Below are 422357 nucleotides of genomic sequence, written 5' to 3' on the forward strand. Positions count from 1 at the left end.
GCCACCAAATCGAAATGTTGGTTCCTAACCTACAATAATTGTTGTGCTATACTGCAAGAGCAGAACGTGGTGAATAACCTTGTGCCAATCAGCTGTTTTCTAAAAATTCACCAAATACTTTAGAAACTCTCCTGTCACTCTCAATATCAAACTCACCACTTTTCTTGCGCATGTTCCACACTCCCGATGAATTGTGGAAGGTGGTGAAAAATTATCTCAGTGTGGTGAGTATATATCTTTATTTCGAAAGTTTTCTACAATCACTGATGGATATACACTCCTAGTCATTTGGGAAAATCTTTGAAAGAAAGCCAGGACTTATAGAATATTCCCACTGGAAATACTCACCACACCATACACCCACAAACACACACAAACAAAAGAAGTATTTTTGGTTCTTAACTTTTTTTTTTAAGTTAAATTAATGATTGTTTATTGGGTATTTTTGGGGTAAAATTTTATATAAAGCTTCCAATTCGATTAGATTAGATTGGGCAAAATGCCAAAACATACCATAAAGCATCGATTGACATATTATTTTTGTGTATCGACTGAACAAGACAACATACACAAATATTTGTAATGGCATACTTTTATGACCTAGTCCAATGTTCGTTTTAAAAAAAAGCTTTATTTCTCAATTACAATAACAATATCTACAACTGTCAATAACTGTCAGAGACACAGCAAAATTAATTATTCAAAAAAGGAGAAAAAAGGTCAAAGGGAATTTTTTAAGGAGTCAAAAAGGTTTTCTTTGTTTGAAATCTTTGGATTTTTTTGTGTTGGAAAGTTAAATTTTGTAACTTTTTCAGTTGGTCATTTTTTGTGTTTGTCTGTAAAAAGGCATATTTCACTGTCTGTTGTTGCAGTTTTATTTTTATTATAAAGGTATGCCTACCTTAAAGTTATTTAAAAAGGTGTATAACCTCGAAAGTTTACAAGGCTCTCGACTATTCTTAAAGGATTGGTTAAACAATTTTTTCATACATATATAGTTATTATTTCTTGGATGACATGTTTTGGATATATCCGGGACAAGTCTGGGACATGTCCGGGACAAGTCTGGGACATGTCCGGGACAAGTCTGGGACATGTCCGAGACATGTCCGGGACAAGTCTGGGACATGTCCGGGACAAGTCTGGGACATGTCCGGGACAAGTCTGGGACATGTCCGGGACAAGTCTGGGACATGTCCGAGACATGTCCGGGACAAGTCTGGGACATGTCCGGGACAAGTCTGGGACATGTCCGGGACAAGTCTGGGACATGTCCGGGACAAGTCTGGGACATGTCCGGGACATGTCCGGGACATGTCCGGGACAAGTCTGGGACATGTCCGGAACATGTCCCAGGCATGTCCCAGACATGTCCCGGGACAGGAGCGGGATATGCACGGGACATGAGCAGGACATTCCCAGGACATGCCTGAAACATGTCCGGGACATGTAGGCAATTTACACAAGTGAAAGTCAATATATATGCACTTGACAAATGCTTTCGAAAATATTATAAAATATACCACCAGTCATCTGTCAAAGTGGTCATCAACTTGACAAAAAAAAATAAACCTCAACCAAAACCTGCAATAAGTTCTTTATTCCTTCTTAATAAACAGAAAATCAACCAAAAACCACAATTATGAAGATTTATTTCTTTCATCGTTTTAACAAATTTCATCTACTCAAATATAATAATGCTCAAACTGAAGTTAGGTCATTTATTATCATCTTTCTCTATAATTCTCCACTTCTAACAGACCAAACCAAACCAAAGCAAAATAAAACAAACAGAATAGAAAGAAAGCAAAAAAAAAATAAAATAAATTAACGACCATAATCAAAAATAAACTGCAACATGCCTCGAATGATAGTGACAGCCCAGCAACTAGGCGGTGGCGATGGCGGTATAACTGCCGGCGTGTTTGAGTAAAAAAAAAAAAACAGAAAATTCCTGGGTCAACGCGGATGATGAGGGCCAAATACATATCAACATAAAGTGTTTGAACTGATGAGAAGGGGAGAGGGACTAAGCTCCCATCATACGTAATATACACAAACCTCATACTACTACTTTAACACCCTCACTCTTTTAGTTCCCTTTTTCACCACACTTTGTGCGCGCCATGGAGCGAGCATTTCGAACGCCAAGCACAAAATTGAATAAGTTTCCCACAAACTATACTAAATCACCCGGCGATGATGTATGGCAGGATATACAGGACAGTTAGCTAGGACTACTACACTACTGTACCGACTCTGTACGAGTACTCCAGCCAAGATAGACAAGACAAAGAGATATAGAGAATGCCATTCTAGGGGGCCATAGGGTGGGTCTGGGCACTGATGGTACTAGAATCTAGAACGTACTCTGTGTAGGTATATTAATCTTTTTTTGGCTGCCAAGTAAAATTAGTGAAATTTTCATTCGCTAAAAACCACCATGTTTCCGGGAGAGAATATAAGAGGAAACTCATGAGGTTGCCGGAAATGATAGTAAGAGTAAAGTAGAGGTAGTGGTTATACACAGTACAGAGTTAGATATAAACAAAGCAAGAAGGGGAAAAAAAACTTTTTATCTTAATAAGCCTATTAGGTATTTGTTTGAACAGCATATTATCAGTGCGAAACATTGATGATGATGGAATTATGGCACCGAAAATTATGTAATAGCATAGGCTTACTTTACATATAAATATTTCACATATCTAATAATAAAACAGGAGGAAAACTATAAGGATAATTGTGGTGGTAACCATCCCTTTTAAGCATAGAACTTATAGATTGTAAGACTGTTTGGGATGCCTTATTATTTATGGGAAATAATCTGGAAATAATTGTGATAAGCTTCTTCTTCTTGAATTCAGCTGAGATTTTTATTTAGGTCTTGAGAATAAATAAATATTATTTCTATGACTTACCACGTCTTTTATGCCAGTATATTTTCTAAAGCAAACAACATGATTTCAACTAGCAACTGGTTTCTATTTATAGACATCCCTACTTAAAGCTTATTAGACTATTCACTATTAGACAAGCACCATTAAAGGAAGAAACTATTACAATTTTTTACTATTTTTTTTCTTTACAGCTAAAACGATAAAAATTCTATTCGCAAGTAAAAATTCAATAAATCATCTCTTTTTTAATGCTCTTCCGGGAGTAAATGATAAAAAAAAAAAATATGAAAGAAGAAAACTATCACATTTATTACCTTGGCTCTACATGGCTATGACCGGAAATAAGTCGGGCATGATGCTTTAAAGTGTAGGTAACTTGAATAAAAAATTATTTGAGAAAACTGATGTTTCACCAAAGGGAATTTTTATAATATAAAAATAGATTTTAAGATAAAAAATGAAGTAAATGCCGGACAAGGAGGTGTTTGGACTGTTCAAATTTGAAACTTTTAAGAATTTTTGCCAGATGTTACTTTATTACATTTGCAAAATGAAAAGTTTTAAAAATAGATTCGCTAGTCTGCGACTACAATCTGCGACTCAAATCTGCGATAGCAATCTGCGACAAAAACGTGCGACAGAAACCTGCGACTCAAATGTGCGAAAGAAATTTGCGACTCAAACCTGAGATTCAAATCTCGGACTCAAAACTACGTGAGAAATTTGTGAAAGAAATCAGCGATTTAAATGTGCGACTCAAATCCGCGACAAAAAACCAGCGACTCAAAGCTGCGACACAAATCAGCGGCTCAACTCTGCAACTCAAATCTGCTATACAAAAATCCGTGACAGAAATCTACTACTCAAATTGGCGACAGAAATCTGCGACTCAAATTGGCGATGAAAATTTGGGACTCATCACGGCAACTAATTCTGCGACTCAAAAATACGACACAACTTTTGCGATTTTTGCCGCAGATTTGAGTCGCAGATTTTAGGTACTGAAAGTTATAAATATTGTAAAATTTTGTTTTTAAATCTTTGATTTTTTTTTTCGACTAACAACAAATTAGTATACAATTTATTCTTAGTGTAAACAGCCCAAATAGCACCAATAATAAGCTTTTAATGGTTAATTTTTGACCTTTATGGATTAACCATTTATTGTAGAATCTCTCTCAAAAATGTCTTCTACATTTTCCACTCGATATTTTTACGACATAATTTTCTCATGATTATGTTAAAGCGAAATATTTGCGCAATAAAACTTTTTATGATCAACCGACGAGTATATTCAAAGGTAGAGACATAAAAAGACAATTTATTCATGCATATAGTCTTAAATAACATTAACCACCCACTTTAACTTTATTTTATAGACCAAAATATTGGTTTCCTTCAAACAAGAGAATAAAAAGAAAAACAACAATAATTTTTTTTTTAATCAAACAAACATAAAATAACGATAATGGAAAACACATAAAATAAGACATTATTGGCATAAACCATCCGGTTAATATGTTAATGTTGGTTGATTGACGGTGACTACCCTTACTACCCATTAAAAACAAATATGGAATTATTTACAAATTGATTTTCAAGATGGTTGAATGTGAAAAACTTTATTTAATGGTGTATTTTAATTTGTCACGTACATTTAGAGGTAGTATTTTTAGAAAGAATTGGGTTAGAAATATAAAAATCGAAATATAAAATAAATTATCGATATAAATTGCATTGAATGCACATCTCTATGAAATCATTAAAGGCCCATCACTATCCACTATGACTATGAGGGAACATTTTTTGTTTTGGATTCTCTTTTTGACTTCTCTGGGTGACGTGGCATGATTATGTACATGTATGTTTGGAATTTGAAGAAAAGCAGTAGAAGCTATTCTGCTACTCAATTTTTATGGTCGCCTGGTGTATCGATGAGAACTTTTGTATGAAAAATTAGAAAAAGAAGAAAAAATAGGAGAAATTTAAGAAATTGGTCAAAATCTTCAATTATATTATTTTTAAATCAATTTTTGAATATTTGTCAATTTGATTAAAAATTTCAACAATACACCAGGCGATCATGTTCAAGAGAAGTATCCTCAACTCATGTGCTTTTTGTTTTTAATTTTGTCTCTCTATCTCTTCCTTTTTATTAGGATCGCGAGTCGTGACGTGACACATCGGCAATGGCCACTCTTATTGCTTGAAAGAAAAGAACATGTTGGATAATAATGTGCTACCATTGGGTTTATAGTGATGCCTTTTTGAAGAAGAAAAATCGATTAAGTGAATCCGTGTAAAGGTTTTTTTACTAAACAATTTTGTTATCTAATTTTCTTAAAATATTAAATTACTAGAAAATAAATAAATAATATTGAAAAGGAATGGTCCTAGTACATTTCCGGATTTTATGGAGCTTACTGTTGATTTCCAGCTTCTGATTTGGACATAAAAAGATTATGAAATAAAGTATTCTCATTCGATTTATCGATAAATTGAAGTTTGTAGAGCTTGTTATACTAATTGATTTATGGTGACACAAAGAACTGACAAAAATGAGCACGGTATCATATGTTTTTCCTTTAAGCTTTGAATTTACATTTAAACATTAAAACAAATGCAAAACATGAAAAAGTGTGCAATAAATTACAAAATTCAAAATCAAATCGTTGTTTCTGTGTAATCTTTCAAATCTAGTAATCTACCAACAAATTAAGATGAAGTACCAAATTTTTTAGGACTAGTTGTTTTTTTTATGTCATATTTGTATGTGTCACGTTCATTTAGTGGTATTATTTTCATAAATTAACAAAGCTCCTTTGAACTTGAAAAAGAAATTGAAAATAGTCTTGATTAGAAACATTAAAAAGTAGCAACTTAGTAAACAAAAATTAATCGATATATTTTGCATTGAATGCACATCACTATAAAATCATTAAAAGCTCATCACTATCTATTATGAGAGAACAGTTAGTGTTTTGGATTCTCTTTTTGACTTTTTGGGTAGGTGTGGGTGGCATGATTATTGTTTAGAATTTGAAGAAAAGTAGTAGAAGCTGTTACTACTTTATTATGTTCGCCTGGTTTATCGTCGAGAATTTTTGTATGAAAAATTATGAAAAAGAAGAAAAAAAACGGAACAAAAATCTTAAACCTTCAAGTCTGGTACGCAGCTCGCGCTAAATTTTAGCTCCCATACAAATTATCGAAATTTTTTAGCCGAGCTAAAATTTATCCCATACAAATTAACGATAACTTGTATGGGAATTTTATCTCTTCTAAAATTTAGCGTGAACGACGTACCAGGCTTTAGAATACCAGTATATTTGCCAATACACCAGGCGATCATGTTCAACAGCAGTATACTCACGTGATGGCTACGTTAATGTTTTGTATTCTCTTCTTCACTTTTCTGGGTTGGTGTGGTATGATGATTGTTTGAAGAAAAGTAGTAGAAGCTTTTCTACTACTCAATTATTATGTTCGCCTGGGTGTATTGATGAGATTTTTTCTTGAAAAATAAATGTATATGATCGAAAATGACCTTAGGCCCAATTTATTCACTCTCCATTATTTTTAAAGGCTCCATTAAAAATTATAAAACTGTCAAATCGCATACAAATTTTAAAATTTCCCTTTTTTAATGGCGACTTTAAATTTAATGGAGTGTGAATAAATTGGACCTTAAAGAATATTATTTTCTTTTGGTTCAGTTAGTAATAAAAATTAGTAATTTAAAATTGACATTCAAAAGTGTCATTCAAAATTGACAACCATGCACCAGGCGATCATATATATACATACAATGCGATCATGTTCAAGAGGAGTATACTCACGTGGTCTTTTGAATATTTCTCTCTCTCTCTCTTTTTCTTTCTTTTCTTTAAGATCCTGACACATCGGGTGATCGTGGTTTACCATGAACATGAAGAGAATTTGAAATACAACTGTCATGTTGGCTAGTGATGTGCTACCAATGGGCTCATAGTGATGTGGAATTTTTTTTTTTTTTGCATTTTTGAAGAAAAAAATCGATTTAGTGTATTTTTTCTCAATTTTTTTTATTAAAAAAGAAAATAGAATTCAAATACGTTTGCAACGATTTCACTATGTATTTTGATTGAACAGTTTTTTTTTATTTACAATTTGTTTAAAGCTAGTTATTCTTAAAAATATACAATTTTTATATTTATAGTAATAATTATGTACATAATGTTGAAGAATTTTCCTTGTTTGGATCCTTGTTCAACTCTTATGGTAATTGTAGGTGGTTGGCAGCTTTAAATAACATAACCTGAAATAAAAAAAAGATATGAGAAAATTTTCAAAATTTGAAAATGTCTTAAGAATTAAAAAGAGCGTACGAAAAACTTATTTTTAATTTTTAGAAAAATATTTAGCCATACAAAAATAACCGTCCATATCATGAAAACAACGAAATTATCGGTTATTTTCAATTGGGTGAACTAGGTTTAAAAAAATAAAACTAATTTTTTTGTGCACTTTTTTTAGTTCTTAAAGCCTGGTACGCAGCTCGCGCTAAATTTTAGCTCCCATACAAATAATCGAAAAATTTTATCTGAGCTAAAATGGATCCCATACAAATTATCGATAACTTGTATGGGAATTTTATCTAGGCTAAAATTTAGCGCGAATAGCGTACCAGGCTTAAGACATTTAAAAATTTTGAAATTTTTTTATCAACGAATACAGTTTTACCAAATTTTTAAATAAAATGTTTCAAAACTACCTCTAATTTATCGATATTTTGTATGGAAAGATTGGAAATTAATTCGTATAGAGATCTGAAACTCTGGGAATATATTTTTAAAATTTATTTAGAAACTTTTGGAGTTCAGCCTTCTTTAAAATAAGGGATCTGTGTTTATTAAATTACTATAGTTAGTCTTATCAAAAAAAGGCTTGAAAAGGAAAAAAGTGTATACCTAAGATAACCCCTTTAACATTATATAAAAAATGTCAATAGAATCAAATGTTAGTCGTTAGATTTCTTTTATCTATAATTTATGAATTTTTTTTATCTGAAGGTTTTAAAACAACATTAAATTTACAAATAAAAAAAAAAGGAAACAAACTTCAAAAGGTCTCTTAGACATTAGCATATTTTTTTGTTCTTTAATTCATATCAACGAAATTCTGTATTTATTTATCAAGAATATATACAAAAAAAAAACCTACACAACACAAATGAATTATTAAATTCAATTTGTAAAAGGTTTATGAATGTATTAACTTTAATTTCAAAATTTTTTTTTCTTCTGTTAAAGGCTTATACACAAGGACATTTTTTGTAAGGATATCAAGCAACAAAATTATGCAACTTCCGAAAAGGAGATCAAAGAACTCTTCACCGCATGATGGTGGCATCAACATCCATCACCCACAATTCTCACAAAAATATAAAAACATAAGTCCCTTCTCAAATTAGCATAAAATTTGTCTCAGGAACTAAAATGTCTTGAGAGAGATCTTTTCTTGTGTCTTTCTTCTTTCCGTTTGGTTTTTTTTTTTTTTTTATTATTCATTCATAATATAGTTCAATGATTTGTTCATTTCGATTCTCACGAAAGCTCGTCGTCGCAGATTGATACGTTGAAGGAGTATAGCAATGAAGTGCTCGGAATTCGCTGAAAGTTAAAATACACGAAATGGATATGTAACGCACATCCATAATTCATGTTTCCATCACTCACTCTTGCAGCAAGGAGTATAATATCTTCATGGGTAGGGGTGATAGGGGCAATGACTCAAGGAGAAGAAGTGACGATAGCTCACGCTTTAAAAAAACCAACCAACATCCAAACGAATAATGATGGTTATTTTCGGGAAGGGAAACTGCATTTGTTAGTTTGCCACTGACAGCCAGGATATTCAGTTGAAATCCTTTACTTTACAAGAGATGGTTGAGTTGGGTTGGGTGGCGCGGAAAGTAGGTATTCTAAAAGTAAGCGAACACTAAAGTGAACTTCTTCCTGAGACAAAGGGGCAATCATCGTTATACATTGAAAAGAAATCAATTTTTATGTCAACCGTGAGCTGCACACATGCTGTTAAGCACCCAAGTGGTGATTTGCATATAAATATCATTCTTGCACCTTATTCTCACGATGCGGGATATACTCGTAGAGTACATAAATATAGGTTTAAAAAACCCTTTAGATACGGATACGTTTTACTTTCAAGGGACAAAAGCTTGGGAATGAGCAAGCAGCGAGCTAGAGCACTCACAGTCCGTGGTGGGTGTTTGTAACACATAAAACTGCTATTTTTTTTTATATAAAAACCTATTCACAAGAGTGTGGATTCAATTTGTCACGTAGTTGATAACGTAGGGTTATAATCGATAAACACCATGCCAGCCTGAGGGTATGGATATGATGAGCTAATAAGTACCCTATCCACCCACTTGTATAGGACATTTCAAAAGCAGTTAAAGTTTTACACACAAGTAACTAATAAAAACTTTAGAAACATTCCTTGTTTTTTTTATTACTTCTTGGGCTGGTTTAGATTTCCAAAATAGTCTTTATCCAGTCAAATTGTATAAAAAGTATTTTTAATGGCGCTAATTTTATGTTTTTTTGGGGTGCTAGTCACGAATATGAAGTTTTCCAAAAAAATTCGCAAAAAAGCTTTGAAAAACTCATGTAAAAATCAGTATTTTAAAACAAAATCGAAGAAAAATGTTGGAAAGACTTAAATAGTTTGTAAAATGTTGGCAGATGTTGATCAACTCTTATAAAGTTACAGCAAGAATAGACTGTAAAAATTAAGTAATATTCCAGAAGGGGAAACCAACGATAACAAAGTTATGAATATCAGAGTTATGCGCGTCAAAGTTATGAAAAACCAAAGTTATGAAAAACCGAAGTTATGAAAAAGTGGATCCCGAAAGTCCGTCTGTATAAGCTAAAGCCTAAACGGATGGGCCGATCGACGTCAAAGTTAGTATGTAGCATTGATTGTAGACTCTCCAGAGGAATTTTACGAATTCATTTTTTTGCACCAAAAATAACGGTACCTGTCATATAAAAATTTCGGAAAAGTTTAATTTCTCAAAAACGGCTCCAAGGATTTTATTAAAAAAAAATTCAAATTTTAGGTTTTAGGCCAGGTCCATTTTTTCGTGGAAATTTTTTTTTTTTTTCGAAAACCATTTTATTAACGTTACGTGCCATACAACCATTTTTTCAAATCTTATTTTCTGCCAAACTACTAATTCAATTTCAACGAGTTTTTATCACAAAGCTATGTATATTAGGTATATTTAAATGTAAATCAAAAATAGAATTTTGAAAAAAATAATTTTTGGATTTTTAAAAAAATTTTTGATTTTTTTTTTAATCAAATTTTCGAAAACAGGACATTGATTTTTTTTTTGATATTTTAGTTTTAGATGTTCATACGTAATTTCAACAAAATGGGATACCAATTTTATTTTTGATTTTTTTTTTTCATAAAATCGTTTAAAAAAAAAGTTCTAATTTTTGTGGAATGTGGAACGACAAATCTTTGGAATGTAAGACAAAAATTAGCTCTTTTCACATTGTCAGCATCGTTAAGTTGGTTTTAATAAGAATTTCATTTTTTTTAAAATACGAAATCAATACTTTCTCTATTATATCTTTTTAAAAAGTACTCATACACCCTAGTGACCTGACTTATTTTCTTTCATAAGGCTTTAATAATAAAGTTAAATGAGAGTAAAACAATTTATTGTTCCGATAAATATGAAATAAATATTCGACATGTATGGACACAAAGAGGTTTCTGGGCATGAAATATCCTGAAAAGGCTTCAACAAAAACATAACCAAGGCTAATTAATGAAATGAGAAAAATGAAAAATTAAGAGAAGACAAAAAAGAAATAATAAATTTTTAAAAGAGGTTAATTTGTAAGCCTTCTCATATCGCAGGATCTGCGATGTGATGTCTATCCCGGAATGTATGAAAATTATAAAGTTTGCTATAAATAATTTCATAATTAAAAAAGGAAAGCTAGAAACACGTGAGGTTTTTCTAAGGGTGCTTAATAACATTATTGTAAAAGCTAAACTTCAAATTGTGATATCCTTTTTTTTTTGTCTTCATTTGTTTAACCCTTAAGTACCTTTAACCACTTGAAATTCAATAGCCACACCACTTATACACACAGCTGCATCATTTCACAAAATTCCCTTTTTTCTCTATAAATCGAGTCCTTAAATCCATTTTAAGGCAAAACTTATCTTCCATTCTGAATCAATCCAACAACAACAACGACAACGACAAAAAAAAACAAATCAAATAAACCCCTACTTGAATGACATACGCAAAACCATAACTAGGCTAATACTCAATACATATATAAACTCGTACATAACAACAACAACAATCTGGCATAATGGCATAATAAACTTTAATCCTGTAATATTCATTATTTAACAGACCTTTTAAGGGCAAAAAGAAATCACAGCTAGCGCCATCTATCTCCATACCATATCATCATCATAATAATACACACACACAGACTTACAAAAAACGTCCACTTTCACACTGTGTTTGTGTTGGATGTCCTTGGGAACAATATTGCTATCACCACTTTTTTTTTATTTTGCAAACAAAAAAAAAAACCAACAACAACAACTCACACAAACAAACAAAAGAAGACCAAGCAAAATACAACAAAAAAAAGAAAAAGTTTATTTTTGCATCCCATCAGATAAATCACTTCAATTTATTATGATGATGGCATAAATCACAAATCCCCCTTTTGTCTTGCTCACGTTTTATGGGACTGTGGTTCCAGGGCTAGAGCCCAGGCCATCATATTAGTTTTTCATTGGAATTTGCCTTTTGCTGCAGCGGGACTAGGGATAATTTTCAGGCTGGATTTATTGGGCCAGGGGCCAGCGGGTCACAGGAGCCGACGCATATTCATGAAAATAATTCGCCGCATTGTGTAAGGAGACTATAAGGATAATAGTGGTTATGTTGGCCTGGCCTGAGTCTGGTCTGTCCTGGCCGTAGCTATTACATTCTTCTGTGCAAAAACAAGAACAAGAAACTTTTAACTCACAACACAAGTACAAGCATCATCACGTTGCTCGATTTCATATAATACTAGAACGAACACACGAGGCGGTATCATGGCATATCGGCCCCCGTGTACATATTTTCTTTTTGGGTTACCCAAAGGACTGGAAAAGTATTATATATCTAAGGAATAAAAATGGACTCCAAAGTTGATGGTGGTTTATTTTTAGCTTCAAAATCCACAACTAACTGAATGCCACAATAACACAAAAACTATGCCTAGACCAGAAGAACGAATAAGAGAACACCCTTGAATTTGGCGTTTTCTTGTTGGGGGACTCGAGATATGTTAGTGAACGGGCAAATGGTTGCCACTGTTTCGCCACATTCCCCGCATAGTTGTGACTTGTGAGGCTTACTTTTCCAAAACACAATAGACTAACAATGGGGGACTGTGAAATAAATTTAATCGAGTCAAATTTTAGCATCATTCCGAAAAAGTTTATAGTTGTGCTTTCTCTGCAGAAAGCAAGTGTGTTCATTTGTTCTTCTATTTCTATGACCAAAAATAGCCTCAGTTTTATTGTTAAACATCACCCAGTGTGATGTCGTTTGGTTGTTTTTCCAAGACAAAACCAGAAGAAAACAATGAAACACATTTTGATGGGTAAGGTTTTTTTTTTTGGCTATGTTTCTGTTTTTTGTTCTTGTTAAAACTTTCAACTTTAATGGTTGGGCTAAAAAACACTAAGCTGGTGGTAAATGAAATGTTTTCTTATATTCTCACTTGAATAGACTAGATATTTTAAGGATTCGGAGAAGGATTTGAATAGACTTTGACAGTTAAAATAGAGGAATTTTATTGAAATTTCCTAAAAAATAAAGACAATTCATCATGAAAACATTTGAATTGTCTTCATCAGGGTTTTTGAGTAGTAAATTCCTAGCTAGATCTATTACATTTCTTCTTCCTTAATTCTTGCATCGAACACAACCCAGCTGAAGAGGTGGGGAACCAGCTTTATTAAGCAGGGATGTTTTGTCCCTGTTATACAGTTGTGGTGTTGATTGGCGAATTCGTGTTAGTATAGAAGTAAACTATTTCCTCTATGTCCGTTGGAACTATGTGCTCCAGAAGTTCGAAAGTTTTTGCTGACTTTTCTACTGCACAGAGAAAAAGGACCATCTAAAAACAAGCGGATTCCACATCAAATTAAGCGGATTTCTGTATGATTTTTCGACAAGATGACTTCCGTTTTAAATTAAGCGAACAAATCTTTTTAATTTCTTGAATGCGCAGATTTAAAAGAAATCCGCTTAATTTAAACGGAAAATCATCTTTTCTTTATAGCTGAAGTCTGACGATAGTTTTTAAATTATTTTAAGCAGAAATCGTATTGTTTTATGCGTGTGGAATTAAGGCTGGCATCATCTTATTTTAAGGTGACTTGTTTACTCGCGATTATGTTCAACTACACGGCGAAAAAAGACCAACTAAAAATACGCGGATACCGTATCAAATTAAGAGAATTTCTGCATGGTTTTTCGCCAAGATGAATTCCGTCTTAAACTTTGCTGGCAATCTTCTTAATTTTTTTAATGTGCAAATTTAAAAGAAATCCGCTTATTTTAAGCGGAAAATCATCTTATTTTTACCTGAGGTCTGATAGTTTTTAAATTTTTATTTCTTGTCGATTTTTTAAGACGAAAATTCACATTAAAATAAAACGAAGTTCACCTTAAATTTAAAAGAACTTAAGCGGATTCCACTTATTTTAAGCAGAAATCTTATTGTTTTACGAGTGTGGAATTTAAGGCTGGCATCATCTTACTTTGAGGTGACTTGTTTACTTGCGATTATGTATTCGTAGAAAAAAAAAAGTTGGGATAACAATCAGACATGACATTACGATGATAGAGAATCCAAAAAAATGGGTGCCGGAAGTCCGTTTGTCTGTCTGAATACGATGGACGAGGTCTATCTTTTAATGAATTTTTTTTTGAAAATCATCTAAACACACGGATAAAAAAGACCACCTAAAAACAAGCGGATTCCGCATTAAATTTCTGCAATTTTCGGCCGAGATAACTTTCGTTTTAAATTAAGCGGACAAATCTTCTTAATTTCTTGAATGAGCAGATTTAAAAGAAAACCGCTAAATTTAAACGGAAAATCATCTTTTTTTTATAGCTGAAGTCTGACGATAGTTTTTAAGTATTTACATATTTTTTAAGATGAAAATTTATATTAAAATAACACGAAGTTCACCTTAAATTTAAACTTAAGTGGATTCCACTTATTTTAAGCGGAAATCGTATTATTTTAAGTGGGTGGGATGTAAAACGAGCATCATTTAATTTTAAGGTGTCCTTTCTTTCTCCTATGTTGTTTAAAGCATCCCACAAATATAATATCACATTATAAATTATTGTGTGTAGGTATATGTCAAATCGGAGTTGTATAATCAGTTCTGACATATGCCACGGTAATGACATTAATGGTGTATAATGAATTTGATGAATTTGCAAAATTGTCAATTTGGCAAAGAAAATAATTCTTAAATTTCTCTATTACTCTTCCAAAGAAAACGGAAGTTCATTACCAACCAAAATGAAGTTTAAACTCATCAAATTGTTATTCAAAATGTTAAGTTAACATAAAATCAAACCAAAAAAAAAAAAAAAAACAAATCTCTTCCAAAATTCTATCAAAATCCAATGATTGATTGGAGAGTGGAGACGTCTCCGTGTCGGTCTTGTCTATTATATACTCTCTATGAGGTAAACTCCTCTATCTCTATACGACATGACAAGATGTTAAATCCCCGAAAAACTTTGTTTCAAATCCATGGAAAATATATTTTTTATTGGCAATTATGCTAAGCAGGCGTTCTTGTTAAGGAGAACAAAGTAATCAACATACGACACAACGATGATGAAGATGATGACGATGAGAGAGAGAAAGACAGAGAGAAAGGTTTGAGGAATGTATGAATGACGATGATGTTCACCAGGATGAGATGAGTAAACTTCATGAGTTTGAAAATACATCAAAAAAAAAAAAATGAAGAAAAAAAAAACTGAACATGATGTGGTTTGCAATTCAATTACAAGTATATCTCTGTGGAAAATTGTATCTCATTAAGTTCTTGGATGAAAAAATATATAAAAAATTGCTGATGTTGTTTTCTTGTAAAATTTTGTGTTAAGGTACCACCTATATAAGGTACCTACCGCATGTCATAAATATAATGTAGAATTCCTTGGAGCATTTTAAAAGAAACAACATGTGTGTGCTAAATCAAAAGAGAAGGAAACCATCAAATGTTTAACAATCATTGTATACACCTTTCGTATACTTCAACTTCATTTCATTTCATTTTTTAAGAAATGATTTTTTTTTGGTGAATACCTGAGTATTGAAATTGAACAAAAGAAATTATTCAAGACTTTTGCTAAAAAAAAAGTAAAAAAGAACAGAGATATAACAGATAATTCACTTTGAAGAATGTGAATTCTTGGTGAAATAAATGACAGCTGTTTTGATGTTTTTCTTTAAATTTTTCAGCAAACCTGGTAACCGATGTTGGTATTGAAAGAAAATTTAATGTTTTTTTAATTAATTTTCTCAATTTGGTAGTACCTTAATGAATTTTTACACATGTCATTGACTGTTTGACAGATTTAAATCAATTGAGACATGCATCGTGTAAACAACCACTTGTGTGTGCACCTTAAGTATGCACAGCGGATTCTGTTTTCGATTACTAGATCTGTCAAATGTCATATTCCTACACATTCCATATTCATGGAATGTTACTATATCACTGCGTTACTATATCACTGCGTTTTCTTTTCGAATAATGAGCAACATGTATGAACCTAGCTAAATTTCAAAACTTTTAAGCATGTTTAAAGTTGCATTAAGAATTATAAAATTTCAGGGTCATGCCCCACGTGGGTCATGCCCCATGTGGGTCATGCCGCACGTGGGTCATGCCCCATGTGGGTCATGTCCCACGTGGGTCATGCCCCATGTGGGTCATGCCCCATGAGGGTCATGCCCCATGAGGGTCATGCCCCATGTGGGTCATGCCCCATGTGGGTCATGTCCCATGGGGGTCATGCCCCACGTGGGTCATGCCCCACGTGGGTCATGCTTCATGTGGGTCATGCCCCATGTGGGTCATGCCCCATGTGGTTCATGCCCCTCGTGTTTCATGCCCCATGTGGGTCATGCCCCATGTGGGTCATGCCCCATGTGGGTCATGCCCCATGTGGGTCATGTCCGACGTGGGTCATGCCCCATGTGGGTCATGTCCCACGTGGGTCATGCCCCATGTGGGTTATGCCCCATGTGTTTCATGCCCCACGTGTTTCATGCCCCATGTGGGTCATGCCCCATGTGGGTCATGCCTCATGTGGGTCATGCCCCATGTGGGTCATGCCCCATGTGGGTCATGCCCCATGTGGGTCATGCCCCATGTGGGTCATGCTCCATGTGGGTCATGCCCCATGTGGGTCATGCCGACGTTGACCATCCGTCCCGGTTTACCTGGGACTGTCCCGTATTTCTACAGCTTGTCCCGGGTTTTTATTTAAGAAACCCGGGACGTATAAGTGTCCCGTATTTTGTAATTTGTCCCGTGATTGTCCCGTATTTGCACATTCTCTGATTTTTTTTATTCAATATTTTAAAGACTTTGTACGGAAAACAAGAAAACAGTGGTTGGAAATTAAAATTTTTCTAGTACGCTGCTGAAGCAAAACGAAAAATTTTCTAAGTCTCCAAAGTAAAAAAAAAACGATTAAAAAACTCTCCATATATTCTAGCACAGGTAAGAATTTCGTTGCCTAAGCTGCGTAAAATTTTCGTTTACGATTTTGTTATGCTGGTTTTGTATGAAAATTTTCGTTTTGCCTCTAGAGTAGGCTTTAGTTTTTTTTAAATGTTCGTCAATTATTTAGTTCCAGCTTCTGTTTGTCAGGTTGGTACACCAAGAAAAATGTTTTCGAATAAAGAACAACATATGGAAGAGTAAAGAACCCAGATAAGTTTCAAAACTTTTAAGGACATGTTAAAAGTTGTGTTAAGGTTTATACAATTTCAAAACCATTTAAATAAAAATGTTAAAAACAGCTCTCCCGATTTTGATTAAAAATATATTTTTTTAGAAGTTATTAACAGACATTATTAAAAAACCATTTTCTTGATTTCTGATTTCGTAAACGACTTAAATGATTTCAACAAAAACGTTCCCGTTTAGGAAATCTTAATATCAAAAAAAAGGAAAAATTATGAAAACTCATTTAAAAAATTTTTAATTTTTTATCCGTCCCGGGTTTGGCTTCCAGAAATATGGTCACCGTAGTCATGCCCCATGTGGTTCATGCCCCATGTGGGTCATGCCCCATGTGGGTCATGCCCCATGTGGGTCATGTCCGACGTGGGTCATGCCCCATGTGGGTCATGTCCCACGTGGGTCATGCCCCATGTGGTTCATGCCCCACGTGTTTCATGCCCCACGTGTTTCATGCCCCATGTGGGTCATGCCCCATAAAGGTCATGCCTCATGTGGGTCATGCCCCATGTGGGTCATGCTCCATGTGGGTCATGCCCCACGTGGGTCATGCCCCATGTGGGTCATGTCCGACGTGGGTCATGCCCCATGTGGGTCATGCCCCATGTGGGTCAAGTCCCACTTGGGTCAAGCCCCATGTGGGTCATGCCCCACGTGGGTCATGCCCCATGTGGGTCAAGTCCCACGTGGGTCATGCCCCATGTGGGTCATGCCCCATGAGGGTCATGCCCCATGAGGGTCATGCCCCATGTGGGTCATGCCCCATGTGGGTCATGCCTCACGTGGGTCATGCCCCATGTGGGTCATGCCCCAAGTGGGTCATGCCCCATGTGGGTCATGTCCGACGTGGGTCATGCCCCATGTGGGTCATGCCTCATATGGGTCATGCCCCATGAGGGTCATGCCCCACGTGGGTCATGCCTACGGTGACCATATTTCTGAAAGCCGAACCCGGGACGGATAAAAAATGGTTTTTTAATAATGTCTGTTAATAACTTCTAAAAAAATATTTTTTTAATCAAAATCGGGAGAGCTGTTTTTAACAGTTTTATTTAAAAAATGGTTTTGAAATTGTACCTTAAGACAACTTTTAACATGTCCTTAAAAGTGGGTCATGCCCGATGTGGGTCATGCCCCATGTGGGTCATGTCCCATGTGGGTTATGCCCCATGTGGGTCATGCCCCATGTGGGTCATGCCCCATGTGGGTCATGTCCCACGAGGGTCATGACCCACATGGGGCATGACCCACATGGGGCATGACCCACGTGGGGCATGACGCATGACCCTCATTGGACATGACCCACATGGGGCATGACCCACTTGGGGCATGACCCACATGGGGCATGACCCACGCGGGGCATAACCCACGTGGGGCATGACCCACATGGGGCATGACCCACATGAGGCATGACCCACGTGGGGCATGACCCACATGGAGCATGACCCACATGGGGCATGACCCACATGGGGCATGACCCACATGGGGCATGACCATAATAGGGCATGACCCACGAGGGTCATGTCCCATGGGGGTCATGTCCCACGTGGGTCATGCCTCATGTGGGTCATGCCCCATGTGGGTCATGCCCCACGTGGGTTATGCCCCGCGTGGGTCATGCCCCATGTGGGTCATGCCCCAAGTGGGTCATGCCCCATGTGGGTCATGTCCAATGAGGGTCATGCCCCACGTGGGTCGTGCCCCATGTGGGTCATGCCCCACGTGGGTCATGTCCCACGTGGGTCATGCCCCGCGTGGGTCATGCCCCGCGTGGGTCATGCCCCATGTGGGTCATGCCCCAAGTGGGTCATGCCCCATGTGGGTCATGTCCAATGAGGGTCATGCGTCATGCCCCACGTGGGTCATGCCCCATGTGGGTCATGTCCGACGTGGGTCATGCCCCATGTGGGTCATGTCCCATGTGGGTTATGCCCCATGTGGGTCATGCCCCATGTGGATCATGCCCCATGTGGGTCATGTCCGACGTGGGTCATGCCCCACGTGGGTCATGCCCCATGTGGGTCATGTCCTACGTGGGTCATGCCCCATGTGGGTCATGCCCCATGTGGGTCAAGTCCCACGTGGGTCATGCCCCATGTGGGTCATGCCCCACGTGGGTCATGCCCCATGTGGGTCAAGTCCCACGTGGGTCATGCCCCATGTGGGTCATGCCCCATGAGGGTCATGCCCCATGAGGGTCATGCTCCATGTGGGTCATGCCCCATGTGGGTCATGTCCCACGAGGGTCATGTCCCATGGGGGTCATGTCCCACGTGGGTCATGCCCCATGAGGGTCATGCCCCATGTGGGTCATGCCCCACGTGGGTCATGCCCCATGTGGGTCATGCCCCATGTGGGCCATGCCCCATGTGGGTCATGCCCCATGTGGGTCATGCCCCATGTGGGTCATACCCCATGTGGGTCATGCCCCATGAGGATCATGCCCCATGAGGGTCATGCCCCATGTGGGTCATGCCCCATGAGGGTCATGCCCCATGTGGGTCATGCCCCATGAGGGTCATGCCCCATGTGGGTCATGCCCCATGAGGGTGATGCCCCTTGTGGGTCATGCCCCACGTGGGTCATGTCCCATGTGGGTTATGCCCCATGTGGGTCATGCCCCACGTAGGTCATGTCCCATGTGGGTCATGCCCCATGAGGGTCATGCCCCATGTGGGTCATGCCCCATGAGGGTCATGCCCCATGTGGGTCATGCCCCATGAGGGTGATGCCCCTTGTGGGTCATGCCCCACGTGGGTCATGCCCCATGTGGGTCATGCCCCATGTGGGTCATGCCCCATGTGGGTCATGCCCCATGTGGGTCATGCCCCATGAGGGTCATGCCCAATGAGGGTCATGCCCCACGTGGGTCATTCCCCATTATGGTCATGCCCCACGTGGGTCATGCCCCTTGTGGGTCATGCCCCATTTGGGTCATGCCCCATGTGGGTCATGTCCCACGAGGGTCATGTCCCATGGGGGTCATGTCCCACGTGGGTCATGCCTCATGTGGGTCATGCCCCATGTGGGTCATGCCCCATGTGGGTCATGCCCCATGTGGGTCATGCCCCATGTGGGTCATGCCCAATGTGGGTCATGTCCAATGAGGGTCATGCCCCACGTGGGTCATGCCCCATGTGGGTCATGCCCCTTGTGGGTCATGCCCCACGTGGGTCATGCCGACGTTGACCATCCGTCCCGGTTTACCTGGGACTGTCCCGTATTTCTATTGCTTGTCCCGGGTTTTATTTAAGAAACCCAGGACGTATAAGTGTCCGGTATTTTGTAATTTGTCCCGTGATTGTCCCGTATTTCCACATTCACTGGTTTTGTATTTAAAGTTTTAAATACTTTGTATGTGTATGGGAAAATAGTGGTTGGAAATTAATTTCTTTTCTAATTTTTCGAATAAAAGCATTAGTTTTAAAAAAATAGACTGAAAACCATAATGCTTCTATGCCTTACCTTTATTTTTCGTCATTTTTTAGAAAATTGCCCCCCCCCCCGCCTAAACGGGGGGAGATAGACCTCCCCCTCCCATAGTAAAAAATGATTGTATATAACTCCATGTCGCCTAGTTATCGTACTCTCCCCAAGAACCCAGCTAAATTTCAAAACTTTTAAGAACATATTAAAAATTGAATTAAATATTAAAAAATTTCAAAACCATTTAAAATAAAATAAAAATGCTACAAAACTCACAATTTTGATTAAAAAAATATTTTTTAACAAGTTTTTAGCAGTAGCTATTATAAAGCAGTTTTATTGATTTCTGACTCATGAAAACTCATTTCATAATCACTTTTTTTTTTTTTTTTTTTACAACAAATTTTTTATTAGTCCCGGGTTTCGCTCCTAGAAATATGGTCACCGTAGTTAAAAGAGAAGATAAAACCGAAGGTAAACCAGCATAATCTTGTTTTTATAACTACATTTTAATGAAAATAAAATTAATTTATCTATCTATCTATCTAAAACCGCGGAGTGCTATTAAATGAGAGGGTGGAAATTGAAGATAGGGGTGCAAAAGCCCCCTTTTTGGTTTTTTTCAATATATCTCGTAAACCGAGCAAAATTTTGATATATTGCACTCAACACTTTTTGTAAGGAATTGAATTTCCTATTAGAATAATATTTTACAGATTCATCGACTTTCCCTGGATTCCGAGATTTTACCAATTTTATGCTTAATTTTACTCGACTATATAATTAGACATCAAAAAGTATTTTGGCCCATCTGTCAAAACCAGGTCAAAAAATCCTACCTTACTTGGCTATTTCTTTCTCATCATGAATTGCGAGATGGATAAGTCAATACAGAAATGTCAAAATGAGTCAAATGATGCGAACTTGTGTTTCCAACCTAACTGTGTACAGCGGCTCTTGATTCCAACAGATCTGTCTTATTCATTTTATTTTTGCATTTTTCATGCGTTTTCTTGATTATTTGTGTCCAGATAGATAAAAAAGTTCTGTTTGATTGAAATATTTCTTTTGATCTGATTTATAAATTATGAATTTCAACATCCCTTGTCACTTGTCATTCATTAGCTGTCATCAGTTTTTTCCTGTTGAAAACAACGCTTCATCAATCTAATTAATGGATCATTTGTCCTACAAGAATCATTACTTTTTCCGAACTTCAAAAAACTTTCTCTCCCAGAAACAATAAATAAATAATTTTCACCAAGAGTCACAACATTTTATCAATAAAGGTCAGGAGAAAAGAAATAGAAAACTTTCATAGCCACGTTCACTTGCCAAAGGCTTGATGGGTTGATTTATCCCCTATTCCCCCCCCCCCCCATCTCCTAATCAAGAAAAAAAAGATGTTCCATACATGCCATACATCGTCCTTATACGATAACTTAACTTATAAAACATCTGAAAAGCCTAGTTAAATCAATTAACTTTTGTTATTCTTTTCACCAAATCCAAAAAAATACAACTCTCAACAACCCGCAGAAAAAGTTGAGTGAGAGTGAAAGAAACAAAAAAATAAGAAAATATTAGAAATGTGTCCAAGTTGGCGTGTCCCGGAAAAATACTTTCACTCACTTAGCTTTCCTGACGACACAGCTTCGGCACCATATTGGCTGGATGTTTTGGTTTTTACCAACTAACCAAGAACCGGACTCAGTTTGGTTCGCATCACACAGAAAAGAGTGAGAAAGCGAACAGAAAAAAGAACCCTACCTTTCAATATCCCTTGTTTGTTTTTATTTAGCTTTAGGGTTTGTTTCAGCACTTTGTGATAAGTTCTTTTTCGAATCCTGTTGTGTGGTGTGAGTATGAAGGGAATATAGGGAAACAGATTTACAGAATCACAATTTCCACGCCCTGCATTTTTGTTGTTGGCCTTTTAATTGAGAGCTTGGTAACTTTATGAATTTTTCCCCCCAAACTAACTATAACATAACTTCTCCCCTTTTCACTGAGAGAGGGTGTTAATAACCAAGAAAAATATTATCCTATCCCCACGTTTGTTTCTTTTTTTGTGGAGTCAAATATATTTTTTTTTTTGTGTATAGTATTTTGCGTCCTTGATTCAATTATAATTCTATCGATCGATTGGGTTTGAACATTTTTTCTTCTTTTTTTCCGCTCCAATACGTTATAACCTAATTCTGGTGGATGAAAACTTTTTCGCCTGATGGTTGAAAACTACGAGGCGTTCCCGAAATAAACAAAAAAAAAAAAAAAAAACAAACAACATCATGTTGTATTCTACTCGAGGGCATTGAAAAAGTTTTGAAGCAACAAATTGCCAGGTGGAGGAAAAGTTGAACTATGAAAAAAATAAAATAAAAATATATAAACACGGTTGAAGGTATTGCATGACATTTCTTGTAGAACTGTTTGACAGTTCACTGACAGTTTCACCTTGATTGTATAGTTTTGGCTTTTTACTCAATTATCTTGATGAAGTTAATTATGTTATAAAATTGTAAAGTTAAATTATTTCCGTACAAGGAATTCGTCGGCTGTCATAAATGCAACCTATAACAATTTATGACAGCTAGCCAATCAGAACGTTGCAAAATATTTAATTACCATTTCGATTCAATGTTAGAAAAATAGAAAATTTGAACATTTTTCTCGCTATGACTTTTTGAACGTACTCTTTAGAATTATTTGACGTTTCTTTGCATTTGATAAGTTTTGACGTTTGACGCATCTTTAAAACGCTTATAGCTCTTATACACAAGCGGGTTAACACTGCTGCATCCAGAGATCAGAAATAAATCTCAACCTTTTGAAAGGTTCCTTAATAACTCTTATTTGTCGCCATTTTCAATAAAGATCATAAAATAACCTTTATTTTTAAAAAAGAAAAATTTCGGTCAAGGTCTGAGAGAAACCTTTATTTTGTATTTTTTTATGTTTCGGTCAACCAGTGAGATTTATCGCTGAGAGAAAAAAATAAATCTCATCTGCAAATGTATCAATTCCTAGAGACATGGAAATGGTGCCATATGAAAGCTTATATTCTCAGCTACCCGATAGTGGTATAATCCGATTTCTAGATTTTTTTCAAAATTCCGAAAAAATCGCGTTTGAAAGTTGGGGTAAGATTTTTTTTTCGTAAAATCCCCGAATCTTTGAACGCTCCTGGAAGCTAAACCGCTTGAGATCAATTTTTGGGAGTGATGCCAAATGATAGCTTGTGTCATAGGCCTACGCTTTGCACATTGTCAGATTTTTAAAAAATCATCTTCCATGTTAAACCGCCACATCATGCCTATTTTTTCAGAATCGGGCTAAACTTTTTTTTGACATTAAAGTTCTCCCGGTTTGAGAACGCGTGCACCTAGAGGGATGGGAGTTGTACCCAAATGTAGGTTAGAGTCCCCGCTACCTTTTTCATTTTTTTTTTTTTAATTCCGAGATATATCCGTTTGAAGTTGGGCGGGCGAAAACGAAAAGAGATAAATTCTTGGGTCTAAAGAACTTTGAGAGTATATTTAGTTCATACATTATTTAATACATAAACTTAGAAAAAGCATCCTTTTCATATTTATTTTTGCAATATAAAGACGTTCTTGACATATTCGACATATTCCTTTGAATTGACCATTTTAGATTTATTTTCAGCGAAAACGGTTAAAGGTTGACCTTTTTTATTTTTTTGTAAAAATCTCAACCATTGAGAGATATTTAAAAAAATTAAAAATAAATCTCAACCGATAACTTTTATTTTTGATTTAAAAAAATAAATCTCAAACCTTAACCGAAACTATTTAAAGTAATGTGGTAACTCTCAGAGAGAAACCGATTTAAAAAAAAAGGTTGACTGTTATTTCTGGTCTCTGGCTGCATCTTTTATTTCAAGAAAAACGTGGGATACGCCCGCCATTGCACAAAAAAAAAATCGTTACATTACTGATATCTCATATCTTTGTCAAACTAGTGAAAGTTTTAAATACCAAACAAAAGCTCAGATAGTTAGAAAACTTTGTTAAGTAATTATTAAATAAAAAGTACACTAAGAGAAAAAATAACTATTTCAATAGTTAATACCGGGATAACTATTTCAAATAGTCATTATAACTATTTTAATAGTTAAAATTGACTATTTAATAGTTAATTTGGAGAATACGAGTACTTCGATTGACTATTGAAACAGTCACTATTTTAATAGTTATCCCGATGTTAACTAATTTGTTCTCTGAGTGTAGCTCTACAAATATGGTAACCCTATTCAAATGAAAAAGTTGTACAATTTTACAAAAAAAAAATTTAAGTTTTTTTTGAAATGCAGAATAAACTTTAGCTTATTCAGTCTTTGACCAAGAAAATTTCGAGTGCAATCTCTACAATACGAGCAAATAGGTACTCGTACACCCTATTTAAATGTCAAAAACGTCAAAAAGATTAGTTTTCAGACAGTACCTATGAAGTGAAAAGCTTAAATATACAACAAATTAAAGGTCCTATTAGGTGCTATCTCGAAAAAAATAAAATGGGCGGATGCCATCTTTAAAACACGAGCAAGTACTTGGCAATCCTATGCAAACGCTGTAAAACAAACCTTTTTCAAACATTATTCTCACATTTGAAAGAGTAGAAAGGTAAAGGATATATTTACTAGTATTTTAGAGACAGTTTTAAAATAGAAGACTGGGTAAGCTAAAATGACTAAAAAACTAGGCGGGTCGAGTCAAGGTCTTCCTTAGTAAACAAAATTGAAGTATTGGATAGGCCTTGGGAGATTTTTAAAGAAGAAGTTGCACAAATCCATACAAAAACCGAAAGGTGGTGAAAATGCTTAATGCTGAGTGGAGCATTACAAGCTCAAAACTGCAGCTTAATCATGCATGTCCGACAGAAAAAAAAGCTAATTGTAGCAGAAAGGGGAAGACATAAAAAATATAAATTTCATTCTTGACCATAATTGTGTTACGACCTTCTGTGTTTTTTGAAACCTTCGAACAAGAATGATTTAGAGATTTATTTTACCAGTTGCTTCTACTTTCGAGAAGACGCTAAGTTAATTTTTTAGTTTTAAGATTTGAAAATTATAAAACTCGACGTACTAATGAACTTTTTACCAAAGTTGGCAATAGACTGGGCCAAAAAAAAAAAATATTTTTTTTTTGAAAGCTACTTCGAAAATCTTGTTCAGGATGATGAAAAAAAAAATTTGGTGAAAATTTGAGCCGTTAAAAAAAATTTTAAGAGGTCTATCATCGGTGTTTTTTATTTTTATACATGATATGATGTTTTACAACAGAACTGCTAGACGATCAAAGTAAAAAAAATTTCTGTTCATTTTTTCTTATATAAAATTAAATTTCCTATAAAAAAGATCTAATTGAAAATTTTCGTCAGACGAGCCGTATTCGAGTAATTAAGCTTTTTATATCGAAGTGTTTTTTTCAATTTGACTGTTTCACTTTGGAATTCTGTGATGAGCAAATAAGTGAATAGAAAAATAAAACCACGATAGATTCTTATAGGAAATTTAATTCTCTACAAAAAAGGTCTCATAGTAATTTTCCCTAAATTGAGTTCTAAAGAAGTTATTCACGATTTAAATCGAGAAAAAAATTCAAAAACCAATTTTCAATTTCAAAATTTTCTAATTCACTGAAAATTCAATATTTTCAAATTAGCAAGATGTTTTCTTGTAGGGACTTAAACGTTCTATAAAAAGTTCCCTGGCAGCAAATTAATTGCTTTAACCGTTAAGAAGATATTCTAATAATTTGAAAATATTGGATTTTCAGTGAATTAGAAAATTTTGAAATTGAAAATTGATTTTTTTAATTTTTTTCTCGATTTAAATCGTGAATAACTTCTTTAGAACTCAATTTAGGGAAAATTTCTAAGAGACCTTTTTTGTAGAGAATTAAATTTCCTATAACAATCTGTCGTGGTTTTATTTTTCTATTCACTTATTTGCTCATCACAGAATTCCAAAGTGAAACAGTCAAATTGAAAAAACACTTCGATTTAAAAAGCTTAATTACTCGAATACGGCTCGTCTGACGAAAATTTTCAATTAGATCTTTTTTATAGGAAATTTAATTTTATATAAGAAAAAATGAACAGAAATTTTTTTTACTTTGATCGTCTAGCAGTTCTGTTGTAAAACATCATATCATGTATAAAAATAAAAAACACCGATGATAGACCTCTTAAAATTTTTTTTAACGGCTCAAATTTTCACCAAATTTTTTTTTCATCATCCTAATCAAAATTTTCGAAGCAACTTTCAAAAAAAAAAAATATTTTTTTTTTTTTGGCCCAGTCTAGTTGGCAACCAACTGGTAAATTGTATTGGCACTTAGACTATTCGTTGGAATCATAATAGCTGATTTCAACTTTGGGTTCTGTTTTGGTCACTTTTGCTTTCGAAAACTAAATAATTCCCACACCACCGACAAAAAACGCCGACGACAGCGTTTTTATATAGAATATAATTCTACACCTGAACGTCGAAGTTCTGGTTTGAATTTTATTTGTAAGCCTTTTGAAGTTAACCTTTTTTTCAAAAAATTTCCTCTGAAAACTTCAAAAAACAAGCTTATAATGAAATGATTTTCAAACTTAAAAAAAAACAAGCTTACCGAAATAATTTTGAGAGATATAATTTCGGTTATCGTTAACTATTATCCTGTCTCAAAACAAATTGTTATGAAAACGTTCCTTAATAAAATAAAACACTTAGCTATTGTTATATTTCTTGTTTTTTTCTTTTTTTTTTTTTGTCACAATACCAAATTGGCGACTATAGCTTGTGTAACACACAGTTAAATGTCACGTTGATTAATAGGCTTCCTTAGAAGTTTTAATCTCGACAGGAATTAGACGAATGAATGCGACACTTGTTCAAAATCCTACATCACAAAGCCTACACACAATTCACAATGTGTACAAGTATATTCTATATAAACCTACTCTATGACCATTGGACCATCACCCTGCTGGAGCCGGAAGGTTTTCCTTTTTTTTTTCTGTGTTCTTTCCTTGATAGTAGGTTGTACTTCCATTTATCTGCTTTTAGACTTGGGGTTCCTTTTTTTTTTTTTTGTTAACACTAGTTCCATTATATTTGGTCAAGCTGAAGGATTTTCTCTTTATCTTGGATAATTTTTCTTTTCTATGCTTTTCCGACCGGACTTGAAGAGAGAAGGTCTAAACGTATGTAGGAAGGACGACTTACGGCACGGGTATGAGTAAGTGAGTGATTTTTTATCGTGTGTGTTCTGTCAAGAATGGGACAGCGTGTTAAGTCCTCAAAATATGAGAATATTTTCCTTTTTTTATTTTTTTTGATCATAGTGTTCATGGTAAAACAATCAAATTAGGCAGATGAAAAGAGACAATTGTGATTATTTCATGTGATTTGGTAATGTATATCCTCTGCTTATAGCTGTTATTATTTTTATTTATAAAAAGGGTACTAAAAATTGGATAAAATATTGGATGAGTCAAACACACAAAACACTATGAATTTACTTTTCGGGTAAAGAAGGTATTCAAAGGATTTTCGAACCCCAAAAATTCCCCCAAAATACATGGAGTGAGACACCAAGAGAAAGGTCTCTTTAAGATCTATTAATATGTGAAAACCAATAGTTTCTAAGAGGTCTAGTTGCTGAGTTATGTGCAACCAAATTTGTGTGTTTTTTTTCCTTGAATTCGCAAGCAAATATCTTGTGACCCAAGTCTCCAAATAAGATTTGGTTTAAAGGTGTGAGTTCAAAGTGAAAAGGCCTTTGTATCTATTGTATTTAAAAAAAAATTACAAATCTATTTTTTTTCAGATTTTCGCAAAAAATCCCTTGTCGAAAAAAATGCATTTTGAAAAATTCCTTCCAAATCTATCGAGTGACACATTAAAAGAAATATCGACGGTTAAACTTTATAACCTCGTAAGTCGTGTTTGGCTTTTTTTTTAGAAATCGAAAAAAACCTCTTAAAACTATTTTTTAAAAATGAAAGAAATAAAAAAATAGTTGATTTGAGTTAAAAAAAAAAACAATTTTTTTATTTCTTTCATTTTTTTAAATTGTTTTAAGAGGTTTTTTTTTATTTAAAAAAAAATTCAAAAACAACTTACGAGGTTATGAAGTTTAACCGTCGATATGTGAAAACTAAAAGTTTCTAAGAAGCCTAGTTGCTGAGTTTTTTTTGAACCAAATATCTTCGGCCCCAAGTCTCCAAACAAGATTTTGTTCAAAGATATGAGTTCATAATGAATAGACCTTTGCATTTATATGAAAAAATTACAAATCAATTTTTTTTTTTCAAATTTTGGAAAAAAAACCAAGTAGTCTAAGAGCCGGCAGCATATTTTGGCAGTTTTGATATAACCGAAATTCGAGTGTGCACATATCTAGATATGCACCACAGTATATCAACGGAACAAGTCTGGCAGTGATCTTTTTCAGCTTTCCCTTGCCAGACGCATCCAAAGTGCAGCAAAAAATCAATTTTTGGCGTTTTGGTATAACCGAATAAATGATACACCAAAAAATCATAAAAAATCCCCTGATTTCGAATCTGTGGGTACCGCAAGTTTCTTTTTCAGCTTTCCCCCCGCCAGACCGCTTTAAAGCATTTTTAAGTGCATTTTTCTAATAAAAAACCTTATTACTTATTTTCTGTTAGGTATAACCGTATGATGGTAACAAATTAATATTCTATGTCTATTCCAGTACTAGAAAATATAATTTTTAGCCAGCTATTTTTCAGCCTTCCCTCTGCCAGACGCATCCAAAATGCAGTCAAAAATCAACTTTTGGCGTTTTCCTAGGTATTAACCGAATAAATGATACACGAAAAAATCATAAAAAATCCCCTGATTTCAAAAATATGGGTACCAGAAGTTTTGTTTCAGCTTTCGGCCCGCCAGACCGCTTTGAAGCATTTTGAAATGCATTTTTCTAATAAAAAACCTAATAGCTTATTTTCTGTTGGGTATAACCGTATGATGGTAACAAATTAAAATTTTATGTCTATTCCTGGTTTAGAAAATATGAGTTTAAGCCAGATATTTTTCAGCCTTCCCTCTGCCAGACTCCCTTAAAGGTTTCCCAAACAGGTTTTTCCATAGAAAAAACACCTAGTTTCTGTTTTTTTCTTATAAAATTGAAATAATATTTTTTGTTTAGAGTAACCATATGATGGCCAAATATTAACATTCTCTGCCTTTTCCTGATTTAGAAAATGTAAGTTTAAGCCAGTTTTGTTTGAGCCTACCCTCTGCCAGACGCCCTAAAAGGTATCTCAATAGTACGGGAAAGTTAGATTTTGCTATATGGGGCATGGGGGTCTGGGAAAAAATCCGAAATGCATTTTGACTTCAGGGCTCGAAAGGCATAAAGACACGAGTCGTAAACCAAATTTGGTTCAATCGCACCAAGAGTCATTTGGCCGCCATTTTTTTTTTTTTTTAATACAAATTTTAGTTTTTCATATAACTCGCGTATTTTTGAACCTACAGAAAAAACAATGTAGGTATGACAAACTTGAAATAATTTAATTTTCTACAATATATGTTAAATAACATTTTTCGATTATCCCTTTGGTTTAAAAGTTAGGGTGTTTTTTTTTTAAACACGTCAAAAAGTGATTTTCTTATTTTTGTCATATCTCTTTTACTTGAGCGTTTTTAAAAAAATTTGTTCGTTGTAAAAGTTGTAGATCTTTTAATTACCTTCATTTGTTACAATATTGGTTTTTCGATTTGACACACCGTTTTCGATCTGTAGGCAAAAAACTTCAAAAAATTGCAATTTTTTGTATAGGGACAAACGGATTTTTTCCCAGACCCCCATGCCCCATATAGCAAAACCTAACTTTCCCGTACTATTGAGATACCTTTTAGGGCGTCTGGCAGAGGGTAGGCTCAAACAAAACTGGCTTAAGCTTACATTTTCTAAATCAGGAAAAGGCAGAGAATGTTAATATTTGGCCATCATATGGTTACTCTAAACAAAAAATATTATTTCAATTTTATAAGAAAAAAACAGAAACTAGGTGTTTTTTCTATGGAAAAACCTGTTTGGGAAACCTTTAAGGGAGTCTGGCAGAGGGAAGGCTGAAAAATATCTGGCTTAAACTCATATTTTCTAAACCAGGAATAGACATAAAATTTTAATTTGTTACCATCATACGGTTATACCCAACAGAAAATAAGCTATTAGGTTTTTTATTAGAAAAATGCATTTCAAAATGCTTCAAAGCGGTCTGGCGGGCCGAAAGCTGAAACAAAACTTCTGGTACCCATATTTTTGAAATCAGGGGATTTTTTATGATTTTTTCGTGTATCATTTATTCGGTTAATACCTAGGAAAACGCCAAAAGTTGATTTTTGACTGCATTTTGGATGCGTCTGGCAGAGGGAAGGCTGAAAAATAGCTGGCTAAAAATTATATTTTCTAGTACTGGAATAGACATAGAATATTAATTTGTTACCATCATACGGTTATACCTAACAGAAAATAAGTAATAAGGTTTTTTATTAGAAAAATGCACTTAAAAATGCTTTAAAGCGGTCTGGCGGGGGGAAAGCTGAAAAAGAAACTTGCGGTACCCACAGATTCGAAATCAGGGGATTTTTTATGATTTTTTGGTGTATCATTTATTCGGTTATACCAAAACGCCAAAAATTGATTTTTTGCTGCACTTTGGATGCGTCTGGCAAGGGAAAGCTGAAAAAGATCACTGCCAGACTTGTTCCGTTGATATACTGTGGTGCATATCTAGATATGTGCACACTCGAATTTCGGTTATATCAAAACTGCCAAAATATGCTGCCGGCTCTCGGTCTAAAGGTAACCCTTTGTCGAAAAATTGCATTTTTTTAAATTTCCTCCAAATCCATCGAGTGAGATATCAAAAGAAAGGTCTCTTTAGGCTCTATTAATATGTGAAAACCAATAGTTTCTAAAAAGTCTAGTTGCTGAGTTATTTGCAACCAAATATGGTTTTTTTTTTTTTCTTGAACTCGGAAGCAAATATCTTCGAAGTCAAGTATCGAAACAAATTTTGGTTTAAAGATATGAGCTTATAATGAATAGGCCTATGCATTTATATGAAAATAATTACAAACTTATTTTTTCAGATTTTCGAAAAAAAATGCAAGGTTAACAAACCCCTTGCCAAAAAAAAAAAAATGCATTTTAAATAATATCCTTCAAATCCATCGAGTGAGATATCAAAGAAAAGGTCTATTTAAGTTCTATTATTATTTGAAAACCAAAAGTTTCTAAGAGGTCTAGTTGATAAGTTATTTGCATCCAAACATATTTTTTTTATTTTAATGTCGGTAATACAGTTCATCATTTTTTTTTTTTCATTTATGAAAAAATAGTCTTTTTTATTCGATCTATTTAATGTCAAATATTTAAAAAACTTGTGAAAAAAAGTGAAACATTTTTCGGCTTTTATTTCTTCACAAAATCATAATCGGTTTTTATTTCTAAAAAAAAAACAAAATTTGTAAACACATATTTCACCCACCAGACCACCTAGAAGCTTTTAGTTTTCACCTATGAATAGCCCATAAATATACCTTTTTTATTGATGTATAGAAATTGTATATAAATTAGATGGGTGTCTCCATCAGACAAGAGAGACAATCTCAACAAGAGCATTTTAGTGTAAAATACCAAACCACAAAACCTACATCTTTTCTGACTTTTATGTCAAATTGAATAGAAATGGAAGAAATTCTTTATCTAAAAAATAAAGAAGAAGAAGAAAAAAACCCAAGATAACCTAAACAATAACAATAAATAATTCCTGAAGGACATTGAACTTCCAACCAAAAAAAAAAAAAAAAAAAAAATCCTCAAACCCTTCAAATAATATTTTCACTTCAAACTTCATATAAAATCAATAAATTCCATTACCGACGATTTTGTGTGTTGGTTCGTTTGGTTTCTGTTGTGCGAGAGCGTAGAGAAATGAAACTTTTTTTTTTTTTTTTAGGCACACAAAATAAATTGAATTCCAATGGGATGATGGGTAGAAAAATGGAGTTTATATTTCACCCATTTTCAAAAAAAAAAGGGTAAGAGAATGGAAAACAAACGACCAAATAACAAAAAAAAAAAAAAAAACTTTTTCCCCAAACACACTCATCATAAATAAAATAAATCAATTTGATTGTGTTTTTTCTCTTTCTATTTTTTTTCTCTCTTATTTTATTAAAATAAAAAAAAAAAAAACAGGCATAAAATATACAAAAATTGTATATATTTTTCTTCAATTCCTGCCAAAGTGAACATAAAAACTGCATTACCTACAACAACACAACCACGCACATTCACAGACATTTTTCTTTTTATGTAGATATATCGACGTCGTTTGTTCTTCTTCCTTTCCTTTCCTTCCTTCATTTTATACGTTACTACGTTTTACTCTATATCCTCATTTACTGGAGGTTGGGTGGGCCTTGTTATACGCTTCCTTTGTGGTCTTGTTGGACGGCTGGGATCTCTAGGTTTTGGTTTTGGATTTTCCAGTTCGTCGAGTTGGGCATCAGTCAAACGATCCTTGTACCAATCAGCACTGAACACAATGCAAGCAATCCAAGCAAATGTGAATAAGAGAAGAGAATTGAAGAAGAAGAAGAAAAAAAAAAGAAATAAACAAAATTGTATATAAATTACTTTACAGTTGAATTAATAAGCTTCTCAGTCATTGTGAAGGATTTATGTTTTCCATCACTTTTCTACCCCCTCAAAGCTTCTTCAAAAAACCAACCATCACCATTTACCCCCACCAACACCCCCCCCAAAAAAAAAGCAATTTTTTAAAGCAAATTTCAATCAGCTAGGATATTATAGTTTATGTATTCTTTTCCTTACCAATCAGGAACCTTTCTAGCCCAATCACATAGCTTCGTCGATTCGTCAAACACCTGACCCAATTTGCAACCATTGCGGCGTGGTGTATCCCCATTAATGCACACATAAAAGAATTGGCAATCCTCTGGATCGGCATAACGAGGATGTGTTAAAGCCTCAGTTTCATTTACTGTTGGGCATGTGAATTCGAATACATCTTTCGATGAGCAACCAAGCTTGCCAGCCTCATCCGGCCAAGTGCAGATGCCAGTTTTTGGATTAAATACCAAGCCATCGGGACAGGTAATCATATTGAATTTACCATCGACACAGTAGTAAAAGGTATCGCAGATGTTCTTGTCCTTGTGTCCAAAGTAACCATTTTTGCGGGGACAATTTTTACTTGGAATGGGAGTTTCTGTCGTCGTCGAAAACAAAAAGAGTTACACAAAATATAATATATATGTATATGTATGTATGTATGAGAAATGTATGGTGTATGAATGAATTATTGAGATGGGCCATGTGTATAATTGGTATTTGGTATCTATCTACTTTATAAACAATCTTAAGGGTCAAGTCGAACTATCCTCAAAAAAAAAAAAAAAAAATCCTATTCTTGGTTATAAATGGATCTTAAAGGATCGAATAATAACACTGTAGTCTTTCTTGATACGAATACCTTCCACAACATCTCAACTTTCGAGTTCCTAGTTTCGATGAAATGCCTAAAGTTTTTCAGAAAAACCATTTAATTTCGAAAGAAAAGATGTGGAACCTAAATTTTCTAAATAGGTTCCACAATAGCCCACAGGTCATATTTTAAATTTCCGAATGTGAATTCCCGAAAAAGAGGTGCCAGTTATTAATATAAGAAAGCCAGACTTTTAATCATCAATTTTGAAACACGAAATGTGGAATCTAAGATTACGTTCCACAGTATATAAAAGAGCTTTGAACTTTGTAAGTCGGGAAGAAATGTTTACAATGTTTTATCAGTTTCACACGTTACGTTGAAGAATCTCACACTATTAATTGTATGAATACGTTCCACAAAATTTAAGATGCATAAATTCCATTTTAATTCCAATAAACAAAATCTTCCTTCCATTTTTCAATTTTAATTTCTAAATTTGACATGTGAAAAATTAACTTAAGACATATTACTTTCAAATAGAAGCTGTAGATTGTACATTATTTGAATACGTTCCACAAAATATTTCAAGTCATATTTTCGTATATAAAACGATGCAAAAGGGTTTGAAATGTGTAGGTATGCAAGATTCTTTTACAATCGATGAATTAGGTGTGGAATGTAATTATGATGAAAACGTTCCACAAAATATTTCAAATAATACCTATAATTTTATTTTTTTATTTTGGCGAATGAAGTCAAATGGAAACAAATTGAAAAATTTAGGTGGAAAAGATTGATATTTGTTTTGAATGGGTGATTTGTTTGGGGAATGTTAATCTAATACATTCCACAAAACCTGAAGGTCTTATTTTGATTTTATGAAAAGAGAGACACAAAAAAATGCTGTAAATTTTTCACTTGCCTAATGTTTCATTTATTTTTAAAACATTAAATAAATAGGATGGCGCCCAACACGGGACCCAACATTGATTTAAAACCCGTGAAAATGCTAAAGCGAGATCTTCTTTTTATTCTTTTAAAATACATAATGTACTTCAAAATTATATTTATTAAAAATACGTTCCACAAATTATTTTTCACCCAGTTGGGGCAATAGTCTACATTTATTTCCTCTAACTTGGTCAAGTACATGCGCCATCGTTGTCGTGTCTTTTATTTCAGCATATCTTCTGCTTACAATTGTTCTCTTTCGTAAAGAAATATATCGATTTTGAGTTCATCGATAATTGGTGAAAATTCAACAGATTTTCCAGATTTAATTATGAAAAAGAACAATTATCCGAAGATTATGAGTTAAAAATTATTCTTCTTCTTCTTCCTTTTTTTCTCGGCGCTGTTATGATCTCGATGTCGAGGGGATCATAACCCTCCCACGTCACTGCTTCACACTAGTGATCCGCCTGTGGGGTTCGCCGGGTTGACCTCAGAAATCGGCGGCAAGCCTCCCGGTTTTGTATTGTTCCGTTTCTGAGGCCAACTGAATGCTGGTGTTTTTGCATTTGCTTGTACCAGGAGTTTTTAGGCCTACCTTTCTTTTTATTTCGTGTTGGAACGTTATATGATATTGCTTTTTTGACGGGGTTCTCAGGATCTCTCCTTTGAACATGGCAATACCAACTGAGTCGGTCGTGTTCAATTTTTTGGGAGATGGTATTTTTAACATGAAGGCTTCCTCGGATCTTCGTACTTCTAATTCTATCAAGCTTTGTTACTCCTGCTGTCATGCGAAGCATCTTCATCTCAGTTAAAAATTATTGAAGTGAATAAAAGAATCGAATTCAAAAGCTTGACTTGTCGAAGGATATATGAAGAAGGATTTATGTTGTATCATTTTGTATATTCTTGCTACAATAAAGAGAAAATGTATGGAACTGAGATATAAATAGTTGTTCTTATTAATACTTTAAAAATCAATTAAATATAATTACATACGTTCTCAAGAATGTTTAATGTCGTAAATGAAATATTGGAAACACAAACAAAAATAGACCAACCAAGATGAAGGAAAATCATTTTCATTTTTAAGTCTAGAAGAAATATGAATGATTTAAAATTAAATCTTCAAGATATTTCAGTTGATTTTTTAACTGACTACTACTAGACTCAAAAATAAAATTGATTGGCGCAAAAACACATGGCCACCGAAATCCTCGGCCACTTAAATCCTCGCCTTGAAAACTGCTTGACTGTGTCCCTGAATGATGTTTTTGTGAAGAAGGCCCAGAACTAGTTATCAGCTTGAGAACTAAATAATAACGATAGAACCTTAAGAAATTATTTGCTTGCTTGCAGCTAAATAATCCATAGTCTTTATTTTAAATTATTAGTCTTTCACGTTGTCATTGTCGTTGCTTTAACAAAGGAAAAATAGTGGTACTCCAAGGGTACACGTTTTAATTTAAGAAGACCCCACGTTGGGCGCCATCTACAACACGACTTTCTTTATTAAAAGAAGGTTGTCTGAGAAATATATTGGAAAACGATAGAATACTCGATTTTAAGGACTTTGCACATGAGAGCGACCAACGAATGAACGAATGGACGAACAAACGAGATTTAACACATTTCTACGACTCAATTTCAAACAAAAAATGATTCAAATTATAAGAAACCAATTGATACTAATGTTAGAATACTAAGATTTGCATTTTGTTTGCTAAGATAAGAAAAATTTGTAAAAACAATTTGGTAGTTACGAATTGCAGTTTGGTTGCTACGAATTGTCAAACTCTATTCGCGTTCCACATACCATCCACACTACAACGAATAAATTGTTCGCGCGCGACTTAACATCAAAATTACTCTTGTTTTTGTTTTCTATTCTAGTCATGGCTGCGGAGAACATGGAGAAAAGGGTAATTACAAATTAAATAAAAACACAAATAATTTTTTAAATATCATGAATATTCATATGACTTAAATATTTATAGGAATTTGACGAAAAACTAATTTTGGAAGTTGAAGCCAATCCAGCTTTGTACAACGAAAGCGAACGTTCCTACTCCGACCGCTACAAAAAGGAAGAAGGATGGCAAAATATTGCAATTGTTTTGAATGCAGATGGTAAAAAAAATCCCTGAACCCAATTGACAATTCATCGCTGTCTGCGAATTGAAATATTAACTCATGTGAAAGATATGTCAAAATATGCGACCATCCACAGTTCGCAGTTCGTAGTTCGTAGCTCATGTGCAAAGTCCTTTAGTGAAAATCTGATTTTTAACAGAATATTCTTTCGTCGAAATCGAATCAGTTTGAAAAAAATGAAAACCATAGAATCATAGGAAATAGATAGTTTGCTTGAAATTTTTAGCTAAACAATCTTTACTTTCTATTTCAAATTTATTATTCATCACTGAAATATTGTAGATTTTCTTATAAGTGTAGGTACCTAAGCGTTTTCACTTTGCACTTTGTGGAAAGAATTAATTTTTTATTGCACGTTGTCGTTGTTTTAACAGGGCAAAAAAAGTACCAAATTAAATTAACAAGGCCTCACGTTGGGTGCCAACTATAACAAGGTTTTCCTTACGAAAAGAAGATTTTATGAGAACTGTATTGGATAATCGAAATAAGTATTAAACTAAACAGAACGGAAAAAAAAAACTATTTTGAAGATATTATTTAATGAAGAACCTATTAGTAGAGTAACTAAAGCAAATTATTAGGGAACCCGGCCGAACAGCTCTGATTTTGACGATTTTTTTTTTCAAACGTAGGTAATTAAAAATACTTTAAAGTCTATAGATTAAAAATTGCCGGTGTTGCCGTATTGTTTTTTTAAAATTAAAATTAATTTTTTTTTAACAAAACCATTTTTTTTGCTTAAATTTCATAAAACAAATGATAGCAAAAGATTCTCTAGGTAATTTAAGGAAAATATATAAAAGGCAGAAAGGGACAATCTTCCATCGTTTAAGCGATAAATGCAATTTTCTAACATTCTGACCTCAAACACAAAAAAAAATATTTTGAAAACAACGGCAACACCTACAATATTTTAAAATACATTTTTTAAAAGCCAGAAGCTCATTCTTATCTCTTAAATTTAAATCCACTAAATTTGATCAAGTCTTTTTGAAAAAATGGTCCTCAAACTCAGAATTTAAAAAAAAAATTATATTAGAAAAATTTAAAATGACTTTTTCCCAACTATTTCTAATAAAATATGAATTTATTTAAAAAAATTTTTAGCCATAAATATTATCAGTTGAATTTCGAAGCAAAAAAGGTAAAATATATCACACTTTAAAAAAAAAAAAATGAAAAATTACTTCAATTTCAATAGTTTTTTTTTTATTAAAACTGAATTTTTGCATTGAAATAATTAATTTTCTCAAAGACTGTGGTAAATAGGAACTTTAAATTTTTGCTATTTAGCTTTCAACAGCAAGGGTTATTAAATGAATAAAAAATAATTTTATGTTTAGATGTTGAACTTTAAAAAAAAAAATAAGTTACATTTTTTTTCAAAACTTTTATTAAAAAAAGTTCTTCGAAAATGAAATACTTTTTAATTTTTTTCATAAACCGTAATACATATTGACATTTCCTTTTATAATTTGAAATCATAATAAATGCCGCCAAAAAAATTTGAAAAAAAATGCATTTTATATTACGACCAAGTTTAAAAAACGACATGTTAAAATTTTTTCAATAATTTTTTTTTTTTTTAAATCTGAGTTCAATTACCTTTCTTTCAAAAGCCGTTCATTCAATTAACTTAATTTTAATTTTACATATATGACTAAGCTTCTAGCTTTTAAAAAATGTATATTTGAATATTGTAGGTGTTGCCGTTGTGTTCAAATATTTTTTTTTGTGTTTGAAGTCAATTAATAAGAAAATTGCATGTATCGCTTGAACTATGGAAGATTGTCCGTCACTCAGATATATTTTTTTTCCTTGAATTTCCAAGACAATCTTTTGGCATCAATTAATTTATGAAATTTAAGAAAAATTTTTGAAAAAAATTTGTTTTTGTTCACAAAAATCTTCAATTAAATTTAAAAAATCAAAACGGCAACACCGGCAATTTTTAATTTATAGACTTTAAAGTATTTTTAATTACCGACGTTTGAAAAAAAATATCATCAAAATCTAAGCTATTCGGCCGGGTTCCCTAATATTGCCAATTTTTGAGCTTTAGTTACTCCACTATATGTTGGGCGCCATCACTATTTTTTATAGCTTTCTGAATGTCTTGATGGGATTGCTGAAGTGGAAAATAATTCTCCATAACTCAATTATTAAAAAAAAAAAAATTACAAGATTTGTGCAGTCAATGATACAAAAGTGACTGGTTGTCGTCCACTTGATCTAAGATTGAGGTACCAAGATCTAAATTGAGGTACAGTTTCTCATCAAATAAAGATAGTTTTGGAGGTTTTTTTCAGTTCCTTTCTAGAGCCAATATATGTATTTCAAAAATGAAAAAGAGCAGTGACAAATCATCGCTCTAACTATTATGCCCCCGAAGAACCAAGGCACTTCGACCAAGAAAATTAGTTCTGACCATAAAACTGGCCTCTGCTTTACAACAAAGTTTACTCCAGTCATGGCTTTAACACTTTTCAATTTAACACTTTTAAATTTATTTCAAAAATTTACATTCATATTCCGAAACGAGCTGTACGAACATCCCTGTACTGCAAAGTACTGTGTTAGACCTTCTTTCATCCTTAAATGATGATTGTTTTGCTGGCCCAGATGGTGTGCCACCAATAGTATTAAAAAACTGTAGAAACTCCCTAGTTCAGCCTCTAACATTTTTATTCAAACTTTCCATCAAGTCAGGAAAATTTCCCTCCATCTGGAAAAAGTCATTCCTCACTCCTGTTTTCAAGAAGGGTGATAAGACAGATATAAAGAATTATAGGCCTATTTCGAAACTATCCTGCATTCCAAAGGTTTTTGAGCAAGTTGTTTGTGATAGTCTAGCATTTTATAGTAAAAATCTGATAAATGGAAAGCAACATGGCTTTGTAAGAAAAAGATCTACTACAACTAATCTTCTTAGCTTCTTAAATAAATGTTCAAATGCATTAGAAAAGGGTATTGAAGTTGACTGCGTTTACACTGACTTTTCAAAGGCATTTGATCAACTTAGTCATAAAATAATAATCTTTAAATTAAAAGCTTTTGGTTTTCCACGTATTTTTGTTGCCTGGGTTGAATCTTATCTTAACCAAAGATCCTATCAGGTCAAATTTAGAAACTGTCTTTCAGATCTTTTCATAGCCAACTCTGGAGTCCCTCAGGGAAGTCATCTAGGCCCATTTTTATTCATTTTAGCTATAAACGACGTAATCTCGTGCATAACTTCTGATGATATGAAGATTTTTAAAGAAATTAGGTCTGACAATGACCGTATCCTTCTACAAAGCGATATTAACAGTTTTAATGTTTGGTGTGGTAAAAATGGCCTTTCACTTAACCCAGCTAAATGCCAAACAATTACATTCTCGAGAAAACGAGTCATTAATATTTTTGATTACTACATCTTGCAACATAAGCTATGTCGAGTATTTAGCTTCAAAGACTTGGGTGTCCAATTTAGTTCAAATTTAGGATTTACTGAACACATCAATTTTATAGTAAATAAAGCGAGCTCAATGCTTGGTTTTATTAAACGTTGGGCAAAGGAACTTGATGATCCATTTGTTACTCTATCTTTATACAACTGCTACGTTCGACCCCATCTTGAGTACGCTTCTCAAGTATGGATTCCTTTTTATGAAGTTCATAAAAACCGAATTGAATCTATACAACACAATTTTGTACGTTTCGCTCTAAAAGGTCTTCCTTGGACCGATCCTTTCAACTTGCCACCTTATGAACATCGCATTCAACTTCTTCAGATGCAAACTTTAGCACAGAGACGTGTAAATAATGATTTAATCTTTCTTCATCAGCTTATTAATTCCCAAATTGACGCCCCTGATCTATTAGCTTGTATTGGTATAAATTATCCGGGTGGATCTCACCTCCTACGAAGATTTGAACCTTTGCATATCGACTTTCATAGAACAAACTATGGTATTAATTGAGCCTCTTAGTTGCATGAGTAAACTTTTTAACTTGAACCATTCATCCTTAGACTTTAATTTGACGAAAATGGGTTTAAAAACATTGTTTCGAACCAGTGCTCCACAATCGTGACTTTTAATCAATGTTTTAAATAAATTATATATATGTTGGATTTTTTGTACTTATAATTTTATAACTTGTAATTTTGTTCGTAATTAATTTGTTTTATATTGTGCATGTGGGAGGTTGTATTTTTTGTTTACTAACCACTAACATGCACTTATGATGAGCCTCTGATCGTAAATAAAAGCTTGTTCTAAGCTTACTTCATCAAAGAATCTGAAGTGAAAAAAAAAAAAAAAATTATGACCGCTAAAGGCAATCTAGTAACCTGATTTCAAAAAAAAAAATCTTCTAAAAAAACGTTTGGTCTATAATCTAATAAAAAATGAGTCCTTCTAAAGTACTCTACCAATTCTGTATACGTCTTCAAAGAATCATTATTTAGCCTTTTGGAGATGTCTGCTAGAATGGCCTGAGGAACCAAGCTGAAACAAAAATGTATATTGCCATTGGGTGATTGTCTTTTAAAAATAATGTGGATCTTGTGACCTTGCAGAAAGTCTATAATGTTTAAACCTTGTCTAACTCTTCTCTAAGCTCTAGGCGGTTTAATTTAGTCTAAGTGTCTCAAACACTTGATCTTGACGATATCTTGGTTAAAGACAGCTCTCGGCGATGATTGTTTAAACCTTCTTCACTAAAAGGTTTAAGCCCAAGGTAAAAATCAAAATCTTTCCTAACCTTAAAGACACAGAAAACCTCCTTAAAGTCAAAGTTTTCTATTAAAAGCTTCAATCTTTCTCTCTGGTAATTGAATGAAAAGTTTTCAATTAAATGTTGATTTAGAAGAAGTTTTTTTGTTTTTTTTTTTTCGCTCTCCCTCATTAAATTGGCAGCCATTTGTTGAGATTTTAGGTACGCAGGTAATCATCAATTTTTTTTTTTTTCTGTTTTGTTTTAACTTGTGTGTAAATCGAAATACACTTTACCCGAGGCTAAAACTAACTTCAAACATTGAAGAGGAAAACGTGACGCATTCGATGTTGTTTGGTTGATTTGTTTCATTTTATTTTTTTTCAAACTCACAAACATATACATAAAATACCTCCTATGCTATACCCAAACAAACATTACATACTTATAGGAGCTATATGGCTCATTTGAGTTACGTAACTTCTTTAGTAAAACAAATCCATCAATGACCCCGAGGAGAAATTCAACAAATTGTAGGTAGCCAAGGTACCTTGATGGTAAGTTGGAATTGTGTGAGGTTAGGTAGAAATGTAATACACACACAATTGACTTGAGGAATCATAGTATATAAATGAATAAAGAAGAAGGAGAGGTAGGGTATTTTTCAGGTAGATGGTAAAAGGTAAGTGGATTTGTTAGACATAAGAGCCGTTGGTCAAAAAGGCAATTTAAATCGTTAAAGAGTCCAGTTTTCTCCATAGTAAAAAGATGTGTGTATATATGTCGATAATATTCTCAGAAAACTCAATTGCGAAAACCTGGAAAATGCACATCATACAAGCTCCACAAAAACCACACAACCATATAACCACATTTGAACTCTCGAGAAGTCTCGATATTCGAGATGGAGAATATGTTAGGAGGAAACACACATTCATATAGCTTGTGGCCTACAATTGAATTTCTTCATTTCGATTTCCGGTTTCCATATTCTCGGAAAGCATCAGATTATTAAAAAAGAAAGAGAGAGAGAGAGAAAGAGGGAGAGAGTGAAATAAAGAGACAATGGAGAGAGATTATATCAATTCTATCAGAACCATTAGGTCAAGTTATGTTCAAAAGCAAAAAGAATAGAAGAAATCTAAAGGTAAAAACCTGGAATCCTTTATTAATCCTTCCATCATGATTGCTATACGCATCTCTCTCTCTCTCTTTCTCTTCTTTCCCTTTCTATCCTTACGCTCTCTCTTATGCTGATTATTTAAATTGGATTTCCGTAATCCATAAATATCATTTAATTTGCTTTTTGCTTATTTTTTCATCCCGTGCACACACAAATATAAATAAAATCAACACAAAAAAAAAAAAAGAAAAACAATAATGGGAAACAAGGGCTTAAGTATAACCATTTATACTCGTTTACGATGACCCACAAATGGGAAATAATTCTGCCAGATTGAACTTTGTGTGTTATATAGAAAGAGTATGCCGAGCGCCTTCTTTTCGCGCGTTTATATGTATATATTGAATATTTGGGGCGGGTAGATTGTTTGATATCACAAAATAGATAAAATTCACCGTGAATGGGATTCTTATGCAAATTTAATCAGAAAACGTGACTTTTTCCTAAATGCACAATTCAAAGCCAGCTAAGGCCCCCAGATCTCCTCTATACTATATGTATGCTATACCGTGCGCACCTCGCCTTTATACGTATTGAACATTGAATACTGATGATGATAGTTTGATATAATAAAGAAAGCAAAGCAAATCACAATCAAAATCGTATACAGGGTGTCCCACAGTCACCGCCCCAAATGAAAACCATGGACTCCTGAGGTCATTTTAAGTCGAAAAACTTAAGAGGTAATTTTCTCGTTTTCGTCCCGTTTTCGAGTTACCACGGTTTTTATGATTTTTGCTCTCTTGTCCTTTAACTGGCCTTATCTTTGCCAAACTACGTTTGATTTGAAAGATTTTTTTTACAACCAATCAAGAATTTATTACAGTTTAAGTTTGTCTCAAAACTTTTTTTTCTGCGGACAACCGTTTCTCCACAATTTTGCATCAAACACAATTTTCTTCGTTTTTTAAGTTGTTTTTTACACTTTCATATCATTTATGTCAAAAAAACACGTTAATGAGTATTAATTTTTTGTGCTTTTTATTAAAGCCCAGTTTATTTCCATAAAAAAAATAAGTTTTATTTCATAAAAAAGGCTACTGAAAGTAATTAACAAAAATAAACAAACTGAGTGAATTAAAAAAAAAATAATTTTTAAATACAAAATTAATTTAAATGAATTATAAACTTTTTCTGAGCTAATGTGGTTAAGAAAAGAACAAATAGATAAAGCTCAGAAAAAGTTTTAATTCATTTAAATTAGTTTTGTATTTAAAAATTATTTTTTTTTTAATTCACTCAGTTTATTTATTTTTGTTAATTACTTTGAGTAGCCTTTTTTATGAAATAAAACTTATTTTTTTTATGGAAATAAACTGGGCTTTAATAAAAAGCACAAAAAATTAATACTCATTAACGTGTTTTTTTGACATAAATGATATGAAAGTGTAAAAAACAACTTAAAAAACGAAGAAAATTGTGTTTGATGCAAAATTGTGGAGAAACGGTTGTCCGCAGAAAAAAAAATTTTGAGACAAACTTAAACTGTAATAAATTCTTGATTGGTTGTAAAAATAATCTTTCAAATCAAACGTAGTTTGGCAAAGATAAGGCCAGTTAAAGGGCAAGAGAGCAAAAATCATAAAAACCGTGGTAACTCGAAAACGGGACGAAAACGAGAAAATTACCTCTTAAGTTTTTCGACTTAAAATGACCTCAGGAATCCATGGTTTTCATTTGGGGCGGTGACTGTGGGACACCCTGTATATGCAATGCAGCAGGCGACCGACAAAATTGGTTTTAATTTTTTTTTTTTTCAGTTTTTTCTTTGTCTTGAAAAAAGAAAAAAACAATAAAGAAGTATAGTCGGAAAGTCTAAACGCGTGCGAAATCACATTTAGACAAAATCCCAAAGATATAGAAAACCTACAAATTGTTTATATAATAGTCTATGGTTTGGGACACGTCTGGCTTAGTAATGATGGGTTCAAGAAAGGTGTTACTTTTAGACCAATTAGTAGAGGATATTTAATGTGTGGAATTGTTCATTTTCGTCAGAGAAACGAGGTTAACAAGACTAAGCGAACATTTACTAAATTTTGTTTTGAACAGGTGTAAAAACAAATTATTTGATAATTCAGTATATTGATCTGAAATAAGGTAAAATTGGTAAATACTTTTGGTCCAAAAGTCTCATTTTGACGACTTGAAATTCGTCATAATTGATACTCATAAATTTTAAGATAGAAAGAAAGATATACCTATTTGACGGATTAGTTGTTAAATAAAAAGTCGTAAAAAATATTATCGGTCCAAACTTCAACGAAATATATGGAAATATGTAAAATATCATTTATGGCAAAAAATGAAAACGCCATGTATCCGAATATTTTAAGAAAAATATTTAAAATGCAGTTTTATTACAATAGCTTTGGCCATTACTCAGACCAAATTTAATCGAAAACCTTATAGAGTCGTTTTCGAGAACTGTGCAATAAATCGAAAAAATTTTTATGGAAGGTATAAACAAAGAGAAACAAATGAAAATAAATTGCACGACTGGGGTTGCACGAACTTGCTCTTAGAGTTCAAATTTAGAAAGTATTTTAGAGCTTAAATTTTTAATACTTTTTATATGGAAATTTGGGAAATATAGGTATAAATGTAGGTGTAGGTATAAGAACAAAAAAAAAAAAAAAAACATAAAATTGGTTTTAATAAAAAATTAAAACAAAATCTGAAATGCAGTTTTATTTCATATATTAATGTGCATTTTTAGAAAAAAAATTTTCAAAATCGTTAGAGCCGTTTTAAAAAAAAAAACTAATTTTTTATAAATAATTCTTTGGAAAAAAAGTTTTAAAATAAAATTGGTATGCCATTTTGTATAAATCACTAGTCAACATTTAAAAACAAAATTTCAAAGAAATTCAATGTCCCGTTTTCGAAAAAATTTCAAAATCCAAAAATTATTTTTTTCAAAATTTTATTTTTGGCTTATATTAAATTTATATAAATGCTTCTTCACAAAAAGTTTCGTTGAAATCAAATTAGTGGTTTCGGAGTAAATCGGATTAAAAAAAAAAAAAAAGGTTCTATAGCAGGTACCGTTAATAATGATTTTCAAAATAAATTTTTTTTGTTCAAAGATAGACCTTGTCTTAAAACTTATATTTGATTTTTTTTTAACAAAATCGTTGTATCCGTTTTCGATAAATTTCAATTTTACTAAAATCGTTATATGACAAGTACCGTTTTTTTTTGGTCCAAAAAAATTAATTCCAAAAACCCCTCTGGAGAGGGGTTTGTACGAATGCATAACTTAGGGTTGCCAGATATATTTGGACGAAACTAGTAATCGAGATGCAAAATCCCGGACTTTCCCCGACAAATAAGGACAAAAAAAGAGTACAAAACTAGGACAAAAAAAATGCATAATTTTATAAAAAAAATAACCGAATAATCCTTTTTAACTAAAAATCACATTTTTAACCCTTGTTCCCGTAGCATTTTTTTCTTATTTTTTCACAAAAAAAAAAAAAAAAAAAAAAAAAACTCTGAGACAAAGTTTGGCCTTCTCGGTATAGTATTATAATAAACATTTGAGCTATAATACTACAAAAGTTGCAATGCAATTCCAGTCAAAAAAATTTTTAAAATTCCATTGAAAACCAATTGCACAAAATTTTAAACGATTTAGTTAAATGCAAATAAAATTTTTAGTAAGTTACTAAGTAAAGAAATGGTCTTTTTGACTTAGCAACTTACTTAAAGCCATAACTGCAATAACCTAAAAAGTGAAAAAGTGAGAAATTTACAAAAGTAAAAAATTTTTATTTCTTTTTAGCGCTATTTGTTTTAGGAAAAAACTAACAAAATTGTTTTTTTTTTTTTACCAAAAAATAAGCTTTCTGCATCATTATTTTTAATTTTGTGGTTGGAAAAACTGTCACAAAATGAGTTTGAAAATTTTCACTTTATGACTTTTTGCAAAAAGTAGCCGTTGTAGTTATACCTCAAGTGGCTTTAGATTTTCCTTAATCGTTTAAAATTTTGCCATATTCTATATTTTTTGAGTTTTGATTATATTGGAACAGAATACAAAACAGAATTGAGCAGATAATAAACCAAAATAAAAACGCCTCGCTTTTAATGAACTCGATTCGTTTTTTGAATAATAAGGGCCATTTTTTCAATAGTCAGATAAACCTCAGAGCTTATTCCTAGGAATAAAAGTTTTTTTTTTTATATTGACATTTATTCTTATGATAGTCTAACTGACGATTGAAAAATTAGGGCTAAATGAATTAAGAGTAGCACACATGTAGTGAGATACTTAAAGGCTAGAAAAGAGTACAATCCCGGACAATTGATAGAAACTATCCCGGACGTCCCCCACACAGCCAAAAAAGAGTACATGTCCGGGAAAACCCGGACGCCTGGCAACCCTAGCATAACTTGATATATATTGTACCTATATCGCAAGTAAAAACGACCTTGGAGAATTTATATTCAACAACAATTATATTCAATTTATATTCTCAATGAACAAAATTAAAATTTTTGAATATCTGTCATGTAGGGGGAAGTGGTCACCCTTCGTACACGATCACCCTTCGTACAGTGAGCATAAAACAAAAACTAAACGGTATTCAAACACGTGCTTACTAGTGTGCATAGACATAGTAGGCGCCGAGCTACTAGATAAATTTTGAATCCTAAGTGCAACGGATTCGGTCGCCACAAGACTTTTTGTGTTTATTAGTGCTCTGAGTAATTTTTTTATGTACATTTGATGTCATGTTGTGTTTAAGTTAAGTATGTTTTTGGCTAAATAAACAGTAATGAAGAATTGTTGATTGAAGTGTTAAATTTGTGTTTTAATTATAAATATTGCAAAATCTCAGTACATTTTTTCAAAAATCGATTTTTCTGCATTATGTACAGCTTGGGGAGCATTCGTACAGTCAAATATGAGGCACATTCGTACGCATACGTATGCCCGCCAGTAAATTTTCTTCAGCAGATAATAATCAAAACACGGAGTTACAGTTTTATTGAAACGAAATTTAAACCTCTATAATAAGTATTTCGCATTCTATAGTGAATTAAGGTTGGTATTCTTATATATGTAAATAATAATTTCTTTCAGAATCATCGAATCGCGAAAAATTAAGTGTTTTATTTGTTTTTGTTTTTTTCTGAGTCAAGTTCAATTAATTGATAAATTAATAAGTAATTAAATGTTTTAAAACTCATATTTGACATTTGACAAATCAAAAGTTAGTCAAATTAACGTTTTAAATATCCTGTACGAAGGTACCCCACGGGTGGGGAGGATTCGTACAAAAATCTAATCCCAGTAAAATGGCTATAACTATTTAAGCCTTTGATTTAGAAGTGTCAAATTTTTTTCTAAAGTGTAATAATATACATGTTACAAATAAAGTCCATTTTCTTGAAACTGGAGTGAGTAAATAAATAACTAAAAAAAAATAAGTAAAAACTGTACGAAGGGTGACCACTTCCCCCTACCTACAAAGAAGAAACCCTGAGAACCCAGTTCAAAAGGCGATCGCATACGACGACGTTCCAAAGAAATCGAGAAGAAGATGCAGGCCTAAGAACTTATGGAGAAGACAAAAAATGCAACGACAATTGATTCAATTGGCCTTAGACATGAAACCATTCAAAACAGGGAGGCCTGCCCACGATGTGACGTTTCCTGTTTCCTGAGGTTTCCGTAGTACAACGCAGTTAAGTGGGGAAGCTGTGATCCCATTCGAGATCATGAGTGTAGATAATGGAGAAGAAGAAGAATTTTCCTAAAAAAATTGAATCTTTCAAAAAAAAAAAAACTCAAATAATACAAAATTCAAAAACTATTCGAATCCTTAACCCGAAAAAATATTTATAACGTTTATGAGATATAATAACTTCAAAATGCGTTTTTATCTCAAAAACTTTATAAGTATTCTTTAATAAATGGCGTTGAAGTTCATGAAGCAACATTTTTAAACGCACAGACCTTCATGAAACCAAAATACTTTTAACAGTTAAAAATGGGTTGGGTACGATTGACTGCATTTTAAAATCTCGTTCTTAAAATCTCGCATCTTAAAATCTCGCATCTTAAAATCTCGCATTATAAAATCCCTTATATCGAAATCTCGCAATTACAAAATCTCGCAAACTATAAAATCTAGAAATTTATAATCTCGCATTGAAATAAAATATTTATTAATTCGCGCGCGCCACCTTCCCTGTTCATTTAATCTGTTGCTTACACATTTTACTGCCAAAAAAGTAATTTAAATTAAGCTCAAATCTAATTCTTATTTAATGCCAAATTTTGATATAGCAAGAATTTAATGTACTAGTGAGATTTTTTTTCCTAAAAAGCGAGATTTTACTTTGCAGGATTTTGAAAATGCGAGAATTTGTTATGTGAGATGTATAAAATGCGAAATTTTTTATTTGCGTGGTTTTTTTTTCAAAAATGCGAGATTTTGTTATAAGAAATTTTAGATTGCGATCAATCGTACCGCTCCCGTCAAAAATAATGCAATGATTGAATGCATTTGAGAGAGCTGAAGACAGCAAGACTTTTGATTACAATAAATAATCCAGGCCAGTTTTAAAATTGCTATTTGGATGTCAAATTAAAAATACTTCTCAATTTATTCCGAAACAATAAATTTGTTGAATTTCAGTTTAGCTGTAAAAAAAAAGAAAAAAAAAAACAAATAAATAAAACAATTACCTATTGATTCTTATAAATCTTTCACCATCTCAATTCTCACCAAAATACAAAGAGAACCAAAAAAATCTAATTAAATATTCAGATCACAAAAATCAAATTGATTTTAAATGAAATCAACAAACAAAATGTCGTCGTAATTCTTTTTATCAGAATGTTTTTATTTTTTTTTTTTTAGGTATTGTTAATGCTTTTAAAATAAAGACATTCCAGGGGGAACACATTTTGTGAATAATGTAAATTATTTTGGTATTTTAAGGAGAAGGTACATATCTATAAATTAAATGCTTAATGGTTTTATGTCTGTTGAAAGGAGGAGATATTTTATTTTAAAGCAAAGCAAACTACTTGCAAAAGGATGTGGATTTAAATTCTATAGAATTTTGAGAAATATATTAGAAATTGCATTCTATTTAATTTTAGAGTTAAAATTACATTAAGGAAAATTGTAATGAAAGATGAGTTGTTGACAATTCATGTACCACTTTCTTCTAAAACATTTAAATAGCATTTAACGTAACTGCCTTAAGTAAAAGTAGTTCCATTGTAACGGATTTATTTTCTGAATCCTTAATATATTTTTCTTAGAATTCAATAAAAGATTTAAATTGTATAAAGTGTTGGTATATTTATTTATTTATGAAAAAAAACATGTTTTTACTGGAAATGCTTTCATAGAAATGATAGCCTTTTTTAAAACTACTACATAGATTTTTGAGTTTACCGGTTCGGTTTACAAAGTTCAGGAAAAAAAATCAGGTGTTCGAATATTTGCATATAATATTTGCTTCAGGAAAACAATTTTGACAAAAACGAGAAATTTGGAAAAAATTTCTGCACAGTTTGTGAGGTCCACAGAACACTTATTGCAAAAAACTAATTTGCTAATGAAAGATTGACATTTAATCTAAAATATGGTCTAGCCACATTTTTATTTTTTAAATTTTGTTCATATCTTTTTTTAATTATTTCAGTAACAGTTTTTGCAAAATCGTTCAAAACAAATTTTTTCTTGCATAGTTTATGAGAAACTGAAGTGAAAAAACACATATGATTATATATGTCAATTTAAAGGTAATGAATAAAATTAGAATATGGTCGGAGAGGATTTTTAATTTTTGGCCTATTTTTGAATATAATCATTTCATGAAAAACATCAAAATTGCTCATTTTCTAATGCATTTTTAAGTGTGTAGTTATATGAAAAAAGCAATATAATTTTCCCCAAATGACAAAATACCTTCTTTAATTGATCCAACAAAAAAAAATTACTCAAAAAGCTACTTATTGTTGCAAAATAACACAATTAATAAAACTCTATTTTGTTTCATCAAAAAGTCGTTACTTTCTGTTAACGGCTGATTAGGACTAATAAGGACTTGCTCTGCTCACAAGTTCTATAAAAGAGCAACTGAAGTGCATTGGGAAATAAAACTGATACCTATATGGAAAAATTAAGTTGACAAGCTATGTTTTGTAACTTAGTTTTTGTAAATTTTCCACCTAAAAGATAAATATTAAAATTTCTCATGTAAAAGACTGATATTAGCAAAATTCAAATGTTTTTGCGCAAAAAATACTCTTTTCAGCAAAAAAAAAAAAAAAAAAACTAGTTTCTGCAGTGAAACTGCTTTAAATTTCAAATTGTTCATCTCTTCAATAAACGAAAAAAAAAAAAAAAAAAATCACCCAAACCTATTCCAAGTAATTTATGATTGTCCTACTACTCCGTCCTCCTCTTTTTTATACACAACACATTAACACCCTTTAATTTACTTTCTCAAACTTCTTCTATTTAAAACATTATCTCTGTTTCTATTTTTTTTTTTTTTTTTTATATATATAGTAACTTTCTCTTTTTCTATCTCTCTCTCTAGACTCGCCTATATGCCAGCTATGCAAAGCCATTTGATTTAAAACTTTTTGAAAAGACACTCAATTTTAACCAACATAATTTCAGGACATTTTAATGACAGGGGTCTGTTTAACCCTAATCAAGTTGTCCCAGTTTTATTTTATATATATTCCAAACAAATTTAATTAAAAAACTATTACGGTTAATGGGTTCAAATAGAGAGAGATAGATAGAAGGAGAAAAAAGAAGAAGAGGACTTCAATATTTGTATAAAAGTTATATGCTAAAGCAAGTAGTGTAGAGAGTTACCTACTTTTCTACACACACAACCCTTTGATGTAAAAATGTATAAATGTTAAAAGGATAGAGTAAAAAAAAAAAAGGATATATAGGGTAAATTATGTGTACTTACGGAGTTCTGGCCTCTTTGAACAGTCAAGATTATAGGGCAAATCACACTTCTCCTCATCTGAATCGTAATCGTTGAAAACCATACCATCTGGGCATAATCTCGCTTCATGTTTACCATCACTAGACGACGACCACGATGAACAATCATCACACAAAAAAATAAAAAAAAAAAAAATAGAATAAAAGAAAAAGGAAGAAAAAAAAAAAACAGTTAAAAAAGTTTTGTTCGTCAAACAAAAATAAACCCTCATGTCATGCTTACGTGCACGCATAATATCTATCGCATTGCTCGGAATCTGGGAAGAAACCATTTTTCTGTGGGCATTTATCATTTGCTGGGGCTGCGTCCTCAACCTCCTCGGGAGCCTTAATCGGATCAGGGCCCGCTCGGGATGGAAAGACTCGTTGCCGTACTGGATGTTGGGCATATTTTTGTGCCACTGTCATTCCTGTGTGTGACGAGATGAAGAAAAGAAATAACAAATATTTAATAATTATCTTAGAAAAGTTTTAGGAAAAAATGGGGATGAGTTGTCCGGGGTTGAGTTGTCCTGGTGTGAGTTGGAAGAGGGTAAAGAGTGCGGACGGCAAAGTGGCACACTCAGAATTGTAGCTTAGTCGAGTCTAGAGTCGTCCTCAACGACATTCAGTTGCTGTGACATAGGCAAATAAAAGGATATACATAAAACACCATCGGAAGAAAAACTTTGTAGGCATATTATAGAAATGAAGAAAATGGTGTGTTGGGGTTATATGGTAGACGAATTTTTCAAAAAAAAAAAATAAAGGAAACAGATTTCATTCCAGGATATCCTTGTGAATGACAAATGCCTTTTAGGCTTGCTTATCGTAAATCACCATAATATTCACGCTACACTCACAGAAGAAGACGACACACACAACACAAACACATCACATAGAGAGATTAAGCTACTTAAAAAGTATCACATCCACTGTGTGTTACGTTCATTATCATCTCTCATCCGCATTTGGCATTTACGGCATTAGGGCATTTTTATTATATAGGATGGAGAGAGACAATTCCATCGTTCGTTCGAGAGAGTAGGTATACGAAAAGACAATGTGGAATTGTCATTGTTGACAATATTTATGTCGTTTGTCTGTTTTGCATATCTGGTTTCTTGAGAGATTTTGCAAGTTTAACACTTGATGTAATATTCAAAGAGGGAATTTTTGACACATATCCCCAAGTATACTCATGGTTGGTACCTTTTGTGTTGTGTATTGCGGTGTTGTATTATTATTATTTGGTTAGTGTCAAAATGTTCTGGGGAGTGGGTAGAAACAGAAACTTAATTAACGGAACAGTGCTCATCATACATAGCAGCGCACTGTGCGTCGTTTTTGATTTAAGAGTGGGATCGAATTTTGTTGGATTTAAGGTTAAAGATTAATGAATGCTCCCATTTGGGAGAGTATTGTTTCTTATAATGTCACTCGTGTGTCAAAGTAAAGCAGCTTATTTGAGGATGCTTTAGTCCCACTTGGCGTATAAACATGATAATAATTAGTATGTTGGATTATAATACCAGTTGTGGATGGATTTGTTTTGCCATAGTGGAGATACAAAGCTTGAAATAGTGTGTTATCTCATGAAAAAGTCGTTTGAGTTCGGCTTGGTTCTTTTTATTTGCGCCGCATTGGGAATTATGGTTCCAGGTAAGATTAGAAAGCTTTTACAGAAAACACCATACATCTCACGGTTAGTGATGGGAACTATCGAATAAAAACTATCAAACTATCGATAGTTGTAAAATATTCATTAATTCGATAGTTTAAAATCATTCATTCATTTAGTTACTATTTTCATTCGAATAGTTTTTTCATTCGATAGTTTAGTTACTATTTTCATTCGAATAGTTTTTTCATTCGATAGTTTAGTTACTATTTTCATTCGAATAGTTTTTTCATTCGATAGTTTAGTTACTATTTTCATTCGAATAGTTTTTTCATTCGATGGTTTAGTTACTATTTTCATTCGAATAGTTTTTTCATTCGATAGTTTAGTTACTATTTTCATTCCAATAGTTTTTTCATTCGATAGTTTAGTAAGTATTTTCATTCCAATAGTTTTTTTTATACGATAGTTTTGTAGTTTGTTTTTGAAGTTACCTTGACTTAGATGAAACGGGAAAACCTCGATTTTTTTAGCTTTCTTCTTATTCAATACTCCGCTAAAATAAGACTCAACACATAACGGTCAAAATTTACAAATTAAAAAAAAAAATTTTTTTCTCGAAATTGTAGCTTTGCAAAACAAAATTTTTGGATTAAAAATTAGATTTTTTAGTTCCTCTCAGTCATTTTCTGTTTCAATTTGATGTTTAAAAAATGCACATTTTTGGATTTTGCAAGCTTTTTTAAAAAGTGTTGGAGCTGCAAAATTGAAGTTTGCATCAATAATTTAGTTAAAAAGCTACAATTACTGGCAAAAAAAAAACTTAAAAAGTTATTTTTTAAAAATGTCTCCTCTAGCCTAATTAAACCGGAAATGCTATTTTGAAACTTTAAGTTCAAATAAAAAATTACTGGTTAGAACTACAAAATTAATTTTTGCGCAACAAATTAGCATTTAAGTTGGAAATAGAGGGAGTCGACTGTAATTTTCCTATTTTCGTTCGCCAAATTCAGTCTTATTTTAGCGGAATTTTAAATAACAAAAATACTGATTAGGCTACAATTGTGTAGTTGAAAAAGCTAGAAACTTGGAGGCCATCCAAACCTATTGTTTTTAATCATTTCAGAATTTGTCCGCTAATTTCAGACTTATTTAAGCGGAAAATTCAATAACTCAAAAACCATGCATTTTGCATTAAATTAGCTAAAGTTAATAAGATTATTTTTTTTTATTCTATCACAAAGTGCCCGCCAAAGTAAGACGTAATAATTTTTGTGATGAAGGTACCCCCGATTTTCGTCTAATTTTACGTTCTACTGTTTTTTTTTTTACTAGTAGAAAACCTAAAATCTAACACATTGAATAGACTTTCAAGAATTACCAACACGAGGTTAATTCACTGAAAGAAAAAAACGCAACGTAAAATGTAGTATGTTCAACGTTGATTTAATGTTGAAAAAAAACTAACATGAAACATCTTTAAATTAAAATTGAAACAACGTAAGAAAATTTTTTGTTTTTGTCGGACTTCAGCTTTTGTTGCATTTTATCACCCTTATTTTCAACCAGTGAGATAGCACAGTGGTAAAGCATTCGTCTACACTGAGGGAAAAGCCACCATAAAACAATGTAAAATCAATGAAAACCACATTGATTCAACTATTATTCGGAATGATTTTGCGTTGAAGATGAACATTTTAAAATCAACGTGGAAAAAGGTTAATTTTTGATGGTTTTGTATCTTAAAGTCACATAAAACAAAGTAGTTCATCTTTGAAACAACGACGCACAGTGGGGCAGAATAGGTCGATTTGTGATATTAATAATTACTTCTACTAATAAAAAGACATTTTTTGTCACTTTTTTTGGTTTTGTAACTAAAGTTAACAGACTTCTTGAATTTTATGAACTTTTTTCCATTAAAATTTTTATTTTTCTCCAGGAAATTAAGTAAGTGGACAAAATATTAATACATTTGAAAAAACCTATAATTTTGAATTATGTTTTTTTTTGTATAAAAAGTGAACTTTATTTTAAGAAATAGTTCTTCAGTTTAACCTAAGAAAAAAATTGTTCGGGAAGGGGACTGTATCACCCCTCGTTCCGGTGGGAGGGGCAATTTTCTGAAAATTTGACCTTAAATTAAAAAAAAAAAAATACATAAAATCAAGAAAAAGACAGAATACTGTGCAATAGCTTTTTTGAAAGCTTATTTTGCATTCTTTCAAATGCTTTTTGATTAAAGTAGTTTTCGCGAATATTTTTTTGTGAAATATAATTTTAAAGTCAAAACTTTGAAAAAAATTGTCAAATTTGATGTTCCAGCTATTTTTTTTTTTTCAAATTTGCTTTGCAAGGTGGGACTTTTTTTAAAAAACCTTATAGCCGCATCAATTTTAATTGGAAAAAAATTAATAATAAATTAAATTAAGAAATATTTTAATAAAAAAAAGTAAAAAACAAAAGCACTAACTTTATATAACAAATCACCCTGTTTCACGAAACTTCTTATAATAAAATAAAAAAAAAAACAACTTTTAAAAAGAAAAAAAACATTGTTTATAAGTAATCAGTGCATGATTGTCAAAAAAGAATGATTTTGTAATTTATTTTAATAAAAACATAACAGCACTTTCTTTAAAAAAAAAACCGTTTTTTGAAGTTCAAAACTTCATTAAGAATATTTTAGGCAAATATTTAGCAAAAGTGTTTATATGGGCTTACAGAGAAATTGCTTATCATGCTTTCTCTATTTTTAGACTTGCTAAATATTTGCCTAAACAGAAGATTTTGAGAAAAAACTTTAAAATGCGTTTCAAAAAATTCATTATTTTCTCATTCAATTTTTAAATATAAGAAATTTTTTTAAATTTTTTTTTGCAGAAGAATAGTAATTTACATACTTTTATCTAGGCGAGAAATTTGTATTTTATTTTTTCTCAAATAATATTGAGTTTAAACAAAAAAACAAAAGAACCCCTTTTTTATTACTTATACTGAATTTTTGCTCTAAAACTCTCAACTTCAACCGCATGAATAAACATAAATCAAAGATTTGAACAAAACAAATATGCTCATTTTATCAATTTTACTCTTAAGTTTAGAACTCGTGATCTTTTTTTCGCATAGCTTTAGTTTGAAAAATAACCTTTATATCACCACACTATATGGGTCTGCCCCACTGTGCGACGTTTCAACTTTAATTTATTTTTTCCCTCAATGTAGGTTCGATCCCCAGTGGCTGTCAATTTTTTTTTTTTTTTTTTATAAATTGATGCTTTTTTCAAATTTGAAACAACTTTGAATAAAGATTAACGGCAAACCACTTTAAACAAACGCTGTTCTACTTTGATGTTAAAATTTTCGTCTTCAACGCAAAATCATTCCGAAAAATAGTTGAATCAACGTGGTTTTCGTTGATATAAAATTGTTTTTTCCCTCAGTGTAGGTACCTAAAATCAGATGAAACGCGAAAACCTCGGTTTTTTAGCTTATCAGTTTTCTTGTTATGAGCCATTCTAAAGTAACGGAGAGGACATATTGACGCTTCTTTCCAGTATATCTCGTTGAAAAAACCTTTTTTTTTTTTTTAAACTTGGTGGCTGTCAAACGCTATTGAATAAAACGTAGCCAAATTATTCCCAGATAAAGACGGTAACGGAAAGGACGCATACCCGTCTTCTCCGTTACCGTCTTTGTCTGTAAAAAATTTAGCTACATTTAATTAGTTTTTCGTTAAACTTCTAGAACACCAACTGTAACGTTATGGCCGTTATTCAATATTCCGCTCAAATAGGACTCAACACATAACGGTCAAAATTTACAAAAAAGTTGCATTTTAAATTTTGTTTTCTTTTCTCGAAATTGTAGAAAATTTGGAAATCAAAATATGTTGCTTAAAAATTAATTTTGTAGTTCCTTTCAGTTATTTTCCATTTCAATTTGATGTTTAAAAAGTGCACTTTTTTGGATTTTGAAAGGCTGTTTTTGGGCTAACATTTTTAAACAAAACCTTGAATATTTTTAAAAGTGTTGGAGCTAAGAAATTGGAGTTTGTATCACAAATTTAGTTTTCAAAAGTAAAAAACCTTTAAACGTCATTTCTGCAGTGCAATTCTGAAACTTTAAGTTGAAATAAAAAATGATCGGCTGGAGCTACGAAATTAATTTTTGCGCTACAAATCAGCATTTAACTAGCTAAAATTTTGGGCATCAAAAAAATAATAATTTTCGTATTTTCGTCCGCTTATTTTAGAAGAACTTTGAATAACAAAAAAAACTGTTGAGGCTATAAAAACCAAGTTTTTGGAATTGAAAAGGATTTTAAAAGCTACAAATTTGGAGGTCATCCAAATTTAAAATCTAAAACTTTCAATAGTCTTTCAAGACTTACGTATACACGAGGTAAATCCGTTTCTCTCTATGGACGAACGTGTTTATTTTTGAAAAAAAAACTTTACTTTACTTCTTAATTTCGAAGAAAATGCGAAACAACGTACTCAATTCCAATCATTTTATGAGTCGACTTTTCATGTGCAAAAGTCTTCATATCCTTCTCAACTATGTATCTAAATAAGAGTAGATTCTTGCAAGGCTTTATCCTCTTTTCATTTATTAAGACATTAAAACTCATCACATTTCAAATTTTCCAACAAGAACCCTCTTCTAGTTCTCTAGAAAACTATATTTTTTTTAACTTATTTTTCATCTTCAACTCCCTGTATCTTCTTTTTTACTTTCACTTTGTCTCTATCTTTCTATTTTAAAGTACATTTAACGACCTTACTCCCAAGAAATACTTTGGATAAAATTGATATTTAACTGCAAATTACTTCCATACCACTACCACTTGCTTATCCTTAATCAAATTTAATAAACTTTACAGTTTTATACAGAGATATAACCCATTTCCTAACTATACTATAACACATCTAAACGGCATCATATATGTATGCTCTTTGTTTCACTACCAAAAAAAAAAAAAAAAAACAAAAAAAAAAAAGTCTAATTTGTTTTCCATGATACATCTAGTCTAGAAAGGATTACATGAGTCGAGTGTGTGATGTAGTAAGTTCAAGGAGTACTTCCTTTAAAATGCACAGTTTTCCTAGTTTCCCAGAGATATTCTATATCCTCAAAAAAAAGTTCTGTGTGTGTAAAAGGGCAAAACATAAAATTTACACCCCCACCAAACATACACCTCATTTAACGAGACTTAGATTGCGGGTGACTCTACAAAGAGGGTGTTTTTCTCTATTTAAGTGTCATAATTAATTCCACACATACCTCTGGCTGCCTGTGTTATATTTTCTCGCTTTTCCTTCTTGGGTTATTAATTTTAACACAGTTAGCCTTCTCTCTTGAGGTCTTAATTTAGACTATCAGACTATTACACTCTGCCTGCCTTGCTGTAATGTCTAAAAAGGATCAACGCGACAGCAGCTTTTACAATCCGTCAGAGTGAAATACCTCGCAAAATTTCGTTGATTGTTGAGCTTTGTTACAAGTTACACATATAACGGTAGTTGGTTGGTTGGTGTGTAACGTAACAGCCCGAGGGACTAATTATTTTAAGTGACATCAAAGTGAAAACTTATATTTTTCACACACATGCTAACTATTTCAAGCCCTCCCCTCCTTTCCCAAACTCTGCCTTGTCACGACCCCCCCTCAAAAAAAAAAAAAAAATAATGATTAACAATGGCGCACAAGTTTTTTTCGTCGTGTTTTGATGGTTTAAAAAAAAAAATATTGAAAAATTGAAAATATTCATTAAAATGTAAAAAAATTTAAAATAAAAAATGCTGAGCTCTGTGAAAGCTGGGTGGCGCTGCAGGGGTAACGGGTGATGGTGATGGGTGAAAGATGCCAAAGAAATACCTACCTACCGACGCACAAAAAAATAACACAGCAGCACATATCAACACCTTGATTGGACACTGTTGGCCTAATGGAGTGCGGTGGAATACCACAAGGCTGACATTTTGTTTTCCACTTTTTCAACTGATATTTATTTATAAAATAAATATACGCAAATATTGCAATGGAACGTTGTCGACTCAACGTTGAAGCCACACATTCATATAAATATGTCCACTCATACAGTCACTACCTGTTTGTCCTTGTCACAGGACCAGTAGAAAGGACGATTCAAAGGGCAAATCGTATACAGGAATGAGGCAAAAGTGTTGATGACGAGAGTAATTAACAACTTGGACACGTGTACGTACTCGTGTATAGCCAAGCCAGGCAGCAAAGCCAGGGACGACAAACCATTCCAATTTCCGTCCAGAGAGCAACCATCAGCCAGCGCAGTGTCCAGGAGTTACACATACATATATTTGATGTAGTACACTACGACAGAGCACGAATTTGACCGGACGGACGACGGACGGCGGAGGTAGGAGTTATAAGGAAGTGTATATTCACATATCACACAGGGATTGTTGTTAACTGTGGTTGTGTACGAGTAGTTCTGTAGTTGACTATTCTCTGTCTGGGTTCGGTTCTGGTTGGGCTTTTTTGGTTCACGGATGCGGTTGGTCATGATGATGCTCTCGATGATTGACTACAACTCATGGTAGAAACCTACTTTATGAGCAATTAGACAAATGTGGTTTTGCAGAGTGGTCTGTATGTGAATTAATCACAAGTTGTTTGATTGAATACGTTTTTGATATATGTCATCCGGCTACTGGTTTGTGTGTGTATTGTGTTGGTGTTTTGTCAATCTTAAGTAGCACGTCAACAAGACGACAAAATTCAAGACATTTTTATTTCAATGGGATGGACTGTGATTTTTTTGTTTTTTGCTAAGACATGGTCCTTGGGTTTTGAGAAAAACGGTAATTTGTCTTGAGAATGTCAAACATATGTACGAAAGCTGTTGAAAGTTTATTGGGTCAAGGATTTTTCGACAAGTGCGTAAAAAGGAAAAAAAAAACTATTAATGAGAATCTCAAGGTTTCAAATCAAGGACCACAAAATCAATTTTTTTTAACTGAGTCAAACGAATTTTTAATGGATCTCTTCAAATTAATTATATTTATCAAAAATCTATAAAAAAAAAAAAAAAATACTATAGAGTAAGTATGTCAAATATGGCCCACGTGTAGGTAATATGGTCAGTCACTGTTTTTTTTTTTTCAAACTAAAAACCAGAAACAAATAAAAAATACAACCAATTCCGATGAAAGATTAGGCGGAAGGAGGAGGAGCTGCTGTAAATGTATGGTTTTATTTTAAAAACTTTTAAAAGTGGGCCACATTAGCCGCACATCACAAAAATGAGAATATCACAAAAACGTGTTGTGATAGAATTTTTTTTTTTTGACTTTAGATACTAGCTCATCACACAAAAACCTTTAAAAAAAATTAATTTTGTTCTTATAAAATAAACGTTGTTTACCAGTGTAATCGATCAGGGCAGAAAAATAGAAAGAATATTAAAAGGTTTTAAAACGATATAAATTTTATTGAAACACGATTTGAAAGGGCCGTGTTTCTTTAAAATAATAAAGTCATTATTGAATTTTTTTACCGTTATTATTAACAGAGCTATTTACGCCAACATGAGTGAAGGTACATAAAAGCAAGCCTTTTTATACCTAAAAAAGGATAAAAAAGATAATAAAAAAAAAGTTAAGGGGCTCATACGTCTCTGCGTTTCGAAATATGAATTTTTGAAAAACACCTACTTATTTTGGGGTATTTTGGGTGAGTTTTTATTTTTTTAAATTTTTTGTAGCATTCAAAAAATCTCAAGCTTATAGAATATGTAGTCTATGACTATGCGCATACATGTGCAAAAAATTGGTATTTCAAAATGGTTTTTGACCGATTAACAGGAAAAACAAGTTTTTTTGTCCCAAGTTTTTTGACCTTTTTTAACTGTTTTTTATTTTTATCTTTTTTTCTTCAACAAATAAATAAAAAATATATATATTGTAGATACATAAATAAGCAGGACTATATCTGTGCCAAATTTCAATCAATTTTGTAGTCACAATTTTGAGATAACGATAAAATAAAGTTTTATTATTCAACAGGTTCTATCTTTTGATCTAAAGCAAATACAAATTTGATTTAACTTTATTGAGCATCCTGATGATGTTACCTTTCATTTGGTATATCACACATTACTGTACATTCACTATAAACTACACATTGTTAAATTAAAAAACTTGCGAAATACCTCAAAACACCTGTGGACATCTGTTGACCATGAAGTTCCATGTGGGAAGTTCCGTAATCTCAGTTTGGAATTTCGACATGGTTGGCTTTAAAAAATTCTAACTTTTTTTCTAGGCATCGCAAAAATAAGATTGAAAAGTCATATGAAAGGTAAAATTATAAGCTTTTGCATGACATAAAATTTTGTATAGGTTGTCTAAAAAAAATTGAGCGTGAGAACATAAAATTATATGTTTTTTTTTATTATAATAGGTTGTGATATCAAAAAAATGAATTTTTGGGTGATGGAAATGATTTTTTTACTTTTTTCATTACAAATCATTTTAATACTTTTTGCGCATTGTAAAAATTTAAAAATGGTTTTATTATTTAGCTTTTTAATGGTATAATTTTTTTTGTAAGCTTTTAAAATAAAAAAATTAATATAATGAGAAAAGAAAAAAAGTAATTTTTTTTTTAGCTTTTTCTTGTAAATTGTGATTGTTTGAAATAAATAAAGGCTTCAATTATCACGTAAAATCATCGTCCGTAAACCAGCTTTACAGACAACAACCTCTTTTTTTGTAATTTTTTGAAATTTTTTGTTGGTTTTACATTTTGATTTTATTAGTTTTTACAAAATGGCATACCAACTTTATTTTTATATTTTTTTCAAAACATCATTTAAAAAAATAAATATTTTTTTTTACAAAAGAGCTTTTTGGATTTTCAAAATAACTTTTCTAAAAATGCTACCTCAAGTTGTTTTCTATTTTCGGAGCTTAAATTCAACTAAGAAGCATTTTCTTTACTTTAAAAAAACGAATTTTATATAATTTTTTTAAAATATATCAACCAAATGGAACTAACTTTTATTATTTCTTTTAGAGCATTTTTAAGTTTTATTATTATTGTTTGTCAGATATCACATTTCAGTTTTTAAGCAAAAAAAACAAAAAAAACTTTGTGGTTCTTGATATTTACTGGCATTTCGTCACATCACAATCAATATATCATGAAAGATTTTGTCTTTAGCCCCAGGTTATAAAAAAACAACTTTTTAATTTCCCGATTGTGATTATGATTACACTCGCAAAAAACTATAAAAAGTGATTGACCTTGAACTAAATACTTCTTATCAAAAAAAAAATACCACAAAGCAATATAATTAAAAACGAAAAGTTCCATAAATTTGCTAAAATAAAATTTCTTTATAAACAACAGCAAAACACACCTTACTGTTTGCCTGATGTCCATCCATCCACACGTTTTAAAACAAGTTTCGTTATATAAAATTGCCAACAACACACACAACAGAAATTTTCATATTCGACAACAGTTATTGCATTGACATTGTAAAACCCGATTGAATAACATAAGTTCTGCATTAGTGTCTTAAAGTCGGTATGAACAAATATATCACTCTGAGTGTCTGTCGATATGATTCAGTGTGTGCAATGGTGATCGATTAGAGAGATATTGCACCTACAACATGCAACACAATAGATTCCATAAAACTCAAACCACACAAAGCAAGAAATGCAAGCTTATTGATCATATATTTAATTTGCATTAATTTTAAAATGGAAAATTGTCACGATTTTATTAAAAACACTTTCACTTTTAAGGTCATTTCATCATAAAAAAAAAAATATTACTCATACACCCCATTGTACCATGCCGCTTAACTTTAAAAAAAAAAGTCCACAAAAAAAAAACAAAAACTTGTTTTAAATGTTGGCATAACCTGTTGACATTTCGAAGTAATCCAATGGTCAATTAAAATTTTTGACTTTTAATCCAGAAATAGCGCGCTTCTTTTAAAAAGATAATCCAAAGAAGAATGAAAAAAAACTTACCTATTATCAGAAATAGAACAATTATCCTTGTCATGGTCATTTTGCCCGTCTTATCTCTTTTATAAGACTCTTCTCGAACAAAAAAAACAGAAAAAAAAACTACTTAAACTTTCGACTGCACTTCCGTCTTTTTGAGATTGTCTTGCCTTGTGCGAGCTGTGCAGTAACAATTAATCGACTAGGAGATCTAGAAGATTGTTTCGTTTTTAAATATCTTTTTTTTTTTTCTTTTGTTTTATTTTGTATGTTCCGCCAGAGAGTTGTTGGCTAGCTGAATGCGTGGTATAATCTTTTTTTGAGAGAGACTTTTTTTTCTTTAAGCTGTGTAAAAACTCTCTGCACTCTAAAGTCTTATGGTTTATGTTTGAGCCATGTTTTGTTATAGTCTGAGCGATAAGGTTGCTATATTTCTTTTAATTCTCATGTCTTTTTTAGTTTTACAAAAATATAAAAGAACGAAAAAACAAACATTTCATTAATCTTGATATACTCGAAATTTGAATTTAATTCGAAGAAGTTCCTGATGGTGACCCAAATTAACAATATTAAGGGGAAAATATAGACATTGGCAGGTTAGATAAGGTTTTTTTTTATACTTTATTACATTCTTAAATGTATTTCTATTCAACATAAAAACATTTTGCGCAGCAAATACAATATTTCTATTACGATTCGTACTTTTTTTCACTAATTAAGACTTAGGGTATGTTCGATATACAGTGGTTTTTATTTAGTTTAATGTTTACTAAATTACATTAGAACAGACGAATTCTTTTAGATCAAATCTAGTGACTTAAAAACAAAATATAGGGGCTAAATGGCTGCCCTTAGAGATGCCCCACTGAAATTTCACTGCACCATGCATTATTGAAATAAGAGAATCTTGATAGGGTCCCGTTAAAAAGGCAATATCAGACAACGTTACAACACGAAGTTAGAAGAGAGATACTACGTGCAAAAACTTCTGATAGGTACAAGCATAATATAAAAATACCAGCATTCAGTTGACCTAAGAAATGGAACAATACAAAACCGGGAGACTTGCAGCCGATCTCTGAGGTCAACCCGACGAACCCCACAGGTTGATCACTAGTGTACTAATATATTAGTGTAGAACAAGTACATGGTAAGAACACCAAAAGTTTGTTTTTTCTTAATTTTCTTTTACAAAATTTTATTTTTAAATTTTAAAGAAGATCTGTATGGATAAGAATTTAATTTTCTATGTAAAACTACTTAAATAAAATAAAAAGGTTTGGAAAATGTTAAAAAGCGAGCGTTTTTTAAGGTTTGGACCTTTTTTTAGTATTTTGCAAATTTGTAAAATCATCGTTTCGCAAAATATGCTTCTTATTTGATTACTTACTTACTTTGTCAATTTTTTTTATATTAAATTTTTTGTTTGATAAATTAATAAATTTATGGCCAATTTTTCAACAGTCAGTTAAACAGTCAGTTAGTACTTATTCTCCTGATAGAGAAAAAATCATTTTTTCAACAGGCAGATATAGCTTATTCCTATGAATAAAACTATCTGCTTCTTTCAGAGACGAATAAAAATTATTCTAAGGAAAAATATCAATAAAAATACTGTGTCAATTGTCAAAGCTGCTTTGAAATAATTTTGACAAAGAATACAGAGGAACACAAGAAAACAAAAACAATTATAAATAAAAAAGACGTTTAGTTTTGAATATTATTGAATTTGACAATTTTTTTTTTTGTTATTCTGTAGAATAAATTATTTTTGATTGAAAAATTCAATGTTGTTATCCGATTGTTTATAAGCCTGATAAATTTATTCGTCGAACAGTTAACTGACTGTTTATTAGAAGATGGAAAAATCGGCTCTTAGAAATATTAAAAAACGTTTTTAATGTCAAATATTTTCGAAATGTAAAATATTTTCGAAAAATAATTAAAAATTTTAATTTGTCAAATGAAAACAAATTTTCAAAAAATTGAATGAATCCGTTGCCTGCGTTGCGTCAATCAATCCGTTAAAGTTGAAGGATGGGACAGAAAGGGGTGACCCAAAGAATACGTCGTATGACGGATTGCTTTTTGACAGCTCACTTCAACTTCCAAGGTGTGTTCGATATTTAGTCGTTGAATGTGCACTAATAAAGTTCTGATGCAAAAAATTGTAAACTTATTATCGTTGTTCTTTTTTTTAATAAAATAAAATGTGCGACTTGATTTCATGTAGGCACTTGCTCTTCAGTTAAGCCTGAACTACATAGAAACACAAAGTGAAAAAAGTACAAAAAAGTTTCTAATTTTTCAAATAATTTTAATGGAGATGGCACATTTTTGGGCCCAGTGTGTTCACTAACGAAATGGGTATCAAATGAAAGGTGACGGTAAGCACATTACGTGGGTAAAATATTTTCAAATTCGTTAGTGGGATTTTGGAGATATTTGAGTTTGAAGTTTCGGATTTCAAAATCAAGATTTCAGCTATTTTTTTGAAAAATTAATCGTAGAATGCGTAGAAAGGACTTTTTAGATTGGAAATTAGTTAATCTTTCTTTTTCTAGTACATCATTTTTCTCTAGGAGTTATACTTTCAGAGTAACAGAACCGCAAAGTATCTCATTCTCAGTAATTCCGCACTTAACTCTAAGGGTTGTTTAAAATATTTAAAATATCATAAAACACACAATTTTCGGTAGTGTAACTCTGAAATTATAACTCCTAGAGAAAAATGATGTACTAGAAAAAGAAAGATTAACTAATTTCCAATCTAAAAAGTCTTTTTTAGTTTTCTGTCCCACCAGTCGTTCTCGAGATATTGAGACATATGCGTTTTTCAAAATGGCGGTCGCCCCACAAGACCAAACAATACGCAATCTGAGATTTGTACTTGGGATAAACCCCTCTTCAATACTGCATTCAAACTTAGCTGACGTCATAGCTTTTTCCAGATTTTTCCCCATTGACTGAACTATAGTTTCTATTCTTATTATTTAATAGGCATATTTCAGCGCGTTTTTGTGTATTTTGCTTATTATAAGGTTTTTGTATGTTTTAAAGAACTATTTTATATATAGAATTAAAGGTAACACATTAAGCTATCGAAAAATTGCAAAAAAAAGTGCATGTCACCACTAAATATTTTGATATTTCGATGTGCCAAATGCCTCGCTTAAAAAAATCACCTTTTGAGAAGTAAATACCTAATATGTATTATTTTTTTTTAATAAAGAAAAAAACTTTTGATACAGATTTATAGACAAGAGAAATACCTTTCATTTGATACCAATATTATTTCTGTACACCCATTATTACGCATTCTACGATTAATTGTTCGAAAAATTAGCTGAAATCTTGATTGTGAAATCCGAAACTTCAAACTCAAATATCTCCAAAACCCCACTAACGAATTTGAAAATATTTTACCCACGTAATGTGCTTACCGTCACCTTTCATTTGATACCCATTTCGTTAGTGAACACACTGGGCCCAAGCTCCATAGAAAAATGTGCCATCTCCTTTAAATGTCACATCAATAAAATTGTTTTTGTTATTTTGTACTTTTGTTTACTTTTTATACTTATTTGACTTTGTGTTTCGATGTAGTTTTAGCTTTACAAACCGTTTTTAATAACAGATGAGTTGTAGGCGTATGACTTTGGCATTGTAAAATTGAACTCTACAAAAGAATTTAGATATTTAATTCATATATATTATTCAATATATCATTTTTTTATTTCAATTTTTTCACAAATGAACAATGAAAATTCATAAAATCGGAGATAAAAAAGACCACAGTTCTTTGTTCTGAAACTCCCCGGTGTACACTCAGAAGAAAATTGAACTGATCTATTGTTCACAACCAATGTCAAAGGATACGACGGATGAAAAAGTAGAAAGTTTGGCTACTTCTTCCGTCAAATCCGTCGGCCTCCGTCCGATCCGTCGCTTATGGGTCGCTTCCCATAAGAACGTGTGTATTTTATAGAACTGTTAAAAACTTCGACGCAACGGATTCTATGGGTTGGGCTCTTGAGAAAAAGAATTTTGACCCGCTCCCAAGTTTTTCTATTGTTAATTGCTTTTTTAGGTACCGGAAAAAAAAAACGATAAAAAAAATTAATTTTTAAAAACCATATCTTGAAACGTATCCACTCTAATTTATTTATTTATTCATTTATTTGTTTCAACGTTTATTTTTGGTATGCCAAATTTATTATTCATTTTTTTTTAATTTTTTTTTTTTTTTTGTGTACTTATTTTGGAGATCAAAATAATTAAAGAAGTTGTTTTTAATTCATCTTTTTACAAAGAAATTTATGTTTCTCATATTTATTTTAATTTTTTTTAAACATTTTACAAAGCGCCCAGAGATATATATAGCCACTTCGCTAAAAAGACAATTTAAGATTAAATTTTAATTCAAGGTGATTTTTTAAGTAAAGTTTGATTGCAAAATGATGAATTTTTTAACAAATAAAATTAAACTTTGCATAGTCGGACACAAAATTTATGAAAAACAGTAATTGTTCGAAATTCAATATTTGACTTCCAACATTTTTTCTCTGACTATTAAGCTTGATTTGATGTTTTCCCTGTTTTCCCAATTGCAATTCCCCAAACAACTGCATAAAACTATACACAATTCTCTTGCTCTTGGACTTTGATGAAGACGAAGAGTGAAGTATCTCAAGAGAGAAATACTTTATACTTTATTTATAATGTACTTATGCATGGTTGCTACTTGAGAAAAAAAAATAATAATACAAAAATAAATTTTAAAGTTCATCAAACTTTTATGATAAATTAAAGTTCGTCGAACTTTTATGAGTATGTTTTTTTTTGAAATTGTTAACATATGGTAATAACTTAGAAAACACTATTCATGAGGGAGTCGTGGAATGTTATAAAAATACGATATTATACTTTATTGATTTTTAAAGAATTTTTTATCATATAAATTTTAAGCTGAAATGTGTTCTGTCTTTTTTTTTGTTTATTATGTTTTTTTATGAATATATTAAAGAATGGTTGATAAATTATAAAAATTCAATCATCTTGGGGGTCGTCAAATTATAATTTCAAGAAGTAAGGAATAACAAAGTTTTTAAACTCTCTGTAGCAATGAATAAAAAAATATACTTTCTTAAGAAACACCCTAATATCTTTTAAAATAACTCAATAAAAACATTTAAAATCAAATAAAAAAATAGACCTTGTTTGGAAACAAAAAACATAAGTAATTCGCAGAAGAATTTTTTTTTTATATTTATATTTTTAACCAAAGTGGTAACCATGTTTCCTCTTGGCTTAAATGGGCCTCACTCGCTCTCTTGCTGGCATTATTTCTGGTTTTTGCGATATCCAAAGCCTCTCGTGAAGGTAACTTGTTTTTTTTTTTTGCTGCTGTTTGATGTGATTATGAGTGAAACGTTGTAGGTGGCTTTTTTGCATGAACTAGCTGACTGGCTTGGCTCATATTGATATGACAACTTGTTTTGAAGATGGTAACAAACAACAACTGGTAAGACACTTCATTTGCTTACCAAACAAAAAGAAATAAAATTAAAATACAAAAAAAAAAAAAACTTGTTGGCTAGATAGTTTGGTTAATTGTATTGCAATTTAATTTTTAAATCTCTATTTGAGTATCCAGAAATAAAATAAACAACTATAAAGCATTTCATTTATTTAACTATTACTCATAATAATGCACTGAGTTTCAATAAAATAATTCCAAATAGATGTTTTGTCATTTTTGGATTTTATTTTAGATTAAAATAGATGTACAAGTTAGGTACCTCTGCCTTAGGGCAGATTTTGTATTTGTTAAAATATCAATTTTTGAGATTTTAATTGAGAGTGACATTATCATTCGTGATTGTCTTTTTGATAGATTTAGCCTACGGCATAGAAAGTTTAAAATGTATTTTTAAAATGAATCGTAATTCTAGGAAAAGAATTCTTTGCAAACAAAAATTAATATTATTTTTATGTTATTGACTGAGTTGACAAAACCACAAATCAGTAGTAAGGGGACTTTAAAAGACAACTACTGAATTTTACCGCAACAGTTTGTAAATATTTTTAATGGCTATAAAGTGATTTTACTAGTTGATGTTAATTGTTAACCAAAAACAATTCAATAACAAAACTTGAGAAATTCGTGGAATGTACATAAAGAACTCATATTGTTTTTCATAAACCAATTTATTGACTTAACTAGGTCAACTTGTCAATTTTACCAGAAGAACTTATTGATATAACTTTAATAATTAGTCAGTTTACCTGCATTAAGCGTTAAGACAATTACGAAATCTTGCATATTTGACTTTGAAAGTTCACAGATTTTGTAAAAACTGTTCATGGATTTTACCAGACCCACTTATTAATTTTATCAAAAATGTTGTTGATTCAATCGTAGTAATCTTTCGGAAATCAAACGAGTTGATCAAATAAATAAAAATACCTGAATGGAATGCTAACATCAAAATTCATTGAAGTGGGAAAACTGATCAATTTTACCAGATGAACTTGTTATTGTAACTAAGAAAACTAGTAAATTTTTACCAAAGAACTCCATCGACGTAATTGAAGCAATATTAACTTACTCTATTTTAAAAGGGCCACTAGTAAAATAACCAGATCAATCTCTTTTCAAGGGTATCTACACCGATTCAAACAGATTAATTTTTTAGTTTAAGAGCATTGAATAGGTAATTTAAATCGATGTATTTGTGAGTTTCTGAACAGGTCCAAGTTTCTGTTAGGTCTATACAGCTTATCGTTGAATGTTCTACTGATGTATACTGGAACCAAGATTACTCACGGTTAAAAATTTTGGAGTATTTTTTAATACTTTTTGGTTTACCTACCAGAAATGTATTAAAATTTAATACATGACAAATATTAAAATTTTTTAGTTAATACAAAATGTATTAAAATTTAATATAGTTGTATTAAAAGATAATACAGTTTATATTAGAATTAATTACCAAATTTATTAAATTTCAAGTACCTACTGCATATTAAAATTTAATCTCTTTATATTTTAACTAATAAGAATTTTATTAAAAGATAGTACAAAAATATTTCAATTCAATACCAAATGTATTTAAAGTTAATAAAATGTATTCTTTTTCAAAATTAATTATACTGAAAATAAATATTAATCATAAATAATATAATAATGGTGATATTATAGTACAGGTAAAATAGTACATAAAATCAAGAAATAAAAAAAAAATTGTTACACTCATGAAACTTGGCAAAAAATTTGCTTTTGGGATAAGAACCAAGTACAAAAAAAGTCTATAAAAAAAAGTTGGGTGGAAGGGTGTTTTTTCGCGGACAAGAGGGAGGGGGTGAAGGTCAAAAACATACTGTAAAAAATTGTTTGTCAAATATCATCATATGACACATGTTTTCAAGGTATTTTTTGATGCTGAATCTAATGACACAAAAATAAAGCCAATACGATTGCTCTAAGAAAAGTAATTTCCGATTAAAACCAGGGTGCTTGTTTTTTGACCTCAACAGGTAAAATATAACCGAAACCCATGTGAAAAACATGCTACACTGACAAAATTTGGGATGAAGGTTTAAGATAAAACAGGGACAGGTTTTTAAAAATATTTTGGGTGAAAGGGTGTTTTTTTGATAGGTTAAGTTGTGTGTGAGAAAGGTATCATAACAGCTAACTTATATTTTATTAATTTTTAAAACTTGGTGAAATAGTTTTGGTTGGTATAAGAATTAAGAATCTATAAAGTGTACAAAATTATCTTGAGTGAAAGGGTTTTTTTTTTTAAGAAATGATGAAATTCGGAACTAGTACCACAAAAACTAGGAAAAAATTATTACACCAATGAAAATTGGTAAAAATGTTTCATTTATAACAGAAACCAAGAACCCGAAAAGTCTATAAAAATATTTTAGGTTAAAGGGTGTTTTTTTGGGAAATAGGGAAAAATCCGCGATAAGTCTGATAAAAGCAATGGTATAAATGGTACAGTTACGAAATTCATTAAATATGTTCTCTTTCCCATGGGAATTACGAATAATGTAAGTCTATGCATTTTTTTTATGTGAAAGGGTGTTTTTTTTAGAAGTAAGGAAAATATGGGTATATTTGAAAAAGTGTGTAATACTAGAGTAATATTAGTGGTACCCTATTGAAATTTAGCAATTATGTTACTTTTAAGATAAGAAACAAGAATATAAAGTGTCTATAAAAATATCATGGTTATTAGGGTGTTTTTTTTAGTGAAAACAAAAATGATGGGTCACCCTAATGAAATTTGGTAAAAACATTGATTTTGGGATCGAAAGCAAGAATAAAGAGTTTTCATAAAAAAAATTTTGGTGAAAGGGTTTTTTTTTCGAAGAGACAGTAAAATTTGTAATTGGTCCCATAAAGCTAATGATTCGCGTAAAACGTGTAAGAACTTATCTATAAATGTTTAATTTGTCATAAAAACCATAAATAAAATGAATTATTGGCTTTTTGGGACCAATTGCAGATTTTACTTTCTCTTCGAAAAAAACACCCTTCCCAAAAGCAAACTTTTTGCCAAGTTTCATGAGTGTAACAATTTTTTTCTTTTTTAAATGCCTATTTTACCTGTACTATTAATTAAAACCGATATTGTATTCAGAGAGCTGCTGAAAGTTATTGTAGTTATTAAAAACTTATTTTTTCAATGGAAAATTTGTCTTGATGAAAAAAGGTTCAACGAAGGTGAAAATGACTAGCTCTTTCTTCAGTCAGCTAGTTCCCTAGCTAAAAGTCTCCAGTTTCTTATAGATAAAACTGGTTGAGGCTTGAAATTGTTCAGCATTTGAGCACGCAACTTAAAATGGTGTCCCTTTCTGCCACGCTGCCTATTGAAATTGTGTTTATATATGTTTCACATGTCCTATATTTTATTTGTAGCTTTTTGATCAGGTCGAAGTTTCTGTAAGGCCCGTACAGCTTGCCGTTGAATCTTCAACTAATGCATAGTGGAACGAAAATTACTCGTATAAATTTTGTCTCACAGCACCTCAGAGGATTTTCAATCGGCATTGTCAATTCCGCTCCATTATATTGGATCGGCTGGATTAAGGTCTTGAACAGGGCTTTTTTGATTCATTAGGAAAGCTTAAAAATAGCTGCTCAAAAAAGAAAATATTGGTCAGGAGATTTGTTTGCCAAATTTAATGAACAATGCTCGGGGAAAAAAGGGCACTTTAAAATTAGATGATACCCACTTTAAATCCCACAACCTTAAAATATTAGGATTTCCGCTTAAAATAAGTGGAATCCGTTTAAATTCTGTTTCTGTTTAAATTAATTGGATTGCTTTTAAATTTGCACATTGAAGAAATTAAGAAGATTTGTCCGCTTAATTTAAGACGAAACTCATCTTGGCAAAAGAACCATGCAGAAATCCGCTTAATTTAATAAGGTATCCGCTTTTTTAACGATATAGGTACTATAGGACAAGTTTAAGATAGGTAAAAAAATCGAACTCAAGATAACAATTTTACATGACATTACGATGATGAAGAATGCCAAAAAAGTGGGTCCGGCAATTCTGTCCGTCTGTATGTTGCTCCAGCTACTGCCTAAACTATTCAAGTGATTTTGTTCAAACTTGGTAGTTAACAGTTTTGGGTGATTCCCTAGAGAACAAATTGAAATTTTTTTTTTTAGGACCAAAACTAACGGTACCTGTCATATAACGGAAATAGAAAACTAAATTTTTTTCAAAAACGGCTCTAACGATTTTGATTAAAATTTTTGAGTGTGGTATTACACATAAGAGCCAACTTTTTAAATAAAAAAAATATTTTTTGTACCGCTATTAACGGTACCTATCATTGAACGGTTTCTATGATTTATGAATATCTCGTTGAAGACCACCCCGATTTCAACGAAAATGTTTTATACAAAAGCGTAAGTAAAAGTAATTATAAAATTTTAGAAAATTTTCAAAAAACTAATTTTTGAATTTTTAAAAAATATTTCAAGTTTTTTTTTTTTTTTGAAAAATCAAATTTTTGAAAACCGGTTTATGAAAAAATTTAAAATTTCGTTTTTATGTGTAAATAAATTATTTCTTCAAAATGGCATACCAACTTTTTTTTTGAAAAATGTTAGAAAATTTTAATATATAAAAAATTATATTTAAAAAAAACGGCTCTAATGATTTTCGAAAGTTTTTTTCTAAAAATTCCTTTTTATACAAGAAGTAAATTGGCATACTTGGTTTCTTTGTGAAAGATCATTTAAAACGGTATTTAATTAATTACAAAAACAGATTTTATTTTTTTAATTTCTTGAAAATATCAAATTTTATATGTATTTTCTTAATTTTTTTTTAATAAAAGCTTTAATATTAGAGTCGTGCATTTTATTTTAGGTGGGCTTCTCAGAATTGTTTAATATCCAAAATTATGTGAATTAACATGGCATTAATGCGTGCTTTCACAAATAGGCGATTCAAAAGTGCGAAAATTCGCGAGGGCATCAATGCGAATATTCACGAATGCTTAAAATAGTGAATGTACTTTAAATACTTAATATGAGTGGCTCTCTCATAAAAACACAACCATTATGTTGCCAATAGTCTCCAAATACCATCTTAAATCTTTTCGTATTCAATGCCTGTCTGCCAAGCCAATTCTAGTAACATTGTAAACTCTTTAGAAAACAAAAAGCGTCATGAGCCATGCTTAAATCGGATTCCAAAAGATTATAGCCGCTTCCAAGTGAACCAACATAATATTATTCCCCCCAAAAACCTTTGGCCTGCTTTCATGCCAATAATAATTACCGCCTCTTCAACTTGAATTGTCTTTTGTCGATAAAGTCCTTAACAAATACTGCGTGTAATTGTATGCGAAAATACCTAACTTTATCCCCACAAAGGCAAAGCAAGACACATCGCAAAGCAACCATGATGAGGCTTCTTTTTTACTTCATTAAATTAATGAGTGTTTCTCTTCTGCTGTTGGGCTTTGTGTGTTCTGTTGTGTTTTGCAATGCAATGAATATGGGAATGTGAATACTAAAATGGCGGGCAATATATCTATCAATTTGTGGGAGAAAATGAATAATTTTAAGCCGATATAGAGTGTGTGGCAATGTAATTAATTTGCTATTATTCACGCACTCCAAAACCTCAATAATCCTCGTATTGACCATTAAACTTGTCTTTCAATTTGAAGCCCTTTGCTCCTATAAGTATACAACAAGAAAATATACATTCATTCTATGAGAGTGAGTAAAGCTGCATAACATAATGTCGATTGTATAGTAACCCCCTCGAGCATTGATGACCCACCAAAGAAGACGGAGAAATGAAGATGGTTACGAGACACGTAGCCACCACAAAATGCGTGTGGTTGTTGCATAGACGAAGGCGAAACCGAAGGAAGCTTATTGTTATTGAAGGAGCGTTTAATTACCCACGGTTTTGACTTTGATGCTTTGGCATTGCGAGGCATATCTCCTCCAAGTAGAAGCACGGGGAGCTATTTATCACCCGGATAATACGAATAGAAAAGAATGTGAGAAATGTTAAGGGCTGATATATTTGCCGTTACTGCTGCAAACTCATGTGTAGTATGCCCCGGTATGTTCTTGTTCCTATCCTCTCTACGTTTTGTATATGGCTTTGCTTAATTGCTTAATGGATTGTAAACCTCAAAAACTTTGAACACACTCACATATTTATACAGAGTCAATGTGTGTGAGGGTTCAATCTTATCCCCTTTTTGCCATCAAAATAGGATACGCTAGAGTGCGTTGCATACCATAAAATCATTTATATAAACTGCGGAAGGCCAATAAAAATGCTATCATTGTAACAGTGTGGGAGTGGGGGAGTCTGAGAGGGGGGCAGATACATTTTTGAACATGTTTAGAGTTTCTCCACACATAATCTCCTCCACTGTGAGTGAGTTTCTTTAACACTTGGAAGGAAGGAAACCGAAGTACCATTTTGGGGAGGCTGTTTTGTGTATAGCTTAGAAGATTTGTGGTGATTTTTCCATTTTTCTTTTTTTGAAGAAAAAAAAAAAAATCGTAGGCGAGAGATTGTACAGAATGGCGCCGAAGGAAGTGTTAAAGTAAAGTAGCAAGTAGCAGCAAAGCACTCCCAATAGACGATAGAGGGATTTGGTGGTTTATTTTCTTTAGTACAACTATTCGGCCTTTGTTGTTTTGTTAAATGCTATATTGGTCTAAGAAAAACGAAGAAGAAATGTGAAAATGAAAACGGGTTGTGTGTTGTTTTTTTTTTTCTGTAAATTCGTTGATTAAAGTGTCACTGGGCTACTCGAGTATAAAGTTTATTTCGAAATGGTTTTCTTCCATGGCTGGGTACCTTTTTCAAACCAACCAAAGCGGATATTTCAAATTCAAATATGTAAATAAAATGGCACATTTAATTGAGACAAACACACAAGTTTCAAGTACTTTAGTGGTCAAGCAATTTAAATAAATGGCACACATTTGTGGCACATAGTTAAAATGGTTTTAATATTAAGGTTTCTCAAGGACTTTAATGTGGTTCCGATTTTGTAAAAAAAAATATTATGAGGTACTTTAGTCTAATTTAAAAAAAATACTCCTAGAATGCTATTAAGAGCCACAAAAAACGGTCTTTCATTTTCATTTTCATTTCTCATTTCTCATTTCTCATTTCTCATTTCTCATTTCACATTTTCATTTCTCATTTTCATTTTCATTTTCATTTTCATTTTCATTTTCATTATCATTTTCATTTTCATTTTCATTTTCATTTTCATTTTCATTTTCATTTTCATTTTCATTTTCATTTTCATTTTCATTTACATTTTCATTTTCACTTTCACTTTCACTTTCACTTTCACTTTCACTTTCACTTTCATTTTCATTTCTCATTTTTATTTCTCATTTTCATTTTTATTTTCATTTCTCATTTTCATTTCTTATTTTCATTTCTTATTTTCATTTCTCATTTTCATTTCTCATTTTCATTTCTCATTTTCATTTCTCATTTTCATTTCTCATTTTCATTTTTATTTTCATTTCCATTTTCATTTTCATTTTCATTTATATTTACATTTACATTTTCACTTTCACTTTCATTTTCACTTTCACTTTCACTTTCATTTTCATTTCTCATTTTCACTTCTCATTTTCACTTCTCATTTTCACTTCTCATTTTCACTTCTCATTTTCATTTTCATTTTCATTTTTATTTTAATTTTCATTTTTATTTTAATTTTCATTTTTTCATTTTCATTTTCATTTTTTCATTTTCATTTTGCATTGACATTATTTATCAGTTCGATTTCCTTAAACAACTGACATCTAAATTTTACTTCTCCATGACTTGTCATTATTAAACTCAATTCACATACCAAAAAAGTCACAATACAATAAATTTTATTAAATAAGAGCTCTTAGTCCAAAAAATAAATCCTGATTCTTCGGATATCCCTTAACTATTTGAATTTTATTTAGCTTGAATTAATTTTCTTCTCCCCAAACAAACAAAGAAAAAACAAACAAAAAAAAAATACCTTTTTGGGGTACATAAACTACGTAAAACATAAACTTTAACATAAGAAACTTAACGAAGGAAAAAGAAGGAATAAAAGAGAGTCCTTTGGTCCTTTTTACTTAACAGATCGGATAGGAAAAAAAAAAAACAAAAAAAAAATATAGGTATTGACAACAAGTTTCTTTTTCTATATATGCCTCGTGTATAAACATAGATAAGTAGGTTGTCTTCTTTTGAACGTCATCTCTAATCATCCGGAACAAAGTGAACCAATAGTGCGGAAGTTGCTTCTACATCAGGAATGTCTGAATATAATATTTTTCAGAGAATCATTTTTTTTTTTTCTATGTGTTTTTGTGTCTGTCCGTTGTATTCGTATTCTTCTCAAGTGCTTTGTCAAGGAACTTTGCACAAAACAAAAGGTTGTATTTTTTTTGTAGTTCCTTGTTCAAAGACGTTACTTTTGGGAGGGGATTTGAATACACTTGTCACATCAAAAATGTATTTTATATAAAAAAAAAATAAAGTAAAGGTTTATCTTAGATATGGTTTAAGGGGAATTCAAGATAAGTAATAGAATTTAACATAGAATTTTTGGAATTGTCATTCATAAAATAAAAAAAAAGGTTAGGAAGAAAAAACAGTAGTAGGTATTATTTCAATGACAAATTAAAGTAGTCTTAAACTTAAATTGTTAAATTAGATGTGACGAAACAGATACCGAGTTGTTTGGAATTCCAAACAGTTTTATTTCTGTTCAGTTTTCAGATTTTTTTACAGCTACCGATTGAATTAGCAACTCTCTACTTTTTGCTTAAACTCGAAAAACAATATTTAATCTAGAGTACCTCAGGGAAGTCATATTGGACCACTTCTATTTTTATTATTGATATGTGCAATGACATTTGCAAGGAAATATTGTACTCAAAAATTATTATTCCGCTACTGACTTTGGATTTTCGAACCCAACTAATTCTACAGCATTGCGTAGATCAAAAAAATAATTGCAGGAACACTGTGGCGTATGCGTAACATTTTTTTTATTTATTGAAAAAAAAAATATTTTTTTAAGTTGTATTTTTGAATATTTAGAAGACAAGTTGATTTTTATTGCACTTTTCTTAAAAATTCACCCTAATATTGGGGATAAATTCACAAACGTCAAATTTTTTGGTAGTGATTAGACATCACTGCTTTTTTGCGATGCTGATCGTTGCTCATTGACAAAAAGTTTTACGTTTAAAAACAATTTTTGTTTAATGTTGGCAGGGGCGGACTGGGGGTCAAAGGGCCTCCCGGGACTTTAAGGAAAAGGGCCACAAATACATAATTCACTTTTAAAATTTTTAAAAAGAAAAGTTGATATGCAGAAACTGTTTCTTGATATTAAGTTTTTTCACGTTTATTGATCTATAAAATCTATATAACGTTCCAACACGAAATAAAAAGAAAGGTAGGCCTAAAAACTCCTGGTACAAGCAAATGCAAAAACACCAGCATTCAGTTGGCCTCAGAAACGGAACAATACAAAACCGGGAGGCTTGCCGCCGATTTCTGAGGTCAACCCGGCGAACCCCACAAGCGGATCACTAGTGTGAAGCAGTAACGTGGGAAGGTTATGATCCCCTCGACATCGAGATCATAACAGCGCCGAGAAAAAGGAAGAAGAAGATTGATCTATAAAATCTGTGAACAGGCGGATCAATTTATTTGAGTGATTGAAAATAAAAAAAATTTACAGGGCTAAGTTATATAACATTCATTTTAAAACGTTAAGTGGGTGTTACTTTCAGTTTAGTCAAAAGAAAATATGTATTCTTTATACATATATCATATATAAGGCCTTTATATATCAATATATCGAATGTCACTTTTCATAATTGTCCACCTCTTCCAAAAATACAAATACAAATCGAAAAAACCTTTATCTTAATTTGTTTGACTAATGTAGAATGTTATTATTATTATTTGATCTCAACACAACGTTTTAGAATGATATTATAGCCCAGGCAAATTAGTAAATCAAATCGCATTTTTCGCAGGACTAAATTTTTTTCGTGGAATGTATTTGGATGAATGTTCTTATCATAAAAGTCAATTTTTTGGGATGGTAGGATGTCGAAAGCAGCCGCCATTTTGGAAAAGAGGTTGGTACCATTTATATTTAATAGCTCCATTTTTACTCATTTTAACCAAAAATGGCCAAAGACAGTCTTATTCACAATAAAATTATTTAAAAAATGATGTTCTAACGAATTCCGTGGCTATATTAAATTCAATTTTATAACTGGTCCCGGTTTGTCTCGAAAGGTGAAGACAAATTGACATTTTTACTTGCGATATTGGTACTATAGGGCAAGTTAAGGATTCGAAAAAATAATCGGACTTGAGATAACAATCAGACATGACATTAAGATGATAGAGTATGCTAAAAAAGTGGGTCCCGCTATTCTGGTTTGTCTGTCCGTCTTTAAGTACCACGAGTTATAGCCTAATACTATGTTTCCACCTACGCTAAATCCGAGATTTAGGTAAGTAGATTTAGAATAAATCTCGAGATTTATTTTAAATCTACTTCGCTAAATCTCAGATTTGGGTTCAGCTACCCTAAATCTATGATTTTTACCTACTTTCATTCCGAGATTTAGAATAAAAGTCGAGATTTATGCTAAAACTACTTAGCTAAATCTCGGATTTAGGGTAGGTGGAAACGTAGTATAAACTAATGGAGCGATTTTTTTCAAACTTGGTAGTTAATAGTTTTGGGTGATTTCCTGGAGGCCAAATTGAAATTTTTTTTAGGGCCAAAACTAACGGTACCTGCCTGTCTTTTGAAAAATCGATTTTTTCAAAACGGGTTGATAAAAATTTTATCGAAATTTCGTTTTTTATTTCTTATAAATGGCATACCAACTATATTTTTTGAAAAATGTTAGAAAAATTTTATATATAAAAAAATATTTTTTTATAAAACGGCTTTAACGATTTTCGAATTTTTTTTCTGAAAGTTCCTTTTCATGGAAAATATGAAATAGCATAGGTACTTAGTTTTGTGTAAAAGATAATTTAATAAACACGGTTTTAAATGATCTTTTAATTACAAAAACAGATTTTATTTATTTTGACTACTTATAGAATTCCTTAAAAATATCAAATTTTAATTTTCCCTAATTTTGTTCAGTAAAATTCTTTAACCCTTAACTATAGTGGTGAAAATTTGTGGTGTTTTGAAATGATAAAATAAAATACAAAATTGAATTTTTTTATAAATTTTGTTTTTAAGCATCAAAAGATAACAATTTAAAAAAAAATAAAAAAATAAAAAAAAAAAAGAGAAAATTCATTTTCAACGGTTTTTATTAACTTTTTAAAAGTTGATGTGGGTCCCCTGGACCCACCACTATAGTTAAGGGTTAACATCAGAGTTACTTTCACCATAAGGGCAAGTGCGTGGGACCCCAGTAGTGTATTTTATTTAATATATTTCACAAACTTTTGAAACTATAACACTTCTAATTGCACTGGTTTACAGCCAAAATGGACACTCAATCCCACTATTTTTACTTGCTCTATAGAGCAAGTGTTGGTTTCGTGTAGAAAAAAAATTAAGGTTTGAATCAAAACCAACATTACCATGATGGAGAAGATAAAAAAAGTGGGTTTCGTCATGCCGTCCGTCGTCGGTCTGTCCTACGAGCTAGGGCGTAAACGGGTAGATGGTAGATGGATTTCCTTGAAACTTGGTGCAGATGATTTTTACCTTATTCCAATGACACGTTTTTTTTTTCAATATACCGTTTTGGAGGTATCGCAATTTTCTCGAAAACGGCTTTCGAAATTTTGTGTACGTAATAGTCTTTTGGATTCTAATAAAACTGCATTTTTAGTTTTTCTCAAAAAATTCGGAAAACGGAAATATGGCGTTGTCGTTTTTGCAAAAATTGTCATATTTTTTTGGTTTCTATATTTCATCAAAGCATAAGCCAATTTAAATCAAAATTTACAGACAGGTATTTCTTGTCATTTTAAAGTGTAAAATGCAAAACAAAATTTAAAAAAAGTTTCTATTTTAAATTTAATTTTTTAACTTTATATTTTTTTTAATTTTTTTTTCTCGGAACTTAAAAAAATCTTAAATTTCCAATAGATATTTAAGATAAAGATACTTTTAACTACAAGAGCATGTAAGTGCGACGCAGTATAGTGCATTTTATTTTCTTACGTGCTTTGTCCTAAGGGTCTCGGAAATTACTTAAGAAGAAATTTTTTTCGTTTTCGAGGCATAATTTCTCAGTTTTTTGTCGTTGTTTTTTCCCAGCATAGTTCGGGCAATATCTTGAGTAATAAACGACTAATCTGAACAGAAAAACCGGCCCTGATAGCTGAATAAATAAGCAACAAACACTAAAATATTTTTTTGGGTCACTCCAGATGTTTAAGAGCAATGTATAAAAAGATTTTAAAAGTAAATTTTTGACAAAAAAATTTCTTACTGAAAGAAAAAATCAAAACCTTTCGTTTTAAATTTTGCATGTGTAGTACGTTTTTTGGAAAAGATAACAAAATACTTTTCTTCAAAATCTATGGATTTTGTGACTATAAATATTTTCGACCCTTATTGTTACTTTTTGGGTTTTTGTCTATCTCTATAACTTGAAAACCAAGCTGAATTTGAAAATTTTTACCAAGTAATGTTTTGAAGATAAATAAATTTTCTATCGATATGTGCATCCCTTAAAATTTTTTTCAAATTAAAAAATTGTAAAAAACTTAAGAAAAAACTATTCCAAAAGGGAAAAAACGACAGTTTTGATATTTTTACTAATAGTTTTTTTGTATCATTTGAGCATTTTTAGATATAAAGGAGAAAAGAGAATACTACTTTATCTTTCAACATAATGGTCACAAAAATTAAATACGTCTAAAATTGGATAAAATATGGATTTTGAAAATCTACTGTTTTTGATCTTTTTAAGCTTTTTAAGCATATTTTTATCAATTTAAAACATTATTTTATAAAAAAAACGATCTCATATGATATTGTTTATCCTAAATCCCGAAACTATTTTCTAAAAATAAAACCGCGGATTGCTATTAAATGAGAGGGTGAAAATTGAAGATAGGGGTGCAAAAGCCCCGGTTTTGGGGTTCTCAATATATCTCGCAAACAAAGCAAAATTTTTATGTATCGCATTTAAAACTTTTTTGTAGAGGATTAAATTTCCTATAAGAATAATGTTTTTTTTTCCTATAAGAATAATGTTTTTTTAAAAATTCAGAAAAAAATTTGCGTATCTAAACAGTCGAAAAAAAAACACTAAAAAAAATCAAAAAGGCGGGAACGGCAATTTTCTAAAAAAATTCTTTAAATAAAAAAAAATTATTATGAACGATACTATAAGTTTTTTACAATATTTTAATTTAAAAAATTTCAAAAGGATGCATATCGATAGGAACTTTAAAGTGGAGGCAAATTATTATTGTAAAAGATCCATAGGAGGCCTACATTGACTAAAGGGCCACAAACATAATTCTGTGGACCTTGAAAGATCCATAAGAGGCCTACATTGACTAAAGGGCCATAAAAATTATTCTCTGGACCTCGAAAGATAAATAGGAGGCTTACATTGACTAAAGGGCCACAAACAAAATTCGGTGGACCTTCAAAGATCTATAGGGGGCCTACATTTACTAAAAGGGCCACAACCATAATTCTGTGAACCTTGAAAGGTCGAAAGAGGGCCTAAATTGACTAAAGAGCCACAAACGAAATTCGGTGGGCCTTCAAAGATCTATAGGGGGCCTACATTTACTAAAAGGGCCACAAGCATAATTCTGTGAACCTTGAAAGATCGAAAGGAGGCCTACATTGACTAAAGGGCCACAAACAAAGTTCGGTGGGCCTCCAAGGCTCTATAGGGGGCCTACATTTAATAAAAGGGCCACAAACATAATTCTGTGGACCTCGGAAGATCAATAGGAGGCCCCATACATTTACTAAAAGGGCCACAAGCATAATTCTGTGAACCTTGAAAGATCGAAAGGAGGCCTACATTGACTAAAGGGCCACAAACAAAGTTCGGTGGGCCTCCAAAGATCTATAGGGGGCCTACATTTAATAAAAGGGCCACAAGCATAATTCTGTAAACCTTGAAAGATCGAAAGAGGGCCTACATTGACTAAAGGGCCACAAACAAAATTCGGTGGGCCTTCAAAGATCTATAGAGGGCCTACATTTAATGAAAGGGTAACAAACAAGATTCGGTGGGCCTTTAAAGATGTATAGAGGGCCTACATTTACTAAAAAGGCCACAAGCATAATTCTGTGAACCTTGAAAGATCGAAAGGAGGCCTACATTGACTAAAGGGCCACAAACAAAGTTCGGTGGGCCTCCAAAGATCTATAGGGGGCCTACATTTAATAAAAGGGCCACAAGCATAATTCTGTAAACCTTGAAAGATCGAAAGAGGGCCTACATTGACTAAAGGGCCACAAACAAAATTCGGTGGGCCTTCAAAGATCTATAGAGGGCCTACATTTATTGAAAGGGTAACAAACAAGATTCGGTGGGCCTTTAAAGATGAATAGAGGGCCTACATTTACTAAAAAGGCCACAAGCATAATTCTGTGAACCTTGAAAGATCGAAAGGAGGCCTACATTGACTAGAGGGCCACAAACAAAGTTCGGTGGGCCTCCAAGGCTCTCTATAGGGGGCCTACATTTAATAAAAGGGCCACAAACATAATTCTGTGGACCTCGGAAGATCAATAGGAGGCCCCCTACATTTACTAAAAGGGCCACAAGCATAATTCTGTGAACCTTGAAAGATCGAAAGGAGGCCTACATTGACTAAAGGGCCACAAACAAAGTTCGGTAGGCCTCCAAAGATCTATAGGGGGCCTACATTTAATAAAAGGGCCACAAGCATAATTCTGTAAACCTTGAAAGATCGAAAGAGGGCCTACATTGACTAAAGGGCCACAAACAAAATTCGGTGGGCCTTCAAAGATCTATAGAGGGAATACATTTAATGAAAGGGTAACAAACAAGATTCGGTGGGCCTTTAAAGATGTATAGAGGGCCTACATTTACTAAAAAGGCCACAAGCATAATTCTGTGAACCTTGAAAGATCGAAAGGAGGCCTACATTGACTAAAGGGCCACAAACAAAGTTCGGTGGGCCTTCAAAGATCTATAGGGGGCCTACATTTAATAAAAGGGCCACAAAAATAATTCTGTGGACCTCGAAAGATTTATAGGAGGCCACAACATGTTTATATTAACTAGCAACCGAGCATTTTATGAGAAAGTTTTCTCTTACAAAATAGAATTTCAAGTGCTTTTAAAAATTTTCTTCTTGCCCGAGGGCCTACCGGGAAAAATCCCGGTTGCCCGGTGGGCCAGTCCGCCCCTGAATGTTGGACGTGATACTAATAAAAACTGTTTGTTGGAATTAAAATCTGGAGCCACACAATTTATCTCCTCCAGAAATCCAGTTATTTGCGTTTATAACCGTGCTACAGGAATGATCGCAAATCATCTCTGCAACGATGCGTTTGTGAATTTACACTGGGTGTTAACCTATTTAACCAAACCAAGAGAATTGAAAAAATTAAGCAATGAAATTAGCAAATATCCAAACCATTTCTGAAAGTTTGTTCTTGTTGATTCTCATAATTAGTAGCTAAGCTAGGAAAAAATTGCAAATTTCCAATACGAGGCGAGCAAATATTTCAAGACCATATTATTAACCAAAATATTAACATGGAAAATATTATGAATGTTGGATTTTTTTTAGAAATGTAAGATTTATTATTTAAAATTTTGATTGTATGTACTACATTAGGGCGTTCGTTATTTTTGAATCAAGTTCCTAAGTGGAAAAACTGATTCTAAATAATAAAAAAAAATCCCCTAATTTTTCAGATTTTTATTTTGACGCTAGATGGCGCCCCAAAAAAGATATGCATGTCCTGACTAAACCATTAGTCCTAGAAAAATGGTTTATACCTTTCTGAAAAGGGTGTTTAATATAGATAGAATCTCATCAAAAAAATTTTACATTAAAGCTATATCTAAAAGTGGCCTAATAAGTCAACATAAACTTATTTCAAATGAGATAAAACTTTAACCCTCTTGGGGCGCCATCTAGCGTCAAAATAAAAATCTGAAAAAATTAGGGGATTTTGATTTAAAAGAAAATTTAAGAAATTACATACCAGCGTTGCTTCCGTCTGAAGTCTCATATGACCATGATCACGATTCAGAAGTTATGCTGCAGTTTTTTTTTTTTTATTTTAACTCATGGATATTTTTATAAATAAAACAGATAATTTTTCGTGATCTTTTCTCTTGGTTTTTTTAATAGTAAAAATATTTCTATTTTTAAGTAAAATATTTCTATTTTTTAGTAAAATATTTCTTTTTTTATCATAAACAAAATTACGAGATTGGAAGTTGGGGGCGCAAAAACGCTTCTGGGAGTTGAATGCTTTGAATTTAAGACATGGGAGTGGAAGTTTATATTCTCAGCTACCCGATAGTGGTATAATCCATTTTTTGGATTTTTTTTTCAAATCGCGTTTGAAAGTTGGGGTAAAATTTTTTTTCGAAAAATCCCCGAATCTTTTGAACGCTCCTGGAAGCTAAACCGTTTGAGAGCAATTTTTGGGAGTGATGCCAAATGATAGCTTGTGTCATGGGCCTACGCTTTGCACATTGTCAGATTTTTAAAAAAATCGCCTTCCATGTTAAATCGCCACATCATGTCTATTTTTTCAGAATCGTGCCTATTTTTTTTTTTACTTTTAAGTTCTCCCGGTAGGGGATGGGAGTTTTACTCAAATGTAGGTTAGAGTTCCCGCTACCTTTTGGCATCAAAAAATTTTATTTTCATTTTTTATCAAAATTCCGAGATATAGGCGTTGGAAGTTGGGGGCGCGAAAAAACTTCTGGATATTAAAACTAATATATTATTGGTATTGGGTCCACCACACACTTAAAACTAACTGTTTTCAGAAACCACAAAATATATTTGTTAATAATAAAATAAATAACATAATATTTTAATATTTCAACCCCTAATAAAAAATAATCTATCAAACTACCTGATTGAGAAACCACGAAACTCATTCAAAAATAAACGCGTGACAGTAATAAAATAAAAAATAAATACATACCCTTTTATATCCCATCCTATCCATATTGCATCCATAAGTTCCATGTCATTTTTTTTAGCGAAATTTAGATCTTTTATATATTCTTCCAAAAGGCTTACTACTTGTGAGTACAAGAAGAGCCATCAGGGCTTTTAGACCACAGAGAAGGGTGCATTTTTCTGTTAGTTGTTGAATTTTATTTAATTTTTTGACATTTGAAATACAATATGTATATTTTTATTTTATTTCTCAGAATTTTGATTATGTTGCTGTGTTGGCTAAAAATACATATGAATCCGATGACGATTATTGGCTTTTTTTTTTGTATTGGTTTGTTAGTAGGTTTATCCTTTTAACATGTATTTTGTTGTATTTGACTAATTTTTTTAATTTTATTCTATTTTACAGATTCTTTTTTTTTAATATATATAAATAAATTTTTTTTCTATTTTATTTTAGCAAAAAATTGTTTTTTAGTAATAAGGTGAATCCTTTTTTTTGGTTCCTTTTTTCTTTTTCAGCTTATTAAAATATTAATTATTTTAGTTGTGACTGCAGTTGTCAATTGATAATTGATAAAATTTGAATTTTCTTAGTCTATTTTAATTTATCAATAAGTAATCTACTATTTGAATCGTTTATTTCAGAAACAGCATAAGTCCACTTTTTCCAAAAATTTTTTTTTTTTGGAAATTTCTCATTTATGTATAGTTATTCATCTTCTGAAAAAAAATTAAGTATGTCAGACCCCCCAAAATACGAAAACTGAAAGAAAAGGGTTCAAAATATATGGAAAATTTTCACCCGGTGACAACATTTTTGACAGTTAAATACATGACTTTTTACCAGTTTTAAATTATTTTGGCAGCAATCTTGACACGCACCCCCTTTTGTTATATATCTATAAAAAGGTAAAGAATTACTCTATCTATATCTATTAAATTCATTAAAATTGTACTCAGGATTCAAAAGTTATAGCCAGATTTCTGGTGGTGGCAGCATTTTTAACTCTTGAATAATATGACATTTTATCAGTTTTAAATTTTTTTGGCAAACATCATGACACGCAAGCCTTTAAGTTATACATCTATTAAAAGGTAAAGATTTACTCTATCTACTGCTATTTAATTTATTAAAATCGAAAGTAGGGTTCAAAAACTATAGCTAAATAAAAACAAAAGTTTTACCACAAAAATTTCGTTTATTTCAGAAACGACATAAGTCCACCGACTTTAAAGGCTTAAAAACCCGCAAAGACCTAAAAAAAAGTTTATATTTTAAAGGTTTCTAAATGCATCTTAGGCTAGATTATACCTCGGCATACTCTAAATTTGAAGTGTTTTGGAATTTTAAGTAAAAAACAGTTTTTTGTTGCTCCTGAAAAGTTTATGCTCATGGACTTATGTCGTTTCTGAAATAAACGATTCATTTCTAAAAACATTCAAACACAAACAATTTATTTCTTCGAACTCAATTTTGATGCAAAATTGAAATAAATTTCAATTGAATTTTTTCAGAAAATTTAATATCCTTTGACCCATTTTGTTGCCATTTAATTTTTTCCCTATACGTAATTTGAATGAAAAATAAACAAAAAAAAAAGGAGTCCACCACATAACCTCAAAACATTTTTTTTCCTCCATAATTTCAATACAAAAACAAAAGAAACAAAAAATATATTTAAAATTATTAAACGGAAAACACTCCTCGACAGAAAAGATGACAGAACGAGAGAAACAAACAAACAAAAAAAGTAAAGTAAAAAAAAAAAACATGGAATTGAATTGAATTGAAGTAAATAAAGATTTTTATTTATCGGATCGAATGGAAACGTTTTATTGTATTTAATACAACATTTTTTATGCCTCCGTACAAAAAAAAAATATAGATATTTATATAAATGTACTTATATATATGATTTTTTCCTTTACACATATCCTCAGTTATTATTATCCTAGAGGCTGGAAAGAATGGATATATGTATGTATATGAAAAGGGAAAAAAGGTTCAGTGCCATTTTCATGAGTTAAAACGCATTATTAAATTTAATAGCCTGGCACTTTGGGACCACACCAACTACACACACCAATAACCCTTTTCTCTCTACAAAAAATAACACAACACACAACACAACCAATAACCAAATGAAAATAAAAAGAAGCAAATAAACAAAACCCCAATTTCAGAACGATGAACAAAGTGTGTCATTTACAGGGTGTTATTAAGTTAAGTGGTTTGAGAAGGATGGGCAAAGTCATTTTATCCCAAGATTAATTTTGTCTGATAAAAACTATGACATTAAGGACATTTAAGAGGATTGTAATGAAAATTAAGTTGTCTGCCTTTAATTTTGTTAAACGATTTGAACCGTCTTTAAATTTTATGTGATAATTACAAGATATTGAAACTTATAGAGCTTTTAAAATGAATTTTTGTTTCAATTTTCGACACAAAATTACTTTGAAAAAAACACCCTGTACCACCAACCAACATTTTACAATATATTTATTTTATTTCTTTTGTTTTGGTTTTTTTTGTGAACAAAGTAGCTGTCAATATTTCAACGAAGGCCAAAGCTGTGAATATTAAATAAGCATAATTTTCACTTTGTCTGTTTGGTGAGCAATGTGTAATCCGGAGAAAGAGAGAGAGAGAGAGATGAAATGTTTCGTTTCGTGGGTTTTTTTTTGGAGTATTATGAAGAGTTTGAGGTGAAAAGTCGGTGTCAGTGTTCAATTTTTGTGCAAACACTAACAAAAAAAAAAAATAAAAATCGAAATATGAAATGTGACTCGTATAACAGTTACATATATCTACATAAAAGTGTATATTCACTTGTAGTTGATATAAACGAAGTACTATCAGATTAAAAGTAATTTTTTTTTTTTAATATTAACTGTTGTCATTGTGATTGATATTTTTCCCGAAGCTATTTATATCCAATAACCGAAAATAAATATATATTTTGCGTTAAATGGGTGAATAAATTTTATTTATATGTAAAAAAATAAAAGAATTTTTTTTTGTCTGTGGAAAAATCTTGAGGTTTGTTTAAAAAATATTAAATAAAATTAATTTAAATAAAATAAATAACAACAGGAATTATAAATACATAATATAATAAATTTGGGTCAGATACTTTTGAATCCACAATATTTTTAAGAACCAATAAAACAAATATGTAATATTAAAAATTACATGAAGTTTACTTTTGTTCCAGAAGAAGAAAAAAGTACTCATACGTCCCGTAGCACTATAAATAGTTATTTCCCTAACGTACAAACCAGAATGTGATACATAACGGCAACATAAATTTAATTGTTAAGTTATATGCAAATATGTTCAACATTTTTATTTGGTAATATAGACTTCAATTGACAAAAATATACAAACCAATAAGAATTTTTTTCTTAAAAGATTTCCTAAACCATGTTATAGGAGCGTTTTTGTTGAAATCATTTGAGTTGTTTACGAAATAAAAAATCAAGAAAATGGTTTTATAATAATGTCTGTTGAAAACTTCTAAGAAAATATTTTTTTTAATCAAAATCGGGAGAGCTGTTTTTTAACATTTTAATTTTATTTTAAATGATTTGGAAATTGTATGATTTTTAACACAGCTTTTAACATGTCCTTAAAAGTTTTGAAACTAATCTGGGTTCTTTAGTCTTCCATATAAGTTGTTCTTTATTCGAAAACATTTTACCTGGTGTAGCAACCTGACAAACAGAAGCTGGAACTTAATAATTGACGAAAATTAAAAAAAAACTAAAGCCTTCTCTAGATGCGAAACGAAAATTCTCATACAAATCCAGCACAAAATTTTGCTTTTCGTTGCATAGTACGCAGCGAAATTCTTATCTATGCCAGAACATATGGAGATTTTTCAATCGTTTGTCAGGCAATTTTTCCGATTTATTTGTCCAGGCAATTTTTCTTGCAGCAAAAGTTTTTTCCCTTTGTAGACTTAGAAAAATGTTCGTTTTGCTTTAACACCGTACTAGGCTTAATGCTTTATCCGAAAAATTAGAAAATTTTTAATTTCCAGCCACTATTTTCTTGTTTTCCGTAAAAAGTATTTAAAATATTGAATACAAAAATCAGAGATTGTCCAAATACGGGACAGTCACGGGACAAATTACAAAATACGGGACACTTATACGTCCCGGGTTTCTTAAATAAAAACTAGGGACAAGCTGTAGAAATACGGGACAGAGTCCCTGGTAAACCAGGACGGATGGTCACCGTACATATAAGAGACTAAGAAATTTTAAAAAGTTAACAAGACGTGCATATTTTTACTTTTCTGTAATGTCAAATAATCTATTTTCCAATAAAATAATGCACTGAAAGTTGTGTTAGAAAATTTGAAAAAAAAGTACGCATACACCCCGTAGTACCAATTAATCTTACTTTCTAACAATCATCATACAAAATTGACCAGGGGGAAATTCTGGATCCAAATATTTGTTATCGTTTAACATCATTTGTACCAAAAAGTTTAACTTTTTTCCAGAAATTGTTATAAATTTAACATATATAAATCAAACTTGAAAACATCAGTATTATAAGAAAAGTGCGACATTCCATAAAAGTGAGTCTCAAAACAAATGGAAGTATAAAAAAAAAAAACAGTTAATATTTTTAATCTATGTTTTTTGTTATAAACAATCTGTCGGCACACGGTAGCGAATTTGGAAGGACAAAAATTTCAAAATTAAAAATTTTTGAAAAAAGTATTCGCAAAACAGTCTCTTTATAATAGTGACAATATATTTTTTTAGGAATTGTGAATACAATATTCCAATTCTTCGAAAAATTTTATGTTAATATAATTTCTATAAAATTTTGAGACCGAAAAAAAGAAAAAAAATAAATTCGCAACGTCAGAAAAAAGGGGTGTGCCTACAGAGGGTTAATAAAAGTTTTGTTATATTATAGGTTAAACTGCTTAATTGGTATTTTTATCAGTACAAGTTTTTGTTTGAACTTATCTTTTGCTAACAACGAAAATTAAAAAAAAAAAATATTAAAGGCGTTATTAAAATTTGGCCACAAAGAATATGACGCGAAATCAAATTAAATAAGACTTCTATTAGACATTGGGGGAATGTGCACCTTCATATTCCACTGTCAAAAAGTTGGCAGCCTCATTTAAACATGGCAGACAGAGCGTCGAAGATGATCCCAGAAGCGGAAGGACAACAACATCCACCTCTTCAGAAAACGTTGATAAAGTCCACAAAGTGGTTTTAGACGACCGAAGGTTAAAATTGCGAAAAATAAGAAAGATCATGGTAATCTCTTCTGAGCGGGTTTACCACATTTTGACCGAAGAATTGGGGTTGAACAAACGTTCCGCAAGGTGGCTGCCGCGTTTGCTTAAAAAAGAACAAAAATTCAATCGAGAGAATCTAAACTCCATGAACTTCGATTTGGAGTACTGAACCACCCCTTTATTCTGCTGATTTGGCACCATCAGGCTACTACCTTTTTCCAAACATAAAAAAAAAATGCACGACTGGGTCGCACGAACTTGCTCTTAGAGTTAAAGTTGCTTAATTTTTTAAGACTTTTTATATAGAAATTTGGAAAATTTAAATTAAATTCGTTTTTAAAAAAATAAAATAAAATCTGAAATCAAATTGATTGATATATAAACATGCATTTTTTGAAAAAAAACGTTAGAGCCGTTTTTAAAAAAAAAACTAATTTTTTATAAATAATTTTTTGGGAAAAAAGTTTTAAGATAAAATTGGTATGCCATTTTGTAGAAATCACTAATCAACATCTAAAAACAGAATTTAAAAAGAATTCAATGTCCCGTTTTCGAAAACTTGATTTTTCAAAAAAAAAATTTCAAAATTTTTTTAAAAATCCCAAAATTATTTTTTTTTTTTTCAAATTATATAAAAATTATACAAATGCTTCTTCACAAAAAGTTTCGTTGAAATCGAATAAGCAGTTTCGAGGATAATCGGATTTGAAAAAGTTAGACCTTGTCATTAAACTTACATTTGAATTTTTTAAACAAAATCGTTGGAGCCGTTTTTGAGTAATTTCAATTTTACCTAAATCGGTATATGAGAGTCGCCAAATACCTAATGCTACATACCAAGTTTGATATCAATCGGTCCATCCGTTTAGGCTGTAGCTTCGTTTACAGACAGACAGACGGACTTCCGGGACCCACTTTTTTGGCATTCTCTACCATCGTAATGTCATGGATAAAAGCTATCTCAACTTTTTTTTTTTTACGAATGCATAACTTGATATGTTGTGTATAGTACCTTTATCGCAAGTAAAAATTGGCTGTACGCTAATTCTTCACCAACGAGGATGTGATTGCTGATTCGGAGTGATTTTTTGAAGAGTTGGAGGAATCAGCCTATAAAAAGGAATATAAGCACCAGAAAACAGATGAAATAAGTGTATTGGAATAGGAAGAGAATTTGTAGAAAGGGATTAAAAAAAACGTTTTAAAATTTATTGCGTTTAATTGGTCAGCCTTTTTAACTGAATGGACCTACATATATGATATCTTTATTTTTTACATCATAGAATTTAAAGTTTTGGTTTGATATGACCTTAAAAAAAAAACTCTTTTCACGTGTCCCAACTTTGACACAAAATCATCGGCTTGGAGTGTAAAACAGCTAACTTCACTTTTACAGTAGACAATTGAATGTCCGTTATAATAAAAACAGTATTTTTCAAATAGGACAAATGGCTGAATGGTGATAGAGTCGAAATTTTTTTAAATTATATTATTGAAAAGAAGGCTTTTATTTAATTTATCACATTTACTGTTAAAAATATAAAAGGTATTCAAAATTTTTGAACACAATTTTCAAACAAATAGTTTGACGAAGTTAGTTTTTTTTTTTTTTTTTGCTATAAAATTAATTTAAAAAAGTACGTACACGCCATGTAGCACATTCGGTATGTTAAACCAGGAACTTTAAACTGTGGTTTGTTTCAGGCAAATGTGTATACCTTTTGCGTTATCTAAATAAAAAACAGTTCAAAATTAGATGGATCGGGGAGCTTTAGTCAAAAAATAATTTTAAGTTTTGGTTTTAATTTCAAAAAGAGGAGAGAGGAACATTCTTCTAAAGAAAATTCAGTTTTGTTTTTTTTTTTTTTTTTTTTTGTGGCCCCTACATAAGAACAGACGGAAAATATCGTTTATTGTCAATTGACATCGAAAATTAACTGAACTGATGTTATCTACAACAGAAAATTGCAAAATGAAATGGTTAATATTAGATAGACCTGTGTCCAATGTAGGATTAGGATTCTAAAAGTTTTTTTTTTTTTCTAATTTTTGTTCTTTCATGTTACTATTATTTTATGTTGAACATTTCCCATCAACGTGAGCACTACTCTTCATTGTTCTAAGTATCACATAATTAAATCATAGATTAACCTCTACAAAAAAAAAAAAAACAATCCTGTCATTTATCATGGGAAAAGCTTTTCAATGTTAGCCCTACACAAAAAAAAAAAAAGGAAACCAAAGGTGTTTGGTAGGCTCTATATAGAAGAAGATATATCCCCGAGGGAACATTAGAAAATAAATCAAAAATACACAAGAGATCTTACATTTACACTAAACACTAAAATTCTGCCCTCGTACACCCTTAAAATATTTCCCAAACACTCAACTTGTATAAACTCGAATATACCAAGCAAAAAGAAGAGAGGCAGCTTTAATCATTGTCCAACGGCAATTGAAGCACGTACAAGCTTTGTAAGTATAAATGTCATAAAAAGGACCTTTGACTTTCACTCCTAATTTACTGGACCTTCTTTTTTATTTCATCTTGTATTTTTTCACTCTTCTTTCGTAGGCAAAAAATCAGAAAAAAAAAAGTAAAAAACAACACAAAATATACTACTACTCTACACAAGCTTTCTCTCGCTCTTCTCGTCCTTATATTCGTTTAACCATGTGCCTATTTTCTTTGAGTAAGTGGAAATTCAAACCCTTATGGAAAATGTTATTTATTCCAGTTCAATTAACTTTAGTGTATCCAAAGATACGGTAGTTTGATTTTATGACCATTTTTTAGCTACCCCATCCCTCGACGAAGACTTCACATTTATAGGACGGACTTTTCTTGTCTAGTTATAAAGAGGGTCACTTTTCTCTTTGATTCGTTGAGTTTTTTTTTTTTTTATACTTCTATTTCTTTCGAGTAGGTATGTTGTATAGTTTCTTGTTGTTGTTGGAAAGAATAGAAAAAAAAAAAAAACTACTACTAAATGTTCACTTGGTGTGTTTTTTTTGTGAAGGACTATCGTATAAAGCTTGTCCTGTTTTGTCGTTTTAAGGGACAACATTATGTGTAGGTAGCAGTAAAGAGTAATTCATTGTTTCTATACTCTTGTCTTCAGAGATACTATAAGGACAAGTTATGCATTCGTAAAAAATCTAATCTCAAGATCTTTATCAAATATGTATCGGAGAAGATTTGTGTATGTGGGGAGAAGGAATCTAAGTAGTATTGATAGAAAGTGTGTTTTGGGTCATTTATATTTAACTAGTTCCTTGGGGACACTTCTTTTACTTAAGCTTTTAAATAGTTCAAATATTAAAGAGAACAAATAGATCCGAAAAATCACCGGAAAAAAATGATGGATTGCCTTCAGAAGTACTGACAGACAAGGTTATTTCAATACAGAGCTGGTAAGTAACAAAGCGGGTTAGGAAAAGAGCTGATGAGAACTGGTCAAGGAAAGAACTGGTAGGGAACCGGAAAATCCCTGCACACATACGATGGACGCCTAAACACCTAAAAACAAGTGGATTCTGTATTAAATTAAGCGGATTTCTGTATGTTTTTTTTCCAAGATGACTTCCGTTTTAAATGAAGCGGATAATTTCTTGAATGTGCAAATTAAAAAAAAAAATCCGCTTAATTTAAGCGGAAAATCGTTTTAAGTGGAAACATTATATTAAAAAAAAAAAAAAAAAGCTACCAGTAACTTGGGATCGAACCTACAACTTTTGGGTCACTGGGCGAGTGCTTTACAATCGTGCTATCTCACTGTTGGAACTAAAGCTGAATACTAACGATAATTTTTAAATTCTTATTTTGTCTTTCTTTATGATGAAAATTCATTTTAAAATGAAATGAAGTTCACCTTAAATTTAACAAAATTAAAGCGGATTCCACTTATTCTAAGCGGAAATCGGATTCCACTTATTTTTAGCGGAAATCGGATTCCACATATTTTAAGAAAAGTTGATACGTTTGTTTCATTTTTTTAACAGATATTCAAAAATACTTCGCTAAAGACTTTTGTCGCTACAAACTCGAAGATGAAATCAGAATTGTTAATAAGCATCAATTCTTTTTAAAAAACTAACAAAAGCTGGCAAAACCTTTCGAAAGACTATTTTCAAGTGTTAATGTATTACGAACTCAGCTGACAAAATTAATTCAACCCATTTTTCAAAATTCTACACAGAGAAAAAGACCACCTAAAATTAAGCGGATTTTTGCATGGTGGAAATCCACTTAATTTAAGATGAAAATCTTCGTATTATCATAAAAATATTATTATTACAAAAATAAGAAGATTTTTATATTAGGTTGGGTTAATTTAAGACGGAAGTCATCTTGGCAAAAAACCATGCAGAAATCCACTTCATTTTAGGTGGTCTTTTTTTCCCTCCAGAATTCTGAAATTCGTTTCTACATTAAAAACTTACTCGAAACTCATCAACCACAAAGAGAAAAGGGGCACAAAATCTTCCATCAAATTTAAATTTTCTCCCTTATTACCCTCTTTTTTCACATATCAAATACTATGTGATGTTAAAGTTATGAAAATTCAAATCTCTAACAAAAAACTTTATTAAAAATAAATCCAAAAAGTTTTCAAATGAAATTAAGGCAAAATACCAAAAAGACTTGGTTGGTATAAGGTATTTAAGGTTAAAAAATGTTTAATAATAAATTATTAATATTTGCCCAAAGTTATGCCTTTAGGTATTTTGTTAATATCCCAAAATCTTTCATTTTCAAAATGTGATATTTTGGTTAAAACAAGACCAAACTTATGGAAAAAAAAAATACTCCACAAAGGGTTGGTTGGTTGTTATCTTGTTGGTTGGTTGTGGCCAAAAAACCTTTTCTCTATTATTATGATATAGAAAATAAATCTTTGTTCCTTAAGTTTACATATTCTCATTCTCCCTTTAATCTAAACGTTACATGTTTTTTTTTTTTGCCTTGTTCAAAAGATAAGGTTTTCTAAAAAGCTACTTTAGAGAGAAGAGTTTTCCCTTTTTTTTCTTGTTGTTGTTGTTGGGTGTGTTCAAAAACACTATAGAGTTCAACATTCCTAATATGCGGGTTAGGCGGGGAAATAGAAATGAAACCTATACACATTATTGAATTGAAATAAAACTTTTTGGGCTTATATACATTAAAAACCTCAATTCTAATATAGAATTGAAGTAGAAATATACCACCACGAATAGGATAATAGTGAATATAGGCAAAAAGATACATCTTAAGCACTCACTAATCTATCTTAAAGGATTATTCCATTAGAAAAAAAAATAAAAAAAAAAAACCTATCTCTCTTTAGCTATTTATATGGAATTATATAGAAATAATTTTTTAGTGTGTGTATTATAGCCTCTATACTCTTTTAACTGCGGTTTGTGTGGTTTATGTAGAAGACGACGAGAGTATTTATCTGTGTTATATCCTTTTGACTCCCTTTAGTAGTATCTCATCAACGGAAGGCAAAGGAATTGAATAGATAAACAAGTTATTCTTCCATTAGAAGATATTACATCCTTTTTATTTTTTTCTGTGCTATCTCTTCTATACTTTTCATGATGTTGTTGTTGGTTGTTGGTGATGGAGAAGTGGTTTAAAAAAAAAAATTTCTATTTAGGGTTTGTTCGAAGGCAGCAATGATTTTAAGTTAAGTGAAATCCTTCATATAGAGGTTTTGCTGGTTCTGTTTTAGATGTTAAAAAGTGAGTGGTAGTTAGATAAGAGAGAGAGAGAGTAGTTAATAGAGTAGTTGGGAGTTATACTTTCAACTTTCATTTAGTTTTACATTAACTTCAACTTTTGTGATTCATTATAAATGCTTTGAGGAAAGGTGGTTATTAGTTAAGTCGATGTGGAGGTGCTAATTATTTTTATTTTATAACTCCTGTTACCCAATTAATATTGTAGTTTTTTTTAAAGATTGAAATCATATATTAGAAATGACGGGTGAACAAATGTGGATCAATAGTTTTTAATACCAAAAGTAAATACTAAAAAAGTGAGACATTTTTGACTTCTTCGGTTTTTGAGCAAACTGAGGAGAAAAACAACTGAAAATCGACGAAAACCTAGTTGATTTAACTACATATTTTCCAGATTGATTTTGCGTTGAAGAGATAACACTGGTAAAACAAATTTGCACTTATTTTAATGTTTTATGAAGTTTCTTGTTCTACTAATTTGGCATCACTGATTTCAAAACTGTCCTCAGTAGAAAAAAATCGATTATTGAAACCTCATAACGGGAATATCTCAAAAACGCAAACTGATAGAAACAAATCTGATTTTGAACTCAAGCTCAGCACACCTAAAACATCTACAAAAATTTACCTTTGTTCCTGAAACAAAACCTTTGTAAGGTAGGGAAATACTTAAAAAATATATAGCAAAAAAATCGATTATCGAAATTCTATAACAGGAATATTTCGAAAACGCGAGCTGATAGAACATTTTTGACTTCGCACTCGAGTTTAGCAACCCAAAAACCTTCAAATTTAATAAAATAAAATCCTTGTTGCCCAGTGTAATTTTAAAGTTAAAGTAGAATCATGTTAATTTAAAGTGGTTTTGAATCCAAAAATATCCTTAAATCACAAATTAAAAAAAAAAAAAAAAAAAAGAGGTTGTCTGTAAAGCCGGTTTACGGACGATGATTTTACGTGATAACGTCGTCGTAAGAAAACAGGTTGTGTGTTTTTAAAATGAGTCAATTGAAGCGTTAATTTATTTCAAACAATCATAATTTACAAGAAAAAGCTAAAATGAATTACCTTTTTTATTTTCTCATTATATTAATTTTTTTTATTTTAAAAGCTTACAAAAAAAAATTATACCATTAAAAAGCTAAATATTTCTTCTTTTACAATGAGCAAAAAGTATTAAAATAAATTATTAAAAACAATCATTTCTTTTGAAAAAAGTTAAAAAAATCATTTCCATCACCCAAAAAAATCATTTTTTTGATATAACAACCTATAACCTATTTTATTCCACCTGAAAGCTTATTGCTTCAGCTCAAAATATATATATCAATCATGTCTATTAGACATCTACAAAAACAGCTAGAATTTTTTGAACTCGATCAATTTTCACCAAAAAAGCAAAAAAAAAACATATAATTTTATGTTCTCACGCTATTGAATCATTTTTTTTTAGACAACCTATAAAAAATTGTGTATCATGTAAAAGCTTATAATTTCACCTTTCATATGACGTTTCAATATTATTTCTGCGATGCCTAGAAAAAAAGTTAGATTTTTTTAAAGCCAACCATGTCGAAATTCCAAACTGAGATTACGGTACTTCCCACATTGGTAGCTGTTCATGATCAACAGATCTCCACAGGTGTTTTGAGGTATTTCGCAAGTTTTTTAATTTAACAATGTGTAGCTTGTAGTTAATGTACAGTTATGTGTGATATACCAAATGAAAGGTAACATCATCAGGATGCTCAATAAAGTTAAATCAAATTTTTATTTGCTTTAGATCAAAAGATAGAACCTGTTGAATAATAAAACTTTATTTTACCGTTATCTCAAAATTGTAATAACAAAATTGATTGATACAGTCCTGTCTATTATCTATCTACAATATAAATTTCATTTATTTATCTGTTGAAGAAAAAAAGATAAAAATAAAAAAACGGTTAAAAAAGGTAAAAAAAAACTTGGGACAAAAAAACTTGTTTTTCCTGTTAATCGGTCAAAAACCATTTTGAAATACCAATTTTTTGCACATGTATGCGCACAGTCTAAGACTACATGTTCTATAAGCTTGAGATTTTTTGAATGCTACAAAAAAATTTAAAAAATAAAATCTCACCCAAAAATACCCCAAAATAAGTAGGTGTTTTTCAAAAATTCATATTTCGAAATGCAGACTTAAAAAAAAAAATCCGTATCAGACCCCTAACTTTTTTTTAATTATCTTTCGAATGACGTTTTTCAAATTGTAAAAAAAATTCCCCTATTTATTATCACTACTTTGTCAAAGGTCTACCTCATGTTTTAGTTTTAGAAAACCATTTATTACTAAGTTTCGAATTTTTTTAGAATTTTTTCAATACCATTGTCAGTCTTGCAATAAAGATAGCCAATTTTTTGAAATTTTGTTTTACCCCTATTTACCCTATTAAAAGATGGAATTTTTTAAAATCCTTCAAATGTATTTAACTTTAGGTTATTATCTTTCTTTAAAAATCTTTAAAAAAAGCAAAATTTTCTTAATAAAAATATAGTTGGCAACCCTTTTACTAACCATCAATCCATCGAGTTTGTAAGTTAACAATTGTATTCTAACAGACGTCATTCCGGCAATGATAACAGAACAAAAAACTCCCAAAAAAAAAAACTGCACCTTTAGCATCAAACTAATTTATCCTTTGTTCTCTTAGTATGAGTAATTGTTTGTTTTGTTCATATTCATTCATAGACAAATCCTGCAGGCTAGAATACAAAAAAAAAAAAAAAAAACATTCAAAGTAAAGTAGTAAAAAAAATAAATACTACCACACTTTTTCAAACTTTTTCTGCGTCAGATTGTATATTTACTCATATCTCCTCAACTCGGTTCAACTCAACTCGACTCTCTAAAAAAACCATCAAATGTCTGCTTAAAAACAAAAACAATTATAAAACCTTAATGTAGGTAACTTTGCGTTTCAGTGATTCAAAAGTTGTTCCGGCGGCGGGCGTCCCCGATCCGATACTATACTGTAGGTACTATAAAGTACATCCTCCTCGTCGTAATTTTCTTTCTATCATTTTTTTTTTCGCGGTTTGCCTTTATCCGCACCAATTTCGCATCATGCTGTACTGGTTCCAGCAAATATTTGCACATTTCGTGGTAGAATTCTAGAACGGTTTTCTATCTGGAGTGAGAGCCATAGGAACGGGGGGTATTGTTGTTGTTGTTGTTGTACCAAGTATTCACATTATGTTGAACGTTGGTTAACCATGCGGGGAATTGAAGTTAAACTCAAATAATAGAAACACTGTTTTTGAAATACAAAAAAAAAAAAGAACATCCTGCAATATTCTATATTCTATACCTATTTTCTCTACTAACTGATGGTGTTGTTGTAAGTTGGTAATATGGGCGATATGGGATGCGGGAAAATGTATAGGAACATACAGGATAAAATGCGGTGTGGTGATGTTGCATAAGAATAGCGCGCTAGCTGTTTTTAAGGAATACTCAACTCACACACAAATATGCTTGTTTTAAAAAGTAGGTTTGTGGTTTTGGTGTTTTGTGTGACAGATATTTTATAGAAATAAGGAGCATACGATTCGGATGCATATGGCGGATTGGTTGTTACTCGTATAAAATGGTATTGTTATTCGAGGACTATATAGGTTTTTTTGTAGGCAAATTCAAATAGGAAATTTATTAATAAGAAGACATTAAGCAAAAACTTTGTGGTTAAATAGAAATACACTCTGATATTTTTGTTCAAATCAAATGAACTGCGAAAACCATAAGTTATGCGTAACTGAAAAATAAAGTCAAGGCATTTAATGCTTCGATGGAGATTTTTGTTTTATTCGTATGTGGTTTCATTACTGACAGGCAAATACATTATGCTAAGAACGTTAACCCTCTACTGCATGAATTATGATCGAAGTGATATACAATTTTTTTTTACAATTTTTCAGCTTTATTAGGGGTTGAAAAAAGGTATTACACAAAATTTTTTATTTTTTCACATATATTTAAATTTTTGGAAACATAAAACATATATGGGTTAGTATGCAGCAAGGTGATTTCCAGCAAAAAATTAATAACCCATATATGGTTAAGTATGCATTCAAGGTATGTTTTGTAAAGTATGTTTTTACTACAATAGACTTTTCTTATCCATGGAATTTATTCAAACTCTTTCTTATATCATTGTAGCAGAAGAACACATTCCATTTTCTACACATTGTGTACGTCTTCAGTCCGCAAATTTGACATACCTATTGGCGTTTTTTTTTTTTGCCATTCAGGGATATGGTCGATGTTTCCAGTTGGAACTGAATTCAACGACTTTTGCCCTTGGTTGTTGTGAGTGAATTGAAGTTTCGGGATAAGATGGGGATGGACTTCCGCGACTTGTATAACCCCCTCCCCTTTGTTTTGTTCCATCTCTGCTTTGATCAACGGCCAAAGTTGAAGGTCGTCCTATTTTTTCGTGACATTGTAGGTTTTAAAGATTTGCATATAAGTGCTCGGAGATGGCTTGTTTGATGTTAAAAAGAGCCAGAATCTGAAGCTTGAAGATCATCACTTCTTTTTTCTATAGAAGTCTTCGAATTCATTTTACAAAAAAAATAAAAATCGTATAGTCCATTGAAATGTTACAACATTTTGACCGAACCTTGCATTTTGGGTAGGACAAGATTTTTTTATTTTGATGTGTAGAGCAGGTTAATGTGAGTTTTCGGGGTTAAAAGCCCCTCCATTTGGCCGCCATCTTGGAAAAAGTGATGAAAACAGTTTTTTACCGATATCTTGCGAACCGTATGTCACACAAAAAAATTGTTTTTAAATGTTATCAATGAAAAAAGTTCCTTGTTTAAGTCTGAATGTTTAAAAAATAATTGATGAATGGTTAATGTTGCATAAATTAGGTTATCAACAAGTCCAGCCACGTAAAAACAGAAAATAAAGAGGTTTTCTCTAGAAAAAAGTAGTTTTGGTTTTTTGTTAATTTCTCGAAATTGACAAGATATTTTTGAATTTGGTTTTCTATTTTCGTTTAAAAATAAATAAGAAAATCGAATTTTAAAAACTAAATTAGTACTTAATTACATACAAATTTAAAAAAAAAAAAATAGTTTGAATTTTTTTTCTAATTTTGTTTTCCAAATTTTTTATTTTAAAAATCAATTTTTCAAAAACTGTGCCATTAAATGGCTTTGTTTAAAATTTTTGTAGAAGACTAGAGTTTTGGCTTTACAAAAAAGTTAGCACGTTATTGTAGGTCTAACCGTTGATTTTTGATAATTTTTTTTCCAAATTAAGTCAATTTTTTTTAAATTGCCCCTCCCCGATAAACGGAGGGGAATAAACCCCAATCTCGTACGATTTTTTTCTTGCCTCGACCCAACCTAAACGCTCTAGCACACATTGGGGGCACATTTGGGACACGTTCGGGACTCGTTTGGGACACATTCAGGACACGGTTGGGGCACGTTCAGTCCCTAAAAGTTTTTTTTTTTCTTGTGTAAGCCCTATATTAGACCAGTGCCAATAAATTTTGAAAATAAAATAAAAAAATTATTAGCAGCATATGGGTGGTGGGAAAATTTAGGATAAATGGTATATGAAAGGGGAAAAATAAATTACCCACAAAAAAATTGGGGGAAAGGGGGTGGGTGGGCGAAAAAGTGGGGTGGGTGTCAAAAAACATGGTTTTTTACGATTTCTGTCAAAATTAGACGTCCTATCGAAAAAAGTCAAATGCAAAAGTTGTAGGTAGTATAAATGTCTACAACTTTTACTCAAACAATTTTTTTCTATAACCTCAAAAATATTGAAAAAAATGCAAAAATACGATTTTTTTATTTTTTCTTTTTATCTTTTACAAAAATAGTTGGATTTTAACAAACTTGTTTAAAAATTACTTTGTTATGTTTTCTCTCTATTAAAAACTTTTTGACTAGTGAAATCGAACAGGGCAGAAAAAATCGAATGCCTTGTTCGATTTCACTAGTCAAAAAGTTTTTTTTTATAGAAATCAAAGTATATTTTTCTAATGGTTTTTTGTGTGGTGAGCTCGAATCTGAAGTCAGAAAAACTCTATCACATCAAGTTTTTGACATATTACCATGCCAAAAATCAGAAAAATAGTGTTTGGGACGTTCAAAATTCAATATCTCAAAAACTTTGCACGTTAGAGGTATTCTAGTGCTTGATTCAAATTAAAAAGATCAATGACCATAAGAAAAGTATAATTTGGTTTCTATGGAAAATTATTTCTCGCCAATTTACGGAAAAATCAATCTTAAAAATCGTTTTTTTTTGTTTTTTTTTTTTTCAATTTTTCTCAATATTTTCTAAAACAAAAGTATAGTTTTTTCACACAATCGTTAAAAACGGTTTAAAGCTAAATAATTGCATTCCAAACTTTTCAAAAATCAAAAATAGGCTATTTTTTTCAAATTAAATTCGTCAAAAATCCAAAAATTACCTATTTGCTCAAAAAACATTTTTTATAGAGAGAAAACATAACAAAGTAATTTTTAAACAAATTTTGTTAAAATCCAACTATTTTTGTAAAAGATAAAAATAAAAAATAAAAAAATCGTATTTTTGCATTTTTTTCAATATTTTTGAGGTTAAAGAAAAAAATTGTTTGAGTAAAAGTTGTAGACATTTATACTACCTACAACTTTTCCATTTGACTTTTTTCGATAGGACGTCTAATTTTGACAGAAATCGTAAAAAACCATGTTTTTTGACACCCACCCCACTTTTTCGCCCACCCACCCCCTTTCCCCCAATTTTTTTGTGGGTAATTTATTTTTCCCCTTTCATATACCATTTATCCTAAATTTTCCCACCACCCATATGCTGCTAATAATTTTTTTATTTTCAAAAATTATTGGCACTGGTCTAATATAGGGCTTACACAAGAAAAAAAAAACTTTTAGGGACTGAACGTGCCCCGAACATGACCCGAATGTGTCCCAAACATGCCGAATGTTTCCCGAACGTGTCCCGAGTTTGTCCCGAATGTGTCTAGAGCGTGTCCCGAATGTGTCCCGATTGTGTCCCGAACGTGTCCCGAATGTGTCCCGTATGTGTCCCCAATGTGCCCCGAACATGACCCGAATTTGTCCCAAACATGTCCCGAATGTTTCCCGAGTTTGTCCCGAATGTGTCTAGAACGTGTCCCGAATGTGTCCCGAATTTGTCCCGAACGTGTTATATTCATTCTTTGTTGTTATTCTGATATTTTAAAGTAAACGTTATTTAATCTTTCTGAGAATTCCTCTTCAAAACCATAGAAAATTAACCTAAAAATTGTTACTTTAAAGATTAGCAGCAATTTCATGCAGAAACAAAATTTCTTCAGAGTGATTTCAATCTCATAAAATTCCTGACAAATTTTTATTATTTTTGATTATAAAAAGGATTAGATATAATTTTACAAAAATACAAAAATTGCACAAAAACTTGCAAAACAATTCACAAGTCGCAACGTTTAGTAGTTTTAAAAATTTTCTTATATTTCCTTTCCAAAAAAAATAAGAAAAATAAAAACACTTTTTAGATTGTTTGCTTTAGATTGTTCGCTAAGTTTGTATATACACTTTCAACTCTATGACAATGTGGATCGTAAATTGGAATTAGATTGGGTAAACGAGTAGAGTAAACACCAAACACACACCATGACTGTGTGTGCATTTATGTTTTTTTTAAGGGTGAAATAGCTATGCTCTTCTTATATGCTTTTCTTGGTTCTCTTTCCAAATAACAAAATGACAAAAGCCATAAAATCCTTCGAAGAACATGTCTTTGTGGTTGGGAAAATAGTACAACAAAACTTGAACTTGTCGCCAAATATATTGCCACGTTGGCAGTCTTCCCGATTTATTTAATTTTAAAATGAAATGAAAAGACGCAAAGTCATAAACGCATCGTATAAATATACACGAGTATAATGTAACTCTTACAAATTAGTTTAAACTCATGACTGGGTTTTATGTTAAAGATATTTTACATACAAGACATTTTTTATGACATGGCCTTAGAAAAGTTTGGTTTATATTGACAAGTGGGTTTTATTGCTACAAGCAGGTGTAAATACCAATAAATGTCTCCACAGTTAATTCCCAAATAAACATACCTGTCATCTTTCAAAGAGAGTGTAATTAAAATCCTAAATTCTGTCAAATTTATCGAATTCTAATTGACAGCTGTCAAAAATAACAAACAATAGTCTAACGCTTTGTCTTTGACAAATTGGGTTGTCTTACAAGTTATTTGAAATGGACTGTCAAATCTTTTGTTCTTATGAGTGCAAAAATCAGGCTTTCTCACATTTTTGACAGACTAAGGTTTGTGAGGAAGCACAAACTTTAAAATGCATTCTCTTTTTTAAAGCTTTGCATTCAAAGTAAATTTAATTTTTATTTTTCTCAAAAAGAAGACCTATTGAACTTTTTCACTTTTTGGTGAATTTTATTTATAATTAAAATTCTTTTTACCTTCATACTTGAAAAGAAACTTTAAAACTTGTTAATATATGAAGATAATAAGGGCTACACTCTCTTTTTTTCTAAAAACTTTTCGTTTTAAGTTCTGTTGGTAAGAAAAACTTTGATAAGTTATTTCATGAAAATTAAAACAACTCCATAAGAAAAAAATTAAAAACTTAAAAATTAAATAAATATGAAGGAAAAAAGTAAGTGGTATTAGTGTGTTGCACGAAGTTGCTTGTGTTTAAAACTTTGGATGGAAAACGAGTTGAAGAAATTAAAACCTTTAATGTAAGAACTTTACTACCGGTATTCAAGCGCTAATAACATAATAGACCAATGCCAATAATTTTTTAATTGCGATATAGGTACTATAGGGCAAGTTCAGGATTCGTAAAAAAAAAATTTTAAAAATATTTCAACATTTTTTTTTTCTATTTCTACAAAATGGCATACCAACTTTTTTTTGGAAAAATGTTAGATAATTTTTATAGGGTAGGATGGTATAAGGGTGCGCGGTCGTTAAGAGTGCGCAAAGCGATTTTCTACGATTTGAAAGGGAATATTGGACTGAATGCACTTATTTTTGAAAGATCTAAGTGAGTTCAATATAAGTTCAAGTGACCTCAACTCCAAAAATTTATAAAGCGTTTCGCCCAGGTCACTTGAACTTATATTGAATTATATTCAATCACTCCACTTAAAATAAAAATAATTTTAATAATTTTTATTATTTTTGTTATTTTTTTCTTCGTTATGATCTAAGTGAGTTTTCATGGAAATGTGTTTGTAAACAAAGGTGCTAGTTAAGTTTAAGTTTTTTAGCTCTTTTTTTTTCTAATTTTTCTTGCCAAACAAATAAAATTCTCCGCTAAATAACAAACAATTACAAATTAAATTCTCCGCTAAATAACAAAAAATTACAATAAACAAAGTATGGGATATTTAAAAGTCGAAAAAAAGAAAACATTTGAGGAACACGGAAGATTGGTCATAAAGTGGATTGTGAAATACATATACTCTTCGATTACATGTCTGAACGTGCAAGAGTGCGCACCATGTTAAAGTATAAGAGTGCGCGGGTTATAAGAACAGTAAATGCTATCCAAGGCTTCAAAATAACTGGCATTTGTCCATATACCAGCAAGCAGCAGCTAGAAAAAGCAATTCCTACCAAAAACAAACCAAATACAAGTTTTGCAAAAAACAAGCGAATGGAAGTAGCTAGGAAATGTTGAAATTTTCTCGGAACCATTAATCGAGACTAAATAGAATATTCCTCATGCAAGGAGTGATAGGTCGAAAAATACTGTTTATTTAAAGATATGTAGGCAGTGCGCACTCTTACACAATAGTATGTATAAGAGTGCGCAAATGACCTAACGTGGTATTTTGTTTATAACTTTTGAATTAATACATTTTTGTTACCAGTTTTAAGTTTTTTTCGTTGCTTTGATTATAAGCTGAAAAATATGTATTAAAAAGGTAGTTAAATTCTTTTTGTTACTGTATTACTTGGTGTTTTGTCTAAAGTGCGCACTCTGGTACCACCTTACCCTATATAAAAAATTATTAAAAAAAAAACGGCTCTAACGATTTTCGAAATTTTTTTTCTAAAAATTCCTTTTTATACAAGAAATAAACTGGCATACTTGTTTTTTTTTTGTAAAAGATCATTTAAAATGGTGTTTAATTAATTATAGAAACTGATTTAATTTTTTTTAACTTGAAAATATCAAATTTTAAATTTCCCCTAATTTTCTTGAATAAAAAGCTTTAACATTAAAGTGACTTTAAGCATAAGAGCAAGTACGTGCGACCCCAGTCATGCATTTTATTTTTATATAACCTCAAAAATATTGAGAAAAATAGTTGGATTTTAACAAAACATGGTTGAATATTTTAAATGTTTTTTGAGCAAAAAGTAAATTTTTGGATTTATAACAAATTTAATTTGAAAAAATAGCCCATTTTTCAATAAAAAAAGATAAAAATATAAAAGAAAAAAAAAAACAATAAAAGTGAAAGTTAAGTTGATTTTTGAAAAGTTTGGAATGCAGTCATTTGGAGTAAAACCTTTTATTAAAGGCTATGTAGAAAAACTATACTTTTGTTTTAGAAAATATTGAGAAAAATTTAAAAAAACAAAAAAAATAATTTTAAGATCGATTTTTCCGTAAATGACAGTAATATTGACGAGAAATATTTTTCCATAGAAACCAAATTATAATTTTCTAAGTGCCTTTGACCTTCTTCATTTAAATGTGGTATTAGAATGGATCTAACGTGCAAAGTTTTTGAGATATCGAATTATGAACTTTCAAAAACACTGCTTTTGTGATGTTTTGGCACTGGTCATTTGAACTCGAAATCACTCAAAGTGTATGCTTTTTTAAAATCTGTTATCTAGATTATCACTTTTGCGAGCTTTATTAGTGAAAAAAATAAGACCGAAAAAACAAAAACAAAAAAATGGCTTTCATGACCTGACCTGTCTCACTGGTGGAGATAACAGAAAAATCACCTATGACACTTATATAGACCGATCATCTCTGAATAATATGCTTTTTGATTCATTAAGATAGAACAAAATTCAGCTAAGCTGTATAAATTTAAAAAAAAATCTCTAAAACTTACGGGTATTTTGTATGGGAAATCTTAAAACTCAAATGGCGAGTGCTTAATCTTAATTTTAAGGGCTCAAATTTTTAGGGAATTTATTTTTGGGCATTTCCAATCGAATTTTGAAATGGTATTGACAAAAATCGATGGTCGCCTTTAACAGTATAACAGTACAAACAATCATATCAATGTCTTTTGTTTTATTTAGGTAGAGATTCCTAATATCATCTAAAATTAGAGTAATTTAAATGTCAGGAAATCTACTATTTAGTGTACGAGTATTATAGAGTTTTTCGTGTATTATAGGAGCTAACATACAGAAAAGTATAAAAAAGGATGTTTACTCTTTAAATTTCAAAACTACAGCAGTTTCATCCCATGTAATTTGTTTTGAGTTCTTATTTTTATGCCTCAAAAACTTACCCACAGAGTTCCGTTTAGCAAGTAAGAACTCAAGATATACCCTAAGACTATTATCTTGAGATAGCCGTTAAGCGTAAAAAGGCAACAGAAAAAAAAAGAAAGGAAAGAAAATCCCGAAATTTTTTCCACTGTCCTGCTAAGAAATATACAGACCATCAAAAAAAAAAAAAAAACGCAAATCCCTTTATGCACGGTTATTTCTTTTAAAAAAGATTCTTCTGTGTTTTTAGTTTATATTTAACTAAAGAGCGGCAAAAAGTATACAAGAGTTGAAAGTTGTTACAGGAAAACTTTTGCTACTTTTTTTTTTTTATTATTAGCTATAAAATGTAAACAATTTTTGAAACTTATTCACATTCATACTCACGCGCGTGTACACACAAAAGCATAGGTACCCCCCAGCAAATTTCCCAAGCATCATTTCCACAAGTATAGTAGTAAAGTAACCAAACAAAATATTTATAACTCACACATACACACAGAAAAAAAAAACTATACAAGAGAAGCCCTATCCAACACCATTGAAGGTGTCTCATTCATATTTGAAAATTTAAGTTTTGTGTGCCATTGCAGTAGCGCGAGTTATGGAAAATGTCTGCTGGTCTTTTCGCATCCGGTTACTTTGCTGTGTGCGGTGTGCTCTTTCCGTTTTATTTTTTCGCAGCAGTAGATTTTTTTTTTGTGTTGAAAAAATATAATTTTACACGATGGCAAAATGGGTAACAAAGGCAAGGGAACCATTCCTGGATGTAACCAGCACACAGCACAAAAAGATAGAAAAGGGCCATGGTACTGTTATACACTATAGCGAATCCTTAATTATCATCTTCCCATTTTTCTGCCAAAAAGGGCTTGAATTAAACGTTTAGACGAATGCTTGTCTTTTTTGTGTTTTAACATGGCCAAGTGCTGTAGAAGCGCGGATGTGGTTGGGTTGGGTCGGTCGTTCATTCCCAAAGGGGAGAAGATGAATGTGTGCTCTATAGAGTTGACGTGGTTGGAAGATTTTGCCGCGAAAACTTAATTCACAGCTAATTAAGTTTTCCAACGATGAGACGATGACGATGTCGACAACGACGACTACTACACAACGAGTGAAGTGGTTCGTTATAGAGAGTCCAACATTCAAACATCAACATTGTGCACACGAAATGGCAATAGAACTAATTCCAGGACGACGACGAATTCAGGAGAGACAAAACCTAACCAGCTTATTTTCTGCTGACGGTTTCTGGCTTATGACGTTTCGTGAAATAGTTTTTTCTCTCATTCCCCCCTACTGCTTTTATAACTGTACGAATGAACGTAGGACAAAAATTTGCTGTGTCAGGTAGAAATATTGGACGGGGGTCCCTTGCTTTGGTATTTGTCTGGGCGGACTACGATGAGATGACATAATTTCCATAGTAATCAGGCATAGCTGGAAGAGGATATTTCTTTTTAAAATTTCATTTTTTTTTTGCTCGCACTTACAAAAAAAAAGAAATAAATAAAACAGGTAGGAAGAAGGTAGGTTGGTAGTTATTGCATTTGTGAAAATATTCCATTTCGAGATAGAGATTATAATAAATTTTACATTGTTCTTCATTCTTTCGTAATATTTTTTTGTGCACAAAAACCACACACCACATACATTTTTTAAAACATCACTTAAGAACATAAGCTGGTTTAATGCCATATGGAAAATATCCAAGTTGGATGCTAATAAAGGCTACCATGCACGGATCTGTATAACTTATCCCATTGACAGTAGGAACTAGGGTAATTACCCGTGGGAAAATTAATGCTGATCTCTATAAATCACTTGATGGTAGGTTCCTACTATAAAAGAATAAGTATTATATTCAGTTCAATTTCTCCTTGCTTTTATTATGTAGATCGCAGAGCGATTTGGTAGACGTTCAATGTTTTTTATAACAGTATAACAGTATAATTAATCTTGTATTTCTTTCACTTTCTACTTTTATATAGATATTGGAATTTAATTAAATATTATACTCTGTAATGATCCACCACAGCAGTCTTAAGTACAATAGATGGTGGAATCTATACGAATTATAACAGTTTCCATGAAGTTATACAATATGGAAATTATAGATGTTGGATGCTAATTAAGACCATATTTCACATTTTTTAACTGATTCTTCACACTCAATATAATTATTTTTTTTTTTGTATATATTGCCTTATTATAAATAGACTAGTAGGAACTACGGTACTCACCCGTGGGAAAATAAATGCTGATCTTTATATTTCACTTGATTGTGGTTTCGCACTGAAAAAGAATACATTTTATAATCAGTTATATTTCTATTTTTCTTTATATTTAAAACGATGTGTAGTTTTGGAAAGGTTCAAACCTTTTTATAACAGTATAACAGTATAATTAATGTTAAAAATCTCTCTCTCATTCTTTTTTTGTGTCGAGATTGAGGTCAGACTAAGTTTTATACATTATAGGAAATATACTTTGTAGGGAATGAGAAATCCGTGCTCTTAAAATTGTGAATTCTATAAGAATTATAACAGTTTTCGCTTTGGTTTTTCCACTATAATTTATCAATAGACCCATAAACAATATGAGTTTAAAAAAATTACAAGAATCTACTATCCAGTTGGATTTACTATCTAAAGTTTATAACAAATCAGAAGAATTTCCCTGGCATGTATAACAGTTTTTTACCCTTATTAGAATATAGTAACGCAGTAATTAAACAAGCAGAAAAAAAAGAAACAAAAGAACAACATTGAAGAAAATGTAAATTATGCTTTGTTCATGCTATTTTGCACTTCAACCTTTCAGTTCACATTCACTATTTTCTTATTAAAATCATAATTTTAATAAAATTTTCTTGTTAAGCACATAGCTTTCTAGGGATAAGTATCTTTAGAAAGACGTATTTCATAGATGTCGCTTTATTACAAAGTATTGACACTAAAAATTAACACTGAGAAGAAATTTATTTTATTTGAATATTTTTTTCAATTTTTCAATAATTTAAAAATACAAATTTCTCCAATAAAACATAAAATACAAATCACATACGCCAATCCCAGTCCTATTAAAATCCACTTCAAATCTTCAACATTCATTGGTTGTAATTTCGAATCGAATCCAAAACTTAACTTTTCTATTTTTCCAACATCAAGTAATTCATAAAAAGCCCTCTTTGTCCAAAAATCCATCAATCCACTTGATTGTACTTCCAATAGATGAAAATTCAAATCATTTTTATAAATTGAGTTTTCATTTATCGAAATAGCTCCTGCCAAATGTTCATTTGACAATAATCCTTTAGACCAACGAAATAATTGCTGACCAAAGAAATTTTGTTGATTTTTAAAAATTTGCCATTCAATTTGAGTTACAGCAAAGGCATAATTGGTATTTAAACTTTTTTGAAATATTTGATAAGCCGTAAAATTATTTTCGCTTTGAAATAAGTTTGAATATTTTTCTTTGAAAATAGAGTAATGAGCGCACAATAATTCCAAATCAGTTTGAAGTATGTAAATTTTCAATCCATTATTGCTTTGAAGGTTCTCAAAGGATCTGATCATTTGTTCCCTTGGAGTTTCGGTCATGAGAGATTGAAGAAATGCATCGTACGAAGTGACAATTATGATTCCCAACAAAAATATCTGTGAATAAATAATTTTTGTCTTAAAAGATGCTCTTGATGTTTCAGTAAATGACTGTCCAAGCATTCCACGAAAAACGTCAATGTTAAAAAACATCATATCTCGTGTGTGGAAAGACTGGTGTGATCGTATGAACCTAGCATCGATTTCCAGTAAAATAGAGAGCAATATCAATAACACAATTGTTATGACAAAAGAATTACAGTTGAAAACATACACAAAAACTTTATATTTTGGGATTTTTGGCTCTATGGGCAGCATTACACCCCAACTGAACAAAATATACGGATATGTAAACCATGAATTATCTAAAAGTACTATTTCACTAGCTGCTATCTCAATTGTTCTATTTAATACCAGATTATGAATATCATAAGGCGAAAGTGAAGTGTTTACTAACGAAGTATTCAATCTGGCATTATGCCTCATAGCAAATGCTTGAAAAAGATGCCCCAAATGACCGCCAATTTTATTTTCACCGAAACTATTTTTTGAAATTATAATTCCTGGTTCTGATCCACCGAAAAATATTGGCAATGTATAGCCTTCAAGGTCCCGCATCCGTTGTGGAAAAATATCCAAATTGTTTTTGCTGCTAAATATGAATTCTTCAATTTTTAAAATTCCGAAATTGTTAAAACTGTAGTAAGTTGAAGAATGATCGAAATTTCGAAAAACTGCCACAACATTGATCATATTATTCTGCCAGCAGAAATTGAAAACACTCTTCAGTTTCTGATGATTTCTTGAAGAATTCTTGAGGACAAAAATTATTTTGCAAAATCGAAGATGTTGTAGATATTCTAAAAGTTTTTGTTGAAAATATAAATCACTTGAAGCAAAGTTGACAATAGTTAGGAGATTTTCATTGATTTTGTCCTTTAAATAAAATACAGCTTCTGTTGATTGAATAATGATTGGAACAGCAAGTGTGGCTGAAAGTTCTCGTATGAATAATTCGTCATCAGAATATTGTTTATTGGATGTTTGAAAAAGAAAAACAGTTTGAAATTTCTCGACTTTGTTAATATTTTCGATGAAATTTACAAACTTTGTGTTGAATTGAGTTTTTGCTGTTATAAATTCAGACAGGAAAATTCCAATGAAGGCAATTAGACTTGAAGTTTTAGTAAGATTCATGACTGACGATTTATTTGAACTACTAAAGTTCTTATACTAGGAAACGATTGATAGATGATAGAAGTTGAAAAAGTTTTGTTTTTTTCTGAATATTCGTCATTGATTGAGTTTTAATTTTTCGAAAAATTAAACCCTCTACAAATGTTTTAATTGATTTTAATGACTATCGTTTTATATAAATATGTTTTGTTTATTGCAATTTATATCGAAAATATTGATACGTATGTGATATTGGTTTGTGTGTTCTCTTTCTCTATTTATTTATATAGATATTGGAATATAACTAAATATTATACTTTGGATAGTGGATTCTTTACGAATTATAACAGTTTCTCTGAAGTTATACAATATTGAAATTATGGAGAATTTATGGTTTAACTAGAGAGCAGTTCCTTTGGTTACTTTTCCTTTTCTGAACGTCTAACTGTTTATGAAGTCAATGTTTTTCCTGTTTGCGTAGTTTGTCCGATTTATATTTTTTCTTTTTTCCTGGCTTTGTACAGTTTTTGCTAAGGTAACTAGGGCACTGATGTGATTAGGAGGTTTTCGACGGACTGGTGATCTTCTTAGCTCCGGTTTATTAGCAATTTTCGGTTGTTATAAGTTTACCCATTTTTGTCAGAAGTACATTAGTAATGACTGTTATTTATCAATTTTTGGCTATGATTCACAAGTTTTCGGCTGTTATGTACCAGTCTTGGCTTAGATTCACCAGTTCCGGCTTTTATTTGCCAGCTTTCTGGCTGTGATTCACCAGTATTCGGATATAATTTAATAATTCCGACTGTGATTCGCTAGTTTTCAGCTGCAATATACCAGTTTTCGACTGTTATATACCAGTTATTCGGCTATGGTTTACGATTTTTCGACTGTCATATATTCATATTCCTGTTGTGATTACCATTTTTCAACTGAGATTCTATAGTTTCGAGACTGTGATATGCTAGTTTTCAGCTTAATATAACAGTTTTTGGCTGTAGTATACCAGTTTTCGGCTATAATTCAATAATTTCTGCTGAGATTTACCAGTTTTCTAGTAATACTGAGATGCTGCGATTGTGATTTGCTAGGTTAAGGCTCTGATTTATTTATTTTGATTGTTTTATGAGATAATTCTCGTAACAGTAACGTAACTATACAGATACAATAATATATAAATGCTTTGTTTTGAGCAACTTGTAGTTCTTCCATACTTGAATTTGATTTTGTCGAGTAGATGAGAACTATGTCGTCTGCAAATAAAACAGGAAATCCGCTTAGTTTACTGTTGGTAAAATCTTGAATGTATACAGGCAAAACAACGTTGGTCCGAGAACACTCCCTTATGGCACTCCCATCTCTACTTGTTCTTTTTGACTTATGCAGTCACCAATTTGAATGAATTGGAATCTATCTTTTAGGTAGGACTGAAACCAAAAGTAGGATTTTCCTCTGACACCTAGTGCAAAAAGCCAACGTAATAAGATTTTGTGGTCAATGGTATCGAATGCTTTTGACAAATCTATGAAGAGAGCACTTACAGTATTTCGGTAGTCTTTACTTTACTGTATTTGTGAGATCATGTCTATGAGTGCGCTATTTGTGCCTGATTTTTTTTTTCGAAAACTGTACTCGTACTGTGATGAGCTAGAGAAGTTGTTATCTTCAATAAATTCGGACAGTTGGTGATGTACAACTTTTTCGATAATTTAGGAAGTATTGAAATTGGGCGATAGTTTTTAAAGTCATTGACGTCACCATTTTTATAAATAGGAATAATTCGATCTTCCTTCATCTTCTTTGGAACATATCCGTCTTTTAGTGATTTATTGACCAATGTTGAAATAGGGAAACAGAGTTCTGCAGCAATTTTTGATCAAAGTAGTACTAAAGGTTATCAACGTCCCTTGCATTTGATGATTTTAATCTTTGAATGGTTTTTTTTTTATAAATTGAACTGTTGTCATATTTAGCACAAAGCTTTTGGAATCTTTATTCTTAGGGTATATTAAGTTTTTTGTTCTGCATTAAGCTGTGGTTGTTTTTCCAATGGTACCGAAAAATGTATTTAAATCGCAAACTTTTTCTTTTTTATCGTTTATTGGGCAGTTTTCGAAAATTTTTCCATAGTAATTTGATTTTGATGTTCGTTTCTGTATTGTTACTTGATTCCTTAAATATTTGTACTGACGTTGAATGTGAATATTATTAGGATCTTTGCATAGTTTTGTTAACCATTTGTTTTTTTTTTTTTTTTCTTTGATTAAATCCAAGAGTTCCTGGTTTATCCACTCCTCATTATAATTTTTTGAACTATTTGTCTTTAATTTGTGATACATATGTGTTTTTTTATATAATTAACCTTTTTTGTCTGAGATTTACCAGTTTTTGTTTCTTCATAAAATTGTTTTTACTTGGAACGTGATTGTTTGAAGACTCTAAGACAGCTCATCGCACATTTTCATGGATTTATACAGGGTGTCCCAAAGTCACCGCCCCATGGATTCCTGAGGTCATTTTAAGTCGAAAAACTTAAGAGGTTTTCGTTTTCGTGCCGTTTTCGAGTTACCACTTTTTTTTATGATTTTTGCTCTCTTGTCGTTTAACTGGCCTTATCTTTGCCAAACTACGCTTGATTTGAAAGATTTTTTTTACAACCAATCAATCAATTACAGTTTAAGTTTGTATCAAAACTTTTTTTTCTGCGGACAACCGTTTCTCCACAATTTTGCATCGAACACAATTTTCTTCGTTTTTTAAGTTGTTTTTTACACTTTCATATCATTTAAGTCAAAAAAAAAAACACGTTAATGAGTATTAATTTTGTGTGCTTTTTATTAAAGCCCAGTTTATTTTCATAAAAAAAATAAGTTAAATTTCATAAAAAAGGCTACTGAAAGTAATTAAAAAAAAAAAACAAACTGAGTGAATTTACAAAAAAAAATAATTTTTAAATACAAAATTAATTTAAATGATTTATACATTTTTCTGAGCTTTATCTATTTGTTCTTTTCTTAACGACAATAGCTCAGAAAAAGTTTTTAATTCATTTAAATTAATTTTTTTATTTAAAAATAATTTTTTTTTTTAATTCACTCAGTTTGTTAATTTTTTTTTTAATTACTTTCAGTAGCCTTTTTTATGAAATTTAACTTATTTTTTTTTATGAAAAATAATATAAACCAAAAATAAAATTTCCAAAAAAATAATTTTTAGATTTTTAAAAAAAATTTGAAATTTTTTTTTTTTTGAAAAATCAAATTTTCGAAAACGGTACATTGAAATTTTTTGAAATTTTCTTTTTAGATGCTGATTAGTGATTTCTACAAAATGGCATACCAATTTTATTTTAAAACTTTTTTTCCAAAAAATGATTTATAAAAAATTAGTTTTTTTTTAAAAAACGGCTCTAACGATTTAGAAAATTTTTTTTCTAAAAATGCATCTTAATATATCAATCAAAACTGCATACTTATGTATTTTGGAGGGCAATTTGATTTCAGTCTTAACAATTTAAGCAACTTTAACTCTAAGAGCAATTTCGTGCACCCAGTCGTGCATTTTATTTTTATCAAGTTCATCGCAAGATATACAATTTAAACTTAATTCCTCATTTGCTTATCCAATATTCAAAAAATGTGTTCTAAAAATTTCAAAATATTTAATTTTCCATTCTGAGACTATGCATCCTATCGTCCTTAAATAAATTCACAATTTAGTAATTTTAAATTGTTTTTTTTTTTCTCTCTTTTCGGTTTTGCAATTTTCTAGACCGTAATTACCAATTTTTCGGTCTATTTAAGATTTAAAAATTAAATTTCCATGTTTTTGGTCCAGTAATTAAGCTCCCCAAAGTTGTTTGCCCATCATGACAAAACGCCTAATACAGTTCCGTCTTGTAGAAAAGATTAAAAAAAAAAAAACAAAAACACATCATTTTGGTACTTTTGTGAGGGTGAGGATTAAGGACTAAAGGCAAACTGATTAGGCATTCAATTGCCTTCAAAGATTGAGAAAGAGAATATTGTTTGTTACTCAATGTTTTTCTCTTCCTTTTTTTCTATAAAATTCAAAGGGTATCTGGATCTGGGATAGTAACTTTTTCCCATATTCTTTTTTTTTTTTAGGGTATTTTCCCCTTTTTCTTCCCACACCGTTACTATATCCTTTACACCATTAAAAGGGGATGGCAATTGAAAAAAAAAAAAAAGTATCCAAGCCAAAGAACCCTTCGTCCTTAATAATTCATATTTAAAGCAATTTATGTATTTAATTCTTAAGCTCCTATAAGTCTTTTTTAGATACGAGTCTTTACGAGACCTGTACGTGTTTGGTCATCTCAGTAAAGTTTCCAGAAAAGCACCTAAAAACACTGCCAAAAGCCAATACCTGCGACAATGTGGGGACATGTTATTCTGCATTGCTTTCCTGTTTTTTCTGGTTTCTGTCTCCTTTTTTTTTTGGTAAAGAAACAAGTTTTATTTCGACTATGTTGTGTGTGACCAAGAGCCTTGTTAATTTAAACTAATTTGCTTAAAAGATCATACCATTAATATGGTAATTTTTTTTTTTTTTTGCGTTTTTGCTCATTTTCGGTTTGTCTTCAAGTCTTGTGATGCGCTTCTGTGCGACTGGTATAAGAGCTTACACAAGAGAGAGTGAAAGGAAATGAAAATTTAAATTATTCAGAGATGGAAACGGATGCGATTTAGCATTTGTGCTTTTGCTATTGAGCGATAGGGATGGTTTTTTTTTTTTTTTTTTTTTGTAGAGTGGAAAAAGACTAAGGGTTGGTTGTGTGAGAAATGCTGCTGGGATACTAACTATACTGACGATGGAGAATGATGATGAAAATGATGAGGAAAAAAAAAACAACCTGTGAAGAAAAATATGAAAATGTAATTTTCCCAGGGATTAATGTTGAGTCTGTTTGAATTCTTTTGACATAAGCTTTGGTGCTGCTGTGAGTAGAGTATACCAGTAGAATGTATATAGAAAGGGGGGGATTTTTTCCTTCTTTTGTTTTAGAAAGGAGATTTACTTTGTGATCAGGAACTTACCTTTATTCTAGGTATTGGCTAGTTTAAAACTAATAACTAAGAAAAAAAAAAAAACATTTCGTGACTTTAGAGTGGTTGTTTAGTAAGAAAAAAAAAAAAAAAACTACGTTCAAAGTTTAATTAATTTTACTCAAGTCTGAAGCATTGTGAAAGTTGTGTAAAGAAAAACGAGATGAAAACTCAAACTCACGTCAATTTACTTATGATGAAAGAAGATAAGGATTCACAAAAATGCTTTAGAGTAGTCGATGGAGGTATTGTCGTTGGAATTCAAATTTGTTCTTTATTATTCTCTTGAACTGAGAGTATAAGTACAAGATTTCGCCATAAGGTGATCTTTCTTCACAGTGTGCAAAATATTGCTGAACTTAACAAGACAATCAGACTTTCCGCTCCTTTTCCTGGAAGGTGACAGAATTGATTCTTATCGAGTTAGAATTTAAACATTTACACTGGGTTGTATAAATATATAGTAGAGTAAGTAAAGCAAATTATTAGGGAACCCGACTGAACAGCTCTGATTTTGACGATTTTTTTTTTTCAAACGTAGGTAATTAAAAATACTTTAAAGTCTATAGATTAAAAATTGCCGTATTGTTTTTTAAAATTAAAATTAATTTTTTTTTTTAACAAAACCATTTTTTTTTTTGCTTAAATTTCAAAAAACAAATGATAGCAAAAGATTCTCTAGGTAATTTAAGGAAAATATATAAAAGGCAGTAAGGGACAATCTTCCATCGTTTAAGCGATAAATGCAATTTTCTAACATTCTGACCTCAAACACAAACAAAATATTTTGAAAACAACGGCAACACCTACAATATTTTAAGATACATTTTTAAAATGCCAGAAGCTCATTCCTATCTCTTGAATTTAAATCCACTAAATTTGATCAAGACTTTTTGAAAAAATGGTCCTCAAACTCAGAATTAAAAAAAAAAAATGTTATTAGAAAAATTTAAAATGACTTTTTTCCAAACTTTTTCTAATAAAATATGAATTTATTTAAAAAAAATTTTTGGCCATAAATATTATCAGTTGAATTTCGAAGCAAAAAAGGTAAAATATATCACACTTTTGAAAAAAAAATGAAAAATTACTTCAATTTCAATGGTTTTTTTTTATTAAAACTGAATTTTTGCATTGAAATAATTAATTTTCTCAAAGACTGTGGTAAATAGGAACTTTAAATTTTTGCTATTTAACTTTCAACAGTAAGGGTTATTAAATGAATAAAAAATAATTTTTTTGTTTAGATGTTGAACTTTAAAAAAAATAAGTTAAATTTTTTTTCAAAACTTCTTTTCAAAAAAGTTCTTCGAAAATGAAATACTTTTTAATTTTTTTCATAAACCGTAATACATTTTGACATTTCCTTTTATAATTTCAAGTCATAATAAATTCGGCCAAAAAAATTTGAAAATAAATGCATTTTATATTACGACCAAGTTTAAAAAACGACATGTTAAAATTTTTTCAATAATTTTTTTTTTTCAAAAATCTGAGTTCAATTACCATTCTTTCAAAAAACGTTCATTCAATTAACTTAATTTTAATTTTACATATATGACTAAGCTTCTAGCTTTTAAAAAATGTATATTTGAATATTGTAGGTGTTGCCGTTGTGTTCAAATATTTTTTTTTGTGTTTGAAGTCAATTAATAAGAAAATTGCATCTTTTGCTTGACCTATGGAAGATTGTCCCTCACTCCCATATATTTTTTTTCCTTGAATTTCCTAGGCAATCTTTTGGCATCAGTTAATTTATGAAATGAAAAAGAAAAATTTTTGAAAAAATTTGTTTTTGTTCACAAAAATCTTCAATTTAATTTAAAAAATCAAAACGGCAACACCGGCAATTTTTAATCTAAAGACTTTAAAGTATTTTTAATTACCGACGTTTGAAAAAAAAGATCATCAAAATCTAAGCTGTTCGGCCGGGTTCCCTAATATTGCCAATTTTTGAGCTTTAGTTACTCCACTAATATGCTTAAAAAGTAACATAAAAAACGCCTAAAGTCCTTTTTCATATTTTAAATTCCATCAAAATTTCCCTTTTCTACTAAATTGAATCTCTTGAAGTCCAACATCATATATTTTTCACAAAGCATCTCAAACAAAAAATACAGTTTTTTCTTCCTTTCACCCTGTAATCTTGACCTAAATAGTTTCAAATTTCAAACCATTATATCGCCCACAATTGTGGTAAAAGCAAAATTCAAAATTGGAAGCATTTTCTTTTCCAGCTAGTTTCAAAAAATTTTTATTTAACAAGATAAGCTTCGTACAAGTTTATTCAACATTTTTTGCCACGTCATCATTTATAAATTTTGTGTGTCGACAACGACAACGAAGAGACTATGTCGAGAAGAAGGAAGAAAATTCATCGAACCGGAAATATTTTAGTGTCAAAAGACTTCCGGTCTATGACTCAAAGCATCTAGTCTTGAGAAAATACCCTCGGGTTCCTGCACTATATAGTTCGTATACCAGAAGATGTTAGAAGACGACACACATTTTTACTTGGTGAAAGTGCAAATGCATATCCACCATCGCAAGAAGACACTCTATAAGGTTCCATCAACATCACAACATCATGACATGACATCAAAACTCTCCAACTTCAACTCCCTTAAACTTGTGCGGTTACAACAAAATAATTTATTATTAATTTGCAATTTGCTTGCTTTCACTTGGTTCCGGTGTCCTTATACCAGGACCAGGAGAGAATATTGCCTTTTGCCAGAAGTAGTAGATGTCATTGCCAACATTATTGTGCTGTGCGATGTTGTATATAGAGGAATCAACACCTCAAAAGTCTCCTTTGGAATGGGATTTAGAATTCATGGAGGAAGTATTTGTTGTTGTTACTGTTTTGGGCTGTTCTAAGGGCTTAGCAGCTCAAACGGAAAAGCTCTTCTTATCTTAGTTGTTGAGGTTTTGCATCAGTAGCAGTATTTTGTACCCCACCCCTCAGCCCGTTTTATCTCTTAGTATATAGTATTTCCGGTGTTTGTCCGCATGTGTTTATAGAATATTCAGTGTCTTTGAGTTTTTTATGAGTCTGGTTCCGTGATGACTTCTCTCTCTGTGCAAACATTTCTGCAGTGCGGATTTATTCACGATTTTGTCGTAAGTAGCCATGTTTTATGATCAAAGGTTGATTTGCAGTCCAAAGTAAAAAAAAAAACGTTCAAACCTAATGTCAAATAGATGTTAGGAAATATTAGGACAACTCATACCAAAACTCATGCTGCAAAGAATATCCCTCAAAGTGTTCTTCAAAATATTCAAAATGAAGTTTCAACGGAATGTACATCAAACCTACAAAGTACCTTCATTAATAAAGTGAAGTTAAATTGAAAATTTAATAAAGTAGCCCGGACTTGTTCGATTTTAATAAATTTTAACCTATTTTTGTTAGAAAAAAAAGAGGTTGTCTGTAAAGCCGGTTTACAGACGATGATTTTACGTAATAACGTCGTAAGGAAACAGGTTGTGTGCTTTTGTTTAAAATTATTCAATTGAAGCGTTTATTTATTTCATACATCGTTTATTTATTTCAACAATCTAATTTATAAGAAAAAGCTAAAAAAAAATTAGACATGAACTCGATCAATTTTCATCAAAAAAAAGCAAAAAAAAAAAAACATAATTTTATCTTCGCACGCTATTGAATCAATTTTTTCAATAACAACCTATAAAAAATTTTATGTCTTGTGAAAGCTCATTATTTCACCTTTCATATGACGTTTCAATCTTATTTCTGCGATGCCTAGAAAAAAAGTTTTCCAAACTGAGATTACGGTACTTCCCACACTGGTCACCACTGGTGGCTGTTCATGATCAACAGATCTCCACAGGTGTTTTGAGGTATTTCGCAAGTTTTTTAATTCAACATTGTTTAGCTTGTAGTGAATGTACAGTTATGTATAATATATCAATATATGAAAGGTAGTATAATCAGGATGCTCAATAAAGTTAAATCACATTTGTATGTGCTCTAGATCAAAAGATATAACCTGTTTAAAAATAGAACATTATTTTAGCGTTATCTAAAAATTGTGACTACAAAATTTATTGAAATTTTGCACAGATATAGTCCTTCCTATTATCTATTTACATTATAAATTTCATTCATTTATCTGCTAAAGAAAAAAAGATAAAAATAAAAAATGGTTAAAAATGGTCAAAAAACTTCCCGTTATTCGGTCAAAAATCATTTAAAAATACCAAATTTTTGCACATGAAAGTGGACTAAGTCACTTTTTACATTGGTTAAAGAAAAAATTAAAGAATAATTTTCTTATAACGATATAATTGTATTTCTTTTATGAAATCACTGAAGGAGCAATAAAGAAATTTTTTTACTGCAATTTCGCTTTCCAATAAACTTTACCCCTTATATAATAATTATTTTTAGGCTAGATTTGATGCCACTTTTTAATTAAGGGCATATGTATGCGTACGGTCATACGCTAAATGTTCTATAAGTTTGAGATTTTTTGAACGCTACGAAAAATTTTAAAAAATAAAAGCTCACCGAAAAATATCCCAAAATAAGTAGGTGTTTTTTCAAAAATTCATATTTCGAAACGCAGAGATTTAAAAAAAAATCCGTATTAGACCCCTAACTTTTTTTTATTATCTTTCGAATGACGTTTTTCAAATTGTCAAAAAAAATGTCCCCTACCTATAAATCACTATTCCGTCAAAGGTCTACCTCATGTTTTAGTTTTAGAAAATCATTTAGTACTAAGTTTTGAATTTTTTTTTAGAATTTTTTTCAATACCTACTATTGTTAGTCTTGCAATAAATTTATCTATTGATAAAAAAAAAATCAAACTCTTTACATTGTCCCATTTAGAAAATAGCCAATTTTTTGAAATTTTGTTTTACCCCTATTTACCGTATTAAAAGATGAAATTTCTTAAAATCTTTCAAATATATTCAACTTTAGGTTATTATCTTTTAAATTTTTGAGCGCACTGCAAAAGTGCGAGAGTGGAACGGGAGAAAATGGCGTCACTTTTTTGTGGTGGCTGCCATGGTTCATCGATTTATAATATGTTATCACGCCAAAAATGTTTGATGGAAATTCGCTGGTTTCCGAGATTTTTATTAGGTTAACCCTACATTTGCAGCCTTAAATTGAAGTGCTTACGTGAAAGAAGAAAGTAAAAATAAGAAACATATAAGGATCAGGACAACTCATACCAAAACTCATGTTGAAAAAGAACAAACCGGAAAGCATTCTTCAAAATGCAGTTAATACGTAATTAATAACCTAAAAAATAAGTTATTAGCTTAAAGTTCCGTAAACAGAAAGAATCTACTGAAGAAACCCGAAAACTTCAAAAAAAGTACCTAGTTTTAATTTTAGAAAATATAAATTTGGTATAACATTTTTTTTTTTTATTTTAAAATTTCCAGGTTTTGAAAAGTTTTTTTTTTTAATGTCAATCCTCACATGTTGAGCTTTAATAGAAAAGTTTAGGAGAACTTCGAAACTAAAAAAAAAAAAACATCAATCAAAAATATCAACACAAAGATCAGGACAACTCATACCAAGACAGTTGTTACAAAGAACACACTTTAAAGCGTTCTTCAAATGAAATTTCCCGATGCTATATCTAGTGGAAGATTCACGTGATCTCATTTCGCACCATGAGAAGAATCGCCAAAAAGTTAAAAAAAAAAAAAAACGATATTAAAATAAGAAGTATTTCAACAGAAAACCATTGATTTGGAGCGGTTAAAAAACCTAGCCCTATTTAAAAAATTACTGCTTTAGAGGTTTCCATAAGACATTTCTGTTTCTAATTTAAAATTTATGAACTATACCAGTTTCGCTTTTTCTATATCCTTTGTTTGAGTTAACTTGGTATGAGTTGTATTGGCATGAGTTGTCTTGGTATGAGTTGTCTCGGATTGAGTTTTTTTTTTTTGTAAAAACAAAAAATAAGAAAACATTTAAAATAAATGATTATTTTCAAGAGTGGTCATAAACTTTAATTTACTCCTTTTTTTTTGCAAAAATACTTGAGAAGGTTTTTAGAAAGACACTTTTTTGTTTAACAACAAATCAACCTTTGACTATAAAAAAAAAAAATATGCATTATGCATAAAGATTTGCTTATGCTCTGGCATTTCATTGAACTCCTTCTTCTTCTTCTTCGATTTTGTACGAGGAAGAAGAAGATTGGTTTAACATTCTTGTGCAAATTCAATGTTTTTATATAATTTCCATATTTGATCGATTTAATTCATCTTGTGATAAAATTACTTGTATTCGAGTGTTTTTGTGTCCAGTTTATCCACTATAGTATATTCAGTTCACCTGATGTTTGTTTTGCATTATTCTGATGGTGTTCAATAATAATTATAATAATAATAAACTGATAAAGTGTTTACTGGTTTAAAGATTTCAGCAAAAATTTGTATTTGTTTTCATTCCTAAACCCTTATAATCACTACTGGAAGGACAGGGGCTTAAGGGTTTCCTAAAATATGAGAATCAGAGGTGGCAAAAATATACTTTGTTTATGTGAATTGAAAGTGGATGAATAGGGTTTTGAACTGTTCGAGGCAGATTTTTAAAATTGCCTTCTATTTTTGAAAAATAATCCGGACTACTCATCCCATTTAATGCCAAAGCTTTCCCTTAAAAGATTGAGTTAAATCTTTTGCATTCCAACATCTCAGGAACAATATTGAATAAAAAAAAAAAAATCAACCATTCTACATAGGTCGCTGAAAACTCCATTGATTTTCACAAGGAAATTCGTTCAGGGTTTAAAATTTTGTCTCGTACAAAAGTGTTCACCTTCGAAATTATATTTGACCCTGTTTAACATCCTCAAATTTATATAAAAAAAAACTTACCTACCTGTGAAAGGAAGAGAGCCAGTAAATTTAACCAGGAAACACATACTTTTTTTTTCGAAAACTTTTAAAATTGTATGCCAACTGAAAATGGATTTTTTTTTCTCTCATAGATAGCTCAAAATTTGTAAACTTTTCAATGGCATCCGCAGCATAAAAAAACAGGTCTACAAACACACAAACTTATATGAAAACATACATCACAAAGGTACAATAATAAATCAAACTTTTGTGGCATTTACTCCTTTATATCACAAAACTGTAATTCAATGTGGATATGTTCGTGTTATTTTTTCTCTACCATATTCCGCTTCAGTAAAGTTCAAACAACGTGATCTGAATATAAATTTCTTAAAAAAAAAAAACTCAACTCCAGTTTCCCGCTCAATATTCTAACTTCTATCGTTAAGGCCTTTTCCGTTTTCTTTACTTTTCTCTAAAAAGGACCTCCATCTTTTTTTTGATTTTTTTTTTTTAGATTTAGTAAACATATAATCAGGAGGCATCAAGGGAGACTTTGGTCGTAGTCCTCAAAATTTATTCCTTTTAGATGAATATTTTTTTGGTTCAGTCAATGTTCCGTAGTAGGTAGAAGTGCAGACAAAAAAAAAAAAGAAGGCCAAATGCTGAATTAGAATACTGTGCTCTTCGCTTTATATATACCCAAACTTCCTTGATGGGAAGATGAAGGACATACATTTTTCATGAAAAGAAGAACAAAAAAAAAAAACACGCAAAAGATAGATAGAACCTGTCCACACATTGGAAAATTTTACCAACGACAGATGAGACTCAAAATTAAATCGAAGACAGAAGGTGGCAGGTTGTACAATTTACAGTGGTTCAAGTTGTCTTTAAATAAAGACTAATATCTAAAAATTTAATTTTAATCTTAAAAAATCGGTTGGCAACGAAATATTAAAAAAAAAAATCATCAGCGAAAAATGTTTAAAACTTACATTCCACAGCTTATATTATAAAGCACGAAGAAAAGATTGGATAAAACAATATTTTTTTCTTAAAGGGAACACTCTGAGAAATTGAAAAATTAATACTTTTGGAAGGTACCTTTTCCTTCAAACAGAATTGAACTTACAATCCACAAGTTCTATTTTGTATTTATGAAAGTTTTAAGATCTAAATTACTTCTATTTAGAAAATTCTATATATTTTACACAGTTATAAGCTCATAAGTTTATTATATCACTTGTAAAATGTTGTGGAACCTATTTGTTCTACAAATACGAACAAAACTTTACGAAGAAATTGTTAAATTTCAATATTTCCCACATAATACTAGCAAGTTGTCTACAAAATGCTCAGATATTGAGAAAGATCCCGCATTATAGATTTTGGAATGTATTTTTTTAAAAAGAACCGAACTTACAATCCACAGAAATTATTTCGATCTGTATCTGTTTTATTTGCAAATTTAAGGGGGTACTTTATTTTATTACCGATTCAATCCTCGCATTTCCTTTCTGGTTTTATGCTCAGAAGTCGGCTATTTTGCCTGTAACATTTTGTGGATTGTGTTCGTGTTGTTTAAAAAAAAATCCTTATTTCTTTTAAAAAATATCACATTTTAAAGATGTATGGTTGAGGCGTTTGTTTTAAAATATTTGAATTCAAAAATTGAAATTACTAATTTTTCAAAGAACATGAATATAAAAATGGCTAAATCTTACATTCCACAGCTCATATTTTGAAACTTTACATGCAAATTGTTCAATTTCAATCTCTTCTACAATATACTACCATTTAATCTACTGACAGCATCCTCAGAAGTTGAAAAGAATGCCACGCAACAGCTTTTGGAACGTATATTCTTAAAAAGAACCGAACTTACGATCCACATGTTCTATTTTGATCTAGATCTGTTTGATTTGCAAATTTTAAGGTGTACCTTATAAATAATTCTTTCTTCGACGTTTTCTCTTCTGATTCTATGTTCGTCAGTGGGTTAATTTGCGTATAATATGTTGTGGAACGTAAATATTTTTACTAGATTCTTAAAAAGAAGCATCTTTCACGACTAAATATCGTTGGATATTTTTCAAGTTGCTTGTTTTTCAAATTTGTATTAAAATTAATTCTCTTTCAGTTTTCGTCTACACCTGCCCCACTGTTACTACACCACAAAAGCAGACATTTTTTGTTTCCTGATATCATTCCCTTTCATCACACACCTTGTGTTTTAGGCTTTCACTTTGGTAGCGAAAAAAAAAAAGAGAACACACACTAACAATTTTTGGTTTCAAGCTTGCATCCTAAAGTGTATTTGTGTGAAATTGACGTTTGATTTACCTTTAACTGGTGAGTATTTTGGCATGAAAGGTGATAAAACGTTTTTCGTTCCTTCCATTTGTGTTAGTTTTTTTTTTTTTTTTTTTGGGGGGGGGGGGGGGGCTTTTGGTTGGTTGTGTAATCGCGTGGTCTAGAATATTAAGTGATTCAAATAAAATAAATTTTACATTGCAAATTACTGTCACATTATAAATTAGAGAAACGACTGTGCCAAAGAGTCGTCCTGTAATGATGATCAGTTAGAGTCCTTTCGTCCCACTGATATGGCATGTCTACTACCTCTCTTATTTGTATGCTAGATGTGGTTCTTTTTTTTTTCGTGTGTTGAGCTTTTTTCGGAAAGAAGATATGATAATTGAAAGGTGGAATGAATGAGTTTGTAAGCGTTATTATCATAGGTTGGTGTTATAAATTTGTTTTGTGTATTGTGGTTGTATAGAGGAGTTTTTAAGGAGTCTTACAGGTGCGTAATATTAAGAGATTAAGAAATAAAATACGTACATAAGTAGCTTGTTTTTATGAGAGTGGTTTTATTTGAATATATGTTATGAACATATTTAAGCACAATAACAATAGAGAATTTGCAAACAAAAACATCCCTTGAATAATCTTATAGGATATTGTGGAGCGTTTTACTCAAAATAAAAGGTCTATTAGGGAAATTACTTTAGCCAAAATGTTTAATCACTTAATTGGAGGATCTACTTAACGTTCATAGGGATTTGAGTGGAGCATTTGAGAATAAGACTGTGTTAACTTTTGATGGTGATTTATTATCAAAATTGAGGTGGATTTTCTTCTCACTTGTAGGAACTCAATTCAACCAGGTTCTGACACTTTAAAGAAGATCAAGAATGTCATCGAAAAGAAGGCTTCAACCCAAATCCGCCTTCTACCTTAAAAAAGCTATTTCCACTTCCACTGAATGCTTAAATTAATACAGATAGAAAAAGAACAAAAGCGACAAACGCCGCAACAAAAACGACAAAAGCAAAAAGAGTGACGAAATTTATAAAAACGACAAGATCCACAAAAGGCGATAAAAGCGGAAAAAAACGACAAAAAAGACAAAAGCAACAAAGCAACAAAGCGACAACAACGACAAGAGTGAGAAAAACTATAAAAGCAACATAAGCGACAAAAGGCGATGAAAAAAGTGACAACAACGACAAAAGCAACAAAAGCGACAAAATCAATAAAAGCGACAAAAATGACAAAAGCGACAATAGCAACAAAAACGACAAAAGGAATACTAGGAATATTGCGTCATATTAAAGAACGTTCTATAACTAACGGAAAAATAAGACGCTCCTTACGAAAACTTAATTATCAAATAATGATAAGTGGCTTAGAAGTTATGAGGGAACATACATTACATACTCACTTACATGGAAACGGGTTGAAATCATGACACTATTGTTTAGCTACCCTGCAGTCAAATAATAACATTTCTGACCCAAATTCTCGTCACTTTAAATATTGATTAAATCTGTCACTAAAAGTTGAATGCCCTTTTGTCAAAGATAAAACCCAATTCAATGGCTCGCTATAGTTTGATGCCATTTCCCTTTTGAAATCACAGAAGGAGCAATATTTTTTTTTTCTATTCCCATGTTGCGCATCTTTCAGATTTCTACCATCAAAATAGGCATTTCCAAGAAGCTGATAATCCCAACATCATTAACGATTCCATTTTAACATACCAAAAACATAAAGCTGCAAAGAGTATCAAATCCTAAGTGCACCTTCCTATAAATTTAGCTTTCTGGTCTCCAGCAGCCTGGCCACCAAAAGCGATTAAGTTCTTCTTTTTGCAGCGAAAACCATAAAAAAAAAAAAAAACCCAACACTACACCAAACCACTATCACTACTACAAACCACCACAAAGTACATCAGCATACTCCTTGCTGGCTTTCACCAAACCAAGAGAGAGAGAGAGAACACTTTACTCGCCTTTATAATTATTCAATAATGGTATAAATGGAAACGAATCCTTTCACAAAAGACCACTTGTTTCGTATCATTTTTTAAATTATCTTCTGCAAGAGGATATTCTATAATTTTATTAGGGTTATGTTATGCATTCAAAGAAAAAGTAAGAAAAAGCGATAAAACCGACAAGAGCGATAAAAGAGTAACAACAGCGACAAAAAGAACAAAAGCGACAAGAGCTACTAAAGTCATAAAGGTGACAGCAATCAAAACAAAGCGACAAAAATGATAAGAGGTGACAAAAGCGACAAAAGCAACATAAGAGACTAAAACCACAAAAGCGATAAAAGGTTAAAAAAAAAACGCGACAAAAGCAACATTATGCGATAAGAGCGATAAATACGGCAAAAGCAAGAGCCAAAACAACTAAAAAGTGATAAAATGGACAGGAACAACAAAAGCGACAAAAACAACAAAAGCGATAAAAGGTGAAAAAACGACGAAAGCGATAAAAATGACAAAAGCGAAAAAATGGAACAAAAGCCACAAGAATTAGAAAGTGATAAAAGTGGGAGGAACAACAAAAGCGACAAAAACAACAAAAGCGATAAAAGGTCACAAAAACGACGAAAGCGATAAAAATTACAAAAGCGAAAAAATGGAACAAAATCCACAAGAATTAGAAAGTGATAACAGTGGGAAGAACAACAAAAGCGAGAAAAACGACAAAAGCGATAAAAGGTGACAAAGCTACAAAAGCGATAAAAGATGACAAAATCAACAAAAGCGACGAGAGCGATAAAAACGACAAAAGCAAAAAAAGTCGACAAGAGCCACAAGAACTAAAAAGTGATAAAATCGACAAGAACAACAAAAGCGAAAAAAAATCGATAAAAGGTGACAAAACCGAAAAAAAAAAACGACAAAAGCAAAAACATGGGAAAAGACCAACAAAAAATAAAAAGTGAAAAAAAAAGCGACAAAAACGATAAAATGTGACAAAGCGCCAAAAACGATGAAAGCGACAAAAACGACAAAAACGACGAAAGCGACAAATACGACAAAAGTGCCAAGAGTTATTAGAGCGAAAAAAAAATGATAAATTAGACAAAAGCAAAAAAAATATTCCAAAATATTCACTTCGCATTCAATTTACATCATCCTCATGCGACTTCTGCACATGGAATAAGATTAATTGGGGGGCCACCGACTTGCAGCAGCGCCCAAAAGGATGTAATCGGCACTAAAAATCTGCTCGTAATCAGTTTCCAACGGGGATAAAACTTCAAATCAAGTACCCGTGGGCCAAAGCCAAGAAGCTTTGTGGCAGAGAGAAAATTAATGAACGAGACTCAACGCGATAAAAGAAAATTACAAAATTAAAATTCAATTTTGAACCGCGAACAGCGAAAAGAAAAAGAAAGAATTGAAAAAGACAATTATCTATCTATGCGGCGCGGGAGGAGAGGATTTGATGTTTGAAGATTTTTTTTTTTTTCTTTTGAGCTTCATAACTTTAGAAAAGGGAGTTTTTAAAGGAATCAGTTGAGAAGTTAGTGGGGTTAAGTTGTTGTAGACTGGTAAACAGTTTTATGTAGCATCTGTAAATTAAAGATCTGAGTCATTATGAAATAGTCTTAATGATTTTTGTTTTTTTTTTTTTGGGTTGCAATTTTTATCCGTGAATTCTAGCAAAACTTCAAAAGGCTTCAAAATTTGTTTTTTGTTGGCATAGGTCCTCCAGCATAGTGAAAGTTTTTTTTTGTATTTAAGGATTATCAAATATGGGCCTTCAGTTGAATGTATGACAAGTCAACTTTATTTTGGAATATGTTGGCCTTCAAACAACCTTCTTTACGATATCACTCATGCGATTATATTTTTGTGGAACTTTCAAGGTTAATTTTTGTCAAATAAAATTATTTATTTAGGCTTTTTCTGCTTAAAACTTTTTCTTCTATATTTGTACTGGCAATCAAAAAAAAAAAAAACATCAAATTACCTTCTTAATGTGGGAGGGCTAAAAAAAAAAAAAACTTCATTAACATTACTTTTCTCGGAAATTGGTTAACCATAAAAAGATACAAGCAGTTTTTGGCAATTTATTTTATTTATCCTTTGAACGTACATATCTTTCATATTACGTGCAAAAATACAGTATTTTTTTTTTTTTTTTTCTTAGATATATTTCAAATGAGAATTACATTATATAAAAAAAAAAAAAAAATTCTTTGAAATACGCCCCAAGGACCAATGAATATCCTTGTGTGTGACAGTATCTACCTATAACCTTACCTAAAGCTTAATTCTTATCCCTTCCCTCAATATAAATAAGTTTTATTTATTCGTTTTCCGATTAGATATGTTGTGTATGTTGTACATTTTGACAATCAAAAAAAAAAAAAAAAAACAAGTCTCCGATTACACACGTTCACAATAATGTGATTGAAATTCTAAAAAGAGAACACACAACAAAAATATTGAAATTCTAAATGAGTATTATGAATGATAGGACGATTTTTTTCATTTCATATTTTTTTTTTTTTATCAAAAAAAAAAAAAACTGATTGTCTGAACAAAAAATAGAAAATTTCATTTAATCATCAGAATTTTGTTCTTTTTGAAATTATGGGAAAAAGTTTTTCAACAATGTTATATGAGTAGAGTAGGGGTTAAAACTTTTTTTTTTTCAAAAATGAAAACAAACTTTATTGAAATAAATGACGTTGAAATAGAAACAAAGATGTATTTTCAATATTTTAAATCACTTTCAGTGAAAATATTTTGATATCTTAGATTCTTTTTGTTTTAATTGGCTATGTTGTTTTTTGTATGGAAACAAATGTTACGCATACACCACAGTGACCGAATGAGTTTAAAACTTTAAAAACGTACTAAAAACTGACACTTTCGGGACACATTCGGGACACGTTCGGGACACTTTCGGGACACATTCGGGACACGTTTGGGACTCGTTCGAAACGGGAGCGTATCGGAATCCCGCTTTTTAAAATCCCGTTTTTCGAAAATCCCGAAAAAAAGTTTCAAAACCCCGTTTACTAAAATACCGCTTTTTTAAATCCCGTTTTCTGAAATCCCGCATTTTAAAATCAAGTCAAATCCCGAAAATCCCGATTTTTTTACAAAATACAAATAAAAAAATCATGAGAAATAGACAAAAAATTAGTAAAACTGATTTTTTGCGTTGTAAAGCCCACACAATATGTACCTTCAACACATTATGAAAACGGTATTTCTTTTATAAAAACATCGCGCGATTTTTTAAAATAAAACAACTAGTTTTGCTTGCAAAATCGGGATAATAAAAAACGGGATTATAAAAATCGGGATTTTAAAAAGCGGGATGATAAAAAGCGGAATAATGAAAAACGGGATTTTAAAAAACGGGAATATAAAAAGCGGGATATCGAACCCAACCCGTTCGAAAAACATTCGGGACACATTCATTTAAATCATTGATTTATTGAAAAAAAAAAAACAAATTTCTTCAAAAAAAAAAAAAATAACTTTAACCGAGAACATATAAATGGAAAATATTTCTTAAAAAAACTTTTTAAATTTATTTAATTCTTTCAAAAAAATTCTTTAGTACTATCAACTACGAAAACAGCACGTGCGTTTGTTTTTGTTTTTTTTTTTTACTATCATGAACTTTACAACAATGTCCTCTGCATTTTAAATGGTGTCCGTATATTCATCCTCTGATGCTGTTAATCCGATTAAGAAGATCCGCCAGCTCTATTAAACTATGTACCAAACGGCCACGTTTAACTATAACTTTAAGCTGAATATTAATAGATAAATTATATATAGTTTAAGAAGTAATGTTGCATTTTTTTTCCACAATAATTCAAGCCTCTTACTTAACTTGATAGTTGTTTAGAATTTTCTACATAAACAAAGTCCTAATTTCAATATTTGCTACCAAAACATTCCTTAAAATTTTCTAAAGCCATTTTAATTTATCAATTTTTTGATGGAAAGTTGTGAAATTACATTTGCAACTTGTTTTCTGTTGTAAAAGGAGTAAGCAACTGCAACGCAACCATTTCAAAACCAATTTTTTTTTTTGGATTTAATTTGATTGTTTGCAACTCATTTCGAGTCAGTAAGATTAAAGCCTGGTCTATATTACACTCAAGATAAAAATATTTAAGTATGTAGTTGCATTATCGATTTGTATTTAACTGAAGTTGCAAATCAGTTGCATTGTGTTCGGAGAGCCTTAAAGCATAAATTATGTCAACAAACGCATTAAGCGAACTTATAAAATTGTATGACAAATTGACAATATTGAAACCCGTTTCGCTATATCGTTGACCATTCTGCAACTTAGGTTGCAAATCAGTTGCATTGTATCTGGGCCTTATAAGATGAGACTTTTCAACAAAACGTTTTAATAATTTTATAGAATAACATGAAAATTTTAAAACTAGTTTAATTATATATTCGATCTCTCTTAAACTTAAGTTGCAAATCAGTTGCATTAGAGTTTGGGAGTAATTCACACCCAGGCTGATAAAATTGACAACCCAACTATCAAGACTATAATCATCATTTCCTTTCATCTAGATTTCATAAACTTTAAAACTCTTAGACCACATCTATACTTTTTTATAGGGGGTGAGAGAAAAAAACTGAAAGAAAAGCGTGGTGTTAAATGGTCCAATAAATGGTGTACCAATTAGGATGGCAATGACTTTTTAAAGTTGGTAATTCATTTGAGAATAATCTACCACGTAACAATGCACGAGTATATCTCTCCTCTTTCACGTTCTTGTGGTTCTTCCTGTAGCATAAGACTAGTAAAAGAAGAGAGTAGAAAGTAGATCCTTTGGGTTCACTACGGTGCGCACCGTGCGTTTGGAAAAATGTGAAGGAAGCGTAGTTAATTTTGTTGTTTCTTTATTTTTTTTTTTTTTTTTTTGTATATTCTTCATATTATTTTTCAAAAAAACCTTCAAAGAAGAGAGAGAGAGAGAAAGTGCACTTTAAAAATGATTTATGATTATAAGGGTATACTCGAAACTCAACTCAACTCGACTCTTATATCCATCCACAAAGAGTATATAGAGCGCGCACTATGGACCAAAAGAAAAATATTCACTAATGCCCTTTAAATTAACGATATACTCCAAAGAGCTAGACATGAATTATGTTCATAGCCAAGCAACAACGTTGAGATATTTATATAAACGTGATGTGCAAAGATTTTTCTCTCTGGCTTAGCATGGATTTTGAATAAAAAAAAAACAAAAAAAAAACAACAACAAAACCAAACAAAGTCAAAAAAAAAAAACAAAAAAAGTAGAAGAAAAGTTTAAATCCTTATTATGATAAAGAGATATGCAAACACCGATTTTGGCCACACAGTGTGATGGCAGTGCGGTTATTTTCAAGGTGAATTATATTCACAAAAGGAAATTATAAAAAAAAAAACTTTCTATCCCAGGGCAATGTTGAGTCTGCGATGATTTGCTTAGAGGAAACTTTTTTATCTTTTGTTTTCATTTTGGATTTAAAAGTCAATATGTTGATTAGACTAATTCGGGTAAACAATAAAATCTAAGCAAAAGACGAGAATAATTTATGGTGGCTGCCAAACTTTAAGGTGAAAATGAGATGTAAATGTGATAACTCTTCGATAGTTAAGTCCAAGTAACAACCTTGTTCTTACTTAGTGTGAAGTACGACCAATTCAGTATTAGTTGGAAGAAAACCACTTTTGTAAAGAAAATTTGGATATGTTAAATTTTCTAGGAGTGAAGTAAAATAAAGAAATAAAAAAAAAAGGATTCACTACACAAAGTATCAACTGTTATACAAACAAAACAATGTGAATGTGTAATACAATCAAGTGAGTTTTGAAGAGGTGTCTGCAATATCTAGATTATAAACTATATTAATAAAACTGAAAATGTATGGGAAATCTCGTTTTACTCCAAAATCGGAACACAATCGTGCCACTGAAAGTGCTGAAAAAAAATTCAATTCTTTTGTATATCTTAAAGTTTGTTCAATAGTTCAATCATAGCGAAAGAATATTTTTTTATTTTTTTCCAAAAATACTCATACTTTCTATAATATTTTTTTTTTAAGTGTATTTTAAGTAAATTCAATGCATAGTTCAATTATTGAGGAACCTACATCAAAAGGGGACAGGTCCATATTTTTTATTTAGGCACGTACAAACTTTTAAAAATTCGCAGTATAGTTCATTTTATTTTTTATTTAATAGTAGAGTAACTAAAGCAAATTATTAGGGAACCCGGCCGAACAGCTCTCATTTTGACGATATTTTTCAAACGTAGGTAATTAAAAATACTTTAAAGTCTATAGATTAAAAATTGCCGATGTTGCCGTATTGTTTTTTTAAATTAAAATTAAATTTTTTTTTAACAAAACCATTTTTTTTGCTTAAATTTCACAAAACAAATGATAGCAAAAGATTCTCTAGGTAATTTAAGGAAAAAAAATACAAAGGAGTAAGGGGTAATCTTCCATCGTTTAAGCGATAAATGCAATTTTCTAACATTCTGACCTCAAACACAAAAAAAAATATTTTGAAAACAACGGCAACACCTACAATATTTTAAAATACATTTTTAAAAAGCCAGAAGCTCATTCTTATCTCTTAAATTTAAATCCACTAATTTTAGATAAGAGTTTTTGAAAAAAATGGTCCTCAAACTCAGAATTTAAAAAAAAAATGTTATTAAAAAAATTTAAAATGACTTTTTTTAAAACTTTTTCTAATAAAATATGAATTTATTAAAAAAAAAAATTTTTGGCCATAAATATTATCAATTGAATTCCGAAGCAGAAAAGGTAATGTATATCACACTTTTGAAAAAAAAATTAAAAATTACATCAATTTCATTGGGTTTTTTGTTGATAAAAACAAATTTTTGCATTGAAATAATTAATTTTCTCAAAGATTTTGGTAAAAAAGAACTTTAAATTTTTGCTATTTAATTTTCAAAAGAAAGGGTTATTAAATTAATAAAAAATAATTTTATGTTTAGATGTTGAACTTTAAAAAAAAAATAAGTTAAATTTTTTTTTCAAAACTTTTATTAAAAAAGTTCTTCGAAAATGAAATACTTTTTAATTTTTTTCATAAACCGTAATACACATTGACATTTCCTTTTATAATTTCAAATCATAATAAATGGGGCCAAAAAAAATTGAAAATAAATGCATTTTATATTACGAAAAAGTTTAAAAAACGACATGTTAAAATTTTTTCAATAATTTTTTTTTTTTAATCTGAGTTCAGTTACCATTCTTTCAAAAGCCCTTAATTCAATTAACTTAATATTAATTTTACAAGTATGACTAGGAATCTAGCTTTTTAAAAATGTATATTTAAATATTGTAGGTGTTGCCGTTGTGTTCAAATATTTTTGTTTGTGTTTGAAGTCAATTAATAAGAAAATTGCATCTATCGCTTGAACGATAGAAGATTGTCCCTCACTCCCATATATTTTTTTCCTTGAGTTTCCTAGACAATCTTTTGGCATCAATTAATTTATGAAATTTAAGAAAAATTTTTGAAAAAAAATTTTTTTGTTCACAAAAATCTTCAATTAAATGTGTTGCCGCACCGGCAATTTTTAATCTATAGACTTTAAAGTATTTTTAATTACCGACGTTTGAAAAAAAAGATCATCAAAATCTAAGCTGTTCGGCCGGGTTATCTAATATTGCCAATTTTTGAGCTTTAGTTACTCCACTATAACTTAAAACTTGATTTAAAAAAAATGTGAAAATATGGTAATTTTTTAACAGCATGACATTTTAAAACATTCGTGAAATAAATTTATTTTACAAAGAGTTTTCTTTTAAGTTAAATTTGGACTTGCACCGGAAAAGTATTTTTCTAACCTCAAAATCTACTATTTGTTTTGAAAATAAAAAAGGAAAATTTAAAATGTATTTTTTTAAGAAAATGTATCGTTTGCAGATTTTTTTTTCAATTTGGATTTACAAAATGTATGTGCATCAGAGTGCCCGCTATTTGAACACGGCTGACTTTTAATGAATATACAGGCTCAAAATTTCTCAGTAAATAAAAAAATATTCCTAAAGGTTTTTACCCTTGCCGAATTAATTTTCAAAGTTTCCATACATAATATCGATAAATTACAGTTATTTTGAACTTAAACAATGTAAAGAATAGGAAGGAGTGAAACTGCACTTTTTGTTTTTCTTCTTCTACATACCAGGGACGGGTGCCATTAGTCATCAAAAAAGAGCATACCAAATCTCAGCCCGATCAAAAAATATCTTGAGGGTTCACAACGCCCTTGAAAATTTACATGCTTGTTGGAAGTAAAGTACTGGGAGCAATTTCCAAAAGAGAGGGAGCAATGTGACAAAAAGTTTGAGCGTGTAGGTTCGGTCGAGACAAGAAAAAAATCGTATGGAAGGAGGGTTTATTGCCGTTCGTTTAGCGGGGAGGGGCAATTTAAAAAAAAAATATTTAATTTGAAACAAAAAAATATTAAAAATCAACGGTAACACTTACAATAACATGCTATACCTTTTTGTAAAGCCAAAAACCTCGTCTTCTACAAATATATGGCTATTTTCTGGCACAGTTTTTGAAAAATTAATTTTCGAAATTAAAATTTTGAAATAAAAAATTTCAAACAAATTTTTTTCAAAATTTTATGTAATTAGGTACAAATTATGTTTTTAAAATTCGATGCTCCTATTTGTTTTTGAACAAATACAGAAAACTGCATCCAAAAATATTTTTTTCATTTTCGAGAAATTAACAAAAAACCAAAACTATTTTTGTCAAAGAAATTTCTTTATTTTTGGTTTTTACGTGGCTGGATCATGGGGGTTGGGGGTGCTCACCGCCCATGGATCCTTGCAGTAGGGGTCTTAAGTCAGTGAAATCGCATTTTTTTAATGAAAATTGAACAATTAAAAATATTGTACTTGTTTTTCGAATTAAAAAAAAACTGAGTAAAACAATAAAAACTCAAAAAACTCCATAAATTAACCTCTATGGTGTTTTGATTTTTTTCAAGTGACTTGTGAACCCTCTAAAGCTTCTTTGATCGATCTGAAACTCTTTTGGCGTAATTTAAGTTCCAAATCCTGGCTATGTAGAACAAAAAATAAGACAACTTTTTTTCACTCCACCCTAGTAAACAAATTTAGTTGCTGGAATTTATTAATTTAAGAATTATTTCTCTCAATTTTTTTTTTTTGTAAATAGTGTAAAAAAAATTAATCACCGGGCAAAAATTTGACTGTTCTTTTGAATGTTTTTTTTTTTTTAAACATGCAAAACATAATATTGTTAAATTTGTATCAAGCGTTCCACAACTCATTCAAAGTAGGTAATTCTGAACAATACAAAAATATGGACAGTGTGTAGTGGCCAAGTTTTTTCATGCATAAATTAAAACATATTTTATTAGCTTGAGGAGCAAAACCTAGAATTTTCATGAAAACTTTTATATAAAAACCTAGTTAAATTTTATTTGATTTCAAATCACCTAGCTGAGCCCTTTTACCCGCACCTACCTGAAAACAAGAAAGTGAATATGTAGTAGATGAATTTTTCCAAAACATAATACAAATTTTGTAATAGTTTTTTTAAGTTTTAACTCGTTTAGAAGAACAAACAGTGAAAATTTCTCTATCGTTTAGACACATTTCCGAGAAATCAATTTTATGTTTTGAAAACTTTAATTAAAGAATCAAAAAGATTGCTTAAATGTACAAAACGAAATCTGTTGAAAAAATAAAAGGCTACTATTTAAAAAACCCACAATCTTAAATCGTACATATATTACATTTTAATTTTTTGGAAATCTCCGTTTTTACCTAAAACCAATGATTATCGAAATAATTGACTTCATCCTCAAAAAAATTTTGTCCATAACAATTGCTTAATGGATTGAAAATCAAGTCCCTTTTCTCCACAATGTAAATATTAAATATTCGTAATAGCAACATTAAATATTCTATATCTATCTTTTTATCTATTCCAGAGAAAACATTCATTCAAACATCGAAAAAGAAAAATTTATTCAAATGAAACATCACAATTATGGTTTTGACATCATTATTTGAAATATGTGACAGAGTACCTACACAAATGGTATAAAATTTGAATTCAAATTCAAAATTGTATAATTTATAATATTTAAATTGTCTACACCCTAATTGTCATTGAAAATCAGAATAAGAATACAGACTTTTAATACAGACAATAAAACGTGTTGAAAGCTTAATTCAATTTAATATATTCGTTTCTCAATTGCTTCAAAAAAGGGAGCCTGTGTAACATAGTCAAATAAAGTAACATAAGGAAACAAAACTTTAATATGACTTTAAGATATTTATAGACTTCCCCTTGTTTGAAATTTTAACTTCCTTATACCAGGCAATACTTGAGGTATAAATTTTCCAGGAAATTGCTTCACAAGAAATTAATGAAATCGAGTGAATAAAGGGGTTGGAATTTTTGGAAGCTTATTATTTTCATCAATAGTTTTAAAGGTATCATGCTTTTTCAGACCGATTTTGAACAGTCAAGTGTGTTGAATATTTGTGTTTATTTATGAGGCCCTTTGGAATGACCTCAGTAATTCGATTTTTTAAAGCGAGAAAATAAAGCCCTTATCTTAACCCAAATAACATAAATCAAAACCTCCTTCGACTCTCTTAACGAAGTTTATCAAAGGTCGATCAAAAGGATAATAAGTTCTTCAGATTTTGAAAAAGACTTAATTCAACAAGTTTTTGAATTAAGATTGCACTGAAAGTAGATGTACTTTAGTTCAGTTATGATAAATAACTAATCTTAGTTCGGTCAGAGAGTGCGGAAAGAGGATACAACTTTCATCTTCATTTTCATCATCATCAACTGAAGAACCATTAACAAAAGATTTACATTTTCTCCCCAAAGTTTTGTTTTTGTTTAAGATTAACTTCCTTTTTTGTTTCATTTTTATCTTCATCATTTTTATTAATAACTTCAAACCGCAAGTAAACTAGGTTACAGAGTAGATAGAGAGTACTCTACTATCTTTTGAAGATTTATATTATCAGTTATAAATATATAGATAATATGCTTTTGCAAGTTGCAACTAAGCAACACCCTAAACAAAAACATCCTTATTCAACATGAAAATTCACTTAACCAAATCAGTGGCGTTGGCTGGCTGGCTATGGCTGTTGTCGAAGAGGGTAAAGCGAAGAGCAAACAATATGTCTACATAATTAATTAACTTTTAATGCACTTGCCCCTTGGTGCACTTGACCTGTGGAATATGGTCGACTTCTAAGAACTCCATATTCTCATATTATCCCAAAATGGTATGAGCAAAGCGATTAGGGAGGGGGGATGAGGAGGTATTTATTTAGATTTATCATAAGTGGGCAGTCCCAAATGGATTTTCAGCTAATTGTTGCAAAGCGATATGGGTACACCTACTCTTTAATAATTAAGGATGTTGAAATGGGTAAATTTGGTGTTTATATTGTGGTATAGGAGGCGCTAATGTATGTGATACTAGTTTAGAATAAGAGTCTTTAAGTTTTCTGATGGTCAAAAATAATTATATTATTTTTAAAAATTAACTGTAAGTGATAGAAGATTCAATTATGCAGTTGGAATGTATAAGATATCTATTATTAAAATGGATAAATAAATCGGTTTTTTTTTGGGATATGGGTGGATATTATGAAGGCGGAAGGCAAGAATTAAGTATAAAATAAAAGCATAAAATTACAAAAAAAAGAACAACACTTACCAGCATTACCAAGCAAACAAGTAACTTCTGATCCATCCATAATTGGAGATTTCTATACTTTCTATAATTGTTAGTTCAAACGGTCAGGGGGGTCATTCCATAATTTTGAAAACGATAATCGAATCGATGATAATCGTTTTACAGTTTGAGAATCTTTAAAGCTATTTTAAGTCAATTCTGATTCAATATTTCCTAAATAGTTTATATAAATAAAAGTTTTCGTATCCTAAGAAGTCGTATTAGTCTAGGTGATTTAGTAGTTGCCTCTTACTCGGGTGTCCGAAGTTCGATTCCCGAAATTGAAATTGTTTTTTTTTTTTTTTTTTTTTATTTTCTCAATAATCGTCAATAAATAAACGATAGCTAAAAAGGTCTCGTTTTTGAAGAATTTATTCGTTTTTGGATGCAGTATTTGATTTTTTTAAAGTGTTTTTTAATTTATTCCACTCACCGATTAATTTGCAAAACCCCACTAACCAAAAAAAATATTAATGATTAATTTCTACGAATAACTATAATGTTAGAGTAAATTATTTTAATAGGTGTAACAAAACACTTTATGCACTTTCCAAAATTATATTCAATTTATGTAAGTTTTGACTTTTGGGTCATTTAAAAATTCATATTGATCCAAATTTTTTCGACGTTTAAACGCATTAATTTTGGAAAATGAAAATTTCAAAAATTATATAGGTACGATACGATTAAGAAGGCAACTTAGAGACAAATCAAATCCTTTGTCTCTTCCAACGCATATGTAAGTGTACATGACCATTTTGATAATAATTCTCACAGATTTTTTCAACACTTTCGGTTATCCAAAGAAGCGTTCGTTTTAGTATTAGAAACTATTAATTTAAACAACGGTCGCCGTTCAACATACATTCCGGCTATATCTTGTATTAAAAAACGAATAGTTTTTCAATACACATATTAAAATAATTTACTCTAACATTATGGTTATTTGTAGAAATTAATCATTTATATTTTTTTTTGTGGAGTTTGTAAACTAATCGGCGATTGGAATAAATTAACAAACACTTTTAAAAAATCAAATATTGCATGCAAAAACGAATAAATTCTCCAAAAACGATACCTATTTAGCTATCGTTTATTTATTGACGATTATTGAGAAAATAAAAAAAAAAAAAAAAAACAATTTCAATTTCGGGAATCGAACTTCGGACACCCGAGTAAGAGGCAACTACTAAATCACCTAGACTAATACGACTTCTAAGGATACGAAAACTTTTATTTATATAAACTATTTAGGAAATATTGAATCAGAATTGACTTAAAATAGCTTTAAAGATTCTCAAACTGTAAAACGATTATTATCGATTCGATTATGGTTTTCAAAATTACGGAATGACCCCCCAGGATTTTTTTTTTATGTCTGAAAAAAAAAAAAAAAAATGAGTTCAAAATTTCCGAAAATAAAACTGAAATAACCTTAATATCCTCGTTAAACATAGAAAGAATGTTTGATTTCACACAATTTGAGGGAGTTGCTGATTTTATTTCATATAAGCAACTGATTTCATAAATTCTGTAAAAAAATATATATACATAGTAAAATTAGTACATATTTTTGAATTTGAAAATTTTTAACGTTGAAATCGATTCAAAAGTTAAGAAGATGGTTAGAGATAAGTTAGTACGCTGAATAAATGTTTTTTGAAAAAATAAAATTGATTTTTGACCTTGTCAAAAAAATCCCCATGATCTTTTGTAACCAAAACTGGCGTTTATTTTGTGAGCTACCGCTGTATCAGCCAAGGCTGTATAAGGTGTATCCATGTTAAAAGGATTGACCCAAGACGCAACCACGTATAGGCTATTGATTATGTCGAAAAAAACAGGGTAATAAGGAACTAAGACGTTCAAGGGTTTTTATTGCAGGAATCGTTCAATCGGTTATAAAAGAAGATAAAACCGCGGAGTGCTATTAAATGAGAGGGTGGAAACTGAAGATAGGGGTGCAAAAGCCCCCGTTTTGTTTTTTTCAATATACCTCGTAAACCAAGCAAAATTTTGATATATTGTATGCACAACTTTTTGTAGAGAATTAAATTTCCAATTGGAATAATGTTTTTTTAAAAATTGAAAAAAAAAATTTCCATACCAAAATAGTCGAAACAATCATAAAAAAAATATCAAAAAAATCGATTTTTTGAGTTTTTTTTGCTTTTTTAGTTGTACATTTTTTTTGGGTTGAGATAGACATAAACATTGCTCCAAAGAAAAAAAGAAGATTAAATTTCCTTCAAAATGCTGTACTCACTAAATTTTTTCATTGAAAATTGACCGAAGTATGGCCATTTTAATCTATCTTTTTTTTTCGCATTTTTAGAAACATTTGAGGGGAAAGTATGATTACTTAAGCACCAAGAACTGATAATGAGATTTTGTAGAGGGGTTAAATACAATCATTGTTTACTATGGGAGGGAGGGTCAATGTCCCCCCGTTTTGGAGGGAGGGGCAATTTTCTAAAAAAAATACTTAAAATTAAAAAAAAATATTAAAAAACAACGGCAACACTTACAGTTTTGATTGATACTTTTTTCAAAAGCTAGAATTATAAACTTAATATTAATTTTAAAATGAAGTTATTTTAATCAATTCTTTTTGAAATAAACGAGTGATTCCGATAAAGAAAGTATTTTGTCTATTTTACAATTTTCTCAAAAAGTAGAAGGCATAGGAACATTATGATTTTCATGATATGATAAGAAATCAATTAAGGCAGTTTACTTTGTCGTATTGAAGTCCACAGTCTTTGTGAAAATTGTACTCAATGTGGTTTTTTTTCAACATTTTTTTTACAAGTTTTGACTTTGAAATCGGGTATTTCAAAAAGAATTGATTAAAATAACTTCATTTTAAAATTAATATTAAGTTTATAATTCTAGCTTTTGAAAAAAGTATCAATCAAAACTGTAAGTGTTGCCGTTGTTTTTTAATATTTTTTTTTTTAATTTAAGTATTTTTTTTAGAAAATTGCCCCTCCCTTCAAAACGGGGGGACATTGACCCTCCCTCCCATAGTAAACAATGATTGTATTTAACCCCTCTACAAAATCTCATTATCAGTTCTTGGTGCTTAAGTAATCATACTTTCCCCTCAAATGTTTCTGTTTTACTTAAGTAAAACTAAAAATGCGAAAAAAAGATAGATTAAAATGGCCATACTTCGGTCAATTTTCAATGAAAAAATTTAGTGAGTACAGCATTTTGAAGGAAATTTAATCTTCTTTTTTTCTTTGGAGCAATGTTTATGTCTATCTCAACCCAAAAAAAATGTACAACTAAAAAAGCAAAAAAACTCAAAAAATCGATTTTTTTGATATTTTTTTTATGATTGTTTCGACTATTTTGGTATGGAAATTTTTTTTTTTTTCAATTTTTAAAAAACATTATTCCAATTTTATTATCTACAAAAAGTTTTATGTACAATATATCAAAATTTTGCTGGGTTTACGAGGTATATTGAAAAAACCAAAAAGGGCGCTTTTGCACCCCTATCTTCAGTTTCCACCCTCTCATTTAATAGCACTCCGCGGTTTTATCTTCTTTTATAACCAATTGAACGATTCCTGAAATAAAAACCCGTGAACGTCTTAGTTCCTGTCTAAACTACATAATCAATAGCCTAGTAAGATTCAAGACGGGTCCAAAACGCATCCAAAAAGCGTCTAAAACGCGTCCAAAACGCGTCCAAACCGCGTCAAGAACTCGTCCTAAACGCTCCAAATCGGGTCCAAAACGCGTCTAAAACGCGTCCTAAACCTGTCCAAAACGCTTCCAAAACCCATCCAAAACGCGTCCAAACCGCGTCAAAAACTCGTCCTAAACGCGCCAAATCGGGTCTAAAACGCGTCTGAAACGCGTCCAAACCGCGTCCAAAACGCGTCTTAAACATGTCCAAAACGCGTCTAAATCCGAGATTTAGTTGAAAATCTTAGATTTAGGGTAGCTGAACCCAAATCTGAGATTTAGCGAAGTAGATTTAAAATAAATCTCGAGATTTATTCTAAATCTACTTCGCTAAATCTCAGATTTGGTTTCAGCTACCCTAAATCTAAGATTTTCAACTACCTTCAATCCGAGATTTAGAATAAAACTCGAGATTTATGCTAAATCTACTTAGCTAAATCTGGGATTTATTGTAGGTGGAAACGTAGTATTAAACGGCTCCAAATCGCGTCCAAAACGCCTCCGAAACGCGTCTAAAACGCATCCTAAACGCGTCCAAATCGCGTCAAAAATAAAATAATTTTAACTGAGCAACCACATTAAAAAGTCATTGCGCTTGTAGCTTGAAGTAAAAGTTGACTCGACTTGTACCACAGTGAATTTCTTTGCCACAGCTACGTATTGTGGCACCAATATACTAATTTCATACTTTTTAACTTTTACAGCGCCACAAGACACAGCCACAGCTACATCATTCTGTTCCATCAGTAAAAATCTCAAATATATTTTTAAATCAGAAACTTTAAATACAAAGCCATCTCTAGGGTCAATGTGGGTAAATGTAAACAGGGGTAAATGAAAACATGGCTCATAACAAGCTTAAGTTAAATCGCATGTATCCTTTAACTTATACGTCAAGCTCATTGCTGTCAAGAGAGAATTCATTCGAAGAGCGTGTTTTCCGTGAAAGATAATTTTTTAAAGTGCCATACAAGTCGTTAGTCTTTCAGAAAAATTAAATATTTTTGCAGATTCAATTAAGTCAGTATAATTTGCAAATACTTTTTTGTTTTTAATTTTGATGTAGATTCTATGTGATACAAGCAAATTTTAAAATACAGGACATTTATGTCGATTTGCATGTGTTTACATTTACCCCAGAATATTTTTCATAATGGGTAAATGTAAACAACGTATTCTGGGGGTAAATATAAACATATATTTTTGCTGAAATTATTGGTTTTAATAAAAATAACGTATTTTAAGTCAATTACTATTGCTAAAGTGCCGCGGAGTCACATTTTAAAGTAGCCAACACCATCATTTTCAGTGGATGATGATGCAAAACCGTTCTTTGACGTAAAAAAACAAAAAATATGACGTTCAGAGCTGCTCAGGATGCATATTGGGCGCCTATACATATAAAGAATCAAAGGAAGAAAACAAAAACTTTTATTGGAATTTGAAAAAGTTTTTGTCAAATACCTTCTTGAACGTTTTTCAAGTTGTTATCCATATGATAAAGAGAAAATTCTAAATTTTAAACCACCGTTTACATTTACCCCGAATTTGTAAAAAAACACAAACACAGTGGGGTATTTGTAAACATGCCATTTTTGACAGTAATGTAAACAATTTGGGAAATATTTGTTTATATTTATAAAAAAGAATTGCCATCATTTCATATTTGCATTTGAAGATACCATTCAAGTTGTTCCGTGAAAACATATAAAAATCTAAAGTCGAAAGAAAAAAAAGACATGAAATTGTTTACATTTACCCACATTGACCCTATACTCACTATAATTCGTTTACTAAAAATTCCACTCACCTGAAACGCTCTCCTCTCCGGATATGAAGTATTCTACGCAATTCCACCATTCCATATGATTTTATTCACCAACCTTCATCTGTAGTCAGGTGAATAAGTAATGTTTTGACATTTCTCTATTTATCCATCGCCCCATTCTGCTTCCAAATTCCTATTGAGAGGAAGTTGAGTGTTTATTAAAATTTTATAAAATTTTTCATTTCATTTCAAAATAAATCACAAAACAAGTCAGAAGTAAAGAGAATTATAAACTAAACTTATAGACAGTGCCTTAATTTTGTTACTCTCATAATAATCAATAATGTAAACTTAAATTACACTCAGCATTTTAGATTAAATGACGCATATTATTTTTCTATCTATACGTTTTTTTTTTTTCAATACAACAACAAAAAAAAAATACCTACTAAATAATTGGTGAGAAATCTCTTCTTAATAAAAATATACCTATTCACATAATAACTATATTTTTCTTGTTTGTTGTCTAGAATCATTCAATGCTCCAATGAATTTGTGTCTAACAAAAAATAGCTTCAAATTAGCATAAAAGCGAGAGGTGAGAAAAAAAATGATTTTAATATTTCTTTACTCTTTTTAAATTGAAATTATTGCTATAAAATAATTAACGACACCGGCTTCAGATTGAACTGGTTTGTTCATTCTTAAGATCATATGATTCGCGGTTCCATTCGATTAGAGAAAATATATAAGATTCGTTATTAGATGAATCATTCCATCATCGTCAGTTGACACAGATTATCTCATATGTTAAGCTCGAAAGATACCTCTCAGAGTGATATCATAAAGGTGCGAAGAATCACATTTGTTTATTGTTGTTTTTGAGGGAGTTCTCTGTGTCGGAGAAATTCATCTCTCGAAAGAAGTTTTTACTTGATACAATTACTAACTACTGTCTTGCTTGATAAGTGTTTCTATATCTGGAGTGTTTCTATATTCTGGGAGTAGGTAGGTGGAGAGAAAAAGTTGCCATTTTTGGTCAGCATTTTTGTTTGTTTGTATTTTTATTAATTTGAACAAATATTGAGATCATGATGCTTTCAAGTACTTTAAGTAGAAGTTACTTTGTCATTCAATTACTATCTACTTTGAGTTTGTTTATTGGAATTGGAATGTTCATTGTTGCATGGAAGCAGAGCAATATTATCTGTTTTGAATTCATATATAATCTCTGTTGGATGATTAACTTGAGGGAATCTCTATTAATAGGTCTGCTTTTATTCTCAATCACAAGGTTAATATGTCTAGTCTAGTCATAAATAACTGATACAAGGGCATAAAAATGATGCCAATTCAGATTATTCTTTTCAACGTTTTATTCGAAACGATCATAAAAGAAGACACAAAGAGCTTCTTAATGGAAATATTAAATTAAAACGGATATTTCTATGATATCCAAATTTGATCTCTAATCGAGGAGAAATTAAACTTTTAAAGGAAAAACAACCGGCATAATTAGTTCCTCATAGAACTGATTATCTAAGTTACATGTGTTTTTTTCAAAATCTCAAGGTTTTTTTTGTATAAGAAAATGAATTCAGTTTCTACTTTGTATGATATTATGATGAATTGATGTGACGATGTCATCACTTTTTAAGTCATTTTGTAAACAATTCCTTGAGGTATTCCGCTATTTACCTAGTTGTTTTTCTTTTTATCATTATTTGGGAAGATTCGATGTTTCCGGTATAAAAATGTTAAAAAATTACGTACATAGCCTGTTGCTCATAACGACTTTGTTTGTTTTTTTTTTTTTCGATAACAAAGTTTGTATTTATTTAATTGCAAATTACTCATTCTATTAGAATGCAATGTGAATTTGGAATGAGGATAAAGCTTCCGTGTTAAGTTTAACAGTGTTTAAATGTTTAAATCAATTTTGAAAAATTTAATTGTTAGTTATGATACAGTAAAAGAAAACATAAAATTTACTATTAGCTCGCCTTAACGATATAAATTTGTTGGGTGATATGTCGTGCGTTTCCATGTTAATAGGTACTATAGAGCAGGGGCCCTTTATAGCTTTGGCAGTCATAACTTGGTATATATAGGTAGTTATTTATATTTTGCACTAGCATAGAAAGGATATTCAGAAAGTAAGTTCAAGGTTTTTGGCGGTAAATATCAATAACGTGACCAGAATTAATGTATGACTAGAGTTAGCAACTACTTATTAGTGAATAATGTCTGGTTAGAATAATTGGCTTTCTAACAAAGTGAAACTTATTTCTCCGTTTAGAAGTTAGAAATGCATACGAAACGGTTGAAAAAGCTACAGGGAATAGAAATTTGTTTTTATTCTCATTTTTTTTTTACCATAGAGTTTGAATAAACAGTTGAAAAACAAACTTCCTTCCAGTCACTTAATCATAATACAGTGCGTTTCATATTTTTAACCCACTTCAAAAATCGTAAAATTGTAATGTCGTTTATACACAATTAAAAAACAAATTATATGAAGTAATATACAGGGTGTCCCACAGTCACCGCCCCAAATGAAAACCATGGATTCCTGAGGTCATTTGAAGTCGAAAAACTTAAGAGGTAATTTTCTCGTTTTCGTCCCGTTTTCGAGTTACCACGGTTTTTATGATTTTTGCTCTCTTGTCCTTTAACTGGCCTTATCTTTGCCAAACTAAGTTTGATTTGAAAGATTTTTTTTACAACCAATCAAGAATTTATTACAGTTTAAGTTTGTCTCAAACTTTTTTTTCTGCGGACAACCGTTTTTCCACAATTTTGCATCAAACACAATTTTCTTCGTTTTTTAAGTTGTTTTTTACACTTTCATATCATTTAAGTCAAAAAAAAACAAGTTAATGAGTATTAATTTTTTGTCCTTTTTCTTAAAGCCCAGTTTATTTTCATAAAAAAAATAAGTTTTATTTCATAAAAAAGGCTACTGAAAGTAATTAAAAAAAAAAATAAACAAACTGAGTGAATTAAAAAAAAATAATTTTTAAATAAAAAATTGATTTAAATAAATTAAATTTTTTCTGAGCTTTATCTATTTGTTCTTTTCTTAATCACAATAGCTCAGAAAAAGTTTTTAATTCATTTAAATCAATTTTTTATTTAAAATTTTTTTTTTTTTTAATTCACTCGGTTTGTTTATTTTTTTAATTACTTTCAGTAGCCTTTTTTATGAAATAAAACTTATTTTTTTTATGAAAATAAACTGGGCTTTAAGAAAAAGGACAAAAAATTAATACTCATTAACGTGTTTTTTTGACTTAAATGATATGAAAGTGTAAAAAACAACTTAAAAAACGAAGAAAATTGTGTTTGATGCAAAATTGTGGAAAAACGGTTGTCCGCAGAAAAAAAAGTTTGAGACAAACTTAAACTGTAATAAATTCTTGATTGGTTGTAAAAAAAATCTTTCAAATCAAACTTAGTTTGGCAAAGATAAGGCCAGTTAAAGGACAAGAGAGCAAAAATCATAAAAACCGTGGTAACTCGAAAACGGGACGAAAACGAGAAAATTACCTCTTAAGTTTTTCGACTTCAAATGACCTCAGGAATCCATGGTTTTCATTTGGGGCGGTGACTGTGGGACACCCTGTATATAAGACTAGCGGACCCGGCGAACGTTGTCCCGCCTCAGAGCAAATGAGGATAACAAATTGTGTCCCCTAGAATCAAAAACAATCTATTCCACTTTTTGTGAAAAATGAGTTAGAAACGCAGTTTATATCAATTTTTCAACCTCTTTCTTTGAGTGTGGTTGAGCACTTTCAAAGTCAACTTGTTCCAGAGTTATACTTTATAGAAATATTACAAAACGAATGTATTACATATTTTTCACATTCTTTGAGAATCAAAACAACACTATTCGTGATATAAAGCAAAATAAAATATTGTTAAGTTTCAAAACAAAACTATTCCTATGCATGACTTTCAAAACACTTCTATTCCAAAATTAATTATTAAATATTTTCCGAACGCGTTGGGTGACAAAGGCAAGCACAGTCAGGTTAAAATCAAAAGTACATGTTTAATTCGATTTAGAAGTTGTTTTTTCAATAAAGCGGGAAAAAGTGCTTAGGAACGTTTTTTTTTAAATAACTCAATAAAAGAAAAAGTGGAATAGATTGTTTTTGATTCTAGGGGACACAATATACAATAGTCGAAATAAGTATTTTGATAAAATTAACATTTCTCGATCTCATGAGAATAATCTATAACGGTTAAAGTTATAGCAGTGCGAATTCTGAGTGGAAAAAGTATTTTGACTAACGTTCTTTTTCAATGTTGGTAAGGTAAGGTAGGTACCTAATGCATTTTACATTTTTCAAGCATGTATCCAAATGTTGAACTTATTTATACTCCGATCGTAAAAAAATGAGCAAATTGGTAACTAAAAACTGAAATTAATGCATCTTTAGTTCCAACATATAATTTGGGTGTGTCTTTTAATCAAATCTGTGGAAAACTGAATTTATAGTGCAAAACTATTGATTACCAAATAAGAAAACACAAAAAAACGTATGCTATCCAAAATTTGCTAAGAATAGGCAAATATTAGAAAAAATTCACTAAAAGAAAACAGACACATTTTGAGAAATTCACTTTAAATCCCAGATTGACCCATAAAAGGCGGCAGTTGAAAATGCCATTCTGTCACCAAAAGCTTCATTAGCCAAAGAACAATTCACAGAGAGTTCGGGGAAGACAATTTTAATATCTTTACCGGGTGATAACAATCTTTTTACCTCATAGAAACAAATTTAAAACAAAATTTTAAGCGAAGTCAGATTGTTATGGTTTTGGTGTCATAAGGTCCAGCTTCGATTGGCTTTGATATTGCGGTTCCTGCCGTAAGGCACCATCAGGGCTATCTGGATCCCATTTTTTTTTTTCAATAAGAAATAATGGAATTGAGATGGCCTTGATGGAGTGTAATCTTCTCTAATTGTGTGACAAGCCTGTTCATTTGAGCTAGAAACATGAGTTGTGATTTGAAAATTTCAAGTTTGATTTCTTGCCTCAAAAAAAAAAAAAAATAATAATAATAATCTAGGGGAATATGTGCACTAGGGTAAAAAAAAGTATTGAATAAGTCTTTTTTCAAGTGAAAATTGAGTGCGCCTTATAGCGTTTTCGTTTGGTAATTCTTAGAACGGTCCGGGACTGTACGATCCGGGATTCCAAACGAACAGACTTGGATACTTTCTTTTGATTCTGAAGTTTGGGTTTCTTTGTATTTGTGAAATGGAAAATAATGCGAACGCCTGATGAAAGTTTTGTTTTGTTTATTTGTGTTTATTCCATAGAAATTTATCTATTTTTTTGTTTTCTGTACTTTATTTTAATATAATTTAAAGTTTGGCATAGAAAAAAATCTCAATATTCAGAAATGAACAACAAAAAATAACATTTCATTAATTTGACGTCTTAAGTGTGAACATGTGTGAGTGATTCTCGTTTTGATTCTGCCTCAAAATTCGGAATAGATTTTCTCTTCTTTTCAGAATTAGAACTGTCATTGAGTGCCAAACGATCAGTTTCAGAATCGTTCGGAGGAATTCCGGAGAGTCCCGGACGACCAAACGAAAACGCTATTAATGTTATATCCCCAGAATTATGATGAAAATTCTCTTACATATTTCGTTTTAATTAAAAAATTTCGTTTAAAAAACCTCTAAATACAATAAAAAAAAAAAACAATACAAAATTACATACTTTGTTGTTCGTGATTTTAATTTTTTTTTAAATCAGATAATTAGAATATTTTTATGAGAACTTTTTTTTTCTACTGACCTTAGTGACTTTAATGATTTGTTTATTTATTTTTTAAGCTCATAGCTTGTTAACAACAAGATTTGGATATAAGATTTATTGTTGTCGTAGTCAAATAACTCATTTATTTGTATGCACTTTATTAAATGCAAAAACAAATCTTCCTAGTTTAAGTCACGCAAAGTAATTTGCGTAAGAAATGTAATTTCTTAAAAGTATCTATTCTGAATTTCCATCTTTAGTGTACAATTACATTGTTTTCTTTTAGGTCTTCTTTTTTTTTCTCATAATATTTCCCAGTTACAACAACACGCTATCATCAGTAGTTCTTAGTCATTATTACAATTTCATTCTGATAAAATTCCATACTTATTCCTTTACTAAACACAAATTTTGTTTGCCAATTAAAAAAAAACGTCACAAAAAATTAAAAATTTGTTTCCTAATCAAATTGGTCAGTTTTCCAGGGGATGTACCTTGTTTAGTAGCTTTATTCTAGATCACATATTTTTTCTTGCTGGAAATACCCCCTTTCCAATATCATTAATTTATGCACTCAGAATTGTATGAGTAAACAATCATTTCCAAAAGAAAAAGAATAGCAATCAGTGTGATACTTCAAAGCCACTAAAATCCCCCAAAGTAACCCAAAGCAATGGACAGAAGTAAAAAAAATAAGCAAATTGGAAATCTTTCTTCGCCATCGAGTATATTATCATTTATTTTTAGCATTTATTTGTTTGTTTTTTTTTTTTTTTTTAATTGAGTTTCTTCCATTCTGATTCCATTCATCGGCCGACTATCACACAAGAACAATATCACAAAATAATTTTTGTGTGTCAGGTTGTTCCGTTGCACTCGTTAATAAAGAAATTAAATATGCAGATAGGGCATTTTCATTTTTGCAACCACGCTCAATCGAGACAGTTTAGTTTCTCCCTCATCAGATATCCAAGAGACATCATTTTAAAAACAAGTTTCTACAATCTCTACGAGAACAACAGTTTTACATTTAAATTGATAACAATCTAAAATATTAATATTAATTATTTCTGTTTTACAGGTTAACATATAGAAGTTTAGCTGAAGACTAAAATTTCCCTGACTATTATTTTTTGGTTTATGCAAATATTTTTGATTTATGCAAATATTTTGTTTTAATTTGAATAAAAAAGGTAACTTCTTATAATTTTGATTTCCGAAATAAAAATATTAAAAATTTTTTTCTTTTTAGATTAATTCTGTGATAAAGCTGTGGAAGCTATTTAATAACAAAGCAATAAAATAATCATCATCATGGCAACTTTAGCAAGAACTGCTAGCATCCTAGACGAAAATGTCGAAGAAATGTCTGTTCTCACAATTCAGGATGGTGGTGGTGGTGTAGAAGAACAAATCACCTCAACAAGAGTTGCATCTCTCCTATCCTCTGTGGAGGAAAAACCTCTCGATATAAATACAGATGTACCCGATAATATTATCGAAAACTCTAGCGGTCGTAATATTGATGAACTTTATGGAGAAATTCTATTTGAAATACTAAATAATATAGGTTGTCCAAACTCACAAGAAACATGCCCCGAATCTCTGTTAGAATTTGTTCGTGATGCATTTAAAATCTCCCACACAAAGCACGAAGAATTATTAGAAATTGCAACTGGCAAGGAACCACCAAAAGTTCGATTGAACGTGGAGATAATTAAAGCTGAGAATTTAATGCCCAAGGATCATAATGGTCTATCAGATCCTTTTGTTACACTTTACATTGAATCAAATGCAGTTCATCGATATAATACATCGGTCAAACCGATGACACTGAATCCAGTTTGGAATGAGTATTTCTCATTACCAATTCCTGATGATCCCAGAGAAGAGACTCTCATAGTCGAAGTTTGGGATTTTGATGCCGCCGAGACTGTTGGAACGAAAATGAATAAATTCTTTGAAGTCAAAGGAGTCAAAGGTCTGCGAAAATTGATGAAAGAAATTGCCTATTCAGCTGCAACCACTGTCAAAGATGACAATGAATTAATTGGAAGGTCTGTGATACCTTTGAATTCCATTCCAGCCTCAGGAATGAGAGTTTGGTATCATCTCGAAAAAGGATCCCGAACAACACGCACAAGAGGATCAGTTCTAATGCATTTATGCTTCAGCGCTGAGAAAGATAATCGAGTAGCAGCTCAAGAACATCGAAATTTATTAAGAATTCTCCTGATGCATGAATTGGAAAGTTCCACTCTTGAACCATATCTCTGGAGTGGAAAGTATAATTCACAAGCTGAAGCAATCATTACCCAACATTATATTCAAAGTGGTTTGTCTGAAGTCGATTTGGCCTTGTGTCAATGGGATGCATATTCAAATGTACATGAACATCATCCGTTATCGTTCAGTCTCTTTAATACAATTTTGCACAAAGTTATTGAAACTTTGCCAACTTATTCGGCCGATAGTGACTTCGTCAAGACATTTTGGGAAGCTTCAAAGAGAATTCTTCCTTCGTGTTTTTATATCATTCGAAAAATTCGTCAAGAAACTTTTACACAACGATTGGGAATTAATATGCTTTGTGATGTTTTGGAAATTTTACAAATATTTGATCTTTTAACGGTTCCTATTGATGTGGATTTATTCCCTCAGTCGACTTATGGGTGGTTAGGGAAACGAGATGAAGAATTCGATGCTAAATTTGATATCAAATTAATTCTGAGTGAAGCAATTCGAATTGGAGCTAGAGACTGGGTTAGCACAATTCGGGAGAGTTTAGAATTCGAAAATGAAAATGCGGTACAGCAACTTACAAAACTGGTTCAATTGATGAGATTCGATGTCCAGCGGGCTATTGAGTTCCATCATAAGCATTTTTATCAGACAATGAAGTTGAAATATGCCAAGCTTCTTTATGTCTACTATCAAGCTAATATTGTGGAATTCTGCAAGCCTTCGGTCATCGATGCCTGTGAGAATCTTGTCCGTCTGCCAGAAGCTGATATGGACAATGTCGAGCAATTTGAGAATTTTGATGACTTTACAATGGGGACAAATTTGTTTGAATTGTATTTAAGCTTGAAGAGATACATTGCTCTTGGAACTGCCTTATGCACAGCAGAGGAGCAAGAGGAACTTTTGGTTTACCACGAATGGTTTGCTCCAGCTGTGTCACATTGGTTGGATATATCTCTCCTAAAGGCTCTGTCTCGAATTAAAAAAGCTATTGATTTAGATGAATTTAAGCCTGTTGATGGGATCATTCGTCATAGTTCGTCGGCTTTGGATACACTATCAATTTTCTATACTGTAAAGATATTCTGGGACCAATTGGGATGGCCAGATGTTCAAGGTTCTTATGCTTTTATTGGTAAAATAGTCGATGATGTTTGTAAATGTTGTTCTTTCTATGCCACTCGAATGACCAAAAGAATCATCGAATTCAGTGGTACCGAGGACATAAGACCAGAGGAATTCGAAGTCAGCAAAGAGTGGTGTATTGCAATTTGCAACATCTGTCACATACACAATAGTATACCTAAATTTGTCCAGGATCTCGGAGTCGATGGAGTACTTAAAAATCTGGCAGAATCTCTAAGTTCTGTGGAAGCAGATCGTTGTAAGCAAACAATTCAAAATGTCATCGAAAATGCCCAAGATACAGTTCAGAATCGAATTGCTGGATTGATAGCTGAAGTTTCTGGTCAAATGATTCCAGTTATGAGAGGATATCTCTTCAATGGAATTGATAGTTTAACTGAGGAATTAAGCTCGGTTGAAGGTCTTTTCATGTACTTGGAGAAGTCACTGGCCATATTACATGCAGAATTGGATGAAACAACATTTGAGAGAATGATCGATAGCATCTGGCAGGGATTCTCGGCTGTTTTTTATGAGTTGGTCCAAGGTAATTTGGATAAACGACGACCACCATCGTTTTTCGTGAATTTAAGGGAAGTTCTTAAAATAATGGCATCGAGTTTTAAATATGGTGATAAGCCGTTTTCAGATATTACAGCAGAGACCTTGGCGAATGTGGAGAAGCTTTTGGTTTTACATGCATCGGAGACAGATGTCTTGATCCATCAATATTACCAAGAGCGTTTTGAACGACAAAAGAGTAGAGCTGAATCTGTTTATGGACAATTGACTGTTAAAGCAGATTTTGCCCCTAATAACATTCTCCATGTGCATATTTTGAATGCCAAGAATCTTCTTCCCATGGATTCAAATAATTTATGTGATTCTTTCGTCAAAATGTATTATATTCCCTTAGACCGATTTGCTGGAGTTGCAACTCATAAAACTGGTGTTCAATCGAAAACCCTATTCCCCCTTTACGATGAAGAATTTAAAATTCAATTAACAACAGAACATCGTGAACGAGAAGATAATATGTTGGTATTCAGTATTAAAGATCGTGATTTGTTTGGTATGTCAAGTCAATACTTGGCTGAATGTTATTTATCATTTGGCGATATTATGGAAGCAAATGGTGAACAAATAAGATTGAATTTATCCCGTCCGGAATATACACCCGATTCGGATTGTATTCGTGCCTTAGAATGTAGACAGATATTTGATAAAATTGCACGTGATTTTTTAAAGAAACTCAAACAAAGAGCTTATTGATATATTTTGTTTAATTTTGTTAGAAGATAAGAATTTTTTTTATATATAAATTATAAATAGTAGATACTCGTTTTGTAGACATATCATAATTGTTTATTCATTCATTTATATTTATATAGATTTGTTGACAATAACTTTGTTTAAAAAACAAAAAAAAAATATTTGTATTTATTTTTTTTTTTATGAATTAATTATACATAAAAATATGATGGCTTTGTTTTGAGCTAATTTTGTGAATTGGTTGTGCTTTTACAGAATCTCTATAATTTATTATTCTGATAACTTGAAATTTTTAATTATGCTCAAATTTTATTCTGTGTTATGCTTAAAGTTGATATATTTTTTGAAAAACAGATTTTTTGCTAATAAATTTAATGTAAGACTCACATAGTTTTGAAGATTTTTTTATGTTGTCTTAAAAGGTTAAATGAAGAAAATGAAGTACTTCTGATTTGTAATTTAGTAAATTAATGATGAATGCTGTTTTCGACTTGTAACTAATTTATGAATAATCATTTTTATCAAAAAACAAAACCGACTTCCATGGATCAAAACTGGGTTTTATGGTTTTACTAATAGTTCCTATGGCCAGAAATGAACGAAATTGAAATGGGACCACACTGCACCAACACTAGCTTTCTAATACAAAAAGAATTATCAAAATTGGTTCACTCAGTCCAAAGTTATGAGGTAACAAACACAAACACAGAGGAATTGAATACCTCCTCCTTATTTGGATGTCGGTAAAAAGTAGCAACAATCTAACATAATTTTCTACAATTTGCCAGGATGCATACAATTTTTCAATCAAAATCAAACAAAAACACTTATATCGTGGAAAATTGAAGACGCTAGAGTTTTTGCAATGTTTTTACTTCACAAAATGTACTAGGCTACTAGGTCCGAGAAAACTTTTCTTTTTTTTTTTATTTAGTCATACCGTGTTTTCAATACCCAATCACTCAGGCAAATAAAAAATTCAATGCAGTTGTAAAAAGTTTCTGTAGATAATTTCTCTGATTATATCAAAAATATTTTTCAAAACAACCCAGTAATAACTTTATCAAAGTTAAAGAAATATTAGATTCTGCCATATCGGCTAGTGAATTACAACAAAATACGAGAGATGTAAAACCCTAAATTCTTTAAAAATCTATTTCCTCAGATTTTTGCAAATCCAGTTAAAAAGCATTTCCTTTAAGATGGGCATTGTAAAGTTAATGCGTTTATGAGGGGTAAACCAATCTAGTGGTATTAAGAAAGGTGTTTATTTGCTAAGTGTTTTTTGAAGGATATGGGTAAGGGGGGAAATGTTTTTTTTTTTTTTTTTTTTTAATTTACTAAACGCATACCTGTTAAGTAGTAAAACAACTAACCTAACGTTTTAAAAATTGGTGTAAACGCTACTCGCTTTAGGTGGGTTGCTTCCAAATTTTGACTAGTTTTCTGCAGATTTTTACGTCGAGATAATATAAAATACTTTTTTTTAAACTGGTACCATTTCTACAAAAATCAATATAATTTTGTATGTACTTCTATAATCCACAGCCGAAAATATCCCGTTTAACAAAAAATATTTTTGTTCTATAATAACAATAAAAAGCATTTCAAGACAAAAATGAAAAAGCATAGGGTTGTTTTTCCTGCTGCATTTTATTAGGTGAATCGAAATACATATTTTATATTATAACTTTTCCCAACTGCATTTTAACAAAAAGCATTGAAATGATCGAATGTTTGTACACAGGTACTATAATTGAGAATGATAAAACATATCAAAACCATTTTTATCTTCCTTTAAATCAATTTACCGACCAGTGGAACCGGCATTTTACAATGAATATTATACTTAAAAATGCATGATATTCTATTTTTGCTATAAGGACAGATAGTTAAAAACATGTGTAAATACAAATGGCTATTTGTGGAGAAGATGTGATGAAAAAAGATGAAAAAAAAAATTGTCTGATGAAAGTGGAGTTCTACGAGAATTTTTAAATCATGATTCAAGCTTCTCTATTGGAACCTTTGTGACTAATTTTGCAGTTTGCGTAGGTTAATTATTTTCATTGCTTAAACATTGTCAAACAACAAAACCAACTCATTTATATAAATTCACAAAAAGAATTGTAAGTGTTGGGGTAAGCATAAGCACTAAGAAGTTTTTGCGGTTTGGTACCAGGGGGCATTTCAATCTTGCCACCAGATGTACTAAGCCTAATTTTACGACTTACACATAATATTTTCTAGTATTTTGCAAAACTTAAGAGCCCAACTGTATTACTCTCAAGCCCTTTTATTTGTTGATGTTGTCACCTCCTCTAACAACTGCAGCCTACTCAGAGCCTTATTTAGCATTTTAAGATTAACCCCCTGAATAGAATGGTGTAGCTGGATATATTAGCCGAAGTAGTCTTTTGTGGCTCACTTCAGAAAATAGTAAATATTCATCTGAGTAATGAAGTACCTGCTACGGTTTGGGATGGTGCTGAATATTCGGACTGGTTCAAAACCACGACGGGAGTTCCTCAAGGCTGTATTTTAAGCCCAATTCTCTTCGCCTTGTTTATTGACAATGTATGTGATGCGCTTCCAGGAGGAATATTGTTTGCTGACGTTCAAGTTAAAGTCCTAATGCCGACGATTTAGTTCTGTTGGCTGAAAACCCTTTCAGCCTCCAGTTGCAAATCAATAGACTTAAAAGCTTCTGCGAGATGTGGGGTCTTCAGGTTAACACTACAAAAACGAAGGTAATGGTTTTTGAAGCACGCCAAAGAAGGAGGTTGCCTGAAGAACAATGGTCTCTCAACAATATACCAATTGACATTGTACAGGAATTTAAGTATCTTGGAGTCTTACTTACAAGTAATTTGAAGTTTTTGAAACATGTTAAGGAAAAAAGCACTGAGGCTAGCTTTAAACTTGATGTGGCCCAAGTTTTTTGCAAACCAACAAGTTGATATTAAGTCTAAATACCGTGTGTTTCATGCTACAGTCAACACCTGTATGTGCTACGGTGCTCAAGTTTTTGGTTACTTGCCTCTCGAAGAATTCGAAGCCGTTCAAAGGCATTTTTTCAAACGACTGTTTAGATTGCCTTCGTCAACTCCGAGTTATGCAATCTATGTAGAGTCTGGTATAACGCCAATTTATACTCAAAATCTTAAAACTAACGCTGATTACATAGTAAGAGTTATGAAAAGAGAAGAGAGAAGTCTGCACAAAACCATCATTTTGCGTCTATTACTTACCAATACAACACCTTTTAAGGAATGGAAACAGCTTGCCCTATCTCACGATGTGAACTTTTTACCGACGGAGTCAAATGTGGACCAATGGCCAGCTTTGTTTGAAAGTATTATTTCTAAGATAGATGAAAAAGCCTACATCCAGCACCAAGTTAAATAATCATCAACTACATCCAGAAACGTATACAGAACTCTCAACCACCACTTGCAATCGGAAAACAACTATTTCACCAACGAACTATCGGCTGAAGCTATAAGCTACATTTTTAGAGCACGGGTTGAAATGCTTAGCCTCAACTGTATGCCTCATCGCCCTGATCTCTCACAAATTTGTGGTTTGTGTAACAGAAGAGAAGCTGAAGACACTCTCCACTTTATTGCGGTTTCAAAAATATACGAAATACAAATATGGCGGACAAAAACAAACCGTTATCGAAAAGACTTTTACCACAGAAAGTTTATATAAAGATACAAAACATGGGTCTGCTGTTGAGTTTGATATGTCGGAGTTTACATTCGACGATTTTTGCATAAATGTGCAGAGTTCATAAATGCATTACGGTGCTGGGTTTACGTTCTTCAGTTTCTAAAAGAAAAATTAATTTTAAATAAAAGTACATATTATTAATGGGTTGCACGAACTTGCTAGTTTAAAAAGGTTTTGACCAAAAACGGAGTCGGTATGCCATTTGATTTCTTATACAAAAGGAACTTTTGAGAAAAAATATTTTTTTGTGTTTAAAAATTTCATAGTACAAAAAAAGTAAGTATTTTAAGAAAAACGTTGTAAAATGGTAAATGTGTTAAATGAGCTGTCAAAATTATCTATGGAAAATCTTTACCAAAATATGGTAAACTTTACAGCACAATTTTGTGTGGAAAAGTTTACCATCTGAATATAATAGGTACCTTAAATAGAAACAAATATTTCTAAATAGGTACTTTTTTTCAGTTTCTAGCTCCTAAATAAATTACCATCGACCATATTCACGTAAGTTGATTTTAGGAGCGCTCATAAAACTTTTCCATGACATGGTAAACTTTTCCATTATTAACCAACAAAATTAAAATCAACCCATTTTTTTTCAAAAAATTGATTTTTCAAAAACAAAATTTAAACTAGATTTATATATACAAATCAAAAAATGTGTTTAAAAAAAAAAAAAAAAAAATTTAAAATAAAATTAGCCACGTTCCTCTTGAGCCCCTCTGCACTAGAGGCGGTATACTACTTATGAGTAGATGATTAGTAGATCTAGTACTACAAACAACACTTGATTTTCTGCTCGAAGGAATGTGTATGATGTAGGTGTTGTACTAGATTTCTTATCATGAGTAGTGTACCACCTCCGAAGGAATGCGACTGTTATAAAAATTTTCGTCAAAATCACATAATTGATTTTCGAAAAGTTTAGATATCAAAACAAAACGTTCTATGGCAAGTACAACTGTTAATGCCAAAAAATATTTATATCACAAGTACCGTTATATTTGCTATATTTGTTATTTGACAGGCACCTTTAATTTTAGTCCTAAAAAAAATTAATTTTCCTTAAAACGAATGATCCAAAAATGTTAACTACCGATTTTGAAGTTAATTTGCTCAGATTTTTAGGCTGTAGCTCAAAGTGCATACAAGCAGGCTTCTTTCTATATTTTTGTTTTAAAATTTTTTGTTCAATATTTATTTTAAAAAAAATGGAAATTTCCAATTTATAGATAGGTTTAGCTAACTTTAATTCATATTCCAAATATACAGGGTGTCCCACAGTCACCGCCCCAAATGAAAACCATGGACTCCTGAGGTCATTTTAAGTCGAAAAACTTAAGAGGTAATTTTCTCGTTTTCGTCCCGTTTTCGAGTTACCAAGGTTTTTATGATTTTTGCTCTCTTGTCCTTTAACTGGCCTTATCTTTGCCAAACTACGTTTGATTTGAAAGATTTTTTTTGCAACCAATCAAGAATTTATTGCAATTTAAGTTTGTCTCAAAACTTTTTTTTATGCGGACAACCGTTTCTCCACAATTTTGCATCAAACACAATTTTCTTCGTTTTTTAAGTTGTTTTTTACACTTTCATATCATTTAAGTCAAAAAAACACGTTAATGAGTATAAATTTTTTGTGCTTTTTATTAAAGCCCAGTTTATTTTCATAAAAAAAATAAGTTTTATTTCATAAAAAAGGCTACTGAAAGTAATTAAAAAAAAAAAATAAACAAACTGAGTGAATGAAAAAAAAAATAATTTTTAAATAAAAAATTAATTTAAATGAATTAAAAACTTTTTCTGAGCAATTGTGGCTAAGAAAAGAACAAATAGATAAAAGTCAGAAAAAGTTTTAATTCATTTAAATTAATTTTGTATTGAAAAATTATTTTTTTTTTTAATTCACTCAGTTTGTTTTTTTTTTTTAATTACTTTCAGTAGGCTTTTTTATGAAATAAAACTTATTTTTTTTATGAAAATAAACTGGGCTTTAATAAAAAGCACAAAAAATTTATACTCATTAACGTGTTTTTTTGACTTAAATGATATGAAAGTGTAAAAAACAACTTAAAAAACGAAGAAAATTGTGTTTGATGCAAAATTGTGGAGAAACGGTTGTCCGCATAAAAAAAAGTTTTGAGACAAACTTAAATTGCAATAAATTCTTGATTGGTTGCAAAAAAAATCTTTCAAATCAAACGTAGTTTGGCAAAGATAAGGCCAGTTAAAGGACAAGAGAGCAAAAATCATAAAAACCGTGGTAACTCGAAAACGGGACGAAAACGAGAAAATTACCTCATAAGTTTTTCGACTTAAAATGACCTCAGGAATCCATGGTTTTCATTTGGGGCGGTGACTGTGGGACACCCTGTATATGAATAACAATGAACTGAAGATCTATCATTTTACCTATGCCAAATGGCCTAAATCTTGATGATGTGGTTAACAAAACAGAATTTTCCGATCACCTCAAAAAAAATAGTTTTCTGTGAACTCTTTCCGCAAACAACGACTCAATCAGTCCAAAAACCTCATGACTAATCTGTGTCACTGACGATGAAAAGGAAATAATACAACATAGAAATGTCAAACAAAAAGTCGATGTCTCATTGAACTCAGGCAGATGAAAAACGTTAAATTTTTTAAAACTCCCGCCAAATTGGATCTGCAAACTTGAAATCTCAATTTAAAAAAAATAATAACAACTTCAAAAAATAAAAAAAATTGTATTTAAACAGAATTTTGTGTATTAATGTATGTTTCTTAGTAGAGGCAAAAGCGTGAGGCTATTTTAAAACACATACACTTTTTTCTACTTCAAATCAAATTGTACTTCAAATAATTAGAAAAACAAAAACATTAAATTAGTTTTGCATTTGCATACAACAAAAAAATAAACACAAGTTTTTATTTTTGTTATTTTTAGCTTCCGAATTGAGTAATTTACAAGAAAAATAAAAAGTGAAAATACAAAAATTGTATTTGAAAACAGTGCCATTCGAATCATTGAAGAAAATGCGAAAATTAATATAATAGTACGCATACGCCACAGTAGACGCACGATTATTTTTGAAACACTTTCGGGGGCAAATTCAATGTTATTATTTATTATTTTCTTATTTATTTTGTCATAATTTTTATTCAAGAACACTCAAGAGAGAGATTTTTTTAACTTCAAATAAGTTCGTTTTTTGTGTTTCTTTTTCTAACGTGAAAATAGAAATATACTCGCGATTCGTTTCTTTCTCGCTTGTTTTTTTTAAATGTCTTCATCAGGTTGTTTCCTCTTGTGGTTCTATAGGTCACAAGAGGAAATAAATTTTACTTTTAATTCAAAAAATTAAGAGAAAGGTCAAGAAATAAAAAAAACATTGTCTGCAGTCTAATTATTGTTTAAATTAATTTTAAAAATTTATAAATATACTGCCCTTAAAATTAATTATTGTGTGTGTGTAATTTTGAACGATGACGATATTTTCTTCGATGCATTTGTTTATCCCAAGTTTGTATTTGAATTTTCACAAAAAGATTTGATATTATTTGAGGCTATGTCAGTCTTTTGCCAATTTCCATACATACATTTATGTATGTAGTTTTATTTTTTTTCGAGTTGAAAAACTTTGCACGGAAACGAAAGTTTTTCAATTTAGTTTTCTGGTGGTTGAAAACAAAAAAATAGAAGAAAAATAATCTACTTGAGATTGCTGACGCATAAGAGTACGCGAAAATTAATCGAACAACGATATAAAAAAATCCAAATGAGCAAAGTAAATTTTAAGTGATTTTTTTTTGTATTTGTTTTCTAATTTATTTCTATTATTTAGAAAAATCGAAACAACTGTTAAAAACGGGTGAAATTTTAGGAAAATAAAAAAGATATCCTAATCCGAAAATAAATAGAGGTGAGTATTCGACAGACATAATAGCTTAAAATGTGTTTTTGTCATTTTTTGTTGGTGTTATTGTTTTTATTAAATGCTTATAGTTCACAGTGTCTTAAAAACACTTGAGTTTCAGTTTTCAAAGGCTATAAATTCCATGATGATGTCTGACATTTTTTCTTTTTGTGTCAAAGTAAAAGTGTATTGTTAAGTGTGTTTGTGCAGGAAATGCATACGTCACTGCATTCATCACAACTATACCAAGAAAACATCTGTATTCCTTTTGTCATTTTTACAAAAGATGTGTTTAATAAAAGACAGCTGATATGCGAAACAAAAAATCTTCTATCAAAATGACACAACAAAATCGTTTGTTTTTCATTCTAATGGACAGTACCATAGTGTTACGTGAAGTGAAATTAATATTTTCTGTAGTTAAATACAAAAATATAGAAACATCTCCTACTTTTACTGTCTAGACTAGATTATTATTTCTGTACGAAAAATGACATTTCGGTCTGTATTTGTTATTTAATTGATTTATCTTCATTTATTTACTATAGACATATTCTGTGATTGTTTGAGTGGGTAGTGCTAGAATATTTGTTAGATCTGCTTTATACTATCACTCAGCGGATGTATGTAGATAAAAATAATTGGTCAATATATATCGGTCAGTACAGTACATAAAAAAAGTGTTTTTTTGGTTCCGCAAGTGTGGCTACACAGGGACATTGCCTTCTGCCGTGCAGCCGGTGAAAGTACTTATTCATCAATTAGATAGTGCTATTTTAAATACTTTTCACATAAATGATGGTATACTGTTATAACTGTTATAATTGAGATAAGATTTTTTCTATTAACAGCTTCCTATATAGGTACATTTCGTTAGAAAACTTATTCGAAATTCGAATAGGTCAATATTTGTTTAAATCTTCTGTCAATTAACCTGCCTGTTCGGTGTATGAATGTTTTCAGACGTAAGCCTCTGGACTTCTTCCATGATTCTAGAAAAAAAAAAAAACCTTTGAATGTCTCTCAACTTTGACAACTATTAAGTTCTGATCGCTACCAAACGTTGAAGCTGTTAAATTTTGACAGTTATCAGGCACGATTTTTTGTAATGGCATCAAACTGACAGAGGGCTCGTCAGGAAACTAACTTAAGGAATAATACTACTTTAGACGGTGTTCAAATTAAAGAGGTGGTAAACTACTTATAAGTAGATAATCTAGTACATTTCCTCCTAAAAATACTCATGCGCTTCTTTTCGAGTAGATTTGAATATTTATTTAAATGAAAGTGCGGCCCATTGAAAATCGCTAGTAAAATACTGGTAGTACCAACTTTGTCACCTCAGGGCTATTTTCTGTGATGCTTTCTCACTCGCACGTCATGCTGAGAAAGAGGTAGCCAAATAAAACATCAAGAAATGTGAGTAAAAAAGCAATATAGAGACATAAAATGATTCGGAAGACTAATGGCCGATTTCATATAAACATTTAACAGGCTTTTAAACTTTTAAATGACGTTTGTTGCATGAAACAAACGTCACTTTAGGATGTAAAAGCCTGATAAATACTTCAAAGGGCTTTATGAAACTGACCATAAGTTCAATGTAAAAAATATATTTATAAATGCTTACATGTTAAAAACCTGAACTCATTAAAAAAAATACACACTTTTCCTTTTATTTTACTTTAACTTTCGATAATCGTCATTGTTAAAGTTATTTTGACGTTTTATTTTAATCGGACTAAAAGTTCCTTATGGTTGTTATCAATTTTTGTATATCTTTGATTACAACATTTTTATTTTAGTGGATTTAAATTGAACTTTACTTTGTCCCTTTATTTATTTATATCAGAGCTAAAAATATCTGAAGTTAAATGAAATGAGTCAAAAGTTGTTTACAACCACTTTCAATTTAAAAAAAAGACACTTGTTGTTTGAACTCATTCATTAATCGCTTTAATTTTTAACAAAATTAATTAATCTCTGATTTTTTTTCAACACATATCAGAGAATATCTGAATCTGTTAAAAGCGACAGCCAATGCTTTTATGTTGATAAAAAACTTTTTTTGTCAACTGATCTACTACAACAGAATGTCAGTATCAGGCAATATACAAATCAAACAAAGCCAACAAAATAATGATCAGTCAATCTTATCTCTCTTGCCAAAGTTTCATAGTCATACTTTTAACCCATTTCACTTCACTTCCTTCAAATGTGCATGAAAGCATTATAAGTCTTGCCATAGGCGCATTCAGATAATATGACACCAACTAACACTTCAGCTTCTATAAAGTATCACAGAAGCTATATTTTAACTTCGGTAAAAATCGGGTAAAAATTTTCTGCATGGAAAAAAGAAGAAAGTTTCAAAAGTCATAGCTACTATAACAATGTCTTTAAAAAGTCTCAAAGAAAGTAAAAGGAAGCTTTACCGAAAGTACTTTGATATGGTATCATTTCAAATTTTTGAAAGGTGCTAGAAGCTGTTTAAGAAGTTTTACCGAAGATTCAATGACGTTCGCTAAGACTTTTTGAAACCCTTCTTAACAACTTTAAAGAAGCTTCACGAAGTTATAACTTCTGTAAGAAAATTTCTAATGAAATTGCTTCCGAAAATGTTTTGTTTGAAACCCTTCTTAAAAACTTTAAAGAAACTTAATGAAGTAATAACTTCTGTAAGAAATTTTGTTATGAAGTTTTTAGCGAAGCTGTTGTGTTAGTAACTCGGGTAAAAGAAGCTTAACAAAGTAATAACTTCGATAAGAATTTTTTTATGAAATTGTTGCCGAAATTGTGGTCTTAGTCACTCGTATAAAAGGAGCTTACCGAAGTAATATCTTCTGTAAGAATTTTTTTTATGAAATTGTTACCGAAACTGTTGTGTTAGTCACTCGGGTTAGATCAAAACGTCTGATTGATCTAGTACCATAAGAAAAATTAAAGTAAAGTAATTTATGCATGCTCTTTAATTAACTAAAAAAAAAGTCATGGAATTATTAATGTGGAATGCTTGCCCTCTCATTTTGTGATCAATTTGTTTGCTAACCAAGCTAACAGTTTTGAAAACAACACTAACCCTCTGGCATGATCACAAGTGTTAAAACGTGCTCATTATTAATTGCAGTACATTCCTGCTCTTATTTTTCAGATATTTCAATAACCTTGGTTTAAAAAACTTATTTTCACGATGACAACTCGAAGTACTTTATCAATTAGAAGTAATTTATCAAATAGAAGTAATTTATCCTTACATACCATTGGAGGCACTTCTTTGATATCACAAGGAAGTGGTGATGAAATCATGATTAAAAATACATTTGCTAATAATTGTGATAACATGTATACGGAAATTCTAATCCAAATACTCAACAGCAATAATACAACTTCAGAAGACTTTCAATCACAGCCAATACCTATAGAAAATCTGATGGATTTGATGAGAAATGCATTCAATTTTTCAGTTGAAAAACATAGTCAATTGCTGAATATTGCAATGTGTCGAAAAGGTCCAACATTTTTATTGAATATTGGAATAATCAAAGTTAAAGATCTGCTGCCAAAAGATTTTAAAGGTGTTTTGGGATATTTTATAAATCTCTACATGCAATCAAATGTGGCAATTCAATATCACACTTCGGCAAAGTACATCACTTCCAATCCAACTTGGGATGAGTTCTTCTTTTTTCCGTTGCGTGGTGATCCGAAAAAAGAAACACTTATAGCTGAGGTTTGTAAACTACTCAATCCTGACCAAGAAAATAATCAAAAATCCAATATGCTTGGAGACTTTAAAAATTATTTTAAACTTATTAGAAAACCTTCGGTTTCGAAAGCGTTTAAAGTGATTGGAAGAACTGAAGTACCATTAAATTCAATTGGTGGATCGGGTGTCAGAGTTTGGTATACTTTCAAAAAGGGTTTAAGAAACCCCCAAAAGCGAGGATCAGTTTTGATGCAATTGGGGATAAGTGTTGAGAAGGAAACTCGAATTGTTGCTCAGGAACATGAAGTTTTACTCATGAGATTGTTGAGATACGAACAACAGAAATCACCAAATTCAGCTTTGTGGGATGGAAAGTTAAGTGTTGAAGCTGATGCCATTATAAGACAACACTATCTACAAAGCGGTTTATCCGAACACGAACATTTGTTCATGAAATGGATTGCCTACTCATCAATTCACGAAGAAAATCACATTTCCTTTGGTCTCTTACGAGCAACTTTGCAGGAAGTTATAAAAATAATTCCATATATCAGCGGCCCTGAATGCGTTCAAGAGTTTTGGAACTCTATTCAGGGAATTCTTCCATCATGTTTTGATGTCATTTGGAAAATTCGCAATGACATTTTCACCCAAAAACAAGGTATTTTAATGCTCATTGATGTCTTGGGTATATTTCAAGAAATCGACTTGTTGAATATTCCCGAAGATGTTGAATTATTGGCGAACTTGGATTTAGGATGGCTTGATAAATCCGATGATGAAAATTCCATTGAAAGTCTCAGTCAAGTGCTGAATGAATCCATTCGAAGATGTACTACGGAATGGCTGCGTTCAGTTGTAGAATTTTTTAAAATCGAAAATAAAGATCCGGTTCAAAGGACCATACAAATTATTCAGAAATTGTGTTTTGACATTAAACGTGCCATAGACTTTCATCATACACATTTTATGGAAATTATGAATATAAAATATGCCAATATTCTTTATGAATGTTATGTTAAGACTTTAATTAGAATATGTAAGCCAACAATACTTGAAGCTTGTAGGAATCTTCCACCTTTACACGTGATCGATGTGAGTAATTTTGCTGAGTTTTCGAAGGATTCAGACTCAACTGGGACAGGTCATAAGCAACTTTTTGAAATATACCTGGCTGTGAAAAGGTTAGTTTCACTTGGAAGTAATTTAAACAAATTAGACGATGACGAAATGGTCAACCTTGAATATCATGAATGGTTTTCACCGGTAGTACCATTTTGGGTGGAAACAGCTATTAAAAATGCTCTAATTGCAATTAAAAAATCAATAGACTTGGATGAATTTAAGACAATTGACGAACATGTCCGTCATAGTTCATCAGCTTTGGATACATTGTCAATTTTCTATCAAATAAAAGTCTTTTGGGATCAAATTGATTGGCCAAATACAGAAACTATGTTTTTATTTTTCGGAAGAATTGTAGATGGAATTTGTAGATGTTGTATTTATTATGCTACAAACATATCTTCGAAAGTGTCAAAATTCAATAGAAAAGATGAAAATCTGTCAGATTTTAAGATTGCCAATGAATGGTGTATTGCCACTTGCAACATTAACGAAATAACAAATAAACTGTCAACTTTCGTAAATAATGATATGGGTGCTGAAAGTATTATTGAACAAATCAAAGTGAACTTAAACCCACCTGAAGCTGAACGATGTTCGAAAACTGTCAAAAATATAGTCTCGAACTGTCAAGATAATTTGGAAAATGAAATTAAAATTCTTATAGAAGCAAAAAATAGTGAAATTGTCAGTATGATTCAGGATTTCATACTTATAAATATCGAAAACTTAAATAAAGATGTAAACTCATTCGAACCAATTTTCTTATTCCTCGATCGAAATTTATTCATTCTTAATACCGAATTGTTTGAAAGTACTTTCGAGGCAATGGTTGAGAATCTTCATCAAAGATTACTGACTGTGTTGTACAAAATAGCACAAAGCTGTACCGAATCGTATCGACCACCATCATTCTTTTGCAATCTTCGAGAAGTTATAAATATTATGACAGTTTGTATGAATAACGATCAAAATTTACTTTCGAAAAAGATATCCACTCAATTAAAGACTATTCATGAATTTCTCGAGCTACATGCTGCCAAAACTGAAACCTTAATTCACAAATACTACGAAGAAATATTACAAAAACAAAAAAATATTCCAACATCCTCCTATGGTCAACTTACCATCAAAGCAAATATTTCGAGTTCGAATATTCTAAATGTCATAATTTTAAATGGTAAAAATATTCTACCTGACAGTTCGAAAAAATACACAAATTCCTATGTCAAAATGCATTGTGTACCGGCTGATAGATTTTCCAGAGTGCCAACTCAAAAAACCGCTGTAAAATCGAAAACAATCTATCCATTATTCGATGAAGAATTTAAAATAAGTCTATCAACTTCTCAACAATTATTAAATGATAATATATTAATTTTTATTGTTAAATCAAAAGATCTCTTTCGAATGTCAAATAAATATCTATCTGAGTGCTATCTGTCATTTGAAGATATTCGAAAATCCAATGGCGAACAAATACATTTGAATCTTTTTCGACCAGAATGTGGAGATTTAAATTCGGATATTATTTGTGAATTGGAATATAGAAAATTTTATGATAGGACAGCACAATATTTTATTAATAAATTAACAGAGAAGAATTTTTGTAAGTAGTGGAATTATAAGTAAAATTTAAATTAAAATAATTAATGTTCATTAAAGCTCAGGTAGAATTTTGTTATAGTGATTTAAGAAAACAAAAAGAAGAAAAATAGAAATTAAGTTAAAAGCCAATGCATGTATATTTTAATAATCTTAAATTTTATAGTTACTTTTAAAAATATTGAAAAATACGAAAATACTTTTAGTACAGGAAAGATAGACTTTTTCGTGGAACGAAATATAGGACGGCTGAATTTTTCAAACCTGAAAGAGGGGCATTAGAAAAGCTTAAGTCCTGGTTTTCGGGACGCCACCCCCCTGGCTAAATCCGCCATTTTGGAAAACGCGAATCGCTCTATATCTCCAAAACTATTTGTCCTAGAGAAATGGTTATCAGACCAAAGTGCTTGGAAATTTAATTATCTTTTTCTTTGTGATACACTATTTTTCTGAGCGGGCAATAGTTTTGAGGTTATGTTGTTTTAAATTTTTTTTCGGTTTTATATTAAGTTTTTATTATTGCCGGTAATAGTAACATAATTTTTTAAACAATACAAGTTATAGACCATCAAATTTAAAATAATTTGGCATATTTTTGAAAGTCATGCGATGTAGGAGTCGAAAGTTATTGATCTGAAAACTATAGTCTAAGTACAGGAAAGTTAGTAAAAAAAACAGGCATTTTGTGGAACGAAATATAGGGAGGCTGACTTTTTCAAATATGAAAGAAAGGTATTAGAAAAGCTTAAGTTCTGGTTCTCGGGACGCCAACCACGTGGCTAAATCCGCCATTTTGAAAAACGTGAATTGGTCTATATCTGCTACATTATTGACTTGACCGAATAAGTTACTCAACCAAAGTTGTAGGTAATATAAATATCTTTTCTTGTACATGCACTGTCTTTCAGCGAGGACAACACTTTTGAGGTTATGTTGTTTTATTTTTTATTTTTTCGATTTTTTTAATTTTTCTCAGTCCCTATGATGGAAACATAATTTTTTAGCATCATAAAAGTTGGATGTTTGACTTAAAACAAAATATGTGTAGCACAATATTCTAAGTTTTACCATAACCCACCTTAATAACTCCCTCTCATATCATATGTTTCTTGTTTTTTCGTACACGATTTAGCCTTTTTTTTCATACCATATGCAAAAACATATTAGTATATATTTTGTAAAAATATTGAAAGGGATTGCTCTTAAAATTCCGTATCTTTGGTTTGAAAAGTTATATAATCTTCAAAAGTAAACCAAATTAATGGAAATTTGATGTTCTTCAACTTTAATCATGTGAAAAAATTATGTTTCTATCATAAAGACTGGGAAAAATTTTAAAAACCGAAAAAATAAAACAACATAACCTTAAAAGTGTTGTCCTCGCAGAAAAACAATGAATGCACAAGAAAAGATATTTATATTACATACAACTTTGGTTAAGTAACTTATTCGGTCAAGCCAATAGTTTAGTAGATATAGACCAATTCACGTTTTTCAAAATGGCGGATTTCGCCATTGGGTTGGCGTCCCGAGAACCAGTACTTAAGCTTTTCTAATACCCTTATTTCAGATTTGAAAAAATCAGTCTCCCTATATTTCGTTTCACAAAATGCCTGTTTTTTTTACTAACTTTCCTGTACTTAGACTATAGTTTTCAGATCAATAACTTACGACTCCTACATCGCATGACTTTCAAAAATGTGCCAAATTATTGGAAATTTGATGGTCTACAACTTGTACTGTTTAAAAAATTATGTTACTATTACCGGGAATGATAAAAACATAAAATAAAACCGAAAAAAAAATTTAAAACAACATAACCTCAAAATTATTGCCTGCTCAGAAAAAATAATGTATCACAAAGAAAAAGATAATTAAATTTTCAAGAACTTTGGTCTGATAACCATTTCTCTAGGACAAATAGTTTTGGAGATATAGAGCGATTCGCGTTTTCCAAAATGGCGGATTTCGCCAGGGGGGTGGCGTCCCGAAAACCAGGACTTAAGCTTTTCTAATACCCCTCTTTCAGATTTGAAAAATTCAGCCGTCCTATATTTCGTTCCACAATATGCCTGTTTTTTTACTAACTTTCCTGTACTATTTATCGAATTATAAAAAAAAAGAGAAAATACTCAATTGATTCACATAAATAGTTGATGTTTTATTAAACAAAAATAAATATTGAAAGTGAATTTATACCTTATATGGAAAGTTGTTTGAATTTTTTTTAACCTTAAGGACAAGCACGATGATATTTTTTAGCAACAAAATTTCAATATTTGAGCTGTTAAAACGGTAAGAAATTTTTTCAATCAACAGCGTCAAAAATCATTTGCACGGCCATTTCTTGATGAAAAGTCATGAAATTTGGTACACTGAAGGATATTAGTAAGGAGAATACGAAAAAGCTGCTAACTTTTTTTTAGGCTGTTAAAGTAAATATAAAAATCATGATAAATAATTAAAAATTTCAATGTTAAATAAAACTCATTTTTTCGTTGAACCAAAATAAAGGTACTTTTCTAATAGCAAATCAAACTTGATTTTGCTTCAAAAAACCATTTACCACAATTATGTGAATGATGACAAGAACTTTCGCTAAGTAAATATAAAAATCATGATAAATAATTAAAAATTTCAATGGTCAATAAAACTCATTTTTTCGTTGAACCAAAATAAAGGTACTTTTCTAATAGCAAATCAAACTTGATTTTGCTTCAAAAAACCATTTACCACAATTATGTGAATGATGACAAGAACTTTCGCTAAGTAAATATAAAAATCATGATAAATCATTAAAAATTTCAATGTTAAATAAAACTCATTTTTTCGTTGAACCAAAATAAAGGTACTTTTCTAATAGCAAATCAAACTTGATTTTGCTTCAAAAAACCATTTACCACAATTATGTGAATGATGACAAGAACTTTCGCTAAGTAAATATAAAAATCATGATAAATAATTAAAAATTTCAATGGTCAATAAAACTCATTTTTTCGTTGAACCAAAATAAAGGTACTTTTCTAATAGCAAATCAAACTTGATTTTGCTTCAAAAAACCATTTACCACAATTATGTGAATGATGACAAGAACTTTCGCTAAGTAAATATAAAAATCATGATAAATAATTAAAAATTTCAATGGTCAATAAAACTCATTTTTTCGTTGAACCAAAATATAGGTACTTTTCTAATATCAAATCAAACTTGATTTTGCTTCAAAAAACCATTTACCACAATTATGTGAATGATGACTAAAGTACTTTCGCTATATACTTTTTTTTCAATTTTTCTGGCTACAACAATCTGCTTATCAAAGGACATGTTATTGACCAGCCAAGTTCTCTAGCAACTGGTGGCGCTACACCCTTATTTACAAGATTCAACTCAGGACATTTTCGACCCTCTTAGCAAATTTCAGCTTCTCAGCATGAGTACTATCTAATGTCGAATTCCTTTCATAAAAAAATCGAATTTTCGGCGGTACAAACAAAGTAAAAATCTCAGAAATCGCAGAACGGTAACTCTGGTAGTTCATAATTTCCTTCTTTATTGGCGATTGGAACACATACTACTAGCACCGTAGTTTCAACTTTTGAACTAATTTTAACAGGACGGATGTTTACATTTTGTATTTCTAAAAATGGCGCCCATGTCAAGTGTCCTAACAAAAATAAAGAAAAATGTCGGATGCTAGCTTCTTTCGTCCTGTTAATTTTAGTTTTTGTCCTGACCACCGGGAGCGCATTTCAACTTTACCAATCGCCAATACATTTTAGACACTTGATGCTGAAATCCACTTTAATAAAGTAGATTTCCGCTTAATTTAAAACGGAAGTCATTTTTGAAAAAATTATGCAAAAATCCGCTTAATTTTAGATGCGTGAAATCAGAAAATAATATTTCGGAATAAGTTTGACAAAAAAAAAATGGACAAATTTTATACTTTTAAGTTTGGTTAATGGATTTAATTTTTTGCTATTCGAATCAATTCTTCCAAAAAATTTTCTACACAAAAAAAATTAACATTATGAACTTACATAACAAGCTTACCTGGGGGAACAGTTTCCTAACCTTTTGAACAGAGTGAAGCATCGATTCTTTATCTTGAACAGATGTTTCGTACCTAATTCAAAGGATTTTCCTATAATAATAATAAAAAAAAACAAGAAGAATAAGGTACAACCAAGATCCTTTTAATTTATGAAAATTACTTCTGGAAGTTCAACAAATATTAAAATACACATTTCTGATTAATATTAAATATTTTTTATTTATAAATGAAAGTCATTTCCTCGTTTTTTTTTTTGTATTTTAAAACAAAGTTTTTTTTTTTAAATAAATTTTGTAAAGTACAATTCGAAAATCTACCAAACTTTAAAATTACAATTTTCTGCCTTATCAATTAAAATGACTAAGCAATTTTGATATAAGAAATGTAATTCCCATAAATCACAACTATGTTTGTTATTTCACCATTATACATTTATATTTCTAAGATTTTTTATCCAACTAGAATTGCAACATTTATCCCTACTGCACTCAAACCTTCTCCTTCAGAACAATCTAATCATACCAAGCACTTGAACAAGAATGTGCAACCAAGTTGGACATTTTATTATATTTTGTCTCAAAAGTGTTGATAAATCGGGATTGTAGAACCCAAAAAAAAAATAAAAGAATTGGTAGGACGTGACTCTCTCTCTCTCGTACTTCGTCTCTGTTTATATAGTGAGGTCTTAAAAAAAAAAAATAAACAATACAACTCATATCATTATTGTACCTGTTAATATGTGATCATATGAGAATTAATGTCGAACTCTCTTATTAAAAAAATATTATCAACAACAAAAAATTAAAAATCCACAAAATTTATTGTGTGAACAGTGCGTGTCATTAGATTGTTTCTATTCATTCATTTTTTTTTTTCAAAAACTTTGTGAAAAAGTCCTAAAAACTATACAAAATTAGTCACTCATTTACAAAATTTCATAAAAGAAGTTTTACGTTAACTCTATGTTTCATTTAAGGGATAATGACATTAGATTAGTGTCATCTTTTATTTTATCAACAGTTAAAATACATATTAGCCATGTTCCATTGGAGGTGGTAGTTTACTCGAGAGTAGAAATCTAGTACAACAACTACACATTCCTATCTCCTCGAGTAGAGCCAGAACTATAATTGTCGGTTCGTCGGATGCAAACGGAGGGGAACAGCGCTCGCAACCGCACTCGACGGATGAAAACTTGTGGAAAATACAAAGAAAACAACAACAATTGACAGTAGCTTCCGACTCCATCCGCCAATTATGGTTTTGGCTTAGAAGATCATGTGTAAATTCTAGTACTAGATCTACTACCACCTCCAATGGAACGGGGATATTATAAAAATTTTTGAGAATACGTTATCCGGTAACTTATTTTCTCAGAAGATCTCAGAAGATATCGTCCCGTTTCTGCGTGAACCACGTATCTACAAAGCAAATTTTGTTCAGTTCTTAAAAGAAATATACATTTTTCTTGAAATCAAAAATATGAATTGAACAAAAGGAAATCAAATTATGTTTAAGACATATTGATTGAGTTGTTTCTAAACTAAAACCCTTGTATCTATTCTTTCTGTAAGTTTTAGAGCAATGTTTAAGAGAAAAAACAAATCTTTGAAAAAATGTACTTACGAGGTTCAAGCAGAAACGGGACGATATGACATTTCCTCTACTGGATTTTTAGTAAATTATTTTCTAAAAAAGTGAATTTCTTTAAGTAAAAAGTACCAATCATAACACCGGCACACAAAAAAAAAAGTGTCATGAACCAGAAACCAGACCTATCTTTCTATATGTTTTTGGGCACGCTGAATCCGAATTTGAAGTCCGTTTGGCCCCATCACCCTCCAGTTTTGAGCTGTGAGTGCATTTTGTTTGAATTTTTATGATTTTTTTGGAGTTTTTTGCATTTTTCTCAAAACTGAAGGGTGACCGGGCAAAACGGACTTGAAAATCGGATTCAGCGGTCCCAAAAACATATAGAAAGATAGGTCTGCTTCCTGGTACATGAAACTTTTTTTTTTGTGTGCCGGGTATGACAGCGACATGTCGCGACAGTGCTAGCACACAAAAAAAAAAGTTGTATGAACCAGAAACCAGACCTATCTTTCTATATGTTTTAGGGACCGCTGAATCCGAATTTCAAGTCCGTTTTGCCCGGTCACCAGTTTTGAGAAAAGTGTAAAAAAGACCCCAAAAACTACCTTTTTTTGAGTTTTTTGCATATTACTCAAAACTGGAGTGTGACAGGGCCAAACGGACTTGAAATTCGGATTCAGCGGGTCCAAAAACATATAAAAAGATAGGTCTGGTTTCTGGTTCATGACACTTTTTTTTTTTGTGTGCCGGTGTAATTTTTAAATATGAATGCCAATATTATTCTAGCGATTCAGAGTGTATCATACATTCCAACGTTTTCTGTTATTATACATGTATGTATGCTCAAAAACCTAGAAACCTACCATTAAATCGCTGGGTTATTGTCTTGTCAAAAAAAAAAGTACAAACAACTTCAGCAACATCGATCGGTGGTTGTGTACGATTAGCAGACCCCAACCATGGTTACCACTATGGTGTAAAAAGAGAGCTGAACAGAATGCGTGCCCGTCGTTTAGCAATTAAATTAAAATGTCAGCTGTCAAAAATGAAAATAGAAATGAAGAAAACAAATAAAATTATGATTTTTCCATCGAAAGAAAAAACGATTTATTAAAACCATTTTTTGTGTTATAAATATGTAATTTGACAGTCCGTCGCGTGACTGCATTTGGAAAGGGAATCTTTTATAGCTGTCATTTATTCAATACAGATATGTCATAATAGGTCTGTTTGGGTACTTTCTGGACAAAAATAAAATCTGTCAAATTTTAATGAGTAGGGATGAAATTTTCACACACAAAGGAAAATGGTGCAAAAATACTCGAACACTCAACAAAAAAAAAAAAATTGCTAATTTTTCAACATTTTCTCTTTCAAAAAAGTTGTGTATAAAAACTTTTAAGGGCTATTTTTTCAATAGTCAGATAAACCCCAGTTAGAGCTTATTAATGACATTTATTCTTCTGATAGTCTAATTGCCGATTGAAAAATCAGGACTAAAAAGATTAAATTCAATAAACTTGAGAAAAGATATCAAATTTGAATAAAAATCAAAAAATTTACTTTAGCTGATTTGCTGTTGTTAATCTTTTTTTGACAGAAGTAATTTTTCTGATCGAAGAAATTTCTTAGGCTGATATTCTCAAAAAGGGGAAGCTGTTTGCTTGCGAGCGCTCGTTTTTTGTAAAAAAAAAACACTACACAATTTTTGAGTATCCATATCCATCCAAATCGGAATGGTTGAGCTTTCGGAATGATAAATTTTGTAATTTCACATTCGGCTGACTGATTAGTTTTTAGTCGATGTTTTGAGTTCTATTGAATTTTCTGTCTCCTCAGTTTAAAGGGAAAATCATAGAAAATCATTTCTTATAAATAAAATGTTTATACTATTTTGAATTAGGCATAGCCTTACAGAAGCTACAGAATCGTCTATAAGGCTTTAAGAAGCAAAGTTATTAGTCGGGCTGTCAACCCAGAGGATCTGGGTTCAAATCCAGCCTCTACCACATAGACGCCTCAAAAATATATTTATTTTATTATGCAAACAATCTCTAAAAAGCTGACGACTTTTTAGATTATTAGCTTCAAGAATTTGTGAGCTTGTTTTCTTTCCGTTAACCCAAAACGTCTGCTTTAAGCTCATACTTCCGACTAAGCTTAAGACTTAATTTAAAACTTTATTTAATGAATTTTTTTTTATTTTATCCAACATTGGCAATCATAACCACAACCTGCTTCACAACAGGTTTCTTTTGCTGCTTGTATGACTGGCTGACATGTACAACTGTGAGCTGGGAGAGCTCTGGGACTGGGACTGGAAGTCTGCCTGTAGTGTTAAAAACTACTGCTGTAGCGGTATCACTTCTGCAACTTACCTGTGCAGTTTCAACACCATCGTTGTCGTTGTATGTTGCGGTCGTCAAAATAAAATAGTCGCATGTCGCATGTGATATTACCCAACAAATCGATCAAATGATTATTTTATTATTATTTGGCTCTATGTCGTGTCGATGATCAGTTCGTTCGTTGCTGTTTTTATTTGCAAAAAAAAATTCATTGAAGTGTGCGGTCTTATGAGCTTATAGCAATCCAAAAAATAGCTTCAACTCCCCAAAACGAAAATTTATATTTATTTTTATTATAAAAGGTAAACGCACAACAAAAGCTTTTATCAATAAAATTTTAATCATAAAACCGGGGATTGTAAATGCAGAGAGTGGTGGTGCTTTTCTTGACGCGTGGTGTGAATACAATAAAAGAATAAAAAATTAAATCATTAAATGAAATGATTAATAAAAAAAATTAAAAGGTTCTTGAATTTTGCGTGAATTTGGATTTAGCAAGGCCACAAATGAGAGTACGAAAAAAAATTAATATAAAAAAAAAATTACACACAAATAAAAAAGAAGCCTCGTCGATGATTGTGAAACGAGTTTGCTTGGTTTTATCGCTTTTATTTATATATTTTTTTTTTATTATTTTGTTTTGTTGATTACTGTAAGGAGCGAGTATTGGTTTCGTGAATGTAAAACCAATTTGTGTACTACAAGAAATTACTTAAATCCGGGTTTTTTAGTTCGCGTAGTTTTTTGTCGATGTTCTTGTCAGATTTCAAAAATGTGTCAGTGAAGAAAAGATTCATAATAAAAACTGACACTGGTTTAACTATACTTTAATTAATGGCTATCTTATCATTAAAATTTGTATTCATAAACAGTTTTTTGGGCTCTATTACCAACAAACAATATCCCTTCTATAAAGCTTTACAGGAGCTACATTAACACCTGTAAGCTTTATAGAAACAAATTTGTTAGTCGGGTTTAGCAATACAATTTTTAACCAGTGTTTAACCATATAATTTCTCTGGTTTACGATATTCGACCGACAATTATGAGAATTAATAGCACAACGATGATAGAAATTTAGGTTAGAAAGGAACAAAGAAAATAAAATGATTCATTATGATTTTACTCTAAATTCAAATAAACTTTATTATTACACATTCTTAAACCTTGGGTTAGGAAGAAATTATGGTAATTTAGTTACTTTCTTAAAGCAAATTATAGGTACCTCTTTTCTACGTTAAATAAATTTTAGAAACATGCATTCTTTTGATAAACTTCACAAACATGAAAAATGAAAAAATATCTTAATAATTGAATTTTTTTAATCGGTAATATCGAATAATTTTAACTGGTTTGTTTCTAAACTTCAAAAATTATTAGCTTGTTATGTAGATTTGAAATATTGACTAAATAATGAAGCGACATTTTTCAGTAAACGACATTTGACCAATGATTTAAAAAAAATTTAACTTATAAATGTTAAACAAAGTCAAAACACAGTTAAACCACAGTTTCATATAAGCTTGTTTTTATAGAGAAAAGTGAAGTTACATATTTAAATAGGTACTTTGGTTTGGTAACCAAAGTTAAATTACCATGTTAACCATGTTTAAACCTCAGATTAAGTAGTATTTATGAGAGAGAGCCTGCAGGATAGGAAGTTTGACAAATTTAATGATTTACTGCAATCTGATTACAAAAATGGCATAAAACTATCTACGGTTTGATGGTTAGAATCCTATTTTTTTGGTTGTATTAAACCAGTGTTAAATCGATAACTATCATATTTTAGATAGTTTACAAAACTTGACCAATGTTTTACTGAAGTGTCAAAGATAAATTAATGTCAAGTGAACAATTACCTCTATTACCAAAAATTCATATGACTTTTTCTATGGTTGCCAACCAAGTTTTGATTACAAGAAATGTTTAATCTTGGGTTAAGTTGAATTTGTGACAGCTTAACCATTTCATAATTAAAAAAAAAAAAAGAATATAGGTACACATGTACACGCGATTGAAGTAATATTTCTCACCCACAGAAATTCACTTTTATCAATTATCTTCTGAAGTGTCAACTCGAAGGATCAAACAAACTTATGATAAGGTTGAAAATTACTGCGTTACTTTGTTCTTTTTTCTCTACTGACTGCTAAGTATTTAAAATTGCCTTAAGCTACGTTTGCCCTAGAGTTTTATAAGTTGAAAGCAGTTTTAAGTACTTAGAACTAAAGAAGCAGGATCAGTAGGCCTTAGTGTCCAAAATCAATTAATATTCTTAACCATGGGTTAAGCTATTATATCACAATGCAAATATTTCAACAACCAAAACTTAATCAAAATCTTCAAGCTACGAAAATTTAGTGTTAACTGACACAAACCACATAATCAGTTACCAAAAAGAGGTATAAAGTAGGTAGGTACTCTTTACCTCGGGTTAAGCCTTTTAAGGTTAAACTTGTCAAATAGAAAATCTTAAAGTTGTACAAATATTTAAATAATGGTTCAGCAATTTTTATATTCTAGTATAGCTCTGGTTTAAGGTTCATACATGTCTAAATAGCCCGGTACACATTTAAACCAGTGTTAAACTACAGCTAAACCACCCAAATCAGTTCATTTGAGCCAAGTGGTTCATTCTATAATTTCTTATTTTACAACTAGATTCAACATGCTAGCATTAGCAACTTAGTAAGACCCAATATGTGGTCTTAATTTTTATTAAAAAAAGATCGAGTGGTTTTTTCAGTTTACGTACTTCTCATATCAAAACCTCGATATCAGTGCGCAGTTTTTTTTTTTTCGTTGTTGTCTTTTTTTTTATTTTTGAATGTTTGACAAGAGCTGCTTCAGATACAAAACGAAAACAAACAGGTAAATCGACAAGTTTTTTTTTTTTATATTTTAAATCGACAAAAAGCTACATTACGAGTAATACATGCCGCGCGACACAATATCGTCGCTGCCGTCGTCGTCGTCGCCGCCGTTATAACTTGAAAGGTGAGCAGTATATCATCATCCAGACAGATATGGTATTTTTTATCATCGTGACTATCTAATTAGCCAAATGTGAAATTTTTTTCTGGTCACCCGAATCCGCTAACTATACTTATAAAAATTCTAAATTTGTATTTAATGTGAATATTTTTGAACGAAAAAAGGCAATTTTGGTGGCGAAAAAATGCAACTTAAAAGTGACAAAAGTGAATTTCAATTTCATGCAAGAAACAAGAAATCATTCGTGTTAAAGAGCATGTGACTCTTTTTTTTTGTGAGAGAGCAGGAAAAGGAGACTCCTACTACACAACACGAATACAGTGCGCGACGTGAGGTTCGGTTTGGGAAAAAAGCTGTCTGGTATTAACTTGGTTTGTCGCTTGTTCGTTCGTTCGATTCGATCGTTCTTGGTGCTGCTGACTGTGGCAGAAATATAAAAAGCCTTTTATTTTTGTTTTATCGTTTATCGTTTTGTGTATTTTACTTAATTACCTTTGGATGGGATTTTATTTGTTTGTTTTTGTTTATTAATTTTCTTTTTTATTTTAAACCTTTTCTCCTATTGTGTGTGTTGTAGAACTGATAACAAATGGTTTTTAATTTTTTTGTTGTTCTCTCTTCAAATTGAGAGAAACATTTTTTTAATTGTTGTGATTGTTTTTTGATGTTAGAGAAGCGAAAAGTATTGGTTGGACTGTAAAATTTGGTTTTAATTATGGACACTTATTCATCAAGATTCAATACAATCTTTGTGTTTCGGAACAGTGTGAAGTGACTGGCTGAAGACTGAGAGAGTGATGTGTCATACATAATGGTGATGCAGTACCTCGCTATTTATTCATAGTCACGTGCTGTTCTAGAGAAATTTTCTACTCTACGAAAAAGTTTCGTAGAAGTTGTAGTTGAGTTGTACTACACATAAGTTTTATGTCGTGATATTATTCTTTGTTTTTTTTTTTTTTTTTTTTGTATTTAAATTTTCTTTACATTGTTTTTCCGAAGCAATAGAGCTATTAAAATGATAATGATTCAATAATTTATTAGGAAAATTGTTTTTTTATTACGTGTAGGTCGTGTGTAAGCTTATACAAGCTTAATAGGAGTAATTTTAATTTAAAATGTCAACTTCAATAAGAGTCTTAAATGTCAAAATGTCTGTAGAATGAATCCTGAAGTATAACAGGTACAATATGGAATGTTTAAATTATGACAAGTTTTTTTTTTTCAAGACATTTTGGAGACTTTTTTTAAGTAGAAAGAATGTCACGAATTAAGACTTCTTTTAGCTGCTTTAAATCCTTTTTATTTCTTTAAGGTTGCTAAAAAGCTTTGAGTTTGTGCAAACTTTAAATCTTCAAATTTTAATACATTTTCGCTTATAATACTTAATTCTAGTGAAACTAAAATACTCAGAAGAGATATATCAATGCATTCCGGATAGACTAGTTTAATTGACTGGGAATTCCCAGAATGAAATACTTAACACTTAAGTGTATTGCATTTGTTTTTTTGCTAAGTTCTCTTTCTCTAAATCTAGCAAAATGTTTTAAGAACGTTGCAACTTTTTGGGTAGCTTCACATAATGTAAATAAATTGGTTTTATTATTTTTGAAGTTTAACTTTATTTCCGGAGCGTTTGTATCAGAGTTAAAATTTACTTTTTGACAAATGTCAAAATGACTAGGTGTTTTGTTTTACTGCAATGTGATCAGATCAGTACTTTTTCTGACAACTAAGTGCACAAAATTTCAACAGCAAATCTGAGGGATTTTAAGCTTTTTGGAATGGGTTCTTTCATTGAGAGACTCTATTAATGAGATTGCGAAATTGGGATGTAACCGAAGCTGTCAAAGCCCAATCTGACAATTCCCACTTTGATGAACATGACAGATACAAATTTTAAATTTAATAAAACACGGGTTTTAAATTAATTTGTGTATGAATTTATTAAATAAGTTGTTGCTGACTGTTAAAAGATTCTTAACAAATCGATTTTTTTAGTAAACAAAATAACTTAACAGTTTACAAAAATGCTTTCTAATAGAAAAACAAATGTCAAGTTCATCAAAGTGGACAATTTGACGTTTAAGCACTTCTTGCTTAAAAGCCCTATCTTGTTGCCAAAATGCCAGATCATCGTTAGATATGAAAATATCAAAAGTGAGCAGTTCAAAAGCATAAAGGTGACTCTCTGACGTCACCAAAAATATTATTTTCACTCCGTTAACGAGTCGTCAATGTCAAAACCCATAATTTCCTGTCAGCGTGATTGTCATCATAAGCGTTAACGCGTTGACAGGATTTTTTTTAATATGACACGATTTGAAACTGCAGTAAAAGATTGTGACGTCAGTTTTACGTCAGAGAGTCAACGCGTTTACCGATATAGGTTAAAAAAGTCTGCCCTTACAATTTGAAACTAGATTTTAATTGATTAAAAGCCCAAACTAGCACGAAAGCACTTAATGAAAATATGTATAAAAAGAAAACAAATGATTCACAAACAGTGATGCAGGATTCTATTAAATTCACATAATTAACATTTTGGTTGAACTAATTGATCGTGACTTTCTATTTTATTTGTGTCTTACAGAAGTTTAAAATAGAAGTTAATGTGTCAAAACAAATCGTTTTTTTATAATTAAACGTTAATTTCATAGCAAATACTGGTTTTTATATAAATAATCCAAATCCAAACTGTCATACTCATGGTCTGACTATTTGTTTTGTTTTTCGTAGGGTAGCGGATTAGTTAATTAAGTAATTTATTAATAAATCTTCATTAACAATGGTAGCTTCGATGATGATTCGATATACTGAATCTTTTTTAAACCATACAAAATATATCATTTCGGTAAAATATGATCATTTGTTCCATCCTAGCTTCTAAACTACTGATTATAATTTGTCCAATGAGATACCGTTGGTAACGTTTAAGTTTTCCGCTGGCTATAGGTTTTATGAGTTTTAAAATACAAAAATACTTTTCAAACTAAACGCAGACATAAAATGTATTAAGCTGTCAATTTTTTACAAATTATTTGCAAATCCTTACTCGTTTTTGTCCCAACTTTCTGTCAATATTTTACTCACTAAGAATTTTTCCTATGCCATACAATCAACTTATTAAATGGCCTTCCTCCTAGGAGTGACATGAGAAAAAGTGGCACATATTTTAAGCAAAATTTCTTTATTTTATGGTTTAAGAAAGGTTTTATCCACTGTACATAAAAAAATACAAAACAAAAAAAAAACTTTGTTGATAGTATCTCATAGAAAATACTAAACGAATAAATTAATTTAACAACATTATGCAAATATTATGCTAAACAATATGAGCACGAGTCTTCTTATGGGCTGTAATAAACACTCTACGAATAAGGAGTTGAACATTTATGAGCCACTTGTTTATTTTAGATTTCTATGTTAAGCTAGAATTACACTGTCAACGAAATAGATTAATGCGTTGACGCTTTGTCGTCACTTAAAACTTAATTTTAACTTTGTTAACGCGTTGTCAATGTTAAAATACAAAAAATATGTGTCAACGTACCCGTGCTGAGGTTAAGCTCTGGTTTAAGCTTTATATTATGTTAAGATACCTAACAACCATGCTTAAACCAGAGTTGGACCAGAGTTTAACCGCATCTAATCCTCTATATCGGTGAGTTTTAAACTTTAACCAAGGCTTAACCACTTTTATAAAACTGAATCTCAGTTTTTAAAACATAGCAACTCTTCTATTTAACGACGAATAATATTAAAATGAATGTATTTCTTTTCAATTTAACCAGTTATGTATTTAAAACAAATTTTCATATATTTTTGTATTTGCATACTAAAATTTCTCCAATAAAACACAAAATAGCAACACCATACGCCAATCCCAAAAATATCCAAATCCATCTTAAATCTTCAACTTTCAATTGTTGTATTCTCACATTCGATTTGAACTCCATATTTAACTTATTAATTATTTCAAGCTCTAGCAACTCATAAAACGTTCTTGTCATCCAAAAATCTACCAATCCAGCTGCATGCACTTCTAAAATATGATAATTAAATATATTTTTATAAATCAAGGGGCACGGTAGTGCCCAGCCAAGTTCTCTAGCAACTTTGGCACTACACCCTTATTTACAGGAAACAACTCAGGCCATTTTCGACCCCCCTCTAACTTCCACACCAAAGATGCTAGAAATTTCAAACTCGCTACATTTGTTGAGCTGGTCGAAACCAAACTCCTCATAAAATTTCAGCCTCTTTTGATGAGTAGTTTCTGAGATATAGGGCTTCAAAAATCGCAAAAACCGTAACTGACTGACTGACTCACTCACTCACTCACTGACAGATCATCAAAATTATGGAGAACTTCCCGTTAACGTAAAAACTTGAAATTTTACACGGTGATAGGACTTGTGGTGTATACAAATGGAAAAATCGAAAATTTGAGATTTTCAATTCAGGGGGCGTGGCATCCACCCATTTCCGCTGAATTTTCATCAAATATTATAGAGCACTTCTGATTATCGTAGAATCTTGAAATTTGGTAGAATGGTAGAGCTAGTAGTTTATAAAAAGGAAAAAAATTAAAATTTGAGAACTTTAGCCAGGGGGCGTGGTAACCGCCCATTTTCACTGAATTTTCATCAAATATATAGATTTTCAATTCTACAGCCATACCTTGCAAAAAGGAGTGAAATCACAACAAAAACATTACTGTTAAAAAAAGAGCCAAGTTCTCCTATGTTGAAATTATGCTGGCACAAAAAGTACTGAGATGTAAAAGTGTACCAAGTTCTAAAGTTTGGGTTCAAATTCGTATCAATAAAATTTCGATTGTTTACTTGGCAATTTTTGAAATAACTTTAAAAATCGGGAGTTAAAAGAAAAATTGTCAAGGGAACAATCAAAATTTTATTGATACGAATTTGAACCCAAACTTTAGAACTTGGTACACTTTTACATCTCAGTACTTTTTGTGCCAGCATAATTTCAACATAGGAGAACTTGGCTCTTTTTTTAACAGTAATGTTTTTGTTGTGATTGAATTTTCATAAAATAATATTGACGATTGTAAATTCTTTAACAAACACAATTCTTCTGACCAACGAAATAATTTTTCACCAAAGAATTCTTGTTGATTTCGATAAATTTCCCATTTCGGGCTGTTTATTGTGAAGGCATATTTTGTAGTAAGACTGTCACGGATTTGATTGTAATTTCGAAAATTTGGTTCAGTTTTAAAGACGCTAGAATATTTTTGTTTTAAATTAGGATTTAGATATAAATTATAAACAGATTCAATCATGTAGATTTTTAATTCAGATAAATGAAGATCATCGAAAGATTTTATCAAAATTTCCCTTGGCCGTTCAGTCATGTATGATTGAAGAAATGCATCGTATAATGTAACAATTATAATTCCGAGTAAAAATATCATCGAATATATGATTTTTGTACTGCCAGATGCTAGCGGGTTTTCAGAAAACGAGTGTCCAAGCATTCCACGAAAACAATCCAAGTTGAATAAGAAGAATAAATCATGTCTCGCAATAATTGATCCTGGTGAAAATTTAGCAGCTATTCCAAGTGCCACAGAGAGACTCACTAGGACCAATATTGTTAAAAGAAATGCTTTCCAATGAAATACCAAAGCAAACACTTTGTAAACTGGTATGTGTGGATTTGTTGGCAGCATAACACTCCAATCATAAAGAATAACAGGGTATGATTCGTATGTAGCTGGGTTCTTTAAAATTGTGGGGAAAGTAGCAACTATATCAATTGTTCCATTTTGAACAAGTTTAAGTAATTCAGTATCAAAAAGTAAAGTGTTGACATTCGAAGTGTTCAATTTGGCATTGTGCTTTTTAGCAAATGTGTTGAACATGTGTTTCACAAAACCACCAACTAATTTGTTGTCTACGAAAATCACTCCTGGTTCTGATCCTCCGAATAGAACTGGCAATGAACTACCATTAAGATTTTTTAATCGATTTGGAAAAATATCTGAGTTGGCGTTGGTGTTCCAGATGAATTCTTCAATTATAAAATGTCCAAGATTGCTGTAGGTGTAGTAAACTGATGAATTGGGGAAATCTTGAAAAACAACCACAACATTAACCATTTTATTCTTCTCACAGAAATTGAAAACACTCTTTAGTTCCAAGTCATTTTTGAAAGAATTTTCAAGCACAAAAATTATTTTACAGAATCGAAGGTGTTGAAGATATTTCAATAGTCGGTGTTGTACAGTTAAATCTTTAGAATCAAATTGCACAATGGTTAAAAGGTTTTCGTTAAAGTCTGCCTTTAAATAAAATGAAGATGTGGTATCAGAATGAGACAAAATCACTGGAATTCTGTATATAGTTTATATGTTTCGTATAAATTTATCATCAAAATCATTGAAAAGAAGAAAAACACTTTCAAAATGTTCAATTTCATGAAGATTTCCGACAAAACTAAAAAGCTTCGAGTTGAAGTCTGCAGTTTCTGTTTTACGAATTTCAACTTTCACAACACTAAGAAATAATACAAACAGACTTCCAGTGGTTATGGTGTTGTAATAATTCATCACACGAACTTTTTGTGTTGATTTTTTTTTTGCATTCAAAACTAATAGAAGCCTTAAAGCCTACATAGTTCATGACAAAATAATCGATTTTAGCGAATAAATATTTGGTTTGATTTTAAAGATTATTATTAAATATTTTAATTAAATTGCTATTCTTTACAATATTTTCATGTTTATATAATAACGATTATTTTTTAAGGCAAAAGAGGGTAATATGAGCTTTTTTCAATTTTAACTGCTCTTTCTTTGATTTTTAAAAAGAAATAGAGACAAAACTTCAAAACTTTGCGTTAAATTCAATTTCTATTATATAATTTAGTTTCAAAAGTAACAAATCTACTGTTGGAATCGTTTCAAAGGAGTCTAAAAGAAGTGCTTTAGGTATAATAGTTCATTGCAATAATTTCTACTTAAAATATAATGACAGCTTATTACTTTTAATGGATATAAATGTTTGATTACTTGTATTTCACTCATAATTATTTTTAAATGGACTCTAGGATGTTTTTGAAGATAATTTAATTAAATTTAAGTAACAGTGTTGTATTTGGTATTTTGTAACCAGTTTCTATATGTTCATATCCTGTGCATATTTACTGGTTGGAATTCTGATAAACACGAATATAATGTACATATGCTTGGTTTCTTAATTTAAAGCAATATTAAAGTCAAGTTAATAAGCATTATTTAGGGGAACATCGAGGAAAAAAGTACCATGCAGTACAATTTTAACAGAGGATTGTGCGAAAGATACAATGTCCAATCCAATCCAATAGGGAAATTTTGCGAATATGTCAAAGCCAAATGTGACAACCCTCACTTTGATGAAACTTACATATGCAAATTTTTCAAAACACGGGCTATTTATTAGTTTTCGGATGAATTTATTAGACAAATTGTAGCTAACTATTCGTAGACTCTTATTATGTTAATTTTTAATTTAAAAAAAATCTTAACAGTTCCCATTGATGCTTACTAAGAAAAAAGCAAATGTCAGTGTCATCAAACAGTTTGACGTTTTTTGCTTTTTGCTTAAAAGACCTTTTAAATGTGTTTAATAGAAATAAGTTAGGTGTTTTGTTTTTAAACACTTATACAACACTTATTCAGCTTAGTATTTTAATAATGAAAAATGCTTTGAAGATAATGACGACTGATAAAACAAAAGTTTTGCATGAATACTAGCAAAATATTTTAAATAAAATCTCTAAACTTTTGTTTTCTTTGGGATTAAGATAATTCTGTTTGTTTTTATTGTTTTGATAACATTCTGAAGAGATGGGGTTATCTTTGATAATTTTTTGATAAAATAAAAATTAATTTCCTGGCAGATGTTTACAACAATCATAGTAATTGTGGAAGTAAGTTTTAACCGGTAGAAAACATTATTATCTGGCAACAAGCCAACAAATCGGAGGCTATGCGGCCATGCGGGATAGCTTTTAAAACTCACTAGTCACTATTTTTAAGAATGAATATTTTTAAATCTGAGTAAAAAAATATGCCACGGTAATCATAGTTCTTTGATAAGTTGCATCTTTGTTTTCTCTGATTTTCAAAGTTTAAACAAACACACCTATAAGCCCTGTTCTTTCGGAGGTGGAAAAGTTCTAGTAACGATTTTCAATCAAACGCTATTTAAACTTAGACCGTGTGTGAATTGCACTAAAATTGTTCACATTGTTTAAATTTTGACACTTGCGTAATGAATAGAAGGGGTTTAAAATTTATTTTGCTGTAGCAGCAGGATTCAATTTTAACCCAGTGCCTATCTACTAGAGCAGAAGAGCATGATTAGCTCTACTTGTCAATATGTACTAGATCATAACATATCCCCTAAGGAATTGGACTAGTAAATTGTATGGAGTAGAGTGCAAACGAAACTTCCTCACAAAAATCTCCGTTACAATCGGTGGCTACCGATTTACAAATATGGCTCTTATTACACTCATAAACAGACGAAAAAGATAATCTAGTACTAAAAACTACATATTCCCATCTACTCGACCAGAAAAGCCTGAAAAGATGCAAGTACTTATTATTTTTGTCTAGGTACTTGTGAGAAGTCTATCACATCCAAAGGAAAGCAAACACACGGAAGCAAACACGTGGAAGCAATTTTGTTTAGTTCAGGGCCTTGAATAAAGCAGAAAAGGGGCTTTATTTTGAACTATTAGGTTAGATTATTTAAAAACCCTGATATAATTAGATTGATTTCCTAATCGTACTCAAATTGAAAGCAACATTTTATTGACATTGATATTACCAAAAATAAACATTATGAGGTGTGTTAATTCCTGAAAGTCTTTCTTAAACTAATTAGCACAATAGCTTATTTAATTTCTTAAAATAGAAGTTCTATAGATGCTGTTGGCATTGACTTTGATAAAACAAATTGTTTGATTTTTTTTTAATTCAAATGATAAAATATTATCTTTGGCATATAACTATTCGAGTAAACATTCCTCAGCAATACACAAACAGTATAATTTTAAATTAATCGACTTATTCAGTTTAATGCAGATCTTAAAAGACGAATTTAGAAAATGCTGTAGTTTCATAATCACTTAACTTTCTGCTGCAAGGGTTTTAGGAGCGTTAAAGAACCAACTACTCTTTGACGTACAAAAAGAAGTTCTTTTGTGCTCATAGTTAGGATTCTTACATTTTTCTATACCTGACAGATAACTTTTCTTCTATAAAGCGTTATAGCAGCGTAAGATTTATAAGTCCTTACGCTGCTGTAACGCTTTATAGAAGCAATTATTGTTAATTGGGTAGTTATATGGTGAAATGTATTCTTCCAGAAATCATGTACGTAACTACTATCTACTTTTCATTATTTATACTGTTCCGAACTTGAACCGAAAGTTGCTTCCAATATGCAATGCACAACCTTACAGAGGGTTGAAAACCTATTCATTATATTTTCAACCCCCAAAAAGGCCAATCGAGATAAAGTTATTGTTCCTACTTTCAGTTATTTGCTAAGCTAACAACAAAAAACAACACAATACAACCAATATTAATGAAAACCTTTTTTGCTTATCAGTTTCTATATTATAACACAAACATAGCAAACTAAAATATTAATTTGCACAGGTGATTCGGTAAGAGGCATGCGAACATCGAGAGACTCTCAAAAAGACAGGTAGCCCTAGCCACCACCTGAATGTTTAAAGATTGCGTTTTTTTTTGCCGTCGTTATAAACATAAAATATATCCATTCGGTTGTCTCTCTTGTCGACGACGGTCGTTGATTCTGACTCTCTCTCTTTTAAAATTCTAGATAATACCATTTTTTTGAACTACGAAATAAAAATAAACGATCAGAGCCGGTTTCTGTTTTTAAAAAGACTAATAACAACAACAACAATATTGAAAGAAATAAAACATCCAAAAAGGAGGGAGGAATCAAACAAAATAATAATAATTACTTGTCTTTTTTTGATATACAAAAAAAATGTGTCGATGTTGTCAGAGGTAAATAATACAAAATTTTTAACTATCAAAAAAAAATTATTCATTTATGGATGAAATTGGTTTTATAATAATTTTTATTTCATTTTATTTATTTATTTTATTTTTTTTTCGTAACAAATTGTTCCATCATTGATTGATTGTTGTGTTGTTAGCTGTTATGAAGATATTTACTGGAATTGCTTCGAAGAGAAATTTTGCTATGACGAATCGATAGGTGAGTACTTTGTCATTAAAAAAAAAATAATGTTCATAAAACTTTTTAGTTTTGAAGCCAGTGACCAAATTTTCAATAGGATTTTTTTGTATGTTTTAATAGGTATTTCAATAAAACGGAATTTTTATTAGTAGCACAGCTGAAACAAATACGAATAACGAAACTGTATGAAATGGAAAATCCCGTACAAAAATTCCATAAACCAAATTCATAAACAAAATACTTCGTTCAAATATTGTTTGATCAAGAAATTGTTACTTCTAGGAGATAGGGGTTGAATCGCCAAGTAAGAAAACATTCGCACATGCCACATACCTTAACGTTTGACAACACTGCTGTATCTAAAACATCTGTTTAAAGATAGAAGCATCTGTCATTAAAGCATTTCTTCGGTGATTCAACCCTAAGATCATACATTCCGATTTTTTTTTTTTGATACAGCACAAGAAAAGTATAGGAAAGAGAGTGAAATTGCATAGAACTTTCAAAAACTGACTGTTTCACTCTTTCTAATGTATACACTTCTTCCAAAAGTGCAAATATAATATTAAAAAACCTAGAAAGTATTCCATTTGGGTAGAGGTTGTGTCCTCGTACCTTAAATCTTTATGCCGAATTTATAGGAGTGACAACTTGTCACTAAATTTTGCCCTTATCTGTCAATTTTTTTTATTATTTTATAGGTAGAGCTGAACATAATGCGTCGCTTAGCGACTAAAATGACAACTGTCAAAAAATTCACTTTCCAAAATCGCCGAAGAATGAGTGAACAGAATGCAGTTGCGCGACTGTCAAATTACGAGCTGTCAAAATACATATACAAAAAATGTCTTTTAAAATCTTTTTTTCTGTCAATGAAAATTAATTTTTGTTTTGTAGGTACCTATTTTTCTTAAAAAAAAAATTCTTCCACTGACCCACGTCAAATCGTTGCCCGACGAAATTGAAAAAAGTTCAACTTTTGGGCGAATCTCTGAGTAATGAGCGACTGCATTCTGTTGACGATTAGCAACTTCCATTCGAATTTTACATTTTTGACAGCTGTCATTTTAGTCGCTTAGTGACGAGCGACGTACGCATTCTATTCATTTCTTAAGGATAGAGTAGTTCATTTTATATAACGATTTATCAATATTAAACAAAAATTGGAAGAGCATTTATACAACAAAAAATAATTTGTCAAAAAAACGACATATTATCACGCGTAGAATTCCGTGATTATTTTTAAATTCCGGGTTCTGTTTTTTTATGTCAAAACAACAATTGAGTTGTCATTAGAAAACCCACAAACCACTGAGTTGATGAAATTTCATAACCCTAAAGTGATGCAATTGCGACCTCAGGAATTCATTGGTTTGAAAGAGGCATACAGTAGGCAGGTTCAGAAACGTTAATGACCAAATATTGAGTCAATTTTTCTGTCTCTGATTGGTCAACTGTCAAAAATAACCTTCCAATGTAGGAAATTTTATTGGAAAGTTGACTGGAAAGGTGGGCAAGAAAAATCTCCCTCACTCGATTTAAGCTTGGTAAAAAATTTTAGCCGAGCTAAAATGGATCCCGTACAAATTATCGATAAATTGTATGGGAATTTTATCTAGGCTAAAATTTAGCTCGATCTGATACCAGGCTCTACTCGTTTAGGTAAATTTCCGTTTAGAAAATAACGTTTGATAAATGTCTAGTCCCTAATATTTCCTGAACGTGTCCATTATCTTAACGCATTGTTAATGTCAAAGCCTATAACTGTAAATGTCAGTTCGTGTGTCATCGTAGCTGTCAAAGCGTTAACAGCATTTTGCAGGTTCAGAAACGTTAGGGACTAAATTTTTAGGTAATTTCTCGGTCTCTGATTGGTCAGCTGTCAAAAAAAATCCTTCCAATTTAGGTAACTTTATTGGAAAGCTGACTGGAAAGTTAGGCAAGAAAATTTTTCCTAAATATTTAGGAAAGTTTTTTTGTTTTTAATTACAAAATTACTGATTGTTTTTAATTACAGAATTACGGTAGCAGAATTAAATTTATTTGTGTGAAAATCGATTAAAAAATTCACTATCGGTTATAATTAATATAATTTATTTATTATTATTTGGTCCCTGCCGCATTTGATCTATAAAATTCTCAAGTAAATTTCGAAATTTGACAATAATGGCGTATCCAAACTAATTTAGTCAATTTACTCAAATTTCCGTTCAGAAAATGACGTTACCTAAATATGTAGTAGGTATGTACATATATGTAGTAATATTTTCTGAACGTGCCCATTTTCTGTTCACGATCAAATGACATGATACATTTGGAAAAGATTTCGAATCATTTTTGAGTCTGAGATAGCATCAGCTAAATCAGTGCCTTTCATTAGCGTGTCTAATGCTTAGCTATTAAATAGTTAAAATTGACTATTAAATAGTTAATTTATGTATTGTATAGTCAATTTTAACAAAGTAACTATTTAAATAGTTGAAATTGACTTTTTAATAGTTAATTTGGAGAATACTTCGATGGACTATTAAAATTGTAACAAATAACCATTTAAAATGGGTTTCCCAATTTTAACCATTTTTTCTCTGAGTGTAGTTTCCCATCCAATTCCACTAAAACTTTTTATTTTTATATAATGTATAAACTTAGTTCTTATTTAATTTAATAAGGAAAACGATCACTGTTTCAAGACCTAATAATTTTTTTGTAAGACCTCTTCATAACTTCCATTATTTTTTTTCCAGCGAATTATAATCCAGATGAAGATGAAGAATATATTGTGGAAAAAAATGGTGCACTCGGGCGAATACATACCATCGACAATAATAACTTACCCGTTTGTAACCAGCCACTTGGAAGGGGTAACTCTATGCTTAGGTGAGTTTCAAAAGTATTCAAAATCACAACAAAAATTCTTAAACATAAAATTTCTAATTTCAGTGCAAAAATACACGAAGAAGACTACCGACGCGAAACACAAATGAATGTACCAATGTTAGGTCCAGAAATTCTAGCCGTTTTTGCTAATTCACAAATCTTCCAAGATCACCAGCCCACAAAACTAACACGAATAGGTACACGATCGTATTTACCCGGCGTGCATGCAACTGCAAAAGATCTCACATCACCGCGAGATGTCGATCAAGATAAATTGATCAAAAGACTGGAAGGTAATGATAATGAAAATGATCATCATAATCATAGTAGTTCTAAAGTCAAATTTTACTTACAATACGACGTATAATATAGTTATATAATCCCATTATTTCATTTAATTTTTTTTTTATTTAATTAGAATATTTAATATTAATATTAACTTAAATTTAAATTTTTTTTTTAAATCATGATCACAAAAAAGTATATTTTTTTTCCAAGAAAAATTAATTTTAATTTTTTTAACTGTTAGTTTAGTTTAAGGAAAACAAAAAAACCAGTGTACAATGTTGTAGTATTTTTTTTTTTTTCTGAAAATATAGACAAACATAAAAATAACTACTATAGATAGGCTTCTGCTTGATTGATTTTGTTTTTTCTAATAAGTTTTGTTTGGATTGTTATGCAGCACACATTAACAAAGGCCGGTTTTTAACATAAGGCAGGCTCTGTAGGCAACTATAAACTGCTTATGGGCCCCCGGGTCTTTGAAATGGGTAATTATAATATCGTTTGGTGGAGGTTATGAAACTAAAATCTTATAAATGCTATCTATTTGAAGGTTAAGTAGTGACATTTGATTTTTTTTGTTCTTCAATTTGGAAAGTCTTTTTGCTTAGGTAGGATCATTTTTAAAGGCTGAACAGAGTTCACGATGTGAAGCAGCTAAGAATCAATTGCAGACAATTTTAACTTGTTTAAGAAAATTTTTGACACTAAGCTGTCAATTTTCGTCTGTCATTTTCATTGTAGCCATTTCAATTCATTGTTCGTCTTTTATTTAGCTCATTTATTACTGAGCTCAATTCTAGCTGCTAGGAAACAATTTTTCAATCATTAGTCTATTCGCATTAAAAAGAAAATAAAGTTATCCCACAAGATCTGACAGGTCATCTGACACAATGAGAAATTTATTTTTGCTCTGTTTTTTAGTTATAGCGAGCAAACCCCCGAAGTTTTCAGTGATATTCGTCACAACAGTCCACACTGTATTACACACCAATTTGACAGCTATTAACAAAAAATGAAATGCAAATATTGTCAGTTGTCACTAGGCGATTAGGTGTGCTTACAAGAAAAACAAATGTTTTCTCAGAAATATCTTCAAAAAACACGATAACTTTTTTTCGCCTCATGGAACTCGCCGAAAAAAAAAAGGTTATCATTTTCGAACCAAAAGTTTGAAATCTCAAAGCAAACCGAATCTGAACACGTTCAGGAAACATCAAGGAATTCAGTAAGAAGATCAAAACGCATAAGAGAGATATTTCTTGGCTAACTTTCCAGCCAGCTTTTCAATAAAATTGCATAAATCAGAAGGATTTTCGTTGACAGCTAATAAAATAGGGTCGCCGAGACTTGACTTACTTCTTAGTCTCTAATGTTTCTGAACCTGTTGACACTTTTAAGGGGCCAACACATAGAATACCTCACAAACATATTCAATTGACAGCTCCTTATAATACCACCTCGCGCCCTCCGCCCTCATAGACTGTAGTGTGCAAATTGGCCTCTTTTCGCTGACTCCTTTTGACATTTCTGTGAGTTCATAGAATTTAAAATGTCTTACCTCTTTTGGCTATATCTTTCTCAAAATGAACAATGAAGTGCAAGTGAGAAAGCACAATATGTCAAAATGAGTCGGCGGAAAGATCTCACTGAATTTAAAATATCAATCGTATGTAGATAAAATTTGGGCCAAAAATTGCATCCTCATTTTCTAATCCGCCCCTGTCTCACATATTTTAAAAGGTTATTTATACAGAGACTCAACCTTTCAACAGTTAATTGTTTGTTTTTTTTTTTTTTTATTTGTAAAATTGTATTTGGCATTTAGTTGCATGCGACTTCCTGGTAACATTTTTTTTTTTTTCATTATAACTTGAATTTCTTTGTAACGTCAATTGTTTACAGAGAAATAATTCGATAAATTAATTAAAACTTAAAACATTTTTTTTACGCTATTTATCTGCTAAAAAGCTTTATATCATTTGAGTAGAGATTCTTTCTATTTGTATATCAAGATAAAATATTTACGGTCATAACCTCTATGTTTACACTCTTTTTTTTATTGTGTATTTAAATTATATTTCACGACAACGGCATTACTCGTGACTTTAAGGTTGTTAATTTATATTGTTCGGTATATAAATGGGATGTGATTTTATACACATAATCAACTCAAGTTTAAAAATTGATTTCGTGCGCTAATTATTCGTTTCGTTTTCAAATGGAATTTGAAAATAATAATTTATGTTTAAATTTATTGAGAAAAATTAAAGCTTTGCGTATCGATAAATTCAACAACAATTTTATTTATTAAACGTTGATTTTGTGATTTACAGCATGTTTATAAGTTCTGTGATTTATTACCTTAATTAGCAATCTAAAAAAAAATCTAGAAACCCATATAATTAATAAATATTTTTGATATTACTGTTAGCAAAAGTGCTTATTCACTTTCCAAAGCACTTTGAGTTTCATAAATTATAAGCATACAAAAATATAACAAAAAAGACCTTGCGATAAACAAAAATTCAAATGTCATTTCCCGCACAGAATTAATTTCCCAGACAATTAGTTTTGAGCGCAAAGTAATTTAGACTTCTCCAAACTAATAGACTTTATCTTCAATTCAAATTCAAATTCAGTCAAATTCCGTACTCCAAAACGAAGTTTTTCGTGTACTTGTTGACTCCTCAGTCAAATTCTTCAATATTAAGAACGGGTTACATTACTCAGCTGTCAGTCGCTGATTTGATCACTCTGTTTTTTTTTTCATATTAAAAGTTGAATACTTTGAATGATAATTCATCATTTTGCATGATTTTCTACATGACTTTAATGAATTTGAAGTTAGTGATAGTAATCACAATGTGCCTCGACGTTCTTGGTTCTTTAGTGTTTCAGGATTTCACGAGTCGATTTGCCCCATGCAGCTAAAATAATGTTGCGTAAATCAACTTTAATAAGCCGCAGGTCCCAATGGTCGCAAATTACCAACATTGAGTTTGTCAAGTAGAAAATTCGGTTATTTCGGTTACAATGATATATTAAATAATGTTTCTGGAATACCTGGATAAGAACTTCATTGTTATTTTGGAGTTATATCTTCCAAATGGCAACCCATCTGCGTTATTCGGAAAAGAGCAGCAAATACGTGGGAGAGTAATAATCCCCTCAACATCGAGAATGATGGTCATGAGTTCTAAATGTTTTCTTTATGGAACGAGGCTAGTGCAGACTATTCCCGTCTGTCATGTGTCAACTAACGTAATCTGTCAAAAAAAGAACTGGATAAATCTAAAGTTATACTTGCACTTGTGATAGAGGCTTGTTTTAAGAGAACACAGTTGCTAATAATAATAGGTGTGTTTTTTTGTTTATCTATATACATTTTGTGCAAAAAAACGACATCGGGAGTTTTGAAATCTATGCAAACATTTAACACCACTGTACATACACTTTGGCAGCTGTCTGTCAAAAATGTTGCTCTTGTTTTTTTTTTTTTATTTTAACTCCGAAGAGGGAAGGCCATTACATCCATGTTGCATGCAAAAAAAAAAAATTCACAAAAAAACAAAAACCATTTGTATGGCCATGGCATCCATGTTGGATTTAAAAAATTTTTTTTCACAAAAAACCAAAAATCATTGGTATATTTTTAGCTACATTTTAAGACCATAACCATTAAAATTAGTTGCGTCGTTCTTGTGTTATAAGCGTTTGAAGGTAGCCATATTAAATTTTATTTCGATTTTGTAAAAATCAAACGTGGAAACTTTTTTATTTTTATTTCTAACTTTTCGAAAAAACTTTGGTAATTTTATGTATATATTTGTTCAACAATCTTATCACGATCCATTTAAGACTTTTATCTGAAAAGTGCATTGCGTATATACCGAAATATTAACATTTCAATGCAACTATGTCAAACAAATTTTTGATAATTTTTTTCTATGAGAGCTTTTTTCAAACCTTATTTTCTTCGCTTTTTTTTTTTTGTTAATATTTTCAGATATTTCTGTATGAACACAACAATTAAACTACCTTGGCACTACTGTTTTTATCGAGAGAAAGTAAAATCTGGATAATTATCTGGATTTTTCAAAAATCTATACAGAAAAAGTTTTTGTTGTTTTTAACACGTAAATTGTTTCGATTTCAAAAATCTCTATGTCGTTTTTTTGCACAAAATCTATATAGATAAACAAAAAATCACACCTAATATGTGGATTTGTACAGTATCTTCTCTTTTTTCCTCCACTTTCCTCAAGTTTCGAGAAACGTTCATTGCACCCCACACACATCCCACTATTTGTAAGGTTTCACAATTGCAAGATTACGCCTTCTTTGGGAAATCTATTGCTAAACATTTTTTTCAGGAGGGACATAACACCACAGGTTGCTTTTATGGTCTTATGTCCGATTATGGTGGGACATAAGTCGATAACCGAAATTGTGGAGTTATGTCTCACGTAGGTGGGCCACATCGCTGCGCCAATCTTTAAGCTCATGTTCGTTCGCCTTACTTTATCAAAAATATCTTCTTTGCTTTTCGGAGAAACCCCACTCCTGTGACCGTAAGCCGAAGGTGACTTAAGTTAAAATCGCCATATTTGAGTCATTGTCGACTTTTGCCCTGAGGTACATTCCGCAGCTCAAAGCATCTCATAAAAAATCGGCATAACTGACTCCGAGATTTTTTTTTCCACTTACATATGTCACAAAATAACCTACCAAAGCATACCTCTTTTACCAGAAATACAGAAATACAAAACACATAGAAAGTTTTTAATTGTATTTTTATTCAATTAGATAATAAACCTATTTACACCTCCGTAAATTAAGCAAAAAGAAATGGAAAAATTTGCGATTCCTTACATCTCCGATAAGACTGTATTTTCTCTTCTTTAACACAATTTAAAAATGTCGTAAATATTGAGTGACAGTTCAGTTTTCTGAGATTTTTTTTGGAACTGACTAAAGCTGACAGAACGAGTAGTTTAGTTTTTCGGCAAAATTTGGAAGTTGGGGGAGCAAAATCGAAATTTAAAAATTGAATTGACAAACAAACTTCAAAGTGAGAAATAAGTTATTCCGTCCTGTTTGGTTAAAGATTATACCGTGATATATCAGATAAATGAACTGATGTCCAGAAGTTAGCTTAACAAAAATAAGAACTCATAGAAGTAAGTTAAATTTAAATCTAGCGCTCTTTAGAGTAATTTGTCCAGGAGAAGAATAATCCAACGTAATTGCGTTCCGATGCTTATTACTTATTAAACTGAACTAATAACTGAACTAATACCTAATAAACAGAAGTCACAATCTGAGCCACTTAAGCTATAGTTCAGCTATTCGGAAATGAATTACTTGCTAAAAAAAACAACCATAGCCATAATATATTTTTCTATCTCCAATTAATTTGCTATACTCCAAAGTGCTTTTTGATAAACAAAAGGTTTTAATTTTTCGTACGTGTGTACACATTATAAGTTTCATTATCTCATTTATTTGCTTGTGTAAAAGGGATAGAAGGTTATAGAGGCATGAGAAAGTTCTGTTCCCCGCATACTATTATAATAATAATAATAAATAATTATTGTTATTATCATTGTTTAAACTTGCAATTTGCACAGATTCTTATTAATTGTGCTTATATACAAAAATATGATGATAGGAAAGAGAAGACATATTTCTAGTTTAAATAAGTAATTAATTTTAATTGTTTTGTTATGAAATCTATAGTGAAGTTATTATAATGAGTTTTATTAGGAGAAGGAGAAGACTTGAGGGGGGGGGGGGGGGGGGGGTTTATATGAAAATTATTGAGTGTATAAAATTGCATGAAGTGCATGACATTGGCATGGTACGTATGTGTTTTTGTTTTTTGTTTAACTTATGATAACGAAATGAGTTTAAGTTTATTGATTTGAGACATTTAATGAAGGTGGGTGGTTGACGAAAAAATTTTAAAATTCTTTTTTAAATTGAACAAAACTAAATGTAACATTCAAGATTCAACTGTCAAATTGAAGATAAAAGCAACTTAGATTTATATGGTATTGACAGTACTAACTTGACATTGTTCTTGTACCTTCTAAAAAAATGCCAGCTTGTCAATAGTCGATTTTTGACGTACGGCAAAGCTTTTCGGCTTAAAGTCTTTTTTTTTTCAATTTACAATGTATTTATTTATTATAGTCTTATACAATTAGATATCTTTAAAGTATATATCTCACCCCTGATTTTTCAATCGTCAGTTAGACTATCAGAAGAATAAATGTCAATATAAAAAAAACTTTTATTCCTAGGATTAAACTCTATCTGAGGTTTATCTGACTATTGAAAAATTGGCCCTTAAAGGCTTAAGTCTCAACTTAAAGTCATAGTACCAATAGAGTCCTAGACGTCTTAAGACATGTGGCAACAGTGTTGCCAATTTATTTATAGCCAAACCGGCTCCTTCAAGTTTTCTCCGGCTCCTTCAAATTCTGATTTCCGATTTATCAAAATTTGGCTCCTTAAAGGCTTGGCCACACCGGAGGGTATGCGGTAGCGGTACGGGTAGTGGTAACGATATTTGTATGAAAAAAGTTCCACATCTGAACCTTGATATGTCAGTTTGGAATTTTTTTCATACAAGTACCGTTACCTCTACCCGTACCGCTACCGCATACCCTCCGGTGTGGCCAAGCCTTAAGTTTTCAATTTGGCGATTTTTGGCTCCTTCAAAATTAAAAACTTTTATAATAAAAGAACTTGATTACTATGATCACGCCTTAAAAGTCTTCGAAGTAGAACAAAACTTCTTCGAAGTAGAATCTGACGTCTTGCTGAAAAGCGCAATATTGTGAATGTACCTACTTCCATTTTCATTCATATATTATGATGCGTTCAGAATTATAATGGGTCAAGTGCACTTCTCTTTAGGTTGGATGTTTTTAAGGTCTTAAAAATTAAGATTTTCATTTTATGTCAAATAAAATAAAAGAAAGATATTTTGGAGCTATCGATCTGTGAAACATTTATTTCAAAAGTTCCTTTAGTTTCTGAGAAAAAGCTTCTCAAAGTTCAGAATAATGAACAATTTGAAATGGACTTGACCCATTATTATTCTGAACGCCTCATAAAATAAAAATTAAAGAATCTAACTTGACGTCTGATAAATTTAATACCGAGTATTATTTCTTTTTTATTATTTTTTTATATTTTTTGTTTATATTATCATAATGTATATCTAAGTTAATTTGAAGTTCGAAAAAAATTATAAGTTTTTATAAACAATTTTTGAAATTGGCGATTTTTGGCTCCAAGACTTCTAAAATTCGGCTCCTTGCCTCTAAAATTCTCTGGCAACACTGTGTGGCAAGGCTCCGCTGTCAAAATTAACTTCTGAAAATCTGAAAAAAAGCTGTCAATCGGAAACTCGATTTTAATTTTAAAGATATTGCTTCAAATTGTAAGGCGAATTTTTTAAAGTCAACACCTAAGCGCATTGGAGTAAAGTTTCCATCCACTAAAGTTTTTAGTATAATTATATTTGACGTTTCTTAATTATTAAAACGTTATAAATGTCAAATCAAGCACTTTATTAGGTCTGTTTAATGAATCTGATCCGCTCAGAAAAGATCCGAAAAGTACAAGTTTGTATGTTCCATGAAGGAAAACCATGCCCTAAACTGTTCTACAAACTATCATTTTGTGTTTCATGAAGTTTTCCAGCACAGTTTAGTTCAAGTTTTTCTGCTCCTACTTTTGAGGTAGAGCAAATGAGTGAAAAGTGTCAAACAGCAGCTGATTTGTTTTATTCTGACAAAAATATAATAAAATTAATTCTAAATAATAATGGAAATTTCTTTAGAATCCTCTTAATATAAAGAAAAACTAAAAATGAGAACAAATAATTCTAATTAATTAAAATTTATTTGAATGAAAAGTCATAACAAAAATGTATTTATTTTTTTTTTAGTTTTAAAACTGTCAACCCTATAAAAACGGATGTTGTACTTTTTTGTTCTGACAGTTTTCAAGAATTTGTGCTGTTCTAATCCTTTCTATTCTAGTTTTTCTTCATTAAACAGACCTATTGTATTTTTTGGCTAATATTTGACATTTTTAAACTAAACCACCTAATAAATGTCAAACCAAACATATATTTTCATTGGATCAAGCCTAGGAGTTTTTGAATGGAAAACTTCAATTTTTTTTATTTTTTTAAGTAAACAACTATCCCCTTACTACTATCCATAGCACGAGTATAAATTCATGTGACAGATTGGCTATAGAAATCTTATCGAGTTTTGCGTGACGAATATTATCAGGTTGCCAGAGAATTTGATAGTAATTTCCTGAGTGACAACTTTTTTTTATTTTTGTACAAATTATCGTTGTCATTGACGTATCAATCAAAATTGCAAAAAACCCATTCATGGTGTATTGGGTAAAGTCTTTGATGATTTAATCATAATGTTTGCTTTATCACAACCATAACAGTGAAAAATTATAATTGGAACAAAGATAAAGACATTTAACTGGTTAAAGTGCCGAAAATCAATTAGTTAACTTTGATTAGATTCATTATGGATATAAGCTCTTAAAAAAAAAATAATCGGCGCAAAGTGTATGCAGATAAACTCTACAAGTTATAACTTTGTTGGGCGCTTGTAGATACGAATGACATATCATTTTTTTTTTTTTTGCAAATCAACTATGGCATACGGAATTAGAACCCAATCTGAAGTAATACGTCAAATAGTCACGAAATTCATGCTTTAAATTTATTATGGTGGGTTGTCTCTTGTCTTCAAGTTGTCGTCCACTTATATTTATCGAAAAAGACATCGGTGCTTAGGACGTCTCATAAAAATAATGTGTCATAGTTCAGATTGCATCAACTTAAATTTTTCAGCTGGATCAACCGTCTTCTCCTCACAAACTCTTGCATTTACGTGGTTTAAAAGAAAGCAAATAAAAAAGAGCAAGTATACGCCACAGTGCACTTAAACGACGTGCAAAATCATTTTTTTTTTTATTCATACCGACGAATCCTTTGTGACTATTCTAGTTCTAGAAAATGGCAACGTTCTTATAGAAAAAAATACAGTGCCAAGCTTAAACAACTGACAGTTTGCTTGAAAAATGAAACCATATTGTCCACAGCTTTGAATCCTATTATTATAATCAATATTAATTTATAGAACACGTTCTTTACTACGTTAGGCTCGGTAAAGACATGCAAACTTTGAAAGCACCGTTCTGCTCTGAGACCTTAATCATTCAAAACACGTTACATCTTCAGAAGCGGACCTTTGAGTTCCTATCGTATTTCTGCAGAATCTATGGAACAATTCCATAAAACTCCTTTGAAAGAGCTTTTAACTATTTTAAATAAATTAATAAAAAAAATTCAAGTAGTTAAAAAAAGCTAAAAGAACTTTTAACAGTCGATTATATGTCCTAAAAAACCTCATAGTGTATTGTGCATTTGAAGTTTGCATGCGTTTATATCGAGTCTTATGCTATCTATAAATTATTTTTAACTTAAAATAAGTTGAAATTAAAATTTAGGAAAAATATAATTAATACAAATAAGTTTTTACTTTCATTCATATTGAACTTTTCGTTTTGGGACTTCTTTAAAGCTTTTTAAAAACAAAGTAAAGTCAGTATAAGAATTCTTCATCCCAAAAAGCCTGCTATAAATTTTTTTCGGTGAGTTTACTTTGATACTTTTTTACTATAAAATTCTTTAATTTTTTTCTAATTAATTGTTTTAATTGTGTGCTTTTTTTTTCTTAACGAATTGAATAACTTCAAAAATGCCGATTATGTTACAATAATATTTAGCTTTTTTTTTAAATGTATGTACATATAAATATATGGAAGGATTTATTTATTTATATGCCTGTGTGAGAAATGTGAACAAATTAACAAAAAAAAATGCTTTTATAATTTTTGCCCATATTTTAACTAACGAATTTTCTAAATACATTTCAACTAAAGTCAAGTTAAAAAAGATAAGAAAATTTTCATGTTTCCAAAATAAAATTGAGTCAAAATCATTTGATGCGAAATAGTATAAACGTCATCTTAACTGTCAAACTGTCAAAAAATCAGATAAAAATCATATATCAAATCATAATCAGCAAAAAGTTAAGATATTTCAGCCAACTTAACATTTGACTTTCCTTACCTATGGTCAGTAGTGTACTTCCCTAGACGAAGCTAAATTTAACAAAAACTGAACGAATCTAAGCAATTTTAGGTCGAAATCATAAATGCTTGGATTTAACTTCATAAAGGAACAAATCGTAGGATTTTGAAACGTCAGATATGATAGGCAGAAAGTCTGACAAGATTGAAGTGACAATGTGCAATGCCAAGTTTCTTTTCGAAACGCCAAATATCCAAGTCAAGTTGCTAAAATAACGACAACTTAAAATATCTATCTAATTTACTTGAGCAAGATCTTGTCTAAACTTAACGACAACTGAACGAAAAGTAGAAATCATTCATTGAAAGTACTCGAAAGATTCCCATTTGCTTCTATAAACACTTACAGATGTTATTCAAGCACCTATAAGGCTTTATAGAAGCAAAATTGTTAGTCGGGTCTGTTCTTGTATGAAAATTGACAGGTGTAGATTGGCTTTTAATGACACTTTGTGACTTACATTTTGCATCAAATAATTTTGAGCTTGATAACTATTTTATTCTGTTTTTTTAACTGGGCTTTTAACATTTTTATGATATATATGCTATGTTTCATTAACCTCCCCAACACCAACAAAAATTTACATAATTTTGTTTAAATTTTCCTTACAGACAATCTCGATGAAGCTGTCAAGATTATCAACGGCCCGCCAGTTGTCGCTGCTGAACCAACAACAACAGCCGAAAAACGTATTACATTTACCATCACATCGGATTCCTCACCCGAAGATGCTCTATCACTAAAATCAAAGGCATCCGATGGTGGTATCACAGAAGAAACAAATTCAACTTCATCAACTTATTCACCCAAATCTACCACCGACAAATTAGATTCAGTGATTGATGAAGATGAAAAAGATGAAGTTATTCTCCGTCCACGAGCCATAGATCGACATCAGCATTTGAAATTGAACATTTCACCACCGAAAAGACCTTTGCGCAGTGCCAAAAGTGTTCCACACTTTAATGTCCGGACAGCAGCCAGTGAAACAGATATATTTGCTATATCTGGTTCGATTAGTCGCATTAGTATGACACCGGAAGTTCCGTCCATATCGTTTAGTAATTTGCCAAAGAATTACGAAGATACACCGACAATTGAAAAATATAAGGTTTCACAGAGTTTGTATTCGATTCAGACGGCCAATCAGGCAAAGGCCGGTCAAGATGATTACTCAATGCCAAGGTATTTTAGATGTTCGGCTCTGTTGACTCAGAGTTCGGATAATTTTCCATCTTCTTCGGCTAATTCATCGACTGATGATATAACACCGAGAAAATTGGAAAAGGAAAAGAGTAAACGATTGAAGGCATTGCGGGAGGCACTTCCCCCTCTGTCAATACCATCTCTTCGCAAACGAGATGAGACTAAACAGTTGGATTAATTTTAAATAAAATAATTTTATGCATCACTTTGCAGCTCTACATGCTTCAATGTAATTTTATAAAAAAAAAAAAAAAAGTATTTCCTTATTTTTTTCCTTAAAAAATGGTAGCTACGGTTATTTAATGATATTGATATTGTAAATTATAGTTTTAAAAAATGTAAAAAAACAAACACATTAAATTTTTTAATATTTAATAATATTATTTTATTACATGTAATGTATTTTTATTCATAAAATGAACTTTGTAAATTAATTAAAAACAAACAAAATTATTTTAAGATAAATAGTATTTTATTTAAACGCATTTTTATCATGCTACATTTATGAGTAGGTACATGATCTTTATTCGTTCTTTGGGCAAGTAATTTCACAGCACACAAACAGATCTTATCATCATGGACTCATTCCAAAGATATTTCTTGCCATTCTTGTTTTTTCTTCTCATTCGCACTTCACGGTGAGAAAGAGGTATCAAGGTGATATTTCGTGATAACGTCATATAAAAACAGGTTGTGTTCTGCCGCTATCCATCTTTTACTCGGACTCAGCGGCCGATAGAGTGGAGAAGAGATAAATGTGTCACAAGCCAACGCTTGGGTCGATAGTGCATATTATCGCTTGTTTTGCGCACCGCGCTCTCGCTTGCACGCTTAGAGAAAAAAAAACAAAACCATCTGCAAAAAAAATTTAACTCAAATTTAACCAGGTCCCAGTAAATTTTTAACAGCTGAACAATTTATACTCACCTCAATAGTGTCAAAAATTTTACACGGTGTTAACTATTTAACGCAATTCACACATGGCCTTAATACGCAGTTAAAGTTAAATTTTAGCTCTTATGTCCCATACAAGATTCTCTCAAAAATTTAGCTGAGCTAAAATTTATTTAACAATAGGTGTGTTTTTTATTACCACCGGGCTCAACTGGTTAAAAAAAATGCCTCGGGGCTTAGCGAGAAAAATTGGCAGCACTGCATACTAAATGTTCCGAAATCAGCTGACACATATTTTTTTGTCATATTTTTCGCTTTTGGGTTTTCTTGTGTGTTTTTGAAAAAAAAAGTTTAACTAACTATTAAATAAATATTTAAAATAATAATTGTCATTCCAAACATCAGTTTTGATGTTTTTAAACAAATTCTAAACAATTTACGAACAAGTTAATTTGGTAGCACAGATTTAAATCTGTTGAAAAAGTTACCCAAGTAACAATTTTACTTGCATAAGGTCCATTTTGTTCGATTCGACAAGCTATAGTTTGTATAGGTTTAGTTTAAGGCTTACTTACGCAAATCATCCATTTTGGAAAGAAAGGAGGTCTCCTTTAGGCTATCTAGAAGTGTTAAGAAGAAGCCTTGTAAATATCAGTTAAAGAAGGCCTTTATAAGACCTGTTTGAACCGTTCTAAAGAAACCTTGTATTTTCAAGTGACAGAAGGCCTCTATAAGACCTGTTCCAAGAGGTTCTTGTAAGTATGCAATGTTTTCATCTCGTAAGTATGCAAAGTTTTTATCCTGCAGATATGCAATGTTTGTAACGCATGTGAGGTTTCAATTAGTTCCCAATTTTCCACCCATCTTTTATATTCAAGCATGGTCTACTGGTAAGGTGCTGGCTTGGTATGCAGAGGTACGTGGGATCGATTCCTGGCAGGGCCATGTGATGAAAATAAAAAAATATGTTCTTTTTCAATTAAAATAATATTCTCATCATTTCCGAAAAACAGAAAAAGCAGTGGAATTTCCAAAAAAAGGAAAAGAAACAAAATAGGAAAAAAAATTAAAATAAATAAAATAAATAAATATGTAGAAAATGCAAAACAGAAAAAATCAAAAGAAAATAAAAAAAATTAAATACTATTCAATAAATTCTTTTTTTTTATGCATAAATTCAACATTTTCTACAACACCTTCAACAACTTCTATAAGGCCTTATTATAACATCCTACGCAAGTAATCCAGTTTGTGCATTAGATAAACCCTCTGCAGGAAGACCTCCGTAAGGCCATTTTAAGCTGTTTGTCACAAGCTGTTAGCTTGTGGATTTCCTGTGAAGGAAAGTCCTATGCAATTTCGGTAAAATGCGCCAAAATGTTTTGTATAAGACCTGTCCTTCTTGTTATGAAAGTCAAAAAATAGCTTGCATTGACCCTTATGAAAGCTAAATTGTTACTTGAGTAAGCCCAGAGAATTCTCCTGGCTAAACAACTAAGCCCAAGGGGCTAAAGTGTTGTTGCATTTAACATGTAAATTGCTTAGCAAAAAATGTAACCAAATAGGTAAACAAACAGAATTTTATAAGTGCTGCGAAATAAAAAACCGAACAGGCTTAAATGTCTACATGTCAAATGGAAATTGGAAATTTCTTACATCTGTCATTGTCCTTGTCTTCTCTTTCTTGTTGATATTTCGATTTTGACATTTTAAACATGGTGAAAACCAAAACAAACCACATTTATTAATAAAAATGCAGCAAAAGAGAGGCAATTTTAAATTTCTAAACTTTATCACTTTTGAGCCTTAACTACGTGTTGACCTAAATAGTGAAAAAGTACAAAAGTGAACATTTTCAAACTGATTTTGTGATGATTTCTCAAAATGACAAAATTAGAAAAGTGATGCAGAAAGCTTATTATTTGGCCTAATTATTTGTATACTCTTTTTTACAAATTAATTGCTCTAGCAAAAAAAAATATTTTCACTCTCAAACTTTTGCAAAAAGTGGCCAATGTAGTTAAGTAGTACTAGTTAAGTAATGTAGTTAAGTACCTAGCTTAGAGGATATAATATATGGAGTGCTTGTGCTGTTAGTTCCTTGAAGCTTTTATAGAGGGCTGTAGTTTCTTTAAGTTTTTCGATGAGTGCATGCCTCCATTTTATTTTCATTTGATGGCTGTCATCAACAAGCGTGTTTATTTACAGCTGCGGAACCGGACTCGCATTGAAAAACGAAAGCAGCGACCCCTATCCATGCATATGGCGTTACAATGTATTAGGTATAGGAACAAGCACTCCATATATTATATCCTCTAAGGTACCTAGTTAAATTTAGACAGTAAATAGTGCGTGTTTTTGAAGTGTTGGTTTTCACCAAGTTTTTTCAAAAAATGCAACGGTTACTGAGTTTTTCGTTTAATATAGCTCATGGTGTTTTCTCTTTCACATCTTTCAATCCTCAGATTGAAATTTTGTCAGATCTAACTTAACAATTTATATGCAGACTATACAAAAGATGTAAAAATATAAAATTTTTCTATAGCTGCGTTCCTTTGGAAATATTTATCTATTTTTTAGTACTTAAAGCTGCTTTGAACTACTTTTTCAGTATAGCAAAGTAGATCAAAGTAGTTTTAAGTACTAAAAAGTAGATAAATATTTCCAAAGGAACGCAGCTTATATAAGCCAAAATTAAATAATTACAAACTACAAAAGTATAAATTTGCCTTAAAATTTATCTAATGTACTCCCACCATAACTCACATTACTTTACGTTATTACGTTGACATCTAAACCTCCCAAATCTATCCACCACCAGATGTCCTCACCATCTCATCTCATTTTGACACATTGAAAAACAAAATATCGATTCGAAATTCAACTCCTGAGTGTCGGTCGTCGTTGGACTACTAAAAAAATTTTCCCCATAAGTTTTTAAAATGTCTGCCGTGTAACATTAGTTTTTGTGGGTGAAACGTTCGTTCGTTCTACGATTTTTTTAATTTTTCATTACTAAATTGAAACGAAAAGATCTCAAAAATATTAAAAATATTTGCATTAACATATGATTAATCATAATTTATATTCAATTAAATGAATATAATCGATTCTTATTCAAGAAAATTGAAAAAATAAAAAGTGCGAGAGAAAAACGACGAAGAAAAAACGGGCCGACAAATTTTTTTTTCCATTTCTCCCCCAATAGATACAGGATACATAATCTATATTTTATACAGTGCGTGTGTGTGTGTGTGTGTGTGTAGAGGTAGTGTGTACCTCCTTCATCAACCTACTCTACCACCCTCAATTTTTTTTTTTTTTTTTAAATAAAATAAAGTGATTTTGATTGAGAAAATAAAATAAATTTCCATTTCGAAGGTTTTTGTGTTTATATTTGCATGGAAAATATAAGAAAATTCAAAAAAATATTCAAATAATGCCACCTACAAAAAATCTATCAAATATTCCCATCAGAGACAGTTGCAGGGAAATTCACCACAAACACAACCAGAACATCTCCAGCATCAGCGGCAGAAAAATTCATTGATTTTCGGTTTTCTCTCCATCCTTTGATGGTGTGGAGTAGTGTGGTTAGCGTATGTTATTTGTATTGTCTTTGTGTGTGCATTATTTCGTCGTCGTCCACCGACAAAGATAAAAAAAAAAAAGAAAAGAGAAGAGAAAGTAGTTGGAAAAAAGTTTATCGTCTGCCTCTGTTTTAGTGTTGTTATCCTTATCTGTTTGACGTGTGTGTGGTGTGTTTATTATTTTCCGTGTCACTAACACAATTGTCATAAATATATTTGTGTGTGTCATCCACATGTAGAAGAAAGAAAAGGCCGCCTGTTGTCTCGCTTATACTCGTGTATATTGTATCCATCTCATTTAATCGCGCATTGCATTAAGTGGTTGTCTTCCTCTTTTTGTACAAATTGGTGTTGTGTTTTTTATTTTAAATAATATATATCTCTCCCTCACTTTGAATGTGTGCATTTGTTGTGTAGATTTTTGGTTGCTCTTTGCCCGTTTATACCGTTATAATAAAAAAAAAACCCTACTCTAGTACACGTATATGTATACAAGTGGGAAATTTTCTGTTCTAGTTTTTTGTTTAAGTGTTGGTGTTGTCTGAAAGAAAATTCATATAAATGCAACTGTGTTTGTCAAATTAGAAAGAAAAAATATACAAAAATCTAACATAAATAAAAAAAAAATAAATATCGAATTAGAGAGAAACGAAGAGAGAGAGAGAGTGAGAAAGAGGAATATTTTATGTTTTTGTGTACATTTCGGTGTGTGTCGGTGTCCGATTTGTTTTGTTTTCTTCTTCTTCTTCATCTTCTCACGATCGTCATCATGATGATGGACTGTTAAAAATTTAAAGAAAATACATTTGTTTGCATGGAGATTATAATATTTGTATGCAATATAATTTTGTATAAATTTGTTTAGAAAAACAATTTAAAACATCCTCCTCTCCCAAACAAGCAAAAATATAATCAAAATAAAATAAAAAAAAAAAAAAACAGGATTTCCCATTTAAATAACTTGACACACATTTGCAGTGTGTGCGGTACTCAAAGAAATAATGACCCAACGAAGGAACAACAACAACAACAACTGCAGGACGACGACAAACGAGGAATAAAGCAAGTTGTTTTTTTTTGTCATTTTTCTTCGCGGAAGAAGTTCACATTTGTTGTATGTGAATTTAAAGGCTCCGTGAAGCCAGAACTGCGACCTCAAAATTTTTGAACCAAATTTGTCTAATTCGTTTGTCCACCGTTTGTCCATGTTTGTCCACCCAAAATTTTCGTTTGTCCACCCTTCAAAAAAATTTTAGAGCAAATTCTTTTTTTTATAGGAAGTCTGAAAATTGAAAAATCGTCTAAAACGGTCAAATTTTGAGATAGGCGTATAAAACCAACTGCAATCGTTTGTCCACCTCGAGTTCTATATACATACCAAATATTATCGTTTTTCCACCCCCCGTTTAGGAGCAATTTAAAAAACAAATTTTGCACTGAAAAATTAAAACTCCCCTAAAATCCCCAAAAATCAATTTTCATCAAAAATTCAAACTGCTGTCGTTTGTCCATCTCGAGTTCTTTACGTATACCAAAAATTATCGTTTGTCCACCCTCTGTTTAGGAGATATTCCAAAAAGAATTTTTTTATAGCAACTTAAAAAAAAGTACGCATACACCACAGTGTACCTCTACTGAAAATTAAAAAGTCCTCAAAAATTATTATTTTTCAAAAATTCAAACGGCAATCGTTTGTCCACCTCGAGAAATGTATACAAACAAAAAATCGTCGTTTGTCCACCCTACGTTTAAAAGATATTCAAAAAACAAAATTTGTACTGAAAAATTCAAAGTCCCAAAAAATCTCCAAAATTTGACTTTTTTCAAAATTTCAAATTTCTGTCGTTTGTCCACCTCGAGTTCTTCACGTATACTAAAAATCGTCGTTTGTCCACCCTACGTTTAAAAGATATTCAAAAAACAAAATTTGTACTGAAAAATTCAAAGTCCCAAAAAATCTCCAAAATTTGACTTTTTTCAAAATTTCAAATTTCTGTCGTTTGTCCACCTCGAGTTCTACCCGTATGCCAAAAATCGTCGTTTGTCCACCCTACGTTTAAAAGATATTCAAAAAACAAATTTTGTACTGAAAATTTCAAAGTCCCATAAAATCTCCAAAATTTGACTTTTTTCAAAATTTAAAATTTCTGTCGTTTGTCCACCTCGAGTTCTTCACGTATACTAAAAATCGTCGTTTGTCCACCCTACGTTTAAAAGATATTCAAAAAACAAAATTTGTACTGAAAAATTCAAAGTCCCAAAAAATCTCCAAAATTTGACTTTTTTCAAAATTTCAAATTTCTGTCGTTTGTCCACCTCGAGTTCTACCCGTATGCCAAAAATCGTCGTTTGTCCACCCTACGTTTAGAAGATATTCAAAAAACAAATTTTGTACTGAGAAATCGAAAAAAAATATTACGCATACACCAGAGTGAAAATTTCAAAATCCTCAAAAATTACTTTTTTTCAAAAATTCAAACGGCAATCGTTTGTCCACCTCGAGAAATGGATACAAACAAAAAATCGTCGTTTGTCCACCCTACGTTTAAAAGATATTCAAAAAACAAAATTTGTACTGAAAAATTCAAAGTCCCAAAAAATCTCCAAAATTTGACTTTTTTCAAAATTTCAAATTTCTGTCGTTTGTCCACCTCGAGTTCTACCCGTATGCCAAAAATCGTCGTTTGTCCACCCTACGTTTAAAAGATATTCAAAAAACAAATTTTGTACTGAAAATTTCAAAGTCCCATAAAATCTCCAAAATTTGACTTTTTTCAAAATTTAAAATTTCTGTCGTTTGTCCACCTCGAGTTCTTCACGTATACTAAAAATCGTCGTTTGTCCACCCTACGTTTAAAAGATATTCAAAAAACAAAATTTGTACTAAAAAATTCAAAGTCCCAAAAAATCTCCAAAATTTGACTTTTTTCAAAATTTCAAATTTCTGTCGTTTGTCCACCTCCAGTTCTACACGTATACTAAAAATCGTCGTTTGTCCACCCTACGTTTAGGAGATATTCCAAAAAGAATTTTTCTATAGCAGCTCTCAAGAAAATACGCATACATTCCTTAGTAAAAATAACAAAAACCCCAAAAATTTTTTTTACAATAATTTTAGCACTAATTCTTATTCAAATAACTTAGCACTTTAATTTACCATACTAACTTAAACTATTTATATGAACTAAATACAGTAGCCCAAAAAATTTTAGGAACAAACAAAATTCGTGATTCTTTTTTTAGTGATTTTTGATAAGCTGTTTCTCAATGAAAAATAATCGTATCATGACAAAACAAAAAGCATGTGAAAGCTTCATTTTTCTGGTTTTACAATTTTAGAAGTAAAGATTTTATTTAAAATGGTGAAAGGCTTATCTTATTTGTTTTTAAAGACTTCATTTTCAGTCTTCAAACAAATATTCATATTCTTGAATTAAACTATTCATACCTCAACAACGGATCACTTTATAAAAAATGAAAGGATACATTTGAAATACCTAATCATTTAATTTTCAAAAAAAAAGTAAGTTACTAAAAAAAATTTTCTTACTGCAAAATTAAAAATTGTCAAACAAATTTTTGGCTTTTCATACCATTTTTGGATTTTCATATAATTAGATAAAGTGAACCTAGTACTGAGAGAGTGCTTAGTTATTTGAATAAGAATAAGCGGTAACATTTTTGAAACAAAAATTTTTAGGGGATTTCAAGGTCCCATGAATTTTTTGTTTTTTTTTAAATATCTTCTAAAAGTAAGGTGGACAAACGACAATTTTTGGTATACGTATAGAACTCGAGGCGGACAAACGACAGAATTTTGAAATTTTGAAAAAAGTCAAATTTTGGAGATTTTATGGGACTTTGAAATTTTCAGTACAAAATTTGTTTTTTGAATATCTTTTAAACGTAGGGTGGACAAACGACGATTTTTAGTATACGTGAAGAACTCGAGTAGGACAAACGACAGAAATTTGAAATTTTGAAAAAAGTCAAATTTTGGAGATTTTTTGGGACTTTGAATTTTTCAGTACAAATTTTGTTTTTTGAATATCTTTTAAACGTAGGGTGGACAAACGACGATTTTTAGTATACGTGAAGAACTCGAGGTGGACAAACGACAGAATTTTGAAATTTTGAAAAAAGTCAAATTTTGGAGATTTTATGGGACTTTGAAATTTTCAGTACAAAATTTGTTTTTTGAATATCTTTTAAACGTAGGGTGGACAAACGACGATTTTTGGCATACGGGTAGAACTCGAGGTGGACAAACGACAGAAATTTGAAATTTTGAAAAAAGTCAAATTTTGGAGATTTTATGGGACTTTGAAATTTTCAGTACAAATTTTGTTTTTTGAATATCTCCTAAACGTAGGGTGGACAAACGACGATTTTTTGTTTGTATCCATTTCTCGATGTGGACAAACGATTGCCGTTTGAATTTTTGAAAAAAAGTAATTTTTGAGGATTTTGAAATTTTCACTCTGGTGTATGCGTAATATTTTTTTTCGATTTCTCAGTACAAAATTTGTTTTTTGAATATCTTCTAAACGTAGGGTGGACAAACGACGATTTTTGGCATACGTGTAGAACTCGAGGTGGACAAACGACAGAAATTTGAAATTTTGAAAAAAGTCAAATTTTGGAGACTTTTTGGGACTTTGAATTTTTCAGTACAAATTTTGTTTTTTGAATATCTTTTAAACGTAGGGTGGACAAACGACGATTTTTAGTATACGTGAAGAACTCGAGGTGGACAAACGACAGAAATTTTAAATTTTGAAAAAAGTCAAATTTTGGAGATTTTATGGGACTTTGAAATTTTCAGTACAAAATTTGTTTTTTGAATATCTTTTAAACGTAGGGTGGACAAACGACGATTTTTGGCATACGGGTAGAACTCGAGGTGGACAAACGACAGAAATTTGAAATTTTGAAAAAAGTCAAATTTTGGAGATTTTTTGGGACTTTGAATTTTTCAGTACAAATTTTGTTTTTTGAATATCTTTTAAACGTAGGGTGGACAAACGACGACTTTTTGTTTGTATACATTTCTCGAGGTGGAAAAACGATTGCCGTTTGAATTTTTGAAAATAATAATTTTTGAGGACTTTTTAATTTTCAGTAGAGGTACACTGTGGTGTATGCGTACTTTTTTTTAAGTTGCTATAAAAAAATTCTTTTTGGAATATCTCCTAAACAGAGGGTGGACAAACGATAATTTTTGGTATACGTAAAGAACTCGAGATGGACAAACGACAGCAGTTTGAATTTTTGATGAAAATTGATTTTTGGGGATTTTAGGGGAGTTTTAATTTTTCAGTGCAAAATTTGTTTTTTAAATTGCTCCTAAACGGGGGGTGGAAAAACGATAATATTTGGTATGTATATAGAACTCGAGGTGGACAAACGATTGCAGTTGGTTTTACACGCCTATCTCAAAATTTGAGCATTTTAGACGATTTTTCATTTTTCAGACTTCCTATAAAAAAAAAGAATTTGCTCTAAAATTTTTTTGAAGGGTGGACAAACGAAAATTTTGGGTGGACAAACATGGACAAACGGTGGACAAACGAATTAGACAAATTTGGTTCAAAAATTTTGAGGTCGCAGTTCTGGCTTCACGGAGCCGAATTTAAATTCGAAGGACGTAAGTATATGGGAATTGGGAGAAATTATCAAATGCAAACACACATTTAAATAAATTAAACTAATTTCATAGGCATATTTTAATGTGTATGTGTTGCATTTTTATTCTTATTTTGTGTTTTTGTTGTTTCCTTGTTGGGGAAATGATCATTTTTTCTTTATGAAATTTCTAATTGGTTTATTTAAAATGTACCTGAGAAATAATAACTGCAACCTGTGTGAAAATTCTAATTCAATTATATACATATTAAATGAGCTAGTTTTTGTGATTATAACACAGTCTTAACTTAACTCAGTTTGATTCCTCGATTTTAATAGAGGACTTCCGAATAAATCTAAAATTATTTGAGTGTATTGGTGCAATGCCGAATTTCGGGGGGCAAATAAATGCTGCAGATTAGACAAAATCTGAGAATTGCGAGTTGGAACGTTGTTGGGAGTATGACAGGTCGAAGTTTGGAGCTGGAAGAGATGATGATGAAACGAAATGGCGAAACACGGGAAATAGGACTCGTTTTTTTGGACAAAAAATTACAAGATGTTCTACTAGGGAACGGAAAAGGGCATGAACGGAATAGGAATCATCCTTTGAAAAGACCTCTTAGGCAGCATAAATTGTCAATTTCAAAATCTAGGTACCGTTTGATGTCCCTTAAATTGGTGATTAAAGGAAAGTTGTGGAATATTGTCACTGCATATCGTCCCCTTTCTGCTTAAAGCACACATTAGCTCCCAAATTGGATGAGAGTAGGTATGTGGAAAAGGATGCATTTGACTAAATTTTCACCACTTGCTGAAGGACATCCCAAATGAACATTTTTGTTCTTGACCGGAGATTTAAACGATCATGTCGAGAAGCGGTGTTGATCTCCAATCTTATACGATCTGATCGCATACCTAATCAAAAGTTACATTCTTCCAATCTACAAAGGAAAGGGTAATACGCGAGTCTGTGATTATTACCGTTCGATTAAGCTGATGTCACACATCTTGAAGATCGTTGAGCGTGTCAGCGGGTAAATCAACCACACATCGGAACCAAAGTATCAGAATAATCATGAAAACTAAGTGATTCCTCGGAAGATTTGCATATCGTGTTGGCTCAAAGGTCCAAGACTTATGTTAACTTCCAAACACAATAAGTTTTAGAGGGAAAGTTACAAAATGCTTCCCCTAAAATAACTCACTGGCTATACACTGCGGTCATCAGACCTATTCTCACTTACGGGGTAGCAGTTTGGTGGACTGCTCTGGAAAAAGTAACATATCGCGACAAGTTAAGCAAAGTCCAACGTTCAGCCTGCATGTGCATCAGCGGAGCTCTCCGTTCGACACCTTCCGCCGCTCTTGATATATTACTCAATCTTCCACCCATTGATATATATTCAGCAAGCAAGTGGCCGCGAGCACTGCTATTCGACTCCAAACCATCTCTCAATGGACCAATAACTCTATTGGCAACACAAATATTCTGAATTCATTCGGATCAATCTACAGTCACTCCGACTACACCACCCCACAATTGGTTTTTGGCAATAATTATGAAGTCACCATCCCAAACAGATCAGAATGGGACAATGCCGAGTTTCTGAGAGATGATTCAATTCATTTCTACACATATGGTTCTAAAACCAATGACGGAGTGGGTGTCGGTGGTGGCTGTTAGTCTCTCCTTTCGTCTCCCTAATCACTGCAGCGTGTTCCAAGCGGAAATAATGGCGATTAAAGAAGCATTGACTTGGCTCAAAGGAAACGTGATATCTACATCGGATATCTGCATCTTCTCTGATAGCCAGGCCGCCCTTAAATCGTTAGCTTCGATTTCAACAAACTCCGTAACTACCCGCGAATGTCGATCATCTCTCATGGATATGTCAGAACAGTATAACATTCACCTCTTTTGGGTGCCGGGTCACAGAGATATTCTGGGAAACTGCGAAGCAGACGAACTCTAATACCAATTTTACCCAACAAGGCAAATATTGGTATACCAATTGCAACGTGCAAACTCATGCTGAAGAAAGAAGCTATAGAGGCAACAAACATACGATGGTCAAACATTATAACTTGCCAAACGACCAAGCAGATCTGGCCTAGGCTAGATCCAAAACGTTCAAAAAAATTTATTGTCTCTAAGCAGATTGCATATCAGCTCTGTAATAGGTGTCTTAACAGGACACTGTCTCATAGGTAGACACGCCATAAGACTTGGCGTAGTCTCTAACGACTTCTGTAGAAGTTGCCTTGATGAGGAAGAAGAAGAAATAATTCAACATCTTCTCTGCTCATGTTCTGCCCTTTCCAGTAGACGTAAAAAATACTTGGAAAAATATTTCTTAGAAGATACTAGTGAACTAATCAATACTGACATCTTCAACCTTCACCGCTTCATTAAAAGCTGCAACTGGTTTAATTAGTGAGGAATTTTGCAAAATCATGGTATCACAACGGACTAATAAGTGGTCTAAGTGTGTCAGTCGTTTTCCTGACAGCCATTTTAACCTAACCTAACCTACAAAATCCTTTATTTGAAAATAATAAAGTTTAAATATACAGTAATTAATTTTATTTATATACAGGGTGTCCCAAAAGTTAACGTCGAAACGAAAACGGTAGATAGGGTAGGTGGTGACAGTTATCAGAAAAATAATACAAAAAATCGCAGCCATATATTTTGGGAGTTATGGGCATTTGAAAAAAAGTCGAAAAAATGGTCACCCTGTGACGGTTTTTCATGTGCCGTGACTACAAATCTTAATTTTTCTCATTTTTTTCTTTTGTTTTCATTTTGTTTTAACTTTAACTTTATTAATTGTATTTTGTTATATTGTATAGTTGTAGTTCGGTAATCCGAAACAATTCTCGAGTTTGCTAACCATGTAATTTACTTCTGATAACTTTTGCACTTTTCGTCTATTTTCGGACCTGAGGAATTTTTGGTTTAGGGTTTTGGCACAGTGATGTGATTTTTTTTTGTTTGCGATAAAATAGAATTTTGTTTTTATATAGGTACTTCTACTTATAGCAAATAGTATAGTCTCAGTCGCCAACCGATTATTACACTATTAAAGACTTCATAGACTTCAATTAATGGATAGAACTTCAGTTTTAAAGAAAGAAAACAAGTATGCAGGTTTGGTACTCACGTAATGTACGTTTTTGACGTTTGTGAAATTCAACCTTGGTCAAAATCAGCTAAAGCTTGTCGTATTGATAGAAAACAGAAATCATTCACAAGGGTGGAGTTGATCTGTTGGATTAGCTTATGGGCCGGTACAATATTTCTATCATGGGCTCATAGTGTGAAATACCAGCATCACCATTTTTTTGATTTGGTCGGTAGCTTTTTGGGCGGTAAGACTTAACGTCAAAGAATGAACTTTCTAGAGTTATACAGCGAAGAACAAAACTACACAAGATAATTATGCTCAATAATGTTTTCCATTCTCTTACGTCAAAAGCTATCCGACAATGTCTCTAGCATTTTTGTTTAAAGCCATTATTGTTTAAAATTTTGAGAGCGGCATAAGAACAAAAAACTTTTCATGTAATTCAAGTATAGTATTTTGAATGTTATTTAAGCTTTAAAAAGTATGCAGATGTAGTCACCGAGTCAAATGTCTTTTTTTTCTCACATGACCTTTAAGACCTTTTTTTCAATAATGTGGTTACTGGTTATGGTGCTTCAACTTCTATTGGAATATTTAAACTAGAATTCGAACTTTAATTTATTCATTAAATACAAGACGACTGTTTCTTTTTTAAAAGTTTGTATTCCTCTTGAGTTTCTGTCAAATAAAAGCCACGTGCCCAACCAAATAATATCAAAAGTAATGCATAACTCAAAATCATACAAACTCCCCTCATTATTATAATGCATCCAAATCCACATTTTTAGTGATTGCAAAATTCCAGTATCGTTATAAATATTCAATGAAGTCCCAGATTTATTGTAAAACTCAATGCCAACTGGCAACCCAACCCCAAATTAAAATCAATTTACGCATTCTCGTTTCCCTTCTTGTGTGCACGCCGGCCGTGCCGGCCGCGCCGGCCGCGCCGTGCGGTCTTAAATTGGGATTAAATCATCCACACAGAGGGCCATAGGACAATAAGGGTGTGTAGTGTGTCGGATATACCTCTATACCCACTTACATACGGTACTTAAGATATTGCCTCATCGTCATCACATCAGCAGACATTGCAAAGTGAAGATTACGAGGGGGACTGGACTGACTTGAATGCGATGCTATAAAAAAAATATAAACCAAACTGAGTACAAGTTCTTTTATTGGTTTTATTGCTTGAATCGTGTGATCGTCTTAAGTTTGTTTTGTTGATGCATTTATTCATCTATTCGTTTTTTTTTTTTTGTTTGTTCTGATAAAAATAATGCCAGTATATGTCGTGGATAAGCTATATTTTCTGCGTTGTTGGAAGCTAAAAATTAAGCCGGCAATGGGAGTGTGTATTTTTTTTTTTTTTCCTTTAAGAAGATTAAACCAATATAGCACATTAAATTTACATATATGCTTTGCATTCTTTGGGGGTCGGGGTCGATATCGTTAGAAAAAAAAAAAAAAAAACTAAGTAGAATTTACATCAATGTTACAATTGATGATTAAGCACATTTCTCATCGTTTGTGTTATTTATTTGACATTAATGATTGTCCCAAAGAAGTTTTTTTTTTAATTACAAAACAAAAAAATATGAACAAATGTATAAAATAAAGCTATTGATACCTACTGTGTGAATACTTTTGTTGGGACCAAGTTCTTAATATACCCCAATATTAGGTATGTATTTACATGCAAAAAACTGTTACTATTTAAACCTTGAGTTATTTGGCAAAAAAAAAAATTCCCCAGTTTTCAACGGGCTTATAGGCTCAATTAGGTTGATTTTTGGTATCCGGTTTTTTTTAGTATTCTGAATTTTTCGCACTTAGCCTTCAAAAAATTTATCCAAACTCATCGACAAAAAAAAAATAACTGATGCACTTTAAGACCCGTCATTTTACCTTCACGCAAGTACCTAAAGACTAAAGTACAGTAACTAATACATATTGTGGGTAAAAAGCTAAAACCACGAATCTGCAAAGTTGTAGTTTTTAACGCCTTCAAAGTTTTGGAAATTCATGCAATCTTATGGAAACTTGCGCACCGAAAATTGATAGTTAAGGCTTCCAGCCAAAAAAAAAAAGAGGATTATCACAGTGAAAAGATTGACTGATAACAAGTAAAATGACGCATTAAAGTAAAAATGTCCAAAAATGCAGATTCGCGGTTTTGGCGTGGTGCCGACTATATTCAATGAAGAGTACTGAGAAAACATTCTTATTCGTATGTCCTCTAAGTCGTGAACTATTTTGAGTATTCTGTGTAATACCAGACAGAAACTAGGCAGTTGGAATACATTTTTGAGCCTTATTTGTTTGTCCATTTTTGTTCGCTCAAAATTTTAGTTTCTTTTCGTCTAACGGCCAATTTCTTCAAATAAGTCCTTAGTCGGCCTAGTAATCGGTCTAGATTGACCAGGACCACTTGTACTCGGTCCTAACAAGGACCCGATCACAAATAGTTTATTTTGATATTTTAGAAAACTCAAATTAAAAATAGAAAAAAAGCAAATAATAAAAAAAGACAAAAATTTTCCTGCATACAATGAAAGTCTTATGTATTTGGAGAAAGCAAGAATGGATCAAAAAGAAAACCGATTAATAAAATACTGACAATCCAGGATGAAGAGAATTTTATAGTTTGTCGAAGAGTGTAAAAGTTTTGAACTGTCGCTTCTAGAAACTTTCGTTTTTTTTATTATTTATTCACTCTCCATTATATTTAAAGTCACCAATAAAAATTGAAAAGCTGTTAAATCGCATATACATATTTTAAAATGTCCTACTTTTAATTTAATGGAGAGTGAATAAATTGGGCCTTAGTCGTAGATGAACTCTCATATTAAAATAAGCTTAAGACCGATATTCCAAACAACATTTTCTTCAGCGATATTTACGGTGACCATATTTCTGGAAGCGAAACCCGGGACAAAAAATTCGTTCGATTGTTTTGAAAATATTGATTATTCAAAAAAAAAATAAATTTTTTAAAATGAGTTTTCATAATTTTTCCTTATTTTGATATCAAGATTGCCTAAACGATTTTATGGGAGCGTTTTTGTTAAAAACATTTAAGTCGCACTCGAAATCAGAAATCAAGAAAATGGTTTTATAATAATGTCGGAAGAGCTGTTTTTTACATATTAATTTTATTTTAAATGATTTTGAAATTGTATGATCTTTAACAAAACTTTTAACGTGTCCTTAAAAGTTTTGAAACTTATCTGGGTTCTGTACTCTTTCATAGCTATGTTGTTCTTTATTCGAAAATATTTTTCCTGGTGTAGCAACCTGACAAACAGAAGCTGGAACTAAATAATTGACGAACATTTAAAATTAAATCTAAAAATAAAGCCTAGTCTAGAAGCGAAACGAAAATTTTAATACAAAACCAGCACAACGAAATCGTAAACGAAAATTTTGCTTTTCGTTGCACAATACGCAGCTTAGGCAACGAATTTTCTTACCTGTTCTAGAATGTATGGAGAGTTTTCCATCGTTTGTCACTCCAACTTATTTGTCCAGGCAATTTGTATTGCAGCAAAATTTTTTTGACTTTGGAGACTTTTTTCGTTTTGCTTCAGCAGCGTACTAGGCTTAATGCTTTATCCGAAAAATTAGAAAATTTTTTATTTCACTCACTGTTTTCTTGTTTTCCGTACAAAGCATTTAAAATATTGAATATAAAAATTAGAGAATTTGCTAATACGGGACAATCACACTTATAATACGTCCCGGGTTTCTTAAATAAAAACCGGGGCAAGCTGTAGAACAGTCCCAGGTAAACCAGGACGGATGGTCACCATAGCGATATTTCATATTGCTCACTCGCTGGTTAGGTAAACAAATCCAATTTCCGCATATAGGACCCAGAAAACCCATAAGAGAAGGAAGAGGTGCCTAAGGCTACCAGAAAAACTTATTGTTTGGATTCTTCGAAAGGTATCATTAATGCGTATTTATTGGTCAAATTTCAATGGGCAGACGGTTACTGTCAAATCGGAGCTACATGGTCGAAGGTATTTTTTTTTTGTGGTTCCAACAAGATAAAGCAGCAAGCCACACAATACGACCAATTAAGGTTTTATTGTTTGAGAAGTTTCCTGGAGGCATACGATTGGACACCCTTTAATTATTTTGTGTGGTGCTACTCAAAAGACGCGCATTAAAAACCAATATCACTCTAGTTATTGCCCAGTAACTCTGCTATCTCTAGATAGAACAGTCATGGTATTACTATAAAATCATTGAGTGCGAACTTTTCTCTTTTCCAATCATTTCCACTTTTAAAGTAAAATTCATTTTCCAAAATCGTAGATGTCACTTGTCATTCGACTAGAGATGCCGCGAACATTCGGATACTATTCGGTATTCGGCCTATTTTTCTAGTATTCGGCCGAATAGTTTCACAAGCTTCACAATCCTACCGAATACCAAATGGAGAAGAAAAAAGACATAAATTGTTATACCAAAATGTGTGTTTTATTAAAAAATTGTAATTTTAGTACTTATAATCTACTAAACTCTGGTGAATGAAAACTATTTGTTCCGCATTTGTTGGTAGTAAACGATTACGTTTATCTTTTCGTAGACTATTCCTGCTTCGTAAAATAGTCTTTCGCTCTAAACACTTTTCTTAGTAAAAGAAAGGTAGACTTTAGCAAATGTTGTCAAAATATGAAATTTTGTAGTATGAGTTGACCACCACTTGTATGGGTCCGCGCGCCGTTCGATCTTGGCGAACAGTCCTCATATATAATTCGATTTTAGATGTCTACCTTTGCAGTAGTAGGTAGTGTATTCAGACATTTATCTTAAAAGTAGTTCAGTTATTCATCGTTACAATACGATGTTGTTGGGAATTTTTTAAGCCTCATCTATTCTTGAGACAAAGTATAAAATTATGAAATTACCAACGTTTTTTTCTGAGTGTTCTTTGGCCGAATATTCGGTATTCGGCCGAGGAGCGTGGCCGAATATTCGGTATTCGGCCAAATCAATGTTCGCGGCATCTCTATATTCGACCTATTTTATCTGTTTGGAATTATATACAAGACAAGTTTGGTAGACATTTTATCATATCATCGGAACGTCATATTATTTTATTGTTATCTCGAATTCGATTTTTGTATCTAGGTATTGTAAACTTGTCATCAACAGAATATCGTATAAATAACAAAAACTTAAAATGTGTCAACGGAGAATAGCCATCAATAAACGCCAATCTTTATCCGCCTGTGTTAAATTCTTACACGAGCTTCACAAGCCTTATTAAATATTAAATATTTGGTATGTCCCTCCTACACGACAAGAAAGACTCCTATTAAGTTTTTTTTAATGTTATTGATTTATCTTCGAAATGAACTAATAGATAGATTTTAAGATAAAGTTTTTATGGTAATGTTAGTATGGTACGGTTTGAAAAACAAGCATCAAAATATGCAACACACATTTTCGTCTATAATAATAAAAAATTCCTAAAATTAACAAAATTACTTCATGAATACCAAATCAAAATAAATTCTCATCCAAATAAGACTCCAATAGATACAAAAATATAAAATTAACATAATATATTTAATATCAAACCAAAATAAGTAACCTTGATTTTTGTTTCTATTTTTCTTTTCTTTTTTTTTAGGGAACACGCCTCGAATTAACGTGGTAACATTGTGGTGATTGAGATATCTTGATATCTAATCACACAGAGAGAAATAAATTTTGTCTAAAAAAACAAAATAAAATTTTACGATGACCACATCCACATATTGGCATGATATGACGCCGAAACTATTGCGAGAACTATGCATAAGCAAAACACACATCTTCCTTCTTTTAACATTGTACGTGATTGGAAATCTAAGTGCCTGGCAGGAAAATGTTCGACCGAAGCTTTATGTGGAATTGGGTAAGTCTTCGTCTCTTTCAAATAAAGTTAAAATATCTCAAAATAAAATATATAAATAAATGTTATTTAATCGGATGTCTATCATCCAAAGAGGAAAAAAAAGAAGAAGTGTTGTAGGTATCCATAAGCATATAATATATATATTTGCCATGACTCCGCAAAGAGCGGAAATATTCAAAGAATTTAGTAAACCTTAAAAGGATTCAAAATAGATAGAAATACATATTTTTATATCGATAAATTCAATTGAGTGGTTTACCCGTCAATTGGTAGGGTTATATGGCTTTGGCTACCGCAGATACTTGAATTTATTTTGCGAACATTTAATCCGAGTCGTTTAACTTATAAATTCAGCCCTCCTCACAGTTTTGTGTGTGTTTGGTTTTTCCTATGAAATGACATTTTGTGTGTATCTCTGGAAATGTATCTGGTTAAGACGACATATCAGTTAAGAAGGCAGCAGGCATATACCAAAAAAACAAGTCATGGTATGTGATAAAGGTTTTTCCTTTTCGCCGAATACAAACGAGTATTATGGGCATATAAGCAGTTTTTTTTTTTTTTCTTTTTTAATCGATAAACGGGTCATGGGAATGGATGCTCAATTTTTTTTGGGGGTATTTCCCAGGATATAGTAGAATTATATCGATGATGCGATGGTGGATTTTCAAGGTCTTCCAAAAAAACATTTTAAGCGATGATGATAAAAAGTTGTTGAAACTTTTGGAGCAGATAAAGCAATTATCTTTACTTTTTTTTTCGGAACTGGCAAATGTTACTATGGCATTAATCCTGGAAGAACATTTTACTTCGACCATGTTTTATGGAAGTGTTTATTCTCATTTTTTACTATGTCATCTTTATTTAGTATCGAGTTCTTTGTTTGTGAAACTCGGTTTGGAACCACACCGATTTTGCTTCTATAAAACCATCAAGAACGCCTCATAGACATACCGTTCGCGTATACTAAAACCAAATTATCGGCCGACATCGGGTCGGAACTACTCGGGCGACTTTCTCGGACTGACTTTGTGAAACTTGAAGTTAGGTTAGGTTAGGTAAAATGGGCTGACAGTTGATGTTGTTACCGTCACACTTAGATCAATGTAGATCCCTTGTGATACCCTGAAGTGTTAAAACCTCATTAAAAAAGTGTAAACCTATGAATCCTATGGTTTGTCGAGCCATTTGGTAGACTTGACAAAGTTCAGCAGGCTGTTGCCTGACAGTTTTGATAGTTCTTCTAATTAGTTTAAGAAGTAGTTCCCTAAAAATGTTTTTCTAGTGCGGCAGAGAGCTGGGCAGTGACAGAGGAAGTGAGTGGTGTCTTTCTTTTCGTCCTCATTGCCGCAGCCTCTACATAGGTCATCTGTGCTAAGCCCTATTTTCTTTTTATGGTAGCCCAGTAGGTTATGTCCCGTTAAGATACCTATAAGGGATCTTAAGGAAGGTTTACTGAGTAGTAAGATCTTATTAGATTTTTTCTTGTCGTAGTTCGGCCAAAGTTTCCTGGTGTGACCGCAGGTATCTATGAGGTTCCATCTTTCATTGGTTTTTTGAAAAACATGTTTGACGATATTTCGTTTCATTTCACATTGTGGGATTCCGATGTCATGGTCTATGAGAGAAGGATCAAGTACAGAGCCTTCCCTTGCAAGGTCGTCCGCTTTTTCGTTGCCGAACACATCACTATGGCCGGGAACCCAGCAGAGTCTTACATTATGCTGCGTACCAAGAACCCTAAGCTCTTCGCGACAGCAAGAAACAAGCTTTGACTTGATTAAGGTGGCAGAAATCGCTTTTATTGCCGCTTGGCTATCAATGAAAAAGGTGATGTCAGCAGGTGATATCGCCATCATGGATATTTGTGTAGCAGCATTTTTCACTGCCAGTATCTCGGCTTGGAAGACGCTGCTGTAATCGGGAAGTCTGAAGGAACTGGCAATGTTGAGGTTTTCTGAGTAGAAACCTGCACCAACCCCAGTGTTCATTTTCGAGCCATCAGTGAAGATGGTGATAGTTGACTCATTTGAGAAAGGTACACTGTTTTCCCAATCTTGTCTGTTGGGGAAACTGACATTAAAAGACTTGTTGAAGTCTAAGTAAGGGGTCATGTAGTCTGTTCTTACGTTGTTACCAATGTAGTTAGAGAGGATCGTGGTATGACCGCTTTGACTAGTACTCCGCAAGTGTTGGTTTGACTTGAAGTGCATATAATAATTGTTTTCAATGGAATATTTTAAAGAAATTTATATTTTTGAAAGTTCATACCGCCAATTTTTGCAAAGAAAAGACTTTTAGCAATATCTCTATTATTGTAATTTTTTTTTTTTAAATTTGTCCCAGATAGGTGGCCTGTTGTGAATACTATTAATTCATTTTTCGGTATCCATATTTTTTTCCGTGAACTTTAAACGTATAAATCAAATCGACAATGGACGATGGTTATTATCGGGCGTCATCGTACGTCAATGCACGATGTCGCTTTCAGTGATGTACGCACTCTCTTTTCTTTCTATGTTCTTGGTTCTATTATCGGCCGACAACGCCCGAGCATACTTCTGCCGATGACGGATGACGAGAGCCGATAAACATTAGTTTATTACGGTGTTCACATTGGACTCAGTCCTCCGACTCTCGTTCGTTCGCATTGTGAGAACAGAACAAATCGGTCAAAATGAGTCGGAAGAATGAGTCCAGTGTGAACACCTCCTATGAAAACCGATCTATGTATGTGTCAAATTCAAGAGTAACTGCTGACAATTTGAAACTAACGTCAACTTTAAATCTGTTTGATAACTTCTAAAGATAAATCATGCAGGACGTGTGTCTACGTTGTGTAAAAAAATGCCGAGGAACATTTTGAATCGAAACAAAATTTATGCAAAAAAACAAAACTAAAGACGGTCTTCACATTGGCGTCACTCCGCCGATTTGTTTTGACATTTCTCTGGTGCTTTCTCATTTGCATTTCAAGGTGATACAAAATTTTAAATTCATTTAAAATTTTTGAACTCACATATTTGTCAAAAGGAGTCGGCGGATTGAGGCCAATTTGAACACAGTCAAATGAGATTTTTTTACGTGCTAAAAACGAGTTGTCCTGGTAGATCCTTCAAATGTCAAACGTGACAAAACCTTTGTATTTTCGATTTAGGTATTTCAAGATGCACATTAAAAAAGACTTAAACTTAAAACGTGACAAATGATTTGTATTTGCCATTTTGTTTGTCTTGTTTACAAATTTTTTAAAGGGCTACCAAAAATATAAAAGAATTGTCATTTTCACAGATAAATTTGTCTACAAGATATTTGTTATGTGTTCTCTCGTTATTATACGTAGTTTTGGCTATACAAAAACAGATATTTTGGAGAATTCATGGTTAAATCACGTTCAGTTGACACGCCTTTGATTTAGTTAACAATATGATATGTCATAAAATGCCACCAGAGAATTTGCGAAATGAAACCTTTGTAAAGGTGTGTTTTCTGAGATAGGAATAGATAAGAATATTGTCAGGATTTATTACAACACGATATGTGTCTCTCTGCACAATAAAAATTTTAAGGTCGTATAGGCTAAAAATATCAGTTCTATTTGTCCCCGTGCAGCAAGACACAAAAATAGCTTTGTATTAATCTTGGTTAAAGCCAGGTTTCAATGCAGTTGTTAAACTAGGCGCAGGGACATAAGTCCCCTTCGACATAACTCGAAAAAAAATTCAAGAGAACAATACCAGTTCTATTATTTCGTCAGCTGTGGTATCTTAGATACATATGCAAAAATAAAAACAGTATACGTGGGACATAAGTTCCAAATTTTTTTTCGGAGATAATGTATCAGTAAATAGGGACATAATTCCCGATTTTTATTTTAGACTTATGACTCGGTAAAGTTGGACATTAGTCCCGGAAAAAAAATCGGGACTTATGTCTCAGGGTCTTATGTCCCTGTGTCGTTACTACTAGTTAGTATGTACATTTACGTACTACTAGATTAGTTCATGCTCTTCTGGGACTAGATAGAAACAACATTGAATTTGTCTAAAGTGTGATCCGTTGACATTCGAAAGAGAAGTACTCATGGGTAGTTTATTATCTTCAAAAGAATATGACCTTGCGAAGGCGTTAAATAATTTTCACTTGGGAATACCAGAAGAAAGTTCTTGCAAATCAGTGAAAATATCTTCTAATGAAATGTCTATCTAATTCACCGTTCCCTTAACTCGCCTATATACTCAGTTGTAATATTCTTCAGAAATAAATCCACTACTTGATGTCCGGTAGAAAAAGCAAACGCAAGAGAAAACATATTTTTTATTGATGTTTTTGACCGACTTCAGGTTTTCAAAGGGTTTCCTGTTTCTAAAACACATACCTCTCAAACAATCTATACGATATGCCTTAAAACATCCACCTGATACAGCTTATATAGCAAAACTAACAAGTGACCTCACCAAATTTTTTGTGCGTAAAAAAAACCAGCTTTCTAAACTCTCTGTGTACTACCTGCAAAAGCTTGCTATTAAAAATTGTCTCTATTTTTTGTGACAATCACAAATTCAGTCTTTTCCTCAATTTCTATTCCTAGAAAAAAAAATAACAAAGTTTCTTTAAATGAATTCTCAAATTCAGAGTTACTATTTGACATTAAAAAAAAAAGAAACAAACCTTTTCCAAAACAGAATAGAATAAAAAAAAGACAAATATAGACTTAAAAAAAAAAAATAAAACGCAATTGTATCGCTCCTTCCAAAAACATTTTCATCTGCAAAATTCCTACACCTAACGAGATTCCTTCTTTTTTATGTTTTATTTTTTTTTTTCGTGTGTACAATGCCACACACAAGAAAATCTAATTTTTTAAGCTATCCGGTTTGCCTCTCAGATAAGAACATGTGTCAGAGTTCTCAAAGAAAGCACTAAAATTTATACAGTCTTTCTCAATTGAATAGGTCCATATTTTATTTGTTTGTAAAAATAGACAGTTAAAGAATCATAAAAGCTGTTAAAGAAGCTCTTATATCACAATTTCACATATATATTTCCACTTCTGTCAAAATGACGATTTATTACATTTTTGGGAGCCCCTGGAACGCAAACTAAACGAATATCTTTTTTGACAGTTCAAGATCTGTTTGACTAAAGAACTAAATTCTATGTTGTACGATTATGATATAATAGAATGATAAAAGCTGTTATAGAAGCTCTTATTTGACCATGTCCCATATATTTCCATATCTGTCAAAATGACGATTTAGTACATTTTTGGTAGCCCTTGGAAAGAATTTCTTTTTTGACAGTTCTGTTTGACTAAAAAAAGATGATACAGAAGCTCTTATATCACCATTTCGCATGTATTTCCACTTTTGTAAAAATGACGATTTAGTACATTTTTGGGAGCAATCTAAACAGTTGACAGTTCAAGATCTGTTTGACTAAAAAATTACATTTTATGTTGTAGGTCCTCTGAAAAGCCAAAAGAGTCAATAGCAACTGTCAAAAGCTAATACAATACTCAATAACCATTTGTACCATTGTGTACCATTTCAACTGACATGGAATGTACATTTTGTATTGGATTGTGTTATGTTTTTTTTTTTTTGTTGTATATATTCCTGTCATTCCTTTTATGTTTTCATTTTTTCGGATGGTTGTTTTGCTTTATCTTTCTATTATTTGCTTAAAGATTTATTTTTTTTTTATCTATGTTGCTTCTTACTTATATAAGAGGAAGAATGTATATATATGGGCACTGTTATGTGTGTTCAATAAAACGGATATGTCTCCGCATTGTATATATGTATGTGCTTGTGCACTTAATCTTCATAGTTAAAGGAATGCGTTCCAGAAAAAAAAAAAAAATAAATAATAGATTTTCTTTGCCAAACGTTCCACATATGTATTGTGCTGTGGTCGATATTTGATTTCAAAACCAGATTCCTCATGAGAATTGGAATGTTCATTTGTTTAACCAACAGATGACAATGTTATCTTTTTTTGGTTTTCTTTTTTGTTGTATCTTCATCTGGGGAATACATTTTTTTTTATCTTTAAATCGATAATAATTTGTACAGATTTCTTTTATAAAAGGAACGAACCGGAATTGAATTATCACAATCAATTTTGACAGATTGATTTTTTTGACATATAACCATTAGAGTAGGGGTGTTCCTGTTAATGTCACTTCACTTAATGTCAAGAGTATAAGAAAAAAAAACTTGGTTTATGAATATGATGCTTGAAATAAGCGTGTAACTGCAAATGTCATATGTTAATTTGCCAGAAATAAACTAGAAATAAGAGAAAAACTACAAATGTCAAAAGTTAATTAGGACAAAAGGTAATAGATCAGAGTTAATTCGTGCTTAAGCTGGAAACACAATCAATTCAATATCCAATCTCAAGGAGTTATTTTTGAAAGATTTGTTTAATTTATTCAATCCGAATTGATCAAATCAACTAATGTCAATATACGAAGTTACACATCGAAAATGCTTTCAACTTTTAACGAAATTGAAATTTACATTTCCAAAAAGAGAAATCTACTACCAAATGTGATTCGTTTTGAATTTCATCAATTGCATTATTTTAGACAAGATTCCCACAATAAAGCATAAACGATGTCGCCACCAGATGTTACAATTGGCAGAATGGGCTCCCAAGTATATTAAATTACTGTAACTTGAAACCAAACCAACATCGATAAAGTTCATTTACTCGGTTAGTATAATGAATACAAACATCCAGCGATAATCAAAATGATATTGTAAATGCTGTTCCAGGGCATAAAGTTAACGAACTTTCTTGTGAATTTAATTGGAGTAGATCTTAAAGATAATCTACAAAGTAGTTAGTGTGAGAATTTGTTTGAAAGTCTGTTCTTTCAAAATACTTTAATGAAAAACTGAATGTCTCTTAAAATGTCTCTCTCTGATAAAAAAGTAATAAATACCTATCCCTCTTTAAAACCTGTCATAAATTATACTTTAAAGACAGTTGTTGTTGTTTTGGTTTGCTACATATTTAAGTAATTATTTATGTCCAGTGTGACAACAAAACAATTTTAAAACTTTATTGCTTCGTTAAATTTTTAAAATGACATTTTTCGGTTGCAACTTTAAGAACCTCCTCTTCATCAAATTGCCCATAAAACTAAAGTGTCACTTACGCCCAAGTAAATTTTAATAGCTCAATGTCAACAAGGAAAATTCAACACAAAAAAAAAAAGAAAAAACTTATATGAGTGAAAAATACTTTCGAGGATATAAACTCTACGATGGGGATATTAACGTAATGCTTGTTATATTAAACGAGAAGGTTATGTAATGAATGTATGTTAGTATATAAGAGGAAAAAACAGTAATTGTGTCACAGGCTGTAAAAAAAATAAAATGTTTGTTTTTAATTGAAATTATGTCAAAGTTTAAATCTAATAATACTTTTTTTTTTGGTTTCGTTAAGTTTAACGTCATTTTGTAATGGTGTGAACTAAAGGTTGTAAATACTCTTAAGAATCAAACATAATAGTCGAATGGAATTTGGTGCTAATGTCAAAAGAAAACAAACAGATCTTTTCTTTTATTCCAAATGCATTAAGTAAACCACAAATAAATGTACTTAACGAAAGTATTTGTTAAAATGAATTAAAGAATAAAAAAAAGAGAATGAAAACGTAAACAAAGACACAAAATTATTTTTGTTTTGTTGGCTGTTTGAAATAAATTAAACATTATTGGTTTGTTATGATAATGACATTTGGTCCAAATAATGTGTTTCGTCAAAGTTCCAGGTTTAACAGTTGATTCTTTTCTTTTAATTTACTTAAAAATGATAAGATTTTCTGACTCTGGCAAACCTACTACTGAACTTACTATGCTTTTGACGATCTATATCCTTTAAAATATTAATAAAGTCGATAATTTTACCAAGATCTATCTTATCGAACCTGTTTGGTATAATTTTTAACTAATAAATTTTAAAGAATTTTGCATCAACTTGTATACCTTCTTTGCATTTGGAAGGGGTATCAGAATGTTAAATGAAGCCTTGTACCTCATCAAAATTTTTGCATACATAAATGTTTTTTTTTTTTCAGTTTCTGATTTCGATTACCTACCCATGGCAACCCTATTATAATTTTCTTTATCTTAAGAATATTTTTTAAGGACCAAAAAATGTACCGACTTTTTACTTAGTATCTTGTCAAGATTATTTGTTATAAAAAATTTTTGAGTTTCCAGTTTGATAACTCTGCCAACCCTTGGAATTTAATTTTAATTCTGACTCTTGTTCCACCATACTTTGTTGCCATACTTTGAACTTGTTTTTAAATCTTGGTTTTTTAGTTTTTTAATTTTTATATATGATTGCTGGCAACCCTTTTGCACCCATTAACGATTATATTAATTCCTCAACTTTTTTGTGTACAAAAGCTCTTATGGTATTAATTTTCAGTCTTGGAAGAATCAGATCTTTTCTTAATTTATTTTTTTTTTTTTTGTTTGATGACAGCTGGCAACTCTTTGTTAACACTTTGGCTTCCGTAAATTGGAACTTTTGTAGCTAATGATTTATGCTTAATCGTATTTTTGAGAATAATATTTTTCCAATTTAAATTTAGTTTTTATTTTAAGAGACCATCGTTTTGTCTGCTGGGTATTAAGTTATTTTTCTAACATTTTCACTGGGAAATTTGACAAAATTTTACGTCTGTGAGTATATGTTCCTTCATAACTTCTAGACTATTTGTCGTAATTTAAGAATTGAGGTATCGTTAGAATCGTCTTAATTCTCCGCTGGTTATAGGTTATGTAACTTTCTCTAATATCACGCCATCTAGAGGCAAAAGTCATAAACTAAGAAATTTATTTTTAATGTAAAGTGGCTCTGCAAATATTTTATCAAATTAGAAAAACAAAATCTAGGAAGGGTCATATACATCACAATCTCCGTGAAACTAGAACACAACATAGCCTATAACCGGCAATCAAGTAAGACGCTTCTAATGATACCTAATATATCAAATTATGCCAAGTAGTTAAAAAGTTATGAGGAAACATACATGCTCACAAAGGATAATTCGTCTATTTTTGTATCTAAAAAGAATGTTGCAGATTTTTTGGACGCTAAATGTAAAATCTATGAAAAGAGCTTCTGTAAATTTTTCATTCGTTATAGTTCAAGTCTCAAGGCTTCAATCAAAACTACAAAAAAATACGCCTTTTATCTCATTCTAATCTATGTACAAGCTAAAGTAAGTTCTATAAATCCCCACGGATATAGCGAAAGAACTTGCTTTTCTATTCATGATTTTATGTTACTTGTCCCAATAGCTTGACCTTTGAATTCAAAAGGTTTTAACGTCCAAAAATTGAAAATTGTACGCATCCAACTTTTGGCTTCTCTTTTTTCTTTTGACCAACATCGCCAAGGTTTGTGTTGCTGCTCATATATGCAACTTAAACCCCAATTCATATAAGCTTTTCGGAAACCAACATTCAACAGAAGAAAAAAAAATTAAAAAAAAGAGTCAAAAATGATTTCCTACACTAGCTGCGCCGCAGGGATAAACAAGGCAAAAAAAAAAAAAAGAAAAACTTTCAACCCAAAAGAATCTCTTCATATCCTTTTCCCTCCATGCCGATGCCGCCAATGATCATAGTTTTTCGAGTCCCAGATTTCAGACCAAAAACGAATATAACTGATGGTGTAGTTTTGTGTACAGGTTTTGGTGCACAAGCAGAAGCAGCCCATCTGCCCCGAAATTTTGTTTGGCTTTCATCCATGATGATGGCTTTTTGTGTTCGCGCGAAGCGCCTTAGTTGCATTGCATTGCTTGGCGAGGCTATATATATGAGTAAGGGATAACCAAAAATCTACCCTCGTTTCCTGGATTTTGATTCTTCTTCTGCTGCTTCTGCTGTTGCTGATGGTGAATAGAGGAAGAAGAACTCCCTACTGATTTCTCAATAGATTGCACATTCATCATCATTGCAGCAGTCGAACATCGTACATATACGTGTGCCTGTGCCTTGAGCACAGCATAGTAGTACCTCGACATACGAGTTCGTATAAATATATTAACATCGATTCTATTATATTCGCCCAACCCAGTTCAAAAGGGGTCATTCAGTTTCGTCGTCATCATCGTCGTCGTAGTTTTCGTTCTCAGTTTCTCATCCACATCCTTGTCGTTGAAAGAGTTGGCTTTTTTTTTCTTTACCCTCTTTGAGGTTATATTTTTTTCTTTTTTTGTTTTTTTTTTGTTAATTTTTCCTTCCAGTGCTTTTGCTTTAACCCCACTCACTTGAATGACTCCATCATACCCTCATAACCAATCCATCTGAGAAATTGGAATCAGGAGCAATAAAGAAACGAGATACTATACTATACCCTACATGGCTTTGGTTCTATAGTATGAGAGTATCCTTGTTGAGTAAAACTAAACGATTGCCCGTTGCCAGGACCTATAAGACACAGGGATGGCAATTTACTATCAAAAAGAAGTACATTTTGACTTTTTTTTTTGTTTGTTTTGTTGTTTACAAGTTTTGAAGTTTTTTGGATACAACACAAAGGGTTTTTTTTTGTTGTATGGAATGTATTCGTTCTTTTGAGGTGATAATTCGATTTAAGAGCATGTTGTAAAGTAATTAGGTTAAACGAACTAATGTGTAAGGAATGTTTTTGTCCTGATTGAACTTTGGAATGAAGTCAGAAACATAATATAGGCTAGTACCATCAATTCTTTAACCAACTATTATTTGTTTTTTGCAGCAAAGAACTTACAAAGAGAGATAGACATCAAAATTTTACAAATAAATTGTTTGGAAGCTTAGTATTGACAAAAATAAAATAAAATAATAATAAAAACAGTTAAATAAGTGGCCCCAAAGTAGATCCCTGTGGCACATTTCTTAAAACAATGACAATGAGATATCTAATATACAATTTACTAATTAGAATTTTCCACTGCTACTGTAAATGCACTTATTCACGAAAATGAATTTTAAACACTTGTCAGTTCCACGTTAGAGGAAGTATCCATGACAAAAATGTCTAAGTGGTAGAAGCTGGATTTGAAGCCAAAAGCTATGGCGTGACAGTCTAGCGCCCGGTGACATCACGGCAAATAAACTGGCTGAGTCTTTTTGGAGTCAAATTTTGGAGTACATCACAAAAATAATTGATACAGCTTTTTTACATTTTATTGGGCCCTATCGTGAATCTCCCGGGGAATTTTGTTTCCCACGGAATATTTTATTCCCAAGGAATTTTTTTTCCTATGTGATCTTCCCTAGGAAAAAAAATCTCCCGAGAAAAAAATTACCAACATTTAAAAAAAAAAAAAAAAAATTTCGGAAATCAACTTCGAATTGTGGTCAGTGTTCTTATAGGGGTCTTATTAGAAAAAAATGAATTTAAGTTAAAATTTCCTATATTCCATGGACAATAAAACTAAATATCCCGAACAAATTTCCCCTGGTATGTATTGAATTGTTATAACTTTTAAAAGATTGGACAATTAAAAGAAGCATTTTGCGTTTCTTTAACAGAATATGTGCGCAAATTTCACCTGAAAGCTTAATTTTTGCTATTAATGAGATCAATACGTACGGAAAAAATGTCAAAATTTAATCTCAGATAAAAGAAACAAAATAAATTAATTCTTTTATGTTACTTACATGATTTCTACTTTTGCAAATAGGTTTCACATTACAGTCATCTATAATGTTTCTTGTTGTTTTGGAAGAATTTAGTTTTGAAATTGATTGCTTTAAATTGAATTTTAAATAATTTATAATTTAAATACTTAAAATGCATAGTTTGGCATTTATTTCACTGGTGGAGGAGGCGGAAGAAATGAAAAAAAAAACGAAATAAAATCAATAGAGTCTTAAGGGATAATTCAAACCCCTTGGAATAACCACAGGAATTGTAAGTAAATTTCAACAACTTACTGTAGTATCAATCTTATCTACAGAAATAATTCTTCTTTTTTCAGATTTATCAAGAATAATTACAGAATCAATAAACCTTTATTCAAGTATTTACTTGATACTCTTCCCAATTTTTTCCGCACGGCAAAAAAAATCATTCGGTGTGCCAAATATCGTCAGATTAAGTGCATGCCTGCGTTTTTTTTGCCGAAGATGGCTACCAGAGATGAGTCGACAAAGACCACGGCCGACGTAGGTCTTGCCCAATCCACGTTCTCAGAAGTATTATCGAACTTCTGAAATATATTTGAGGAAAATCTCTGTCCAGAGTGGATAAAAAATCAATCGGAAGAAGAACAAAGAAAAACAACTTTGCATTTTTTTGAAAAATATAGGCTTCCTGGAGTGATTGGATGCATAGATGGGACGCATCTATGAATTTGACCTATAATAAAATTAAAATAATATTTTTATTTATAAAAAAGATTCAATTGCACTTACATTGAACCGTCTAGCAGAAATTTCTCCAAAAAAATAAAAGCGGAAAAATTCCAGAGAAATCACAATTAAATTCCCATGTAAAAATTATTCACGATAGCAATAAATTCCGAGGGGAATTTCGAACATCATTCACGATACCAATTTTTCGAACGTGGGAAATATTTCCTGGGAAATTTTGTTCACGATAGGGCCCATTATCTCTTGGTTTAAGGTATAAAAATACAGATTGGTATTGTAACTTGCTAAAACTGACTTTTGATCAAAAATTTTTAACTCGCATGGTCTTTGAGCTTTTGAATTTTCCTCCAAAATAAGTTTGAAGTTAAATGATAAAAATGATTTAAAATATTGGTTTGGATGACATCAAAATTTTTAGCTTTTTAAATGCTTTTTATAACCTCAACAGATTTTTTGTTTTTCAAAATTCCGCTAAAATAAGACTGAAATTTGTGGATGAAAATAATAAAATTATTTTTTTTATGTCAAAAATTGTAGCTAATCCAGTTTAATTTGCTGAAACAGAAATTTTTTAATGCAAACCTGAAATATTTAGCTACAACACTTTTAAAAATATCCAAGGTTTTGTTTTAAAATCAGCTGAAAAGTTAGCTTTCAAAATCCAAAAAAGTGCAAAATTCAAAATTTTTTTTGGCGAATTTTGAACCTAGACTCAGATAAAACGCTAAAGCTCGATCATATGTTAAAGTCAAAATTTCCAAAAAAGTTGCATTTTTAAAATTTATTTTTCTTTTGCAAAACAAAATTTGTTGGGCAAAAATTAATTTTGTAGCTCCCCTCAATAATTTTTTATTTTAGTTTGAAGTTTAAAAATTGCACTTCCGGTTTGCCAAATGAAGACATTTTTAAAGAATAACTTTTTTCTTTTTTTTTTTGTTCTTTCTTTTTTGCATTCTTGCTTGTCCTTTCTTAAACGACTCACACGCTTATCTACCATTGGGATATTTCGCTTTACGAGTATGACAATGAGATTAGCTTTTATCGGATTACCCAGTCACCCTTAAAGAATTATCAAGAGCTTTATCAGAAATTGTGTTGAATTCAAATTTCGGTCTTATTTTAATATTGCAAACTTTTCATACCTTTTTTAAACTAAAATAAAAGAGCAAGTTTTTAAAATAATTAACCAACAGTGCATTAAATCGAAAACCGTAAGAATTGGGTAATGAACAAGTTACAAGATTCTGAGAGCTCTTAAGTTGGTATTTCACCGTATTCCGTTTGGACTATTAATTTTGACAAAAATATGGCTGAAGATTCTGTAAATTGTTTTTTTTTTATAGGACTTATAATGGACTATATTAAACAACAACAAAAAAAAAGAACAATATAATATGCATTATTAAAACCTTAAAAAATGTACTAATTTTTAATTTGTTTGAAAAGTCGAAAATGTATTTATTTTCTTATAACATTTTTCATAACAAAAATAACAAATTAGGTTTGGAGTAATTTTTATTAATTTTCTATGAAATTACTTTTACATTTTTGAGACTCTAAAAAATGACAACAGCTCCGTAGAATCCTTTTTACTTGCGATATAGGTACTATATATCAAGTTATGTATTCGTACAAAAAAAAAAAGTTGAGATAACATTTTTCCATGACATTAAGATGGTAGAGAATGCCAAAAAAGTGGGTCCCGGAAGTCCGTCTGTCTGTCTGTCAGTCTGTCTGTCTGTATAAGGAGCTACAGCCTAAACGGATGGACCGATTGACTTCAAATTTGGTATGTAGCGTTATTTGGCGACTCTCCAGAGGGGTTTTTGGAATTAATTTTTTTTGGACCAAAAATAACGGTACTTGTCATATAACGATTTAAGTAAAGTTGAAATTGCTCAAAAACGGCTCCAACGATTTTGTTTAAAAAATTCAAATGTTAGTTTTAAGACAAGAAAATTTGAAGAAATTTTTTTTTTTGAAAATCATTATTTACGGTACCTGCCATAGGACCGTTTTTTTCAAATCGGATTTTCTGCAAAACTACTTATTGTATTTCAAAGAATTTTTTTTACACAAAAGCATTTATATAATTTAAATATAAGCCAAAAATAAAATTTTGAAAAAAATAATTTTTGGATTTTTAAAAACATTTTGAAATTTTTTTTTGAAAAATCAAATTTTCGAAAACGGGACATTGAATTTTTTTGAAATTTTGTTTTTAGATGTTGATTAGTTATTTCTACAAAATGGCATACCAATTTTATTTATAAACTTTTTTTCCAACAAATTATTTATAAAAAATTAGTTTTTTAAAAAACGGCTATAACGATTTTGAAAATTTTTTTTCTAAAAATGCACCTTAATATATCAAATAAAACTGCATAATTGTTTTGTGCGGCGATTTGATTTAAGATATTGTTTTATTTTTTTGAAAAATTAATTTTATTTTTTTGAAAAATTAATTTTATTTTTTTGAAAAATTAATTTTATTTTTTTTTTTTTTTTTTATATATACCTACATTTCCCAAGTTTCTATATAAAAAGTCTTAAAAATTTAAGCAACTTGAACTCTAAGAGCAAGTTCGTGCGACCCAGTCTTGCATTTTATTTTATTTTTATTCAAAAATTTAAATAGAGTTTTAAGTGTATTTGTTGTTTTTGTTTAAAAAATTGAAATATAAAAAAGTTATAAGAAAATAAATAGTACTTCTTTCAAAAATAGAATAAAAAAATGCTACTCAAAAATGCTACTCAAGAAAAAACTTGATAAAATGATGGCAAAGTAATAAAACAGTAGTAATACAACACTCAAAAATGACCAACACCTCTTTGCAAAAAAATCGATTTTACCATAACATTAACATGAAAAAATTGTGAGCCAAGTTTAAATCGTTATTTATTCTTGTTCGAAAAAATTTAACTGTCAAGGTTTTCGTCTGTAGCGGTGGTAATTGTGGGACACCCTGTATATAAGAAGTTGTACTCTTATTCTTATAGTGGTTTTCTTAACTGTTTTTGAAAAAAACCATAACACATATCAGACCCCATTTCTTCCGTGTATTCTTACACCACTCCTTAATACACGGTGTTACAAAAATGAGGTTTTAAAATATACGCGGACGGAGACCTATCAGGTTTTGTAGAGCTAGTCGCACTGAATACGAAACGGTATTTGAAAATCCCCTAACACCCCCAAAATCTGAAGTTACGGACAAAAAACGGTTTTTTGGGCCTTCACCCATTGAAAAAATTCTAGCTTCGACAATTTTTTACCCATTTTCGATTTTTTTATAGTTTCTGATAGAAGATAAATATACCTTTTTAACAATGTTTAAAACATGTAACTCGGTTAAACCACTTAGAATTTATAAGATGTCAAAGTTCAAAAATTCAATTTTTTTTGTCATTTGCCCAACTTCGGCATCAATTTAAAGTATATGTTTTCAAAACAACATGCTATTTAAAAAATATATTCTAAAACTATATCTATTTCCCAATTGATCGAGGTATTTTTTTTGAAAATCACTTCAAAATTGGCTTAGAAAAAAAAATTTTTCGATTTCAACCCAGATACAGAAATTCGAACTTTTAGGTATAGAACAAAAATGTTGTTTCGGCATGTAGTAGGATAAGTTGGACGCCAGGATTTGATGAAGGGTTTTTGTAGAGGAGCTCAATACAAAAATTTTTTTTTTTTGGGAGGGGGGTCTATCTCCCCCCGTTTAGGTGGGAGGGGCATTTTTCTAAAAAAAAAATTATCAAAATAAAAAAAAATTATTAAAAAACAACTGCAACACTTACAGTAATAAATAATACCATTTCTAAAAGGCAAAATTGTGCATTTGATTCTAATTTTTAAATCAATATAATATTACCAATAGTTTTTGAAATAATCGATTTCAAAGTTAAAAATAGGGAAAAAAAATTTTTTTAAACTCATTTTATACTATTTTGTCCAGACTGCGAATTTTAGTAAAAAAAATTACTCACACAGAAAACTGCCTCAATTGATTCCTTATCGAACCGTGAAAACTATATGTTTCTATGTCTTCTAGTTTTTGGGAAAATTGAAAAATTATTTTATCAGATTTTTCTTTTTTCAAAATATTTTTTGTTTTTATTTGTTTTTATTTTTCAATTTTCTCAAAAACTAAAAGACATAGAAACATATAGTTTTCACTTCTATCAGATATCAGAAAGTGTAAAAAAATCGAAAATGGGTAAAAAATTGTAGAAGCTAGAATTTTTTCAATGGGTGAAGGTCCAAAAAACCGTTTTTTGCCAGTAACTCGAGATTTTGGGGGTGTTAGGGGATTTTCAAATACCGTTTCGTATTCAGTGCGACTAGCTCTACAAAACCTGATAGGTCTCCGCCCGCGTATATTTTGAGTGTAACACCGTGATATTTTTTCAGTTTTTGTTATCTATTCCCATCTTTTAAGTTCAATTTGAATAAAATCTGATTATTACCATCCCTGCTTCAAAAACTAAAATAAACCAACTTTTTGCATACACAACAACACACAAACAAGAGGGCAAAATGAATAAAGAGGGTGGCTAAAAAGGCATCGAACGGACATCAGGCAACTAAAACTGCACAATAGTGTGGTTAATACAAAAAGAAGTAAAAAGAACAAACGAAAAAAATAACAAGACGAGAAAACCTACCCACTAACAAAGTGCCAGGTTCAGTAGCACGAAGTAAAACCACACGGGTCGAAATGCTGGTTATACACAGTATATTCTATTCTCTCCTCTCAAAACCTGCAAAGAAGCAAAAAGAGGGTGTTTTTTTTTTTTGTACAATTTTTATTTTAATAAATACCCTCTATATCTATAGATTTTCTGTTGTTTTTGTTGTTGTTATTTTTTTTCTTTTTGTTTTGTGAGAAAATATTTTCATAAATATAATGGGAATAGCTATATAATAGCCAAGGGAAGCATATATTGACCATCATCATGCACATGTAAGCAAAATGACCCAACACTATATTCTCTATCACCATTAATTACTTAGTCCAGTCTCTCCAGCTCTCTCCTTTTTTAGAGATGATGATAAGAATTTGAGTATAGTAATATGTCCAATGTTGTCCATATCCTGTTGATGGAAAGTTTATATATTTTTTTCGTTTTTTATCAAAAAGTGATAAACAAGTTGTATTTTTAGTCTTAAAGTGTTATATTTATCAAATACATATATCGTCTCTGTTATGATATGAAGTTGATACAAATATCCTGTAGGATAGGAAAATATATATCTTATTATGTTGTCAGGAGATTTAATATTTTTTTTTTTTTTGCAATATTTATATTTTTAGTAACAGATTAGTATTTTTTTCCTTTTTCAACGATATTATCTCATTTGAACTCTGGCATCCCACAACACCCTTTTAAAGTGCAGGGTCTGCGTGTTGACTTTACCACCATTGTGACCTCATTAAAAAAGTAAAGGTTTTTCCAGGTTTTTCTCGGTTTTAATAGTTTAGTTTCGTGTTTTAAAGTAACTATAGGAGGTTGGGCCATTGGTAAGCTTCTTTTTCGAAAATTACTATAATATCTATGAAAAACCATTTGGTAATATATTGTAAGTTTTTCGTTTAAAGTTGGGAGAGAACACAATTATAGTTATTAAAAGAAGGTTATTTTATATAAATCGGTGTCATGAGAGGTTCGTTATTGTTACACATAAATTGAGGGATATTTTATATAACGTTAAGTGGGTTTTTCAATGAATAGCTTTTAAACCAGTGCCAAAAATTTGATGTGATGGAAAAATTTGGCTTGCCAATATTACTGTCATTTGAAAAGAATCAGTTTTTGCTTTTTTCAATTTTTCTGAATTTTTTTTTTTTAGTAAAATGTATGTAGTTTTTCTACAAAGTCTTAAGTATAAGGTTTTAAAATAAAAACCCAGCATTTGGGTAACTCACGTTACATTTAGAAAAAATTCCAGTACATAAATAGATTTTTTTGCTGTCAATTTTAATATAAATTGATACGAAAATAGCTTTCATGAATGTAGCATAACTATTACTTTCATTTTTAAGTAAAACATTTGTTTTCTTATTTTTAGCATTTGATAAAAAAATATAAAAGTCTGATGGTAACTCACGTTACATAAATCGGAGACGAGTTTTAAGAGTCCGAAAGTATGTATCAAGTTTTTCTGTGAAATTTAAAATCTTTATTTGTTTTTAATGAAAATTCCATACATATAAAATTACAAGCTTTTAAAATTAGTGACTAAACGAAACATTTGTTCAATATTTCGAGAAAAAATTCGAAAATATTTAATTAACTCACGTTACATTAATTTAGTAACTCATGTTACCTACGATTTGTTGTTGCAAAAGTAAAGAGTAGATGCATTTTCACTCAAGTTATTTTAAAATCAAATATTTTGTAACGAAGCTTGTTTAAATGTTAATTTATTTAAGCAATCAAAAGGGAATATTGTCATCGTTACTATTAGATTCATCTTGTTTTCTGTGGGCTTGTTTTTCCGTCACATTCATCTAAATTCTTGTGTAGTTGGCAAGCTGTTAGGGTTAAAAGCCTGCTTTCATGTTATCATCCATTCCAAACTTTTCAAAAATCAAAAGTTTTTTCGGTAAATTTTTTCATTGACAAATAAATAAATAAATAAATAAAATTCGTCACAAATCAATATTTGCTGAAAAAAAAAAAAAAATTAAAAAAGGCAAAGTAAGTTTTGTTAAAATCGAACCAAAAAATCGTGTTGTCGCATTTTTCTCACTATTTTTGAGGTTAAATAAAAGTTTTAGATCTTTTAATTACCTAATTCTTTTGTACTTAACTTTTTTCGATAGGAGGCCAACTTTTGACAGTAATCTTTATAAAATACGATTTTTGAAACCCAGTACACTTTTTCGCCCTGCAAACCCCACTTTCCCCCAATTTATTTGTGGACAATTTATGGTTCCCTTTAAATATACCATTTATCCTAAGTTTTCCCACCACTATTATGCTGCTAATAATTTTTTCAACTTTTGCCTTTGGTATATTAATCAATTTCACAATTAAAAATCTATGTTCCAGTTTTGAGTTAAAATCTCTAATAAAGAGTTTACAAAAAGTCGTTCAATATAAAATCATTATTATTATAAGAATTTCAAGAATTCACAGTGACATTTTACCTTTTTCTTCAAGGGGTTTAATGACCTCCTTTTTCGAGTTCATTGATAAATAAATTCCTTTAACAAACATGATACATGAGACACATTTCAAATCAAAAGTGACCAAGAACATAAAACCATTTTTTAACGAAAAGGAAGAAGATAGATAAGAAAATAAAAGAAATACAAATCTTTGTTTATGAATCTTGAATCATTCGGGATTTTAGAATGACTCACATAATTCCAGAAGACGAAGAAGATCTTTTTCTTCTCAATAAAAATTGTATCAGTAATTTTGTTTCCTTGAATCCATAAACGTTATGAAAAGGTTTTTAGTAACCTTTAATGTTTGGTAAGGCTTTTAATTATGCATAAATTATTTAAACTCATTTTTTAAACGATAGGTTTTAGTTAAAGAATATAATATATGTATGTACATGAATTTACAACGATATGAGTCAGTTGATTTTGTGGATAAACTGAGATGAAGTCTTTGGTATCAACAAGTGTTTAATTCGAGATCAGTAATCTTAAAATACTTTTACACATATGAAGTTGTAATAATAGATTTTTTCAAAGTTAATTCACAAAGGTTGTTAAATTATGCCTGCAAAAATATTTGATTTGCATTCTAGCAATATTGTTTCAATAATTCTTATTTATAATCGCGTTTCAATTGACGATAACCTAAACGAGTATATCGTTTTCGAGCATTTGGCCTCAAAAACTACATAGACAAAATTATTTGAGACTTTTTCTCTGGATGGAAACTAATTAAAACACATGATTAAGCATAAAAAAGTATATTTTTGAAAAAAAAAAAAATATAAATAATAAATAAATAGTTTGATTGATAAATTAACTTTCCAAGAAAAAAAAAAAAAGAATTGATTTTTTCATTCAAGGAAGCATTTTTCATGTTTTTGTTATAAATGAATAAAACAAAATCTTTTTTTTTGCACAAAAAAATGTATGTTAATTTCTTTTCTTTTATTCTCAGATTTAATCATGCCAAATTCAAATGGCTGAATATCCCACGACATTGTTCGAATAGTGATTCGTCGCGAATTTTTTTTTTTTTTTTTGTTTTAATTTGATGTTCAAGCTCCTTAACGTTAAGAACAAAGAAGTTCAATTAAAAATATTACATTTATCAATTTTAAAATGTTTCTGGGCCAAGTTATCTATCGTTTATCAACGTTGCAATTTTTTAAATACGAATTTAGAACTCTTAAGGTGTTTAGAGGTTGCTTAAAGCTAAACGACCTAAAATTTTGATTTATAAATATTGTAAATTAATTTCAATGAACAAAGCTTAAATTAAAAAAAAATGAATTTTTGTTTAATTTTTTCTCAAAAATCTAAAAAAAAATAAATTTGTAATTTTTTTACCGGAATGCCCCGTGCATTCCTGTTCACTGTGAACTCATTTTTGTAAACCAAAACTTGTTTTTAGACTTTGGTTCAAGAGATATTCCCACCAAACAATTCGTCTCGTGAGTTCTTATTTGTCCTATAAACCAAAAACTTAACTTTTCAGGAGATCGTTTTTAAACTTCAAAGTGGTGGTTTACTTATTTTTTTGAGCCTTATCACAGTGATTTGTATGTTTTTTGAAGGATTAGATATTTCCCCAATCATACATAAAGCAATCTGCAATTTGGTTTTTCAATATTGATTTAATTGAGTTTTTAAAAAAAGTAGTAAAATGGGCATAGGACACCTGTCCATACAATTACAAACACATGAAAAACAAAAGCTAAAAATTTTTTCTCCAGTAGAATTTGTATTGGATATAGGACACAAAAACAGAAAAAATTGGAAACCAAATATTTTTATTGAAATCGAAACTCAATACATTCTTTATTTGAGTTCAAAAAAGTAAACGAAAATATTACATAAGGGATTTTGTTTAGAGACAACTCAATCAATATGTCTTAAACGTAAATTGATTACCTTTTATTTAATTCATACTTTTAATTTCAAGAAAAATTATTTTAAAAACTGAACAAAATTTGCGGTGTTGATACGTGGTTCACGCAAAAACGGGACGATATGGATGATGTCCTTCTTTTTTTTCATTAGAGATGGTTACCTTAGCATTAAGCAACGATAATTTTGGCAATGCAATGACTTCAAAATTTCGCCTCTTCCTAGGAGGAGCTATTATGGGGACGTTAGTGATTTTGTGTGAAAAATATAACTTCATTGGATATAGGACATTTAAGCACAAATTTTGCATAATTTTAAAGCCAGTATTTGTTCTACTGCATACAAAAACGTATATAGGACAAATAAGCATAAAATTCATCGAAAAAATTTGGTCTATAGGACAAAATCATTATTTTTATCTCGAAAACTAAAAGAGATAGGACGATTTATGATTGCAGCAATCATCTATAACTCATTTTCGGCAAAAATGGTCTATAGGACAAATAAGAACTCACGTGACGAATTGTTTTCTTTCTTTTTCTTACCTACATTACGAAGTCGATATATTTTGATTTGCAGATATGAGTTCACCAGTGAACTATGTTAAATTGGTGTCAAAATTAAAAAAAAAATCATTTGGTACTAAAAAGAAAGACATGCGGGGTGCATTTTTCAACTGTGGGCGTGTTTCTTTCAAGCTGATTTAAACAAACTAATCGTTTAAATACTTTATTCCTCTTAAATAATAATATACCTAACTTAAAAGAGAAAAATAAAACTATTTTTTTCTTCGTTCAAATACGGTTGCCACGTGTAAGCCCTCTTGTTGCAAATATCAACAAAATGCTTTCACTTTCATTATCAAATAATATTTAATTTGACAAAAATTTTAACTTCTTAACCTTGAACTAAGTATAACCTCAAGATTAGCTTTTAGACTTCAAAGCATAGCACGAGGCGTATTTTTGTTGACCACGAACAATAAAGAGGTCAACTTTTTTGATAGAAGCTTGTTATTAAAACATGCGATTATAGCCATAATTTAAGCATCTTGCTATGAAATGAAAGAAAAATGGAAACTAACTAAGAAATTAATAACAAAATACATATTAACAAAAAAAAAAAAATAGAAATTAATTTGTTTTTCTGACTTTGGCAATTTGGCACCACAGAATGTTGTTTTATAAGGTCCCCACACCCAAGGTCGAAAAAATGTATTTTTCGTGTCAACACTTTTCAAACCAAAAAAATATCTAAAAAAAAAAAACCATCAACACCACTCTCCACCCACTTTCTGCCCTCAAAGAACCTTTTATCGTTCATACTAAATGGGCGGAATATTTATTATATACGTGCTTGATGTAAGGTTTTGAACTTTTCTCATCACTTTTGCTATTGTTTATGTTAGAAAATGTATTTATAAAATAGCAAAATCCTTGTAAAAGTTAAGCCCCCTTTTCAACATGCTTCTTATAATGTTAATAATGAAATATCTTTCTCCATTCTCTCCACTCCACTTCACTTCAATCTTATGTAATCAAAACTATGAAAAGTATGACCCTTACAACAATATGAGACTGAGAGTGGATAGATGGTTATCTGTTTAAACTTTTGCCAAAATTACCACAATTTCGGTCACAAACCAAACACCAATCTAATCCAGCAAGCAGCAGTACTATATTCGTCTTTTAACTAAACAAAACATCATCCCCCCATCACCATCATCCACCTACAATACGGAAACGAGATCTTCCATTGAAACAAAAAAAAGGTAGAACCAAACCAAATGAATAAAAAAAAAAAAAAAAATGGAAAAAAAAACTTCATCTACTCTTTTTTAACAGACAGAGAACCAGATTGAAATCTGCGGAATCAGCAAATTACATTTTTTCCCTCACAACATTTGCTGTTGCCTTTTTTCGTATATACAAAGGAGTTTTGTCCACTGCTCTGAATGCTACTGCTACTGCTCCTGCTGCTGCTATCAAAATGATAAAACCACACCAATACTGTGCGGTATTAGGGGCACACACAAAAAAAAAAAAATACAAGCCCCAAGAAGAAACACGAAAAAGGGAGAAACGAAAAAAATTAAACCAGATAACACACAACAACGAAGAAACAAAATATTGCTCTGCAAACGATTCAACGTTACGTTAATCACCTTTTTTTTTGTTGTTTCTTGCTCTCGTATTTCTTTCTTTCATTCTTTCTTTCAGTTTCTTAGTCATCATCATCCTCATCCTGTTCCTGTGGTGAACTATTTTTCGTATTTTTATCTTGGTATTTTTTTTTTTCTCCTTCTTTAACCCTCAACCCCCCAATGCCATTTCCTGTTGTATATTATTTGTGTGTGAATAAAAACATAAGAAACTTAAAATAATTTCATCAAAAATAGATAAACAAAGCTAATACGAGTAGTATGGCAGCTGGTGTATTATACATATATACATAGGGAAAGCGGCTATGATACGCCAACAAATGTTACTAGCAACTATGATATGAGCAACTATGATACGAGTATAACGATGTTACGAATTCAAATGCCCCGAATTCAAATGTGACGAATTGTATGGAGGCTTTTTTTTCGTGTTGTATTCGATCTGGCAACAATAAGAGGAACGTTGTGAAATAATGATAATAATGGAACATAAGAGATGTTAGCTGATTGGTCAAACATTAGTATATAAGCCAAACAGAAGGTGGGGTTGGTTGAAATTTTTTTGTAAGGTCTCAAAGAATTATGAAGTCGTTGTCGGTGCAAAGGAAAAATGAAAAAATGATAGAGAAGCAAAAGAAATAAAATTGGAGGGGTGATTGCCATTGCATGTACATATGCTTGAAAGTAAGAAAGCTGGAACATTATAAACGTAAAGGCAAAAACAATGTAAGTAGGTTTGAGCATCTTGCAGACCTTTTAGAACAAGTTTTGGTCTTGTAAGGAGTTTTGTTTTTTAGATTTTAATGAAGGGAGGTCTTTACTAGAGCCTGTCGTAGAAGTGTCCGTGCATCTGTTCAGTTAAGGGTCCATTTGTTAGCTACTGTTTTGAAGTTTGATGATTTTTATGTGACTACATTTTTTATGTTTTAGGTTTAGGTTTTAGGTTTAGACTCAAATAATTTTGTTAATATATAAATACCTACATATCGTCGTCGGTGGAAAGCAAAATTGTTCTTAATCCACTTTTTACCATTAATGAGATAATGATGCAGTTTTACTAATTTGAGGGTGCTCTTTCCGAATTTGAAAAGCGTTTTTGTCTAAAAAACTTTCTGAAAGTTAGACCCGAGTATTCTTAATTGTTCTAGGTTCCATCATATTTTGTTCTAAGTCCACTTTTTATTTAAGGAAAGTGCGTAGATAGGTACTTGTATAGGAATTTTCTATGTTCAATTTTGGTTTTTAGTAAGAAAAATAGAAGTAGGTTTGTAGGGTTTCTTCAAAAGGAAAAAACAAACTTTATAAAAAATATAACTTGAAATACCGACGAGCAAAAAAATATCACTTTCAATCAAATTGAAACTTAAAAATCGCTTTTTAGTGGGGTGGCTTAGCATTAAAAAAGACCTCCATTATGCACTACTTTGTGATAAAAGCGTGAAACTTATATCTTAGGTAGTACTTAATAGAAGAGTTATTTTGAGATATTGGACCAATTTGTATTCCATCCGGTATGGTAGATCCAAAAGTTTTTGTCTGTTGCACCCGCATTGTTGCATTTTATAGTAAAGCTAATGAAACAATTTTATTAATAAAATACATGATTTCGAGGTAATTTCAAATGCCCGATCGAATAAAATCAATACCAAAATGTCTCAACCATCATGGAAAAAGTTATTGCACTCTTTATAAATAGTCATTTACTTAAAGAACAAGAAGTGAAGTGACATGATGGTCGAGACATTTTGGTATTGATTTTTTTCGATCGGGCGTTACAAAACACCTCGAAATCATGTATCATTTTACTAAAAATGTTTCATTGTCTATACTATGATATGCCACAAATCGAGTGCAACACAGAAAAAGTATTGTATCTACCCTTCCGGATGGAATACAAGGTGGCCCAATATCTCAAAATAACAAAATAACGATTGAACTATTTTTTAACGCTAAGCCTCCTCACTATAAGTTTTATGTTTGACTTCGTTCTACATAAAATGCTTCAAAAGCCAAGTTTAGCTATATGAGCAAATACGTGCGACACTTTCGTGCATTGTACTTATAATTATAATTACATATGCAGAACCTTCTCGTCAGGAGGCTATTGAGCCACTAAAAAAAAAAAACAAATATAAGAAACAAAATCTTCACATTTCAGTTGTTTTGGTTTGGTGGGGGGTTACTTATAAATTTTTATTTAGTCAAAGTAACCACCAATCAAAATTTTTTAAAATGACCAGCCAATAGAAATTGCTTTTCAAATATATACTTAACCTACCTATTTAAAAATTTTCGCAACTACAAAAAAAAAAATTCAAATTTCCTATTGGCTATTGCTTTGATAAATAAATTACAAAAATGAAACTGCCCCCACCAAATTGAAACGACTGAAAGTGAAATGCAAATTTGTGTTTTTTTTTTAGTGGGTCTCTGACCTCCTAAGCAGAGGGTGGTGTAGTTTGTATTACTCTTCTTCTATATTTTTAGCAGATATATATAATATAGATGAAAGATATCTTCATTTATGTGGTCGTATTAGTCTAGGTGGTAAGGTGATTGCCTCCCACTCTCACTGTTTTGGGTTCGCATCCCAAAAGTTACATATGTTTTTTTTTTTATTTTTAATTTTTTTTTTTTATTTTAAATTTCAAAAAATATTGCAATATAGCATATGCCATATGAATTTAAAATGATTTTTTTTTTTTAAGAAAACCTTGAAAAATTTAAACGCGCAGTCTAATTTTCAAATGCTCAGAATGATCTTCAAAAATTTTTCAGCTTCCAACGTCTAGGTATTCAAAAGAATTTTTGGGTACACTCAGGTGTATACGTACTTATTTTTATTACTTCAAAAGAAATGATAATATTTGAAAGCTTTTAGCATTTTTATTTTTGAACTCATTTTTATGTGGAATTAGAAGATTTACACTTTTAGTCCACGAAATTACATAAAAATTATAATTAATTAGTTTAGTTATAGGTTGTCATCGAAAAAAATTGATAGAATAGCGTGAGGACATAAAAATAAATGTTTTTTTTTGCTTTTTTTGATGAAATTTGATTGAGTTCAAAAAATTCTAGCTCTTTTTGTAGATGTCATATAAGGATGATCGATACGAATATTTTAAGCTCAAACAGTAGGCTTTCAGATAGTATAAATTTGTTTATACACTGTTTCAGAAAAAATTGCATTTAATAGGTGTTTTTTTGTGTTTTTTTGATGTAAATGATTGTTTTCAATGATATATTTTATACTTTTTGCGCATTGTAAAAAGTTAAAAATGGTTTTATTCTTAAGAAAAAGGGTTTTAAGTTGCATAATTTTTTTTAAGCTTTTAAAATAAAAAAATTAATAGATTGAGAAAATAAAAAGGTATTTTTTTTTAAGCTTTTTCTTGTAAATTATGATTGTTTGAAATAAGTAAACACTTCAATTGACTCATTTAAAAAAAAAGAACACAATCTGTTTTCTGACGACGTTATCACGTAAAATCATCGTCCGTAAACTGGATTTTTTAATTGAATATCAATTGATAATTGTTAAATTTTCAAAGTCCATACCTACTTTTCATAAGATTTAAGGTAAAAAGTTTTTATATTAGTTATCAATATAACATTATTATTCAGTTTGTTTATAAAAAATAATATAATTACATACATATTAAAAATAGAAATAAAAATAAAAAATAAATATAAAAAAAAGAACACGTTTTATTTTTGATAATGAATGAAATATGCAATATTCAATTACCTAGCACTCAAGGTAATTTCTAATTTGTATAGAACAAAAAGTTTGGGCGTAGGTAAACATAAAAATTAACAAATAACTGTAGGTATTAACTTTTTTTTTCATTGGAGAAATAAATACGGTTGTTTGTTTAACATAAATAAAAAATTTTGTAGAGCAATGAGAGCGTATTCCTAAAAAAAAACAGCAGTAATCATCAATTAATAATCGCATTGAAATTTAAAAAAAAAAAACGGGTCTAGCGCGCGTTCAAAACCGAGGAGGACCGTTTGAATTGTTGAAATAATCCTTAATTTTGTCTTAGAATTTACTCCATTTTTTTTCCCTTTTATAAGAGACCCACTTTATAGTTTATTAAACAATAAATTTCTTTTTAATTTAAAATAAAAAAAATTAATTTTTTGGTCCGATTATTTTTTTCATTTATATATGTCACTGACAAAATGTATAAAATATTATTATAGACCACTAAAAGCAAGAAAAAATACAATTTTAATACTTAATTAAAAAAAAAATAAGAAATAGGTTTGTTAACTTTAAGTATCCACTGTTGTGATCAATTTTATTTTATTTTACTCAGGTGGTCATATTTTTTGTTTTTTACAAAATTTTCAAAGCTAAGGACAATTTTTAAAATTTTACTTCAATTATTTTTTCTGTGAATTCCTTTTTCTAACAATTTCGAAAATAAAAAAAAAAGCCGCGCGAGACGACGATTTCCAATTTTTTTTTTTATATTTTTATTATATATGTATATCCAAAGTAGCTTATATCGATAAAAGTTTTCACAATTTAAAAGGTCGTATTAGTTTAGTGGATAAGGATTTTGCATTTTGGTCCTACCGCTCAAAGTTCAAATCCCGATATGAAAAGAGATTATTTTATTTTTTGCTTAAATTTTTTTAATAAAAATTAATTTAATTTGTCAAAAAAAAAATCGCAGCATTGTGAACTGCCTAACGATTTTAAAACGAGTTTTGAATAAATGAAAAAACGCTGGGAAAATCGCAACGCTCTCGTCTCGTCGGTCGTCTCGCAATATTGTAAATCAGGCATTAGGTACAGCAGCAATGTAAAAATAACCCAAAAAGAATGATAAATTAGCTAATAAAAATAATTATTAATAAATTAATACTGTTGAAGTAATACAAATAAGTACGTATACACCTGAGTGTACCCAAAAATTCTTTTGAATACCTAGACGTTGGAAGCTAAAAAATTTTTGAAGATCATTCTGAGCATTTGAAAATTAGACTGCGCGTTTAAATTTTTCAAGGTTTTCTTAAAAAAAAAAATCATTTTAAATTCATATGGCATATGCTATATTGCAATATTTTTTGAAATTTAAAATAAAAAAAAAAAATTAAAAATAAAAAAAAAAACATATGTAACTTTTGGGATGCGAACCCAAAACAGTGAGAGTGGGAGGCAATCACCTTACCACCTAGACTAATACGACCACATAAATGAAGATATCTTTCATCTATATTATATATATCTGCTAAAAATATAGAAGAAGAGTAATACAAACTACACCACCCTCTGCTTAGGAGGTCAGAGACCCACTAAAAAAAAAACACAAATTTGCATTTCACTTTCAGTCGTTTCAATTTGGTGGGGGCAGTTTCATTTTTGTAATTTATTTATCAAAGCAATAGCCAATAGGAAATTTGAATTTTTTTTTTTGTAGTTGCGAAAATTTTTAAATAGGTAGGTTAAGTATATATTTGAAAAGCAATTTCTATTGGCTGGTCATTTTAAAAAATTTTGATTGGTGGTTACTTTGACTAAATAAAAATTTATAAGTAACCCCCCACCAAACCAAAACAACTGAAATGTGAAGATTTTGTTTCTTATATTTGTTTTTTTTTTTTAGTGGCTCAATAGCCTCCTGACGAGAAGGTTCTGCATATGTAATTATAATTATAAGTACAATGCACGAAAGTGTCGCACGTATTTGCTCATATAGCTAAACTTGGCTTTTGAAGCATTTTATGTAGAACGAAGTCAAACATAAAACTTATAGTGAGGAGGCTTAGCGTTAAAAAATAGTTCAATCGTTATTTTGTTATTTTGAGATATTGGGCCACCTTGTATTCCATCCGGAAGGGTAGATACAATACTTTTTCTGTGTTGCACTCGATTTGTGGCATATCATAGTATAGACAATGAAACATTTTTAGTAAAATGATACATGATTTCGAGGTGTTTTGTAACGCCCGATCGAAAAAAATCAATACCAAAATGTCTCGACCATCATGTCACTTCACTTCTTGTTCTTTAAGTAAATGACTATTTATAAAGAGTGCAATAACTTTTTCCATGATGGTTGAGACATTTTGGTATTGATTTTATTCGATCGGGCATTTGAAATTACCTCGAAATCATGTATTTTATTAATAAAATTGTTTCATTAGCTTTACTATAAAATGCAACAATGCGGGTGCAACAGACAAAAACTTTTGGATCTACCATACCGGATGGAATACAAATTGGTCCAATATCTCAAAATAACTCTTCTATTAAGTACTACCTAAGATATAAGTTTCACGCTTTTATCACAAAGTAGTGCATAATGGAGGTCTTTTTTAATGCTAAGCCACCCCACTAAAAAGCGATTTTTAAGTTTCAATTTGATTGAAAGTGATATTTTTTTGCTCGTCGGTATTTCAAGTTATATTTTTTATAAAGTTTGTTTTTTCCTTTTGAAGAAACCCTACAAACCTACTTCTATTTTTCTTACTAAAAACCAAAATTGAACATAGAAAATTCCTATACAAGTACCTATCTACGCACTTTCCTTAAATAAAAAGTGGACTTAGAACAAAATATGATGGAACCTAGAACAATTAAGAATACTCGGGTCTAACTTTCAGAAAGTTTTTTAGACAAAAACGCTTTTCAAATTCGGAAAGAGCACCCTCAAATTAGTAAAACTGCATCATTATCTCATTAATGGTAAAAAGTGGATTAAGAACAATTTTGCTTTCCACCGACGACGATATGTAGGTATTTATATATTAACAAAATTATTTGAGTCTAAACCTAAAACCTAAACCTAAAACATAAAAAATGTAGTCACATAAAAATCATCAAACTTCAAAACAGTAGCTAACAAATGGACCCTTAACTGAACAGATGCACGGACACTTCTACGACAGGCTCTAGTAAAGACCTCCCTTCATTAAAATCTAAAAAACAAAACTCCTTACAAGACCAAAACTTGTTCTAAAAGGTCTGCAAGATGCTCAAACCTACTTACATTGTTTTTGCCTTTACGTTTATAATGTTCCAGCTTTCTTACTTTCAAGCATATGTACATGCAATGGCAATCACCCCTCCAATTTTATTTCTTTTGCTTCTCTATCATTTTTTCATTTTTCCTTTGCACCGACAACGACTTCATAATTCTTTGAGACCTTACAAAAAAATTTCAACCAACCCCACCTTCTGTTTGGCTTATATACTAATGTTTGACCAATCAGCTAACATCTCTTATGTTCCATTATTATCATTATTTCACAACGTTCCTCTTATTGTTGCCAGATCGAATACAACACGAAAAAAAAGCCTCCATACAATTCGTCGCATTTGAATTCGGGGCATTTGAATTCGTAACATCGTTATACTCGTATCATAGTTGCTCATATCATAGTTGCTAGTAACATTTGTTTGCGTTTCATCATTACTAATTCATATACATATAGCTTTGCTACTTGGGAGGGAAGTGTTATAACGACCTTAAAGGTGTTAGCAAGAAAGAAAAATTGTTAAGTGGATGCTCGACCTTATAATACTGAAATTACGATCGTTGAGTGTGTTTTAACTTCTTATTAGTTAATTTTCGTTGAAGGGATTTAAGTCAATTTCGCATTTGTATCCCTTTAAAAATAGCTTGACGAAACTCAGGATTCAAATAGGTTCCAAAAGAATATTTAAGTTTTTTTTTCGAATAGTCACTTTGAAAGTCGTTGAGGAAATGACAATTTGTCAAGCCCTAATTTGAAAAAAGGGTGGCTTGAGTCTACAAAATATATACAGTAGGGTGGGTCAAAAAAATCGAAATTCTTTTTTTTGAATTGGTACTCCGAAAAATCGATTGCTAGACCCCTCTAGAATATACACACCAAATATGAGCTCTTTATATTAATGGGAAGGTCCTCCGCTTTGCAATTTTCCATTTTTACATCAAGCTTCTACTAAAAAAAATAATTTTTTTATTAATTGACTTTTTAGCAAATTTCTTTTCATATTCTTGTAGGAAATTGAACGCTCTACAAAAAATGCCTTATACACTTTTTTCGTTTATCTAACCGTTTAATAGATATTTGACGTCCAAAAATCCAGAAAATCTTTAAAAATTCGTTTTTTGTTCTTAATTTTGTAAAAAATTGAAAAATTATAATAACCAAACGCGCAGGACATATTCTTGTAAGAAATTGATTGTTTTACAAAAAGGGTCTTGTTAACTTTTTTCATTAATCTAACCATTCTAAAGATATTCGAGGTCAAAGTTAAAAAAAATTATAAAAACATTTTATATTTTTAAAAAATTTCCAATTCACTGAAACTTCATTATTTTCAAATAAGCAAGATATATTCTTGTAGGGGCTTAAACGTTCTACAAAAAATTCCTTGGAATCAAATTGATTGCTTTAACCGTTTAGAAGATATTAGTGTCCAAATCGCAATGCATACGGGTCATAAGAAAACTATTGAAATCAGTGAGCATTGGTTTGGATACGAATATTTATTATGTAACTGATTGAACCAAAATTGAGAGTAATTAATAGTTTATTTACCAATTCTTCGCGGGGGAATCATTTCACAGCGAAACCTTTCTGTCTTTGTTTTGTTGTGGTAATTTTTTAAAAATTCAATAACACTGGTCGGCAAAAAACAAAAAAAAGTCGGGATCAAGAACTCTGTAATGTGATTACAATTAACTTGAGTGTGCTGAATTCAAAAGTGTTAACAGATTTATTCCATCACGTCTTGTTTTTGAGCTCTGCTCATCACTATTTACGCTAAAAAGTCCCAAAAACTAATCTTGAATGAAATGTTTTTTGACGTTTGATCTAATATATGTATATATTTTTCTGTAATATTTTACTTTTTTTTATCCAAATTAGGAGTCCAAAACTGGAATTTGCTTCAAATATGCTTCAAAAACCATAAGTTACCTTAACCACCAAGATTTTGAGATATCGAAAATTTCTATACCAAATACCTTTAAAAAAAATTGTTTTGAAAAAAAAAAATAAACATATTTAAGACGATAAAATATGGCTTTTGGAGATTGCGTAAGTAGTTTTGCAAAAAAAAAAAATTAACGGTGATGAAATTCAACGCCAAAAGTGCCAACAAAATACGTTTTAGACCTGTTAATATTCAAATATTTCGGCCAGTGAAATTTTGATTTCAGATTCGGAATCAGCACACAAAAATATGGTTAGCTCTATTTTCGTTGCCGACCAATGTAATTAAAGTTTTGAAAAAGACATTTTTCAAACTTTCGAGTCCTGTCGACGAAGACTCAAAAACATAAAGTAGGTAAATCCTCCAAAAATCGTGAATCCTGGATAAGCATGATGATGATTTTTCAGACATAAATATGTATATAAAACACAAATGTTCCATTTTTTTTTTTTTTTGAAACCTTTTTCGAGGGTAGTTTAAGCTAAATAAAGTCTTTTTTAAGTAAAACAAAAAAATATCTATGAAAAAGGTATACAGGGTGTCCCAAATGAAAACCATGGATTCCTTGGATCGTTTTAAGTCGAACTTACAGCTATGGACAAAGAAATAGCACACTTTTGATTTTTCTTACAAAAATTGGATTTATTTGGGACCTCTCAACTTATATATTATTATTTTTATATCAACGCATGTATTAGCTTATGGGGATTCATAAAATTAATAGTTATAAAATATTTCATTTCAATTCAATTTTTAAAAATTATGATTTGTAGAAAATACCCTTTTTTCTTGTGGACCATGAAAAAGCACACATTCCGAAAATCATAAAAATAATCATTTCTAAGCAAAAATTCTTACAATTTCCAATAAATTCAGTACTATGTACTAAGTTAGTAACTTGTTAGTAGACCACGTTTTTTCAAAGTTTCTTGGCACCTCTTTGGTAAACTTTCAACAAACGTCTGGTATCTATTTTGTGGAGTACGTTACCACGCTTCTTTGAATTTGGCCAAAGATCGTTTGAATTTTTGAATTTTGATTCACCGAGCTTGACATCAATTTATAAATTTTCTATGGGGTCAAGATCGTGAATTTAAGATGGCTAGGTGCAAACAGCGATTTTTTCGTCCGAAAACCTATCTTGTACTATTTTTGATGCATGTTTGGGCCATTGTCATGTATGAATATCTAATTAACTGGCGAGAAATATGGTTCTGTGGTATTCTAATGTAATTTTAAGACAAAAGAATTTATCAATTCTGCCATCCACTTAACCAATGGGTCCTCAACATTCCAGGAAAATGCGCCCCAGACCATCAGATCCTATCCTCCTAGTTTCATCGTCTTGAGATAATACTTTGGGTACTTTGGCACTTTGAATATCAAATAACTTTACAACTAGCAGTGTATTTGTACTTATTTCCCACATTTTGCGCAAATCAATTTGCACCTCAAATTATTTTGTGGGTAACGTTTTTCTTTTCAGTTTTTCAGCCACGGTATATTGCAAGTAAAAATCATCTTTTACGTTTAGATCCACCAAAAACAAATTTAGAATTTTTAGACAGTTTTAATTTTTTTTTTGAAAGTATTTATTAAAAAAAATTGAGTTACATATGTCATTGCCCAACTCTTACAGCTCTCGAACTTAAACACACATAAATGGCCAATAGTTATAGTTTTATCATAGTTTATAACCACATACTAAAATCGATCGATCGAAAAAAGTTTAGACCTCTATAAAGCAATATGAAATTAGGATGATTTTAAATTCAATCTGTGTCTAATATCCACCGCGAAAACTAATAACAATTTGTATTGGTAGACTTTGATGTACCATTTTATTGAAATCATATTGAGTAGATTTGTTAATTTAATTCAAATTTTAAATCATCAAACAGTGTTTTTAGAAATATTGAAATTAATTCAATTACAAAAAATAATCTGATATTTTATAATTAACTTGGTTGTAATATTTTGTTTAAATAGAAAAAAAAAAACATCATTCGAATCCTTAAATTCCTCTAAAAAGTTAGGGTTGTAAAACATTTTATAGAGAATTTACTCGATAACAAAATATTCATAACCTTGTTTTTAATTATGTTAGTATAAAACCCTCATTTTATCAGTTTTGTGTACATGCCTTACATAAATACCGCTAGCATCTGTTAGGCTTTATAGCAGCAAAATTGGTAGTTCAGTGGAATCTTAATTGATAAAATCAAAAACTAAATCTCTTCTATAATACCAGAAATGTTTATTCAATGTCAAAACCAAAAAAAAAAAAAAAAAAAAAACAAATACAAAACTTAATTTCTTTAAAGCTTAATTACCAAGAGATTTTAAAGTCCTGCTGAAAAACTCAATTCACTATTTATAGAAGCTTGTTGAAAAAGTCTTTTCGAAGATCCAATTTCCCTTAACTTCTATAAGTTCATTAAGGTCCAATTTATTCACACTCCATTAAATTTAAAGTCGCCATTAAAAAAGGGAAATTTTAAAATTTGTATGCGATTTGACAGTTTTATAATTTTTAATGGAGCCTTTAAAAATAATGGAGAGTGAATAAATTGGGCCTAAGTGAGCTTATCCAAAAAAACAAGCTTTCTTCGATTAAGTTTTACAGTATTTAAACAATTTATTAGAATTTGTTCAACAAGTTCAAACCCTTATAAGAAATTTGATTCTGATACAAGCTCTATAAAAGCTATTACCTGCGAGATTTCAATTTACCGAAGCTGTTGTGTTAATGTGGAATGGCTACCTTTTGTACAGTTTTTTAAACGTTTTTATGTAATGTCAAAATGCTGAACCGAAATAGATGCACTAGAAAAAAAGTAATATCATTAGCGGAAACAGTTTATAGCGAAGCACTATCGAAGTAACAGCGAAATAATAGCAAATCAATAACGATGAAATAACTCTAATTTTTCAACTCTTCAACTTCCAACGATTTTTTATTTGAAAAGCAGAAAACTATCTAGGTTATCAGACCTAAAGTCCGTAAAGTTCCACAAGGAAAATTATTATGACTTTGAACTAGTCTATTTTCTGAATTACTTTACCGATTTCAATTAAATATAAATGTAGCCTCAAAGAATATTCTTACCCCCTGATTATCGAGTTAAATAGAAAAAAACTAACCCACTACATAGCCTTTCCTAAGCAATCCACTCATCCATTATACTCTTCCCCGTGTTTACTGTCTTCTCCATATTATAAAAATTAAATAAATTTATTATGAATTCATGATAATTTAGTGAAGAGTACCCACGAAATTAAGCTCGAAAAAAAAACCTTCTTTTTTTTTTGACAACCAAGGTTCTGGTCCTGAACCAACAAAATAAAAGAACTAAAGTAAAATCCTAACCTTTGTATTGTGTGCTCGGAGAAGGTTGGTACCTGCCTGATGAAGTAAAAATGTTGTTTCTATATAAAAAAAAAAAAAAAAATACAACAATAAGGAATTTAACAATTAAGTTTACATGAAACATAAAACTGCGAACAAAAAACCTCGTTCTACAAAAACCAACCAAAAATAAAAAGAAAAACATGAAAAAAAAAACACAAAAAAGTCGCAATTGTATTCCACTCCGTTTCAAAAGAAGAGTAGTAGCAAAAGAAAAAGAAGAAGAAGAGTAAAAACGATGGAAAAACCAAAAAAGCGAATAATAGAGTTTTTGCTTTTGTTCGAATGTGCTTTGCACACATCCAAACCCAACGAGCCCTTCACACAGATACAACAACAACAAAAAAAAACCCCATTCACAGATACCAAAACTAATACAAACAAACTTTCACACACATTGAAAGCATTTTCTTGCATGTTTTATATTTGTATTAAATTGCTATTCTGGCAAAATGAAAACAGAGAGATTTTTTCCAAAATAGCAATTTTTTTTTTTTTTGAAGCAAGAGATTTCACCATTTAAATCGAAAAGTTTTTCATCCCTCACTTCTCAAATCCTCCCTCTATCCCTCATTCATGGTATTCATATTCATATGAAAACCGAACAGAGTTAAAGAAGAAAAAAAAAAAAAAAACCCATGCAAACTATAGCCCACCACCATCATCAGCCAATGGAAATCCAGGGGTAGTAGAAATGTGCGGGCGGCAGGGGTGCACAAGCAGAAGCGAAATTTACTCCCAGAGGTAACTTTGGGAGCAGCACAAGAAGAATTTCACACAGCCCAGTTGGAAAACAGAAAACAAAATCAATAGCCTTCAGACACAAAGCTTAAAGCTAAATACATAGTATATCTATATACCCGAACTATACCTTTTTTGTACTCTCAAACTTTGTATACTTATATATGATATGCTTGCTTTGCTTTAAAGCATTACCTACATTTTACAGTTTACTTATTTAGTCCTTGGAGCTTGGGCATACAAATCAAAAAAGTACAAAAAAAAAACAAGACTCGATTAAGTACACTCATATGCCAATTCTTGGCAATAATAACCTTCAGAGGCAGATAAAAAAATAGAAGAAGAAAAAGAAAATGGTTATATATCAATATTTATGGCAAATAGGCTTAGTGGGTACCACCACCGCCACTAGGCAAATTTTTTTTTTTTTAATTGTACCCATTGGACTTGAAAAATCAAGCCAAGAAATTTGAAATAAATTGGGTCATACTCGTATATCATAGAAGAGGCTTTGTATTTGATGATGTGGAAAACTAAGGACATCAAACTTATTTGTTTGTAAAAATAAAAATAAAACAAAATTTTGAATGGAAATATACCAAAAAGTCCTTGAGTAGGTTATAGAGGCAATAGAATGTTGGAAAAAACTCTCTTCGTTAACTTTTGTTTTGGCAGATTGTAGATGTAGAACATAAAAGTTTCTGGAACTCAAACTTCAGCTTATAGATATTTTTGTGAAGATTTTTCAACAGAAATCACAAAAACCAAGAAGAAGAAGAGCATGTCAAAAGTTTTATTTCAAAATATTCAAATTGTTTGGGTTTTTTGTAGAATAATGTGGTTGGCAGGTCCTTGAGGGTCAATTACAATATTATTAAGATGAATATAAGTCAAGATATGCATTCATTAGAAAATTAAAAGTTGTATTCTAGTTAATGAAGGATTTAACTTAGATTTCTATGATTATGTAAAATGTTGGCTTGTATATTTTGTTTTCTATTTACATTCTGAAAGTTTTGGTTTTATATAGGGCAAGTTTAAAATTCGTAAAAAAATCGAACTCGAAATATCAATCAGAATTACATTACAATGATAGTGTGTTTTCGCCGGTGGGTTTTTTTTTCAAACTTGATAGTAAAAGCATTCTCGTGATAGAAGGGAACCAAACCAAAAAACTAACGATACTTGTCATACGGCCAAAATGGAAAAGCTCATTTTTTTCAAAAGCGGGTCTAACGATTTGGATTGAAAAGTATACATATAAACTTTCACAAAAGGTCTCGATTATTTTCTAAACATGACAAGTCCATTTTGAATGTTTTTTGTTAAACCCACAAAAAGGATGATTTTCTTTTTCATCCAAAAATGATTTTTTGAACATTGGGTTTACTAAAAGGTTTCTATACAAAAAATCTCCATGTAAATCGGTTAAAATTCGTTAGCGAAAAAGTTCAAAATCAAGAAATGATTTTAAAAAATTTATTTTTTTTTTAATCAATTTTTTTTTTAACAACGGTTCCATGTCTTCCAAAAGTTTTAATAAATAAGCTCATTCATATTTTTGTATTCGACTGAAATTCGAACAAAAAGTAAATATTGGGTATTCCATGATAGATTAAGTTGCGAAATAATGTTGAAAAATTCTTATTTTTTTATACTAACTGCTTTAAAATTTATAATGTACATATTTCAATCCATTGGTATTGCTGCTTAACTGAAAACTAGATACTCACGATAAGTTTACTTCAAGAATGACAACCAGTAAAATGAAGTGATTTTTTATGTAAAAATCTAAATCAGTCAAGTGTAGGAGGTTAATTTTATTGACATCATTGGATTTTGTGTTCAACTTATTTAAGAAAACTTTCTTGTTTCAGAGCAAGAAGCTACGTATATTTTATGTACTTTAGTCAAAAGATTTGAACAAAAATTTGAAATATGTAAATTCACAAAAGATTTTGCAAGCAAGTACCCCACCTCCAAATCTCTTCTTTTACTATCCAACCCGTGACAATAGAAAATAATCATAACTATTTCAAAAATAATAATATTGACACATTTTTCTTTGTCCAGTTTAATTAATCAATAGATTTTATAGTTGGTATTATGAAAATCTAACTAAATTAACCACAATTATGTGGGATTTGAAACTTAACTTAATCTAAAGCTTGAGTTTTGATATACATTTGTACGTAGTATTTTATTGATATTTAGAATTTTGGATTCTATGTCAAAAACATTAAATGTCCCGAATCTTTGTTAAACTTAAATTGCATCCAATTTAGGGCTTTGAAAGTCAAATAATGATGAAAAAGTGAAATTTCTGTTTAAAAATTGCTTCGTAAGCGAATCATAATAATCTAGGTCGGAATAGGTTTATACAATAGATTATCTCTAAACTTAAAACTAAAAAACGACGAAAATTATTTAAAATTATCAGTATTTTGAGATTCCCGACTCAAGATTTTATTTTCGAAATAACTCAAAAACCTAATCCAAGTTTTAAAAACGATTGCCACCAACGAACGGTTGTGTTCAGTATACTCGGATTAACTAGAATCAATGTGTCTTCGCTCTGCTACAGAATCAAATTACCACAGAGTTTTTTATCATTGTCATGAAAAAGGTCATCTTAGCGAAACAGTTCAACTCATGAAAATTCTTTAAAACTCATTTTATTGTTGAATGAAACAGTTTGTTTGTAGTAGTTAGTTTGTTTTTTTTTTTTCTATACATTAGAGCATTAACTATCCACATATCTTTAATTGCTGTTTTATTTCCACCACAAGACTTCCATTGAAAGAAATACTTGTCAGTTCTTGAAACTTATTTCGAACATATTAAGCAGGCACTCAGATTTATTTTCTATTCGCATTCAATTCAATTCTCAGTAAACCACCATAATTGTCAAAGAAGTTCGCAATTTTTTTGTTTTAAAATCAGAAATCTCTTTCCATAGAAATAGAAGAATTTTTGTATCTCTTATTTTTTCATTGTATCGAAATTTTACTAAGCTCTTTTTGTTAAACTTCGACGGAAATTCATCCACTCCTCTTATCTCACTCATCTTTGTTCTGTTATCCTGAATAACTTGCAGAATTATTTTAGTAGGAACAAATTATTCAATTAAATGGCATTCAAATTTTCTTGGAAATTTTCTTCTTCCTGATATCAAAAGATCTTAAGACATCCTTTCGTTAACTTTTTAGGAAAAAAAAATTGCAAATAAAATTTAACTCACAATAATCTGTACATTGTTTTCTCCGTGTACCTTCAAGCAAAAAGTTAGAACAAATAAACATTTGACTTTTGACACTCATATTTAAGAGATCTTTTATTTCGTTATAAAAATTGCCCTTTTTTAACTAAATAGACTAAAGTACCAACAATTATTCTTCTCTATTAAAAATGCTTTTTTACAATAAATATTATATATCCTTTTTAATGTTATTGTTCACCAGATTTTTTTTTCCAATATGCCAACTGTTATCTAAGTCTAAAACGATTTTCAAAAGTTCCCACCACTTGGGAGTTTAAATATAATAAAATACTCATATGTATAACTCCAAGTACTCTTTTTGCCAAGCTATTAAAATAACAATTAATTCACAAAAAGCAACAAAACCCACAAAAAGAAGAAGAGGGACATAAAAACCAAGAGAGAATTACGAGTTCAATAATAATTGATATCCACTTTGTGATGCTTTTGCATTGAATTTGAAAAATTATTGTTTTCAATTTTTAAGGACTATGGCAAAAATGGACAGTTCACACTATCCATTCTGTGTATATTGTGAACGTACACTCAATACTATATGACTAAATCAATGAGAGACGACGAGCATTCAAAAGACCAGAAGAGCACAAAAAAGGTTCCGGTGTTTGGTTTATCACCTGCTGTTAATGCCCAAAGCCAATCGGGCTGGATGGATACGCTCAAAATCAAATCGAGGAGGATTCGAAAATTTTCACTTGCTTGCTTGGTTGGATGGCTGACTGGGTGCTGGTTCTGGCTGTGGATTGTGCAATCTCTCACTCCTCATTCTACTATGTTGGTGTTTGACAGTGCGCGCATCCATTGTTGCCAATCCAAAAATCAATTTTACTCTTCTCTTCTCTCTTCCGTTACTAGGTTTTGTCTGTTTTGTTTTTCTGTGTTTTCGTTTTCTTTTTTGTTTTTTTTTGTTTTTTTTTTTTTTTTGCTTTTCCTTCTGTTTCCGCTTCCTGGAGTTCCGACTCTCTGTTTGATCAATTCTGGCCCCAATGATTCATAATGGTCGAATTCACACATGCAATTGCACAGGAATAATGTCACCATTTCATACCTAAAGATACTCTTCATAGATTGACTAGGTTTTGACAAAAAGAAATTACACAAAAAAAAAAAAGCTAAAGGCGGAAGCGAAAAAGCTCTTGCAAAGGAATACAACGAAAAAAAACATAAAATAGAGATAAGCTGAAATAAGGAAAACTATCTACCACACTATTTCATACCTTTATACTAACATCACACTCGAATCGAAATCCTTTGCATAGTTGCTATAGGAATTTATTTTAAAGTTTATTTTTTGCATTGGAAGAAATGACATTTCAATATTCTGCTATGTGGGTGGACAACCAACAGTGGTTCGTTTTGACAAAGACATTGATAGAATTTGAAGTTGAATGAAATTTATTTTCAAGGCTAAAATTTGTTGGAAAATATTCTTAAATTTCTTTGATTGATATTTTTGTGTTAATAGACTTGTTGAATAAGCAAATCCTTGAAATAATGAACTTGACAATTGGTCTTTTTTTAAATGACCCTTAAAGATATTAATTTCTTATTGATGTTTCAAGGCCTAGAAGGCAAATACAATTTCCAAAAATAATATGAACTAAAAACCTCCATTGTGGTTATAATTCTTTTCAAAATAACGACTCAGAAAAACAGATATCTTGGATATTCAACATTTTGATATTTTTCAAAAATTAAATTAATCAATTTAAAAATGTATGAAAAATAGCTCTAATTTAAATTTTTTGTTTTATTTCAAGGTCCAGAAGACGTGCTAAAGTTTCTCGGAAATGACACCATTTTGGATCACTTTAAACTTGTAACAAAAGATGGAAATAGTTTACTTGTGGGTGCGAGGTAAGAAAATAAAATATAAATAAAAATTTAGCCCTTATTTATTTATTCTCCATTATATTAAAAATAAATCTATCGAATCTCATAGAAAATTTAAAATTTTTCGTTTAATATAGCGACTTTTTAATTAAATGGAGTGTGAATAAATTGGGTTGTCTTGATCAGTTTTTCCGTATAGAAATCATTCAACTCTATTTCGAATTATTTTTTTTTTTAAATTAATTTTCTCTTTTTTTTTCTCTAGAAATGTTGTGTATAATTTGAGTATACACGACTTAACAGAACAACAAAGACTTTTGTGGTCTTCCCCAGAAAACGACGTAAAGATGTGCGTCATGAAAGGAAAAGATGAGGTAAATTGAATGTTGTTTTAATTATGCTTAAATTTTAATTTATCATTTTTTCCCCAAAAATTACTTGACACAAACAAACAAACGATGGCATTGTTACAATGTGCAGATGTCCAAAATAGCAATACATTTTTCCTGCTGTCCTTTTTAGATTATAAAAAAGGAGTCGTTCAGACTTCAGACTACGCTTCCTATCAGGCATGTTATACTCAAGAAATAAAAACTAGATGCTTACGGCCATATTATTCACTAGTTGAAAAAATACATCTGGATGTAAAGAAATTGAAATGTCAAAAGTAAATCCAAATCCATAATATTCACTATCACACAGAGAAAAAAATAGTCATTTTTAACTATTTTCATAGTTTAAATCGGGATAACTACTTTGGATTTGGATTTATTTTATCAATATCAAATATCATAGGAGTAATCCTTTATTGAATAACCTCTTTAAAAAATAGTATCTAGTTGCAGTTAGTTATCAAATATTCCAAATATTGTAAAAATTTTCAAACTGAAAAAAGAAATTCATACTTTGGTTTTAAATGTACGGAAGATATCAGTCATATAGAAGAAAGATATCAATACTATGAAGTCAAACCCGCACGAAAAGAAAAAAAGTTCTAATTAGTCTGCAAGAAAATATACTTGCATGGCCAACAATTTTACGCGAAAAATACTACAATGACCGAAAAGCAAACAAAAATTGCTTTGTCATTTAAAGAAGAACGTTGCAAAACACCTTTTGTGTTCGCTTCCAACGCTTTTCTTCTTGAGAAAACTAAACTTCTCATAAAGCAGTAACACATTATTCCCTTTACTAAAAATTATAAAATGACTTATTCTGTTCCTAAGCAGGGGGCCAATTCTGGTTCTGTGAAAACGTGAATCGAAAAAAAACGTTTTCATTTTCGTTTTCAAACATGAATAATTTAGTGGAAGAAATATATTCATTTGAATATTTTTTATGTTTGTTTTCATTTTTTCACAGAACGAGAATCAAATGAGTGAACTAGTGAAAAGCTATTCGTTTCACTTATTCACAGAACCAGAATTGGCCCCCAGGTATATGATTTCTTGAGACAAATCGTGTTTTAGTAATCGTAAAATAATAATTGAGACTATGGAGAAAAACATGAAAGAGCCGAACAAACAATAATCATACTTGAAGGAGCTAGTAAAAATGCTAAGTCTATTCATTTGCATGTTGATAAACTAAGAAAACCAGCAATTGGGTGAAGCTAATCACGTGGGCGAGGTAGCGCAGTGCGTAGTGTACTGGCTTCTGAACTCGCTTGGTCTAGGTTCAATACTCAAGTGTGACGGAAGAAGTTTTTCAAATCAAATGAAAAAATTACTAGACCAAGCACCACACACAAAATGGAATTAAAGGAGTCTGATGATCGGATTGGCATCCGTGAAACAGTACTGTAACTCTAGCCATAAAAACACTTGGTGGTAGCACCTTCAAGATGTTGTTGTTGTTCAAAGATTATAAATAATTGTAGAAGTCCTGCAAGATCTTGTCGAAAAATCCTAGCTTCGTATAGTACATACCCGATTATTCAGGGACGAACTATGTAACTTCATCCTACTTTCGGATATGCTCGAGACCTTATTTCGATTATAATTTCCTAAATCTCGGAATAAAGCCGAATCAAGAACTTTACATCACACCCACCCTGGTTGTGTAGACCCGAATCTTTTGAGCTGTCGCTATCTGAGTACTCAAAGGATCATACACCAGCAAATGTCTACCACGGAATCTTCAATACCATCGAAAACGATCTCAAAACCAAAGAGTGGAAATTCATTTACTGTGACGGTTCTAAAGCAACAAATCATACAAGCTTTGCGGAAACAACTGACAATGGTCAACTACTCAGGCATGGTCTCCTTCCCGAGTTCGCATCAGTTTTTTCCGCAGAAGCACTAGCGGTCTATGAAGCCTTAAAATATGCCATCAATAGGAGAGGAAATTGGGTAATATGTACCGATAGCCTTTCAGTTATCCAAGCTATCAAGAACCTAAATAATGCCACCCCAGCAATAATTATGATCAGAGATAGTCTTATTAAGTCCCAAACAAAACTCAAAATTATGTGGGTTCCAGCACACATAGGTATAAAGGGCAATGAGTATGCTGACAAAGCTGCTCTTTCCGCCAGCAAAACACCTACGCTTCTGTTTAACACATATAGTGAGAAAGATCTGTTAAGATTAGTAAAACTAGAAGTCAAAACAAACCAAATTAATAGCTGGATGACATATAACCACCACTACTCAAGAATAAACAATAATAAAATACCACCTATTTATCCAGTTCAAACAGCGAAACCCACAATTATCACTTTTGTACGTCTTCGCTTAGGCCACACTCTATCAACTCATCAGCATCTTCTAAAAAAAGAAAGACCTTCAACATGCCCCAGATGTACGGAAACATTAGATATCAACCACCTCCTAGCCCACATCAACCGCTCCCTACCCAACAATGACGACAATATTTACGAAATTCTCAAAAACATTAACGTTCAAAATTTAGATACTATTCAAAGAACAATAACAAGTCTTGATTTTAAATTATAAATTTTTTAATAATAGCGAGCCGAAAGCCCTTGCAGCCTGTGCTCTCTAAAATTAGTACTAACTTAGCAATTTAAGATTCCTATGTTAGTCTGTATAGATAAATAAATAAATACATCACAATTTCGTTTTCTAAGTCAAAAGAAGAAATGAATTTTACAAATTCAAACGCTTTTATTGTAGAATCAAATTTCAAAGCCGTGTCCCTTAGAAGCGTTAACACTATCCATTGGTGGTCAATGTATCGAGGAAATATGTCAGCTTTTAGAAAGAGCATTAAAAACCACCAAGAAAGCAGTTGCTATCAATACGATTTGATATGCCTGTATAGTTGAAATGATATATGTGAGCTCCGTTAAGCCAAATCTGAGACCTCAAAATTTTTGAACTTAAATGGCCTAGTCCGTTTATTTACAGTTTGTCCATGTTTTGTCCACACTTAAAAAATAAATCGTCTAAAACGCTCAAATTTTGAGATAGAAGTTTAATACCAATACCTAGGAATTGTTTGTCCATTTTAAGTTCTTGATATATTTTCAAACGTTTTAGACGGTTTTCATTTTCCAGACTTCCTATAAAAAGATTCGCTCTAAAATGTTTTTGATGGATGGAAAAACAAAAATATTCCATGGTTGAACATGGACGAATTAGACCATTCTGGTTCAAAAAAAATTGATGTCGTAGTTCTAATTTCACATTCACCGAGTTAGCAATGTGGTGTGGCTATTTACGAAATGAATCTCTCTTCTCGCTTCTCAATTATGTGGTGAAATTTGTCTAAAATCGTAAAAGCCAGTTTTATTTTTTGCGATACGATGGAGAGAAGCAAATTCATTTCATGACTTTACGCCGCACACATTTTATCAATGAAATGGCCGATTCGCTGTGAAACATTGATATCGGCTGGTAAGGTTATGTTGACTAGAAAATTAATGGTGCTGAACAAAAAGCCAAAAACAATACGAAATACTCAGCCGAGTACAATTTTATCATCTGCACAAGAGTGCCAAAAATCCATTTGAACTTTTTGAACAGAATTAAAACTAGATCACGAAAAATGTTGGAGATCGAAATTACCTAGAAATGCACACAAGCTTTCTCTCAAGGTATACTTGAGAAGTACTTTAATGCAGAGCTTCTGATTTGCAAACGCATTACGAGTAGCCTAGTAACTTCTCTCCACTGAATTAGCGTTCTATCGTTGTAAAACTTTTGCACTTCCTTAAACTGTTTCAAATGCTTTATTTTAAAATTTATTATTATTATTTCCTTATCAATATTTTTTTTTGTAAACTTAACTCTAAACCATTGTTGTTGTTTATTTTTAATCCGCATTATAGGAGGCTTGCCAAAACTATATACGAATATTGGTGGTGACATCGCCCGGAAGATTACTTGTTTGCGGTACAAATTCATTTCGACCCGAATGCACCTCGTATGTCATAAATGCAAACAATTACTCCCTGGAGGCGACGAAAAGTGGACAAGCAGTTTGTCCTTACGACCCAAAACACAATTCAACATCAGTTTTTGCTGGTATGTATAGTATTTTTTATAAATTACCTAACAAATAATATAAAAAAATATACCCTTAACTGATGATTATGATTAATTGTTAATATTGGTTTGTGTAAATTTCCTTTAAAAAAAAAAAAAAAACATCCAATTATATTCCATAATCCAATGTTTTTTTTCACAAAAGGATATATATTTTTCATGAAATAGTTAATTAAAATTCTTTATAATTTAAATTCCTATTTTTTTTTTAATTCTAGATAACGAATTGTATACGGGCACGGTGGCAGATTTCAGTGGCAGTGATCCTATTATCTACCGAGAGCCACTCCAGACTGAACAATATGATAGTTTAAGTTTAAATGGTAAGAGAGAGACAGGAGAGAGGAAGGATATAATATTAATTTTCTGTTTTGGTTGCAATTTTCATTTCATTAATTCAAATTTACTTTTGCAATTCTAGCACCAAACTTTGTCAGCTCATTTACACAGGGTGATTTTGTGTATTTTTTCTTCCGAGAAACAGCTGTAGAATATATTAACTGCGGGAAGGTAAATAATAAAAAAATACAAAAATTGAAATTAAATTTTTCCTAAGAAATGTGTTTCATGTATTTTTTTTTTTTTGTTTTTTTTTTCTGTCATCATCATCATCATCAGGCTGTATATTCAAGAGTAGCAAGAGTATGCAAATGGGATAAAGGAGGTCCTCATCGTTTTCGTAATCGATGGACATCTTTTCTCAAATCCAGACTGAATTGTTCAATTCCAGGGGATTATCCTTTTTATTTCAATGAAATTCGTAAGTGTAATCTTATTAAATATTTAAATATCAATTATTTTAAGATTAAGGTAGAATATGGAGTTTCTTTTTATATATATATTTTTTTTTTTAATTTTTGAAAAAAGGTAGATAGTAATAATTATTTATTAATTAAGGGTTCATAACCCTGTGATTCTAAAGAAATGAAGAAGGACACTTTTTGTGTACTTTAGAAAATCGTTAGATTTTATGTTACATTGTTGTTAGGTAAAATAAAGTTTTGAATAAGCTTATTGTCTCTAAAGACAGTTATTCTATTCAAAATTCTTTCAATTCCATAGAGAGAGCAGAAAATGTACATTAGAGTGACTCTTATAAAGGTTTTTTTTTTTTTTTGCTATCATTTTAGTACACTTTCTAAGCCTGCGGCGACACAAACAAGTTGCTAATATCGGTTTTCTTAAATTCATCACCAAATTTTTCATTTTTTAATGACTCATTCACTTCAGATGACGATTGTAATCAAATTTATAGCATAAGCAAAAGGTGGAATATGCATAATATCAGATTATTTTGCAATTTTCTTCCTATTCTTAGTGAAGCACTGGGGTAAAAAATAGCCCATTAAATATTTTTTTAGGTGTCGATGGCTTAATTGAAAGATAATAATGCTAACTAGACTGGATTAGTACAAAAAATAATCAAATTATCATACTTTTAATTTTTTTTAATCGAAAAAGGGACTGAAAATCACATTTTTTTTTTATATATGGCCATAATTTTGAAAAAAAAAAGATATAAAAAATGTAAATCCAGAAAGTGTTTTGTAGCATACATTATTGTTATATAAAAAGTTATTTTCTCAGTTGTCCGGCTTGGTGGTCATAGACAGTGCATGTTACTTACATGCAACATGAAAGTAACACATTAGTTTTGCTATTTATTATTTTGGAAAATACCTTTTTGCTATTCATATTTCTTAGTTGTAATGTTTTTGACACGATAATACTGAAAGAAATGTTTTAATATTGATTTTCATAGTTTGGATTCCAAAGGGTTATGTAGGTTTATCGGAGTATGTCACGTCTATGCGTAGTTGGCTACTCAAGTTTTAATCTAAGTATAGATCTGAGGAGATTTTCAAGACATGATATAATCGTGGTTGTGAGGTAATGCCAAGAATTTACTCAGTTCGCGAAGTCGGGAACAGCTTTATGCGTTTATTATGCAAATCCTTTCTAATTTTTGATAAAAAAAGGTTTTCTATCATATTCTAAATGATCACTTGAAATTTTTGAAACAAATTAGTCGACTCCTGACTCCGCTGTTAAAAGGTATTTGGCAGCAATGTTATGAGAGGTCACCTTAAATAGATAAACTATCCCCTAGTCAATGAAAAGTCTAGTTCATAGGTCCATAGAGAAGATTTGACTACGTGGTATTGTGTACATTTTTTTATTAAACTGGCTTTGGATCAACCCGGCAAGACCATTTTAAAATACATTAGTTCAATGATTTTTTTCTTAAAGAAAGACATTCATATTCTTTTTTTTGTTTATTTGGATGTAATATTTCAATTTTTAAAATCGCTTAAAAAAAAAATGTGCCCGAAAATTCAACCAACATTACCCAAGTTAATATCATCAATCCTCCCGACCTAGCTCGGGGTTGACTTTAATCTTGCATTAACAAACTTTGCACAAGTACCAAGTATTACAATACGTGGAAAGAAACGGTCTATACTATTTTCGTAAAGGCAAAAGTTCCTTGTTGTTTGAGGTTTGTATTTGTTTGTGGTTATCAATGTAAAGCGGATATATTTGGACCAATAGTTGGTCTCTTGTTGTACTACGTGGCTGTAGGAAAGCGTTTCCTTTCCCATTTATCCATTCTGAGGTTCTAAAGCTGGAAAGACAATTTACTTCAGATATTTGCATGTCTCCTAAATGTAGGCTATGTTTTTGAGTAAAGTCAAAACTTCTTTGATAGCTTAAATTCCCAATTGACTGATAAGAAATGCGAAATGTGTTCAATAATACCTACTTCACTAGTTGTTCAAACCCATTTTGAAGCAAATAATCACCATTAAAGAAGTGTTATGATCTAGATATTGCCAATCTACACTTTACAGCAATTCAAATCTTTCAGTTAATCATTGTTAACCATTCAGTTAATATAAATATAATATGGGTAGACACTAAACTTTTAAAACGCAAAGCTTATAATGTAAAGTAGATACATTGTTAATTATATATAACCATAAACATATAAAAACAAGTTTAAACTTTGAAATTACCAAGTACAACAATAGCAAATATTGACAAACGAATTTTCTGTTTATCTTTTGATTATGTTTTTTTTTTTTTTTTTAATTTAATTTTTATATCGCGTGCATAGTACATAGTAATTTCCTCTTTTTTAGTATTAAATTATTAATCATTAAACTAATGTTTTTGTTGTAATTCTTTTAATAGAGTCAGCAAGTAATCTTGTTGAAGGAAGTTATGGACATTCCAATTCAAAACTCATATATGGAGTTTTTAATACACCAATCAACTCAATACCAGGATCAGCTGTGTGTGCATTTAACTTGCAGGTAATTGAAATATTATTTTATTTCTCATTTCAACTTTGTTTTCATTGCTATGTGTGTTCTGCGAAATACAAATTAGAAGTTAGTTGAGTTATAGAAGGAATTAAATCGGAATTTTAACAATTCTTGGTATCGAAAATTCGTGCTGTCCGTAAATTAATTAATTCATACAAACTGTCGTAAATTTCTTTTGAAAATAATATTGCAGCTTATTTTTTTAAAAATTGATTGAGTGATAAATGTTTCCATTTTTTTTTTTTTTTGAAAGCATCAGAATTAATTTAATCTGAGCATCTTTTACGAATGACTTCAGAGAATTCAATTAATTAAATATTTTATAAAAAGGAAGTGTATTATCTCATTTCCTATTAAATTGTTTAACTTTCTGATTTTCATGAAGACATCCATTTTATTAAAGAAATAAATTCTAGGAAATATTGTGAATTTATTTTCGCAGTACTAAAATTAATTCAGAATTAATTGTACATTAATTTGTTGTTTTTTTTTTCTTTCTTTCGTTTTTGTACAAAAAAAAAAAAAACTCAATCAGGACATTGCTGATACATTTGAAGGAAACTTTAAGGAACAAAGTGGTATCAACTCAAATTGGCTTCCTGTTAACAGTGCGAAGGTATGGTTTTTCCAACAACAAAAAAAAATTAATAGTACAATTTATAACTTATTTAAATATTTTTTTTATGAGAACAAATGTATAATTTTGTTATTTGCTTTTTTTTAGGTCCCTGATCCTAGACCAGGCTCATGTCATAACGACTCACGTACCCTTCCGGACTTAACATTGAATTTCATAAAAACACATTCGCTAATGGACGAAAATGTTCCAGCGTTTTTCGGTCAACCGATTCTAGTCAGAACGAGTACAATGTAAGTGTAATAGAATTAGAAAATTGATTTCAATTTCAAAACAAATGGGGGATAAAATAAACATAAATAACAACTGCATCTTGGCGACGTTTTTCAAAATAGATGAACAATCACTTTTGATTGTGGCTCTCGCTCAAACAAAAGAGCTGATCAGCAAACATTATTTTCTATTCTATTGTTCTCTTTAGGAAATTAATTTTAATTTAAAATATTTATGATGCTCGCAGAAGTTTTTTTTTAAGAGATTTGTTAATAAATTTAAGATTATAAAATAACAAAAAGCTAATTTTGAACATAAAAACACGTTTATTTTAAGTTACCGACAAAAAAAAAAAAACAAATCAGAAAACTTCGAAAAAGCATTTAATTATAGACCGATAGTTGGCAGCAGATGTTTTGAGTGAAAGGTAACCGTTATGTTAAGAAGCCTCCGGACAATTTTTTTTTTATAAAAATTGGAAATTAACAAAACTTATGCCCACTTCCCTCAGCAACGTTACCATCTGTGTCCAAAATTAAAATGGCATATAATTGAATGATATGTTGGCTTCACTCGCTACCAGTCGATTTTTGATTTTGTTGTTATTTTATTCCGAAAAATCGGGGACAGGTTTTGTAAAAATCATGTAAAACTGCCAAACGATTCCTACTTCCTAAGTTACGGGAGGAGAGTAGAGGTATAATAAGCATATTTTGTTTTAGTTTTTTAAAATATTCCTGTCGACTTGTATCGGCGCGCCGTTTGCGAGAAAGTATACTAACAATGCAGTTTATTGAACAATATTGTAATCAACACAAAATTCTTGGCATTTTTATTGCACTTTTTCACGGAAACAGCACCGATACATTTCGGCAGACTGACGTAAATATTTATTATTGGTGACCAATTAGTAGTAAAATTGACATGAATAAAGAATGAGTTTTTTAAATGCAGCCTTCTATAGTCAACAAATTGAAGCTTCAATAAAAAAAAAACTAACTAGCTTATATTAGCAGCTCTTGTAATTGTTGCACACATGCAAACAATGATGTCGTTGTTAGAGCTAAAAAAGTAACACTAAAACAATGTTGGTTTTTTGTTGTCCCATTGTGCCTAGGTTTGCTAGTCCGTTAATCTGCACAGCGAACTGTTTTAACGACATCGCTTAAACTAGGTACTTAGGAGTGTAATAAAATTATAATTAAGTTTTACTCTTCTCCTTATATCGTTAATGGATAGTCAAATTTTCCTAATTTACCCATAGCCCAGGGAAATTAGTAATTTAAATCGCATTTTTCGCGGGACAAAATTTTTTTCATGAAATGTGTTCGGGTGGTTGTCCTTATCATAAAAGTCAATTTGTTGGGATAATTGGAGGTTGGGAACAGCCGCCATCTTGGAAAAGAGATTGGTATCGTTTTTATTGAATAGCTCCATTGTTATTCATTTTAACAAAAAATGACAAAGGTAAGACTTATTAACAATAAAATTATCTAAGAAATGATATACAAAACAATTCCATGAGTTGATTAAATAAAATTTTATAGTTGGTCAAAGTGCGGGTTTGTATCGCAAGGTTGGGACAAAATGACATTTTTTCATATATCTGACGAACTTTTGATTTGTTTGGATAATTCTTCATGAATGAATTGTAGTACTTATAATTACCTATAAAATGAGCCCACAATCGTTATTGTCACCATCGTATTGTAGAAGTAATCTAACTCCGAAACTCTCCATGTACTAGTCAAAAGTAAGAAAAAAGCTGTTTTTTTGCTAGTAGGCCGAGAAAATTTTGGGAGTAGAGGTACAACCAAAATATAAGTACGCAGTTTTGCAGCCATACGCGTGTTAATGTCGATTTCGAAGGTCTGACAACTCTAATTTTGTGCTTTATACGGTTTTTGAGGGGTTAAATAACGTCAGTTTTCCAGTTAATGTGAATGGGCTAAATTTATACTATTTGAAATTATAAATATACAAGCTGATGCTCTATTATTTTTCCTAAATCTGAACACCCCAATCTTGAGGATTTGACCAATAGAACTATATATAAGCCGTTTATACGATTATGTTTTAGAAGCTTTTTTTGTTTAGATTTTTGTTTGTTTATTTGAATTGAAAAGCCTGATATGGTTAGTTAAAAAAGCTTATATCGTGAGTTCTATTAACCCCATAGCCGAGATTGAGGTGTCCAGATTTAGGAAAAATAATAGAGCATCAGCTTGTATATTTATAATTTCAAATAGTATAAATTTAGCCCATTCACATTAACTGGAAAACTTACGTTATTTAACCCCCCAAAAACCGTATAAAGCACAAAATTAGAGTTGTCAGACCTTCGAAATCGACATTAACACGCGTATGGCTGCAAAACTGCGTACTTATATTTTGGTTGTACCTCTACTCCCAAAATTTTCTCGGCCTACTAGCAAAAAAACAGCTTTTTTCTTACTTTTGACTAGTACATGGAGAGTTTCGGAGTTAGATTACTTCTACAATACGATGGTGACAATAACGATTGTGGGCTCATTTTATAGGTAATTATAAGTACAACAATTCATTCATGAAGAATTATCCAAACAAATTAAAAGTTCGTCAAATATATGAAAAAATGTCATTTTGTCCCAACCTTGCGATACAAACCCGCACTTTGACCAACTATAAAATTTTATTTAATCAACTCACGGAATTGTTTTGTATATCATTTCTTAGATAATTTTATTGTTAATAAGTCTTACCTTTGTCATTTTTTGTTAAAATGAATAACAATGGAGCTATTCAATAAAAACGATACCAATCTCTTTTCCAAGATGGCGACTGTTCCCAACCTCCAATTATCCCAACAAATTGACTTTTGTGATAAGGACAACCACCCGAACACATTTCATGAAAAAAATTTTGTCCCGCGAAAAATGCGATTTCATGCCCATATTTTGACTAATTTCCCTGAGCTACCAAAGCAAATCGTGATTTTATCGAAACAAAATTTGTTTTTATTGGGCAATTATAGACTTTTCAAGGTGATTTTATTGCGGAGATTAAGGAAGCTCGTGATTTTATCGAAGCGATTCGTTATTTTACTGAATTCTTTTTTTCAGTGATCCATGATTTTACTTGAGAGATTCGTAATTTTAACAAGCTAATAGTGTTTTTTTATTAGAAAAATCCTTGATTTTAGTAGATCGATCCGTGACTTTAGTTGCGATAATTTGCCAAAGACACCCGTAATTTTACCGAAGTGACTCGGGCCTTAATTAAACAAGTCTGTATTGTACTCAGAAAACTCTTCATTTAACAAGCGAAACCAGTAACTTAAGCCAAGTGACTTATGGTAACCCTTTTACCCGAAATGACTCGTGATTTTACCAGGTGAAACCCTTGATTTCTACGGTTTGATCTATAATACCAAGGCATTTTGGGATTCGACCAAGAAAACCCGTGATTTTAACGAAGTGATTCGTGATTGTATCAGATAAATCCGTGATTTTGTAGGAGTGACCAGTGATTTCAATAGAGAGATCCAAAATACAATAAAATAAACGCAAATGGTCGATTTAAAACCAAAAGAAAATCGCCAAGGAAAACAAGTCGTAAACAATGTAATAAGCAACTTCCATAATTTACTGGACAGCTAAAACCATTAATCATTTTAAATGAAATATTCATTTAGAGCCATATTTTATGGAAAATCAAATAAGTGTTTAATAGTTAAAATATGCTTTCCCTTAATTAAGTGCATTTCAATGCATTGCTCCTTGTAGGTTTCTGTTTCTGAGTATTTCCACCAATACCGATATTTTTAACATTCACCTCTCAATCATAATATGATATATTATATTATGTATATTATTCATAATTTTGTCGTAAAACTCAGGATTGTTTAAAAAAAAATTATTTGCTGACTCTTCTCTACTTCGAAGTCATTTTTCTGCAGAGTATATATTATAGTATCCTGCATCCTATAACCGATCCTATATCAAACGAAACCGGAGTAGAGTCGCGCAGCATGGGTGGTGACATTAATTATTCAATTTACATTTTATCATGAATTCTTTTTTCAATTTTTTTAACTTTCATCAACTTCTTTTGACATTTTTATTTCTTTTTTTTTTCTTTGTATGTGTGTGTACCCCACATTATAGCTATCGTTTTACACAAATAGCTGTGGATGCTCAGATTAAAACTCCTGGAGGCAAAACATACGATGTGATATTTGTTGGAACGGGTAAGACGAATAATTTTGTTTCAAAAAAAAAAAAAAAATCTTGCTTTTGAGTTGTTAACGATTTGCATTTAAATTTAATTGCCCTCTCCCTCACTCACTCTTTTAGTCTTTGTCTGAATGAGTGTGAATTTCCTCAATTTTAATTTTTTTTTTTAACTTTCTTTTTTTATTTTGTGTCATTTTGTAGACCATGGAAAAATAATTAAGTCAGTTAATGCAGAGTCAGCTGATTCGAATAAAAAAGTGTCATCAGTGGTGATTGAGGAAATTGATGTGTTAACCAAGAGTGAACCGATTCGAAACTTGGAAATTGTTCGTACGATGCAATATGGTAAGTACATTAAAATTTTTTTTTTTTTTCTTTTCTTTTGTGTAATTTTTTAACAGTTTTAATTTTTGATATAATTAAAAAAGTTCCAAAAAAGCTTTTGGATATTTTTAATTGAATTAAGAAATTTAAAATAATTTTCAAGAAATGCATCTGAATTGCGAAGAACGAAACTGACGAATGGTTTATGATTAATTCGGAAAAACGATAATATAAGTAGTCTTTTAGTTCACTTTTATGAATTGAAACACGATTATGATTTGCAAGAATGAATTCATAAACATTTAAAGTCTTTTTTTTACATTCACAAACAGAGATCAGAGATATGAGTTTATAATGAGGATGCTAAAATTTATATTTTAGATTTTTGAAAAAAAAAAAAATCCTAGGTCCTTGCCGACAAAAAAAATGCATTTTAAAAAATTTCTTCCAAATCCATCGAGTGAGACATCAAAAGAAAGGTCTCTTTTAGCTCTATTAATACATCAAAACCAAAAGTTTCTGTGACGTCTGGTTAATTGCAACCAAATATGTTTTTTTCTTAAATTCGAAAGCAGATACATATATTCGGACCCGAGCCTGCGAATAATGTTTGGTTTGAAGATATGAGTTTATAGTGAGAATGCCTATGCATTTAGGAACAAAAATTACAAATCTATTTTTTTTAGATTTTGAAAAAAAAAAATTATAAAAAAAAAATTCCTTCAAATTCATCGAGTGAGACATCAAAAGAAAGGTCTCTTTAAACTCGATTCATGCATCAAAACCAAAATTTTTTGTGAGGTCTCATTGCTGAGTTATTTGCAACCAAATATGTTCTTCTTTGGACCCAAGGCTTAAAATAAGTTTTGGTTCAATGATATGAGTTTATATTGAGGATGCCTATGCATTTGGGTACAAAAATTAAAAATCTATTTTTTAGGTTTTGAAAAAAAAAAAAATCCGAGGCCTAAAAACTTGCATTTTAAAAAATTTCCTCCAAATCCATCGAGTGAGACATCAAAAGAAAGGTCTCTATAAGCTCTATTAATATGTGAAAACTAAATGTTTCTGTGAGATTTGGTTGGTTACTGAGTTATTTGCAACCAAATATTTGTTTTTTCTTGAATTCGGAAGCAGATATCTTCGGACCCAAACCTCCGAATAAGATTTGATTTAATGATATGAGGTCATAGTGAAGATGTTTATGCATTTAGTTACAAAAAACAAACATTTTTTTTTTAGATTTAAAAAAAAAAATCCAAGGTTAACCCCTTGCCGAAAAAAATGCATTTTAAAATTTTTTTTTCCAAATCCATTGAGTGAGACATCAAAAGAAAGGTCCTTTAAGCTCTATTAATACATCAAAACCGAAAGTTTCTTGGAGATCTATTTGCTGCGTTATTTACAACCAAATACATACATACCTATTTCATGTATTTTTAACTTTATTTATTTTGTTTATCAAGCAATCTTCAAAATGATCGAATATCGTTTTTCAAAAACGATTATCTTGAGACGTATTTCCATTTAAACGCTTACGACGAGTTTTGAACGGTTAAAATAGTTAAAATTTTTAGGCAAGTGCCTTTTTACTTTTCAAAAAAAAAATTTTTTTTTTAAATGTTTTTGATTCATTAAACCAAAAAAGTTACAAGTCCCTCCTGCTTAATTGCTAAAAATTAAACATTTTTAACCTAACAATGGGTGCTGCTCAATTCAATTTACTCAAAGTATGTATATTCTTGCATCAAAAAGTAATTTTCCGAAAGTTCGTCAATTAGAGCATTCTTGCGGAAAGGTACCGATGCTATAAGTCCTAGTACGTTACCCTGTTAATCTTGGCGTTTCACTTATAACCTGATAACTTCACCTGAGATGAAGTCTAACTTTCTCGGTTAAATATCTTCAAGTTTAAACGCACCAGTGCGCACTCTTTAGCCTCACCCTGGGGCCCAATTCCGCAAAAGTCAGTTCCTCTTCGTACATTGGGCCCCTTATAAGACGGATCAGTTCTTACAAAAAACGGATAAAGCAAGCTAAACACTGCCATAAGCTGGTTTAGAAATCGGAAAAAGATGATGTGCATTGGTATTGAGTTCTTAGGTTCTATCCATTATATGTCGCAGTCCTAAACTACACAAATGTCAAATGAAGTAAACCGTGCGCACCACATTCGAAAACATTAGTTCGTTTTCGCCACACAGAATCTCAATCTCCCCATATTTTAATTTTTACTTACTATCAACATGGAGAGACGCCCTAGTTTTCTTTAAGAGTCACAACCTCGAGCCGTTAACGTTATCTTTGTTTACCTAAAGACAGTCAAAACAAAATTTTCCTCGTATATATTATGCGAAACTAAGTATTTCTTTTGGAAAGCTTTCGACAGTTCTTCTATTTTTATTCTGGGTTCATATCGGCAGGAATAAGATTTTTTTGCAAATTTTTAACGTTAAGATTTCACATTTCGCATACCCACGTGTAACTTAACCCTCTACTGCATGAATTAATATTAGCGGATGGGTTGTTTTAAAACAGTTTTCATTAAAAAAATTGTTTAAATTAATTTGTTTAAAAAATTTGTTTCGTATGCATTAAGGGGTAAGAAATTTTACTAATATTACTTATTCAGATTATGTAAAGAATACAATTAAATCAAAAGATAAATTTTTATCATTTAAAAACAAAATAAAATAAAATAAATACATTGCATTACAAAAGGTTAAGAATTAATTCAAATTTGACTCATTTTAAGACATGGAACCGAGAAAAGCAATTTATTTCTGTCCGTTGTATATATTTTTTCTGGTTCACATTCTTTCCACTGTCGAAGTAAGTCTTGCTCCAACATTTTCAGCCACTCCCAGATCTTACAAAAACTAAAAAGTAATAAAATGACTGAAAAATATTACAGGTGAGCCCCTCTCCCCCTAACATTTTTGTGGTTACGCCGCCGCTGGAAATGGTGTTAACATGAGAAAAATGTCTCTAAAAGTAAACAAACAAAATTTTCCAACAAAAAATTTAACAAATTGTGTAGATTGATAACCCCTTAATGCATACGAAGCCAAATATGGCTTCCGTACTTTTTACCCTCCCAAGACCAGGCCAATAACTTTTTTTCAATAAAAATTGGTTCATAGCATACACAATTAGACAATCGATCAAAAATAAATTTTTAATTCCACTTTACTTTCCAAACAAACGCAGTAATTAACACTTAAAGTATGAATATATTCTTCACTTTCGATTTCAATGCACACGACTGATCAACTCACCTGTGATCATAAAATACACCTTTATTTTGTGTCGGACACACGTAAAAACTATATCTATGGGTTCTCAGAAACACAAAGAAGAGGATTATATTTAATCTTTACCATTTTTTTGTAACAGAGAAGAGAAACGTGCATACAAACAGACAAAACCATATTTGGCTTCGTATGCAGTAGAGGGTTAAAACTAACAAAATACTGATTCAAGGCGATTTAAACTGTATTGATTTATACGTATCTGCAATCAAAATACCGAATACTCATCGGTTTGAAGGAGATGCTGAACAAAAATTTTCATTTTTTTTGGCTATCAGTCTCAGAGTGCAAAAATTAGCCCTGTCCCGAATCGTCATAATTCTTTTATTGATAATGCAAAAAATCGAAATTTAACTACATACTTCAGAGTAATTAAATATCTTAATTCTAAGTAACTCCTTTTAAATTTTACATCGCTATGAATAGCTATTATCTTTGAAGTCCGAACATAATGTTCAGAACTGATGAGATTTTTTCTTCACAAGCACAACACGAATGTAAAATTTTTATCTTATCAAGTCTTAATTCCACTTTCTCCTTTGTTTAGAAAATAAAAAATCAGTGTAAATCGGTATCAATTTATTATATCATACATTTAATTTAACCCTTTGCAATGCATTAAATTAAATAATTTTTACCATTTTTCAGTAGACAGATTTTATAAAGTAATCGGAACCGTAACTGCTTAAAACTTAATATCAAGTAACTCTTTGTTAGAATCACCATTAAACTTAACCAAAACATACTACTTCCCTATAAAAATCATGTTAAATAGAAAATTTCACTTCCGACATAGCTCTGTTTAAGTTTCTTTGAATTCATTCTATAAACCGTCCCGTCCACTAACAACAAAACTCTTTGAAGTGACCAACAAACCTTATAAATGTACATGTTTAATTTTTTTCTTTTTGTATTCTCTTTAAACTCCCTCATTCGTTAACTCAAATAATATTTCTTTTTTTTTTCTTACTTTATTTTTCTAGATCAACCCAAGGAAGGAAGTTACGACGATGGAAAGCTTGTCATTATCACCGATAGTCAAGTACTGGCAATTAAATTGCACCGTTGCAACAATGATAAAATAACCAGTTGCAGGTAAAAAAAGTCAAACGTTAATGATTAAAACCCAGAACCATGGACTCCTTAGTTTGGCTTTTTTTTATGTTTTAATTTACAAAAAAAAAAAAAAAAAAATACCTTAACCCCCGGAACGCAATTTAAGAGGAAAAATCTTTTCTGCTTTTTTTTTTTTGTAATACTTTATAGTGAATGTGTAGCACTTCAGGATCCATATTGTGCATGGGACAAAATTGCTGGCAAATGTCGTTCTCATGGCGCTCCCAGATGGCTGGAGGAAAATTATTTTTATCAAAACGTTGCAACTGGGCAACATGCGGCGTGTCCATCAGGTATGTCTTTTATATGAAGCTAATATCCTTAAAAAAAGGAAAAATCTCTCAGTTCGGCTTTTCAAAAATATATGTTCATATATATAGTAGACATAGAGAGATATCAATAACTTTGTGTGTGGGTCCGTCCATTTGGATGGAAAACCAACCAACAAAAAAAAAAAAAAACTTTTTCATACACATGTGAACATGATTTAAAAAATAGTTGCCTTTAACATTTTTCACCAAACCAGGTAAAATCTCATCGAAGGACGCAAATGTCGGAGAGCAGAAAGGCTACAGGGACGATATGGATTTATTGGATTCCCGACGTGCTGGAAAGGATCAAGAAATCATCAATATAATGCAGGACAAAGACTTTGAAGGTAACGTCGTGATTCTCTCTTTCTCTTCCTTTCTCTTTTATATAGGAGAGTACCTTACTTACTACCTACTCACTCTCTCTCTCGTTCATATAATACTCTTTTTTAACCATCTCAACGAGCTTTTATTTTTAATTTTGTCTTTGATGGATTATGCACCTGGTAGATAGTTGGAATTCGTAACGTAAAGCACAGTCTTTTTTGTCTGTTTCACATTCACCTACACAAAAACACAAAAAAAAAACACACTCACTCGATGATTGATGAAGCACATTTTAACGTTTTTTTTTTTTTTTTTTTGTCTTCTCGTGTTTGTGTTTTTTTTGTTGTTGTTTTGTTTTCGTTTTTTTTTTTCGTCTTGCTTTTTTTCGTTATTATTGACTTTGACTGAGTCTTTTCTTTCTTCGAATCTTAAAGGCTTACAAAAAGGAAAAAAAAAAAAACAAGAATTAAAAGATACCATGTCATTTGATTTATCTTATTTTCGCGTATTACAACTTCTATTAGATATATTTATTTTGAATTATTTATAGAAGTTGATGGGTTGTTATGATTTGCATTTATTGTTACAAACCCATCAAAACAAAACAACAAAAGATGAAAATTAAGTTTTGTTTTTGAAACAAATATTCCGCATACGCCATAGTGACCACAAAGTCATTGGATTTTGAACAAATTATGATAAATTACTATCATTTACAGCTGGTCTTCGGCAGTTGACATGAATGCATTTCAGGGACAGTTGGATGTTTGCATGTTCTTTGAATTAGATTTAAGGGACTCATTCCTAAAATCGAATTCAATAATAATAATTAAAACCCAAGAATTTAAAAAAAATAATGTCCCATTGGGCTACTGCACGACGAAATAAATATACTGCACAGCGTGGCATGTAATCTTTTGAATGAAAAAGTATAAACCGTACCTCTAAATTAAGGAATTTACTTCACGAATACTTTATTGATATTCTGATTAAAAAAATGCATGTTTTGGTTGGTAAATTTATTAGATTTTTAACGACATTGATTTAACTCCACTTCACCTTACTATTGAAAGTGCTGCTAAGGGAGCTATCATGAGATTTGCCAAGGAAGGAACTGGGGCTGGAAAATGCATAGGCAACAGAGAAAGAGAATTCCTGTCCAGATCCTCAGAAGAAAACTTGACTTTCCAAGAGATGCAATGGTCACAAATTATAACTTTGTGAAAAATTACAATATACATCTCAGTAGTAAAAAAGATTGGGTAGGTGAATCTATCAACTACTCTTTTAAAGAAAATACCATCAAATGGTACACAGACGGGTCGAGAACAGCGGAAGGTACAGGGGCAGGAGTCTTTGGGCCTAGTACCAAACTCTCCGTGCCTATGGGTCAATCCCCAAGTATCTTTCAAGCTGAGGTAAATGCCATTGTAAAATGTGCAGAAATAAACCTCGAATTAAATCACCGGAATAAAAATATTGCTATTATGTCTGATAGTCAAACTGCCCTAAAAGCACTTAAATCCTACGAAATCAACTCCAAGCTAGTATTGGAGTGTATAGGAAAACTTAACGAACTTGGCAAAATAAACAAAGTCACTCTTCACTGGGTACCTGGGCACGTTGGTGTCCAGGGTAACGAGGAGGCGGACTCCTTAACAAAAAATTTGCAAAGGGAGCAAATTCCCCTTTAATGGGACCCGAACCGTATTGCGGAATAGGAGAAAATGTCATTAAAAATAAAATAAAACTAGACGAGGAGTCCAGGAGAGCAAAAAACTGGGCAGAACTACCAAAACTGAGACAAGCGAAAATGCTCCTAGGGAACTACAACCGAGAGCGTTTCAAATCATGTATCAGTCTAAGTAGGAACAATCTCAGGTTAATCACTGGGCTCCTCACGAGCCACTGTAAGTTAAGAAGGCACCTACATATTTTGGGCTTAGTAAATAGTGCAACATGTAGATTCTGTAGCGAAAAAGAAGAAACACCAGACCACATTCTGGGTAGTTGCAATGCACTAATACACCAAAGATTTAAACACATGGGTCGTTACCAAGTCGAAGAGGATAAATTGCACTCTTTGAAAATACCCCAAATAATCAATTTCATGAAAGGAATTAGGTTAGAGGAGGAGCTATAAAATGAGGTACTAACTCATTTAGCTTAAAAGGGGGGTACAATAGATCTTACAGGTCGCAGCACATCTTACACCCCAAACATCAATCAATCAATCAACGACATAGTTTGATATAGGTACACTGTAATTTGCTCTATAGGTCTTATTATGGGGTACGTACATATATGGTTTCATACACTTTGTTAAAAACAAATCTTTATTTGGAAAAAATAAGGTTTTACTTTTAACGCATTGTGAAAAAAGTTTCATTTATTATAAAAAATTAAAAATCTAAAAAGCTTTCTAAGTTATCTTAAGGTTAAAGTTAGTTCTTTTGAGAAAAAGTTTAAAAAAAAAACTAGCAAAGATATTTAAATCAAGTAATAATGTTGCATTTGAATTTAGAACCAAGAGTCTAAAGTGTACATAAGAATATCATAAAAAAAAATAAAATTATAAAAAATAAATAATGGGTGCTTTTAAGATTGGAAAAATATTTATGTTTTTTTCGAGGAAGGAGTATATTTTTTTAAAAAGCCAATTATTCATGTAGTAGGTACATTGAAAACTTAAGTTTTGTTTTGGTCCTTTGGTCGGTATTTTTTGAGCAAAAAAACATAAGTACCTAGTACAAAAAAACAGTTTGAGAAATTATACCTGATAGAAAGCTAGTATAATAATTTTTATATCAAAAAAACTACTTCTTTGGATTTATGTTTTTCTCATAGATTCTATAGTTAGAACTCGACGAAATTAAGATCGGATCGCACTGCAGGCACCAGCTTTCGAATACAAAATACATAATTATCCAAATTGGTTCACCCAGTCCAAAGTTATGAAGTAACAAATATAAAAAAAATAATTACAGAAGAATTGATAACCTCCTTCTTTAGAATAAAAGCCAAGAATCTAAGTGCTTTAAAGAGTTTATAAAAATCGCAACTTTTTGAAAAAAAAAAGACAAAAATCTATGGCAAGGAATTAAAACATCGTGTGCTCTTAACAGCGTGAGATTCTTTTTGCTTTAAAACATCAACTTGCTCCGCCTGCATCAATTTGCGTTACCAATTCTACGTTAACCATCAAAGTTTGAACAGTCATTTTTCATAAAAAAAAAAATTGAAACCCAATATTTTACATCTGTGACTTCTAGGTGAAACTATAATGTATTCATTTTTTTTAATTAAAAATAAGTTAATTAATAAGCATTTTCTTTATTTGTCCACGTGGTATGAAAAATCTCTCAAATATACAAACAATACACTACTTTGCATGTGCATCTTTCCTCAAGTCCTAAAAAATGTCAGCACCTGTATCTCATTAATAAAACAAACAAAATTAATTAAAAATAAAACACTTTTATTATTTTTATAAACAAAAAAAAAAAAAAAACATTCGATTTAATTAATTTTTATGTATATTTATTTAATTTTATAAATGTGTTGGTGTGTTGTAAAATTGATGTGTATATTTTGTTTTCTTTTTTTCTTTTTTTTATTCAAAAATCCAAAAAAAAAAAAAAAAATTTGTCGTTTTTGGTTGTACAATTGTGTGCGCCAACCACAAATCAAAACTAAAGGTCCACAAATTTCTGCAGATATAATCAATGCGCAATACACTGTTGAAACGCTCGTCATGGCCGTACTAGCCGGATCAATATTCTCCCTATTAGTGGGATTCTTTACAGGATATTTTTGCGGTCGACGTTGTCACAAGGATGAAGATGATAATCTTCCATATCCTGACACAGAATATGAATATTTTGAACAACGTCAAAATGTTAATAGGTAAGAATACCATTTTTCGATTTTCTATTTAAATGAAATATTTTTTTTTTTAAATCTCATTAAATAATAATAACACTACGAGGATTCATTGTAGAATTCAAGCCGAACCAAAACTTCTTCCACAAGTTGAAGAAGTGACGTATGCAGAACCAGTTCTTCTACCTCAGGCGCCTAGTCAGAATAAAATTCAACACTCGCCGAAGAACACACTTCGAAAACCAATGCATCACCACGGAGCCAACTCCGAAACGCTCTTCCAATTCCAACCCGATAATTTTAATAATCGAGAAACATATCGTGGCCGTGATAATTTTGGTACTCTAAGATCACATCAAGTGAGTTAATCAAAATTCTAATTGCGTCAGAATGTTATATTTCAATTGTTCACTAATATTAATATGGGTTTTTGTATGACACTTTTAGGGTGACAACTACAGACGAGGCGATGGTTTTTCGACGACACGAAGCGTAAAAAAGGTAAGTTAGCAGTTTTGAATTCATTTTGTAACTAAATTAAATTTTGTTAAACAGAAAAAAAGAAAATGAAGAATGAAATGTTTGTTTTTTAAATTCCCTTTATGTGTTTATGCTTGTTTATGTTGTGTTAATATTTCGTTTGTAATGCATTTTTGAATAAGATTATATCCCTTTATTTTTTGTAAATTAAGAACAGGGTAATGTGGTTTTTTTTTTAAGGGCTAAGTGAAAGACTTTACGACTCACATAAAATTTTATATCATTACCGAATAATGAAATCAATTCTTCTTCTCTATTATCGACGACAGTCATGATCTAGAATGGGATCACAGCTCTCCCACTTTATTGCTTCACACTACGGCTCCACATGTGGGTTTCGCCGCCAATAATTTAATCAATTGACCTGTATCATGAAAAGTTTTATCATTCAAAATTTAATAATAGAAGGTGTTGCTTACTTTGCAGAGTCTAGTTTTTGTGTTCGTTTCTTTTTTCCAAGAAAGTCAATTTATTAGTTTTATTAGTGAGATTCTAATTAATCAAGCATCAGTAAATACTGTTTCTTTCATCGATTTAGTATTTGAAGTTTGGTTCGTTTAAACCCATATTAAGAGAGACAATGGGCACGTTCAAACACCTATCGGATAGGCTATCTGGGATACCTGTATCTGGAATATCTTTTTGAACAAAGAGGTATCCAGATAGCTTGCCCAAGAAGCAACTAAAAAAATATGTAAATATTGAGAAGAGGAAAATTTTTTTTGAGCAAATTACATTTTTTTTATTGTTGAATAGTACTTGCACAATCGCTTTGACTTTTTTTCTTGCAATTTTTTTTATTTTGAAGCTGAATAATCGCCCGAAAAGTGATCAAAATAAAAAAAAGCCAAATGTATATCAGCTGATCACTCGGATACCTGAGGTATACCAGAAATTCTGGGATACCTTCAGATTATTTTTTGACAGAAAATGGTTCGTTTCCTTGCTAATTTTTAACATTGTTTACAACAACAAAAAGCTATCCGATAGCTTTATGTTAGCTCTTTGAAGGTGCCCAATAAGCTTACAGGGCATAGAAACTATACTTGTTGGCTTGACTTAGTAGCGTTTGTGCTTTGTTTTTTATTCGTATTTCTGTAATACCCGGTGACTTAAGGGGCTTATATCTATTTTCTTTGAAAATATAACTTGCTATCACTGTCCTTCACCTCCCATAGTCTAACCATATGCATTCGGAATAATATAGCGTACCAATTCCATCCTAAATATTTACTATTGGTTCATTTGTATTGTAGAAGCCCAATTTATATAACAAGTCAACCTTCAATGAGTGATACAAAATCGAGTTCTACTTAAGATTGATTTTCCAATATCCTCGGCGTGCAATAAAACCACAATTTTAGGATATGTTTATTTTTTCCCATGTAATCAATTTTGGCTTCTAGAGTGTTGTTGTTGGAAGTCTTTGGTTAGGGGCTCATTTTAAGTCTATAGGCTTTGAATTTGGAGGAGCACTAGGAAATCTACGATGTGAGTTCATAAATTTATTAGCACTGAAATATGTATTCGGCGACTGACGTAGTCTTAAGGTTTAATTTTTTTTATTATTATTTCTGGGATCTCTGGTATATCTCTGTTGCCAGAAAGTGACATGATTGAATTTTTTGCAATATTTTGTATTTTTTTCCTTGAGCTATCCTTCGTCAATTAAGAATCTAATTCCGATTTCTTTTTGTATAACAATTTGCGGTTTGTTTTCATATTTTATAATTTGATGACAATTATTGAGAAGCATTCTAAGTTTCTTACATCTTCTCTAAGGTGAAGTTTAATTCCCATGTTCGGTCAGTCAATCTTTCCCGGTCTACCCCACTCTTTTTTTATTTTCAAAACACTGTTCTACTGAAATCGCTATTTCAACATTTTAAATTACAACTGTTATACTTGATAAAAATTCTTTTAATAAAAAAAATGACAAAGCAAAACTTTAAAAGGCACATCTACACTACTTGTTAAGCCTTATATCCAGTGCCCAAGATACAGTTAGTTGAGAATACTGGACTAGAACTCGGTCGATGATAGATTTAGAAAAAATTATTGTATTCAGAAAAGTTGTGCAATTTGGTCCTCTACAAATTTGGTCTTTTTAATAAATGAACAAGCCCCTGTTTAATTTGTAAAAGCTGATAGTTTGAAGATTTATGAGTCATTTTATATCATCATAAAGCATTTAAATTAAATTTTTTCGTACCGTTTGTTCTAAATTTCAGTTTTACTTAATTAGTTTTAACAAATTCATTGTTTCTTTATCAGCTTCGATTGGGGTCGCGACAAACTTCATAAAAAAATATTTTTGATGATGTGAATTGTTTACAATTGATTGAATTGATATCCTTATTGAATGTTTTTCCATATTTTGATTGTTATGTTAATGTTAAAGTTTATGTTTATTATTAAAATCTGTTTTTTTTTTTGTATATGCAACATTAAAAAAATAATATATTATTTTGTTTTTTATTTGTTATTTAAAAAAAAAATGCATTTCTTTCATTAGTCTGCAACTATTACTATGCTCTCTATCTTCTTTCTCTTTCCCCTACTATAGGTATACCTTTGAGACGGGAGTGGGGCGGCTGAGACCAGTCAGGGACTTATTACCCAAAATATGGTAAATACCACAACAATTTTGATCAATTCACAACCAAATACTATGAAAATAAATCACTAAAAAAATCAACAAAAAAAAAAAAAAGAAAAACAAAACAATAGTACCTATATTATGTTTGGCTTTATTTTGTATTAAATTTTACTCAATACTTCTTGCTTTTTTGTTAAATTCAGTCATTCAATCATTATTATTATTTTGTATATACTCAGCTAATTTCGATTCTTTATTTGCTAAAAATCAATTATTTAAAAATACACCATTTACCAACACTACATTAAAACAAAATTAAGTTTTTATACTTAATTAACAGCCATCCCGCCGCCCAACTCTTTTATAATTAAAAAAAAAAAAATAACGTTGACATGTAATTGTAATCTTTTCTATTAATTTGATTGGTATTATAATTATTGAACTAAATAAACAACGGTTACAGTTATTATACAAAAATAAAGCACGCGCATGGAGAACGATAACATCACATAACTAAAAATAAATTAAATTTTTAGAAATCAGAATGATCAGTTGAATATTAATGAACATACAAAAGTAGAAGAAATATTCCGTTCAGGGTATTTTAGTATTAAATTTTTTTTTTGACACTGAACATAAGGTTGTGAACATTGTCAAAAATCTTTGAATAAAAAATCCCCCCCTCAAAAAAAAAATCATAAATTTTTGAGTAGAACAATTCTTCCAATTATACATTGGTAGTCAAATATGTATATTTAATGAATGGTACAGATCGCTCATAGAAGTTCGTATATCGATTAAGAACTTACTTTCGTGATGCAACATCAAACGTCGAAAAATTGAAGAAAATGTGGCTCCAAAATGTTCGTGTGGACGAAGGAGTGATAGCCAACATCGAATAGTCTTTTCAAGACTAAAATTATTTTTTCGTTTCGATACACCATTTTTATGATAAGTAGGAATCATTTTCACTTGGGATTTGACCCAGAACACGTAACTTTGAGAGACTAAACCTCTACTCTACGTACTACAGCTTATACAAAACTTATACCATTTCAGAGTGTTGGTAATTGAAAATGCTGGTTTTTAAATGCTACTCCAAATCTCAAAGTTTTAATATTCACGGAGTTATCATTCTCAATGTGTTTTTTTTTTTTTTTTTAAGTTTAAAAATGTCAATAATAATACATTTTATTTTACTTGACAATAATTTTTTATTATTTTGGTAATTTATTGATGTGTAAAGCTTTTATAGTTAACGTTTGACAGAATATAAAACAAAATAGTTTTGAAGTAGTGGTAAATGTGTTTTTAAATAATTTATTTAATTTTTTTTTTTTTTTTTTAATATACATAATATGTATTTGAAATATAAATTTAATAAATACAAATAATGTTGACAAAAGAAGAACCCAATTTTTTTGTATCTAAGCAAAAATTATTTACTTACAATAATTATTTTATGATTAATATTTTTTTTTATAAAACATTTAAATATTTTTTTTTATATTTTATTTTTTTGTGCATAACTTTTTTTTGGTTGTTAAAATCACAAACAAATATTTTTCCATCAAATTTTACTCAGGCTGTTAACACAAACACACGAAACAGAAGCCTTGGCCGATTGAGGAGACAGCCGCCCCGTCATGGTATTGGTAAGTTTATAAACAAAATAAAATACATAAATCTACTATGTGTTCTGGGCGTGTGTTGTTGTTTAACCTTTCTTTCTAAATACCAAATATATATAATGTATTGATGTATTGTAATGTATACATTTTATTTGAATTATGTTATTAAAAAATTTAAAGATTTGTATTTAGAGCTTTGATATCTAATATGAACTAAGTTTTGCAAAACACAAAGCAACTTGTAAGCTAGCTAATTTTTCTTTGCGTTATGAAACTATATGTTATAAATCTGTCTCCCATACGCTGTTGGTATTTTTGTTACCTAAGTCATATAATTTTTTTTTCATTTGTATCTTTGGATGAAAACACATGAAAGCTTTCAGTCATTAAAAAAAAATAGGTGGTCCTAATTGCAAATCTTAACATCCATTTGCAAAATTCTCCAGTTCTTGTGCTTCATAATCCAATTCGGCCTACGATGTACATTAGAGTTGTCAAAAATGCTACATTGCTGATTTTGTACAATCTTTTTTTAATCAATTCTAGTTTTCCCCTTTGAAATATGACAGTTGTTTAGTTACTTTGTAACTCCTTTGTTTTCCATCAAAGCTTATTGGTGGAAGATTACTAAATACAAAATAACTGCATTTTTTTTAAAAGACAATGAGATAATTTCGCTCAATTTTGTCCAAGTACAGCAAACCTTATCCCAATCCATTCTTAAATACGTGCTTTCTAATGCCCTTGATTTTGTCGTAGACTTTTTTATTACTGAAAAGTCCGTCCTTCGTATAGGGGAAATTAACTTTACTTCTCTTGCAAAAAAAGCTTTCTCCGAGAAAGAAACCTACTTCAAAGACAGTCTTCATCCAGATGAGCAATACTTTGAGGCCAATATCAATTCGAAAACATGACCTGAATCATTTGTTTTTTTCCAAAACAGATCAAATACCTAATATCAAGTTAACATCTAATCACAGGACAGATCGTAATGGATAGCTCATTAAAAAATAATATTTCATCAAAGGGAACATTTCATCAATAGAAAATAAACACATTAATATGTAAAATTAACTCAAAATTAATTTGCTTCAATTGAAACGTTTGATGATTATTCTCATGATGAGTTGTCCTATGATGATTTATGTGCTGTGATATGTTGGGTTGATCCTCTTAACCCCTTGTAGCCCCATGTGACATTTCTGTAACAAACCGAAAAAGATCGCCCAAAAGCTGTGAAAAACATATTTTTATGCTTTTAAAGCTTCTTACATAATCTTTAAGAATTGCTTTATCGAAATAATGCGCCATATTTCTAATAAATAGCACCAATAGTTTTTAATTGGCAGTTAATGTTGAAAGTTTGGCTTTTTTGGAAAAACAAGCAAATTTATGTAAAAACTACGAAATTCAGAAAAAATATTTTTTGTGCATAAACTAACGGGGTTTTATTCTTGGATTTTAGGAATGCGCCTAAAAATAAATATAAGATAGCTTTTTGTTTAAATTTTTGCATTTAAATACAAAAATAAATTATTTAAACTTTTTTTTTTACTGCGTAAATTTCGAAATAACTAAGCAAATAATGAGTTTATTGAATTTTTAAAAAATACGCGTTTTATTATAGCTAAAGCTCTTTCGATTGACATTATTAATTTTAAAATTTACGATGTTGGGTTACAAGGGGTTAAGATCAAAAACCTTGTTTTTTCTCAATTAATCATCTAATAAATTCTTTTGTACTTAGTTGACCGAAAATAACGAGCCTTGTGTCTCCAAATCCAAATAGATATTATTTTCGAATTGGGGTCATTCTTAACACTCAAGCTAAGGCAGCAAAAAAATCTCAGCTCATGGCTTTTACAAGCATTGACCAAATATAATTCTCATCTCCTCAATACGTCACCAAACACCTTATATATAATTTTCGTTAAAACCACTGCTCCAAAGTGCTTTTGCTTTAAGCAACCTGTTATAACCACTCTCTTTTTTCTTTGGACTTCTTACATTATTTAAACAAACGAGTTCGTCATTAACATCCCATCAAACAAACATAAGTATTGTGGTTTGCTAACCATTACAAAACTTTTAACTCCATCATTTTTAAATACTTCTAGGACAATTCTGTATCGCCGTAGCAATGATGGAACCAAATATTCTACCCAAAAACCTTGACACAGAAATCTATACACATCGCTTTGTTTATAATAATAATTATACTTCCGAATAAATGGTCAAAGCATTTCAAAACATTTTAAAACTCTCATTTATACTTGCAAAACAATAATATTCTTTATACTATTTGTTTAAGTAAAGATTTTAATTTTTGCTTGTTGATCATCTATCTGTCTAACTCATTTCCTATTCATTAATAGCAATATTTAATCCTTTATTTTATATTATTTTATTTTATTATAGTTAAATGTTTATTAAATATTAATTGTTTGTTATGTTATGTTTTATTGAAATTAAAAAAAAAAAAAAAATACTCATAAAAATATGTGCACTCTCATATATTCCGTTCTAGTAACTCAACACCGTTCAAATAGTCCCCAAAATTCAAGTTCGGGATCATCGCCTGTTATGTCAAATAGTAGTTCTAGTCCAGCACCACCATCCAGTAGTCCAAGTCCACAAGAAAGCCCAAAGAATTGTAGCTATATATACCGTGATTGATTGATATGCAACACTAAATCCATGCCACTCATAAAATCAGCCACCTCAACTACCATCATCACAACATCATCAAAACCAACAACAACAAAAACAACAACTTCATCACCAACAAAGTCGTTTATTCATAATAATCAACATCATCATCATCAACATCATCAGCAGCAGCAGCCATTAGCCAATAATTCAAATGAAACATATTTCATGAATGAGGCACCTACATCGACTGCAACCACCACCGCCAAAAAGACTTTCTATCAACATGATGATGATGATGATGATGATTATGTTAATATTGATAATAATGATGATGATGACAATGACAGTGGCGTACACGATAACAATAGTGGCAAACCAACAACAACAACAACAACATCATCCTCCTCCATGACAATGCGATTTCCTAGCATATCTTCAGCCAACAACAAAATTAATCAATGCTTCAAATTAACTCCGTCTAATAATAAAGGTTTAATGATATTAACTGACAAGGAATCATTTAGCATCGGCAGCAATAATGATGATGATGATGATAACAATGAAGACAAAACACCCACAAACACGAATATGACCACGAATACAAATACAACGCCAACCACATCGTCAGGATTGGCCTGCTATAACCCAATTAATAGTATGAAACTGCCAACAGCTATATTTTCGCCGCAATTCAATGAGAATCTCGCAACACTTAATCGCAAATGGACGAAATTTAATCGTCGCAGCCATCGTCGTCGCAATAGTAGCTCTGGTGATTCCAAAGAGCTTGATAAACTAGTCCTTAAATCAATGGAATGGGACGATAATGATATATATTAATTAATTAATTAAATTAATTAAAAAAAAATTAAATTATTATGTAATTTTATTTTTTTTTTTAAACAAATTGACAGAATCACAAGGAAATAATAAAATAAACAAAAAATAAAAACTCCTCCACTTTCAAATGCAAAATAATATAAATTAAAGAAATAGATTAATAATTTAATTACGAAAAAATCATTATATACTTACCAAAAATTAAAATAAAAAAAAAAACATGTAATATATTAAACAATCATATAAAATACATATATGGGGAAAAAGCCTATCAAACTTCCTTTAAACTCATTTACATACTAAATTAGTATAAAAAAAAAATAAATAAAAGTTTTACATAAACTAAACATTTTTAGATAAAATAAATAAAAAAAAAAAAAACAAAAATGTAACGTAAGCTTAAAATCAAGTAAGACACACAAATACACTCAAAACACACTCACACACACATGATGATAAAATTTCATATTTAATATTAAATTTAAAAAATAGGGAAAAATTATATACAAAAAAAAAATGAAAAAAATCTTTATCAAAAAAACTGTAAAATAGATATTTTATAGTTTATATTATTATTAAACTAAAAAAATTTAAATAAGAAAACAAAAAATAGGTTGAAGAGAAGAGGAGTATAGCGACAACGTTGTTAGGGAATATTATATGTATATTCTGTACGTATATTAATAATATTTCACAAAATAAAAAAAAAAAAACTTGTATCTATTAATATATGTATACGAAACCCCTTGTATACATAAATATTTTTACACACATACATTACATATATATACAACATAACATAGGCTATAGTGCTATAAATTTTTAAGAACACAAAAGAAACATTCTAGTGATTTAAAAAAAAAAAAATTAAAAATATAAAAAACAAATCAGAAAAAAAAAAACAAATAATTATTTATTATATAAATAAAAAAAAATTAAAGACATTTTTAGATACATCATAACAATAAATTTATGAAATAATTATAAAAAAAACATACCTTTTTAACAAAAAAATAACAGTCATCTTAAAAAGTAGCGCATAATTTATATACAAAACAAACATTGAAGCATTGAATTTTTTCAAGTTTTTTTTTATATTTCTAAAAATTCCTTGTTTTTTAAATTTTTATTTACAAATTTTATTCATTTATAAGATAAGTTTTTACTTATTATGTTTTGATTTTGGTGGGGGGTATAGGTTTTTTTTTATCTACAAACGTTTCGGGTATGGTTAGATGTTTTTTTTTTATTATTATTATTAGAAAAAAAAGTTAATTATTGTTTGTAAAAGAAGAATGTTTTAAGAAATTGCAATGAGAAATTTTAAACAGTAATCGTCTAACAAGGAAAAAAATAATAGTTAACTAAAATAAGAACTAGACGCTATTAACTTACTACCTACTAGGGTCATCAAATCTTTTTACGTCCGTGGGATCTCCACTACTTTTTACGTGCCATTGTGTTCGCATTTTATAGATTTGTTTCAGCTCCAGATTCGTTTTTGACTATTCTATGCAATAGCCCAAATAAATCTTCTACATAAATTTGTAGAGGAATTATAATCAATTGCTTAATAAACTACTACTTGCGTCTTTAAATAATACTGACTATGGAATTCGAACCCGTTCTCCTATAAAGAAATGTTTCTACACATTTTGGACAGCTTTTGCCTTCTCAATCTTGATCAGTCCCTCGACTTAGGATGTGCAAATAACGATTATTAACTTTGTTTATAATTGTTGTAAAATATAATATATGCGCTGGCGCCATTATTAGCAGTTAAATTCAGTCAGCAAGAGTCAAAACTTGAAGCTTCTGATTTTACTGTTTCCCATTTGGAGAGCGAATAAGTAATTCTTCTGAATTGCTGTATTTTAATATTTTTTGTCTTTTGTAATTTATTTAATTGCAAATGTGTAAATATAGCATTTATTGAATGTAATTAATTGATTGTTAGTTATTTATACTTTGAACAAGAGCCTCAGGAATTAATAGTCGTGATTTCGTATTTTGATTTACGATAGCAATATGTAATTTCATTTAAAAAAAAAACAGGTGTATCAAATCTCATTTCGTTTTCAATTCTTGCGAATTATAGTGTTCTAAAAATTTCGGTAACGAATTCAATTCGGAGCGAAAAATAGGATAGAGGTGAATATATAGATATTTTTTTTACAGCACGATTTATCGTCCATTTTATAAGATGTTGATCAATTATCTGTGGCAGAGTTTTAAAACATGTAATTCAGTAAATCCACTAAGTTATTCTTTACTTTGATTCATGCCATAGTCATGTTTGTATCTTTGAAACGATGAGATACTTTTGGCCCCAGTTTCACAGTCAAGGTTTTAACTTGAGTTTAGCTGAAGTTTAAGTTAAACAAAAAATGAATTCCATTTAATTCACGTTTTAAAGCTTTACAGAAAAAGGGATGGAAGCCTGAAGCTTTAAAGAAAAACAGTTCAATGACAAAAGCTTTAACACGTTGGCTCTCCGACGTCGCCAAAAGCATTATCTTTACCCTGTCAACGTACCATCAAGGTTCTCAGTGTCAAAATGTGTATCAACGACAGTGTGAACGTGTTTGTCCATGCGTTGACTGCATATTTTCTGTTGACAATCACACGACATGACACCTTTGTAAGAGATTCTGACGTCATTCATGCATCAGGGTGTCAATGCGTTGACTATTATGTTGACCGTCTAATACTATATTTAGAAACTTGATTCGTAACTTTAATTGCTTTTACTGAAGCCACAATTAGGATATTTCTGTTTTTGAAAATAGCATCGCTTATTCGCGCGAGTGATATTCACTTGCACTGATATGGATACAATAGCTTATTGTGAATTTCAGAATTTTATTATTGAAACTACTTTTTCAGCTGAATTGGAAGTTTGTAATTGAAAACTCTTTTCACTAACAAGACATCAATTTACCGAAAATAAAGTCGGTTTTGCGGAAGATAATTTTTAACGTCATTAGTGTGCTATATATAAAATAGTATCTTGGGACTCGAACCTTGGAACTTTTTAACGATTTAACAACCTGATGTGTTGACTCTTATACAAATGGCTGTTTTCATCGATTTAGGACGTTATCAATTCAAAAAAAGATTTTTTTCATGCGAAACAAAACTTTTCCAGATGCAAATTTTTCCGAATGGAACTCACAGTAGTTGGTCTGGATGTTTCTCACATTGAAAACAATACCCCTGTGGATACTCGACAGGATCCATTAATTCTATTAGTTGTTGGTTTAACACAAACGAAAATGTAAAATGATCACATTTTGTCGAATAGGATATTTTATCCAGAACAAGTGCGTGATGAGTTTCAAGAAGGGTAATAAATTGTTAGGCTTCTAAATTAGACAAATACATAAATACAAATTACTAGAAATGTGCAAATTGAAATAAAAACTATAACAATAGAATTTACAACTTCATTGTGGGGAAGGAATTGTCGACATTATACACACACATTGCATTAAAAAAGCACCGATGAGAGATGTGTTTCAAAGATGTATGGAGAGTTTACTATATGAAATATAATGGGAAAAGTTTAACGTTTGAAATTATAATTCTATTCGGGGTGTCTTTCAAATTACTATTTGGGTTGGATTATTGAAAAAAATATCTTTTAATATAATAATCTGGTCCAATTGGACAAGGGTCAATTCGAGCTGGTAAAAAAATGTGCGTATCTCTATCTGGCAAAAGATTTGACTTTTTATCTCAATTAACAAGAATTACAAAAACTGCCATTTAATTTTCTTCTAAAGAAAAACAAAAATTTTAAGTATATTCTTTATTAAGAAATTAATTCCAAAGTAATTTTCAATCAATTCTATAAAATTCTAGAAACAAAAACTACTAAATTTAATTCTTTTTACAAGACGAATACCACCAACTTAAAACAAAACAACAACAACAAAATATAACTGGACTTTTAATAAATATTTTCCTAAATTTCAATTGATATTAAATTAAAAAATCAAATAATAAATAAAACCATTAAGCCAATGCGAAAAAAACTATGTTATTTCTCATTTCTCTCATATGTATAAACAGTTTTTTTTTTTCTATTCAAACTTCTTTGACCTTTGTGGTCTCAAAAAAATAAACAAAATATAAAAAAAATCAAATTATATAAATAATGTATATACTTATACATACTGTAAACATTTTACACAAAAACAAAAAATAAATTAAATCCGAATACATATAGAATATTAAGTATAAATAAAATTAAGAACAAACTTTTTTTAGTTATTTTTTATTTATTATGTACAAAAATTGCACGTTTTTATATACATACATAAAAATACCTATAGTGACTATTCATTTTCCATCATAAATAAAACTGATTTTCATATATATATTTTTTTTTCTAAACTTAAATATAAAAATAAATACAAAATTAAATTAAAACAAAAAAAAAATATTAAACATAAACATAAAGCGTAGGTAAATCTAAATCCCGATTTCGAAGTTTTCCCGACACCACAACACCATCATCACAACAAAAACAAGATCAATTTTGAGCTTTAGCACAGCGCGTCTCTCAGAATTTTCTTTTCGAAATTGTGAGAGGTTTACTTATTCACACACAAAACAAAAAATCTCTGCATATAAAATTTAAATAACAACAAACAAAAAATAAACAAATTTTTTTCTTAAAATTTATTAAATTAAATTTAAATAAAAAATAAAAAAAATAAATCAGCCAAAGACGACGATAGCATATATTAGTTTAACTAAACGACAGTTATTTAAAAGAAAAAAAAAAGAGAAAAGTTTTATTTTTTTGTTATAATTATGTGCATCTAAAAACAGACTGAAGTTTCATACGTATATATTTTTTTTTTTTTTAATTTAAAACCTAAGTTATAGTTAGTTAATTTTTTTTTTACATACAAAATGTTTTATTATACCTAATTTTTATATATTTGTATTTTTATTTTGTTGTAATGAATTTTTATCTTATAAAAATAATTTTTAAAAAAATAAAAAAACAATTTATTTAATTTTAATCCATAAAATGGTTGTTTTATTTTTTAATTCTCTTAATTCTACTTCCTTCTTGTTCTTTCTTCTTTAAGGTTTTTTCATCATTTTTTTTTTATTTTAAACAAAAAAAACAAAAATAATATATAAATAAAATATATATATAAATACGTACATAGCAGAAAAAAATACGAAGTATATATAAATAAAAAAAAAAATATTAACAAAAAACAACTTTTTTACATTTAAAACAAAATAACAAACAAAAGAAAATATTAAAAAATAGCATTTAGTCGCAAATTGTAAATTAGAAATTATTATTAAAATTTTAAAACAAGAGCAAACCTTAGATTTTTAAAAAAGAAAATTTAATTAATAAAAAAAAAATATTATTATATGCATCTAGAAAGTATAACTTGTACACAAAAAATAAATTAAAAAAATGAAAAGACAGAAAAATACTCATAAAATGTTAAATGATATACAACCTAAGTTTCCTATTAAATCTACGTAAGAAGTTATTTCTTTTTCATGTTAAAATACATAAGTGATTATAGAATTAAAATAAAACAAAAAAAAAATATTAAATTAAAAAATATTTTCTTCGTTTCAATTTGCTATTATATATTGACTTTATATAAGTTTATTGTTTTTATGAATAAAAAAAAAACAAAAAATTGAGAAAAGACACACAAGAAAATGAAAAAAAACCGAAAAAAAAATACGATTTTGTATAATGAATCTTTTAATCACGTACCTATGTTTAGAGAAATAATATTAAAGCAATACCTACACTTTTAAACATAATGTAAAATACAAAGAAAATAAAACAAAACAAAAAATCAGATCAGAAAATAAAAAAAAAAAAAATAACAAGACAAACTCATTGTAAAGAGTTTTGATATTATGAAATTAAATTCATTCTGAGGTTTAATCTTAAAAAAAAAATTAAAATATTAAACAAAAAACTTGGAGAAAATGAAAACAACACACAAAATATATTAAAAATAAATTGAAAAAAAAAAACCAAAAGGAACACATTTGTACAATTAATAAGATTTAAAACCAAAAAAAAAAAATATCAAATTTTATAAAACACACAAATATTCAAAACTCGTTTTATGTTTTCGTTTTGAAATACTTAACTACAAGTTTTTATCAAAATAGTTCAAACATTTGTAATCTTTATTCTATTTTCCACATTCTTGTCTTTTTGTATAGAAAAACCTTTTCTTTTTTAAGTTTTTTTCTCTATTTAAAAATTCTTTTGTTTCAGAAATGTTAAAGAAGGATTTCAGTTGCTTTGCTTTTATTTGAGATCAATGAGCATCGAAAAAGTTTTGCGAATACAACATCCAACCTTCAATATTTTTGTTTCTGATAATAAGTATAATTTATAACCGACCCGTGTTTGCGTTGCTTCGATATATTTTTTTTAACTTCTGCTAATATTCCATATATTTATGTATAACAATTTGCAAAATAAGGAAGAACAAACTGTCGAGATTGTCGTGTGACAAAGTTAATAACTATTACATCTTTATAAAGGGTGTTTTTTAACTCTGTACTTACTTTAAAAGCTTTTTTTAAGATTAAATTTCGTCAGAGTGTTGTCCTACATCGCATCGGTTCATTTTTGGATTAATCATAAAAATTAATAAATAAACTTATATCCTGAAATGATAGAGTCTAAGAAGTGGGGAAATATTTTTAATTGTTTTGGATATTCTTGCGATTGATAAAAAGTCGTGTCGTGCCAATAAACTTTTAGAAGAGATGCTTCTGGACGGCCAATCAAAAACTTCACCAAAACCAAAGTGTTCAAAAGTGGTGATTTTGATTTGGAAGGCAAAGAACGTCCATAACAGCCTAAAAAGAGTGTTCTCTATTGTGAGCTGTTGAAATCAGGTCAGACGATCAACGACGATCCGTTTGAAGAGCGCTATCGTCAAAAACCAGAACATGCGAGGGCATACTCTTTCATCATGACAACGTCCCGCCACATGTTGCAAGACCGGTTAAAATCTATTTGGAAAACAGCAGCTAGAAAGTTTTGGCTACCAGACCTTGCTCCGTCTGATGAATACCATTTATTTCGTTCGCTGCAAAATGCACTCACTGAAACACCCTTCACTTCAGAAAAGGGTATTGGCTTGAGTGAGCGGTTCTTTTGAGATGGAATCGATAAATTGACAGAAAGATAGGAAAAAGTGAACAATACTTTGAATAAGAACAAATGTACAGTTTTTATTTAAATAAACCTTCATTTTATAGAAATTAAGATATATTCAACGTTCTTATATCCCAAACAAAAAAATCTTCCAACCGAATAGGTATGTATTATTTAATTTAATTTATTTTTTATTTTCTTTTATTTTTAATTTTATTTTATTTATTTTGTTTTATTTATCATTAAGTGTGTATGGTGTTTAAATATTAAACATTTTATATGCATTTTTTATAAATTTAAGGTTAAGGGTTCCTTCGTTAGTTTGATTTGTTGAGAAAACTAGATAAAACTTAGTGTATATAGAGGGGAATGGGACAATCACCTGTCCCCAGACTCAAGGACTTTAGCCTACGAAAGCCATACTTGCAAAAAAAAAAAACTACATCCACACCCGAAACCTATAAATTAATCTGAGAATTAAACCTATCCGTTTGAATTTAATATGAGGACTCACAAAACTAAGTTTAATTTAGATTTTTTTTCCTTTCTCCGTTAATTTTCTTATGTTTAAAAAACAAAAAACAGAGATTTGAGTTGAAATGGATAGTTGTAGAATGTCTTTTTTCATATTTTTTTGAGTTATCAATAAACTTTTTTTTAAAAAGAAAACTATTTTAGCGAGTTTTGTTTACAAAAAAAAAAAAAAAAATAAAAATATTCCTTCAAGTTTTTAACTATCTTTAAAAAATAAATACAAAAATAATAAATAACAAAAAAAAAAAAAGATTCATAATATTAAAAATAAAAGTTAAATATAAATAATTATATTTAGAAATACATACTTCTTTTTATTACATGATATATTCAAGTGCTTCTTAAATAAAATAAAATATACATTTAAAAACATGTATATGTATAAACATATATATATATATATATATAAATTATAAGAATTAAAAATTACAAAAAAAAAAACAAAAAAAAACTATATATAAAATATCCGCTTTAGAGATTTAATAAATAAATTAAAGTGATTTTTTTTTTGTATTATTTTCGAAACAAGAAAAAAACAACAAAAAATTATTATTAAAAAAAAAAAACTATTTATTTGTTTGCCTAGTGTAGGAAAAAATATTAACTCTTAGAAATATAACATATACAAGATAAACTATGAATTAGTAACGAACGATTTCTAAATAAATAAACAAAAAGTTACGAAAAAGTATTGAATATAATGATTGTTTCTATTTTGTTCCAACATTAGTTGTGGGCAGAAAAAAAAAAATTAGTGGACTGGAAACCATGAACCAAAAACTACCAACCCAAATGGAGATTTTGGAGCTATTAGTGAAAGTGAACCAAGAAGTCTCAACTAATTTTTCCTACTTGAAGGAACTCCGAACGGAAACCAAAATGTGTACTATTTCGTTTTACTTGAAAATTCATTTTCTTAAAGTATTTTAAGAAAGAATCAAAAAAGATTTGAGAAAATATAGTAAATTTTGTCTTTATTTGGGAAGAAAATATGTACTTTAAATTACAAATTGTTAAGGTATTAGAAAGTATGGTTTAGGTTTAAGGATACAAACATCATAATAATTTAATACTTAAAATATAGGTGAAATCTCAATGTCAAATATATCTTTTCTTCAAAGCTTTTAAACATCCTTTTTAAACATGATGATTAGCAATTTTGCCATTTTTGCTAATTTTACTGTCCCTGTCTCTGTGGTGATGTTCACTTTCTTTTATGTGATGATGTTCTTCACTATCTCCTGCAGCATTATTGCTTCTTAAAGATTTCAACGAAAACATTGAACTTATCTTCCTTAATTTATCGCTAACAGTTTTGCCATCACTATTAACACTTCCTTGAGAGCTGCCCGATTTTGATGAACTTTTTGATTTCGATGACGATGATGAACTACCACTACTTTGTCGAACGGGCTTGGTTGTTATCCAAAATTGCACAGCAAATAATGTTTCTAATTTTAATGCTTCCATAAGGGATATCTAGAAAAGTAAAAAAAAAAAACTTGAGAGAATTTACAATATACGAAGAAAGCTTCATTGATGTTACCTTTTCATTTATAGCAACTTCTTTGACATTCCATAAAAATTCCACCAATCCAATAGTTAAAGCTGAAAGTAAGCCAAGACCTAATACAAGAAATACACCACCAACATTTTCAACACCCAATTCGGGTGTATCAGCACTTCCTGCTGCCATTTGTGAACAACGTCCACCACCGTGTTTCTCCTTCCACCATTTGCGTTTTAACTCGGCCAATGTTCCAGATTCGCCTAGTTTTAATACTGCTTTACTTATCTGTTTTCGGTATGGTGAATCTGTCAAGGAGAGTTTTAGCAATTTTCAAAGGTTTCAAGTTGTTTGTTGTTTTGGCTTACTGAAAGGCATAGCTATTCCATAAGTTTTGTAATCTAGCCAAGCGCCAACTTGCATAAGTTCGCATTTCCTTTCAACAATGTACTCTAAGGTCGTTGATTCCATCAAATAGGCGTATAGTCGTTTGCCCTTGAGGACTCGCTCAACACCTTCGTCATTGCTCTTTGTAAAAACTGAGGGTCGAGCAGACTCCATTGCTGCCCACATCTTTTGATAAGTACTCATATTTGAATCCTAAAAGGTAATTTGTCAATATCATTATCAACATCAGTATCGATATCAGTATCAATATCGATATTAATATCAGTATCAATATCGATATCAATATCGATATAAGACCTAATCAGTATAAATATCAGTATTAGTGTCAATATCCATGTCAAAAAAGTACCCTGAAAAATCCCATGGTACTCCCACCAGTGACAGCTCCATATTTGATTTTACTTTGAGCTGCCAAATCTTCAGCACTTTCAATTGAACTATCCATGCGGGACATTGTTAAAAACGCAGCCAAATTAGCTGTATAGGAATTCAGCATCATAAGAGCGAAAAACCACCACATTCCAGTTGCTAGACGAGCTGACGCCGACCTGTCAAAAAAATACCTTAAATTATGTCCACGAGAAAATATGTATTAAAATAACTTTGGAAGAATATCACATCCTTGACCCATAATTGAGCCCATTGTCAACCATGTTGTATTCATAATTGTCCATATATTCTCTACTTCTTCAGCTTCTTTGCATGGATGTGGATTCTCCCAGTCAGCCGGTGCCATTCTTGACAAAGCAAACAGTAACAGAGACACGCCTGTATAAGCCGTTGCCATGTAAATCCAAACATCCAGTGAGAAAGGTGACAGAAATGAAAACAAATCAGGTGGTGGACTTTCAGGCTTTGCATATAATATACTAATGCCAAGGGTCATAAATGGTGGAGTGAAATCGACAACAGTTCGACGAGACGATGTCATAGTTAAGTCACATATTCCTAAATCTGCATTCTGATTTATCATGAAAAAAAAATAATATACAAACATAATCCATACAAAAAATTGTATTAGAAAATTGTGCCGCTTACTCCATCCAGCAGTTGTTTAACTAGACCGTCCCATGACTTTGTTAATTTATTGTATGAGCCATATTTTCCATCCGGTGCTAATTCAAACACATATTTAAAACCAAGAAGTTGGGCAATACGATCAATTAGATCCATTGAATACCCTTCATACCTTGCATTGCCTTCTAAGGTTTCTCCTTCATTGGGTTCTCTAAGAAAAAATAAGATTGCATTGATTGTTAACTCGAGAAGTATTTTTTCGATATTTATTAAATTTGGTGTAGTTAACCCGAATTAGAATAAAAAATCTAGAAAAATCTAAATCGATTTTTTCCTAAAAAATGCAAAAAAAATTGCAAAAACACCCATCACTATGAACCAACATGGCAGCACATCACTAGCCAACTTGATCATAAAGAAGAGAAAGAAAAAGACAGAGAAATATTTAAAAGACCACGTGAGTATACTCCTCTTGGACATGATCGCCTGTGGTCCGTTCTTTTATTGAACAATGTTAACTATTGTTGTTATGTCAAAAAAATAGTTGTATTTGTTTTTGTTACATTTTGTTACAAAATGTTAACTTTGATTTAGGAACGACTAAATGTTACATTTTGTTGATCTGTCAAAAGAAAAATTTTTGAGATTAATTTTATTAATGAATAAACAAGAAAAAATTAATTTGGTACTGAAATAATTCTTTTTAATTGAATTCTAAGCAAATTGAAACAAAAATATGCATTCAATAATTTCAAATATGAAAACAAACAAGAAATTCTCTTCTCACATCATCCCCTCTCTTCCCCATTTAGTTGTGTTTGACAGATTAACATTGAAACTCAAGTCCAGAAGCTGAGTTGGAAAAAGTAACAAAATGTAACTATTTGACACTTCAACACTGGATTTAGGAACGATGTTGTGAATTCACGATGTTACACTTTGTAACTTTTTTCTCATTTAGGAACGATGAAAGTTAACTATTGTTAACAATAGTTAACATCGTCGAATAAAAGAACGCATCACTGGTGTTTGGTTGTCAATTTTGAATAAAGAAAATATTTAACCTCAATCGCAAGTAAAAAAAATATTCTTTAAGGTGTTGAAAATGATTTCCAGAACAAAAAATCATCCATTCACCAGAACATAATAATTGAGTAATAGCTTTTACTACTTTTCTTTGATGTGTCAGGATCATAAAGAAAAAGAGGAACACGAGGGCATTTTATGCTCCTCTTGAACATGATCGCCTGGTGTATTGTTGACAATTTTGAATAAAAATTGGCATATTCAACAAAAAATACCATCGATACACCAGGCGAACATAATAATTAAGTAGTAGAATAGCTTCTACTACTTTTTTTAATCTCCATACATAATCATGCCACGTCTACTTAAAAATGTCAAAAAGAGATTCCAAAACAAAAATTTACTCTCATAATGGATAGTGATGGGCTTTATGACTTCATAGTGATGCGCATTAAATTCAAAATATATCGATTTTTTTCTTCAAAAATGTAAAAAATTACAACATTGGATGTAGACACACATCACTAGGAACCAATTGGTAGCACATCACTAGCCAAATTTCTTGATTAGCCATGATCAGGATCACCCGATGTGTCAGGATCATAAAGAAAAGAAAGAAAAAGAGAGTGAGCAAGAGACCACGTAAGTATACTCCTCTTGAACATGATCGCCTGGTGTACGGTTGGCAATTTTGAATGAAAATTGACATAACTGAACAAAAAAAATATTCTCAGAACAAATATTTCCTGAACAAAAAATTTCATCGACACCAGGCGAGCATAATAATTGAGTAACAGCTTCTATTACTTTACTTCATATTCCACTACTATGTTAACCGCGATCACCCGATGTATCAGAATAATAAGGAAAAGAGAGACAAATATTAAAAAGATAACTCCTTTTAAACCTGATCGCCTGGTGTATCGTTCACAATTTTGAATTAAAATTGGCATATTCAACTGAACAATCGAAAGAAAAAAATATTCTTTAAGGTTTTGAAGCATTACAGAAAATTTCTCCTATTCTCTATTTCCTATTTCTCCCATTCTTTTTATAATTTTTTAAGAAAAAATCCCACCGATACACCAGGCGAACATAATAATTTTGTAGTTGAATAACTTCTATTACTTTTCTTTACTAGAACAGTCAAAAAGAGGAACCAAAATAATAAATCTGCTCTCATATTACATAGTGATGAGCTTTTAATGATTTTATAGTGTTGTGCTTTCAATGCAAAATATATCGATTAATTTTTTTTAAACTTAGGTGCTTGTTTTTATGTTTCAAATTGAGAATCCAAAGTGATTTGAAAATAATACCTCTAATTGTACGTGACACATTCAATTATGGCTTTGATTAAAGTTTTTCAAATTCAACATTTTGAAACTGAACAATCAATTTAAAGAAAAAAATCTTTAGGGGTTTGAAGCATTTTCAGAAATTTCTCTCATTTCCTTATTTTTTAAAAGAAAAAATGTCATCAATATACCAGGCGACCTTAATAATTGAGTAGTAGAATAGATTCTCCTACTTATCTTCAAATTCCAAGCATAAGCATACTAGTGATGGTTTTTTATTGATTTTATATGCAAAATATATCGGTTAATTTTTGTTTACTAAAGCCTGGTACGCTGCTCGCGCTAAAATTTAGCTGAGATAAAATTTCCATACAAGTTATCGATAATTTGTATGAGATCCATTTTAGCTCAGATAAAATTTATCGATAATTTGTATGGGAGCTAAAATTTAGCGCGAGCAGTTTTTGATGTTTCAAATTGAGAATAAATCCCTTTTTTTCAATCCAGAATATGAAGCAATCAGTAAATCATTTGAATTAATTCATTCAATCATATACATTTATTCATGACCATTACCCCACTCACAAAATAATTCATATACCTTTTCAAAAGAAATGGAGCTCCAATTCGAGACGTTATAATGAAAGTCTTATTCGCTAGTTTTTCTCCCACACGTTGTGCATTTACATCTTCATCAACACCAGTATCCAAACCGTTAACAGTGTCCCATAAGGCAAGATCTAAAAATCCATTATTTGAATATTCTAGAACCCGAAGGGTAAAAAAGTTTCTCTGTCCATGATCGTTAAAGTTTATTTTTCCTGTTGTGGCTTCTTCAGAACGCTGATGAAGAAAAACAACATAAAGACTTTTTTTTTCATTGTAAATAAGGCAACGGTTATCATTTTCTTACTCCTTTTATGAATTCAACAATCCTCCTTCCAAAAGGCCAAGGTCTATTTTTACGACATTCAGCTTTGGGAGGACTTAATTCTTCTGCAATACCAAGTTCTGCCAGGCCTTTAGCGAATACCCAAACGGCATCACTTATTAAAAGCATATTAGTCTAAAAAGAAATTAGCTCAAATAAATAAATTTTGACATTTGCTTGTTTCACCTTACTTAGGGTCATTTCATCTGTCAAATTTAATTAACATAGCTTATAATAAAAGTTATTTAATTGAGCACTTTGACAGATGATATCAATACTAGATGAGGGCTCAATTTTTGGCATCGATTTTGGGCCAAAATAAAAAAAAAATATTGAATGAATTCTGTGACAACAAAGATATTACACTGATCAATTCCAGAGCTGTTTAAAGTTAAGTGATTCGACTAATACTTTTCATGTGAAAGCTATCAAAAAAAAAAAAAAAAAAAAATAGCCCAATGTGCCAAAAATAGCTCAATCTGACAACCCGAATGAGTTTTCATTAAATTTACCTGAACCTGTGTGGTAAGTATTTTATAATAACGACCTTCACGTTTCTCACGCTCCTCCCAATCGTGTACAGCATTTTTCACATGAAAATCTGTTGGATCCATAATACGTACTGTTGTTAGATTTGCAGCAATATTTTGTAATTCTCCAAAATCAAATGTATGTGTATCCAATAATGGTATAAATACACTCTGTAAGTTTGACAGTTTAAAAAAAAATATAGAAATAATTTCGACAACTATATTACTTGATATTCTCCAAGCATTTTTAATTCATCAGCTTGTTTTAAAATATGTATAACATTTTCGGGAGAACAATGTAAAATTATACAGGAATCACCTTCAAGTTTGATACTCTTTAAAAATGGTCTATGATCGGGACCTTCACCCAATTGTCGAATAGTTGTTGGATTACTTTTTGGATCATGAATTTGTATAACATCTTGAAGTTGCATTAGTTCTGAATAATAAAAAATTAATCGAATAAAGTTTTATTGCAAAACGGTACTACGGGGTGTATGAGTAATTAAAAAAGTTTAGGTTAGGAAACATCAATTTATAACAATTTTCCTTATTAAGCCTGGTACGCAGTTAGCGCTAAATTTTAGCTCCCATACAAACTATCGAAAAATTTTAGCCGAGCTACAATGGATCCCATACAAATTATCGATAACGTGTATGGGAATTTTATCTTCGCTAAAATTTAGCTCGATCTGCGTACCAGACTTTAAATAGGTATATGAAATACTATATTCCTTCAATTTAAAATCATATGCGCTTATAGTCCTTTATAATAAGAGGTCCGTGAACGCGGGGCTAAAACTAGTAACAGTCCTTTTAAACACAGCCTATAGTAATACAATTTTAATCATAAACTGTCACTATTTTGACATATATCAAATCAAGTTTAAAGCCTGGTACGCTGCTCGCGCTAAATTTTAGCTCCCATACAAATTATCGAACATTTTTAGCCGAGATAAAATGGATCCCATACAAGTTATCGATAACTTGTATGGAAATTTTATCTCAGCTAAAATTTAGCGCGAGCAGCGTACCAGGCTTAAAGCCTGGTACGCTGCTCGCGCTAAATTTTAGCTCCCATACAAATTATCGAAAATTTTTAGCCGAGATAAAATGGATCCCATACAAGTTATCGATAACTTGTATGGGAATTTTATCTCAGCTAAAATTTAGCGCGAGCAGCGTACCAGGCTTAAGTAATTATAAATTTAAGTAAGTTTTAACACTTTTTTGAAATTTAAAGCACACTCAAATTCGTTCACAAGTGTTATAAGCTCTCAGCTTAGACCCGTTCTAAAGTACTGTCCGGTACTTCTGAGTAAATACAACAACTTTTTCTGCAAAGTTGACAAAACTTTCGATTGACAATTTTGCTTCTATAAAGCATTACAGATACTACCGTTGCATCTGTAAGCTTTTATAGAAACAAAATTGTACTTTGGCTGTGAACGGAATGACATTTAAGCGCATCATGTTATGTCAGTTTTGACATTTTCATACAAATTATCGATAACTTTGAAAAAAATTTAATTGAGTACTACAGATTAACACTATTAAAGTAGTTGATCGCAACACCACAAAAAAAATTGTATCGACTAAGAAGAATCATGTCAAATGACTTACCTTTTTCGCTTTCATAAATTATAGTATAACTCCTCCATTGAAGGCCGGCAACGACATCTGCAATTGCCCTTGCCAGCACCAAGTTATCAGGATGAACGTTCAATGTCATCGAAGAAAATTGTCGATCAAGTAAATTTTCCGTCGGCGACCAATCGAATAATATGTGCGGAATATCCAATGTGTTACATATCGAACTAACAATTCCTTTAAGAGAATTTATTAAAAAAAAAAAATTGCTCTAGATTTCGATTTAAACTAACCTGTTCCCTCAGCATTATTAGGACCAAAAATAGCAATCACACTTTTTGACAAGAGGTTACACACTAAAAAAAAATTATTACGCCTCACAAATATTTTATGTGTCACAAGATTTGTATGCAAATATTTTTACCAGCTTTTTCCACCAAAAAACTATCTTCAATTCGAACATATTCAAATACAGGTATCAACTCGAAACTTCTTTCATGGATGTTGACTCTATCAACAGCTGAACGAAATGCTATTTCACCTGTACTGTTGGCATTTTCAAAAATTACTCCTATAATAATGTGCAACAAGTTTTATAGACTGATCATGACAATGAAAAACGCAAATAGAGCACGCACTTGAAACCTTGACAAAACTTACCAATATTGAATTGAGGACGACTAAAAGCAGTAAGGATTATGCTGAAGAAACAGATAATCCTTAGAAATGAAAAAGAATTCATTTCTTCGAAATCAATAATAAGATTTTATTGTGGGATTCACTATATGATGTGCTGCACTACTTTGCATAGCTTAGGTTGATGATGCACTAAATTCTTAAAATAACATTTGGCATTAGTGAGTACTTTAATAAATTTTGTTTTGACAATTTTTTTACATTTGCTGTATGGTAAATTGCAGGGCGTAAGTTGTGGACTCATAAAAACATAAACAAAATTAAATAAGTTCATAAAGTCAATTTGTTTTTATATCTATTTAAGTTGCATTTAGCACTAGCACTATGAGACATGTCTCATGGGACTTGTCCCATGGGACATGTCTCACGGTACATGTCTCATGGAACATGTCTCACGGTACATTGTGACTATGAAATAAGCCCACCGATTTGTAGGAAAGAGAATATAAGACTGACTTTATTGTTATACAAGTTACATAGTGATATGTATATTAGGGTGGGTCAAAAAAATCGAAATTTATTTTTTTGGTTTGGTACTCCAAAAAATCGATTGCTAGACACCTCTAGAATATACACACCAAATATGAACTCTTTATATTAATGGGAAGGTCCTCCGCTTCGCAATTTTCCATTTTTACATCAAGCTTCTACTAAAAAAAAATCATTTTTTTATTAATTGACTTTTTAGCAAATTTCTTTGCATATTCTTGTAGGAAATTGAACGCTCTACAAAAAAGGCCTTATACACTTTTTTCGTGTATCTTACCGTTTAATAGATATTTGAGGTCCAAAAATCGAAAAAATCTTTAAAAATTCGTTTTTTGTTCTTAATTTCGTAACAAATTGAAAAATTATAATCATCAAACTCGCAAGACATATTCTTGTAGGAAATTGATTACTCCACAAAAAAGGTCATAATTTTTTTCATTAATCTTACCATTCTAAAGATATTCGAGGTCAAAGTTAAAAAAAATTATAAAAACATTTTTTACTTTTAAAAATTTTCCAGTTCACTGAAAAAATATTATTTTCAAATTAGCAAGATATATTCTTGTAGAGGCTTAAACGTTCTACAAATAATTCCTTGACATCAAATTGATTGCTTTAACCGTTTAGAAGATATTCGTATCCAAATCACAATGCATGCGGGTCATAAGAAAACTATTGAAATCAGTGGGCATTGGTTTGGATTCGAATATCTTCTAAACGGTTAAAGCAATCAATTTGATGTCAAGGAATTATTTGTAGAACGTTTAAGCCTCTACAAGAATATATCTTGCTAATTTGAAAATAATATTTTTTCAGTGAACTGGAAAATTTTTAAAAGTAAAAAATGTTTTTATAATTATTTTAAACTTTGACCTCGAATATCTTTAGAATGGTAAGATTAATGAAAAAAATTAATATGACCTTTTTTGTGGAGTAATCAATTTCCTACAAGAATATGTCTTGCGCGTTTGATGATTATAATTTTTCAATTTGTTACGAAATTAAGAACAAAAAACGAATTTTTAAAGATTTTTTCGATTTTTGGACCTCAAATATCTATTAAACGGTAAGATACACGAAAAAAGTGTATAAGGCCTTTTTTGTAGAGCGTTCAATTTCCTACAAGAATATGCAAAGAAATTTGCTAAAAAGTCAATTAATAAAAAAATGATTTTTTTTTAGTAGAAGCTTGATGTAAAAATGGAAAATTGCGAAGCGGAGGACCTTCCCATTAATATAAAGAGTTCATATTTGGTGTGTATATTCTAGAGGTGTCTAGCAATCGATTTTTCGGAGTACCAAATCAAAAAAATGAATTTCGATTTTTTTGACCCACCCTAATGTATATGTTTAGTTTAGGTGTTATATGTTTATATAAGTATATAGAATACATGACATATGTACATGTCCCATGAAAATGTCTCATTGTGTCGCGTTGTGTCGCTTTGTTTCGCTTTGTGTCGCGTTGTGTCGCGTTGTGTCGCGTTGTGTCGCTTTGTGTCGCGTTGTGTCGCGTTGTGTCGCGTTGTGTCGCGTTGTGTCGCTTTGTGTCGCGTTGTGTCGCGTTGTGTCGCATTGTGTCGCTTTGTGTCGCTTTATATATATTTTAGTTGCATTTCGCACTTGCACGTGGCTATGAGACAAGTCTCAGGGGATATGTTTCATGAGACATTCACAATCGTTTTTTTCGAATTTTCGCGTTGTGTCGCGTTGTGTCGCATTGTGTTGCGTTGTGTCGCGTTGTGTCGCGTTGTGTCGCGTTGTGTCGAGTTGTTTCGCATTGTGTCGCATTGTGTCGCGTTGTGTTGCGTTGTGTCGCGTTGTGTCGCGTTGTGTCGCATTGTGTCGCATTGTGTCGCGTTGTGTCGCTTTGTGTCGCGTTGTGTCGCGTTGTGTCGCATTGTGTCGCATTGTGTCGCGTTGTGTCGCGTTGTGTCGCGTTGTGTCGCGTTGTGTCACGTTGTTTCGCATTGTGTCGCATTGTGTCGCATTGTGTCGCTTGTTGTCGCGTTGTGTCGCGTTGTGTCGCGTTGTGTCGCGTTGTGTCGCGTTGTGTCGCATTGTGTCGCATTGTGTCGCGTTGTGTCGCTTTGTGTCGCGTTGTGTCGCGTTGTGTCGCGTTGTGTCGCGTTGTGTCGCGTTGTTTCGCATTGTGTCGCATTGTGTCGCGTTGTGTCGCGTTGTTTCGCATTGTGTCGCGTTGTGTTGCGTTGTGTCGCGTTGTGTCGCGTTGTGTCGCATTGTGTTGCGTTGTGTTGCGTTGTGTCGCGTTGTGTCGCGTTGTGTCGCATTGTGTCGCATTGTGTCGCGTTGTGTCGCTTTGTGTCGCGTTGTGTCGCGTTGTGTCGCGTTGTGTCGCATTGTGTCGCATTGTGTCGCATTGCGTCGCGTTGTGTCGCGTTGTTTCGCATTGTGTCGCATTGTGTCGCGTTGTGTCGCTTCCTGTCGCGTTGTGTCGCGTTGTGTCGCGTTGTGTCGCATTGTGTCGCGTTGTGTCGCGTTGTGTCGCATTGTGTCGCATTGTGTCGCGTTGTGTCGCTTTGTGTCGCGTTGTGTCGCGTTGTGTCGCGTTGTGTCGCGTTGTGTCGCGTTGTGTCGCATTGTGTCGCATTGTGTCGCGTTGTGTCGCGTTGTGTCGCGTTGTGTCGCGTTGTGTCGCGTTGTTTCGCATTGTGTCGCATTGTGTCGCGTTGTGTCGCTTGTTGTCGCGTTGTGTCGCTTGTTGTCGCGTTGTGTCGCGTTGTGTCGCGTTGTGTCGCATTGTGTCGCATTGTGTCGCATTGTGTCGCGTTGTGTCGCTTTGTGTCGCGTTGTGTCGCGTTGTGTCGCGTTGTGTCGCGTTGTTTCGCATTGTGTCGCATTGTGTCGCGTTGTGTCGCTTGTTGTCGCGTTGTGTCGCGTTGTGTCGCGTTGTGTCGCGTTGTGTCGCGTTGTGTCGCGTTGTGTCGCATTGTGTCGCATTGTGTCGCGTTGTGTCGCTTTGTGTCGCGTTGTGTCGCGTTGTTTCGCGTTGTGTCGCGTTGTGTCGCGTTGTTTCGCATTGTGTCGCATTGTGTCGCTTTGTGTCGCATTGTGTCGCGTTGTGTCGCGTTGTGTCGCATTGTGTCGCATTGTGTCGCATTGTGTCGCATTGTGTCGCGTTGTGTCGCGTTGTGTCGCGTTGTTTCGCATTGTGTCGCATTGTGTAGCGTTGTGTCGCTTTGTGTCGCGTTGTGTCGCGTTGTGTCGCATTGTGTCGCATTGTGTCGCTTTGTTTCGCATTGTGTCGCATTGTGTCGCGTTGTGTTGCGTTGTGTCGCGTTGTGTCGCGTTGTGTCGCGTTGTGTCGCGTTGTGTCGCGTTGTGTCGCATTGTGTCGCGTTGTGTCGCATTGTGTCGCGTTGTGTCGATTGTTATCGCGTTGTGTCGCGTTGTGTCGCGTTGTGTCGCGTTGTTTCACATTGTGTCGCATTGTGTCGCGTTGTGTCGCTTTGTGTCGCGTTGTGTCGCGTTGTGTCGCTTTGTGTCGCTTTGTGTCGCGTTGTGTCGCGTTGTGTCGCGTTGTGTCGCGTTGTGTCGCATTGTGTCGAATTGTGTCGCGTTGTGTCGCTTTGTTTCGCATTGTGTCGCATTGTGTCGCATTGTGTCGCGTTGTGTTGCGTTGTGTCGCGTTGTGTCGCGTTGTTTCGCGTTGTGTCGCATTGTGTCGCGTTGTGTCGCATTGTGTCGCATTGTGTCGCATTGTGTCGCGTTGTGTCGATTGTTGTCGCGTTGTGTCGCGTTGTGTCGCGTTGTGTCGCGTTGTTTCGCATTGTGTCGCGTTGTGTCGCTTTGTGTCGCGTTGTGTCGCGTTGTGTCGCGTTGTGTCGCGTTGTGTCGCGTTGTGTCGCATTGTGTCGTATTGTGTCGCGCTGTGTCGCTTTGTGTCGCGTTGTGTCGCGTTGTGTCGCGTTGTGTTGCGTTGTGTCGCGTTGTGTCGCATTGTGTCGCATTGTGTCGCGTTGTGTCGCTTTGTGTCGCGTTGTGTCGCGTTATGTCGCGTTGTGTCGCATTGTGTCGCATTGTGTCGCATTGTGTCGCGTTGTGTCGCGTTGTGTCGCGTTGTGTCGCGTTGTTTCGCATTGTGTCGCATTGTGTCGCGTTGTGTCGCTTTGTGTCGCGTTGTGTCGCGTTGTGTCGCGTTGTGTCGCATTGTGTCGCATTGTGTCGCGCTGTGTCGCTTTGTGTCGCGTTGTGTCGCGTTGTGTCGCGTTGTGTTGCGTTGTGTCGCATTGTGGCGCGTTGTGTCGCGTTGTGTCGCATTGTTTCGCATTGTGTCGCATTGTGTCGCTTTGTGTCGCTTTGTGTCGCGTTGTGTCGCGTTGTGTCGCGTTGTGTCGCGTTGTGTCGCGTTGTGTCGCGTTGTGTCGCGTTGTGGCGCGTTGTGGCGCGTTATGTCGCATTGTGTCGCATTGTGTCGCATTGTGTCGCATTGTGTCGCGTTGTGTCGCTTTGTGTCGCGTTGTGTCGCGTTGTGTCGCGTTGTGTCGCGTTGTGTCGCGTTGTGGCGCGTTGTGGCGCGTTATGTCGCATTGTGTCGCATTGTGTCGCATTGTGTCGCATTGTGTCGCGTTGTGTCGCTTTGTGTCGCGTTGTGTCGCGTTGTGTCGCGTTGTGTCGCATTGTGTCGCATTGTGTCGCATTGTGTCGCGTTGTGTCGCATTGTGTCGCATTGTGTCGCATTGTGTCGCGTTGTGTCGCGTTGTGTCGCGTTGTGTCGCGTTGTTTCGCATTGTGTCGCATTGTGTCGCGTTGTGTCGCTTTGTGTCGCGTTGTGTCGCGTTGTGTCGCGTTGTGTCGCGTTGTGTCGCATTGTGTCGCATTGTGTCGCATTGTGTCGCGTTGTGTCGCTTTGTGTCGCGTTGTGTCGCGTTGTGTCGCGTTGTGTCGCGTTGTGTCGCATTGTGTCGCATTGTGTCGCATTGTGTCGCGTTGTGTCGCATTGTGTCGCATTGTGTCGCATTGTTTCGCGTTGTGTCGCGTTGTGTCGCGTTGTGTCGCGTTGTTTCGCATTGTGTCGCATTGTGTCGCGTTGTGGCGCGTTGTGTCGCGTTGTGTCGCGTTGTGTCGCATTGTGTCGCATTGTGTCGCGTTGTGTCGCTTTGTGTCGCGTTGTGTCGCGTTGTGTCGCGTTGTGTCGCGTTGTGTCGCATTGTGTCGCATTGTGTCGCGTTGTGTCGCGTTGTGTCGCGTTGTGTCGCGTTGTTTCGCATTGTGTCGCATTGTGTCGCGTTGTGTCGCTTTGTGTCGCGTTGTGTCGCGTTGTGTCGCGTTGTGTCGCGTTGTGTCGCATTGTGTCGCGTTGTATCGCTTTGTGTCGCGTTGTGTCGCGTTGTGTTGCGTTGTGTCGCGTTGTGTCGCATTGTGTCGCGTTGTGTCGCGTTGTTTCGCATTGTGTCCCGTTGTGTTGCGTTGTGTCGCGTTGTGTCGCGTTGTGTCGCATTGTGTCGCGTTGTGTCGCGTTGTGTTGCGTTGTGTCGCGTTGTGTCGCATTGTGTCGCGTTGTGTCGCGTTGTTTCGCATTGTGTCGCGTTGTGTTGCATTGTGTCGCGTTGTGTTGCGTTGTGTCGCGTTGTGTCGCGTTGTGTCGCATTGTGTCGCATTGTGTCTTGTTGTGTCGCTTTGTGTCGCGTTGTGTCGCGTTGTGTCGCATTGTGTCGCGTTGTGTTGCGTTGTGTCGCGTTGTGTCGCGTTGTGTCGCGTTGTGTCGCGTTGTGTCGCTTTGTGTCGCTTTGTGTCGCGTTGTGTCGCGTTGTGTCGCATTGTGTCGCGTTGTGTCGCGTTGTTTCGCATTGTGTCGCGTTGTGTTGCGTTGTGTAGCGTTGTGTCGCGTTGTGTCGCATTGTGTCGCGTTGTGTTGCGTTGTGTCGCGTTGTGTTGCGTTGTGTCGCGTTGTGTCGCGTTGTGTCGCATTGTGTAGCGTTGTGTCGCTTTGTGTCGCGTTGTGTCGCGTTGTGTCGCGTTGTGTCGCATTGTGTCGCATTGTGTCGCATTGTGTCGCGTTGTGTTGCGTTGTGTCGCGTTGTGTCGCTTTGTGTCGCGTTGTGTCGCGTTGTGTCGCGTTGTGTCGCGTTGTGTCGCGTTGTGTCGCATTGTGTCGCATTGTGTCGCGTTGTGTCGCTTTGTGTCGCGTTGTGTCGCGTTGTGTCGCGTTGTGTCGCATTGTGTCGCGTTGTGTCGCGTTGTGTCGCTTTGTGTCGCTTTGTGTCGCGTTGTGTCGCGTTGTGTTGCGTTGTGTCGCGTTGTGTCGCGTTGTGTCGCATTGTGTCGCGTTGTGTCGCTTTGTGTCGCGTTGTGTCGCGTTGTGTCGCGTTGTGTCGCATTGTGTCGCATTGTGTCGCGTTGTGTCGCTTTGTGTCGCTTTGTGTCGCGTTGTGTCGCGTTGTGTTGCATTGTGTCGCGTTGTGTCGCGTTGTGTCGCATTGTGTCGCGTTGTGTCGCTTTGTGTCGCGTTGTGTCGCGTTGTGTCGCGTTGTGTCGCATTGTGTCGCGTTGTGTTGCGTTGTGTCGCGTTGTGTCGCTTTGTGTCGCGTTGTGTCGCGTTGTGTCGCGTTGTGTCGCGTTGTGTCGCGTTGTGTCGCATTGTGTCGCATTGTGTCGCGTTGTGTCGCTTTGTGTCGCTTTGTGTCGCGTTGTGTCGCGTTGTGTCGCGTTGTGTCGCAATGTGTCGCGTTGTGTCGCATTGTGTCGCGTTGTGTTGCGTTGTGTCGCGTTGTGTCGCTTTGTGTCGCGTTGTGTCGCGTTGTGTCGCATTGTGTCGCTTTGTGTCGCTTTGTGTCGCTTTATATATATTTTAGTTGCATTTCGCACTTGCACGTGGCTATGAGACAAGTCTCAGGGGATATGTTTCATGAGACATTCACAATCGTTTTTTTCGAATTTTCGCGTTGTGTCGCGTTGTGTCGCATTGTGTTGCGTTGTGTCGCGTTGTGTCGCGTTGTGTCGCGTTGTTTCGCATTGTGTCGCGTTGTGTCGCGTTGTGTTGCGTTGTGTCGCGTTGTGTCGCATTGTGTCGCGTTGTGTCGCGTTGTGTCGCGTTGTGTCGCGTTGTGTCGCATTGTGTCGCATTGTGTCGCGTTGTGTCGCTTTGTGTCGCGTTGTGTCGCATTGTACTGCATCGTGTCATGTTGAGTACTGCGTTGTTTCTCGTCTTGACACGAAGTGGTAAAAAGAAAATAGTGAGAGGATTAAAAATAAAATGTACGACTGGGTCGGAAGCACTAGCTCTTGGGATTCAAGTTACTAAAATTCTTAAGATTTTTTATACACAAATAAAAAAAATGCATTTTTAGGTATAAAAAATAAAAATCGTCAGAGCCGTTTTTAAAAAAACTATTATAAATAATTTTTTGAAAAGAAAATTAATAAATACAAATCAATACCTAAAACAAAAAATTTAATTTATTTTAGATCCAAAAATATTTTTAAGCAACCCAAGAATAAAATGTAAATCAATATGAGCATTCATTTTCACTTCATCAATTAATAACAGTTTTTATTTTTATTTAATTAAAAATGTATTGTTAAAGGAAACAAAACAAACAATGAATGCAATACAAGATGTTTTCCTCTTGGACTGTGATACTTATGAAGATTACTTGGATATTTATATCACACGAAATGATTTAAGATTCCTTCGAAATATTCGCTTCAGTCGAATGTTAGTTGAGCTTGGGTATCGTTCAACAACTGAAATCTACACTCCCGAACAATTTAATATTCGAAAAGCTGCCGCTTATGAAGCTATGTTCCCCATTAAAAAATCTTTAATTTTATTTCATGATGGAATTCAAATTACCGATCCTGTTTTGCATGAACTTGCTGAAAGAGAAAAATCAAATTATCAGAAAATTCTTTCCGTAAGTTTTTTTTTTTGTGTGTTTTTCCTGACTCATTTAATTTTACTCATTTTTACAAAACAGACAATAATTTTCTTACGCCATCGCCAAAAATCTGGATTTGAGATATCCGGCTATATTGACTTTGAAAACAGTTTAAGAAAATCAAATCTTAAGACTGATGATTCTACAGATTGGAAGGCTGTTTTCATGATGCGTTCGCTTTTGCGACCCAAACCCACTGATTTAAGTTTTCATAATTCTCGAACTAATACAACATTTAATAACGAATCGGATAACTATGCAATAATCAATGATCATGATCATGGACTGATTTTTATGCATAAGGGAGATCGAAAGAAAATTTTTGTTAATCAAGACAAAGGCTCTGGTCACGCTAATGCAACTAGAACTATGGTATTTTCACCAAAATATGGTCATGTAATTTTGTACGATCATATAATACGAAAAAAAGCTTAAAAACAATATGTTCTTAATTTATGTGTTCCTAAAAATTGGAAAAGTGGATCGTGATTTTTCAATTGATTCTAAAATTATTGCCCATTCATCTTATTTTATTCGCCAATCAATTGTACCTACCCAAAAAATTCCGAGAGTGGAGCTTGTCCTAGATAATTTTGTTTCCAAAAATTTGATAATAAAAAAGGAAATTTCACCAATGGGTAATTGCATGGCGGCATATAGTTATATTCTTGTATGTTTTGGTTCTTTTTTATTTACCTATTCACTAAATTAAGTATTTTAATACATTAACACTTAGGCCCAATTTATTGACTCTCCATTAAACTTAAATCGCCATTAAAAAAGGGAATTTTAAAATTAAAAACCAATTTCGTTTAATTCAGTCCCTTTTAAGGATTTTTTTGAAGTTTGGCATCATTAACTAATTGAGCATTAAATTTAAAAGTAGTTTTAGTTAAAACACCATATTCGACCTTTTAAGAGGGATTTTTAGAGCTAATGGAGGTTTTAAACAGAATTTCTATTTATTTACTCTCCATTAGTGTCAAATGTCATTTCATTTATTTTTTTTATTTGAATTATTATTTTATTTGAAAAATGTCAAATGAGCTAAAGAATTATTAAAAAAACATCACAATTATGAAAAAAGTCCAGACTAGAATTTTTTGTAGGTATACACACATGCATTTGTACCATAAAAAAGAACAAAATTCAAAGAAATTAATGCATTTCTTGTCTACTTCGCACAGATACTAGATCTACTAGATTATATTCTCCACTTCAAAGCTAATCATTTTTGAGATGCTGCATTATATATACATAACATTGCAATTGAAGCCATGAGAAGAAGAGATATAAAGCTTACTTCTAAACCAATGACACGAGATGAATGCCGATAACACTTAAATTTAAGTTGTTATATTGACACCGATGGAAAAAATTAAAAATTTCACTTAACTCCTTCTTCTTCTCATGGTTTCAATTGTAGGTTGTAGCATTCTTTGGTTACCACTGGTATATCGTTAATCTCTTGCATTTTCTGGCGTTTTCAGCTGCAAAATACTTACGGGTCATAGTTTTTTGGTTTTTCTTCCAATTCAAATCTATTTGATTTGACAAAATTGTAGCTTTTGACAGATTATTTTTCAAACAAAATAAAAAATCCATAGGAAATTTTTAACAGAGTTTTAAATTTAAAGTTTCCATTAAAAGTAAGGACTTTAACTAAAGAAGAGTGAATTAAATGAATTTTTAATGGTGTATACTTAAAGGCGACAATAGTTTAACGAGGCCGTTAACTAAAGCGATAAATTTCAAAATTTAATGGAGGCTCAATAAATTGGCCATTAGTATATTAATTTGTTTTATTGTATTCTAACTATTGTGCTGTGTGAGAATATCTTCAAATCAGAAGTATGTAACGGGTGTGACTTTCTTACGTCAAATTCCAAAGAGGGGAAAATGAAATTTTTGAACGGTACCAGTTATATTTTGACTAGTAAGAGAATCCTACTAGGTATATTCGGAAATGGCTCTAACGGCTCCCATTTTTGAAGTAGGTACATTCAAAGAAAAAATAACTATTTTAATAGTTAAAACCGGAAAAACTATTCAAAATAGTCAATATTGACTATTTACATAAATAGTCACATATAACTATTAAATTAAAATTTTTGAATTTTTACACTGTTAACCAAAAAAAATACTGGGTCTCCATATTATTATTATTATTAAGGGTTGTCCACTAATTAAGAAATGGTATGTAGAAACAAATTTCACTATACCCCCAAAATCTGGATATAGCCGCGAAAATATTTTTGTTTTTAACTTTCAGACATTGCATAAATTCTAGCGCTATCAATTTTCAACCGATTTTAGTTTTTTCTCCTTCGATAATGAACCAATATTTATTTGTTAGCACATAGTACATGATTTAAGCGTGTGTTACAACTTAAATTTGAAAAATATTACAATTTACCTCGGGATAAATCTTACCCAAAAAATATTTAAAATTTACACGTTTTTCACATGAACACGCAATTGTAGTCAAAACACAAATGAATGACAATCAGCCTAATTGCGATTTGCAACTATCCAGCGATAGTTGATAAAAAATAAATTTCGATATCTTATTACTTAATTAAGAAAAGTTTTGAAAACAGAGAATGGTCCTAACCCTTATTAAATGAAATCTAATAACAAAATTCCATTAAAAAGTTGACCAGTTTTCCTATAAATTAGGTTTAAAAATCCAAAATTATTTCAGTATTTATGGGAGCGTATCGGAATCCCGCTATTTAAAATCCCGTTTTTCGAAAATCCCGAAAAAAAAGTTTCAAAATCCCGTTTACTAAAATAACGCTTTTTTAAATCCCGTTTTCTTAAATCCCGCATTTAAAAATCCCGTCAAATCCCGAAAATCCCGATTTTTTTTTTACAAAATACATGCTTAATTCACAAATAAAAAATCATGAGAAATAGACAAAAAATTAGTAAAACTGATTTTTTGCGTTGCCCACACAATATGTACCTTCAACAAATTATGAAAACGGTATTTATTTATTTATTTAATCCGTTAATAGAATAACGTTAGAATTTAAAACTATTTATGTACATACAATTTTAATAATAAAATTTTACCTAAAAAATAAATAATAACTATAATATGTTAAAAAAGTTTTCTTTAAATGTTTTGCTTTTGACATTGTCGTTTACAGATGAGATCAAAAAGTAATATTTATTGAAGACTGAAATCAATTGATTTAATGGGCTATTCACACCATAGTTTGTTCTGCTGAAAATCGGACATAAAGGCAATTGTCTTCTTATGCTAGTTTGACTATAGCTGAAATTTAGACGACACAGAGTTGATGGACATATTATTGAACCATTGATTAATTTGACAATAAAACAAAGCTGAATATATTTTCTATGTTGTAAAAGTGAAGGGAGATTTATAAGTAAGAGTCTGTGAGAATAGGGTGGGTGTATGGATCTTTGGGACCATAAAAAACATAAAATGATTATAGTCTTAAATTGAGTTCACAAGTAAAAGGAATTTCATTTATTTAAGTATCAAAATTGTTGAAATGCATCCAAATATAAGTTGAAATATATTTAAATGAAATTTCTTTTGATTATGTAGTGTGTACTTAATTTAAGGTGTTGTAATCATTTTATGTTATTATTAATCTATGGGATTATCACGATTTGATTGTTTTTCTAAAACTTTAAAGTAAATATTAGTTTGTTAATTGAATTCTTTTTTGTATCACATTCCTTACTTTTTCTTATATTTTTTATATATTATATTTTTTTGTTAAAGGTTTTAATTAAATGCGTTTAGAACAATCTCTCATTTTTTAATTTGTTTTAGTATCCCGTTTTGCTTGCAAAAGCAAAACTAGTTGTTTTATTTTAAAAAATCGCGCGATTTTTTAAAATAAAACAACTAGTTTTGCTTGCAAAATCGGGATAATAAAAAACGGGATTATAAAAATCGGGATTTTAAAAAGCGGGATAATGAAAAACGGGGTTTTAAAAGCGGGATTTTAAAAAACGGGAATATAAAAAGCGGGATTTCGAACCCAACCCAGTATTTATCAACTATCGATTGATAGTTGTAAATCACAATAAAGCTGAAAATAAGACACTTAGCCCTGATTTTTCAATCGTCAGTTAGACTATTAGAAGAATAAATGTCAATATAAAAAAAAACTTTTATTCGTAAGAATAAGCTCTATCTGAGTTTTATCTGACTATTGAAAAATTGGCCCTTAGAAATGTATCTCTTTTCGATTAAGATAAAGATTAAAAACAAAAAAAGTTTTGTTTTTTAGCACCACTTAAAGAACTTCCTTTTGTATCGTCTGAAATACGAACAGTTTTCTTTTTCAAGTAATAAAATAAAAAATACCTATTTAATAATAATCATTTTTATCAAAAAACAAAAGCGACTTCCATGCATCAAAACTGGATTTTATGGTTTGTTTAATAGTTCCTATGGCTATAAATGAACGAAATTGAAATGGGACCACACTGCAGCCAGCTTTCCAATACAAAAAGAATTATCAAAATTGGTTCACTCAGTCCAAAGTTATGAGGTAACAAAGGGTGTTTTCATAAACGTCTGCCTAACTTAGGCCTGAGTTAGTCGTGTTCATAAAGTCAGATCTGTGATCGGACTAACTTAGTCCAACTGCAGTACTGCTGTTCATAAACGTCATCATGTCGTCAACGTCGGGCAGATTGCGCAGCCAAAATTGTATGCCTGCAGAACTCAAGAAGAAATTTATTTGGCTCTTGATTCGATGTTTTTATTGTTAATTAATGTAAATTTTGTAAAAAAAAAAATATTGAAAAGCAAAAATATTAATTAGGGTGGTGCAAAAAAAGATTTTTTTTCATTTTTCCAAAAATTTAAATTTTAATGACACAGAAAATTTCCAATTCGTGTTTTTTGAGATGATGAGTTTAAATTAGGGTTGCCATGCGTCCGGGTTTTCCCGGACATGTACTCTTTTTTGGCTTTGTGGGGGACGTCCGGGATAGTTTCTATCAATTGTCCGGGATTGTACTCTTTTGAAGCCTCTAAAAATCTCACTTTTTGTATGCTACTCTTAATTCATTCCTTATTCAAAAAACGAATCGAGTTCATTAAAAGCGAGGCGTTTTAATTTTGGTCTATTATCTGCTCAATTCTTTTTTGTGTTCTGTTCCAATATAATCAAAACTCAAAAATGTGAGTATGAGGTACTGGTTAGTGAATTCTCTGACCAACAAAAATTTATTTTAATAATTTATTTAAATTTTATTATTTATTACAGTTAGGTACCTTATTGTAAGACTCAAGTAGCAAAATTTTAAACGTTTAAGAAAAATATAAGGCCGCTTAAGTAAGTTGCTAAGTCAAAAAGACCATTTCTTAACTTAAATAGTAATTTACTAAAAATTCTATTAGCATTTAACTAAGGGCTAACAGTCAGTTAAACAGTCATTTAGAAAAAATAGAGAAAAAATCAATTTTTCAACAAGCAGATATAGCTTATTCCTTAGAATAAAACTATCTGCTTCAATCAGAGACGAATAAAAATTATTCTAAGGAATAAATTCAACAAAAATATTGTGTCAGTTGTCAAAGCTGTTTTGAAAGAATTTTGAAAAAAATACAGTGGAACACAAGAAAACAAAAACAATCATGAATAAAAATGACGTTTAATTTTAAATATTTTTGAATAAATTATTCTTGATTGAAAAATTCAATGTTTTTATCTGATTGTTTATGAGCCTAATAACTTTATTCGTCGAACAGTTAACTGACCTTTTATCAGAAGATTGAAAAATTGGCTCTAAATCGTTTAAAATTTTGAGCAATTGGATTTTAATGGAATTTTAAATTTTTTTTTACTGTAACTACATTCCAACTTTTGTAATATTAGCTAAAATTTTTACTTTTATTTTTTTTTTGTGAAAAAAAATAAGAAAAAAATGCTACGGGAACAAGGGTTAAAGATGTGATTTTTAGTTAAATTTTGAAAAGATTGTTCCGCTTTTTTTTTGTTTTTATAAAACTATGCATTCCTTTTGTCCTAGTTTTGTACTCTTTTTTGTGTCCTTATTTGTCCGGGAAAGTCCGGGATTTTACATCTCGATTACTAGTTTCGTCAAAATACATCTGGTAACCCTAGTTTAAATAGATTTTTTTCGTATTAGGGTGGCTCTAAAAAATGTTATCTTCTACAAGTGCTTGTGGAATTCCAAAAAAATTCTACGTGGACATCATTTTGAGCAAATTATCGATGAAAAAAAATTTTTCATTAGGGTGGTTAAAAAAAAATTTTTTATTGATTGAAAATAAAATTAATTTTCACTGCAGAGAAACATGATTTATGAAATATAATGTAAAATTGGGTGCGTATTTTCGCATTTACGCTTGGAATTCAACTAAATTCCATTTAATTAATTTGATATGAATTTTATATTAATATAGCAAAAAAAGCACTTAACAAACTTTCTGTGCACTAAAACTTATTTTTTTTAAACGCGAAAAAAAACTTTTTTGAACACCCTAATTTAAAATATTTTTTTTTCATCGATAATTTGTTTTAAATGTGAGCCACGCGTTGTTTTTATTATTTTTTTTAGAAGAAAATATGTAATTTTTTTTTTGCGCCACCCTAATGTAACCCGGTTTAAAATTTTTTTGTGTTATTAAAAACGATATTTTCGGGAACTGAAAAGGTAAATATTTTTTTGCTTAAACAAAACTCATTGTGTGGTCAGTTATAATTTTTTTTTTTCTGACGTTTATGAACACTCAGTGACTGCAGAAAATTGTACTTACGCAGGCCTGCAAACATTCTGCACAGTTGGTGTGTTCATTAATGCGGCAAAGCAGAAAGACGATTGTACTTACGCAGATTTCCGACGTTTATGAAAACACCCACATAGTGCATGTGAATTACAATTTCGGCCTAAATGCTAATACACCCTAATCAAAATTAAATAAACAATTCCACTCGATAAGTGTACAATAGGTGTGTTTTTTATTATTATTACCATCGGAATTAACTGGACAAAAAAACGCAACGGGACTTATACTATGTTTCCACCTACGCTAAATCCGAGATTAAGCTAAGTAGATTTAGAATAATTCTCGAGATTTATTTTAAATCTACTTCGCTAAATCTCAGATTTGGGTTCAGCTACCCATAATCTAAGATTTTCACCTACTTTCAATCCGAGATTTAGAATAAAACTCGAGATTTGTGCTAAATCTACTTAGCTAAATCTCGGATTTAGGGTAGGTGGAAACGTAGTATTAACCTAAAATCTTGGCAGCACTGTATATTGAATGTTCCGAAAATACAATTTTAAACAAGTTCTAAACAATTTATGAAAATATTAGTTTGGTAGCACAGATTTAAAACTGTTCAAAAAGTTAAGCCCAGAGAAATCTCCGGGTTAAACAACTAAGGTGTTGTTGCATTTAAAATGTAAATTGCTTAGCTCCGACTGCGTTTTTTTTTTGTGGTTCTTGTGTTTAAGACCGGTTGTAATAAAAAAAAACACACCTAATATTTAATTTAAAGGTGCGAAAAACAGAAACAGTTAAATGCATTTTTTATCTCAACTACAAAAATAGGTATGCGCCCTTTCTTGAAATTCGGTAGAATGGTAGATCAAATAGTTTGTACGATATGGACAAATTTTCAACTTTAGATTTATTTCTCAAATAACCATTCGTTTTCACAGAATTATTATTAAACATTTTAGAGCACTTACCCGTACCGCTACCCTTTGGGTGATTTCCTTTTTTTAATACCCGCGCTCTTACCACATACCTTTCCGTTTCCGGTGTGGTCATTTTTCATAACCGTTCGTATGCTAGAATTTCAACGCCATCTCCATATCACATTTTAATACTACTTCCAATCAAAATTCAATTCATATTACACGATAACACCCCTGTAATATTTCCCAGCTGTTTCAACTGACATTTCAAAACGTCATCCTACAACAGAACACCAAAAATAAAAAAAAATCCACACGACTTCTTCAAAACACTTGACATTTCAGTTCTTCGCGAACAAAATTTCTTGATACAAGACGGAAAAAAAAACCTACGAAAAAAAATTTCCTCCGTTAAGTAATAATAGTGCTCTCCCCCCAAACCGAACCCCCACAGACGCAACCAACAATTGGGTAGATTTCTAACACTAAATCCATAAATTAAATTAAAACCTAACAAAAAAAAAAAAAATCATTCTTTACAAAAACCCATCGTAGTCGTCGATGTCACATAGTCTACATTTCTTAAAGTTTTCGGTTGACATGAATATTCTTCAATTTAAAACTTTTTTTTTAATTATTAAAAAAGAACAAGAAGAAGAAGAAGAATTTGGTGCAGTGCCCAGGAAATCAAAATATACCAAAAACCCATAATCTATTTATTTTTTAGTAGTTTGTTTAGTTGCAATTTTATTTTAATATATTTAAGTCATTTTTCAAACGAGTGCGTAATGTAATAATGCACAACCAAAGTAAAAAATTAGCTAATTTTATATTTATTGTAGATAATATAGATAATTTAATCGAAGAAAAAACCTAATTGTTTTGAATCCAATCAAAACAACAGCATAACAATATTATTAATTGGATAAAAAGCTCTCTTTTTTGCTTTATTTTGGTTATAAATTGCCTTTATAATCCACTGTCACTCGTGTCAACCCTGTTGTCAACCTCTTATACTCGTGCGCTCTTTTTTTAAATTTTCCCCACCACCACCACCACCATTTTCCGGAACAACCCTCAAACTATTTTTATATAAAAATACAAAAAACTTATACAAAATGTTGAATATTCCTCGTTTACGAGACGTCCTTAAGAAGCTCGAGACAACTAGCGATCTTGCTAGGAATCTTATAAAGAGAGCAAGTGTTGTTATTGATGGCAATAACAACAACAACACTATCACTATAAATAAAGAGCATGGGACAATGATTTCCTCTTCTTCCTTTGCCGATAAGCCCCCTGATGTGACGTCATCTGTGACGACATCATCATCCACTCTTGCCTCTCAATTTAATACACTGACAAAAATCGCTACACCAGGAACAAATGAAATCAAAATGATGATGTACAACAACAACAACAACAAAAATACAAAGCACGAGATACATCAGCCACAACCAAAAACAATCAGAGCTGCGTTATTTAATGCCAGTCTATTTTCGAGGGCAGTAAGCAACGGTGGTGTTGGTAGTGCGACTATTTCATTCGAATCACAATTAAATAGTCAAAATTTACGTAAAGAAAACGCCTTGAAACATAATCAATCATTTGAATCAAGTCGTAATAATATGTCAGAGACAAAATTTAAGGAAGACGTTGTTGTAATGATGACACAACAACAACAACAACAGCAAGAGGGTGAAACTATCACTAAAAAACAGCTGGACGATGATGGACAAACTACGACGACGACAAAGGTTTCTTGTAATGGTGCCTCTTGTGGTAGTGGTGTAAGTGGTGGTGATAATGCCTCCTCTGGAACGGACAAACACGATGGACGAGGAGGAAAAGAAAAACCATGCTTCAATAGCAGCCTAGCCGACATATTGCATTTTATGGAACTTGTTGGCAATTTGAAGGTCAGTTTTTTTTATAGATATTTTTTTCTTTCTTTCTTATTTTTCTTCATTTTTTGGTCAAAACCAAGTTCTTTGTACCAACCCGAAATATAGTCAGTAGATAGAGATTCATTTTTCATTCATTCATTATTTTTATTGATTTTCCATTCCCCAGTTAAGTTGGTAATAGGTTGGTGGAGGAAGGTATTTCGAACCGTACCAATCTCAGAAAAAAAAGTGATTTCTATTTTAATTATTTATTTCTTTTTTTTTTTTGAATTTTTTCCCCTCTGCTAATTTATTGTCATACCGCAAAAGGTTCTCGTGTTTGTGTTATCAAATTCTATTCTTACATAAGCATTAAACAAGCACCAGAAAAAAAAAATTATCTTGATTAAACTTGATTTCATAGCTTTTTCGTTTCCTATTGTCAGTCAGTCAGTTTGTTGGTATATATTCTCAGTTCTTTAAGGTCGGTGTACTCCTTCTCTTACTCACTTTTTTTTTGGTAATTTCACTCATTTGTATATGTAAAAGTAAAAAAAGACAGTGAGTCGAAGAAGTTTCATGACTCATCTCTATTAGCTTTCTAACTCTGGGAGAGAATTCTGACGAACGAAAAAAAATAATACAGCAAAAAAAACGAATTTTTGCAAAAATTTCATACCAAGGTCAAAATAATGGCATTATACAATGCCAAACATATAGATAAAATGTACATACATACGTTTTTTATTTACTGAAATATACAAAATACAAAATAGAAAAAAAAATTATTATGAAACCAAAAAATGTATCAGATGCTAAGCAAAATATAACAAACAAAATGTATGTATAAATATCAAAAGAAAAAAAAAACTAAGTGCAAAGACGAATGCTCTACAAACACTTGTCTTTGCTTTACTTTGTTTTATTTTATTTTTATTATTTTTGTTTTTGTCTCTTTAAAGTTGATTTTTCCATTCATTGAGCAGCCAAGCATTTTTCTATGTCAAATGCGGTGGTGATACCTTAAACTTGAGTTATTTAAAACGTTATTTAGGTATTGCCATTTTGTTTACTAGAGTTTAAGTTTTTTTTCTTTTTTTATTTTGTCGGCAATAATAGATAATAAATTTTGTGGTTAATATATGGAATGACCAATGAGTGTTGATTTCGCTTTGAATTAAATAAAAAGTTTAATTCAATTTAAATCACGGGGAGAACTTCTCATTCCCGCCAAGATAAGGAATTGATACCTGCCTTGTTGTACTGAGGCGTACGGAAAAGGTTTTAACCGGATATAATTCCTATTCCTAATACGTCAATTTTAAAATTAAAAAAAAAAAATTGATTTGGATAAAGTCTGACAAGGTTATTCACTAAAATAACTTTTGTAGACGACAATTTAATCCCTCTGTTAAATATAGAATTCATCAATATTGATTAAATGCTGGTATAGTAAAAAAATTCAACTTTGAGAGCTTCATCGAATTCAAAACTCATGTTGGGCTTATTTCTCATTTAACAATTCCATCAATAGGTGTGTTTTTTGTCATACTCATTACCAAGTTGACATGTATTACAAAAAATATACGATAAAGATAAAAGTCCAAACACTGTGGCGAAATGGTTATTGCGATGGACTATGACGCTAAAGGTCTGGATTCGTATCCCAGCCTCAACCACCTAAAAAAAGACTTTTTTTCAGGGGTACTGCTCAGAATGTGAGAAATTGACAATGCCAACAAGAGTGCATCCATGCTTAGCCGCTCAGAATTTGCGGTAAAAATGTAGGCCCAATCGGTTCTTGATTGATTCTTGCAATTAATTTAAACATCAATAGGAGGCTTTTAAAAAACTTCACAAAGTACCTACTTTTTTAGAACTTTTCCGGCTTCAATTCTCTTCGCAGGTCCATGGAAAGCATCTGATTCCAAGTTCATGATTTTGAAAGGTTTGGATTCATTAGCTGTCGTTAAAAGCTTGATGCCATCATAGGTTTTATGAAAGCAGACCTATTAAAACCTTTGAAATTCTGAACTTGAGTTGAGTTTTATTGTTTTTTACGCATAAAATTTGGTTCAAGCCCATCTATTAAGTATGTTATTATACTTGTCTTGTATTTAGCTCTCGATTCATGAAGAATCCCTGACCGAAATGAGGCGTCTAATCGTCCAGACCAATAGCTTTGGCATCACATATAGTTGAAGCAAAAGTTCAATGATTATTGTCATCTTAATAGCACTCCAATGGATTAAAATCATGGTCGGTTTGTGGACCAAAAATCACGGACATAAAAGGGCTTAAAACTTTATAAGCGTAATCGTGTTTAATTTTTTTTAATCTTATTCGATTGAGCATTAAAAACACCTTTAAATCGTTTCTGCTATAGGTACTAAGAATTTATTACTTTCTCTCTTTGAATGCATTTAAAAAAGAATTCAATAAATGAATATTGAGGGACCTCTGAATATGTAAAAGTTGGTGAAACTCTGCGTCAGTGCAACTTAAGCAATAAGTAAAATAATCATAAAAATTTAATAAATTTCCCCTCTAACGAATCACCAAAACTCTTAAGTTCGAAGTTTGAAGTAAATCGCTTCAGTGGTTTAGGCTGTAGCTCGAGATAGAGACAGGCAGACAGACCCACTTTTTTGGATTGTCTATTATCGTAATGTCATGCCTGATTGTTATTTCGAGTTCGAATTTTTGATCATATTTCTGACAGAAGTCGCAAAAAAAATCTTATATTGAACCTTATATGCGGAGTGATTTTTCAAAAGGGTATACAATCATTTTACACTTTTTCCAGTTTTGTTCGCCAGATTGGAATGCTTTATTTAACTTAAGTAAAATGAGAACACAAAATTGATTCCAAAATTCAACCTCTGAAAATATGTAAAATCTGAAAATTGTATAAAAATTACAATTTTCCTTCTGAAAAGTCACTTCTCATAAATAATTTATAAAAAAGAGACAACAAACAAAAACAAATAAAAATAAAAATCTTAAAAGAAAGAAATAATAAAATGCAATACAACAGATTAGCAAACTCAAAACTAAAGCAAACAAAATGCACGAGCACGACTGTGCAATACAGTTATTATTGTTGTTTATAAAGTAATGATTCACACAAAAAAAATTTTCAATTTAATTTTATTAAACATTTAAGCTGTTATTTGTATAAACGTTGTTTAACTTCAAACAACTGCTTAAATTTGGAAAATGTGTTCAAAAACCTTGTTTGTTGTTGTCTTATAGCTGACAAACAAAAGATACAAGAATGCATTGTCTTAACCTTGGATAATGTTATATTTTATTTTATTATATAAACCATATTTCCCACAATTTGAAAAACGTTTAACAGTGTCTTAGTAGCCAAAAATCTAATAAATAATGCTGTTATTATTCATTGGATCATTTTGAAAATATTGATTTAAACAAAAAACAAAACAAATTTTTCAAAATTTTTTTTCTTAATTTTACCGAATTTTTATATCAAGGTTTCTTAAAAGATTCTATGGGAACATTTCCGTTGAAATCATTTAAGTTGTTAACGAGGAAGTCAGAAAACGACAGTAATTGTCACAAAAATATTTTTTTAATCAAAATCGTGAGATCTATTCTTTTAACATTATCATTTAATTTTAAATGGTTTTGAAATAATGAAATCTTAAATTTTTAAATTAACTTTAAACATGCCCTTAGAAGTTTTGAAATTTAACTGGGTTCCTTACTCATCCATGTTGTTCATTAAAAATCTGGCTTAGCTTTTTAACCTGACAGACATAAGCTGGAACTGAATAATTATATCGAAAAGTTTTAGAAACTAATACTTTTATCTACCAACAATGTTTTCTTGTTTTCCGTAAAAAGTATTTAAAATTTTAAATACAAAAGTCAGAAAATATGCAATTAGAGTAGAATTACGGGAAAATTACAAAATACGGGAGACTTGTTCAAATTCAATACAGAATCCAAATACTAAAAATGAGTTTGGATTAATTCTCTAGAACAATTTGAAACTAAGGAACAGCCATACAAATCGAGCTTTAAAATCAGATTCGTTTTAGAGGGTTTCATGGAAAAAATAATTGCTTTACTTTGTAGGTGTCACGAAAACACGTCTAATGATAGCTTGATAGTACGAAAAAAAAAATACAATATCCCTGAGAATATTCCAATAACTATATAACTATTTATTAGAAAACATCTTTAATAAACTGGTATCCGTATCTTAAATCTCTAACATATTTTGCTTTGGTTCTCGAAAAATGTCCAAAAGAATGAGTGACACTCCTAAAAAGCACTAGGTTTTTGAGCACTTGATATTTTTCATGTGAATATTCATTAAAACAAACTTAAAACTTATCTTTTGTTATCCTATCTGATTTCCGTGAATATTTTTTCCATTGTGTATCAGTTTAAATAACCGTGAGATCTATTCTCCGAAACACTTATGATACATTGCAACCGATTTATCATAACCTAAGTAGGTGTTTAGTAATTGCTTCAAGTGGAACAAAAACCACGTTTAGAATAGAATCATTTCAAAGCTTTCATTTTGCCAATTCAATTGAAAATTCATTTTTGTTTTCTCTTTTAGCACACAAAACGAACCGGCTGGGTTCTGCGTGATGTCGACGATTGTGAATCAATATCTGGGCACATGTATCGCATGAGCATGATGACATTCCTCCTTGAAGAAACAGAAGGCCTTAATCGAATTCGATGCATGGAATTGGCATTGGTTCATGATTTAGCTGAGAGTCTAGTTGGTGATTTGACTCCGTTTTGTGGAGTTGCTAAAGAAGATAAAAAAGCCATGGAATTAAAAGCAATGGCTGATATATGTAAACTTGTTGAACCTCGTGGTAAACGTATTATGGAATTATTTGAAGTAAGTTTTTTGTCTCCTCTATTCACATAGTTTATATTAATTAATTAAATTCTTTTTTGCAAATTTTAGGAATACGAAGAAGGTCAAAGCGCTGAATCAAAATTCGTCAAAGATCTTGATCGACTTGATATGGTTATGCAAGCTTTCGAATATGAAAAACGCGACAATTGTCTAATGAAACATCAAGAATTCTTCGACTCAACAGAAGGCAAATTTCAACATCCATTCATTAAGAAATTGGTAAAGGAAATCTGCGACCAGAGGAAGTCACTAGTGGAGGCAAATGTTATTGCCAAAGGCGAACTTAACCTAAAGACTGTCACACCCAATTGTCCGCCGTGTTTAGAACACAAAATGGAACACAAAAATGAAAGAAGCTGATGAGAAGATCATTACTTTGGGACCTTAGATTAATCTTCCTCAATTATGTGCATACTTGAAACTAAACGGGGACAAAATTTAAATTTAAAAAAAAATTACTTCTTTTTCATAAAATATATGAATGACACATACTAACAAGTTGTACTTATGTTAAAAAAATAATCAAAAAACAAATCGGAAATTGAATTATCATGAACACTTGCATTCAAATTAAGACGATGCTAAAAAAAAAGCACGCGATTATTGTTATTTACGCAGCACCGCGTATCCTTGTGTTTCCGATGCAATTATCTAGCTTTAGTTCTTTATTTTTGTTCTATTTTTCTTTCTATCTCTCTCTCTCTTTCTCATTATCTTCTGTATGTTGTGATTAAAATTAAAAATCTCTAAACGTAAAAAAAGCTAAAGCTAATAATAATAAAAAGCTTTTTTTCAATTAAACACCTCGTGCTCTAAATTATACAAAAAAAAAAAAAAAACTTTAACCAAATACATTTTATTAGTAAATTATTTCTATTTTAAATTGTAAATCAATTCAAATAAACAAATTAAAATGACAAAGTTATAATGCATAAACACAAAATGACATTTATTTGTTAAATTGTGTGTTTGCAGAGCGGGAATGTGTATGAAGAATTATTATATACAGTTTATTTTTTTTATTTATTTTTAAATTTAAATTCGTATTTTAACCACATTATACAACAACAACAAAACAATTACATTCAATAAAAATCTAAAAAAAAAAAAAAAAAAAACAGAGCAATGTTTTAATTTACGAGATCAATTATTTTATTTTATTTTATGAGAAAGTTAATTCATTTTTATTAGAATTTTTAATCACTTTCAATTCGCTAAATGCAGTCAAAGTATTATAATTCAGTCAAAAAAGGTACTATCAATTGGGATCTTGAATATGATGACTTCTAACGCGAGCTAAAAACGCTGTGAATAACCTTAGGCAAAAAGTCTAAAAGATGACGAATGTTTATGAGAACAAAATGCAGTTTTGAGAATATCACGGATGGTTTCAATGGCCAAATAAATGCATTTGCACAAGCTAATTATAATGACTCCTACATTGGTAGATATCAAGATGTAAGTGACTAGAAGCAAAAATGTTTTGGTTTCATTATTTGGTCCCACTTTTTTTAAACTTTAAACCTAATCAGGTCACTAAGGTGTATGCGTAACATTTTTTTTTATAAAACTTTTTTAATTGTTACTAAAAACATTTTAAAACTAACAAAACAATAAAACGATATGACCTAAGTAAACCAATACAAGAATTACAAATCAATTTTTTTTCTGCAGAATGCAGAGTAATTTAAATTAATTTTTTCTAAAATGCGGGAGCAGATATCTTTGGACCTAGATCTCATAACAGATTTTAGTTTGAAGGTATAAACTTGTTATGAACAGGCGCATTCATTTACCTACAAAAATTTAAAGTCTATTTTTTCAGATTTTCGAAAAAAAAATCAAGGTTAATCCCTCGCCAGAAAAAAATGATTTCAAAAATATCTTCCAAAGAAATCGAAAGAGACATCAAAAGAAAGGTCTCTTTAAACCCACTTAATTAATGAAAACAAAATATTCTTTTAGTTCTGGTTGCAGAGTTAGTTGAATCTTTAAGTTTTTTTTTTTTTTTCAATGCGGAAGGATAATATGTGAAATACGTGAGCAAATATCTTTGGACCTACATACATAGGTCTCGAAACAGGTTTGGGTTTAAAAAAAATGAGCTTGTTATGAACAGGCGCATCCACAAAAATTAAAAAATTTGTTTTAAGATTTTTGGAAAATAAATCGAGGCCTGAAAAAAAATCAATTTCAAAAATTTCTTCCAAATCCATCGAGTGAGACATCAAAAGAAAGGTCTCTATAAACCCTATTAATAAATGAAAACCAAACAAATGTTTGAGTTCTGTTTGCAGAGTAATTTGAATCTAAAGATGTTTTTTTTTCTAAAATGCGGTAAAAGATACATATTTTTGGACCTGGCTTGTTATTAACAAGCGCATAAATTTAGGTTCAAAAATTACAAATCTAATTTTTTAAGATTTTCGAAAAAAAAATCAAGGTTAACCCCTTGCTCATTTTCAAAAATTTCTTCCAAACCCATCGAGTGAGACATCAAAAGAAAGGTCTTTTTAAACTCTATTAATACATTAGAGCCAAAGTTTCTGTGAGGTCTGGTTGCTGAGTTATTTGCAATCAAAATATTTTTAATTTTTTTCTTAACTTGGAAAGTTAAAAAAAAGCACACACAAAAGTGCATAGTTTTTAAATACAAATGATTTGAGGGAGTACGATTTTTTAACATGTTTATTTTGTATCTCTTACCATTTCCATTAACCTTCCCATTACTTATTTGCTCATATTCATATAGAAATAAGGAATCAGCAAATTTACTTCGGTGTTTAAAAAGGTAAGCTCTTCACAATCATTCCCCCAAAATACTCATAATCAAACATAACAATTAACACATTTGTTATAAGAAGTTGAAAAACAAACGTATCAGCACTTTATTTAGATAGATTCATTAGGAAGGGATCTTTAACGCATATACAAACATTCTCGCGTTCCTTCGGAATCACTACCGTTGCAATTATGGAGGGTATAACATGAATTTTATTACATTTCTCTGCGAAAATAATTAATTCTTTGATAATTTGAAAGTATATTTTTGCCATTCGTTATTTGTATCATGCGCAAAAAGGACAAGTAAAATATGCCGGGAAGAAATTATATATTGAATTTGAATATGATTTTATTCAGTTAGCCACCGCTGCCGATGGAAGTGTTATTTTAAAACACTTCAGTCTTAACAAAAATCTGCGGTTGATAAGTTTGGCCTTAAAAAATTCTTAAAAATTCGGATTACCTTGCTTAATCTAGGAGCGTTTATTGTTAAGTTGAATAAAATAAAGTTAAAACAAAAATATAAAAATGGAAAACTGGATATGTTATTTGATTATTATTTTTATGCTGGTGCAACTTTCACTTTCCAGCACATCGGAGTTAAACAATTATTGTGAGTGTTTTTTTTTTTTATAAAACAATAATTTAAAAAGTTAACAAGAAGAAGGAACTTTGTTTCTCAAACGGTTAAGTGTTGTTAAGATTATTTTATTAAAAAAATTCAAAAGACGTAACTTAAATAATAATTAAAATAACAAAATTAATTAAAAAAACACCGATAAAAAAACTTACTTAAATTTCATATCGCGTTGGAAACGACAAGGAGTAATAGACCCTTAAATAAATCACTTTTTACGTCTTGAGAATTTTGGAATTAATTTTTTAGGACCAAAATAAACGGTACCAATATATGTACCACATTTTGAAAAAGATTTATTTTCTCAAAAACGCTCCTGTAATTTTCATGAAAGATATAAAAAAAAAATAATTTTCGAGCAAGGTTATCTTCTGATGAAAAAAGTTAGTTTTAAATATTCATCATTAGAATGCCATAGAAACGTTTTTGTTAATATCTGAATTTTCCCCAAACGACTAATTCAATTTCAACAATTTTTAATACTTAAGCATTTTTATAGCTTAAATATGAATTAAAAATAAAATTAAAAAAGAAAAATACATTTTTGGACTAAAAAAAGTATTTTTTTTTGTTGAAAAATCAAATTTTTGAAAAGGGGGCTTTTAAATTAAGAAATTTTGGTTTATGCTTATTAATAACAACTAGAAAATGGATTACCAACTTTATAAAAGTTCTAAAAATTTAAGTAACGTTAACACTAAAACACATAAATTTTAACACATAAATTTTAATTAAATTAATCTCAAATGTTAGAAAAAGTGTCTTTAAAATATGAGAATTAATTAGTTGTAAAGAATTAAGTATAATTTTTTAATCTCCCTTGAATTTTCTATTATATGATTTTTTTCAACAACAGTCTTGAAAAAATCGTAGAAGTATCAAGCAAATCGTAAATATGAATGAAAATGTTGGTTTCAAAAATTAATTCTTCTTAAAATTAATTCTTTCTATAATTTTCATCAACCCTTAACTATAGTGGTGGGTCCAGGGGACCCACATCTACTTTTAAAAAGTTAATAAAAACCGTTGAAAATGAATTTTCTCTTTTTTTTTTTTTTTTTTTACTTCTTCTAAAGTTGTTATCTTTTAATGCTTAAAAAAAAAATTTATAAAAAAATTCAATTTTGTATTTTATTTTATCATTTCAAAACACCACAAATTTTCACCACTATAGTTAAGGGTTAAGGCCAATCAAAACTTTGCATTTAAATTGTCTTATTTTTAGATTTAGGTATCAACCATTTTTAAATCATAATTTCAATTTTGCTCCCAGCTCCATCCTCTCACAAAACTTTTCATCAAAATTTGGCTGGCAGATGCTAGCATCTAGAACACCAGCGAAATGCCATCACAGGTCAACTATTTTTTTTTTTTTTTAATGTGTGTGTTCACTGTGGCGTATGTGGAACATTTTTTTTTTTAAATAGCAAGTCGGTTTTGTTAATGTCGATTTTCTCAAAAACTAAAAGATATTAATGCATCTGGCTTTCAATTTTTGAATAAAAATTGACAATAGCATTAAATATTTTTATGCTTAGTTACGAAAATTTGATAAAAATTAGTTTAAGCAAAAAGTTTGTATTTTTTTTTAAATTTCAAGTTTGAAAATTATTTTTTCAAAAACTATTCAATAAGACAACTATTAAAAAAAAAATATTTAAAAAAAATTAAATATTGCATTTCTGGCTTTAAAAAAAAAATAAAGTACTATATTGTAGGAGAAGACGGGGAACAGAGGACCACCGGGGCACAAAATATCTCTCGTTTAAAATGATAAATCTGTAAGCCTATCAAACAGTTAATGAAATAACTCCTCAAATAAGTAATGTCAATTAATTTAAATCACAACAAAAACATTACTGTTAAAAAAAGAGCCAAGTTCACCTATGTTGAAATTATGCTGACACAAAAAGTACTGAGATGTAAAAGTGTACCAAGTTCTAAAGTTTGGGTTCAAATTCGTATCAATAAAATTTTGATTGTTCTCTTGACAATTTTTCTTTTAATTACCGATTTTTAAAGTTATTTCAAAAATTGCCAAGTAAACAATCAAAATTTTATTGATACGAATTTGAACCCAAACTTTAGAACTTGGTACACTTTTACATCTCAGTACTTTTTGTGCCAGCATAATTTCAACATAGGATAACTTGGCTCTTTTTTTAACAGTAATGTTTTTGTTGTGATTTCACTACTTTTTGCAAGGTATGGCTGTAGAATATAAAATCTCTTTATTTGATGAAAATTCAGTGAAAATGGGTTGTTGCCACGCCCCCTGCCTGAAATTCTCAAACTTTAAATTTTTTCCTTTGTATAAACTACCAGCTCTACCATTCTACCAAATTTCAATAATCTACGATAATCAGAAAGGCTCTATAATATTTTATGAAAATTCAGCGGAAATGGGCGGTTGCCACGCCCCCTGGCTTAAATTCTCAAATTTTAAATTTTTTCCTTTATGTAACTACCAGCTCTACCATTCTACCAAATTTCAAGATTCTACGATAATCAGAAGTGCTCTATAATATTTGATGAAAATTCGGCGGAAATGGGCGGATGCACGCCCCCTGAATAGAAAATCTCAAATTTTCGATTTTTCCCTTTGTATACACCACAAGTCCTATCACCGTGTAAAATTTCAAGCTTCTACGTTTACGGGAAGTTCTCCATAATTTTGATGATCTGTCAGTGAGTGAGTGAGTGAGTGAGTCAGTCAGTCAGTCAGTTACGGTTTTTGCGATTTTTGAAGCCCTATATCTCAGAAACTACTCATCGGAAGAGGCTGAAATTTTGTGAGGAGTTTGGTTTGGACCAGTTCAACAAATGTAGCGAGTTTGAAATTTCTAGCATCTCTGGTGTGGAAGTTAGAGGGGGGTCGAAAATGGCCTGAGTTCTTTCCTGTAAATAAGGGTGTAGTGCCAAAGTTGCTAGAGAACTTGGCTGGGCACTACCGTGCCCCTTGATTTGTTCTTCAGAGAAAAAAATTAAAATTTTAGTTTTCCAAAACTAGATTATGAAAAAGTTATATGAAATTGTACCTGTCTTCTATTTAAATGCTTTGCCAATAAAACAATTTGAGAGACGCTCCGAAGATTATGCCAAACTGCTACTATTTTTTTTATAATTACAAATATTTATGTACGAATATGTACAGTTTTACTGAGAAAAACTAAAAAGAAATTAAACTAAAGCTAGGTTAATATATCTCAGAAAAAGTGTTAATAAATTCATTTGGATGAATATTTTAAAATTTGCACCTTCAAATCTCCTATTCAAAACCAAACTGATTGGGGCAGGAGTAAACTAACTAAAATAAAATACACATATATTTAGTTATACTAGATGTTATTTTTGAAGTGGTATAAATAATTCATATTTTACTTTAAAAAAATTTACAAAGTACTAATCTCAATCAACCATACACAAATATGATTCATCTTGACATTGACTTGTTTTATGGCTTCCATAATCACTACCACCACTCTGCCTTGTTAACATCCAATTACCAAATCATTAAAACATTCCATACACCTTTCTTTTCCTTCCGACAAGTAAAAACGGACGGAATTTATTTTCCTTTTTAAACACTATAACACAACACCTCCAGGATGTGCGATTTGGTAGAGGTAAGGTATATTGAAAAACAACTTGCTTCCTGGAAAATGTCCTGCATTTTAAGTGGCGCGAATTGAACATATACAAAGTATATGAACTTTCATATTATTATTTTTTGTTTTTTTAAATGCAATTTTATCCCAGACAAAATTCCTGTTCCTGTGTGTGGTTATAAAGCGGCCCATAAGGGAAAGTAGGATAATAAAATATATTTTTGCAGACATTGCGTGTTTGGAAGGAATTCCGAAAAAACAAAGGAGAAAATCGACAGGAGTTAATAGCCCTATCCACACAGGCTAAATGTCAGACGTTCAAATAAACTGCCGCAACAAATCAAATTTTTTTCCCCGGAAATTGTATTAAATTTGGGAAGAGTTTGGTGTTTCCTTTAGGAAGTTACATTATTTGGTTTTGTCTTGTATTTTGTGTGTGTGTGTTTATTGGGATTAAATTGTATTTTTACCTTTGTACTTTTCAATACTTTTAGGTGCAATAAAAGACCCAATAACTGCAACCACATTTATGCTAACCCTTTTGTTTCTTGAACTTAAATTTCTTAAAAGTGAACCTTGATAAGCGTTTAGATTCTTTCCAAACATTAAGTTCACAGATAAACACGCCTCATAATTTTTTAAAAGAGTTTAACTCCTAAAAGTATGTATTTTTTCTTTAATTCTACTAAAAACTGTCGATTCATATAATAACTCCACAGACTTTACAAATAAAATGGAACCCTCAAACTCATTTGCACTTAAATTTAATTAAAATTAAAACAATTTTCAGTATTTTCATTTAAATATGATGAAATAATGTTGCAATCATGCAGCCGGAACAGTTTATGTTCCTAAACAAAAACATCTTACCCTAATTATTTGCAGGACACAACATCTTTTTTTTTTCTTCCTTTAATGCGAGTGAAGAAGATAGCAAAAAGCCTAATCCTAAAGAAATGTTTTTCTTTTATTTTTTTGCTTAGCAAGGATATTCGGTTAATTCTCGCACTTTGTAGGTATAATTTCAATAATTTGGAATTAATTTTTAACATCTGGTGGAGGGTGTGTTGTCAGAGATCAGGTCCCAGGGTGAGATATTGGTTGGTTCAATGCAATAAAATGAGATTAACCAGGCATTAATAACCTTGAAGGGACACAAATTGTCATCAATTGCGATTTGCAAAAAATAATTTGGATCAAAAATTATTTAGCTGAAAATTATATTGAGAATTACTCTTTATGCAATTAATTATACCTAATAACAAAAGATAAAAAAAATTAAATTTCTCCAAAACGTTTTGAAAAATATTAAGTGGCACTTGTACAAACGTGGATCAGCCTTGGTTCAGGAATTTAACCCACCGATTTCGGCGGATTAGCTGCGGGTCAACTTCGGTTCAAGCATGCATGTGGCTATTTTTACATATATGAACCTTGAACCAGTGCTAAACTTCAGCCTTGCTACTGATTTCAGAAGGTAAAAGTTGCTGATCCACGGATTAAATATTTGTACAACTGGCCCTAAATGTATTATTTTGATATACCACCGCTTTCACGGCAAAGAGGCATTTGTCGAAAACGACATTTTTGAAAATGTTGTAAAATAAAATGTATTATTTTGATATACCACCGCTTTCACGGCAAAGAGGCATTTGTCGAAAACGACATTTTTGAAAATGTTTTAAAATAAATATCTCCTTGTCGCCATGTCGCCTTATCGCCATGTCTCCATTTCACCTTGTCACCTTGTCACCATGTCGCCTTGTCGCCATGTCGCTATGTCTTCTTGTCGCCATGTCGTCTTGTCACACATTTCATTACTTTCTATTTTTTTCAAATGCCCTTGCTTATTTTATGTTCTAGTTGATAAATTTTTTGTCTTCTTCCAGCTGATCCCAAGTTTAGCGCCCCAATTGCCAATGTCACTGTACCAGTTGGAAGAGATGCAGTTCTTACGTGTCTAGTTCATGAACTGGTATCCTATAAGGTAAATATTATTATAAACCTCTGTAGAACCCAATAGTCACTATGGAACTTTTTTTTTAATTCAGGTTGCATGGCTCCGAGTGGACACCCAAACAATCCTCTCAATACAAAACCATGTTATAACAAAAAATCATCGTATCGGAATAAGTCATACGGAACATCGCATCTGGCAGTTGCGTATTCGTGAGGTAAGTGAATCCGATCGCGGTTGGTATATGTGCCAAATCAACACTGATCCAATGAAAAGTCAAGTCGGTTACTTGGATGTAGTAGTTTCACCAGATATTATCGATTATCAAACAAGCAAAGATATTGCTGTTCAAGAGGGTCACAATGTTACTTTTATATGCACTGCCTCAGGTCTTCCAACACCGGTTATAACATGGCGAAGAGAAAAAGAAGCTCCTCTCATAACCAATGGAAATCGGAAGATATTCAGTCTTGAAGGACCAAATCTTACATTGAGTCAAGTGAATCGACATCATATGGGAGCATATCTTTGTATTGCTTCAAATGGTGTACCACCAACTGTTAGCAAGAGGATTTTATTAATTGTTAATTGTAAGCTGATTGAGGTTTTGTCATCCTGCATAGAAAATGTAACTTTTCCCTTTCAGTTGCACCAAAGTTATGGTCACGTTATGATAGAATCTACACAGCAATTGGACAACGTGTTGTCTTGGAGTGCATTTCTGAATCCCATCCCTTATCGATCAACTATTGGCTTAAAGATAAAGAATTCATACAAGGCGGGACATATGAATTAGATACTTTGGATAATATCCATAAAATTGTAATGCGCCTCACAATAAGACCAATGAAAGCGAAAGAATTTGGCGAATACAAATGTGTTTCAAAGAATCTTCTGGGAGAGACCGAAAGATCCACGTACATATATCGTAAGCTTTTTACCCACTATGGTCATACGATATAAAATAAGGATTTTTTTTTTCTTTCTTTGCAGATAAATCAAAGATGAACTCACATGAAGTCAAACGAACCAACATAGAAGAAAATGAATTCATACTAATAGAAGGTAACATGATTTTCATGAATTTTAATTTGAATAAAATCAATGATTTTTTCTTTCAGATATTTTATCAAAAAGCACTAAGTTAGACCAGAGAATTTATTTTCAAGAAAACTACCTTGTTCTTTGTTTCATTAAACTTCTTATGGATAAGCTTAGATACTTGTAAAAAGGGATCAATAAAAAATAGAAAATATGTATGCTCAATTCCTTGACTAAGTTCTAGTACTTTCTTTAACTTTTTCAAATGCGCCAGAGGGCTTTAAGTCCAGTTAGACCTTTACCTATCAACTTTAACCTATGTACGTTAAAGTTAATTCTCGTTAACGGAACCATAAATCGCAAGCAAGAAAATCCGAAGAAGCCTTCACTTCAAAAATTCCGTGTTGGTTCAAAGGCAGCACTAACGTCTAAGTTGGTAAAGTCATGTATAATGATGAAACCCTGCGAACTAAGTTTAAAAGGCAAAAGAGAAGAAGCAGAGCCAAAAACTTATGGAAAAAATAAATTAAACAACAACTGCTTTCAGTTGACCTCAGAAACGAAACATAGAGAACAAAAATAGAGAAGAAAAAAATAATAAGAAGAAAAAGAAGAAAAAAAAACAAACAAGAAGAAAGAACCATAATTCGTAAGACTTTCTAGGATTACACGGTTCTTCAACGCGTTGACTCTCTGACGTCGTCAAAAGTATTCGGCCCTAGCGAGGTAATCCTTCCAAGCGCAAATTCTCTGCATAATTCTTGACCCTTTCCCTTAAGAATTTCATCATTAGATACGTCCACAATATATTGATCAACACTGTCTTTTTTTATTGCTGACAAGAAAGGTTGTCCACTCTCAGTTAAGTGGTCTTATCGTTGTTAATGTTGAATGTCATTTTGAAATTCAGCTAACTGCATTCCTCCCCTGAAACAATTCAACCGTTATACTCGAACTTCAAGGAATGCCGAGCAGTTTACACTTGAGAGCAATTTAAAACTAACCGCCAAGTAGATTCTTTTTTTTTCGTACTACACACTTAACATGCCTGCCATTTCGCTCCCATTTTAATGTTAAAAACTTCAAAACCAACCTCCTTTCATTACGTACACTATTTCACCCAAAAGCCCTTTAGTGCGCACAAATTATAAAAACAGAATTAACCCTTTGCCTTACCTATACGTCTATTGATGTCTGTTTTTAGCTCGTCGTCTAGACTTTAGCTTTGATCTCCAACAAAATGAATATTAATAAATGAATGCCGTTTTTTCTGAGTCCTTGATTCGATTCCACACTCATCTTAAAACCTTCATCTAAATTGAAGAGCATCGCATGTTGTTTGGATACAAATAATAATATTCAATACCTACATCTTAAAAGCCTTTAATGTGAAAGGTAAGTTAAATAAATTATCTATTGACGCTGTCGAACCCCTTCAAAGTCAATTTGATCGATATTCGACGAATTCCTCTTTAATGATCCGTTGGTATTAAAATGGTCGTTAAGGATCCAGACCGGAAACATGCATCTTCAGTGTTGAGTCTCTTAAGGAACTTAAGTTTTAAAAATACTGGAGCTGTGATGACTCTTTAACGATTTTTTTTTATCCTGCAGAACAAAAGTGAGATTCCACTTGTCTGTCTCTCATTCTTCTGAGAAAAGTTCAATTTGTAAATCATCCACTTCGACGCTTTGTTCGATTTGAAAGTTCTGATAGCTGCCTTGATCTCGTTTTGATTTTCTAATTGGAGCCCAAAACTTGGATTTTATTCATGTAGAGCTGTTGGTTAGTCTCATTTTTTCTTGGGATCCAAATATTGCAGGCATCGATTTTACACTACCACCGACAAACAAGTTCCTCTTCTCTAGATTTCTGATGGACAGTCTGACTACCAAGTTACTGTTTTATTTTTAATTCCATGAGCTGTGGAAATAGTTCTTCGAAAGTGGAATTCTTGATTTCTATTCGCATTTAAGTATTGTTACAAGACACCAATTGATTCGAATAGTAGTACTAAACGACAAGTCAACACCTAAATAGCAAAAAGCTTAACAATAGACAAACTATCAAATATTACACCAGTTTAAAAAAAAAAAAGTAAGTTAACATTGAAAAAAACTTTGTATGTTGAAGTTAATTATATTCAATATAAAACTCTTTTCTTTCATATTTATCATCAATTTATAATTTAACTGGTTCCTTCAGTATAAAAATTAAAAATCAAAATAATATACAATATCTATGCAATCACAAAAAAAAAACACAGTTGACATGTTGATATCCTATTACTCAAGCCGCGTGCAGTAGATATAAATTTTCTACAAAAATTCTAGATAAAACACCATTTATGCAATGCAATTTCCCTCATAAGAAAAAATAATTTTTGTCTTTTAGTTTTTTTTTTTTAGTTTTTTTGAACAACAAAACTTAAAGAAAAATTTGTAATTGAAAGAAATTAAACGAATCACAATTCTTAAGCTATATAAGAAAAACACTTTAAAATTGATTTTTTTTTGTTTGTTTTTTTAAAGTAGTATTGAATTTTATAAACCCGCTATTATGACTTCATGTTGGGCTTCATCGTCCATTTCGGGCATTTCTTGTTTATGGATAACCATTGATTGTGTTATTTGACCTTGATCGTCATGATTTTGTAATTGAGAGTGGCGAGGTGCTGTTTGTCCTAAAAAATAAGAAAATCAAAGTATTACAAAAAAATTTTAAAAAGGAATAGTTTTAAAACTTACCATATTTTTCGTGAATTCCTCGATGTCGTTTTAGCGCAAAACGATCAGCAAACGCTGCTGAACAAATATCACATTTAAATGGTTTCTCACCGGAATGAACCTTGGCGTGATTTTTAAGGTGGGCTGCTTGACTGAATGCTGATCCACAGATGTCACATTTATATGGTTTCTCTCCGGTATGAATTCTGCGATGATTCCATAATGTTGCATGGCGGGCAAAACCTTTATCACAAACTTCACACACATACGGTTTTTCACCGCTGTGAGTTCGTTCGTGATTTTTCAGATGGGGAGATTGAGAGAATTGCATTCCACATGTCTGACATCTATTAGGAGGAAAGAAAAAGATTTAAAATTTTAATGTAAATATGCAAGAATAGTTGAATCACATCAATACACAAGAAGGACAATCTTAACTGAGCCATATCATTTTATCCGTTCAGAGCAAATTTACGAGCTTAAATTTATTTTCTTAATGGTATTCATAGCCAGCGATGCCAACTGAGGCATAATTATGCCTTTTAGGCATAATTTTATAAGCTAAGGCATTGAGGCTTACTTTTTGCCAAAAAGGCATAATTTTTTTCATTCTACTCTTGATTTATATTTCAAAAGTTTCTTATAATTTTTTAAATATTTTGATAAAAAAAAGACAAAACTAATATATTCTATATCTTTTAAATAAAGGTTGTTCGAAATTTTATCTACAGAATTGGTTTTTACTATTTAACTCTTGTTAGTGTTTAATTTTTCGAAGAATTTTGTTCACACTAATCACTTTTACTAGAAAAGAATCTAATTTTGTTGCTGTAAAAAGGTCTAAAATAGGCTAATATTTTTTAGTAGTGAAAAAAATTGGCCGCTAATTTCTTTCAATTATATGAAGCAACGTCTTGAAATATTCCTTCCGAAGAAAATAAGTTGCCGTTACGTGACAAATAAGTTGCCTTAGCCCTGATTTTTCAATCGTCAGTTAGATTATCAGAAGAATAAATTTCAATATAAAAAATTTTTATTCCTAGGAATAATCTCTATCTGAGGTTTATCTGACTATTGAAAAATTGGCCCTTAATGTATAAATTAATTAAATAAACATTTCGTTTTGTGTACTTGCACTTTTTGTATATATAATTTTTTAAACATAAACTAAGAAATTTAAATTGAGGCATAATTTATTTGAAAAGGCATAATTTTTTTTCAAATGAGGCATAATTTGGACTTGGCAACGCTGTTCATAGCATTGTTAGAGAAATATTGATCATAACCATTACGTGCACTTTAAGTGCTGTCATGGAATTGAAAAAGAAAGTAGCCACACATTATTAGTTTAACTTGTTTCTCGCAAAAAAGCATTCCAGATTATCTAAAGAAATTGTGTTCTTCTTCATTTACAGTTAGTTTGCTGAGGGTCACTTTTATTTGAGTGCGCCACCTTATTCGCTGTATTTCTGTTTTTCGCCGTCTCTAGGAATAAAGTCGAAAAATTTCTAAAGTTTGAAAAAATGCTCATGCACTCAGTATGACTCATTCTACTTAGGCTTTGTCCATTTTACCTTTTCCTCCTCCAGCTCGACCACGGATTAAGAGTTACCAGAAGAACTTTTTGTTCAAAAAACTCCTCAAAGTTTGAAAAGCTTGACAGGAAGACCATCAGTCCAGTTCCGAGCTCACGTGTCGAGGAACACCAATTCAAGACTGTGACAAACCATGCGAGTTTGAAAAGGTTATTGAGGCAGAAAGATCAGTTCAGTTTCCTTATTTAGCACCACAAAGAATCTCAGAATGTCGTATTCAACGCAGACTCACGTGTGTAGTGTAGGGTTTTAACACCGTTATTTTAGGAAAACAAATGGTTATCGCAGATCTGAAGTTTGCAAATATTTAAAGAATTTAACAAGTACCTGGCAAGAATTGTTCAGAAACGACTGAAATATTCGGCCTTATCACGAATTCCATTCGTATCGGAAATCGAAAACAATCACAAAATCCAATCGTAGTGTCGATTTGTATGAAATTTTCCATTACGAATCAATTCTGTGATTGTTTTTTCGGGAATCGTAGAAAATTTCCGATACGAATGGAATTCGTGATAAGGCCGATTATTTCAGTCGTTTCTGAACAATTCTTGCCAGGTACTTGTTAAATTCTTTAAATATTTGCAAATTTGAGTTCTGCGATAACCATTTGTTTTCCTAAAATAACGGTGTTCTTCTGTGCAGTTATATTTGTAGAGCTAATGGGTAGCCTTGATCGTTCTAGGCAGTGCTACAATGTATTGCTCCATAAAAAAAAATAAGTATTCGACCGGTCTGGCAACCGGGCATGAATTTTATAGAAAATGTTTTTGGAGCTTCTTCCACTTTTTGCGTTATTATTATCAAAATGTATAATTTTTTTTAAACTTTTTTAAGCCAATTCGTATCTAAATGATTAGTATACGTAAATGAGACAAAAAAAATTTTGAACAACATAAACCAAAACGATGTATTTTTTTCTCTTGGGCCTAATAATATGTCAAGGTACTGTAAATCGTCAAGCCAGATAATTTCACCTGAGGTGACATACAGTTATATCAATTTAAATAGGAACAGCAACAAAATTTGTAAACGTCTTACAGTTCGTAGAAAATTTAAAAACAATCAATCGAATACTATCATGGCTCGCAATAAGATCGTCATGCTTCTAATATAAAAAAAAAAATAATCATAATACTTACTTGTAAGGTTTTTCACCAGTATGAATTCTAGCGTGATTTTTCAAATAAACCGCCTTTGCAAACGCCAAACCGCAAATAGTGCATTTATAATTTTTCTCTCCACTGTGTAATTTCTTATGCGACCACAAACTGGAATATCTTGAAAATGTTCCACCACAGATATTGCAAGTAAAAGGTTTAGGTGTTCTAAAAAATAAAATAGAAACATTCCATTGTTAGATAAAATTACACAAACAATATTTATTTATTCGTATACTTACTCTGATTTGACTTGTCTCTGACTGCCACCTACAAATATCACCCCCGAACCATTACACTTCTGACACTTGGTCACGGTTGCTAGATTTCTCTTTTTAACCGGATGATGACCAACCATTGTATCATTACATGCACCATTTTCAGTAATTATCTCTTGCTGCTGATGTTGATGTTGATTCTTCCTACCGCCATTCGACGAATTACCACCATTGCCTTGTTGCATTGGAATAATATTTTGTGCATTCAACGAATCCATCGATGATTCACTTGTTCCACTTGGAATTTCATTCATTTCAAATTTTATCTCACCATCGGGCGCCACAAATATTTGTGTGGGTGTTGCCTGGGAGGTTTGTGTTTGCATTTGGCCATTGGCATTATCGTTGTTTGCACAATTATCACAACGCACTATTTTGGGGCCTTTTCGTTTCGTTGGTTGGAGGATTTGTCCACCGCATGATATACATTTGGATTTTTCTAAAGTCAGAGTTTTTGCTGTGGTAACTGTTACTTCGTTTGCTGTTTGCTGCATGGAATGTGAGGTAGCGGGTTCCAATGATTCGGTGGCAACAATTTGAATCTGCCCGAGGGGTTGTCCATTCTCGGTTATTATATTTTGAGTTTGGACTAGGCCCTGGGCATTGACTACAGCAATTTGATCTTGATTAGCATCACTACCGTCTTGAGCGTGGATGCGTTTGTGGTGATTGAGGAGGGTCAAATGGGAGAACATAAGACCACAAACATCGCATTTGAAACTAATATTTGAAATTGTGTTCTAAAAGAAAAGGGATTTTTTTTCTTATTTTGCTTCTCAGAAACAAAAAGTTAAGACTTACGGCAGCAATGGGTTTATTTATTACTTGTAAACGACCTTGATTATCAACAGTGGCTATGCCAACAGTTCCACCTTGGTTAAGTTGCATTTGATTAACCAATGCATAATTGTAGCCACCAATTGGTTGGGCGATGTAACAGGTTTTATTATCGTCAGTTGTTAGTTGAGCCAAATTAACGGTTGTCGCGTTACCCTACAAAAAGAGTTCAAAATATGATCATTGAAGGATCCTAAGCATTTAAAAAAGAAGCTTATGTTTTTGCAATTTGTATCAAACTTACATTAGTGGTAGTGTAACAAAACGTTGGATAATCTTGTTGATTTTTTTGGCCCTCTATTTTTGGTTGTTTTAAAATTGTTCCATCCGCCGTTTGATACTGAATTGTTGGCTGACCATTTTGTATAGTATTTGTTGTGAACATTATTGTTTTGGTTATGTCTTCCATATCGCTGAAAAGAAAATAACAAATAACGATGTTATTAATTTCATTCTTTTCATTTTCACTCCAAAGCATTTATTTCTCGTTTTTATGTTAGTAAGTGTTAGTAAGAGTAAAAATCATTTTTGGAAGAAGGCATTTTATCAGAATGGATACAAAAATTACAACGGAGTTTATTCAGACGTGTAAGAAAAATTAAACCTTAACCACTCATTCCATCTCTTTAAGATTGCAGTGTGTTGCGGGAATTGTTGCTTTAAAAAAATATCTTATCTTTCAGCATTGTTAAAGCGAATAATAAAGATGGAAAGCTTAACAGTTTAAAAAGTTCTCCATAGTGAGGAACGTTCCAAATAAATGCACCCTACTAAAAATGAAATTTAAAGCTCACTTTAATATTTAAATCAAATTAAGTGAGTTTAAAATTTGATTATTGGTAGGGCCCAATAAGGCGAAATTGATTCGGGATTCAGAACACCAGAAGGTTCTTTTAAAAGCAAAATACAGACCAAAGTCAAATTGCAGTGAATATTCATGTTAAGGTCTTGATCCAGAATTTTTTGGTATCAATAGATTTTATGCGATGATATTTATAAAAAAAAAAAATTGATTGGGTGCTGACTCCAGCTGAAATTGATAGCTATGATTTCGATACATTTTTATCGACGTAGTCGAAGTTAGTCAGTATTATCCATCTGAGCATTGAACTAGAAACGAAGAAATATTTGTTTGAAAATAACAACGATGCATATGGTTTCATGTTTACTCAACGAAAAATGATATAAGAACCGAATTTTATTCGACTAAGATGTTATTGGAAATTTCCAATCGATACCAAATTTAAATTTAAAAGTGAAGTATTTGTAGTTTGAATACAGATGATGAGTGATAACTCCTGAATGATATTGGTTTTATAATTTATTTTATAAATTTCAAATTACCTGATTTGGTAATTTTCGAGCCTCATTAAATTGATGTTTTATGATGAATTTGATGTTGTGAGTGATGAACAACCCTGTAAGAAGAAAAATGGAAAGGAAATAATGCATTAATGAATGATGCAGTGAATGTAAATGATTTAATTGAAAATATCTAGGAACCTTTTTTTAACAAGTACAATGGGGTGATACAATTTATTAACATTAGGTAGCTTTTTTGAAAACTTTTTTGTATGGATAAATTACTGTAACGACCCCGACCTAATTACAGCAACGCTTTTGAATATTCACTGATTATCGTCATCGCACGTGGAATATTGTTAATTTTAGTTTATGACGAAATACGAAAGAAGTAAATACCTATCTCTTTTGCAGTTTTTTTGTTCCACAAGCTAAATGGATAATTGATTTTTTTTTTTGAAAATAGAGATTTGAAAGGAGATAGGTACCGATGAACATTAGTTTTGAAGTTCTTAGTTTTGAAATGGTATGGAAAAACAGAGGTGGGTAATGCGTTTCACATTCGTGTAGCGCGGCTGAAGAAAATTCTCTATATTTGAAGGTACGTCCGAAATTGGACACGATGTTAAATCGTTTTGTTTTTCTCTATTTTTAGAACTCTCTATTTTAAAAGAACTTCAATATTTTCCTACCATTTACAACTCAAGAACGGCTTTCACTTTGCTAAATTCGTCTGCCCTCAGAATAGCTGATAACATTTCCATATTTAAAAGATGCTGAATGAAGAATGAGCGTTCAAATTAACGTTAAGCATATTAGAAGTACTCACTCTATACAGTGACTCAAGATGTATTAGGTAGAGGCAAAATACATAGTTTTACTTTGTAAAGATTTTTACCAAAAAAAGATTTCGGCAAAAAAAATTAGCAATCCAAAATAATCAAATGATGTAGTGGACCTACATTTTTGTAATCTTATTGACTGTGAAACAAATGAAGACAAAGCAACCAAGTTTTCAACAGATTTTGTATACTTGTTGAATCTACGAGACTTACTAACTACTTATTCCAATAGCTTAATTTACAAAAAACTTAAGGTTGGATTGGTAGTCACCAGGTCTTGAGGTTTACTGCATTTGTAAACCATAACACTGTACTAAGAATATAGGGTAAAGTTGTATGGAACTTTAACTGCCTGGGGCAAAGGCTTTCAGCAAAGAGGCTGGTACCTTACATATAAATCTCGACAACCAACTTAGCTGTATAAAAAAACAAAAACATTCATTAAGCGAAATAACTACTTTTTTATATTTTACTATTCTCAGGCAAAATTCTAAATGTACAGTTTAGAAAACATCATTTTGCCCTTAAGTGGGAGGGACAGAATAACGGCTGCCGGGTCAGCTAGAGCTTTAGGCCGTGTGCGAATTGCGTTAAAATGTTGGTTAAAATATGACGTTTTGAGCAGGGTAAAATTTGACACTAGTGGTTAAAATTTGACGTTTCTCAAGATAGAAAGATCAAGATAGATTTGAAATTATTTTTGTTATAATGCGTTGATATTTTAAGAAATGTTAAAAGTATTAATACAAAGTACTTCCTCAAATTAATATTCATCTTAAAAAATTGAAAATCTACTAAGGCCCAATTTATTCACTCTCCATTATTTTTAAAGGCTCCATTAAAAATTATAAAACTGTCAAATCGCATACAAATTTTAAAATTTCCCTTTTTTAATGGCGACTTTAAATTTAATGGAGTGTGAATAAATTGGACCTAATTGTTTGTTTGTTTTTTATTTTTTATATTTCTATTTTGTTGGCAGCTGGAGAACTACGAATTAGTGTTAGAAGACTGAATTAATAAATTTCTTTTTGATCATAATGAAATGGGAATTTATCGATAAAATAAAAAAAAAGTATGTGAAATTGAGAATTTCTTACATTTTCATACTAGAATATTTAACTTTTTGATCATAATGAAATGGGAATTTATCGATAAAATAAAAAAAAAGTATGTGAAATTGAGAATTTCTTACATTTTCATACTAGAATATTTAACTTGATATATTTTCAACTGGGTATTGTTAAAAAAAATAGTTAATTGAATATAAGAAAAACCATTTTTGAGGGTAATTTTGTTTTATCTTGAGGGAATTTTATTCAAAGTAGTACCAAGAAAAAAGTCCCATTTAATACATTTTAACCCAATTCGCACAGCAAAAAAATAAATTTGATCCCTTTTTTAACCAAACTTCGAATTTTAATCGTGGTAGAAATTTTAACCAACATTTTAACGCAATTCGCACACGGCCTTATAGATATTTCTATAAGTTGTGTTAAACGGATATGATAAAGCTCAAAAGTTGTTCAGTTTTGAAAACCAAACCAAAAATCACCTCTATTTTGTATTGGAAGTTTGAATGAATGAAAATCCATAACCTAATCAAAAATACAACAGCTGTAAAAAGTTGTATAGGAGAGTTGTAGAGAATTTTAAGGTGAATAATCTTTTCTCGGAAGGTTTTTTCATAATTTGATAAAAAGTGCTCAAAACTTTAAAATTGTCACTTTTTTCGTTTTTTTTTTTTTTCTTTTTTGGCTTGCAACTTTTTTAATATTCAGAATATCGAAAAAGAGTTCTTAACATAAAAGACGCAAAATGTAATTGCCTATTTTTTGTTCATACAACTTTTATGTAGGATAAATAGAAATTGAGATATTCAACAAAAACTAAAATCCAAGATGGCGGCCGAAAGGTGAATTTCGCGAGTGCGAAAAATCAGGGTAATGATATTCAGCCAATGCTCTATCGAATGAGCAAAACAAATTTGGGGGTGGTACAAAATGCTGGGTCGCCCATATAGGAACATCATAAATATACTGGACTATGTTTACAAAAATTATAAATAGGTAATTGTGAAATGTCTAGCCTGGTCACCCCTCCCTCACATTTCCAATATAAATTTTACCTAAACTATTTCAACACTTGTATTATGATTCTCAAGGTCAAGGACCTTAATGTAACATGATATCTATTTTGTTTTTGTCATTTATTATTGTTTATTGTATAGACAAAGACAATTTTATACAAAAGATAAGGATGCAACCAAAACAAAACATTCCTATATTTTTTGTTCTTTTTGATAAAATAAATGAAGTAACCACAAGAGTGAAAGACGCACCGCACCACCTTTTTTCCAATGGATATTTTGTCGTGTGGTGTGACTCAGTGCGTCTCTTTAAAAAAGGCACAAAAGAAACATCTTCTCACCAAAAAATATTATACCTCTACTACGAAAACCTGAGATAGCGCTAGGAAAAAGGAAGTCTCTGTTTGAAAAGCTGGATAGCTGATGGTCTGTTGTCTGATGATGAGCAAGAAAACAAAACCTCCACACAAAAAACTAGTCTATTGGCTCTATTGATGATGACAATTTTCGAAAGAAAAAAGGAGAACGAGATTTAAACAAGAACAAGCAAGAGTAGGTAGTTAGAGAAAAAGAGTAGTGAAATGAAATGAGTGAGAAGTGGAGTGATTCATTTTGTAGTAGAGTGTAGTGATGCAAGATATTTATGCGACATCATTTTCTTCTACTCTACTCTCTGCCTGTCGTCACTAAAAGATAAATACAACTGTATGTGTGTTATTATTCACACATATGTATATAAAATGTAAACTGTGTGTGGAAATAGCAAAAGCATATGAATCAAGAAAAAAATATAAGTGAGACGAAAAATTATTACTTTGTATCAAAACACTACATAATTCATTATTAAAATTTAATATAAAAATTCATCAAATTTAATTAAGAAACAAGCGAATAACCTTTTTTTAACCAGTCTAGTTTTGTGGTCTTTCCATCCTCTTTTTATACATATAATATACAATATGTTTTGTTCAGCTATAACTGTAATGCCTGCCTATGTAATCAGTGAAATAATGCAACGAGGCCATGTCTCTCTCTCCCTTTCTTCCCCCAGTGACAAAAAGTACCACACACATACGAAGTGCAGGGATGCCACTTTTGTATGTTTGTAGAGAGTAGAGTAGAGACAAGTTTTGTTAACAAACTTAAATACGATTATTTTTATATCGTAGCATAGTATGCAATACAAAAACACATGCATGCACAAGCATATACATATACACCACTTTTCCTCCGAATTGAAATGTCAAAAGTTTTTTTTCTATTTTTTTTTTCGACACTGACGTTTAGCTCAAAAGCCCAATAAAACAAAAAAAAACTACTCCATTTTCGTGTTCAAAAGAGAAGAGTAGTGGCATCCCTGGTATGGTATCATGTCATGTAGATATGTATGTGTGTGTAGAATAGTGTTTGCCTGTTTGGGAGTTTTGAAATCATACGCCCGCTATCGATAAACCCTTCTCACTTCTACATTCTCTTTCTCTACTGATATTTTCCTACTCACATACGCACAAAATGAATCAATGCTTGCTGAAAGATGACGAAAAGCCTCGTCGCGACGACGAAAAATTTTATATACCTACGTGTTCCTTTTTTTTCACACACACATTACTTGATTTTTTTTTTCTTTCATTTCAGGAAATAGGTACATTTTCCATTTCACACATCCAGAGCTATCTTTTTATCAAAAGACAAAAAAAAAAAAAAAACTCACTGTCAACAAAAACACTTCCAAAAATCACAAAAATTGTACAAAATTTGTATCAAAAAATCCCCAAAAGAAAAAAAATTGATTATATAAATCACCACACAAAAGTAAACTGGAATGGAAATTTCCCAAAAACGATGCCAATCGCACTTGTATATATATAAAAAAAAAAATTGGAAGGAAATACATGAATAACTTTTTTTCTTCACAGGTATATAAATGTCTACAAATTTTTTTTTCATTATATAATTACCTTTCCAATGAACTTATTAAAATCTGCTTTTTTAATTAATCAACAATAATTAAGAAAAAGTAGAATTTTCTAATTAAAATTGTTTTTAACTTGTTTTTCTTTTTGTATTTAAAAAAAAAAAATTAAAACAAGAAGAAAATCATATACATAAATTCACTTGAAAATCTTTTGTCTCATTTTCAACAATATGGCGGTCGTCTCAAAAGGAAATGCGTAGCTATATATCTTTCTTCTCTTCACCGCGATGGAAAAAGTGATATTTTATTCTTTTCACAAGTGAGTGTATGTGACGATGATGCGAATACGATGCGATTATATCGTTTACCTCTTCGATGAGCGTTTGTGAAAGAACTAACTGCCGATTATCGGAAAGTAGTGAGAAAGGGATGTGCTACGAATTTCTCGCTTGTTTAATTGCGTTGTTCGTGTTTGTCGTCGTCTTTTGAAAAGAAAAAAATGGAACGGTCCCGCTTCGTCTCACTCTTCTTTTCATGTAGGTATTTTATGGTAGTGTTGTTGGTTGGACTCGTTCTTTTTTTTTTTCTCTTTTGTTTGCTTTTATTTCTCTGTAAATTTATTAGAGCGACATCTGTGATTTGAAGGTTTAATTTCATGTAAAAAGAATGACAGGGTTGTTAAAGAGGTATATTTGAAATTATTATTTTTATGTTTGCGCACATGCCTTTTTTTATTTTTTAAGCCTAGTACGCAGATCGCGCTAAAATTTATCTTTCATTCAAATTTCCTCCAAAGATAAATTTTAGCGAGGATTTTTAGCCAGGTAGTACGCAGTTCACGCGCTAAATTCGAATTCTCATCTACTACTTTTGCAAAAAGTCTCCACTCAATTTAGCTCGCGAAATAATGCTCAGCGCATATTTTCACAGATAAATTTTGACATTTGTGTGGTTGTTGTTGTTGCTGCAAGGAATAAGAGGCAAAAAAACCTTGGAATATATAAAAGAAGAGGAATAAAATAAAAAGGGAGCGTAAAAAAGGTATTTTGCAGGTAAAAAAAATATGTAATGTAATATTGAATGTAAGCTGGTATAAGTAAATGAAACTGTGATTCAGCCGTTATTTTTAAATTTAAATTTATGTTGGCTTTTAGCGAACGCGTGTAGAGATAAAAATTGTCGAGATAAAATTTAGTTTAGCGCGATCTGCGTACTGGGCTTTAGTGCCAAGTATGAAAATCGCTCTTAAATTTATTTTGTATACAAAAATAGAAACTGACTTCTATTTTCATCTCTTTTTAGATTATATTTGTTTAATCGCCAACTATGCTTCATCTCTTATTTTTTTCCCTACCGACAGACAAAAGCCATTTGTTGACCAGAATGGAAACTTATTTTTGGTTCAATAAAAATGATCCCGTTAGAGGATACGGGTGACCGTCGAAATCAGTTAAATTGTTTAGGAAAATGTTAGAAATCAAGAAAGCGCATGGCGTGCGTATAACTTTTTCCATTTATGTAAGTCCCAAAAAATTCAATTTTCCTTCTAGTGAATCACCCAAAATGCTTATTTATCATATTTGAGCCAAATTACTTGAGCTCAAGATAGTGACACAGTGAGTCTATCGATAAACAGAATTTCGGGACCCACTTATTTCGTATTCTCCACCATCGTAATGTCATGCATCACCGTTATTTCGACTTCGATTTTGTTACTGAAGTACGCAAATCGAGCTAAATTTTAGCTGAAATTTTTACTGGCTGAACAGAATGGAAATTCGCTTGTGGCAAAGAAAAACGTCGTGGTACAAGATGTCAAATAAAATCGCTCAAAATGTAGAAAAGATGAACAGAATTATGTGGCGCACTAAAATGTCAATTGCCTTGAAAAAAAAAAATAATATTAACTGAGCAACCACATTAGAAACGTCAAAAGTCATTGCGCTTGTAGCTTGAAGTAAAAGTCGACTCGACTTGTACCACAATTGGCTGTGGCAATTTCCTTGCCACAGCCACAGCTACGTATTCTGGCACCAATATACTAATTTCATACTTTTTAACTTTGACAGCGACACAAGACACAAGCCACAGACACACATTCTGGTCTACCAGTTAATGGGCACGTTCAAACACCTATCGGATAGGCTATCTGGGATACCCGTATCTGGAATATCTTTTTGAACAAAGAGGTATCCAGATAGCTTGCCCAAGCAGCTACTAAAAAAATATGTAAATATTGAGAAGAGGAAATTTTTTCTTTTGAGCAAATTACATTTTTTTTATTGTTGAAAAGTACTTGCACAATCGCTTTGACTTTATTTCTTGCAATTTTTTTTTATTTTGAAGCTGAATAATAGCCCGAAAAGCAATCAAAATAAAAAAAAGCCAAATGTATATCAGGCGATCACTCGGATACCTGAGGTATACCAGAAATTCTGGGATACCTTCAGATTATTTTTTGACAGAAAATGGTTCGTTTCCTTGCTAATTTTTAACATTGTTTACAACAACAAAAAGCTATCCGATAGCTTTATGTTAGCTCTTTGAACGTGCCCAATGTTATACTTCTTTGGAGGCGTTAGGTTAGGTTACACGCTAAGCAAATGAACTGTCAAATTTTTTTGCGTGGGCATTTTATGGCATACTTTTTTAGTTTTGAGAAGACTGGGGAATGACGACGAATAGGTACACTCAGAGCATTATTGCGCTAAAATAACTAAAAGAAATAAAAACAAAAAAAAAGGAACCATAGATTTTGGGTAAATCCGTTTTTAGAAATCACTTCCTGCTGAGAAAGCTTCCAGTCACTCATTTTATAGCATTAAACAAATAATATCCTTTTAATAGGAACTGACTGACATTGTTTGTTTTGATAAAAAAAAAACTGACAGTTTCGTTTGCGTTAAAATATGCTATGAAAAGAAAGCGATAATAAAGCATGCTTTTTGTCGCATACTATAAAATTATAGCAGCTATATTATTGGCATCCACTAGCTATAATGAAAGCATGCTTTAAAGCTTGCGTTCGATTTATCGCTAATGGAGACCGCATGTTATGACAATTTACTTTTTGAAAAGAAATGTCTTTGTTCTTTAAAAAAAGAGAAAACAAGTTTCATACACGGGCTTTTGCTTATTTTATCACCAACCAGTGTTGCCGAATGAAAAAATAAAAAATCATGATTTTTTATCATGATTTGAGAAAAAAATCATGATTTGACCAAATTTGGGAAAAATAAAACGAAAATTTTTTTAGTTTGTACTTTTGAAATTTATGTTTACGTAAATGTACTTGGTACTGAACAATTTAGATAATGGTAATGGGCCATTTTCATAGTCATATTTTAAAAGTTTCTAACCAGTTTAGAGCAGGTCTTTTCCAAAGAAAAATGATATAGAAGTGGGTCTAAATTCGCTGCCTCAAAACTATAATGTTCTATGTTTCAACAAAATGTTTCGAGAAAATCGACTACAAAGTTTGGAGTATCAGAATTTCACCCTTTATTTATGTATTTTTGCATGAAAATAGAAAATTAACTACCGTAGCTGGATAATCTATTAATTCAAATGCTAAAATTTCTTTTTTGATGCTGGAAATCTGTTTAATTAACGTTTTTCTGTTTTGACATAGAACATTTATTTGATTTCCTTGCATTTCGAGTTGATTTTTTTGTTCTATGTTCGACATACAACATTAGCTGCGTTCCTTTGGAAATATTTATCTACTTTTTCATACTTAAAACTACTTTGATCTACTTTGCTATACTGAAAAAGTAGTTCAAAGCAGCTTTAAGTACTAAAAAGTAGATAAATATTTCCAAAGGAACGCAGCTATTATAGTAATGAGTATGGTATATGAAAATAACCAACTTACAGTCAAGACAAACAATATTTTTGGAGTAATTATATTGCTTTTTAAGCTTTTTGTTGTTTTTTTTTATTAAAAACCATAAATTTAATGAAGTGCATCATGCCCAAGCAAGTTCAAAGATTTCAAATTAGTATTTACCAAGAAATTAGCAAAAAAATATAATTACACAGCAATTATTTAAATAAACATTCAAGTGAAACTTGCTTACAAACTATTGCTGATTACTGTCAGTATCTTTTTCAAAAAAGCCATAATCGACTTGCCGCATGACCTTTCAATATTGCTTTAAAGGATTTTATTTTGGAGTCCGGCAGCTAATTTTTAAATGTAAAATGTTCTATGTAACTTAAAAGTAGTCATTTTTGTATGGGGTTCAAATGAGGCAAATTGTTCTATATCAACTAAGAACTTTATAGTACTGAGTATAAGCCATTATATCCGAAAATTGAATATTTGTTTTGTCCATAAATATTGTATTAAGCCAAAAATAAATTTTTTGTGGACACGGTCTTGCAGCCATTGAAAAGACTAAAATTTTGATATAGGTAAAAAAGTCATTTTTTTCCATTTCTTCGACATAGAACATTATAGTTTTGAGACAGCGAATTGTCTATGAATAAGATAAACCTCAGTCTATCTTAGAAGCAAGAAAATAACAGCTTAGTGCCTGGCTACACGGTGATTTTTGTTGTTGGCAAGAGGGATGAGGAGTAAAGGGGGAAGATGCTCACGAAGGGAACTGAATTTTCTGAGGGTAGTACAGTTCCATTACTAAATTTTTCCTCTTTTTGACGTTTGTTTCTAGAAAATGTAAAATTGGAACGTGATTGGGCACAACAGTGTGTAGCCACCGCATGTGATTTTTCAATCGATTGAAAAATCACTGTGTAGCCAGGCACTTATGAAAGAACTATGAATATGGCTCAATACATTTTATAATTTTTTCTACTTTAAAATCAAAGCAATTGTGATTTTTGACAATTTCGTTCGTGTGTAAAAGACCAATTGGTGATTTATAAGAAAACCTGGGGTTTATCATCTTCATAGACAACGTAGACCCCAATTTCCTATGGAAAAAAGCTGGAAGAGCAATAGATGTGCATGTTCTGAAGTTAATTGCTTAGGAAATAAAAAAAATTAAAAAAAAATCATGATTTGAGAAAGAAAATCATGATTTCATGATTTGAGTTCAGAATTCATGAAAACTATGATAAATCATAGTTTTTGGCAACACTGTCACCAACTTAGAAATGTCAGATGATAGTTTTTGGAAAACCTTCTACAGAAAAATTTCCCCGATAGTGACTTCTCTGATTTAATATTCTGTGTTTTTGTTTTTAGCGACTCAGGCCAAAATTAAGGAAATGATTATGATTATGTTCAAAAATACTCTATTTTGATTAAAAAAAATACATAATTACTTATTATATTGTTTATTTTAAGTTCATAATACATCGCTCTTAAATTTCGAAATCCAGCTGCACTCATGAAACAACCACAGTATTAATACGTAACATACACAAATCATTAATCTTTCAACTATTATACTTGCCACTGTTAGCCCTGGAAAATGTTTCAAGTTAAAATTATGAGTTTCCTGGTACGAGACATCTCAAAGAGCAAAAGTCCTGTAAGATTTCTATTGTTTTCAAATTAAACCCATTATATGATTTAAATTTGTTAAGTCTTCTTCTAGCGCTACTTTGCATCCAAAGTCACACCACATCAAGAAGCCCTTATGGCAAGGGGCTTGCCAAAGAGATCACCAATACCGGGTGTTGATAATATTGTTGTTGTTGCTTCGGGAAAGGGTGGTGTAGGAAAATCTACTATCGCAGGTGAATATTTACTTGATTTTTTTCAAAGAGAGTTGATTTTACTTGAACATATTTAAAGCAAATCTGGCTGTGAGCCTTGCATCGCTTGGTAAACGAGTTGGGCTTTTGGATGGGGACATATTTGGTCCATCAATTCCACTCATGTTGAATCTTAAAGAAGAACCTTTAATTAACAATGAGAACTTGATGATTCCTCCTGTTAATTACGGAGTCAAATGTTTATCTATGGGACTCCTCTCACAATCTGGAGCAATGATTTGGCGTGGTCCATTGGTTATGTCTGCCCTCCAGAGACTACTAAAAGGAGCTGCATGGGGTCCTTTGGATGTTTTGATTGTCGATACTCCCCCCGGAACTGGAGATGTACATTTGTCTTTAGCACAAAATGTTCCAATATCTGGTGTTCTTTTAGTTAGTACACCTCAAACAGCTGCTCTAGAAATTACAGCCCGTGGAGCAGAAATGTACAAAACATTAAAGATTCCAATTTTTGGTTTGGCCGAAAATATGGGATATGTAGTTTGTACCAAATGTGAAACAAAAATGAATATTTTCAAAAATGTAACGAAAAAGTTTGCTGATGATATGGGAACTGGAATTTTAGTTAGTGTACCAATTGATGCTAAAATTACGGATTGTTGTGATGAAGGAACTCCAATGGTAGCGAAATATCCTGATTCAATATATGCCGAGAGTTTTCGTCATTTGGCAAAGAAAATTTTAGAGAAATTGCAACCAAATATTTGAATTTTTTTACAATAATTTTAGTCTGTATAAATTAAGGGACAAATAAATATTTATCACCAATAAAAATGTTAAACTAGTTAGACGAATGACAAATAAAAAGTAACTTATGTAAGTTAAGAAAAAATATCTGCTTATCAGAAGTATTTACTAGCAATATTAAACTGCTTTATTCACCATAATGTTGTGCTTGCTTATGCACTTACCAGAGGAAATTGTCATGCATTAACTTAGCAAACTTAAATTGTCTTGCTTATTTTTTATTATTCATTCGGTAGCATCTTCGAATATTTGTTTGGATCAAAGTGGAATATGACAATAATGGATAGTTAAAAATATATGCTGGCTCCAAAAAAGCCAAACGGAAAGAAACTCTTTCACACATGATTTTTATAATGACACGAAAAACTGTAAATTCTATTTAATACCTACGAAACGCAATCACCCCTGTTCTAATTTTCGTTTACGAAAGCAATACTTCCGTTTTTAAATAAGAAGCCTACTACATTTCAATTCCTTTTTAATTCTTGCGAATTGTGGTGTTTTAAAATACTATGGACTTGCTGTAACTTTATTTTTCTGACGTTTTCATTTCGTTTCGAATTTGGTATACCATTTTTAAATCCGTGAGAAAATCAATTTCGGTAACGAGTTCAATTCGGAGCGAAAATCAGAAAACTGTTGTTAATATAACATTTCAAAGTTATAACACATTGAAGTTTTTCGTCGTCAAAATATCTCGTTGTTTTGAACTCTAAACGTTAAAAAAAAATGGTTACTGTTTTATTTTTAATCATAATACGATCTGTAAGAAAAGTTTTTTTTTTCATGTAGTTAATTTCTAAAAGCCACCTGTGAGATTTTACACAGAAGTCACTTTATTTAAGAAATCGGGTGCTTTCATAAATGCATGGTTGCGCAAGTCTGACGAATGCAAAGCTTTCATTAATGCAAATGACAAATGTCAGGTGTTCATAAATGTAAAACGCAAATATTTGCAGCGCAAATGTGCAAATGAAAAAATTCCCATGCGCAATGAATTTAAACTTGAAGAATTAAGGAACATGACGTAAAAAATGATACAGCTTTCTTTTATTTCTCAATTATATCAAAATTTTGAATGGAAATTCAAAATTCAAGTCAAAATAACAAAAATAGCCGCGAATTTCTTGGATATAATTAATTTGTAAATATTGACAGAAATGTTTAAAAAAGTTTTTTTTTTCTTCAAGGATGGAATTAACATAATATATTGTTAATTTTAGAGAAGAGGCTGAATTGCAAATTATAAATTTTGACAAATGGCGCAAATCAGAAAAAGTGTTCATAAATTCAAAGTAAAATACATGCGCAAATAGTTTTTCTGACATTAGTCTGATCGCAAATGACCGCATGTAAACAAAGCAACCATGCAATTATGAAAGCACCCATCCTTGCTTCTATTCCATATGCATTAAGGCAATTAAAAGATAAATAAAGTCCTGAAAGTTGTACTAGGACATCCCCTTTTATGAAGTATACATACGAAGGCACACCATACAGAACTCTGAAGAACGGAAAGGTTAACTAAAACCATTCGCTGCAAATGTCGGACATAAACGGCAATTGCGTTTTTTAAAGCTATACGTGCACGCATTTAACAGGGCTGACGAGAGAAAATTTAATGAAGTACTTTTCTGAAAAAGTGGCGTATAATTTTACTTTATAATTTAACAATAATTTCGAAAAAAGGTCAAAAATAACCTTTTGTTTTTTAAACTACAAATTCATGAAAAAAAAATTATAAAAATACGAACAAGAATTTAGTAATTATTCATAAATTTCCAAAAATAAATTCACATTTTATATCTCAAAAACACTAATTCACTATGACATATGCCTTGAATAAGCTTTCTTATCATGTTGTCGTCCAAATTATCCCATTGTCCGAACAGAGCATAACAATCGCCGAAAAAATAAATTTCTACATTTTTCAGTACTTTTTTTTAATTTAAATCCTATTGAAAGTTATGAGTTTTTGTCGCCGTTTATAACGACTTTACTTACTTGAAAATCTTGAAGCTAATTCTTTTTCTTGATAACAATCATCTCGTTGTTTTGAGCTTAAAATGTTAAATCGCATTACATTATAAATTTATGTATTTTTTTCTTATTTTTTATTCTTCTTTAATTTCTTCATCTTTTTCATTGCCTTCCTACGCGCATACATATCGTTTTTCGCAACTGTTTCCTTGTACTTCCGTTTATTGAATTTTTGGAATTCAGCATCAGCCAACAATTCATCGACCAAAGTCTTCTTTTTGTTTCGTTTAGTATCACGTTCTTTATAGTAATCTAATGGTGAATGTTGCACAGTTCCAATCTTGAAAAGAAAAACCCCACAGTTTATAAAGAATTTAATTAATACAACTTCAACAAATTACCTGGAAGTACTTAGGCAGTACTTTAAGATCATTCTTTTTGTAGAACTGTTTAGGATTCAACACAGATCTCATTTGAAGAATTTTCAAATCATTTTCAACTTCTTCCGTCACTTCAGTTGCTCCCATATTAAACCAACCTTCACCCTTAGTTTTAGCTGCTTCAATCTGTGAACAAAGTGAAATTATCAGATTCTCTTCAGGCTTTATCATGCTTTAAAAAAGCTTGATTGAAAAACATCAGTTTACTAAAGAAGACATCAATATGGACCACAAACCCTTCTCAGAGAATACACTGTCTATCGAGAACTTATTGCTTCATTGGGGGATGGTAATGTGCGCACATATTTTTAAATTGTAGAAAATTACTCGCTATTCTTCAATAGTCTAAAAAAGTGCCATTAAATTGATGTCTCGTCGGCCTTACAGGAGCGATTAGAGACTAAACAATCGCTCCTAAGATTACAACGAGTGAAGCTAAGTTTTCGGTTATTGTGAGTCTAGACAAGTGTACTATTTCACCTCTGAGAATGATAGTAAGTGGCCACTTTACTTGTTCTCAAACAAGCTTCAGCTGTCGAATATTTCATCATTTTTGTTTTGTTTTTGGCGGGAATTAGATACTATAGTACAGGTAAAATAGACTTTAAAAAAAATTGTTACACTCATGAAAATTGGCAAAAAGTTTGCTTTAGGGTTAAGAACCAAGGATCAAAAAAGTTGGTTGGAAGTGTGTTTTTTTGCGGACAAGAGGGAGATCAAAGAGTAGGTCAAAAATATAGTGAAAAAAAATTGTTTGTGGAATATGATCATATGAAACATATTTTAAAGGTATTTTTTGATGCTGAATCTAATGACATACAATATAAAGTCAATACGATTGCTTTAAGAAAATTCATTTCCAATTAAAAACAAAGGGTGCTTGTTTTTTTACTTCAACAGGTAAAATATAATCGAACCCCATCTGAAAATCATGATTCACTGATAAAATTCGGGATGAAAGTTTTAGATAAAGCAGGAGGGACAAAGGATTCATAAAGTTCTTAAAAATATTTTTGGTGAAAGGGTCTTTTTTTATGGGTTGAGTTATGTGTGAAAAAGGTATCATAACATAAGACATCAATTTTGTTAATTTTTAAACTTGGTAAAAAAGTGTTGTTTGTTATAAGAACTAAGAATCTACAGAGTACAAAATTATCTTGATTGAAAGGGTGTTTTTTTTTTTTAAGAAATGATGAAATTCGGAATTAGTACCACAAAAACTGGAACAGAAATTTTACACCAATTAAAGTTGTTACAAATGTTTCATTTCTAGACAGTCTATACAAATATTTTAGGTGAAAGGGTGTTTTTTTTTTGTTTTTGGGAAATAAGGAAAATCTGCGATTAGTACGATAAAATCAATGGTATAAAAGTTACCCTTATGAAATTTATTAAAAATGTTGTTTTTTTTTCATAGGAATTACAAATAAAATAATTCTATTCATTTTTTTTCATGTGCAAGGGTGTTTTTTTAAGTGTAGAAAAAATGTGGGCATATTGGAAAAAGTAAGTAATAGTAATGGTACCCTATTGAAATTCAGCAATTATATTATTTTTAAGATTTGAAACAAGAATCTAAAGTGTCTATAAGAATATCATGGTTAAAATGGTGTTTTTTGAGTGAAAAGAAAAATGATGGGCCACTCTAATGAAATTTGGTAAAAACGTTGAATTGAAAAGATAATAACCTAAAGGTGAATACTAATGAAGGATTTTGAAAAATTCCATTATTTAAGCCGTATGTGAATTGCGTTAAATAGTTAATCCCTATTAAATTTTTGACACTATGAGTTGAATAAAAAATTTTCAGCTGTTAAAAATTTAATGGGCTCTCGGACCTGGTTAAATTTAGGTTAAATTTTTTTGCAGGTTTTGTTTTTTTTTTTTTTATTAAAAAGGAGTATCATGGCAAAAAAAAGACAGAGCTAAAATTTTTTTTATTAACCTCAATAGTGTCAAAAATTTAACAGGGGTAAACTATTTAACGCAATTCACACACGGCCTTAATAGGGTAAAAAGGGGTAAAACAAAATTGCAGAAAAGTAGCTATTTTCTAAACGTGACGTTGTAGAAAGTTGATTTTTTTTAATCGATAGATACATTTACTGTAAGGCTATCAATGGTATTGAAAATATTTTTTTTTTTTTATTTCAAAACTAAGTTATAAATGGTTTTTAAAACTAAAACATGAGGTAGACCTTATGAATCTGATCCGCACAGAAAAGATCCAAAAAGTATAGGTTTGTGTGTTTCATAGAGGAAAACCTTGCCCTAAACTGTTCTACAAACTGTCATTTTGTGTTCCATGAAGTTTTCCAGCTGACGGCAACTGATTTGTTTTATTCTTACAAAAATATATTTAAATAAATTCAAAATAATGGAAATTTGTTTAGAATCTTCTTAATATGACGAAAAATTCAAAATGTGAAAAATATTCTGATTAATTATAATTTATTTGAATGAAAAGTCAGAACAAAAAAAAATTATTTTAATTTTAAATTTCAAAACTGATAGGCAAAAGTCAACCCTATAAAATAGGAAGGTGTACTTTTCTGATCTTTTTTGTTCTGACAGTTTTCAAGAATTTGTGCTGTTCTCATCTTTTCTGTTCCAGTTTTTCTTCATTAAACAGACCTAATGGCTCTAACAAAGTAGTGATTATATGTAGGTAGGGCACATTTTTTTGACAATTTGAAAAATGCCTTTCAAAAGGTAATAAAAAAAAAGATTAGGGGTTTATAACCGATTTTTTCTAAGTCTGTGAGGTATGAAAAATACCTAGTTTTTTAGGAGTGGGTTTATATTTTTAGAAATTTTTCGTAGCGTTCAATTCAATCATAATATCGTCGGTGACGCGTGCAAATTGTATAACTCCATTTTTTTTTTTTTTTTTTTGAAAATGAGATTTTGATGCCATCACTGTTAGATTTGCTCAATATCTACAATCCCTCATACCGGGCGGCAATCCCCATTTTAGTCATATTAACCGTTGAATTCGCACTTTAGAAAAAAGTGTAACTCCGTGGCCAATAAATATAGTAAGAACAAAGTGTACCTCCATAATTTCTAGTTGCAAAACGTTGTAAGTGACATCGTGTCGTGAAAAAAGTCAAATATTCGTGAATAGTTTTTTTACTCTCCTAAAAAATTTGTGTCGATGGAGTTACACATTTTGCACGCGTCACCGACGATATTTAGATTATAGTTGTGTGCATGCATGTGCAAAAAAATGGTATTCTCAAACGAATTACTGGAAAAACAAATTTTGTTATCCCAAGTTTTTTGACCGTTTTTAACTGTTTTTTTTTTTTTTTTTTTTTTATTTTTGTCTCTTTTTCTTCAATTAATGAAATTTATACTGTTAATAGATAATAGCCAGGACTATATTTGTGCAAAATTTTCGAAAAAGCCAATGATTTATTTTATTTTTGACAAATTGAACGTTTACTGGCTGAATACACTGGTGTAGCTGTGGCTGTAGCTTGTAGTATTTGAATATTTGTACTGTCAAAATTTTGCTAAGGGAAACAACAACAAAAGTTGGCGGCAGCCGAGCAAAAAGTTGAGAATTCTTCAACTTGCGTAGCAAGCTACAGCCACAGCTACACCATTGTATTCAGGGGGTTATACTTAAGTTCTTAGGCGTTTTACACGAATCATTGGCATTTTGGGACTAATTACAGATTTTACTGTCTCCTCGAAAAAAAAAACAACTTGTTCTTATCCCAAAAGCAAACTTTTAGCCAAGTTTCATGATTGTTACAATTTTTTTTTTTGTATTTGTTGATTTTATGTGCCTATTTTACCTTTACTAATATTAAAGAAATTAAAATAGACTCTTACCCTTCTTATATTGCGTAGTGTTTTATCATGAAGTTTTGGCAAACCTTTTGCTTTTTCTATGCCATCTAAAGTAGATGCTTTTAATTCTTCAGCGCAATTTGTTTGTGACAATGCATCCGAAATGATTCCAGTTTTCTTGTCATATTCGTGAAAGAGTAAATCTTTGTTAGGGCGATTTTTGTATTTTAAGGGTTTATTTGATTTCTTTTCAGCTTTGGCTGCATCTGCAGCCTTCACCGAATTAACAGCATATTCCATGTCACATTCTGCTTTTGTTTTTGGCGGGGCTTCGGTGAATTTTTTAAGCAGGTGGGATATATCATGACTTGGTGGTGGTAATCCTTAATGAAGTGAATAATTCAAAGATTTTGAAACTAATTTGTGTTCAACTAGTTTACCTCCATAATCTCCATCATCTTCCTCTTCTGAACCGGGATCGATGTCTCCTGGGAAAAATGGCGTTGGTTTCTTTGAAAGTGTTTCTTCTTCTGAATAATTAGTGATACTTTTAGTATCAATATCGTTCAAGAGATCTAAATTTCTTTCTGTATCGACAATAAAGAGCGACATTATTTAAATTGAATTTATTTATTGCACCATGAAACTAGAAAAGAAATAAAACATGTGGAAATCGCAAATCAAAAGAACCAAACACCAAAGAGTATAAAATAAAGAAGATCATGGGGAAATTTAATTTCCCTTTGATTAGTTCTAAGGCTGATAATACACTCAACTAATAACAATAAGGTTGAAGTTACACTATGGTGGATCTTCAAATCTGACAAAAAAAATTTTGTCTACCTGTGTGCTTTCGGAATTTAAACTTCTCGTTTTTTTCCAGTACCAGAATTACTCTTTTTTTTGTTTAGTTTTGGAAATTGCTCACGATGCGTTTGTGCAGATGGAGTGATTTGAAGTTTACTTTATATGTGTTTTTTTATTACAACCGGCCTTAACTTGACAAAAAAAAACGCAGTCTGGGCTAAGCAATTTACATGTTAAATACAACAACACCTTAGCCCCTTGGGCTTAGTTGTTTAGCCCGGAGATTTCTCTGGGCTTAACTTTTTGAAGAGTTTTAAATCTGTGCTACCAAACTAATTTTTTCATAAATTGTTTAGAATTTGTTTAAAAACGTGAAAACTCACGTTTGGAAGGACAAAATGTATTAAAATAGTTTTGCTAGCATACATTTTTTTATCTCTTTGTAAAACATACATGCAAAATACAAGAACATGACGAAAGCGAAAAATATGACTACTCTAAATTTTTGTTGTGTCTGCTGTTTTCGGAACACTCAATATACAGTGCTGCCAAGATTTCAGGTTAAGCCCCGAGGCGTTTTTTTTGTCCAGTTAAGACCGGTGGTAATAAAAAACACACCTTTTGTATTGTCGTTTTCCAAAGTTAAGGCTTAACTACATTGGCCACTTTTTTGCCAAAGTAGCAATTTTGTCAAGTTAGCGCATTTTTTGTTTGTAAAAAGAGTAGACCAGAAAATAAGCTTTCTCCATCATTTTTAAATTTTGACTTTTTTTCTTTCACTTTTACGTCAATTAGTTAAGTTAAAGCCTTAATTACTGGTTCAAAAAGTTAGTGAACATTTTCAAACTCATTTGTGGATAGTTTTTGGTACTGGAAAATTAAAACAATGATGCAGAAAGCTTATTTTTTGGCCTTAAAAACAGTTTGTGTAGGTACTTTTTTTTGCAAACAAATTGCACTAGCGTGGAGTGAATCACTCTTTTTTCGTGTAATTTTGCAATTTGACAGCTGGAGTGACAGTTATTAAACGTTTGCTTTGTATGTATTTGTGATAAATAATAAATAAAATAACACAATCTTTTATATTCACTTTTATTGATATTTTTTTTTATTTTTTTTTTTTTTCAATACTTTATTAATTTTTTGTAGGTATAAATAAATAAAATTTTTTTTAGAAAAAAAAAATAAAACAACCACCAAAGAATTTGAAAACTAGTCTTGAAAGAAGTGTGGATGTATTGGTAGTCACTTTTTCAAAATTTTAGGAGTGAAAAATTCACTCCAAAAATGCTCCTTTTTCAATTTTGGAAATTAGATTTTCACTTTTTGAATTTGAAATTTGAATGTTCAAAAACGACATTACTATTCGCTCGCTCGCGCTATATTTTAGCCGGGATAAAATTCCCATACAAGTTATCGATTTGTATGGGATCCATTTTAGCTCATATAATTTGTATGGGAGCTAAAATTAAGCGCGAGCTGCATACCAGGCCAAAATAAAGAAACATTTTTTGAATAAATTTTTTTTTTGAAAAATCAATATTTTTATGTATTTTCAAAACAGGTCTATGTATTTTATTTTTAGAACGGAATAGCAATTTTTTCAAAAGTAGATCTGGATCTGTTGACCAAAATAGGAACTAAGTTTTATTAAAAAATATGGTCCCGATAGAAAGTAGGATTACGTGTGTTGTTTTTGTTTTATAAAATTGATTCAAAATGGTATTTCCTCTTTTTCCACCTAAAATCTGCATCGAGTTATTCATCTCCATTGTATTGAATAAGCTCCCTGGCGAGGCGAGGGCTATTAGTAAAACAAATAATCTAGTTTAATGGTAATAAATATAAAATTCAATTCCTAGTTGATTTATAATTTTTCTTTATTTTTATTTCTGAAAATAACATAAATTTAATAGCCAAATAAATTAAATTACTTTTTGAAATAATAATTAAATTTATCTGATTTTTTCGTATATTGTAATAATAACACTCTCAACAAAAAAAAAAATATTTTATTATTTTTATTTTTTTTTTTGTTTTTGTTTTTTGCCCCCACATTAGAGTAGAGAGTTGATGATAAAATAAAAATGCAATAACATAATAATAATATTGGATGTATATTAATTTCTTGTTGTTGGCTTGATTCTGTTTTTTTTTTTTTTGTTTATTTTATTTTTTTTTTTTACTTTTTAATATTTATATTGAAACAGGTAAATATGTACTTTTTTTTGTTTTTCTTCTTGTAATTGGTAGGTATAATAAACAATTCTTTAAAAATAGTATATTTTGACAATTTAAAAGCCTTAAAAAAAAAAACTAATAAGAAAAACAAAACGAGAATAAGAAAAAAAAAACAAACTAAACAATAAATTAAAGGTTAATAATACATATTTATATTTTATATAAATTCATTATACATTTATATAAATATAAATAATTTTATTTTTTTTTTTGCTATTTTTAATCGGTTTTTATCGAATTGACAAAATAAAAAAAAATGTGTGTATAGATAGAAATTTGTCTAATATACATAAATTCACAAATCATTCTTTTTTGTTGCTTTTGAAGATCTGTGTACCTAACTTCTTCTTCGACAAGAAAAGCTTGTTTTTATTTATTCACATTTTCAATTTTTGTTTGCGATAAAAGATAAGCAAAAAGTTTGATCTACAAACAAAAGATTTTTTTAAATTGTTTGCTTCCTTAATTCCTATTTGATTAAATTTAAATTTTTTATTTTATTTTTAATTTTAATTTTAGAGATGTGTTTTGCTTGCTTTTTTTTAACTGCTTGCGCCCTTCCTCAATTTGATTTCATAAGCTTGGATTAATTTACATAATAAAGCGGTTTGAATAAATGCATATAACGCATTTAAACAAAAGGTATATAAAAAACATTTTTTTTTGTTCGGTGATTTTTTATAATAAGTGTTTCCAAATGATGATTTATTGCCTAAAGAGAGATGCATATCAATACAATAGAATTTTGTTTAGATAGAAAAGACGATTTTTTTGTTTAATGGTGGCATAACTTCGTGAATTACATTTTTGTTTTTTTTTTTTTTTTAATGAAGAGCTTCTCAACACAAAACAAATTTAGAAACAACAAATAAACCATAAGATAATAATTGTATTACAAAAAAAAAATTATAGATGAAGATTATAAGAATATAAACGGGGTATTCAAGTCGTGTCGTTTTGTAATCTCATTTGTCTTCCTTATTTTTATAGACACAAAATTTCTAACTAAAACAAGTAAACATTGAATACCCCTCTAAAGTTGATATTATGAATCGATAAATGGTGTTGATTGATTGATTGACTTGGTGTATGAAAAAATTATTTAAAAGATTATGAATATATATGGATGTGTGTGTATTTGTATGTGTGAGTGATATAGCACTTAAATATAAGAGAATATAAAATATACAATTAGAGCAACAAATACAGTTACATATGTAAGGGATTTTCTGAAAATCGCCTTAGCCAAATCATCAAACTTTAATTTAAGTTCAGCAATTTCGCGTTTTAATTTCAAATTTTCAGCTTGTGTCTGTCCGAATCTCTCTTTGTAGAGTATCAATTCCTCTTCATTCATAATTGCAGCATTATTCATGGCAACTTTTTCTTCTTCGATGAGTTTTTCAAGTGACTCCTGCTGCGTTGAGCTAATTGAACAAGATGACAATAATAAAGAATCTTCTCCGTTTGATTTTGTCGATTTTGTTTCCTCATCATTATCGGCATTATTTATTTTCGGTGGCTGCTGTGGCGATGTCGATTCATTATCTTCGTTTATTATTGTTGATTTCGTACTTTTTGTTGATTTATTATTTTTACTTTCAGCGATTTCTTTTTCTAAAGCTTCGTTTTGCTCATTTAGATTATGAACTAATTTCGTTAGATTCGAAATTCTTACTTTTAAATCGTCACATTCAGATTGTAAGGTATTGATTGTATCTGAATTTGTAGATTCTTTGCTTTCGAGCAATTGTTGGAGTCTTAAGACTTCATTTTGATAATCTGCTATATCTTGTGTTTGTCGGACAATATCCGTTCTTTTGTACTGTTTGTCGTCTTCGTCAGCGTCGTCGTCATCATCTTCATCATCATCATCATTTTCATTGATGAGTGTTTCTTGCATTTGCAATTGTGGCTGTGTTGTTGATTTGTTTTTAAATGGTGATGATGGCATATTTGCTACTGTGTCTTGTCTACACATTTCACTGTAAGTTTCACGTAAAAGTGATACAGTATAATTGAGCAATTGGTATGATACATTTTCAAGCTGTTGTATGCCATTTTCAACACCAGCAATTGTTGCATGTTTATTACCCAGCTCAGCCTCAAGTTGAACAAGATTTTTATCAACAAGTTGTAATTTATTGGTAATATGTTCGGATGACATTGTTGGAGTTGGTGTTGCAGTGGTACTACTTGTGGTTGTGGTGGTATTTGATGTGATGATTGAGGATTTTTCAATTTCATCATTATTTTCACTATCATCGCTAGAATCAGATTCATTGCAGATTGCCTTCATTATATCGAGGGAGCCTTCTTTTGAATTTAAATCAGAATTTTCAAGCCATTTCATGATTGTTGATTTGTTAGCAGCAAGATTGGTTGATTTTTTGTCGTTATCATTGTGATTGATGGTTGTGATTGATGATTTGTCGCTTTCGTTGTCGTTATTTTCGTCGGCGGCAGCGGCATCTATATTGTCGGTTAGAGTTGTTGTAGTACTGCTGCTGTCATTTGTTTTAACTGTGGCTACATAGTTTGTTGTTGCATTTGCATTTGCATTGACAACGGCATCAACTACGTTTTCTTCTGTGTATTTTTCCTAAAAATATATTTTAGCAAAGAAATATGAAGAGTAAAAAAGTTATCAAATAGTAAAAAAAAGAAACAATATATCATGGAATGTGTTGATCAATATAAAATGTAATCGAACGAGCAGGTCTTAAATCTAACCCTGAACTTTGAGTGGATCGATATCATTATACTTAGAAAGCCAATGGACGCAGCACAGGTCTAAAGAAGCGTTTAAAGCCTATTCTCGTCCTTGGAGAGATCCTATCGCTGCGTTTTAAATTATAAACCAATTAAAACTTTTGAACTTTTCGAAATCATTGTTTGCCGAATTTTTTAATGCATCGAATTGTTTACATTCGATTTTTGAAACTAATGTTAAACAATACTGACAAAATTATTGAGACTTGAAATTTCATTACATAAAATTTGAAGCTTTTTGTTTCATTTTCATACTTTTATTTTTCTCTAAGATACATTTTTTCCAAAAATTGAAAAATAAAAAAAATGAAATATGGCTTTTTTTGTTTTTTTTTTCATTTTACATTCTTTGTTGTTTTGTAAATCAAATTGTAATCAAATAAATGTTATCATTGTGAATTGTGTAAGATTATTTTTTGTCAGGCACTATGTTTGAATGTTTTGCCTTCGATTTTTTTTAAACAAAATATTAAATAACTTAAAAGTTATTGCAAAAATCAAAGAATAAACACTAATTTTTACTATTTTTATTTTTAGATCCATTTCCTTCAAGTTTGGATGTATCCGTTTTCCTAAGGGCACATTATCCAAAAACTCTATATTCATTTTTCTTAATTTTTGTTTTTAAATAAAAATATTCGGAGTTATAAGCTTTCGGAGTAAAAAGCTCTGTGTTTAACAATTTCATTGAGCTTTTATTTAGTCCTCCCTTTACTACTATATTGTATTATTGGAATGCAAAAACTTATGTCGTTTTCGATTGGTCGTCCGCAATGCTTCTGCTTTTCCTTCTTTAAATAAATTCTTGAAAAGTTCCACAAAATAAAAATGAATATTAATAATATTGTGCAGTTAATTTTTTACTAAGGGAGATTGTAAAAAAAAACATATACTATGTACAAAAACATGAAACTTCAGACTGAAAAGAACAGTGTTGCTGTTTTTTTGGCGTTTGGGATCGGAGAACTCTTCCGAATTACCAATTGAAAACGACATCAATGACATTGAATCTGCTCAAATTATGCATTTATACTTTTTAGTTTCTGACTTTTCACGGCTACTTGGTTTCAAGTGTTTTTACGACTTTGGTCTTCGAATTAGAGGAAATGACGGATATATCATGCACGGGATATTTAATTGTTCTGCAAGCTATTATTTCTTAAATATTTCTGATAAATTTCAAAGAAAATTCAAAAAAGCTCATAAATCATAAAAATCGATTTTTTAATTTTAAGACCCAAAAAGAAAATTGTGTATTTTTAGTGCAATTGTGTTCAACTTTGAATACTGAATACTGAAACCCAGTCAAATTTAATTTTTTTGTTTTTAAAAGCAAACTAAAAATAAGATTGTCTATGCTGAAGCAAAGAGAAACACGCGACGGAAACGAAATAAGATTTTTTCATGAAATGTTCCTTTTTTTAAGTTGATATTTGCAAATACTAATTCAGGGTCACGAAAAGGAGCTTTTAGTGGTGTATCACCCAAATGCTTTTTCTTTAGAAAAAAAAAAAACACTTGACTTGCCCACCTTTAATTTTCTTTATAGATTTTAGAAATTGTTACAGAATTTTAACACTTATCCAAATATTTTCTATCATTATGCTCTTTGAAAATGGTTTTTATTTTCTATACGCTATTGCCCCACTATGTCCTAATGTACAAAAATAATCAAGTTTATTTTCCACGTATATTATATGATACTAAAAAACGGCTACTATACATACTTTTTTTATAAAATTAAAAACTTATTCCAACAACCATTAAATAAACAAAGTAATATTTACTATTTCAAGATCCATTATCTTCTAGTTTGGATTGAATTTATTTATCTCTTTACTTTGATTCCTATTTGGGTACCTTATACACAGATTTTATATCCTTCACTAATGTTAAGATTTTTCTAACTGAAAATATTCGGAATAATAAGGATACTGGGAAGCAAAAAAAAAGCTTCTTAACGAAACTTTCTACAAAAAGCTCTACATAAGGCAAAAAGCCAAAATCTCTCTCTCTCTCTCAATACTGAAGATTTCTACATCAAAACGGATTCGTCGGAAAGCTTTATGTTAACCCTCTACTGCATACGAAGCCAAATATGGTTTTGTCAGTTTGAAAGCACTTTTCTCTTCTCTGTCACAAAAAAATGGTAAAGATTCAATACAATCCTCTTCTTTGTGTTTCTGAGAACCCATAGAGATAGTTTTTTCGTGTGTCCGACACAAAATATAGGTGTATTTTATGATCACAGGTGAGTCGATCAGTCGTTTGCATTGAAATCGAAAGTGTAGAATATATTCATACTTTAAGTGTTAATTACTGCGTTTCTTTGGAAAGTAAAGTGGAATTAAAAATTTATTTAGGATCGATTGTCTAATTGTGTATGTTATGAACCAATTTTTATTGAAAAAAAGTTATTGGCCTGGTCTTGGGAGGGCAAAAAGTAGGGAAGCCATATTTGGCTTCGTATGCATGCAGGGGTTGTAAATCTACACAATATGTAAAACTTTTTTGTTGGAAAATTTTGTTCCTTTACATTGTTATTTTGCTTGGAAGCTATGTTTTATTCAGAAATGGAGTCCCTTCGCTTTTAGAGACATTTTTCACATGTTAACCCCATTTCCGGCGGCGTAACCACACAAATTTCAGGGAAAGGGGGGCTCACCTATAATATTTTTCAATAATTTTATTACTTCTTAGCTTTTGTAAGATCTGGGAGTGGGTGAAAATGTTGGAGCAAGACTTACTTCGACAGTCAAAAGAATGTGAACCAGAAAAAAATATATTTAACGGAAAAAACAAATTGCTTTTCTCGGTTCCATGGCTTAAAATGAGCCAAATTTGAATTAATTCTAAACTTTTTGTAATGCAATGTATTTATTTTACATTATTTTGTTTTTAAATGATAAATATTTATCTCTTGATATTTTTAAATGTATTCTTTACATAATCTGAATAAATAAAATTAGTAAAATTTCTTACCCCTTAATGCATACGAAGCCAAATTTGGCTTATAAACAAATTTTTTAAACAAATTAATTAAAAAAAATTTTTTTAATGAAAACCGTTTTGAAACAACCCAAAGAACCCATGTAAAGCATTTTTTAATTTTTTCGTCCGCTAATATTAATTCATGCAGTAGAGGGTTAAAATTGTTTTTTTTTTTTGAAATGAGAATAACTCAAGTGGTTCATAATACACACAGCTAGATTTTGTATTTTTTTTAATCGACTTATTAGCAAATTTCTTTACATATTCTTGTATGAAATTGAACGCTCTACTTTTTCCTGTATCTAACCGTTTAAAAGTTATTCGAGGTTCAAAGTTAGAGAAAATCATCAAAAATTCCTTTTTTGTTCGCAATTTTGTAACAACTTGAAAAATTATAATAATCAAAAGGGCAAAACATATTCTTTTAGGAAACAGAATTTTCTACAAAAAAGGTATGTGTACTTTGTTCTTTAATCTAACCATTTGAAAACTAATTCAAGGACAAAGTTAAAAAAAATTATAAACATATTTTTTACTTTTTCTAAATTTTCTAGTTCACTGAAAATGTATTACTTTCAAATTAGCAAAGTGTATTCTTGTAGAGAATCCAGCGTTCTACAAAAAAGGTCCTTGGTAGAAATCGATATGACCTTCGAATTGATGAAAAAACGAACGGATGAAAAAAATTTAAGGTAGGTATTTATGACATTCAAATAATTGAATACAAATTTGAAGAGCATGACGTATTCAAATGTAGCTTGCTACTCGAAATTAACTTAAAAGTTATTTAAAAATGCACAATTGAATGCTTGAAAAAGTAGCAGTCAAAGAACAAAAATTGGTAACATATCCAATGCAATGGGAATGGATCTTGGAATAACTCAAGAATAAGTTTTGGGAGTGTTATCCTTCATTTTGTACATGAAATGATGTGACAATTTTTGGTCCCTTCCTGTTTAATTAGTGTTTAAATATAGTTTTCGAAAGCATACAAAAATGGCATCCAATGAATAAGATTGGCCGACCATCTGTGGGCACACGAGTGTGACAAAAATTTTAAAATTAATGATTTTTCAAAAATGTGTTCCCAAAACAGTCTCTTTTTATAATAGTGACAATATATTTTTTAGGAATTGTGAATCCAATATTCGAATTCTTCGGAAAATTCTACTTCAATTTCTTATTCATATTTCCTATAAAATATTGAGACCGAAAAACACTCACAATTTGTTGTTATTCATTCAAAACCTTCAATATAAATTGATTACACAAGCAGCTGCCCTGCTAGTATGAAAAAGCCATACAAAAACCTCTTCTAGATGCAACATATTCACCCGTATTCTGTTATTCGATTCACGTGAATCGAAAGATTTCCTGCCTTTATCAAGTCAACATGGCTTTGAAAAAACGCTAAATTTCGAAAGCAAAACGTGTGTTTTAGAAATTAAAAAAAAAGAAGATTGTTTAAGTTTAATTTTAACCCCCATTTAAACGCTTCTTATTTTAGACTTTTGAATCGAATAGCAGAAACCTGCCAATTGTGAATGAGCTAAGCTAGTGTTTTTCAAAGTAAACTTTTAATTTTAATACAAAATTGTGTTAAATGAGTCTTATATATAATAAATTGAGTTCTTTAGAATTAAAGAGCTTAATCTACTGTATTGTAGAGATAGGTACTCTTGACCGAAACAGTGCTAGAAACTCTGTTATTAGATAGGTATATTTTCTACATAGAACTGAATTAATCATCATTTTTGGAAAATACTAAAGTACATCTCTAAACTCCTAAAGAGAAAAAATTGATAAAACATAATAAACAAGAGATGCTTCGAATTCTCCAACCAACTTAATGAAGTACCTAAAAAAGTAAATATGTAGTTAGAAAAAACACATTTAAATCATACCTTTTTCTTTTGATCCTCTTCATCCAACATTTCCGATCGTTGCAACAACAATTCCCCAATCTTCTTCTTATACTCCTCACACTCCGTCTCACTTTCTTTCAACTTCTCAGCCAGCTCAGCAACAGCAGCATCAAAATTATTCTGTTCCTCATTCGTCTCTCGCTGACACTTCTCCACCTGATCCTTATACTCGCTATACTCCTTCTCCAAACTCAACAATCTCGTATTAACATCTTGCAAATTCTGTTTTGTATACCGTATTTGATCTCTCAACAATGAACATTCATTCTCGCTACAAGTATAATCCCGTTCAACCTTTGATAGCTTTTGCATTGCTTCCATACGCTCTTGATAAACTTTACTTAAGGCTTCTTTGGCTGAATTTTGATAGCTAAATTTCTCCTCTTGCAATTTCAATATTTCATCTTTCAATTGATCAACGGGAGAGTTCTTTTGTAAAAATTGCAATTTATTCTCTAACAAATCAATACGATTCAATAATCGATCTTCATCAATCATTGATTGCCAACATATTGTTGAATTCTTTCTCGTTGCATCGAGAATATTTTGTATATTTTGCAGCTTAGCTTTTAAAAGCTTCTCTCGCTGCGATGTTTCTTGCATATACAAATTTAAACGATGCAATTCTTCAAAAGATATCCGACTATCTCCACGAAATGGACTATCTTGTGTTATTGAAATGGCTTCGCGGCCATCAGGTAAATATGGTTTAACAGATGCTATTATACATCCATGAACCTCTTTGCGCGAATTCTCCATAACTTCGACACCAAATTTAACAACATCGCCAAAATTCAATTCAACTGGCTCGGAGGAATTGATTTTGCGATCGTTTATATAAGTTCCATTGGAGCTTTTCGTATCTTTGACATAAAACTTTCCATCATTGGAATACCAGAGGACGGCATGAGTTCGAGACAAGACTTTGCAATCGAATATTGCATTGTTGTCGGATGATTTGCTTTTGGCAATCGAACGACCAACTTTGCATTCGATATTCGGTGTTAGGTAAATGGTACGTGTTTGAAAGGGATGGGAATCGGGTTGACAGACGAGGACCATTCGGGCGACATTATTTGTGTCACATCCGGGTTCATCGCAATCAGAGGAGGTGGAGGAATCATTTAGGAGAATGGTTGTTGTTGAATTGTTATTAATTAATGTACCTGGAGGTATTCCTCCAATTGCTGTGGAGAGAGAAGAAGAAGAAGATGGAGGTGGTGGTTGTAGAGAGGAAGGTGCAGCCATCATTAGAGCATTCGTCGTCGTTTCAATTATTTGCGATTGCTGCTTTTTAACATCATCATAATTCATCCATTCATTACTAGCAATTACCATAACTACAATAAAAATACATTTCAAGTTTATCTTGTTTTTTTTCTTAATTGTTTTAAAAAAAAATATGAAATTTTACCTTAGCACAAAAAAAATATAAATCACGATATTGGAATTCTGAGGAGATTTTATTTTTTTTTTCCGTACAAAGAAAATCATTAAAAAATAAAACGTCAAGCGAATTTTTCTTTTCCTTTCAAGTGTCGATAAGGTAGTGGAAGAGATGGGATTAGCCACATAGTAGATAATTAAAAACAATTGGTCCTTTTTTTTTTTTTTTGTTGCTGTGTGGTGGGATTATTTTTATTTATTTTTATTTACGGGCGCTGTCGGAAAAAGTGATATCACTACTTTTTGATTAATTCAATTTAGGGGAATGGAAAATTAGATGTCAGTTTTTTGTTGTTGGCCAGAGATAATAGAGAAGTAGAAGGTTTAGTTTGGGAAGAATAATTTTTAATTTGTGTCAACATAGAAATGATCTTGTTTTTTTTTGTTGGAATATTTTGGAAGTGTTACAGGGATGGAAAATGAGATTTTTCAATCGTACTGAGAATTTCATTTGTATTGTACTGAAATGGGTATAATTGTATTGAAATATACTTTTCACACGAGAAACTAATAAAATAAAATTTAATCAAAATGTTTTATTTGCAAAAACTCATAAATTTTCCATTTACATTTCATTATTTTCTGCGTAAAAGGGAAATTTTTATTTAATTTCGGTATAAATAAATATGGGATAAAGAACATTTTCACATAACACTATGTATTAAAAAAAAAATTGAAAAAAATGCAAAAATCAAAAGTGCAATTGTTGTTTTTAGGTATAATGACTCACTTTTGAACTTAAAATTAGTTTTACAAACTTAAATATTCGGTAATTACCACAACTATAATATAATGTGAACAAATTTCCAACATAAAGACAAACGTGTTTACGAACTTTTATCTACACTACCATGTCTATTCCATATAAAAGTCTGCAGGGCTTTATGCTTTTCTTTGAAAATTTTTATTATTTTTTTTTTCTGAATTTATAAAGCCTTAACTACATTGGCTCAAAAAGTGAAAAAGTACAAAAGTGAACATTTTCAAACGCATTTTTGTATAGTATTTCGGTTTGAAAAATTAAAACAAATGATGCGGAAAGCTTATTTTTTGGTCTAAAAAACAATTTGTATACTCTTTATCACAAAACAATTGCGATAGCCAGAAAAAAAATATTTTTACTTTTGTACTTTTTCAAAAAGTGGTGTATGTAGTTAAGCCTTAAGAGAGTGAATTCAGTTTAAGCATTTCGAATTTACATGATGAATGTCGAAAAAATAGAACAACTTGATCAGTTTTATAAATATTTTAATTCAAAAAATCTGGAATTAAATTAAAAATTAAACAAATAGATCCCTCGTTTTTTTTATGCTTTCGGTTTCCTCTTTTTTTTTTAAATCTTAGATTGCAAAAGAATTGAATCGAATTGTATTTTTGTACTCGAGCAAACTCATTTGTATAGAATTCGATACAATTGTATCGACTTTTCCATGCCTGGAGTGTTATGTGAAGTAATCAATCTTTGTGCCGGGCTACACGGTGATTTTTCAATCGCCTAACCAGTCAGGTTGTAGGCAAGAGGGATGAGGATTTTTCTCTTTTTGATGTTTGTTAATAGAAAATGTGAATCGGAAAGTGATTGGGCACAACAGTGTGTAGCCAGGCCCTTTAAATTTTTTTTTCATAATCACTTCGAAAAAATTTCCAAAATTGAAACTGAGATTTTGGAGTGAATTTATTAGCCTGTTTTCACTGCACCTTAAATGTGTTTGAGATTCTATAAAAAAAAAAGAAGTATCGTTTTATGTAGAAATAATAATTTCCCTCTTTTTTCTTATATATTTCTCATGATAAGCCTAGTAAATTTTAGTTCACATTTTGTTTTTCCTTTTTTCTAGACTTATTTTTCGTCCACCAAATTGTGACAGATAAAAAATGTACATTTTATAGCCTGTTTTCACTAGAGCTCAAATAATTCTACTGATTAAAGGCTTGGCCACACCGGAGGGTATGCGGCAGCGGTATGGGTAGAGGTAACGGTACTTGTATGAAAAAAATTCCAAACTGACATATCAACGTTCAGATGTGGAATTTTTTTCATACAAATATCGTTACCGCTACCGCATACCCTCCAGTGTGGCCAAGCCTTAAATAGAGACAAGAATAGTCAAAACGTTAACATTATGATCGTAATCGTGTGCCGTCCGTGGTTCGACCCCAGGCTATTAGAAACGAATGTATGTGTGATTTTTTTTTAGCTAATAGCCTGTTTTCACAATGCTTCTTTTGCTTCTATAAAGCTTTATAGAAGCAAAGTTGTCTTTTTCTACTGATTAAATAGAGAGAACAATAGTCAAAATTGTAGATTTAAATATCAATACAAATTTTATTTAAGTTTTATTACAAAAAAATAACTTTTTATTGTTTGTTACCAGATTTTAAAAACTAGAATAAAAAAATAACAAGAACAAAAATGAAAATATAAATTTTAAAAATTAAATGTTAAGCCTGGTACGCTGCTGAAGCGAAAAGAAATTTTCCATACATAATTTAGTTAACTTTTCTTTTCGTTTTTCAGTACGCAGCTCTAGCGAAAAATTGGAGAGTATTCACTCATTTGTCACTTATCCTTTTTACTGTCCTGTGCATTTTTCTCGAGTCTAAGAGCAGTGTTGACGGTTTTTTCACTTTTAATTCATCTATTTCTTGCTTTAAAAATTATTATCTGTTGATTTTTCTTAAAGCAAAACACAAACAACTGCTACATAAAAACAAAACAAAAACAAAAATCAAACAATAGAACAAGCTGATGCTGTAAGTTTTGTCTGCTCTCAAGCTTACATAAACGCACAACAACAATTAACAGCACAACAAACAATAACAGATCAATTACAACAACAATCAACATCTCAAATGCAATTGCCACCACAGTCAACACACCGGTACAATTTACGTAGAAGAGAATGAAGAAAAAGAAGAAACAACAAATACCCACAAGCCATCAGTCTACCCGTGACCACGACAAGTGGAATCTTGTCGAAACGTCGGGAATAAATATTCAATTAATTTGAATTACAAAAAAATCGCGGTAAGTCCGTTAAGTTAATAAAATAAAATAAACAAACTTAAAGATTTCAGAACAATATTCATATTCATCATTCATTCATGCAATGAAATATTGCTCATGCAGACCCAGCGTTATGAAAGAATGAAATCTCTTCAATTTGCTTCTCTTCTGCAAGTATCTGAACTACCTTAAAAATTTCCCTTGAATAAATTTCTTCCCAACAGTGGGGGTGTTGGTGCGACCAAGGGGGGACAAGTCATTTATCTAGCCAATAAAAAATATCCTCTACCTACCAAACATGCACTGAACATGGCCAGTTTACTCGAGAAATCGGCAAAAGCCGATGTGTCATGTAATTTTTGGGGCCAGGGCGTGATTAAAATAAAAAAAAACTTTTCCACACAATTTCTTCTTCTGCTCTCTGTGTTTATTGATTAACAAAACAGAAAAAAAGTTTTGTTTGGCTTGAAATTTGATCAAGTGCGAAAAAATATGAATACAATTTAATACAACTTTAATTAGCCCCAAAAAAAAAAACTTGAAAGTGTTTATTTTTCTTTTTTTGCATTTCTTCTCTGAACTCAACTCAAAGCCATTAAAAAAAACCAAGACGTGAATAGAAGAGTGAACGAACAACTCTACTTCTACCCAAAGTGCAAAAAACATCGATAAAATATGGCCTTTTTTTAGAAAGCTAATAATTTTTTTGTATGTGAATGATTTTTTTCAATTTTTAATGTGCAATTAAAAATTATTAGAAAAAAGTGTTTATTGTTTATTTATTATAAAGTATTTATATGTTGTATCTTTTGATTATGATTATGTGCAGTTAAATCAAATAAAATAAAAAAAAAAAAAAATTTTGTTTGCTCATCAAAAAAGCAGCAAAGAAAAAAAAAAATAAAAAAAAAACCCACAAAGGAACTCTTCTTTAACTGAGAGATGGAATTTTTATTCACTTTTTTTTATTCTTTTCTTGTAGATTAAATTGAAAGGAAATAAAAAAATCGAAGAAGAAAGAAAAAAAGATTCTTTCTTTTTTTAAGTGCATCATTTTTTTTTTCAATTGTTACCCCGTTTGTATGGCGATTTGAATCCGAATTGAATCAGGATTTAGGTCTATATATACCTGAATCGAATTGAATCCGGATTTGTCGATCCGATCCGACTCGGGGAGCTGAATCGAATCGAAAATATGCATATATACCAAACGAATTGAATACTCGAGATATAATTTATTGTGGAAATTGTGTGTGATTGTCTTCTTATTTGCAAATTTTACTGTATGTATGTATTATGATATCTAGTTTTACTTGCACCTTGTTTTTGGTTAGATTTTTCTATTTTACTGCAAATATATTTAAAAGAAAAATTGTGTTTTCGATTCTATTTCAATTCGATTCATCGATCTGGTACTTCCATATACCTGGATCGAAATTTCGATTCAGTTTCAATTCGATCTTTAAATCGGTCATACAAACGGGGTATGTAATTCATTCAAATTGTGTTATTATTGATTTGTTTTTTTTTTTTTACTTGACTACAAAAACGGGGCTTCTCCAAAGGAAGATAATAATCAATGAGGTGAGTTGTTTTGTGTTGATAGAATTTACTTTTTATTTATTTCATTTTTTTTGTTGTTGTTTTAAAACAATCCTTTTTGAGGTTTTTGTTGGTTTTTTTTTTTTGCAAAATGCAAGTTAAACTACGTGTTCTATATAATTTTCCGCTTCGTATCCCGTGCCCATGGTTGTTGTAGAAGTCTCTCCCGGTGACAGCGACATAGCCAGCCAGCAAGACAGCAACCAACTGTATCTGTTTTGTATGTATTTGAGAGTTTTGTCGTCATCAGCAAGCAAAAGTTAGTCATAATCATAAGCAAACAGCTGAACCAGAAACTCGTATCTAAAATTCAGTGAAATATGCCGCATATGTTTAGTTAAAGTAGGTACCTTTGCTTGCCTGCTCTCGTCTATGCAATAATTGTTATATTGTATGTATGGTATATTAATAATGAATGCTCGCAGGTATGTTACCAAAGAGTAATAAAGTTATAACCACGGTTGCCACACTAATATCTACAAAAACCCCCGAAAAAAAAATCTAACTAAAAAACTTATCAAGATAGAATCTGACAGGCACGTAGCCAGCATTTCGTTTGGGGGGGGGGGGGGGGGGGCTTGGTTCAAAATCTTGTGAACAATTTTGTTATAATTTAAAGACTGCCTACATACTACATGCTAAATGTAATAAAAACAGTAGATAATCAACATGATTTTTTTGTTCATAAACCATCCCAGAAAGTTGCTATGACGATTCTTAATTTCAAATTATGAATAGTGTTTTTTTCATGCAAAACTCATTTTCAGGAAATCCGATTGTCTTGGTTTTAGTTCCATGACATTCATCATCGACAAATCGACATGCTGTTTTCATGTTTTAATGCAAAATACACATGAGACATGATGGACTAAGATAAGAACCCACAGCCATTATGTGGATCTGTTGATAACATAAAATAATTTCCATCTTGGATGGCTCTTAAATTCGGATGTATTAGATGTGAAATACTTGCAGAGTCTAGTCATCTAAGTCCAAAATAAAGTGCCCTAAAACTGCACTTTCTTAAATAAGGATGATTCCAGAAAAAAAAAAAAAAACGATACCATATGATTGAATTTTCTTCCACAATACGAAAAGGTTAAGTTCAAAACGGTATAAATACGGCCTTCTGTACGTAAAATGCACTTGAAAACGCATACTTTAAGTGTATATTATGGCAAGATGGATTCATAAAGAACATTCATAAACCAGAAATTTTGGTAAAAGTAATTTTCATATTATTATAGTTTTGCGTCTATTGAAGATAACTTTTTGTTTGAAACGGCATTTAAAAGGTTAAGAATAGTTATTTTTGAATAAATATTAAAAAATTACGTATTACCCTGAATCATAAACAATTTTCGAAATTGCTGCACAAGGAGTACAGCTTTCGAGTTGGTTTAAGATTTATTTTGTTGAAAAATATCTATATTTAATATTTGGTAAGTATAAGCCTCCTACATATCTATAATAGCCAAGGTTCTGGAGCCAGTCAATGAGTCAAAAGCCATGAAAAATAACCAAAATAACAGTTTTTCAAAATTTCAAATTCAGGTAAAATTAGTAGGTACATGATTTTTTAATATTTTTCAAAAATTTATAATTTCAAGCTTTAAAATACCGTTTCAAACAAAAAGATATCTTCAATAGTCGCAAAACTATAGTAACATGAAAATGACGTTTACTAAAAGTTCAAATGCGGGTAGCGGGGAAACCACTCAACTTAAAATTAAATCGTCATGGATTTGCTTCCTTACAGTCCTAGAGAACATCCCTACAAAGTTTGAGCAAAATCTAAAATGAGACGGCAATTCCGATTGAACGATTTCATATCATTCAGATGTATTTTTTTTTAAATTGTTGTAATCGAGAGCTGTGAAGAGAGGAGCTCTATACTAGTTTTACAAATTCATCGACTTATATTTCTAAAATAGGATACCATTTCAAATCATTACCGTGACTAAAAGTTTAATTAAGTATATTAATAGGTAACAGAATAGGCTAATGTTAAATTTTTTAATGATGTGAAATTTTTTAAATGGCGGTGTAGTTCAGGATGATGGCAAAATCCTGTGCTTCCATCGGGCGACCAGCTTACTACAGTTTTGAACCTATCGGGCTGAAATTTTTTGTGAAGCCTAATAATACTATTCCCTAGTGAAGTACGTAGGATTTTTATGGCATTAGTTTGAAAAAAATTATTTCATTCCAAAAAACAAAATTCGTTAAAAAAAAGACCATAAAATCGTTAAATTTTAATATTTCAAAAAAATCCTACGTATTTCACTAGGGAATAGTATTATTAGGCTTCACAAAAAATTTCAGCCCGATAGGTTCAAAACTGTAGGAGTTAGTTGGTCGCCCGATGGAAGCACAGGATTTTGCCATCATCCCGAACTACACCGCCATTTAAAAAATTTCACATCATTAAAAAATTTAACATTAGCCTATTCTGTTACCTATTAACATACTTAATTAAACGAAACAAACACCAAAAGAAAATAATATTCCTTCTTTGTTTTATACGCTGATGAAAATGACGCTCGATTTCGTGGTTTACAAGGTGTTCAGGTGCTTCAGCCCCCCCCCCCCCCCCCCTGGCTACGTGCCTGGAATCTGAATAAAGGTTTATTAGCATGACGATTATATTCACAGCTATCACAATACAAAGTTGCACGATATCATTTGTAATTTTTGTTTAATTATACAAATTCTATCAGTGGCGGATCTAGGGGGGAGGGGAGGGGTCGTAAAAGTCATGACCCGCCTCAAACCTCCTACTTTTCAGGTTATGCCCTAAATTGGGGAATTTTTTTAAAACATAAATCGTAACGGTTTCTATAAGAACTGTTTTCTTCTTTCAAAACCTGTTTAAATCTTTTCGATATCTTTTTTATTGCCTCAAGATAAAGTAAGTGCGTTTGGCTTAATAAATATATCATAAAAGCAGTCAAAAAACTTGTTTTGCAGTTTCTAACGGTCATATTTCAAAAACGGTACATAGTAGAACATTTCTGACTTCGGATTCGAGCTCAACTCACCGAAAACCTCGATAGTTGATAGTCAATGAATGACAGACAATTTATGGAAAAAAATCGTCGTGTTCTGACTATCAACTATTGACTATCGCGTTAGTCGATTTACTGACGATATAGGTAATATATATCAAGTTATATCACCAAGCGACAAAACAAATCAAATTTTTAATTCAACTACAAATAAACTAAAATATAATCAATAGTGATAATTGGTTTGTTTTCTATTACTGCCTTGCTAAAGGCTAAAGCAGAACGCTTTAAATAAAACCAACCTTAGATGGACTTAGAGTAATACTTGCCTAGCTACTAAACAAATATGGCCTTGTATAGACTTGAAACGTTCAAAGGGTTTGTTGAATTTAAACAGAATGCATATTAGCTCCACCATAGGTTTTCTTACAGGACACTGTCTAATAGGTAGACACGCAAAAAGAATGGGCGTGTTCTCCAACGATTTCTGCAGAAGTTGCATGGATGAAGAAGAAGAGGAAACTGTTCAAAACATCTTCTGTGCACCCGCCTTGCTCTCTCTCTACACTTCTATGAGGACACTAGCGACCTAGTAAAAACGGGTGTAAAAAGTCTATCCTTATTCATAAGAAGCTCTGAGTGGTTCGGCTAGTGAGTTTCTAACTTGCTAGTCTTTCGTGGTATCACAATGGATCCATAAGGGTCTAAGTGTGTCGGGTACTTTGGCTGACAACCACTACTTCCTAAGCTAACCTGTGCTGTTATTAATATTGGAATTTTGAAATCAATGGTGTCAAAATAAAGGTAATAACGTCTTCTTTTAAATTTTAGAGGTCTTCAGGATCAAACCTTGGGGTTTCACCCCGAAGTCTGGGGGAACGTTAGAATTGAAGAACACTCCTAACCTTAAAACAGTCTGCATGACCAAACTTCTAATTTTTGACTCGGAAAACTTCTGTTTTTCAATAGTAGACGTAATTACCTTCAATTTAAAATTAAATTTGCCATCTTACTCGATACGTACAAAGAGGCGCAGCGTTTCTTTTAATTGTTTTTCCTGAATTATTCGTACTTTCGTATAAAATTTGGGTCGTTCTTCAAAAATTATCTTTTTGTATCCAATTGTTAATGACTTAAATTTTTATTTTATAGAGGAAAAACTATTTAACTCATCGACCAACATACCAAAAAAACAAGAATTTATGAAAAAACTCACTTTAATAGCTTCTAACTTTATAACAGGCTGCGTTTCGAAAATGACAATATTTGACCCGGAAATGGCCAGAATTTACCTTTAATTTGATGTCAATATCGTCTTTTAGCTCTATGAGATGCACAATGCAATTTACCACGCCTGTGGTTTTCGTAACTACTTATAGCCCTCTTTCACTTCCAATTTGAAATTTTCTTTAGCTCAATGAGTTGAGTGTTTCTACAGTGACCGCCCTGCCTAGCTTTACTTAATATAAATCAGATTTTCTAATTTAATTGAATTCTATATCTTTATACAATAAACTTTCAGTTATATTAACATGAAACTAATTTTAAGGTACATTAACATTACATTTGTATGTGTTCATAAAACTTTATAAATTACTAAAAAAAAAACAGCACTTTTCTGGCCTTTTTATTGACAAAGTATTTTTCTGCAATTTCATTTTCGATTGACAAACTTTCTAAATTCACAAATTCGTCGTGTTTAGTAAATTATTGACCTATAGGAGAGGTACGAGCGCCTTTCTGAAAATGAAAGCCATCGTTTTTCATACAGAGTATACAAATTTTAGAGATATTGAATGTAGATTACGGACGCCTTTGTCCTTCAAATGAAGTAAGTTTAAAAATAGGGGCGCCCCTGGGCGATGACCCCTGCTGCCTACCTCCTAAAACCGTCCCTGCATACTCATATCCAAAATCCCCCGAAAAGGTCGGCCAAAATCGAGATAGAATCTAACTTAGCATGAGGACTATTATATTCAAAGGTCTAAAAACGTTGCACGATATCATTTCTAATTTTTTGTTTAATTATCTTAATTCAACTTAAATGTTGCAACAAATGAAAATTCATACAATTAAATTCACAAAACTTGCTGATGTTGAAAAGTGATTTGGTTTAAAAAGAGTAGGTATTTTTAATTTGCCCCTCAAGACCTCATCATCAATTCACTAACTAAAGCAATTAGAAAGTGCTGCAGCACAAAAAAAAGCTTTGAACTTAACGATTTGTATGTTAAGTTAATTTTTCATTAAGGGTCAAGTGTTGTCGAACAATTTCTTTCATACAAAAAAAACTAAAACTGAAAAGAAGAAAAAAATAAAATTCATATCAAGTAGAGCTGCTTGACAAATTTCCGACAAAAGAGATTAAAATGACTTTTTTTTTGTTTTGTTTTTGTTTTTTCTTCTTATTATTATTTTTTTTTCTTGTATTATTCTTCTATGAGAGAGAAGAGAGACCGTTATGAAGATAATTAGATTTGCAAAGAGTTTGTAAGATTCAGTACATCACATAATAATAAAATTATAGTAAAATAGAAACAAGACAAAACAGGGTTATTGGCATTTTTATGCAATGAGTTTAACATAGACTGGTTTGGTTGGATTAGAAAGAAAACTGTGTTGTTATTTTGGTTTTGGAGAAGGGGAGATTGAAGATTGGTTATTTATTTATTATTTTTATTTATTTATATAATAAGTGGATACAAATTATTACGAACAATGACACTACCAGGTGAAAAAAAATAAGAAATAGGTCATTAAACTGCTGGACTAAATTAGGGCAATTATTTTCGAATTTTTCATATTTATCTTTGTATTTTGATGAAAATCTGTTGTGCTTTTAATAGGTACTTGCGACCTTTGGAGATTGATAAAGTGGAAATTTGTTTCCTTAAAGTACGAGACAAGTATAAGTCTTGTTTTGACAGTTGTATCGGTTGTCGCAATAGAGGTGATAAGGCTTTTAATACAAGAAGACCACAATTTAAAAGCAAATCTGTGTGGCAATGTCTTTTAGAAGTTGCATTAAATACTCTTCACTTGCCAACAAACTAAATTCTCTTTCCACGATCTTAAAATTTCAAAAAGTTTTAATTATCTTTTAATCGTAATAATAATGGACTCGAAAACTCATATTTTTAGTTAAATCCGAATAAAATTCCAAATAAAGAGGAACATATGGATACGATTTTTCTTTGGACTCGCATAAAAACATTTAGGGCCCTACTAATAATCAAATTTAAAGCTCACGTTAATATTTATCTGGATTCCACATATTTCACAATACCAAAGTCAGTTTAAAGGTTAACGCTCGGTTAATTGAGTTTCCCAACTATAAAATTTAAACGACTATTAAAATGATTTTTGAAATGGTGAAATATGTAGAATTCAGAAAAATATTACCGTGAGCTTTAAATTTGATTATTAGTAGGGCCCTTTATGTGTTTTAAAAGATAATAGGAGTAAATAAATTGAGCCTTAGATTTATTTGGAAAAAAATACTAGGGCTTATTTAATCATGTAACTAAATTTGTATCAAACTGTTCCAGTGACGGGGAAACATTGAATTTTATTCTGATTACATTTAAACATTATCAATATTTTCATACTTGTTTATACATAACTAATTTACTTGTGATCGGATTTTTAGACACTCTTCGTCCCTCTTGCCTACAAATTATGCGGATAAGCGCCTGGACACGCCATGGCGCGCCATAGGCACATACTAAATCGAAACAAAACTAGAAGGAAAAAACAATACTTTACTTTATTATGATTGAAATCGGGCAGTTGACATTATACCTATATAAACTTTAACATCTCAATTTCAAAATTATTCGCAAAACATTGTATTTAGGAAGATGTTTTCATTCGAAAATGCTTTATTGTCATTGAAGTTATCTTGCATGGTTGGTAATTGTTAAGAAGTGAATTGAACCGTTTATTTGCAAAACATGATAAGTCCACTTTTTTTCAAAATTCGTTTTTTTGACTAAATTTGTACTCCAGGGATAACCACGCCTGTCTTTAAAATATGAAGTATCTACTCCATTTATATCCGATTTTACAGCTACGCGAAATATTTTTTTAGTATCAAAAATAGAATAACTCCCGGACTTATCATCTTTTGAAAATAAACAACAGCTTCTTTTTGTGTAAATGGTATATTAGATTAATGGCTGAAAATCTTAAGTTTAAAGCTACTTTAAAGTTAAATAATTAGTCCGGACATTGTATTTTATTCTCAAATACAATTGTTTGATAGACTGGGGCTAAAAGCAAAATTGCATATCCATTTAAAAACTAATTTCACATCCGTTTATTTTCAAAGTATGATAAGTCCAAAAGCGTTTTTATTTTTAATCTTTTGAGCTATCGCTCCAAAAATTAAAAACGAAACGGTATTTTGTAGCTAGGCAAGAGTTCTACAGAATATATTTTTTATAAATTTTTCTACGCATATCAAAAGAAAATAGAACGTTTTTTTCTTCTCCTGAAAAATTTAAAATCATGGACTTATCATGTTTTGCAAATAAATGATTCAATTATTAAATACAGTAGTCCCTCAATAATGTGAACTAATTAAAACAAGTCGTTTTCGGATTTTAGAGGGATTCACATTACTAGAACTTTTTTCAATTCTCCTAAAACTGATCAAATCAATGTTTATAACCAATGAAAATAACACAAAATATTTTTTTTTTGAAGCTCAAAAGAAATTCAAGAATTAAACAATCTATTACGAGTACACTTAATTTCAAAAACTAAAAAATCAATTCTTGATAAAAAATGGAAAATGTAATAGGTAAATCTTTAGCCTGCATTCAATTTTTCTTGAGATATGTCTAGACAAATAACATTTATGCACTATCTAGGGCAGGGATGGCGAACCTTTTTAGAGCCTCGTGCCATTTAAAAAAAAATATTTATTTGAGGTGCCTTAGGCGTGCCATACAGTTTTGATCTAGTTTTTCTTGTGACCACTAGAAGCAAAAATAATTAATTTTAAACTACGCAGCGTTTTATTTGTAAACACACCTATTAATTTAAATTTGAAAATAACAGATTATTATTGTAGTTCGTTTTAATAAAAAAAATTGCCACTTTTTGTAAAAAGTGGGAGATTTACAAAATTATTATATCTTTATAGCGCTATTTGTTTTTGAAAAAAACTACAAAAATTGTTTTTGGAACCAAAAAATAAGCTTTCTGCATCATTGTTTCAAATTTTACGTTTGGAAAAACTGAGTTTGAAAAAAATGAATTTGAAATTTTTCACTTTTCAATTTTTAGATGAACCTCAACAAAATAAAATAAAGAAATAAAAAATAAAAAGTGAAAGAAATATTGTAGTATGACTTTTCTTGTTGTGAACTCGATGCCAAGTAGTTTATATCAGGGCTACGTTTCATCACTTAACCCTTTCGAACCCAAGCTATGAAAATCAATACTAAAAAATGTTTTTTCGGTATTATCGGGTCAAAAACATCACAACTAAGAAATATGAATAGCAAAAAGTTATTTTCCAAAATAATAAATAGCAAAACTAATGTGTTATTCTCATGTTCAATGTAAGTAACATGTACTGCCTATGACCACCAAAAAAAGTCGGAGAACTGAGAAAATAACTTTTTATGAAACTATAATGTATGCTACTTCTTCTAAGCAAAAAAAGAAAACACTTTCTGCATTAATATTTTTTATATCTTTTTTTTTCAAAATTATGACCATATTCAAAAAAAAAATTTTTGCAAAAAAAAAATAAAATGTGAATTTCAGTCCCTTTTTCTATAGAAAAAAAATTAAAGGTATGATATTAAACTAACTTTTTGTAATAATCCAGTAACTAGGCATTATTATCTTTCAATTAAGCCATCAAAACCTAAAAAATTGTTTAATTTAATATTTTTTACGAATTTTTAAAAAAATGTTACATGAGAGTAACGCTGGGTCCGAAAGGGTTAAAGCAAAATGCAGGCTGAACTGAAAGATAAAGTTGGAATCATCTGACAATATACTTCTAAGCGAATCTTTAATGTTATTCATTTGGACAAATTATGACTCACAGGCGTAAGTAGGTAAAAATATTTTCAAGATCTCCAACTTTTTCAATTTCATGTTTCCATTTGTTTAGAATTGTTCGTCGTATTGCCCTCCGCCCTCTCTAGTTTGATTGATTCCAACTCTTTCCTCGTTTCGACTAATTTTTGAGTCGATATCGGACAAATTTGTTCAGCTACAATTTAATTTCTTCAATTTCCTACCAGTAAAATTTAGACATGTTAAGTTTATCAAAGGATGTCGTATCAGGGTTCATAGTAGACCTAGCATTTTCGATAATTCTTTAACTTGTGAAAACCTAATTACCTACCGATAAAAAAATGTTCAGTTTATTTTACTTAGTCTGGTTTTTCATGTAAATTCAATCCGTTCTTCAGAACGTGAGTATCTTCTTCTGAGAAGGAGAGATTTTTACAGTTTTACAAAATCTCAAGAAAAAATTTACTGGAAAAACCGTTGAATGCCGCTCAAATGGCAATCGAATTACTTAATTGGTGGCGTGCCTAGATCCCTGATCTAGGGTCTATAAAAAAATTGCTTGCACGAACAAGAAAAACATGCAAGCTCTCACAAAAAAAATTCACATTACAGAGTCTAAAAATTTTCGAAGTTCATATTATAGAGATGAGAATGACAATTTTTGGCGATTCACATTTTAGAGAAATTCGCATTATCGGTAATTCACATTATCGAGGGACTACTGTAATCACAATGAGTAAATTGACAACTTTAAATCACCTTATTTCCATCGCCCACGTCACGATCAGTCTGAAAATGTTTTGTCAATCAAAATGACATAACTGGTTGTATCAAATGTTATGAAATAAACTTGAATCACAATTGATGCATAAACTCGAAACAAAAGAAAAAACAAGAAAATTCTTAATGCTTTGATGCAGATTCATTGTATAAACATCAGATGCGTTGCGCATCTGCATTGCAAATAAAATAAAACAAAACAAAACAAAATAAATAAAATAAAATGCACCACTGGATTGCACATATAAGTACGTACGTTAAGGTTGTTTGAGACGTACAAAATTGTGTATCTAAATGTTAAAAAGTACCTATACAAACTTACTCTTTAAATGACAAAAACAACTTCTTTTATTATGATTCATTATTTAGTTGTAAGTTATTCAAATTCTGATACTTACACAAACGGTTGTTTACAATTTTTAAAACTTTTTCCACGACATTTCATACATGCGACACACCACGAAGATCAAAGCGTAGTGACTAACAACTCTCAACTATATTGGCATGTAATTAATTTGCAAGAACAGAAGGGACTTCCCACAGCGTCCAAAGCAGAGATGTACTTTTTCGTGAAGGAATACTCTTGGAGGGTTTGCAAATTCCTTGAAATAGGTAGTGTCCCTAAAAAATCTCTTTATTATTAAATGGTGTGTATCGAACCAAGACCTCTAGCATCTAAGTCCATGGCACTAACTAAGAATAGTAAGTGTAGTGGACATCCCGTATAACGAATGATATAATGTTCGACGTTATTCACTATATCGAGGGCGTTCGCTTTGATCGTCTTTTCAATTAAAAACACGAATAAATGATTGATAAATTTATTTATGAATATGTTTTTGGATAGTTAATATTAAATTAAACGCTCCTGAAGTTATTGAACTCAAATTACTTAACGACATTCTTTCACTTTATGATGAGATTTTATAAGTTTAACTTTTTCTTGAAATTAAACAAATCAGCCATATTAATGCTCACTTCTTCTTTCCAATCGGAAAATAAAAGATACAAAACAGGCAGCTTCCACCTGTTTTATTGGATCTTCAGTAACAATCTGCTCACTTTTGCTTTCAGAACTAAGTTAAACGGTTTTTCAATGAGTTTTTTTCATCTAAATTGGTTTCAATATTATTCTAAGCTTCGAACTCTGCCTTTTAAGTACGAATCTGAAGAGATAATAAGATATTTCTGAAACTTAAGCAATGGAATAATGGGAACAAAAACAATTTTTATCTATGCGTTCGTTATATCGGATGGTAAATTGTGACCATCGTTCGCTATAAAGAGATGGTAATGTAAATTTAAAAAAGTGTTCGTTATATCGAAGTTCGCTATATCGGGTATTCGTTATACTGGACGTCTACTATACCTACAAAATTGTTTCAATAAAATAAAAGTCCAAACCTAGCATTGCCATTTCACAAACTACTCGAGCAAATATGTCACCGAAAAGTAACAAAGAATTAATAAATGACCAAATTTTCAAAGCTTGTGAATTTACAATGATTACATAATGCATAATGCTACTATTTGGCCATACATTGGGATCTTATTTCAAATCTATTTGATTATCTATTTTCCCTTCGATTCGGACTTACTTCATAGTAAGTTATTATTATATAATTTTTGAATAGATAATAAGTTCCCGGATTTGCCTTAAGCGTCTGGCACAGAACTAATATGAAAATTGACCTTTTACAAGGTATTTACTTTTAAAAATGAATGAAGACCAAATTATAATTTGCGAACGAGAAGCCTTGAAAACTGTTTTGTCGACATGGACACAGACAAACTTCAAATAAAGAGTCAAAATAAATAAATCTTACTTGATTTCCCAGTTTACCCAAGTCTCAAGTTTATTCAAGAGTAACAAGTAAATCACACTCAATCACACGCAAACAGAATGAATAATGTTTTGAGTGAGAGGCTTTCGTTAAAAAAAATTGAAATATTATACTTTTGTTTAAAGTTGAAAGAACTTTCAGTCTCAGTTTTCATTCATCAAAACAAAAATATTTATCCTCAATAATTGTAAAAACAAAAAACAACCAACAACAACAATAACTACCCACGTTGTTGGAAATTATCCAATTTTCTTTGCTGCCACTATATATACCTACTCTCTGGTCATTGCCACTATTGTGTTGTAATTATTAGCAAAGTATATCTATCTACTCGTATAGTAGACAGCAACAAGCTTGTTTTTATGCGGAAACCAGATTCAGATGCAGACGCATTAAACTACGCTTTGATTTTTCCTTGCAATCGTTTTTTTTTTTTTTTTTAATTTTCTATAATATCTGCAAATAATTATGGTCACGAATGTGTTAGGTCAGCATTAAATATTATTTGTGGATTAAAAGAAAAAAATCATAAATTCTTTTGCAATGAATGTCTCATTCTGAAGAAATAAAAAAAAAAAAACAAAGCAAAGAAGCAAGCTTTTGTGTATAGGAAAGGGTATAAAAGTGAATGTACCTAACCGACATTTGAGAATTCAGTCTTTTTCTTTCTGGTTAGGTATTCATTTTTCTTCTTTTTTTTTGTATTCATCATCCATTATGATCTCAACATTCAAATTTTGTTATGACATTGCATATCAGGCAATGTTTGCGCAACAACAACAACAAAGATTGAAACTCATTAATTTTACTTTTGGTCTTTCATGAAGCTTTCAAGGTTTAAAACGAAAATTCAACATTCAAAGTCAAAGGGCGAATAAAAAATTCAACTCTAATAAAGCTTTGGTTGATTGATTTTACGCTTACGCCTTGCAGGTTTAAACTAGGGTTGCCAACTTTTTTTTAGGAACGAACAAAGAGTACTTTTGCAAAAAGAAGAGTGCCATTTATTAAGAGTCTTAAATAGAGAACAAAATTTGAATAAAAAAAAAAATCCTTTCTAAACATTTTTCTTTTAAAAAATTAAGGTATTAGTATTTGAGTTAAGCTTCTTATTTCTTTTTATTTCGATGAACATTGCAAGGTCAAGAGAATTGCATCCGTTGCGATTCATTTTTTTTCCATAAAAAAAAAACAAATTTGAAGTTTTTCAAAACAGCTTTACTCCTTACTTTGATTCAATCTCATTCCAAAATAGAATTAAAACAAAAAACATTTTTTGTGGAGAAACGAAGAGAAAATAAATAGGTCGTACTAACACAACGACCAAAATTATCGTTTTTTGACTTTCTAAATTACAATTTTCCAAATGTAGAAATCATTAGGTCGAATATTTTAAGCCTCGTTTGACCTTGAAAATCGCGACTGGCGGACATGAGATTTTTCTAGACTTTTGAAATAAGTTAAACGAAGATATTGAGCGAAAATTAGCATTCATTCCTAGGTTTACCGTTTTTTTTTACCTTATTTGACTGTACTAAAATAATAAAATTTATTTTATTCAAATCTTAAGAAAATATGAAAATTATCCACCAATTTGTAAACGTTGAGACGTTTATCTGGTGGTACACTCAGCTTTAAGTAAAAAGAGCATTTTGACTATACAGTACAATACTCTTTTTTTAGAGTACGGTTGGAAACCCTAGTTTTAACTTTCTGCACTTAGACATTTTATATATGCATTTTGTTTTACTAATGGACCACAATTTAGTTGAGAGATGGAAAGATGGAATGCAACCTTACATGCGCGTAATAATAAATTACTGACACTCTTACCGCCAACAACCGACTGCTGCCTCTGATATAAATTGCACGTGCAACCAAGTTGTATCCATCCATTCAATTGATATCGATAGTTTTCTACAAATTCACTCTAGGTTTCTATTGTTGTTGCTTTAGAACCTCAATTGATATCAGTTACATCGTTTTCGGTAGAATAAACAGAAGATGTCAATTTTGTTTATTCAACCACATTTTTTCCAATTATCTAATGATCTTATGAATCATGACAATGCGTTTTGATTTGATGTGACTATGACTAGCGCAACTAAATGATGATGATAATGATAATAATAATCGGTCAAGACCCATTCCCATATATGTACAGGTCTGATATTTTCGCGCTAAACTTGTAGAAAGATGGAAAATTGAAAAGGTTATCTATTGTTGTTGTATTTTGATGACCTCTAAGTGGGATTTTTAAAGTAGGCTCTGGTGATATTTCCACCTGTCTCTGTGTATGAATCATTATTTACAGAATTTAAATATTTATATGGGAAGATCATTCAAGTTTATGTATTTTTTCTTTTTCAGAATGGAAGTCAGCAGTAATAATCACCTGCAGAGCACTTCATTGATACTACCGCAGCAGCAGCCACAACAACAACAGCAAACACAACAACCACAACAACAACAAACTAATAGCTGTAGTATAACATCTCTAAGTCGCAGTAACAGTCCGGCCAGCTCAAATTCAGAAATTGAAAAAGAGTTTCAAGATTTAGACTTGAATAGTTCAGGTATTGCAAGTAATAAAAGCAATGGTACATCAAGTGGTGGTAGTACAACGAACAGCATTATAAATAGTACAGCTGGTGTAAAGAAACGCATCTCAAGTAGTCGAACACCAACTAGAAAAGCACGAAGAATAAAATTCTATCGTAATGGGGATCGTTTTTATCCTGGCATAACCATTCCAGTTTCAAATGAACGTTACAGGTTTGATTTTTTAAATTTTTTCATAACATTTGAATATAAATTTTTGTTTTATTTATTATAGATCATTTGAAAGCTTAGCAGAAGACTTAACTAGACTTTTAGAAGATAATGTGAAAATTCCTGGAGCAGTACGAACTATTTATACATTAAGTGGGAAAAAAGTGAGTGAGATTTGAAGATAAACTAAATAAATCAAAATAAATTTGTACTACGACGATTCCATAAAGGTCTAACTTCAATTTCAATCATACTCTTGAAAGTTTTGTCAATTCTTCGCCGGAGCAGTATCCCTTAAAAAATAAAAAAGTTTCTAGGTGTTGGAGGCAGGATTTGAATTCAGAACCTCTGGTGTGACTATTCAGGCTGTATTATACCCATAGTAAAAGGCCTTTTCTTCTTGGGTTTTCAATGTGTTGAAAGTTCTATTCAAGCGGCTTCTGATTTTGGGAAAAAGACTGACCTATAGAGGCAATGTCTCTTGATGAAAGAAATTTATTTATCTCGGCCTGGTAACCACATGGTTGAAAAAGCTCTTTCGCTAAGCGGATTTTTTTTAAACTTTCAAAAGTAAATGATCCTAGATTCGAGCAGATAAAGCGCTATAGTTTTGTCTTCAAAACTGAACCTAAATTCAATTGGTTTTTTGTTTGTGCAAACATCAAACGAGTAAAACTCATGGCTGAACCACGAAAAACCAGCGCCTAAGAAGATTTGATCAATTCAGATCTAAGAGAGTTGTATTTTACATATTGCTTCAGTAGAGACGATCAATGCAACGAAGCAACTCTTGGAATTTTGTGTGATGGGATGTTTTGAAAACAAAAACATCGAATTACTTTGAAGTTGAGTTGGCTGAACCACGAAAAACCAGCGCCTAAGAAGATTTGATCAATTCAGATCTAAGAGAGTTGTATTTTACATATTGCTTCAGTAGAGACGATCAATGCAACGAAGCAACTCTTGGAATTTTGTGTGATGGGATGTTTTGAAAACAAAAACATCGAATTACTTTGAGCCTTCATATTATGAGTACGTCAGCTTAAGATAGACATACATACCTATGTAGGCGGGATACCCAACTGGAATCCCAAGTAGAAAGTGGTCAAAATGATTTTTGACTTTCAAACAATTGAAATATGAAATACAAATCCTTTACCTTCTAATATAGTCTAGTCTAGATCTCCTGACCTCTGATTTATTGGTTTGCATCTGTCAAATTTCATACTCCATTCGCGTGTGCTGAATGAAGTATAATAGCTCTATTATACTGTTGAAAACTTCCTGTTTTTAAGCTATATGCCTTTTAGGCCCAATTTATTCACACTCCATTAAATTTAAAGTCGCCATTTAAAAGGGAAATTTTAAAATTTGTATGCGATTTGACAGTTTTATAATTTTTAATGGAGCCGTTAAATATAATGGAGAGTGAACAAATTGGGCCTTAGTAAAGTTGTCATTTTCACGTTGTTTGAATTTGTGGTTTAATCTACTTCCGATAAAATCTTCGTATTTCTGGTCTTTTGTTCAATCATTTAACAACATCTAGCCAATCTTCATGCTCAGTAATATGTCTAGTTCATCCTGAACTTTTTTTATACTCAACTAATGACACGTTGAACGCAAAACCATTTGGTATTTTCAATTGCGAACTGATTTTCTACTAAATTTTCAACGAACTCTGTACTCAAATGATGTAATCTTTACAGGTGGCAAAGTGTTGCTTTTAAGTAAAACATTATGCCACTAAACTTAATAAATCAGCAATACAACATATCAAAAAATCTAATAAAACCACAAACAATCCTCAAGGAACCAAAAAAGCATTTTAACTCAAATAAAAAGTGCAAGATAAACTCCATGGCAACTTCCATGGGTTTGACTCAAACTTTTAGCCTTGGGTTATTAACGAAAAAGGTCTATTTCTCCATATAACATAATATTTCTATTTTGTTCCAGATATCAAACCTTGACGAATTTGAAGATGGCCAAAGTTATGTATGTTCCTGTAACAATGAACATTTCAAGAAGATCGAGTACAGCTCCCAACAGATCGTTAACAATATTCAAAATAAGGCCAATAATCGTCTGTCGAAAATTTATCGGCCATCGTCACCACTTAAAAATGGTACAAACGGCAGCCCCATTCTAAAAGCAAGCGAACGTGATATGGTGGTACATCCGCGCATTGTGACTCTTATTCGCAATGGAACGAAGCCACGAAAGGTTAGTTCAATCAACTCCTGCTTTTTTATAGAAATAAATATAATTCCCTCTCTTTTCCTTAGATTATGAGACTTTTGTTGAATAAACGTAACAGTCCCAGCTTTGATCATGTGTTAATTGCCATTACACAAAAAGTAAGGCTTGACACTGGATGCGTACGAAAGGTCTTTACCGTAACTGGAACACCTGTTCTCCAGCTGGCCGATTTCTTCGCTCATGACTATGTTTTCCTTGCCTACGGTACCGAACGTGTCAGTCAGGATGACTTCAAATTAGAGGCTGAAGAAAATAAAGTTATCAGTCAAAATGCTAAGACATTGCGTAATGGCACTGCGTGTAAGGGCCCAAAGCCAAAGATGCCAGTTAAAAGCAAAAATATGTACATTACCACATACGAATGTGTGGAAGAGACACTAAATGACAGTGGAATTGCAGCACAAGATCTTCCTGCTGAAATCAGAGAACGATATGCTCTGGGCAATGTTATTGGTGATGGAAATTTTGCAATTGTACTTAAAATTAAAGACCGACAAACTTCGAAGCCTTACGCCCTCAAGGTAATTGATAAGAGTAAATGCAAGGGCAAGAAACACTACATCGATGCTGAAGTGAGAGTAATGAAGAAATTAAATCATCCTCATATTATCTCTTTGATAATGGACGTTGATCAGCCAAGTATAATGTACTTGGTATTGGAGTATGTGAGTGGTAAGTTTAAAAATTACTTTGTAATAAATGATAATGTAAAAGCGAATGAATGGCTTGTTTTAATTAAAAATTTTCTTTTGATGTTTGTTTTTTCTTTTCTTTGTTCTTTTTAAAAGGTGGTGATCTTTTTGATGCAATAACACGAGTGACAAGATTCTCGGAAGAACAATCGAGGGTAATGATTAAGCATTTAGCCGCAGCAATGGCGTATTTACATTCCATGAGCATAGTACATAGAGACATTAAACCAGAAAATTTACTGGTGAGTAAATAAAATAAAATCTGACTTGCAGGTGAAATGATTCAAAAGGTTATTGGCCTTAAATACATAAAATTTGTTTTTCGAAGGAAAAAACAAAGCTTTTTAACTGAGCTCCGATAATGTATTAAAATGCATTTTTATAAAAATTAGTATGAGTATGAGAAAAAAATTAGTTGGTGTAGCAAACTAAAAAAAATAGCGATCCTTTAGAGTTTAGCTTTCAGGAAGATATTTTTCTAGCATGAATTATTATTTTTTTTGAAGCACCCTAACATTGGGAGTATGCCAAAAATGTAACAACTGGTCCTATTTTAATAATTCTTCTATTTTAACGTAAGAAGTCATAAAACTTGCATCACAGTGTCTTAATGTTCATTTCCTGAAAAACCATTTTAACCTAACCCTTAATTTGTTGGTCTTTTGTCAGAATCTATAAAGGATAACGCAAATCAATATATCAATATAAATTATGAATTGTTTAATTATTTCTTTAGTGACCTTCTTCTCATACAAAAACCTTAAACATTAAATAAATTATGTTAAAACTTTTCTGTTTCAGGTTGAACTCGACGACAAAGGACACGTTGTTGAGCTTAAACTAGCTGACTTTGGTCTAGCTTGCGAGGTAACCGAACCTCTTTTTGCCGTATGCGGTACACCGACATATGTAGCACCAGAAATTCTTATGGAAACCGGTTATGGTTTAAAGGTTAGCTCAATAAAATTCAATTTCTTTTGATACTTTATTCCAAATAACATTTTTTTTTAAATTTTAATACAGATTGATGTATGGGCAGCTGGTATTATACTTTACATTTTACTTTGTGGTTTTCCACCATTTGTGTCGCCCGACAATCAGCAGGAACCACTTTTCGATGCAATCATATCAGGTGTGTACGAGTTTCCAGAACCATACTGGTCTGATATTGGCGATGGTGTACGCGATTTGATTGCCAATATGCTTCAATCCGATCCCGATGTTAGATTCACCAGCGAGGATATACTAGATCACTATTGGACTCTTGGTGAAAACTTCGATTATAGATGAATCATGATTCCACACAATACACATATTAATTATTATTATTATTATATTCAGCTATCTTTTATTACTATTATAATTATTATTTATACATAAATTATCATTTTTTTTTTTTTTAACAAATTGCTATTTCAATTTAATTTAATTAAATTTTTTCTTATATATTCTCCTTTTATGGAAAAAACAATTTGTCTATTTTTTAATTTTATTATTATTTTTTTAAATTTTTAAATTTTTCATTTGCGCAAAAATAAATTTAAAAAATATGTATTTGTATTTTTTGTAGTCCAAGCTAAATCTTCTGTTGAAAAGCGATTTTAATTAATATTTAATTCAGCAAAAGGTTCAAAAATATTTTATATAGCATTTATTTTTTAGATTTATTTGCTTATTTTAAAAATTTATTTAACCAGCTTTTAAGAAAAAAAAAAGAAAGAAATGAAATGATATCAATACGTCAACAATCGTATTTTTTTTAGAATTGAAAAAAAAAAAAAATATAAGGAAAAGATTATTATTTTGTCAAGCTATAATGTGGCATAGCCGAATACCAATTATTTGTCTTGTTTATTCGAAATAGTTTCTGAATGGAAGACGATTAAAAGTATAATAAAATCATTGCCTTAAATAATCATAGCAACAATCAAGTGTTGTTTTTTAATAAACAATTTTATTCTCCAACGAACTTAATAAGCGGATTAAAACATATATCAAAAAAAGTGTACATGAGAATTGAATGATATAATTTATGATGATTGATGATATTTATTTATACATATTTTTTTATAGAAAGACCTATTGTTAGTTTTAGTTTATTATTTTAGAAAATATTTCCGCACCAACACAAAACTTTTTGTCAAGCTGCAATTTAGTTGTAGTAAGTTGGTTGGTTTGATTCCTTAATGAAGAATCAAATTGTAGAGGATCTGAAAAAAATTGTGACGCCAGCAAAGAAGTTTTGATGCATTATTGAAAAAGGAAGCTTATAAGCCTTCAACCAACAACCACCTACTTTTAAAGATTGGATAAGTGTAGCTGATAAAAGATTTGATAGAGTGTTTTAATACAAATACAACCAATATGAAAGGAATTCAAAATTAGAGTCATAATGAGATTGAATAAAAATCAATTAAATGATTTTTTAAACCAGAACAGTGTGAAAAACCTCAACAGTAAATCTACACTTATTTCTTCTTTCTTGCTGCTCGATGAAAAGTTTGTGCAGCAGATTTTACACATATTCCTTCCACACCCTCTTCGATAATATGCTATTTTATATATGATGGCGAACCAATATGGCTCACAGCGTATTCTTGACTTTTACTGTAACCTTATTTAATAATTCACTTTGATATAATTTTAAATTTTCATTTTTAGAAATTGTAAAAAAAAAACTCATTAACAGAAATACAAAGTTGCTTCTTTCAATTACAGTTTATTTTATTTTATTTGCATTTTGCTGCAAATTATGTGCATTAAAAAATTGCTTAAAATTTAGCAGTTTTTAATAAATCATGCTGCTTTAAAAATATTGAGCTTTCCAATTTATCAATAATTATAAAAAAAATTATTATTAAATTTTCAATTGATAAAAGTTTTGAGGATTGCAAATGGTCAATTGTGCCTTTAAACATTTATTATAAATCCTAAAACTTTTTTACAATGATCGGTAAAAAAAGAAATTGCAAGTTATTTAATACCTACCTTTTTCAATTTCAGTGACAAAGTATTGAATGAAAACTAAAACAAAAAAAAAAAAAAAAAAATTAATGTCGAAATAGGTTCGCCAGCCCTACACTTTTAAGGTAATCTAACCAAACAGTATACATACATTTAAAAACAAGTCAAAGCTATATACATGTCAAGAATTTAATAAATGCATTTATTGTTGTATATCTTATCAATAAATGGATTCAATCGAAGTATGCAAGTAAGGAGAATAAGAAATCAGTCTGAACATTCTTAGGTAAGTATTTTAGCTTGGATTTCAAATATTTCCGTTGAAAAATTTTCCATGTGAAACTCACATCAGGGGTCGAATCACGGCATACGTTCGTTAACGTATGGCCGCTTTCTGTCCCTATCTTTTTCTACTAATTAAATAGAGACGGCAATAGTCAAAACGTTAACGTATGGTCCTAATCGTGTGCCTTAATTAGAATTGAGCACACTTTAAAAATCGAAAGATCTTAGCTACAAGTAGGGCCACTTTTTGCATAATACTTATGTTTCCACCTACGCTAAATCCGAGATTTAGCTAAGTAGATTTAGAATAAATCTCGAGATTTGTTCTAAATCTCGGATTGAAAGTAGGTGGAAGTCTTGGATTTAAGGTAGATGAACCCAAGTCCGTGATTTAGCGAAGTAGATTTAGAATAAAACTCGAGATTTATGCTTAATCTACTTAGCTAAATCTCGTATTTAGGGTAGGTGGAAACGTAGTATAACAGGGCTATTCTGGATTTGTGATGCTCACAAGTCACAATTTTTTGTGAGGTTATTTTTGTGAGGTTTCTTATGAGGTTCTCACAATTCCGTATTCTGCGAAAAAGCCTCAGGGCATAAATTTTAAGTGGAGCTAAAATTTATTTAAGAATTACAGACGAGTGGTGCTCAGATTCAGCTAAAAAATAAAATTTTTGTTTCCAAGCACATTTTGTATCTGCCACAATTAAAGCGCACAGAAAAAGGCGAAGAAAATGAAGAAAAAAATGTCAGCTTAAATTTAGTGCTATATCTGCGTACTAGGCTATAGTTTAAAAAAAAAAAATCAGCCCAATTCTAAATATTCCCAGGGAGATGTGATCTCCCACGAGTAGAAAAAGGAAAAAAAATGTGAGCCTAAAGCCTGGTACGCAGCTTGCGCTAAATTTTAGCTCCCATACAAATTATCGAAAAATTTTATCTCAGCTAAAATGGATCCCATACAAAGTACTAAATCCAGGCTTAAAGTACTAAATTCTAGCTGAGATTTTTTTCTCCGTTTTTCTTCACTTTTTTTCCGTGCACTCAATTGTGACTGATGAAAAATGTGCAGTTAAAAACAAAAATATGATTTTTGGATAAGTTGCAGGCTATTAAGCCTAGTACGCAACTGAAGCGAAACGAACATTTTCAAGTCTTCAAATTCGACAGCGAAAATGCCGACTTTTCACGAGTCGACTTTTTGCTGTGCGGGGAAGCTTTTTGGCGTAAAAGTCGACCACTCTGTCAAGAATCCTAGTCGATTTTAACCGTGCGATATATTGTGCGGCTTCGACTCGTGAAAAGTCGACATAACGAAAAAATATCATTGAGTACTTTATGTTGACGTCAAACAAAAAAAGTCTTTTTGGTCAAAAAAAAGTCCAGGAAAATAAAAAGTCAGTGACAAATGAGTAGAAACTTTTTGTCTTCAACCTTTTATTCAGCGCTGTTGATCTCGTTGTATGTCGATAAGATCATAACTCTCTCACGTATCTGCTTCACACATAGTGATCCGCCTGTTGGGTTCCCCGTGTTGACCTCAGAAATCGGTGGCAAGCATCCAAGTTTTGTATTATTCCATATCTGAGTTCATCTAATTGCGGGTATTTTTGCATTTACTTGTACCAGGAGTACTTTGAAATACTTCAATTAATTACTACATATCACCCACTTAACAACAAGTCAAGTAGTGAAACCATAAAATCACAATCCACTAATAAAAAGAACGCTTTCGCTGCACGATGAACATTCTGTTTCCGTCTTCATGCATGTCACTTCAATACCCTTGTGTTTGTACCCAAATTTTATTAATCATCATTTGACAGTTCATATTTCTCATAAAAAGTAACATGAACACGCCTATTTAAATAAAATAAAAAAAAATTGTGTTGAATTTATCATCCAATTTGAACAAAAAAAAAAAGTAAAAGCAATTTATTTTTGTTGTTTTCACAAGTCTTTAATTATTACAAAAATAATTTTTCTACATCAGAAAAGTCTCAAAGTAAAATCAAAGTGAACAAACTGTGTATAAATCATATCGTTCACTTTTATTGTTGGTTGGTCGGTGTTTATCAGTTTCCCCTAAAAAAAAGTACGTATATTTTTTTTTATGATTTTTAATTATTAATTTCCGACAAATTCTAGTTATAAATGTCAATAATTCATGTGTAAAATCGATCAATATATCCTAAATGTTTTGTTCTTTGCTTAAATTAACTGAAACTGTAATTAGTTAAATCATTAAATTTAATTATCAATCTTGTTATGCACATCAAAGTTCAAAGACATTAGAGACATCATCAACTTTGTAATGCATTTTGCTTTTAGAAAATATTATGGAGCATCAGCCTCACTTGCGACTTGCGAGCTCCCCTTATCTTCAGTAGTTATCGACGTTTTTGTGGAAATGAAATTGCAAGTTGAACTTAAGCTTATCGACAAAAAAAAAAAAAAAAACACTGAAACTTTTGGAATGTTGTAGGCTTGACGAAAATCCACAAAAGTAATAAGAATTTTAGGGGCGTAATATTTTTTACTGTTGAAGCTGTCAACTGTTTAGTTAGGGTCACAGTTGATAACTCCCAATATGGTTAACTTGTAAATGAATAACAATTGATACAAATCATTGCAATTGCCAAGTTTTTCTATCTCTGTTAAATAAGTAGGATTATGTATAAAAACTGCCGGGGAAAAAATTCAATGTGGTGAAAGCTATCGAATTCTTATTTTTTGTTTTTGATTAACTAAATTGAGAAAGTAAAGCAGTTCAATTGGTCTCTCATATCTTCAATTAGTTTAACTCAATGCGAATGTAAAGAATTAGCAAGGTGGAAGGAAGTTAAATGCTTCCTCGTTATCCGCTGAAATTATGTGCTTATTCGGTATATCCAAAAACACAAAGGTACCTTAGTTCGGGATGTTTTTGTTTGGTAGTAATCCTACAAGTATCTTCGCAGATATGTTACTTTCATGTTACATGTTAGTAACATACGCTTCTTATGATCACCAAGAAAAGCCGGACAACTGAGAAAATAATTTTTTATATAAAAATAATTTATATTACTTCTTCTAGACTAAAAAGCAAAACACTTTCTGAATTTATATTTTTAATATTTTTTTTTTTTTAATTATTTTTATATAAGAATTTAAAACTTTAGCAAAAAAAATTTATTTCATTCTATGTATTTTTCAATAAAATAAAATGCACAACTGGGTCGCATGAACTTGCTCTTAGAGTTGAAGTTGTTCAAATTTTTAAGACTTTTTATATTGAAATTTGGAAAAAAAAAATAAAATTCGTTTTTTAAAAAAATAAAATAAAATTTGAAATCAAATTGCCCTCCAAAACAAGTATATGTAGTTTTGATTGATATGTATATTAAGATGCCTTTTTAGACAAAAAAATTTCAAAATCGTTAGAGCTGTTTTTTTAAAAACTATTTTTTTAAAAATAATTTCTTGGAAAAAAAGTTTTAAAATAAAACTGGTATGCCATTTTGTAGAAATCACTAATCAACATTTAAAAACAAAATTTCAAAAAAATTCAATGTCCCGTTTTCAAAAATTTGATTTTTCAAAAAAAAAAATTCAAATTTTTTTCAAAAACCCAAAAATTATTTTTTTGGATGCTTCTTCACAAAAAGTTTCGTTCAAATCGAAAAGCGGTTTCGGAGATAAACGGATTTGAAAAAAAAAAAACGGTTCTATGGCAGGTACCGTTAATAATAATTTTCAAAAAAAAAATTTTTCATAAAAAGATAGACCTTAGCTTAAAACTATCATTTGAATTTTTTAAACAAAATCGTTGGAGCCGTTTTCGAGATATTTCAATTTTACTAAAATCGGTACTTGACAAGTACCGTTATTTTTGGTCCAAAAAAATTAATTCCAAAAACTCCTCTGGAGAGTCGCCAAATAACGCTACATACCAAGTTTGACATCAATCGGTCCATCCGTTTAGGCTGTAGCTTCGTTTACAGACAGACAGACGGACTTCCGGGACCCACTTTTTTTGGCATTCTCTACCATCGTAATGTCATGGAAAAATGTCATCTCAACTTTTTTTTGTGTACGAATGCATAACTTGATATATAGTACCTATATCGCAAGTAAAAAATCAAAAATATGTTATTTGACCAACTTTTTATACTAATCCAGTAACTAGACATTATTATCTTTCAATCGACACATAAAAATTATTTAATTGGAATATTTTTTACGAATTTTTAAATATATGTTACATGAGAGCAATGCTGGGCTCGAAAGGGTTAATGTCGCTGAAGTTATGTCTTGATGATACTTCATGAGCGGAGGCAGTATCTGCCTATGCTTAAAGTACAAAATTTACAATTATGCCAGGCCTGCGTTAAAATATATGCAATAGCTTAAAATTCTTCAAATCCATCGAGTGAGACATGAAAAGAAATACCCGGGAGACGCAAGTCTCCAAAAATGTTTTTGTTCAAGGATATGTGTTCATAGTGAACAGGCGTATACATTTAGCTAGCTAGCATCTCGAAGCATCTGGGGCTATGCATTTAAGTATGAACACTTACTTGATTTTATTCGAAAGATGGTCTGTAATGCTGGTTGAGTTACTTTGCATTTCTCACCTCTTGTCTGTGAAGCTTGAAAACTATAGGCCCAGGTTGTACAAATTCAAATAATAATTTTTTATTATCGAAAACTGTCGTGGCCAATCTTTACGAGAAGGGTATTTCCGTTATGCTATTCTTTAACTCTCGTTAATTATACATGCGCTATAAGAGGAACTATCACAAAGTAGTCTGCGAATAACTAACATTCCTTAGATAACGGAAGCTACTTGTAGCACTACCTACCGGTCAAATATTTCTGTTCTTCTGATTAAAAAAAAAAAATAAATGTAGTAGCACAATTATTCGCTGTTTCACTGTTCATAAAAGTGTTTAATAAGAATTTCTATGTTCCGAAAATAATTTGATAGAGGTGGAACAGTTCAGAACAGGATTTTATGAATTTCTCTTGAATATTCTGACGTTTCTCTCTGAAAACGGTCAGGTTTTTCCTGTTCTGTGGTAATTTTTTCTTATTAAACAGAGCGCTTATGATTTACAAGTCCCTTTGAGCTGCTTTCTATTTAAACGATGATGACCAAAATATCGGACGAGCTTTGCCGAGCTCTTTAAAGTAGCTGAAATTGTATTTGTTCGTTTTGACCACTAATATCTTTTAAACGGTTAGATTATTAAAAAAGTTTAAAGGCCTTTTTTGTAGAGCGAATATGTGTAGACATTTTCTTAAACAGTAGATTTATAATGAAATGTTGATTTTTTAATGTAAGCGGAGGAGCTTTTAGAGCTACCAAGAAACCCATTTTTCTGTGTCAGAACTAAACGAAAAACGTTATTTTTTAGATTTTTGTTTGACACCTTACCTCTCCCGAATTTTAAATGAAATTTTTCATGTGAAACACTCCCTTTGATTTCATATGGGATTCTATTAGTCTCGCGGATTGTACCGGCAGACAGTTGAAATAAAAATCCGCAAAAATTAGAGAATTTTGTTTTCGTTATTTGGAACTAATTAATGTCCATCTACCGTGGAATTTCGGAAAAAAAAGAACATAAGCACCACCTTAATGTACATACATCGATAAGAAAGTTATATGGAAAATCATATTTATGTTTTTCTTGAATTGGATTGCAAAACTTGATAGTCGTAATTTTGGGATTAAGTTAATAGTGGTAAATTTTGGAATATATGCATTTAAAATTAATATGTCTTCACCATTTTTAATTTAAAATTAGCATTTCGCAACAAACTATTCCAGTTCTATTCCTATTCTCTTATTAAAAGAAAATAATTTGTTCTTCTAGGTTTTATCGTTGTTGAGTATCATTTTGTTGGAAACAACTCTTAACTAAGCATGCATTTTCTTGGTTTCGGTCAGTCAGCAGAACTTGACATAGTGTTTGATGGAGCAGAGAACCGTAAATTGGTAGAACTCAAAACCGAAGAAGGAAAAAAAGAAAAATGTCTTCTATACTACGATGGAGAGCCTGTCTCAGGAAAGGTTTGTTGCCATTTATTTCTCTCATACTTGTAATCTTTCTTACTGATTTTCTTTCCTTAATCTATACTAGGTTAATGTGACACTAAAAAAACCCGGAAGTCGTCTCGAACATCAAGGTATTAAAATAGAATTTATTGGTCAAGTTGAACTATTCTATGATCGAGGTAATCATCATGAGTTTAAGACAATTATCAAAGAATTGGCTCGACCTGGTGATCTTATTCAAAATACAAGTTATCCATTTGAATTTTTAAATGTTGAAAAACCATTTGAAGTTTATAATGGCTCTAATGTTCGTTTGAGATATTTCTTGCGGGCAACAATTGTTCGACGATTGAGTGATATTGCTAAGGAAGTTGATATTGCTGTTCATACATTGTGTACTTATCCAGATACTAATATTCCAATTAAAATGGAAGTTGGTATTGAAGATTGTTTGCACATTGAATTTGAGTATAATAAATCGAAGTAAGTTATTAAAAAATTACTGAACTAATTAATAACTAAACTAATACGAATGTAATGAAACCTTTAGATACCATTTGAAAGATGTAATTGTTGGCAAAATTTATTTCCTTCTTGTGCGCATTAAAATCAAGCACATGGAAATAACAATCATTAAAAGAGAATCTACTGGATCTGGGCCGAATATATTTACAGAAAATGAAAATATTGCAAAGTATGAAATTATGGATGGTGCTCCTGTAAAAGGTATTAGTTGATTTTAAGATATAATGTGCGTTTGAATGTAATGTTATTTAATTTTTTTTAAGGTGAAAGTATACCAATAAGAGTATTTTTGGGTGGCTACAGTTTAACTCCTACAATGAAGGATATAAGCAAGAAGTTTTCAGTAAAATATTTCTTGAATCTTGTTCTTATGGATACAGAAGATCGTCGTTATTTCAAACAGCAGGTGAGTCTTTTTTATTTATCTTAATCATATTAAAAATGCGATCACCGAATTCAACCACAATTCTCAGTTTGAAGTTTAGGTTTAGGTTTAGGACCCTTGAATCACTGACTAGATTTCAAACCTAATTGAAAGAGAATTTCCTTGTTTGAAAATTGCACAGATGCATAATTACACAAAATATATGCTTTGCGGAATGAAAAAACCTGTGTCCCTTATATATCCCCCTTTGAGTTTAAAATATCAAACTGACATTTGACATAGTTAAGGTTATAAACAATTTTCGTAGTCGTACACGTAAACAGTGCGAAGATTTCTGAAAGCCATACAGAAATTTACTGGCTTAGATTGTATTCCACATTAATCGCGATATAAACGTTGTACTGGTCTGTTTTCGAGTAAACGAAAAACACCATTTTTACACAATCTTTTACAATGACACTCCTCAGAAAGTGTTTTGACTCCCTCTTCACTTAAGAAAGTAAATAGTTTTATGGGACCCATCTTTTTTCCTACTTGTGCAGTGCCAAGAATTCTTAAAGATCTTGACAAACACAAATCCAAATGGTCGAGATAGTATTCCTTCCATCGTTCTGAAAAGGTGTTCTTCCACAAAAACCACTCCGTAAGTTTTTCATCTGTTCTAGTCTGGTGTTTTTCCGATTAGATGGAAAATGGCAGTTGTCCAACCTTTCCTTAAAAAAGGTGAATCTTCCTTACCCTCCAATTTTATTGTCCGATTGTTTTTTCCTACTTTCTAAGGTCATGGAAATGCTGATTACTTTCCAGCTAAAAAGAGAATCTTGAAGAACGGAAGCTTCTGCCAGACAGTTAGGCTTTTGTAGAAATAGGTACACTGGTGATTTGATGATTTATCTAACCGACCAGTGAAACAAATCTTTAATCGTACCTAAAATTATTGCGCTTGATATTTCAAAAGTATTTGATAGAGTTTCGTACCAAGCTCTCTTATTGAAAATCTTTGCATTCGGCATTGGTGAATCTATTCATTGTTGGATTACAAATTACCCTTCGAAATGTTCAATTGAAGTTGTATTAGTTGGATTCAAGTCTGAAACCCATAACATACGCTAACAAAAGCTGGTGTGCCCCAGGGCTCCGTTTAGTGTCCGACTCTCTTTATCATTTTTATTAATGAAATGCTTTCTGAAACTTCTAATCAACTTATTTTTTTCGCTGATGATAGTACCCTCAGCCTTTCATCTTCGAATGTGAAACTTCAACGATAAAATATGGTAAGCTCCTTAAATTTTGATATCGAATGCATTGTCCAATGGAGAATAAAAAACCGCAGATTATCAATACTTCTGAAATTGCATTGCTACTTACTATCCATGAGTGCTACTTGCATAAAGAAAACTGAACAGTTTTTGATTCTAGGCATGTCTGTGTCAAAATAGAGAAACAATCAATTGTGGAAACAGAATCTAGTGACTTAAAAAAATGCGGATACCGGATGTATATGTAGATATAACGTTTTCCTTGAGCCAAAATAAGACCTTTTTAATCGTTTGCAACATGTAACAATGGTCAGTTTGACGGAAAAAAAAACTAAGATATAGTCTATCTGTGTATAAGACGCAAGTGCCCCTCTTTACTGCAAAAAGTAAATTGTTAATACTGGTGGTGTTTCCGTTAGAATGTTCTAAATAAAAAGAAAGGTTTTCAGGAAAACGCTCTGAAGCAAAAAAAAAGAACAATAAACTGACACCTTTTCAAAACTGAATCACTTACGACTTTCATTTGAGAAAAAATTATCGAAAAATAATAGATTTTAAATAAGGGTTCATTTCACGGATATTTGTACCCTCGAAAATATTTTTTCGTAACACATTCGGGTATTTTATGTAAGCTGTTTAATATTTAAATTGGTGGTATTCATACTTTTTGTTGCAATTAAATTCAATTTAAAGGAAATAATCCTTTGGCGTAAGGCAGACAAAACCCGAAAAACATCTCACAACCAACAACTTCAAACAAGCAACCCTCGAGCTCCGACTCATTTATATGGTGGCCGAAATGAAATAGGTGGTTTTAGCGGACCATCACAAGCCGAACGAGAACCTGATGCTGAATATCGTCCAGCAATTGATCCTAAAATGGGACTATTCACAAGAGAAAGTCCACAGCAAGGTAACAATAATTGCCGTTTATATTTTACTGTGAAACATGATAAATTTGAAATTTCTTACAGAATATTCACAACTTCCTGGTGATGAACCAGTTGACATGCTCCGAGGTACCGCTGACGGAGCTGCCTCAGGTGCAGATCATCTTAGTGATGCAAATGCAACCACAAATGCTCCTCCTGCTACTGCTACAAATGCAACTACTGCCAATCTCTTTGAATCGAATGACATTGTGGTTGCTGCAGCAGCAGCTGTCTCAACAACACCACCACCATTGCCCGTTGTTGTCGATGATGAATCCAATTATGAAGATGTCTCGTTATCTGCTGACACACCAAGTGCACCAATCTCAAATCCATCACCATCGCAGCGTAAAATATCAACAGCTGCTAAAGTTGTGGAAGCTGAATCGAATATTCAAAAGCAAGAACCTTCCGTATAAAGCTTTAAGCACTATAGTGAAAAAAATAAAAAAAAATAAAAATTCCAAATTTATCGTTATGTTTGGCCACATGATTATGTCTTTAATCAGCATTATATAACAGTTTTCAATAAATACATAATATTATTAAAATAATTATACAAAAAAACAAATGATTTCAAATCAAATAAATGATTAAAAATCAAGTAAGATGAGAGAGCGCTAGCGGGTGGGCATCTTCAAGCAATAAAAAAAAAAAACAAAAATTATTCTATTAAAATTATTAAATTTGTTGTAATTCTTCAATGTTATTGTAGTTCTTCTCACATGTCGGTTTCTTCATTGCTTAAGTCTATTTTGTATATACACAGCTACCTGTAAGCCGGCAACACCTGGTATAACCCCCGCAAAAAAAGCTTAAAATTTTTAAAACAATCTTACATATCAAACAAAATCGATAAACCAGCTAATGACCGAGTATGCGTGAGCAATAATTATACTATCTACAACCGACTGATTAATGCATAAAGCATTGCCGGTGTTGTGTCAACATTCGCTACCGGCTTTCAACCGGCATGTGTGAGAGATTCAAATAAGATTTGTACATCGGTTTAACAGAGGAAGATTTCCCAAAAGTAATATTATTTTTTGTAAGTGTCCATTTGAAACATGCCGCGGAATAAAAACAATAAACTCATCATAGAACCTGCAAACGTAGGTTAGGTAGAGGTACAAGGTATCAAGCGCAATTTCATACAAGTTTTCATTATGAACGAACTTTGTGATAATTCTGTGGCCAAAAAAGAATATAGTTTTACTATTTATAATGCACCGTATTTTTAAATTTACCCCAAAAACAACGCAATCTTTTCTTTACTCGATTTAGATGGTTTTACTTTATCGTCTTTTCATAGTTAAAAAAAAATTAAGGATGTAGTCTTAAAATTGGAAAGCATCATAATTTTTTTTTTCATAACTCAGTTAAGCGGTTATTGGTTGTGGCCACAAAATTTTTCGGCATGCGTATCAAATTTCCGATATAAATTGAATTTCTTGGTAAGGCCGTCCTGTGATTTTAAAATCTCGAAATAGGACTTGTGTTATTCAATTGGCCAAAGAAAAAGAAGTAGCGTGTCATGAGTGATTTTTCACTTGTTCTTACCGCTGTTATCGATTGTCGTTTTAAGCTGATCTTTTTGGCGATAGCATATACAGTCGACTCCCTCTATGCCGAACTCTCTGTAAGTCGAATTTCCCTCTAATTTTTCCATTTTTAATGATAACATTTGAAGCAAATAGATTAAATTAAACTCGAACCAATTTTTGTGTCCCGTGAAAGTTCGACTTAGAGGGAGTCCACTGTACTTCTTAGACTCATTAACGATGAACCTATTTAAGGTACTTCCGTTTTGTTGTTTACAATTGCAATAGGGATCGTTAACCATGTTAAAACCTGCGAATTTAATTAATAAAGCAAAGAAGAATAAAACACAATGATTTTTTGGGTGGAAAAATT

General features: G+C 31.2%; 16 protein-coding genes, 1 long non-coding RNA gene and 1 other non-coding gene across 41 annotated transcripts; 11 read left to right on the forward strand and 7 right to left on the reverse strand.

Annotated features, from left to right (window-relative positions):
• Positions 1 to 32692: 32692 nt before the first annotated feature.
• LOC129920243 (protein obstructor-E) lies at positions 32693 to 141639 on the reverse strand. Of its 3 annotated transcripts, XM_056001506.1 has the most exons (6): positions 141553 to 141614; positions 111025 to 111076; positions 52183 to 52369; positions 51922 to 52040; positions 33350 to 33746; positions 32694 to 33050 (listed from the first exon to the last, which is right to left on the reverse strand). In XM_056001506.1, exons 3-6 carry the CDS (start codon positions 52365 to 52367, stop codon positions 32897 to 32899), a joined length of 855 nt encoding a protein of 284 aa, XP_055857481.1. In that variant the 5' UTR covers positions 52368 to 52369; positions 111025 to 111076; positions 141553 to 141614; the 3' UTR covers positions 32694 to 32896. The 3 variants fall into 3 exon arrangements, with proteins under 3 accessions (XP_055857480.1, XP_055857481.1, XP_055857479.1); XM_056001505.1 differs by lacking the exon at positions 111025 to 111076 and having other exon boundaries at positions 32693 to 33050; positions 141553 to 141639; XM_056001504.1 differs by lacking the exons at positions 111025 to 111076; positions 141553 to 141614 and adding an exon at positions 63591 to 63758.
• Positions 141640 to 147079: 5440 nt separating this feature from the next.
• LOC129920246 (uncharacterized) lies at positions 147080 to 175672 on the reverse strand. Its single transcript, XR_008773214.1, has 2 exons — positions 175583 to 175672; positions 147080 to 147230 (listed from the first exon to the last, which is right to left on the reverse strand). It is a non-coding gene; the product is annotated as an uncharacterized LOC129920246 (long non-coding RNA).
• LOC129920244 (protein unc-13 homolog 4B) lies at positions 147453 to 157789 on the forward strand. Its single transcript, XM_056001507.1, has 4 exons — positions 147453 to 147496; positions 147568 to 147635; positions 153903 to 154014; positions 154074 to 157789. The coding sequence occupies exon 4, from the start codon at positions 154136 to 154138 to the stop codon at positions 157460 to 157462; it is 3327 nt and encodes a 1108-aa protein (XP_055857482.1). The 5' UTR covers positions 147453 to 147496; positions 147568 to 147635; positions 153903 to 154014; positions 154074 to 154135; the 3' UTR covers positions 157463 to 157789.
• On the forward strand, positions 164395 to 171718 carry LOC129920245 (protein unc-13 homolog 4B-like). The gene is made up of 3 exons (XM_056001508.1): positions 164395 to 164964; positions 165022 to 165099; positions 168245 to 171718. The coding sequence occupies exon 3, from the start codon at positions 168284 to 168286 to the stop codon at positions 171539 to 171541; it is 3258 nt and encodes a 1085-aa protein (XP_055857483.1). The 5' UTR covers positions 164395 to 164964; positions 165022 to 165099; positions 168245 to 168283; the 3' UTR covers positions 171542 to 171718.
• Positions 175673 to 179467: 3795 nt separating the features above from the next.
• Positions 179468 to 207670, forward strand: LOC129920252 (uncharacterized). Of its 9 annotated transcripts, XM_056001530.1 has the most exons (7): positions 182902 to 183033; positions 192204 to 192252; positions 192391 to 192584; positions 192737 to 192798; positions 195525 to 195657; positions 195721 to 195950; positions 206764 to 207670. In XM_056001530.1, exons 3-7 carry the CDS (start codon positions 192565 to 192567, stop codon positions 207534 to 207536), a joined length of 1218 nt encoding a protein of 405 aa, XP_055857505.1. In that variant the 5' UTR covers positions 182902 to 183033; positions 192204 to 192252; positions 192391 to 192564; the 3' UTR covers positions 207537 to 207670. The 9 variants fall into 9 exon arrangements, with proteins under 9 accessions (XP_055857503.1, XP_055857504.1, XP_055857509.1 ...); XM_056001528.1 differs by lacking the exon at positions 182902 to 183033 and adding an exon at positions 179468 to 179826 and having other exon boundaries at positions 192204 to 192584; XM_056001529.1 differs by lacking the exons at positions 182902 to 183033; positions 192204 to 192252 and adding an exon at positions 179468 to 179826.
• Positions 207671 to 211140: 3470 nt separating this feature from the next.
• Positions 211141 to 299239, forward strand: LOC129920248 (semaphorin-1A). Of its 6 annotated transcripts, none has more exons than XM_056001517.1 (22): positions 211141 to 211851; positions 226249 to 226515; positions 268283 to 268379; positions 268621 to 268729; positions 272653 to 272848; positions 273088 to 273192; positions 273291 to 273379; positions 273488 to 273629; positions 276065 to 276186; positions 276734 to 276814; positions 276923 to 277068; positions 281194 to 281276; positions 281464 to 281607; positions 285881 to 285992; positions 286164 to 286306; positions 286540 to 286671; positions 290368 to 290557; positions 290640 to 290892; positions 290981 to 291034; positions 293640 to 293702; positions 295258 to 295327; positions 297831 to 299239. In XM_056001517.1, exons 2-20 carry the CDS (start codon positions 226359 to 226361, stop codon positions 293649 to 293651), a joined length of 2367 nt encoding a protein of 788 aa, XP_055857492.1. In that variant the 5' UTR covers positions 211141 to 211851; positions 226249 to 226358; the 3' UTR covers positions 293652 to 293702; positions 295258 to 295327; positions 297831 to 299239. The 6 variants fall into 6 exon arrangements, with proteins under 6 accessions (XP_055857492.1, XP_055857486.1, XP_055857488.1 ...); XM_056001511.1 differs by having other exon boundaries at positions 211142 to 211851; positions 290350 to 290557; XM_056001513.1 differs by having other exon boundaries at positions 211142 to 211845; positions 290350 to 290557.
• On the forward strand, positions 297803 to 298795 carry LOC129918043 (uncharacterized protein DDB_G0286175-like). The gene is made up of 2 exons (XM_055998358.1): positions 297803 to 297956; positions 298020 to 298795. The coding sequence occupies exons 1-2, from the start codon at positions 297803 to 297805 to the stop codon at positions 298793 to 298795; spliced, it is 930 nt and encodes a 309-aa protein (XP_055854333.1).
• Positions 299240 to 307456: 8217 nt separating the features above from the next.
• LOC129920247 (glutamate receptor ionotropic, kainate 2) lies at positions 307457 to 315654 on the reverse strand. The gene is made up of 14 exons (XM_056001510.1): positions 315477 to 315654; positions 315241 to 315387; positions 315110 to 315172; positions 314850 to 315053; positions 313454 to 313665; positions 313209 to 313397; positions 312679 to 312831; positions 312367 to 312608; positions 309463 to 309652; positions 309027 to 309385; positions 308774 to 308972; positions 308385 to 308616; positions 308056 to 308324; positions 307457 to 307988 (listed from the first exon to the last, which is right to left on the reverse strand). Exons 1-14 carry the CDS (start codon positions 315556 to 315558, stop codon positions 307647 to 307649), a joined length of 2883 nt encoding a protein of 960 aa, XP_055857485.1. The 5' UTR covers positions 315559 to 315654; the 3' UTR covers positions 307457 to 307646.
• Positions 315655 to 323381: 7727 nt separating this feature from the next.
• On the forward strand, positions 323382 to 324343 carry LOC129920256 (cilia- and flagella-associated protein 299-like). Its single transcript, XM_056001539.1, has 3 exons — positions 323382 to 323465; positions 323549 to 323878; positions 323942 to 324343. Exons 2-3 carry the CDS (start codon positions 323564 to 323566, stop codon positions 324335 to 324337), a joined length of 711 nt encoding a protein of 236 aa, XP_055857514.1. The 5' UTR covers positions 323382 to 323465; positions 323549 to 323563; the 3' UTR covers positions 324338 to 324343.
• A 7541-nt stretch (positions 324344 to 331884) lies between these two features.
• On the forward strand, positions 331885 to 338817 carry LOC129920251 (uncharacterized). The gene is made up of 4 exons (XM_056001525.1): positions 331885 to 332044; positions 332416 to 333492; positions 338060 to 338353; positions 338423 to 338817. The coding sequence occupies exons 2-4, from the start codon at positions 332692 to 332694 to the stop codon at positions 338732 to 338734; spliced, it is 1407 nt and encodes a 468-aa protein (XP_055857500.1). The 5' UTR covers positions 331885 to 332044; positions 332416 to 332691; the 3' UTR covers positions 338735 to 338817.
• An 8465-nt stretch (positions 338818 to 347282) lies between these two features.
• Positions 347283 to 348617, forward strand: LOC129918044 (igLON family member 5; the record flags this gene model as incomplete). Its single annotated transcript, XM_055998360.1, has 5 exons — positions 347283 to 347390; positions 347455 to 347950; positions 348007 to 348288; positions 348354 to 348425; positions 348482 to 348617. Coding segments are annotated over 5 exons (1065 nt in total), but the record flags the coding sequence as incomplete, so codon positions are not given.
• A 2287-nt stretch (positions 348618 to 350904) lies between these two features.
• LOC129920249 (zinc finger protein 665) lies at positions 350905 to 361729 on the reverse strand. 6 transcript variants are annotated; one of them, XM_056001518.1, is made up of 8 exons: positions 361190 to 361729; positions 356343 to 356416; positions 355243 to 355411; positions 354963 to 355154; positions 354126 to 354901; positions 353866 to 354051; positions 351150 to 351475; positions 350905 to 351085 (listed from the first exon to the last, which is right to left on the reverse strand). In XM_056001518.1, exons 2-8 carry the CDS (start codon positions 356366 to 356368, stop codon positions 350946 to 350948), a joined length of 1815 nt encoding a protein of 604 aa, XP_055857493.1. In that variant the 5' UTR covers positions 356369 to 356416; positions 361190 to 361729; the 3' UTR covers positions 350905 to 350945. The 6 variants fall into 6 exon arrangements, with proteins under 6 accessions (XP_055857493.1, XP_055857495.1, XP_055857494.1 ...); XM_056001520.1 differs by lacking the exon at positions 361190 to 361729 and adding an exon at positions 360943 to 361041; XM_056001519.1 differs by lacking the exon at positions 361190 to 361729 and adding an exon at positions 360128 to 360319.
• A 4674-nt stretch (positions 361730 to 366403) lies between these two features.
• LOC129920255 (iron-sulfur protein NUBPL) lies at positions 366404 to 367674 on the forward strand. Of its 2 annotated transcripts, none has more exons than XM_056001537.1 (3): positions 366404 to 366647; positions 366703 to 366855; positions 366914 to 367674. In XM_056001537.1, the coding sequence occupies exons 2-3, from the start codon at positions 366756 to 366758 to the stop codon at positions 367600 to 367602; spliced, it is 789 nt and encodes a 262-aa protein (XP_055857512.1). In that variant the 5' UTR covers positions 366404 to 366647; positions 366703 to 366755; the 3' UTR covers positions 367603 to 367674. The 2 variants fall into 2 exon arrangements, with proteins under 2 accessions (XP_055857512.1, XP_055857511.1); XM_056001536.1 differs by having other exon boundaries at positions 366407 to 366647; positions 366714 to 366855; positions 366914 to 367672.
• A 2066-nt stretch (positions 367675 to 369740) lies between these two features.
• Positions 369741 to 374559, reverse strand: LOC129920254 (deoxynucleotidyltransferase terminal-interacting protein 2). Its single transcript, XM_056001535.1, has 4 exons — positions 374303 to 374559; positions 373905 to 374245; positions 370023 to 370187; positions 369741 to 369961 (listed from the first exon to the last, which is right to left on the reverse strand). Exons 1-4 carry the CDS (start codon positions 374472 to 374474, stop codon positions 369749 to 369751), a joined length of 891 nt encoding a protein of 296 aa, XP_055857510.1. The 5' UTR covers positions 374475 to 374559; the 3' UTR covers positions 369741 to 369748.
• LOC129920331 (small nucleolar RNA U85) lies at positions 370255 to 370565 on the reverse strand. The gene has a single exon (XR_008773249.1). It is a non-coding gene; the product is annotated as a small nucleolar RNA U85 (small nucleolar RNA).
• Positions 374560 to 377400: 2841 nt separating the features above from the next.
• Positions 377401 to 386299, reverse strand: LOC129920257 (sarcolemmal membrane-associated protein). The gene is made up of 3 exons (XM_056001540.1): positions 386013 to 386299; positions 384578 to 385938; positions 377401 to 379512 (listed from the first exon to the last, which is right to left on the reverse strand). Exons 2-3 carry the CDS (start codon positions 385934 to 385936, stop codon positions 378073 to 378075), a joined length of 2799 nt encoding a protein of 932 aa, XP_055857515.1. The 5' UTR covers positions 385937 to 385938; positions 386013 to 386299; the 3' UTR covers positions 377401 to 378072.
• A 3048-nt stretch (positions 386300 to 389347) lies between these two features.
• On the forward strand, positions 389348 to 410762 carry LOC129920258 (serine/threonine-protein kinase GL21140). Of its 3 annotated transcripts, XM_056001541.1 has the most exons (9): positions 389348 to 389759; positions 390617 to 390635; positions 404695 to 405099; positions 405161 to 405260; positions 407056 to 407322; positions 407385 to 408030; positions 408147 to 408292; positions 408852 to 409001; positions 409074 to 410762. In XM_056001541.1, the coding sequence occupies exons 2-9, from the start codon at positions 390631 to 390633 to the stop codon at positions 409338 to 409340; spliced, it is 1986 nt and encodes a 661-aa protein (XP_055857516.1). In that variant the 5' UTR covers positions 389348 to 389759; positions 390617 to 390630; the 3' UTR covers positions 409341 to 410762. The 3 variants fall into 3 exon arrangements, with proteins under 3 accessions (XP_055857516.1, XP_055857517.1, XP_055857518.1); XM_056001542.1 differs by lacking the exon at positions 389348 to 389759 and having other exon boundaries at positions 390538 to 390635; XM_056001543.1 differs by lacking the exons at positions 389348 to 389759; positions 390617 to 390635 and adding an exon at positions 404563 to 404585.
• Positions 410763 to 413149: 2387 nt separating this feature from the next.
• Positions 413150 to 420997, forward strand: LOC129919086 (vacuolar protein sorting-associated protein 26B-like). Its single transcript, XM_055999920.1, has 7 exons — positions 413150 to 413394; positions 417161 to 417357; positions 417428 to 417825; positions 417893 to 418068; positions 418131 to 418273; positions 420205 to 420424; positions 420486 to 420997. Exons 2-7 carry the CDS (start codon positions 417211 to 417213, stop codon positions 420860 to 420862), a joined length of 1461 nt encoding a protein of 486 aa, XP_055855895.1. The 5' UTR covers positions 413150 to 413394; positions 417161 to 417210; the 3' UTR covers positions 420863 to 420997.
• The last annotated feature ends 1360 nt before the right edge of the window (positions 420998 to 422357 follow it).

The sequence above is a fragment of the Episyrphus balteatus genome, chromosome 4, assembly GCF_945859705.1.
Source record: "Episyrphus balteatus chromosome 4, idEpiBalt1.1, whole genome shotgun sequence".
Taxonomy (NCBI): domain Eukaryota; kingdom Metazoa; phylum Arthropoda; class Insecta; order Diptera; family Syrphidae; genus Episyrphus; species Episyrphus balteatus.

Coding starts and splice junctions, on each gene's coding strand:
- LOC129920243 (XM_056001505.1), bottom strand. CDS start 141,592: ATGGATGGATCAGAAGTTACTTGTTTGCTTGGTAATGCTG. Junction 33,747..51,921: donor TTCAAAGAGGCCAGAACTCC/GTAAGTACACAT, acceptor CGACGACGACAG/AAACTCCCATTCCAAGTAAA. Junction 33,051..33,349: donor GCTAGAAAGGTTCCTGATTG/GTAAGGAAAAGA, acceptor CATTGTGTTCAG/TGCTGATTGGTACAAGGATC.
- LOC129920244 (XM_056001507.1), top strand. CDS start 154,136: ATGGCAACTTTAGCAAGAACTGCTAGCATCCTAGACGAAAATGTCGAA.
- LOC129920245 (XM_056001508.1), top strand. CDS start 168,284: ATGACAACTCGAAGTACTTTATCAATTAGAAGTAATTTATCAAATAGA.
- LOC129920252 (XM_056001528.1), top strand. CDS start 192,565: ATGTGTCGATGTTGTCAGAG. Junction 192,799..195,524: donor TTGCTATGACGAATCGATAG/GTGAGTACTTTG, acceptor TTTTTTTTCCAG/CGAATTATAATCCAGATGAA. Junction 195,658..195,720: donor AGGGGTAACTCTATGCTTAG/GTGAGTTTCAAA, acceptor TTCTAATTTCAG/TGCAAAAATACACGAAGAAG.
- LOC129920248 (XM_056001511.1), top strand. CDS start 226,359: ATGACCACATCCACATATTGGCATGATATGACGCCGAAACTATTGCGA. Junction 281,277..281,463: donor TGTGATATTTGTTGGAACGG/GTAAGACGAATA, acceptor GTCATTTTGTAG/ACCATGGAAAAATAATTAAG. Junction 290,893..290,980: donor GTACTCTAAGATCACATCAA/GTGAGTTAATCA, acceptor TGACACTTTTAG/GGTGACAACTACAGACGAGG.
- LOC129918043 (XM_055998358.1), top strand. CDS start 297,803: ATGTGCACTCTCATATATTCCGTTCTAGTAACTCAACACCGTTCAAAT. Junction 297,957..298,019: donor ACAAGAAAGCCCAAAGAATT/GTAGCTATATAT, acceptor TCATAAAATCAG/CCACCTCAACTACCATCATC.
- LOC129920247 (XM_056001510.1), bottom strand. CDS start 315,558: ATGAATTCTTTTTCATTTCTAAGGATTATCTGTTTCTTCAGCATAATC. Junction 315,388..315,476: donor TCGTCCTCAATTCAATATTG/GTAAGTTTTGTC, acceptor ACATTATTATAG/GAGTAATTTTTGAAAATGCC. Junction 308,617..308,773: donor GTACCATGGGATTTTTCAGG/GTACTTTTTTGA, acceptor ATTACCTTTTAG/GATTCAAATATGAGTACTTA.
- LOC129920256 (XM_056001539.1), top strand. CDS start 323,564: ATGAATGCAATACAAGATGTTTTCCTCTTGGACTGTGATACTTATGAA. Junction 323,879..323,941: donor ATTATCAGAAAATTCTTTCC/GTAAGTTTTTTT, acceptor TTTACAAAACAG/ACAATAATTTTCTTACGCCA.
- LOC129920251 (XM_056001525.1), top strand. CDS start 332,692: ATGTTGAATATTCCTCGTTTACGAGACGTCCTTAAGAAGCTCGAGACA. Junction 333,493..338,059: donor AACTTGTTGGCAATTTGAAG/GTCAGTTTTTTT, acceptor TTTCTCTTTTAG/CACACAAAACGAACCGGCTG. Junction 338,354..338,422: donor GTATTATGGAATTATTTGAA/GTAAGTTTTTTG, acceptor TGCAAATTTTAG/GAATACGAAGAAGGTCAAAG.
- LOC129920249 (XM_056001518.1), bottom strand. CDS start 356,368: ATGAGGCTCGAAAATTACCAAATCAG. Junction 355,155..355,242: donor TTTGTTACACTACCACTAAT/GTAAGTTTGATA, acceptor CTCTTTTTGTAG/GGTAACGCGACAACCGTTAA. Junction 354,052..354,125: donor CAGAGACAAGTCAAATCAGA/GTAAGTATACGA, acceptor TTTATTTTTTAG/AACACCTAAACCTTTTACTT.
- LOC129920255 (XM_056001536.1), top strand. CDS start 366,588: ATGTTTCAAGTTAAAATTATGAGTTTCCTGGTACGAGACATCTCAAAG. Junction 366,648..366,713: donor TCTCAAAGAGCAAAAGTCCT/GTAAGATTTCTA, acceptor GTCTTCTTCTAG/CGCTACTTTGCATCCAAAGT. Junction 366,856..366,913: donor AGGAAAATCTACTATCGCAG/GTGAATATTTAC, acceptor ACATATTTAAAG/CAAATCTGGCTGTGAGCCTT.
- LOC129920254 (XM_056001535.1), bottom strand. CDS start 374,474: ATGTCGCTCTTTATTGTCGATACAGAAAGAAATTTAGATCTCTTGAAC. Junction 370,188..373,904: donor CACTACGCAATATAAGAAGG/GTAAGAGTCTAT, acceptor CTTTGTTCACAG/ATTGAAGCAGCTAAAACTAA. Junction 369,962..370,022: donor TACTGCCTAAGTACTTCCAG/GTAATTTGTTGA, acceptor TTTCTTTTCAAG/ATTGGAACTGTGCAACATTC.
- LOC129920257 (XM_056001540.1), bottom strand. CDS start 385,936: ATGGTAATTGCTAGTAATGAATGGATGAATTATGATGATGTTAAAAAG. Junction 379,513..384,577: donor AAGAGGATCAAAAGAAAAAG/GTATGATTTAAA, acceptor ATATATTTTTAG/GAAAAATACACAGAAGAAAA.
- LOC129920258 (XM_056001541.1), top strand. Junction 407,323..407,384: donor ATGGAACGAAGCCACGAAAG/GTTAGTTCAATC, acceptor TCTTTTCCTTAG/ATTATGAGACTTTTGTTGAA. Junction 409,002..409,073: donor AAACCGGTTATGGTTTAAAG/GTTAGCTCAATA, acceptor ATTTTAATACAG/ATTGATGTATGGGCAGCTGG.
- LOC129919086 (XM_055999920.1), top strand. CDS start 417,211: ATGCATTTTCTTGGTTTCGGTCAGTCAGCAGAACTTGACATAGTGTTT. Junction 417,358..417,427: donor GAGAGCCTGTCTCAGGAAAG/GTTTGTTGCCAT, acceptor AATCTATACTAG/GTTAATGTGACACTAAAAAA. Junction 420,425..420,485: donor AAGAGAAAGTCCACAGCAAG/GTAACAATAATT, acceptor AATTTCTTACAG/AATATTCACAACTTCCTGGT.